This window comes from Penicillium cataractarum (assembly GCF_028827025.1).
Source record: "Penicillium cataractarum strain IBT 29864 chromosome Unknown utg000001l, whole genome shotgun sequence".
Taxonomy (NCBI): Eukaryota; Fungi; Ascomycota; class Eurotiomycetes; order Eurotiales; family Aspergillaceae; genus Penicillium; species Penicillium cataractarum.
In genome coordinates, this window is record NW_026622737.1 from 1,757 (window position 1) to 489,343 (window position 487,587).

Below are 487,587 nucleotides of genomic sequence, written 5' to 3' on the forward strand. Positions count from 1 at the left end.
TACCTTAACAAAGTGCCCTCACTTAAGGTACTATCACAAAGGACGCTTCCTGAACCGAGCGGGTCTTAAGCGCTATTTCGAGTCACGTACGCGATAATAACGGATCTACTAGATTTCGATGCTAATCGTATATTATAGATATTTAATACTACGAAATATATATCTACTATCGCTAGTTATTTTAACAAACACGATAATATATAAGATACTTATCAACATATGGATATTGTGGGGTCACATGACGAAGGACCCACTCATATAACCCCTCTCTCATCTAGATCTTCTCTATAAGATCTATCGAATTAATCCTCAACGATCTTACATTGAAATACATACTCGCATTAAATTACCTATCTAGGCAGGAGACTATCTAACACTCTAATACTCTATCCTTTCTTATATAATCTTTTACTATGTTTCTAAGATATAAATACTACTATGTTTCCTAGTTAAATTGAATTAAGTTTGATATCTTTATTAATCAAGGACAGAAATCCTCGGCACTTCTTCTGCCACTACGCCCTATCTTGATTAGTCAATCTTCACACTACGCGATTATAGTACTTTAGCTAGTACGCACAATCACCCTACGCGACCGTGGTGCTAAGTTAGTACGCACGATTAACCTTACGCGACCGTGGTGCTTTCGCTAGTACGCACTGTCAAGAACCACGACTTTATGGCCACCGCCTAAAGTCCGACAATTTGATATTATTAGAGCAGGAGAGGTCGTCTCTCTCTAAGAGGCTATAATAGCTAAATTAATTCACCACTAAGTTAGGAAAGCTAGATAGGAATATAATGTACGTTTAATTATATAGAAATATATAACTAATATTTACTAATACGAAATAGACGAGAGAAATAAAAAAATATATTTATTATTATCTATAGATTGATTTTTGAATTCTTTAGCCCTAATTTAGAAAACTTAGCTTTTTAAGACTAGGCTAAGTAGGAAATCCTTCGCAACCACGATCTTTTGAAGCGTATAGTTCCGTTGCCTCTATTAAATACTATAGTAGCAAAAAACATGCGGATTACTGCTCTTATTAGTATATATATAGAGGCAATATCACGACATATTTTTTAGTCTATCTATCTTCTAGATAGAAATTAACTTCACGAACTCATAAATACCACATAGTTATATAATTGGCACTAGGGAACTTATTTAAGATCGGCCCTTCTTCGATCCCTCACCCAAGAGCAAAAGAACAATAGCTTCACGCGAACCAAAAAGCTTATAACTAAGGTTTTAGAGCTCACGAAACTAATGCTATCAGTAAAAAGATAACTTCTCTTTAAGGACTCCCTTTCTAAGGTCTTCAAGAATATTACTAACCAATAGATATAATTCCAAGAGTTAGGAGCGGCAATCGAGCCTAAGTTCAAACTAAACGATGATATAGATAACTAGAAATTATTTCCGTTAGGGTGCAACCCAACGCGAGTTATGAATGATAATGTGGATCAATTCCTTAACCTTAACTCGAAGAAGGCTAGTGCAAAGTTAAATATCACGCAGACTAATTTTGTTTTATGGCCTGCTTTTTTCATTTCTGAGGCAGGAGAATAGGAACTTCTGAAAGCGGGCTTTGCTCTCGGCGAGGAACAGATAAGACCTGCCAAAAACGAAGAAAGCGCGATTACTTCTCGCCGAGTTCGCCAGGCTACACGAAAGTCTCATCGCAAGAGAGCCAATCACCCGACTATGGCACGCAATAGCTTATCGGGTATGATGAGATAGCCCACTCTTACCTAAATTACGAAGGGCTCAGGGCTTTGGAGACAGGAATAAAGGCCAAGGCTTAGTTCATATTAAGGTAACTCAGGCTTAAGGCGATCATACTTCTCTTCCTTTCCTTTCCTTTGTTATGCTTAATCAGGTAAATTGATATATGATCAGATTCCACTAGACCTTTCTGAGAGTAGAAGAAAGTTTTAGGTAGTAGCCCGGCTATTTAACTTGACCCTTACATTTTGTACCCCTAACCCCTCAATCAATACCACGATGCAGGTAGATTGCACCAAAGGAGTGTTCGCTCGATATGGGCTCTCTTCAATATCCCCCATATAAACAAGATACTATTCTGGATACGCAGTATCTATCTTATCCGAGAATCCACCAATCCTATCCGACGGAGCTGGGATAAGCATTCTCCACAGGAAAATATTTCCACTCACCACCAGCTCCCTAACCCATTCCATGTGACTGTCCAATATTACTCTTTTGACAAATTTGCTGGGGAACCCATTTCACTAAAAGCGTTCGAAACAACCGATGGAAACATCTCAAGATTTTGGGTATCCTACGCTCCCTGCTTCGGGTAGCTGAAGCGGCTATCCACACATCCAAGGTCGCGCGTCGGAAGGCCTATACAGCCGCGTCGACGCGTACGGTAACCAGCACCAGGGTCCTTTCAAAATACTGGCGCTTCTCAGCTTGTATTGATTGACGACTTCCTCATCCTTGCTGGTGGTGTGCCAATACAATTCGGATATGAGACAATCGGCACTGTCGGCATCGGTGGCGCTCCCAGTGGAGATCTTGACGAGGCAGATGCGATGGCTGCACTCCTGCAAGTGATAGATAAGCTAGAATGAATTACCTTTTGGCGTGATATCTGTATCAAAAGAATGGCATCAAGGCCATCGGCAATTTTGGCCTACCGCACCTTCTATTATAGAGGACTTTTTTGTTATTTGGAAATGCGATGACATTTGTTTGGTGTTAATCGTTACTTGAATTTCCCGCGAAAGTTTGATCTAATACACCCTCCAATTACCTGCCTCTCCAGGCGAGTTTCGTATACTAAAGTATCCGGAGCTTTCGAGATTCATGCGAAGCTCACGAAATTTGCTCGTTTTCGCCTTGCGTTCGAATAAGAGGTCAATCTCGAGATAACTCAAACCAAAGGTCTCCGGCAGCCTCCAGTAGCACCAAACGAGGCACAGAGCTGTAGTGCCAGCGAAGAAGAAACAGGACTTCCCCTTCCAGTCCCACGCTGCGGGGCTCAACATCCGTGGAGTCATCCAATTGATGAGAATACCGGCTAAATTATAGGCAGTCCGAGCCAGGACCACCGTTTTGGTACGAAGCCGAGTCGATGGGATTTCCGCGACCAGTACATAGCACACGGGTCCGACCGTCATGTCGTATACAAATGTCAGAATCAAAAGCAAAGAACCAAGAGTCCAGAGCTGGCCGTGGGATGTTGGAAGAGTGCCGACAATGCCACCAACTAATAAAATAGTTAGTAGGGCTGAGAGGCCGCAAAGATACAGCCGACGACGTCCGAAACGTGATAAGAGCGACCAGGAAATCATAGCACCAACTATGGCTATTCCGTAGGTGCCTAGTGAGAGATTGAAGGCGTTGTCCACACTGAACCCTGCTTGCTCGTAGAATGTTGACGCCCAGCCCATCAAGCTAGTCCCGCAAATCTGTTGTGCGATCCACACCATACAGGCGATCTCAGTTCGTCGGCGATCAACTCCTTTGAAGGTGTCAAAGTATGACATGCCGCCACCATCTTCTTTTAAGTACTTTTCAATCTCATTAGTTTGCACCATCAGAGCCACTGTCTGGTCAATATTGATCTTGTGCTTCCTGGTTAGCCTTCTCAAAGACTTTTCGGCATCCTTTTGTTTCCTGTGGCGGATCAGCCACCATGGGGATTCCGGGGCGAATGCAACTGCGACCAGGATAGGTAGACAAACAGCCCACTGAAGTGCAAAAGGGACCCGATATGACCACTGGGATGCGTTGTCGACGAACTTTCTCAGTATTCCCGTAGCCAAAAACTGGCCAAGAACCCAACACAGGTTGACATTACTGAGTAGGTATGCGCGAAGCGTGATAGGCATCACTTCCGCAGCGTATGTGATTGCCAATGTCTGAAAAACGCCCCATGGAACACCACACAAAATTTGGGCCGCTAGCAACATCTGTATATCCACTGCAAAAAATGGCAACAAAATACTCAACATCAGGAATGTCAACGCGGACACCATGGTCCAGCGGTAGCCGATTCGATCAGCAAAATAGCCATTTGCAAGTAGCCCGACTATCTCGCCGGCCTCTGCTGCGGTTGACAAGGCGAATTGCCACGTCGAAGAAATTTGATACCCGGAGTCAGATGTTGGCGTTCCGTATCTTTGTTTGAATGCAGGGAAAGCGAAGAAGTTGAAAATTAGAAGGGTATCGAATCCTTCCATTATCAAGGTGGAAGACAATATGAATGACCAGGCTATAGCCTTAGGGTACAAGCGACACCCACGAAGGAAGGTCAATTCCTGTTCAGCCCGGGTGGCTGCTCTAGCGGGGAAATCGAGAGGTCGCAATCCCGGCAATGCCGTCGCGAACTGTGCGGTGAGGACGGCGGCATCAGTCAGACCGAGAGTCCCACTGTTGGGGCTACCTTGCTCTGTGTGCAAGTAGAATGGAGAAGAGGTTGTGCCGTCGAGGACCTCGTTTCTCTGAGTAATATTTGAAATGTTTTCCAAATTATTCGAAGGATACACCTCAGAAAAGGAAGCGGGGCCAATGACACCTGATATGTCATTTTCTTGGGATGTCGGCAGCATATTTTCCTTGGTATGACAAGGAAAGCTGTCGTTCCAGCCTTTTTTCATCTAAATACGAGTAGCTCAATTGACAGACCTACTTGACGCCGTTAAATATCATCCGAGTGACGACGCATTAATGTATGAAGAGGTGGCAATAGGCTTTATGCTGAGGACACCTCAGGTGAACGTGACGCCACCTGGGAAGGTTCTCGCCTTGCTAAAAAGTTGAAAACCTTGGACTATATAAGCCACAGCTCTGCCGACTCGTGGTTGTTCCGGACGCGGCTTACGTCGCGAAAGCCACTGGATGCACAGCCTTGGCGTCCCACAAGATGGGGCGGGGCAACCATGTCAGTGGAGCGCCGAGTTCCGACATGGTCTAGAAGTCGAAGCCAAACTTTATTACGCTAGCGTACCAAGGCGGGCGCTTTTAATTATTCAACTACAAGGTCTCAAACACTCTGTCTGATCCAGTTCTGGCCAAATCGTGTAACCTTGTCCTTGCGATGTCCCCCACACTACTAGGTCGTCGCCTCGCCCAGGACGGAACTAGCCTCTATTATCGGCACTTGAACCAGAAATTGCTCACTTCAATATATGGCTTCTCGTAGTTCTACAAGTAGCAGAATTATTACACTCAACGCTCCCAGGGTGCGATTGCTACCTGTTGCTCCTATCGATTAATCTTCTCTGGTAGTTCTAGTCGTTCTCAAAAGCCAAATAATTCTCGATTTTCCTGTGTCGACCATCTTACCAAGACAGACCTCGGAAACCTGAAGCCGGGCGGTTGGATTCGCGAGCTGCTAGACTGTGGCTAATTTCGAGCTCTAAGGTTTGCAAAAACCACAACAGTTTCCATGAAAAGAAACACCCATAGAGGTGTTCAAAAAAAGAAGTACAATAGCATCGGTGACTTAGGAGAGCAATTTAACTGATATAGGATTCGTGGGGTCAGTTTGTACGGAGAGCACTCAATTGATGCCTTTATACGCGCCAATTTAAAGGCATTAGTCTTGCAAAGCCTCCAACGAATGAATACCCAGGATAGTATGCACTTTGTACGGGCTTTCAATATCAGTAAGTTCTCTTCCTTAACGCTGGCCTTGATTTAATGTGCGATGAAGAGACATGTTCCTGGCCTCCCGCCTACACTGCTATCGTTCTCCATAAATATACACTCTGTAAGAAAATACAATAACAAACCATGCGCGACGGAGGATCTTAGAGCTTACCACGGTGGTCTCATTTAAAAGTCCTCAGCCACCACCTAGGCTTTTTCTCAACAATTTCCAATATTTCCGATGCTGCCATGTTATAGATGAAAGATATTGAAAGTATATTAAATCTGAAATAAGCACCTTGCTTTGCTCCAAATAGAATGAATAGAACAGCTGTACAGCATAACAATGAACTATCTAGATGAGTCACCATTCATCCGCCCGGAGGCAAACTTGAACAGAATTATGCGATCCTATCTCTTGAGAAAAAGAATCAGGCCGAGTCTATGGCACCACAGTCCGATTTTGATGCTCAAGGGTGGAACCCACAAGCCTCAGTTCCCAACATCAGGCCGTTTTTAAGGTCGAATTTCAGTTTCTACCTATATAATTACTTGACAAATTGAGCTGAAGTCATTTCAGACCAAGTAAAGTACAGGTTTCATTACACTACCAGTCACTAATGTCCACCTTCAGAATTTGGGAAGCTGAGTGAGAACATTCTGCTTTGAAAGCGACTAGAAGAGCCCATCATAGAACAAGGCTTTTTATATCATGATGATCGCCAATTCAACCTCATAAAATCTACCAGATGTCAATTCCATGTATAAGAGGCTGTGGGCAATAGCCCACGGTAAGCCCGGACGGAGAACTGCATTGGGCAATGCCAAGTTTCATGTCTTTGCTCCATTTGAGTTGGTGCTAGAAACTTGCTGAAGCTCATATATTAGTTCAGTTCGATTGCTAACGGGACTATGCTCCCTTCCGTCGCCCAGTCGCGACCTTCCTTGCCTTCCACTACCTAGAATAATTGATGATATCCCTGAGAGTAACTTGTATGCAGATATACAGGATGGACAAAGTCCGCCCTGAGGACACAGTGTCCTTGATCACCCTAGGCGATCACTGATCATGTTTGTGCAAAATGCCCTTTTACACTGGCCCACCTTGCTCCTGGGAGCGCCTTATGTATGGGGGTCTGCTCCTGGGAAGCATATGTGTAATGCTTCTCATTGGTCGCACGTGACTCCTGCGGGTGTCGTCTTTCTTGCGGGTTTGGTTGGCTGACGTTGTCCCCCCGCGGGTTTCTGACGGTTTGCCTGGTAACACAAGCCTTCGCGTCTTCTACTCCCTACTTGTGGAGAAATGTGCATAAGCCGTGCGAACCCTTTACCCCACATTAGAAGAACCAATGTCTACAGTGCCTGCATGGAGTGTCGAAAGAAAAGAGTCAAGGTTCGGAAGCATTCACGTTCGTGTGGAAAAGAAACTAAAAAAGTGGCAGTGTTCCCGTGCAATTCCCTGTGCACGGTGCACAGTAACAGGATGCGCATGTATTGTTGACCCAGCACGGATCGCAGACGCCGTGGCCATTTCCTTGAGTTGTATAAATCTAATCAAGTACTTTGTATCATGATTAACCAACTCCGATGTGGAAATTCGGATGTGCTCAAATCGTTGATTCTGGCAATTCGCAGGTTTAGAACGGACCAGGATGCGATGACCTATAGAGTGCAAAGAAACGGATTCTCTGATGATTGAGCTAGGGTGTGATATTTGCTTTCGTTTTATTTGAACTCAATGTTGTTTCGAGAGTGCATGGCCCAGACCTGTTGGGTGATGTATCAGATCGCAGCTCAAAGATATCAACTAAACTGAAGATACTGTAATCCGCTCGGCCACCAACTCTGCTTAAAAGAGGAATAAAGGATCTTTTTTTCATCGTGTTCGTTTGACGCTACGGCATTACCAAAAAGGTGGATGCCAAGAGCTTTTGCGAAACCTGCAGTTGGAATATATTTTAATATCTGAGGCGTCAACGCTATTGTATACTTCGTTAGGAATTTCTACGCGTAGCATAGTTCTCCGTTACCTAACCCGTCTTCATTTCATAGTGCGAACAACCTCATCTAGAGGTTTTGGCATGCGAGTATCAGTACAGCCAGTATCTCAGTAGACGCTCGATTATTGTAAGATCAGGAAACGGTTGAAGCTAATGCTGTGGATGGCAATTTGAAAATTCGAAGGCTCTTACTTGAAGGAGTCTAGTAACGGTGGAGGAATTCTCAGCCTGTAGTCATAGGCCTGAGCGCTATTTACTAAAGCGACAGAGAGCTTCCAAATTTCATTCCACGTAGTAAGCTGAACATAGCATTTTAAGCAGAATTTAATAGCATATTGCAGCCAAGAGTGCTGCCGAGCTGATTTTGTTTCATGTTACCAGTGACCAACAACAAGACGAAATTGTAAGATAACTCAGCCATCGATCGGGACTCCACCATTTAATCCAGGCCTGATGAGGACGGATGGTGTCAGTTCTCTCCGATGGAAACCGGAACATCCCCTACAGTGCCGAATTCTTTCCATTTTCCAATATCGACTCGGTATTTCGGGTTGTGGTTACGGATCAGAATTGAATTCTGTTCTCCAGGCTGCGTAGTTGCACGCCAAGTGAGAGTGCAAATTCTCGTATCCCTCACATCGTCAACAAGGTCTATTGCACCAGAGGGCCCTAACATGGAACCCGGTTCGCTTATGGAGCAAATCTCCCGACAGCCACCGTTATGGCGAATGCTCATATCATTAATGTCGTCGGTGGTTAGGACATCATTTGGGTTACCGAGTCTGTAGAACTCCCCGCTAAGTCAACGTTAGGAATTGCATAAAATCATGACTCAAATCGGTTTGTGAAAGAGGCACCTTTCCATTTGAGCATTTTCAAGGCGGATATCATACTTCATATCATCTTGAATGATAATGTCGAGATGTTGGTGGGCATCCATGTCGAGGTTTGACTAAAATGGTAACACTTAGCAGGTGAACAAGGCAGTCAAGATTAATCAATACGTGTGGTGGGGTGGCTTTGCATACTGTTAACAGAGTATTAGTAGAGGAGTAATACTTTCTTATACCAAAATTATTTTTACGAGGAAAATGCTCTTCGAGTAAATATCATAATGACGTAGGCTATTTCTTCCTTCACCTAAGGTGGCGTTCATTGAATAATTAGAATTGTATCCGTAGTCCTGATCTAGGCGGTACTAAAAGTCAGTTGACATCTCAAAGTGCAGACTTCTATGCTGGTCATGAGATAAGGTCATGAAAGTTCGTAAGTATAATTCAATAGTTTTTAGTCAAGGCTGTCATCCAATATTTCTTACAAAACTAGTAATTTAGGCCAAATCCATCTTGTCGTAGCACCAGGATTGGTGGGTACTCGGAGAAAGGAGATACTATAGACCCGCTAGGATTAGTCATGTATTTAGACCATCCAAATTGCCAGCTAGGGGCTTGGGAGCAATTCAAACTCTATGACTTCTATTGGTACACCTATACGGATGACTCATCTCTGTTCCCAACACATATTAGTGTTTAGTGTATCACGTGGTCAGGATGTCAAGGAATATGGCTGGAACAGCTGGATTCGTGGGTGTTCGGCGAAAGGAGATACTGTTGTACTTCGTACATCCAGCAGGATTAGTCATATAATACGGCCCACTCAATTGACAATCAGGGCCATGGTAGTTGATATCCTGTTGGTGTACTAATTCGACCAATAGTCAGTCGCCATGCCGTAGGACATGTCCCGATAAAGGGCTGTTTGGGGATGGTTGGTGATTAGCACGCGTCGGACCTAAAATTACGTGTGATTTCAGGGAAGGGCCGAAGCGGCGCATTTTTGCTTATCCCTGAATGTGGGTGTATATAGCAGCCTAAATATATTCTCGCTATCCCCCCCCTAAGTACCCTAAATCTTGGTATTTTCCGATCGGGTCTTCAAGATCTTTTAATAAAGCGGTCTGATCTATCTTTCTGCTAAATTAGATTTTAAGATTTCTATCTAGAAGGGGCTAACCATAGGGGAAGTAGTTTATATGGGGGATTTTTTTGATGGGGGATGCTAAGGCCAGGTCCCGCGGGTAGGCTATACCCTTTACGGCGACCCTTCTAAGCACACCTTAGTAGCCTTAGTAATCTGGCACTCTAGGGTTTCTAGGGCCTATAGTAAGATAGCTATCAACATATGGATGTTGTGGGGTCACATGACGAAGGACCCACTCATATAACCCCTCTCTCATCTAGATCTTCTCTAAAAAGATCTATCAGATTGATCCTCAACGATCTTGCATTGAATTGCATACTCGCATTGAATTGCCTACCTAGGCAGGAGACTATCTAACACTCCAATACTCTTTGCTTTCTCATGTGATCTTTTACCATGTTTCTAAGATATAAATACTGCTATGTTTCCTAACTAAATTGAATCAAGTTTATCATCCTTTGTGATCTCTCTTCTAGATCGGTGGTACTCTTCCACAATCGTGGTACTTCTCCTTCATAGAAGTGCGCACGACCGATAGACTTATAACCGTGTATTCAGACACTACATTGAGTATTTACCAATCCTTATGCACACTATCGTCTTGTGTGTATAACCACGACTTTATGGTCACCGCCTAAAGTCCGACAATTCTATAAAGGCCCTACTTATACGAGTTAGTTATTAAAAGAATTAGTGCATTATCTAGAATTTTGGGGATACGCTACTATTTATTTACTAAATAAATTCTATAAAGGCCCTATATATAGTCCACGTTGAACACCAGCGGTGTTCACAAACTCTACTAACAAAGCAATCCCGGCGCTAAACTAGGATAGTATTAGTACCCGCTGGTATTCAGGGGCAACTCCGCTGGTATTCATACCTTTGAAATAGCAACTAAGGTACACAATATTGATTTTCTTAAACGCCTCTTTCTTTATTAATTCCGGCAAGATATTAAGCATCATTTCTGTAAGTCAAAGCCGGAAGTTATGAGAAAGGGTAGTAGTATCAATCTTGTCAGTATTAATCTCCTACATACCACCGACAGATTGCCGACTGTGTTAAGGTACCCTTATAGCTAATCCCTATAGTAACCATAAGTAATAGATAGCCTATAGTAATTCAAAAACCTTAGCATTAGGAAAGTAAAGTATTAAGCTAAATAGAAACTAGATTTCTACTAGAGATAATAACGAAAGGCTATATATCGAGACGTATTCTTGCTAGCTAATTCGATGATCCTACCGCTTCAACGATAAATAACATAAAAGAGATAAATTCCCGTGATCTAAGCGTAATTCAATATCAGACACTTTACCTAATTATAGCGTGCTCGGAAACAATCAAAATCATTACCTAAAGATTATTAAAAACATAAAAATGAATTAACAACGCTCGTTAAGAATTAGCTAGTAAGTCTGTGAGTAGGCTATGAAATGATTAGCGTATAGGAAGCTTATAGGTATACTTAACCTTCGTGTATAGCTATATGATATAGCTATATAGGATAGTATAGGTAGGTAGGTGAAATGGATAGTTGCCTAAATAGGCAAGTGAAGTGGTACACAGATTAAAAGAATAAATTAAGACTTAGGATTTAAAACTGTTTAATAGGAATTCACGGTCCTTTTTATAATTTAAAAAACGGGATAGTCTGGCAGATTTATCTGATTCTACTAGATTCTATATGACCTAGTTTAATCATATGATATCTAGTCTTGAGATCTTCTAGAAGTATATTAGGAGTTCTGTTTAGACCGGTCCTTATAGGGTAATCTCTATCTATATTAATACTCCCCTGTAATCTATATATAGTTAGATATATAGATTAGTAGGTAGTAGATAGATAGATTAGCTTTTCTTAGTAGGAGTATCAATCTCTACTAGATTAGCTAGTTTCATGAATTCTTTAAATAGGACTTTATTAACATTTTTTGTTAATAGATCAGCCAGTTGATGTTTTGTATTTATATAGGTTAATTTAACCTTAGCTTCTTGAATAGCTTCTCGTATATAGTGATATTGGATATCAATATGTGTCGGACTCTAGGCGGTGACCATAAAGTCGTGATTATACACACAAGACGATAGTGTGCATAAGGATTGGTAAATACTTAATGTGGTATCTGAATACACGGTTATGAGTCTATCGGTCGTGCGTACTAGCAGAAGTACCACGATTGTGGAAGAGTACCACCGATCTAGAAGAGAGATCAAAAGGAATGATAAACTTGATTCAATTTAACTAGGTAACATAGTAGTATTTATATCACAAGAAACATAGCAAAAGGTCACATAATAAATCAATAGAATCAGAGTATTGAGAGTCTCTTGCTTAGGTAGGCAATTATATACGAGATCGTTGAGGATTAATCTGTTAGATCTTTATAGAAGAAGATCTATATATAGAGAGGGGTTATATGAGTGGGGTCCTTCGTCATATGACCCCACAATATCTATATATTGACACACCCCCTTAGTTCTCGATGTGAGAGCAGAATGAGAGCAAGGTGAGAACTGAATAAGAGAAAAGAGAAATAGAATAACTAGATAGGAGGTAGTATCTCTATCCCTAGTTATCTGATAAATTCAGTGTGCTTCTGCCTAGGTAGGCACTTAGTGAGACCGTCTACGGGTATATCGGTGGTCTTTACCTATTAGATAGATAGGCGCTTTACCTGCACCTCTTGACGAATCTATAGGCGGTTAATATCCACGTAACGAAGTTTGGTCTGAAAGACTAATTTCTCGCGATTTAATAGGTTAACGGTTTACTTATTATCGTAATTTAATACCTCTAGTTAATTAGTGTCGAATTCGATGAATGAGAAGAGGCGTTTAACCTAGTATAGCTGCTTAGCTACGTGTGAGATAGCTAGCAATTCAGCTTCTGTGGTAGATGTGGTTATCGTCTTCTGCCTACGAGATTTCCACTCGATTGGACCACTAAATAATGAGAAGATGAAACCTTCTAATGACTTCCTATCAAGATGATCGGTAAAGCTTGCATTAGACGAAGTAGTGAAGATCAAGCAATCTGATTAGCTGCCACTAAAGTAGATAGCTAGGTCTTTCGTCCCGTATAGGTAGGAAATCAGGTAGTCAACAGCAGCTAGGTGCTTCTCATCGCAGCGTGTGAGAGATTTAGCTAGTAGCTGATTAGCAAAAGCGGTGTCTGGTCTGGTCTATATAGCAGGGAAAAGGGTCGAACCACACTTCTGCTGGTATAGTTTAACGGTTGATTAGTTAATTTGACTAGTGATCGGATTAAGACGTTGATTGCTGACTAGTGGTGTATTAGGCGGTTTCCTGCCTAGGAGGTTGAATTTAGTAGCGATCTTTTCAATGTAAGCTAATTAGTTTAGCCAGGTCTTTCGCTGTTGTCGGTTTCTGATGATTCGAATACCGATAAATTGTGTAATTTCGCCACAGTCCTTCATCTCAAAGCGTTGTGAGAGAAGTTGCTTTATTTGGTGAGCGTGTAAGCTCTCACTTCGGTGGTAGGTAGCTAGGAAGTCGTTAACAAACACCATAATAACCATGCGATTATCGGTGTAAAGTGCAGGATCTTCAGGATAAGATTTGAAGCCTAGAGAGAGAAGTATCTCTTTCACGTCGTCTTCCCATCGTTTACCAGCGATTCGAAGACCATATACTACCTTATATAGGCGAAGGACCTTAGTTTTTCGTCCTAAACCTGGTGGGTACTGGCAGTACACTTCTTCTTTGAGATCGCTATTTAGGAAAGCGTTAACAGTATCTATCTGAAAGGTCTCGAGGTCAAAATGCGTGATGATCGCTATGAGCGTGCGAAAGGTCCTAGTAGCAAGCGTGCTAGTGCGTGGATCCTGGTCGTCAGGTTTCTGTGTGTCTCCGTGTACGCATAGACGCGCTTTGAAGCGTGTGAGGTATCCTGATTCGTTAGATTTAGGATTATGCTTCTTGATCGAAGAATTCAGATAGAGATCTTTCGTTATCTGAATGGATAGTGAGGACGCGTAGGTTGAATTGGTGTTGTACGAAATCGATCTGGTCGCAGAGAGATTGGGTCGAATCGGTCTTGGTAGATAGATCTTCTGCTAGTTGGTATTTAGTGATAGGGTCCACAGAGTGAGATAGGTAGGTCGTTCTGCCTAAGGATGGTTCGAAGTGTATAAGATCCTAATGCAGAGATTCGAAAGGGCGATTGTACTGCATAGGTCGTCGAGAGATTTGACGATGCGAATTAGCCAGTTTGCATGTCTCGCAGTGGTTGATAGGCGAAGATATATCTTTGATGGTGATGCCTGATGAGTGCTCTGGTAGATGAAATAGGACGTCCTTGCTAACGTGTCCTAGTCGTCTATGCCATAGGTCGATTGTCCTATCTAGGTGCTTATTGGTGTGTGAAGATAGGGTAACCTTGCTGAATTGCTTAGTGATAGGTACAACTTGATCGTGTGAGACAGAAGTAAGAGATAAGTGAGAGGTAGATGAAACATGAGCGTGGTTAGCAGTAGGTCGGTCAGTGGTTGAATTGTCCTATCGAATTAGGTAGATGCCTGATTTCGCGTTAAGCTTACAGATAGGTCTTCCGTCCTTCTCTTCTAGTAGGCAATCCTTACCATTCAGATAGATGCCTACGCTAGTAGCTCTCTCTGCAGAGATTAGGTTAATGTTGAATCTAGGATAATAGGCAACTTGTTTCAAAGGGAAAGTGGTTCCATCAAGAGATTCTGATGGTTTAACGGACAGTTCACCATAACCAAGGATAGTGGTTTCGGTGTTTCCAACCATGACAGAGGATATAACGGGCCTATAGTTTGACAGTAGGTCCCTATTATTCGTGACATAAATTAATACTCCGGTATTATAGCACTAGGTGTCGTTCTTCTTAGTAGGAATTCTGATTGTGCTCATCGCAACACTATCTTCCTCTCGGAAGAGAGTCTCGACCTATTGTTTTAGTATATAGGTAGAGAAAGCGTCTCTAGCGGTTAAATTAGCTGAATTGGTTGGATTAGCTGAATTAGTCGAATTAGGCGAACTAGTTGAATTAGCCGGTTGGTAACGTCGAATTATACGTTAATAGGCTATCTTGAATCCTCTAGATTCATCGCATCGCTTTTTAAATCGCTCTTAGACCTCCGGGTTAGGTTGCTACCCCCTAGGTCTTGCCTTAGGATTCATATAGCGACACGTCTCAAAATCGTGGTTACTAGAGTTAGGTATACCCCTATAAGGGCACTTTCTTCTTCTGGTTGATTATGTAGGTCCTTCTTCGTCTGATTCGTCAGGTTGACGTCCTTAGTAGGTCGTGTGGGCGATAGGTCGTCTTCTACTACTGCTAGTAGTAGTAGACGGTCGGTATTAATCAACGAATTAATTAACTAGTTCGGTTAGGGTAGGTCTCTTTAGACCCTATAGGATCGTATTGTACCAGAAGGTATAGAAACCTTAGTCACTAGGTTGGACGGTCTCTAGGAAGTCGTATACTGGCGAGAGAGGGTCTTGGAAGTAGGTAATTCGTGCTTTCTCGCCTTCTGATTGGTTGATTATCCACTTCTGACCCTATATAGGTAGTTGAGACAGTTTGGTTAGTGGAGCTTATCGTTTTAGCTTATCCTAATCGCGTAGGATTTGACGATTCTTCGATTGGTCGGATAGGGTAAAGGTAGCACGTAGTTTCACTATAGCTTTGTGTGCTAATAGGCTATTAACGATTTGACGTCCTTCTAGTGTAAGCGAGGATCGGATACCTTACTTAAGAGATTCGATAGATCGAAGATATCGAAGGTAGTCTGATCTTAACGATTCGTATTCACTTAGCAGTATCTTGTAGATAGCTAATTAGTCAGACGTAAGGTCGATGAGCCTGAGTAGCTATTCAGGAAGATTAGATATGTATGTGTTAGTAGGGTTTCTGATCACATTAGATATCTATGGTTTAACTAGTTCCTAAGGCGGGGTAATCGGTACGGATTAGTCCGGATCGGCATATTTCCACACATTATTAGCTAGTACGTGGTCTTTGACCGCAGTGATCTATGGAACCTAGTGTGCGTAAGATTTTAGTGGGTAGTGAAGCTAGGTAGCTTATTACGTGGTTGAATCTATCGCTTCTGTGTGGGAAGTGAAGCGATAGTGAGAGTAAAGTAAGAGAAGATTGAATTGGATTAGTTAAATAGTTAGAGCAGAGGCGTCGGGCTTATAACTGTCGCACTCTAGGCGGTGACCATAAAGTCGTGATTATACATATAAGACGATAGTGTGTATAAGGATTGGTAAATACTTAATGTGGTATCTGAATACACGGTTATGAGTCTATCGGTCGTGCGTACTAGCAGAAGTACCACGATTGTGGAAGAGTAGCACCGATCTAGAAGAGAGATCAAAAGGGATGATAAACTTAATTCAATTTAACTAGGTAACATAGCAGTATTTATATCATAAGAAACATAGCAAAAGGTCACATGATAAATGAACAGAATCAGAGTGTTAAGAGTCTCTTGCTTAGGTAGGCAATCATATACGAGATCGTTGAGGATCAATCTGTTAGATCTTTATAGAAGAAGATCTATATATAGAGAGGGGTTATATGAGTGGGTCCTTCATCATGTGACCCCACAACATCCACATGTTAACAAGTATTAATCTATTAAGATAGATTAGTTTCCTTATAGATTTAGATACGTTAATTAGGTAGCGAAGGATTATAGGATTATTCCTCGTTAAATTAGACGTCTCGTACGCGAATTACACGTCGTTTAGTAGGTATCTAGATACGCTAGATATTATAGGCTTTATAGCCTACTAGATAGCTAACAGTGGTATATAGTACTAGCTTAGCTAGTCTAGGTAGCTTAGTAATACGTATATAAGCTTTATATCTAAAGATTCGAATATATAAGAGATCTAGCTTTGCTAGTAGCTAATATAGTGCGTTTTTACTAAGATAGGTAGTAAGCGCTTCGTGTAGAGATTACTAGTTTAGTGTGCGGTAAGGTAGGCGGTTTTAAATATAGACGGTAGTTCTAGCTACTTTATGCTAGAGATAGCTTAGTAGGTTTAAATCGATAATTATCTACCTAGCTATCTTTGAAATTAATACACTATAACGCTTAGCGTAGCCGTTTTAGTTAGGTTAGTAGGACGGTATAGTTTCTAGGTTGATACTACGTGATTATGCTTCTTAATCGAAGAATTTAGATAGAGATCTCTCGTTATCTAAATAGATAGTAAGCACGCGTAGGTTAAACTAGTTATTGATAAAATCGATCTATTCGTAGAGAGATTATATTAAATCTACCTTAGTAGATAGATCTTCCGCTAGTTAGTATTTAGTGATAGGATCGACAGAGTAAGATAGGTAGGTTATTTTACCTAAGGATAGTTCGAAGTATATAAGATCCTAATATAGAGATTCGAAAGGGCGATTATACTATATAGGTCGTCGAGAGACTTAACGATACGAATTAGCTAGTTTATATATCTCGTAGTAGTTAATAGGCGAAGATATATCTTTAATAGTAATACCTGATAAGTGCTCGGGTAGATAAGATAGAACGTCCTTACTAACGTGTCCTAGTTATCTATGCTATAGGTCGATTGTCCTATCTAGCTACTTCTTAGTGTATAAAGAAGATAGGGTAACCTTACTGAATTACTTAGTGATAGATATAACTTAATCGTGTAAGATAGAAGTAAGAGATAAGTAAGAGGTCGGTGAAACATAAGCGTAGTTAGTAGTAGGTCGGTTAGTGGTTAAATTATCCTATCGAATTAGGTAGATACCTAATTTCGCGTTAAGCTTATAGATAGGTCTTCCGTCCTTCTCTTCTAGTAGTTAATCCTTACTATTTAGATAGATACCTACGCTAGTAGCTCTTTCTGTAGAGATTAGGTTAATATAAAATCTAGGATAATAGGTAACTTATTTTAAAGGGAAAGTAGTTCTATTAAGAGATTCTAATAATTTAACGGATAGTTTACTATAACTAAGGATAGTAGTTTCGGTGTTTCTAACTATAATAGAGGATATAACGGGCCTATAGTTTAATAGTAGGTCCCTATTATTCGTGATATAAATTAATACTCCGGTATTATAGTACTAAGTATCGTTCTTCTTGGTAGGAATCCGGATAGTACTTATTATAACACTATCTTCCTCTCGAAAGAGAGTCTCGACCTATTATTTTAGTATATAGGTAGAGAAAGCGTCTCTAGTAGTTGAATTAGTTAAATTAGTCGAATTAGTCGAATTAGTCGAATTAGTCGAATTAGTCGAATTAGTCGAATTAGTCGAATTAGTCGAATTAGTCGAATTAGCCGGTTAGTAACGTCGAATTACACGTTAATAGGCTATCTTAAATCCTCTAGATTTATCGTATCGCTTTTTAAATCGCTCTTAGACCTCTAGGTTATATTACTACCCCCTAGGTCTTACCTTAGGATTTATATAGCGACACGTCTCAAAATCGTGGTTACTAGAGTTAGGTATATCCCTATAAGGGTATTTCCTTCTTCTAGTTAATTATATAGGTCCTTCTTCGTCTGATTCGTTAGGTTAACGTCCTTAGTAGGTTGTATAGGTGATAGGTCGTCTTCTACTACTACTGATTAGTATAGTAGGTAGTTAGTACTAGTCGACGAATTAATTAACTAGTTCGGTTAGGGTAGGTTTCTTTAGACCCTATAGGATCGTATTATACTAGAAGGTATAGAATCCTTAGTCGCTAGGTTAAATTATCTCTAGGAAATCGTATACTAGAGATAGATAGTCTTAGAAGTAGGTAATTACTGCTTTCTCGTCTTCCGATTAGCTAATTAGCTATTTCTAACCCTATATAGGTAGTTAAGATAATTTAGTTAGTGGAGCTTATCGTTTTAGCTTATCCTAATCGCGTAGGATTTAACGATTCTTCGATTAGTCGGATAGGGTAAAGGTAGTACGTAGTTTCACTATAGCTTCGTGTACTAATAGGCTATTAACGATTTAACGTCCTTCTAGTATAAGCGAGGATCGGATACCTTACTTAAGAGATTCGATAGATCGAAGATATCGAAGATAGTCTAATCTTGACGATTCGTATTCACTTAGTAGTATCTTATAGATAGCTAATTAGTCAGACGTAAGGTCGATAAGCCTAAGTGGCTATTTAGGAAGATTAGATATGTATATATTAGTAGGGTTTCTGATTATATTAGATATCTGTGGTTTAATTAGTTCCTAAGGCGGGGTAGACGGAGTAGCTTAGTCCGGATTAGCGTATTTCTATAGATCGTGTGCGATTATATAGTCTTTAACCGTAGTAATCTAGGGAACCTAGTGTGCGTGAGATTTTAATAGGTAGTTAAGCTAGATAGCTTATAGAGTAGTTGAATCTATCGCTTCTATGTGAGAAGTAAAGCGAGAGTGAAAGTAAAGTAAGAGAAGATTAAATTAAATTAGTTATATAGTTAGAGTAGAGGCGTCGGGCTTATAACTATAGGACTCTAGGCGATAACTATAAAGTCGTGGTTTATATATATAAGACGATAGGGTATATAAGGATTAGTAAATACTTAATATAGTATCTGAATACACGGTTATAAGTCTATCGGTCGTGCGCACTTCTATGAATGAGAAGTACCACGATTATAGAAGAGTACCACTAATCTAGAAGAGAGATCATAAAGGATGATAAAACTTAATTCAATTTAGTTAGGAAACATAGTAGTATTTATATCTTAGAAACATGGTAAAAGATCATATGAGAAAGTAAAGAGTATTAGAGTATTAGATAGTCTCTTGCCTAGGTAGGTAATTCGGTACGAGTATGTAATTCAATGTAAGATCGTTGAGGATCAATCTGATAGATCTTTATAGAGAAGATCTAGACATAGAGAGGGGTTATGTAAGTGGGTCCTTCGTTATGTGACCCCATAATATCTATATGTTGATAGATCTTAACTAATTAGATTGCCTACGCCACTAGCTTATACTAATAAGATAGGTCTTTACCTATAAATCTAACGAATTAGGTTATCTCACACGCTTTAAAGCACGCCTATATATACGCGGAGACACATAGATACCTAACGACTAGGACCTACGCACTAGTACGCTTACTGCTAGAACCTTTCGTACGCTTATAGCGATCATCACGCATTTTAACCTCGAGACCTTTTAGATAGATGCTATTAACGCTTTCCTAAATAGTGATCTTAAAGAAGAAGTATACTACCAGTACCTACTAGGTTTAGGACGAAAGACTAAGATCCTTCGCCTATATAAGGTAGTATATAGTCTTCGAATCGCTAGTAAACGATAGGAAGACGACGTAAAAGAGATACTTCTCTCACTAGGCTTCAAAAGCTATCCTAAAGACCCTACGCTTTACACTAATAATTATATAGTTATTATAGTGTTTATTGACGACTTTCTAGCTACCTACCACCGAAGTGAGAGATTATATACTTACTAGATAAAGTAACTTCTCTCATAGCGCTTTAAGATAAAGGACTATAGTAAACTTACCTAATTCATCGGTATTTAAATTATACGTAACCGATAGCGACGAAAGACCTAGCTAAACTAATCAGCCTACATTAAAAAGATCGCTACTAAATTTAACCTCCTAGGCAGGAAACCGCCTAATACACCACTAATTAGCAATTAACTTCTTAATCCTATCACTAGTCAAATTAACTAATTAACCGTTAAACTATACTAGCAGAAGTGTGGTTCGACCCTTTTCCCTGCTATATAGACCAGACTAGACACTACTTTTACTAATCAGTTACTAGCTAAATCTCTCACACGCTATAATAAGAAGTACCTAGCTACTATCGACCACCTAATTTCCTACCTATACGGTACGAAAGACCTAGCTATCTACTTTAGTAGTAGCTAATCAGATTACTAGATCTTCACTACTTCGTCCGATATAAGCTTTACCGATAATCTTAATAGGAAGTCATCAGAAGGTTTTATCTTCTTATTATTTAGTAGTCTAATCGAGTAGAAATCTCGTAAGCAGAAGACGATTACCACATTAACCACAGAAGCTAAATTACTAGCTATATCATATATAGCTAAATAGCTATACTAGGTTAAGCGTCTCTTCTCATTTATTAAATTCGACACTAACTAACCAGAAGTGTTAAACTACGATAACAAACAGACCGTCGACCTATTAAATCGCGAGAAATTAATCTTTTAGACTAAACTTCGCTACGTGGATATTAACCGCCTATAGATTCGTTAAGAGGTATAAGTAAAGCGCCTATCTATCTAATAGGTAAAAACCACCGATATACCCGTAGACGGTCTTACCAAGCGCCTACCTAGGCAGAAGTATAACGATTTCATCAGATAACTTGGCATAGAGACACTACCTCCTATCTAGTTATTCTGTCTCTCTTTTTCTCTTATTCCGCTCTCACATCGAGAACTAAGGGGGTGTGTTAATATATGGATATTGTGGGGTCATATGACGAAGGACCCACTTATATAACCCCTCTCTACATCTAGATCTTCTTCTCTATAAGATCTATCGAATTGATCCTTAACGATCTTGCATTAAATTACATACTGGTATTGAATTACCTATCTAGGCAGGAGACTATCTAACACTCTAATACTCTATCCTTTCTCATGTGATCTTTTACCATGTTTCTAAGATATAAATACTGCTATGTTTCCTAACTAAATTAAATCAAGTTTATCACCCCTTTTAATCTCTCTTCTAGATCGGTGGTACTCTTCCATAATCGTGGTACTTCTCCTTCTTAGAAGTGCGCACGACCGATAGACTCATAACCGTGTATTCAGACACTACATTAAGTATTTACTAATCCTTATACACACTATCTTCTTGTGTGTATAACCACGACTTTATGGTCACCGCCTAGAGTCCGACAGTAATCTACGTAGATAGCTATTCACTACCGCTATATATAGTCTTTAAAGGTAAAGTGGCTATTATAGGATAGTTTAACGAAAATCTACCGAAAGACTAGCGAATCGAGGTCTCTACTAACGGTTAGACTACCTATAAGATTAGCCTACGCTAGTTATAAAAGATCTTTATACTATATACGAATTCGCGCGTACGAGGTCGGTTTCGGCTATTAATTCTTGATAGTTATATGTTATGATATCCTGATATTGAGGTTATTCGCAGACTGATGCCCCAGGCCGCACGAGGCCCGGGCGTTCTGCCAAGAGGGTGCCGACCCGGCGGTCAGTCGACAGCTCCTCGGTGGCGTATCTAAAGGGCTACCCTGTCGGTAGGCCACGTTGGCTGGTTACACAACCTTTCAGCTCATGCACGCTCATACCGTGGTTACCCCTCTTCTAGTTCCCTGTTTTGTATGAGAGACTGTATATAAATTTGGGACCTTGAGGAGTAGGTTCAGACTCCTCAAGAAACAGTCTTGCCACGAATTTCACTAGGTGCTTCCAACCTTACCTGATCAACAGGTTTTCTACCCTGCAAGTAGTTATCTTTACATTATAGTAGCTATCTTATACCCTAATTCGACCGAATCTATATAGAAAACGATATTATACCTCTTTATATACCTACGTATTAATCGTATCTACTATAACCACTAGATATTAGGTATTTTATAGTGGTTAAGCGCGCGTACGGTCGCTTCGTTAGCGATCTTACGCGTAGAGGATATAACTATATCGATAAGCACGATTTCTTAGTGGATTACTAGTACGCGCGGCTAGAAGCGTTCTAATTAACTAATCCCACTATCAAAAAAAGCTTCGTAGCTAGCGGTCTAGTACTATTAGATACTGAGAGAGTGCTTAATAAGCTTAATATCTCTCTACGAACTCTAACACCACTAAATAGCCGGCTAAGTCGCAGATCTAGCGAATTTATACTATAAACGCCTAGAACCGCTACTTAGCTATTTAAGTAAGCTTCTATATTAAAAGATCTACTAAAACGGCGGTTAAATAGCCCTCCGAGCCTATTAAAAGAGATCCTAGACTAGATGATTAAGGGGTTCTAGCTCGCGCTTCACAGCGGTACACTACTGGCAGAGGATAACGCGAATTTACGCATAGCGAATAAGAAGATAGTCAAAAAGCGTAATCGGTCAACTAAGAAGATACCCTGTGAAGAGGGTTTAACCATTAAAGAGGCTATATAGCTAGCTACGTAGCTAAACCAGCCAGAGGAAGATGATAGGGTAGATTCGTATGCAGAGGTCGAATTACCTAGTCAGCCAACTCGGCCAGCAGCTAGGGCTCCGCCTAGGTGTAGTGGATGCAGGGAGATTAGCCACAGGATTAATGTATGTAAAAATTGCTATATCTAGTTGAATTGATAGGTGTTGGTTGAGATAATCGATTTTGAAGTATCCCCATGGGGGTAGGTGATCCGGTCGGCCGTGGATTACGTTAATAACATTCACTTACGTAACTCCGCTTTTGATACGGAATAGATAGTCGGCTAGCGATTATCTTCACTATTACCGAGTCTCTTAACGTCCTCTGGTATATCAGCCGTGGATTTAAAGCGTCCTCGCTAAGTATCCTCGATCAGGGAGTTTAGGCCGTTATTACTAGTCTAAATATAGGGCAAAATAAGGTCTTTATAGCTTTCGGCGGATACTTCTAGTTTAACTCTAGTTTCTAGCTCAAAGATTAGTCAACCTATCGCAAAACGATTAGTCGTATCAGATACTATTTTAGAGGGCCTATTAGAAAGAAGGGGTAGAGAGAGGTTTACGTATCCGAATAGATAACTAGCGCTAAAACCACTTAGTATCGTATAACTATTAAGATTAACTAGTATATTATCCTTACGTATATCTGAATAAGTGATGCTAAGGGTGTGTAGGTAAATAAGGGCTCGTATAATGTCCCGATACTAGAGGATTCGATCGAATTTAGATACCGGGATAAAATCCGAAAGCGGTCGATATTTACGAAGGTAGATACCTTTAGGTTAATATATATTAATAACTTCTATAATATTTAGATATGGGTGCTTCGCAAGCAAACGTAATATAGCCCTTTTATCTTTTAGAAGGCCAGAGTAGAAAACTATTTCTGAAGCATAGTCCTATAAGGCTCTTAGGGTAGCGTTCTTTAAAGGAGGCTTATATATTCTGCACGTCTTTAAAACGGTGTGATCATCAACATGATAAACTTAACCTGCTGCTCTAACGCCTATGACATCAAGGTCTAGCTAGTACTGGACAGTTAAAGATGTATCTACGTACCCTGATGGCCTGTTTAAGGGTGTTTAGGTTTCGTTTGCGGGGCCTTTTTCGACGTCTGGAAGTCGTTTTTTTTAAGGTTAAAAACGTGGCGAAGAAATTGGATCGAGGGAAGGGCGGCCCGGTATACGAAAGAAAATATCAACGACAAGCTAGAAGAAACAAACGAAAACATTTCGTAGTACAAATCGGCTGAAGCGTTGAGTTATCTGTTCTGGGAGGGGGAAAGGGGTCAACGAGTTTGAATGTTTTGTCATCCAGTCACGTGCAGAGACGCTCAACCCCCTAACTTGACTCAAAACGAAGCACAATTGGTCGCGAAGAGGAAGAGGAGTCACAGGAAGCTGATCTTAGTGCCGCGCAAAGCAACGAAGAGGAGTCGCAGGGATCTGTATTGGTAGTTACAGGGATCCGTTTTGGAAGTTGCAGGGATCCGTGGGTAATTACAAGGGTCTGTTTTAGTTGTCGCAGATTCATGTCACATAATCCACATTTCAGTGATTCACATGACTCCCCCAAACAGACCCAGGAACTCATCAGCAACGCATTCTCCATTCAATCGAAACTGGAACACAGCCTTCTCGCTCAAGAAGGCCCGAAGTCTATCAAACCCACAGTCTAATCTCTCATTCCAGGCGTCCTGCCTAGGGTAAGGGACCGCTTCCCACCTACCCACTGCCAGACACCTGCTCGGCACCTATCACGCGTCCCGACGCGCCTCGACGCGCCGACAAAATGGCAAGACGAGATAACCAGCCTATTAGCCCTCTACAGGCCGCACTACAGAAGACAACCACTACAGCCACTGCTAGAGCTCTCGAGGGCCAGAAAATCTTTAGCCCTATAGCAGCCTTCCTTAACAATCACCGGCGCCAGAATACTAACCTCACTCCTCGCTAGCTAGGAGCGCTCGCTACCCTTAGCAATGACCTCGCTAATATAGCCCAACAACACTTCAATGCCTACATCAGCGGCACACCCTTAACCAAGACCAATGCCCTCCTTACCCCTGCCCCTGCCCTTCTTCCTGTTCCCCCTCCCCCGTCACCTCCCCCTTCTCGTCCCCCTTCCGGTCTTGCCCAGTCCACATACGCGTCTGTAACCCGAAGCCCGCCGGCCAAGAATGCCGTAACAAAGCAAGCTGTCAGCAATACGAAGACTGATAGGCTTGCCACGAAGCTACCACCTCCCGACAACCGTCTTTTTGTACGCATCCCGGAGAACCATCTTGCCAAAAGCATGGATACATTTGCGATATTTACTAGCCTGCGATCCCATCTAGACACCAATGGAAAGCTTCTCAAAGGCGTTCAATCTACCAAAACTGGGTTCGCCCTTCTGCCTGCCTCCGCGGATGCCCTCTCGGCCCTAGACGCCCAAAGGGAAACCATAGCCTCCTTCTTCAAAGACTGCCAGATTGAACAGAGTTCCCGCTCGATCTCCTATCGAGTAACCAATCGAGTAACCAATGTGCCTAGGAAGGTTGGCCGACTCACTGGCAGTCAATACAGTGTTGGCTTTCACGCGCGGATTATAAGGAAAGATTGTTCTGATAGTGGGAGAGGGAAATTTTGATGCTATTATTTCATATCAGATGACAGTTACTTAAAACTGGTCCATCATGGCATCCAGGAGACCAGCGTCATTCTCTTCCCAGGGGTGTTCGACCTCGATGCTTCTGATCAGCTCTGCTTTTTCTGTACTCCTAAGTACAATTTCATAAGGAAAGTCTGCTAAATGACTAATGAGCCCAGGAAATACCTCAAGTTTGTATTCTTTCTCCATCCCCTGCTCATCAACTGCCTTCCTGATGTTGAAAGCTGATAGTAGCTGCGCGATGGTGAGGAAGATATTTGCGTCGGCTAAGTACCTTCCCGGGCATACCCTGCGCCCGTAGCCAAATGCCTCTGTCCTGGGATCCGGCTCGCTGCATGGATCCAGGTACCGCTTTGGGTTGAAAGTATCAGGGTCTGCGTATACCTTGGGATCGTGAAGAAACCACCATATAGACGGAAGTATGATAGCTCCTTTCGGGATGAGATAGCCGTTGTAGACAAAGCTCTCGGATGCCGCGTGTGGAACACACAACGGAAAAACAGGGGACCATCTGAGGGCTTCTTTGACTACACCCTCGATATACGGTAGGTTATCTCGGTCCTCAAACCCCGGAAGTCGATCAGTACCGACAACACGATCAATTTCCTCCTGTGCCGTTCGCTGAACCTCGGGGAACATAACCATCGCCAAAACAAAGCTTTTCAAAGTTGACACACTGGTATCTGCGCCACCGGCATACATTTGTGCAGCAGTCCACTTAATAGCAAGCTCATCTTCTGGGCTCAATCTCATCTTCTCCGTGTCACCATCGCAGTATTCGTGAACTAGCTTGGAGACGTATGACGGCCGATAGTTACCGGTCTTCATCTGCCGCCGAACAAACAAATAGGGACCATCCACTACTGCCTGAAGGGTCTTGTTCCACTGCCGTGCCGTCTGCTTGAATGCAGCTCCTGGGAATCTATCCGGGATATAGTTCAAACCAGGAAAGATATCGACCAGCCAGGCCAGGGGAACGGTGGCGGCAGAAAGATTGGACATCATGCGGTTGATCATTTCAACAAGAGGGTCGGAGTCAGTTGGTTGAATGGAATACCCATAAGTCATTTTTAGGATAATGGCAGATGCCTCGCTGTAACATGGCGCAGTGTAAGCATGAAGGTATAACTTTTGTCCACTCAGAAACATTACCTTTTCAAATGGCTGAGGATGGCCTCAGGACAATCTAGAACCCGTAGGAGAAACCGCCGCACTTCTACTTCTTGAATGTTATGGAACTGGCGCACAGCACTTTTGGTACCCAGTTGCTGGTGCACAAGCTTGCGACTTCGGCGGAAGCTCTCGTTAGGCTGTTGGAAACCTAGAAAACCGCCGTAGCCACACAATCTAATCGCGAACTCCATCACTGGACGGCCCGAGCATTGTGTCGAATTCTTCTCTAAGAGATCGCGGGCCACATTCTTGTCATGGATGATGACAACCGTTTGTCCCATCGTGGTGACAGAGCTAATTGAGCCATGAATATATTTGTGCTTAAGCCAATACCGAAACTCTGGGAGCCCCTTTGGGGGACGATCCATGATGTTGCCCACCAAAGGGAGGGGTTTCGGCCCGGGAGGAAAGCGCAGTCGAGTCTTCTTCCGACTCTTCGTTTGATACACGAGGAAGCATGCCAGAGCAGCCAAAATGATTTGTACCATAAGAAAGGTTATCATGACGGTAAATTGAACCCGACTCTGAAGTTTTGCCTGACGTGGAAGTGACAGGGAGAAACAGAGCTACGAGGCGGGGTAATTTTATACCATACACACTCCTAAGGGCATATATCACGATCATGCAGACCTAGTAGCAAGAATAAAACCCGCATATTCCTGTGCGCTACTCCTTGCGGATATGCTAAATTCTAATTCGAAGCTTGAACTAAGCCCCGGAGATCGCGACATGTTGGTTGGAGCCAAGTCACGGAATGATAGGTCCTAACTGATAGCTGGCCCATTTCTCATAGTATATACTCCCTTTGGGTATCCATGCATTTGATGACTCGATCCTCATTGATCTCGATCTTGATCCCGAGATCTCGGTCATTTGGTGTGGGGATTCAGTCCTCTGCATAGACCTGCATTGATTCCCTGTGGGTTTGCCTGTTGCAGGTCTGATTGTGCTTTCCAGAACCAGGCCTCTTGTGTCTTTGTGTTGTAAGATCCACATAGACCTTGCTCTTGTGGGTTTCCTTTCTTCTTCTTCTTCTTCTTCGTCGTCGTCGTCGTCTTCTTCTTCCTGCCCTCTCATAAATAGACAAATTGAATTGTTCTCTCCCTTAGCTTCATTGCGCTGGTGTCGTGAACTTCATCCGCATTCTTCTGCATTCCGTCAAAGATCCATGTGAAAGAATCACATTGAGTACTCTTGCCTGCTGTGTAACGATTTTAAAGTTATTCCAAGGTCTGATTTTAGCGGTGAAGATGCGGTCTTATCTTTGGCATGGCCTAATCGAAGTGTCAGTATCAAGCTTCGGTGTGCAGCTGGATTGGGAATTGTATTAGGATCTTTCGTTAATAATTAGTGAATACCCTCTGTCGGTATTACTATTGCTAGAAACTCCTGCCAAACCAGGATCGATTGACTACCTAAATCACCAGCTCTCCGATGGTGGAAGGAAACTTCCAAAAGTTGCGGTGTGTGAACAGGGCCAATGGGAAGGTGAAAAGAAGTAATGTGTGGGCACATACAATATGTAGCCAGGTATCTGAAAGCGGGTAACGGTCAAGGTGAAAAGACAGCTTATCATTTCAGGTTCCACTAACTCTAAACCTGGCTGCAATGCTGCATGGAACACATACAGCGCATAAGTACCCAGAATAGATAGCCTCGTATCTGCGAACTGTCAATAACGGAATTGTACCTGTCAGACAATTTACCAGCTGCATCCCTGATGATACGTCAGCATCATCGTTACACTCAATAGCAAGACGGTGAGATGTGCAAAGTGCAAGCAGATCGCTTGCAGATCGAGCTCAAAAATCCGCGGAGTTTTGCGAGTTTTGAGAATCCACTAATTGACTGGTGAGTGAGTGTGTAACCACCAAAAATCACGCAACCTGGGATATAAATAAGAGGATCATGGAATGAGAATGACAAATAGAAATCAATCCCAGAGTTATCAACAAATCAATATAACACGAGCTCAATCTTTATAATCTGAATACCCATTTACGCCTAGTCTTTATGATACCTTCTCTCTACAAGAACCTTCTTGAAGTACGCACTTGGAACAGTCATCCCATGATATATTTCAAGCGAACCCTGCCAAGAAACTAGTAGTGAACCAAGAGCTGAAACGCTCTCATTGAATTCAAGATGCCTTACATCGCCCGAACAAGTGAGCTCTCTGAGCTAGCTCTTCATGGGGGGCTTGTTGATCCCCGAGCCGGTAAACAGTCTACTTTTGGAGAACGAATGGTCTGTCGGGATGTAACCGACTTCATTGCCAATGCAACCAAAGCCTCACCTTCAGGACGGAGACTCAAAAAGACTGGTACTAGCCACACCAACTGGAACACGCCGTGCAACAAGCCAGCTAGCGAGTACCAGGCCAAGATCGACAGAATTCTCGCCCATTCGAGGCATATCAAGATGCCTTTGACAGGAAACGTTTCCGACTTGCCTGTGTCTGACCTCGTACCGGGGCTCGTCATCAGTGGTGGTCTCAGTCGTTCACCGGCTTTCGATGCCCTGCCTGTCGTTTCCCACTGGGCTGACCGGACCGACGACTCTTCGGCAGAGGACCCTGATGCCGCCGTCCGTATTACTTCGACGTGGGAGACCACACATGTCATTGGAGAAGGGTCCACCATGAGCTACCCTCTTGGAGCTCCCTGTTGGTTGCTCCGTACTCACGGCATAGGTCCGATGAAGACTGGGTCCAGCAAATTTGCTCAACAATACCGCCCTGAATCAGACACGCTGGTGACGACGGTCCACCTGGCCCGCCGTCGCGACACCTATCAAACTGGCGGAGTTATTGGCGCAGCCTCTGGCATCTCCTGGATGCGTAATGCACGTGTTGCAGACGCTGTTGATTGTGCAACTGGGCTGCTGCTAGATGCCGCTGCTCTCTTAGCAGCACGCGATGAGGTGATTAAAACTGGAGTGACAGAGCGTTTACCGTTCGCTGAAGTCCGTCGAGCTTACCTACCGGCGTGGTGCTCCGCTCGAAAGCCTCTCCCTCCCAAGCTAAGCGGCGTGGCACTCTCATCGGACCAGGCAGTTATGGATCTTCTCGAAGAAGAGGACTGTGAAGGGCCTCTGCTTAACACCAGCATCTTCTCCATGGCACTAGGCTACAACCGAGGTGTCTACGGTGGTTCGATCTCTGGCTTGTGGGCTATCATGGACTCTGCTTTCGTCCTGGATTACACCATTGGTATCAAAAGTGCTGCGATGGCAGACAGTCTCTCTTCTGCATTTGCAGAGGTAGCTGCTATTGCTGAAGAGGCCGTTTCCGCCGGCCCACACATTACCGACATACGAGTCGTAAAGGGCTGCGATTATGCATGCTTGCGCCAGAAGACGATTATCGAGGATACCCACCCTGTCCCCTCTCGCCCGTGTATCGTTGTATGGGATGATCTCGCTCGGCTTGCCCGTTATAAGCTAGCTGATGCCGTGTTCTGCCATGTCTATTATGATGCAGGTGGCGGCGAACAGATGGCTGCCATTGCCGGTCTTGGCTGCGTTGTGCACGACTGGATTGATCTCGGAGCTGATATAGCGTGTGCAGAAGTCAGCAACATCATCCCTACTTTGACGCGGGGATCTTTAGAAGAGGAACCCTTGCTCGAGGTTTACTCGCGGTTTCTTGGTTCTATGATATGGTATCGTGACAACGATCCCTACAACCCGGCAGCCCTTTGTATTCTCTTCACGCACTGGTGGCAGCTCGCCAACTGCCGACACCGACCTATCTCACTTCTCGGCAGAACAGACTTCAATACGGATGCCGGAATAGCCGCCATAGTTCCGGATAGGCGACCAGAGTTGGAACACTTCCGAGCAAGCGGTACTCAGGTTGAACGTGGGGCGCGTCCTCTTTCTAACGCCGAGGCACGACTCCAATCCGTCCGTGACTCGAATCCATTGCCTGAAACTCGGGCCGTAATCGAGCTTCTAGTAGACCCTGTTATCGCCTACGTGAAAGGGGCTGACAGCATACCTGCTGAGAGTGAATACGTGGGAGCCGTTCTAGCTGCCGAAGTGGCTTATCCCCAAGCGCAGAAGATCATGGAGTTGTGGGACCTTGCAATCATCATGTGGGAGTGTGGCGCAATATGGGCAACTGGAGTAGCAGGCCTTTGCTATACTCATACCGGAAACTCCAACTGTGACCGGGCTCGTGATGATTTGGCTGACACCACCTGGAGTTAAACTGTGCCAATCACGATCATCAAGCTTGAAAATCTGTCCGGGGCAATTTCTGACGTCTGCTGCACCTAGTATTTCGATATTCTTTTCATATATAATGCTAAGGTAGCGATCAATTGATATCCACCGCTGATTCGGTGGTCTGGTCAAGATCAGACATGTGGCATATCGAGGTGCCCCCCAATGCATCCCCCATAGCAACACCGAACAAAGTGAAATTAAAATCAAAAACTCCGGATAAGTCATGTTATAGAGTTTTGTAACTCACGAAAGGAGGTCTGTCTAAGAATATTGAGAACATTGAAAGCTGGATACTGCGGTGACTGAGGTCCACCTGGCTATATGATTAGTCAGAAGTGGGGGAAATGCAAATTCCCCACTAGCTTAGCCTTGAAAACTATTGGATGTTAGTCTAGGTGGTCACAGGGATCCGTTTTGGTGGTCGCAGGGATTCGTTTTGGGGGTCGCAGCAGGGATTCTTTTTGGTGGTCGTGGCAGGGATTCTTTCGTGGCAGTCGCAGGGATCCCTCCTAGTAGTCACGGCGATCAAGCAGTGTACATTCGCATTTCCTATTCCGTTTACGGACTTCCTTATGTAGCCCTTAAGCAAATATCTCTATGCTGAGAGACGAGAGAGAGTACCGGTTAGAAAGTAAACTAGCTCGTCGCAGTTGGAGAGTAGGTGTGTCCTGAATGACCCTGAAACACCACTTACAGTGACTACGCAAAGTTTCAGCACCCCCTAGAGACCCACTCTCAGACCGCCTAATCTATCCACCTACCGCCTACCTAAATCGCGTATACAGAAATACGCTAAGGACCGCGCAACGCGATTCTATTGTAAAGTATCCCTTCTACTACCATTCAACCTCTCTCAAATTCCTCTAGAATCTCTATCTATACGATTTCTTTGATATGGCTCCTTCTTCAGAGCTTACACCTGCGCTTAGAGAGCGTATATGCGAACTACACGCTATTGGCTGGGGCTATAAGCGTATTTATAAGCGATATCCATGGGTTTCTCTTGGTGGTATTCGATATACTAATAAGAAAGAGCCCGAGAGACGAATGGGTGTATCTAAACCTCGCTCTGGCCGCCCGAAGAAGCTTACAGAGGAGGATAAATCTCGAATTATCGAGGTAATTACTGAACAACCACGCGTTACCTACGATGATCTTCTTTCTGAGGTCTCTTATAGGGTTAAGAAGGATTCAATTCGACGGCTATTGAATACAGAAAATATACGAAAGTGGCGCTGCGGCTAGAGACCTTATCTTGATGAGGAACGAGCTGTAAAACGCCTACAGTAGGCCTATCGCTATTAACACTTTATACCTACTGATTAGGCCCGTGTTTATTGGTCTGATGAGTGTACTGTTGAGCGAGGAATTGGGCTACGCCGAGATTGGACCTTTATTCGCCCTAAAGACTAGTGGAAATAGCGTCAAGTCTATGGTTTACTACACCGTGGCTTTTAGGTTAAGCAGATGTTTTGGGCTGCTTTCTCGGCTACTCGACGTACTGGTTTAATACCTCTATTCGGCGATCCTGAATCTGAAAGAGGAGGTATGAATCGATTCGTGATTAAAGAGCTATATCGTCGGGTTCTTCCTACTTTACTACCTTTAGAGGGTGGTATTTTTATACACGATAACGCACCTACACACACTGCGTATGTAGTACGCGATACATTAGAATAACTAGAGATCGAGGTAATGATTTGGCCGCCTTATTCACCAGATCTTAATCCAATTGAGAACCTCTGGTCGCTTCTGAAGGCTGAGATCTACAAGATACGACCAGATTTCATCGATATGAAGAACAATGAGACAACTAAGCAGATATTAGTGGAAACTGCGCAATTTGCATGGCAAAATATCGATATGAAGCACTTAGAGCACCTTTCTGAGACTATGCCTAACCGGGTACAAGTAATTATTGAATCGGTGTTACAGCCAGGCGAGTTGAGGTTCAAATCGGTGCATTCAACGAAGCAACTAAATCTAGAGAGGAAAGGGAGAAGAGAAGTTCTATCTTGCTAGAAGAGATTGCCTTTATAGGGCCCTTCTCTGGTAACTCCCGTCCGTCCTGGGAAGTTCCATGTTCGCACAAACACGCATTGACCAGTTCGATCAATCTCCTTAATCCTCTAAGCCCAGTCCTTAGTCTCCGAATCGTAACAGAAGGTATAGTATATAAAAGGAAGCTTAAGATATTACCTTTTAAAAGGTTTCTTGGATATGATATCTTTCATGAGAGAGACGAAGGTATTATATTCATAAACTAGTAAGTTTACCTCTCCGATTTAATCTCTAGCGAAGGTTTCACTAATTACTCGCCTTCTCTAATTCCGATAGACCCGTCTTAGAAAACTACCGACGAAGATACTAACGATAGCACTAATAAGCTAGACTACGCAAGAAAGATAGGTAAAGTTAGTTAGCTATCTATTAAAATACGACCTAACATCGCTATAACTATCTCTAAATTATAACGACGAACCGGTTCCCCACGAAAAGAAGATATCTATATATATAAAGATCTTCTCCGTTACCTCTCTATAATAATTAACCTTAGTATCCTATTTAGAAGAGATCCTACTAAAGGTCTCGAAGGTTTCGTTAATTCTTTATACGCCGATACCGAACATAGAAAATCTACCGAAGGATATATTTAGTTCTTTACGGGCGTACTAATTATATAGTCATCTCGAAGACAAGATATCGTCACTACTTCTTTAACCATAGCGGAATACTATATATTAAGCACCACTATTAAGGATAGTCTTCTACTAGCAAAGTTAGCGGGTGAATTAACCCTAATACCCCCATTAACCGAGGATGATTCGAATACCCCTTTACCATTGTATTACGATTCGGATAACGCTATCAAAACTGTCACTAATAGCAAACTAAGTAATAAAGTGTTATAGATTAGCACAAGATACTATTTAGTGCGCGACCTAGTTAAACGAAACTAAATTTTATTGATTAACATTACTAGTAAAGACAATCCTATAGATATTTTGACGAAATCTAAGCCGCGAGAGGTTTTCTAGGCCGACCGAGAAAGATTATTAATAATAAAAAGACCTCCGACTCTGAATTAATTTCTACTAGAAGTACATTTCATGTTAAATTGAAATTGTGGTGCATTTCCTTCCAATAAGATTAATAATTTTCATGACCTTATTTAAATGCGTTCTACCATTAATATATATAGAAAGATGTGTTTTTCTACGCTCTTTACACTCATATTGTTGTTATTTATTTATTACTAAAGACTAATTTTTTATGGGTATATTTATGGATTTTACAATCTCGCTAAATTACGATTTTCAAGTTGACATATCTAACTAAATTGATGTTTTTGATAACCTTCCTATCTTATTTCCTACTATTATTACATTTTAAGAGATATAGTTCCTTGTACTGTTTTACTTTATATTGTTATTACCAAGATTGTAGTTATAATTAGCTTGTACGAGATTGCTTTTGACATTTTTTATTGGCTTGGTCCTGCGGGGGATGTGATGACTCGACCCTATTGACCTCGACTACTCGGTCGTTTGGTTATGCGTCCTCCCGTTTACACCTGCATAGATTGCTCTGCAGGTTTGATGGTTCTTTCCAGGACCAGCGCTTCTTTGTCTTGTAGACCTATTTAGGTCTTTCTCTTCTTCCTTTTCTTCTTCTTCTCTAGATCTATCTTCATCATCATGTCTAGATAGAGACAATCGATTCAGATCTCCTTTTCCTGCTTCCTTGCGCTGGTGTCGATGACACCATCAGCGTTCATCGACAAGAAGGGCCCGTTGGACTTTACTGTGATTTCCCTCCCTATACACATGTGAACTCAAATTCTGCTTAGTATCCCCCTAATAATTCGCCACAGACTTTCCCAAATGTAATCAACAATAAATTGACCTTAACTTTGGTTACTCGCCATAGCATTAACCCGGCTAACACCCAGCCCAACCCGGAAGTCCCTATCACGACGAAAGAGATCCTTAACGAGGCCGTTAGCGCCGCCCGTGCTACATTCAAAATATGGTCCTAGACTACCTTCGAAGAGCGCAAGTCGGCCTTATTAGCTTATGCTGATGCTATCGACGCGAATGCTAATAGATTTACCAAGACATTGACTATGGAGCAAGGGAAGCCCCTGTCCCAGGCCGCAACAGAAGTAGGCCTAGCCAGTACGTAGATCCGCGGCACCACAACCCTTGAAATTCCCCAGAAAATCCTGGAGGAGACTGAAGAACTAAGAGTAATCCAGCGACACACTCCCCTAGATATCGTGGGAGCTATCGTACCCTAGAATTACCCCATTCTCCTGGCTATCGCAAAGGTCGGAGCGGCTCTTTTCACTAGTAACGTTATCATAATTAAGCCGTCGCCCTTTACCCCGTACTCCAATCTTAAATTGGCGGAGCTCGCCATCCGTTTCTTTCCGCTAGGTATGGTATAGGCACTCAGCGGAGATAACTCGCTCGGTCCGATGATTATAGAGCACCCTTTTATTAATAAGGTTTCCTTCACGGGCTCTATACCCACGGGTAAGCGCGTGATGGCTAGCTATGCGAAGACTCTGAAGCGGGTCACTTTAGAGCTAGGTAGAAATGATCCGGCGATTGTCTGTGAGGACGTAGACATTAACACGATCATCCCTAAGGTGGGAATTCCTTCCTCTATCCCATAAAAGTAAGGAAAGGCTTATCTTCCGTCTCCTAACCTACTTCCTTAGATCGGTATTTTGTTATACCTCTCTAGCGCTCAGATTTGTATAATGATCAAACGTCTTTATGTCCACGAGAATATCTACGACGAATTTTTGGAGAAAATGATCGCGTTTGTCAAAACCTTCAAAGTCGGTGAAGGCACAGAAAATGATGTTTTTATTGGTCCGATTCAGAACAAGATGTAGTTCGATAAAGCCAGGAGCCTGTTTAAGATAATTAAGACCGAGAACTTAAACGTGGTGCTCGGTGGGTCTATAGAGGCCTTAGAGGGATACTTTATACATTCTATAATTATTAACAACCTACCCGAGTTATCTCGGGTCGTATAAGAGGAGGCGTTTACTCCTATACTTCCCGTACTGAAATAGTCTGACGAGGCAGATATCATCGAAAAGGCTAACGCACTCGAGACGGGACTAGGCTCTTCTATCTAGAGCAGGGACTTTAAGCGTGCTACTCGCATTGCGAATCAGATATAATCGGGAACTGTTTAGGTGAACTCGCATTTTGATGTCTCCCTAACTGCTCTATTCGGAGGTCATAAGCAGAGTGGTATCGGTGTGGAATTCGGCGTCAGTGGGCTTTTGGGCTATTATAACTCCCAGACGCTGTGGCTAAAAAAGAACTTCTAATTTAAGGAGATTTGAACTGTACACTTTTAGTAGTATACGCTATCAGTAGTACAGAGCTTTTATTTAAATAAAATGCCATAATTTACTAAACTTATTATCCCGTATGAATGCCTATGCTTAGGGCTTCCGTGCAAATAATCCTTGAAATCAAATTTGCAAGCGCCGCGAGGAATAATACTAGCATATAGTAGGCCTATCTACTGTTACATTATGCTATAGGTATGAAAGATCAGGAATCAAGAGAGCCAGAAATTGGTACCCCCGTATTGACTCTAGCTCTGCGTACTTCGCTTTTATAATAAGTAACGACTAAAGTGCCGAACCAAACTTTTAAAATATACCAAGAACAGAATTAGCCTTAGGTAATTATATAATCAGTCTTTATTACACCTTGCGCCCTATTTTGATACATCTTCCAAAGGTTTACAACCCGCACGGCGTGGCAAAATTTGGGCCATGATAAATTCACGACTAGTAGAACGTTTGTTTTTACTGTGACGAGTGAGAAATACGACTTTCCCTTGGTATATGTATATTACGCGCTCCGTAATGGGCTATTAGTCTACTTAATGCCTACTAGCTCTTTTTTTGCGAGGCCTTGTGTAATGGCTGTCATCAGGATGCCGGCGATATATTCCAAAAGTTGCTCATAGTAGAGCATATACCGATTTACGGTATCTAGCTGCCACTTACCACGCGAATCAGACCTAGGCTAGATTTAGTAGCGGCCTGCTCTGCTAATAGGAGATACGGATCTCGAAGTTTGTTAGCAGGGTTGTGTACGAATAACTGATTGGGCCGGTTGTCAATAAATGAATCCTGAATAGCATCTAGATTAATGGTAGGGTAAGAATTGAACAACAGTACACTGCAGTTATATTCTGCTTATCGAGTGAAGTACTCTAAAAGGGAACGAAAGGCATAAAGTGTGATGGCGATGTTTTCTAAAGATACTGTATTTCCATCGGGGCTTCAATGCACGAAGGCAGATGGAGTATCGGGAAGTGAGTGCCTTGCCTTTGCTAAATAGCCGGAGATTCTAAAATTCTCCGAGAGGCGTCAAAGACCCCGGGAGCATACAGCGACACCTAACTGTTTTGAGCTAGGTAAAGTGATCGTCCAGGGGCCAGAAAGACCAGCCAAGATACGGATATTCCCTGCATAGCAGCATGTATTCCAAGAGGATAAGTCGCTGGATATACATCAATGCGGATAGATAGGCCGTGAAAAGGCCAGCTAGCAAAAAATACCCCCCGTTGGGACTGATATCAAGTATGCCACTAAAATATACTAGGATACTGGATTATAGCCGCCCATTTGCGAAAGTCTGAGTGATGAAGTTCGACGCTGTAAACGAGACTGTACAGATGGCTAACGAGACCGAGTCCAGGCTCGCAGGTTACTTCTTTTCAAAGGACCTCCGCGCAATCTGGGATGTTGCGAGACGACTTGAAGTTAGGATGGTTGGCTTTAATACTGCTAATATCAGAGCGGCTGAAGCGCCATTTTGCGGTATCAAGGAGTCTAGAGTCGGCAAGGAACGAAGCAAATATGACTTGGCTGAGTTCCAAATCATCAAGAACCTCACACTTGGTGGAATGTAGGTAGCAGTTATATATAGATACTGCTGCATGTCCAGATAACCCTTTATGTGCCAGTATTTGTTTGAATCCCTAATTTTCCTGTTCATGCGGAGTGCGTGAGTGACTATATTGATCCTTAGCCGTGCCGACCGACCATCCGCCTCTGAGTCTTCGCTGGCAGGAGGACTTGACGTTCTAAAAATTTCTCCAATACTTAGTATTGATAGCCCATCGAAGAAGTTATCCGTCAAAAGGGGTGCATGTTGCAGCGTGATATTGCAGCAATTAAGACAAGGTCTGCCACGTGCCTGTTCACAACTACCTGCGCCAGGGTAGACAATGCGACGGTCTGGGAAATCTTCCTCTGCGACTTAAACTTCTGCTGTAGCTATACGGACTTCCTTGCACGGGGTGTCTGAGACATGGCTCACGCAGAAAGATTATCTATAGTAGCCCGAACGGACAATAAAGATGTGACTATTGGAATCATAGGACTTGCTCTATACGGAGTGTAGAAAATATGGTTTACAGTGCACAACGCCAGTCACCAGACTGAAGACACGATATGTAGCCATAAGCCTTGCTACTTTTATTTTAGATTCTAGTATTGCACATCTCACGATACAAAACTCCTTGGGTATCCGTGAATTACCCTCCTTCAGATCTTCCGCATATAATGTTGCATAGACCTCAGCATCACCCTCTCTTGGGCCCACTGCCAGCTACCCCGACCCTCCCCTGGGGGTCACTGAATCGGTCGAAGTTCATCCCTAACAACTAACTATCTAGTACACTGGAAGCTTATAAGCAGTCAGGTCGTAGGTGAAGCTATCCACGGAGTCCTGGTCGTAGACGCATTGGAAGGTTTTTCCGCTGTTCGTCCACAGGGGGCGGAAAGGCCATCTACACATCTCTGCGATATCACCCGATCCGGTGAGTGTCTCAGGGGCCTTGCCGCTCTCAACCCACTCGATCACTGTCTGGAGAGTAGTTTGGGGCCACACGGCCTTAGGCTGGTAGGCGTTTGCATCGCAGTGGCTACAACCGGGAGCCAGAAAGAGCCGATAGAAGTCATCCACGGCGGCAGCTCCCTCTCGGTAGGATTTTTTAGGGAACATGATGGATCGAACAGAGTCCCAGTAGCGGACAGAAGAAGCAGTGGGAATCGAGTAGTCCTGTTCACCGTGGACGTGGATAACCTTGCCGCCAGCGGCCTGGAACTCGGTAAGATCCGGGGAGGTGGTCTGGAGGATGTCGCCGTACTTTGCCTGGGAGAAGATCATCCACTCCTTGAGGGTGTCATAGGTAACGCCCTCGAGGCTGTCAATATTCTCAGCGTCCTTGATGTAGTCGATGAACTGAGCAATCCAGATACCACCAAGGCCGCTGATATCAAGCTCCCAGGTGCCAGTGGTGGAATCATATTCTGTTTGAAGGTCGGTGAAAGTCGAACCAGGCTGGTAACTAAAGTAGACACGATCACCGTTAGAGTCGTGAAGGCCATTCCAGTAAGTCTTGACAAGCTCGACGGCTTTAGCAGAAACCTTGCCGGTCTGCTTAGGGGTGGCAGAGCTGCCATAGGAAGCGGCGGCGGCGGCGCAAGAGTACGAGGCTCCCTCAATGGTACTCCAGTCAAGGTGAGCCAGGCACAGATCGGAACGCGCGACGACGCCATCAGTCTTTCCATCGAGAGGATCACAGCTAGCGATGGTAAGGTTCATAATCTTCTCGAGCTCACAAGGAGAAGGATAGTAATCGAGTTTTTTCTGGATGACATTGCCTGTCAGGTGGTTTGTTTGCTGCTGTGCCCAGCGGAAAGCAGGAGCCCCAACAACAACACCGTCAAACTGCTCAGGGAAACGCTGAACTTGACTCCACCCCTCGCGACCACCTTCGGAGCAACCTTGATAGTAGGAGTAGATCTTCTTGTTGGAAGCTACATTGTATATATTTCTGGTGAGCTGCTTGCCTAGAGTAGCAAGCTCATTGTGTGCCTGGTAGCCTATTATAGGTGTCAGTAGTGATTCGAGAGATTAAATTTGAACCGTCTCCAAGCTTACCCCACATGTAAGTTGCCTGCCAATTGATGGTTCCGTTAGCAAGGAGAGCAGCAGAGCTGAACTGTGTGTTGAAGCTTCCAAATCCTCCATCGGTTAGGCCACCAACACTAGTAGAGAGTTAGCTAAGAAGTCTGTTACATTAGGAACAAGAAATCGTTACCCATCGACGATAATAGCAGTGGGGATTGAAGAGCTTCCTGAGTTGATTGCCCAACCACCTCCACCGGTAGACACATATCTGTTTTTGAACTTTCCAGGGGCTGGCAACCAATACTCGACATGGACAAGATCTCCCTCCACGCCATCATGGGAGTAGGCAAAGGTCAGATTGCAATAATCGAAAGTCGACGTGGGGTAGAAAATGGAGCTAGCCGTGAAGTTGGTGACCAAGCTCGTCGACACTGAGGAAGCGTCCACTGTAATGCCATCAATTGTACCAATTGGTAGCGCCGCCTTGGCGTATGAATCTGTGCAGATTTCACTCAAAGACAAAGTTGCAGAGGCAACCACTGCGTTGGCTAATACGACCGCAGGAGCCAAAAGAGTAGAACGCATGTTGTTGCTAGACCAAGCGATAGCGGACCTCAGAAGAATCAATGGAGCTTGGAGCTGGGATAAGGAGTAAGGAGTGCGATTTTCTGCTTCTTTATAGCTCCTCGGCAAGCTACCCCTGGCTAGCCCCACCAAAACCTGGGGTTACTCTGGAGTTGTAAGGTTGGGGTTGGGGTTAAATGTTGTGCCGGTCCCACCACAATTGCTTGTCCGAAGGTGTGGGGAAGTCGGTCCAAAGGACTAATCTCCGATCTTTTCGGGGGTATATGCCTCATCCGACCATGATTCTTCTCTCTTCGCTATCTCGGTTATGCATTTTTTCATAATTTCCTTCTATACACCCTCATTAAGTGGGAATAAACCTTTACGGTTGGGTCATGTTTCCGAATTCCTGGGTGAAACTAACCTCAGTCACGCTGGGGCGGGTCGGGCACACTGGAACACATAGTAAATGCGATATTGTTATTCCACTATGATTTAACCACTACGTACTATCTAACCTTTCAATTTACATGGTACCATATTTCATTCTAGGTTCGAGTAATAAAATATTTAGCCTTTGAATCCTTTCTGGCACCATCTTAATGGTTTCCCATATCAATGCTGAAACCCAAGATAGTAGTATATATATCCGGGTTCTGACTTAAACCTACTTTCCTCTACTACTCTAGCAGACTGGCGATGGGAGAAAATCCGACGACAAGCGTCTCTAGGTTTACATCCTAAGAGTATTCATCATCACTTCACCTAGGAATGTACCACATCCATCGCCCAGCCGTAGGTTCCAAGGTTCCCAGGAGGAGTTATTTAGTAACGTGCAGAGGGTCAAGACTTAAGCTTAGGTTCTTATATCTCTTCCGAGTCCACAAGTCATTTAGTATTGATGATAGCCAAGCAGTTTCTAAAGAGCACGGCTTTTAGTGGAAGATCTCTATTCTTACTCTATTAAGCCTGGGCATTTCATGACAAAAGAACTCCTGATAGAGGGTAGATAGCCTGTTAATCATGCAAGGATAAGAAGCACGGGGTTAATCCATGATAAAAACGAGGTTGAAAGTTTCTAGTGGCTAGGGCGGTTAAAATTTGGTACTAGGTCCTGGAATCCACTTAATTCACGCGACTTACCATTTCTACTCTATATACTACACTACCTCTACACAACATTTAGCCGACGTCATCTCGCACGGGTTAGCATTCTGGCTCCGGTATCTGAAAAAAATCAAACGATGATACTCGGTTCAGACGCTCGATTTCAGGGATGTATACGTCCAGACAGCGTCGGTCGCGTGAGTGCTTCTATAAAAGAACTTAAGAAAGCAATAGATTAGTGGAGTTAACTTAAAGGGATCGACTAAAGTCTTTAAGTAGAATCGGCCTAAGTATGCGACAGATCGCGAATTGTTTAGCGCTTAACTCCGCCATCATTTGGAGCTGCCTTTCAGTAACTCCGTTAGGGAACATGGAGATAACGAAATGGACCAAAAATGAGCTTAATTAGTAGATAAAGACTCCTCATTCGCCGCACTAGTGGAGATCGTGCGAGAGATAATCCAGTATGACTGGTCGTCCGGACTTACATCAGTTAACTCCGTCTCAGACGTGCCAAGCTTACCATTATTAACCCCAGGTGGAATTATTAAGGGACAAGAATATCGAGGTTTCTAGCCCTCATTTTCAACATACAGGTTTCATTCATACATGTTTTTCATGACCCTTGAAGCTTCCTAAGGCATAAGTCTACCACAATTTTCACTGACCAGTACTACAATTTCCGGACAAATGGAATACGCACGGTAAGGTGCCCCGTGTTCACCTGTTACCACCGACTCACGTGTCCTAAGATATTATTCAATATCCAATTGCTGACCTGCGATGACAACATGACACAGGCTAGGGGATTCGGGCCTTAAGGTCTCAAAGGTGATACTGGGTACTATGGGATACGGTGCGCCAGAATGGCAGGGCTGGGTACTTAATGAAGAAGAATCTCTTCCACTTATTGAGCATGCCTATAAGAAAGGCATCAGAACCTGGGATACTGTAAGAAGAGAAATCCAGGAATAAACCCGCGAGTTCTAACCGATTTTTCCCAGGCCGATATGTACTCCCATGGTAAATCCGAAGAAATCGTGGGAAAGGCTCTGAAGAAATATAACATCCCCCGTTCCAGAGTGGTAATTTTGACTAAATGTTTCTTTGGCGTGGACGATCAGGGGAACTTCCCCCTCCACTCTCGACCGGGAGACAGAACGCCGGTGACTTCTTGAACCGCGTCGGTCTTTCTCGCAGACACATCTTAGAGGCCGTCGATGCCAGTGTTGAGCGACTGGGAACATATATTGATGTGCTTCAAATCCACCGGCTTGATCGTGAGACACCACGGGAGGAGATTATGAGGGCGCTGAATGACGTAGTTGAAAGCGGCAAGGTTCGATACATCGGCGCTAGTTCGGTATATTTCACCCTTAACAATCTTCATAGACAAGGACTAATACCTTTCTTTCTTCTAGATGGCCGCTTGGGAATTCCAAACACTACAAAATATTGCTAATCGCAATGGGTGGCACAAGTTTATCTCTATGCAGAACTACCACAATCTAATTGACCGTGAGGAGGAACGTGAAATGATCCCTTACTGCCTCGATAGCGGCGTATCTCTTATCCCTTGGTCTCCTGTCGCACGTGGAGCCCTCGCCAGACCTTGGGCCTCTCGCTCTACCTTGCGCGAAAACACTGATGTTGGGATGAGTATTATCGTTCGTGGCCGCGAGGCCGAGTCCGACAAAGCTATTATTGACCGCGTGGAAGAATTGGCTGCGAAGAAGGGAATCAGCATGGCACAAGTTGCAATCGCATGGTCATTGAGTCACCAAAGCGAGTACCCTATCGTCGGGTTGAACACCAAAGATCGCATTGATGAGGCTGTTGCGAGTGTCCAGATCAAGTTGACACCGGAAGAGATTCAGTACCTTGAAGAACCTTATGCGCCTAAGGCTATTCATCTAGGAGCACGATAAATTTGTGACGAACAAAGGCATGAGACCGCAATTCTTACTTACTTCTATGCCAAATAGCTTAATGGAAATTACCATATTTCATTCGAGGCTCCAAATCCAAGATAACTTCGAACACTAATTTACTGCAATTCTTACTTTGAGCATGGCACATGTACAGTTATTATGGGTTAGATCATCATTGGTAAGGAAAACTTCTCTATCTCGGAAAATAGGCAATAGAATATCTAGACGTGAGTATCTTAATACGGTTACTAATATCAGTGACCTTCGTAGTATTCTGTATAACTAACGGAAATGGAGAGCGATGGAAGCCCCATATAGCCGGGTGCCAGAAAAATATAACCATAAAAGAGGTACTTAACTGAGAGTATCCCGAAGTAGTCGTTATTCTTTAGATTTACTACCACATTAACATGGGAAATGTGAAGTGGCTCCACAATCGTCGGTTTATATCTATGCTTGATGGCTTTTCGCCCTCACGCTTACTTACATCCCACTTATATTTATTACTATTACGTATCTATTCCTGCTGCCTTGAACTAAAGAGTCTTAGAGTGGAGTTCGTACTTTGAAAACCTCGATTGTACGAGAGCAGAACGCTATTTAGGCTCTCTATTACCGCTATTACGGTCGCACTCGGTCAAATTGGGTGTTAATGGGTAGTGCTTAGCGTCAATTTAAATTTAGACTGGTCTGCTAGGCTATACATACACGCACTTGGTCTCGACATATCCCAAGCAATCGATTTCGCCAAGAGCTGGTTGTTTGTTTCACCCTTGCCCCTCTCTGTTCTTGACCCCGCTTCCGCTCGCTCTGACCAAACTCTGCCCTTCATTCCAATAGACCTACCTTACATATACTCTTCTTATACATCATACCATCTCTTAGTTCGGACCAAATATACTCAGTATTTCAACTATAGTAAGAATCCCGTACATGATCAACTCCTTATGGGATTCACTTGTTTCACATAAGATTAACCTATAACTAGACCTGATGGCCATCGATTTCCAGTCAGTCATCCCGATCCTCCGCATCTTTGATATCCCTAAGGCAGATGAATTCTACCTCAACTACCTCGGCTTCAAGGTTGACTGGGATCATCGATTCGATGAAAATGCACCGCTATATCGGCAGATTGCTAGGGGGAACCTAATCCTTCATCTAAGTGAGCATCACGGGGATGGCAGCCCGGGTGTTCAGGTCCGCATAATGATGACAGGAGTCGCGGAGTTTCATTGCGAGCTAACCGCCAAAAACTATCGATACATGAGGCCAGGTATTGAAGAGGGTCCGGCGGCGGGATCGCAAGAGATGAGCATTATCGATCCGTTTGGAAACCAGATCAGGTTCTGCCAGGTCGATGATCAGAAAGCTAAAACCTAGACACGAACACTAGGTGGAGCGGTGTCGGTGGGATTAGAAGGGATTTCTTATTATTTGATCCACATCCGCGTATCAATTAATCGTCTGTTCCATTGACCATATTGTGATACTTTTTCCTCCAAACATGTATAGGCCTAGCAAATCCTTCCTCGTCTCTCTCAAACTCAAGTATCCTCTCAAACCCCTCCGCTTTCAATTCATCAACAAACGGTGGTTTAATCTGGATGGCCTTATACGTCTCTCTCAATTCTTTATTTTTCTTCGAGGCCCTCGCATAATTGCTCATGGGCTGCGGCTCAACAACGAGATAACCATCGTCATTCAGTATACTTCGGATGTGCGCGAATAGCGTCAACATCCCGGCATCCCCGTTGTTCAGATGAATCCACTTGGTCACAGAGAGCAAGAGAACAACATCGAACTTACCTAGGGCGCTACCCTTATACGCGGATGTATCCACGAAGTCAAAGTGCTCGAATGTGCACGGTCCGTCCGGGTAAGCCGCCTTGGCCTGCTCGACCAGCCATGGGTCGATGTCGACGCCGACTGCAGCGGCCGCACCGCAGTGCGCTATCGCCTCATGGGTCAGTTTGCCTGCGTTGCAGCCGAGGTCTATGACTCGCGCATTGCGGAGGATCTCCGATGGAAGAATCGAAAGGCGTTCGTCTGGGACAGTGGTCGCCCTGAACTTGGCGTAATATTGGTGGTAGTTGCCATGGCGCGCCGCGAGGTGGGTGGCTTTGAAGCGCTCTGCTCTAGAGAGTTCTGTTGCAGGTGGATGGTCATGGCATGGTTCTTCCATGATTGGGACACAGGGGCATCAGAGAGGCACGTCGTGGGAAATTTATTGATTATGCCCCTATGAAGATTTGCAATAATGTGGCGCTAGGCTTAAGCACATTAGATTAGCCATATGTAGACACGTGATGCCAAAGTTTTCAGTGCAGGTTTGTAGAGTTTGCATATTATTAGTGCCTGAGGCAAACGCTTGCATGAGGCCGGAGAAAAGTCGCCGCCAGACGTCATCGCTAATCGCTACTACCGGGGCTGATTGATCCAAGACAAGAATGTACTACGGAATTAAGATTCAAGTTTTGTGATTGTTTGAATTTCAGTGTTGAGTAGTATATACCCTATAGAACTTATAACTGGTACTACCGTGCCACGTACGATGCCTGGATAGGTATCCACAATATGACGTCAGCGTTGCTTACCGTCTCTTTCCACGTCCTCACTGTTTGTGCAACTAACATCTATTACCGAGGCCGTTTAGAAAATGCCGTTCAGACAGGCGCTTCAAGGCATTTTCGATAAGGTGGACAAGGCTTGGGAGGATTTCAGCCATCCTGCCCCCCAGCCGGGACCATCGTACAACAGGCCTCCCCCACCACCTATTCCAGCCTCCACCAAACCACCAGCTTATCAGGAGCAGGGCTCGCAACCCCAGATTTACTGGCGGCCCAATCTACATCCTCAGGTACCGGTGTCCACCAACTTCTACCACGAGCAGGGCCAACATGGCTGGGGCAACGAGGAGTCGCAGAATTATGTCGACAGCCTGCAGAATTCTTTCCATTCACCCCATGGCGATGCGGTGATTGTGCGCGCCTTGATCAACCACGGGCACCCTGACCCTGCCCAGAAATTTACCAGCGCCAGACTATCGAGTCACCAAACCCTCAGCCGACCACGGGGCTGTCTGTCGGCCAGAATTATGGCACCGGTGGCACGAGGTATCTGGCCTGCGTTTTGGCTGCTGCCTAAAGACCCCTTCAAGTGGCCCGAGGACGGTGAAGTCGACATCATGGAAGCGTGGAATGGCGATGCTGTCAACCATACCTGTCTTCATTGGGGTCATTTTAACGGTCAGGACTGGGACAAGCACCGCGTTCTCGAAACCCCCATCCCCAATATTACCTCGCCGATGGGAGTTAGGTATGATTTCATCTGGGATGAGGACGAAACAACGGGCAGTGGGCGATTGGTGTGGCTGATTGATGGCAGGCCCGTCATGAGAGCCGAGAAGCCGCCTGGCACGAGGAAGATGAGTGAGTTTAGAATTCTCATCAATATCGCTGTTGGAGGAAATGTTTGCCAGGGAAATATGCCCAGCGATGGATGCTACGAGACAGTAGTTCGTGAATTAGCCATGTGGGATGCACCGCCCGGGGGGTGGAATGAGTTTGAGAGGGCTTGGAGCTATTCCAAAGATGGAAAGACCATGTAACAAAAGCAAGGAGATTCGTATTGCAAGGCGTTCTAGATCGAACGCAGAGATTTTATGACTACCCAGAATACCTTAGCTCAGAGAGTTAATTCATTGGGCACGGACGCACTATGTGGGATATTGTCATGCTACGATGAAACGGATAACTGTCGTAAAACCCAATATCTCTACGCATATATTATTCTTGTTACACACATTACCTACGGCTTCTCTTTAACGCCCAGATTATCCCATGACGTAAAGGAGGAGCCGTTGAATGATCTATTCTTTCAATTTCGGTTGTTAGATATATCGCACCTGTCTTGGGGAAATCAAAATGACTACGCAAAAGGTCTCCTGGAAAAGGACTACTTGGATTTCCAAAGTTGGTTACTTCAACGTGACCCTAAAGGCAAGAAGACCTAACACTCTTAAATTTCAAAATTTTTAATTCAAGTCCAACGTTCATTAACTATTAACTGGAACGAAATCAGATCCTTTCTTTATAGTAAACACCACACATCGCTATCAGTAGTGAGTGTTTCTCCGCAGCGCGAGTAGTGTTGGTCATCAATTTCAAGATTCAAGCCCTCATCCTTTGTGATCTAAAACGTTGCAGATACCCAGTCACCATTCTCCCTGTGGAAAATCTTCGATCCATCGATAGTATTGATATATTCAACACAGCCTCCAATAAAGCTCTTCTCCGTAGCAGCGATCTCGTCCATCACCAGCGTCATATTACGCCATATATCTAGGAATGTGAGAGGTAAACTGTCCGCTCGAGAATGGGATACCCTGCGAAGTACCACAGCTAATAAAAACACTAGCTAAAACACCACTGCTTAAGCAGAGCAGGGAGTCAAAGGTGCAAATAGTCGAAAGTCAGTCACCGACATCTTGGCAGTGGCGGTTATTAAAATGGTGGACCTATATACAACATAAATAATATATTCTCTGAAGGGTTCTCATGGAAGGCCCCAACCTAATAATTTCCACGAAAGCAAAAGTTGATATGAAGTCAAGTGTTCTAATGTCTTGTGCTTCGGGTCCCCGGAGAAGGATCTCCTAATTATAAGTGAACATACGAAGCTTTATATAATGATCTTAGTCAGGTGTTCAGATTGTTAGAATCTGATCATACTCTTTGACTACCTCTTCAAGCATATGAAGTCATGGTATACACTTTGATGATCTTCATTGCAGAGCCATCAGCTGGTGAAGAAAAGATATGCGGCCATAGTACGTTTTAAAGGGGTGAATGTAGCGGACGATTCCAGGATATTTCCGGACCAGTTGTCGTCCCAGTTTGAAATCATTATAACAGGTAGCTTGGAATGCGAACTGGGATAAGAGAACAGATAGATTTGGTGTTGGCCTATGCCCCTATTAGCTATCAGTTATAGGTCAAAACTCTCCATAACCTGTATAATCTGGTCGACGTATTGGATATCCTTACGACCCACCGCTGTGAAGGAAGGTTGCGACTTTTTCCTTTAAGATTAAGAGTTCCTAATAAACGGTGTTGTTATTTTTACTAAAAAAAATATATTATATATTTGTCAGTATAGGAACCCTTCGCTATGGTTTACTCTATAGAATGGAGTCCGCTAACCCCATGACATTCCGAAGCCCTCCTTAGCTATTTCCCCACTACAGTATATTGAATGTGGGGAACGTAACGGTATTTTTATATCTGTTTACATTGAAAACAAAACATGTAATGATTTATATATATGTTGAATAATAGCTTCTCAATAGGTTTAATTTCTTCTAATAATACATCGATAAGATGCCAACGAAGAATATACATATACAGTAAAACTCCGTAGGGACATCCGAACATGAAATAATGTTAGTATTTAGTACAATAAGTTCGAAGTACCTAGCTTACTATAATTCATTATCAGTACTATAATATAGAAGATAGGTATTAGATATCTTATATATTATACTCTATTATCGATATCCTGCAGCAGTAGGTAACGAGTGGTAGGCAAAAGTAGTACGGGGTTCGAAGACGATTTGTAGTCGCACACAAGAGCGCCATCTCCCCGAACACGGAGGATAGAGGTCTTCATGTAGAGAGGTCATTTCAGAAAATTGAAGTACTATCAGAAGTAGGCAGATCGACGATGATAATGCTATCTTCTTTCTCATAAACATCGGCTGCATCCATAGGGGGGTTTACGGGCATAGAACCACTGTTCTAGGTAAAACGTCGCAATTATGTGATATTAGGAAGAATATTCTGGTATAACGTTAAACCTTCGCCTTCGGCACCGTATCGCAGGGGAATCCGGCTATAAAGTGGCATATTCACATTGTCAATGGTGCCCAATTCTCCAGGCGCTAGAAATGGTATGGAACAAGACCTGTACCCTGGACTGCATTACTGTTACGCCCCTCGCCTATTACGAAAAACACCTATCTACAATCATTGATTGAACAGGCACTGACGTATCAGTGATGTCAAGGTCGTGTATCCTTGCGACCCCGGGAGCGAGTGCATAACGAGGAAGCTGGGTATGATACAGCGTGTTACTTTACGACAACAGGAATTGCATAGATACATGAAACACAAGTGAGAGTGGGTGACTCGGTATAATCCCTATTCGGCCGACAGATACAGCTTGATGTCTCGACAACTTGCCGTCCAAGGCGATCGAGAAATAACAGGTATCCGGTGTCCCGTCTCCCTTGAGCCAATCGCAGAAGATAAAACCCCTCGGTGAACGGTATTGACTGTGGTCTGTAGAGTAAAAAAGGCAGCTGTCTCTTACATCGAGAACGCCCGCTTTCCAGAGAATGTGTTTCAGTGAACCTGCGCTATAAAAGTCACTTTCTGAGGCTGCGCGGCGAAGTCATTGAGTTCTCTAGCCCCTAGGGTATCCGGTTTTAGAGCATATGGTGATAAATGTTAAAATCCTGTGCGGACTTGTTGAGGACCTCAGGGCGTTCACGGGATTTATCGGAGCGAGGTGTGATAATGCCCGGAAGGTGGTAGGTGTACCGCAATCCGGGACTGCGTGAAATCCAATTCCGAAGCAGGCGGAGTTTGGCGTCTCCACTTCATCGTAATCTCAAGGAAAGGGGAATCAGCATCAGTAGGTAGAGCTGGTTAAAGGTAGGTTCAATTCCAGTATCTAATGGAATTAGTTAGTACCCTTGGAAGATAATAACCAGCTGGATCTACCTTTGCCTTACGAACCTAACAGTACCAAAATGGCTCCTTCAAGAACAAAAGTGTTATCCCCTTCAGCCCTGGCGCATGTGTTCTTCGCACCACAATATTGAAGTCCATGGTGTCCTATTACATAGTCTTCCTTGGCGCCCATGCTGCTTATGAGAACGAGAACTCGGCATTTATTACCTACGACGAAGAGCACCATCGAATCCCTATTGCTGCCGTACCGGGGACTGGCGAGAACATCCGTACGTCGTCTGGACTGGAGCATATTGCGTTCACCTTTCCCACCCTCGGTGATCTGTTGGAATCATACAAAGAGCGGAAGGAATACGGCATCTACCTAATCTGGGGCGTTGATTACGGCCCAACCGTCAGTATCCACTACATGGATCCGGACGGCAACATCCTCGAGAGCCAAGTCGACTGCTTTGCGACATCGGAGGAGGCAAATGAATGGATGGAAGGAGAGGAATTTATGGAGAAAGAACCCTCTTGGCGTTGAGTTTGATCCGGAAGACCTTATTAAACGCCTGGAAAGTGGAGAAGATGAGAAGAAAATCATGAAGAGACCCAGAATTGGACCCCGAGATTTGGACTCGATCCCAGAGCCTCCAGCTCCTGTCACTACAGGTCCTTGGATGGATGCTGAGTGAATGCTAAGATTTATGATAGCACACTTGGTCGGGTCAAGTCTCTTGAAGATTACATGTATGCATTCCACATGACGTTATAAATGAATTAAAGTGAACAGAATATGTCATTGAAGCTGTTCTTGAGACAGGATCAAGTATCTGGGCGATAAGATCTAAAAAGTCGAGATGTCCAATTCTGTTTTACAAAGCTCCTGAACGATCATACATCTCTACTGGAGTATATCTAATAAATTCCAGATTGAATAGATTATTTTCTGAAGCTAAATGCTCTATCTAAAATCAGGGAAGTTGTAATATTTGGAATCCAACCGGAAAGGTTTCCGGCCACGTTGTGTGCAGGTGCGGCTTCTGTCAGCAACAAGACGTTTAGATTTTACATCCTTGGAGGGTAGGAGAAATCGAAAAGACAGCAAATGAGATTGACCCAACAACAATTAGTCATAATGCAGCTTCCAAGAAGATATAGCAGAGCTATCAGTCATCCGCATTACTCTCTTACAAAGTATGATGCTAAGAGTCATGATTAAAACTGACTAGCCAAAGATCTGCGAAGATACAGGTATTTGGGGCGGACGGTAAACGCCAGTTGCTCAAACCCCATAATTAGTCAGCTTATCGACAGCTTTCATAGCCGCCTTTGCCCTGATGCCTTCTTCTTTAGGCCAGGGCGACGCTATTACTGTAGTACCGATTTGACTATCCCCTTCCTTGTCTTTTCTCTTCTCTTCTATCTTCTGTAGGATATGTGAATTCTGCCGGACTTTTCTGCCTTGGAAAATTGGTTTTGAGCAATTGGCGCTTATCGTCCACCTCAGGTATTAAAGGTAATTCACAGACTCTCTGCCATCTTTCCTTCACCTACAGCTTAACATTACGTGGGAACGTGAATGGAGTATACGGTGGGCATCTTGCTTGAAAACTACTAGAATATCGTAAATACGGGGAGTCATGATGATGTAAAAGCCAACACAAGACTATACACGCGCTGAGGCTCCTAACTTCTCATTTGGGGCGGAGCCCTGGATATTAGCGCAATAGGCATGCGCTTCAACTGTGGAGTAGGATTCTATCGACGATATGTCTCCCATGGACAATAATTTAAGGAGATCTGCCACTAACTTAGAACTGACTATGTTTTTGGTGTAGCTAAATGAACTATAAGAGTACACACTACTCTTGAAAGGTTGCGTCCACCTAGCTATACTTCCACTATTTCCCCATATACTCAATACATGAACCCTAATCCCACCCTGCCTCGGTATAAATACTTCCATGTTATATTTACCAAAAGCAAGCATGGTACTAGAGTATGGATTACCGACGAGATTAGGGGATGAAGTACATTCTGCCATGACTCTCACCCTTCAACTCATATTGAAAATAATTACCCATAAGTACCTCGTAAGGAACTCATGTCCACCACACATTCCTATACGAGTACCATCCAGTTTCGATCTACTCATCATCGCGGATATCAATGACCGTCTGCTTCCATTTGCGAGCCGGGACATGACGGTTGAACAGAATGTCGATCTCACGGAAGGACCTGTGCTTCATCTCTGGAATCCAAAGCCAAGACATGGCGGTGCAGACCAAGGCGGTACCAGCCCAGACAAAGCCGGTCTTGCCGCCCAGGTTCCACTTATCAGAGTTGAGGCAGTAGCTGGAAAGGAAGATGCAAGGGATATTGACGAAGTAGTAGGCACCTCGTCCAATACCAGTTGTCAGCGGCCTGAGACGAACGGAAGATGTCTCGCCGATGATGACCCATGACGCAGGGGCGGGTCCCAAGCAGAACAGGACGGATACAATCAAGCCAAGTGATGCTACCGCATTGTTGACCGCATTTCCAGTGCCACATGAACCCGCAATACCGAGCGCGATCAAGAATATGGTGGCGATCAATTGACCATAGACATAAATGGTGCGTCGGCCGAGGTATGTGGTGAGGATCCAAGAGAGCATGACCATTATCCATTGGAGGGCAGAAGTGATGAGACCAAGTGCAAATGCGGTGTTTTCCGACATGCCAGCCTCTGATCTGGTGTTAGTCTACTATGAGGGTTGCAGGAAATGGATGGACTCACGTTTGAAAAAGTAAACCGCCTGGTTAGCGATCAGGTTACCCGTCAAATTCTGAGACGCGTACACACCGCACACAATCAAAGTGCGGTAGCGATCGGTACCCTTGAACAGTTCAGCGAGGGTGGGCTTCTTCTCAGTCTTCTCGAGTTCGATCGTGCGACGCATCATTGCGACTGCGTCAGCGGGATTATCATTTGCGCTCGCGCGCCCAAGGCGTTTGACAGCCTTCTCGGCCTCGGCCAGACGGCCCTTTCGCACCAGCCACCAGGGCGATTCAGGCGCAAAGAAGAGTAGAATAGCGAGGGGAGTAGGGAACATCCACTGGAGTGCAATGGGAACTCTGTGATGCCTGTTAGTACAGGGCTCCTCGATGGCATCTACGGGAGCGGACGAACCTGTAGGCTGACGAGTCATTCTTAGATTGGTAGTGGTAAGTAATACCGCCCACAATGATGGACCCAATCGCCCAGAACATCTGCAACATCTGCGTCGCCGGAGCTCTCAATCTCATTGGCACAATTTCGGCACAGTAGGCGGGTGCATTGGCGATAAAAATGCCCCACGGGATGCCTTCCAGGATCTGGGCCGCGAAAAACATGCCCTGGCTGTTGCCGAAATAGAAGATGAAGATGAAGGCGTTCAAGCACATGAGACCCCCAATAGTTGCCCATCGATATCCAATCCAACTGGTAATGGGACCTGCGAGGAAAACACCGATGAAGGCACCGAGAGGCCCGCTGCACTGGAATGCTGACTGCCAGGAAGCGACGATAATCCACTCTCCTGATTTCTCGCTGTATACACCAAAGTCGTGGGCGAATCGTGCCGTGGCGATAAACTGTCCCATCAAGAAAACACAGTATGACTCCATGATCTATCGCCACGTTAGAAAAATGATCTGCCTATCCTGTGGGCAAGAGCTTACAATGGTGCATGACATGACGAATGCCCACCAACTGGCAGCGGGATAGGCCTTGACAGCCTCGAGCACAGTCATTCTATGTTCGACCTCCTCAGCATCGATAGCGCCCGTTCGGTCGTAGTCGACTTTCTCGCCGGCATCATCGTGAACAGCTCCACCCAGGGAGGTGGGCTGCGCCTCGATCTCCGACGCAGAGGTCTGCTTCTCTGTGAGGTCGCTACTCATTTTGACGATTTCCGAGAGAAGCGGGTGGATGAAAGAGAAGCAGGCACAGATGGGGGGTTTCAGATCTTTATACCTACGACAAAACGCTCCTGATGGTGATCCCGATCGTAGCCCAATTGAGTGAAGCTTCCTCCAGACCTTGACGTCCCGGTCATTTTTCCGGGCACTACGGTAGCAGCGTCACTTGATTACGGGTGGCCCTTGTCGAACGAAGTAATCTGATAGGTTACTGGCCCAGACGAAATGAACTGGTCCCTTTGCGGGGTTGGACGGTATGGTGGTGTGGGTCTAGATGTGGCGTTCTATTCGCCGGAGAATTCCCTAATTTGGATCGCAAGGGAGAAGAGTTAGTGCGAGTCATGCCTGTGCTCCCTGTTACAGTGGTTTAACTCTGGTGAGCCTATCATAATGAGCGAGTCCATTTAACCGAGCAGCTGGGAGAGGATAAGCGCTAACAATTAGTTAGCGTTGTCCTTGGCTCAGAATATCGAGCACCACGGGCAAAAAATGTTCTGCAAACGTGACCTATTATTCAGAATGTCTTCGAACGCTGGCCTCCGAACATGATATTTGATCGTCCTATCTCTGTAGAATAATACTGGGCAGTTGGATGTGCATAATCCCAGGATGAATATTATTGATCTTCAAAGAACCCGACCAATCCCAGAATCGGACACGGCTCGGTGTCGTCCCGTTCTGTGCGAGCTTACTATGGGCTCGGTCAGCTTTACCCCGGACGGTTATTACCCCGCGCCATGACCCCAGACGGATCCTGAATCTCCTCCAATGGAGAAAAGGAGATATACCGAAATGGGATAGTGCAAAATCTGAAATTGCATAACAAGGAAATATCTTTTCGGTTTTTATAAAGAGATTCGTAGTCGGAAAGTATCGCAAGGATTTAAGTGCAAGATGGTATTGAAGGAAAGATCATTATTACGGCTGACTCCGACCGAGCATCATAAAGCATAACTATTGAGTATGAAATTTATTCAAATTAAGGGTGTGACACTATGAGAAAATGACTGAGAACATGACCTTGAGCGGGTTAGCGGCCGTGCATGCTTGTGATCAATTTTACCTAGAGCGCTATACTTGGTTACGAATTTTCAACACTACGCTAGGCGCAACATCAACCACCTTCACAAGGAAGCCGTATGTCGGTATACAGAAGATTACTACCTGCTCAGTCAGTGGTGAGTTTGATTCTTTTGGGCAGTAGAGTCTTGCCGTAAAGGCTGAATTTGATCGGCGACCTTATGACAGTAATCTGGCTGTTAACATAGATCTTAAGATTGTCAAAAGTGAGTATTCGAATAATTCAGATACCAGTAATGAAGAAACCAATAGCGAAGATGCACGTCAGAACACTCTGGGCCGCATCAGTCTAGCCCGCGTAGAAGCGTAACGAGGGGTCTTTTTGACGATCCCTTTCGGTTTAAGCCCCAGCGAAAGCTTCCAGAAGACGGGCAATGAGAGCAAGATAACGTTCAGGTGGAACACAACACTCGCTACTTGCGGCTGCAAGTATGTCTGCCAATGAAGAAAGGCCCACTCATGAGAGATAAACATACCTGCAATGGCGTAGTAAAAAGCCCACACCATCAATACGGTGCCCCGCAATTGACGTGTTCCAGATCTTCGACACGGGCATACATGTAAAGACGACAATGCACGTAGATAAGGTCTGGTTGAAAGTTACAAGGACAGGGTTCATGATAATGACGGCTACGTACTATTTGGTGAAACCTTCAGTCCCCAAGTATAATGCGAAAATAACAGCTGAAAGCTTAGAGCCGATCCTCCGTCGTGCGTTCTGCAGTGGCGAACCATTTGACGAGCCGAAATAAACTTGATCATTTCTATACTACCGCCGGTCTTCGAGGTAATGAGATCATGAAAGAATCTGACCCGATTGACTTGAAGGGCATTTCTCACGACCGATATCAGACTCCTGTCCTCAACGTCGTAAAGTTCACAAAGGATCGATCGAAGGTGAAATAAAAACGCTTCGCTATCTTAAACAGATTTCATTGAAGTTTTCACTGTATCTTTCATTGACATCGAGTAGTTACATCGAGTACTTCTCAGGCTCTTTCACCAATTAACTTCCTTGGTTTCTCACTTGAGAACCGGCCCACTAGGCCACCGGACCGTCAGGGCTGATCTTCTGGCGGCCAGTTGCCAGTGGCTGAAGGGAGTAGATGCCACAACCTTCTTTCGACTCTGGCCTCCCGTTTGCTTTATTCTGTGATCAGAATACAGACTGGGCTGTGAAGATCAGGTTTTCAACTTGTCATGAAGCAGTCGCGTCCTTATTGACTTGATACCCTTCAATCATCCTCATATCTGGTGAACAATTCTTTCGGCTGAAATTAAATTCCCATCTTAACAGTACAAGTGACGAACGACGGCTCTGCTCAAATCTTGGATCGTGCGTTCCCTGCGGAGCCGGGCTCCATGCTCCTGATCACAACAGCCAGTCATTTTTGCCGCCGCGCTGTACTATTTGCGGGGCTCGGGCGTTCAGCCTCAAGGTGTCTCAGAAATTCATCCTAACGTCACATACATAATGATTGCTAAGAAGTGCACTAGCCCTTGTATAGCCTGTTGGGCAGTAAGCGAGGGTTACTACTCTTGCTAAACATGTCTATTTGAAGGGACAGGTCCGTCCACTGCATTTCAGCCTCTGTTTCCAACGCTGCCTACCTTTCCCAACTTCGTCGCGTGCCAAAAATTGAATACCATCAACATGCGTGCCTCCTTTTTCCTCGCTGCAGCGCTTGCTGCTCTTGGTGTTCAAGCAGACGATTCCAGCAGCACCATCGTCGGCTACTTCTCTCCTCCCTGGGATGCAGGCCTTCTCCAGTACGGCGGTTGGACAAGCACCGCCGCCAGTCTCGTTGCTATCAACACCAAGGCTGCGACATACCATGTCGGCTGTCTGAAAGACGCCCCCAAGACGGATTGCGACTATCCCGAATCTTGGACGATCATCCAAGGCCCAGAGACAGTGAGCTTCACCGGGAAATATATCGCCACGACCTCGGACAAGACAACCAGTTACGATATTACTGTCACTCAGTCTTACGAGTGCTCTCTGAAATCCTCAACCGAGTCGGCCAGCTGCACTATGAGTGCAGGCATGAGCGGATCACTGGACGGAGGGAAGTATGAGTCTTCCACCTCCAGCAAGGCGACTTACACGACAGCGCCAATTTCCAATTCGTACTACCAGTTGACAGTAACTGGAGGCCTGAGCAAGCTTACGACTGCTCAGACAACCACGACAACTGGCGGTGCCGTCGCTGGACCCGCAGGTGCTATGATTACGGCTGCTCCTGTGGTTGCTGCTGCCATGGCTGCTCTGCTGTGAGGATTCCAGATGTTCATTGCGCATATTGGCGGGGATAGGGGCTTTCTCACATTCACCCTTGTCTTTGGGGGAGGGGCTTGAGCAGAGTTGGGGCCAAAACCTGCACCCGATATCTCACGCTAAACCGACGACGGTTAGTCCCGCTCGAGTCTCTCTCTGCGACTCGGAAAATTCGGCACAGAGGCTTTTCGACCCCAGATTTTGTTCTCGCTCGCGTTGTTGTTGATGCAGTATTAATTATTGATTCCCGATTCAGCACAGTTGAGACTACAATCAAGCAAGTTGTTTTGAATTTGTTAGTGTAGGCTGCATAAACCAGCAAAAACGACCGAGGTGCCTCTTAAAGTCGTGACTCACGCCTCTCAAATGATTGAACCCTTCGTAGCTCGGTTCGCTACCACTAGTGCTTAATATAGCTTCTCCGCTAGGGTACAGACTTTGCGCCTAATCAGCTGGTCTGACAGGAAAGCACAGTCTGCCCACTCATGCGTGGGCTGTTAAAGTCAGTTCCGGGGCCAAAGAGCAAGTCAAAGCTTAGCATATTCACTCAATTCTTTGTATCTCTTGCCCTGGTAAGATGCGCCGCAGTGTAACTATGATCGTAGCTTCAAATGGGATTATAGGCAATCGACTGAAATCCGTCGTATCGTTCCGTCCGTGTAGAAGCCTTGAGTTTGCTCCTGTTTACCATTTGGTCGTGTTGTACCTGACAAAAGATATCTAGTCTAGGGGAAAAAATAAGGATTATCAAATAATAATATAGTGTGATGATGCAAATCGAAATGACCCTGGTGCCCAGTCGGTATGTCCGAGTCTTCGAGGCAAGGGATTCTTGGTCATGTGATCTAGCATCCAGCAATGATTCTGCCGGTAAGTCGGCTACCGCCTAACAGATCAACGGATCATCATCATCAGCTTAAACGTCCAATGTTTACTCTACCAAGGAATGATACGGTACACGGACATATGCTGGCCGTTGGAATTTTGTGATCGGCCAGCTGCTTGAAAAGCTTGCAAGAGACAAGATCTCATCTGTGTGGCGGTATCAGAATAGTCCAAGCTCTAGTGTTCCAAGCAGTCTCCAGCCACCTGATAAAGCCTCATGTATATATATATATATATATTGGACCTGACTTCCAATGATGGATCGAGTCGACACCTACCCAGGTACGAGTAGGAGTCGGTTCGTAACCGGGCATCGCCACCATATAACCTTACGTTGTTCATATACTTTCCTCTCACATTGTGACATGTCTTATTGTCTTTGTAGCACACTCCCATCTATTCGACGATTCGCGATTTACAATTCGCGGACGTGCTTGTCTAGGTAATCATAGGTGTCTGACATAGTTAGTCAAACAAGAATGTTTGTGTAGAGAGATGAGATCAATCTATTCGCAGCTAGCCGGATCCAGCTACCGATAGTTCCATTACTACCTATCTGGGCAGGTTACAGAAGATATGCCTAAAACGTAGAAGACTAAGCAAGGGACTCGATTTTACATGAACTCGAGCAAATTTCCGGGGCTTCTCGAGGTAAGGAGAGCCGCGGGTGGCTTGCTCGGCTAGGCATTTAGAGAGACTGACGATACTATGAGATATTCGGTGAGAAGATGAAGGAAAGCTCCAGGCTAGGCGCAACAAAAACACCATCGGTGTTTCAATCTTGGTCAAATTAAACAGAGTTTAGGTATTAAGGGGAGCATTGTTGGAATAGTCAGGATAAACGGCCATTTGACCAATCCGGCGTTAGAGTGGACGTTGGGAGCAGAACATGGCTGGGTTGACTCCTCGGAACGTTCTGCTATACGCTGGTCGTAGCAATAATCTGTCAAGGGTACGAGCACTCATAACTTACTAGATCCAAGTTAAATTGCTCAGTAGTTCGAGCCGAATGAATCATCCACCATGTCATCCGATCCTGATAACTATCAACAGTTCGCAGTTATTCGCTTCCCCATATTAGGTGAGCTGGGGTGGTATGCTTATAATTGGTGGCGTTCTTGTCGACGGAGAATTACCACTTTGGGTCGTTGCCAGGCGTTCCAGAAGCGTTCCATTGGCCTACACGAGCCATGGCCGCGCGCCCATGGGCGTTTTTGGCTTGGTGTAACCTAGCCCCCTCATTTTGGCCTACTGGCATGATTCAGGACCTCCCAGCCTATCATAATTGAGCGAGACAATTCAGCCGAGAAACGCTATCTAGTTAGCGCTGTGCTTGGCTCCGGTTTCCCAGCACCACCCGCAAGTTTTTTCAGCCCCTGTGACCTATTGAGAAGAGAGTTTGCCTCCAGTGGCTTCGGGAGATGGAAGGGCTCGGTTCGATGGAAGGGCTCGGTTCGGTGACTGGCATTTTATAGGGGGCCGTTTATATGCCGGTTATTGTAATGCTCTCTATACCCACACAGTGCCAGGGTTGACAGAGCGTAGAAGCAAGATCAAGTATTGCATTTTTAGTTTATCCAGCTGGTCCAATCGAGAAGAGGGAATGGAACGAGGCTGACGGTCAGACAATCGGACAGTTAGACGGTTAGACAGCCAGACTCGGACACGGGCTCGGCATGATCTTATCCGCAAAAATCATAATAATCTACTTAAGGGGGTTCGGTTAGTTTTCTCCCGGGGACGGGCTCTACCCCGCGCGGAGTCTATCGTCTGACTGTCTGACCCCAGACCCGGACGCGTCCTTGATACCTCCTCCAATGGAGTAACGAGGTCCGTAATAAATACGGCGTAGTAATTTATGAAAGGGGCTCGTTACGCTTCGATATCCTTGAACTTTATTCTAGAAATGAAACAGCGGAGAAGAAAGGTAGTCACCCCAGAAAAACTTGGTTTTCGGTCAATTTTATTCTACTCCATATGCTAGACGAAGAATGTGTATACATTCTCGGCCCCCATAGAGTCTGATCTTTGTATTAGACGAGGCATTTATCATCGCTCTAAGAGAGCATCGGTCGGGAAAATTCTCCTTAGGCAAGTCCGTTCTGGACTATCTGAAGTTAGAAGCAGTGCGCCCATCTTCGCTTGCAACAATGTTGCAATTGATCGCAGCTCGCTGTGCTGGTGTTTACCTGTCGCAATGCACCTTGTAGATATTTATAGAAGCAGACTCGAACTGTCCATCATTTGGCAGTCGGGTGGTCTAGTGATTGGAGGAACTATACTGTAAGTAGGTCTATCATCGAATCGATATGTCCACTGCCCGGGGCTTAATTTACAATTCATCCATATCATTTTGCGAAAGGCCTTGAAAACATCAATCGTAAATGTGTGTGGGAGCACTAGAAGAACATGAAAGCCGAGGCCAGGATCGAGGCGACCAGCGCCAGAAGACTACTCGCACCAACTGCTTCTTTCGATGACAACCCACCACCAGCCCCAGAATGCTTTCCCAGTCCTAATGGTAGCCCCTGGTAACTGAATGTCAGGTTCTGAGGGATCGTCTTGTTATAGCACTCTCCGTTCGAGATGTCCAGATTGGTCAGGTCATCCGGGTTGAGGAAAAACATGTACTGAGACTGAGACAGATTCTTGAACCCAGAGGTATCGTAGGGGAACTTGTCGCCAGAATCGGTGGCAGACGTGTTCCGAAGGAAAATGCACTGCACTTGTCCCGGGAATTCCTTCGCCATTTCGGGGTAGTCACGCATCACATCGCTGTTACTAGTGTCTGCGATCAGGATGAACTTGCGCTCGGGGAATGTTTCGAAAATCTTTTGCAGCAGGAACTTGCGGATCGAGAGCGTGGCAGAAACATCGCTGAAGTTGAGGGGTCGGGTATCAAAAGAGCCGCCCGGGTAAGTGGTGTAGATAAATTGCATGTAGTTTCTGGTGATTTGCTCGGGGGTGGTAGTCTAAGGGAGATGAGACGTTAGTGGAGTTTTTTAAGGACGTTGAAAATGAGACTTGAACTAACCAAGTAATGGAAATGCAGGTTCGGAAGGCTAGTCGACCAGTTCCGGTAGATGTCTGGCATATTATCCCACGGCGTGAAAGGCTTGGCGAAAGAGTTGAGCAGACCTTCCTTCGGTTCATAAATCTTGGTGATGCGTAGGATATCGTCAATATCAGACACGACTGTCAATCCGGTTGGGGGCACCAGGTATGCGGTGGCATTTCCAATAGACGCGCCCTCGACGTAGGTGTTGAGTCTCTGGATCGCCGATGTTTGATTGCCCGCCTTGAGTCCGTTGCTGGCAATTGGGACAAAGGCATCGAAATCGCCCTCGGCCGTAGTATTGTAGGGTAGAGTCACATTTTGCCAGCCTCCAGTCGTGTTGGATGATCCACCTCCCCCAGGCTGTCCACTAGATCCCTGGGACGCAGCCGGCTCGAGGTGTATGGTATTGACCGCGACGTGGGGCTGCTGAACGACGAAGATTTCGGCCGTCAGGTTGCGTGCCTGGTCCTGCTCGGATTCAGGGAGGTCAGTGATTTTGGTATCGATGAGGAAGACATTGGCGAGCTTGTTCAGATCGGAGACCGAAGTATTGGGCTGTTTGTACACGTTGCCGTGGAAGCGAACTTTCCACCCGGAGCTGGTCCAGTTCGCATAGGGGTCAATGTTCAGCACATTGGTCGGGACTGCTGCCAAATCCGAGCTTTTCAATCCAAGGGAGCTGACCACCGCGTCTCCGGTCGGGAAACCCTGGAAGAAGTTGGGCACTCCCGAGGCGACCCACGAGGGAAGATCAGAGCCGAGGCCCGAGAGGACATTGCTGATATCGGATTCGACATCGCTGAGGATGTCTCGATGCACGACGGGGGAAGGGTTCTTCTGGATTGGGGACGGAGTAATAACGGGGTTTGGAGGATTGTCGTTGAATTGGTTAAAGGCCGTGGGCGCGGGGGAAGCGGAGACGAGCCAAGGGGCACATGACATAAGCAAGCTAAAGGGCTTCATTCTTCTCGGATTATTATTATTTTTGTTCCCCTTTCAATTCTTCGTCATCATGGTTATAGAGAAAGTCTGGGCAGGTACCAGCTTAAATAAGATGAATTCATCAACTTGGGCTGACAGGAGATGTCAACATGGAAAACATGAAAACATGAAAAAAACAGGGTCTACCAGGGTCTAACAGGGTCCAAAGGGGGTCCACCGACGTCACTGATGTTACAAAATATTCATAGAAGTCATAGAAAAGGGGTCCAGCTGTGGTTCAATGCAGCCTGGAGGCTTTTTAACTTCATTTGTTTACCTCTAGACTATGGAACCTAAAGCACTTGTGGTGTAAATTGTGGTAATTACTTTGCTCCTTGGGTCATCTCACCCGACCACGAGCTATACATCTAACTGGCTACTCGTGAAACAACCCCCTACCCCGTTCAGAAAAAATCCTAATGGAAAACTATGTGATCACAGCTCATATCAGTGCCAAGACGTCAGACCATAGCTTATCACGATGAGTGGAGTAGCTTATGACGATATCTGACAACTCATCCAGCCACAGACCAAATTGAGCAAAATGGGTGAACAAATATTTGCATATGCATCAAGATGGATAGGTAGGTAGTCACGAAGAATTAATAAATAAAAATCCTTTTATCAAATTGAAGAACCTCGGTCAATGTCTAATAGTTATATGCACATGGTATTGATGACGCATTGTAAGGGCATAAGTTATGCCATTTAGCTTCCATTTAAAGACCTCAAGAGCGTCTAATGTATTTTGCAAACATGATGGTTGCAAAGTAGGAATAAGAGCCTATCTTATGCTTGTATCAAAGTAAGTATTGTGCAAGATGGCCTGTTCTATACTGAAATCAGGTACCTGTGATATTCGGCACGAGCTTTTACATTATAAAAAAGATTCTCTTGGACTCAGTGACCGAAAAAAGCAAACCCCACAGGTATGTGAAAGCTATTTCTATTTGACTCCTTAATCGAACGGGAAAGCCGCAGTGCCAGTACTGTAGCCCTTGCAATGTGACTCGGCGCTGTTATCGTTCGACTTGCCCTTGGAAGAAATACCGACGTTGGTCTTTCCACCATCCTCTGTGGGTAACTGAATCTTCTTTTTACACTGCTCGCTAAACCAGATACCGGTCGCCACGAAAGACCACGAATCCGGGTTCTGCATACACAGCTCTGGCTTGCACAGACCATCTTCGGTCTTGGGATCCTGGGGTGTCTTTCCACACAGTGGCTTGTTGCTCGTCAGCGCACGCATCGCGGGACCGTTTCCACACCGTCTGTCAAAGGTGCCCATTGCAAGCAGACGGGCAGCGTCAAGACCATAAGCAATATCCTCGCCTCTGTTATCAAGTTAGTTAACCAATCCTTTGATTCAGGTAAGAGGCAGGCGAAACACATACGGATCCGGGCCGCCCATGGCGTAGGAGGTGTGAATAGACTCATGAACCAGTACACCAGCACGGGAGCGCTGGGCGTCTCGAAGGTCCAGCGAGCCGTTTTCGCATTGTTCAAGGCGGTTCTTTGTTGTGTCGACGTAGCGCTGTTGGGTGCGGTCGATGTTCTTGTCGAAGAAGTGGTCGCAGACATTGAGAGTGCCGTGAGTCTTATCCGCTTGCTTCATGAATGCAACAAACTTCGAACAGGACTTGGCAGAACCGGCGCAGGTCACAGTGAGTGTGTAATCCTTCGCTTGAACGGTTCCATCAAGCATCTCCGTGATGCGCGTCAATGTGTCATGGACAGTATCCTTGTATTTGGGCGCCTTCTGAGCTGCCTCGGCGAAGAAGATATCCTCATAGCCGTCCTTGCTCCAATCTGCCTTTGCAGCGTTGACCATTGCAATGGCATTTCGGAACTCAGTTTCAATTTCTCCTTTCTGTTCTGCAGTGCATGTCTCGCCAGCCTTAGTGGAGTAGTTGATCTTGACATTCTTATTGTCAGAGTCGTCATCAGTGTTGCTTGTGTCTGACGTCTTGGCGCAAGAGGTGTCAGCAGCTCGGTTTTCGATTCGGTTTATTGAGAAAGCACGAGAACCAATAGAGAGCAGGAACAGAGTCAAAAGCAGATGAAGAAAGCGCAGATTGGCCATGATGATCAAAGTGTAGATCCCATGTACTCGGAGAGTAGGAAAGTTAGAGTGGTTTGTTGTAGAGATAGATATTGTCCTGAAGACGCATTCTTATATGTGTTCTAAAGGCGAGGCCCCCTTTAGATCTGCGTCGTTTCAAATGTCGCATGGGGGCTGTAGGCACTGTTGCTTAGCATCTGGCAACTTTTGGGAGGAGGGGGCTGTTGATGGACCCTGGGGCCAAACAGCCCGCTTGGGGGGCGGTTACAAGCTCAAAAGCAAATCCTGCTAGGGACGAACAATTTCTACGTGAGCTAAATTAAGATATCTCCATCATTCGAATCTAAGTTTGGGCCCCATTCTCACTCGGGGTTTACCGACGATGGACTAATGGATCTCTCTTTCTTTTGAACGAGATCTCTGTGCCTGCCAACATGAAACTAGGGTCCCAATTACGAGCTACAAAATGCGAAGAGAAATATGGAACAAAATGAATCTGCATTCTATCTACATTCGTGCACGTGGAGTCTATGGTGTATGAAATATCTAACTGATGATCGTAAACTCCAGTGGATTGGATGCGGGTACCACAATGGGCGACCGATTAATCCAGTCATCGGCGTCACGACCACTCGGTAGCATTAGCACTGTCTGCGCATGATCGGCCTTGCTTCCCCAGTTCCACATCTTGATAATATCTCCATCCAGCTGGTAACGAACTTTGTCCCCAAGAGCCAGGTCTGAAGGGAGCCGTTCGTCAATTTCTAGTTCCTGACTCCATGACTCACCAGGAGCAAGGCTTATCCATCTACAGTCCTTGCCGACGTTCACAGCAGTCTCCCCATCGTATATTAAGTCCGTCATGGCACAACCGACTCTTCGATCCACGCAATACTCCCATTCTTTGTTCTCGCGTGACCGAAAGGCCCATTCGGATGGGATCATAAGATGGAAGGCATCAAATGTGATCGGCTCTGAGGCTGGCTCTGGGTCGGCGGCTGGGTCCATTGAGACAATCCCTTGATAGGTGACTGTTTGTATCAGCTGAAAGTGCTCATCTGCGATTCCCTTTCTTTCGGCACCAGTCAGAGCAACTGTAAATAACGGTGTTCCTGGACTATACAGTGATTCAGTTAGCCACTTCTTTGGTAAGCAATCAAATCTTCATAACGTACGCCGGCGCCTTGGACCATTTTGGCAGTGGTGTCTCGTACACGGGGGCCGGTGGCTCTTCAACCACCATGAACGACACATGAGGCGTCCCCGAAAGAACGGCTCGAGGTAGACCGCCACGAGATCTGCTCTCATTTTCCGCAATACCACCCCATGCCCACCAGTAAATCTCTCCACCGGGCCATAACAGCTCGTACTTCTCACCCGATACCATAGCATCGAGCCAACTGTCTGGAATACCCCCGAAAAACCATGTGCTCTCACCGGGGTTTAGCTCAAACAGACGATGAGGATTTCGTGCGACTTTGTTCTCCGTCGGGTCATGCGCTCGCCATGGCTCTGAAGGGAGCTTGACTCTCTCCAGTTGGCCCTCTGTATCGTAGCGAAGGAGGACTAAACCATCGGAGCCCCAAGCATCCACGGTGTCTGACCAGTAGAAGGAGCAGGGCTGGTCATTACCATCATTCCCTCGATGGATGCGGAAGACAAGTCCACTGTTTGAATTTCGTTTGGCGATCTTGGAGTCACTGAGTCCCTGCAGCTCTAAGGAAAGCGTGAGGCTTGGAGTATTAGGACTGTAGTGCATCAGTTGTATCCCTTCCGTTGCTCAGATTGGCAGAGTCCTTACGTTGCATCGGCAGATGAGTACTTCAAGAAGGAGTCGATCTGAATATCAGCCATGGAGGGGGATTTTCGACGTCGTTGTTTCAGTAAATAATCGAATGGATCAAATGAAAGTGCTGAGGAAAGACCAGGTATCCCAAGTTGCGTCGAACAGCTCTACGTTGGAAGGAAGTCTGATGACTAACGGTGATCTGCGCTGGAGGGGCATTGCAGCTGCGATAATAACCAGAAAGAAGCTAAACCGAATCAATTTGGCCCCAAACAATCGGTGAAACACGGGCGGGGTCGATACCAAGCCTCCCAAGAGAAGTAGCCAGCAGCTTGGCCAGAAGGCTTAGCCCCCGCAGGTAATGCTTGGGAAGCCTTGTCCTGAACTAAGCTTACCTTTGCATTGGGGTCTTTTTTCTTGAGCGAACCCTGTGGGGTCCAGCATAATTTTAAAATGACGGATATGAATCTATTTTCACAGAACTATATTTGGATATGACTAGAATGGACCATTAGACTTTCTCTGTGCCAGGGTGGTGCATCATTGTTATTCGTATAGTATGAATTCTATTTTATTTTATTTGGAGAATAATAGATTCAAATTGTCTGCTGCGGTAAATACTCATTTCTCTCCTCCCAGTCGAACGTGCCAAATCCCCTGTGGTAATATGTCCAGGGAGCTAAACTGAGCTCTACCTCTTTATCCCTGGCCAGGAGAGCCACAGTCTCATCTCGGACAACCAGGTTGAGCATTTCCATTTCTGCAATGAGCCAGTAGGTCAACTCTAGTCTCCGCAGTTCTGGCCACCCTTCCTTCAAGAGTGGTAATAATTTCCGGGTGAACTCGCGGTGATAAGGCAGACTACCTCGACATGTGTTCTTCCTCCACATAGCTTTCAAGCCAGATCGTATCGCCGTAGACACATCATCATATTGGATTCTCAGATGGCACGGGCGAACTGCTTGGATGAAGGTTGCCCACTCTTCATGTAGCTCTGGTCCAGGATAATACCACCCGGGGGGTAGGAGCCCATATGTCTGTAGCATTTCCATACTCACTTGACAAAGAGTCAAGCTTTCTAAACTGCTGCATCGACTTGCCAGTTGTTTATTCAATACACGTCGCATTGGTCCAGGGGGGACTTGCTTGGGGAGAGATTCTGCCGCCCAGTCTTCCTCGATCGGTTCTGCGTCGCTCTCATCCCACGCAGCAAGACCCCATTGGTAAAAACTCCGTATAGGAGGTTTCTGATAGTTCTGTCCCGATCGAGTGTGACCAAGCTCATGTAAGTTGCATATTGTGAGAGACTTTAGAGACATCTTTTCGGGGCCGTGTAGAATGGCAGATGCGAGACCGTAGTGCATTTGCCCACTCAGACGGATATGACAAGCGGCAGGGAATAGAGGAGGGATGGGTTTAGGAGGGTAGCAATGGAAATCGCCCCCGTCAATATCCACAGAGAGTACGCGATCCATTTTCGAAAATAGCTGTATGACACTATCCAGCTCCTGTTCCGGAGCAGGGTCTAAAGCATGGGTCCGTTGCAGGCACATAGTCCAGGTAAATGACCGGACCCACAAGGCATACTCAGGTTTGTAGTGTAGAACCGAACGTGTAAAAGCGTGCTGACGATCAAGGAGATTAGGCGGACATGGTGATAATGGCCCTTCGTCCTGTTCGGTGGCGCTGGAAGGAATCTCGTGTACGCTGAGGTCGATGCAACGGTACAGATAGGGGCCGAACACAGTACTGAATAATTTGGATGCGCGTATCACAAGGCTCAGATCGTGCGACGATAGCTTGTCGGCTATCAGGTTCCAACACTCGATGGGGAGCATAGAAGGATCCATGATGAGGCGGAGTGGTAGAGGGGCCGAGCTAAGAAAGAGGCGAAAAGTTATCAGTCGGGGTCTTAGATCTCTTAACTAATCATAGCTTCAGCCAGACGGAAGGTTCCTGGCCCCATGGCCCCAATCCGCAGTTCCGATCAGTTCGCTAAATTGAGCGCAGCATGTCGCCCCCACGCGGAAGACCTGCATTCACTCCATTGCTTGGTTCTAGACAAGCATTGTTCAAAAATGTAAATAGTTGAACAGCCCTTGTTCCATGGTTTTCTTTTCAATCCTCCAACCTTCGTGCAATAATATCCCCAATTCCTTCCTCAAATTCAATTATCCTCCGATCTCTCTATACTCTGACCAAAATGATATTCCGCCTCTTCTCCCTCCTCCTTATGGCCACCATGGCCGTCGCCGTCGTGTATCCCGGCGCCAAGAAGCCTTGTACAAACCCAATACCTCAAAGCAAGTGGAGCCAGGCAATCCAGCAAAGCATGAAAACATACCCGAAAGGAAACAACCCCAAAATCAACTTTAAGCCGCCCGCTTGGCAAGCAGATACGCTCAAGGGCATTACCTTCTACGCTACGGGAGGGTGCCACGGCTCCGGTGCCGACGCTGCCATATATGTTCCACGAAAGGACTTCACTGGAGATGGGTCCAAGCTGTGTTCCGGCTCCAAGGGTCAGGACAAAGGCGGCAAGGATGACCTGGAGGGCAATGGCGCCAGTTTCACGCTCGACGGCATGATTGCCTCAAACTGTCAGCTTCACTTCTTCAGCGGCCTTGGCTGCAACGACAAAGAATGGCTGGGCTTCATGTCTGCGGCCGATCAGAAGAGCGGATGCTCCACGGCTACCAACTCTCAGGGGAAAGCGATCACAGGCATGCGCTCTTTCAACTATGTTTGCGACAGCACGAGTAAAGATGATAGGAGCTAGATGGTGTTCTATGTGAGGGCTAGTAACTTGGCTTTTTGTACCAAATAGATTCAGTCCTTCGTTGTCAAATATCTCTCCCAAATGCAATGTTCTTATTGTCGTCATCAATTCTTTTTTCCAATGCTGTAGCTATACTCCAGCATTGGTACAAATTCGATCTGTATAGCCATTATATTTTAAAACACTTATTCTGCACACCTATTCCAATTCCTATGTACAGGTAACAGGGCGAACTGCTGGGGGGCCATAGCCGTGGGGATGGGGTGCCGTGGGGGGCCGAATCCACATTAGGCGCCCTTTTATCCCTTTAATTAAACCATTATTCTACATGGTTTTTCCACTCTCTTCTAAATATTGGGGCAAATTTATAGGAAATCCCAAGGAAGGCTTCCTATTTGCAAGGAATCACCTCGATAATACGACTGTACACAGGAGTGTTTTGCAATGGAGATCTAGTTTCATTTCGTTGTCAATGGGTCTTTTAATTCTAGGCGTAGATCGATTTTAGGGCCCTCAATGTATGAAAACGGAGAGGTAGCACGGTGAGGAGAATAATGTCCTTCTCAAATAGGCGTCTCTCCCTCACGACATGATTCTAGCTGCTTATTCGAACTTTCTGCACTAAGTAACCAGATTTTAAATTACAAGTAAATTCCCTCTGCACTTGTAATCGTTACTTGGACATGAAATACTGTGGTCTTGAGATTCGGAACAAAAAATACATTCGGTAACAAATACTATGGGTCTATGTATCGCATACTGGTGAATTAGACTCAAGCAGCCCAATACCACTCTACACAGGCAAGACAATAGGCTTTTGCTGAGGTCCCCAAAGCGGCCAGATCTCAGCTCGTGGAGTCACACGGCGGCGGAAATAGCCGTATTGGGCATACCAAGTGAACGACTCGGCGTTTTTAATTAGGTCCTTGCAATTGGCGCTGTTTGAAAGGCACTTTTTAGACATTTGGGAATTGATATAAAAGCCGGTGTTATCGTCAGGCGTAGGCTTTCCGTTGACGAGAGGGTTGGTGTTACCAATCCAATTCGCGTGGGTCAGCTCGTGGAATATAGTGCTTGCTAGAGAGATGTCAATATTACTATTATTGGTGGAATAAAGGGTATATCACCAAACGTACCATCAGTACCAAATCCATACCGCTCCAGGTTGCGTACAGTCTCCCAGTCAGACTCGCTAACATCCGCTGGGCCACCATTGTTTGAGTGTTTTTCGCTTGCTGCAGCCTTCTTCCACACATCAAACCGGGGTTGCTTCCAGAAGGGAGGGCAGAAGTTGATGAAGGATCCGGCGTCATTGGGCAAATCAACCTCAAATGCGATATCATTATCGCACTTGTACTGAGCGACTCCAGCATCATTGCAAGAAATGTACAGCTCTGTCTTTGGGCGACCGTTCTGGGATGGCATGGAGTTGATAAGGGTGTTCATGTTCTTCAGAACCTTTTCAACCCCTGCCCGGAAGTCTTTATCCCAACGTAGAGCAAAGAATTGTGTATATCTGGGACCTAAGGTTAGATGCCGCTCTCAACGCGCTCATGGCACAGGACTAAATGGAAGACATACCCAGGGTCGTCTATATCCACATCTAGTTGATCGACATAGTCGGGGTTTGCGCCGCTTTTCTCAATGGCTTCGAGTTTGGGTTTGGTTATTTCCCAGCGATCCCATGAGTCAGCCGCCATTTCCATGGCCCCCTCCCAGGCACGCTTTACTGCGTCCATACGGGTTTCCCCGTGATTGTCTGGATTTGGCAAGTCGCAGGTGACGTCCCAACCCGCAATTTCAACATTCATCACATAGGAAGAGGTTGAATCCGGGCTAGAGCCCCGTGGGCAGGCTGCCGCGTGGGCAAGTCCCAAGCAGAGAGAAATATGAAGTAGAAAAGCGGATAGATGCTTCATCATGGGAGAAATTGAAGTCAACAAGTGGAAGAAAGAATGTTTGGGGTGAGATCATACTCCTGGAGAGGAATTCACGGGACTTTTATTACTGGAGTGGAAGACAGTGTAATGGAAGACTTCTATTCCAAGCACTGTTCACCACCTTCACGAGTAAAACCAAGAGAGCTATCATCGGAGTAGTATTGTGGGCTGTTAGCCTTCTTCTGTGCTAGTTTTGGGGGCTGTTTGATATTCCGCAGGGTCAAGCTTCGATAGCTTGGGGCGGTCCCTGAGGGTCCCTGAGGCTTAGATGGGGCCATGATGCTTGGTTTTTGCTTGATTTAGGGGCGGAAGGATCTGGAGTTCAATATTACCAAGTTTCATGAACAACTGGAATCGTACATAGCGCTGACGCTAACTCCCATTTTAGCGAGACTTTGGTTTGGACCCTGATCCTCCTTATCCCCCCTGAATAGTTCCACAACTCAACCCCCATCTACCTCAACTGCCCCTGGCATATTTATGGCCCATTCCTATATTTGGATCTTCCTTCCGTCGGGGGCCATGGGCAAATGCAACAGGAGCGGATTCGCAGATCAGCAAACTTCGCTTGCCGATTCTATCATAATATAGGGCGAGATAAATAGCTCGATCCCACGACCATTTCAATTTTCATATCATAACATAAATCATTATTCTACTCGTGTCGCCGTCTGGAAACAAGAACCATGCGACTTTCTCATCTCAGTGCCGGCATCATTTTGGCAGCCACAGCAAGCGCCAGTGCCATCCCTCAAGCCCCCAACATCGCGAAGGCTTTGCTAAGTACGACTTCCATTTATTATCTTTATTTCCGTTGCATTGAATCTAATTGCACTTTCAGATGCCAAGAAGCAGTCATGCAAGGATCCCATGTACGCCAACCCTGCGGACTCTGACCCAAAGACGCAATGGACAACGTCAGGAGCCGACCAGCTGTGGGAAGCACTTGTCTACGAGTTCCAGCAAAATACCCACAAAAAGTACTCATCTCTATCACACTATGTGGCTGAGGCTTTAGGTGATACTGCTGCAAACTTTGACTGTGCTATTGGCGCTCTCGACTCCAATGACGGGAAAAACGACTGTCTCACTTACGAGGGAAAATGTGTATGTTCTCCATCCAATGCTTTGTGTATAGAATATGAGGGCCCATTGAGATATTGACAACTTATAGAACCAAGCTGTTGGCCCAGCCGGATATCTGATCCTCAATTCTCTTTCATCGGTTGCCAACGTAAGGATCTCCTTCTTGCTACTCTTCTACAATGTCCATCGCTGACCAGTCACAGTTCTATTCCCCATTCGCCGAGCAACTGAGCATTGCCGAGGGCAAAGATTTGACCTCTGTAGATGACATTGCTGAAATGTTCGTCAAGTATAACAAGCCAAAGATGTCGGCCGCCGAGATTATCGGCTTTGTTGCAGACTTTCTATCACTGGGTGCTGGTCAACTTATCAGCAAGGGTGTTGAATCAGCTGTTGGTCCTCTGACCAAGGCGACAGGTAAAGCTGGCTCGGCTCCGGACTATGTCTCCTCCCAGGTCGCCCAATACTACAAGAATCAGCTCAACAACTACAAACAAATGGGAAACCAGATGGCCTTCGAGGTCACGAACATTGCAGGCGAGTACATCAGCGCTGGCAAGAATCTTGTGTATGTTAACCAAAGGTGGCTCTGGAAGGATCATGAAGTTGACTTTTTGAACACAGGGAGGGAGCCACGAGTCTTATCACTGAAGCCGGCTCATTTATGAAACTTATGGACTCTATTTCGGACCAATGGGCGAAGAATATTAATGGTTATAGCACCAAGCTTTTCAATGGAGCCTTGTCCTCTGATGGTGCCACGGCTGATGGCATTTCCGATTTTGCTACGTTATCGAACATGTTGAAGGATGGCAGATTCAGCCGGGCCGTGAGGCCACAAAACATCATTGCCAATGCTCAAAAGGCCATGTATGCTCAGTTAATTCCGATTGCTCTTCACCAGAATGACGACTCGCGCCCAACACTCATGTAAGCACGTCGCAAGGACCACTGTCTTTTCGGTTGCTAACATCTCCAGTGTCCGTCCTTATGCTTGTGATGACAGCAGTCGAGCCAAGAAAGATGAGCTCTTCGGGGAGTTGTTCCACGTAAGTATCGACGTCTTGTTTGCCTCCCCGGTTTTTCTAATGGTTTCAATAGCCCTACGGCTCAGACAAGTGGAAGCAAAGTGCAGTGACAGTTAAGAAATACCCCAAGCTATGCTTTTTTTTTGTGGACGCCAACAAGAGTGGCGCAGGTGGTCGAGTATACCGCTTCGAGCAGCCCAAACAACAGCTGAGTGTCATCGACGGCATGACCAACAATGAAATGACTGGCGATCAGTCCGTCGTCGGCGGTCTTACCTTAGACGTCCTTGCTCAGAGGTAAGTTGCATCTATTGTCATAAAAGGAGATCTAGTCCCTGACTCTCTATTCAGCATCCACGAGGGCTTCCTGAAGAATGGAAACAAGAAGGATGCCTTCAAGATTGAGAACAATCTGAAGTCAAACGACCCAACTAGCCTTTTTGATAACGAACTTACTGCTCCTGGGCTTTATAATGCGTACTTCAATGAGTGCGGAAACTATGATCCTGACTCAGATCTTGATAAGAATACCGACATGGATGATCTTTCCGAAAATATCGACAAGGCACGGGATTGGAGCTTTGCCGACGCGAGCAAAGGCTACCCTTGTATTCCTGGCGTCAAGAGCCCTTACGACGGTGATAAATAAGCTCAAGGCTACAAAAACTTTGTGTTCACCTCATGTACTTCTTATATGCCATGCCTCTAAAGTGACCTTTGTCTCGATTCCAATGAGTATCTCTTTTCCTACGCAGGGTTGAATGTAGATTCTTGGGGCCAGTTGTATCTGTGGTCATTACTTGCTGTGGATCTTACATAAATCCGATGGACACTAGCCAGAGACAGAAAGAATGACAATTCTGTCTCTTTCCAAACGGGGCTTGAGTGATACAGATTTAAATACGACATTGTTTCACGGAACATAAAAAGATAATTCAATCGGGCTTCATCTCATTACTCCAATCTCATGTGTGTTCCACTAACACCTTCCAGCCGAAAAGAATCACCCATGTACTTCTTGCATCCTAGAACGTACATCCACTCATCGTCCCTACTTTACTAAGGAATAGGTCGTATATCCTATTCTATTTATCACGCAAAACCTTTCGACGCTGCCTCAGCATATACTTATACATCATCACCGAGCCTTTGATGCTTTTGTTAGATTCCTATTTCCTCCAATCACTGGGTTAATAGTGGGTGGCTTTCTTAACTTACCAGGAACATATAGCCCTAGGAAGAAATAGAACACGGCTAAGACTGCCAAGTTACCAGTGACCTTAGTAGCATTATACATTAACCACCATTCACTGCCAATACCAACTGGGTAGAGTATCACAAAGAGGGAGTATCTATACATATTGTAAAGGAGGTTAGCAGCTCCACGTCAGATAAGGGAGTATCCGACATGAAATGGCCGGTAGACCATTGGCACAGAATAAACCGGAGCTTACCTGAGCCATCTCAAAATTCCGGTGTTATTCAATCCGGCTAACATTGTTGCAAAGTATGAATACCGAATGACATCTGCAGTTGACCACGCGAGTAGCATAGCTGCATAAGCCCACGAGGGGGAAGTCGCTTCAGGGAACGCATAGTTCACAGCCCAGACCTGAGTTGAACGGGCGAAGACTTGAGTGAAGGTGGTAAAGACAGGTGAACGTGTGATTCCTGGGGCTTGGCGTTAATAAGGTGGATTTCAAAGTGGAAGGCATAAGACTTTACCACATGCTGCATGAATTATCTCCGCAACAGCCAAGGTTTGGGTAAAACGTGTCCAGGGTTCAAGAGATATGTATACAACTAAGGCGTCGGGCGATGATAGCAAGGTAGAAATCAAAGTAACAAAGATGCGGAGCCATAGTGAAGCACAAACGGTGTTATAGAACAGTAGATAGATACGGTTGATCGATAAGCCAGCGCGGGGCTCTGGCGGATGGCTGGTCGACATGTTTGGTTTCATATCTAAGGTTCACGATAAACTTAAAATGTCTCAGGGTGAGATGCGAATTTGATTTGGCGAAATTTTTAGCGTTCACAAGCATTCCAGTCACGGGACCCGGCATTAGCCTCGGTATCTTAAATGCGTTTAACTGCATTTGGCAAATTTGGAACTAACTACGATTGGTCCCCGTCAACGACTCCTGATTCAATCACCTTTTCTACCCATTGTCTGTAGAATTTATCAAGACCCTGTGTCTTGTGTAAAATTACTGTCCAATTCAGTTGGAATGGACTGATCCCGCGAATTCTTGTGTTCAGAAAAAGATACCTGGCATTTCTGTTATTTTCGCATCAGAAATGCATGACATCAGTCCATCTCGGGCATTTATCGATATATATTCCATTGCTTACGTACTCAAAAAGCAAAACCTTTCTAACAACCACAAATAGGAGCTCGACCAAAGTATGTTAGCATTTTATTGATTAGACGTCCGCACTGATCACCTACGACAACCAACCATCTCCCGCTCTAGGACTGTTTTAACCGTAGGTTGTACCCAGCGAATCAAACCAACAAGCAAAAGTGCAAGTCAGCTCCAAGTCTTTGGTACAGCCAACGATGGTGCGATCTGAAAATTAACAGCGAGGTGTAATATGATCTCTACATCGGACGAAGAGCTATTGTCACTATGAAACTTCTTTATCTTAGGCAAGAAAGAGAACGCCCTGGCCGCCGCGACCGAAAGACAACCGACTTTCTAGACGACGCGTCGGCCCGGAGGTAAGAGGCGGTAACATCTCTAGCTAACCCCGCAAACAAACCATGACACAAGGTACCCAATGGCTTCTCGAGAGCAAGAAATCGTGTTGCGACCGGATGATTTTTCGGCCGAGGTGATTGAGATGATTTGATCGTGTTGGATAAATATGAACAACTCAAGATTAAATTTGTGAGAAGTGTGCTCAGCGACTTGAAGCTTGGATGCTCAGCGCTCTTGGAAATTGTCTACAAATCTGTACCTTCAATATGAGAAGATTCCAGGGAGAAAATATCCATTCGAAGTTTGCTATCATCGCGATAAAGTGTAGATTGAATCCCATGCAATGATATATACCCAGTGGATCTTGAAGATGTAAAAAACTCGATCGCGATAGCCTAAGCCCTTCTTCGGGGGCTGTTGAACATTGGCCGTTTTGGCCCCCGGAGACATCTCCTCGACTAAATCCGAGCATAACTTGACTTTAAGTCCGCCGGCAAGGGAGAGCCTCCCTTTATTTCTAAAGATATATAGAACGCAGTATTCCCCGGGCGATGGCATGATATTTATTCTGAATAATCCGGTCATTGAAAGTTCTATAAGATCCAAGTGTTGGAGGTTCTCCGGACTACGCGCTTCTACCAAGTGTTAAGCTTGAACAGCGACAATCTGTCGAGAACTGAATACCGTAGGACCACTTTTCTATCAATGATAGCGACTGATGCTAAGTTATCTCCAGTGATACTTGCCAGGATGGCCCTAAATTTCGTCAAGTACCTCGCTCGGCAGAAAGGGAGCTCTTTAGAAGCCACAATCGCGCCAAAGCCCTCGGTTCTTCACCCAAGAGAAGTTCTGATTCGCGTCAAAGCTGTCGCTATCAACCCAGCCGATTATAAAATGATTGATCAAGGCCACCGAGTCACCGATTGGCCCCTAGTCCCCGGCCTAGATGGAGCGGGCGTTATTGAACAAGCGGGCGACGAGGTGGGGGATTTCATGATTGGAGATCGCGTCCTCGCTTTGTTCACCCCCGGTGATCGCTCTGGGTCATTCCAAGAGTACGCCGTGGTGGAGGAAAAAGATGTGGCTAGATATCCAGCCAATTGGTCGCCAGAAGAAGCATCTACTTTGGGGTTCGTGGCCACAATCCCATACATTGACTCTTTGTTCTTTCCTCCATGCCCTCTGACATTTCATTTACTGACTTTTGCCCTCAAGTGTCTGTTACCTCACGGGCATTATGGCCCTCGGCATCGGGTTAAAAACGCCACTCCCATTCCTCGAAGGTGGACCAATTTTAGGGCTGCAGCCTTCTTCGGTTTTGATTCTTGGTGGAAGCTCTGCGGTCGGCGCTGCCACAATTCAGCTTCTTCGCCTCGCAGTTCCCGAATGCAGAATCCTTGCGACCAGCTCGCCTCGACATCACGACCACATCAAGAATTACCTGGGGGCAGATGATGTGATCGACAGAAACTCATCTTCATTGCCTTTCGATGCAAAGCAGGCCACTCCGGGCTCTCAAGGTGTCGACGCAATCATTGACGTCGTTGGCGCTGGCCGCGAGCAAAGAGACATCTTTGAAGCACTCAACCCGAACGGTGCCAAGATATATGCACAGGTTTGGACAGGAGACGAGCAGATTGATGAGCCTGACAGCGTGAACTCAATCATGTTCCGAGGCCGCGACCTCCCCCAGCTGCCAGGGAATCAAAACATAGTTCATTCTCTGGCGCAATTATTGGAGGGTGATAAATACAGGCTTCCTTTGCCAGTTCACCATGTGGGTCATGGGTTAAGTGCTTTGGAAAAGGCCCTAGAATTGATGCGCTACGGCGTTAGTGGAGAGAAATTAGTCGTGTCCATCTAGCTTTGGGTCGCATATTCATCGCAATGATAGCATAGATACGATCAACTCTCAATTTTTTTAACAATCGCTGGAAATGTCAGCTATCAACAGTTTATCATGTTGTTGATCTTGAGCTCGTTGAGAAATAGGCTGGTGACCACTTGGCATCTCACGTAAGACACGTTTTCGATCTGCAGCTGAGCATGGACTCGTCAAACTCGTCGCCTCCAAGAAGTTTGTTTGTGGTGATTGAACGCTAAACCCCAAAGAGTAGGGTCGGCGCTTAGCCCCCAAATTTCCCCCCTAAAGATTGTTTAATCATTCCGTGAACCCTGGTGCAGTACCAAATTCTCGCGCGGAGAATAACAGTCAAAGGCCATATGAGTTTATTCAGATCCTCATTTTTAACCCTCAACCTCTTCGCTCTTCTTGATTATGTCCAGGCGAAGACGGATTTTCCAACTCCTCTGAGTGAGGCCCACCCAGAGCTGAAGGCAGACGATGGTGTCACTTTTGACCCGCTAGGCGTAGCTGCAATTCTTTACAATGAACGTGCCGACAGAAGCGCAGCGAGGCTATATACCCAGTATGATCGAAACCTCTTCATATGGCCACATATGACTATGATCGGGGGGACTCTGCCTCCAATGCAAATGCTTGTTGAGCGCTTGACAGCGCCTTTCAAGTGGATCCACCCCGCCATCAAGATGTGTGCTAAGGACACAACAATGCTCTCGATTCGATCAAACATCTCTGGCAACGTGTTCCGACAGCTACCTTATAATCTGAGCAATACGTGGCTCAGTGACATTGTTTCCTTTGAGCCATCAGAACATCCCGGTAACGACTTTGCGATCGTGTACGTGGACAGAGTTCAAGCCGAGGGCAGTGAAAGTGATAACCACGCGCAGAAAATTCGGATTCGTTCAGAGATTGGAAACCTTAGGTGGAAAGCTGGAAGATGGACGTTGAACTTGCTCTGCATCATCAATGGAGCGATGGTTTTGACAGGAATGGTGTTTGGCATTCTGCTGGCAGACATATGGGCCTTCACCCTCTTCCTCCTTTACAGTTGCCACTGGGGGGCCTCCGTGGCCATTTCCCTCACGAAAATGGTCACTGTTCATACGCCTTCTAAAATCGATCCAGAGGATAGCGATCGGTTCGCCGTTTATGAGCGCGAAGAAGGCGGAACCGTCATTTTCAAAGGTCCACAGAACACCCTGGAGACTTGGGCACGATCAACCTGGGAGTACAAGCCTGACTGGACCAAAGATAGCCTACACTGGCTGTGGGTTATCACCGGTTCACTTTGTGGCGTCGCATCCGTTGCATGTATGGTCAACATGCATGGCAACATGCAGCTCGGGTTCCTGGCCGTGTTGGTCTACGCCTCCGTGGCAGAGATTGGCTCGACGCGAATTGCACGGATCCTCCAAACCAAAGCCCAGGGCCCGATTTCCAAAGATGCTGTCCGTGGCAACTCGACTCGTTCACTGGCTATTATTCGAGCAACCCTCGCAGTCACCCCTCGTTGCCGGTTAACGGGTCTCGATTGGATCTCAATGGGGCTACTTCCGGATATGCTAGTGTTCCGGGAAATGCAATTGCTTTTAGCAGACATCAGCCAAATTCTTGGAGATTATAAAGAGATACCCAAGCCATTTCCAAAAGACAGCCGCAAGTTGGCCATCACAACCAAGTGCGAAATGTTTGTTCACAACATCAAGGCCAAGGATTCTGGTCGGGAAAACTTGGCCCTGAGAATAGGAAAAGAGATTTATAAGACTCTGAATTTTAGTGACGAAGATATTTCGGACCTCGACAAATGCCTCAAAAAATGAGAATGGTGACGACTTTTCAATTCTCGGGCTGTCTATTTTTTTTTTCAATGAGAGGACACTTGCATGAATGTCAACTATGAAAATTCTTCCATATTCTTGTTTGAAAGCCTGTGGCAGTCGGGAGAAGATGCTACAGACCAATGGAGGCGTGTCGGGAGATGTCACAGTCTATAAGACAGTTATATCCAATTGAAATTACGATATTTGGATTACTCGGTCAAGTAGTCTCGCAGAAATCAAGCTACAATCATGTAGTTCCTAATCATGCCTTAAGATTCAGGATGACATGTTACTGCCTGAACTTAAAGGCACCCAACGTAGCTGTAAGGCTCCAAGGCTCCCAGGCCGACAATCTCACCCGGGAATGTTTACACAGCCCACTTCGACTGCCACTGCCACCACCAGTCCCAAGTCCGCTTTAATTTTCAATCTTCACACTCAGCTGACACCTGCACCGAGTCCATAACAACCTGCGCTCGAGATATTTTAGGCATGGCATTTTCCCCCTGCGAAAATCCATGAAATCCCCTCTTCAGGAGGAAGAGGGCCCAACCCCTGCGAAGCTCTGCGCCTTGTACGATGTCGGTGGTGGGGTACGGCTGGCCGATTCGTTTGCCATTTACTCGGTCGTCGCGCTTCCCCCCGAGTGGACAACTATCGAGATCGACCCGATAATATGCTCTCAACTCGAGAAGGCTGCTTCGCTAGTTGCATCCAACATCCCTATAATTTCCAACCTACTCGATTCTCCGTTGCCTGACCTCGTTTCGTTGCCATGTCCTCCTCGAGGACTCGCTCAAGGGAGCAGTTGTACAAACCCTGTTGACCACCTTCCCTGGTTTTTGATACACGCATCAAGATATCCGAAGCACTGTGTGTTTGGTCGCAGCGATTTCTTGACATCGTTGCTCGTTGTTCTCCAGCGACCGTGGTGCATCCTCGAGCTGTGCTGCTGTGATACCCCGACGATAGCCGCACTTCACGAACTCGCGACTCTAGCCTTGAATCTTGATGCTTCGACCTATAGACCTGCTCTCAGACTCTTAGCCCACGAGTTATCACGCAGAATGGACGGCCTCCCGAAGCTCTCTGTGGCCAATCATTTTATAGGAGTGGCGCATAACTCTCCTCAAAACCTTGATTCCTTCAACATGTATAAGGAGCTTTCTAGAAGTTCTCTTCGATCACATAATTCCTTCTGGATAGGACTCATATCTACATGTGCAGTCTACCTTGGTCTGGCATTCTCTGATATGACGAAGATGCTGGGCGATCTGGTCAGCGACCCTCGAGCTACGAGCGCGGGAAATCCCTGCGCTCTCAATGCGAAACTCAGGGCTTTATCATCACATAGTGCCTCCATTCTCCCACCAGGCCAAGCGGGACCCCAAGTACATAATCTTGCAACGCGCAGAAGGCACAGCATTGATGTCATCTCGCATCCGGCAGAAGACTCGCAAATCTATGACACACCGGCCCTCACCAGCCACGCTGATCCTCATACTGAACGCGGCCATGTACTAGATATTCTGAAGCTTTACGATGGAATCCTCAAAGGCTTCAGAGAGGATATCTGATGGTTTCAGCCCTATCATGGCTAATCAAGACCTTGGCATGAACAGGCTTTAACGTTCTTGGGAATGCTTCCAGTAGCAACAATGTCAGGGGTGCCTGAGCTGGCTGTTGATCCATGATGACGTGAGTTTTTAACTGCAAGATTTATCGTTTTAGTATAGAGTGTGCATGAATGAATGAGCATATACGAGTCTGTCGTTCGTTCCATCTTTCTCAAGTCCCGAACAAACCGTACCCCGCATGCGAACCGGGGAGGAAGTCCGATGTACATTTCCCCGCATTTCTTGCCCCGCAATTCTGATACTGTTCCATTATTGATTTTCCTGGATAACCGAGTTCACGCAGTAGTAACAAGTTCGAATGGCTCATTTTAAGTTATCAATGGAATGAAAATCAAAGTTTCAGATTATAGACACCTTTTCGAGCAATGGAGAGGGCCGTTGGAGTTTGGTTGACAACCAGAATGTCTGTAGTCGATTTTGGTTTCCAATTATAGAGCCGAGGTCCGAGACGATATTTACGAAGGTCTTGGAAAGAGCTGGGACACTTGGAAGAAGGCTTCTTGAATCTATTACCCCGCTAAATAGGCTCGACCTATATCAGATACCAACCACCCATCGTGTACATCCGTCACGGAGCACTCGCCACCCAGTGTAGAAGCCATCCCATACACAAAATGATTTTCACGTCTCAGCAACCGAGCATCTCCAGTAAGTAGTGACAGACAGCTATCGCGGGCCTAGAGCCATGATGCTCACAAAATCTCTCTGCTTCAGTTCCAGAGGATCTGACGACTTGGGAATGGCTATTTGAATCATCAACTTCACCCTTAAGCCAGTATAAGACCTCCGATCTTGGGGGCTTCACAAATGCCGCTACAAAGGAACGGATTGGGTACGATCTGGCTAAGGAGTATGCGATAAAGATATCAACTGCCCTAGTTCATAAGTTTGGACTTTCGAAAGGCGATGTGGTGGCACTATTTAGTCCAAACACCGTTTGGTATCCTATCGCCATGTTTGCCACCAATCGTGTGGGTAAGAAGCCCCTTTTACCTATCTTGATTTGACAAATTAACTCCAACGAGATGATAACATCTTTCCGTAGGTGGTATAATCTCGGGTGCTTCGCCTGCCTACAATATTGAGGAAATGACCTTTGCGTTACGCACAGCACAAGCAAAAGTTCTCATGACCGCAGCGTCGTCTCTTCCAGTTGCCATTCCGGCTGCAAAGAATGCAGGGATCTCACAGGACCGAATTATACTTCTCGAAGGAAGGAAAGAAGGCTTCACTTCGATCCAAGATCTTGTCGTCTTTGGAGCAGGCTTCGGGCCTAATGGTCAGGTCCAGCCTTTCAAGATCCCTGCCGGGCAGACCAACAAGGATATCTGCGGCTTTCTAAGCTTTAGCAGCGGAACTACTGGACTTCCCAAAGCTGTAGGTTGTCTTTCTTAGTTCAATTGTCGGAGACGCTCATTTGACATCCCAATAGGTCATGATAGCGCATCATAACGTGATCGCGCAAAGCATGCAGGTGGAGCAGATAACCGCGAAAGAAAATAAAAAGGTCTTGGCAGTGCTGCCGTTATTTCACAGTAGGTCAATCCCATTCCTATGAAAAACCTGCTTCTAACAACAACATTGTGGTAATACAGTCACCGGCCTGGTCCACCAAATGCATCTTCCCGTCTTTCGAAACGCAGAGGTCTATATGCTTCCAGCGTTTACTATGAAAGCCATGCTCGACACAGTCGTTCAGTATCAGATTACAGAACTTTTGCTTGTGCCACCTATCTTGATCCGGCTTCTACGGGATCCAATTGTGAAAGATTACGACCTGTCCCACGTCCGCAAGTTTTCTTCCGGTGCAGCCCCACTCTCCTCGGAGGTAAATCAAGAGCTTAAGCGCCAGTTTCCAAATACGGGGTTCAAGCAAGGGTATGGGATGACCGAGTCATGCAGCTGCATCACGGCCCATCCGTTGGAGAAGTCTACCTACGAATATGCGCACTGCGGGGGTACTATTGTCGCGAATACCGAAGTCAAAATTATCAACCCCGACACAGGCGTCGCACTGGGATATGACGACCCTGGCGAAATCTTGGCAAGAGGGCCGCAAGTTGTCATGGGATACTTGAATAACGAAAAAGCTACAGCGGAGACCTTTGATGCTGAAGGGTGGCTTCATACTGGTGATGTCGGTTTCATTGATAAAGAAGGCTTCATAACAATTACCGACCGCATCAAGGAAATGATAAAGGTGAAAGGTATTGCAGTGGCCCCGGCCGAGCTTGAGGACCTGTTACTTGGGCATCCAATTGTGGAAGATGTGGCCGTCGGTCCTATTCCTGATGACTACACTGGCCAACGCCCGAAGGGGTATGTCGTACTGAAGCCTAGCGTCCGTCATGGTAAAGATCGGTCGGGTATATTGCGGTCACTCAATGAGCTTATTGACTATGTCCGTGACAAAAAGGTCCGCCATAAGTGGGTTACCGAGATTGAAATGCTCGAGGAAATTCCAAAGAGCGCAAGCGGGAAGATCCTCCGTCGTATGTTACGGAAACTGGAACAGGAGGATAGCCGAAAAGAGCGATACATCGTTACTCGGGGTGAGACAAGATCCAAGCTGTGAATCATGTGTGTGAGGTTTTTAGAGAACAGAGTAGGGTTTATCATGGGTTGATAATTTGGTAAAGAATTTGAATGCCAGGTTATGCAAGAAGGTTTTATACACAAGTCGATCATGCGACAATCTATCTCGAGACTCCAGCCGAAGCCAACGCCGATCATGCAAAGTTCATGCATCATAATCATGATGACTCAAACAAAAAAGGGGAAGTAATGCCACTTCAGTAAAAGCAAAGCGACCTAGACAAAAAGATACAAGAAAATTCGGAAGAGACCTGCCTCAACGCTTATGCGTTCTCGGCATGGTACATGTCCCGCTCCTTTCGTCCAGCTGGGTTCTCATCCGCATTCCACTCCAGGTGCTGCTGCGGGATCTCATACTTGCTGCTCTTCCAGGGAGCGACCTTGTTGACATACATGTAGTCGAGCTCCTCAAGAGTACGACCCTTGCCCTCAATGACGAAGAAGTAGATAACAAAGACAGCGACCAACAGGCAGCCTGCGAAGACGTAACCGTAGGCAAAGTCGATAGCACTGGTAATGAAAGTGGTGAAGAATGAGATGAGGAAGTTCCAGGCCCAGTTGGAAGCAGTGGCCAGGGCCATACCCTTGGCACGGTACTTGGAGGGGAACAGTTCGGCGACAATAGCCCAGATCATAGGGCCCCAGGTCATGGCGTAGGCAGCAATGAACAGACAGGTAACGACGATCATACCCTTGCCGACATTGGGGGTGTTCTCCGGGTTGTCAATGTCCAACATGAAGTGACCCAGAGAGGCGAAGATCATGAACATCACGAACATCCACACGGCACCAAAGATGAGAGACTTGCGACGTCCATAGTTCTCAACAATGTAAAGACCTCCAAAGGTAGTACCGAAGTTGACGGCACCCAGGATGACCTGGGTGATGAAGCTGTCCGAGATACCGGCACCCTGGAAGATAGTAGTACCCTAGAAAGACAAAAGAATGTTAGAAATTTGATTCGTCACAGCGATGTTTTCGAACTAGGGATAGGGATAACTCACGTAGTAGAAGAAGTAGTTGGCTCCTGTGAGCTGCTGCAGACTCTGGAGGGCCATGCCGAGCAGGATACGGTAGAGCATACGAGGGGCAGTGAGGAATTCATGCCACACCTGCTCCTGAGACTCGGCCTCGAATTGCTCACGGATTTCCTCCATCTCCTGGATAATCCGGACATGGTTCTCAGGAATACCGTACAGCTTAGCCAAGGTCTGACGGGCACTATCGACCTTGCCATGGCGGAACTCATAACGAGGGCTCTCGGGGAAGAAAGCCATTCCACCACCGAGGATCACAGCGAAGAGGAAAGTCAGACCCAAAGTGATACGCCACTGGGCAGTTCCATCGAGGGTGTGGGTACCCAGGTTGATGCAGTAGGCGAGGAAGATACCCAGAGTCACGAAAAGCTGGTAGCAGGAGATCATGGCACCACGAATATGACGCGGGGAGCTCTCACCCTGGTACATGGGGACCAAGAGGGAGCAACCACCGACACCAAGACCAGTCACCCAACGACCCACAACCATCTGCCACCAGTGTCCATCAGGGGAAGTGATCTGAACGATCAAACCAACGATCAGGATAGCACACCACACCGAGATCGACCACTTCCGGCCGATAAAGTCGGCTAGGGGAGCTCCAACCAAAGCACCAATCAAGGTACCGATGGAGAGCATAGCGACAATCAGACCCGAGCGAGTATCACTAAAAGCATACTCGCCATTGCTGTTCAGCTCGCCATAGCGTTGCAAGTAGTTGCTCATCTCCTGGAAGCCGGAGATCTGACCGGTATCGTAACCGAATAGTAGACCACCCATTGAGACAAAGAGAGCCATCACCAGGGACCGGAGGGTGACGCGTGGAATAGGAGTATCGACTCCGGCCGGACGCATGGGCTTCTGAATAGGACTATTTTGGAAGGATGTGTCTGTGCTGGAGTTCTGAGCTGGGGTAATAGACTCCCCATGATGGGCAGAAGATTCAAGACCCATGATTGATATTGGTGTTTTGGGGGATTGTTATACCCTCCGTTGTCACTCCGAAGGTAGATATGTTATATCGAGAGAATATCAGGCAATAAAGACTTTGATATATGGAGGTGTCCCTGATCTTCACACAAGAACAGAGTATCAAGAGAGGATGCCTGTGGGGAAGATGAAAAGAGGAGATGTCAGACTGGAGGAAAACCGGGCCCTTTTTGTAATCCTGCAGGGACAGGGACATACTCGTAAGGAAAGAAAAAAAAGAAGGAAACACGCCCCTCATCTCCCCAGCAAAACTTCACCCACAATTGTTCATTCGTCGAGGGGCCCCCAGTGGAGAGACCGTGTGGAGAGCCACGACGTGGACAACGACTCTTAGAGCCGAGTGCCGTGCAGAGCAGATGACGATGACCAACATGCGACCACAACCGGCCGAAGTTGGTTATTTGCAGGGACACAAGATATCCACCTGGTCAGGAGACTACCAGTCAGGGTTAGTTCCAGCAGGGTTCCGGATATGGTGAACCATTCAGAGGCCGTCGATGCCAACGGACGGCCGGGTTGGCCGGGACCACGATGGAGACAAAATATCGGCTCGGCTGGATGAAAATTCACCATTCAAGGCCCGGCAAGTGGCGAAAAAGGCAAAACTCGGGGCACCAGACAGCAGTCAAAGCCGTGCCGAAGTATGACGTTCGTGGCTCGGCATCGGCTTTGGCTGTGATCGGCTCCCGAGACGGCATTCATAGTGTGACTATTAGCATTGCCAAGTCGGCCCGAATTCGTAATCTGCTTCGTATTTGATTCTCATGTCTGGTAGTTGGTTGTTGAATATTTTTTTCAAGATACTCTGGTAAGATAGGAGTAAGCGAATCAACTCCCCAGCATTCGCCTTGCATTCCGGGGCATCCGCCCCCAGGCTGCTCCGGATTATTTCGCCCTGGAGACGATGCCAAACCCGATGAGTGTCTCGGTGAAGCATCGCTGGAGACACTGCCCCCCGGGGACTCTCCGTTGCCCGCATATCTCCAGTCTCCAGTTTTTTCGAGTTTACACGTGTCGTTTGAAAAGGGTCTTCTAGAAGTGGGAACTGTCGACCTGGATCAATGGGTAATATTGAACAGGAATTTGCTACGATGGCTTTTATTATGCAATACTTGATAGTATCTCAAGGTTGCCTCTATACACACTCTCCCACAATCTCAAGCCCATCATTCGAGCTTGGAAACGCCTTGAAAAGCCTGATCTTCCCTGGCCGCCCATCAGTGGCGGCGCCACACCCGCGGCAGGTGCCTGAATACGTCACTGCAGAGTTTGCACAACCACCTTTCTATGTGCAAATATGAAGATACACGGTTCACATAGGAATCATCTCGTCAATTCATTCACACTCGGATTTTTTCTATCCCATGCCCGGCTAAGTCTTTTATAAAACCCCTACTACTTTAGCGATTCCAAGTAAAAAAAGGGGAATATCTCCGAATCTTTTCCAATTCATTAGGTTTCGAATCCCTCAGGCTGAGTCAGCAGGAGTAGTTTTTAAGCGCTCGTTTTGAGGAAAAATAATACAAAGTTAAGACAGGGGAAAATCATTGGCTTTGTTCTTTGCCTGTGGGTCATTCAACTAATATGTTAATTCTTCATACGTAAGCTCTCCGGTCCCTCCGGTTCGTCGGATCTTCTCGCGGCTCCGCCAGTTCCTCGACATACTTTTTAGTAGGCGAGCGAGCTCTTTACAAACATCGGATGAAACATGCCGAGTTCCTTACGAGTGCAGTCAATCACCCAACCGCGGTAGGGAGGTCAGCCGGCTAATTGTCGGTCGGATTAAAATCTAACAGTGTAACAGGTCAAATGATCAAGGCTTGGTAGGTGTATAGCATGACATAGTCATGCGCTATTGGTTCAGTATTGCCTCCGCAAGAGAGAGCTTCCAACCGAGCCTCAGTGACCGAAAATGAAAGAACAATGTTGGGCCAATCCAAGTTTTTTTGAAGTAGGTCAATTTGATGGTCGATGCTTATTTAGTTTTGTTTCTTCACATGGAATAGTGCCGTGTTTTTTCGAGACTTACCTGCGTCAATAGTAGCATAAAATAGGCGAATAGCAACCCCTAGTATAGCCACATATAACACGTTAGGTTAACACCATCCTAATTCCAGCCCTTTTTCTCGTTCCGCCTCCTTAATACGCCATTTCGGAAGCCATGAGGCCCGATTCTTCACACAGCACGGACTGAATGCATCGGCCCTTGTCCGGTTGAGGCAAGCGCAGCCACTTCCCCCGCTCGCGACTGACGCTAAACCCTAGGAGCCCAAGTTGGGGAATCAAATTGCGGAGAGAACGTACATCTATGGAGTGGAGCTACGCGGAGTAGATACCACAGGCTCGACCATACTGAGATATCATGCTCGGTCGCTTCGTGTAATTTTTCCGAAGTGCAGCTCGTGTCTCCGCTTCTCCGGTGATCCTGCAGAATTTCCCCAGATTCGGTTCGTCATCTCGTTCTTTTGGGCGTGCTATCCCCAGTCTTCACCCATGTATTCATGAATCCATGATTAAACTCAATATACTATCAATCAGCCTAACCCTTAAACGTACAGTCTCCTCCGTCTTATTTCCCTCCGTAATTTATCTGCCACCATTCCCCTTCCATTTCTCCACTTCTAGTCCTCAAACAACACGGCCCGCCGTTTGAACTAGCTCCAGCGTCTAATCCGTCTTCAGAACACTTTCCCTGACCCTGTTCCATAACGGAACCTTCTCCGCATTCTCCCCTGAATAATCCCAATGCATTCTGTTGCAAGCCTGCACCAAATAATTATTTAAGCATCGTAGTCGCGTCGTAGCCTTAGATTCTCCACGATTGACACTTCCAACCCCCATCAATTCGTGCAAACATCGCATCCAATGTACTACTCCGCAGCGGCCTTGCTGCTTGCTGGGTTGGCCTCGGCCCAGGTGGCTGAATATGGCCAGTGTGGAGGTCAAGGCTGGACTGGCTCGACTACATGCGTATCCCCGTATACTTGCCAGTATCAGAATGATTGGTATAGTCAATGCTTACCAGGTACGTCATCCTCTTAGAACACATGAGAATTACTCCCTACTAACTCCTCTCAGCGACGGGCTCCAGTAGTACCACCTCGACCACGAGCAAGTCAACCACCACGTCAACCACGACCAAGACCACCACGTCAACCACGACCAAGACCAGCTCGTCAACCACGACCAAGTCGACCACCTCGACTACGTCCGCTCCGGTGTCCACTTCCACCGTGTTCCCCACGACCAATGGTCTCAACTTCACCATTGATGGAGAAACCAGCTACTATGCCGGCACCAACTCCTACTGGATCGGCTTCCTGACCAACGACGCCGACGTCGACCTGGTGATGCAGCACCTCTACGACTCTGGTCTCCGGATTCTCCGCGTCTGGGGCTTCAACGACGTCAACACGATCCCGTCATCCGGTACCGTCTGGTTCCAGCATCTCACAGACGGAACCGCCACGATCAACACCGGTGCCGACGGTCTGGAGCGTCTCGACTACGTAGTTACCTCGGCGGAGAACCACGGCATCAAGCTGATTATCAACTTTGTGAACAATTGGTCAGACTACGGTGGTATTGCGGCCTACGTTTCGGCCTTTGGCGGCAGTGCGACCACTTGGTACACCAACACTGCTGCGCAGGCCGCTTACCAGACTTACATCAAGGCTGTGGTGTCTCGGTATAGTTCCTCTCCTGCTATCTTCTCGTGGGAGTTGGCCAACGAGCCCCGCTGCAATGGCTGCGATACGTCGGTTCTGTACAACTGGATCAAGACGACCAGTGCGTATATCAAGTCTCTTGATTCGGAGCACATGGTGTGCATTGGTGATGGTAAGACAACCCCTCTATCAGTTTTATCGTGGAAGACAATCTCAGAACTCTACTAACCCATGTCTCTTTTTCTAGAGGGCTTCGGTCTGGACACCGACACGGACGGCAGCTACCCATTTACCTATGGCGAAGGTCTCAACTTCACCGAGAACCTCAGCATCGACACCATCGACTTTGGTACTCTCCACCTCTACCCGAACAGCTGTAAGTAGCTCATCCCCAACTATGCCTATCAAGTACCAAACCTCGCTCACACGTTCAACAGGGGGCGAAGTAGATACCTGGGGTCCTACCTGGATCAAGGCCCACGGTGATGCCTGTGTCGCTGCTGGCAAGCCCTGTATCCTGGAAGAGTATGGATACCCCTCAGATCACTGCACCGTTGAGGCTCCATGGCAGACGTCGGCGCTGGATACCAAGGGTATTGCTGGAGACATGTTCTGGCAGTGGGGTGATACTTTGAGCACTGGGCAGACCTCGGATGATGGTAACACTATCTTCTACGGGTCGAGTGACTTTACTTGCTTGGTTACGGATCATGTTGCTGCCTTTTAGGGAAGCTATCATGAATGCTGCAAGTGTTGAAGTGATGGGTCTGATGCTGGGCAATCATTCCCGAGTAGGAGGATAAGAAATATATACTTGCTTTGACCTACCTGTCTGTTGAATGCAATGCAGGTCTTGAGACTCTAGGAGTCAGCCATATATTCAGAAAATGTTATTCTTAAACTCTACTTTTCAGGGATATTTCATTTCTCCAAAAAAAAAAAAAAAAAAAAAAACGAAGGATGGCCGTACTTCCAAATTGACCATCTTCTTGTATGCGAATCACCCTCACGTGATAAACGGACTGAGCGCCAGCGCGTGAACAAGTCAACTCCCTTCTTCCTCCACGGGCGCGTCGTCTCCTCAACGGAGGCAACAATGCCCCGTCGACTGCGATCAAATCGCAATCTGGAGGATCCTCCCAATATCGAAGCAAAAGTTAACTATGACCACCAGGAAAGCGACCAACCACTTCGATTCCTCCCTCCGCGCTCTCCAACACCCACACCCACGCCCTCCCTTATCCTCCACACCCCATCTCGCCTACCAGGCATAACAAGCGCTGACATCCAAATCCTCCGCACAAAACAGCGTCGCTTACAGCGCTCAGCTACTCTGACACTACAAGCTACCCGCGAGTTAGGGCCCCGGGCAGTCCGAGGACTAGCATCGACACTGATCTTCGCACAGCATGAAGCCGGTACAGCAGTCTGCATTGACCCGCGCGGGTGGATGCTAACCTGTGCGCATTGCTTCGGCGAGACGATGCAAGAATGGCGCGCTCACCGTCGCAAGTGGCTTCTATGTTATACCGGACTCGCCGTGCAAGTGGAGTGTTTAGTGTGGGATGCGCGTCGCGATCTCGCCCTGGCGAAGGTGATCTGCATCGAAGTGCCAGAGGAGCTACGCAGTAGTCGCGGGCCAGTGTCCGCAACACCCGTCTTCGCATACATTCCCCTGTCCACGTCGCAGTCAACCACTGCACCGATTATCTGTATCGGACAACCTGGAGCTGATGACCTCGAATCCGCCGCGCCCCGCAAAACCGCATACGATTTGATCGAGATCTCCCAGGGGCGATTATGTGGGATGATACCCGACGTGGATCCACAGGATAACTCTGAGATTGGGAGTCTGAAACACGATGCGTGGACGTACTGGGGACACTCGGGGGCACCGCTGTTGCGGAGGGTAGACGGGAGTTTGCTAGGACTGCATTCCTCGTGGGATGACAGTACCGCGATGCGTCATGGTGTGCCACTAGTCGCCATCAAGGCGTTTCTCAATGAGCACCTTCCCCAAGCCGAAGATGACCTCCGCGCGTCTGCCGAATCGCCTTGTAATCTGGAGAATAAAGAACCCGAATTCATAGTGATAGATAGCTCTGATTGATTTCTTTCTTTTTGGTATTTCAAGATCAGTCGCTACTTCGAAACCAATATACATGAAGTCTTGTCCAGCAAAACAGTAGCTAGGATGCTATATACCACCAGGGAATTTCCCGATCAAAAAGCAAAAGCCAGGTCAAATCGTCTATCGTTTACGGTGTGTTGGAGGTGCGTGGGAAAGGGGTTGTAGATGGCTATCCGGGAATCACGTCGTGACAATGTCGCAAGGAAATGTAAAAGATCCGGGGAACCGCAGGGACGACAAGACCGCAAGGGAAAATGGATAGCCGCAGGGGATAGTCGAAGGCGAAAAAAACCGAAAGCCGCATGGGAAGGTGAATTGGCCGCTGTGGGTATTGGCAAAAACGGGGGAAAAAGAGCCAGGCAGACGGCAGACAACAACCGGGCAGGTTAGGTTAGTCGGTGGTTAGCGGACGAAAGGTGGCATTTTGGCGAAGGGCGACTGGATCGAAAAGAAAAGGGAGAGGGTATCGTCGTGGGCAGAAATCATGGGCTTTTGGACTTTCCAGGCAGTTCGGTTTTGGCAGAACCCTTGGTGGACTCGGGGTAGCCTGGAGAGAGGGATTCGTCGTCGTGATCCACGGCGTCGGTGGGAGGGCCGCGGTAGTTCTTGTAGCCCCAGACACCGTACCAGATGGCTGCGATGAGCACGAAACCGAAAAATACGACCGAAGCGTAATTCATACTTTCCTTGGTGACCACCTTGAGAGTGGGCATGCAGAACAGGGGAATGGCAAGGAGACTCCATCCTAGTGGGGAAGAGGGTGATTAGCGAAAGGGGAGGGGAGGGGAAGGTCGTGCATCAAATAATAAAACACTCACCAAGGGCGAAGACGTTGGCTACGAGTCCAACGATGCCAAAGTTGAAGTTGCCGTTCTTGATATCCTCGCGACGACGGAAGATCAAGGAGACAGCCACGGGGCAAGCGTAACTCATCGTCAAGAAGATGACACCCACACCAGAGAAGGCGTTGTAGGCCGCAGTAGAACCGAAGTAGATAGCACCCAGAGCAATCTCAATGACCATACCAAGGGCCATGGCATTCAAGGGAATGTTGAGCTTCTTGTCGACGGTGCGCCACCAGCCAGAACCAGGGATACCACCATCACGAGCAAAGGCCCAGGTGCAGCGAGAGGTGGCCGTAACACAGCCTACACCGCAGATAATACCAAGAACGAGCAGGGGGATGGTCAGACAGAAGGCACCGGCCGAGTTGCCAATGGCGTGCTTGAAGATGACGGGAGTGGGCTGAGAAGCGTTGATGAGCAGGCTCAACTCGGGCATGACGAAGCAGACGGGGATGAGGAAGAGAAGACCGGCGAAAAAGTTGATGACGATGGTACCGACCATGGCCTTGGGGACCATGACGGCGGGTTCGCGGACTTCCTCGCAGAGACTATCCCAGGGGTTAGTATTGAATTCATTTCTAATCTCAGGAAAGAATACTGACGAGATGATCATGCCAGTGGCCGAGGTAGCATAAGCAGCCTGCAACAAGCCGATGAAGAAAGACCAGCCGGCTGGCCAGCCAGCTTGAGGCTCAAAGTGACCAAAGACCCAGGAGGCATTGTTGCGACCTTCTTTCGCGATAGCCAACAGACAAACGACAATGCAAATCAAACCGGCGATGGTCCAGAAGATGGCAAAAGTCTGCGCGTAGAAAAAAGTTAGTGGCTTGCCTCGAAATGGAAAGGGATCACGTGTCAAGCGGGAACTATCGAATAGACAACTCTTTTTCTTCTCGTTGATTCACAACTCACCTCCAACCAGGGCAGCCACTTGTTACCAAAGGCCGAAATCGCATGAGTCAACAGGGTGATGGCCAGGAAAATCAAAAAGGTCTGATAAGCCTGGAAATCATCGGTGATGCCCACGCCGGGGGACTTTTCAAAGACATCGAGACAACCGACGAAGAGCAGCGTCGTACCAAAGTTCACGGCGAGAGTGATGGTGATATTTCCAGCGACATACGACCAGCCACAGATCCACGACGCGACGCGACGGCACCAGAGAGGCGAGAGGACGAACGTTTGGTAGTATCTGGACGGGATAATAGTTAGCATAGTTTCAATTGACTCCAGAGGCGACGGATCCATACACTCCACCGGCAGTTGGATAGACCGAAGTAATCTCGGCGAGAGAAATAGCGACACAGAGAATCAGGAAAGAGACGACCACCCAGCCCCAGATAATATTGGCCGGGCCACCAGCAACGAGCGGATAGTACAAGGTAGTCGAGAGACCGTAAGGCACGGAAGACAGAATAAAGCACATGAAAGTGACCTGCCAGATGGATCGATTGCGCGCCAATTCGGGCTTATATCCCATATCCTCGAGGGTTCGATCGGCACTGGTGGTGTCGGCGCCGGTCTCAGCGCGTGAGGCCGAGACCTTGGAGAAGCGGCGCGTAGTATCTTCCATTGTGACGAGAGAAAGGGTTTATAGTTGGGTGGAATGGGAGAGCATGCGCGGCAGTTTGGTTCCCGGAAGGTATAAGAGGGAATAGAAGTATAGAAGTATGATGAGGATGCTCGTGATAGGCGATTGCTTGAACCTATACAGAGCAAAGATCCTTTTCTTCTCGAGTATACCCAGTATACTCTTCTATCGTAAAGTCAAAGTAGGAGGATCAGAATTGAAGAGATCAAAAGAGTATGGAAACCTTCGGACGGAAAAAAGTGGGAAGATAGCCTCTTCTTAGCATAAAAAAAAGAAAAAAGAAAAAAAAAAAGAACGAGACAAAAAGGGCGAAAAAAAGGCGCGAGTGGGGAAAGACTTGGCGGCTGAAGGGGCGTGGGAGACGGGGAAAGATGAGACTCCGGACTAACCGTCCATAACGGGGCTAACACTGCCCTATTCCAGTTCATCTTGAACGGTGAAAACGTGGGAGAAGACTCCTCGTTTCCATCGTTTGGACGTGGCTTGGCGGGTTCTCGTCTCTTTTCGACTTTGTTCTGGGAGGCGGAGGCAATTGGAAGAGCCAATCAGGGCGAATAGTCGGATGAACCATGATGGAAGGGAGGAACACTGTCGGATGAAATATTCTTTGGAATAGTTGGTATTATTGGCTAATAGCCAGCGCAGTTTCAATGGTTCATTTCCGAGCAGAGATCGTGGCGGATACCATTTGCGCAACACGGAGGTTATTGATTGCGCAGCAGTCCAGTGCTACACTATCGCACTGCACTCTGTAGTACATACTCTATCTAGTTAGTGAATCACTCTTCGAGCGGACATGATAGTCGTCGTTCCTCCGTCCATTGGCCATACGGCAGATATCTCATGCATTGGGTTTAGTCCTGCCCATCCTTGCCCACGTTGAGTCCCTCGTTTTAGCGTGTTTAATTGTGATTCGCATCCCTAAACTCGGCCCAGTACCACCCTACACTCCTACAGTCCCCGGAAAGAATCCTGCGCCGCGCATACAATACTCACGATATCCTACATTATTATTTCTAACTGGCTGTGTTAACTGTTAACTCCAACGCTCAAGGTTATTCACGGCCTGCAAAAAAAAATGGTGGCGCAGAGATGATGATGTCAGGGGCGGAGGGAGGCGGACGCCTCCCATTTGGCGTACCGCGGGATGGCCACTTAACGGAGTCCATTCAGACACTAAGGGACTCCTCTTCCGAGTCTCCGACTGGATCGTCTTTCGAGATGGGGGAAATGGGACTCCGCTTACACTAACTGCTTACATCTTGGCCTGCGCGGTGGTGGATGCTGCCTAAGTATTGAAACCGGGAATGGACAGTTGACTAGGTATTGGCCGAGGCAGAAGAATAGTGTAGGAGACTCCCGAAGAATAGTTAGTTGAACTATCATGCGGATTATTAACTGTTGAATGGACATCTTCGTGGGACTTGGGAGTCTTTTCTAGGATCAATGAATTTGCGCTTTGGCCGATCCATCCACAGTCTACTCAACGGACTCGAAATGAACCCGTCCATCCCGCAATTTACTCTGAAACAGACCATCCCTCGGCTTCAATTTAAGTTTGAGATACAATTCCTCGCTTATGGCCGCACTCTACAATAAACTCCTCTCTCCTCCTCTTCTCCCCTCGACAGTGTCATCATCGTGCTTCGTGTCAAACGGGGCACAACAGTGGGGCCGCGTGGCTTGTTTCGCCGATGAAACTACGAAAGGAATAGGATAGGCGTGGGAAGAAAGGGGGCCGGAGTCCACAATCAAACCAAGTTCATCCACGGCAAGAATGAGTGACGCTGATCAGTGACGACGAGGGTAAGAAATAAACATGAGAACCTAGAAAATTCAAAGAACGCCCGCCGAAGCACTCTAATTCCCCCCTGCGAGGAACGACCGGGGTGCCGACCAGGATGGCCATCACGCAATAACAAAAAAAAAGTGCAGAGCCTCTACTTTGTTTCAAAGTCAATGGCCACCTTGAGCGCTTGGTGGTGTGCCGCTGCTTGGAACGTCTTGTACGCGGTGGCTCCCTCTGCGCTGGGAAAGTCTAAACACCCACCACGATGCATTAGCATGTCAGACTTGGACTGGAATGGGGAATGAGGCATATATGGAAATATACGAGAACACACGCGACAACTGCCCCCAACTAACAAAACAAGGAAGGAATCGCGAAACTAGAGAGAAGCCATAACGTACGATGGGTCACTAGCGAACCAATCTCCAGCATCCCCGACTCCACCAGTCGCAACAGTTGGGGTGTCGTCGTCGCATTGACCAGCGACATGTGGATACCTGGTTTATTCCAACGCGATCAGTAATTGGTCTTGTCCAACCAACTTTGAAAGCTCTCACGGGTGAACACGGGACTCGAGAGGGCGTACTGATATTTCGATCCCACAACTTCTCCAGATGCAAATCCACTGCTGTCCCGTGGACGCCCACATTCGCGATGCGCCCTCCCACGGCGACCAGCTCTTGACACAAGGCAAATGTGGCCGGAATCCCCACGGCTTCGATCACCGCGTCGAATCCCAATCCCTCGGTCAGTGCCAGGAGCTGTTCTCGCGTATCTGCGGCGGAAGAGTTCACAGTGGCATGCGCGCCCAGTTGTCGCGCCGTGGCCAGTCGTGCCTCGTCCAGATCCACCATCACCACCAGCGACGGTGAATACAGTCGTGCCGTGAGCAGCGCAGCCATGCCCACGGGACCTGCCCCGACAATCACCACCGAACTACCCGGCTGCACGTTCGCACTGAGGACACCACACTCCAGACCTGTTGGGAGGGCATCGGAGATACCCAGGGCAGCACGCGGATCGATCGAAGCCGTGAGTCGATGCAACGAGAGTGTCGCATGGGGTATCCGGACAAACTCAGCCTGGGTACCATCGATGGTATTCCCCAGCGTCCAGCCACCGGTGAGACAATGCGATGGCAAACCACGCTGACAGAAGCGACAAGCACCGCACGAGGTCATACAAGAGATTACCACGCGGTCGCCGACGTGTAATTCCTGGACGGCGGAGCCCACGGCATCGATTACCCCGACGCCTTCATGGCCCAGGACCAGTCCGGGTTGTGCGCTGGGGACATCGCCTTTGAGGATGTGCAGATCTGTACCACAAATGGAGGCATGTAAGAGACGGACGATCGCGTCTGTGGGAGTTTGGATGGTTGGTTTGGGGCGGTCGAGGACTTGGATTGTGCCTGGGCCGGTGTAGACGAGGGCTTTCATGGTGGTATAATGGGAGTGCTGATGATACTAATCAGTGCAGGTTAGTATGTATCGCCGTGTAGAAAGAATGCAAGAGAATATATAGAGAGTAAACTGTGGAAGTGTAAGCAAAGAGAATCATGCAACGTCGATGATTCATGAGTGCCCGAATATGTACCGCTGGCCCGAGATCAGGAGATCGGAGATAACAGCGACTTACATGAGCTATGCACACCCCTCATCGGGTTATGGGCCGATCATCGAAACCTGACTTGCCACATTCCAGCAAAGTCTAGACTGCAGATGATTGACTCTAGATCTTGCGGTCCGAAGCGTGCGGGGAAGACGTTGCGGATGTCGATGTGGGGGGAATTCTCCAGTCGACTTGGCGTGAACCGCATGGGGTAAGTGTGGGGGATAAATAAGTATATAAAGGTAATATCTTTGTAGAATTCTTGAATAGATAGAGTCATGTTGCTGTATGTCATGATGAGCTTGGATATGATTATGGAGGAACTCCCACTCCGCCGTGATATAGTCATTATGCAAGTACAAGGCTCTACTATGGAATCACATACCGAATCTGTACAAGGTGACGATAGAAAGCTCTGGTGAATCAGGAAAAGTACAGCCTAATCTACTAGAACTACTTGAGACACATATACCTTGGAACTCAAACTTACCTACTATCCCCAATCATCCCTCCGACGACTAATCAGGAAGTTCCTAGACCTCTTCTAGACCTCAGAATTGCCAGATTCACCACCTTCCAACGTCACCTTCAGACATAAATACCATCTTCTCTGCCACCACCAACACCCAACAACTTCCCTTCCTTTCCATCTCCCAACTCTCATTTTCCAGACCACACTCCTTCACTACACATCACTCTATCAGTCCACCTCACCTCACAAGACACATCTCATCCACTCCCATCATGACCCTGAGAAAGATGGTTCTCTCTCTGCTTTCCCACACCCATCTCCTCAAAGACAAGCATCAACCCTTCCAGCACAACTTCAGGGACTCGGTAGAAGACCTGAGAGCCTGGTCCCGGGAGATCGAGAAGCACGACGGACTCCACGCTCAATACACGTGGATCCGGGATCACAAAGACGAGCTGCAAGAGGGCAAGAAGCTCGTCCAGCGCGAGATGCATATTAGTGCCCAACTGCTACACCTCCAGACCATGGCTGACCAGGAGAGCTCCCCCAACCCCTCCCACCAAGAGCAAATCCTCCAGTACGAGGCCGAGCTCAAACAGACCAACAGGGAGTGTTTGAAGCATCAGGCACTACTTGCAGACTTGGAGAGCTACAAGCCTCCCGGTCGACTGGCGGGTGAGCACCTGATTCTCTACGGCCAACACGCAAATCCCGAAGCGTGGAAGGCCGAGCAAGAGAAGTGTCGACTTCGTGGGGGTTGCTGTGTGCGAGATTGTGGCTGTTGCGAGCGCAATCTGCGGACGGTTCGAGATCGTGCTGGAGGGTTGCGGTACCTCCATTGTTCTCGGGGTTGTGCCTGTTGTGAGCGGCATCAAGGAGAGAGTTGTGTTTCTTCAGCACTGGCCACAATTCAGGTCATTTGATTCTTCACCGGCCACTGAGTTCTGATGGGGACGTTCCTTTGGTTTGAGGGGGTTTTCATTTTCAGCAAGCGGGAAGGAGTTTGATTGGGAATGGTTTCAAAAGGAAGGGGTTTTGTTCTTGGACAGGCGTTAGTTGGGATTCCAGGTTGATTTTATCCGGGGGGTATGGGAGTATGGTTGTGCACATTATCTGATATTCTTTTGTGTTCTGTGTTCAAAGTGTTGTCTTGTTTGGATTTGCTGTCAAGTACATTGTCTCTGATTCTAGCCGAGGTAATCTCGTGGATTCGACTGGCTCAATAGAAGAACGTCGGCTACTATACAATTCCCCACTTCTAATTTAATTCCCTTCTTCCTCTTCGCGTGATTCCCTAAATCCATGGCAATCATCCCTCATCCAGTCTAGTTCCAGCCACCCCGATAAGTTTTTTGTCCGATAGCAAGCATTGCTGGATTAGGTTTGGTGTCAATATCAACTAAGTACTCTAATTGGTCTACCCACTACTCTCTATTCTCCATCGAGTTTAGTTCCAAACTTACACTTACCCTTTTCCCTTTCCCCTCGACTCGGTTGCTAATCCCTGTCCCTTTGTTACGCCCTGATAAGCCCAACCCAGGCATCCCTCCAGGAGGCGCCAAAGAGGCGAAAACGCCCCGACTCTAAATGTCTAGGCATCGTACGGTGCGACACCGGGCCGGTGCATGCGACGGCTGCATGCGGTGTTCGTGCCGTTGAGTTTAGTTGTCCCTGTCTGGCCGAGCTGCCCTGGACTTGGCCTAGTAAACTAGGTTTAGTACTAGGTTAGCTGACCCTGGCCCTGGCCCGTCTTGCCATTATTCCGGTCTACCGGCGAGCTGCCGGTGTGGCTGGCCGTATCTTGGGCTGTCCAGGGCGCTGGTCGGTACAAACTGTCTGGTCGCATGCGATAGAGATTAACTCTGTTCACCAACCAGAGAAGATGAGGAAATCAGGATGGAGATATGGATGGATGGGATTATCGTGGGTGTGATCCTGTGATCGGAACAGTGGTTTGAGTGTAACTCTTTACTAGGAGTATTCTAGTATAGGAGTGTTGTATATTGGATTGTATGCCAGAGACACGAGATATCTGTCCAGGCCAAACCCAATCCAGGATACTCTGAATATCCTAGGGCTGAATACAGACCAATCTGAGTCATTTCTCTTCCTAAAGAATCTCGTCCTTATCAGCCCCTGGTGACTACCCCAGACTCGTTCCGTGGATTTAGCGGGGTCTTGGCTTTTGACTCCACTCGGTTTCCTCTTCTTTTCCTTCTTTTCCTCTTCTTCTCTTATCTCACGGACCCTCATGGGGTCTCTCGTGGCGCCCAGTCACATTCTCCCATTTCATCCAAGCGAACATCCCGTCCTTTCATCAGCCGCCAGGCGCAAGATTTACGGTGAAAAGGGCAAATGGAAAAAAAAAGAAAAAGAAAATAAACGGCCTCGGGATGGAGGGGACCCTTGTCCTGACACTCTTACTCCCCTCGGTACCCCGGAATGGAGTTTACTTAAGAATGCCCGTATTCCCCGCCGATCTTTTGTGAGACATCGAGAGTGTTTGTCCATCCTTTCAATCTTTCTTTTCCACTTGTCACTTCACACCTTTGTCACGGTGTATACAGTGAACTCGTGTGAACATGGCGACTATTGAACAAGTCGCCCCACAGGCTGGGTATCCCGATGATCACCCCGCCATGACCGAGAAAGGTCGCGCCGTTCGGACTTTGGTCGAGGCCGAGTTGCTGGACGATCGCTATGAGACAACTCAACGTGGTTTGAAGAATCGTCATGTCCAACTGATGGCCCTGGGTGGTACCATCGGAACAGGTTAGTCAACACCAAAAGACTTGTACTTTATAATAAAATCAATACTAATCATGGCTTGCTAGGTCTCTTCGTTGGATCCGGTCAGTCTCTCGCTACCGGTGGTCCTGCTTCCCTCCTCATGGGCTACATCTTCATCTCCGCCATGGTCTACGGTCTGGTGACTGCCATCGCCGAGATTGGTGCTTACCTCCCCGTTCACGGTGGTACCATGAGTTACCACGGTTTCCGATATGTCTCGCGCAGCATGGGTTTCGCCATGGGTTATCTCTACTGGTACTCCCTTGGTATCCTCGTACCCTACGAGATCACGGCAGCCGGGTTGGTCATTGGATATTGGGATACCAATGGAACCGTCAATATTGCCGTGTGGATCACCATTATGATGCTCGTGATTATTGCCCTGAATTTCCTCCCTGTGCGCTTCTACGGTGAATCCGAGTTTTGGTTCTCGGGTATCAAGATTATCACCTTGGTCGGCCTGCTTATGGTCTCTTTCATTCTGTTCTGGGGCGGTGGTCCGAACCGTCAGCGACTGGGTTTCCACTATTGGAAGGATCCCGGTTCGTTTAATGAGTACCTGGTGACGGGCGATTCTGGTCGTTTTGTTGGATTGCTCAAGTGCACCGTCTCCAGTGCCATTGCCTTCATCTTCGCCCCCGAACTGATCATCATCAGTGGTGGAGAGATGGAGTCCCCCCGACGCAACGTTCCTCGCGCAGCCCGCCGCTACATCTACCGTCTGGTCTTCTTCTACATCCTGGGTGTCTTGGCCATCGGTGTGATCTGCCCATCCAATGCCTCGCAGCTCACTGCTGGTAACGGCACGGTCAAGTCCTCCCCCTTCGTGGTGGGCATCAAGAATGCCGGCATTCCCGTGCTCGACCACATCGTCAACGCCGCAGTCTTGACATCTGCCTGGTCCGCCGGAAACTCCTTCCTCTACATGTCCTCTCGCTCCCTATACTCCCTCGCCATGTCCGGCAACGCGCCCAGCATCTTCAAGGCCTGTAACCGCTGGGGTGTCCCCTACTACGCCGTCAGCGTCTCCGCCTGCTTCTCAGCACTGGCCTACCTCTCCGTCGGCAACTCCAGTTCCGTCGTCTTCAACTGGTTCGTCAACTTCACCAATACCTCCGGCTTCATATCCTGGATCTGCTGTTGTATCGTCTTCTTCCGCTTCCGCAAAGCCACCGCCGCCCAGGGAATCGAGCAACCCTACAAGTCCCGCCTACAACCCTACGGCGCCATCTTCGGTATGGCCGGTGCCACGCTGATGATGTTGATCAACGGGTTTACCGTCTTCTTCCCATCGGAGTGGTCAGTTAGCAACTTTTTCACTGCGTACATTGGTATCCCCGCGTTCTTGATCTTGTACTTTGGTCACCGGTTCCTGTACTGGAGTGATCCCTGGGCGTGGCGTCCGGAGGAGGTGGATATGCATACTGGATTGCAGGAGATTATTGATGCCGAGTTGCCGGAGAGGCCGCGGGGTGCTTGGTGGAAGTTTTGGTAATTTTGACAGAGAGTGAACTGTGAATTTTGGAGAATACTTGGTTGAGTGGGAGAGTTCTGGTGTTGATGTCTTCTGTATAGTTTGATACCACTTCGCCTTTAATTGAATGGAGAATTTATTACTTAGCACCCTCTTCTACAGTCAACCTTGAAGCTGATCGATAAGCACAACGGATGACCTTAATAAATGACAGAATCAAATCAGCCGCATGTGACTTCTTCCTCCAACTGCCGTGAAGATCCACAATCCGATCCGCCTTGTCCACTTCGTCATGTCCACTTCGTCTACGTTATCGAATCTCCGCACTCACCCGCACTCGCCCGCACTCGATAAGATCGGCAACTCATGACGACCGAAACAAGACGTGAAAGAATCATATAAGATCGCCTTTCTTCCCCTTCGGCATACGCCGTGAACCGTTTCTCATTGAATCTCCGTATATCGGCATCTTTGCAAGCTTCTCTCGGACTCGGAAATTTATAACTGCGACCGGGCCGCACTGAGTTCACCGATCTCCCACCAGCCAAACTTTAACCAAATTAGCAACTCGAACCCGAAGTCCGAGACATCATGGCCGTCTTGCCTCCGACCGTCCACCCGATTCAGCCTCCAAGCGGATCTCAGATCGATTTCGGAGCGCAGATCGAGGGAATCGACTTGGAGAACATTTCCGGTATGCATACCCATCCCCAATCCGACCTCAATATCCCTACTAACACCACCCCAGACGAACAATTCACAACGATCCGCAACGCACTATACAACCACCACGTGGTAGTTTTCAAAAACCAACAAAAAATCTCCCCAAAAGCCCAATATGAACTCACAAAGCGCTTCGACCCTGCAGCCGACAATTACGGCCACGGCAAGACCATCGACGCAAAACGCAGCATCCTCCACCCAGACCTGAAAACCGTTCCTCACCAACCACAAGTGCAAATCATCGGCAACGGATTCGTCGAGTCTTACGAGGGTCTGGAGAACTTCCAACTGCGACACCCGCACCACCGCACTTTCCATAAAGATCGTATCCCGGACGACAAGGACTATGATTATACGCGGTTTTATCGCTGGCATATCGATGCTGCCTTGTACGATTTGAATCCGCCGCAGGTGACTACCTTGCTGGCTGTGCGTGTACCGAAGGGTCGGCGGCAGACTCTCCTTTACGATGACGGGTCTGGCGAGACGATGGATGTACCACTGGGTACGACGGCGTTTGTGAGCGGCGAGAGGATGTATGAATTACTCTCGCCGGCTGAGCAGGAGTTTGTGCGGACGAGTAAGATTGAATACGCGGCTCATCCGTGCGTACCCCCGATCAAAACAAAAAGCAAAAAAACAAACTCATCTAGAAGAAACTATACTAACTACTTGCGCAGGTATATCTGGATGAGTCCCGCACACTCCCGCTCCACAGGACTCGGCCTACACTCCGAAGGCCTCGAACTCCCAGCAACCTCCCTCCCCCCCCATCGAAGCAAACAAAATCAAAACCTTCCCCATGCTCTGGAAAAACCCCGTCACTGGCAAACTATCCCTGCAAATCCACCCGTCAGCCATCCGAAAGATCCATCTCGCCGACGGCTCGGTGATAGATGATCTGGAACGAGTGCGGGAAATCGTGTACAAGCTACAGCGCCCCGGTATCAGCCCGCAGTATGTTTATGCGCATGATTGGGAAGAAGGAGATTTGGTGTTGTTTAATAATCGGGGTGTTTTGCATTCTGTTGTTGGGGCGTTTAAGCCGGAGGAGGTGCGGTTGTTTAGGCAGTGTAATCTGGCGGCTTCGGAGCCGCCGGTTGGTCCTTAGATTATGATTTGTATTAGATTTTAGAAGGGTGATTTGATTTGAGTATATCTCATTCTGTGGATATTTGGGCGTTAATGTGTTGCATTGGTGAGGAAGGATTGCAATGATATTATTACAATTTGATTAAATTGGTATACATTTAAAATGAGTATGTGCCAAACTCAACGAGAAATAGAAAATATGATACAGCCAATGATCAGATCATCGCACAATGTAAAACCCATTCACGGCCACCTGTCGTTCCCTCCATTCATCCGCCACAGACCGAACTCCAAGTCGATGCAACGGGACCTGCTCCACCCATTTCTGCCCCTTGGCTCGTATACTTTCAACACCCTGCCGTGTCTTGTCCACCCAGCCAGTATTCTGCTGATCCGACACATCCACGGTTGGTCCGTCTGCAGCCCAGGCGGGGTGGGAGAGGGTACTCTGCACGACTGATATATCATATGCATCGGCGAGTACAGCTGCCTCGGCGGCTGCTGCTTGGGCATCTGCAAGTTCTTGGCTGGTGGTACCGGTAGGAGGTGGGATGTCTACCCGGAGGAATCCCATGACGCGAATCTCCACTTTGGTTATTTGGAAAGGTACTTCATCCAGGAGACGTAGCTGGACGACGTGCTTGGCGACTTGGGACATGTTGACCCGTTCAGCTTGGAGGGGGTCGAGAGTGCGAATTGATAGGATTGATGGACACCAGGGACTCATCACCTTCTCCTTTCCAGTGCTAATGTCAAATCGAGCCCAGCCGAAGAAGTACCCTCGTAACTGCTCCGGAACCCAATCTGGGAATTTGGCGAGGGTTAACTTTGGGGTATCGCTAGGACTGCTCGGGGAAATTGAATGACCGAGTTGGCCCCGAGCTTGGAAGATCATCGGGAAAGGAGGTTGAGGGCCAATTTCAGCTGGTGATACCTCATGGGCCATCACCGCTGGACACCCATCTCCCTGCACCTTGCGAGGTTGTGCAGATGACCCACTGTAGATCCCCGCAACTCGATCTTGAATACCACTCGCGGAATACGCCTTTTGAGCCGCCGCTTGCGTCAACCACGACGGACGGTACGGATTCAACTTTGATGTCACCGATGTCACCGATGTCACCGCTGTCGTAGCGGGTGTCATTACAGTCTGCGCTGCCGTTTGAGCATATAAACTAACAACCATAGCTCCAACCTCTAAGGGCAGAGTGCTCAGGCTCGCACCGCGAATGGAATGCGGGTTTGTCGATGTTGAAATGACGCGAAACACGGGACTATTCCCAAGTACCTTCTTTTTTTGACCTTGACACAACACAAGCTGGAAGTAGCCATCACCAGCTTCGGCGGGAATGCGTACCACGACTGTCTCTCGTAGTCGATGAGCATCACGCTGTCTCGAAGGTGCCTTTTTGAAAAACTTTTTGATATCCCGCTGCCAGGCGCGTTCATCGTCTGGGTTCACTTGATCTGCACGGACGGGCATACCCGGGGTAACGTCGAGCCAGCTGTCATTGAGTCGAAACAAAGCTTTAGCACGCATACCGGTCTTGCCGGACCACCCTTTATTCTGCAGCCATACAGTGCGGTCCTGTGGCAGGGGAGTATCGGAGAAGATCGACACAGCTACCGAAGTGGCATTACCCCGATAAAAGACGAGGCCATGAGAGTGACGCAGAATAGTGAAATGCTTGTTAGATTCTGTGGGATGATTGATCAAGCCACCCAGGAAATGACGGGCTTCGCCATATGCCTTTTGCACAGGCGTGGGAGATGGACTTCGAGAAGGTGATGGCGATGGCGACGGCGGTGCTGATGAACTAAATGCGCCCGCCGTCCGTGGTCTCAAACATGTATCGGGTTGAGGTACTGGCAGTGTCGCTCCATATAAATCGTTGTAAGATGGAGGCCGTGATAATGGTGGCGGCGCTAAACATGGGGAGGTAGTGGCATGCGACAATCCTCCAGGGGCTTGGGCAAGGGCAGTTCCCCTGAGATTTGGATTGGAAACTGGTTTTCGCCTGATCTGGAATCCATCAGGCGGTGGTACCGGCCTCAAGTATGTAGAAGCCATTCTCTACATGGTATCCATCGCCAGTGTGATTGAGTAAGAGAATGAAACAAGTATAAAGCCCAATGGCGTAGTAAACTACAACTCGAGATCGTCATTGCGGATGTTCGGAAGCCGCGATTGGGCGGAAGTGCTGAGTCACGTTGATGCCTCAGGCATGATGTCCTCACTGAACTGACCAGTTCACTAAAGTATGTGAAATTGATTCTCGAACGTTGATAGTTGCAAATAAATGATGAACCCCTGCACTGCGCCGTGTGTATGCATGCCAGGCTAAAATAACTACAACAAAAGACCTCCCTCCTGTCTATGCATCCATGATACCACCAGTTCCCGTACTTGTCTAAACGAGGGTTCGCGCGGCGTTGAGACTATGTCATAGGCTTTTGCGCCGTGTTAAAACAGCTAGACAGGAAGTTAGTACTGTGAATTATCTATAATAGGAGACTCACTTACAGCTTTGTATAGGCGTGGATTTTATTCGATTGAAGCTCCGCTCGCAAGTGCGCTAACAAAACCTGCACCTCGACGGGTTTCCAGCCTCCGAATCTTGTGAAGAGCGCAAGGGAATAACTTTCCATGGCACCTTCGATCATTTGAGCTCGGAAATAGCGGCCGACTTCTTTCAATTTAGGGTCTTTGGGCCACGTGCCGAATGGGCAAACATGTTCGACCGTGTCGACGGTTTCAAAAGAAGCTTCTCGGAGGAGGCGGGGAAGCTGCGGGGCGATATCCCAAACTCGTCCCTGTATCTCGGTGATTCGATTGAACTCGCGCTGCAAGGGTTAGTTAAATATGGGCTTTCCATAGTGTTCGGAGTTGTTCTGGCACCGACCTCCCATTTGTACAAGTAGCTGTCTTCCGGACATGAGCCATCATCACAATATAGCTTTGCGCGAGATTCCGCGACTTCAATTCGTCCACCGGGCTTGAGGTACCTTGAAGCGATTCAAATATCAATCAGCATGTCACAATACGTGCATATGTTTGGACAGGCTGCTGTATCGCACGCACTGGTAGCATCGTTTCAAAAATGATGACCAATCCTCTATACTTCCAGCGAAACATCGCACATGGATAAAATCAAAAGACTCGGGTTGAAAACTCCATTCTCGTGTCACGTCGTCGATAATAAAAGAAAGGTTAGGCGGGATCCTGTGCTATGTTAGGACACAACACGTTCTATAACATCCTTGATGATGACGGTTACTGACCAACCCGGTTGTATTGGAGAGAGGTCCACTCCGGTCACCTCTGCCGATGGGAACTCGTCCGCGACTGATGCTGATTAGCTTCGAGACTATCTTTGACTGCAAGTTGGAGGAGACACACTGTCGACAGCCCAGATTCCCGTGCCCGTTCCAATGTCGAGTATGCGCTGTGGGTGCTCCAACTTGGTCTGACACAGATTGCCATCTAGACAGAGACGAAAGACATGGTGCATTACGTCCAATCTTTCTGAAAGACTTGGTCAGACATCGCAGTGATTGCAAAATGATCTCCATCATACCTTGCTCTCGTTCATCGTTTGGAAGAACCTGTGACGTGTGTGAGTGGCCGTGCATTCCACTTCAAGCTGAGTCTTTGCAAGGCATTGGCAGCTTGAAATAACATACATAAGTCCCAGATCCATAGGCGTGGTAGGTGCGGCCATTCTCGTAGACATAAGTATAGATGGACTCGCTCAACGAGGTCAGATCACTGCGAATGCTGTCGATGTCGCTTGGTGACTGTATCGAGAGCAAGAAATTAGAACAAGCCATCGACTGTCAAGATCGGGTGATCTCAAGATTAGACCATACACTGGCATCGGCATCCACCTCGATTTCCGTTGAACCCGTTGGTCGATCGAGGTCGGTCATAGTCCTAAATCAACTCCAGCCCTCGCACCGGGAACCCTGGGGGCCTGTGGATCGTGGTGATCGTCTGAAATCTCTTGCGCAAGTGAAAAAGAGTCAAGAAGAAAAGAAAAGAAAAGAAAAAGAAAAAAGGGACAGTGCCACGAGAAAAAAAAAGCCCCCGAGAAGAGGGCGTCTGCGCGCAACAAGCGCAACTGGCGAAGGACCCAAGCGGTCGGGACTGGAACATCACCAAACTTCAAACTCTCATTCTTTCAACTTCAAATCCCCCCCCAGTCTCCACTAGCACGAACCACTCTGTCGGGTCTTCTCCCGAACCCAGAATGACGAGGGTATTCCATGCAGCTCGCAGAAGATCACCGTCTCCAACTCCCCCTCTTGGGAACAACACGAGATGTTTACACCTCTCAATTTCCTTATTTCTTCTCTTCCTGATCTCCAGGGGTTAACAAAGAGTCTCCCAGGGCGCATGAATGATCGAGTTAATCGACCTGCAAACGGGCAAGAAAGTCGTTGAGAAAGTGCTCATAGGCTAACCCCCTTGCTCCTCCAGTTGTTTCTCCTCCTCCCATCGTGGTCAGATCTCGACATGTCATTGTTTCACAGGTGCCAACGAGACCTTCCAACCCCCGAGAAAATCGGCCAAGAAGCGGTCTGTTTTCCGTGAGGTAGAGAGACTGGGGACAATGCGCCCAACACCGAAAGTCTTTCTCTCTCTCTCTCTCTCTCTCTCTCTCTGTGCTTGCGTCCGCCACCGACCCAGAGTGTCGGTGCTTGGTGGGGGCTTCAGGATGACCCACGATGCACCACGAAAAGCAGCTGCCGCTCATGCAGAACAAGGTAACACTGGCACTCGGCCGGACAATACCCGGAATGTCTGTGAACGGCCCCTCGTCTGCATGATGTGTCAATTCGCAGCGTTTGCTGGGAAATACCTGCTTCCCTTGCTGTCCAACCCCTTCCCAATGGCAACCCCCCCCCCCCCCCCCCCGGGCCAGATAGATACCTTTGGGCTGAAATCAGGCATGAGGGTCAAGAGGATAAGCTCTCTGGTCATTCCCTCTACCTGACTCCGATGGATTTGTTCTCGTATCTGGAATATTCCCAACCACCGGGCTTGCCGACTCTCTCCTCCTCCTCCTCCTCTCATGCGCCCGCTCTTCGGGGGGTCTTCCATGCTAGATCAGCGTTAGACCCAACCCCTCCCGCCCGCCGCCTCGGTAACCAATATCGACCGAGGAGATGCTGTCGCAGTGGAGCATCCTCAAAATGGATTGCATTTGGGCGCACAGGGAGGGCCACGGGAGGCCTATCTGGTACAGTCGCTAGAATTCTTCGAATGATTCTAGCAAGGTCCAATTTTGAGGGTCCGGGTTCATGCGCTGCTCCAGTTTCCCGGGACTGGACAACCCCTCAAAGCAGGAATTCACACGATGGCCATGATCAACCAGGGTATTCTCTCCGTACCCAGGTCTACGGTTCCAATCTGCATCGTGTCAAGTTCTCCCGCGTCAATGGAACTCGGTTGGGGTTCTACATGCAAGCCTTCAGGAAAAGCAACTATACCAAGGCGGAGAGCCCGACCCGACAGACTGGATGGTTGAAGACAGACGTCAAGGGATTTCTGGCTTGCCACAACAATTATTTTCTATGCCCGCAGAAAGTCCCCGGCAACTTGTGCTATCAAAAGCCCTTGACTTCAACCGATTTTACCCCTTGTTCACCTGCCTGCTGAGCCAGAAGATCCTTGCACTGCTCGATCTCGTTGTATGAAAAACAGATTCCCATGAATTTGACCATGTCGGCGGCTATGATAGCTTAATCGTTAACGATCTGTATCAATCGCGCGATGGGCGGCTAGACTTACGCGTGATTCTCCCACCAGCTGTATCGTTCTCATCCCGCCCATTCAAGCGAGTGAATTTGAGAACCATTTCCACCCGCGGCCGTCGGGACGATTGATACATCTGCAAGCGTGCTTGCATATCCTCCGGTCGGGTACCAAGTGGAAGTAAAGTCGCGATCCCGACAGCGTCCTCAATGGCCATCGCTCCTCCCTGACCCATGTCTTTGAAAAAGATCAGTCATCGGCAAAAGTCCAACGTCAAACAGGGGGCTGTGCTTTTCTTACATGGCTGAAAAGGGTGTGCAGCATCGCCTAAAAGAGCCGCATGGCCTGAGATCCAGGTGGGCAGAGCCTCCATGTCAAAGAGTTCCCACACTTTTAAATTTGCATCTGCATGTTCCACCATCTTTTGCACGCCAGGATGGAACTTTGAGAAACCCTGGATAATGGTCTGCCTCTCACCAACTGTCTGCCAGACTAAGAATCGTGACAGTCAGCTCTCTACGAAGCTCACATCTATGGTGTCCTTCCGGTACACTCACTATCATTCTCATCATCGGTATTCACCTCACTAGAAGGCAAAAAGGCACATAGGTTGAAAACCTTGTTATCAGAGCAAGGGTACGCAACCAGGCGGCGATCTTCAGATGCCCACTCGATGAAAATGCCAGGGTCTTTCACAAATTCTAGCGCAGATTCCTCTTCCTTTAACCTATCGGTGGGTAGAATCCATCGGAAGCAGGACTTGCCCACCGGATGTGGACGAGGTGCATCAGGCGCGACTGTACCACGGACTTGAGACTGCAAAAGTTGTCAGTACATCGCCCGAGGCTATTCTCTCGATATCGGTACATACGTGTAGTCCATCGGCTCCGAGCAAAAGATCAGCTTCGAACGTGCGGCCATCATCCAGGGTCACCGACGGCCGGGAACCGCTAATGTTGATGGCGACGATTCTGCATCGAGTATGAAGAGTTGCAGTCTCGAGGGCGCGGTTCTTCAAATGGTTGTGAAGATCAACTCGGTGAACCAAATACCATTCCTGCAGCATGCTACAGCTTAGCATGATAGGAAACATTTTTCGAACGGTGAGTCCTTGTGTCACTTACTGCTTGCCAGGTACCACGAATCCCGGCGAAATCTTTCTTGTATTTCAGCTCACCCTCAGCACTGTAACGATGAATCTGGAGCATTCAGTTAGCGACGATGGAGCGATTGATGAAATGGGCCTGTATCACCTCATTGAGGAGGGTTCCTCCAAATTCCGTAGGATCAACGCCCATCCATTGCAACAGCGCCGTGCAATTCGGGGGTAAATGAATTGCAGCACCGGCCTCCTTGAGAAACCCGGACTTTTCTAGAATCTAGATCTTATTAGCTGGAAGTTTCCCATTCCTTGTTTCCATCAAACACTCACCACAACACGATGGCCCTGCTTGCCAAAGGCAATTGCCGCCGAGAGACCAGCAATCCCAGCTCCAACAATGAGCACATCCAGCGGTCGATCTGTTCCAGTCATCTCTCCAATTTTTCGATCTTCAATTATTCTTGATTTAGAATTAACAAGTTTCGCAGATCTAGGAGAATACATATACTATTCCAGATACTTCTCATGCTTGACACGATTGAAAACGGAAATCTCCGAATGTTATCTCCGACTTGGTGGATACTCTTAGTGAGCCAATTCGGCTTCTCATTTGCTATAGCTTCGGAGCGTGTCAATGATCTACATAGAAGCCGAATTTCTCGGCTCGCCTTGGGAATTATCATTATCCGCACATCTGTATCGGTGTTAGATTATGGTCCATGCTCTTCGGCGTTACTTCCGTCGGAGACTCGGAAGGGGGTCAGGGGGTCTCAAGGTGGAAACGATGTGGTTTGGCTATGTAGGTGCTCCTACTTTTATGGTGTTTGGAGTTTGGCTTTTGCGTCATGTAGAATGAGCATGGAATATCCCTTGAATCTGAGAATAATTCGCATTCAAAGATTAAGATAGAATTTTTTAAAATGCGCCTGTTACTCGCCATATTCTGCCGGCAGTGGTATGTATTCATTCACAGGACTTTCAGGACTGTTGAGACAAACCCTTCACCTTGTCAAATCACAGCCCATAAATATCGTCCCTTTCAAAGGGGTATCGTAGTATGGCTCAATCTCGACAAAACCATGTCGTCGATACAGTCGTTGTGCAGCCAGCATATCCGGTAGCGTATCTAGTCGAATACCCCGGTATCCCAGGGCCTTTGCTTCGGCGAGAATAGCCTCGACGAGTCTATCACCAAGCCTCAGCCCGCGAGTTTCTGGCTGCACATATAGGCGTTTCATTTCACACCAGTGCTCGTTATTGCGTCGCAACCCGACGCAGCCGACAACAGGTTCAGTTTGAGGAGTTATCAAGGGATCAGCTGAAGTCTGCTGCGATGATCCTGTGGACGTGTTGGAAATTTGTGCTCGTGCAATCAACAGCGCACCTCCTTGCGCGGTGACATATTTTCCGGGTAACGAGTTCAGCTCGTCTTCAAAAGATTGGAAGGTAAGGTCGATCCCTAGGGATGCCGCGTACCCAGAAAATAGTGAATGGATGGCAGCGACGTCGGCTGGGAATCGTGCTGGCTCAATGTGAACTGCCATAAAGACGAAGGCCAGAAGGTGACGGTTTAAGTGGTAGGAGATGTATCTGGAAATCAGTGAAGTTGGAATAGTGAATCTATGTAATTATCAAGAAAGATCAGTTAGCCTATCCGAGCGATGACTCACTGGCCCAAAGGTTGTTATCTGATTGCCTTCTATACGATCATTGATTGGTAAATTCAAGAGGTCTCACGTCCTAATACACAGGAAATTGCCAAGACTATTGTTGACAACATCATTATTTAAGAGATCATTGACAGTAAGTTAGCTGTCGCCCATTCTTTGGCTGTTGTGATGCTCATTCCACGCTGGCGATTCCACGTCTTATCCATATCCCACGCGACACCACGCCCCTGGCCAAAGACTGCTTGATATTTAAGTAATCCATTATCCGGGTCTTTGGCAAGAGCAGCCAGTGCATCCTCGACAGTGATAACGTTCCGCTTCACCGGCTTTTGAACCAGGGACTCTACAATGCGAGCCACATCTTCATAGCTGACAGTATCGCCTCCCACGAAGATCGGCCGATCGGCAAAGAGCGCGTCGCTCTCTTCACCCAACACGATTTCAGCCGTTATTCTCCCAATATCCTCCGGCGTGGTGACCGTGACTTGATTCTCCAAACTACCCAGTGCACAAACTATAGCATTCTCCAAGTCAACCACGCCAAACGATGGCTCGAATAAGAAGCTGGTAAACATGCCCGTGGAAATGATAGCCCAGCGGGTCTGCCTCTGCGACCGGAGGAGATCACGAACATCCAACTGCTCATCGAACAGATCTTGCGGCGATCCACGCCCAATAGCATCATAGTCCACGCCAAACTGCCAGGGGACAAAGCGCGACACGTTTGCAGCTAATACAGCCCGAGCGACTTTCAATTGAATGCCCTGGCCAGACACGAACCCGGTACAGCCGATAACCGTGCCATAATGCGCAAATACCGAAGCCAGGGATTCTCCAGAGTCTTCGACAATGTCACCCGGTACCAGGTCAAAACCTAGGCCACGTAAGGTTTCGATTTCTGTCTGTTTGGCGGGGTAAGACGAGTTGATGCTGGCGGGGCGCAGTAAGACGGCTACCGTTCCAGGAGTATGGCGGGGATGCGCAGCTAAACAGCGAAGCACTTGCAATCCCAGTTCACCTGCTCCAATGACAAGGATTCCTGGTAAGGAGGCCATGATATATTTGATGAGCTAGCTGTCAGATTATGAACAACCGATGGGTGGTTTTAAATTGATTCAGGACACTTAAAACGTGACATTTATCCCGTGCCAGGCTAGCCCCCAAGTTGCTGCTTGGTAATACATCAGGTCATTTCGAAAGCCAAGAAGGAGATAGGAATAAAGGAGATGGAGAAAATGGAATTCAATTCGTACGGTAAGCCTTACTAGTATACTAGGTGGCACTTCCAGTTCTTCATGCTGCAGGTATAGTTTCTTTCTAGGCAGAACGTTTCCTCTGGAATACTAGTAGTATTAGTCCCCCAGAATCGTCAAGAGTAAGGCCCTGGGGGCCTAATTGGAAGTGGTGGCGATCCAATCCCCAAGTAAGCTTTCAGCCAGTTATGGTTGTTAATTTGTTCAAGGTGCAGTCGCCAAGAGATTCATGTCAGCATTTCGCTTCGTATGGAAGCATCCCCCAGTTCTAGAGCTGCGACGTATCTTTTTAAGAGAACAATTCTCCCCGCATTGAATCTCACTATCTTTCTCACTATTCAAACAATATGGATCAACTAACTGAATTCCTCGCCAAAAGTCCTCATATCCGCTATGCAACTCCTGAATCACCCGACTTTGAGGAGCTACGATTAGGCTTCCTCATTAACGAAAGCAACATCCCCGCAATCGTCATCCGCCCGCGCTCAGCTGAAGAAGTAGCAGCGCTGATACCTGTATTGACCAAGAACAACTTACAGTTCGCCGTCAGAGTTGGCGGGCATGATATGTTTGGCCGATCTCAAGTTACAGGCAAGGTGACGATTGATCTGCGAGAAATCTCCCACGTCAATGTCGATGTCGAGTCCCAAACTGCACGATTGGGTGGCGGCGTCATCTGTATGGATATGCTGGAAGAGCTGCAGAAACACAATGTGACCACGCCGTTTGCTGTTACTCCATCCGTTGGTCAGGTTGGCTGGGCAAGCTTTGGTGGTTATGGCCTTCTCAGTACTACATACGGGCTTGGTGTAGATCAGATCGTGGCTGCCAAGGTCGTTGATGCAGAGGGGAAGATTCGCGACGCCGATGAAACCATGCTGACGGGTATTCGGGGAGGTGGGGGTTCATTGGGAGTGATTGTGGAAATGACCGTCAAGATCTACCCTCAGGACCAGGTATGGGATAGATTTCTTAGATTTGATCTCGATGTGTCTAACTGATGTCTTTGCAGGTATTGGCCGGTGTCATCTTTCTCAATTCGGAAGACTTGGCTGCTGTGGTCAAACAATTCAATGCCGCTTATAGCCAAGCAAAGCAGGAAGGTCTTCCTTCATCGCTTCATCTATACCAGGCTATTCTAAACGGGCCAGTCGGCAAAACTTTATCAATTTTCTTCATGTGGTCATCGTCAGACCTGGAAGAAGGCCAGCGGTGGCTGTCAAAAGTTTCATCATGGTCACCAGTTGCAGTGAGCACTGTTCAGCCAACCACACACAAAGATTTTGCTGCCTTTGCAAACTCGATCATCCCAACGCATACATATGGAACAATCTTCACGATCAACTTCTACGATCTGACCCCTGAAGTCTTGGATGTTATTGGAACACATGGACCAAGACAGCCCAATAATCCGGAACTGCTGTTTGGAGTCCATGAGCTTCGCCACGATGCCCCGAGAGAGCCGAATCTTGGAACGGTCTTTGATAATCGCTGCGCACACTATTTGATCGAGATCATCCCATTGGGTTCAACCCCGGAGATTCTCGCTGAGGGTATTGCGTGGGGTAAAGAGTTCATCAGCGCTCTGCGTAAAACCGATGATAAGAATATCATACCGTCGACGTATATCTCTTTGACCTCGCCCGAGGAGGTTGACATGAACAAGATTTATGGAAGCCGCTACGAGGTTCTGAAAGGGATCAAGGAACAATACGATCCCCAGAATGTTTTCAACAATACATTGGCGCGATTCTAAAGGAAATCTGTAAAGTGTGTAAAGGATTGGGGAATTTCCATATTGAAATATCAAGATAACGAGAATTAACATAGCTTTAACCACAATATTTCCACCAACCCCCAAGAAATTAAACTCAAGTTAAGCCACCAGATCAACGCCCGTAAAACGCAAGGAGCATATCCCATAGAACTATATACAAGCAATCGGCCGCTTACTGATGAGTAACCGTGAATTGGGTGTCGCTTTGGACTTGAACATCGGCAAGCAGCTTGCCATTTTGCTGGATTTCCAGAATCGCGGCATTGTTCACACCATACTCTCCACCAGCCGCCTTAGCCTGTGCACCGGTAAAGGTGACTTTGCCAAAGTTGGCAAAGGGAACCATAGACGAACCAGAGTTGAAATCCTCGACGATCCACTCGGCATTCTGTCCGCCAAGAGTGGCAGTTGAGGCAGGTGCAGAGAGAGACTTGGTCACGCTCTTTCCGGTCGACTTGTTCTCGATAATCGCGACGCCCTCGCTGGGGGAGGAAGACTGAACCGTAGCTACGATCACGTCGCCAGCCTTGAGGCTGAGGTCAAAATTTTCAGCCGCATTGGGGTACCACTCGTACCAGGCGTCATATGATTTTTGTCCATTGGAGATGTAGGCGTCAATGCCAGTCTGCAGAATGGCGTTGGTGTAGGTGTCACCGTCAATGCCAACCCAAGCAGAAGCAGCTTGGGTTTCGCCCGAGTTATCGGTGGCCTTAGGGTCAGGCACGGTGAATGTTGCCGAGACTTCTGTGTAGACACCACTGGCGGGTGGTTGCTCACGAACGATGCCAGCCCAGTTCTTGCTATACTGGACATTGGCGCCATTGCTCCCTTCCTTGAGAAGGACGGTGTTCTCCTCGCCAGAATTGTCAAACTTGTGAGCGGGAATGGACTGGCGAGTCAAGACACCACGAGCTTCAAGGCGTTCAGCCAGGCCAGGACGAGGCGCTGCCAGAGCGCCAGTTGCCAGGACGGCAGTTGTCATAGCTGTAGTGAACTTCATATTGAAAGAGGCTGTTTGAAGCACGATATAGACTCCCGAAGAAGAGGAGAACGAGGGACAGAAATGTGGCGTGAGATGCGTAGCCTTATTAGGACTCGAGATTTACCTATAGACTTATATACCTTCATTTTGCCAAATGATTGCCGATTGTCGCATGCAGATGTCAGCCGCATGGGGAAGTTGAACTCGTGTCGTCCGGGTCTCCATCATGGGGACTTGGATAGCGGGTCATGGATATTATACCCGCACGGGATGTTCGAGTCTGGGCAGCAGGTTCATTTGAGCTTCCAAGCAGAAATACAGGTAGAAGAACAAAAGGTCTGCTGTTTTAGTCTTGAGATCGTGTTGATCTTGTCCTATTCCGCGACCATTCCCAGTTGAGATGGTCCCATGGCGGGTCGGAGAAAGGGATTTCGCCATCTTGAGCAAACCAGACCACTCACATAGAAAGACTAAAGATACAGAAAGTGCTTACGCATTGTGTTTCTAGGCGCATTCCTCAGGAAACAGTAACATCTGACAGCGGGACTGCGACGGATGTGTGGAAGATCGACGTCAAATCCCGATCTTCGATGGCCACGAGATCCAGCGATTAGGGGGGGTGAAAACTACTGTCAAAAGTTCCATGGTATACAGGTCGTATCCTATTATATTCAAGGCCATCAATTTGTTTGTTTGGTTGGTTGCTGGGTTGTTTACTGTTGGCCACGAAGCCAACAAGCATAAACATTATCTACAGCCGAGTCAAGGGAAATGAGCAGGAACTACCAGAGGTCCATGTCGAACGAAGAGATCACCATTGGATAGAAAGCATGTAGAAACATGCCGCCGGACGAGAAAAAGAAAATCAAATCATGAGGAAGAAGTTGGTTACCAGTCGCTGAGGAATATGGCTAGCGCGCATTCCAACCAAAACAGGTCGTGCTGTACATTCCTCAACGACTCGATACCCGCGATGGTTGGCCCGCTGTGTGCTTCAGCTTACCGAAACCGTACAGAATTGTCGATCCCTTCTTTTCTTTTAAATTCGCCACCATCTCGATTTTCCGAGGCCAGCTCTGTGTATGTATGCGGATTCTTCTAAGTGCTTGAAGACGCCATCGTGGCTCGGCAAGTCAATCTTGCATTAGCGCTCGACAGGGAAGTGCGTCTCGATTGCTTTTCTAAGATGGTCTAGATCCGGATCTGCATTTGCTGATATGAATTTAGCTCGCATCGCATAAATATGGGAGACTAGCTAATTCATGCATCATGATAATTGCCCTGGGGCGCTTATATATTGAGTTCCGTCGCAAAAGATATCTATCCATACCTTCTTTAGTACGATATAACAATCCAAGACAATGGTGCTATAGCATCAACATGGTCAACGCAATTCAATCCAAATTCCAAAGGGTAGGTGCTGCCCGCAAGCTGCCTTGATCATCGCAATCCATGTCTCACTTGTTCCACCTACGATATCGCCATCGTAGGATGCCTTGCTCATCAGGATGTCCTAATTCAAAACTCTGCTCGATTGTAGACATAACTCCGTAGGAGTTAGAGACGGAATCAATTCCTCGACTTTTGGAGATGTATCAGGAAATCTCCATGTTCAAATGCTATGCAAAAACAGTACAACAATAGTATCAATAGTGCAACAGGGTATTCTATACGTCAAAAGCAATCACGGATTTTACATAGGCAGTCGTCGCATCTCATCCAGTGACCAGTACTTGCGCATGTTATCAGCTTTAAGCGTTTGAACCTCTTCATCCAAATGCTTCCACAGCACTCCTCCAAAGCCCTCCATCAGACGCTTAACCTCTTCACGGCGCATATCCTCCTCGCCAGAACGGCATTTCTCGAGATAAGACTCCAATTTCTCAAGACCAGCATGAATCTGCTTATGCTGCTTCAAAAGGTCAAGTTCTTTGCGAAACTCGGGCATTTTCTTCGCAAGAACAGGGAAGATGTGCTGCTCTTCGATTGAGTGGTGGAAATCGAGCTGGGAGCAAAACTGAAGACCCGTCATGATCATTTGACGCGCGGAAAGACCGCCCGGCCGCTTCGCAGTAGAATCGCAGGCGTCCCAGAGCTGATTCCATGCCATTCGAAAGTGATTGTGCTGTCTTACTGTCAATATTCAACCCCTTGCCTAGTGGGGCGGGATCAAATGCTTACGAAGCCCTCCATTTGGTCTGCCATGCGGTTATATGTTCGCAAATCGCCAGCAGACAACGGGGGCAAAGCCCCGTCTGCGCTCTCGGAGCCAGCTGCTTTGGTATTCTTGCCCATCGGAAAGGAAGGTCGAGTTGAGATAGAGAACAGACGTGAAGAAAAGGAAGCCCGAGAGAATGGTGGGGCAATAATTCTTTGCAGGGAGCGCATAGAACGGCAGTTGCGGGTAATCAACTACCGAGTAAGACGGGCAAGAAGCCAACGAAAAAGTGACGAACCGCGTGAAAGCAAAGAAGGTGCAGATAGATGTTTAGATCTGAACGAAAAATTTGGGGCAATGGGAGAGCAGAGATTTCTAATCCGGCACAATTAGCGCCCGCGAAGGCCGATGTGGCGATGACCCCGGACCCAGCTGCTGTGGGCCTATACAAAGTCAGACCGTGATGAACCTTAGCGGCAAGTCTTTCATGGAATCCATTGGTTGGGTCGAATCAGGCTCGATGTATAGATATTGCATTTGTACCAACTAGGTACTAAATAGATCCATATCGGACAATCAGGCACACTGCTTGGTGCGAGATACCTAGAGATCGGCTGAGCCACAAAATATATAATAGAGGACATCCTTCCAGATGGATCCATGCATATCTCTAGGTAGCCTGGGGACCAACGCTAGGTAGTCCATCCTATCCGCGTCATTCAGAAGCAACATTCGTTAAGATACTTAAATTAGAGAAGCCGAGGTTCAATTTGAAGCGATGTAGCAATTTGGAGTCGGACAAATGACCCCTAACCTAAGGTTACGAGGTAGATAGGGTGCCACTAGGGATAGAATTAAGAGACTCATAGAGACAAGAATGCATGCGATGAGAAAAATGAATCATATTCAAGTAGAGATAAGAATGTCCCAGATCTTCAATGGATGTATGCCACCGCGACAATTAAGTCATCGGACACAAATCTAGTACTCACTGGTTAAAGAGAAAGGATCCCGATCAATATAAGCACTTCTTCGGCACAACCACAGCCATGAAAAGGGCCAGATTGCAATTTGACATCCGTGCTAGATGATCTACAAGAAAAAGCACGGGAATATTCGCAATCATATCATATTCAAGCTAAAGTTAGTTTCTACGGTAGAATGTCCCAGATCTTCAATGGATGTATGCCACCGTGACAATTAAGTCATCGACACAAATCTAGTACTCACTGGTTAAAGAGAAACAACGTCCCGGTCAATATAAGCACTTCTTCGGCACAACCGCAGCCATGAGAGGGCTGGATCGCAATTTGACATCCGTGCTATAAGCAGAAAAAAAAAGAAAAGCAAGGGGAGAAGGTAAAAAAATAGAATGGCATTCAACTATGTTAGTCGTACAAAGTCAGAATGTTCCAGATCTTCAATGGACGTATGCCATCGTGACAGTTAAGTCATCGGACACAAATCTAGTACTTCACTGGTCAAAGAGAAAGAATCCCGATCAATATTAGCACTTCTTCGGCACAACCACAGCCATGGAAAGGCTGGATCGCAATTTGACATCCGTGCTGACTGGAGATAATGTTTGCTGAGGAGGTCCAAGGAGGTCAGTGGGAGTTAGCTGAAGGTAGAAGAAAAGTGGTAGATTATTATCAATACACATCGTGGCACCGGTGGCACAAGAGGATCGAGGGATATAATGTAACAGGAGGCCACCGGCGAAGGGGGAATCGAAGATTAGGCAATAAAAGGTCGTAACGCCGTCGAAAAAAGGGAAGTAAGAATATACATCGAATCAGAGCTCCTCGTGGGTAATCGCTGGGGGTCGGAAGTTGCCCGACCGGATCTCTTGCCAGGCCAGGTCAAAGCGAGCACCCAGCAACCAAGCAGCAACCATCTATAATCGAATTAGTCGGGGGCTTGGCAGTCGTAACCCGCAATTTCGTTGACTTACCATAACACCAGCCACGAGGAAGATGATCACACCCATGATAGCCATCAAGAAGTAGAGATCAGACTTGCTGTCTGCCTCCGCCTTGCGCTTCTCGAGCTGCTCTCGGCTTACTTCACCCTTGACACGACGCTGGGCATCCTCGGCCTTTTGAGTAGGGAAGATAGTCTCAATGAACTTCTCAATCTAGAATGGGGGTTAGCAGGATGAACAGAGCAGAAGCCAAAAAGAGAGATGAAGAAAAACATACCTTGCCACAGACAATGCTAATCTTCAGGAAGTTGGGGTCCTTGGGGGTGTTCTTCTTGTGGATGGCGCGGGTCAGGCGGCGGAAGGTCTCGCACAAAACGTTCAAGTTTTGAGTAGACTGGACCATGAGCTCGCAAGCATCACCCTTGGTGATCTTGATGTTCCGCTCGAACATGGCGTAGTTGCGGAAGCACAGCTCAAGGGTAGCAATGGCCATGGACTGGGGGATGGCGCAGAAGTTGAACACACTCTGCTCGCGGAGGCCAGCCAGGTAGAAGAGGCACTCCTCGGCATGCTCCAAAGCATTGAGAATCATCTCAGAGTTGCAGTTCAGAGCAGCCTCCTTGTACTCCGGCTTGAAGAGATCCTCAAAGTTGTCAACGTGCTTGGACCAGATCTCCTTGGGCCAGAATCGTCGCTCATCGTCAAAGTCCTCGCGGATGTCTCGGATGATGTTGGTCTTCTGTAGGAAGAGACCCATAGACTTCTGAAGCTCAGGGCGCTTCAGCAGAGCGGGGTTACCAAACTCGGCCTCAACAAACAGGCGAGTCAGGCCCTCGCCAACCAGACCGGCCACGTAGTAGCAGTAAAGATCGTACTCTTCAACGGTCTTCACGCTAGCATCCTCGGTGGCAGCCTTGACGCAGTAATCTGCCATACCGTTGCCCATTTTATCGGTGATATCCTTGACAATGGCCTGGTAGGCGGGCTTCATGTTCTTAAACTCGACAATGATACTCTGGAACTGAACCAGCAGCTCCCGATCCTTCTCCTCCGGACGGTTCCCAGTGAAGTTCCAGCCATCCTGGGTGAGGAAGTCCTTGAAATTCCTAAGGAGGGGCTCCTTGGTCTCGAGGGGAATGGAGGTATCATCCTCAATGGTATCCAGACCACGGAGGACAAGGTAGAAGACTGTGACAGGGAGGAGAAGCTCTGGGTGGAGCTCCTTGATGACGGCGCTGAAGCTGCGGCTGGTCTGGTCCAAGAACTTGTAGCAAATCCTCTGTGTCTCCGTATCGTCCTTCTCGTTACGCTCATGGGGCGGGTTGTGCCAGACTTTCCTATGAGAGAGGTCTGATTAGCAATGAGCCGAGACGGGGAGCTCCAACTGGGGGGAACACCAACCATTGAATGATCGACCTCAATTGGATCGGGTGGAAAGCGAAATAGATGGCATTGCCAATGAAACCCATTGTGGGTGAAGAAGGACACTAACAGGTCCTGTAAAAAAGGGGAGGGAAGAAAATGAAACCCAAGTGCGAGTCTCTGGTGAGAAAAAGAGGGGAGAGAAGAAAAGTCGTGGAGAGAAAAGAAGCGAAGGTGGGAAAAGGGGCGGAGTCGAAGCTCGCGGAGAAAAGAGATTGCGGTCATGTGACTGCCGGCCCCGTGCCCTCACGAGGCGTCATGCGTGAACTTTGGCGGGGCGCCGGCAGATCAGCTTGGACTGGTGGAAAAAAAAAAGTTACAGATTCTCTGATCTCCCTTGTCAACAACTCAATACTGTGGCTCTTGTGGACATACTGGTCCCAGCAGCTTCTACTCTTTGATCTGATACTTGCGCAGCGCGTTTAGCCCTGCTGCATCCCACGATGGTCGCTGACACCAGCTACTATGATGCCTTGGGCGTCCCGCCGACGGCTACCGAGCTGGAGATCAAGAAGGCCTACCGCAAGCTTGCTATCGTCACTCACCCTGGTATGATACGACAGAGACCTTTTACACTATTGGTCTTCTCACTAACATTGATCAGACAAGAACCCCGGCGATGAGACCGCTCATGAGCGATTCCAGGCGGTATGCGCAGGCTCCCGCACCGAATCATTTCCACGAAGACACTAACACGCGCGCTGACCCTAGATCGGTGAAGCCTACCAAGTTCTGAGCAACGAAGATCTGCGCAAGCGATATGACAAGTTTGGCAAGGAAGATGCAGTGCCCGGTGGCGGTTTCGGTTCGTCCAACATACGGTGATGACCCTGGGTGTAGACACTGTCATGGCTGACTGTTTTATTCTCATACAGAGGATCCTTCGGAGTTCTTCAGCATGATATTCGGTGGCGAAGCTTTTGTCGATCTCATCGGAGAGATCTCCCTCATGAAAGACCTGACCGCGACAATGGATATTACGATGCAAGAGATGGAGGAGGAAGAACTGGCCGAGTCTGCCGAACAGAAGCTCAACATTCACGATGAGGAGGTCAAGGCCGCTGGTGGTGAGCCTTCTGCCGCCTCCTCCTCCAAGGCTGCAGAGGCTGCCGCTGAGGCTTCGGGCCACGAGGCACACGCTCCGCCACCCGCCTACGGCGAGGCAACTGCTCAGAGCTCTGGAACGAGCACCCCCCGACGCTACTTGGGACAGCAGGCTCTGATGGACAAGTCGGAGGAGGAGGCTCGCATGGAGGCAGCTGGCCTGTCACAGGAGGAGAAGGAGCTTCGCAAGAAGGAGAAGAAGAAGGGTTTGTCCAAGGAGCAGCAGGAGCGTCTTGCTGCATTCGAGGAGGAGCGGAGAAAGGCTCGCGAGGAGCGTGTCAACACCTTGGCCAACAAGCTGATTGACCGTCTCAGCGTGTGGACCGAGACTGACAAGGGCAAGGACGTGACGCACGCCTTTGAGGAGAAGATCCGCCTTGAGGTTGAGAACTTGAAGATGGAGTCGTTTGGTCTGGAGATCCTGCATGCTGTTGGTGCTACGTATGTGCAAAAGGGCACCTCGTTCCTCAAGTCGCAAAAGTTCCTGGGTATCTCTGGTTTCTTCTCCCGGCTCAAGGATAAGGGTACGCTGGCCAAGGAGACCTGGACTACCATTTCCACTGCCATTGATGCGCAGATGACCATGGAGGAGATGGCCAAGCTGGAGGAGCGTGGTGGTGAGGACTGGACGGATGAGAAGAAGGCCGAGTACGAGAAGAAGGTCACCGGTAAGATTCTTGCAGCGGCCTGGCGCGGCAGCAAGTTCGAGATCCAGAGCGTTTTGCGCGAGGTCTGCGACCAGATCCTGGGCGACAAGCGGATTCGCCTGGAGAAGCGCGTGGAGCGTGCTCACGCTCTGGTGCTCGCTGGTAACATCTATGCTAAGGTATGGCTACTCATGAAAACGCCCCTTACCTCCTGCAATACATACTAACCACCTCCATTCCAGGCCGAGCGTGACCCCGAGGAAGAGGGTGACTACATGGCCTTTGAGCAGCTGATGGCGGAAGCGATGCAAAAGAAGGGCAAGGATGAGAAGAAAAAGAAGAAGTCCAAGCACGGCCACGAATCCCCGGAGACATCGCCCGTGGACAAGGCTACTGCTGCTTAGATTCCTAATTACTTCATGTCTTAGTCTTGCTTTTCCTAGCCCACCTGTTCTTTCATGTCTGAACATACACAGTGCTTGTTTTTCCTGATTGCACGTCGTTTGAACTCTCCTTTCCTTTCCGCGACGTCCTGGCCTTGATGCTGGATTCGATATTCTCATGCAGTTCGAGTCATAGATTGCCCTTTTACTATATTCCTGAGCTTACGAGAGCCCCTACAATCGATTGCAGAGATAGCCCTTCATTCTGATTTCTGAGATTCATAAAAGGTAGAGCTCGATAGGATGACTATACCTTGGAATTAATAACAGAACGACATTATCAACAGCATATTAATAATTAGGATATCCAAAGTCAAAACCCAAAGGGGGGATCTCTCCACCCAACCACAAGTAAACCATTACTACACCACGCAAGCCCGAAGTCCCGAGACAGCAAACATGCATGTGAATCATTTTTATCGTCGTCGATCGTCGGTCGTATTGTTGAAAATGATCTCATGGTTGTTTATCATACTTCTCGTGGTAGACAGCGCTATCAGCGCTCAACTCGGCGCTGGCAATACCCGAGGGCGAAGACGAACTATACGTTTGGCTAGTGGGTGGCTGGTTATGCAAAGCCTCAGCATCACGACTCGACAGCTCCGAAGCAGCAACGGGGGCTGGGGCCGTACCCATCGGCAGATCGTTGGTAGGGGGAGGGACCGTCGAGACTTGGGGTTGCTCTGGGTCAACTGCCCCCTTCTTCATGGACTGGTAGCCTGCCCAGTCTGAGAATAGGACGCCGCAGACGGCGAGGATGGCTAGGATGAAAAGGGCGAGGAAGATGAGCCTGGGAGTTGTGGATGGTGGTTAGTATGAGGGACGAGATAGTGGATATGAAGGTTGGGAGATCCTACCAGAGGAGAACAGAAAAGGCAATGACGGCATTCAGGTAGTCATTGTAGCTGGTAGCACCGCCGAGTTGGGCCTCGATATCTGCAAAGCTGGCCAGCCAGAAGACGGAGGTAATAAAGTAAACGACGATGAAGGAGACGCCGAGGACAGTGTTTAGCTTGCGAGTCACGGCACCCTTGCGACTATAGAACCAAGGTAGGACAAGGGCGGCAGCAGATACCAGGACTGTCCAGCAGGCAGTGAAGATGATGAAGATCAGAATACCCGGAGCGCTATAATGGACAGTCGTGTAGACATAACCCTCATAGGCATTCCATGTGTACGTCTCACGATCGCCAGTCCAGATGGAAGCGACATAGGCAGTCAGACCCAGCTCGACGATAGCAAAGGCCAGACATGTGCCCAACAGGACATAGAGAACTATATGGAGGGCCAGCATGACTGCAAGCAACCTGAAATTCGAGGGAATCAACACTGGGAAACAAAATAAGGGGAAAAGAGAAAACGTGAGAGAAGAAAATAAATCAAAACAGGAGCTTGACAGTGCATGTTACCAGTCAGGATCCCTTGCGCTCTTTATTCTCCTCCTCCACGTGCGGCTCCAGCGAGCTATCGAGTCACCAACGGAAGAGGATAGCCGCAGGAGGTCATTCTAGCGAATCGCAAGGTTGAATTCGGCCCGGAGTTCATCTTGAAGGTTCTCCAAATGCTCCAAAATCCTGCAAGTTCCCCAAACGACCTGATCCTTTGATCCATCGGCAGAACGAGACAAGCCTGCCATCAATCAGCCCTAAATGAAGCCCAAGCTAGCTTGCAAACCAGTCCGGTTCGGCGCGCGGCGCCACTTCAAACTCTCGTCTCCAAGGGGCTTGGCCATCGTAGGCCATAGCTGGGGGGCTGATACGGGCCTCGAAGGGACCACGTTGAGATGGCGTTCGCCCTACAACCGAATCGGTCGATGGTAAGCGAGCGCATTGTTTCGGGCCGGCTCCTTTCGGTCCCTGAAGAACATTATTGGATCGTGGAATTAGGGGTTTGACAGAGTTGGAGAGAGAGCTGAAGCTTTTAGCTGGCTGGTCCCTGAAGAACCGGAGCCGCTTTGGAGAATCCGGAAATTTTGTTGTGATCGTGGATGAATGGATCTGGTTGTGTTTGTGATGATGGAATAACCAGGAGGAGTGCAGACTTGCGCACGCAGGCACAACTTCATGGCCAGGAAGTCTGCAAGGTGGATTATGTCCTGCAGGACTATTTCTGAGTCTTTGACCCTAAAGAGATTCTGGGCATCATCGGGCGGGTGTGATGTGATGCATCTGGTGGAAAGCAGCAAGTCGGTTGGAAAACGGGCAGACCAACGGTCGGGGTCCATCACACCTCCTCGCATCTCAGTGGCGCTATTGACGCGCCGAGTGTTTATAATCCAAATCCAGACTGCACACCCTGATGGATGCTTGATTCTATTGAACATGAGTATAGTCAATCACATTGCTGAGGTATAACTACTGATGGAGTACTCCAGGTTGATGTCCACGGAAAACCATATTGTTTATCCGGTCAACAACCCCGAGTCTAGACAATAATAGCCTCACTCGAATGATCTCATATCCCTTGTTCCACTCAGGTGGAGAACTTGGAGACGATTCAAGATCGGCACAGCCATCTCTTGTTTGGGAGGGCGCAGCCTCAAAATCCCTAATGGAGTTCAATCAATCAGCAGTTACACTTCCAAAGAGTTTATTGCTGATCTACCTAGGCTCTACTACTGGCAATGCTTACTCTCTATCTACGGTCGGAAACGAAAAAAAAGTTGTGGATAGTTTCTCCGTTATCGCATCTTTTGAGCTCCTTGGAGTACTCACTCATTCACCAACGTTTAGCCGTGTCTTCCGGCGGAGTGCGGACGAGTATACTGATCTGGCTCGACATCTCTATCTAAACAGATCCCCAGCCTGATGATAATCAGTCAAGGAATTAAACTGGATATCTCCTGGCGTCCGATCGGAGTCCGGATATTGATCTTCTCCCGATAACCCGTGGCTTTCTGTGATCTTCTTTGGGCCATCTACTGCACCCGACCGTAGGCTCTTAGGCCAATTCCCATGTACACAACCTGTCGATATCCCATGAATTTCGGGATGATATCAGCTATGATGGTCTTATAGAGCCTTCAATACTAACCCGAGAACAATAATGATAACTCTAGGGCATCTCTCGGGCATCTCCCCGTGTGAGCCACGGATCCAGCCTCCGCCGTGGCACAAACAAGCCTCTTCCCCACAGTCAACCGATGTCACCCAAGACTTCTTGGCTTTGATAACAACCAGAATTCACTGTTACCGTCAATTTACACATTGGCCATCGATGCCCTGATCTTCCCCTCAGTGGGTCGATCCTCCCATCCTAAATCCTCGGTCGCGTGCTCAGTTTCCTCTTATCGCATGCTACGGCCAGGGTGGACCTTGTCGGTGCACCTTGATGCATGGTGATAATGCGGAGAAAGGGGAGACCAGAGGCTCCAGCCGTCCCGCTTAGGAATTATCCCAGTCGATCATCTCCTCGTTGTATTCTTTACAGTATATATGAGGCCCAACCAGTCGCCCTTCATTCCGCCTCTCACAGAGGCTCAACACGTTCAATTGCCCTGGCTCAAGATTGACCGACTCAATCAATCATCATGACCGTCTACCAATCTACTACACTTGCCCTGCTGGCTCTGGCCGGTAGTCATGGAGCCGCTATGGCAGTTTCGAACCCGTCTTCGACCTCGACCTCGGCAGCTGCACCGACGGGGACCTCCTATGCATCTGGATTCGATATGACGACTAGCTGGGGGAACTTGAGTCCATACTCCGATGCACCAGGCTTTGATGCTCCCAAGGGATACCCCATGGGCTGTGAATTGTCGCAGGTACATGTCCTCCATCGCCACGCACAGAGGTATCCCAGCTCCTGGCCTACCGATGGCGGTGGTATGGAAACTTTCGCTCAGAAGGTAGCCAATTACTCCAAAAAGGCAGTTGGCAAAGTCGGCTCGGGGCCACTGGCATTCTTGAATGATTGGGAATACATGTTGGGCGAGAATCTATTGTTGGCTACTGGTGCGGCAACGGAAGCAACAGCGGGTGCCCTCTTTTGGAGCATGTATGGTCGTCTGTTGTATCATGCTGGGCCAGGGAAGGCGATATATGACTCGTCAATGAATGTGTACCCCAATGGCACTGCCCGCCCAAAGCCCACCTTCCGCACAACATCCTATCCTCGTATCCTTGAGAGCGCTCGCTGGTGGTTGAGTGAGTATTGGCCTCACTCTGTGTCTGTCCAAGATACATTATCTAACCTATGTCTCTAGGTGGATTCTTCGGAAACACCGGTGCCAACAGCTCATATGCAGAATACGATTTGACTATTATCCCGGAAGAGGAAAACTTTAACAACACTCTATCGTCGACCTCGGCATGCACCAATGGATCTGACGTTGGGTGAGTGTCACATATCAGTCATCTTATATGATAGGAATTTGCTAACCTCCATTTACAGAGACTACGCTCTCGCAGATTACCTCCCATCACTAACGACCACCGCTCACGGTCGCTTCTCCAAGTATCTACCTCATGATTTCAACCTAACTTCCATGGATGTCTACGCCATGTTCAGCATGTGCCCCTACGAGTATGCAACACTAGGCCGCTCATCCTTCTGCTCCCTCTTCACCGAACAAGAATGGAAGGACTTTGAATACGCCATTGACTTGAGTTTTTACGCCGACTTCGGCTACGGCGCGCCCAGTGGTCGCGCTCAAGGGATCGGTTATGTCCAAGAGCTAGCCGCCCGTCTACAATCACGCTTAATCACGAGTAGCGATAGCAGCATCAATTATACCTACGACGACAACACCCGGGATTTCCCTCTCGGCCAACCATTCTATATGGACATGTCGCACGATAACGTCATCATCGCCGTATTAGCTGCGTTGGGCCTGGACTACTTCAAGGCAGGTCCCCATGGGTTACCGACGACTGTCCCGCATTCTCCTCCACACCACTTCAACGCGAAAGAAGTCTGTCCATTCGGCGCACGCTTGTTTACCGAAGTCTGGACTTGTCCGAAGGATGTCTCATTTGACTACCTTCAAGAGCAAATGTACAAGAACCCGGATCTGTCATCCAAGTCCGGTACAACCGATTATATCCGATTCGTGCTGAATAATGCCCCCGTCTCGGCTAAGGGGTTGTGCAACGATGCTGTGAATGGGTTCTGTCGGATGGAGGAGTTTTTGAAAAAGGTGCCCGGACTGGACAAGGAGGCGATGTATCAGGAGGCCTGCTTTGGCGATTATAACATTACAACACAGGTTGCCAATGGTCAGCCGATCCAGTAATTGGATGATGCAAGGGATTTGAATATATGCCACATGTGGTTGTACCTTTTCCGGTTCCGAGAGTTACTCATTGAAAACATACTCGATCAGTAGAAAATGGCTATGTGAACTCGGGTATTGTGTAAGTTTATCCGTCGGCTATGAAGTTAAGAATAGGCAATATATTTGATCAATGATGTAGTACAGTGGGATTAACTATAATGGCTTGCCCATAATTCAATGTAGCGTGATGACCCTGAGCAGATTGCTCCCAAATGCGAACAAGTGAATTTCAAGAATCCGTCCGACGTAAAACCGACCGGTTGAGATGCCGAGGAGATACTGAGCTGATTCCTGATAGGTGAAGGTTGAGATCCAAATCTCCCAGCAGACTCTTCAAAACATGTCGCACTCCCGCCTCACCTTGCAGAGCCAGTCCATAAACATATGGGCGACCAATCAAGACCATCTTGGCACCAAGTGCCAACGCCTTGACGATATCAGCGCCGCAGCGCACACCGGAATCAAAAATGATTTCCAGCTTATCTCCCACGGCATCAGCAATCTCGGGCAGAACGTCCAACGACGCAATACCTCCGTCTTGTTGCCGTCCGCCATGATTGGAGACGACAATGCCCTGGACACCATATTCCACAGCCTTCTCCGCATCCGCAACCGTCTGTATCCCCTTCAACACAATCGGACCATCCCAATGGTCCTGGAGGAATTTGATATCTTCCCAACCGTGACTTATACCAGGGAAAATAGTGTGTGCCCATTCTGCAGCCGCAGTCCCTATGTCTTCCTCGATAGCTTTTCCATGCTTTTCCTGGAACTTGCGGCGGTACACAGGGTCGGAAAATCCCATTTCAACGCCAATATTGTCCGGCCGAAGGAAAGGGCTATATCCATTATCCAAGTCACTGGGTCGCCAACCAAGGATATACGTATCCAAAGTGACCACCAAAACCTTGTATCCAGCTGACTTGGCCCGCGACAACAGGCTTACTGTGATATCATTGTTCTCATTCAGAGGCCAGTAGAGCTGAAACCAACGACAGCCATTCCCATTCGCTTCAGCCACATCCTCAATACTGGAAGCGGACGCCGTGCTCAGTATGTAGGTAACATGTTCCTGTTGAGCAGCCTTGGCCGTAGCAGTCTCCCCATCCAGGTGGAAGATGCGTTGCACTCCCACCGGGGCAAGAGCGATTGGATAATCGTACGTCTCGCCAAAGAGCGAAGTTTTAAGGTCGGGAAGGCCGCTTTCGACTAAGCGTGACGGGACAATGCCCCATTTCTTGAATGCTTTCTTGTTGTTGTCGTCGGTGTCCCGGATCCCAGCAGATCCCCAGACGTACCCGTAGGCTTCGGCGGATAGCTTATCTTTCGCCAGTTTCTCCCATTCGAGACAGTTGAACGTTAAAGATGGCTTCTGCCCTTTGAGGCCGGCCTGGTACACTTCATTTTCATATGTGTATGGGGTAGGGCTGGCGACGGAGTTGGAATCTGATTTGCTGTGGTATTGAGATGACATGATGATTGCTGAAGTAAAGTGCTAGCGGTGAAGAATTGGTCGAAGGTAACCTGGCTAAGGTGGCAAAATAAAGCTAGGATAGATATGATGAAATTAATGAATCGGAAGGAGAGATAGAGCTGCTTTTATAAGGTCCAGGTTCCGATGCTCTACCACATAGGATCTTAAACGACGCGATGGCGGGCTTCATTAAACCGAAGCTGCCGAACTAAGCTCCCAGGTATGTCCCCCTCAGTAAGCTGCTCGATAACATTGAACGAAGCAAAACAGGGTAAGTGGGTAGGTTGATATTCTCTGACCGATACATACTCGGCCGATATCACTTACTTCGTCACGAATTAACCCGGGCGCCAAGTGGAATCCAAGCTAAAGCTCAAGGTCACAGTGATCCGCTTCGGGGAGCCACAGTCGTACTCCGACTTCTACAACACTTGGCTCACTGACATATTTGAGTCTCGGTGCAGTTCAAATTTAGAGAAATGGTCTAAGCCGTTAGGATTCGGTGTCCCGGTTTTCCGAGGGGCTCTCTGAACGTTTTCAAATCTTCCTTGGTAGCACAAAGAAGACAGATAGTCCATATTATGAGAAGGTCAAATATCTGTTATGGATTCAGAAGACCATCCAGCTCTACGTCATCGTTATATGAACCAGAGTTGCCCACTTAACCATTCAAGGTTGGCGTTATACTATAACCAAACGTGTCGTAAACCCCCGGACCTTGGTGCTGGAGCTGTCAGTGGATGGATATGAAGCGTAATGACAAGGCCTCCACATATTTTCCAGCTATGGATGATCGTATTGACCTCGAAATACGGGCCCAAAAGCTTGGCCCACAGCTTGCACGGAATCTAGAGTTTAAACCCGCGGCCCGCCGAGCAAACATGCCCGGCCCGGGGCCAACCATTTGGCCCGTGGAATTCTAAGTCCATAGTAGAAGCTACGTGATATGACACATAAATAAATAAACAGTAAAGATTGAACAATGTCATTTTTTCCGACCGGGCTAGTAATTTGAGGGCTTCGGCATGAAGTCTGTGGGAACGGATAGTCCCCGCTTTTCATTCTATGCTTCTCAACATTCACGTATTCTCTGAACGCCGATTGCGCCCGCTTCCTGGTGCAAATGCTCCTAGAGTGGAACTGTCTACAGCCCATTTTGAAAAGTGAGTAAAATGGCGCGACCATTCGCGTCTGCTTTGATTCATGCAATTCGGCATTTTGTCTCTGATGTGGGTAAAACTTCTATGAAAGTGCTGTTAGCCTTACCAGCAGAGGTGACCTGGAGAGTCAAGGGAAGCTTACTGCAGAGATAATTCACATTTAGATGTCACATTGAGGGTGGAACAGCTGGGACAACGCATGAAAAACACTATTTTGGCCCAACATCATCGTGTTTCCCATCACTGTTCTTTTCATCTTGTTGATGAGTGGCATCTGCCTTGACTTCACCAAGGTCCTTTTCAATTTTCGAATCACCCCCCACAGTTGTCCCTTTGGACCTCCTTTCTGAACTCTTCTTTGGTTGCCGCCCGCGTTCAGGTCCTCGTGAGGTTCGAATATATTCTTCCACGTCCCACGCTGCATCATCCTCCGCGGTGTGGTATCGATGTCTCTCATGCCCGATAGCACGACTACGCAATCCCGATGGTGGCGAGGAAGGACGAGAGGCATGGAGGGAAGCACCACGCCGAGGGGATGCAGGCCCAGAAGAAGCTGACTCGGAGGGGGAAGCTGGAGAGAAATAACGAACACCCCGACGAGTAGTACGCCAACCAGCAGCATGGTTGTGAGTGCCAGGTGGATTCGCAAAATACGGATGTATCGAGCGAGCCCTTGGGTGAGTATAGTAGGAGTTTTGAACATATGGATTGCCTCCATGTGTAGGGTACTCGTATGGATAATAGGAAGATGAATAGGTATCTCCGTTGCAGTCCACGCAACCCGTGCAACGGAAGTGCGTTGCACCCAGGCGAGAAGACACATGATATGGCAGATGCCGCTCAATTTGGGGTAGCCTAACCCTCGAGACTTCAGCCTCTGTATCCCGGCTCATACCTCTCAGCAGTTGCTCCATGGCCAGATGTTTTAGCCAAACCAAGATGGGGATGTCGAATAAGATCAGTTGCGAGCGCAACCTTTCTTCTGGCCTGAAGTCAAAGTGGGAGGGATACACTTCATTAAACTCGGTAATTCGAGAGTAGAGGCTCATTCGCGTATCACTGTCGTCTCTGGGGTTGGGATCATGATCAATAACGGACCGCGACTCGGCGATTAAACACTGGAGATATCCTCCAGCATCCTTCATGACATCCCGGCTGAGGTGTGACATGTTTCGTATAACCTCGAGCTTCCCACTCATCGTAGAGCAGTTATTCAGAAGCACCTGAAGGAGGATTATCTGCAGTTTGTAGTCTTCTTGTTGCCTCGCCACTGCAATTAGGATCCTTAAACTGGTCTCCAGAGAGGAAGTAGTCGTGGTTGCTGCTGGTGCTGACCCTTCACCGAAACTTGCAGGCCTCACACCACCACTAAAGAAGGATGATTGAATGCCACTAATGTCATCCTGGGACCAAGTAAGCGAGTAGAATATTTCACTGCTTGATGCGTTGAGTCTCTTGCTCTCCTCCATGCCTTTGGCTTCCTCCAAATATAGCCAATGCAGGTATGGCCTACTAGTAAGTAGCTTCGGATATGTAGAGGCGATTAACACGGCAGTAGAACGGACTTTCTCGAAAAAGTAGCGCTGAGTTGCTTTCACCGATTCGTCGACATTGGGAGAGTTCAAAAACTCCGCGATTAGAGTCGCATTTGCAAGTTCTGTCAAAATCTGCCGGTCTTCATCGAAAAGTATCTCATCCCGTAAGAATAATCCTTTGGCCTCTGCCACATCCTTCAGGTGAAAGAACTTCTCAAAAAGCTTGTCAGGCAGAAAGTGACATGTAGAGTCTCCTATCAGTGGCAAGACAACACGCAGCAGGCGGTGCGATTCCCACATATATCCTTCCTGTACCAACAAGGAATACCAGTCACCTAGGCGTGGGAATGGCCTTTCAAGGCCAGTAGTATCATAAGGATTCATTCGTATTCCTCCAGATATTGCAGGGGGCGTCTCCCCTGGGCTTAATTTAGTTGGGCTATCAAAGTAACCAGCCTTGCGGAATTTGAATTTGCCAGACGAGAAGTCCCATCGCAGCAGAGACCAATATGCGCTACTCCCTAGGAAACTCGAATGTATAGCTGCATAACTGATTATGCGCAAGCATGTCTCGACTAGATGAATCTGAGAAGGTGATGAGTTAAGACCTGAAGCAGACGCGGGAAACATACATGCTGCCCTATTGACGTTTTGAAAAAAGATGGATCCTCATCGGACTCGCGCTCGAGAGCCTCGAGAGTCTGTTTTGTCATTTGTAATGCTGGTATCAAAGCACCCTTGGTATAAATCTCCGCAAAGGACTTGAGAAGTCCTAAAAGTCGTAACTCAAGCTCGGAAAATGTCGAGGCCATGTCACGCAAGCGGGCAGTTAAGAATGCATGCGCATCTCCGAAACTGCCTTGCTCTAGGAGCAGATCAGCGTATTCTGCTGTGACCGGGAAAAAGTCCACATGGCGGGCTAGTCGCTCGTGAAACAAGGAGATGGCTTCATTAAAGTGCCCCAACTGATTCAGTCGGGATAGCTGCTCGATGTCGGCATTGATATCTAGTCCGGTTTCCAAGTCGAGATGCACGGTAAAATCATTGTAACCAGTGCCTAAAACATCTACCTCGTCAAAGTAAGGAATCTTCTCTGTCTGAACGGCGATGTCTTTGCTGGCATGGATCGATATATTCGGGCCAGTTCTTGAGGGCCTTCTCGTCTGGTGAACCCTCGGCTTTGATGGGAAAACGTTGCGCGAACGATCCACATCAGGTACATGAGCCCAGTCGTCTTGCGATTCGTCCTCCCAGGAAGACTTATCACTGTCATCTGTTGCATCCACTGTGTGGGCAGGGTCAATCGAAACCGTGAAACCCATCGCTGTTGTGGAGGAAAGTTGTGTTGCTCAGTTGAGGGGCGAGATTGAGGGGGAATACCCTATTGTAGGTATCCACCAACCAGGCTGTGTTGGGCTGTGCAGTACAGCAGTAATCATGGCGATTCGTCACTGGACTAATATGCCCAATTGCATGAGCGGGCGCTAACGGAGGCATTTAGTAGTTTACTAGTAAGCAACCTGATTGGAACACAGGAAAATTGAGCGAAGGACTTGGCTAGCTGCTAACTGCGACCGGGATATTAAAAGAGCCCCCCGTAAGACACCAGTAGTACGAAATGCTCAACATTCCCCCACCCCGCTCGTTCAACCTCACCTACGGAGAACTTACATGACGATGGTTTACGAAAGTTCCTTGTCGCCCGCGACGCGATTCAAGGGTAAATATGTGGACTTTTGCGAGACACAGTCCAGTGCCAGTCTTTGTGAACTCAAAATGCAGAAGATGCGCGTCGACTGTTGTTTCTTGCTGTCCAAAACACGCTGGGGGCACCTTCATGAGAAAGATGCCGGGGTCATGTACTTGGATCTCACTTTTCACCAGCCTGCGAAATGCAAGCTTTCGCACGCAACCGTTACCTTGGATTTCCACGAGGTTGAGAGTTCCGAAACTTCAAATTCTGGGCTTTCTCATGAACCTTCCGACCTTGAAGTGACCGAGTTTTTCGGCCCCCAAATATTGACAGCAGAGAAAAGGGAACGTTTAGTGTCTACGACCTTGGAGGCCAATCCCACTGTTGGCATCGGGGGTGCTACGTTTCAAGGAATGAGGTTTGCGCGATCATCTGTCGTCAGTTATGCATCACGCTGGCAGTTTGAAGGCTCGCGATTTGCACCAGATCCACCTCCTATTGGTAGCAATTCTCGAAACAGCCGATATCGCCGAGTTGTCTGGCATTTACAAGAAAATGAACTTGAGAAGCAAGCTGTACAACAAAATACCGTTCATTCGGCTGTCGCATTCACTCATCAATCGAAGCCATTCTATCTTGATGTCAAGATTGAGGCCAAGTTACATCGGTGGCATGACAGACTAAAGCAAAAGCTTGTCTGCCCGCCACGAAATCGAAAATCGTTTGCGAGGGCCACAATCCAACCATCTATGAAAAAGGCAATTGATGCCGATTTTGCCAAGTTGGCGATGGATCTTAACAAGTCTATGACTGATGCTAATCTACATCCTGTAAATGGTGCGCTCTTCAAGTTCTAACTGAAGCATTCGTGAACTAATCCGGAGATTTGACAGATAATGATCATGGAAAGGCCTCCATAGGTGATACCGAGATATTCGACCAACTCGACCCTATGCCTTGTCTTTCCGACGACTTCCTAGCCCTCGTGGGGCGACATAATGGCCAATCTCCACCGAATTTCTTGTCGGCCGGACAATCCAACTCAACCATTTCAATTCCTAGAGGGCATTCGGAATCTGTCCGGTCAGTGTCGAGTAATTCCAGCGCGACGGCCACACAATCCCACTCAAGCATTTCAATTGCTCCAGGGCACTTGGAATCTGTGCGTTCAGAGTCAAGTAATTCCAGTTCGACTCTAGTAGGAGAAGATGACACGAAGGATGTCGAGAGCGAGGCTTCCCCGTCTATGGGTGTACAGATAGAGCCTATCGAGTCTCCTCGGGAGCAACCCGCGGAACCAGCAATGACTAGAGAGGATAATATCGACGGCATAGAGGAATCGCTTTCAATTCTGTGGCAGGCTTTGAAATTCCTAGCACTCTGGACCGCAGCCTTGATTGCAGTATTGATCGCTGGACTTCAATCCATACAAACGGTCCTCGCCCAGGAAAAGGAAATTGGGAAGAACACATTCCAGTCCAGCGAGAGAGCAAGAAATTCAGAAGATCATGAGTTATGAGCTAGGGTTCCCAGCTATTCCTTTCACAATCTTGAGAAGTTTGCCGAGCATGTTGTTGTTACAATTATTGCTATATAAGCCGGAATATAAGTTGAAATACGCAAGTGTATGATTGATCCGCTTAGAACGAGTTCATTTACTCGTTGAATAAGTCAATGAACGGCTAAATGGTAGTCCGATGGAACACAGGTCTCATCAGAAATTAAGACGCCAGTAGTCAAACCCCCAAGTACTGACACACACAATATAAAGATAACTAGAATGATCGGAGACATGTGGCTGGATTTGTGTCCCACACAATTTTAGGGCAGACTACCGCTAAACCAAAAATACTTCATGAGAAACATTCTTAGTCTATACGGTTGTTTGTCTTTGACAATTTGATACACTCTCTCATTACAGTGAAGTTCGATTCCGGGCCGAGCTCCATCCATGGTCCATCCATTCCAGGATGGCCTCCATCATCTGATTAGTCATAAAATCAAACAAGGTTGGCAAACCCGGCAAACATGTCAAACTTGGCAAACTCGTTGTTTACGCCTTTTGCTTATGAGGGGTAGCTCACCGCTTCCGGAGGCCCTGATTTCTGCCGCTTTACCCCAGCGCTGGAGCGAACATCCACTAAATGACTAGTTGACTGAGCTAACTATGTAACTATCTAGGAACTTTGAGTTGGTCACCGAAGGGTAACTTTTGTATTCATGCCGTTATTTCTGGGATACGGATCCCCCACAGCCGGACTCAAACTCCATGTATTAAGGTGGTTGTTCAATATATCTCCAGGGAGCGAGCTCAAACCTAAGGTCATTATATATATATATCCATCGACCTAATCGCAGCACCTAGGTACCTAATTCGGAGTACCTACCTCAGATAACCGCCCACAACCTTAGAAGCAATTCTAGACCCCTAACACTAATATATATGGTACATGTGTGATGGTGTCATCGACACCTACGCAAGGAAGCAAGGAAGAAGGATCTGAGTCAAATTGGTAGGTCTATCTAGACATGAAGACGAAGATGATCTAGAGAAGAAGGAAAAGAACAAGGGAAAGACCTAAATAGGTCTACAAGACAAAGAACAAAGGGCTAGTCCTGGAATCAACCACTACACCTACAGAGTAATCTATGTAGGTGTAAATAGGAGGACGTAGCACCAAACGACCGAGTAGTCGAGGTCAATGGGGTCGAGTCATCAATGTGTTTGATTGAGCTCAGGGTGTGATAAACTTAGACCTACACGATCCCTAGGCAGCTGAGATTTTCTCCGTTTGACAGCCAGATGTCAGCGGCTCAGCTCAAGGTGAACGTGGTCCGGCCGCAGTCAATAATCAATTCGAGGAGAAACCCTCTATCTGATTGCGGAGTCGCCATTCCACGACGAGGTCCTGGAGGCTTGAACTATTATGGCCAGTTTCGTGGCCATTTGCGCCTTGGCCACGTCCCCACACCGACAGCGTGGCACAGGATGAAGAAAATGGCTTGAACTATGCATCGCCAGGCAATATTAGGTGTTTACTTTTTTTTGCTGTTTTATTTTTTCTCTCGTTTCATCCCCCCGCTCCTCAGAGAATCACAAGGCATTTCTAATGGTAAGTAGTGTTGCTGTTGCAGCTATATCACTCTGCACTACAAATGCCTTTCGAAGATCACCATGTAACTGCTGCATGCATTGGGAATTTACCTCGAAAGGAGTAGGCATATTTCCCTCATTCCAGGCACAAGATCTGCCAATAAATGTTGCAACAAACTGCAAGCTTTACCCACAACGATGTGGTGATCTGCGGTTTTATGTTACACAACTCTCTGGGTGGCTGGAGGAGCTTTAGCCTCGTTAAACCAATCCCCAATCTAGTAAACATGCAAGGGACCCGATTGCACAGAAAAAATATTTTTCTGAACAAGGAGCTAGGACCTTGTTCCTATATGCAATTAGTCAATAGATCCAATAACTAACTAGCATCGATCGGCTCTTCGCATTCATACTTGCGATCTATAAAGAGCTTCGAATTACCCACTGCTACTACTACTGGCAAGCAAGAGACTTGAGGAGCTATACTCGTCAAACAAAATGTCTATCAAGACAGTCTTCTTCTCATTGCTGGCGTTGTCGGGAGCCGTTTCGGTGCCACAGACGGACTACGATGTCATTGTCGTTGGTGGAGGCCCCGCGGGTCTCAGCGCTCTGAGTGGTGTTTCTCGTGTCCGACGCAATGCTCTGTTATTTGACAACCAGCAGTATCGAAATGCGCCCACACGAGAGATGCACGATGTCATTGGAAATGATGGTGGGTACTTACCGATGTATTAAGTGATCGTTTTGAGTTTGCCTAACGTGATCTAGGCACTCCGCCTGCAACTTTCCGAGGTCTAGCTCGGGAACAGATCTCAAAATACGACACTGCTCATTTCAAGAATGAGACGGTAGAGTCTATCGTCCCTCTTGACGGTGATTTCTCCGTTTTCAACGTCACTGACGCGACCGGAGCGAGCTATACCGCACGCAAGATCGTACTCGGTACCGGTTTGCGGGACTTGCTTCCCTCGACGCCCGGCCTCCAGGAAGCATTTGGCAAGGGAATTTTCTGGTGTCCTTGGTGCGATGGCTATGGTGAGTTGCACACGAAATGCGGTACATACTGGATCCTGAATCTGACCTAACCTTATTCAGAGCACCGTGACCAGCCCTTCGGCATTGTCGCCGATGTCGCGAGCGTGCTTGGTGCCGTTTTAGAGGTTCACACCCTGAACAGCGATATCATTGCATTCACCAACGGTACACGGACACCGGACGGCGAGGCTCGTGCCGCGGCAAAGTATCCCGACTGGGATAAGCAGCTGGAGGCTTGGAACGTCACCATCGACAACCGTATTATCCAGTCATTCGAGCGTCTTCAAGACGGCGGCACCCACCGTGACCATGATGAAGACAAGCAGTACGACAAGTTCCGCGTGCACTTCACCGAGGGCGAGCCAGTGGAGCGCAATGCTTTCCTTGTTGACTACCCCACCGACCAGACCTCGACTCTCCCAGCTCAGATGGGCCTTGAACTGGAAAACAGCAAGATCAAGGTCACAAGTGCTATGCGAACCAATGAAACTGGTGTCTTTGCCATTGGAGATGCTAATAGCGATGGGTCGACCAACGTCCCTCATGCTATGTTCAGCGGCAAACGTGCTGCCGTTTACATTCACGGTGAGTCTTGCCCTGCTCATGAGTCGTAGCTGACATGCTAATGGGAGCTTTACTACAGTTGAAATGTCTCGCGAAGAGTCCAAGTCGAAGATCTCCAAGCGCGAGGGAATGATCTCCCGTCGCGAACTCGAAGAGGAGGCCAACAACGCTATTGGTGACAACCTCCAGCGAGAATGGAAGCGCGCCCAGGGTCTGGAGTGAGGCGACAACCCCGGCTATAGCTGAGCGCTGCGTGTAGTACTTTTGCAGCTCTGTGAACGTTACAGTTCTTGCAAGGGATATGACTGATGCTTTACAAGATTTCAGGAACGTGGAATGAAATTGGCTTGTGCTTCCTGCTAGAACTGGTCATAGGAATTAATATCACCCTCTCATAAAATGCCTGAATTTTTCCATTTACCATTATACATTCTTGATTTCCTGACATGCTCATGAGCTATATGCTGGCGCCTCCAAGGCGCTTATTAACTCAGAGGAAAGGACAGCCATACTTCCGTCATACTCTCTAGGAGTAATGTGGCAAGGACAGTAGCCTTTCGATGGTTAGGCAATTCATTCGATCAGTCCCTAGGGTTGTATATTACAGTCTTGAGATGTGAGCATCTTCTCCCACAGAAAGAGTCGAAACTAAGCTCCCAAGTCTTATCCAAATCATCAGCTTAGACGCCAACGTATAAAAGCACACGTATAGACTACCCAGCCTTGGAATAAGCCGCTTGGCCGGAGTATCTCTTGTCTACGAATACATGATGAACATGGCACTGACATTCCTCCAGAGCTACGGTAAGTTGAATTCCGTTTCAATTCATACGTGCCGAACTAATGTGAAGTTGTTGAGAGATGTGGTGGAACCTAAATCACTCGTGAAGTCTAGCCTGTGCTTGACACTCAGGATAATGGATCAAAAAAAGTCCCCACAAAAGACGCTGATTACTTCCTTACAGGACAATTTCTTCCTGTCTTCTTCTCACAGCGATTCTTGCGAGTGGATCTGCGGACATTCTCATCCCGGATTTCAAAATTTGCGGTGAACATCCGTCAGCCAACCGGAAATCATATTTCATGATGACTTGAGACAGAATGACTTTCAGCTCAGCGGCAGCGAAAAATCGCCCGGGACAAGCGTGCTTTCCAAAGCCAAAACCCATATGCTGGGGCGAGGGCGAAACAAATTGAGCTATGCTTTCCTTGTCCATAGACCCTTCGCGCAGCTTCAGGAATCGGTAGGGATCAAATGTTTCGGGATCTGGGTAAATGCTGGGATCCCACATCTTACTGCACGAGACAAGTATAATGTCGCCTTTCGGAATAACCGTTCCATCGGATAGTTTGACATCGCATTCTGCTTTACGAGCCATCTTTGCTATTTTGATAGTTAGTATAGCGATCGCCGGGGAGTGAACAAGCACCAACCAATAGCCATGGGCTTGACCCTTTGGGATTCTTTGATGACGCTGTCCATCAACTTGAGCTTGTACATGGTACTCTTGTTCCAGCCACCATCTCCGAGCACACTGATGATCTCCTTTCGAAGCTCGTCAACAAGTTCTTCGCGACCACAAAGATCGAGGATCGTTTGGGTGAGTAAATCGGTAGTTGTGTGAATAGCCGCTGTAGAGAGAGCTAGCTGCATAGCGGCCTGATCAAAAGACTGATTTGGGCAGTTTTCTTCAAGCCACTGAATTGCGTCGTGGTATGTCTCCTCGGGTTTCCCTTCCGCAATAGCTATCTTTCGAGCTCTCCGTCGCTCCTGAACCACTGGCAGGATAATTTGCTTGGCCTCTGCGAGCTCCTCTTGGATAGTGTGACATTTCGGTAGAAAGCGTGCGACAATGGGTCGCAAAAACTCCGGCCAAAGTCTCAGCTGTGCAGCGGCAATCAAGGAGTCTATTGTGTAATTGACCGTGATTCGGAGCCAGTCGGGATTGCGGCAAATCTTCTCACCTAGAAATACACGGGACGATAGCTGGGCTATAAGGCCAAGAGCTCTGGGCCTGAGGTGAATGTCATGCCAGTCTTAAGGCCAAAAAAATCAGCAAGCCGCAGAATTCAACGGTCGGACCGACAATGCTCACCCGGGTTATCTGTCCATTGGTCCTTCAGCACCATATTCGCTTCGCTAGACATAGGCTCTGTGATATTGACTGCGTGAATTAGTCAATTGAAAAACAGTACCAGAAAGCGAAGTACCATACCTAAATTTTGAGTGAGCTTGGTGCGAACGGTATCTTGAATCACATCCGATGTGACAGTGACTTTGACGGCGTCAAAACCTGGAATATTGACATGGTGCTCAGTCACTAAAGCCCCGCTCAGCGTCAACGACCGATGACTGCGAATGTCCTCTGCATAATCAGCCGAAAGGATGGTCCTTATGCCGTTCTCAGTGACCACTCTGAAGGCTCCAGCCTACCAAACAGATCAGAACTTGAAATTAGAAACTTGAAACCACAGGGATTACCTTTGCAAGACCACTCATTATCAGATTGTGCGCATCTTTCAGATAGCGCTGGCGAGCCTTTGCTATTCCAAATTCAAAAGGACGCTTGCTGTTCACCAAAGGCAGCTGGGACCTCTTGCCGGAACTCAGAAAGAAAAATAGCCCGGACAGAATGACCACAGCGAGGAAGCCTTTGGTCTCAAAATTGGCCCAAAGTGGGGGTTGATCGAGTGCCATTTTGGAGTATTCGAGTGATGATGTGAAGTCGTTCTTCAGTGAGAAACTAGAATTATAAGGACCGAGGTGAAGCGAAGGCCAATGAAACGCACGCAGCCACCGAGAAGTCTTGTCAGGGTATCGGGGGAAAACATTGACTGGCAATGCTTCGCGATTCAAATCAAGCTCTCAATGGTGACTCGGAGTTGCCCCGTTTATTCAGTTCCTATCATGCATGACCAAATATGAAAGATATGAAACTATTGATTGTGTTGGTAGAATTGCATAGTCGTACCAAAAGACGCAATACATGTAATAAGATTCCACCGCCAATCAAGTCAGAGGCCCCATAGGAACTCGGCAGGCTAGGGTTCAAAAAAGGAAAAAAAAGGACAAGAAAAAACGAAAAAGATGTGTTTTTTTTTCGACACTCTATATACAGTAATTAGTGGATAAGCGGGCCGCAAGTTACACCGCATTTTCCGAGGTCAGATAGCGATTGTACGCCTCGTATGTTGATGCAACGCGTTTTATCAGTTTTATCACTAGTAGTGTCGATCTGACTGAAGGTACTCATGAAAGTGGGTAGAATGGCGATATTTAAGAAATGTCATATACGTGTGGCTGGCTGATACTGTTACCCTCTTAGGGCATGATGGGCCTCTCAGATTCAAGGATATAGGATCCCAGCAGTGTTACTGTAGGTTGCGTCGATCAATCTGGATCTTCATTCCAAAATTATGATATCAACCGTTAAGGATTGTTCTTATTCACGAAGTTCAGCATTTCCTAACTTTCCGCTCAGCCAATATGATTTTAGAGCAAGCAGAACCATGTCCCCAAAGTATCCCAAAATGGGTTTGGTGCAAGGGGTAAATTCCCCTCCATACAGCAAGCGTGCTAAATCGCACCCAAAGAGCGAAATTAGAATGGAAACCACCCCGGAATAAATTGTGCAGTTGAGGGCTGGTATGCGTAGAAACAGAAGGCCTTGCTTAGATTTCACCGCAAGGGGTGTGAGCCCAGATGAGGCGCAGCCCACAGAGACCTTCAAAGTTTGCTCAGTTGGTCAAAGAATATCAAGAACTTCGTGGAGCTTCTGCTTGGAATGGCTGTTCTACTTTACGTACAAAGTCAATGGGGAATGAACGGGCAGACACACCGTTGCCTTTGAAATAACATACCTGCTTTCTTACTCTGTAGAATGGGCTTATAGTTAGGGACCAGTTGACTTGGCCATAATCCCCGCAAGATTAACTTGATATACTGATTTGATACGCTATTTGTGTATTTTGTATGCGCTATGAAGCTGCGAGAAGGGTTGGCATTTTGCTGCAGCTAGTTTAACAAGGTTTGAAGTTTTACAACACATAAGGAGCCCACGTGTCTAAAACATCTCTTATCTCAAAAACAAATATCATCGACTAGACCAACAGTCCGATAATGTTGAATAGGAGTTTATGCGTCGCAGCAAGTCCAGCACACCTGTTATGCCATTAGAATACAAAACATCCCACAAATGTATCTTAGATAGTGGCATGCTACGTACCTGACCAGATTCCTCAGAACCAATCTGAGTCGATACCCAACCAGCTTGGCAGGTCACCGGGCTGTCTCTGCATAAACGCAAGCAGAGAGGTTCCTCTCCGCTGTCCTGGGGGAGGGCATGAACGCTTGAAACAGCCAAGGCCATAGTAGCGAGGACGAGAGAAAAGAAATGCATTTTAGCTGAAGAGAAACTGAAAACTTTGTGACGTTTGGAAAACTAAGAGAGATTGTTGACAGGGAACATTGAGTGCCTCGCTAGACGGTATTTATACCGAGCGTATGTAAATATTCTAATATGTTCGCAACGCCAGTCATGAGAGTTCGGACGTCATAGTCTACACTATAGCTTGGGAAAGTTTGAGTATGGGTTTCGAATAGCGGGGGCTAATTGGCGTGCTGTCTTATGTTCATGCAAGGCGAGCAGCGTTAATGTAGGTTACACAGAGCTACAGATTGGATAATTAGGGAGCCAATCTAAGCTCCGTGTGTCGACATTAATACGGTGCCTGACATTGCGAAAGGGGTCGGGCAAGCCGTGACAAGTTCCATATGCACTCGAGGTAGAAATAAGGACGCGCTCGTGGTCAATATCACAGAAGCATGCATCTGCTCCTTGCGGAACGGATCGGAGGGCTCCGCAGAGCAGTACAGTACAGTATGTTTACGGTACAATAGTACGACAATACTGTATGTACACCATTGAAGATTGACATTGCATGAAAAAGCGGGTCCACGCTAACCATTCGCTGGTGGAGGCGCAAGTGGGGCCAAGCAAGGGTCCTGCAGAGTATGCATCGCGCACGCTCGAGGTATGTCTGTTGTGTAACTTTCTACCTAGACGCATGTTGAAGCTAGTCGTTACATGCCAGATCTTAGTTCAAAAGAAAAGCCGCAGTGGGTCAAGATCGACACCCGAGATATACTTCACTGCACTTCAGCTTAGCCACTGTTCTGTATAATTATGCACATTTCGTTCGAGATGTTTCCTCACTCGATATCCCAAACAGCATAACAGATTACAGCGCTCACCGCCACTTCCGAAAAGTACCCAGCATTATGGGGGTCAATAAATTGGCCCCGGCCGATAGAGACTCTGCACTGTACTGGACACGCTATAGAATCCTGCAGGTACTAGCGTCTCCCTCCCTGTAGCCACTGAGCCCCAAGAGGAATTACTGTTCATAGAATGGGTGATTGTGAAATTTCCACTTCTTCACAGTCAGTTAGGACCGGCGAAAAATTTGCTTGCCTAGGCAGATCCGGTTCTTTTATCGAAGAAAATCCGGAGCATACACACCTCCCAGGAGCAAGAGCAGATTCGAAGGTAACGGCCAAGAATGACTCAAGTTAAAGAACGGGCAATTCACCATGGACCAAAAGTCCTTGTTACTGGAGCAAACGGCTATATTGCTTCACACATTATCAATGTTCTGCTAGAGCTTGGCTATACTGTCAGAGGGACTGTGCGCGCTGAGATGACATGGCTAGACGACTATTTTTTGAAACAATGGGGACCAAATCGTTTCGAGTCCGTGTTGGTGCCCGACTTCCAGCAGCCTCACGCATTCGATGAATGTGTACAAGGCGTCTCAGGAATTATCCATGTGGTATGTCTCCCTCTTCTAATTCGGCAATGTAGTATTGAGTTATGAAAATAGGCTCAAGCTTTACCCTCCAGTCCCCTAGTGGAGGACGTGGATGAGGCAGTCGCATATACAGTTAATGGAAGCGTAAACCTCCTGCAGGCAGCGTCTTTACAGACCTCAGTGAAGCGAGTCGTATTCACCTCGTCTATCGTGGCTGCAGGCTACCCCAAAGGTCCTGGGTTCAAGCTAGATAAGGGTAAGAAGCACCTAGTCAGAGCTATTGCTGGACGAGTGAGATTTGAATAATTGGAGATAAGAGCCTAACGTTTCAGTACAGATTCCTGGGATGATTGTGTGAGCGGAGGGGCAAGTCTCCTCGCTCAGCGGTCTGCTTATCGAGAGTGCAAGGCCCAAGGAGAGTTCCAGGCATGGAAATGGGTTGAGAAGAACCGGCCGGGGTTTGAATTCAACACTGTTCTTCCATGGTTCACTGTAAGTATCAGGAACCAAATTAAAATCGTCTTCATTGATACTCATCAAACCGGGTTGATAGCTCGGCAAGGTGCTTCACCCTGAAATTGGTGGCTCGACAATGGGATATGTCACCAGGCTGCTCCAGGGCAATACCCAGCCTTTCAAGTTCCTTCCCCTTCGTGAGTGGAATCATTTTTGATAAATGGAAACTTTGCTGATGAATATTTTCAGCATGGTTCGTGGATGTAGTGGACACTGCCCGTCTCCACGCAATTGCATTATTCTGTCCGAATGTGAAATCGGAACGACTCTTTGCTGCAGCCACCCCTTTTGTTTGGAAAGAGATCATCGACATTCTGAGACAGATTCAACCTAACAACACCACTATCCCAAACCCACCCTCCGAGGAGGATCCGACAGTCGGAGAAGTTAAACCAGCCATTAGGGCTGCCAAACTCCTCTATGAGTATTTTGGGCAAAGTAGCTGGACGTCCATAGAAAAGAGCCTCGAAGGCGGCATTGAGGAGAATCCTTGAGACCAGATTTCCATTTCAGAGATCGATTTCTTGATGATGGCTAGCGTGTTGAAATCTTAGCAAAATGTGATGCGCAGTAAGTGACTGAAGAAGGTTATGGTCTTGGGGATACAACAGGAAATGGTTTGGAATATCATCCGTGTTCTTAGTCCTTAAATGTGTAGCTTTGTATTTCTGAGTAATCATGACGGTCACTATTTCCTGGGGAAATCAACTAGCACGTCTGAAGAAAATTATAAGTTTTTTTTCAGTAGAGACATTATTCATTAAAGCCGAGAATTAATATAGAAAGAAATGAACTATAATTGAACATGACTGCGGAGAAACTCATACCCATCCAGCACTGCCTGGCATGCCTCTCTGTCTTCTTCATATCTTGGATAGATGTCAAACAGGTGCAACCCATTTTCCACAACACGAAGTTCAGCCTCGATGCCCTGACTTTGCATTTCATCGCGCGTCCTTTGTGCTTGTTCTAATGGAATCAGGTCATCAAGTGAGCCGTGAATGAGAAACGTGGGTGATTTATAGTAGCCACGACGAATCTGAGCAAGTGGGCTGATGCTGTGAACTTCTTCAATGGTCGGGTCAGGAAGTGCTTCCTCGGCACCGCTGGGTTTGCAAGACTCCAAGTGATGTTTTCCACGCAGAAGAACAGGAACTGTCTGCCCTGTCCAATTCATATGCAGAGCGATCCGACTTCGTGCATCGCTGGGAGACATCCATCCCCCCTGGGCATTTTTGGTGGCAGGAGGGTTGTACGCGGTGATCGGTATTTCAGACATGCCATCACACGTATCGTAGACCGTACCCACAGAAGAAGAATCCTCTCCATACGGATAGTTAGGCTTGGACCAGAACGGATCTTCATAATCACTTGGACAGTAGAAGGCAAGAACAGCCTCCGGGGGTGGGATGGCAGCTTGTGGTGCTGTCCACGCAAGAGTCATGGCTAAATGCCCTCCTGTGGACCATCCGACAGCAACAACTTGATCTCCATCTGGATGGACATCCGAACGGTCAAGTGCCAGACTTGGAAGCGTATAGCGTGCCCAGCGTAAACCCTCTCGTACGTCGTGCATTGGTCCTTCGAGAAGAGTGACCTCCGGGCAGAGTCGGTAGTCGATGCTAACAGGCAAGAATCCAGCTTCCAGTAGCAGCTTAATTTGCTTGGGGCGAACATCTCGACGGGAAAGCATGACATGTCCTCCCCCATGAATCATGAGCGCTGTTGGTCACGTAAGAAGAAGGTTCGTCGCACAGAAGGATGGCGAGTGGTAGCTTTCCTACATACCAATCGGACGAGTACTTCCGGGGGGCTGGATACTCTTGGGGTAAAAGATGTCGGCGCAAAGCTGTACTCCACTCTCCTCGCCAAAAACAACTGTCTCCCTCTCCGGTAGAAGGGCAGTACTCTCTACACCCTTGTTCAGAGACAGCGCAGGAGTCGGTGAGGCAGTAATAAGGCGCAATGTGTTGGATTCCTGTGAGGAGTTGTATGACCAGTCCACCCATTGGAACCCCGACTGAGATAGAGTGTCTTTCCAGAAATTCTCTGTGGCAAGTGCATGTTTTCTGCCGTCATTAAAAAGCCACCAGCCCTCGAGAAGACCAAAGACAAGATCGAACCAGAAGATATTACGGGTGAGCTCAATGAGACAAAGCACTCCATCTGGTCTCAATAACTTCCTGATGTTGGTGCATGATTCAACCAGATTGCGAGTGGCGTGGACACAGTTGCTGGAGATTATGATATCATACTGTCCAAGCATTTCTGCTCCGGGTGTCTGCTCCACGTTGAGGGTCTGGTACTTCATGAAGTTGAAATGCTTGAACTTCTTGCGAGCGAGTGCCAGAAGGGATGAAGATAGGTCAGTGAATGTGTATTCGAAGCGGAGCCCAGGAACAGCGGTCAGTTGGTCCAAGAGTGCCTTTGTTGTCCCCCCAGTTCCCGCGCCAATTTCGAGAATTTTGACTTGGTGGAGGGTATCAACGCGGCCGAGAAGGCCTGTGAGATACTGGGCCAGGTGGCGGGTCGCAGCGTTAAACATCGGTGCATTCGTGTATACATCCTCCATGAGCTGGCGGGCTTCAGCATTTTGGAAAAGAAGGGAAATGGGGTCTGCTGCCCCAGTCAAACATTCGGCCAACCGTGACCCAGTGCTTTTGAGAAGGCAATGCTCCGACCTGTGCTGAGGGTAAAGTCGCACGATATCTTCATGCAATTGTGACGAAACGACTTGAGAAACAGGTGTATCTGTTCGCAAAAAGCCAGCCTCTGTGTCTCGAATCAACTTTGATGATTCTAGTATGGCGTATAGTTGCCTCAAAACTTGCTGATGCTGCGGCAGAACTGCAAGATGAGGCAGGCTCTGACCAGACTGAAGGTCGTTCAAAGCGACACCGAGAGATTGGAAAGCCTCAACCACATAGGCAGTGACAAGCTCCATCTGCTTGGGATAAACAGAGCCATAGAATCCATCCCATTTAGTCGCCTTGCTGTGGGCCATGGTTGTTTGAATCTCGCTGAAAACAAGAGGCGCAGTGCTAATCAGACCGTGCGAACTCTCCATGGAAACGGGGGTTGGAATGGTGGAGTCATCATAGCCAGAAGAGGAGCGATCAGAGGCTTCACTTTGCGAGGTTGGGTGGTAAGCACCTGCAGAATCTGAGGTAGATCCCGCAGGGAAGACCGTGTCTACCAGCGACTGGACATTGGGAATTTCTGCCAATTCAGATGAGGTCATTGAGACGTTGAATCTCTTGGTAATTTCTGCAAGCACCTCGGTCCTCATCAACGAGTCAACACCGATCTCTTCTAGATTAGAAGATGGTGGGAGATCTTCGGCAGGCATCCCCAAGAGGTCACAAAGCATTGTTTGAATGTCCACAAAGTAATCGTGTCTGGAGAGCACTTCCAAGGGGGCAGAAGGAGCAGGTTCGTTTGCGCTCTGAAGAATCTCATGGTCAGTTTCCTTGCAGAGCGTACTTGACTTTAGATCTCTTCTTTGATCAACTGGTTGGCTATTCAGTCCTTTCAGAGCTCTGGTCAGAGAAGCAATTGAAAGACTCTTGAACCCAACCGCCAGTATAGCCACTGCAAGTTTGCCTGTTGTGCGATCAATCACAAAGACATCGGAAGTGATCTTGTTCTTGGAGGAGCGTTCAACGTTGGAATATATAGTCCAAGGATTTGATGATGCTACATCACGACTGACAAATGGCTCGGCGATAAGGAATTCGCCAATTTCAGTGCAAACAAAAACCTCCCCTTCTCGAACATCCGACAGGCAATTGACATGAAGACCTGCAACTTGAATGAAGTTGTCCATGAGGATAGGATCGCACCTGCTGTGGGATGTAGGTGATGAGGCTAGGTTAACAACACCTGCAGCCTCGTTCTCAGTCGCGTAGACGCTCTCAACACCTCGGTAGAACTCCGCATAGTTGACAACCCTGCGGAAAGCCTGATAGACAGCAAGGCCCTTCAGACCACTGGACATATGGGAATTCTCGATGGACTGCACCCGATCTGTATCAATTAAGCGATTCATGGAATTGAGACGCGCAAACAGAGGATCAGGGCGATCGAAAGGATGCAGGCTAATTTTTCCAGCAGCATGCGTTAGGACTGTCCCTTTGTCATTGCGAGTGAACAGCGAAAATGAGTATGGTACACGATCAGACGATTTCTGGGATAGCTTCAACAGGACATTACCCGAAGGGCTCAATACCAAAGGTGCTGAAATCTCAAGGTCCTGTACATGCGGCATCTGAGGCGATGACGTGCTTCCGGGCGAAGCGAGATGCACAGCTCGCACTACCATCTCGATGTAAAGAGATGCAGGACAGAGATTCTGGTCCACAACTGCATGGCCGCTCGTACACATCTGGTACAGAGCATCCTTTGTGTTGATGGCACATAAACTCTCTGTAGCAGTCTTGCTCACGAGCTGTATGAAGGGGGGCGGGCTATCCTGAGTGGGGCCGGCAACCGATTTCTCACCCTGCACCGGAGAGAAGGCATAAGGGTTGAAATCAATCCAGTGGCGATTTTGGGAAAACTGGTACGGCGGCAGATTGACCCACTTGAAACTCTTGCCTTGAACAGTGTGGAATGGCCAGAATTGTACGGGTACCCCATTGTTCCACAGGTTGCAAGTAGCCTGGGAAAGGTTTCTCTGAGCCAGCGGACCCTCTAAGTCAATGGACTGATAGACATGGGCATGGGCAGTAGATGCACTAGCTTCGACAACACGTCGGATCATGGGAATAATGGGTGACGTGGATCCCGCCTCCAGCCAGACCGCGGGGCCTTGAACCTTTAATACTGCTCGCTCAACCGCTGCCTGGAAGTGTACCTGGTGTCGGCTGTGAGCCACAATGGCATCCGGGGTCACAGGTGACCAATCCCCACTGGCTGAGCATGGCTCCAGGGGTATTAAAGACGGGTGGAACCGGATATCATGAGCCACCTTTGTCAAACCTGGCACGATACTGTCTACCAGTCGGGAATGGAAGGCGTGTGTGTTCTTGAGACGCCTGGTGCGAATGGGATAGGTGGCACGTTGTGCCACCAGTTCCTCGAAAGCACGGATAGACTCCTCATCGGACGCAAGAATAATGTTGCGAGGGCCATTCACACAGGCAATATCGACAGTGATGTCCTGTCCATTGGATAGCAACGTTTGAACTTCGGCATTCGTTGCCTCGACTGAAAGCATTACGCCACGCGCAGGTCCCCATTCATCGCGGATGAGTCTCGCACGCTCGGAGACGAGAAGGATTGCGTCGTGTAGCTCGAGACCTCCACTAACACAGAGACCAGTCAATTGGCCAAAGCTGTGTCCGATAATCCTGTCTACCTTCAGACCAGAATCGAGCCATGACTTTGCAGAACTGTACTGAATGGCGAAAAGAATGCAATGCAAAGTAACAATGTCGTCAATTGGAGAGGGGTCGAAAATCCGTGGGAATAGACCGGGGAGGTCGAGAGCTTGGCAGGCCCTTTCGCATTCCATCTAGATGGGAAAGAACGATGAGTCGGTCTGACGCGAGGTATTGAAATGGGAACAGGAAGTTCACTTACCAAATGGTATTGAAGTAGCTCACATCGGTTGAAGAGCTCCTCGGAAATATGGGCCGCGTCTCCATTCTGACCTCCAAAACACAAGATGACAGGTAAACGCGAAGAATTTTGTCTCTTTGTGACCCTGGACTCCTGGGATAAGGATCCAAGCTTCGCAAGAAGTGCCGTAACATCGCTGGATGGGACCGTAAATGCGTTGGTGTACTCGAGATCCCTACTTTGCTTGATGGCCAAGTTATACGCCAAGTCAACGCAGTCATGCTTTTGTCCATGCCGCAAATACGAGATTAACGTCTCGCAATACGATCGTAGTGAATCCGCAGAGTTTGCAGCCAGAATCACTGGGACTTCTGAGGGATGCAGAGAGGTTTGGTGTGGTGAGCTGAAAGATTCTGCACGCTGCTCAATCACAATGGCGGCGTTGCTGCCTGCCGCGCCATAGTTGGTCACCATGGCCACGGCTTTCGATGAAACTGCAGATGGCCATTCAGTGAGCTGTCTGGGAATATCGATGAGTTCATTCCCAAATGGTGGAATACTCGGATTGAGCTGGGAGAAATTCGCCTGCTTTGGGATTTGACCATTCTGCATCATCATAATTGTCTTCAGAAGACCCGCTACTCCAGAAGCGGTCTCAGTGTGTCCGATGTTGTCTTTGATGGAACCGATGTAGAGCTTTTGCGTCCGAGCCGGTAAGCTGAAAGTCCTTCTCAAACTATCGAATTCGATTGGGTCGCCGACTTGCGTTCCTACGGTTGCTTCGGGTTAGTGGACTGGTTGCTGAGAGAGGTGGTGTAAACAAACCGGTTCCATGCGCCTCAACGTATGTAACATTTTCTGGACAGACGCCTGCGGCTGCCATCGCCTTTTGATACAACGAAATCTGAGACTCTGAGTGTGGCACGGTGATGGGAGAACAATTTGCCCCCTGATTTACCGCTGACCCACTGATGACGGCGAGAATGGGATCTCCATTGCGGAGTGCGTCGGCCAACGGACGCAAAACAACAAGACCTGCCCCCTCACCTCTGCAGTATCCATCGGCATCCCGATCAAATGCCTTTGAGCTCCCGGTGGGGGAGAGGAATGAAGCTGCCGCTAGATTCTGCGTGACTCTGGGGCTAGTCATGACGTTCACTCCTCCTGCCACAGCGATCGAACAGTCCTTTGTTTCTAGAGCCTGTGCGAAATTGATCAGTTTCCCTCTTATTCGTGCTTGAACAGCCACATTTAACACTTGTATTTGGTGCAATAGAAGAATAGCTTACTTTGCAGGCCATATGAATGGAAACCGCAGCAGAGGAGCACGCAGTGTCCACGACGATTGAGGGTCCGCTCCACCCAAAGAAGTGACTTATACGACCCGTATTAAATGCCTGAAGGGTTCCAGTTGCTGAAAAAGCGTTGGCGTTGACCGAGCCTACATTCTCCGTGTAGTCGTCGGATCCGACGCCCACATAGCAGCCAATGTCAGTTGGCAGGTCGGCCTTTTTCAAGCCACAGTATCCCGCAGATTCCATGGCTTCGTAGGCAACTTGAAGTAGAAGTCGCTGCTGGGGATCCATGGCCTCCGCCTCACGAGCTGAAATACCAAAGAAACGGTGGTCGAAGACATCGGGATTGGCCAAGTAATTCCCGAAAAATGGTCCTTTGGGCTCTCGGAGAAGTTCCTCCATTTTGAAGCGACTGTTTGGGAGTGGACCAACGGCACATCTTCCTAGTTGTAGCATCTCCCATAAACACGCCGGAGAATCTGCTTGTGCGAATCGACACCCCATGCCAGTGATGGCTATGGGAACTGCCGTAAGGGCATTTTTCTGCTCATGTTTGCTGTTCTCAGATGTCCGGTGACCCGAATTGGGCTTATTTGAGTTGCCGCAGTATTTTCCAGGGTTCGGACTTGATGAACGGGCCGGCTCGACAAGACGGGGTTTGAACAGACGTGGCACAAACTGATCTGTCCCAATAGCGATTACTTCAGGCTGTTCACCCATTTCTTGTGCCTTTTCCAATGCCGAAGATACTGTAAGAGACCACAGAGATGGCTTTACAAGAATGGATTCCAAAGCAATCTCGTGTATACTCGCGAGGTCCTGGATAACATTGCCGTCCACGTTGGATCTGAGGGGTAGATAGCAGCGGATCATGGTATCAGGCAATCGAAACCGAGCATCGACCTCGCATAGTCTCTTGAGGTATGTGACAGAAGTGGTGTGGGCAGTATGGTGGAATCTTCCTCCCAAGTGAATCGTCTTTGCTGACAAGTCCTGGCTTTTCAATTGTTCCATCACGTCAGGGAGCTCAGCATCTGCTACAGAGATTGTAGCGGAGTTCGTATCCGTATAACATGAGATATAGCCCTAAGGTGTGTCTGTCAGCTTTCTGGACAACGCTGATCCACAAGAACATTGAAGAATGTCGTCCCTACCGTGTCTGATCCGAGCAAGATTTGCTTCAGCTTCTCATTCTCCGCTTCGCCTTTCCATCTCACCGCGACAGATTGGGTGTGGCCGTGTTCCAGAGCATCTAGGTCAACTGCCGCTCCGATACACACAGCCAAGCGTACCATAACCGATGCAATCGCTGGGAAGTCATCGGTACCGTGTGAGAAGGAAACCGCAGCCGCAGCTAAGAACCCGACGCAAAAGCCCTGACTGTCAATGATCCGATGATTATCTAGACCCTTTCGGTCTGTCCAATACTCTATCATTTGTCTGAGGACTGTAACAGGCGTCAAGATTACATTTAATGCGACATTGGGGCTGGTCACACGTTCACCCTGTCCAAGTCGACCAAGGACTTCCAGTTGCTCAGCCCCTGGCACTTGCGATAAAGCAGGCCAGGTGTCTGTGAGGACCAACCATAATGATGGAAGCTCCTCCAGAACTGCCTCTAGAAACTTGAGGGAAGGCGTGTTCTGAAGAGTTGTGTGAATAAAAGATAAGCTTTCGGCGATCGCAGAGCTTTGAGGTCCAAACAGTACGCAAACGGGCCGAGCCGCGCGGGTTGTCGAGGATGCCATTGAGGCGTGACCGAGAGAGAAAACACGATGAATAGAGCAATAACGTTGGAAAGATCAATTGGAAGAGTGATCAGGAGAGGAGAGATACCGCTCTTGGTCAATGTCAGTGAATCTGAAATACTTATGTACCAAAATATATCGTGTTTATCGACACGATGATGATAACAAAGAAGTAAATCCCAAAGAGGCATAGAGTAGACCCATTCACTAGTAGTCTTGATGCAGGTTCTGGACGGTCTACGGAGTAAAGACTAGCGTAATATTGCATCAACACCTTACTCTTGTACACACCGATCATCCACTCGAATCAACACTCGATCACCATGTAGTATCTAGCATTTCATATGCAGGATCCCTGCAATGGCGATTCACTGGGGGCGTGGGATCCACTCTGGCGTGAAGTGTTGCCCTCCATTCTCCTATGTATGTCGTGGCTGGCTGACGCACAGTGGGTCCCTGGACGAAAAGCAGCTTCAAACTGCACATGCATTGGAGATCAAGTTTCGCCTCGTCCGTCGTCCCTGGAGGCAGCTGTACAGCAATCGAGCTGAACTTGTGAATTATTGTCCCGAATCGGCTAGCCGTCGATCCTTGCCCAACTTCCATACCTTTTTTTTTCTTCTTCTTCAGAGGTAGTATTGATATTATTCTATTATTATTTCCATAAATACATGTCTCTACTCGACGATATTTTGGTTTCTTTTTTCGTATTTCTTTCTGTTCCAACATTTTTGTTTGGTATTGTACTGTGACCTGTGTCAAATTCTCGTCGCATGTTTGTACCCACACGGGTGTGGGTGGTCGTGTCGCCTTGCTTGCATTCATGTCATCATCCCTTACAGTGGCCAGAGAACAGAAAGGGTAAGTGATGAAGGTACTTGATTGAAACCCATTGCTACAGTTGAAGCAGACTCGGCAGCTGATCACGACTACTGTAACTGGGTCTAGGGGTAGACATTACCACGTCTCACGGAAGAGCATATCTAGGTTCATACCAATATGGCATTCCGCTTCCCCGGAAAAACAAATAGATAACTGTAGTTCTGAATAGTCTGTCCACGTAAGGTCCGATCTGCATTGGCCAATTCTCGGCGCTTCATCGACGATGATCTTTTTCGACGTGCAAGGTCTGTCGCGACAAAAGACTAGTTAAGTTTAGACTTGACATCCATTCGGTCTGGTCGGATTTGCGGGCGATTAAATCGCCCAACTCTGCCATCACCCATTCCCTCACACTGTACAATAGAGATCTCACGAGCTGCATTGCGAATCTCAGTCAGTCGCATAGTCTGTGGCGCGCCATGAGTCTTTCTAAGTGCGACCGGGCCGTCGGCGTCGAGTCGGACGGTTCCTTGCGAAACCAAAGACAGTCCGATGCCGAAGCCAAAAGCCCAACCGAGGGTCTCTGCACCCCTACGCCCCAAGACGAGCAGAGGCCGGTCTTAGCTGCTTCCAAAGAGGACCGATTTACAGCCACGGAGGAGATTGAGCTACCAGGATGGGCGAGCAGAAAGATTTGTACTCCTGATCATACTACGCTGGAGTCTCGCCGGCGTGGGGTTTTGTTCGAAGATCTATCTGTTCACGGGTTGGGTTCCGCGGTCCGAGTTCAACCAACAGTTCTCTCAACCCTTTGCTACCCATTCATTCAGTTATTCAATGTTTTGAGAGGAAAGGGTGATGATTCGGTGCAGCAAACCATCCTTTATGGGTTCAATGGCGTGCTATTCCCAGGAGAGATGCTTTTGGTACTAGGTCGGCCAGGGAGCGGGTGTTCCACGTTTCTAAAAGCGCTTTGCGGGCGCTATGATGGCCTGAGCCTAGATGAGCTCAGCAAGATTCAGTACAAGGGAATATCACTCAAGAAAGTTGTGGCCGAGTTTAGGGGTGAAGTGGTCTACAACGCAGAGGCGGACAATCACTTCCCCCATTTGACTGTTGGTGAAACTCTTTCCTTTGCGGCGCATGCGCGTACTCCTCGGAATCAAGTGGGTGCAGCCAGTCGAAGAGATTATGCCCAGTCAGCTGTTAATGTCACCATGAATCTCTTTGGTCTTTCACACCTATACGATTCAAAGGTGGGGGATGACTATGTTCGGGGCGTTAGTGGAGGGGAGAGGAAAAGAGTTAGGTGCGTTACGAACCGTCACAACGTAATTTCTGCAAGATGCAGATAGCTAACATTGTTAATCAATAGCATTGCAGAGATGGTGCTTTCTCGGGCCTGCTTTGGTGCATGGGACAATAGCACGCGAGGCCTCGATGCTGTTACGGCGTTGGAGTTTGTCCGCGCGCTTCGTCAGGCAGCCGATCTTACAGGATCCTGCCATGCCGTCGCCGCCTATCAGGCTTCTGAGCCTATTTACAATACCTTTGACCACGTCATTGTTCTTTACGAAGGGCGTGAAGTTTTCTTTGGCCCTTCTCAGCGTGCCGTGGAATATTTTGAAGAGATGGGATGGGAACGACCTGCTCGACAGACAAGTGCTGATTTCCTTGCTGCTGTGACTGATCCTGGGGAGCGGCAGTCTCATGTTGGAATGGAAGATAGAGTTCCTCGTCACGCTGCAGAGTTTGAGGCTTATTGGAAGCAAAGTCCAGATCATGCAGCACTCCAGGCCTTGGTTCAACGATACGCTCGGGAACACCCTCTTGATAGCACAGAAGAAGCTAGATTTGCTGGCCTGAAGCACGAGGAACAAGCTGAGCATGCGCGGCCATCGTCGCCCTACCTTCTCTCTCTAGGCTTGCAGATACGTTTGTGCTTAACCAGAGCCTTCCAGCGAACGCGCAACGACATCGCATCCATAATTGCGACAGCCATCGTCCAAATTGTGGTAGCCGTCATTATTGGGTCCCTCTTTTACGCTATTCCCGATAACTCGGAGGGAATGGGTCAGAGAGCCACCGTGCTATTCTTGGCCGTTCTAACTAATGCGCTAATTGCCATGCTTGAAATCAACGTCCTGTTCAGCCAGAGACCAATTGTTGAGAAGCAAACGGCTTTTGCATTTGTACATCCCTTCACTGAAGCACTCGCTGGAATTATTCTAGATCTTCCGATCAAGCTATTTCGCTGTTTGCTGGCCGGTGTCATACTCTACTTCATGTCTGGCCTCCGCAGAGAGGCGTCGCATTTCTTCATTTACATCCTGTTCCAGCTAACCGCGGTCGTGACAATGTCGGGAATGTTTCGCACTTTGGCCAGCATGACCCGCGCCGTCGGTGAAGCCATGGCTCTGGCAGGTATTATGATCATGTGCATTGCAGTTTACACAGGCTTCACCTTGCCTCAGTTTGACATGCATCCGTGGTTCGCCTGGATCCGATGGGTCAATCCCATATTTTACGCATATGAAGGTATCGTGGCAAACGAGTTTCACGACCGCTTGTTTGAATGCAACGACTTTATACCAAACTATCTACCGTCGGTGCGATTTAATTCTTTCACATGCTCCTCCATTGGTTCGATTGCAGGAGAGCTTCTCGTTTCAGGGGACAGGTACATTTGGGAAGGCTACGAATACTCATACAAACATATCTGGCGAAACTTTGCGATCATGATAGCTTTTACGGTGTTCTTCCACGTTGTCCATCTTGTGCTCACAGAATATGCCCCAAAAAGCCAGTCTGCTGCTGAAGTATTGGTATTTCGTCAAGGAAACGTCCCCAAAGTCTCGCATCGCGATCTGGAGCTTGGGGAGCAGCAATTTTCCGGAAAGGAAGGCAGAAATCTCCACTCAAAGATAGACCCCTTCCCAAAACAGAAGGATATTCTCAGCTGGAGGGGGCTAAACTACGAAATTCCTGTTAAGGGTGGACATAAGAGACTGCTTGAGGATGTGAATGGCTGGGTGAAGCCAGGTACACTCACTGCTTTGATGGTAAGCCATTCCTCGTGTCCCCAGCTCCTGGTTAGTACTAATATAAAACTATATAGGGTGTATCCGGGGCAGGTAAAACGACTCTGCTGGACGTCCTCGCTCAACGTGCATCTGTGGGAGTTATTACTGGAGAAGTCCTCGTCAATGGCAATGCACTTGACCCTAGCTTTTGCCGGAAAACCGCCTATGTTCCCCAGCAGGACCTCCATCTAGAAACCGCAACAGTTCGCGAAGCTCTTCAATTTAGTGCGGCACTGAGACGACCACGCTCTGTGCCAACTGAAGAGAAGAATGCATTTGTTGAGGATGTTATCCAGATGCTCGGCATGGAAGAATTCGCCGAGGCCGTCATTGGCCACCCAGGTGCCGGTCTAAACGGAGAGCAGAGAAAGCTTTTGAGTATTGGTGTTGAACTTGCTGCGAAGCCCCAATTACTAATTTTTCTTGATGAGCCCACCAGTGGCTTGGACGCTCACAGCTCATGGGCAATCTGTGCCTTTATGAAAAAACTGGCGGATCACGGACAGGCTGTTCTTGCCACAATCCACCAGCCCAGTGCAAACTTGTTTGAGCAATTTGACCGCTTACTGCTTCTTGGAAAAGGTGGCCGGACGCTGTATTTTGGAGACGTAGGGCATCGAGCCCGGACTCTTCTCGACTATGTCGAAAAGAATGGAGGGCGTCGCTGCGGGTTGGCTGAAAACGTAAGTGAATTGATATCTACTCGTTCTTACAATAGCTACTAATAACTCATGGTTCTCAGCCAGCCGAGTATATTATTGAGGTGATTGGGGCTGACGCCCATGGCCAAACTCAAACCATAGATTGGGTGAATGTGTGGAATCAGAGCCCAGAACACCAGCAAGTTGTCAAAGAATTAGATTATTTGGCTTCATTGGCCTCTGGTACATCAACCACTGCCAACCTTGCCCACGAAAGGGACGAATTTGCAATGCCCATTTGGAACCAGTGCCGTCGTGTCATCAAGCGTGACTTCCAGCAGTATTACCGCCAACCCGATTACATCATGTCCAAATTCGCCCTGGGAATTGTTTGTGGCCTTTTCATAGGTTTCTCTTTCTGGAAGTCAGATAATTCTCGCCAGGGGTTTCAAAACACTTTGTTCAGCCTCTTTCTCCTATGCACTATTTTCTCTACAATGGTAAACCAGTGAGTCTCAACCCTTATGCCCTTTGATTACTTTCAAAATGGCTAAAACTAGTAATAGGATAATGCCAAAATTTGTCACCCAGAGATCACTATATGAGTTACGCGAGAGGCCGTCCAAGGCTTACTCTTGGAAAGTATTCCTTCTCTCTCAATTCCTGGTCGAGTTGCCATGGCAAATTCTGCTTGGTATTTGCACATGGGCATCTTTCTATTTTTCTGTTTACGGCGGCAACCAATCACCCCAGCGCCAAGGGCTTGTTCTCTTATTTGTCGTTGAATTCTTCATATTTGCATCCAGTTTCGCTCAGTTCGTCGTTGCCTCTTTACCCAGCGCTGCTCTCGGAAGCATGTTGGCCGTCTTCATGTTTTTGCTGTCCCTCTTATTCAATGGCATCATGCAGCCACCCAGTGCCCTCCCTCACTTTTGGAGATTCATGAACCACGTATCTCCACTGACGTACTATGTGAGCGGGATCAGTGCGACCGCATTGCATGACCGCCCTATCCAATGTTCAGATCGCGAGTTGAGCCTATTTGACCCACCTGTAGGGCAAACTTGCGGTCACTATTTGGCACAATTCCTAGTCACAGCCGACGGTCAACTTTACAATCCAGATTCTTCTCAAGATTGTCAGTACTGCGCCTACCGATCGGCAGATCAGTATCTTGCTATCAGAGACATTGCTTGGGATGATCGGTGGAGAAACTTTGGGATCTTTTGGGTCTATATTGTATTCAACGTCATTGGTGCGATTGTACTATACTATGTGTTCCGAGTCTTGCCGCATTCGAGAAAGACTCGGGTGCACATTGGTCGTAGTTGATCCCCAAAGTCTACCCTTTGGCTTTGAGCTTCATCGTTGATGTTGCCTTTCGGCCTTGTCCATCTTTTGAACCATGCTATCTTTCCGCTTTTACCTATCATAATCAATTGCCTATTCCTTTGTCTTGCATGAGCTCACAAAGCAACATTGTTTGATATTCACTATACTATGTTAGATACACTCGAGTGGAAGATCATCGTGTGCGATAGTAGGGCACCAGTACTCGTGAAGTATATCAGCCACCCATGAGGTCACTCTCCACCGTTTTGCCTTTTACACTACTAATGCCGGTCGTGCATATATTCACTACCGTTATATATCACTGGGGTATTTCTGCTACTGACTGTGCTAAACAAAGGTAACTGGGACTTAGAAGTACCATGGATGATTCTGCAATATTCTAAAAGTCACAGATTGAAGCGAAGAGGTTCGACGGAAAGATTTTAAACGACGGAGTGTACCAGGATATGACATCGCCTCCGGGTGGTGGAAGCCATGGTGAATATCAAGATCTCGATGACCAGCATGAGTAGTTTCATCAAATTTCGCAATGGAACTTTTCATGCAGTCATCGCTATTTGCTGTGATTGCGACACAGCCATGGAGAAGACGATAAGCACCCAGATCGAGCCGAGCTTCCAGGCTAGGCAGGAGGGGCAAAGCCTGCAGATGCCGAGGATGCTCACGTCGACTGGTAATATACCTTTGAATGATATTGAGCAACAATAGTTCCATGAATAAGCTAAATCGAGAGCTAAAACGCGGGTCATGAGCGGTGTAGTCTTGAAAGGTTGGACGGAAGGTATCAGGCCACCGATCATCTTCGGTTTGGACGAGTAGTACAAGACCAAGTTGGAGAGAGCAATGAACCAAATAATACCAGATTAATCTTCAATTAGGCTTGAAAGCAATGCAGTGGGTGTATCTATAATTCAGAAGCTTTGTAGTGTTATTCTTGTTGGCTACTATGGGGATGAAAGCAAGAGTCCTGATTATGCCAAGGATGGTAGTTTCATTAGACTGCAGTACCTACAAGAAAAGCGTTCCCAACTTTACGGCATACCTATATACCCTCATTCCGTTATGGATCCTTAGCTAAATATATTGTGATGAACAAAATCACTAACATATTTCCTCGGTTGGTGTTAGGAAAATTTCTCGAAAGTCCAACGCATGTCCAAGTCGACTTTCGAGAGGCTAAGCCTACCCTTGTACGGCTTTAGCTACTTTATTCTCGAGAAGTTGACCGCTAGGTCAAGAGTAAGGTTTTCGAGGCTCATCTATAGTCAGCATTAATGGACTAAGCTTGCGCCACGATCTAGGTGCCCTCTTGGAACTTCATACTTTGCATGACGCCAGCCTAGTCCCCGATGCCAACCCTATTATTACTATTCATGGGAAGTCGTGAGAGAGGTGAGGCGATGAAGCCGAGAGAATTTCCACAGAGATGAAGCAAATAAAGAAGACCGATGACTTCAACTAGTGGTATGTGTTTCCTTCTCAAACCGAATGACAGGACAAGTTTTAGCGCGGGAATCCTCGAAATTACCAGCTGTTACGTGGATAGCTCTCATAGCCCAGTCACCTCATACTCTACAAATCTACGACTAAAAATATCACTGTAGCCAGTTTTTTGTCCACCTCCAGACGCTGGTCGCTGCTTGTAAAGGTTAGACAATATCGTAAGGTTGTCTTGAATTTACATCATTTTAGAGTTTGGAGAGGTAAAGAAGAACAAGAAAACATCTTGACTTTACTCACGAAGAAAGACCATGGGCAATCCTTCACCGGAATATCTTCAATATGTAAAGGATGCTGATTGGCAGATTGAGTTTTTTATCTCGTTCCTTGATTCCAGATTTATGCCGCTAGTCTCACTAGTGGCAAAGGTGAAAAAAAATATTTTTTAAGTTCAGTACTGGGCAGCGGGTACGGCTGAGCTACCCTCGCATCGTGCATAATGCAGGGCTTTATCTATGCTGTGCGAGGTTAGGTGGGTCACTGGTAAAGTAATCAATAATCGGCCTAGTCTATGTTTTATTTTGTTTTTGTTTTTCTATGTGATGTACGAGGTGGCTGGAAACAATATTTCCAGATAGAGGCTAGTCTGGCCGTGGACTACGCAAGACCAAGAAAAGGGCGGGCAAACCGACCACACCGTTTATTTTGCAAGTTCGCTCTTTCCGGTCGTGATAGAGCTCACCCTGAAGGCTCTCGCTACTCGAATTGTGCAATGATGTCGCTGCTGCAAGATCACGTGAGTCCCTAGATCGAGTCATGGACGGCGGACCGCTAAGTCAAGTTTAGGTTTTGATAATCACAGGCAGCACGTCTGGAATTGGCCTCGCCACGGCAAGAGCAGCTCTGAGCGAAGGGGCCAAGATTCTAGGCGTCGATGTCTCCTCCGGACCAGAGTCGCTGCCGGAGGGCCCGAATTTCAAGTTTCTGCAGAGAGATCTCACAGATGCGGACACACACAAGGACATAGTTGACACATGCATTCGGGAATTCGGTGGACGAATTGATGGGCTGTTGAACATTGCGGGAATCATGGACCGCAACGGCAGTGTCGACAGCCTAACGGATGAAATGTGGGATAAGTGCATTGCCGTCAATCTTACCGCGCCGGTGAAGCTGATGCGCGCCGTTATTCCAACAATGCGAGCACAAAAGAGCGGTAGCATCGCGAATGTTGGTAGCAAAGCCGCGACGAGTGGTGCTGCATCGGGTGTCGCGTACACGGCAAGTAAGTTATCCGTCATATTCAAGCATGTACATGAGATTTACCAGAGATTTGTTCAGGTAAGCATGGATTGATAGGGGCGACAAAGAATGTTGCATGGAGATACAAGCAGGAAGGGATTCGGTGCAACGCAGTTTGCCCGGGTGGTATGAAACACCCTTGGTTTACAAATACGCTTGATAGAGACTTGTCGTTGACTTGTATTCCTCCAGGTGTTCCAACTGGTATCGTCCAGGCGTCCAATCCGGAACTTTGGGATAAGGCCGCACTTGAGACGATGTCTCCCATACATCAGGCACATGCCTCTGACAGGCCAAAAGGACTCGGTGTTGAACCAGACGATATTGTTCAATGTCTTCTGTTCCTGATGTCTACTCACAGTAGAATGATCAACGGGGCTGTAATTCCAGTCGATAACGCCTGGTCCGTGATTTAAGATGGCAGATATCTATTCATGGAAATACTCTAGGTAGCAATGATATTGTGTGTGGACACTAGTTACGTCATGTAATGTTGATTGAGCGAGCCCCCCGAAAAACTATATTGCCTCCACATCGTAAATAAAGAAAGCAAGAGTATATATGATCGCCAGATACATTTCAGTGGCCGAGACAGTTTTCAATGACGAAACCGAGTACCCAGAAAACGGTAGCAAGGAAGAAAGCAGATTTTGAATAAGCCTCCACCTTTGAAGACTTTCCAACTCGGGAAGCCTGCAGCAGAATTGAGAAGCCCACAAAATGTCCAGCAACTGATACAATGAAGAATGGCAAACCAAGCCCAGTCAAAGCCCCCGCGGTCGCAAGAAAAACAGTGGAGGCAATGAGGAGAGAATATGCTACGAGATGAATACTATCTCGGAACCGCACAGCCATGCTTCTGACACCAGCTTTCGTGTCATCCTCAGTATCTTGTCTCGAGTAAATCACATCGATCATGATAATCACCGTCGCGATAAACATATACATGCACAGAGTGGGCTTGAGCCGAGCAAGGGGCTTCAATTCAAAACTGTGCATAGCCATAGGAATCGCCCAGCCGATATTGGCGAGAGTAAGTTGGGGGTAATCAGTATATCGCTTGCCGAAGGGATAAATCAAGGCAGAGACGGTGATTATCGAGGCGTCAAAAATACATGCTCGTGGTAGAAAGAACACCATATACCATCCACAGGCGAAGATAACAAGTGCCAACAAAGCAGCGTCAGCTTTTGAAACAGCTCCACGAGGAATTGGTCGAGATCTTGTTCGTGAAACCTGGCGGTCCAGGTCTGCATCGACGAGGTCGTTCCAAACGCACCCGCCACAGCGCAGGCAGAAGGACCAAGCTGCAAGAAGCATGGTGCGCTGTGCAATGGCATTCAGCGGGATTTGAGTTGACGAAATCGATGAAGCAAACGCAACACCGACAATATAGGGGGATGTATTCAGATAGAACCCTAGGGGTCGGTGCACTCGCATTAACTCGCCATATGCCGCGAGTGTCTGGCGAGAAGATGACTGTGATTTGCCATTTTGATATGAATTCTGTGAATTCTTTGTGCGATTCATGTTGAGAAGAGATAAGGGAAGCAAGAGCAAATGAGTTCAGCTGAGAAAGTCGAAGAAGGATGGTGTTTCCAGACGGAATGACAGAGCCACTGGGCTCTGATGCGTACTATTATCAATACTGTTTGTTGTTCACCGATAGTTTTTTCACGCCAAGATTTTACATCCAGCATTCCAGCGCCTTCCATGATACGAAACAATGCATACAGGTGTACTGCACCTTCTCAATAGCCTAGAGCATCTATGCCTTACGTTGATAAATTCGCTGCATCCCTTGCCCAGAATCCTGTGCCCACTGATCTGCCCTCATCCTTGCCCTTTTGGAGTTACTTACGCAGAAAACATTAATAGGACAACGCAGGTACGCGGCAGAGCTATTATGTTCCTGCAATACTACCCCATTCATGTGGTGCACGAAGAATATATTTCGAGGACAAAAATACGAAGACTCCGGTGTAGACTATGATTTACCTAGAAAAAAGCAGAAAATGACGTGTAAAGGGGAAAAAAAGAAAGACAGCAATACAGAGAGCCCAGATCATAGCCCACAGTCGCTGAGTGGGCTTGCGCACATGAGACCCTCGTGATAAAAGTTTGCTCCGTTCTGGGATCGGCAAAAAGTCTACCGTACCACCTCCAGTCAGTGCATTGGATGCCTGGGACTCAGCGAGCCTATCAAGACGTGGAAAAATATACCGGCCAATCCAAGCTTTGAGCCAGTTGTCGCGAGTGTGGAATCGAGCACCAAACTTTGCCCGAGAACATGTGTTTTTCACACGACCAAATCGTAGCCTCTGATACTCCTGTAGCATTTTCTCAATGGCATGATTTGAGGGATTCTGCCCCTCGCAATTTTTGATGACATGATTGAGTAGCGAAGACAACACAGCAACATCCTCAATAGCCGTGTTTGCCCCTTGGCCAATGTTGGGTGCCATCTGCAGCAATATTATCAGTAAGAATAACCTCGAATCTTTGACATGGGTCCATAGAAGCTCACCTTATGTGTACTGTCCCCCAGTAGCACTATCCGGTTAAAGTGCCAAGTCTCGAACATACCCTCCTCCAGTGCCGTCATTGACGCTACCTGTCTGGCTTTCCAAAGGTCACCAACAGTGATGTCTCCTAGAAGTTTGACGTCGCTCAATTTGGCACAGAGGGAAGCCGCATCCTTTGGAGAGAAACGAGGAGCATTCGGATACGCATAGACACGATCAAGCTTCTGGATGATGAACCAGAATACGCGGTCTCCTTTTCCATGGAAGGTGATAACGCAGAACTTGTCACCGTAGCGGTTGATATGCTCGCCACTTCGAAGACCAGGTATCGGCAGCGATATCCCAAACACGCATGCGTATTCTATAGTAAGACCTAATATGGACGTTGCGGCCATAATGTGAGCTTCATTGATCACGTATGATCCTTTGCAAGAAAATCTGAAATTAGGCACTTACGGGTTTTCTCCTTGGGAGTAATAAGTCCGGGACTCATAGTGTCTGCCAGCCTCCACATCTCGGAGCGTATACGGCTGTGAACACCATCAGCGCCCACAATGAGGCTTCCATGATATTTCTGTCCACCGTCTGTCACCACGGTAGCCTCTTCACTAGATAGTTGCACCTCTAGTACTTTCTTATTGGTGATAATCTTCGATTTGTCGGGATAGTGCTCATAGAGTATTTCGAGGACCTTCTTCCGGTCTAGAGAAACGATGGGGTAGTTTAATCTAACATTGTTAGCTATGCGAGTACCATTGTAGAATTTAAGTTCCGTGTGAAACTTACCTCTCCTGAATTCCTCTTGGAAGTAGGCTGCTAAATGAGAAACCATCAGGATAGGATATATGCATCCGGTTTACCGGGGCAGTGAGGGCCTCTAGGCTCTCATAGAGACCAAGCTGTTGAAGAACATGTGCTCCATTAGGCCAAACTCCAATGAAAGCGCCTTCTTGTGGTGCAATCTCAGTCCGCTTTTCCAGAACGATGTGGTCTATGCCGGCTCGAGACAAACAGTGAGCCAATGTCAAGCCTGCGATAGACCCTCCAACAATAATGACTTTGGGTTTCGGATTCCCCATGGCTGACATTAATCCCTACTTCCAGGGTGAAGAGGATCCTGGCTATAGCAAACCCGAACTTTGGATGATGCGGAGAGGTGAGAATGACGCAGGAAGATGGCCCGGTAGATCGGCCATTTCAGTACGGACCGGCTGTGTTTCTAGGACCTCTACTGCAGGGTGCTTTTTTTTCGGTTTCTTTACAGTACTGACCTTGAAATCGTTTGTGGGTATTTTAATGTCTCCTTGCAGCGACACGCATTAAATTCAGCTGTTGAGATCTACCATTATTAGTGGCTGGTTTTTCAGCCGAGACCTTTCACCAGCTGAACACTAGCAAAAGTCTCGTACATATTTGTCGGCGATTACACTAGAACTGCATATTTTCTGGGCACTAGTTTCAATTAATTATTGAACCACTGCGATACCAGGTCACCATGATCGCTAGCTCGGGTAGCTACTGGAATACCACCCATCTAACAAATGAGGCTTAGTTAACTAACCTAACTACATGGCCACCAGACATTTTCCTCAACTCCGTATCAAGCAAGTGTAAACAGATTATGTTGCCATGTGGAGCTCAATTCGACCAACGAGAATTGGATCCTCACCTTGTGATATTGAGCCTCATCAAATGTTTGGTCACTTCGACTTCCTGGCTTTCTGTGTATCCCTGACTGATTCCTGGCGCCGGATGAAGTAATAACAGAAAGGGTATGTGAAATCGAGAATCAAGGTCAAGCCAATATAAAACTTGCACATCGGACTTTCGAACCAGGGTCCTTCGTCCCTCCCAAGGAAAAAGTAAATACTCAATTTAATAAACCCTCCAAAAGTCGCGATGGCTCTTAGGAGCCTATTTGTGCGTGGATTAGCAACGGAAATATTTGGAATACAAAGGAATCCCCTTACCATGTTAGAAGAGAGGCACCGCGAGTACTGTTCCGGGACAGAATCTGGCATATTGGCCCCAGACTGGCGAGGGTCTGGCACAGGACCCCGCCGTAGAAGAATCCCAACTCAGGCCCAACCTCCGCTGCGAATGCCAACTGGCCAAAAGCGAACCCGAGAATCACAGCACCGTAGACCAACCAGATGTAACGTTGCACCAATGGCATGTTGGTCCATTCGTTGGGCGCATACCTGATGATGAAAATGATGACAATGCAATGGACAAGAAACCACACGCGAACTCCCCCTTGCCAGTGCGCACTCGCGGAGGGGTAGACAAAGGCGTAAACATATTCCCACGCAATGTCGCAACAAATTGGAAAAATCCCAGTACTTGGAAGTTTGTGACGCCATGATTTATATAGCATGCTAAAATAGTTCAGCGTCCAGCAGATTCCTGCTAGGATGCGGAGAAATTCCGCAACGGATGCAAACACATCCCGATGCTGTAGAATAATCGAAGCAATGAATCCGTTCTCCATGGTTGATCGGAGAGAGATAGAAGAAGAGCGTAGTATTGACGATGATCTAAAGGGAGGACTCGGTCCTGAGAGAAGAGAATCGATGGCATTTTGATCGCAATTCCAAACGATCTACGGATTGATCAGCTGTCTGAGCGTAGCACCTGCATGGCCCGTGGAAATTACACAACACAGATCTGTAAGTAAGGAGTGATGCGTATGCTGCAGCTTCATTTATCAATTTTACTACAAATGCGTGGTGGGGCGGATCGGTACGAACCGTGCGGTGTGCATTAGCGGCATTGATAGTGCACAATGCATTGTAGCAGTGGAGAACAGGGCTTGTATGGATAGACATTGCAGGGATTGCCATTCCGACCAGCACTCGAGAATCGTCACCGCCGTTTTGAATTTTTTTTTTTTACTTTTTTTACTTTTTTTGCTTTTTCTTTTACATCGCTTTTCATGAGACGGGTTTCGGCCGGAAGATCTGATTGACAAATGACTCGTATTCGCAAGGTTTACGGAGTACGTTAGTGGGTCGGATTTTACGCTGTATAAACTATCCGAGTCTGCTCAGGCCTTGGGCCGCCTAGATCGTATCTATCATGTCCAGTTGGGCTTGAACGCGCTTCCATGCGTTCGTGCGCAGTACACCTGTCAACCACCAGTTTCCAGCCGAGTCCTTTCCTTTCACCGATAGCACATTCCGGAACGAGTTGGCTGAGTGCTGAACCCCGTTGACGTATGTAGGCTTACCAGGGGCCCGCAATCGATCAATATCTGCGCTCGGTGATTTCCGCACCACAGCAGAGGAGAAATCCATATCATAGAGGCGGGCTTTATTCCAATTGGAGCATGACAGGAGCAACATTCGAGGGTCACCGACCAACGCTAGATACCCCGTTGTCTCCATTGTCTCCATCTGCAATGCAGTCATTGCCTCAACCTGCTCCGTCGTCCGCTGTTGTACCAACGACTCTCTGATTCGTAGAGCAATCTGGCCAAGTGACTCTTCAGAGATCTGCCTTCCGGAGAGAAAGGTAGGCGACATACACAAGGCATTGCCCATATACATATCCTCTGATGTTTCAAATGCATCATGGGTTGATGTCCGCAAATTCAACGCATTGTTGACCAGAATTACTTGATCAGGCCGAAGGGCCAATGCGCTATGAACTGTACTTACCCACCATGCCAGCAGGACATCACTTTCGCTGACGAAAGGTGCCGACTCTTTATCAGTGGGTGATATGGCCGAGATTTGGTCCATCGCTCTGGAGCGAAGGTGCTTCAACGATGCAGCGGGTAAACAAATTGTGCGCCGTTCCTCTTGTCGGTACCATAGTCTTTCCAGAATATTCATCCCAATGAACCAGAAAAAGTCCTTTCGAGCAAATACACGGTCATAATAATGGTACTTGTTTGCTGGTGTTCGTTGTCCGAGGAGAGACAGCGGATCTGATCGGAAGTCTTCCAGCTTTGGGACAGCGGTTGGGTCGCCTCTGAGCATTGCTGTCCACGCATCAAGAAATATCTTCAAACCCATCACGTCGGCCAGTGTATGGATCCACGTCACAGTAATAATTGTAGAATCGTTGAAGCTGACCGTGTGGATGGAAAACTGAGGTCTATCGGAGTGAATCCAGTCGTCTAAGCTTGTCGGGCTATCCACGCCGCAGACGAGAGGGGTAAATTCATCGGGGGAGCCATAAACCATAGGCTTGTCGCTTGCTTGAGGGAGCTTCTTGCCAAGTGGGTGGTCACCAATGTTCATCGAATGTTCGACGTTGGTGAAGTGATAAGCTGGTCTCGATGAGTCGAAGGACTGTGGAATATGGTATTCGAGCTTTCCATTCTGAGGGGGGGATATGAAATCAGTACGAATACGGTTCAACCCGACAAAGGCAAAAAGGAGATCACATACGTGCTCGCGCAGCCGAGCCCCAACCTGTTTCCAATTATCCAACTTGAACAGCTCATCCAAAGCGGCTCGAATCTTGGATATATCCAAGCAATCATCGAACTTCAGGGAGATGTCTATAACAGTGCCTCGCATACACAGGGCTGTATCCCAAAAGCGAAGTGGGATGATATCATCCGTGGGAACCGTCTTCGGTCCGCGTCCGCGTGACTGCGGGTTATAGAATAGTCGCATCATATTGGAGTGAGAGATTTTTGCTGCGGAAGTTTAGCACAGAGGAGGCAATCTCAGCTATGGAGAAGCTTTGAACTATGTACCTAGCTTCGTTTTAACTAATCCCTACCGCTTGCTACTTGCCATGAATTCAATAAAATACGGGTATCACATACAGTATCTCCCAAGCTGAAAATGTTTCTGTATCACATTGATCACCAATGGACCCACGCCAGACAAGGATTCCCGCCCTTACCTTGGCTTACCACATTCAGGATGCGTTATCGGGCGACTATTAGCGCCTATTGAAATTTAATCCTGCAACTTTGTGGTTTGTTTTATCTGGATACATAGATTACCCTGCAGTCTACTGCACAACTTCAACACGAGGTAAGTATTGCATAAACAGCCGGTCAAATTGAAATATGTCTTTGATATGCACACCTTGTTGGTTGGAAATAGCTCTACTCCCATAACTCCGTCAGCGGATCATATAAATGTCATAGGATCCACCCTTCCATCTCCCGTTCCCATCTACCTGGACATTATTGTTTCTCCCTTTTTCTTTCACTCATCATGCATCCAGATTCCCAGCTAGAGACTGCCATCCAGAAGGGGTTTGACCCGAAGAGCCTCTACAGTGCAGAGCTGACGAATGTCAATGAGCCTGTCCGAACCATTCTTGAACAGTATAGCAAAATCCCCGCTGCTCAAATTTTGCAACATGTCAAGGACCTTGTCAGTAATTGTTCTCCCGTGGAGGTTCGAGCGACAGCAGGAATTGACAATTAACAGAAAGACCGCGCGTTCGCAGTTGTGAGTGATGTCTCCAGCTCACTAATATTAGAATACAGTGAAAATAGGACCTTTAACATGGTACATTTTCACCACTTAGTTCCCTTATGCCTGTATCGGACAGGCGTCATTCCTTGAGCTGAGTATCGCCTCGTCTCCATGCTATCCCGAGATGCTGGAGCGTGTCAATAATGGCGAGAAGCTCCTCGACTTGGGCTGTGCTTTTGGACAAGAGCTCCGCCAGCTGGTGAGTTATGATGGCCACTCTCTAATAGCCTCTCCATATATGGGCTATCCGAGCTAATTGTAACATCTCGCAAACTCCTAGATTTACGATGGTGCCCCATCTGAGAACCTATATGGCTCGGATCTGCGTCGCGAATTCCTCGACCTCGGCTATGACCTCTTCCTCGACCGTTCGATCAGCAAATCTCACTTCATCAGCGCTGATGTTCTCGATGACAACTCAGATCTTGTCACAGAACTGAAGGACCAACTCGGAATTGTATATATATCGCTGTTCCTTCATGTCTTCGACTTTGATAAGCAGGTAACAGTGGCAAAGCGAGTTCTAGACCTATTGGAAGCCAAACCTGGGTCTCTTATCGTCTGCCGAGTTGTCATGTGCCGAGACCAAGAGACACTAAACGCTACAAGCGCCCGTCTCCCATACTATTACCACGACCTGGCTAGCTGGGAAAGGCTTTGGGAGAGAGTGCAAAAGGAAACGAGCATCAAGTTGAATGTTCAAAGCTGGGAACAAGAGGACGCTCTGGCTAAAAAGCACCCCCTTCCTGGCATTTATGTGCTCGGTTCTTCAATTCGTCGGGAGTAAATGATGTAACCCGAGGCATTTCTTGCAAGACCACTGGGGAATTACTGGCAGGTAGTCTTTCTCGTGCTCATGCTGTGTTTTCCTCTCGAACATGATTTTCCAGGCAGTACTTTTGGCATTTTGATGTGAAATAAAAATTTACCCTGGCAGAAGGCCGACGTGTCACGCTCTTTGTTTAGGGTTAGCTGGATGCAGCCGGTATGGCATTACTTTTATCTTTCCATATTTTAGACTTAAAATGAACATAAAGTGTGGCATCATGGGGCCACTTCTAATCAGCCTCTTGCGGCAGAGACTATACAAGGAACGTAGTCGCCACTGCTTAATTCTGTTTTATCTTCGAAGAGATAGATGGGGTATGCGTTCTGCTACAGTCTTGTAGGTTCTGGACAGTTAAATCAAACAAAAATGAACTGACAACGAGCGTGATCTTCATTCCATCTCTCCTGACATCCAATGCACCATCAGATAGACGCAGACTTTCCTTATGATATGGCCATTTATTCGAACATAACTTTCAGCTTGCTTGCTAGGGACTTCCTCGCTGAATTAGACCCTTCATCGACATGATCCAAGTAGAACCGTCGACACTTCTCAAGTTCGATCTTGCTCGCATCTACCCAAAGTGGACCACGATACCAAATCTGAGCGCCAGTCCAGATCACAAAAACAGCAATAACGCTGACATAATTAGCAAAGAAATCCCGCACACTAGTCGTGTCATGGAAAGGCCGAATGCTCAGGTAAAGCTCCAGTCCAATAAGTACAACGCACCAACTCAATACTCAGTAGGTCGCCCAAGGATACGCCATCGTTTTCCAAGGAAGGTGAGCCTCGTCCCGACCATAAATCTTCCAGCTATACCGGAACCGAAGGTGATTAAGAGAGATCATTGCCCATGCGAAGAGCGTGAGAAGAGAAACAAGGTTAAATAACCATTGAAAAACCTCGGCTCCGGTATTTGATACGTTGATGTAGGCGAGTGAGCCTCCAATGCCAATAGTCGCAATATATCCAGCCCATGGTCGGCCCATACTATCCGCTTTGCCAAATATCTAGAAGTCATTTCAATGAGATATCAGTCCATCGAGAATCGGGATAAGCACTGCGTTAACATACCTTATGGTTCATATTGATATGTGCCAACCCCATAAGCATACGAGAGCCGCCATAGCCAGATATACTTCCAACAGAAATGACCGAAATGAAGATAACAGCATTCGTCATATGAGCAATCACCGGAATACTGGCAATTTTGAATGCAATCACAAAATGGGAAGCATTACTGCCAGAGGCCCCGAACAAATTATGATCATCTGGGTCGACTGTTAGTGTAATCATTAAACTTCCCAAAATGTAGAAGACTTCACAGCTCTCGGGACCGATCGTCGAGGATTAGCCACCTCGCTAGCTACAAGTGCGGCATTTTCTGAACCAGCCATGGCGAAGACACATGTTGAAACAACAGTTATAAATCCCTTGAAGCCGTTGTGGAACGGTTGGGCATTCCAGTATCGGAATCCAATAGATCCACCAACGGGAGCTCCACCAGCGGTAACAACTGGTTTATGCTACGCACTTAGGAGCCACATTATATGTCATGATTCAATGAGTAATTCAATACAGGGTTTCAATACTAGTGTACTATGATCTTGCTATGCAAAAAATTACATGACTTGCCTAAAGTAGCTGTCACATCAATCATTTTGTAGCTCGCAGGTGTTCGGGCTGCCGGTCTTTGATCCACGCACCTGATTGGCGGCCCGGTCTCTGAAATTAGCTCCTCTCCCAAAATCAAACTTGGCGTTTCAGACCCACACTTCCCGTGTGCACGGCTTAGCAATCGACTGGTATTTGTTTCATGTTGTCCTCTTTCTAACGGTAGCGGACAGTTAGTATGCATGATCGTGTAGCCCGTTGAATGATTATCATCACATGAACTACCCCCACAACTATCTTTCCGATTCGTTTGGGCAAGTGAAAATGAACCGACACCGGGTGACTCTACAGCATTGCTAAAGCTAACAATGGACGCGATGCAGCGCGAAACTTTGTTGTTATTGTAGATGCAGCGGCTTCCTTTACGCGACTTGAACTACTACCCGAGTGTCATTACTATCATCTCTTGTCACTCTATAATTTGATGACCTTACTTGTAATGGATATGTTTGTAGTCTAAGTGGCCGGCTTCGACCACAAGGCCACATCCCTTATATCGTTACGCAATGTTCTTGTTTACTGACTAGCCAAGTACCAAACTAAGTACTATCAAGAGGCAATCTTATTGAATATGAATGCTAGAGAGTGTGAGCCACGGTGTATAATACCTCATCATGAACACCCCTGTTAAAATTGTGAACTCTTTGACATCGCTCTGGAAAATCTATTTTCTGGGTCAAAAATCGAAGATCACAGGGGAAAGATCTATATATTTAAGCTAAAGATGAGACATCTACACAGCTTTAGCAGCACTTTCCACTTGCAGCCTTTTCATTGGACGAGCATCCATTGAGGACTTGTGGCGCCTGTGAAGTATCCAGGCGGCAGAAGCAGGATGAATTGACTGGAACATCTGCCACAGCCAGGGCCAACTTTAGAGGCTGCTCGATGACAGCCGCTTCTTCGGGCCGACCGAGCCGAACGAGACACTCATGGTATCCTTGTAGTGACCAGACGTTGTTAGGGTGTCGACGCGGGCGAATGATAGAATGGTCAAGACCGAGGTCAGCTCGATATGTCTGAGCCGCTTCTTCCAGATGGCCCTGTTCCATAAGTAGGGCGGCATACGCGTGGCGGACAGGTTGCATCCATGACCAAGGCTCGCTGTATGGTAACTTGTCTTCAAGCTCGATCGCCTCTCGGAGAGACGAGAATGCCTTGTCGTAGTTGGCGCAGCGGTATTCGATTTCACCTTTCAGCATAGCCGAGGCCACCTTGAGGACGTCAATCATCTTGCCGTTGTAGGCGCGACGAGTCTCGGGGACTCGAGCCCACGCTGCATTAAACAACCCCTGTTCCTCTCGGGCTGTACCCACGTCTCCTGTAGCGGCAAAAGCAATGCCACGAGCATAGTGTGTGACGGCGGTGGTACCAGCGAATAGAGCTAGATCATGGGGAAGCTCCATGCATTTGAGCTCTTCCCACAAGCCGAAGCGCACCATCACGTGTAAACGAATAGACATGAATTGTTCCAACCAATCAGCCATAGGCGGGGATTGGATACGAAGAACTTCATCGGGGACTGTTAATTCCATGCGAGTGACGGCTTCCAGGGCAGTCTTCTTTTTACCAGCAAACATGGCAGCGTAGACCAAGGAGTGATAGTCGTGTAGCCGGTAGAAAGTATAGAAATTCTTGGCACCTGACTTCCGAAAATATTTATCATCTGCAAGGGTTGACTTGTAGTTTGACGAAATTGAGCGGCGCCAGTCGCCAATCAAAATGTCCAAGTGTGTTGGCATGTGGTGAATATGACCAGCGTCAGGAACGAGATCACGTAGATGATCGGCAGCGTTGATACCCAGCTCCGGTGTAGGTGACATTTCTATGAAATGGATGTATAAGTGAAGTAAACCAGGGTTGAGATGAGCTCCATCAGACTCCTGCGCAAGCGCCCGTTCCAACACGGCTTTCACCTCCAAGGTTGGGGCTTTCGGGTTGGGTTTGCCAGTGAAGAGATCCCACAAGGCCCATGGGGTCATATTCATCAACGCATCGGCGTAGAGAGTGGAAACGTCTATATCTTCCTTGAAAGCCTCGTACACTGGCCTCATCGCCTCGGCATAGCCCTTATTGAGGGCCGGGTAGTCCTTAGCAGGCTCATTGGTCGGGAAACGGAATTGAATGGCGCCAATCAGAGCCTGTTCCAGTGGAGTTGCATTCACGGCATGCTTCTTCGCAGATCGAGCTGCGTCGTGGCCTCGCCGCACGGATGTGTGCAGGTCGCCCAGATCAAACTTCTCCCACGGCTTGTTGTAATTCGGGCCAACCGAGTAGGCGAGACCCCAATACGCCATCGCACATGCAGGGTCATGCGCGATGGCTTGTTCGAAGCAATAGGAGCCTTCGACATGATTGAATGAGTACACCCATATCAGACCCCGATTGAACCAGGTCTGGGCATCGGCGCTGGTAGTGGTGATGGTGTGGCCGAACGAGCCAAGGTCATAGTATTCGTCGCTGACCGGGATGGGGGAGATGATTCCTTGAGTCATGGTTGCAATGAGCCTGAAAATTGAGGTTGCAGGTGAATCCAAGAGTCAAGGCTCATCGAGCCAAGCTTATATAGCTCGAGTCTGATCGGACACGCCATTTGAGTTCCCAAAGTGGGCAAGTCGGCGAAGTGGAAAGAAGTGGAGACGGCACTCGGAAAAACGGTCGGCCCACGGATGTCTTCGCGATCAAACGCCGAAGAAGCCGAACATCGTTTCTCCTTTGCCAGATCTTACGATGCCACCTGCTACGAGTAAGCCTGTAAAGCTGGCATGCCTGGCTTGGTATGTGCCTGACCATTTGGTGAGTGACGAGATGCAAGGGGCTCTTGACTGACAGAACCCATAGCCGTGCCGCGAAAATCCGCTGTGATGGGCAGATGCCTTGTGCCAGTGTAAGCATTGCCATCAAAGATAGACCAAGAGGACCATTTCTGGCATAGTAACCACCCGAAGTGCTCCGTCCACCATGAAGAATGCAGATATCAACCAAGTCGACGAGGTGGTGCTCGACGAGGCCCTGTAGCCGCCGCGGAGCTGGCTAAGAAAAGAGCTCGCCGGATGGCTGAAAAGTCTTTGAGCAATACCCAGAATCTAGATCCTGATATGCGTTGTGGAAGCTACGGCCATGGTATCAGCACCAGTGAGCCTGTTCTCCTACCACATGCTTTACTTTCCCCAACGGAATCGACCCCACAGCGATCTAGTACGTCTCTTGAGCATCGCAGCACAGAACTTTCTTCTCCTTTGGGCGTGATTGGAGATGTGGAGGATGTGTTGAGCACATTAGAGGATCCCAAGTGGAGTATCAGAGCCTATCGATGTGATCAAGATCTGTATGTCCTGCCTTCTCGGAGAAACATGTTAGATTGAAGGGCTAATCCATCCCTTCGTGGTCCCTTCGAATCCCAGTATCAACGCATACTACATATTCATTCACCCTTATCTCCCCTTTCTACCCCCTCCAGCGACAGCTCAGTATGAGGATAAATGCGTTACCATCGGCACGGGTTCGTTCCTCGCAAATCCATCAGCGATGCCCTACTGGCCAACCTCACCACTGGGTCTTGTTCTTGCGGGGATACTAGCTCTCCTGCCTCCTCCTGGAGAGCTCCATCCACCACAGCACGAGTCAATCGTGATTCGACGTTCTTATGCAGACCTATTTGCACGGTCAGCGTTGGAGACCCTGGAGGATTCTCTCGAATCATTCCCCCAGGAGGATCTGGCCAAGGGTCCAAGAAGCACATTGCATCCTGCCATTCCCAAAAAGCTAGAACCAGTCCTCGCACTAGGCCTTCTTAGTTTGTTTGAATGCTGCCAACACGGGAATATTTCAAAAATGCGAATCCGTGCAAACCAGGCTCTTACAATCGCGATGGACTTATTGTTGTACGAAGAAAATTCTCAGACGGGGTGTTTGGATGCGCAGCGCCGGTGCTGGTGGTCGACGGTATGCACCATGCCCGGTTTTAGTAACCATGTTCTCCTGTCGAGCTGGTCTCACTAACAAAAGTAGATGTTTCTCATTTACCAGTCATCCATAATGAATTCCTCGGTCGGTCTCCAATAATAATTGCCAGTGATAACAGCAAAGTCCCTAACAATATCACTAGCCCCCGATCATTACCATCAACGATCCTCGAATTACAACTATATTTCCGGAGTTCCGGGGATGCCGTGAGGTGAGGAAGATATTCGCTTCATGAACGCCCACCGAGTGCTCGTAAGCTAATCTTCGTCTTCGCGATCCCGTAGCCGTGGCCACTTCTAGTTCATGCGCAGGAAGCCCTTCTGCGCAGCTGTGAGATTGGACGTCACCTCACCAGGGAGGGACGTGGTGCAACTCTATCCCACTCCATCAGGGATAATGTCAAGAGCCTGGATTCCTTCATCCTCGAGCTTGCGGCCGAAGTAGACCGGTTCCGCTGCGTGACTAATTATCAAGGTGCCGAAGCCGATGCCTCACGCAATCTTTGGGCCATATCAAATGCCATTGTGCACACAGCCAGGCTCACTCTTCACCGAGTTCGTGCCTTTTCAGATCGCCCTATTTTTATTCACGATTACTATGACTATCTTGCAATAGCTTCCAAGCAGTCCTCTGGGGATGCACAAAATTTCCATCTCTCCCCTGGACGGATCGCTGAAATCAACACTCTATTCCCTTTCACCGACCAGGAGTCTGTCAAAATATGCTTTCATTCCTGCCTCGTTGTTTCGCGAGTCTTTCGCCGTCTTCCATCCCCAAACCCAATGTATTCCGACACCATTGAAGCGGAGGATACTGTGCCTTGGGCGTCAAGACGATCTCTAGGATCCCCGCGCTCTATACCATACATGGCTTGCGCTGAGCTGCAGAGTTTCTGCATAATGGCGATGATTTTGTGGAAAGTGCGAACAGCGGTCTGCTCGGGCAACCTGGCCAGCTACGTGTATCTGCTTGACCGCCCAAGTTGTTCGACTCAGGTGCAAGACGCGGAGCGGCTGATTGAGGAGCTGCAATCTGGGATGGAGGCTTTGGCGCGATCTATTCAGGCGGACACGGTGTTTGGGGGGCTGTCCGGGATGGCTAAAGAGGTAGAAAGGACTTATAAGAGCACTATGATGGATTGAACAGTGTCCTTGAGCTTATGGTACATATGCCAGTGCAAAAAGTATGTTGAAAACCTATATTTCTCGACTTCCAACCTATTTCGCTGGTAGGTAGGTCAACAGTTACTCCATGTCAAGGGAATTATAGACCTTGCATGTATTGCGTTTCAATCTCTTATCGATAATCTATTCGTATCCATGTTGTCACCATAAAGCTCTCTTATTGCACGTCCGGGGTTTGAATTGCGGTGACCCGGGATTTGATAAAAAGTATCCTAGCATAACCCCACTTCGGCCATTGACCTCGGCCCATTTTAGAAAGTTCCGATCCTGGGAATATGCGTGCATGAAGACGAGGCTAATTCCAGACATACGCCAATGCTCTCCGACTAAGAGAGTGACAATGGCACTAGCCATAATAAATGGCAAAAAAATACAGGGGCAAAAACATACAACAGCCAGGATTCGCATGTGGTCACCCACCATACTACTAACTGGCCGGCGTGTGGCTTAAGTACGGCTGAGCGGACGGGAAGCCCTGTTCTCCACACCCTATGGTCGTATGTGCTAGAATGTGGCAAATAATGGCTTATGATTAAAAAAATCCAGTTATCAGCAAGTGACAGGCCGTCTTATGGATCACAGTATCTTGTCACTCTTTTCGGTATTCGAAAACCGGTATTTGAAACCGGCTGACATATCGGGATCCGCCTTTTGTTGTTTCCGGGATCCCCATTGGGTGATCAAAGAGGCTGTTAATAAACATCAAGCGCGCTCCGAGCAGCCGTCCAAACCATCACTCTTTCTCTCTTTGATTTGAAGTTTAAGTTTTCATTCATCCATTTGTACGAAATAATAGATATAAATGTTGAAAGGAAACAATGTCGCTTGTGGCAGATTCAGTCAAGCCAACCCCGGCAGCCAGCGGCTACTACAACCTGGGCGCCTATAGCCGTAAGGTCAGCACCAAGAGTGAAGCTGCACAGGCCTGGTTTGACCGTGGTCTGGTCTGGTGCTATTCATTTAACCACGAGGAGGCCTATAAATGCTTCGAGCAAGCGGTGGTCCAGGATCGAAGCTGTACTATGGCATACTGGGGCCTTGCCTATGCGGCAGGGCCCAACGACAAATAAGCCTTGGAGTTTTTTTGATGCCGCCGACCTGAAGCGGAGCATTAAGATATGTCATGCCGCTATTTTGCTACATCCTTCGGGTCATTGGAACTGAGTCTGTGGCCCCAGTGGAACGTGCTCTCATCGAGGCCATGCATGCTCGTTTCCCTGTTGACCACCCTGCCGAGGATTATGATCGGATCAATCACGCATACGACCAAGCTATGGCCAACGTGTATGCCCAGTTTCCGGGTGATCTAGACGTGGTCGTTCTCTATGTTGATGCCAAAATGCATATTTCTCAACGCAAGATGTTCCATGCCCTGACATGGTTTCCTATCGAGACGTCACCCGTTTTCGATATCCAGCGCCTCTTCGCCAAGGGCCTTCAACATCCCTACGTAGAGAAACATCCTGGTCTGTTGCATTTCTGCGTTCACGTCTGGGAAATGTCTGCTACGCCGGTAGTGGCATTACCTTCCGCAGATTACCTCGGCGGTCTCGTTCCAGACGCAGGTCACTTGCACCACATGCCTAGCCATATCGATGTTCTGGTAGGCGACTACCGTCGATCTGTGGCCTCTATTACTGCCGCTGTTCAGGCAGACGAAAGGTATCTTGCCCGTAACGGCGCAAAGAACATGCATAGCTTCTACCGGATGCACAATTATCATTCCCTCATCTACGCAGCTATGCTTGCTGGACAGTCCAACGTCGCCCTCGAGAATCTTGACTCCATGGAATCTTCCTTGACTGAGGATGTACTCCGTATTGAATCCCCTCCCCTAGCCGATTGTCTCGAATTTTTCGAATCGGTCCGAGTCCATATTTATATCCAATTTGGCCAATGGAAGGAAACTCAAAGCACTCCAGATTCCACACGACAAGGATCTGTACTGTGTCACCACCGCAATGACCTATTACGGCAAGAATATTGCCCACGCAGCAACAGGCAATGTCACTGAGGCTGACAAGTATCGCAAAATCTGCCTTTTGGCATGCATAAATCTGGTAGATGTGATGAGCCCGTTGCGGGCTAACGGTAGATCTACATACGAAGACCCTTTGCTTTTTATATTGATCCTCAACGATCGCATTGAACGTCCTCCTTCAGATGAAAACGCAAAGAGAATCCCAATATTCGTACTTTCCTTCTTGTTAATTGAATTTCCCCATCATTCTTTTGCTATTTAGAAATAACAATTTAGAATTATCTTCTGATAAGAGACTGAATACCGTACGTACCTAGTCAAATTGCTTACCTCTAATATTGGCGGTCGCATGCGAATGCCTTCCTTCTCACCTCATAATCTTCACTGGTCACCATCACGTTGGGACACATTGATTTGTTTACATAACATCGCTCTGTCTGCCATTTTTATGTAGACCATGCCATAAATCCCCGACAACCTGTACGCACAGGACTCTAAATCAGGTCAATGGATATTGATTGATTGATTGATCCTATACGATTATGGAATGATCCAAGTACCGAGTTTTGCCACGATCAGCCAGGATTAATGGGAGGAGATGACAGCAGAACGTAATCAGCATATTGCATTCATGAACATGCGGACGGATCCCTCCAAAGATGGCTGGTGTTGGGAACCTATTTACTGGGATGCCGATACAAGAAATATCGTGGCGGTTCAGGAAGATGGGAAGGACCTGGCTGTACCGGAAATTGAAATGACGTGCCGTTTCGCAAGTTGAAAGCTACAGCCCAAGAACGGCATGTGTGTTAGAATTTTCCATATAAAACTTTATATCCAACATCTTGCTTCCCTGGTAGATGCGTTATTAATACGGCCATCTAGAAAGACATTGAGAGATAGGCATACAGCATGTGTATATCGAGATCTTGAGGTCAAAAGGGTCACTCCGACAGCTTGTTATATTATCTAAGGCTGGCATTGACCAGCAGCGCAAAGGAACAAGTGTTAAGCCATATTTGACGAATACGCCCCACTACTCTATGCCAGAGTGTCCGCGACCCATCCGTGCTCCCAATTGTAGAGGTTGTATGGAGTCACACCAGTCAAGACAGGGTACCTCTTCTCGTCGTCGGACGTGGTACAGTTACCCGAACCCCCAATGCAAGAGGCGACAAACTCAGCTGTATACTGTCCTTCAAGGTAGGCGCCCTGTAAGTACCCAAAGAACTCCTGGCTCGTAGCTTCGCCGGCGAAGAACAGATTGCCAACGTTGGTACGCAAGTTCTGATGCGACTGCAGGCTTGTTGCCGGTGGCCAGTTAGAGTATGAGCCGTATGCCCTGTTCGGTCAGTATTGGCAACTCCTTTCATTTCTTTCAGTACGGGGTCTTACCAAGGAGTCTGGGACCAGCGCTTATACCACAGATGGGTGGGATCAGGGACCTGTGGACCGTACATTGTGCGCAGAACTTCCATGACCTCTGCCTGGGTCTGCTCGTTGGTTTGCGCCTCGACCCGGTAGGACTGGTCGTTGACGACGGTGGCAATAAGAAGTCCCGATCCCTCGAGGGCACCAGGGATATCAAGCGGCTGGAACTCGGGGTAGTAGCCCCTTGTCTCAGGATCAGCATAGATGAGGTACTGCTTGTTGTCCCAGAAAGGTGTATCGAACTGCATGAAGATCTTGGTGTAAGTCCCCAGCTCGAAGCTGCTGATGGCGGCTTGCTTCCAGGCTGGGAGTGGGGGCACAAACTCGACGGCCTTCTTTTGGAGGACGCCGAGAGAGAATGTCATGATGGCATAGTCAGCGTGGACGCAGGTGCCTTGGTTTGTGTGCACTGTGACTGAGTCATCATCGTACTCGATGCGCGTCACTTCGGTGCTAAGACGCAGCCGAGGATCACTATCAGGAAGGAATGTCTTGGCCTCCTCGCGAATAATTGTAGCGAAGCCACGCTGGTCGTAAACGAACAGGTTGTCCGGGGAGTAGTAGTTGAAGGTGGCGTTTTCGGCGACAGAGGTGAAGATCTCGGAGCTCTCTTCGGGGTGGTAGATGAACTCGCCATCAAACAACCACCACTCCGCAGTCTGCCGGTACGAGTCGTTCTTGAGCGGATCCCATCCCTCCAGCCGGAATCCAGCTCGGAAAGTGCGGTCTTGCAGGTCGTTGTAGAGCAAAGAGCCCGCGTCGACAACAACCTTTTCCAGGGCCTCGCCGAATTCGTCAATCGCATATTTGAAGTCAGTCGAACCATGTTGGTCAAACATGGCCAGGCTGTCCTGGTCGGTGACCCTATACTTCTTAGTATTGTCGTCATAAAGCTCGGGCTGCTACTCACAATGTGGTGATGTTATATTTCTTGGCCTAGGATGGTTAGCATCAAAGTAGTCGTGAACAATGTGTAAGTTTTTACACTTACAAGAACAGAAATGGGATTTTCTGGGCCATCGCCAGTCACGGTCCCTTGCACCTTCCGGCGGAAATTAGTCTGTAGGTTCTCAATTGGCCGCTGGATGAGTTACCCAGTTTGCTCCTGCTTCAACCTTATATGGAACCCCATCGGGCCCTTGGCCGAACTTGACATCATGCATACGACCGCCAATTCGATCCTGATATTCGATGAGAACGAAGTCATCGACTCCATTGTTCGACAGTTCTTGGGCCGCCCGAATACCAGCCACACCTGCGCCCCTGAAGAGAGTCAGTATTAAGATCCAAAACGTGACCGAAGATGCTTACAAGACAGCAACCTTGGTTTGTTCACACTCCTGAGCCTGTACAGCCAGGGCACCCAATAAAGAGGCCAACAGAACCTTGGTTGTGCTCATTTTGATCTCGACCTAAGCCTCTGTGGTTATCAGATAGAGGAGGATAGAAATGCCCCTGGGGCTTCAAGTAACTAGTAGTTATATAGCTTTTTCTCTAACTCATCGATGCGTATGGGTTACACTACATTTCATTCAGCTAGCAGCCCGCAGATCTCTTCCCTCGCACAACCAACCACGGCTGAGGATCGGCGCCAAATGATCCCAACGACTAACGAAATTATTAAACCGTGTGAAACGATGTTCAAGCCATATCACAATTTGGGGGCTGGCATATTTTCCTACTCGGGAATGGTAATACGGTTAACATTTCAATAGTTCGGATCACCTTATGTGGGTTTCATGCAGGTGCATTCGACAAGCTCGGTAGCAGCCATGAATGATCAGCGGTGCAGAGCCAAGGCGACAAGGACATCAGTAGCTGTAATTTATGCAGGGAAACTAAATAGAGAACGAAGATAATCAGATGGTGTTCGCCGTGATTCCAGGTTTAGTCAACATCGCTCCCCGCGCGACCGAAGAAGCTGTTGTCGTGATGTTAAAATTCTGTCGAATAGGTATGTGAGCTACACCCCTATTCGAAGTGCGCCACATCTATTAATCATGCTCCTGTTCCAAAAGGAAAGGCGGAGAATCGATATTCCAACTTAATAAGCAATACCAAGCATCTCCCTCGAGATCGCAAGGACTGGAGTAAGGAATCAAGACAGGATTCCTTACGTGGTGTAATTTTAAATAAAAACATGTGTGATTTACCCCTTAAACTATTCGGACGAGTGAAACCTGTTTATAGCGAATTATTGATTTCACCTACTCAATTCGTCTCATCCAATTATCCGTGCCTTCCAGCACTCCGTCCTACCTTCGGTGCTCCCACACCGCTAGCGATTTATCAACACATTGGCCCTGAATCAAAGTAAAAACATACCCACTCCCTTGCGCTGCCCTCGCTGCCTCGACAGGCCGCCTTGTGCTTAGGTACGTCTATAGCATTTGAGTGCTGTTATCACTCCTCGTGTCATAATGTTGTGTTTTATTTGATAAAATGTCAACTTGAAATCATCGACATCATGACTCCTTTCCACTTACGCGCCTTAAACCCATTTCGTTCCGGTAAAGTTTACGACTTTTACATCTCTACCCACATATATATAACCTATTCCTTATTCTGAGTCCCTCCATTCACCAGGCATATTGATTTTACCTTCATACTCTACCCTATAGAGCCTTTCTCGCTTTGTAACTTGTACTATGAGAACAGTCGCTATACTTTTTCTTCGTATCCTTTCCTTACGTATTATGTATGGTCACATCTCTCTCCCTAACTTGGGAATATTAATAGAATCTTGAATTCTTTTACTCCCAAAACCTTGTATTAAATTGATGTCCAAAGCGCCAATGATGCTCTCGGCGTATCTATTTCCTCTATCCACGCCATCTTGCATTGAACCTCCTTTATATTGTGCGCCAACGCTCACTCTTCATTGACACAGTCTTTATTCAATTGCTCGTCTTTATGCGATCTCAGGTTATCTCGCCGGCTATTCTTCACTTGAGGGACTTCATAGATGGGGCGGTGCCCGATCCGTGTCGACCGGGGGCGGGTCGTCATGTTGTGCATAGATAGGGTGGATGCAATGAACCCCTGGGAGAACGATGCTCAGCTCTTCACTATCACATACTGCGATGCCTTATCCACAACCATCGCGTTAATTATTCCATACTTCGATCACACCTTGTAGGAAAGAGCACTTGTTGACTGAGGCGAAGTATCAAATTGGGCGAGAGTAATTCAAACAACTAGACTCCATGCTTGTTTGGATCTACAATCAGGAAGGATGCGCATATTCCTGTGGCATTGCTTAGGCGAAGCTTCCTGGAATAGACTTGAAAAACTAAATAAACGAAACGAACTAAAGAAGCCCGGTGATGAGCCAGGACCCTAGGTGAAGAAGGCCATTCTTCCATGTAACCTCGACAAAGTTCCAGCAAATCTCTGCACGCCAGGTGTAGGCCAGATCGATCCACGGGACGGAATAATCAAGGCTTTACTTCGGAGTGTATTGTACGGCCAGATGGTCGTTCTCTTCCTCATCAAAAACATCCACATCAGTGCTAGCGAACTTGCGGGCAGGCACCCGCTTAGCGAAGAGAGTGTCCAGTTCATCAAAGGTTCTTCCTTTTGTTTCTGGGAGGCGGAAATAAGCCCACACAAAAACGATGAAGGCGCATCCACCCCAAATAAAACTATTGAAGAAGTCAGCTAGGATCAAGCCGGCTGACGGAATAGACATACCCTGTATAGCCCTTGAGATTCCACGCGGTGGGGTTCATGAAGTAGTTTTCCAGAGTACCACAAATAACGCCGAGGATGTTGGAAACATTGCGAGCAAGACAAACAGTCTTTTGCCTAAGACGAGTTGAGCCGATCTCGGCAGGTAGCGCCCAGCCTACAAAGAGAATTCCGATTAGCTCACGTCTCCCGCGAAGCCTAGAAAAGACCTACCAAGTTGACCAGCAGAGAGTTGGAAAGTGAATGTCCAAACCAAAGTCAAAATAGCCTGAGTCCACGCTACAGCTGGTTTATCGGTCCACACATTGAGGATACCAATAAGGCAAAGCTCAATTGTCATCGCAGCCATGCCCACAATGTAGACGGTCCGGCGTCCGAAATACCTATCCATCGTGTTAATAAGGATTGTATAGCGCTTGCCATATGTAACAACTCACGGCATCAACAAGAACCAATTGGCAAAGCAAGCAAACAAGGCTAGACCATTGGCTCCCACACCCAAGGAGTACGCAGCCTCGGTATCTAGGCCGACCTGTTGGAAGAAGTATGTACTGGCATAAGCAAAGCAAAGACCACAGACAAGCTGGCCACCAAAGACGACCATTGCAATCTCAGTACGGCGGCGTTCGACTCCTCTGAAACAATCCCTGTAGCTGGTACCAACAGAGAGTTTCTTTTCGAGGTTGTCGGTGAACACAATCTGAGCCAAACTCCTCTTGCTGTCCATGGAAGCGCTCTGCAGTCGTCGAAGAGCTCTTTCGGCATCCCCGAGTTTCCCCTTTCGAACCAAGTGATACGGGGACTCGGGAGCAAACCAAATGAGAGGGATCAGGAATGAGGGCCAGAACCACTGAATGGCAAAAGGGATCCGATAACCCCATTGATCCTGTCGAGAAACGAGTCCTCGGAGCACACCACCTGAAATGAATTGCCCAATGATGAAACACATGTTTGTCCAAGACGTGAAGTATACACGGAGTTGGAGTGGAAGAACTTCCGAGGCGTATGCGGGTGCAGTGGTCGCAAACTTGAAGACGAGTTAGCATTGAGCCTTAGCGTGGTAGAGGGTGAGCTTACAATGCCCCATTCAAAACCAAGTAATATCTCACCAACCAAGAGAACTTCCTTGTTCGGAGCGAAGAAGACGATGAACAAGAAGCAACTCATAACACAGAGCGTGGAGAACACAACTTTCTTCGGCCCAAAGGCAGCAACAAGCCAACCATTGATCAACGTGCCGAAAATAGAACCCACGCCTGGTTGTGGTTAATTTAGCATACTGAGTTAAGAGGGGAAGGGCGGAGCCTTACCTGATCCTTGGCCCAAACCTGACTGCCACGAGGCAGGGATGGAGTATCCTGTGGGGGTTTGCGGGGTGACGGGGACGGGATCGCCATATCTTCTTTGAAAAGAAGCTTTTAGATTGTCAGATAAGAGGCTTCCATCACTTCAGAACAGGCACCTTACGATACGCATAAAAGTTTCCCAGGAGATTGGTATCAAACCCCTCCATAATGACACACATCGAGATGACCAAGCTCCAGAAGATGGCTTTCTTGTAGTGTCGAATTGCCTGCATCACCGGCATAGTTTTCTCCTCCTGGTCATAGTCACGGGCGACAGCATTCAGGGCAGTTCGCGTCCACATTTCGTCGCTGCCAATCTTGTGGAGTGTGCCACCCTCTTCACAGACTGACTCGACATTGATGGCTTCGGGTTTCTCCATGATTGTGGAAAGAGAATGAAGCAAGCAACTTCAATATTGAAATGTGATTGATAGGATAAAGGGTCAGAGCAGGAATAGGAATCGCCGATGGGGTGGAGCACCTTGATATTCTTGTCGGTTGAGGGGTGGGTGCTTGCCATTTATATATATTTTTTTTCCAATGCATCTAGAGGCAAAGCCCTGGGCGAAGTTATATTGGTTGACTGCAGCTGGGAACTTCGGGACCGGCGAGAGGAGCACAGTCTCCCTAGAACGTCGGGTTAGACATACTAAGGGAGGTAGCAGATTGCCTGGTCCAGAAGATTGCGCAAAGTAGGTCGATGGAAGGTTTAGCAGACGTGCCCGATTCAATTCCGGTCTGACTTTCATTCCAACCCCGCTTTCTGTAAATGGCGCCGAATTCAAGTGCTGAAACTCTTTTTGCCCCCAATCCAAAACTCTGCCCCGATCCCCACGGGGTTGTGGGCCAACCTTGAAGGCGAGGAACCGACATCGAGGTGGCTGAACGTACGTATGCTTGGCTTTTGTGATGGGGAAAACCTAAGCCTAGTCTCCTCTTCAGCTGTTCAAATGGTTGAACGCCACCGGATGTGCTCTGGCAGCTGGATATTGAATTCGCCGAGAATTCTCCAGGCGAAACAAGGTTGAAGACTGCTTAAGGTTGTCCAAATGGTTGCTTGTATGCAATATCCCCACGGGGCTCTCGCGCGGCAAACCTTGAGGCATATTCCGTTGACATGGCTACGAAAATTTGTCTCTAAACTAGCTTTCTTTGGTTTAACGCCTTGTGGGAAAGGGTGGATTGAGTTTTGAAGGCGGTAGAGACGCTAGCTCATACGAATCGGGGAAGAACAGAGGCAAAATATGCGAGGCGCGCGAGGTGCGCTAGGTGATTGTCTGGGAGAGGAAGAAATCCAGAGAAATTCAAAGATTTTTAGATCAACAGGGATGAAGGATCTCGAGGAGCTGGCGGGCACAGTCCTTTTGGAAGCAAACAGGACAAATGAGACTGGACATACAAGACAGTCGCATGACCAGACATTTTATCACAACTATCTACACGAAGTCTCCCTATCATCATTCCTCCTATACGAACGTACTGATAGGTCGAGCTTGAAAATAGTCTAATTCGTGATCTTCGTATTTTTGGCGCTTAACGGAGGTTCTTCGGTTTTACTGCCCGTCGCAAGGATAAGTCAAGTTTATGGAGGCGAGTTTCCCAAAAGTTTCTCCAGACAAAACCACCCGCGGAAAGGCAATCAGGCGGCTTTCGCCTCGTCCTATTGGCTGTCAATACGGCATGCGGACACAAGCGGCTTTCATTCTGTATCATTGGCTGAGAAGACTCAATACCGGGACAGGCGGCTTTCACCTTCTCCTATTGGATAAACGTATTGAATGCCCGGGAGGGGTCCACTTGGAAATCTGCATGATTCGTGACTCGTGAGAAACAGGGGGCGCGACAAAGACAACAACGGAAACTTCGCCTAAACTTTCAGAAAGCCTCAGGAACCCGTGGAAAGAAACAATGATCGAAACTACCCTAGTGCGCCAATTGGAATTCGCAATCAATCTGTCACTGGCGATCGTCATGATGACTTCGATGGACGTGGCGCCGACTACAGATCTAAACACACTTTTCGAGGCGGAGGTTTCGCCGTTTCGGCTTTGAAGCGGTTTTATTGGATAAGCGGAAAACTCCCAAATGGCTGGACCTTTTGGCCAGCAAGCCCGATACCTGATACAGTACTTACTACTTAAAACTTTTGTGGGGTAGCTTCCACCTGGCAAATAAGTACATTGAATCCTACCAGTGAACGTCGTCCACGCGACCAGCTGTCGGTGTGAATGATCCAACACCTTGTGCATGTATAGGTTCAAGGCGTCGGACAACATTTAAATCTCAGGTGTTGCCCATGCTTAGGCTACGGTGTTCCAGTTCAGAAAAGCCTTTATCATCCTTCTGGCACATAGAACGCTGAAAGTCATCCTAATAGGTGAGGTGCTCTACAAGAAATGTTTGATATTTACTGACAATCTTGGACTCTAGATAGAATGTTATTCAGGACTCAAGTGTCTCCAGACCCAACTGGTAAGGTTCCCAGTCCTGTTCACATTACCCATCTTCCACTTTGCCTGAGATTCTTCTAACGGGCAGTTGCCACCGCAGTGGTCGTTGAGGATAACACCTCCTTTGCCTTACACGGCAACAACGTGTCATACTTGTTCCATTCGGATGAGAACACTGGCGACCTTATATCCGACCACTTTGGCGGAAGCGTCACTGGGCCTATACCCAGAGATCCAACTCCAATTGTCAATGGCTGGACAGGGATGTCGGGTCGCGTGCGCCGCGAGTTCCCCGACCAAGGAAGAGGGGACTTTCGCAACCCTGCGATTCGGATCCGCCAGTCTGGAGCTCACACCGTGTCAGCACTAGAGTACAAGTCCTATACGGTAGTGAAAGGTAAACCCGCATTGCCAGGGTTGCCAGCAACTTTTGGCGACGACCATGATGTTACGACCATTGTGATCCATCTCTACGATAAATACAGCCATATAGCTGCGGATTTGATGTATTCAATCTTCCCTCGGTATGACGCTATTGTGCGCAGCGTTACTGTCACAAACAAGGGCAAGGGCGATATCATACTCGAGGATTTGGCGAGTCTGAGCGTTGACCTCCCCTTTGAAGATCTTGATATGATCTACCTCCGCGGTGAATGGGCAAGAGAAACGCATAGGCAAAGGCGAAAGATTGACTATGGGCTACAAGGGTAGGTGATCTACCGCAGCCTGAGTACCCTTTATTAACATCAAACAGATTTAGAAGCAATACGGGCTTTTCATCCCACTCCCACAATCCTTTCCTCGCGCTCGCTCATCCCTCCACTACCGAGTCCCAGGGTGAGGCATGGGGTTTCTCCCTTGTCTACACTGGTTCCTTTGCGGTCAACGTTGAGAAGTGTTCCCAGGGCATGACGCGTGTCCTAATGGGCTTCAATCCCGATCTGCTTTCTTGGTCGCTGGGTCCTAACGAGGCCCTAACGTCTCCAGAGTGTGTTTCAGTATACTCCAAGGACGGGCTCGGGGGTGTTTCACGCTCCCTGCACGGTCTCTACCGCAACCACCTTGTCAAGAGCAAGTTCGCGACGGAGAATCGACCTGTGCTTCTCAACAGTTGGGAAGCTCTTTATTTCAACATCAACAGCAGCAATGTCTACCGTATCGCACAGGAATCGGCTGCTTTAGGTGTAAAGCTGTTCGTCCTAGACGACGGGTGGTTCGGAAAGGACTACCCGCGTATCTCGGATACAGCAGGTCTTGGTGATTGGGTTGCGAATCCTGCACGATTCCCTGACGGCCTGGCCCCTCTCGTGAAAGATATCACATCTTTGAAATCGGCAGTTTTGACGTCTGCCAAATCGTGTCCTAATCTACGGTTCGGCATCTGGATCGAACCGGAAATGGTCAACGCCAACTCAACCCTCTACCAAGAGCACCCTGAATGGGCCCTCTCCGCAGATCAATATCCGCGCACTGAACAGCGGAACCAGCTCATCCTCAACCTCGCGCTACCCGAAGTTCAGGATTTCATCATCAAATCCGTCTCGGAGATCCTCAGCAGTGCAGACATTACATACGTGAAGTGGGATCATAACAGATGTATGCACGAGACACCATCTCCCACCACTCACCATGCATACATGCTAGGCGTGTATCGAGTCTTCGAGGCCTTGACAACGCGCTTCCCTGATGTCCTTTGGGAAGGATGTGCCTCCGGTGGCGGGCGATTCGATCCTGGTGTCATGCAATACTTTCCGCAGATCTGGACTTCAGATAACACCGATGCGGTAGATCGCATCTTCATCCAATTTGGCACCTCACTTGCATATCCAGCAAGCTCCATGTGCGGCCACATCTCTGCTGTCCCAAATCATCAAACAGGGCGTACTGTCCCAATGGCCTTCCGCGCCCACGTTGCAATGATGTGCGGTTCCTTTGGCTTGGAACTTGACCCGACTGAGTTACAACCAGAAGAAAGAGCCATGATACCTGATATGATTGCGCTGTCAGAAAAGATCAGTCCTATTGTGCTCACGGGAGATATGTGGCGACTCAGTCTACCAGAGGAGTCGAATTGGCCAGCGGTGCTGTACATCTCGAAGAACGGCTCGCAGGCAGTCTTGTTCCTCTACCAACTTGGCTCGAAGGTGAACCACGCCCTGTCACGGGTCAAGTTGCAGGGCCTAAATCCTCGAGATAAGTACCTTGTTGATGGGGAGGGGCCGTACTCGGGCTCGATGTTGATGAGTATGGGACTGCAATATTGTTTTGACACGGATTATGCAAGCAAGGTCGTGTTTCTGGAGAAGGAGGCATCTCAGTAAATGACGAAATTTCGTTTGTGAAGTCGGCAGTGATGCCGCATTATTGTCCCCTACAATTGTGGCAGATTGCTCATAATTTGCGTTTGGGCCTTCTACATAGAACTGAAATTCAATCTCGGGGTTTGTTCAACTTCACATACGGCTCTGTGAATCGGATATGTTAGTTGTATTCTACCATAAGTCGAGAGCCAATGCGGTCTATGCCTTACCCCCGCTTCACCTCATAAAGAAGAGTACCAAAACAAATATTTGGACATTATATACAGGAAACCCACTTAAGCGGTCTCCGTTTCATCCATGGCTGGTCTATAGAAGCATTATGTTCTTTTTGTTAGACAAAAAAAGAAGAATAAAAGAACATTTAAGGCAGAGTGTATCCTCCGTCAATAACAATGTTCGAACCAGTCATGTAACAGCAAGCGTCACTGGCAAGGAAAACATAGGCCTGTCATTGAATGAGTATATGGTCATCAAGGCAGAGAATTGTTCTGAGCAGCTTACAGACTTGAGTTCAGCGGGATCGCAGATGCGGCCTCCGGGAATCATCGACATCCACTTCGCCATGAGCTCGGCGGGCTGCTGGGTGAGCACTGTTCAAGACAGAGTCAGCATGTTACATATTAAAGAGGCATCAAAGAAGAACAAACGTACTTTTAGTCAACATGAAGCCAGGTGAGATGCAGTTCACTCGAGCAAAATCGGTCCACTCGACTGCCAAGCTTTTGGCCAGATGGACGGCGGCAGCCTTTGACGCGTTATACGCGGCCTGGGTCTGAGGAATGTTGACCAAAATGGCACTGACCGAAGCAGTGATAATCAGGTTTCCTTTGCCCTGCTTCTTGAAAATTTTGCCAGCTGCTTGAGCTGTCCACATCACACCATCATAATTGACCCGGTTGTCTCGGGCCCAGCTCTCCTCGTCATACTCCAGGTTGGGACGGTTGGTGCAGGTACCGGCATTGGCAATGACAACGTCCAGCTTGCCAAAATCTTCGGCAACCTTGTTGATCGTAGCGGCAATCTCACTCCTGACCGCCACATCAGACTGATATGCCTGAATACGACGGCCCGTCTCCTTTGCAATCTGAGCAGCCAACTCGGGCGCATCCAGGGTGCTTGTGTAGATGAGGGCGACGTCTGCGCCGGCCTCGGCCATACCGCGGACCACTTCAAGACCGATACCCCGGGCACCACCGGTCACTGCAACAACTTTTCCAGCTAAGGAAAACTGTTCCAGTACAGGCGCGTGTACATTAGGGGGCTGGTAGAGAGGCATTGTGTAGATTTCGCTGGTCGAAAGACACTTAATCAAGAAAAGAGGATGTTTGTAGCTCTGGAGTTCAGTTGACGGTGGTGCTGGATATATACCGGTGGGTGGGTGGGAGGTTTTTGAATTGAATACCATTCCACCAGCTCATATGACTCCCGTGGACGTCGACAACAGACTTGAGCAAAAGCAGAGGGACATATTCTTTTACCCGACAGGGTAATAGAGACGACTCTTGATGGATGAACACTGCTGGGTCAACTTGTAGGGGAGACTGGCCATGGAGGAGTTGTGGCCAATGAGGAAGCCGTCGGCAGAATTCCCCGTTTAGGCAAAAGTCACGAGGCCCACTCCTCGAAACTCCGCGGTTGCACTTTCCCCACAGTTTGGACCCCAACAACTGCCATCCTTGTCGGTCAAACAGTCTTTCCCCGCATTGGATGACTTCGGGGAACGATCTGTGTCCCTCTTTGCAGACAATTATTTGCATCCCGCACCATATTCGGAAATAATGACACCCATGCCCGACACCCGAAGCGGTGCATCGACCCGGTCGAAGAGAAGAGGACACAAGGTCGATCGGTCGCGGAAAGGCTGGTGAGTGGTTGCATGCGAGACTCCTGACGTACGCTCACTAACGCACCCCTCTAGCCCGGAATGCCGCGAGCGCAAGATCAAATGTGATGAGACTCGGCCCGAGTGCGCACAGTGCTTGAAAAGTGGGCGTGTTTGCAGGATCATCGACGGCCTGTTTCGGCATCACTCCTTCTCTTTCCCGCCCGTTTCATCATCCGAAGCCGAAGGGTCCTCAAAAGGACATCCTCTCGGGCCGTCGGGCCCTCCAGATCCCTCGGGATCGCCGACCCAGCCAAGTAAGTCAAGTCATGTCTGGTTGCTTTTACCTAGCCACGAGTTGGAATCTCTACTGACGGCACAAGACGAGCTTGCCGGTGACGTCAATGCAGCTATTGATAGCCCTGAATCTCCCAACACCTCGATGGCCTCGTCGCCTCAGTTGAGACAGTCAATCCCCGTGGCTGGCCTCTTAGCTCAATCTTCGCCCTCTAATATCTTCCATGGAGCTGCCGTGACACCATCTGCGGGGTCGTTGCCCTCGGTAGATGTGCACGTTAGTCCAATCGTGGCTCAAAATCATCCAACGGTGACGAGTCACGCACCATCTCACACATCTATCCCGGCAAGTCTATCAGAGGAGAATGATCGCGACTGCGCCGAGGTCGGCTTCTTCCTTCGCCACTTTGCAGAAGGCATAGGGCAATGGATCGATATCTTCTCCAGCCAACGATCGTATTTCAGTCAATATGTCGTCCAGCTTGCGAGTCAAAGTCCACTGGTTCGATACTCTGCTTGTGCAATCGCTGCCAAGCAATTAGGCCAGATGAAAGACTATACCTGGATGACCAGCATCACCCCTCGATCGAGCATCGTGGCTTCTGCTCTACTTGAACCCGGCCTTGACTTTCTATGGTACGGTGCAAAGTATTATGAAAAGGCAATTTTGCTCATGGCCAGGCAAATATCTTCACATCCCAGCCCCATGACTCATCTCTCTCCTGGCGAGATTTATCAATCTACGGGCAGCGACCACTACCAACTTCTTGACCATGGCACGTCTCCTGCCTTTCGGATTATCTCGGCTTCTATTCTCTGCGCATATGAAGATCTAAGCGCCACCATGAGAGCATGGAGTGGCCACTTGGATGGCATCAACAAACTGCTTCGACCTCAAATCGATCTCCAATTCAGCCCGGATAACTTACACGCGACGTCCCTATCGACAAAAGGAGTGGAGACTTCATTCTGGTTCTTTGCTTGGAATGATATGTTGAATAGCTGTGAGTCCTGTGTTCAATTTTCTAGTTACTTAAGCTTGAATAGGCAGAATTGCTGACAGTGCGATACATACAGTGGTTCTCCATCAACCATGTCGACTAGATCCAGAGGAAGTCTCACTCTGGCAAAAGATGGGGCTTCCTCTTGACGGCACTGGCCATTTGACTCTCACATACATCGAGGAGCCATACCAAGAGACAGTCTTTTTTAAAGCTCTCATTAGACTATTATGCAAACTAGTCACCCATGATTGCGGCGCCTCCTCCCAATGGGCCTATCTAGAAATGGAGCTCACGCAATGGTACCGCGCATTACCGAGCGAATTTTTGTCCCCAATCACTCAAACTCTGCACCCATCACAACAAGGTATCCAGGAACCCCCAATTGCCGAAACATGGTTTGGGTCGGAAACCTGCGCGGTGTCGATGGCCTTCTACCATATGGCAAGAATTCTGTTGCTGGTGAACCAGCCCCAGGAAATATTCCTTTCCATACAACCGAGCAAGCCGCACGACTTGCTCAGCATTTACAATGCATTACAGCGGGAGCTCCACCAGCATGCGATGGATATTATTGCCATAGTTCATGGGATGCCCAACGCTGTAGTGAGAAAACATATGATCCAGCCATTGTATTTCGCTGGACGATGTTTATCGAGCTCTGATGATAGGCGACTTGTGGTTCGACTGCTGAAGCAGATTGAGGAGAATCTTGGTTTGTTCACAGAATATCGCATTAAAGACCTGTGCGAGGAATGGGGTGTATCGTTTGATTCCTGGAAGAACTGTTGAATGTAGCCACCCAGCCTCAAATTACGATGTAAGATATACCCTAGCATGAAAAAGGAGCATTCATTTCGAACTTAGATCTGTTGATTTCTATTGATTTTCATAATTCATCTCTCTAACTAAAACACCATATAAACCTTTTAATAATCAACACCAGAAATCATAACCTTGAACACGTCATGACGTCCCGCCTTGACAAGCTCGAACGCCTCCTCGGACTGCTCAAACTTATAGCGGTTGGTGATCAATCGCTTAACATCGATCAGACCCTTGGAAATCAGGTCAATGGCAGCAGGATAGCAGCCAGTCAGATAGCGAATGGATCCCTTAATAATCAAGCCACGAGTGCAGACAGCAGTAATGGGGAAAGTGATATTCTCCTTACCCATACCGGCCTGCACAAAAGTAGCTCCACGGCGGGCTGCAAAGATACCCAGTTGAACGCAGGGCTCTGCGCCAGAGCACTCGAGAACAACATCAGCACCTTCACCGAGACCGAGCTGCTCCTTCATCATGGTGGCAACCTTCTCAGCGTGCTCCATGGGGTCGGCACCGGGCTCAGTACGGGGAGGAGTGAAGACATGGTCGGTTCCGTATGACTTGGCAACGTCGAGTCTTGACTGCACAACATCGACACCGATAACAGTCTTCGCACCGGCGGCCTTGGCAACAGCCTGGCACAGGACACCGATGGGGCCACAGCCGAGAACAAGCACAGTCTGGTGGGCGCGCAGATCAGCGGTCTTTACAATGGCGCAAGCGACAGAGACAGGCTCAACCATGGCAGCCTCCTCGAGCGTCATGGAGTCGGGCACCTTGTAGCAGAAGTCGGCAGCGTTGACGTAGTACTTGGCCAAAGTGCCGTCCCAAGGCGGGGTGGCAGCGAAGATCATGTCACCACAGAGGTGGTACGAGCCCCCGCGACAGTAATCGCATCGTCTGCAGGGAACACCGGGCTCCATGGCGACGCGGTCACCGGGCTTAAGGTTGGTCACCTTGTCACCGGTCTCGACGACGACGCCGGAGGATTCATGGCCCAGGACCATAGGGCCGGTGACTACGAAGTCACCAATACGGCCACGCTGCCAGTAGTGGACCTGGAGGAAGGATTAGAGGACACTTCGTACTCTTGATGATTTTGCGAATATGACTTACATCGCTACCGCAGATACCAGTCTGCGCAACGTGGACAATGACATCGTAAGGGTCCTTGAGGACGGGCTTGGGACGGTCCTCAATGACAACGTCCTTGACAGCACGCAAAACGAATGAGGGGTTCTGTACCAAGTTAGAACATGAAGATTCACATCCTTTCGCAGAGAGAAGAATCGTACCTCCATGATGTAATTGTGAGAAAGTGAATGTGACTTGATGTTTCTTGTTCATGATAGCACGTCCTGCCCTCCATTTATACCCATCCATCCTCAGGTCAGTGGATATACATCCCACTTCTGCGTTTGCCTCTTTACTCTTAATCTGCCCTTCTAGGAGTAACAAGAGATTCCCGGAATAATGCGCCCAAAATGGCAAAGCGGGCCCGAGAATCATCCTCATTGAGAAATTTTGGCGGCTTCAACTTTGCGGTCGGCAGTCTTTTTTGTTTCGGGTAAAGCGTGTTGGCACTCGTTTTACGGGGAAGATTCGAGATTCATTACCCCGCCAAATCACGATCTACTTAAGTCGCTTCGGTGTGAATTATCTCTGTTCAACCAAAATCACACTTTACTTCCTTTGTCTTTGTTGTTGAGTTCTACAAGAAAACCACCGTGGCCACCTCGCCCCTTCCCCAGAACTCCAATTGCACTCCCAATTCAACATGCCGATCCCCATCCCATCAGCCGACCGATTGGTCGATCTGTTCAGCCTAAAGAATAAGGTTGCCGTCATTAACGGTGCCTCTGGAGCCCAAGGAATCGGCTTCGAGGCAGCCTGTGGCTGCGCCGAAATGGGCGCTTAAGTGATCATCACCTACTTCAACCGAGAGGAACAAGCCAAGGAGAACGCCGCTAGTCTTAGTGAAGAGTTCAACGTCAAAGCAGCCGCCTACCACTGTGATGTCACGTAAAAGGAGATGTCGCGGGGATGTTGCCTTGAAACCTTTAACTTTCGGGGAGTTGGCAATGCGGGGAAGCCGGGGTGGTGTGCAGCCAGGCCGGCTGAATTCCGTGAGAATTCAGGGAGCGGGTCGCTTAATCTGCCATTTCAGGTATGATTACCGGCTGTCTGACTCCAGCCCACAGCCACGGATGTATCAGTTTGACTCGGCATGGCCCCTGAGCTGGATATCCACCCTTCCGAAGTATGGACGGCCCCGGATCAGAATCAAGGGATATGACATTAACCTCTCAATTTCCCCAGATCGTATCTCCAGATTTTATGAAATATTCTTTTTTTTTAAATTCTAAATATTAGTTGGAGGCAATTCCAAGATGTTTGCTTTGCAGCCATGCAGCTCAAAATGTTCGGTAAAGGCCGAACCCTTCGATGGGCTATCACCTTTATCTGTGAGATTGCATTCATATTTTTCGGCAAGTCACAAAAACCACCATTAACTGGCAACAATCCGCACTGACCTCAATTTTAGGATATGGTCAAGATGTCATGTGTGGTTTGGTTACGAACGTGGATCTACTACGAGTTTTGAAGAATCCGAGCGACAGTGCCTTGGGTATCATGCTGAGCATTTATAACCTTGGATGCTTCACTGGCTGCTTCATTAACTGGGTGATTGGTGACGGAATTGGCAGACGCAAGGCCATATATTTCGCTATGGGCTGGATTATTGTTTGTGATGTCTTACCACCCGAGATGACCTGATATACTGATGCATTTGGATAGATTGGTGCAACGCTCCAGGCATCCGCTTTCAGTCTTGCGCGTATAATGGTAGGAAGATTTGTTACCGGCATCGGTACGGATATCAAGACTTCTACGGTGCCTGTGTATCAGAGTGAGCTGTGCGAAGCATCCAAGCGTGAACGGCTTGTTGCTCCGAGGTCCTCTTTGTCGGACTTGGTCTAGTGTTCTGTGAATTAATCACCCAAACTGACGTTTCTCTCGCTAACCCGCTACTCCCAGCTGCCTTCCTGGATTATGGTATGGTTCATGTTGATGGACCGCTGGGATGGAGATTGCCAATCGCTTTTCAGCTTGTGTTCGCATTCGTGAGTCCAAAGAGCTTGATAAGTTTATCCGTCGAGATAGTGTGACTGATCGGGCTCGTTATTAGGTTGTTTGCTTCATGACTCTAGGAGTACCCGAATCCCCCCGTTATCTCTACCGGAAAGATAGAGGCGAAGAGGCAATCCAAGTGCTCTGCGACGTCTACGACAAAGATCCAAACCGTGAAACCATCATGAGAGAGCAGGCCGATATTACTGAAGCACTACAGACGGAACGCAGTGCAGAAAGATTCCAATGGCGCAATATCCTCAAAAAGGATGAAAAGTCCAAACGGGAAAACGTGTGCTCCTGGCTTATTGAATGCAATTCATGAACCAGATGGGTGGTATTAACCTGGTAGTGTTCGTGGCCTGCCGGTCCATTCTTAATTACTTCTTCTGACTGCTTTAGGTACTACATGCCCACTGTGCTCCGGAGAGACGCTGGTCTCTCACACTAGATGGCGGTTCTTCTTGGCGCAGTGTAAGTCAAGATTCATTTTCTATAAGCAGCGTTGTATTTCAAAACAACTAATAGTTAAATAAAAGAATAGCTTCAATCTCATGTTCCTCATCGGCTCCATCTTTCCTACCACTATGGCTGATCGGATTGGACGTCGCAAGCCAATGATGCTCGGCTCGCTTGGGTGTGGCCTCGCCATGATGTGCGTCAGTATCTTGTTGAGTTTCAAAGACACTTCAGTCTCTCACCAGATGTCGATTGGGGCCGTTGCCTGCTTCTTTCTGGTAAGTGAAGCATTTTTCAGCTTGGTTTATGGAAACTAATTGGAAACTAGTTCATGCTCTTCTATGGCGCGGCCGTTGTGTGCGTGCCGTGGGCCTACGGTCCAGAAATTCTCCCTCTTCACGCACGAAGCAAATGAAGTACTGTCGCAGTTTCCTCCAATTGGATTTGGGTAAGCCAAGTGGTGGATTGTAAAAATTTCGAGTGATGCTAATCCGTCCCAGAACTTCTTCATCGTCATGCTCACGCCGATTCTCATTAGCAATATCCAGTGGAAGGCCTATCTCATCTTCATGTGCCTTACTTTGCTTTCGTCCCACTGGTCTACTTCAGCTACCCTGAAACGGCGAACCTAACTCTTGAAGAGGTTGACTTGCTTTACGCCGAGCACGGAACACCTGCCCGGAAGGTTGCTGAAAGATTCCAGAAGCAGATCAAGGAGCATGGACGGGGTATTATGTATGACATTCGCACGCCGGCAATCAAGACTGATGCAAGTCATGTTGAAGAAGTAAAATAGGCTGTGGTAGCTGATTGGCGCCATCCCATCCCATTGGATCATCAATGGATTGGGCGTTTAAAGAGGAAATTAGCCCTCGGCCGGCAGAAAAGTTGTCCAGTACCATTCATATTGGAGCATTTATTGATGTGGTCCTTTCCTTGGGAAGTAGCAATCTATTATATGCTATGACATCTATTATAGCCGGAGTGACTTCGAGTTGATTCTTGGATGCCACCGTGGTGAGCTGACAGAAAAATAGTTGACTTGCTACGTGTCAATCATTCAAGTGGTATGACATGTTCCGCATTGGCAATTCCAATCGATGGTTACATTAGCCGATGCTTTCTCAAATTGACTGGTTTCAAAGGGCTAGTTATTTCGCGTCATGTGAAGCCATTTACTACAGGGTTCAGCTGGATGAATCGACGTGGCTCAATGAATGATGATTCTCACCTCATCTCACTCAGAATCCCATAACCTCTACTAGGCACACTCATGTCTCGTCATGGCTCGTATACCACCTGGTTGTGCAACGCTTAGATAGTAGTTACTAATAACGAATCCGCAATTCAGTACTCTGGCTGCTAACCTTCAGTAGTCGTATTTCTAACATTGGCACAAGAGCATTCAGGTGTAGGTCAATGTGAAGGGCCTACTCGAAATAGCAAGCTAATACCCCATTTTGGATTGTATGACAGCTGAAGTGATGCCAATGGCTAGGAGGGACATGATTTGTCGGTCTGCTGTACCACAAATGGATACGAACTTGGCACTCACAAATCTAGGCCATGGAATAGTACGCTAATGCACGCCACGATATATCGGGAGATGTACCCGATATTCTAGAAATATCTCAGCATTACAATAAATGAAGTATTGCAAGTGCCTATGCCCAAACATAGTGTAAGCTGGGAAGCGACTTTCACATGGACGATAATAGTGATTTATTGCAGGGATTGTCCCATCAGAATATACCATTAAGCGTCATAAACCATGAGCAAGAAACTTGTTACAACTCATGTACACTAGAAGCGAGTGAAAAGTTCCGGCGGAAAACAAGGTTCACGCTAACAATGTACGCTAGCAAGTACTTATAAGCTACAACTTATGCTTACCTTAGTTCCAGGTTTCTGAGTCCTTACTTGCTAAGTCTTGGCAATCTCATGATTCCATAGTATCAGCCGAGCCGAGAGCGAGGCGTCTTACTTTATGTCAACGTGTCCAGTCAACTTTTATTTCTATATCAGCTCTAGAGATCCATCCATTAATATTCCGAGAAGTAAGTAGTGGCATACTGCAGCGCTCGGCTGCAATTGCCATTACTATTAACTTACTGTGGCTTTGAGGCAGCCCGTCATCCTAGAAAAAGTGGCTGATGTAGCCATGCTGCCTGCTGATCTTGGCTCAACCCGAGCTGAAAGAAAACAAAAAACACTTGCAAGGTATAGCAAGAATATAGCATGGACGATAAGATGCACCTTAAGATATAAAAGGAGTGATCAAGTCTTGCTTTTCAGTCACTCATCATCAAGTCTTTCTAGGATTTCTTGAACGCAACCAACTATTCAAATCTAGTCTTCACTGGTGAAAGAAATATTACAATGTCTGAAATGGGACTTGAAGCATCTTCTACTCGTTTCCAGAATGGAGACACCTACTCGCTGCACGTGCCGGGAGGTGGTGCTCTCAGTGTTGTCCCGGGCAGATATCTTCCAGAGGAGGTTCATATTCGACCCTGGGAGCAAGCCCGGAACCAACTCTGGCGAGCAGAAGCAAACAATGATGGTTTCGGGTTCCGCAACGCGAGTACCGGAAAGCTTCTCGGGGTGAACAAGAATGGAGACATCGCATGTGTTGCAAGTGACTTGGATGACTGGGAAAGATTCAAGTTTGAGAGCGGTGACTCGGGCACCATATTCTATGTCATCTTCAAGGGATACCAACAGTACCTTCATCAGCCGGCCCAGTGGGACTCTCTTCAAGTGACCGAGCATCGATCTAGCGCAATTCAGCTACAAGTTGAGCAGGAATAGGGTTAGTTATCAATCGCTTCATTAATATGGATGGCGCTAATTTGGAATTCTTAGCAGCGCTATTTTAGTCAGACTAAGTTCAGATACACGGTAATAGTTTATTCCCTTCTGGACATGGGATAAATCTAGCTTTGGAGGTTTTCAATAAATACAAGTGATGCTAGCTTGCTGATTCATAATGCATATTTTGCATGTCGTACGTTTCCAACGATCTTCAATTATTGTCCGAGTGATGGAAGAGGCGTATTTGCGCCAAGTGGTTTACACATGAATAGGCAGTTGGTATTTCAATGTAACACAATTCCTTGCCCTCAGCATAATGCATTTCAAGTTTTCGGGATTAAATACTTTGTATATGGGGGAAACAGCAGAGCAATACTGATTGCCTGCATGGCTCTCAAATTCCTTGTTGGTAACATCCTAACTTTATTAGAATCTCTAAAACCCCTATGCCAAAATAATAAACCCAGGGAAGAAGCGTAACTCTGATGATATATTTCTTGCCTAAATATTAAACTTGAGAGTTAAAAATATTAGTTATAGGTGACGCATATGATGCTCGAGACTGCTGAATTGATCATATCTTCTTGCTTGAAACCCGTGGATTCATAATGAGAAAGGACAGCGGGCTTATATACCTGACGGGATAAGAAGAAACTGCGATTAAGTAAAAATAAAGGAAATTAATAAATATCGGGGATTAATAGAAAAACCCCCCCTCTGCATCAGGCAAACCCCCCCCCCCCGGGCTTAAGATGCCTGAATTTTCGGGCTTTCAGGCACTAAGGCAATCATTTTAGATTCCATAATATTTTTCCATAGTTCCCCTTTCACCGCCCTCACCGCTTTCTACCACCCCCTCACCATCTTCTTCACCGCCCTCACCGCCCTCATCGCCTACCTCCAAGATCCACCACTATCACTAAGTCAACACTACCACTACCACCACCAATCTTTCACTTTCTTTAACCCCCCTTACACCACCATGTTTCTTTCCCTCTCATAAATACTAAGGGTAATCCTAAGGGTAACTATAGTAACCGTACAAACCATGGTGGGCGTAGGGGTGATAGTAGATGATAAGCAGAAAGGATAGCAGAATTTAGGCGGAGAGGGAGTACTGGCAGAACTTGTGGCAGAAAAGAAGTTGATAGCCTTGATGCCTTGAGAACCCGAAAATTCAGGCATTTTCAAGCCGGGGGGGGGGTTTTTCTATTAATCCCCTAAATATTATATCAGTGTCAAGAGGTAAAAAGTAATCCTTTCGCCTTACTTTTTGATGTAAGGTTCGTACACGTCGACGAAGGTAAATAGGGTCACGTGACTGCATGACTGGTTGTAACTGCACCTGATACCAGCGTGATGGAAAGCCATAGGGGTGAAATGCGATCTGTGGAAGGTTCGTCTCGGATTTGCGGGCATTATACATGCTATAATATTTGCAAACAAGGTTGTGATTGCTGATATACAAGCCGGCAGAGTGGAAAGCTGCCGCTCCATAGTCTGGCCCCATGGAATGTTAATCTCCTAGGATCTCTCAATGATTTATGATTATTAACAGAACGCAATTTTTCGGTAATGGCTTTCACAAGTAGGTCACAGAATTCTCTCTGGTCTCATCGACAAGGCTCCACGCATCGGCTCTATCAGGCTTTCTTCATTCCGCTTTGTTGTCCTTACTCTCGCAGGCATGCATTCACGTTAAACATGGTTTCCAAGAATGTCTCATCTTGCGCTGGCTCTGCTACACTTCCCTTTCAATATGTACCCGTTGAGGAAGTCGAGAGAATCGAAAAGTACCAGCTCGGTGGATATCACCCTATAATGATAGGTGATAGTCTTCAGTCCCGGTATCAAGTAGCCCATAAATTAGGCTATGGAACATATTCAACCACATGGCTCTGCCAAGACTCTCAGTCTGCTGAATTTGTGGCAATCAAGGTTGGGACTGCCGAGTCAAGCGCTCGAGAGGTGCATGTCCTCGATTATCTTAGCAAATGTACCCCACTCGACCATCCGGGAAGGGCAATGATACCTTCCGTTCAAGACAACTTTGTCCTACACGGCCCCAACGGTAACCATCCTTGCTATGTGACAGCCATAGCAAGGTGTAGTATCTCCAGTGCAAAGGACGGATTGTAATGACGCATATTTCAAGCCCAAACAGCTCGCTTACTTATTTCACAACTTGTACTGGCTATCGATTATATCCACAGCCAAGGAGTTGTTCACGGAGGTCAATCCTTCATGTTTTACGATAGATAGCAATCCGTTAATATGCTGTCGACACATCAGATCTTCACATTGGCAATGTCTTTCTACGTCTCCCGGCCGATTTCAACCAACTGTCCATCGAGCAGCTATACGAACAATTTGGTTCACCTGCATTTGAACCAGTTGTTCGTCTTGATGGCCAATTACTCCCGTCTGGCATTCCATCTAAAGTCGTCCCTCCGATCTGGCTTGGAAAAGCTTCGGAGCTATTCACGACTTCGGAATCTAGAGCCTTACTTGGTGATTTGGGGGAGGCCGTCCAGCCCTCGGCAGAGTATCGATATAGCTCGCACGCCCCTCTATCCTTCCTGCCGCCTGAAGCCCGTTTTGAGCCAGAATTGGGCCTTTCCTTCCCTGCTGACATCTGGACTCTTGCGTGTTGTATATGGATAAAACTGGGCCAGCGTCCATTATTTGAGGATACACTTGCCACGCCGGATGACATCACAGCGGAACAGGTTGACACTCTAGGGGAATTACCTCGACAGTGGCAGCAGAAATGGGAGGCGAGGCATGAGTATTACGATGAAAGCGGACTACCAAATCAGGGTCGACAAGTGAGCTCCTGGGGTGAGCGCTTGGAAAATCATATTCAACTGCAACGACTGAAGGCTCTGGTACCCGTATTTGATTCAGAGGAGAAAGCGGCTGCTATGAATATGTTGCGATTGATGTTGTGTTTTGAGCCAAAGAAGCGGTGGACCGCACATGACATCCTGAAATGCGAGTGGATGGAAAAATGGGCATTGCCAGACTATGAGGAATCTCGCCTCAATGATCGAGGAGGCTACGCAGATAGCTTGTAATGCGCTTCATTGGTTTTAATGGGTCCGCCGTGGCTAGTATCCAATATTCCAAGTCTGTTCCACACAGAGGTATATGACCCAACGATGTACCGGCGTGTAAGTCTGTCTTTAATCCCCGGTGTGATCAGGTAATAAAATCCTTGAAGTGGTAAATGCTCAGCTCTTCAGCAAAATTAAGAGCAAGTCAATACCCAATTTTAGATTTTATGCCAACTGAAGTGATGCAGGTAGTGGCTAGAATCCACATAATTTGATCGTCTATCTGCTGCGCCACAAATGAATAGCGATGTATAATTCGATACACAAATGACTATTTACAGTGGCTTATCCAGGTATGGATGATAAGTAAATGCTATTCACTCATCATTATAAGGGCTTTTCGTCTTGATTGTCCCTTCGCTTAGTGCTTTTGCTTCTTCGCGTCGAAGGCCTAGTAACCTCCCCAGATCCGGTCCAAGCACCCCATCTACTCTTCCGTTCCATTTTTCTCACTAAGAATATCCCGGGCCTCAACGGATCGTCTCGAGTAATTCTTGTATTATCGGTATAGCCAAGACTCCTCCTGTATAGGGTCGGTAAATCTTGTGTCTCAGGACTGCGAATCTCGATCAATTGAGGGCGAGGGGGAGTCGGCGGCGGTGAAGGATATTTTTTCGGTTTCGTTGGTGGTGGTTGACCCTGATCCGACTGAGTATCTGGGGAGGGTTTGTCGCTAGAGTGGGCGGAATGTTTGGATGATAGAGGATCAGTTGTCAGAGGAATTTCAGTCGGGCCGCCCGGCGACTTAGGTTGGGATTTCTCTTCATCGGGAGAAGGGTTTGCCTCTGCGCTCTCTTGCTCGTTGATATCTTTAGGTGATTTCGTGTTCGAAGGTATCTCTGTCTCCGAAAGCGGCACTGCTTTCGAGGGTGTCCCTTTTTTGGAAGGTGTCTCTTTTTTTGAAGCTTGCTCCCTCTTCAAAGATGGCTCTATCTTCGAGGGTGGCTCTGTCTTTGAAGGTGCATTATTGTTGTTGGGTGCAGCGGCGCCCGTGGGGAGCTGTGACTTCTTCTTAGTTGTGGCCTCTTTAACATTCTTGGCAGACGGCTGATTTCCCGCATCAACTATGTTCACAGTCTTGACATCTGGCTTCGTCGGCACTGATCTTAGAGTAGTCTCTGTCACGGGTTGATTGGGCTTTGTAAAAAGTTTGTTCGACGCCAGATTCTCATTCGAAATGGAGGTGTTCTGAGCCTCCAAGACTTCCAGATCTGGAGGAGGATAGCTCCCTGTGGATGATCGCTCACTGTGATAGGATTTAGGAGAAGTTCGTTTTGTTCTAGTTTCTCCATAGGATGACCGAGAGGACGATGATCCGCAACAACAGCAACAATAGAAAAGAATCAGAATGAGAAAAAGGCCCAGAATAGAGCCAGCAATGGCGCCCTTTTCCGATCCTGTGAGTCCTCCCTGCGAGCTAGGTGAAGTCGACGATGTGCTAGTCGGAGTTGACGCAATATCGACTACAACGATCGTTGTAGTAGGGTAAGCCAATGTCTGAGTGACATAGTTTGCTGTAGTCCGAGCTTGATCACTGCTAAAAGGAAAAATTGTCACAAATGTTGAAGTCGACTCGGTTATCGTCAAGGTGAGTTCTTGCACCACAGGTGCCATTCATTCCCCACTGGCCTCGACATGCCGTCAAGGCACTTCTGACCAGGCTGCATACTATATATTCTCAAATCCAATGCAATTAGGACACAAACGAGAGGGGCTGAAAAAAAAGCGAGAGGGGTCAGTCTTCATCGGTTCAATTGCCCTTGGTTCTTACGCGCCATTGCATTGACCAGCACGTTCGTGACATGCAAGTACGGCAGGGGTCCGTATATTGGACCATAGAACTTGTTTTAACATCCAGATGTGGGGACACTGACGCTTGTAGTTCTGCAAGACTAATGCACGCTGCATCCTGGGAACAACCAATTGGCAATTCGATTGGCCCAAGCCACCGTAGCGCTCGGGGGATGGCTGCGGAATGCCCGAAATCGCCGGCCCCATTGATAGTGATATTTGGCCTCATGACAGAAAAGCCCCCTCCCAACCCCGCATGACTTAGGCAGCTTACGCACTTTGTCATTGTGAAAATGCCTTCGTCGTAGCCAGAGGCTTCTGTCTACCCCCAAGACGGAGTCCTGGGAAATTATTTTATCCACCACAGACCAAAACCTCAGCGATCATCAGCACGCCTGGAAGATGGCAGGAACAAAAAAGTCATACCTTTTGATGCCCAATTTTGACTGTCCTTCCAATGGTCCGGTCGCATTGGGACAGATAATCACCTCGCCGTTTGACCCTGAGAGCGCAATCAACACGGTATCAAGATTGCCACCAGCTGAGATATTCCATTCCTCTAAAACCGCCTTCCAGACCTTGATCGAGAAAGAGTCAAGCAGGAACTACGGAGTGTGGTCGCGATTCTTAGGACTGTCCATTCTTGGAGGCGAAGCTGGCTTCCTATCCTCTCGATCCAACAGCTCCTACATGTACATCTCGCGACTAAATACAGATTACTTCAATCCTACGATTGAGTATATCGAAAAAAGCCTTCGTCACCCGCAGACGCTGAAAGCTCTGTCGCAACAGAACTTTGAGAAAAATATCTACATGATCACGGGCATCAAAATCGCAATTGGGGCAAATATGCAGTCTTTATCGACCAAGAAGCAAGGGATGAATCTGGATATAGGGGTTGATTTGACGACTTTAGGAGTACCGCTACAAGCCGGGCCAAAATTAGAGCCCTCTTCCGCACAGCGTGAAGGTACTGCATTCTCGAACTCAACTGATTTCGTGTTTGCATATCGCCTGAGGGAAATATACTACAGTCAAAAACGTGGACTTATCAAGACAGCGAACTATACCAAAGGCGCCGCGTATGGACTGGAGAATGATCTATCTACACTCAAAGATGGCGAACATGGGGCGGAATTTGAAGACGATGTTGAAATTGACGGGATTGCTGACACGGATTTAGGTAATAATGACCTGCGAGAGTTTGGGCGTCCTTTGACAGCAGTAGACGAAGAAGATGGGGTTGAGTGCGAGTGTTACAGTCTACCTGCTGTGAGCTCGAAGTAACCGAGTCTCTCTGTATTTACGATGCTCTATACTTTATTCAAGCTATTGTTCGTCATTGTCTATCCATCAGCGTTAGACTTGTTGTGAAGGTATTTTCCAGACAGACGTCTACATGGCGTTTCAGGAGTGATGAGCAGCGTCATCAGGGTAAACAAACAATATCGAGAATTGATCTTGCTCGGTCTTGGGCTGTACGATATCTGCAGCATCTACCAAGGCAGTTTGGAGAATTGAGGAACCACAAAGAGTAGTATGAGTATCAGTTTAATAGGGGCTGAGCCTCGGACGGGTAATAACTAACTAGTTAGTTAAGAAGTCCACTGTGAGTAAGCGAACGTGCTAACTGACTGGACAGTGGAGGTCTGCGACCCAATGACTAGGCCGCTTAGGTAGATTTAGCACCCCGCACTTCACGCGTCGTCACTGGCAATATTCCCCTTCATTTACCACTTCGACGAATATGTCTTCATGAGCCGAATCTAGACCAGGTTTTGAACAAAGCACCACGACGACTTGATGATCAGATCGACCTTGATGAAGACCTCTCGCGCCCAGACTGATGGAAGAGCAAGATGATTATGTGCACCTCGCCCGGGTTGCTGAAGAATTTTGGGCTCGGAAGAACTACAAGAGCGCACTTGCCTGCTACACGATTGCACGTTTGGCCTTCGTGAAAATCTATCCCGAAAGACCAGCAGATACCGATCTCTTGGGCCTCAAAGATGGAGCGGCGCGATGTTTCGAGCATCTAAGCGATCTCAGCGATCCCACCGATTTCAGCAAGTTCAGCAATCTCAAGGAATGCATTAAGCTGGATTTTGAAGTTCTGAGCGAGAAAGAGAAGTTCCTTGATTCTACCGACGAGGAGCTTCTTATTTTACGAGAGACACTTGCCGATAATAATACGAAGCTAGGCAATCACGAGGCGGCATTATCATTACTGCGTACTAACTTGAAGATACTCGAATGTCGGGAATATGGCTTAGAACACGAATGGACCTTGCAGACCAGCTATAGGGTTGGAGTCGAATTGTCGTCATTGGGTGAACACCAACAGGCATTAATTTTGCTGGAGAACACTTTGTTTGTGATGACTACAAATGATTTTCCGCAAGAACAGCAAGAGATGGTGAGGGAGGCTATTTACGGGGCTCAAGAGTCCACCACGAAAGCCGTGGCGAACGAAGCGAGGAAGGATGCGATCCCTTCCAATCAATACTCAAGCACGACTGATTTGAAGCCACGCACACCTTCAGAGCACCAGAAAGTGATTTTGGACGCGCTCCAGCCTACCTCAGCGACCTCTGATGAGACCGCTATGACTCCTTTACTGTCGGAGAAGAAGGAGAGCTCTCAAAGGCTAGTGAATGACGAGCCACAATCTATACTTCCAGGTTGGGGGCCCTTTCGTTGCAACATTCTAGGGACGCTTTTTAATATTCTTTGAACAGTTGACCTTGCGAGCTTAGTGGGGAAGCTACAAACGCTAGCAGAAGAAGGGGCAACTAATCCCTCACGGACCCCAGGTGAGTAGTCCACATATATTGGATAATGATTTGCTAATCCACGGTTCAGTTGACCAGCTACTAAAGCCTGCACAAGAAATCTTCGGGCATGGGAGGGGTTTAAAAATTACCAGCTTCGCTGCAGATAAGATCAAACCTTCAACAGATGGGACACGATCCCGTGCCAGTTCATGTAGTCCATCAATTCACTCTTTCATCCAACTAGAGAAAGGGGCCATTTGTCACAACGAGTATGGCAATGAGCAGTATGTTTCCTTATCTGAACAGTGTACGATCCGATGGAAGCTGACTCTTGAAATAGGGATGCATCGTCCGAGAAGTGGTTAAGAGAGGTTGAAAGCGTTGTTCATTCTTGGATGCCGCTCTCGAAAGTCAATGACAAGATTCGGATCGCTATATTGGATACTGGAGTTGATCTCGGTCACCCCTACTTCGACGAGAAAATACGAACTGGCAGCACTCAATCTCGACGTGAATCTATCAACGAATGCAAAAGCTTCCTACCGGGGAAAAAAGGAGACGAGGATGCACATGGACATGGCACTCATGCTGCATCGCTTCTTCTACGCCTCGCGCCAAATGCGAAGGTATACGTAGCCCGGGTGGTTGACGATGACGGCGAGATCAGTAATCCTGATGCAGTAGCAGAGGTACGTCCGCTTCTCTCCATTTGCCAAATTCGAAAGACTTATTCAAGAGGCCATCAACTATGCTAGTGATCCGGAACATTGGGGTGTTCACATTATCAGTATGTCTTTGGGTTGGAAGAATATACCCGAGTCCGTGGAACGCGCTATCAAAACGGCCACAATGACTCGAGAGGTCTTCATTTTCGCAGCTGCTTCCAACAATGGCCCAACCGATGACTATTCGGTGACGTATCCAGCAAGAGCGATGATGGTATTTCCCGTTTTCGCTGCCTCCTCTCAGGGAGAGCTTCAGAGATTCAACCCAAGCCATGAACACAAGAAAGGGCTTAGTACCCTTGGCGTGAACGTCACTGGGCCTTGGACTCGACATGGCACTGAAGAGAAATCTCCGACCCGTTGTCGATCGGGAACTTCTATTGCCACGCCTATCATGGCAGCATCGGCAGCATTGGCACTTCAGTACATTTATCAGAAACCGCCGCTAAAAATTGAGGGCTTGTACCGACTCGAGGGAATAGATGGCATGGTTGAGTTGTTGTCGTTGATGAGGCCCATTCATTTGAAAGAAACACCGTATTTTGTCCAGCCGGGAGTGTGGCTACGTAACAAGGACTATGCACGAAAGAAAGTGATGGAAACGATCCAGCACATTTGGTACGGGCACATTCAATGACATTCTGCATTATGTATAGAATTTTTTTGTTAGGCCTTGCTTTGGCTTCAAATATTCTCGGCCAAATCCACCGCTAGCTTAATATCCTACTGTCAAGTACGGTAGTCACCATTAATAGTCACATACTATACTCGTGGCTGAAATCGTGGAACCAGTAGATAGCATCCTCACCGCTATATCCAGAAGCACCCTTCTCGCCACCACTAAAGGTCGACCTCGATGTCCAAGTCACCCCGTCTATATCACCCTCACCCTGCTGACTCGGGCGACACCCACCCGAGAATCGATTGAGCAGAAGCCACACGCCGGCCAGTTGGTACGATGGTGGGTGACCACATACGAATCCGGGCTGTTGTATGCTTTTGTTTTGGTACTTTTTTTCATTTTCTTTTATAAGAGATAAGGATTTGAATAAAGAAAGCCAAGTCGACTCTACGGATAAATCAAATAAATAATAGCCCGGGGCGAGTCGCATTCGACAATTCTATCTACTTCTACAGAATAGCTATAGTACTACTACTACATTATCTCCACATGATGTACTCGGCATACGATCATAAAAGGAGCTGTTTTGCCAGCTAAGCAAAGCCACACGGCAGTCAGTGAGATGTGATAATAATCACATGCAGACCCTGACAATCGTGGGCTCCTGCTTAGTTCTTGGCCTCCTGGCGTTGCATGTAGCGGCGCCACTAGTCAATAAAGTCAGTATTTGAAGTAATAATGCCCGGTAATTTTCGCGAGAACTTACCGCAGGATTGAAAAAATAGACAGGGATACCCAAGAGGAAGACTCCTCCAGCAACGGCAGTCAGAATTCCCATAGCGACAGGGTAGCTGTATCTGGCAACCATTGGGCTCAAGCCATAACTGATACCGAACGCGATGATGTTCTTTGTACCGACAACTGCCACGAGGGCAGGGCCGGGATTCTTCTCCCACGCCTCGGCAGCGAAAGAAGTTGACAGAATAAGCACCGAGACGAATGCCACCTGCAAGACAGTCCATCCCATGTACGGGCCACCCCAGGTGGCATTGCCATTAGCGGTGAAACCGTACAGAAGAAGCGAAGCAACCGTCAGAATGCCAGGGAAGACCAGGAGAATCAAGCGATGCTCGGGTGTGTGGACACCACCAGCGCGCTTGGCCAGGCGCAGAATGAACCAATCGCCAAACACACCAGCGTAGAGCATGCCTCCGAAGCCACCGAACACACCTCCCAAGTTGATCAAGCCAACATTCTTGGCAGCCCAGCCATAGTTCTCCTGCAGCACGGTGTCATAAGTCAAGGACATGCCGACAGTGCAACCCAGAACCACAGCGGACAACAAGGTCGAGTACAGAATTCCGGGGGAGCTGAAGGCTTCGAACATGTGGAACCAGGCCATCAGGATGGTCTTCACTGGACGCTTCGATTGCTTCGTCCACGGGGCAAGCATCTCCTTGTATGACTTCTTGGGCCGTGCCTCGTCGGGAATTTCCTGCTCCTCGGCCTCCAGCGCGAGCATATACTCCTGAGCCTGCTGACCTTCCAGGATTTGGGTAACACCAAACTGGTCGGTGACAACAACTCGCCCGTTGACGAGCTGGGCGCGACGCTCGTAGCGAGTCTCGAAACCGCTGAAGATCACAATGATAAGCCCGACACCAACGGCGATAACATAGACCCAGTAGAACCAGCGCCAGCCCAGAGCTGCGGCTTCGTAGGAAGACGCAATGTTCAGGCAACTGGTGACCACATTCTGAGTTGCCCAGTAGACACCAAACACAAGACCACGCTGGTGGACAAAGGTCACTTCGGAAAGCATCAAAGGAAGAAGCTAGACAAGACTGTTAGTTTGTATGCATGTTGCAGATGATATGTGAGATCCACTAACCGACTCGGTAGCACCCGTTGCCAAACCTTGGAGGCATCGCAGACCAAGATGTTGCTCAAATGTCTGTGACACAGCACATCCAATAGTCGCAACAAAAAGAACCATGATTGATCCAATGGCAGTAGGTCGACGACCGTACACCAAGCCCAAGGGAAGAATAAGATAGTTTCCTGGCCGTATTAGCCATACCATGTCACCGTTTCAGGAAATAATACTTATATATACTCACCAACACCAACAAATAACGAGGGGAACGTTCCCAGCCAAACAACTTGCGTCGAGCTGTAACCCTGAGGCATATACAGACCAAAGAAGATGCTCAAAATGGATCCCAGACCTCCAACGATGGAGAGAGACATGATAGAGAACCAGCAGCAGCTGAAAATCACACCAGTCTTCTCCCACACGGTGAAATTGAGAGGATCATTGGGATCGGCACTAGGAACGGGCAACCGCTGAATCTCCCCAGCCGCATCGACGAGGAGCTCGCCAGTCTTGACAGTCTGCGGCTCCACATCCTCCACGAATTCGATCTTGACTTTCTGGTCGAGAGTAGTAGCCATGATGATATTCCACTGAGGGCCAGAGACGGGGGGTGAATGTCTGGACGCGCAGCGGCTCCGAAGAAAAAAAAGAAGAAGAAACGACGAGATAATGGCGAAGCTGTGCCTTTTTCTGTGCCAGGCTGCCAGCTAATGTCATCGGCCCCTCCACACTGATACCGCCATCACGCGCGGGGGAAAGTCTAGTTCGGTCGGTGCATGGACATAGGTTGGGGAACGTGCTGGAGATTGTGACTGGGGAGAAATTGGCAAGCGATCCCTGGGGTGGATTCTCCCCCGTTCATGCCGAGTTGTCAAAAGTCAAAGTTGGGGCAAACTCCCATTCCCCGTGGGGGTGGATCGCCCACATGCCGACAAATTGTTGGTCGCTGATTGGCCTGTCGGTCGGCAGTTGTTAATTAACAAGTTGATCCGTTCTGTCTGGACGGAAACTCAAGTATTCATAGATATACGGTGTAATGCACAATTTGGTCGATCTATATGGTACACGGTTTATTCATTCGGCATCTAATATCGTATAGTATCATCATCGTAGGTTGCCCAGATCCTCAATAAGAGAACACAGGTTTTGAATCATCGGTGGAAGTATATCATCCGGCAAGGGAAGTGGGCAATTCCCTTCAAACACCTGTCGCGCCACCGCCATGACTGCTCGAGGCTTGCTCAATTCACAGAAAACCTTGACGTCTCCTTCGGTGCCCCCACGGGACTGCGGCATCATCAATCCGGGCCGGCCAACGCCGTGGCCCAAGAAGGACTTGGTCACTTGGTCCTCGGGTCCATCCAGGGCAACTTGTGGCGTCAAATCGGCTTCACTCATGGGGGTGGTCACCTCGAGTCGCTTAGTCTCGCCACATTGAATCAATCCGTAAACCCACAGAACTAGCGCGGCATGATAGATAGCCAAGGAGTCGAAGCCGCGGAACTGATAGGCGGCCACATTCCGGGCCGCTCGAAGCATTTGGCCGGCGTGCCAGATGGCGGACCGTGCTTCTTTCGTCCGGCTCCAGTCCCGAAGTCCAGGATAAGCGCGGCGCGCATCTATCTCGCCCATCTTTCCGACGAAGCGCTGGATTGCATCAATGTCAATGTGGAGGTACATCATCACGAACTCGCTCAACAATGTCGTGACCGGTGGTACGCTTGGGGAGTCTTCCTGCACGGCTCGAATAGTTGTATATCTAGAGATGCAGGTGTTAGATTATTTTATTAGTAGATGTAAGAGGGCACAACACATACAAATCTTCTTGTCGACTTTGTAACCACAACCGAGTTGTCGCACGCGGTCCAGATCGAGAAGTCTGAGATAGAAGCATTTGTTGACGGAACTCCCACACTTGTAGAGCGAGACCTTGCAGAAGAGCAGATCTCGCAATTTCCAGATCTAATTCGGGGGGTAGTTGACTCATCAATGACGGGTCTGACAATAGATCACGTAAATTCAGTTCGGAGCAACCCGTCAACCGGTACTTGGCTGTCCAAGTATCCCGCCAGGCCTCGGCGGTAGGAGCAAGCCATAGATCTCTGGCCGATGGGAATGGGAGCGTTAGCTCTGTGTAGGAAATTATGGCGGGTCGATTCATGGCCGTGGCCGCTTCCACATCGTGACCGAACAAATGATACACAAGTCTAATTCGGTCAGTTCTTGAAGCAAGACCAAGGGAAATTTTTTTATATACCTCTTGAGTGATTCCTGTCGTACCCAAGCATACCATGCTCGTTGTAATGATTCATCGTCGTTGCCGAATGTATATGGGGTAATGAGCGTGTATGTTGACCTGTCAAAAGCCGCACCACGACGCACCGCCTGGTATGGTCAGCATGAAATTCGGTAGAATTTCAGGTGTCAAACCCACCGTACAAAGTGGTTGCAAATAGCTTTCAGCAATTTGCATCTTCCGAGTATAGCCACAGAAAATTCCAATATCGAGCCATATCATTGAAGCTTGCAAGTATTGAAGATCGCGGAGTACACTGTTGTCTTCCTCAACCTAGATAGACAGGCGGTTAGCCAATCGTACAGCGGCCTTGAATGGTTAATTTGGAACGACTTACTAGTTGTGCGAGGCCCACTCGAGTAATTTCCTGCAAAATGATACCAGTCTTGTTAATAGAGGGCATTCCACAGCACACACATCCCGCCGCAACCAAAGCCGTGAGCAGTTCTGGACGCAACTGTTGGTATACTGGATCATGGAAAGTGTAGGGGTGGATCCAGGCGTCCGTCTCAGTTCGCTTCCCAATGCCGATCTTAATCAGTGTGTCAAGATAGTCTGCAGATGGGAACGTCGTCACCGAGAGTCGAGAGCCTCCGGTGCGTAAGACCAGCTTCAAGATATCATCACGGGCTTGATATGAGAGCTTCCCGGGAATTTTTATTGCGTCCAAGCGATTTTTATGTGAGGATGGAATACTGTCACTGTCGCGTAAGGGAATGCGTCTCTCTTCGCTGAAGCCGTGTTGATTTTTCTCAGGCACCCAAAGCCTAGAAGAGTTAGAATAAATTTGGTCTAGATAGCAAATTCTCCCACTGAACTCACCACAAAGAACGTCCAAATGCTGCGGCACGCCGACTCGCGGATTCCTGGTCGTCTAGCGGGGATTGTTGAGGGTCCTCGAATCCAGTGAAAGCCATTGGAACATCGAGTACCTTATCCAAGTCCGGGATAAAATCTGTGCCAAAGATGTCGGTATCTGAAAAGGTGAAATCGGTGTCCTGCATGAAATCAAACACTCGTGGCTGTTGTGTATCGTGGACTACATCATCGTCGGCCTCGAGACCTGGGAGCATCACTTGTTCGAAGAATGCGGGAAATCCGTTGAGGGGTGAATACGCCTGCACATTTCTGTGGGGGATAAATGCCTCTAAAGCCATCTCGCCCGCTGAAGCGACGTTCGGATCGTAGATTTCAAGCGCATTCCCCGAGAATGACTCTGATGGTGGCGGCACGCTGAATTCTGATGGCCCAGATTCGGGGGTCGCTGTCAGAGTGGACATGTCTGGCGGCGGGCCTCCTACTTGCGGAGAGTATGGTGGGAGGGAAATTGGATAGGAAAGACGCTCGCTTGAGCGACGCCCGCCTTTGGATCTGGGGACGCATTGTATTTGCTTTGAATTACATCGCTACAAGCTTGTCAGAGCGGGGGGGGTTACTCTTTGAAATTCAGCTGAAGGGCGTACTTTGCAGGGTCTTTCGTTATCGCAGCTTAATTTTGCGGTCGCGCAAGCTTCACAAGCTTCGATTGCGCGCTCCTTGGTCCTTCTCGTTGAAGTTTTGCCGTCTGCTTCATCTTTTTCGTGGACTGCCTGGTGTCGCTGCAAGACATCTCTGGTTATTGTTAGCTGACAGCCCTACGACGTAGATAGCTGGTCAGAGTGACATACCGGCGATTGAAACCGCGTTGACACGTCGGACATTGGTAGACGCGCTCGTTGCGATCTGATCAATTCTGCACTCTCAGCCTTCTAGGAGATCCCGTATATATTCTGATCGGACTGACTGACGTGAATCTAGATGACGCGCCAAATGGTCTGGACGTTCATACGCCTTATCGCAATGGGGACAGTGGTGATTGACGGCCCTACGCGGGGAACGTCGAGTGTTCTCCGGACTTTCGGGCATGATGGGACGGGGAAGTGGGGAAGACAAAAGTGGACGAGGCATTGATTTATGTGCGGAGGGCCGAAGGCGGCCGATCGGGAAGACGAAGAAATTTGCGGGCCACGACTTGCCGATGGCTGAACTGGTCAAAGTGTCGCGCAGAGCTAAAATTAAAGACTGACCAGTGACAACTAACAGCCTCGGGCCATTCAGCGTCTTGCTATTAAGCAGACTTTTGAACGAGGCGTCGGCAAATTCGGGGCAAATGTGGGTCAACCTGTTTTTCTCCAGTTTGCGGGGGCCAGCCTGGTATAGGAGGTCTACATACTGGGAGACTTTATTCTCTTAGGAAACGCCTATTACCGCTTACTCTTGCTTTCTGTACTAGTCAGTGCTGTCCAATCAATTCATCTCCATTACCGGAGTTTACCCGAAAGTACATTTACAATTAACTCTGGAGAGGGGATCATAGAGAGGATAGAAAACAGCTATTAAATGAAGGAAAACTACACATCCTTGGAATAAGTACAACCTATCCTCTGATTTTACATTTCATTTCTTTCATGATATACGACAAAAGATCATATCAAGTACACAGCTTCAAACCTTGCTAGTAGAAGTAGCTAATCAAGCTCAAGCTGATGCAGGGATCTCCTCGTTGCTCCACGCCTTGGCCCCCCGATACATACAATTGAACTTCATAAACTCATCCGGTCTCCTATTAAAGGGTCAGTAATCAAGTCTCTACCTCCACGATACAAGGTCTTTTCTTACAAAGTAACCGTTTTCTTTGCAGCAGCTGGCTTCGCCGCCTCTCTACTATATGCTTGGATGAGGCTGACTCGGGCGTAGCGAGCTTGGAAAATATTCTATATTCCCAAAAGATTAGCAGACTTTCCAGAACTATATCAAGGCAATAGAGTGAAGGACTTACCTCTAGAATCTCCGAGAGAGCATCCGCCGAAGGCGTCTCGCTAATACTCTCGAAAAAGGCTCCCAAAGCCTCTGCATCTTCGATTGCTTGACTAGCTCCCTGGCCTTGTGTGGGAAGCATGGCGTGAGCTGCATCGCCAATGAGAATGACTCGGCCACGATGCCAGCCCTCCAGTGAGTCCTTTAACATTGTCAGTAAATCACGTCGTTATTGGTCCAAAAAAATGCAACACTTACCAAGTCACGCAATTGCCACAATCCGAGATCGGCAGAGTGCCTGCTAGCTATTAGCGACCGAAATGAGAACGACGGAAAGAGGCATTTCGTACTTGAATACACTCGTTACCCACGTTGGGAACTCTGAGAAGGTCTCAAGCATCTTTTCCAGGCTTCCTTCGGAAACCCAGGATTGCTTTGCACCAGGATCCTCATTCATTTGCTCTGTCGCACTGATTAGTGACAGGACTCCTGTACTGACTGGGTTTCTGACTTACCGTCTGGCACCAACGCAGTAATACCATAAACCTCACCTTGCCTGCCAGGACCCATAACTAGACGACAGTTATGGGCGACCATCATAGAGGTGAAGGGCTCACGAGGGTTGATTTTAGAGCAGAATTCAGGTTCCTCCTTCTCCAAAGTCTCCGAGGGAATCTGACGAGTTGTTAGTATAACCACAACTGAGCTCTGGCTGTTTCAAGACATACCATAAGACGATAGGCTAGATTTTTGCGGTAAGTAAATGAGTTTTAACCGTTTCGAAAAATTGGATACATCGGGAACTCACCAGAATGCCCCGTGGGCAATGGAGATGGCTCATCCTGTAGGACATGTTTCCGAATTACGCTGTGACTGTATACCGCGGTGATTAGCGTATAAGGGATCTTAAACAATAAAAAGTTTTGCCATATTAACTCACATTCCATCGGCAGCAACGATCAAATCTGCCGTGATTACCTCTCCTCCTTCAAGAGTGACCGTGCCATCCAGCGGACTGCAGTCCACCACGCGCGAAGCGACTCGGACTGTCACCGGATCGCCAGCGCGATCGGGAGAAACTGCAGCTTGCTTGAACTGATCATGGAGATCCCTCCGATGGAAACACAGACGGTCGGCACCGAATTCTGTCTTGGTTAATAGAGGCACGGTGTTGACCAAAACTCCGTCGGTGTTGTAAACACGGAAACCTTCATCAACGATTGCTCTGGCCTCAGCCAGTTCCTTCTTAAGTCCCCAAGTAGACTCGACAATTCTAGAGGCATTTGGTTGCAGTGAGATCAAAGCACCGATTTCCTTGTTCAGTCTGGACTGCTCAAGAACGGTGATTTGTCGGTTTGGTCCACGCAGAGCAATTGCTGCGGTAAAGCCAGCAATTCCGCCACCCACGATGACAATGCGAAAAGGAGGCATATTGATCTACCCAAGTTTGATGATATCTCTGTTTGTTGACAAATCCAGCCAATGTCTCTCTATTTGACGCTATCCCCGCCTTTTGAGAAGCACTGACTTCGACAAAACTCCCGTGGGCCACTCGTCCACTTCCTCCGAGGTTGTCGCTCCCCCACCTCCACTTCCCCCACCTTCCGAAGACTGGGGCCAGGAGATCCTCAACGAGAGATCGCGGCCAATGAAGATAATCATGACTGGTCTTATGATTAGCTAGTTTGAAACAAGTGTGGGCATTCGCCTCGGAGCTTGCCTAACTTGTTTTCATCCGAGAGAGCCGCGACGACTATTATAAACGTCTGGAGAAATCTCCATAAGAAACACGATAATCAAGAGGCATTCGAGACGAAAACACATCACACATAATTATTATATCAAAAATGTCGGCTACTACTACCGTCACCGAGACCGTTCAGGCCAACCCCAACTTGCACGGCTTTGGCCGCATGCGCCTGGATGGTACCGACCACCAGTTTGGCGATTTCCGCGACGAGCTGGCGCGCAACGGCTTCGCAGTCGTCAAGGGCGCTATCCCTCGCGAGAAGGCTCTGAAGTACGCTGATGAGATGTACACCTGGCTCGAGAACTTGTAAGTTGGAAATATTTCAGTCTTTGAGGATACAATGACTAAACTCCCTTCAGCAAGCTTGGATTCGATCGCAACGACCTTTCCACCGTGCACAAGGATAAGCTGCCCGTGATCAACGAGAAGGGCATGTGCTTGCACTACGGCCTTCCCCACGAGAACTTTGTCTGGGGTGTTCGCAGTGAGCCCGGCGTTGTCGGCGCCTTTGAGAAGATCTACGATGACGAGGATCTGATCGTCTCCTTCGACGCTATCAACTTCCAGTTCCCCAAGTACGTCCACCTATATAACGATCAATCACTCGTCCATACTAATTCAAGAAACCAAAACAGCCGTACCGATATCGCCCCCAACAAGCCCTGGCCGCACCAGGACCAGAACCCCGAGAAGCACGGCTTCCGCTGCATGCAGGGTCTCGTCAACCTGCTCCCCAACGGCCCCGAGGACGGCGGCCTCATCGTCTGCAAGGGCGGACACCTCGTCTCCGAAGAATTCCACCGCGACATGGCCGACGAAGAGCGCATTCCCGCCTGGACCCCGGAGTGGTACGGCTTCACTGACCGTGGCATGAAGTGGCTGGAAGACCGCGGCTGCAAGTGGGAGAAGGTCTGCGCCGAGCCTGGCGATCTCCTGCTCTGGGACTCTCGCACTCCCCACTACAACCTCAGCCCGAAGAACAGCCAGCCCCGCTTCGCCATCTACACATGCTTCATGCCCGTCGCTGATGCGACGCAAGACGACCTGATCCGGAAGAAGGATGCGTTCGACCGCCGTGTGGGTACCACTCACTGGCCCAACGCGATGCACACTGGCTCCAATGTTGCCCAGCGGGATGGCAAGGAGGACCCTCACAACCGTGACAGGCCGCTTAACGACCCTGAGTTCAGCGAGCGGGCTTTCAAGTTGACTGGTATTCCTTATATCAAGGCCCAGGCTTGAAGTTTTTTGGCAGAGTGTTGTTGAAACATAAGAACTGGACGGGAATGTACGCTCTAGTTGAGCGGACGTCAGGATCAGAATGTATAAATGAATTATTTGCTTATTTTTAAATGTTATTTGAATTAAAGGGCAATTCTTGGGTAGCAAGGCCAAACTTGATCTACGTAACAGTGTAGAATCTTGAATAGTAGATATACGTAGCCACGTAGCCACTCAACTTTGAAGTATGCTATCTTAATTCTCTGACATCGGCATCTTGTCTGTGCTATGCAGCTTCTCAGTATACGGCGTGAGGATCTTCCTAGGGCATTTGGACTTGCGGAAGAGTCCCTAAATAAAGATCAATGCTCTTTCCTTTGTCCCGGGGCTTAGATGTTAACGAATACCTTGCAACTCAAAGTTCAGAGCAAGTGCTTCCTTGCGTGACTCTATTGTAGGGAAAATCCCAGGTAATCTCGGATGGTTTTTGTGATAAGACCGGTGATTGATTTCGCAAACAGGCTCTTCCTCCGGTTTCTTGGATTTATGCGCTTCGCAGAAAGGCCTAGCACAAAGGATGCATGTATCTGTCGCCTTGGATTGTGGTTGACTCGGCAGGTTCTGATGGATTCTCCCGAGTTTTCTTCTGGCCATTTGTTCGCAGACGAAACAAACGTCGACCGTCGCAACGATATCGGCTTCAGAGGCCATTTTTTAAAACGGTAATAATAGAGTCCCAAAGTCTTCTGGTATTCACCGATTACTAAAGAATAGATAACAGATGAAACTTAAGCAGATTGGAAAGAACTATATTCGTGGTCCAGAAGATGAGGGGTATATGTAAACGCTTCGGCTTGGTGGGCTGCGTAGACATGACTCGGTCTACCGAATCATTTTATTTCCTCAAGTCCGAGTGAAAACGCAGCTTTGTGTGCATGACTAGGGTACAGAAACTATTGGGAGCATTACCATGATTGCTTGACGCACTGGTGAGTTGGCTTACAAGGGTTGACCCGCGCCATAAATATATCTTCCGTAAATAGGCTAGAACATAGTCACGGGCTGATACTGTCAGGTTCTATGGCGCATTTCTTCCATCAAGCTAGACCCTACCTAGAAGATAGTTTATTTATGCAATTTTGATCACGGGTGCCTCCAATTCTCCATTCCAGCTCAACAAAATGGCTTTCGAGTCTCGAGCGCATAAATGGTTCTTCACATGTGAAGCGGGTCCCACATGTTCCAACGGACCAACCACAATCGTCATAAATGTTGCCAGCGTCAGCGACGATCACCGGCTTGACGATGAACCGAAGACTCACGTCGATCACCCCGCGTGGTCTGGTCTTTCTCCCGAGCTTCGACTCCCTCAAGTAGGTCGTACGACATCGGTGGGCGAGATTCCGACCGAAATGCCGACTATGTAGACTTTATGCGATACCTTATACCGTCCTATATCTGGGGTAAGCCTATCGCTATTCACGCATAATTAGACTCTTGAAGAAACATAACTCTATAAAGCATGGCGAAACCTCGGCTATGATCTAGTTCGATGCTCACGCCACTGTTTTTGGACTGAGAGATTCCGCTGTGATGACAGAGGTGGTGTAAACTGCACCAGGTTTGCTTATTCAACTGGCTTTATAGCCAATCACTTAATCTTAGATTATCATAAAATGATGGTAGAGAGTAGGTGGTGGTACACGGTAGGGCTGCCCCGCGCCCCATTGCTGATATTCCTCGGTCCGCTCTGCCGTTATAGATGGGTGTCTGTCTCATGCAAGCACTTCACGGAGAACACTTCGGATCGCAAAAGGTCATCATCAACTAGTTACTTGGATGGCCATGGAAGCAAATCGTTTCAACCGTTTTAATGCATACCGTGTATATAAATCTGCTGGGCACCATCCCACTAAAAATCAAATATCAAAGTACCATAACAGCTGAGGATTGGAGATTCATACTCATTTAACATTCCAGTCTATATCATGGCTTGGGACACCATGACTGCCATTCTCGATGGCAATATTATGCACACAGCACCACAAGCCTCACCAGAAAAATTGATGGTTTATTCTCTGATTGGGCTCGGCGGCTATCTAGCCCTGGCTTCGACTCTGAGATTCCAAAGACGTCGTGTTCTTCACCAAAAATATGCCTACAACACTCGCGAATCAATGGGCAAGATGACCGACCAAGACGCTTTCACAATCCAAAAGACAATCTTGCAAATGGAGTTCCCCTTTATCGTTCTCAAGTCCCTCCAGTTTGCTCTCTTCCGGGTATGTACTAGCCAAAGGCCCAAATACTTCCCAGCTACTAACTTGTCCAAACTTAGACATACGGCATTCCCACTATTTCAACTCTGTTACTGAAGACATCACAATTCTCCGATCCCGCAACATCATTCAAGCGATACGCAGATACAGGCGCCCTGATCGGCGAATTCATGGCCTTCGACCCAAACTCAGAACGAGCCCAAACAGCAATAGCCCGAACTAAATTCCTCCACCAAGGCTATCGAGCCAGCGGAAAGATCCTCGAAGACGACATGCTCTACACACTCAGCCTCTTCGCACTCGAGCCAATTCGATTCGTGAAAATGTACGAATGGCGCGAGATGACCGAGATGGAGCGCTGTGCTGTCGGGACATACTGGAAGAGTCTCGGCGATGCGCTGGGTATCAGTTACGAGACGCTTCCATCTGGTAAGACCGGATTCCGGGATGGAATCCACTGGTTGGAAGAGGTTAGAGATTGGAGTCTGGGGTATGAAGTGAAGCATATGAAGCCCCATCCCCGGAACAAGGAGATTGCGGATCGAACTATCGACGTACTGGTATACAATCTGCCAAGGTTCATGAAACCGTTGGGTCTTTACTTTGTGTCTTTCTTGATGGATGAGAGGCTCCGAAGCGCAATGATGTAAGTCACATCCAACCGACCGAGAGAGTATCTACTAACAAGAAATGTCCTGCCAGGATCGACCCCCCGCCTGCATTTTTCAGCGCCATTTTCTCTGCGGCTTTCCAACTGCGCAAGCTTTACTTACGCTACTTGGCTCTTCCCCGCCCGAACTTCATGCGACTGGACGTATTCACGGAGAATCCCAACAAGTACGGACGAAATTATGTCCTGATCTACGAAGGTGCGCCTTTCTATGTGCAGCCCACTATCTGGAATCGATGGGGACCGGTGGCTTGGTTTAAATGGGCACTGGGGCAGCCGCTCCCTGGTGATGATGGCGACAAGTACTATCCCCAAGGATACTACACTCCTGATCTTGGACCGAAGTATTTCGAGGGCAAGGGCCGGAAGGAACTCGAGGTTATCAAGGAAGGCATCAAGCAGCAGCGTATGGGCCAGTGTCCGTTTCCATGATTGAATAGTTGTGTTCACAAGGTAAAGATGACGATGGAATGCTAGTATGATTCAATGACTTAGTGACATTTTGAGTTTCTAAATTTCTCCCTACTCAAGTAGTATAAACAGAGCAACAGAAGAAGTCCCTGAAAGATAGTTCGTCAAAAACCACGAAAGTCAACCAGATGCCATTGGGTTGATATTGATAGCATCGCAGGGTGTGTAGTAAAGCATCATAAGTGTTTGGAATACATGAACAGACAAGGCTGGCAGATCTGGGTATATATCAGAGATTGTAAAAGAGCAGTGTAGCTCTGCGCGTCGAGATTGTTGTGAAAAACAGATATCTAGCACCCCATTCCATGAAACGATAGTTGTGAGCGCCTAAGAAAGAGAACCACCAAAGGAGGAGATATCTGATACAGACGGAGAGATAGGGTAACAAGTGAAAATTCGAACAAATACACGAGAACAAGGCTGTTGTATCAGGCTGAAAAAACCGGGTCAGGTAAAAAAGAGAGATAGCAAGGGGTATTTTGCAAAGAGATACAAAAGAATGGAACATATTAGAACACTAGTCAGTCCCACCGGGGGACGAGGGTAAGGGGAGTGCTGCTGGGTCGAAGAATGAGTCGTCAAATGTTGAGGTATTGGGGTGGAAAATGGACGCATATTCGGAGGAAGGACTGAGTAAACCTCGCCCGCTCTCGCCAACATCACCTAGCTCTTCGGGAGACAAGACTCGCCCACCCAGCTCGACATCCTGGACACGGACATTATATTCAAGAGCTTTTCGGCCTTCTTTGATCAGCTCTTCTGTCCAGTCGAGGCACCGTTTCAAGCTCTGGTTCAGTTTCTGGCTGTCAACCAAGAGCTCCTGGTGCCGGGCGAGATCAAGCATGAACTTCTTCTCGTCATGAGCGCGGTGCTTAGCATCGTGCTCTGCGAGGGAATCAGGGCTTAGGACACCTTCGTCGTCAACTGAGTCCTCATCACTGGAATCGTATAATTCATCTTGGGATCGATTTGACGAAAACTCGCTATTCTCTTCATCTAGTTCACTAGTCGTAGATAGTGCGGCACCGGAGAACGAACGTGTCGAAGGGGCCATAGAGAGACGCCCGGAGCGGCTGAGTCGGCGATATCTCCGTAATTCTGCGTTTTGTTTTCGCATCTCTCGTTCCAATGTCCGATTGATGGCCAAAAGCGAAGAATTGCTAATTTCCAAATCCATAATTTTCCGTTCTGTCCGCGCATTCAGTGCCATATCGCTAGGACCGTCAGACTTTCCGGGGCTCAGGGGCATGGTGATTTGGGGCCCGGTCGAAACGGAAGAGCCATTGCTGAAGACTCGTGGACGTAGTGTTGGGATTTGATCGGACATGACCGGTGTGATTCCATCGGCACCCAACGTATTAGAAATAATGACTGGGCTCGCTCGAAGACCTTCGGGAGGAGTGAGAATCTGACTGTTCGAGTCCACGCTCGATGATTTTCTATGTTGTCGGAGTGAAGGAGGTTGCGGTCTTTCGGAGACGACGCTCGGGGACGAGCTATAACGTTGCATTATGCTCTCCACCAGTGCCATATCAGGGTTTGTACCATGTAGAGAAGTTGTATCGTCGGAAGGAGTAGAGGTGGCATCGGAAATTCGAGGGGATTTGAGACGAGGAGAAGGAGAAGCAGCGGGTCTGGATGGTGCAGCAGGGCGAGGGAGACCGCCAGAGCGGCGCTTGACACTGGAGATTGTCGAGTGAAAGTCTTCTGTTGAAGCTTGCCGTTCTTGGTCCCCGTTGGCGTAGACGAAGCTCGAAGCCGGGGACATCTTGGCCTGCTTCTGGCGAGGCGGTGCTTCTACCTCCGAGGAGGTGGTTGAGCGGGCATCGGAGGCGTGGAAGAACATTGGGGAGTTGGATGCGAGATCGGTAAAGGAATTAGGGCGTGACACTTGCTGGCCTTCTGCCGTCAATGTCTTTGCTCTCAGACTCCTTGGCTGCTCGAGCTTCACCCCGCGAGCTGGACTCCGCTCCGTCCTCCGCACGCCATTGACACCCAGGCCGACCGTGGCTTGAGAGTAGGGAGCCGGTGGAGAGTGGGCAGAGGTGGTATTCGTCGGGGAGGGGAAAGCAGCATCGCGGCGGGTGGTGCGTGAACCCGATCGAGGGGTGACGTTTGCGCTCAGAAAGGACGGAGGGACCGAGGAGATATCGTCCTTGGTGGGGGTGGAATAGGGGTGGTCGGGATGTGCGAGACGACGAGCTACAGGATGACCGGGGCTCGGACTGGCTAGTTTCGGGGTCAGAGGAGACTTGCTGGTGCGGTGAAAGGCTGCCGAGAGGGTGGGCGTGAATGGTTTGGCGAGATGGCCATTGTTTTGTTTATCGGAGGTCATAGTTGCGGAGCGGGAATCCAAGCTGGCATCGCGATACAGCGCAGGCTGCAGGGCATGATGGCACAGGTGGCCACACTCAACAGCTGACTCTCAATCTATTCAGATAGAGAAGAACGCATGCGTGGCCTGATGAACGGGGTAAAGAAAGTGAAGGTGGGAGGATGGCGAGGGGACTCGAAAACATTCAGGCTCGATTAGGTTTAGGGCGATGTTCACCGCAAGAGGCATTCCCGGGGTTATGTTTTTGCGAAGTATATTGATTCCAAGGGGGGGGGGTTTAGCAGCTATTGAAGGGATGCAGCTGGATTATTGGGAGTCTACTATGATTGATCATGTGTTTGTGATTATGACCCTAATTGTTCTATGAGAATATGACGCGAGGCTGATGCAGGACCCTGGCATGGAGCGAAGCCATGGGACAAGGGGGGTTGTTCCCGATGCTCCACTCGATAAGAATCCAATTGGTTGGCCGATCACAGCTGAAAAGCACGGGACGTGCGGGAGAGACTTGGTCAATGTATTTCTATTGTTCCTTCGATCATTTATATACAGGATTGACCGAAGGGATGGAGGGATGCGTTTAGAGCTAGTGGCGTGCGATGGGGTTCATGAGAGTCCGCCTAGCTGGCACTGCAAGCTCTCTCTCCCTCTAGAGACCAAGTGGAGTTTCAATTAAAGAAAAGTCGTTTCTGCCGTGGGTCAAAGTCTGCAGATGACTGCTGAGCTGGTGTTTTGCGCTTCTTGTTGGAAGGTATCGAGGAGACTTCGTGGAAAGTATCTTGGGCGACTTCACGAATGGTTTGCTTGGAAAGACAAAAATCCACATGATCGTTGAAGACTCGATCATCGGCGACTTGCGGTCGTCCACAGATGGGACACTCCCACTGCTCAGCTTGGAGGTCAACCGATTCCACTGGAAAATTCTCGTTGGTCTCGGTACTGCCAGTACCTGGAGGGTCTGGAGTCATAGAAAGGCCAGCTGCCTCTTGACTTAATTGCTCCAAGTCATTCATCTCATCTTGCTTTTCTTGGCGAGCAGCGTTCTCGAAGGCCTCTTCAGCTCCAATATCGTGCTCTGCATTAGCGTCGGACAATTGTGCACTTGGGTCGGGAGTCTGAACTGGGATAGACTTTGTCTGCACCGGCACCCCAAAGAAGTTGATCCCGACTTTCTTAGTGCTGACCAAGTTTGATACTCGCAACCCCAAGAGTCGCAGCTTCATGCCCGGGATTTCCTTCTCCAATTTGGCCAGCATGGGCAAGGCGAAGGCATAAAGGTCATTTGCTCGGTACACAGCCCGTGGCGGCGCCGTTTGTCGAGTGAGAACTTCAAATGTGTGAAGTTTCACTTTCAAGCAAAGTGTGCGACCTTTGAATTGCGTTCGAGCTAGATCTTGAGCTAGCTCGTCTGCTGCCCAGCGCAGCTTCTTTCGGAGCTCTTCCTTGTCGTCGATGGCATGAAATGTAGTCTCCGTACTTACACTCTTTCGTTCGTGGGTCTCAACGGGCTCAATCTTCGTCCGTCCGAGACCGAGGTAGCACTGAGCTAGAAATTGGAATGCTTTTTCGCCAAATAGTTTGGTCAATAAAGCACGCTGTGGATAGATGTCTCCACACGTTTTGATGCCAATCGAATCCAGCTCTCGTTCGAATACTCGACCGACTCCATTAACCTTGCGAACTGGTAGCTCTCGCATAAACTCCATGATCGCAGCCCGTTCATTGGGCACTCGGAATTGTCCGTTCGGCTTGTTTTTGTTGGAGCATATCTTTGCTATTTTGGCGTTGGCGGCAATTCCAGCAGACACTGAAACCTTTGTATTCTCCAGAATCTCCGCGCGCATACGTTGTACGGCTTCCTCCGGGTCGAGTTCATTTTCTGAACAAAACGCGGTAATATTTAGATAGGCCTCGTCAATGCTGGCACTCTCAAACAAAGGGTCGTACTGTGCCATAATTTCGCGAATCTCCTTCGCCTTGGCCGTGTATTTTTCGTAGTTTTGTGGGAGGAGGACCAGCTCCGGACAAAGCTTCTTCGCCACGAAGGAGGCCATGCCACTGCGTACTCCAAATTTTCTCGCCTCGTAGTTGCAGGTAGTGAGCACACCTTTTCCAACAGCCATGGGAACCGTCTTTAGCTCTGGACGGTCGAGTTCCTCGACGGCCGCGAAGAAAGCATCGCAATCCACATGGATGATATATTGGGATAGATCACGAGTCAATTCAAGCTCGGCAAGATACTCATCTGCTTTGCGGAGGTCATGACTCAAGTCCAGCTTTTCCAACCGAGCTTTTTCTTTGAGGATACGCTGAATCTTGACTGTAAGATTGCGGTCGCGTTCTTGTTCATGATCAAAGAATTTCGATCCTTTGGAGGCATTGTAGATAATTTCTGATACCTGAAACCCTACATAAGCTTTGATATTCTACCACCTTTGGCCGTCGTTTCGCAAAACGCACCTTTTGCTGATCAACTGCGTCCTGGCCCGCTTTGGTTAAAGAGGGTCCCAGCAACTGATACTTTAGCGTTTCAAAGTCTTCTTCGCCCTTCGGCGGCTCTGACTTCTCATCTGCGGCCCCATCCTGAGAGACCATTATCCCAGATGTGCCATCAGATAGCACAGTGAGAAAATCGAATTAATCAAGTCAGTTGAGTTTGACCAGAGTGATTCGACGCAGGCAGCACCCGCCAAAAGAGAGTGACGCCTAGTCACGTGCCCACGCGTTACCGCTTCACGTGTGCGGGCGGCCTCCGCTTGTCCCTCAGCAACGATTCTCCATGTGGATCTTGGACTCGGCTGGGGATTTTCTGAGCGGTGAGTTATCGTGGAGTTTGGCAGAGGTGGAAGCTGAGGGATACAGACGTTGCTGACCTTGACTCGCAGGGAAGCGGTTATGGCTGCGTCCCGGGAAGCAGTATCTCTTTGGGCGCATCCTGGTGGATGACGGTATGTACAACGTTATCTCTGAAAGCTGAAGAGAGGTGATCATCAACTAATCACGCGATACCTTCTAGTTCGTCATGCCATTCCGAATAAGTCGATCTCTCGAAAACATATGCTTATCGAAGTGTCCAGTGTTGAACCCCGCGATGGAGTATGGCTGCTACAATGACAATGCCCGGGCGAGATGCTGACTGGGATAATAGACCCGGACACACTCGAGGACGAAGATCTCAATAACAGATCTCGATTCCAGTCGAGGTACTGTGGTGAATGGCGAAAAGATCAAAGGCAAGCATGCACTTGCAGGAGATGAACACAGCATCTTGCTTGGGCACTATCCACATGCCTTGCGGTACGTAACTTGGCTTTCCCTGCGCTGCGCTTGTGGCTGACAATCTTTTCCAGAATCAAATGGCAGCCAGTCGTCCTCAGCTTCTCGTTTTCATCCAAGGAGATGAGGGTGGAAGATCCTTTGGCCAAAGTCCGTGCTCGTCTCGAGAGCCTCGACATTAAAACCATCATCCCTTACCTAGTCGGCCAAACAACACACGTCGTGCAGAGCAAACGAAATACGGCCAAGGGACTCCAGGCCCTGATCAACGGCAAATACATTGTCCAGAACTCCTATATTGACGCGCTCGTCTATGCGACTACTCCCAGTGACCTGGAGAATGACGCATCCGCGTCTCCGCTGGAAATTGATTTCGACTCTGCCTGGCCAGACCCAACGGAACACCTCCCACCCGCGGGTAACGAGCCGATCAGTCGTCCTGCGGCGGCGTTTGCACCCAATCCGTCGCGTCTGAATGTCTTTGAAGGGTATACGTTTGTGTTCGGAGACCCTTCTCAATTCGAGAATTTGCAAGCGGCGATCAACAATGGGCAGGGCAAGGCTTTGATCTACCAAATTAAAGATGGTGAAACTACAGCGGAAGAAATAGTACAATTCATGAGGTCGGCTGCTGGTCACAAAGGCGTTGGTGCGGAGAGAGAGGAAGCGGGCGGCGTCGTGCTTGTCCGGTTCCGTTCCAAAGGAGAATTCGAGCCCTGGTCTATCGACCTGGGTAATGAAGTTGCCTTGATGACAGACCAGCGAGTCATCGAGCAACGTGAGTTCTTGGATGCCATTTTGGGCAATGACGCCTCCCCGCTTTGTCGCCCACTTCCTCGCGAGGAAGGAGAGACCCAGACTTCTACTCCAGCAGTGCCTGAGCCGTCAAGAAAGCCCTCTACTGATCAGCCCGTCTCAGTATCTCCGCCTTCTGAAGAAGCTGCCCCAGCCACAACCCAAAGACCTGCTCCACGGGCACGCAAGTACGTGAGCAAGATGAAGGCTTTCGACGACGGCTTTGATATGGAATCCGTCCCTGTTTATACTCCCGATGATGATGGGCAAGATATACCCGCTACTCAAGCCATGGACCTGGAGCCCATACAGCCCGATGAACCCAGTCAGGCCGTCAGCACGGTAGAAGATCAGGAGGAGAATGATGCTGTTGCAGATTTACTGCCTGGTGCACGAGCTATGAAGCGCCGCCGCGCAGAAATGGGCGAGGATCGGCAAGGAAGCATCGACGCGCGCGTGAAATCGGAAGCCACTCCAAAGCCGAAACGCGCAAAACTGGATGTCAGAGAAGCTGCACGAAAACACCGCCAAGAGGAAGAGGAGGAGCAACAGCGACAGGCTGAGGAAGATCGTCACCTGTCTCAGGATGTGGATGTTGAAAAATTGCGGAATCTTGCCATCGTGGAAGAGATGGACATCCCTGTGCGAGAGCCCGTTGTACGAGAGCACGAGAACTCCGATCGATGGGACGATCGATGGAATGGCCGCAAGAATTTCAAGCGATTCCGACGAAAGGGCGAACCACTACATGCTCGCCAACGCATTCAGAGCGTGATCGTTCCGCTGGAAGAGGTCACTCGCAAGGACTTTGGCATCGGAGAACACTACTGGGTTAGCACCAACAAGACTCCCGAGGTGAGCCAGAGCACCGACCACGAAGACCGAGAACTCCGGCAACCCTCAACGCGCGAGGATCGTGCCGCATCTCGATCTGAAGTGTCGATTCAGCCCTCGGCGACTCCAGATCCGGCCCCTGAATCACAATCTGCACCATCTCGTAGTCGCAGTCAGAAGCGGCCACGAGAGACTCGGGGCTCAGACAGTGATGAAGAGCCTCGATTCAGATTCAGACGCAAACGGTAGCATGTAGGATTGGAAGCTTTCTTAAACTGCCCAACACCACCAAGTGGCTTTTGTATTATGTTGCATCGATACCCTCGTCAATATCATTATCCACCAGTGTTAAACGCCCTTGTGGAATTCCTCTGTCGAATATAGTCGTAATCTAAACTTCTTGAATCTAGAGACCAGGGAATCATCCAGCCAGATATGACTCTTTCTTGGACCATCGTTCGTCGTGACCAAAGTGTCGTTCCTGGCCCATTCTTTGCTGGCGTTCTATGGACCGTGAACTCCATTTATAGCGGGCCTATCGAGATGAATATCGAGGAGTTAAGGGAAGAAGATATCTCCTTTTATTGTACCATGGCCAATTTTAGCTGTAGTGTCTTGACTTGGTCACTCTTATGCTACACCTTGCTCGTAAATCTCTAGTGAGACCCCAAGTCGCTCTATACGGTCCTCGTTACCTCTAGGCATGTTAGCATGAACCTCTTGGTATTATATCTTTAATCTCTCTGGCTGATGACTTATCATCAGCCCCATGGAGCCCCATGGGTCCCTCCGTATCCTAATAGTCCTCAGCAGTAAGTCGGATTGCGGATGCTCGTCCCCCTCCCGTTCGTAGACAGATCCCTATATATACCCGGTAAACCATTATTTATACCATTCTGTGTTTCAGCGCACACTCCAGAGGATTTATCTCAGTATTTGATGGGTTTCAGTCTTTTTAGGAAGGGCCCTGAGATGGCAAACAATCGATATGCCTTCCTCATATTTTTCTTCTCTCTTCCTCTTCGCCTCTCGACACGACAACACCCCAGACACGTCTGGCAAATCCACTTTCCCTCCTAGTCCTTTCTCCAATCCTCTACAAATATCACATTCGAGTTGACTCACGATGAAGAAATCCCGCTCCCCTCCGTTCCTTGCCAAGTGTGATGCGTACGATATGTACAAGCGAGCCGTCCCCGTGGGCGAGCTGAGACTGCCCCCATATGACACCGTGAGTACATCTCGAAATGCCCAAAACAACCGACCTGACTACTCAAACTGATTACTGAGTGATCTTATTTACGAGACAACAGGACGCAGAAACCGGCAATGTGATCGTCGTCCGCGGGGAGGTCTACTGCCGCATGCCGAACTGCCCCCGAGCCAAGGTGAGTCCTATCATGATCTGTCCATCAAAATCTCTTGGTGAAAACCCATAATAAGCGCATTTCCATTTCTCTAGATTGCATTCTGCAGCACCACAAATCTGCGAAACCATCTTCGTGGCCAGCATGATGTCGTCTTGCAGCATGTCTTTGATGGCCGCGCAACACGACTTGATCGGGAGAACTCTATCTCGTGGTACAACTCCCTTTTTGAGGATGCCGAGGAGAACGCAAATGGCGAGATTAAGCATGAGGAGGATAACGAGCTCAAGTTTCAGGTAGATGGTCACAACGAGGTCAAGGTCTAGAGCATCTACGACCGTCATATCATGGCGTATTGTGTGGTCTCTCTATGTAGTTCACGCATCTTGTTCTCTTCTCAAATATCCGTTCACAAGGACATACTTCCTGTCTTCCCAATTGTCATTTGATTCTTGTGTGCCATAGCTTGAAGACAATTTAGCTTGAGCTCATACAGAATTGCAAGGCCACCATCCACTTAAGCGTGTACCACTGGTGCCAATTTTACATTTAGGGCGGGCTTTTCCCACACGACATATGCCTTTTGGTTTATCCAGTTCATGGAATCCGGGGAGATTTCCATATCGAAATTCCAGATCATACGAGCCAGAATCAGTCGCATTTCCGCATATGCCAGGCTATTGAAGATTAGTGAAAGATAACCACGTAACGGATACTGGGATCAAAATGCGTGTAGTCAACCTACTTTCGACCTAAGCAGTTGCGAGGTCCCACACTGAATGGTTGCACTGCATTCCTCTTATCGGACTCGAACTCGGGTTCTCCCATAAATCTTTCGGGGATGAATTCCCTAGACTTATGGAAGTTGGCGTCGGACCGACTAGCGGCTAGAATAGGTACTCCAATGGATGTCTGCAGTATTGTACGTTAGAAATCCTCTCCGGAACAAAGGGACTGGGAAGGGTTTATTCACTCCTCCAGGGACCCATCGACCGCAAACAAAATCGCCTTTGCCCTCAACCATGCGGGGGAAACCAAAGGGAACAGGTGGATACATCCGCAAACCCTCATTCAACACAGCTAGTGTGTACGGAAGTTGGTTAACCGCCGACCAAGTAATCTCCTCTTCCGTCACAAATGCTCCTTGAATCTCTGCTTTCAGCTTATCCATAACACCAGGTACCGTAAGGATATAGTATGTCACACCAGACAGTAATGTAGCGGTGGTCTCCGAGCCGGCAATGATCAGCACGTAGGAATTAGAAACCAGCTCGCCCTCAGTCATGCCCTTCTCGACAGGCTGCTTGAGAACATTGCTCAAGAAATCGGGTCGGCCGTTGTCACCAGAATTAATACGGGCTCGAACCTTTTCGTGAGTCATTTTATTCTGTGCCTTCTTTTCCACTTGCACTTTCTTCGGAACGATCCATTTCATCAGGTATTGGCCGAAGGGCACACGGCGCATGATATTAGCCCATGCTGCAGTTCGGAAGTGGCTAAAGATGACGGATACCCAGAAGTGATACTTGGAGTTCTCGAGACAGCCGAAGGATTCACCAAAGGCAAGATCGCCAATGATATCGAATGTCGTGTAGTTGTACCAGTTTGTCATATCAACTACCGTACTTCCAGGCTTGGAGAGTTCGTGCAAGCGCTGGATCAACATGTCGATGTAGCCCTTAACTATAACTTCCTGCTTCTGAAGACTAGACTCGGAGAAGCCGTGCGAGAGGGATCGACGGTATCTCGCATGTGTCTGATCATCTGTTCTCAAAATACTAGGGATATGGTTTGGTCCTACCGACACATGGCGCTGGTCTTTGGGCTTTTGGGCTTTACCTGGGCGAATGGCGTAGATGTCTTTCCATGCATCCGGATTGATAAAGGTCACTTCGCCTGGAGCGATGCGAACAACCTCGCCATATTTCTCATGCAATTTTTCCGTATACATTGGTAATTCTCCACCCAAGATGGCGCGATATAGCGGAAATGGTGTTGCTGCATTGAGCCTCGGGCCGGGATATGAGGCAAGCGGGTGGAAGTAGAGATTATAGATCATATAGACAGCGAATGCGCATAGGGGCTGTTCGGCGCTCAGCATACACTAGGAAAGGAGTGGCATCGGGTGCAACTGACAGCTAAGATAAAGCCCCCAGCTAGAATAATAGCTGAGCTGCCATTTCCAACGGCTGATGGGGGCATCGACTGGAGGGATGCTAAAGTTGAGAACAGAGGCATTATTGATGGAAATAGGGGAAATTTCAACCGTGGTCCAAGTAGTAAGGTAGGAGCTTCTTAATCAAGTTAGTCGATTTGCATGAATGTGTGTAATTCATGTCATTCTAATCTGGATTGCGGCTTGGGAGCAACAGCCTTGATAAAGTTTAGGATTACCTCGGAAATATCCACTCGGTAATTTATTTGGATGACGATCGTCGTGAGTTTTAAGTTGGATCTACCCCACCATAAGCAGCCTAATTCACCGAGAGCATAAGTTCTAAATTCCGAATGGTCGCCAAGTAAGTATAGTGTCAATCTGGGTCTATGAACGTCGCGTAGTATGATGGCTACGGAATTTCGGTGCGAGATTGGCCAACTGGGTTGTTTCCGTTGGTGGCAATTCTCGCCCGCGGCTAGCAAGATCCATCGTCTACCACGAGAGAAAGGAAACCTCATGATTTAGAAAATTCAAAGGAGATTGGTCTCTGCGCCATCTTGAGAAAAGACTGAATAACAAGAATCATCACAAAAATAATCATGCTATGCCTGGTTTTGATATTACGTTCAGTACTGCTCAAGGGCAGAAACCTATCTAGCCGTAGCACACCGAGAAACAGAATCATTCAAATACAGTTGTCTGCCCAGCATATTAGACGCAGACACTGTTCAATCGCATTGTGACCTGCCGTCATATTAGTTTAAATAAGAGACACACATGGTGCTTTCCGCTGGCACTTACCTTCTCGATATACCTCACACCAACCTCGATGCCATCCTCATCTTGGAATTCGGTCTCGTCACCAAAGTCCTCATTATCCAGATCCAGGCAAGTCAAGCAGGTGACCACAACTTCAGAGTACCGCGTACCCATCCGTTGCTGTAGCTCGCCTCGTGCCAATGACAAGAGCTGGTCTTTGAAGTAGTACGAGTCTCCAACTTCCTCCAAGAATGAAGCTCGGGAGGCCGCGGGATGGGCTCCATTTCTGGGAAGCGGCATATTCGGATCCTCGTAGGTCACAAGAGGTTCCCACAAACCAATCTCCAGCAGGCACACACCCAGACTGTAGATGTCGTGGTGCATGATATAATCTTCCGAGACAGATGACCCAATTCGGTCCGGATGTTGATAAAGACATCGCTCCCAGGCAAGCTCGCCTTTGCGCAGGGTTTTGCCCGTTGCCATTCTGAAACTATCGAATCCGATGAGAAAGGCGGACTCGGACGAGGACTTGGTATTGGTCAACAACAATATAGTCTCCGGTCTTATGTTCTTGTGGACGAATCCGAATGAATGCACACAACTGACAGCTCTGGCGAGTTCAGTCGCCAATCTAAACCGATCTGTGAGAGATTCCGTTGGCTTCAATTCCATAAGACGACTGCGAAGAGTTCGAGGCTGGACGAATCCATCAGGGACTCGGAATAAGAGTGTGAATGTGTCGCCATAGGCACGATTCAGAGGTTGATCTCGGTGCTTCATATAACCTTTGCAACTCAGCAATCCAAATTCAAGAGGATTCGACCTGATGAGTCGCCGTGCGAGATCCCGACAATTCTTGTCTAGATCATTTGCATTGAGTCCAGGAAGAGGCTGAACTTTCTCCATGATGAGCATCTGGCCCTTATCTTCACGCGTGCCTAGCTGGGCCGAAGAAAGAGGGATATCCAGTGCACCAAGGGTCTGGAGGAATGCTTCTGGAAGAAGAACTTTCTCTCTGGGCACCTCTCCGTTTGACGTGATTTTTACCGCTGACCTGAGCGATTCAGCCGAGGAGACAGCAGCTCGACAATATTCGACTGGGGATTGTTTCCATTCAGATAGCTGATTTTCGACCAGAGGTCCTACCCGACTCATCGCCAGGTACCAAGATGGATCAAATATTGTCTGCCATCGCTCGAGGTCATCGACCGATTTGTCGATACTTTGTCGAGACATCATATACTTGACGCGACTAAATTTCCCCTCTATCCCGTTGCGCTCCCTCTTCATAGTGTATTCGATGTTGATCGCAGCAGCTTTCAGCCTGCTATTAAGCATGTCGATAGTCTCGTAGATAACCTTCTGGTGGTCCTCGTGCAACTCGTGGGCGATTGTTTTGACGGTTGCAAGTTGCAAGTTTGCGCGCATCCAGTAATTCTTTACTCGAAGAATCTGCCCGGCGATATCCTCCCTTGCATGCTTGAATGCGGAGCAGAGGTCCCATAACTGCTTCCCTGTCCTGTGTTCGCCTTGTAGTCAGTTTCAGGGTGTGATGTATAACAGTCTAGTCGATATTGAGGTGCAGCTTACTTCAAACAAAGATCCACTAGCGAGATGATAGAGATCGGGTCAACCATTTTTCAACGAATATTGAACCAGAATTACCCCTCAAAGTGGGGGAACTCGGTCTTTTCAAGGCAATCGAGCTAAGACTTCCAGGCAAAGTGGGCCGATGCGCTAAGTGCGGCTGAGCGCGGGGGCCAAAACAAGTAATTCCAGTATGCCTTGCTAGAAGTGGCAGTGCAGCGATCTAGTTATTGCCTATCACACAGGGTCTGTAAAAGTGAGGCGCATTGCTTCAGTGATACTTTCCATTGAGTATCATCGTTTGGATTCCTATCAATGGCCGAGGCTTGGTGTGCGACAATATAGACTAGCTGAGGGAATCTTCTTCCTGGAATTCTGCCTGATGGGATTTAAAAAAAATTGAACAAGTCCAAGTATAACATCGGTTCCTGCCTTGCCGCCTACAATGTAAGGACCACACTACTAAAGTGTTATCGGTCACTCTGCATTGCCCATTGTCGCAGCCATAAGCCCAGAAAGCCTGTCGTAGATAAGTATGTATCGAGAACTAATAATCTACTTTGTACACTCTAAATGACGATTTCATATGGAGGTAGAGTACGCCGCACATGGCAGTTGACTTTCAAGTAGTTGCTTACCCATAGCAGGATGCGCTATGGATGCGCCAAAAGGGTTCTTTTCCACTAGTCGCACCCTACTCTATACCGCCGGTAACAAGTTGGATTCTTTGCCAGTGAGAAGAGAGGCCAGGTCTCTTCAGGTCCTGACAAAAGTACCTTTTTCTCGCCTTTCCCGTTAACGGTATTACTGTCAATGGTGGACTTGTCACACTGGTGAAGTAAATTCCACCATGGCTGGTCTATCGAGTGGAACGATAATAGCTGACAACAATAACGACAAGACGTTGCAAATTGTTCAGATGCAGTATACAATAAGAGGGACGGAGTTTATAGCATTGATGCGCATCGGTCAGTTCGTTCTGACTAGATGACACCTTAGCCTTCTATAACGTTCCAGATACGATTGTTCAAAAATGACAACGGAACAGGGGGTTTCCAATGAACTAGGGTTGTTTAGTGTATCCCGCCTGTGCTTTCCATTGTAGCCGCTTAGAGAGCTCATCTCAATAGAACTGACGAATTTACCGCCGTTAGTCAAAATCAATATGCATGCCCCCGAGCAAAGCCCTACAATTTTGATATAATGGAGCTATGTACAAGACCGCAGAAGCTCTTTCATTTCCCCGGCTGAAGGTCAATCTCCCCGTTTTTGTCATTGCCCCCATCCCGGACGATGATGCCGAGAATCCACACATTAACACCAAAAAAGAAAAGCGAGGACAAAAAGAGGCCGGGAACAAAGGCAGACAGACCAAGGAATTCCAGATTGTACCCTTGAGAAAGCCAGAGTGCCTGCATAACGCAATTAGCAAGGACTGCGGAGTAAAGAATATAGCAAAACATACCTGGCCCAGGATCCAGAAAACAGCGGCCGTAATGCCCAAAGTGGGCTTCCGCATCAGCGAAGATGACGGCAGGTAGAATGGAAGGAGAATCAAATACCAGATAAAATACTGTTGTCCAAATTAACTCCGATCAAATAACAAAATATCGCGGGACTTACCTGGCTAGTGCAGACTTTGTTAAACGTAACAAAAGCAAAGGTCTGCGCAAGCATAGCCGTTGCCAGACTCCTCTTCGCCAAAACCAACGGAATAGCAGCGACTGCAAGCAAAAGTTGAGGAAGGAAGGCAAGCGTCTCAAAGCGATAGCTAGCTTCACCTGCAGACGCAAGATAGAGCAGAGTGCTGTAAGGCGAGAAATTGTGCCGGTGATCAATGCGTGTGAGATGGTGGAAGAACGTGTGATGCAAGAATGGTATGCCGTACTGAAGATACATGACAGCGTTCAAGACAATAAAAGTGACGAGTGCAGAGAGGGTGAGAATCACACGCGAAGGGGTGATGAACCCGAGCACCCGAGAAAGCAGGCTAGAGCTTTTAGCCGGGGCAGCACCATCACGCTGGGCATCCCACCACCAAAGAATCGAAACTCCATAGATGAAGGGATAAATCTTAAAGTGAACCGCCAGTCCGAGAATTGCACCCGCTAGAACAGCCCTCCGAGTCAAAGTGGCCCAGAGTAACGCCGCAACAAGGACCCCCAGCAGACCCTCCGAACTACCGCGGGTACTGATATTCGCGACCATCGGATTCCACAACCAGACGGCAGCAACATAACGCAACGCCCGCTCAGTAGGGAAATGGTAGCACCGGCGCAAAAGCTGAACGACGAGCCATCCCGCCACGACATCAGCCAATGCAAATAGGATTTTACCAAATGCAAAAGTCACGGAAGCCAGAGGTCCGCTTCCCTCCCACGCAGTCGGAAGAAGCATCCACGCCAGAAGCGGCGTGTATCGATAAGTGTCGCGCGCATAAGGCGGTTGGCCCTTAGCAACATAGCGCGAAGCATCCGTGAACACCATATAGTCGATATCGGTGTATTTCACCGCAGAGTTGGCATCTTGCCAGCCACCGTAGACCAGCAGAATCAGGCGTAGCGCGGTAGCAGCCAGCAACACACGCGGGGCGGAATCAAAAAGCGCCATCTTGACGACAGAACCGCTAGATTCCAGGGATCAAAAATAATTCAGGGTCGCGGAGGGGAGTCCGGAAGCTCCCTATTGGGTGTTGGTCCCTTGGGCGATCAAAGGACCTCCTTTTTCACCAACGACGCTCCTCGACGCTGGAAAATGGGGATCACCCGCTAAGCCAATTTATGAAATGAAGTTTGTTGGACCTAATTGGCTCAATTTGCCATTCTGGTCGTCGCTTTTCCTGAGATGTTTACAGATTTCGATCCGAGCCAGACGCCACGAAAGATCGGCTGAGTCAGCACCCCCAGCTCAATTACCGTATTGGGGATAGATCGTCTCTTTGAGACCCGCAAGTCAAGACGAAGGGCAGTGGCATTTCGAGTTTCTAAATGCTCGACTATATTTCAGCTGTAATAATGAAAAGAGCAAGAGAACTGAAATGCATTTTAAGGGTTCAAATGCACTGAATCGAAAAGGGCCGTCAGCAAACCAAACCCGTCAATTCCCAAGGGGAAGTTACAGCCCCTATGGATACCATACATTTCGAAAGACCAAGCTTTCCAGCAAGTCCTGTGCAGTAGATGATGCCATTTCAAACGTCCTCGTATTCAAAGGGATATATATACACTCAATAAGTTCAAACTAAACATCAGAAAAATCCAATTCCCGCATATCCTCATATCCGCTAAAAATAACCATACACAAACAAATCAGCAATACAAAATGCTTCGTCAGAAAAATCCCAAAGAAAGCATTGAATCACATCAAGCATCCTTCATTCAATAATAGACCGGCGGATTGACAAAATAAGAATCAGGAATGGGCTCAAAGTACGGATGCGACCCGAACTTGGGCCCCTTCTCATGATCAGGCGTCAGCAACGCCATGGCCTCGCTCCGGGTATCAACATCCGAAAGACCCGGCCACATGCTCTGGTCACTCCAGCTGAGATACTCCCAGAGGTACTGACCGGAGTCATCAACGAACGGCGTCGCCAACGGATCCGCAAGTCCATTCTCGCCAAGCGTCATGCCCATGCGGGCTGGTTCGGGCGGCGAGAACATCATGCCCGTGTCCCGACCAGCGGGGTAAATGTTAGACTGGACGGATCCAGCACTACTAGAAGTGGCGATGTCTTGTCCGCGCTTGCTAGCTTCGTAGATACGCGCGATGGCGTCCAGGGAGCGCTTCGCGGTATGCCCGTATGTTTGCATACGCGCGAGCGTGGCCAGCGCCATTTCGACCTGTGCTTGGCAAGATTCGATGGAGGCGCGGGGGTCGTCGGCGGTGGGGTCGTTGAGGAATAGGCCCACTAGCGGGACGAGAGATGCTTGGAAGGTCCACCAGACGGCGTTCCAGCCACAGAGCTGGTTGAGCTGTGCCGTGGCGGCGATGTTTTGGATTGATTGTTCAGCGACCTCGCGACACTTTTCGATCGCAGTTCGTTCCTCCGCTCTCAATGCAATGTATGGAACGCGTCGCATCGCGTAGCTCAGCAGCGTGGGACGGAAGAGGAGCATGCGCTGGTTGTAGTATCGCCATCTCATGACGGTTCGTACGGTTCTGATGGACTCCGAACAAGACTCGTGGTCCTTGAGGACGGTTGGGAGGTTTTCCCACCAGTCAAGCAGCTGTGCATCAGCATGAGCCATCTCCTGGTGTTTAACGAGGGGGCCGCTGCGAGCGACTCTTGGACTTGGGTTGCGATCTTAGCGAATCGGATATTTTCCACCAATGGGAGGATCTCGAGGACGTTGTCCTGTGACACATTTGTTAGAGTAAGCATTGAATCATGGGGTCGGTCAAAAAGTACCTTGTCACGACAATTGGGTGGCCGCACTGTGATATTAGGTCCAAAACGGCCCATGCTCGGCCGGCCCAGGGTCATGCCTCCCCAAGTATCCATACAGAAGAGGGACCACCAGACCCGGCGCTTGAGATCCATCGAGGCCAGCTTACTCGGGCTCGGTACTTGCCGGCTCTCAGCAAACTCTTTGTGTAGGCCCAGCCCGGCTGCCATCCGGAGCGCAGCGCCCATGAGGGAATATGCCAGATTAGGCTGACTGATGTAGTGGCAATACCAGCCACCCATCAAGCCTAGTGCTTGGATGGTCTCCAGGTGAGCACTTCCAAGCGAGCTTAGACTGAGATGGCTCTTGCAACGCAAGAAATATGTCTGATGCGTCTGGTCGTCTGGCTTCGAGGCAGCGACACTACCCAGCGCGAGGACGATGTTGAGCAGCGCGAGCCAGTGGTCATCCTTCCGATGACCCATCATGTAGGTCTCGCGGAACATTTGCTCATCGATCAAGGGAGCGAACGCCTGGAAGTGCAGGAAATATGCATCCAACATCTGCATTTCGGTCGGCGGGATAGAATGCTGTGACTGCAAGGATCCCTCGCCGTGATTCCACTCGGATGGCATATCGTACTCGAGACCAGCCTGGTCGCGCGGATGCGTGGGTGGAGTTCGGGAGAAGTATGTGGCACACCCTGGATCCAGCCAGACGATGACCTTCAGTACGGCTTGAATAGATGAAACGCCGAGGTAAGATGATGGCTGTCGGGCGGAAAGAGACAACGCATTGACATCGTCTGAGACACCCTCGACCAAGTCGGTTGAACTGGGACGACTATCATCGAGTTCCTCGGGCATACTTTGGAGGGACTCGAGATTGTCATCTTCATTTGACTGAGGGGACACATGAGCTTCTACCGAAGCTGAAGTGGCAGGCGAGACAGGGTTCGGGGCTTGTTGTGCCCCCGGAGCCTGTGCGAGTGAAGCTGCAGATGAAGAACCAGCCACCAGTTCAAGCAGCTTCTCGCGTGGCAAATTGACCAGAGACTCTGGCGCTAAGTTGGGGAATAACTTTCCAAGGATACTTCGGTATTCATCAAGGGTGGTAGACAGTTTTTCAACATGTCTATATTTTCGTGTTAGTTATTGATCCCGGGATAGAGAACGACTAGCAATGGACATACCGTCTAGATGGACGAGGATCTGAATAATGACATTGATCGGCTTTCTTATACCACCGACAAGCCTCGCATGGTTTTTCACCATCGCATTTAATCTTGCGATGTCGACAAGAAGTACAAGCACGGAGGGTTGTGACTCTGCGGCTTACCGAGTCCCGGCGCTCGGGATTGGGGGGACGAGTGGTGCGGGCAGGAGTGGCCACCGTCGGGTTCTCAAACCCTTCAAAGGTGTGAAACATGATGACTGCACGGAATCACGCAGATGTTGTCGTCGAGAGTCACATAATTTGGGGGGAATTTCCTCGTGATTTCAATAATCAGGCAGAATCGATAGACGGAGATAGTCGTATGATTCCGGGAATTATTTGAAGCCAGATAAGCAGGCAGAGCTGATCAGGACAGAGAGGAGATGAATGTCCGTTGCAGTAGATCCCGATCACAGTTGATATTGAAGATCAACAACTCTTTGCGCGAAAGCAAAGATGTTCAATCGATGGGGAAATAGTAGAAAGAAGAATGAATTCGAGTCCAAAGGGGAAAAAAAAGGTCAGAAAAGAGGGCCCACGGCCGACTAAGAGTGCATGCGACGGGCAACTAAGACCGAAGCGAGATAGTCCACCAGAATAGCCTGATCCGCTTAAATCTCCCCGCATTTTCAGGGAACAAGACCTTCGTTCGTCTTTTTCATCTCATTTCCTGGACGCTGAGTCGTTGACTCGCTGGCAATTGGTCTTCTAGCCACTCCGGGGTCCCCGGATACGGCCTCGCTTATTGGGTATGCGCCAGGGACAGACTCGGTGAGTGGTGATGTGCGGGATTAACATCGCTAGCGTGGATCTACTGCGGAGGCAGAATGTATGGAAATAACCAGGTAGAAAGAGGGCCATATCCCTGTCCTCCCCCTCTAAGGTCGGACAGAATTTCCATCATCCTCGTCATCATCATTTTTGAGTACCGACATATAGGAGACCAGGATTTCCACCAAAAAAAGTGCCTGGGGGGGGGGCGGAGTCCCGAAGGTGCATTTGGGGTGGCAGTTTCTACAGTCTGACCCGGACGGTGCCACGCGCCAGGCTGACCAGGATGCGAGAGCGAGATTAAAGAGGCAAATGATTACGGAGGCTGCATGATTTCCATACGCCACATGTCTGTTCTCCATGCGCCAGAGGTCTTTTTTGGCATGATTCTTTTGGGGGGGGTTCCCAATGAGGGGCAAATAATCTCCGCAGCAGGAGGTCCCATATGAATGTGGATGGAGAAAGGAACCCTGCAGTAGTTGACCTGATGATCGTCTGGGGAAAGAGCGTCGCAAGTCTTGCCGATCCAGGGCCACCTCCTCTCTTGGATGTCGAGGAGTCAATAAACATCTTCGTAGCGTCGGGCATGATTTCCCTTGGTCCGGAGTTTAGCAAAGGCGATGCCATTCCCATGTGTAACCCTATGCATGAATCAGAAGAGGTACCAAGAAACCCATGCTGCAATTTCCCTCAATTAATAAAAAATTTTTTCAGTATCTCACCACTCATCGGGGGAGCCTCTCTTTGACCCATGGGTCTGGCGCCCAGGCAAATGAGGCGGAATCGGCACTGAAAAGAGACGGGGACCTCCTCAACGTTTGTTCCAGGTGCGTTTTGATCAGGCGGGGACCAGGGAGTGTGGTCAATAGCAACTGTCCAATTGCCACCGAGAGCGCACCACACCGAATGCCGAGACCCTATTCTTCCGGGCGCGATATCCCCTTCGAGTCAAGTGCCCGAGGAGATGAGGGGATGATTCAGCGGCATTCCCATCATCTCAAACCTCCCAATGCCGGCCTGCTGCACGGCATATCTGGATATTTCATCCGCGGCAAAAGTGACGTTGACGTGGGAAGGGGGGGGAGAGACCATCTGAATACCCCGCAGGACATGGATTGCAATTCTTTTTTCCTCCATGAACCCCTGGAGGGAAGCACGGAGGGGGGAATGCATGAAATTGCCAAGGCTGGCTAGCATGTGTCCTTTGGAGCCGAAGGGGGGCCGTTTGACTCTCCCGAATCCTGGGGGAGGAGCAGTCTGGTCATTGGTTCGGCTAGAGGGGGGTTCATTACACGCAAGTGGACTAGCGTGTAGTTGGCTCCCATGCTAGTGGGTTTCAGCAGGTGAGAGAGTGAGAGAGAGAGCCAGAATGGTTTGACTTTTGTTGATTTGTCGAAGCGAATTCCATCAATTCAAATCATAATCGAAGTCTGAGGGAATCATTGACAGATAAAGTTCAAGGGTCAAGGGAATGCGGGCCGGCAAGACTGGAGACCCAGTGGAGTGTGTGGATGGAAGGGTGGTACTGGTACTGTTGAGTTTGGGTGAGCCCAGCAGCTCGACGGAGATGACTCCGTGACCAAGAGAGATGACTGACGGGGTTCCAATCATCCCCTTTGAGCGAAAAGTCAGCCCAGATGCTCCGTCTCTGCTTCTAGAGGGGAAGACTGGACCGGAAATTGGTAATTCCACCTCCACATGCCCCCCACGGAAAAGACCAAAGAGGAGATTTGGGAATTGGAAGGGAAAAGCCGGCCACCTGATCAGGGAATCTCGACACCCGAACTCCAAGGCAGGAAAGTCATGTGCCCGGCACCTCCGTTCCCAAAAGGAAGGCTCGTGGGGGGTTTCTTATCGATAAGCCCATCGCAGTTGCTTCTAAATAGCTCCTTCTCCCCCAGTCGTTAAATAGTTCAATATTCAATTATTCAATTCTCTAAAAATCATCTCGTCATGATGGAATTCAGTCGTCAGTCACTCTCCACTGGTTGGAGTTTCCGCGATCGCGATGCCGACGAGTGGATGCCCGCCTCTACGGTGCCTTCGGTGGTCCAGCAGGATCTCATTGCCAATAACAAGTAGGAGCTTCCAATCGTTGCATTCATATCTCTGCAGAACTCAATTTGACCATTGAAACGTGTTTCATATAGGTTGGAAGATCCATTCATCGGTTTCAACGAGCTGAAAGCTCGTTGGGTCAATGACAAGTCTTGGGTATACCGCAATACTTTCCAACGTCCACACGTGCCCGAGGGCGCCGCAGTGGACTTGGTCTTCGATGGTCTGGACACCTTTGCTACAGTCAAGCTCGACGGCGAAGTCATCCTACAGAGTGATAACATGTTCTTGGGTCACCGCGTCAATGTGACCAAGGCATTGGCGGCAGAAGGTGATCACACGATTGAGATCGAATTCGACTGTGCGCTGCTCAAGGCACGCGAGCTACGAGCTCAAGACCCAAACCACAAATGGGTCGGATTCAACGGAGATCAATCACGTCTGGCGGCTCGCAAGGCACAATACCACTGGGGTTGGGATTGGGGTCCGGTGCTGATGACTGCGGGTATTTGGCGTCCAGTGACACTTGAAGTGTATACAGCTCGGGTAGTCGACCTTTGGCCTCAAACGCAGCTGGCTGCGGACCATCAATCGGCCGAGGTGACTGCTACCGCCAAGTTTGACACGGTTTCCGGGGGTGAATATACAGCTCGCTTCAGTCTCAGCTTAAACGGAAATGAGATCGCTACCCAGGATGTTCCCGTATCCGCCGAAAACCAAGCAGATGTCACCTTCCGTGTCAACCGTCCAGAGCTTTGGTGGCCTCATGGATATGGAAGTCAGACATTGTACGATATCTCCGTGTCACTGCACCGCGGCGACGCACCGGTTGTGCAGAAATCCAAGAAATTCGGTATTAGAACGGCCGAGGTCATTCAACAGCCGGACAAGCACGGCAAATCTTTCTACTTCCGAGTCAATGGGATGGATGTCTTCTGTGGTGGCTCGTGCTGGATTCCAGCGGACAGTCTCTTGACCAACGTCACTGCAGAGCGCTACCGCAAGTGGATTGAGTTGATGGTTGAGGGTCGACAGCTCATGATTCGGTACGTAGCATGCCACCCATCGGGGAAATCATATCGGCTAACGTTTCTAGCGTCTGGGGTGGCGGTATTTACGAGGACGATGCATTCTACGAGGCATGTGACGAGCTCGGTGTGTTGGTCTGGCAGGACTTCATGTTCGGCTGTGGAAACTACCCGACATGGCCCACGATACTCGAGTCGATCCGTCAAGAGACAGTCTACAACGTCCAGCGTCTGCGACACCATCCATCAATCGTCATCTGGGTCGGCAACAACGAGGACTACCAGGTGCAAGAGTCAGAAGGCTTGACCTATAACTATGAGGATAAGGATCCAGAGAGCTGGCTGAAGACAGATTTCCCCGCTCGTTACATCTACGAGAAGCTGCTTCCAGAAGTTGTCGCTGAGCATTCGCCAAGCACCTTCTACCACCCCGGAAGCCCTTGGGGTGATGGCAAGAAGTCATTTGATTCTACAGTTGGTGATATGCACCAGTGGAATGGTGAGTCTCGCAAATCAGGTTGAGTGATCGATTTCATGCTAACGAACTACAGTATGGCACGGCACTCAGGAGAAGTATCAAATCTTTGATACGCTCGGCGGTCGTTTCAACAGCGAGTTTGGTATGGAGGCTTTCCCACACATGTCCACCATCGAACACTTTGTCGAAGATCCAAAGGACCTGTTCCCACAGTCTCATGTGATCGACTTCCACAACAAGGCCGACGGGCACGAGAGGCGACTGGCTACGTACCTAGTGGAGAACCTGCGGACAGCCACTGACCTCGAGGTATGAACTCTCCCCATACAGTAAACAGATTCTCAAAACTAACATGCGCAGACTTACATCTACTTGACTCAAGTAGTTCAAGCCGAGACCATGATGTTCGGCTACAGAGGCTGGCGCCGCCAATGGGGCGATGAGAGACACTGTGGTGGAGCCCTTCTGTGGCAGCTAAACGACTGCTGGCCCACCATCTCCTGGGCCATCGTCGATTACTTCCTAAACCCCAAGCCCGCCTACTACGCAGTCAAGCGAGTCCTCAACCCCATCGCCGTGGGAGTGCGCCGAGAGCACCATGATTGGAGTGTCGCTCACGCACAGCCGCCACGCACCAGCAAGTACGAGCTGTGGATCTCCAGCAACAAGCCAGACACCGTTCGCGGCAGTGTTGAACTGCGATTCCTATCCGTCAACACAGGCCGCGACATCCGTACGCCGATCGTGCGCGAGGATATCACCATCGCCGCCAACGGCACCACCAACATCATCACCGACGGTCTGATCGATCACATCGCCGAGCCAGAGCCACACGTCCTAGCCGCCCGTCTCTGGGTCGACCACAAGGTCGTTGCACGAGACGTCGACTGGCCCCAGCCATTCAAGTATCTCGATCTATCCGACCGGGGTCTCGACGTGCAATTGAAGCGCGGATCTTCCGGACAAGCCACCCTCGTGCTGAACACTCGTAAGCCCGTCAAGTGTCTCGTCGTCGAGGAGCAAGAGGGCGTCAGACTGAGCGATAACGCTATCGACATCGTACCGGGTGATGAACAAACCGTGGATGTCACTGGACTAGGTGACCGACCACTGAAGTATCGGTTCCTAGGACAGGAATCGTGCGCATTGCTCCAGTAAGAGCAAGCTTATATTTAGTTGCTATTCATGATCGCATGATGTCATCCATACTAAAATGCGATGTTTCTTTGGGTATGTCTATAGACTAGTGACAGATTTGTATATGAGAATGACAATCGATCGAGAAAAATGCTGCACATTTCGAAGGTTGTTAGCTAACTGGGTAAATTACAATATGTCATTACAATATGAACCTTTTTCTTTCGTGCGTGAATAGTATCCTAGTGTTCTATTCTGTTGAACGCTTTAAAACTTTCTGTAGGCCTTTAGTTTTCTTTCTTACTCTCGGGCTTTTTTTAGCTCTAGATTTTTCTATAAATTTTATTGTAGGATTCTTAAGTCGACAGTTAAGTCGATAAGTGTAGTCGAGAAGGGAGTCGATAAGTGTAGTCCCGAATGTCCTGGGGCTGGGCGGTCCCTGCACCTGGGCACACCGCTGCGACTTCGCTATCCCTGCCAGTTTCTGCATCTATGATTCGACCAGTACCAAATTCGAGAGAAAGATTTCCCCAATCTTTAGTCATTCCTCCTCCCCTTCTATGAGCCGCAGGGAAGATTGCCTCGTGAGGTGCAGAAATGTTGCTGGTCGGACTGGTTTGCCACCGGGCTGTGGCCTAGTTTGGCCCCTCAACGCCTCTTTTCGCTAGAAAAGAAGACGTGTCATGGACCTGAGTTAGTACACCGCATAATAGTTGGAGTGTTAAGTTATTTCCCATTGGAGAGGCACCAAATTTCACGATCGCTCCATGTGCGGGTTGTCAGACGGGTACTTGGTACTTACTTCTGATCGGACGGACACGAAATTCTAGGATCGCCCATGCGTCTCAGCCGACCTGAGGTGGGGGCTCCGCAGAATACTTCGTACATCATTTTACTACTACAAGTATACTGTACTCAGTTTTGATCGGAGAAATTCCAAGTACCCCGGCCGCTGCTCTGTTTCCCAAGTTCTCGGGTCTAGGTAGTCTTCTGGGAATTGTTAAGGTTAGCACCCGACTTGGTTCATAGAAGGCTTCTATACTTGTTTACATACATATATAAACATGGTGGATCTCAAGCTGGCGAAGGATGTCAAGTACCAAATCCAAGCTTTTATTTTCCACCTGCCCTTGATCCTTCTTTTTCGCAGAAACATGACGTGAACCATATCCATGGATTGGTCGACTTTCAGGCCCTCTTTTGATGATCCGGGCGTGCCTACCAGGCAGGACTGGAGGGCTTATCAGCAAAACAATCTTCGAAATACATTCCTTGCTACAGAGCCCCCCCATGGTTACCATGAGTTCTCACCAGCTGCTTGGAAGGCGGCTGGATAGCGATATTATAATTGGTCTGGACTTGGACTCTGCGAGTTTGGACTTCGCCTATGCAGACCAGATCAGTGACGATATACCGGAACATGCGTCGCTCAGCCTCTTTGACCCTATTTGCGGGCGTCCAATTGCCCATGATGCTAGATCTGGAACAGCCTCGACCAGTATATCACCGACGCCAACTGCAGAGCAGGTGAAACTGGCAATGAGAAATATGCAAGGACAGCAAAAGACATCTTGCAAATGCTCCGAAAAAGAGAATGGGTACGTATATATCTCCCTATGTTAAGCCATGTGCACTCACCAGCTAGTTTATTGACATGTCTTCGGTTTCTATGACTTGCAGGACAGATTCCCTGGGATGTACCTGGCCAGGATGCAAAAGGCCTGGCCCGTTTTCACGCAAATCTGTGCTAAAACGACATATAGCGACTCAGCATGAGAAGCCACGGTCCTTCAAATGCCCAAACATGCAGTGCGACAGATTGTTCAACCGAAATGATAACATGCAGGCGCATGTGCTATCTGTTCATGGGAAGCGGGCTTAAGGACTCTGCTTGGCGTCGAGGTGCTGTGCAAGAGGGATCTACCGAGACTGGAGTTCGAGGGGGACCAATTGGAATCTTGATGTGTCATTTTGGCTTATGCTAGTAAGACTTGAGTAATTTATTTTTGCATTTGATATGATTGCTATGTCTGAGGACTCTCCCATAATAGATGGATAATCTGCAATCCACACGATTTTAAATACCAATGAATTAAGTTAAAAGTGTTTACTTGGTGATTGTACTCTATGATGCTAGCGATCAGTTTTTCTTGGTAAATCATTTAAGAGAGGATCGAATTAGCCACTGTCAACCACAAGGAACACAGGGCAGGGATGCGGTAGGGGTCTATGTCCCGTCTACATGTCAAGAGAGCGGGTGTATCACTATAAGCTTCCGTGCAGAGTTATCGATGGATAATATACTTACCATAAGGAAAAATATACCCAAGCCTTAAAGAATTTGTTCTAAGATTACAGTTCATCAAATCCACATCTTTCTGTAGGAGCCAGGACTTTAAGACGGGATTAGAAGACGACTCGATAGTCGACTACAATTACTGCATTTCTCTGCCTCGTATCCAGCCTGAGATTTCTTCAAGTTGGAAACCCTCGATTATCTCGCCATCAAGCCATCATGGAGGAAGTGGGTTGGCTAGTCTACAAGCTCGAGATCGCACGGCTATACCTGGAGAAGGATGAAACTTTAGTAAACGTGATGAAGATCATGGGTTCAAAAAAAAGTACATGAACCCTCATTCTCTGTCTTTCTCTATTATATCCTACTTCGCGAGGACAGTTACTATAGCAGATCTCTAGTTAATTATATCTGCTAGTCTATTAATTAGCCGACTTTAAGAATATTATCCGGGACTATAAAGTAGTTAGCTTCTATAAGATAGAGCAGACAGAGGATACGGTTACAGTTAGTACGTGTTAGTCTTTACCTAGAATGTATTACGAGATATACTAACGATTATAATAAGACTCGGACAGCGGACGGTGGAAACGTACCAGGGATTTTATAATAACAGTTAGCGCAGAATCGGCTCTTCTCTAACTCCCGGGCTATATAGAGGACAAGGTACCGTTATATACGGATCACTCGATGATCGTCAAATTTAACGCGCGCAACGCAGAGGGGTATTAAACAGCGCTCGATAAACTACGGCAATTCTTAAGAAATACGCCCTAGGTAGTGGCTGCTCGATTCAGTGAGTGACTTGGTTAGAGTTTCTAAACCACGCTTAAAGGGAATGTTCCCAGCAGAAACGCGTCCAAAGCCCTAACCGCGCTCCACGGTGCCTTTTAAGAAGGACCCGATGTTTGTGGGTCGTGAAGCTGTGATTAGTGCGATCAAGGAAAGATATGGGGAAATCGGCCAGCGTCATGAAAGGGTGGTATTGGTAGGGCTAGGTAGCGTTGGGTGAGTCGTGCCTAAAACAATGCCTCTTGAACGATAGCTGAAATCAATTGCCATTCAGAAAAACCCAGATAGTCATCGAGTATTCCTACACGCGAGCAATGTGCCGCGTTTGGAACAAGGGTACCAGCAAATTGCCGAAGTCGCGAAGGTTCCGGGACGGACGATCCGAAGATTAACATCTCCAGCTCGCGTTTCAGTGGTTATGTGATGCTCGGAATGGGCGCTGGCAGGTGGTGTTAGATAATGCGGATGCTGATGGTATCTTTTTCAAAGGCAGTGTATCTAATGAACGAAGGCCGTGAGCCTCCTGCCTCAAGCTGCGCATGGATTACTCCTGCTCAAGGCACGAAATGGTCTTGCGGCGCAGCATCTAGTTGGGGGGTATAGCTCATGGGAACTATGTGGGGCTGAAGCGTGGGGATGCTTCTTTTGTGGTTATTCAGAAAGGCGTGGACTTTTTGATGGAGCATGTAGTCTGTTGATAACTCCTGAAATTGTCATTGTTCAATAGATGATGATATCAAGAATCAAACCTTATTTTCTCGAGTAAGCAGCAGTAAAAGCTACATTATTGCTGGGAACAGTGATATAATGCAATTATGTATATGCCATGACGCTCGAACAATAGACATGATATTCAACCCTACTCTGCTCTCACGTCTCCTCTTCAGGAAGTGCTCGGGCTTGTCCATGATCATGTAGTCGACGTGCACGTAAGCACAATCAGTGTTACATTATGCATGACAGCGACTGGATCTCTAAGTCCAGAGAAAGTCTTGTCACTGGGTCTCTGTGATGTCATTCAAGCAAAATCTTCAAAATAAATCCTCCGTATTGGTCCAACTTGAATTACATATCCTCTCGCTCGACAACCTGACTCGTCTCTCCCTGTTGCTTAATTCCAGAGATACCGTAGATTGTGATGAAGGCCATGCCCAAGAAAGCTGACACACAAGAGAAGACCATTGCAATAATTCCTTTGGCTGTGAATCCGGCAGGTAGCCATGGAAGTTGCTTATTCTGACCGGTCAAGTCGAGCAAGTCTTCAATATTGGCAGCAGCATTGCCCTCGTATGAGATATCTGCTGCCTTGCAAACGCTGATCTCACTGTCCGTCAACGACATCTGCTTTTGAATCTCCTTTGGAGCCTCAATAAATGACATAGCCAGTCCCTGCGACAAATGCCAATCGATGTGGCAGTGGAAGAACCAAACACCGGGGTTGTCAGCCACAAATCGAATGACAAAATTGCCTTGAGGCGGCGCAACAAATGTATCTCGGCGAGCGGGGTATGCTGGGAAGCTGCTTGAAGGGTTCTCGGTCGCATTGTAGGCAACTGGGTCCCCGTCGGCGAAGTCGTAAAAGGAGGCGCCATATGAGGGAGTGCGGCTAACGACTTGGAAATTGTGACCATGTAAGTGGAATGGATGAGAACCGGTATCCTGGTTATTAAGAATAACCTCAATGACTGCATTGTGCTCAAGAACGAATGGGTGGGTGTATTCGCCGTAAACCTCGGCGTTAGTCGCATAGTCACCAGAGGTAAGGACGGAGTATAATGTCGGGACTTTAGGCTTCGTGTATGAGATATTGTTGAAAAACGCATAGCCTGCGCCATTGGCTAGATTTGCCATGATGACATCAACCTCAATAGTCATATCAGGGTCTGGGAGAAGCGCCATTCGATCGTGAGGAACAAGTTTGAAATCGTCATACGGAACAAGATCTGAGGCAATTGCGACCTTCATCACAGCTTCAGGATGGGCCGCACTGCTATTGTACTCAAGCCAATTGGTCTGATTAAGTTGAAGAGTGGGTGAAATGGTATCCAACAGAACTGAATCAGCGACTGTGACGATAGGATAATTCTTGTCCGTGGAGTTCTTCATTGTAACCAGAATGGAGTAACGTTGTGCTACGGCAATATAAAGCGTATCAGCCTCTTGCTCGTCAACGTAAACCCCGTCGATTTCAACGATGCGGAAAGTATGGTCCTCGATATAGAAATACTGCGCCACAAAGGCACCGATATTGATTAATCGGAGCAAGTATGTCTTTCCGGCTTCAACTGGTATATTGGTGTTCGACACGGTATCGTTGAAAAGAAAAGAGTTCGGAACAGGCTCGGCACCAGTTGGGTTCTCCACACGAATAAATGGAATATCTTCGACTAATTCGTGATACCAATCACTCATAGTGACAGTGAACTCATCATCGTACATGCTTTCAAAATATGCGTCTTTATCATGCACAATTAAAGCTTGACGATAGCCATCTGGGTAGCAAGCATCGGTATGACAATGATACCAGTAGGTGCCGTTTTGAGGAATAGTGAAATTGTAGGTCATTGAGGTACCAGGAGGGACAGGACATTGAGTAACCATTGAGGGACCATCCATGTTGTTTGTCCCATTTTGGAACATGCCGTGCCAATGGATAGATGTGTCTTTGTCTCCAAGGCCATTGTACATGTTGACAATCAGCCGATCGCCTTTGTCAACCTCGATCACTGGTAATGGCCACTGGCCGTTCACTCCGACGACTTTGCGTTCATGGAGGCCGTCAGGGTTAGCGTTGACCCAAGTGACGTTGAAATCGAGGGTGACAGTTTTGGCCTGGCTACAGCGAGCTAATAGCAGCACTGTAGCAAGGCGAAAGAAACCGCGCTGGAGAAAATTCATACTGTGATTCGGCTTGTTACTAAGCAGAGAAAGGGGATAATCGAGGATGAGAAATGAGAAGATCATGGCCAGAAGGGTGCGTATAAGCGACCTCTATGGAAGGCGGCCAATCTTTGCGCATTAACTTCTAAAATCATGGGCTCACCAAACTAGTCTGTTTTACTCGTACAATAGGTGTAATTTGGCATTTTTCCTTACCAGAGATCGAAGATAGACTAAACACGAACCAAACCTATTCCCCACTATTTAAACCCACCTACTCAGTTACCTACTAACGCTTAGCACCAGTTGGTCCCTTGGTTTTTAGGGCCTCGGGAGGCTACCAAGAAGGATCGGAAGAACGGCAAAATTGGATAATGAATATTCCGTACTGATCGCCTGAAAGGATAACTCAAGGCCGAAGTCGCTACAGTCTCTATCGCTGAACCTAATTCGATTTGCCTCGGGGGCAGATCTTGGAAACATTTTCGAAGGCTGTCGCAGATACGATGTGCTCTCATCGCAAAATAAGGATCTTTCTGAACAGGGTAGATTTTTTCCATTCATTTTCGAGGTACACATAATCAGTGGTTGGGACGTTTTCAAAATCCTTATTGGTAGGTGGGCCAATTCGGTTGATATGGATCTTGGACCACCACGTGTGTCGAATGCGTATTTTGATTGGTATCACCAGGAGCAAGGGCAAGAAACCTACAATATGCCCGAAAACGAGGGCCAACCCGAGCTCGGAACAGGGATTCAAGCTTTATAATACATATCCCCTTAATCCTCCACCCGGCCCACCGCCATAGAACCTTGTACTACCTATACTATGACTGCTGTAATACGCGGTGGGGCCGCTGGATCAGATAACCATCGAAGCGTACATTAGCCAGTCGGAGCAAGAGGCCGCGAATTCCCTGGCCCGGAAAACCCTCGGATATCAATGCTGAATCAAGACAATCCTCCGACCATCCCTTCCGTTACATTTAGCCACGGCTGATTATTGGTAGTTAACAGTAGCAGCAGATCGATCACGAGACATAAAAGCCACTTTGCCATGCAAAGCTTGTCATGTATCCACTGATTGATAATTTACTGATTGATAAATCACGCATACCAACGCCCGGGTAGCGGTTGCAACCTCTGGATCTGGTAAATAATGTAATTTCCGTACTTCTACACTCCACATCCACCACGACTTTCCGGTATAGGACACTCGCCTGCAAGAGACATGTCTCCCACCAGATTTCCCATGTAAATAAGCCTTATAGTCATTTGGTCCTCCTGAGAAAGAGTCAATCCACTAGATTCTACGTAACAGAAACTTGAGACGCACGGATCTCGACCGTCGCCGCAGCCGCCAGGATCCGTGAATTTACAGGACAATCATTTTCGGGAATTTGAGGAGACCCAGAGGGCGGCTTGTATTTTACAGGGAGTGGAATTTCCTACAGACTTTTACCCGTTATCAGCACTGTGATCATAACAGTATTCATGTGTCCCTAGCATAGCCTTTATAGGTCATTTGGATACCATGTCCATGTATTGGCGTCTCACAGGCCACGTACTCGGGCCTTTTTTTGCTAGAAGAAAGTAGAAGAATCAATTCCAGAAAGGTGGTTGGATGATGACTTGGTTCAGCCCCAGTGCGCGGGCAGCCAGATCCCCACCCACCGTAAATTGGTCACCACCACCGCGGCAAATCACAGTATCACCCTTTTCGCACAAGGCAAGACCCGGTTCGATCAGACAATGAAAATGCAGGTGTCTGGTTTTTTCTCATAACCGGCGTATTTTTGAAATGATTACAAGAGCCCGAATGCCCTGATATAGATTTTTCTTGAAATCTTTTGACTTTGATTTCCTCCCTGACTTACCTCTGGTGCTCTCGCCTAGGTTATCCAAAGCACGTGAATCATCATGGGGAACAACCAGGTTTTTGCGGTTACTGGTAAAAACTCCTCTTTGAATATTATTTGCAAGCTCTAATAGTGTCGTGCATCTAGTCTTTTTTATCTGTTTTCGAGAATGCCTGGAAACAACAGTGGTTGTGTCCGTACTCCTGGCATTCCTGAAGCAGTCACTATACGACGATGACCGAGCGACATACAAACGATTAGTTAAACAGGTACATGGCCACCGAGCCCCAAGCACGTTCCAAGACTAATAACAACAGGTCTGGCTGGGGAGCGGTTTAGGTCTGTTCATCTGTCTTGCTGTCGGCGCAGGCATGATTGGCGCGTTCTACGGCCTCGGAACGGACACCTTTTCTAGCACCGAGGACATCTGGGAAGGCGTTTTAGGCATTGTCGCATCTATAATCATTACGATAATGGGGGCTGCTCTCCTACGCGTGTCCAAGCTTCAAGACAAGTGGCGTGTCAAACTCGCACAGGCTCTCGCACATGAGAAAAATCCCAATGAGACCAAGAAGGGCCGTGTCAAGAGATGGTTGGAGAAATATGTCATGTTTATCTTGCCATTCGTTACTGTCCTTCGTGAAGGTCTTGAAGCTGTCGTCTATATAGGTGGTGTCGGGTTAGGACTTCCCGCGACTTCTTTCCCATTAGCCGTTTTCTGTGGGCTCTTGGCCGGTATTGCTGTCGGTTATATTATCTATCGGTATGTCAAATCCACCTTGGAACTAGGCTATGACTAATGGAACTGTAGTGGTGGACGGGAAACGTCGATGCAAATCTTTTTGATTATCTCTACATGCTTCCTCTACCTCGTGGCTGGCGGCCTGTTTTCACGTGGTGTCTGGTATTTCGAAAACAATGCGTGGAACAATATCATCGGTGGTGATGCATCGGAAACTGGCTCCGGGCCAGGATCATACGACATTCGCAAGAGTGTTTGGCATGTGAACTGCTGCAATCCGGAGCTTGGAGGTGGCGGTGGTTGGGGTATCTTCAACGCGCTTCTCGGTTGGACTAATTCGGCTGACTATGGCTCGGTGATCTCTTATAATCTGTACTGGATCTGTGTCATGATTGGTTATGCGCTGATGTTTTACCGTGAGAAGCGAGGGTTCATTCCTGTCGTCGATCCAGCTATCAATAGCGTTGCCAGAACGAAAGCCAAAGCTAGAGCATTTATCCTGCGCCGTCCCTACACGGACCCTGTGGAACCAGTCCAGCCAACAGTTCCTGAAAAGAGTGCGCACACTGACCTCATGGCTGTTCAACAGTAACATGGCTATTTTGACCAGATTGCATGACATGACAGTCTATACAGAGGTAAGTTAATGGTGCACGGTACCCGTAGAGAAACCAGAACTAATATCGCGCCTCAGGAATTTGCATGGTGATATCAATTATCTCAATGGGAAGGTTGGCTATATTCTTGGCAGGCCTCTGAGAGATCATACAAGCGACACGTGGGATTCAGGCTTTTTTCTGCGGGTCCTATAAGGAGAGTTGTTAGTCCCAGGCAGATGGCAAATTCCACTATGTGGATCAGTGTGAAGACAAGGCAGCAGGGTTCTCGATTGCTAGTTTCACAGGTAGATGAGCTTCGAAATTCGTTGAAAGACTTAATCTGAGCGAGGTGGGAGAAGAAAGGGAGGGTAAGTCACTTAGAACTATTGCTCCTAGAGGCTTTGTCGTCGTTGGACATGATTACCAACTTCCAACGCCTTTGGGGTTTTGAAGTATTAGCATGAATCAACGACTTGCTCAAGAACGGCTTGATATTTTTAACCAATTTATTTTGAGGCGCAAGGACTTCCACTTTCTGCTGGAAATCGCCGGTCCCATTCATTCAGCAGCCTATCAACAAGCAAAACTTACGCAATTCGAATCCGAAGATGATGATTTATAAAATAGGTAGTCGAAGTTCTTGAGGTTCCGGGGTTGAACTTACATCTGCCTCTAGTCCCACTCTACTTACACCGCTGGCCTTTTTCAGCATTGGCTGGCGTTCGACATTTCCGTCGTATCCGTGTTGGCTAGCTGCACTTGGATGTACCCGATTCCATCTAACTAACGCAAGTTTCAAAATCTTTAGGGTTTCGATAATCTCTAAAAAAATGATGCCGCCACCACGGCCACAACGAGCTTGAGATGACTGGTCAGCATCTTTGTTATAATGAGGATGGGACACCACAGTATCTGTAATTTGCCAATCCGTACCTCTGTGCAGTGAAGGGGGATGTCCCGTTCTTGTCTCTCTTCGCTCGTCGTAGCCAGTTCGATATTCGTTTAAGGACCCTTTTCTGTGCAAATCGCAGTTACCCCGACATTGACGCTGCGCCACTTGGACAGAGCTTGACTTGACATCTTTCCATGTAGGCTGAGCATAATTCCTTGCCAGCAGAGTCATTGATGCCTATTAGGTGTCAAGTTTGTGATTCCCAATTTTCTAAATTCGTGTCTGACTTATTACTCATCGACAACAATCTCTGCGTGGCTGACTTCTTCAGACCCTCCGACAGCTGGCCAATGGTTCGCTTGTAGAACAACGGGAGGCTTTGGGGCGGTCTCTGGAATACGTGGAAAATCATAACGCCACGTGGGAGGTGGACTCGCTCTCGCTAATCTTGATATGGATACTCAAGGTTCAGTGTTCGTAGGTTTACCTAAGCCACTCCACTTCCTATCTCCGATTTGGTTCTTCATGCGTGACAGAGAGGGTAGGGGGCCTAAGAGGGTAGAAAAGAGCATTAATTTGCAAATTCTGAATAAGGACCGTAATCTTGGTACAAAATCGGGGATTAAACCAACCTGGCCACCTGCCCAATCAGTTATAGCGATATGGTGGCTCGGAGATATTTCTCGAATGAGGGAACAAGCTTCGGTGGCAGTATTAGATGGTATGCCGAAAGATCCATTGGATCCTTGTCTCGGAGGGCTTAATGGGAATTTCAACAAGAGGAACTGACTGCTAATTACTCGATTGATTGGTTGATGAGATTGACGGTATCCAATACAACGAGTCATGGTTGAGTATTACTAATGTTAAAACAGGGAGGAAGACAGTGGGGCTCTAACAACGGGAAGAATTAATGCTTGGTATAGTTCGCCCCACTTTTATGCAGTTTAGGAAGATCAAAGCCATACGCATCAAGCCCTGAGGGATATGTTGATGCGCTATAAATGCTGGAAGATGACAAACCTACGGACTATAACCTCCTAGAGATGTTAATGGCAGTAGTTATGGCACTTTAATGAAGATCATAAGCTATAATTTGAGTAGTAATAATGAATACGCACATGCCGTACAACGGACTAGATGCGTATTGACGGAATCTTCAGGGTGAATTCATAGACACGCTCAGACCGTGTTAAAAATCTCGATATAGTGTTGAACTTTTGACTTGGGGGTGCCGGTTTGATTTTTTTTTCTTTATGTCCATCTCTCATATGAATCAAGAAGGAACAATCGCACATGAGTAGAGAAACAAAGTCGCCTAAATTTTTTTCTTTGTGTCAGCCCCAAAGGAGGGAAACGTGGCAATCTCGCAACCTGGGCACGTTCCAAAAGTGCTCTCGTAATTCGCTAGCCACTTAATGGCTAAACTTCGCTTCCGTCTTCTCGCCTGCAATACAGTCATAATAAAATAAGCCTTTTAAGCGCCAGCCCCACACAGTTCAGAATCTCTGTTTGCAGACGCAACCCATTCCGACCAGCTGGTGCCTCATGCGTAGATTCACGATCAGAAATTGAATTCCATTGAGGCACGTGGACCTATTCATGTACGGCTACGTATTTCAGCAAGAACTTGTGCAGACATCCACCATGGCGGAAGGTCACGGGATTGTGAATCTTGTACATACTTAAAGGAGGCATTTCCGGATAAGAATCCCTTGATTTAATCAATCCTGGGAACCTGGCTATCCATTCAATTGCAATTGTCTAAGTGCCTTGGTTCTATCCCGTCAAAATGAAGCTCTCGGGAAGCCTTCTCCTCGCTGGAGTATCTTTGGCCGCAGCTATACCGTTCGAGCATTTGTCTGATGGCCTCGCCCACTTGGCTAAACCCGTGAAAGGAAGATGGTTTGAACGTGAGTAAACTTCTCAATTACCTTCTATGAGCTATAAGCAAGGATGCTAACATCAGGGGAAAAGGCTTCGTAGTTGTCGTTCTAGAGAACACAAACAAGGGTGTGACTATGGGTGACCCATACTTCCTCAATCTTACCCATTGGGGCATGCTTCTCGGCAATTACCACGGTACTACACTCCATCGCAGCGATCTTAGTTTGGCGGTGCTAATTTATTTCTTGGGTGCTGTTAGGCACAACCCATCCTTCACAGGTGAGCCAGCATTCGCTGATAGCCCGTGTGGAAACAAGGCTGACAGCGCGTTATAGCCTAATTACATCACAATGGTCACTCATACCGATGCTGCTGGTGTGTATGATGATAGTGATCACAACACTACCGAGTCGAGCTTGATTGACTTGTTTGAGCCCGCGGGTATGCTCGCTTTTGAAAGCCCCAATTGAAAGTTTACTGACGAGGCTAGGGATTACTTGGAAGGCATACATGGAAGGCTACAAGCCTCTTGAGAATGGCGAGTGCAATCCTTACACTGAAGATTTGGAAACTCTCTATGTTCGGTAAGCCCTATCTCAGCAAATACGTTTAGGCATTTCTGATAGCTCGATAGCAAGCATAATCCCTTCATGTCCTTCGACAACATCCGCAATAACACTTCGCGCTGCCAAAATATTGTCAATGCCGAGGCTGAATTCGCTAAAGATGTTGCCAAGGGCTCCAGTGCTCCGATGTACATGTACTATGTGCCGAACCTGAAGAACGATGCCCACGACACCAACATCTCGTTTGCTGCAAAGGACTTGCAGTACGTGATTGACACTATGTTACTCAACACAGAGTTCATGAAGAAGACTGCAATTCTTATTACCTTCGACGAGGACAGTAAGTAATCAACCCATTTTCACAAATGGATCTGATGCGTCCATGGAAATGCTCACGATTTCTAGACGTGTATACCAATGACAACTACGGCGACCCTAACTCCATCTATTCTTTGCTCCTGGGTAACGACACTGTTAAATGCTATGACTGCGTGGACCAGAATTACTATAACCGTGAGTGCTTAGTATTACGAAGCCCTTGTATCCAGCTCCGACTTCTAACTCTGTGATTTCGATTAAAGATTTCTCCCAGGTTGTGACTCTGGAAAGAAACTGGAATTTGAGTACTCTCGCTGGCGAAGGTTGGGACCAGTGGTGGCGTCCCTTCGGTATGCTACGGACTCACTCAGATGATATTTGCGCCTTTGCTCCCTGTAGCGAGTACTATGATGGCAAAAGTTCAGCACGTTCCAGTGGTAACTGGAACGACCAGGGCTTATACAGGTGAAATACCGGTAAGAAGACGGGCTAGTCATTCTCACATAATGGTGAAGGACAAGCTATATGATGACTCGACCCTATTGACCTCGACTACTCGGTCGTTTGGTGCTACGTCCTCCCGTTTGTACCTGCATAGATCGCTCTGTAGGTTTGATGGTTGATTCTAGGACCAGCCCGTTGTTCTTTGTCATATAGAACTATTTAGGTCTTTCTGGTATTCTTTTCCTTCTTTTCTAGATCATCTTCATCTTCATGTGTCCAGATAGACAATTGACTCAGATTCCCCTTCTCTGCTTCCTTGCGTAGGTGTCGATGACACCATCATTAATTATACCGAACCACTGCTTAGTTATCCTAGCCGATTTCTTACTATCTTATATCTAGTCTCTCTTCACCCGATCTTCTTCCCTATATATACATTTCTTGTGTAAAGGAACTTTATGTACTACTTATTAGTCCGATAGTTATCAGCCCGAGTCTCTAACTATTTAATCTCCTCTTGAGTGCAGGGTGCAGACTTGTTGGCAGGGGAATGCTTCCTTCAGGCTGTCCAAATCATACCAACCGTGACATAAAGGCCGGCCAGCGGAATCTCAGCTTTCTAGATGATGTGCATCCTCATTCGGTCCTTGAGAAAGCAGCATCATTTTTCGGGGATCAAACTATCTTAGAGGATTTACTGAGATACTCATGGACACGCAAAGCCAAATGGCGTGCCCTCACAGTTAGCCTCAGGGATGGGAGATCGGATCTTGCGAAAATTCTACTTTGGTCGAATGCTGACATCAATCAGCGGATCCGCAAATATCGAGACCTTTTAAGATGGTGGGATGATGCACCTCTACTTATTGCGGTGAATAGGCAAGACCTGTCCCTGATTCGGACCCTCATCGCTGTTGGCTGCGATGTCAATTTCATTATCAACCCCAGTAAAGGCGCAACCACAATTCTGGGGAAGGCTATCAGGGAGGGAGATGTGGATATTGTGAAATCTCTCCTGGTGGCTGGCGCGATGGTCAACCAACCCTGTGGCTCAACAAATGCACTGAATATATATATTGAGAAAGAACGCCTTGATCTTGCGGTGCTTCTCCTGGATGCCGGTGCGGAGATCAATAACCCACCGCACCCCTACCATGGGAGAACGGCCCTACAGGTAGCAGTCGAGAAAGGCAATCTCCAGCTTATCGAATTCCACCTCCTGTCAGGGGCAGATGTTAATCAGGAGCCTGCACATAAGGCCGGGGCAACAGCGTTGCAGTTAGCCTCAATTCAAGGCTACATTGGGATTGCTCGCAAACTCATTGATCTCGGGGCTAACGTAAACGCCCTGGGAGCTTGCATTCACAGTAGGACTGCTTTGGGGGGAGCCGCAGAGCATGGGCCTATAGATACCGTTCGACTCCTCCTTGAAACAGGGGCTTCGGTTGAGGGCCCTGCATGCAAACAGTGTTGGCGGCTTATGCGACAGCAAAGTTTCTGAAGTCCATGATCGGCTGGAGCAACTTTGATTCCGAGTCTGCCACTGATGACATTCTGGGAGATGATGGTGACAATGGAGAGGCTGTGACAGATATAACGGGTTATGTCAATTAAAATGCGCTGGCTGGTCTAGATCATCCAAGCTCAGTGATGGACTAGGTATTGGTCGCCACCGAGCCAGTATTTGAAGTGTGAATGCAGTGTGCTTGTGCAACAGCATTTTCGCATCTAGCAAGGAACGTCAAATTCGAATAAAGGTTATATTGAGAAAAAGCATCTCAGAGAGAATAATTAATAGGGAGCATTTACTATGCCAACGATCGATTCTCAATACCTACTGGTCCAGAAGTTACATCGCCCTTCTTGTCTGGGATGGCACTTTTTGGCCTCCGTACTTTTGAAAAGATATGTAATTGCATACTTTGTGCTTCCAAATGATCGATATATTCATGAATGCAACGTAAATCAATGTTTCCAACTAGTCTATTGGTTAGAGCTTTCATTGCAAAAGAAAGCCACAGCATAATACTGTCAGCGACGAGGAGGAGTGGCTCTCCCGAGGGTCGGCAGCTCGTTCGGCAGTGGGGAACGCCCCTCCAAGCATCAACGATGACCAATTCACAACTTACTTCATTCTCAGCCATACATCCACTGAATATTAGCATTCTGTGTATTCTTCCATTCCAATCTTCTGTTTTGCGTCTTTGGTTCCTTGAGTACCTCAAAAGTGATCATCAATGTCCATCCCACAGCTCCAACAAGCCGCCGTGGTTGAGAACCCCGGAGAGAACTTTACAGTTGTCTTACGCGACAATGTACCGGTCGGAAATCCAGGTACAGACGAGGTTCTCATCAAGTTAAACTGCACAGGCATCTGGTAAGACACGCTGTCGACTCTTCTTATGTGCTCGATTGCTAATACGAGTTCCATCTATCAAGCCACTCAGAAGTCCGCGCTGTACTTGGCTGGGGTGTCTACAACTCCATCATTGGCCATGAAGGCGTAGGAACTATCGTCAAAGCAGGTCCTAATGTCTCGCCATCCTTAATGGGACAGCGCGTGGGATTCAAGTGGCTGTACAACGCCTGTACGGAATGTTCCGTTTGTCGACGAGGCTTCTTCCAGAATTGTCCGAAGCAACTAAACACCAGTCGACATGTTCCTGGTACATTGCAACAGTATGCTATCGCCGATGCTCGGTTCCTCACTAAGATTCCGGACGGGGTCCGTGATGAAGTTGCTGCTCCGCTGTTGTGTGCCGGTCTCACGATGGCCGGTGCATTGGCCCACCTGGACAACGAGCTACAGCCTGGTGACTGGGTCGTTATCTCCGGCTCTGGTGGTGGTCTGGGTCATATCGGCGTTCAACTTGCCGCCCGTGTCAAAAAGCTTCGAGTCATTGCAGTGGACAGTGGTGATGAAAAGAGAGGCCTCAGTCTCTCCTCTGGTGCAGAGTTCTTTATCGATTTCAAGACCGAAGATGTCGCAAAGCGAGTTCTCGAGCTCACGGAAGAAGGTGCTCATGCGACGATAGTTGTGCCCGGCGAGAAGGAGGCCTTCCAAATGGCACCAACTTTGGTCAGGAATATGGGCCACATTATCTGTGTTGGTCTTCCACGAAATGATATCGAGCTCCCCATTTCGGCCACTCTCTGTGCTGCTAGAGGTAAGCTTTCTTGGTTCATCTCATTGGGTTGAAACTCCAGTGGCTAATTCAAAATAGGGCTTACCATCAAGGGTTCCTCGGTAGGATCTGAGGAGCAAATGACGGAGCTATTACAGCTCGCTCTCGATGGGGTAATCACTCCTGCGATTGAGGTGTTTGACTTTTCTGAAGCACCAAACCTCATTCGGCAAATTACCAAAGATGCAATTTTAGGGAGAGCAGTTGTTACAATTCCGTAGTCAGATCTATTAGAAGAAAAAATAGAGAAGGAAATATGAATAACGTTTCTCCTTTCCCATGCGAAACGTAGCCTAAGCCCTCGACCTAATGGAGCCATGACCGCCAACTATGAATTCGATATGCCACGTTCCATTGGCCATAGAAGAATATCCCTGATTGTAGTGGCTTCCTGTTTCAGCTTTTCTCAGGCGGAGACGGTTTTTCAATCCTCAGATGGCATGCTAGTAACTCCGTTCTAGCGTTGTCGATCTGTCGAGAGCTGGTTGCCTCAGGCGTAATGTCGATTCAACCTTATCTCTTATCGCTTATCGCTTATCAGGTGGTGCTGTAATTCCTCTTTCCATTTCAACTCCACTTCTCCAACTTCCTACCTTCAACCTCCTCAATGGGTACAAAACGCTCCTGGGAAGGACAAGCTGTTGTCAAAATGGACTCGACAGAGTCAACGAGTCCGACGATCACAATCTTCGAGAACTTCCGTGACGAGCTCGATGAGCACCATGACCGTCGTGAGCGCATCATCAAAGCTAGTCGCGACATCACCGCGCTCAGCAAGAAAATGTAAGGTTTCCCCAGAAGTGAGGTCAAGACAACAGAAAACTAATCTGCTCATTTTATAATAAAGAATCTTCGCCCTGCAGCGCGTACGCACCACAAACCAACCCATCCCACCGAATATCACAAAAGAGAACGACACTCGCCTCGAACAGATCCACAAGCACTTTGCCTCAATCGTCTCCGATCTCGTCGGCATCAAATCCTGGCGCTACCAGCGCCAAGTCAGCGGCGGCGTCCAAGAGTTTATCGAGGCGATCTCATTTGACCACTACCTCCGCACGGAGACATTGATCACCCACGCAGAAGTCGCAGCCCGGTTACCCGGGATCCTGGTAACAGAAGAAGACTACTTGATGGGCATTTTCGATCTTACGGGTGAAATGATGCGATTTGCCGTGACAGCCTTGAGCTCAGGGAAGGTGACACCTACGGACGCAGCTAAAGCTGGTGTCCTCGTTGATCTTCGCGCTATTCGAGCTCGATGCGAGGCGCTGAGTGTTTCGGGACGACACCGGGCATCCATGTATAAAGATCTTTCAAAGAAGAAGGAGGTTATGCAGAACAGTGTCGAGAAGGTGGAGCGCGCGGCGTACGGCATTCTGGTGCGAGGGAGTGAGCGGCCGAGTGGATGGACCCCGGATTTGTCGGTGCCGGTGGAAGTTGACACCCATTGAGGTTCTCTGTGACTCAAATCTAAAACTGAAAATTCGTACGAAATTTCATGATCTGTGATGTTTCATCATATTCCTCGCGGAATGAGCTCTGCTCGCTATTGCTGTGTTATGAGACTGCATCAGCAAGATAGTCGATGCTACTTATGGCCCGAATATGCTTATTCCACTCGGCGCAGTTCTTTCACAGCAAGATATTGATTAATAACAACAGTATGAAACTACTCACAACTTCCTGCATCTTCATCGTCCTCCAAGCTTCGATGAATCTAGCAAGAAATACAATTCGCAATCAAAGCCGATATTCGGGTCCCGTCCAGATGGATAAGAAATCCAAAGTGATTTTGAAGCAAGTCGCAATGAGTCAGCACCTATAGTAAATTAACTCAGGTTCAAATGGCATCCTGCCTGAAGTCAGCACTGTTTTTTAGATTACACCAAGTCATGTCCAATCAAGACTTCTCCCCATCGAGACTACACAATACGGTACGTACCTAAGCCAATTACAATACGTAAATCGGCCCTTCGAACGATCCGGCGAATCTTCGTTTGAGCTCAATCTCGTCCGTTGTATTATTATCAGAAGACTTGACAGAAGTCGTAAATCCACAAAGATCACAATCGAAATCGCCAGATCTCCACTCATAGCCCAGCGAGTTGTTAAACTTAATATGACGACAAGTGGAAGACTCCGTTGAGATCTCCCACCCGGGTGCTTTACCCTCGAAGCCGTCCATATTATTCCATTCGGTCTTGGGACTTTTCGGGAGGATCAACGACAAGAACATGGAAGGATCTGGTGCTGCCTATACCGCTACTTTCCCGTACTGAAGACTTATACTGTGCAGCTTGCTTGATGGAACTACACCCTCAAGAGGGAATTCAACATTGATCATTACCATTTTAAGCACCCGAGAGTACGCGAGTGCCGGTTGCCGCGCACTTATGTGCTCTGTCCACCACATCGCTGGCTTAGCCAGAGAGAGATTCTCGAGCTCAGGGAGTATTTGCGTACGAGACCCGACTCGAACAACTCGCGGTCTCCTCCCTTGGTATACCTGTAGAAGTCGTAGACAAAAAACAGAAATGAGAAGTACCAGGATCATACTGCCTAGTCTAGCCCATCCAAGCATTAAACAACCATGCCCAGCCACACGACTCCTTTCCTAATAACACTGATTACAAAATATAACTCTACAAGAAAACCCGGGGAACGATAACCAAATAACGTTAATTATGTGGGGGCTCTCGACAGAAGCGTCACGGTGACATCACCACCCGCAAGCCTCAGCGTAGAGAACTGTGGACACAACAAGCCCACAAAGCACGGAAAAGATAACCACGAAAGAAAGAAAAAGAATAAAGAACGCCATAATTGTCATATCATCCATAGCCTCGACCGTGTCATGTCCGCAGGAAGTCTCAAGATCCAAAGAAAGCCTCGTTTCCACAAAGCAACCCATGAAACGCACTCTGAAACTTAACCCCGCAGAACAAACAGCACAATCACGCCGAGCGCGGATCCTCATCCTCCGTCAAAATCCCCTGAGTAATAAGCGCCTCGGGCTCGGGACGATTCTGAATCTTGTGCTCCAGATTATCGGCCAACATATGGCGCTCGAGTTCACGGGCGTGAGCCTGCAGGGCCGGAGCGGCGGTGGAAGCGGGGAGGATATTACCTTGTCTGGTTAGTATAACGGCCGAGGATAACGTCCGGGGGTAATAGCGCGTCAAAGGCATGAAAACAGCATGTGTAACGCATGTGTAAACTGTAGAATCAGAGAGACAACAGAAGGAACGGGGAGATATACGCTCCACCAACTCATCTCGCTCGGGTCTCTTCTCGAGGTTCTTCTTCAGACTGTCCGTCGCGCGCTGGCGGTCCAGTTCCTGCTGGGCGGACTGGAGAGATCTGTTGCTGGTGTTAGTAGAATGGAGACGTCTGTCTAGGATGACGAGGTCCTGTACGGTGCCACATTGGTGTTCAGCAGGATATGGCGGTTCTTGAGGTCCTGCATGTCCGGGCGCGTCTGGAGATGTTTCTCCAGCGAGTTGCGGCGCTCGTGCGGGAAGGCGCTGAGGGGAGTTTCGTCGATGGCGCTGGTCATGGTGGAAAAGGTACGAGTGTGGATTGATGTTAGTGATGGATGTTAGGAATGGGGAGGAAGGAGAGGAGGATTTGTTCGATTTTTGTAAGAAAAAAGAGGAGAGAAGAAAGAGGAGTTGAGGTGAGTTTGTCAAGTGATGAAATGCAAGTCCCACGGGCCCGTCACGCGGGGAAGTCCCGTCTCATTGGACAAAAGTACGGAGGTATACAGTTCTACATTATTACCTCAGATATTATAGATAAAAATAAAATGAATAGTCAAGCTTGTATTCGACCCTCTCGTAGTACATCCGAGTAAATGCAAATCCACTCTCATACATGACCGAGACCCAAAGCAACGTCTCGGATGTCAAAGTGGAAAGCTATCTGGGGCAGTCCATATTCTCTCAAGGAAATTCCAGGGTACAAAAAAGCACGAGGGGTGTTTCTTTTTCCAGGGGGGCATTCAATCCATGCAGCACTGAAGCCGCGAATCGATGTTCTCCAGGAGTTCATCCACCGCATCGCGTTTGTCCGGGGTATCCAATCAATGCCCACACGGTTTGGAAGCCATTTGCCGAGGGGAAAGATGGGAGATGGAGAGATTGGGAAGAGAGTTAAACACGTCCTGCGGGGACTCCTCAGTCTTGGAGTCTCCCTCGCGCGATCATATCCGTCCTGCAAAGGAAAGAAAGACAAGCCCGTTCCGATTCTGGAGTGCACTTGGTTCACGAAAAAAAGAGATGCTCGGTCTGCAGCGAAGCTCGATCATGTCGAGATCTGCCGCAGACCTGGCCTTGCCTTCAAGGAACCCATAGCTTACCCCGTCCACGGCCACTGCCTCGTCCAGGGCCACGAGTGGACCCTCCGCGACGTCCACCCGAACGGCGAGATGCCCCGGCCATGCCACGAGCAGCACCCTGCTGGGTGCTCAGGTCCACGGTAGCTGGCGCTTTGTTCGCACCACCCAGAGAGCGGCTGAACGAGTCCGGATCAATGGGCTGGGTAGGAACCTCGATAGGAGTAGTCTCAACGGCAACCGGTGCGGCTTTCGGGGCAGCCTTACGAGAGGACCCACCCCGGCCACCGCGCGAAGAAGATCCCTTGCCGCCACGACCACCACGAGGGACGAAAACCAGCTCATCCTCGTCAGAGTCCTCCTCGTACGATAGGAGGGTCTTGGGCTGTTCCGTAGGTTGAGTCTGGGTCTTCTCGACGTATTTGCAGCGGTTCTTGTACTCGCGTTCCTCGTATTGAATTGCAGTGCGTAGCTGGAGAATGTTCTTGACTCCAATACCAAACTTCTGCGCCCACACTTGGGTCGCGCGATCGTTCGTCACCAGGATACAGGTCTTGGCGGAGTTCTCGGCGTCCGGACCGCTATGAAGACGCCACAGCAGCGCGCTCAGCAAAGGGCGCAACACGGGCGGAGCGATTGGGATGGTAGAGCCAGATTCGGTGCGCTGGTGTCCGGACTTGGGCTTTTCGGCTTTATTGGCAGTACCATTCTCGTGTTGAGCACACTCGGGGCTGGTGCGCGAGCTGCGAGACGAAGTGCGCGACCCTGGTCCACTGGGAGAACCGGCCGAGGTGATAGATGCGGCCTCGGCGTCTTTCTTAAAGTTCAACTTGCTCAGCAGCATCTGCGACAGGTCGTCCTGACCGGAGGTTCCATTATTCCTTTGAGATTCTTCGGGCGCGGACTCGGTAGATTCCGCCTCGTCAATCGCCTCGGGTTCCTCCTCGAATTCGGGCAAGAAGAATTTCTCTGCATCCTCCCAGCGCTCATACTGTTCCATGGGACCTTGCAGGGTGACACGGTCGGCGGTGATATGGTCTTTGCCAGAGGTAACTCGGTCGAGGAAGCGAACAGCCTCGCGGGCATTGATGGCGGTTTGCGATCCTGCCCGCTTAAGAGCATGGAGCCGTTCGAGGGCTGGAAAGAGGAAGGGAGAAAAAGAAAGTTAGATCAGCCAGTAACCAGCGACGAGGAACGTCGGAAGGGGACTGCTCCTCAAAAAGTATCGAGATACCTACTGTAAAGAGGGACAATGAGATCGATGGCGCCGTTGGTGGTCCATTTCTTGATCTCGCTGATGTTGGTGGTCAAGGCCGTCTCGTCCACGGCGCAATGAAAGACCTTGCGTCCGGTCGACATGGCGGGCACTAAAAACGAGCGTCTTTTGTTGGAGGGGGTATGAATGTAGGATCAGGGAAGGGCAAAGGGCAAATGTGCCCTAGACCGGGGAACTGGATGTATTGACAGCCGCGACTAGACAGGTCGGGGGTGGTCAGCAAAGAGGGCCGATGAAGGAGGTTTGGGGCGATGGAGGGACATGAGAATGTGGGGGCAGGGCGGGTGGTCGGTATGACGCGGATGGTGGGAGGTGGAAGTTACACTCACAATGAGAAGCCTGGGGATAAGAGATCATCTGCAGCATCTTTAACCTTGGGGGGAATTTACCAGGAGAGCAGCGCTGGTTGTTCACGCTGGAGACGAGAAACTTCTAAGGTTCCTGTTGCGACGATGACCTCGATGGGGCTGACTAAGCCAATTGAAGGCGGGTTCCTGATAAAGGAAACCTACTAACTGGGCAACTAGAATTAAGTAGATCAAGAGTATTAAAGATCAAGTGACGTGAAATTGATAGAAGATATCAGAGAAGGATGGGAAGAAGATGTAAGAGGGATGCATTTAGAGATGACGTAGAAGCTTAAAATAAGCACCTCAACGACAACGAGTGGAGTATCGTCTAAAACAGGAAACAAGAAGAGCTAAACGCGATACCAAGTCAAGAAAGGCAAAGGTCCAGTCCCATCGTCCTTAGGTTCATGAGCTCTCATAATTTCTACGACTTAACCTTCTTGATCAGGCCATCGGATTCCTTGACTCGTTGAGCCCATTCACTAGAACCATGTTAGCAGTCTTATCAGTAAACACAATGCTTTCCATAGTGTATAACTCACGTCCAGCTGCCGTCATATACCCGACGGAGATTAGGGTTGCCATAGTCTGCCTCTCCCAAAGCTGTCTCAATGACCGTCGCCGTTACGCCAGTGCCACATGAACTGATAATTGATCGAGAAGGATCAACCTTGTGATCCTCAAAGACCTTCTTCAACTGCTCGGCGGGAAGATAAGTCTTGGTCTCGGGGTCCAGCAATTCCTGGAACGGCAAGCTCTTTGAGCCTGGGACATGACCGGAGGAAAGACCGGGGCGCGGCTCGGAGTCAGTACCAGCCCAGCGACCATACGAGCGAGCATCCAAGATCTCGATCTCCTCCGCACCCTCCTTGCCATAGTCCAATGCCAGCTCCTTCATCTCACGGAAGGCAATGACCAACTTGGAATCGTAAGTCGGCACGGGATACTTGCTCTTCTCGACGGGAGCGGGCTCGCCGCTCTCAGTGGGAAGACCCTCGCGGGTCCAGAGGCGGTAGTTGTTGAGAATGTGGACATTGGGGTGACCAAACACACGCAAGGTCCAGCCCACACGGGGGGCACTGAAGATACCCAGCTCAGCCGTATCGTAGACCACCACCTCGTCATCGCGGCGGATACCAAGTTCACTCATCGCCTCAGCGAATGTCTCGCAGGTAGGGAGCATGTGTGGATAAGGCGAATCATGGTCCTTGACCGCATCAAGGTCGAAGAAGCGGGACTGCGGGATACGAGACTGGCGGAACGAGTCAATGCCCTTGCGACCTTCGGGGTCATTGGGCATGAACCATGCTGCACAGAGGGGAATCACTCGTGGAGCAGTCGAAATCTTAGTCGGTGGGTTCTTCTTGAGAGCTTCATTGAGCTGGGTCGGAGTAACCAAGTAGGAGGAGAAGGAGATATGGCGAGCCTGTTGCCCAGGACGGGTAGTAAAGGTCATATTTGTGCGAAAAAGACGAGTGGGAGAAGCACCGAAGCGAGCGGCCATAGTAGCCATGGTCTAAAGGGTGGGAATGGTCTCCTTATGTCAAGGTCAAGTTGGATTTACATCGGAGCGGAAGGTGTGGAGGAGGTGCGGAGAAGCGTCTCATGTGATAATCACGATAACAACTCGAAACTTTGATAAGCCGATAAGCGGACCCCAACCCGTTGCTTTCCCTTTTCCACTGCCATTCCTCTGTTACGATTCCACAGGCTTCATTTCAAACGCCTTGATCTTGCCTTACAATGAAGGTCACTCTAAAGGAATGGAATGCCGTTGCCACTTGGCACTGGGACATGCCCGAGGACGAGGTGTGCGGTATCTGCCGCGTCCAGTTCGACGGCACATGTCCGACCTGCAAATTCCCCGGCGATGACTGCGCCCTTTGTGAGTTGCTACAATGCGCCCATTACCCCTCAAGCGGGTTTCCTTGGATCCATACTAATCTCCACTCTCTGCGAAATTAGTAATTGGCAAATGCGGCCACTCGTTTCATATGGTGAGACTATCGACGCGTCGTGATGTGCGTGGGGGGGTAACCGACTGACATTGTGGTAAACAGCATTGCCTCATGACTTGGATTCAACAAGACTCTTCAAAGGGACTGTGCCCGATGTGTCGTCAAAGTGAGTGTCTATCGTCCTGCCAGAGATATTTCCTGGTGTATTCAATGCACTAACAACCGCCAGAATTCGAGTGGGTCCAAGAAGAAAAATAGTGGTCTCGGTGACGGTGTACTTTGCATTTCCCCTCGCGGCAGGCGTTCGGCGGGTTGATTAAAGATACCCTTTCTTTTCCTTTCCATTTTCTGGACCAGTGTTTTCTTCCGTCTTCTCCTCTATTCATAGATGATCTTACAGCTTAACATCATTCAAGTTGGTTTGGTGGCTAGCTACACTATACATCTGACCAAACGTGTTGACCGGAGCTACTCCGGAGCTTCACCACCTATTACCCAATTCATAAACTAAATATTTCCACTATCAAGTTCACTCGCCATAGGATATACATATTGTATGATTGATCTATGTGGATTCGGACTCAACGCCGAAGTCAGGCCCGGGGGTCAACCCGTTTGAACGACTAAAGAAATGGCGAATATATATCCACCATTTGCTCATCTCCGTTCTAAATTATGCCACCACAAATTGCCAGGACCTTATACATCCCAATCTGATAATATCCATGGCATATTTCACCATATATATCCAATTTTCAATCGACTTGAGAATCATTATTCGTATAATCTCATCAACATCAAAGAAGTAGATCAAGTAAACCCGATGGCATCACGTGCTGCTATCGATAAGAAGCTCTGGGGAAGCGACATCATCCCAGTCACCTCCTCCACTCCGGCCATGTAGCGACGGACATGTCTGTGAATAATACTCATCCTCTCCCGGTCTCCCCTTCCTCACAGTCCTCTTTCACCGACCCTCCACCCCGTCCAACCACCTCCTCCCGACCGAGCGACCAGTCCGTCGGCACATCCGATGACCACCCTATAGATGAGGCTCCACCCCAACACGCCTTGCCGATCACCTCTCCAACCCACGATGGCGCGACAGACGAGCCAGGCCATGACGACGGCGCAGAGCACAACCCAAGGGTCCTCCCCCAGCCCTTCCAGCCATTCTTCACTCTAATCGAAGATGCCCATACATCAGACCACCACCACCCAACGGTGCACTACATATTCTCTGATGACGACACGGACATCGTAACGGAAGCCGCTCTACGCAGCTTGGAGGCTCAACAAGAGGCTGTCCCGGGATCCAAAAAGGTGGACGGGCGTACGACAAACCCATCGCACAACCCCGCAGAACAACACGACAATGACAAGTCCGCACTCCTCCCGCCGCCGATACCGGGGGTCCGCGATAACTACATCGTGCTAGACGTCGAACCGGTGCCCGTTACCCCAGCGGGGACTACACCACCCGACCCATGCACAGCCGCGCCCCTCACAGCCGGCGCAGGTGGTACAAAGTCCATGTCCACGTCACCGGCGAACCCGTCCACGCTCGCATCCCAACATCCATCCCCAGGGCCGACCGTACCACAGCCCCAGTACCGTGTAACGTCGGCGAAGAGTTTCTCGCCGACGTGGCAGGTACTAAGCAGTGAGATGGTAGCGGCGCCTACATTCGAGAACCAGAATACCAGTGACGCGCCGGGACACGGATTGATGTTGAAGATTTACGGGACGGCGGGGATTCCGGGGGACGTGGGGAAGGAGAAGGGGGAGAGGGGGACGCCTCGGTTAGAGGATATGATGGATCAGTTTGCGAAGAGGATGCGCGAGTTGCAGATGGTTATTGATGCGGCGGATGTGGCGCCTCCCGAGGAAGGGGAGGGGGAAGGCGAGGGGGGACGTGATGAAGAAAGTCAAGGACTGCTGGGGCAGAAGACAGCCACAGATGAACATACAGTGGGTGACGAGGCTGCGAAGCAAGGGAGGGGTACAGAATGAACGATGCACTTGAGAAAGGCGATGTGGCTTTGGTCCCACTTGGTTGATATTTGGTTTCACTTGGGGAGATTGAATTTTGGCGCACATTTTGACAAATACATTGGCGTTATCGAGTTTATCTACTGACAGGCCATGTTTGCCTGCTGGGTATACCATCTTTTCTCTTTTTTATCCTTGGCTACATGAATTGAAGAATCTTTGGGACAGAAGTCAAGATGAAAGGATTCAATTAAGAGCAGGTGTGGCCCTGGCACACGAAGAATGCCATGATAGAAGTAATATCGAAACACAAAAACACCGGATGAAGGACGCTATCCTCTAGTTTATGGACACTCCAATCTATCCAAACAAAAGAAGCAAAAAAAGTGAATGACACTCCCACACGGTTTTCTCAGCCAGAAACTCCGGTCCCGAAAGGGAAAAGACCAGCGACATTGGGTATCAAGATGTTAAACTCGACAGTGAAACAAGAAAAAAACAAAGAGAACATGAAGAGAGGTGAAAGAAAGACATAAGTGATGCAAGGTGAGCACAAACTTATTCCGCGTTGCGACTCCTATATCTGCGTCCGCCGCCAATAGCAGATGGGGGCACATTCTCTCGGCCCTCCATCATGCCGGCCATCTTCTTGGACAGCATCTTCTGAGGCAGCTTGGTCTCAACGGGGGGATGGCTGGAGGCAGAGCGGCGACGCTTCAAAGGTGGCTGCTCCGGTTCTTCCATATCGGGGGTTTCCTCCAGGTCCATGGGAGGCGCGGGTGCAGTAATTTCAGGGTTGCCGACGGGCACATTGTCGTCATCAGTATCGTGCGCGTGTTGTTTGGCGACGTTTAAATCGACTTCCCTAAGGCCAGTGTTGGAAGAATTGATTCCGGAGGACGAAGGATGAGTCCCTACCTCTTCCGCGGCGTCGCTATAAACGAAACCTTTGGATGGCGAAGAGACCGGGGAGCTGGGAATGGGAGCTGGTTGAGCCTCTTCGCTGAAGGGAAGAGCTGTGAATTGCTTGGAAGTCCGGTGCCGAGAACGAATTCCCTCGTGTGACTCAGTGCGAGGTAGATCCGTGCTGTACTCATACTTTCGCTTCTTGGGAGTTGCCCCGGTTGGAAGATACTCCTTCATGGGGTGGCTCTGGACGTTGTCGCGCAGCTCAGAGAGTGGCTGGCGGATCTCCTCAAGAAGAGGAGCAGCCGCCTGCTCGAGATGTTCGGTATGCATGTCGACATCCTCCTGAAGCTCGCTTACACGTCCATGGAGGCCATCAAGCTGTTCCTGAATGGCTGTGCGCGAGTCCCGACCATTAGTGGCCATGGCATCCAGACTACCAAGCTGTGCCTCGTGGAAGCGGCCATTATGAGACCGAGCCTTGGCGACAAAGTCATCTAGAGCTTCCATTTGCTTGCTCATGTCGCTCATCTGAGCATCCACAATCCGCACAGTCTCCTGGTGTACCGACTCGGTGGCCCGCTGAATTGACGCATTGCGTTGATCAAAGTTCTACTATAGTTAGTTCCGCTTCCTCAAATATAACGATGCAGTGTAGAACTTACCTCCCAGTCGTTCTGCATCTTAGTTCGAATCTCATCCCGGGATGCCGTCACGTCCTTGGCGAATTGCTCTTCCTTAAAGATCCATTCGTCGATGTGCCGGTCATATTGCGCGGTGGCTTGCTCCAGGGAATCACCGGACGCCGAAATATCAGTGCGAACAGATTCGTACTTGCTCTTGAGGCGAGCAGACTGTCGTTGATTAGACTCCTCGAGTAGGTGCCGAATCTGCGACATCAAGGTTTCCCGCTCCGCCTGGGCATTGGCCTGCTCTTCTTCCATAATCTGAGCAAGGTTGGAAGAGGCCTTGCGGTTGGCCTCTACCGACTGGCGGTTTGCTTCTTGAAGCTCGAGTCGCAGCTTGTTGATCTCCACCTTTTGCTGGTCCAGATGCGATGCCATGTTCTCGAACATGGACTTGAAGTCTTTGCCCAGGGTGCTGTATGATGAGTGAAGCTGGGAGTGAAATTCTGAGAACTCGCCAATGACTTCTTTTGAGATTCGTGCAGCTGCCGCTGAAAGGCCGTTCAAGCCTTCACCAACCTTAGTCTTGACATCCTCACGGAGAACCTTGATCTCTTCGAGAACCTCGTTCATTTCGTCGTGCGCACTCGAAGTTTGCTTCTTCGCATCGGCTTCGACCTTGTCGAAAGATGATGCAAACTGCTGAACTTGAGACCGAGTAGATTGGACAGCATTGAGCTCGTCACCGATAAATTGGTGAATCCTGTTGGACATGGTCTCCAGAAGCTCCGCATGTTGAGCCTGGAAGTTTTCCATGCGCGCATCAATCTGTTGAGTGACATCAGACACCTCACCAGTGGATGCCTCCCAGGTCTGACGGTTTTCAAGCTCCAGGTCATCCTTTCGCTCAATTTTGGCGTGCAGCCCATTGATATCCTCGACAGTATGATCCAAGCTCGACAGCAGACCTGCGCCAATATCACGAAGAATGTTTTCTGTAGCTTGGTGAGCTTTTCTCAGAACGGTCTCTTCATCCAGCTTCTCCGAAGTATTCTTGAGGCTGGATTCCGTTTGCTCAAGGATACCTCGCGTGCTCTTGAGCTTGGCCTGGGTGTTCTCGTTGTCCTGCTTCAACGTGTTGAAATTGGCCGTCAGAGAAAATAGCTCCTGGACCTTGTGTCGCAGACTCGATTCCATAGACTCGATCTTGGCTCGTTGTTCCTCGTTGACAATTCGCCGGGATTCGCTTTCCGTGGTAATCTCCTCGTACGCATCCGGGGTCATGTAAACACCATTACGGTGGCGCGTGGCAATGAGCTCACTCTTGAGCTTCTCAATTTCCATTCCAATCTCACGCAGCAGCTTGTTTTTCGACACCATGGAATTGATCTGTGGTTTGTTGCGGATGTTCTTGGCTCGGAAAGCATAGTCGAGTGTCGAGATTGTCTCCTCTAGGTTGGTCTTTGCGGGAGATACTGTCGCGATAATGCATGTCTTCGTGCGGCCACCCAGAGAATCTTGCAGGAGCCTGGTCAGCTTCGACTCCCGGTACGGGATGTGCGAGCTCTTGTCCACCAGAGCATTAATAACTCGACCAAGAGTCAGCAAACTCTTGTTGATCAAGCCAGCCTCGGTTGCTCGTTTATTCTCGGCACCACTTCGTCCAATGTTCTCGCTACCAGCCAAGTCCACCAAGTTGAGTTTACCAGAGCTGACATAGTCCTCGCCAGACTCGGTGGTGCGCTTGGTGAGAACCGTTACCGTGAAGACTGTATGACTACGCGAACTTAGGTCGTTGCATTTTGTCGCGGCCACCTGGCGCTTGTGGCTGCCCATCTGTAGCAGCTTGATACCAGTTGATGCCGAGTCGATATATGTTTCCTCCATTCCTTGAACTAGTGTGCCAAGGTGGCCCTTCTTCTCATTCTCATAGATCTTGAGTTTCGTGTTGTCATCGGCGGCAAGGAGATCACGAAGCTCCTCGTTGTACAGCTCGATGAAAGAGCATTTGACAGTGCTTTCCGTGTCTTCGAGTTTGTGGAAGAGCGAATAAAGTGTGCGCGGGATAATGCCTGCATCGTCTGATAGTATCCCCAGAGTATCGGTCATGTCTCCAGACATGGTGTATGTTTTTCCGGTTCCTGTTTGACCATATGCGAAAATCGTGCAGTTGTATCCGGCGAGCATCTTTGGTCCGAGTCAGCTTGAACAATTTCAAGGACGGAATCTGCTCAACTCACCTCATTCACGATTGGAAGCACCACCTCCTCGTACACAATGGTCTGATCCGCTGCTGGTGAAAAGACTTTGTCGAAAGCATATGTCTTATTCGAAAGCGCATTGGGTCCCATCGATAAATCCAAGTTCTTTCCACTCACGCCTTCCGTGGAGAGAACAACGCCACTGTTTTCCTTGATTTCACGCTCATTACGCCCCCGGCAGCGCACCACCACGTGGATGCTTGTATCCTCGTTGATCTCTCGTTCGAATTCCCTATCCTTTCTCTTGTTGATTGTGCTAGCTTGATCGACACTCGGCTTTTGTACACGTGCAATTGAGGAGGCGGCTGGTTTCGCAAAAACTGCTGGCGATGCCTGTCGATCGGGGGCTGTGGAGCCGGCTCGTCGAGTCGGTTGGCGCAAACCCGTCCGCCTGGCGGCAGCGGGGATGGCAGAGGTAGCCCGTCCTGGGGCGGGCATATTGAGAGGGGCTTGCAATAATGTGGGCAGCAATAAATCTCCTTCAAGGTCGAAGAGGGAGTGGAAGAAGATTAGTGCATCAAAATCGGGTTGCCGATGGGTCGCAAGTGTAAGTGCAGAAACGAGGATGCGGGCGGATGGATCCCTTTGGGCAAAACATAAACAAACCCCACGTGACCGTCCCGTCTTGGACGCCGCCCCATCCAGTACAAGCACTCACCTTGACAAGCAAAACCGCTTTCTTTAATTTTGAATTACGCAGATAAACAACTTTTTTATTTATAGGTTGAGACTATAAAGGTATTCGGATTTTTGCCTCAATATTGGTACTTTCTATTTGACATTGATTATACACTCCGTCTGAAGAGTGCTGGTCAGTTGCGATAAGCTGATAAAGCGATGATCACACGTGACCTCCCCTCAGTCATGCTCCCCTCTCACATGACTGGCGTCATCGCATATCCCCCGCGGGCTTCTTATCGGTGACTCCCTTACTTTGTCTCCTCCTTTCATCTGGCCCCTCGATGATTTGGAGAACAAGCGCACTGCAGCCACGATGACCGCCCGATCGGCACCGGTTCAGATTTTCCCAGGCAAGGGCCTAGGCTTCATCAGCATGTTTCCCTCCCCCAAGTCCTTGACCTATAAGGCTGTGGACAAGGTAGCTAATCGTTGCGCAGCACTCGGTGCCTCTCTACACAACGTCCTGACTCGCGTCAAGTCTCACCCCCAAACATACCCCGAGATCGACCTAGCATATTCCTCGACGGACCCTCTTCGCAACCCTGTCATCTTGAAGTTGCCTGCCAACGGCTTGCGATTACGGTTCGACGGACCCGACCAGAGATTACGTTTGATCGAGGTGTTAGACTTCTCGCGGAGCAGTTTGGTATATAAGAATCAGGATGTGCTGAAGGGGGCTAAGTCGACCGAAGCGTCCTCCACCACCTCTCAAGGTCCCGGCTTTCGGCATGTCTACAACCGCCTCTTCGGGCCCTCCTATCCAGGCGAATACATCGAGCCAGCCGAGAATCAGTCACAATACGGCACATATGTACTATCATACCCAGGTGTATCGTTCTCATTCCCTCTTCAACATTCCGCATGGTCCGACTCGTGTGACTTTGTAGCACTACTTTCATCCTCCGCTGCACTGCCAGCAACATCCATGGCCATTTTCCAAGGGTCTTCATGGCCCGAGGTTCGCGCCAAGTTGTTCACTCAGCAGCCCCAGTATCCGCGCTCCTCTGCCGTGGTCAGCAAGACTCGCGACGCATTTGCTGACGAAGTCGAAGAGTTCCATATTCTGGGTGCCGGGAGGTTAGAAGTAGAGCGACGGAATAATCCACCAGCACAGATCATCCTGGGGGAGACCACCCCTCAGGATATGATTGCCGAGTTCGGTCCTCCCGATGCCATCTACCGTAAACATGACCGGCGGATATCGATCCACCGCGCAACGGGCAGTGGTGGCACGGGGGATCCTCTGCATATGAGTCCATCGCCTGGGACAGGAATCGAGATTCCAGATACTGACCACTCCTCCAATAACAGCGTAACTGATGACTCGGATGAGGAAATATCTCCAAATAGCATCAGTGATCCAACCTCACTGCCTGCCGAATGTTTCTTCAACTACTTTCATCATGGATTCGATGCATTCATTTCTTATCCAACAACCCCAGGGCCTGCATTCCCTCAATCAGGGATTCCAGAGCCCTCTTCTCAGCCTTCTCTACCACAACTGACCGTAACGAAGATCATTTTGCATGGAAATGTACCAGGATCATACCCGTTCAACCGTCATCGTCGCAGTCGGTGGACCATACACCTTGACCAGTCCGATGACGGTTTAACCTCCGAGTCCTCCTACGATGACATTTCTAAGCGATTGCACGATGTTTGGAAGGGCTCGAATGCCAGCCCGGAAGAGCAGCGAGTCATGCAACGGCCAATGGTTCTGAACCGCGGCTGGGGTGACAGTCCTGAGAGCAGTGTCGAGTTCCTCGGTGGGTGGGAAGAGACCACAGCCCGAGGACAGCGAAACGGCCCCGACGGACATGATGGCGGACTAGGCAATACTGAACTCTTTGGGTTTCCAGGGTTGTTGTTCGAGGTATTGAAGAACGGCGCGGTGAGCTGCCTCACGGTTTATTAGCCGAGTCCTTCGGTATGCAATCACTTTTGGCGTTGGGATAGGATATGACATTTTTTTTTACATTGAAGACGCAATTGAGGATGCGACCATGAGCTATGAATTTTAGGGTTTCTCTTTAGGAAGTTTGTAAACATCTAAGATCGCATGTAACATCCCGTTTCTAGAATACCAATCTTTCATGCCAGTTGTATTGCAGTTCCTTGTAACATTCGTCATTACCCGTAAATCCCCCAATCCCCATCTCGACCGAACCTCCGCGCGATTCTTCGCATCTCCCGTAACGACTTCAAACTTCCAAAGGGGAGATGCAGGGAGGATGCACAAACAGGCGCGGTTACTCCCGAAGTCCTGGACGTCGACTCTAAAACTCCCCAAGTCGACGTTCCCCCCGCGAGTGTCGCCGGCCGACCAGACAAAATACCTAAAGCGATCCACCGATGAGCTCTACGCCTGGCAGCGCCGCGAACGACCGGCCAATAAACCCTTCGTCCTCCACGATGGACCGCCCTACGCGAACGGCGAATTGCATATTGGACATGCGCTCAATAAAATTCTAAAAGATATCATCAACCGGGTACAATTGGGTCGGGGTAAACAAGTTCGGTATGTGCCGGGCTGGGACTGCCATGGCTTGCCAATTGAGCTCAAGGCCCTCCAGGGTCTACGTGATATGGGAGTCATGGATGGATCAGTTAGTCCGGCTGTGATCCGCAAGTCTGCGCGCCAGCTGGCTCGACAGACTGTCAAGGAGCAGATGAAAGGCTTCCGCGGATTTGGAGTCATGGCCGACTGGGAGAACCATTGGAAGACGATGGACAGACAGTTCGAGATGCGTCAACTAGGGATCTTCCGAGAGATGGTTGACCATGGCCTCATCTATCGCAAGTTCAAGCCTGTCTACTGGTCGCCTTCTACCGGCACTGCACTGGCAGAGGCTGAGTTGGAGTACAAGGATGACCACGTTTCCACCGCGGCTCTAGTCAAGTTCCCACTCGTGAATATCCCATCACACCTATCTGCGGACCCCTTACTCAAGTCGGATGGTGTGAGTGCTGTGATCTGGACTACTACACCCTGGACCCTGCCTGCCAATGCCGCTATTGCCGTGAACAAAGAACTGGAGTACGTGATTGTACAGTCCGAGACCCATGGCAACCTGCTGGTCGCCCAATCTCGGTTCGAATATCTTGAGAGCATGCTCAAGGAGGAGCTCTCCGTCATTGTACCCTCGATCCTAGGCTCCGAGCTGGCTGAAAAGACGACCTACCGGCCTATCCTCAAGGGCGCCGACGCTGATCCTCAGCCAATCATCGCCGCAGACTTTGTCACCGCGGATTCTGGCTCTGGACTGGTTCACTGCGCACCTGGCCACGGTATGGATGACTATGAAGCCTGTCTCGCTCGCGGTATTCCGGTCTTTGCCCCCGTCAACGACGAAGGTCGGTTCACGGAGAAAGCCATGCCGCATGACCCCTCTCGTCTCGCTGGCAAGCCAGTGTTGGGAGAAGGTAATGACCTTGTACTGGCATATGTTAACTCCCACGGTTATCTCCTCGCGCATCACAAATATGAGCACAAGTACCCTTACGACTGGCGGTCCAAGCAGCCGATTATTATTCGTGCCACCGAGCAATGGTTCGCCGATGTGGCTGATATCCGCAGCAGCGCGCTCAAGGCCCTGGAGGATGTTCGATTTGTTCCGGAAGCTGGCAAGCATCGATTGAATACCTTTGTCAAGAACCGCAGCGAATGGTGTATCTCGCGACAGCGTGCCTGGGGTGTGCCTATCCCTGCCATCTATCATCGGACCACCGGTGAAGCTGTCTTGACCAAGGAAAGCGTGTCCCATATCATGAAAACTATTGAAGAGCGTGGTATCGATGCTTGGTGGACTGACGATGCTGACGACGCCGCTTGGGTGCTCCCCTCTCTGCGGGATGACTCGGCCGGTTACCGACGAGGCACTGATACGATGGATGTGTGGTTCGACAGCGGTACCAGCTGGGCGGAGATTGATGTCCCTCTTGAAGGCCGCAGTCATATTGCTGACGTCTACCTGGAAGGATCCGACCAACACCGTGGCTGGTTCCAGTCCGGTCTTCTCACATACATTTCTCATCAGGTCGCCTCGGGTCAGAGCGATGCCACTCGCGCTCCTTTCCGCAATCTCATCACACATGGATTCACTCTTGATGAAAATGGACGTAAGATGAGCAAGTCTATCGGTAATACTATTGCACCTCAGACCATCATGGATGGAACTCTGCTGCCCCCTCTCAAGCCACGAAAGGGTAAGGGAAAGAAGCAGCCAGAGAACCAAGCGCCAACGTATGATGCCCTGGGACCCGATGCCATTCGCCTGTGGGCTGCTAGTAGCGACTACACCCACGACGTGGTCATTGGAAAGCAAGTGCTTCAGACTGTTCACACCAGTCTACACAAGTTCCGTGTTACTTTCAAGCTGCTGCTTGGCGCACTGGGCGACTTCCGTTCCGAATGCATTGTCCCGTACGAGCAGTTGCAGCAGGTGGACCGCATCGCGCTGAAGCACCTCTCCGACATGGTTCTTTCCACGCAAAAGGCTTGCGACAATTTCGAGTTCTACAAGGCCGTTGCCACGATGAACCGCTGGGCTAATCTCGAGTTCTCTGCCTTTTACATGGAGGCGATCAAGGACAGACTGTATACTCTGGGCGAGAACAGCACCAGCCGCCGTGCTGCCCAAACCACCTTGTACTACATCTACCACCACCTCCAGGAAGTGCTGGGCCCCATCACTCCTCTCCTTGTGGAGGAAACCTGGGATCATACCCCTGAGGTGATCCGGTCGCAGAGTGAGCACCCGTTGCGACGTATCGCAACCACCCCGGCGACCGAATGGCAGGATCCTGCCCTAAATACCAGTTATCATGAGGTTGTCGCCGTTCACTCAGTCATCAAGAACCTACAGGAGCAGGCCCGCGGGAAGAAGCAACTCGGCTCATCGCTGCAATCGTTCGTGCACCTGGTTCTTCCCCAGACTAGCAGCACGGTCTTCCACCAGTACCTTTCCGAGCTTCCAGACCTATTTGTGGTGTCGTCCGTCACTCTAGCCGACCCCAGCGATGCTCTTCCAGCCGAGATTGCCCAAGCTGAATGGCAGTACGAGGACGACTGCGAACTCCCTGATGGACAAAAGGGGCGAGTGTACGTCTACGCGCCACAAGCCTCCAAGTGCGCCCGTTGCTGGCGGTATGCCATTCCGGAGCCGGTGGCGAACGATGAGATCTGCGATCGATGTGATTTGGTAGTCAGCGAGCTGGAGGCTGCTGCTGATGCGGCTCCATCGCCTGTTGTCTAGGCTTTGAGAGGCTGAAGTTCTGGGGCGTAGGTTGGCTGAATGATGAATTGTGATGATCATCTGTGACGCGAGATTGTCGAGTCTGCTTCTTCTCTTGTATTATACTCCTCTCTAGCTCTTTGCATAATTTCTTTACATACAAAATGTATTATCATTGAATCAGCGATTTAAACCTAGCCACTTGTAGATCATCCACATCCGATCTACAGAACGATCTATAGCCTGTCAGTCATTTCCTGCTGTGTACCATTCCTTGATTCTGCACAACCCAAACCAACCAACAATAAAACATGATTATGACAACTCAACTCCCAGCCACAACTCCTATTAATAATCCCCCGTAACATGAAAATTCAAAGCAACATGTAACCCAATCCGTACGACATTTCCTGCTTCCAGTGGCGATGACGACAGCGTTTCCCCGTCATCTGGAAGCTGGAATCCTGATTTCCGCCTCCTCCGCCTTTATCTTTAAGACAGCTTCGTCTGCTACTTTTCTTTCCTAATTTTCAATCTATTATTATTTCATTCATCTTCAACGGGGTTTAATCATTCAAGATGATGGTTCCTAACGAGTTTGATACCTTTCCCAAGGTTACGGCCACGCTACCAATCACTACGCCGACTTCGGTGGCTCCAATCCCCACGGTGATCCCCGGCGTCCCGCTCTTCCAGGATCTCCATGATACGGGGAAACGTACTCTTTGGTATGAACCCACTCTAATTTATAGATTAACCTGGTATTCTCCACGATCATCTAACTAATCACTCTTCCTAGGGTTGTCACCGTCCTAATGGGCATATCCTCCCTAGTCTTCTACAGTCTCGCCGCCCGCGCCCCACTGGTAAGAAAGCGCCCAGACCCTCTTCCCCAGATTCAAATCTTATCTCAAGCTTAAGCTTAATCTTAAGCCCCAACCCTGACACCCGTTAAAAAATAAATAAAATAAACCACTAACAACCCACAGTCCAAACGAGTCTTCCACACCCTAACATCCCTAACAACAACCCTCTCCTTCATAACCTATCTCGCCCTCTCCACCGGCCAAGGAATAACCTACAAACACGCCCACGTCGTCTTCCACCACAAACACGTCCCCAACAGCACCGACGACTACTACCGCCAAATCCTCTGGCTGCGCTACCTAAACTGGGCCCTCTGCACTCCCCTCCTGCTAACAACGTTCGCCCTAATCTCCGGCCTACCAGGCGGCCATCTGGTCGCGGCGATAGCGGCCAATTTCGTCATGCTAGCCGCGGGCCTGTTGGGTAGCTTTGCGGGGCATACGGGACAGAGATGGGTTTGGTTGACGATTAGCTGTGTGGCTTATTTGGTCATGTTGCATCATGGGGGGTTCCATGCGCAGCGGGCGGTTAGGAATAAGGATGTGCAGACGAGGAGGTTTTTTGGAGCTTTTTCCGGGTTGGGGTTTTGTGCTTTTGGGTTGTTTCCGATGTATGTGTTCCCCCTTTCTTTTTTTTTTCCTGGTGATGTTATGGAGACATTGCTAATCGTATCTACTAGTGCCCTCGCTGCGGGTTCGCTCGCATTGAAGATCACTGTTGATGTCGAGACTGTTCTTTTTGCGATTCAGGATATCTTTACGCAGGGTCTTTTGGGTTATTGGCTTTTGCTGGCACATGACAGTGCCCAGGGAATGTAAGTGACTTATAACTTACAGTTTATGGTTGGTACCATTACTCACGCTGATCCAGTACTCTCTATGTGGACGGTTTCTGGTCCTCGGGCGTTGGAAACGAAGGCGCTATTCGTATTACCGAGGAAGATGGCGCGTAAATTGAATCTCAGGCTGTCAGTACATTGATCTACTGGCAGTCTCGATGCCTTGGGGCTGTATGAGTTGGCTATTTACCAATGGTGGGCTTTGAAAGTCCCATCTACCTTCTTGGATTGAGCTTCCATTCCTTCATCTTGGATTCGTGCTTTCGCCTCTACTCTGAGGCATTGGGAAATTGGACATTTTGTATTAATTGTAGCAGCATGATTCTTTAATTCTCCATTCACTCATTAAAAATACATGCATTAAAAACTGCTGTCGTACTTATCTTAGTAAGTGTCGGGATACAATATCGTAAATCATCGGGTCGTAAGATCATAACCACCTATTAGCAATATGCAAGGGTAGATCAAGCTAGAAGCAATTCGCCGACTACACCATCTTTCCACTCTTCTTTCAGCTGATAAGATGCAAAAGGGCCCGGGTTTCATCGTCAGAGGCGGGGAATGAGCTCTGGTCCACATCCAACCCGCCCTGAATGTCCACCATTTTCAACTCCATCTGCGGATCGCCAGAGACCATCCCGACGGCAACGGGCTCCAACTCAATCTTCCTCGGGTACCGCACGATAACATTCTTCATAGACTGTGGCAGCCAGAATCCGGCGTCGAGACACTGGCCCTTGAATTTGATGCTTTGCAGTCGTTCTGGATCGAACCAATGCACGAAGGGGTCTGCGTCCACAACAAAGCCTGACAGAGTCAAGTGCTTGACACTGATGCGCTGAGATGTCCGGCCCCTAGTCATAGCCAGGATCTTGGCCTTTTCGATACCGTGCTTGTCCAAGTATTCACCACAGCCAATGTCGGGGTTTAACGCCCCGTCGCCGAGGCTTCCACTTGAAGAAGCTACATTAGCGAGGTATCTTCTTTATTTGCGGTAATATAACAACTTACTGGTACACCGGCTCGGCAGAGTGTTTCTTGTCCATCTCCCATCCATCCGTCTTTGATGGCTTTCCACTGTACTCGGTGTATGGTGCTGTCAATCTCCGGCTCTAGCGCCATTTCCAGGGACAAGTCTTCGAGGCCAAGATTCAACCAAGCAGCCTGCCAGATGAATGCTTGATAAGACTGCAACATGCCGGTGATTTTCAGCGAGCGTAACAAACGAAACTGGCACAGTGGCTCCAGCTCAATGATATTCAGGCGGCCGATCTCGTTTATTTCCTCGGTGGAGGGCCAGAACAGGTCCAAGCCTAGGCTCTTCTTCGCCCGGGGGAGATCAGACCAGGTTAAACCACCACAAAAGCCAATGAACGGCTTCTCTGCAGTTGCAAAGTCGTCGACGGGTGGTGTAGGATGGCGAGAAATCGGAGGAGCGGGTGAAGGGGACACTTCACGCGTCTTAACGACGATACCTGGAGGCAGGTCCGGTTGTTTAAATGGCGATAACCGTCCAAGTCGGAGCGCAGAAGGCGTCACGGGAGCCGAGCCACGAGATGTAAACGGGTTCATAGATGATGGCATCAACTTGCGAGGGGAGGGAGATCGTGTACGGCGCTCGTTGGCCTTTAATCGAGACGTCCCCATCGACAGGGACGAGTGACGCCGGAGGCCAGTTTTGCCTGCATCAGACATACTTAGACGACGCTGTCTCTTTGTGGGAGTCTCCTCGGGGACTAGATTGAATGGGAAGCGTTTGGGTAAATCGAGATCCAGTGCTGAAAGAGAGTTAATGGTATTCTTCAGAATTGACGGGACGGGTCACGAATGATAATCCAAGCATGAGTCGTGAACGCATACTAGTGGTTTACCTTACCAATGTCCAGCTCTTGGCTGATTTTGCCCTCGTACTGCTTTGCATCCTGCCAGAAATCCCATCCCATGAGGGTGTGTCTCCAGTGTTCGGGATGCTCCTCCATTGTGGAGGAACGGTGTAGGGTGTGGATTAAACCACCAGTATGGAAGTGAAGTGAGAACTGAGAACTGAGGTTTGGAGATATGGAGAGGAGGGAGAGAAGGAGATGGGAAAAAAGAAGGTACGCTGCAGCACCTGCCTTTCCTCTTTTGGTCGCGGCCTTGGGCATTGACTTTGCACCACGAAACTGGAAGTCTTAGATTCGAATATGACACTATGAACACAATCAAGGTGATATCATGGATAGATTCATGTTGATGACAGCCATGGAGGTAGAGAACAACATCTCCATGCAGACTAAGATGAAACGAAGGAGGTGTAGGAAGATCGTAGGGAAGCACCCAGTCCTCTTTATATGGCTCTGTCTTTGTCTAGAGGAAATCCTAGTTCAACCATTCTTTGATTAAATCCCTTGGTTCTTTCGTTGATCAAGAGGGGTAGCCTCGAGCCATGCATCCCGCCATGTACAGTATACTACTGTAGTATGTATATGAAGGGTATAGATGGAGGCTCATACTCAAGAGGCTGCAAGTATACTCCACCTGCCACCGGCATAAAGCTATGTACTATGTGGGGACACACTAGGTAGATCTCCGTTAAGCCTCAATCGGCTAATTCAAGATCAGAATCGCTGATGGGTACTACAATCTATAAGGCATCCCAAATCACCACGAGAAACCATCAGTTGGACTGGTAGAAAGGCTGAATTTGCTATTTTTGTTAACCCTTTTTCCCGTGATAAATACATCCATCTGGAGCCCGGGGGAATCAACCCGCAAGCCACCCTTTTTTGTGTTTTTTATCCTGCCAGCCCGGGAGAGAGAGAAAGAAGATGGGGAGTTTTGATTGTGGTGGAGGAAAAAGAAGATTTTTGAAACTTTAAATCATGCTAGCATTATTCCCAATAACCTAGTACTTCTTGCCCTGGCGCAGGACGTCACCGAACTCCTCAAGAGGGGAGCGGATGAGCTTGGTCTCCTTCCAGAGGTTGGGGGTGAGGAAGCCGTAGGTGTTGACGACAGCGACGAAGGTGGCCTTGAGGGTGTTCTCGAGGGTCTTGGTGGAGCCGGAAGAGGAGGTGTAGGCGTCCTGGACACCGGCGAGCTGGAGCAGACGCTTGACGGCGGGGGAGGCAACGAGACCGGTACCGCGGGGAGCGGGAATGAGCTGGAAAAACAAAGTCAGTTCCAATTCCTGATCATTTTGCGCATTTCACGCAGATTTCCCGAATTCATTGAAATTCGAAAAGGGGTCCCAGGATTATACATACACGGACAGCGACGGAACCACACTTGCCGGACTGCTTGACGGGCAGAGAGTGAGGCTCACCGAGGTTGGTACCCCAGTAACCGCGGCGGACGGGAAGGACGGCCAGCTTGGCAATGGTGATAGCGGCACGGATGGCAGTGGCGACTTCCTTGGAGGTCTTGATACCGAGACCGATGTGACCCTCGCCGTCACCGATGAGGACGATGGCCTTGAAGCGGGTACGCTGACCGGCACGGGTCTGCTTCTGGACGGGCTTGATCTGTAGGTGGTTGAAGAGAAAGATGTTAGTTACTGGAGTCTCGAATCAATTTTTACGTGTTTCCGTCAATGGTTCAATTGCGCGAAATTTTTGAACGAGGTGTAGCAATTGCACTCGTGCTTGTCGCATGGGCGCAAATCCTTTCCCGTTCAAAATGCGATTGTCCTCCCAATTCCTCCAATGTGTGTTTCGTGATGCCGGTGTCTGTCGTACCTTCATAACCTCATCCTTCAGCTTGGGGAGGAAGAAGTCCACAATCTGGTACTCCTTGATGGGCAGAGAGTGGAGGTAGATCTGCTCCATGCTGGTGATCTTGCCGGCCTTGACGAGACGACCGAGCTTGGTGACGGGCTGCCACTCCTTCTCCTCCTGCTTTCCACCACGGCGGCCACGGCCACGACGACCACGGCCACGGTCACCACCACGGTCGCCGCGCGAACCGAAACCACCACGTCCACGGGGAGCAGCGTCAGCCATGTTGTATGTATGAGCGACAGGTGAGGTTGTCGAAAGGGGGGTCGATGGGGTCGTCGGAGGTTCGATCTGGACGGACTTGTTTGGCCGAAATTTCGGGTGGGCTAAGCGAGGGCGGGCTGGGTTAACTTGAGGTGTGGTGGCAGCCCTAGAAGTAGCCCTAAGCCCTAATGACCGAATTGGGGGAGGAACTTCAAGAATGACGGAGATGGCACGTGCACTTTAGGCTTTCCAGGGGCAGAGTCAGCTGATCGATTCCAGGGCCCCGTCTCGGGTCCAGACAACATGTACATATAAGACTAGTTATTCTACGGTGTACAAAAGGGGATAAATACAGGGGTATATACCTAGATTACTGTTATACTGTAATTATAGTAGAAAATAGTTTCATAAATTATCTCTCTAATCATCAGAGTCAATATTATATTCATCGATATTTGTACTATATACCGAGTATGTACTCTGTACATAGATTCAAGTCTTGCATATATAGAATATAATAGAATATAGAAATAGAAATATAGATATCTCCAAGACGTATCGACTCCTTCTACGCTAGGGCCAGGCATTCGGAGATATCACAAACCGATCAATAAAAAAGAATCACATGAGCCCAAAAAAAGAAATCCAAATCCTGTTTGGGCCTTGCCGCCCCAGGCGGGTGAATTTCCAAGCCGAGCGAACCCCGTCCCAAAAAACTCGTCTCCGCAATTTAAAGATGGAGATCTTTCCCCCCTCCGACAAGTTTGAACCTGCCCGCAACCCTCTGACGTCTTTTCTTCTTTCCCACCGAATTGACTCGCTTTCTCGTCCTTCTTCCATTTATTCCTCCCATCTCTCTACACACAGTCAAACACCATGTTGCGCTGGTAAGCTCCTTATCTCTCTCCTCCTTGCCTTGACCTTGGCCGCGGGAAACAATAGCTCACCGATTTGATTTACAGGTACCAGAGCAAGTTGGCCAAGAACCCTATCCTCACAGCCAGCATCACGAGCGCCGTATGATCCTCCATTCCCTACACTTCCTCCAGCTCCGTCCTTTTCCAATTCGAATCAATGCGCTCCGATCTAACTCCCATACGCAGGTGTTGTTTGGTAGCGGCGATGTCCTAGCTCAGCAGGCCGTTGACCGGAGAGGTCTGGAGAAGCACGACTTTGCTCGCACCGGGCGCATGGCTCTCTACGGTGGAGGTACGACTGGAATTCCTGAAGATCGCCCTAAATACTAGTCGCTAATCATTCCTCTTTCTCTAGCTGTCTTCGGTCCCGTCGCCACTACTTGGTTCGGTATCCTCCAACGCCACGTCGTCCTCAAGGGCACCGCGACCACCACCGTCGCTCGCGTCGCGGCCGATCAGATGTTCTTCGCGCCCATTCAACTGACCTGCTTCCTATCCTCGATGGCCATAATGGAGGGTAGTGACCCGATTGAGAAGTGGAAGACTGCCTTTGCGCCCGCGTACAAGGCCAATCTGATGGTCTGGCCGTTTGTCCAGGGTGCCAACTTTGCCTTTGTGCCCCTGGAGCTCCGTGTGTTGGTGGTTAACATTGTCAGCTTGGGTAGGTGTTTACTCGAGAACCTACGATTTGACGATTGAAGTGCTAACCTCTCTGCAGGGTGGAACTGCTTCCTTAGCTTGATGAACAGCGGCGAGGAATAAACGGGTCAACTGGAGGGATTTGAACAAAGAAAAACGATCTTGCGTGTCCTCGATCTTCTACTGCATTTGTCTATTATTTTCATTTTGGCGATACCATCGGCATTTACTATAGAGGGATTCCACGGTCGCTATTTTGGGGGTGTTTTTTTTTATCAGGGCTATATACACTGCTTTTGGGTTATGTACTACAAGGGGCATTCTGCTTTTATGGGCTTTGGGACTTGGAATTTTTCTAGCGAGTCATGAGAGAAATTAAACTGGATAATTTGAATAGACTCGAAAAAAGAGAAAGAGTATCTAAATGCAAGACAAGTACTAGTCGTTCAAGAGTATTCACCCCATTCACTACTGCTCCTACTGTTAGGGCTCCCGCGGCCCGACCCAAAGAGGCAAAGCAGTTTTTGCGTTGCCGCATCTCGAACTTCAAAACTTCCACCGCGGGACCTTTTCGTTTGTCGCCGCCCACTCCACGCTCCACCACCCTCTCTGCCTGGAGCAGATTCTATATCACCTTCCGACTTAAGCTCTCGCTTTCTGATCGGTGCTCTCTCTCTCTTCCCGTCCTTGTCGCATCTCGGTCAACTCTCGCCGATTTCTTGCGCCTTCCGGACCCGAAAATCTTCCCCTCCGCAGTCAAGCCTCGAGCCTCCCGCCTCCCTTTAAATCTTTCCCTCTCTCACGCTCTCCTCTCCAACCAACATCACCCACCATGGCGGACGTCGCAGAGAATGGTCACGCCGTGACCGATGAGAATGCCGCCCCCGCAGTCGCTGCCTCGTCCGATGAGGCGATCACCGTTTTCCACAACCCCGAGAACTTCAACGTCAAGCACCCGCTCATGCACGAGTGGACCCTCTGGTTCACCAAGCCTCCCTCCGGAAAGGTAAGATTCGCTGAGTCTAAGGGCCAACAGAATCAAGTACTGATTGTATCTCATCTAGGGCGATAACTGGAATGATCTGCTGAAGGAGGTCGTCACATTCAGCTCCGTCGAGGAATTCTGGGGCATCTACGTATGTGCTATTACCCCCCCCCCCCCCCCCCCCGATCGGACACTTCGCCATGAACGTCCAAGACTGCTCTACATATACTAATCGGGTTTCATCGTTTAGAACAACATCACGCCAACCTCCGAGCTGGGCCTCAAGGCCGACTACCACCTCTTCAAGAAGGGCGTACGACCGGAGTGGGAGGACCCCCAGAACAAGCACGGTGGCAAGTGGTCATACCAATTCAAGGACAAGCGGTCCGTCCCCATTGACGACCTGTGGCTGCACGCCCAACTTTCCGCCATCGGCGAGACCCTCGAGGGCGACGGCGACAACGAGGTCATGGGTGTGGTCGTGAACGTGCGCAAGGGCTTCTACCGTATCGGTCTGTGGACCCGCACCGTTGGCAAGAGTATCCCTGGTGACAAGGCTACTCGCACGCCCGCCCAGGGTAAGGAGGTACTGGAGTCGATCGGTCATCGGTTCAAGGACGTACTCCGTCTTAAGGAGGCGGATGTCGTCGAGTTCTCCGGTCACACCGATAGCGCACACAGCGGCAGCACCCGTGCCAAGGCCAAGTACACCGTTTAAAAGCGTTGACCTTTTGGAACTTCTTTTCATTTTCTTTTTTTTCGGAGGTCCGCTTTCCCTTATTGCCAATACCCAGGGATGGAAAAGGGGGAAAGCGGAGGGGGTGGAGATGGAACTGCAGATGAAGATAGAGACTTTATGATGAAGGGAGAGAGACTTACAGATGGGGGGATATTCAGGAGAAACCGTGGGCGTTTTTTGCCGGGGATGCAAGCAAAAGTTGATGATTCCCAGTCTCTCTTAGCCCTGCTGCATTTTTTCTGCAGTAACGACCTGATTCCTTGCGACGTGTATCTTACTCTACCAAACGCATTTATGAGACATATGTCGTGACTGTTATTTTCATTCTTGTAGAGTATAGCTTCTAACGTACCGAGGGGGGCTTAGTAGTATATCTAAATCAGCGCCGAAAAGCGCAATATAGCGCGGCCCGGGTATGACGGATCGGGCGAGATTTTTAGTCAACCCCAACCCATTAGGTATAACTACGGTAGCTAGACGCACTTTATACCTATGCAAGAGCGGAGCATAGCTTGAAATACTAAAGAATACACCCATGAGCTCGTTCAAGGGTATAACAATTTATGGCTGGAAACGTGGAGCTATCTATGATATATTTCTGGCATGTCGGAGGCCACGAGTTGACGATATATATCTGACCGGGATAAGAGACAAGATGTTTGAAATCGGGATAATTTATTGTCGGGCAATTGTCAGATTGGTATTTTCTTTCAGGACCCTCTTTTTGAATTTTGAGTCGGAGAATATTTGCTGTAGAGACTCGATGCTTGTGTGTAAGGGATAAGAGGGCGAGGAAGCTAGCTATGCGCAGAGAACACAAGCGTATCATTACCTATTCAAAGACAAGACTCTGAATTTGATTATCCGACAACTCAAATTCTATAGTCGGGAATTTCGCAAATCTCATTCTGAAGAGGACGCTCCTCACAATTGAATCTCCGAGTCTATACCATATGCCTACTAGAAAACAGTACCGTCTCATCGGACAACACACCTCCAACCCCAGCAGCTTCAATGAGCCAATCACTCAAGTATACTCTGACAATAAGCCTATTCAAAGAGTTACACAAACGGATACTCAGCTGCACGCAGTGCACCGTCAGCATATCTCCTACCTAGGATAAGGCCCGAGGTTTGTACTCCCATTCCTCCCCGTTTAGCACTGTGATTCATCGATTTGCAGCGGAGGTAGTCAGCAAAGTCACCGTGGTGTATTAGTAGTTTTGGTGGAGTCTGATCCTAGGTTATACTTAAGAGATGTGTCCTGGCAATAGCCGGGGTATATTGGTCTTTACAGTCGACCATTTTACAAACTTGATAGCGCGCTAGGGAGTTGCCACATTTTAGAGAAGGTCTCCAGCTTTGATGGTACCTTTTATACCCATTTCATTGCAAATAGGTGTATTCAATACGATGGAATGGTTCCCAGAGCTCAACAGCGTGCGCCTCACTCTCGCCATCCTCCTCACCCTCCTCCTCATCCTATACTGGTACACCCGGATCCCAAACACCATGCCCAAAAACATCCCCACGGTACCAATCTACATCTCCCTCCTCGGTCTCTGGAGCGACATGGGCCAAGACAAAACCTACGACCGATGGCTTCGGCAACCTCTTGAAAAATACGGCGCCGTGAAGATCTGGTTCGCTGGACGCTGGAACGTGCTCGCCACGCGGCCGCAGTTCCTGGTGGACATGTTCCGACACGAAGACGTGTACGCCAAGGCGGGGAGTCAGAAGAAGATCCCCTGGAGTGTTATTGCGGCGTTGGTGGGGGATAATATTATTAATAGCCATGGGGAGACATGGAGGTTGTTTACGGCTATTATGAAACCTGGGTTGCAGAGGAGGATTACAGAGTCGGGGCCTTTGCTGGAGAAGTCGAGGAAGTTTGTGGATGTTCTGTTAGAAGAACAGTGGAGGATTGGAGGTGAGAAAGGGTTCCTTGTGAATCCGATTATTCAACGGTGGGCGTTGAGTTGTATGGGGATTTGTTTTATGGGTGTCGATCTTGAGGTATACACACCCACTGTCATTGTCATGGGTGGTTACCCTGCTAATAACCTTACCCAGGCTTTAGAAAGACCAGGCCAACGCCTCGAAGAACTCCAATCAATCATCAAAAAGACCCTCTTCAAACCGCTCTTCTTCAACTTCCCCGATCTCGATCGATACCCATTCATCTTCCGCCAACGAAAGATAGCATTCGCCATCATGCAAGAATTCGGTGACCTCCTCTGCAAAACAGTCCGCCAACGCCCACACCAGGAAACTAAATCCCCCGACGGCGACCAAGTAGTCGACTACCTCGACCGAGCCCTCAAAGAAGGACGCATCACGGAAGAGCAATACCGCGCAAACATCAAAGTAACCTTCCTCACCGCACACGAAAACGCCCAACAACTCCTCAACTCTACATTCTGGGTCCTAGGCACGAACACATCCGTACAAGAAAAACTACGAGCCGAGATCCTCGCAACGCATGACACAAACCCCTCAACAGACCTAGTCAACTCCCTCCCATACTTATTCGCCGTCATCCTCGAACTACTCCGTTTATACCCCCCGTCTCACAACTAATCAACCGCGTAACGACCTCTACCTCCGTGCTCGGCGGGGAAATCTCCATTCCAATCATACATGGGTAGGATGGAATGCCTTTGGCGTACACACAGATCCGAATATATGGGGAGACAATGCGAGAGAATTCCTCCCTGAACGATGGGGCAGTGATGTAAAGAGTATCCAGAGTGCGATGCGTAGGAAAACGACGCAGTGTCATTTTATTGCGTTTAATGCGCATTCGCGGAAGTGTCTGGGTCAGGGGTTTGCCGTGTTGCAGATGAAGATTTTGTTGTTTGAGATGGTGAGGAGGATTGAGTGGATTGTTGATCCGGGGTATGAGTTGAAATTGACTTCGGTGAGTGCATTGGTTCTTTGAGAGGTTTGTGTGGAGGGTCGGTTTGACTGATTTGGGCTTCTCATAGGGTGGGATTATGGCTCCGTTGGGACTTCGTGCTATTGTGAGGGAGAGGGGGGAAGTGTGTTTGAGTGAGGGTTGAATTGATCGTGGTAGGTACTTAATCGAGGGCATGTTGGAAGGGAGCGTAGACCTGGGGATATAGGGTATTCTTGAACTAGAAGCAAGAATGGTAAAGTAGTTAAAGATGCATATAACCAAATGATCCCCTTATCCGAAGTTGAATCCCGTCCACACCATAGTCGACACCAACGCCTGTATGGCCCATGGCATTCTCAGTCTGCATGGGGGATTCCTGCTATGTCGCAGGGAATTGGATAGAGTGACCGTGACCACTTATCACTGGCCTTGACGGTCCAGAGGATTGTTCCAGAGTCAATGCTCCCAGAGTCGAGACGGGTTAGTATAAATTAATCATCAACGACTATAACAATACAGACGATAGAGGTCTCTGAAGAAGAATAGGAAGTAAGTTCCTACTGGCCCCCAGAGAAGAGGCTGAATGTGGACTCTCCTTTGCCGCCTAGCCACTACAGTCCTACTGCCGAGACAGCATCGGTACTCGCCGCAGGCCGGAGGAGTCAGTCTTTTTGGAGAAAGCCCGATGACGGAGGCTGGCCTCCGATTTCCTTCCAATGACTTGTTCTTATTTTTGAGTCGTGATGGGTCATTCCAGTCATCATAATGTGAAGGCCGATGTCGTTGACCCTGGCAGGAGGCTAATTAGGTTAGCCATTCACAAACCTTATATTCGCTATGCAAAGACATAACCAATTCTCTAAAAGAGACAGGCCAGCATTCGAATCTCTTGTTCGTATAAATCTAATAGATACTAGAGTATAAATCTCCATATAATAACGATAAAAACCTTTATTAACTCAGTGAAGGAAGTCTTAACACTCCAATTTTTGCTCGAGTATCTACTTGAGACGGAATGTAGGCATAGTTATAGGAAACGGGTTACTCATAATGCAATCCTGCCCTTTCTTCTGAGCAAAAAGATTGGCATCGCCTAGTACTCAAGTAATGGAATGTCCTAAGAAGATTAAGTAAAAAAGATTGAGCGACGCAGGGATCGAACCTGCAATCTCTTGAGCCGAAATCAAGCGCCTTACCATTAGGCCAGCCGCCCATATTATTAGTCATCTTTCCTAGTTTTAGTCAATATATTCAAATTACTCTAAGTTCTAACTTTCCACTATTAAGAAGATCAATAGAAAAGACCTGAAGATCTAAATCATAAAGAACATAAAAGTCAGAGATACCTTAATCTATGAACTACTATTAATATATGACTCTTTACCCTTAAATTCCTCTCACTTTCCGCTCATTCGTTATTGAGCCATCCTTCCTTACTCCTAGCCTTAACGCCAAGTATCCGAACCACTTTGAAGGTAATTAGATTAGGTTGATTATTTTAAGAAAAATAGGAGAGGCGGTATATGGCCAATTTCTGTCTATTGTATCTACAGGGCGGCTGGCCTAATGGTAAGGCGCTTGATTTCGGCTCAAGAGATTGCAGGTTCGATCCCTGCGTCGCTCAATCTTTTTATTTGTCTTATAATTTTCGCCTCGCTTTTTGTGCCCACGGCCTCTTTGTCAGCCATACTGTCTGTCCCCTATCCTATTATCTATCCTATTACCGACCACTTTTCTTTCTCTTTAAATGGGAGGTCACCGTAGTCATTTAATGAATGATACTTGGAAAATCCCCGCAAGCCAGCATAGCACTTAGGTCGGTGGATAACTCTTCATTTTTTATTTCGAGGAAGACTTAACATCTGCAAGACTGACACTAGAGAGTCAACCTGATTCCCCTGCCCCAAGACCAGGTCCAATGGCCCTTTCAGCAGGGTTCTCTGAATTAGTCTCTACGATTTTGCTTGACCATTCTTACCGTATCTTGGAATAAGTCGTCGGGGTAGTAGTTGCTATTGATCGAAGGACAATCCCTCGAGGCAATCAACGAAAGTATTTATACCGAGCACTGCCAGTTGACTGTAAGTAATTAGCTAGACCCAATGATCCTTGCCCCCTCTCTTGGCATTTTCGGCAATGATTAATTAGTAGGCTAGCAGGATCCGTGATGAGCGCCTTGCGTGTGAATAGAAACTCTTGTGGGCTCTGGCAGAGCAGTCGTTGGAAAAAGACCTCATCCCCGGACAGGAACGCTGTAAGGATTTCGAGATGAGAAAAAACGAAGAATCTTCCACTTAGTACGAGAAAGGACCCGCCATTCGACCACTCACGAACCTTTAGGATACGTCTGGAGTTCAACAGCTCATGATATCTCTCTCGAGCAGATTTGGTTGGACTGGAAAACAATGGCAAAGTAACCCAGGTATCGCCGATGATTATCATCTGAGTACCAAACACTATAATGTAGAGACGGGTTCAGTTGGCGGTGCTTTTTATCACAATGCTTCTGGATGCGGTCTCGTAGATTGAATGGTTGGCCAACGTATAGCCAGAACCTTCCGTTTTGGGTTTATAAGACATGACGATAGACTCAGTACCTTCTGAGTGGCTATCCTTTCGAGGCTGGTGGAATGTTCTTCTGGCAATGTGACATTTGGTGCAGCACGTTAGTCGCATCTCGCTTGTCTCTGTACTCTACTGTGGTACCGAGCCGAAAGCTTCTCTTGTCAACGTTTCTCGATCTCCTCGTTGCATTCACCACCACTAGGGTCCTCATGAGAGTGATCACTGATCGATGGGCAATCTTCTCCATGGTCAAGGTCTTCGGAATAGTAACCCTGCATCCACGAATCATATCCCCCGAGTCTCCCGTCAAGGAATAATCTCGGGTCCTTGACTGGCCCAGTAATCGCGGAGTCCACCGAGTAACGACCGGAGAAGATCCGTTACTCCCCGGTCCACCGCACGAATCCTGAGTGGACGACGATGTCGCAATATCAATTCCTCGACGGACGAGACAACCACAAAGAGCTGGTTCAGCGACTTCGGCCGATGGTTTCTCTCTGGTGCTGCCCATGCTGGCCACGCAAGATCTCGAGTTCCCAGAGGGATCGGATCTGGGATTCTTATCCGAAGAAGGACTGATCGCCGATGTATGAATGGGGCATTTTTGGAGTCACGATGACTCAGTCGAGGGGCCACGCAATGATCTGTGTTTAGTGTTGCACGGGATATAGTAGTACATAGCAAGTAGTACAAATGTCGTGTACGAACAAATTCTTCGGCACATAATCGATGCTCAGCGAGGCATAACCCGACGTCGAATCATCTCGCCAAGAAGTCGATATGCAACTTTAATCGAATGCTTAAACTTCCTCGTGAGTTTTTGCGAACAACCTCACCGGAGTCCTCCGTTGGAACCCCGGAGCCACGAGTATATACCAATGGTGAATTTGTGAACGTCCAAACTCTCCTAATCAAGTGGCGTGCTCAAGCCGCGTCTTCTCTGGAGCAGGCCAATCTGCCAATTTGCCAATTCTCTTGGACCTGGGCGCCAGGAGAGTTTCGTCCCCCTCATTTGGCGTGATATCAACCGTGCGGTGCAGCCAAGGGCTTGGAACTACGCCCTTCGTAGGCGACTAGTCGCCAACCGGACAGCACACGGCCGGTCAAGATTGCCCCAGACGGTCAGGACGAGCGAAGGAAGAAAATCACGGCGTTTCTCGTTGGTGGAACCGCAGCGAAGTCGGAGCGATAAGCATGGCCTGGGGGGCTTTTTCTTGGAGTCGGTCGGTCTTGGGGGCTCTCGTGGATTTTATTTATGCAGGTGTGTTCCCCCCGTCAATCGCGGAGCTTTTTTTTTGACTCTTTTGAAACTCTCGTCTCTCTTGGCTGGACCTGAGAGAGAACTTGAAATTTTTTTGCACTTTCATTACTTATTTACATACTCAAGTCCACTCTCTCTCCTCTCCCCTCTCGATGACCAATTCTCTCGACAACCAGAAACCACCTTATCATTGAACGGTGTCTTGGCAGCGCCAGACTCCACCAGCCCGTCGTCGCCAAAATCTCCCCGACCGCGCTGTTACGAGAGAGAAATTACCCCGGAAATCATGCCCTGCGATCCGACCACGTACCAGCTGTGTATACACTGCGTACGATGAATGGGGGATGTCCTCTTCCCTAACGGCAACCTCGACACCCAGTCAAACTCCCTTCAGCATACTTGAGAAATCATTGGTTGGCTATTGGCGGCTCGCGCAGGACTCGAGATCGTCCCTGGTCTGATGCTGGTTCCAGTTCCTGGAAACGGATCTGGGTTTCCCTGCATTGAAGCATACTCACTACGCTCTGCGTCGGATGGACTCCTCTCCATTGCTCTTCCACCCCCCCACACGATAATACCCAGCGGACTCCGGGGTAGTATCGTGCCAGGCTTACAGGTTTCTGAGACATCAAAATCAAAAAAGACATGAGTTTGATTCGTTGGTGAACCAAACCTGATAAGCTCCCTGGGGGGACGCGGGGAAGCCGGCCCCAACGTTGCAGTACAGATACGCACTATGGAAACTACTGTACGAATCTTGTACCTGGACTTTACGGGTGGCGGGGGAGAGAGAGAGAAACCAACTGAACCGGGCAACTCCCTGGCGCAATCAGCCGCTCGTGTAACGACTCGACGCCCCCTCGCCTTCGCCCCTGGGGCTATCCTTGCGTGATCAGACGACGAGACAATAGCCGCACGACATTCGCCCGGCTCTGATCCGAATGCGGTTGCTCCCCGACCCTTGAGAAGGCCCAAGCGGATGGATAGGACTGGAGGTGGAATATTGTCTGGAGTATGGAGGACTCGAGTCAAATACCGAGAGTATAGGAATCACTACGCAGTACTCCGTACTGATACCCATTATTGACGACCTCGGTCGCGGCCCGGAAGCGCGTCGGCTGTTCACGACTGATCTTTCATTCGTCCAGTCTCGTCAAAGCCGAGAATGACCCCCGCTGTAGGGAGGTACAAGCGATCCTCTCTCTCTAATCCGTCCAGCCCACTGGATGTCCGCACAGTACGGAGTAAACGCCCGGTCCATTATTCCCATGATTCAAGCCCATCCCCCCAGTTCAGATGCCGAATCGCCCCTCTGATGACTCGACGAGCCGTGCCCGCGTCAACAATTAGCGGAGTCCGGAGAGTGGACTCCGGCTAGAAGCGTGTCTGATCGAATGATTTCTCTGGGACAAAGAGATCCATTTTTTTTTCTCCTCGATTTGCCTCGTGGCAAACCCGGAGAGCGCTTTCGAATTCACGGTATGTGGTGGTGCCGGAAACAGAGCTCAAAGGGAGGGTTTCTGTTCGAAATTTCCACCGGCCTTCTCCGACTGGGTTATCTTGGGATATGATTCGTTGGCGAGTAGGATGTGGACACCGGACTAGACCCTTTGTGGTCCCTTCAAGTCCAGGTACGGCTTAACGGCAACTTTTTTTTTTCTGTTTTCCTTCGAGAACCTCCACTTCCGCGCCATCGGCCGGACTGCCAAGACTTTCCGCGCCGAGAATGAAACATGCTGAATCCTGCAGCGTTGCTTGTTCTTGAATCCAAGACAATAGTCGTGCAGAATATCAGCAATATCAGCGCATGTCAGCATACTCCAGTACTACAGTACTATCAGCCAGCAATACACTATCTGAGTATCAGTTCATTGCCCTGGGGTTACATTTCGTGGGGCTCGCCCATCGCCCAAAGTCGACTGATCGTGCCGATCGCATCCACGGTTACTCTCTCGCCGGGTTCAATTGGTTTTTTTCTCTTTCTCGCCTTCCGAAAGTGGGAACCCACCAAACCTCCACTCAATCCCCGGGACTTGTACTGTACAGTACCAAGAAAATAATGAGCTTGAATTCGACTCTTAGTCGTTTATTTTACACGATTTTATTTTTCCTTCCATTCGGTTCATGCGCCGATAAGAAACTGTCCGGAATTTTCTCCACCGGGTTTGTTGGGTAATCAGCATCGGCTATATATGTATACCGGTCACGGTCACCTTTTCCTCTTTCTCTCTTCTCTTCGTCCCTGTGCAACTTTTGGAGAAGGCTATTCCCTGGACCTAGTATCGCCATGTCGACTGCGGATCACGAGGTTGAGGTCGCTCGGTATGTCTTGATAATACCACCTTCCCTACACTCTACACGCATCGCAGGAGAATGACACGTCTAACTGCTTTCCCACACCAGCCCTCCCACTTACAATGACACCGTCCCCGTTGAGCAGCAGGTCGTCCTGAACGAAAAGGCCAACATGGATATGGACAAGGAGAACCTCTCCATGACCCCCGATGGCGGCGAGCCCACCGAGGACGAGAAGCGCTCTCTGCGTCACATCGCCGAGAACCTGCCCGTCTCCGCTTGGTTGGTCGCCATTGTCGAACTGTGCGAGCGTTTCACCTACTACGGCATGTCTGGTTTGTTCCAGAACTATGTCCTGCGTCCTTTGGATGGTAGCCAAGGCCGTGGTGCCCTCGGTATGGGTCACCAGGGTGCTACCGGTTTGACCACTTTCTTCCAGTTCTGGTGCTATGGTAAGTTAACACAAGAATGGGGTATATCAAAAAGGATCTCGACGCTAACTCCTCTGTTTTTCTAGTTACTCCCATCCTTGGTGCCATCGTCGCTGATCAGTACCTCGGCAAGTACAAGACTATCGTCCTGTTCTGCGGTGTCTATCTCGTCGGTCTCCTCATTCTGGTCTGCACCTCGATCCCCACTGCTCTCGAGCACGGTGCCGGTATGGGTGGCTTCATCGTTGCTATCTTGGTCATCGGTCTCGGTACCGGTGGTATCAAGAGTAACGTCGCTCCTCTGATTGCCGATCAGTACAAGCGGAAGAAGATGGCTCTCCTGACTACCAAGAAGGGTGAGCGCGTCATCATCGATCCCGCGTTGACTATCCAGCGTATCTACATGATCTTCTACGGCTGCATTAACTTGGGTTCCCTGTCTCTGCTGGCTACTCCCTACATGGAGCAGTACATTGGTTTCTGGTCCGGTTACCTGCTCTGTCTCTGCATGTTCGCCGCCGGTACCCTTGTCCTCCTCCTGGGCCGCAAGTACTACGTTGTTCGCCCCCCTCAGGGTTCCATTATCACCGACGCCTTCAAGGCTCTCTGGATGATGGTCAAGAACCGCAACATGGACGCTCCCAAGCCCAGCTGGCAGCTCGAGCACCGCGGTGTCGAGGCCACCCTCCCCTGGGACGACCACTTCATCGACGAGCTCAAGCGTGCCCTCGTTGCCTGCCGTGTCTTCGCCTTCTACCCCATCTACTGGGTCGTCTACGGCCAGTTCTCCGGTAACTTTGTCACCCAGGCCGGCCAGATGCAGGGCCACGGTATCCCCAACGATCTGATGCAGAACTTCGACCCGATCTCCATCATCGTGTTCATCCCCCTGCTCGAGACGGTCGTCTACCCTCTCATGCGCCGCCTGAGGATCCCCTTCCTCCCCATTACCCGTATCTCCCTGGGTTTCGTCGTCGCCTCCCTGGCCATGATGTACGCCGCCATCGTGCAGCACCTGATCTACTCCGCCGGTCCCTGCTACGGCCACCCGCTCTGCGCTGCCTCCGAGATCGACGGCACTGCCTACGGTAACAACGTGCACATCGCCATCCAGACCCCGGCCTACGTGTTCATCGGTGTCTCGGAGATTTTCGCCTCCGTCTCCGGTCTCGAGTACGCCTACACCAAGGCTCCCCCTTCCATGAAGTCCTTCGTCCAGTCCATGTACCTCCTCACCAACGCCTTCGGTTCCGCCCTCGCCGAGGCCCTGACCCCTGCCGCCTTCGACCCGGCCATTATGTGGATGTTCGTCGGTCTGGCCTGTGCTTCCTTCCTGTGCGGTATCATCTTCTACTTCATCTTCCGTCACTTGAACGCCCAGGAGGATGACATGAACGCCCTGGACGCCGATGACCCGATGCCCGAGGCCCCCCGCGAGGAGGCTCGTCGTGCTTCCCAGGCTCCGCAGTAAATAGATCTGTGATCTGTTTGCTTTCCCCGGATATATCCTTGTTATTTCCGGTTTTTGTACTTTTTTCTCTCTTGTGATGATATCCGAACTTGCATTGCGTTGCGTTGTAAGCATGTCTGCTTTTTTGGCTAGGGCGGAGGGAGCGGGTTGTTGTCTTCCTGTCGTCTTGGGCTGCTGGGCAGCTATGTGGGACGAGCTATGACGTTGCGGTGATAATCTTAGTATATACATTATAAATAGTTTTCAATGCCTGTGAATAGAAATATCTCCTCAATATTTGACTGGCCATGCTTGTATTGTACAGTGGATAGTTAAGTACTCTAGATTGGTCTACTCCATGCCGACTTGATGTGGGGTTGGACCCTTGACTTTAAACCATGTGTTACTGTATCCAGCATTATGGAGAAGTAGCAGCCTACCGTACCATTTGGAGTACTCCGCTATGAAATTGGGTTTATCTGATATTACCCCAGAATGGTGTGCAAGATCCAGGACTGGATATAGGTGGATGGCTACGATTGGCGGGGTCTAAATGCCACATGGGACAATGCCACGAGCAGTGGAGGTGTCATATTGAAATAATGCCCAAATCATCATGGATACTATCGATTAAGATTTATCGATTAAGATTTACGATTAACCTCAAGGTCAGGTCATAGGTAGTCATGTGCATAATCTACCTAAGTGCCAGTGATGGCCGTGGATCGGGCGGAGTACCGAATATGCGACAGGTCAACTCGAAGTACACATAAGCTATTAAAAGTTCCAAGTACTCTATAGTCTATAGCTTAACTGCAATAGTGTGGCCCCATAGCACACCGTTTTTTGTTACTTCGGCGACCTAGAACATTCTCGCCTTTTATTTCCACCGGATGCTGCAATCATGACGTACAGACTGTGGGTTGTCAGTGGCCACAGGGAGGACCCGGATAGAGTACGTCTATTTGGAGTCTACACTGTCTATTCTATCAGAATATAAAGTGTTATTTGTATAACTAGATGGTCAATTATAAAACAAACTGACAGCTGTCAGTAGAGTACCACCCGTGGAAACGGTTTCCCTCCGGCAGTAAGAAGGGACCCTGATCCACCTGAGCTCTCCAGTCCCTTAGTTAGGTGGTGTACAAGTACCTACCGTAGATACATACTACTGTAGGTAATTAGCATCGCCGATCGCCAGAAATTCAGAAATAGCAACAACCCGCATGAGCCACACCTTCTGAATGGCCAATTGCTCCGCTCCACCACGATCGCAAGGAGGCTGCGCAGGAACGAACTTTTTTGAAGCAACGAGATCCTGGTAAAAAACTACGAGCGATCTTCGATAACGAGTACGGGGTACTTTTTATGGGAATAGAGGGTTTGTGACTTTGTGTCAAAGCCAAATCAGAGGGAGACCCCTGACTATCACTTTAATTAGCAAGTACTTTGGGAGTTTCATTAGTTTAATTCTGGTGGATGGAATGGTGAAACAAAACGCCTTTTTAGCCGCTCGAGTACCCCTGCGACAGTCCGTACTCCGTACAGACACTTGAATAGCTTCGTGTGTTAACTATTTCTAATCATGTAGAGATAGAAATATTAGGTTATTAGAGTGATTAGTTATTCATAGTTCATATTAATGGATAAGGCTACCGTATTTCCATACGAAACTCAGCCACTCGGTCAGAAGTGACATTCTCTTCAAAAGTGACAGCGACACCGCCAGCGCTTCTGCCGCGCCACTTCCTCCCGTCTTACTCTCTCCTCTTAACCCTCACTCCCTTCCCTCCTTCATCTCCCCTCTTTCCCCCCTCCTCCTTGCTCTTGATTTTTCTTTGTTTAAATTCCAATTAGCCATCATGAGTGTGAGTTCATACTTTCCCCCCCAAATCCCCCGATCGCGAATTCTTCTGTATATCCCCCCTATTCTGACAACGGCCAGTACCAGAACTTGGAGGACAACAGCCAAGGGGGCTACGGCCAATACAACCCTTACGGTGCTCAGCAGAACCCCTACGGGGCCCAGTCCCAGCAGCAACAATCCCAGCAGAGCTACGGCTATGGCGGCGGCTACGGCCAGGCCGGTGCCATGGAGCAGGGCAATGGCGGTTATGGTGAGAATTGACCCATTCAATTTGGTCCCCTTCGGGCGCTCTCGGAACGCGACGCGCTGACTTGTTCCGTCTCTTTGAAAACAACAGAAATGGGCAACATGCAACAAGTCCCCGATAAGAATGCGCTTTTGACCCGCATCAACGAGCTGAAGCAGGGAATCGAGGATGTCAAGAGGAAGCGTACTACCCAGCTCCGCGCTGCCCAGACTGCTCTCCTGGAGTCGAACACCAGCAAGGAAGACCAGGTGACGCGCCAGAATGTCGACTACATCGAAGACGAGATCAACACTGCTCTCCGCTACCTGCGCGATCAATTGAAGCGCATCGCCGACACCCCTGGCTGCGGCTCTTCCGGCCCCGCTGAGCACTACACAATCGCCAAGAAGAGCTTGCAGGATGAGATTACGGCTTACCAGGGCGATCAGTCCAACTTCCACAAGCGTCTGGAGGAGCAAGTGCGTCGTCGGTACCAGATGGCCAACCCCGAGGCTACCCCGGATCAGTTGGAGGCTGGTGTTCAGGCTGTGATGCAGGGACAGGAGCAGGCATTTATGGTGAGTTTGAATTCGCGTGCGAAATTCCAACTAATATCAAGATTCTAATTCTTTTGCTATAGACCCCCGGAACTCGTTCTCGTCAGGCCAACGATGCCCGCCAGGCTACTCTCGCCCGTTCCGCTGCTATCCGGAAGATCGAGAAGGATATGGCCGATCTGGCTCAGCTGTTCACTGATGTCCAGGAACTTGTGATCCAGCAGGAGCCTGCCGTCACTCAGATCCAGCAGGGCGCCGAGGAGACCCACCGCAATGTCCAGCAGGCCAACACCAAGCTGGACAGTGCTATTACCAGCGCCCGCAATGCCCGCCGCTGGAAGTGGTATGCGCTGATCATCGTCAGTAAGTGGCTATTCCGCCCCGTATTTGCGTGTTTTCTTCTCTTGAAACTTGCGACTAACTGGACACTTTTCTAGTCATCATCATTGCTATCGTCGTCGGTGTCGCAGTCGGTGTTACCGAGGCCAACAAGAGCACCAAATAAGCGCCTGCTTTGCTTTTATCCCCTCCATGTCTCCTCCCCCCTCTCCCAACCATGTACGATCTCATCACTATGCCTTCTTCTCGAACGAAAACGTTGCGATTCGAATCCCACACGCGCGGCGCCCGTTCCCTCGATTCCCCATACATGTCACCACCCACCCTGTCCCCCTTCGTTTTCTATACCACTTTCTCGCATGTCATTTCTTGTCTTTGTCTCTCTCTCTCTCTCTATTGTGTAAAAGCAAATGCTCGATCGGCCTTATTTTCCTTGTGTTCTTTCCAGTTGCTGCAGGTCTCGTGTACAGCCGCTGCGTGGTGATTCCCCATGCGACTGTTCCATGATGATGATTGTGCTTTTTGATCCTGCTCCCCGGGTCACTCGAGCGTGCCTGTCATCGACAAGCTGCGTTAGTATCCAGGGATGTACATACTAGATTGTTTTGCTGTTTTTCTTTGTCTTGGTGCCCTCTTTGTTCTGCTTGGCACTTCAGTCTATGTAATACCGTCTAATAATTTATCCCTTCTGTCTTGATGTTTGGAGTGTAAATGTAGAAGGGTAGGCCAAGTGTATGTATGTGCTGCTTTAATTTCTCCCTGGGGTATCTGTATTTGTATCTCTGCGCCTCAATCCTAACGCAGGCTTGTATATCACACACCTCGTATATCTCCGAGTCCTGTACCTGTATCCGCATCGCTCCTCTGTATCCACCTCAAGCCTTCCTCTCCTTCTCCCTCTGCTCCTCCGCCGGCGTCTTAGTCTTCAACTGCAAAGCATGAATCCCGCCTTCCTTGGCCATTTCCTCCTTCAACAAAGCGTATACCATCCGATGGCGGGCGGGTTGCATTTTTGACTCAAAGGCGTCGGAGACAATCGTCACACTAGAACACGGTTAGAATTGAATGAATGCTCTATAGCTCTGGTATGCTCGTTCATAGACAGTAGGGGTTCCGGGGATTGCGTACTGGAAGTGTGTTTCCTTCGAGGTGGATCCTTCCATTGCGGCGTGGTGTGCGTGTAGGTGTGAGTCGTTGCGGATGGTGAGGGCGGATGGGGTGAAGGCGTGGGTGAGCTATACATGTTTAGATTGATATTGTTAGTATATGGATTGGAGAACGTAGCAGCCATGTAACGCTGGGACTGGTAGTGGAAGCTCTGGGGGGTGTGTACCTTGTCGCGCATGACGTCCTCCATAGGCGTTGTCGAAGCCATCCTGGTCGAGACGGAGAAAAGGCGGCGCGATAGCAGGCCTGGGAGTGTGCGGGGGAGCATTGGAGGACTGCGCGTGCAGTAGATGTAGAGGGTGACGGTGAGGGGAGGATTCAGTGAAGCGTTGGAGGTTCGGCGGAAGAAAGTCATTCGGAGCTGCGAGGCTTCCCGCGGAAGTTTATCCGCATGACATCAACTGCCTTTTTTACCTTTTAACTTCGATTGTATTCTACAGCGTTGTGCGGACTTGCTAGCGAAGTATGATCTGATATTATCTGACAGACTAAGGAAGGATAGTCATTTGTTATTGAAGACTACCATGTCCAGACTCAATTTGGTCTCGAGGCTTGCACGCCCGTGTCTGCGCGTGAGCTCTGCGCGCCTGATTCCCTCGGGACAAACAGTGCATGCGAGGTTCTTTTCAACGGCGAAGAGACTGCTCACCTCGCTGCCGGATACACACATCTTCCGAGCTATTAGAGACCATGATCCGTCCAGTTTGGCGGTGCTGCATAGCTTGTCGGGTCGGTCATTCACATACGGAAACCTGACTGCCGATGTCCTCCGCGCAAAGGAGGACCTCGAGCAGAAGGTGGGCAAGATGAAGGGGAATTTGTCTGGAGAGCGGGTTGCATTTATGGCAGAGAACAGCTATGATTACGTTGGTGCGTAGCTCTATTTCTCTATTCCGTTTTCTTGTTTCCTGTCCTTGCAAGAATCGAGGCTAACTACTGATAGTCTTGCTCCTGGCCATCTTTGGATGTGATGCCATTGCACTGCCCCTATCCCCGTCGTTTCCTACGGGCGAATTGCAGTATATCCTTGACAACTCGGAGGCCAAGGTCCTCCTAGCTACGGAGAAGTATGCCGACAAGGCCCAAGGAGTTCTTCAGGCGGGCTTGCAGCACGATCCGTTGTTTGATATCAGACGGAAACTTGTCGTGGGGGCTTCTGGAAGTGAGGCCGTTCCGTTGGAAAAGCCAAAAGGCTCTAGTGAGCTACCTGCAGGTGGTATGATGCTATATACATCTGGTACGACGAATCGTCCGGTAAGTAGCAGTCTTCATACACACCTCTGTTTTTATCAACTATAGAGCTTCTATACTAATTCACAACAGAAAGGAGTATTCATCCCCGAATCAGCACTCACCGCACAGGCAACGTCCCTCCTAAAAGCATGGGAATACTCTCCACAAGACCGACTACTCCATCTCCTCCCTCTACACCACATCCACGGCGTCGTCAACGCCATCATAACACCCCTGTTCGCCGGCTCCTCCATCGAATTCATGTACCCCTTCAACACAGATCGAGTCTGGAACCGCCTCGCAGCACCATTCCACCCACACACCGAACCCAACAGCCCAGAAAAGTCCAAAATCACCTTCCTCACAGCTGTACCAACAGTCTACAACCGCCTCCGATCAAGTTTCCCCAAACTCCCACAGGAAATCCAACAAGCTGCGCAAAAGGGTATATCCCCGGAAAACCTCCGTCTCAACATCTCCGGCTCTGCAGCTCTACCAACCCCTACAAAAGCAGCCTGGCAAACCCTCAGCAAAGGCAACGTCCTCCTCGAACGGTTCGGGATGACCGAAGTCGGCATGGCGCTAAGCTGCGGTCTCGATTTCGCAGATCGCGTCGACGGAAGTGTCGGCTGGCCTTTACCTCAGGTAGAAGCCCGGCTCGTGGACACGGAGACGAATCAAGTTATTCCTCTAGGCGAGGAAACCGACGCCAATGGCCGCGAACGCGTAGGTGAGATCCAACTGCGCGGTCCAACTATCTTCCGCGAGTACTTCGGTAACGAGAAAGCCACGCGGGAGAGTTTCGTGGACGGCGGTGACGGGGGCGCTCACTGGTTCTGCACCGGCGATGTCGCGACGAGACGGGTTGTACAGGGCGCCGGCAAGGGAACCAGTGGTGACTGGGCCCGCGGACCGATGTATTTCATCCAGGGCCGCAAGAGCGTCGATATCATCAAGACGGGCGGGGAGAAAGTGAGCGCGTTAGAAGTTGAGCGGGAGTTACTTTCTCTGTACGTTTGCCAAACCCCTTCCCCTCTTACTACCAGTGATACCATGCTACGAATGTAACGTACTAACGCATACCAGCCCCCAAATCTCCGAAGCAGCCGTCGTAGGCCTCCCCTCCGAACAATGGGGTAGCAAAGTCGCCGCCGTCGTAGTCCTACACCCGGACGCGCATACTACCGGACGAAACGGCAAGGCCTGGGGACCTATGGATATGCGTCGTGCGTTAAATGATCGATTGGCTGGGTATAAGATTCCGCAGGAAATGAAGGTTTTGGATGCGATTCCGCGGAATGCAATGGGGAAGGGTGAGTTATAAGATATACCTATCCCTTATTCCCTCCATCTATTTACTAGTGGAGGGGATGTTGGAAGAGTGATTCTCGTTGTGTGTTCATGCTAACTCTGAATTGCAGTGAATAAAAAGGCGTTGGTGAAACAAGTTTTTGATGTTTAGGTGGTGCATTGGTAGAGAGAAGGGATGGTTGTATTTGGATAGAAGCTGGTTGGGGTTGGATACTCTCTTCTCTTCCTGGGATTTGTGTATAGTAGGTAGATCTCTGTGTATGTATAACATTTCCAATCTTCAAGTCCGAATCACTGTATACATCGTAGGTTGAGATACATCTAAGACGCACATCGAGTCTGTGTGTAGAAAACCAAGAGAACGCTCGCATACATCGAGGAGATTCAATTCTCTATTGTCATGATATACAAGTATAGTACACTATAATACAAAACCACCGGCTTATCCGGCGGTGATTACCCTCACGCTCAAGCCCACTCCCCCGTCCTCTTAAACGACTTGATCAACCTCTTAGCCTCCATCTTCACCTCCAAACTGGCCATATCCACAGCCGTAATCTGGGCATCAACGACCCCAAAAATATCCATCTTCTCTTTACCCGGGCACCCCTCTGGAATAGTGATGACACAATTAACACCCAAATTGGTGATGATACCCGAATACACAGTGCCCTCGTAATCAGAGCCCGTTCGCATAGAGCGTAGGATGACGGGGAAGGATTCTGGGAGTGCACATTCGGCAAAGTAGAATGCGCGGAAGAGGAGCATGCAGGCCCAATGTTGGGTGGAGTATGCGGAAATGGCGCGGAGTCGGGCGAGGAGGGGTTGGGAGTAGTCGATGTGGTTGTCGAGGTCGAGGTGGGAGTATGGGAGGGGAGATGTGACCGGTTCAGATGGTTGGGACTCGGTTTCGATGGTTTCATCTGGGATGTCGAGGGTAGCGTCAAATTGACGGCCGTGTTCATGCTCGAATCGCAGTGCTGCTTCGATCTGGTAGTGCGCGATGACGTCGCTGAATCGACGGAGCGGGCTTGTACTCTTGACGTACGCATCTAGACCGAGCATGTGGTGGTGGAGGGGAGTAGAGGCCGAGACTGCCTTGGGCAGGGCAAGATGGTAAAATGCCTGGCCGCCAAATTCATTCATGTTTTCCCGTGTGACATGCCCATATTCAGGGTCATACCATGTCCCATCGTAAACAACGGGGATGTTACGGGCCGCACAGAACTGACCAGCGATGTGGCCGGCCAAATTCATCAGGAGCGAGACGAGATATCGTTTCGACTCGTCCCGGACTTCATGCGGGTTAAAGTCTTGCATTTGAAGCTGGATGATCGGGTCACCGATAAAGTACCGGCCTTCGGTGACTTGGACCTCATATGGCTTCGCGAGCGCCGTGCCCATTTGGACGGAGAGGGAGGTATCAGGCCGAGGGAACTGGATATCCATTGCACCGTTTTTCTGACGCTGACTGCGGAAGCCCAGCATCAACTTGCGCAGGATGGTGAAGTTCTCTTTGTCCTCAGCGGTGAGGTTCTCTCGCAGGACCTTGCCTTCGGGTAAAGTTTGCTCAATGGGCTGGCCGCCGATAGTAAGAGATTCGGATGAAGGCGTTGACCTGGGATCCAAGAACTTTTGTAATGTGCTGTGGGTCAAGCTGACTACATTTCGAATAGTGCCATTCGCGACCTCGGTGTCAAGAATTTCTCCTTGAAGATTCATCTTGGCGCTGAAGGTCAATGTCGGTCGGCCATTCGTCAGACTAAAGTAATCCTGCGTGAAACTTGAGGGAAAGATGGGGTATGTACGCTCTGGGGCGTAAGTCGTGGCGAGTCGAGATTTGGCGTATTCGATGATAGGATTATCGTGTTTCAAGAAAGCTGTCGGGTTGGCGACGTGGATGCGAACCCAGAATGTATCCTCGGAACCAGGAATTCGCTCCAACGAGACGCCATCGTCAATCTCCTGTGCTGTGACTGCGTCTATACAATAGACCGGCAAGTCTCCCCAATCTTTGCGTAGGTCTTTCATTGAATCGGTCAAGGACTCTGAGATGGCCGCGCAGGATTCTTCAATTTCTTCCCATTTCATATCCTCCATCAAGGACATGCCATGACCGGGTAGCAAAATGTTTTGGTCGAGAAGACTGAGATTCTCCCACGGAGCCACAACGCCAAGCTCCTGTAGGAACATACGGGTAGATGACTCGCTGAGCCCAAGCGTGTTGTACATGCCCGTGGCACGCATGACGTGAGAGGCAGTCGATCGCAATGTACCAGACGGCATGGCCACTGACGGAATTGCGTACAATTGCATATACTCGATAATTATCTGATCAGCCTTGGTGAACTTTTCAGTCAGGACTTCGCGATACACCATCGCCTTGCCGTCTTGTCCAGGGTGGAACTTTTGAGACGAAGGGCCCACGCTCGACATTACCGTCGGAGAGCGAACCTTTCGACTAAGACGGATCAAGCGCTGTGCCTTTTGAATGAATTGTTGCATGGGATGATCCTTGAAACCGGGTGTCTCTTTGGCCATAGCTGCCCGAACCAAAAAGTCCTGGTGTTCATGAACCCATGTCGTGACCTGTTTGACTACATTGGTGATTCTCTTAGGCTGCACCAAATAGATTGGGTGGAAGGATGAATTAAAGTCCTTCTCGATGGCGAATGGCCGGCGTCGCACTGCTTGATGTACCGCGAACAGGTTCACGCTGTTTAGTTGCGGCTCATCGATACCAAGAAGCTTCATGGCAAGCTCTTCAAGAGTCAAGCGAAGAAATTCCGTTTCATCCGCTACCAACTCGTGAATACTGTCCAACAATTGCGCATGCTCTCGGTAGAAATCGAATACTTGCTGTTCAAACGCGGCCATCATTTCGATGAGCGGCCGCCCTAGAGGCCTCGGGAGTCCACCTTCCGGCACGGATTGAATCTCGGACTGAGCTTGCGGAGGACGATCTGGAAAATAAGGCTTGATCGGATCAATAAGAACCGTGGAAGCAAAGCCCTTCACGACGTAATCGAGTTCACGATTGGAGCAGATCCGCCAATTCCCTCGACTCGTGTAGATTTGTTTCTGCTTGTGGACGGACTGCACGTAGATCGCGAGGTTGAACACACCATCTGACGTGAGGCGTCCTACTAAATCACCTGGCTCTAGGTGGTCCCCTTCAAATTCTTCTGAGGTATCAAAGTCATCTTTATTGGAGAGTTGTGAGCTAGCCCAGAGCGAGTCCGTTGCTTCACGGCCGTTGAGCATAGTTCCAACCAAGTGACCGGGGTCATTGGGTGACGATGCACTGCCCAGTTCACGAACGGGATCCAGGATGTTGGGATTGGTTTCGTTCCATTTTCGTAGGTATTCTCGAATATCGCGATACGTCTCGAGCTCGGCTTCCAAGCGGGCTTCTTCTTCGGCGACGGGGGCGATCACTGGGTCCTGCCCGGTCGAGAGATCCTAAGAAGATACGGGCGTGAGTTCAAAAGACCGGAAAAGGTATAGAATATATTTACTGGCTTCTCACCTCATGGTTGACCTCTTCACCCGCCACTGTCCTCAGCGCTCGTGAAGTCGATACCAGTCGCCGCCCGCCCAACAGCGGCGTGCGAGACACTGGCCGCGGAACAAAACCGGCTGCTCGCCTTTGCTGCACAAAGCATTGTGAGCACAGCTGCCTTGCACTGGCCAACCTCCGTAACAGCTCTATCCTCGGTAGCACCATGGCCGTGTGATGTCGATTGCGAAAAAAACGATCCTGATGCTTGCCCGAAGCTGCTCCATTATGCGGGCAGAAAAGCCCCACCGCCATAAGGCGGTGTATCGGAGCTTATCGCGTCTCCAGTGGATTGTGTTTACTTACACTCGTCTGTCGAAATGATTGTACTTTTTATTGTAAAATAGATTACTCTTCCATCGGACCGCTCGAATTTGATGTCTGTATTTTCCATTTCCAGTATGATAACCGTAGTCCTGATTCAGGACGATGGATCTGTTCTGGATGTATCAGATCCTCTCTCGCGGTTTTGGGGCCAAGAAATCAATAGTTCATGGGCCCGAGCAGGGATTATTCCATGGCACGCAATCATCCATGTTTTTGTTAGACGACTCCTCTTCGAAGCGGGTCGACGGCATCTGCCGCAATTAATTTAGGAGTTCGTCCGGTTTAAACCATTCCCGGATTATGGTTATGGTTTTGGATTTGACAAGGATGTTAATAGACTTGCTCATCTCGACAAATCGAAGTTGGTATATAGTAGACAAGCTCCTTTAAATCTTACACCTCTTAGGTCTACGATGTTTGCTTTTGGTAGTACATACAACTCTTAAATGCACTATCTGACGTGACACAAAAGTGTGGAGTATGCCATGTTCAAGTGTCGCGCAGGAAAGCCTCGCAAGTCGCAGATCTACAGGCGCCTCGTTCCTTGAATTCTCCGACTGTAAACCCCCACTCCCTGAGAATTCGTTCTCCAAAAAGATCTACGTATTCGGCACATCTATATGCTACACTTCCATACTGTATAATCATCAGCATGGTAATATCGTGTCCAGCGTATTCGCTCTCGTTCATACCCCACATTTCCATTCAGACTGCCGTCTTCCTCGGCAGCTTCGGAAGCTATGGGCTCATGTGATACCCGCAATGCTGCATCGTCACTAAGATCTACTAATGTCTCGGACTCTTTCATCCTTTTTCAGTATTCGGCTTGATGCGACCATGACAAAAACACCCGGCGTGCACAAGATCGAATGCCCAAAAACTTGACAGCCGGGCGACTATCATTGCTAAAAAGGTCTAAGCGAGCTTGGCCCTTTGACCCTTTTAGTCTAAGTTTTGACGGCAAAGTTGGCCGGCCTGCCCGATTCAGGAACCGTTCAGGGGGTCCATTGATGATCCCCCGCACATCCCACTTGTAAAGCCACTCTGCTGACAGAGATTTGAGAAGTTACCTTCGTTCTTGGGCTTGCGGCTGGAAAGGTATTGAGAAAAGGCGCTTTATTAACCGGGGCATGAGACAGGTGTTTGGCCACATCATAGTTCACGCCCCATTGACTCTCTCTTCTGTTATGGCTAGCTGGGCATAGTATACCAGAGGTGTGATAGAACAAGGGTCTACCACTCTGGCGACATTTTGAGCCTTGGTGGCTGAACTATTGTGAGCGCCCTATCTCGGTCAAATGATAAACCTCCTTTTGAGATGATCCGTGGGTCCAGCTAGTAGTCGACCAATAAAAAAAGAAGCCAAGCTAATGCAGTCAGACTCGCAACCTATCACGGAACTTCCAGGACTAGTCAATGATATCTCCTGCACCTCGGGCACTGAAATGCCACTCTCCGAATAAGCAATGCATCGCGTACAGCCACGTTAGACCGACACATCTCTTCACTTTTGCGATCGCCGAGAGATTGGCTTTCTCGGTTAGACACCTGAGTGAAAGGATCTACAACCTCAAAGGCCGTTATACATCGTCTGATCAACAATTCCGAGGTTTCCTTGTAAGAATAGATGGTTCCCGTACCATGTGCACTCTTCTTTACCCGCACTTCGGCTTCACGGACGGATAACCCGAGATGGGGAGTTTCAAGTCAGCTTGCGAGCTGTCTGCGAATACTCAGTGCGTGATGCTCCCTACTCAATTCGGCAATTGCGTGACATGGCGTCGGGGATGTTGACATCGCTTGGAAGAGAGCCTAATAGAAATCCTAGCCTCTGTGGGGTATACTGTATCTAGTTCTTGAGCTTGCGGGCTGACGCCGACACGCCGTCCCATGTAGACTCCACTCTCAAGGAGAAGTGGCTAATGGTGGATACCCCCAGAGTTTCTGTAAGCCAGGGATAATTCAATTGCTATATAAATAAAATCCAATGGGCAGCCCCCTAACTATAAGAAAAGCCCGAACCTCGACGTCTGCGCATTTCAATCGAACAAATCTTCGACTATCGCATACATCCCCCCGCATACTTACTCTCAAGTACGTCTATATACACAAAGAGCCCACAAAACTTCTGAAAGAATGCCTTCCAGCTTCGGCTGGCGCGCTCTAGCGCTGTCTCTGGCCGCACTCACTCCCCTCGTGCGTGCCGATATTTGCTCCACCCTCGCGGCTGCCGGAATCGACATTGAATACCCATTATCGCTGGACTACTCGACCGATCTGACGAATTATTGGTCCGCCGCCTGCGGTGACCTCAAGCCAACATGCATCGCCGCGCCATCCAGTGCGGCTGAGATGGCGCAAGTGATCAAAGAACTACACGATGTTGATACATTGTTCGCTGTGAAGTCTGGTGGTCATATGCCAAACAATGGCTTCGCTAGTATTCAAGATGGTCTGCTAGTCTCGACCAAGAACTTGGATCAAGTGTTTTATAACTCGGATGATGAGACGGCTGTCATTGGACCCGGTCTATCTTGGGAAGAGGCGCAGAAGGGACTGGAGGGAACTGGTCGGGCTGTGGTGGGAGGTCGACTTGGAGGTGTGGGTATTGGAGGATATATGCTTGGATGTATGATTGTCTTCGGAGGGACAAATTTTTGGAACATACTAACGGATTCTTGCAGGTGGAATGAGTTTCCTCAGCACTCAATATGGCTGGGCAGCCAACAACGTCGTCAACTTTGAGGTTGTACTGGCCAATGGTACGGTGGTTAATGCCAATGCGAAGGAGAACACCGGTAAGAAACACGCTCGTTCGAATTGACACGGTCACCTACTGATAAGCTGCAGACCTTTTTGCTTCCCTCAAGGGAGGTGGCAACAACTTTGGTGTCGTCACCGCATACACCATGCAGACGCACCCAATTGGCAAAGTCTGGGGTGGCAACTATATCTTCACTGCGGATAAGACGCCCCAAGTGCTGACGGCCCTGCGCAACTTCGCCGACAACTACCCTGACGATAAGGCCGCAATCATTCTGACCTCGGAGCACGGTTTGGTGATTGACTTCTGGATCATGTTCCTCTTCTACGATGGCCCCGAGCCTCCTGCGGGCGTGTTCGACGAGTTCACAGCGATTGGCCACACGTCTACCACCAAGACATGGGATACCTACTATGATCTGCTCAAGAATAACGATTTCTTCATTTTGCAGTAAGTGAAGTTGATTAAGCATGTAGTTGGTCGATACTAACAACCCCATCAGCGGACAACGTTACACCATTGCCACGGAGACAACACCTGTGCCCAACAGTACCGTCGGCACTGCTCCTCTCCAGGAGTACTATGACCACTGGTTCAACGTGACCGACACCGTTCTGGGAGTGACTGGTGCTCTCGGATCTATCGCTTTCCAGCCTGTCCCCAAAACATTCTCCGAGAAAGCCAAGGCCCGTGGTGGAGTAAGAGACCCAATACCTTTCATAATATCCACAAACTAATGATAATAGGATCTTCTCAATGTCCCAACCGACACCAACTATATTTTCATCGAACTTGACTTCTCCTATTCACTTGCTTTGGACGACGACAAAATTGATCAGGCCAACCAGAACCTCTACCACGGCATGGGTAACCTGGTGCAGAAGAACATTGATAAGGGTTTGCTTCCTGATGTGTACCGGCCACTTTTCATGAATGATCTCTACTTCCGCCAGGACTACTGGGGTCGCATTGATCCTGCGTCGAAGAAGTCGGCGCTCGAGACGAGACTTCGCTATGATCCGGATGGCTTCTTCCAGAAGCGGACTAGCGGTGGCTGGAGACTGAATTAGTCCTCGGATGTCGCCTTGATATTGATTGTGCATGTTGTACATGTTTTAATCTTGTTATGCATAATATTGAAAATAATCATGTTTTTTTATTGATATTCCGTCGAACGAGGTTATATTAGGCGCGACATGGTACGCCGAAATGACGAGCAGGTGAAAGTTTTGGCTTTCGATCTATTCCCTGAACAACTTATTACTCCTTTCGAGATAGATGTAAAATATACAAGCCGCTCCAGATTGGGTAATGGCGCTCATTATGTGATCATTTTCTTAAATCTTCGCCTTGTGTTTCTCCAAGATCTCCCCTTCTCCTTAGCTCTCTCAACATAGAAGCCTACAGATCGACTTTAGAATTTTGTCACAACTCTTTCGTCTCTTGACAAATAATAAATACCCGGAATACAGAGTCAAGGGTTACTTCAGTCATGAAGTCTGATTAGTGAGTTCCTCAACGATCTATGCATTTACGAACCCTTGGTCGTATTAAGTCTAATCAACCTAACTCCGATTCCAACAGTGGCATCAGCTCAGGCCCAAGTGACTCCGAGGGTTGGAAGGAGGTAAGAAGACGAAAGCAACACCGCTCAGATGGCGTGTCCTCAACTTCTGGAAAGAGCGACTGGTCAGGCATGGAAAGCTCCGAAGGTTATTCAAATGCCAACCACGCACGATCTCAAGAGAACATGACGGATGATGCGTTGACCCAGTCGAAGGAGCAATCCGAACCAGCCTCTGAATATGAATCGAGCGATGGATCTCTTTATTCGACCGAAGATGATACCTTGGATCAACTGTACAAAGAAAAGAACCCCAGACTTAGGGATCAATCGAGTGCGAGTGAATGTGGAATGGATGATATCCCAAGCAAGGAGAATTCATGCAAGAACTTTACGAAGCGCCTGCGAGGTTGGTTCGACAATTTTCGGAACCCGTTCAAGAACAAGCTCGCTTCGTTCTGGGAGGGGACAAGGAAAGTCTGCTCCAGAATCAAACATACTGCTGAGGGAATAATCCTGTGTCTGCAGCTTCTTGTCATGGTGATAATAATTGGGTTGCTCTAACATTGCCAAAAGTTCATCGCTATTGATTGCTTGAGTGCTTTCGGTGCCACAAGGGACAGGTTAATGAAGGAGGTTGCTTAGGAAAGAATATGATACATCGCGTTTAAGCCGCGATCGTGAGATATCTTTAAACTCGCTCCACAAACTTAGACTCTTCAAAACATCCCAGGCGCCCAGTAAAAAAAAATGAAAGAACCAAGCGACTAGGATGAAACATGATCGACCGTGCATTTACCATCCCAGAATGTACCTGACTCACTCTTGTAGCCGCCTGCGTCAGATCTGCCGCCATAAGAAGCAGCGAGTGGCTGAGAAGCGCCCGGGATTCTTAGGGTTCTTCTCCAAGCGCCGAGGCGGGTCTCCACCCCCAACCAATTTCATCAAGTCATACCCGGGTATATTTGGGTTTTAGTTGTCGGAGCTTTTCGTTACAAGGGCTGCAAATCAATGCAGGTCCCTTTTTTAGCCTCGAAGCTATGTCCATTGTGCAGCTGGGATTCGTTGCGCGTGGCGCCTGTCTTTAGCTATTTCCCCAACAATGAGGTCAGAGGAGGCTGTAATCTCGCATCGAGGGCCTAGATCTTAGCTATGCTTCTAATTTTGTTTGGTCTAGATTGCTGTTCTTTATTTGTTTGTTTGAATTGGAAGGATAAGCTCTTTGTGGGTGGGCTTTATATAAGGTCTGGACTGAAGTCCCTTTGTTTCCTGAATCAACTCTGCAACACTTTCCTTCAAAGCGCTTCCTTTCCTTTCTCTCGAAATTTTTTATACTCATCTATTCTCACTCCTTCGATTCTGCATTTTTCCTTTGCGATTCGTATTAATTACTTCGCTCCTTGAACGTCCAAGTCCCTATCTATCCCAAGTCAACGCATTGGATCAACATTCTCTACGATCAATCTCTATACACTTTTCGAAAACTTTGCCATTCGTAATATTCAACATGCCACCCCGCTACGGAGCCCTCAGTGCTACTTTCCAGCTCGCACGCCTTTTCCAAACATGCTCGCTCATTGCTATCATTGGCATGACAGCCAAGTTCATCTCCTCAATTGTCAGCAACGACGACACAGCACCAAACATTATCATTGGAATCATCAGCGTGGTAAGTGTGACGTCCACGAACTTACAACCAACTTCAATTCTGACCAGAAGCAAAGACTTGTATAGCCGCGATATACTGCATCATCACCGGCATCCTCTTCTTCGATGACATTCTCCCGTTCCTCCCCTGCGCGATCGTGGACCTCCTCCTTCTCATCGCACTCATAGTCGTCGCTGTGATTATGGGCAAACCACTCTCCTATCTAAACTGCTCGTCACTCTCCTCGCTGAATTTCAAGGATGCGACTACATATGCCTTTACGTCGCGCCTGTCTAGCGTCGAGGCAAGCATCAGCGGCAAGATTGATTTCGAGTCGTGGATTGGAGCGTCGAAGACTATTTGCTTGGAGACTAAGGCAATCTGGGGACTTAGTATTGCGTTGTGGTAAGTGATTATACATTTGAATGTTTCTGCAGCAGATTACTGATTTGATGCTAGCATCCTGTTTTTCTTTTCTGTTATTTGCAATGTTTGCCTCTGGCGTCAGAAGAAGGCCAAAGCCGACGCAGAGAAGTAATTTATTTGGAAAAATGCCACGGGTGACCACCTAGAAGTGGATCCACCGAGGAATCTAGGGGATTCTATTTCAAGAGGAGATGGAAACGGGCTTAATTGAAGGCATTGGTCGGTTGGATTGGGCCAAATTGTGATATGTTCTTGTCTTTTACTACACAGTGCACTAATGAGGTTGTATTTTGGCGTTTGGAGTTATCTGTTTGCCATGGAAAATAACGAAGAAAAGTTAGCCGAATGAAACCACTCGTTTTACCAATTTTGGTGATATCATTGCTTGACTCGAGGTCCGAACGAGGAATACTACAAGCTCTCCGCATTTTCGTAGACCGTTCGGTGTATATCGGGTCATAGAGATTCCCTGAGTTCGTATTGCGTAGAATATATACACCTTTTTCTAGTTGACAGATTCAGCGACCTTGGTGACGATTGCCACAACCTCCTCGGGGATGGTCAAGAACGGGGCATGGCTTGACTTGACTCTAACAATGTCAAACCCACCAAGCCCAGCCATCTGTTCCTGGAATGGAGGTGGCACTGCTGTGTCATTTTCACACAAGATATAGGTCTTCGGACATTGATATTCACTCTCCACGCACTGCGGCCATGTCTCAAAGCTCTTCATAGTTTGTTTCTTGTGAAGATGAGCCCATGCGTCATCGGCATCCTCGGGGGTGAGATCGGAAAAGAAGATCGGTTTAGCCGAGTCTTGGAGGTGCACAATACCATCCTTTATCAAGATCAGTCAGACCAACTCGGATCAACTCATTGTTTTCGGTCGTGACTTACCTTCCAGACATGGTAAGGCTGTGGAGGAGGATTCTGCTCGTTACCGAAGATACTCTTGCCGCGAGTAGGAAACACGAATCCAGCGATACTAATGACTGCAGCGATTCCTCCCTCGAGACCCTTTTCAGTGCGTTCAGCAACTGTCAGACCGTCGACGAGCGCGGTCACGGGCAGGGAGCCATAACTGTGAGACACGACAACAGCCTTTTTGCCTTGGTCGAGCAGTGGAAGTAAATGCTCTCTAATCACAGCTGCGTCGTCGAAGAAGCTCAACGCGGGGTCCACCTCTTCTCCACACACGGCCAAGTCAAAGGAGAGCACTTCATATCCCTGGGCGCGTAGCGGGTCGGCAACCTTGCGGTAATGGATAGGTCGGTGATAAGCACCTGGAACAATGACTATAACTGGGGTTTGAGGTTCCATGGTTGTTATGATACTTGAAAGCTGGTAGCGAAGGGGAGAAATTCGTTTGGAGATTCTGGAATAATTCTGGGAGTCTGACAGATGTAATGAGGACAAGGCTGAGTAAAATGCCTGCAGGGTGTAAGCCTCCAGGGTGTAAGCCTTGCGCGGTCCTCGGGTATATCTGGGCACGTACGAAGAATACTTCGGTCTTATGGTCATATACAGAATAGTGCTGATGCCAATCCAATTTGCACCGGCTTTGACATGGTCCTCCTATCCCGAGCTGACGGGCGGGATAATCGCAACCTCGTCCCCGGCCTGTATCACCTTCTGGGCGTCTTCCACGACATCGACATATTCACTTTCAAGGCTGATACCGCAGCTGCTCAGTATCTTCTCGCGAATGCCCGGGTATCGTTCCTCGAGCAGCGGGTATAGCTCGGACAAAGGTAGGGGTGCGGGGAGACGCTCGGTGTTTTTGGAAGTGTATTGGGATGCGGTCGCAAAATAGTGGATGGTGAATGTTTCTGTCGATGACGACCCCGTTCTACTCTCTGATTTTGAGGCCATGATCTCGTGTAGTTGGCAACTCCCAGGGTATAGGAGAGTTGTGTGTGAGTTGATTGTTGACGAGAGAAGAGGACTGCGGGGGAGGGGATCACCTGACGGGCGATTTAGTGGGACTTGCCCGCTCCTGCCTGAGGCTCACAAACAGATACTTAAGGTCTATCGGAAACTAAATAATAACAACGGAGAATAATCTTTCGAAGATATGGCTAGGTTGAAGAACTTGCTAAAGGTGTACTAAATTATAGAGTTTTTTTGTACTCCGTTCCATAAGAGCTTAAGAAGGAAACGAGCTGGAGAGGTAAATAAAGTAAAAGAAAGTATTCGGTAGAAGCAAAAGCGGGCCTTCGGGATGAGAATTACCGGCTCCACTAGTTACCCCGAGATAGTCACGGACAGGAACCTTTCCAAATCTAACTCGCTGCCCGACGTGTTGGAGTATCTCAGGCGGGCCAGGGAAGTTGGTCCAATTACACCAAGATGGGAGGTCCTAATTCTCCTAACAGGAAGAGTAAGAAGTTAAACCTGTCTTTACTGAGTACCACTAACTTGCATCTATCAGCCCAACGGTCAAGAGTGTTCAAGGCATGTGAAACCTGCCGCCAGCGTAAGGTGAGATGCAACGGTGTACAGCCATGCCAGTCCTGTATCAAGCACTCTACGCCTTGTGTCTTCCGCAAGAGTGCCAGGAGGCAACTGCCAAGTCCAGACCAGGAAATCCACACTGCACACAGTGCTGTCCAGGATCACACACCTCCTGATAGTGATGACTGTGTTGTCCAGTCCACGCTATCGGTCTTGCCATGGGGAGTCCGACAACAAAAAGATCTGAAGCACGTCTTGGACGTTCTCAAAATAGACGATAGCTTCTCTGGGCGGGGTAAAGTCACCAAGGTCTTCAGCTTCACATCTACGATCACCATACTCAATCTAATCCTGGACTTGATTGCCCAATTGGACGACGCTCACCTCCATATTCTGGATGAAAACCCTAGACACACGCCCCATGCAGATGTTCTGGAATATTTACACCAGGTGCTGGTCCGGCACGAGGTCCATCGCCTGCCACCCTTCAATCCTTGCCCGCCCGGTCCTCTGGACACAGTACCGCTACAACTGCAAAGTATTTTTCTTGAGCGATATATCGCGACAAACTGGAAAATACTTCCATTTCAATCGCCCAGCAGTCTACGTACACGGCTTTCCAGTCTCTCTTGCCAGCCAACATCACATATGCAAGATAAAGACAAGGCTCTGCGCGCTATCATGTTCCCTCTTCTTGCCATCGGGTCCATTACTACCGGCCATGCAGAACTAGGAGACATGCTTAGTGGTGAGGCGCAGGGAAATACAATTACGCCATACTATATGGGTGACCTTCTTGCCTTGCAGAGTGATTTGCTGATGATAAGTGAACCTTTCGACTTCTTGAGTTCCGTACTTTAACTGACTTGGGATATCCACATCCAATATTACAGTGACTCTGGCTCCTTTGAATTGGCATATACACGGCTTGGGACGGCATTGGCGAAAATCTTCGCAGCCGGTTTAGATAAACCGACACGTTCAGCCCAGGAACAGGCTATTATATCTGCCTTTTGCTGCAATGAAAGGTTATTACCTCTATTTCAGTTATGATCGCAATTCGCTGACTGTTATTTCAACCAGCCTTTTGTGTATTGCCCTAGGCCGTGAAGCTGTCTTCTCTAGCAGCATGAAACATCTGCCGCAAAGCGACAAGACAATTATTGGATTTATGCACCCATTCTTTCGCATTCTTGCTGAAATTCAAAGGCTTCATCAGCCTGGGATATCAGACTTTATGGAGCTATGGAGTGCCTCCTGCTCACTTCATGAACGTCTAGAAGCCTTCTGGTCAACGAAAGACTCATTCCAAGATTCCTCAGAGAACGGTGAGCTGGATATGGGAACAGTGTGTTAGTGAAATTTTTCACCTTGGTTGGTCTGCTTAGATGTTTCTGACTTGTTCTACAGTGTTCCAATACTCGGTGCTTATCCTATACCGGCCATTCTTAATTCTTCGAACCATGGAGAAATTGCATGATGTAAAATATGGCTTAGATCTCAACAACACCTTCGAAGACAGTGAAAGAGCAGAAATCATGTCAAAAGCATGCCAGCACTCTATTGAAGCCGCAGAAAAACTCATTTCGTTCTTTTGTCGGCTATATGAGACAGACTCGATCCAGAAGGTTCAGTATTCCAAATCCCCTTATGTGCTAGGCACAGTCTGTTAATTCCATATAGACTCTCCCCCTGAACGCATTCTTCCTTGAGAATTCTTGTTATGCTCTACTCATCGATAGCCTGTGGGGCGACCGGATGTCGTTGCATCTTTCACATATCCAAGACGGCTTACACTGTATGGAGCAGACGCAAGATCAACCGGTGACTTCCTCGCGACTTTCTATCATCAAAAATACCCTACAAAAAGCTGGATATTTTCAAAATGCCGATGACATACTTTCAAGTCATGCGCTATCGGAGTCTGGAATGCTTTGGTTGAATGAGCTACTGGAGACCCACTACGGTTTCGAGTAATCCAGGGCCTGGAACAGTTAATAATGACTTATCTGTCATCTTCCATTTATTGGGTTTGGCGTGATTAGAACGCATTTGTATCAACCTTGCCGCTCAGTGGGACGAGCACTTCACTTCTTCTCTTTCTCCATCCCTAAATCTTCCTTGTTAACTTTCGCAAAGCTATAATGTTTATCAAAGTTTTCAATTTCATCCGAGATAAGACCTCTAGGAAGATTTTGATTGATATTTTGAGCCAGTGCCGTAGACAAAATACGTCATTCAACTGAGCCGTCTGCTGTGTTCTCTCCACTAGACTATCGCCCTGGTGCACTGGCCTGAGCTAGAAAACCGTGTTTACCTGCGACTAACAGGGTATAGGCACGCCGGGATACTGAGAAAATTGTCCTGGGACCTCTCATAGACCTAGTAAATCCATTTTTGTGTGTAGATTCTGGACGCGGGGAAAAGGGTTGACCCCGGATTACCCCGGACGGACCCACCGAAATCCGAGATCCGATCCACAATATTCCGAGTCCAGCAAGTCTGGGGTCCCCGAATACGCCGACTTAGAATTATTTTCCAACATCACGGATAAGATCTAGACTTTGATTCTTACATTTTTTACTATCATAATCCGTTGACAAGTAGCCATCTCAACAAAAACACAATATCAGATAATTTTTCAAGCCGTGGTAATGACATGGCTCATAGCAGGGTAGTAAAATAAGTCAATCCTTTGCTACTCGTACAGAATTATTGGTGCTGAGAGATCCAAGTTCTTGATAGCTTCATCTGTTATGTAACTAGGATGCTTTGCTTGGCTAAAATGGCGCTCGTATAATATATCGGAAATCGCCTCGAACGGCTTTCGTTATTTGCTGGGAAATATTCTCAAGAGAGCTCTACTGCAGTAGGAAATCCACTACCGCTACTTCCTACAATTTGTAGGCCCCTTTGCCCATTGCAGCATCTAAGCAGACCAGGCCGATTTCATATCGGGACCGCTCAAGTAGAGCATGACCTGCTGGCCCTGCAGCTTGCCGTTGTAGTACTGAAGAACTTGAAGTGTTTCTCCAGTTGCCGCGGTAGGAGCCAAGAGCGACATATCACTAGAAGCCTTTTTCTTCGCCAGCCATTCATCCTGTTGTTCTTGTGCCTCTGTCATATCGTTTGGAATAAATGCAGAAATCTTTCCGTAGGGGTAAACCTTGCCAGGGATTATAGCTCCGGTTACGACGATACCATTCTGCTCGTCGATAACGAGGTTGAGTCGTGCATTTGTATCGGCAGGACGAGAATCGGGCCAGCTACATCCAAGAGGAGTAGTTGAACCGTCTCCATCCGGGCCAGGGTCGATAACGCTCCAGCCCTCTTCGGTGAACTGGCAGTCGTCAGCGACAGTGACCGATAGAGTGCTGTTCGGGTTGAAAGTCGCTGCGCTAAGACTTTCTAAGACTTCTCGAGTCGCATTCTGTCGATCGGACGGGGGCGACATCCAGCGCTCATAGTTCTCGGGTAGCTCCGCGGCCGAGAAAGAGAAACCGTGGTCACCACGGGAGCGGTTCACATATAGCTCTAGCTCCGTGATTTCCTTGTTGACGACTTTGATCCGGGCCCATAGGACGGATTGCTTGGTATCGCTGCCCTCGCTGATATCGAGAGCAAAGTACGCAGAGCCGGATGTAGTATCAATTGCGAGCAAACTGGGCGAACCTGCGCTTGTAACGGTCCTCCATAGAGTCATCATACCCAGGGCTGCAGGGTGAGAGTTCTCAGTTGCATAATAGGTCTGTGCAAGCGGCAGGATTTCCGGATTATGCAGCAGCATAGACGCCAGGATTTGGTCAACGATGGTAGTCATGCATTCACGCGAGCAGTTATTGTCAGAGGTGCTAGAGACACTCTTTTCAACTAGCCCGGCGAGAGGCACTGCAGTTGCTCCTGCCGCAAAGGCAAAAACTGCAGCTGCTGTCACAAATGGAAACTTCATTGTGGTCGTAGTTTGTGCTGATTGATATGCCTGAGATCAGACGGGCAACAAAGGTAAGCAGGAGGAAAGCCCTGGCGAGAGGTTGAATGTGAAAAGTCTTGAAACGTAGAGTGAACGTGCCTTATATACCCATCCAGCTTCCTCTCGCAGATCTCGGGTGTGATTGTATCTTGCTCACTGTGAGTTGTCCACATTCCGATATTCAATATCTTGGTAAGACGATGGAGAGTGTTGCGAGGATTGTGTAATACCCTAGATTGTGGACCATATTTGCAGTCCCGAAGGATTTGGCTCTCCAAACACTTTGCGATATACAGCGCTCCTGGCTCGCCAAATTGATTGCACCTCTAGATTTTGAAGATTAGAGTGTTCTTACTTTTCTGTTTAAGTTAGAGCCTAGTTGGGGTGATTCGTGAGCTATTTACTACTCTGAATATGAGCTTTCTATCATCCGCCTGAATAAACGCTGCTGTTGAGGCCGGTGTCATTTCTAGAGCAAAGAAAAAAAAAGGAAAACAAGCTATTAGAAAGACGAGTCAACGGAGCCGTATGTGTTTGTCGCTAATTTGCTCTACACTGTCGAGCGTAATCATTGAGCCAAGTCTTTCACCCAGTCCTACAACATATAACGGATGTATATGTCCGGGAATGATCTGCAGAGGGTATATGCCCGGGGAATAGAGATCTAGAGCTCCTAGACTTTACCTAATAGAAGGTTAGCTTATTCCTCTTGCTAGTTATCGTTGGTGGTTGGGCCCTTAGAGGCTCGGACTTTGGTGGGTCTCCCGGACTTCAATGGATCTGGAGAAGGGGTCCGGGGGTTACTGGTGCATTTCCCCCTCACCCTGGGATTCAATCTGCACCATAGCTTTTGCTTTAGTCAATTACGCCTATAAATGTTTTTCTACAACTTAGTGTCGTCGGGAAATGGGCCATGTCGGCACAACTTCAAGTTCTCTAATCCTCCAGGGCCCCGCACGATAATATGGGTTCGGATAAGCTAAATCTTTGTCTAGTGAAAAAGGAGGTGATCATCTTTCCATGAGATGCAATTTAATCCTCCAGCTCTTTTGCCATTGCCAAGCTACGCTACGGCCGTCATGGCTTGATAATTCATATGGCGACGGAAGCGAGGCTCACGTCCACTGCACCTTTTTCTCGCGCAGTTGTGTGCATTGTTTCATCGAAATTATCAAAGTTCCAGGACTAGAGCCGACACATATGCAGCATTTTGGTGCTCTTGTGCGTGTTGTCATAGTAATGAAAGCCTCTATTAATATGAGGGCAGAAACCTTTATTAGGGTGGTTTGTTTGAGGATCTGTTTGGACTAGCCTTATAACGATACTAGGCTGTTGCGTCGGAAGATCACGAAGTAGTGATAAAATAGGTTGGATCCCCGTGGAGTGCATCAATAAGCCTAATTTCCCATAGTTAGTTATTTCTTTTTAATTTAATAAGCGAGACAGGAGAAAACGCTCAGCTTTCTTCTAAGCACTTGTTTGCCGTGCGGAGTAATTGCCTCCTGAGTGATAACGCATCCCGTTTCTGCTGAAAGTGCGGGGAAACAAGTCTAGATTTCGGTACCACATCGGAATTCTGGGGAACTACGTGGGGCCTTCATGAACTAAATGCGATAGCTTGTTTAATATTGCCCCGAGGTATCTCTTCCCGTGGTTCGGAAAACCCTCAATATGGCTCTTCCTAGTATGCTATGCCGGGAGCTAGAGCGTATCATGTCTCCTGTTAAGATGAGATAACTTTTGAATAGGGTTAAACAAGAGGAATTAACCTCTCGGGGTAGTGATAGACCGATGCTTAAATGATTAATTGTTTAGCTTCACAAAATATTTCCCGACACTATGACAGTGCAAGCAAAGGCTAATTTGGAGAGGACTATAATTGCAGCTTCTCCGTCCCTCAGATTATGAGGTCAAGCAATCGTGCAAAGGTCTTTCGCGTTCTCAACTCCAATTTCTATTACTCCGTTCTGCAGCAATGAGTGCAGCCAAATGGCTCGTTCTGGTAAATCTGCTCCAGATTCCAGCAGCGGCCCATGCGACGCCATTCGGCCAGCATGAACTTATGAGCCGGGGTGTTGGCCTTGGTCAACTTCCCATCCCATCTACTTACGATGCACCTCGCTTCCGCTGGTGGTGGCCGGGCGGCTGGATTGAGCCTGATGTTGTGGAGAGCGAAATACAATCTATCGCTTCTGCAGGATTTGGTGGTGGTGAAATTGGTGATGTTGAGGATAGCATCAAGGTCTCGATGGATCCAAAAGTCTATGGATGGGCAAGAGATCGATGGAATGCTGGTGTCCTTGCTGCCTATAAGTCAGCCCAGAAGTAAGTACTTGCACTCAGGTGTGATAAGAGGGTTTCACAAGCTAACCGGGGATAGACTGGGCGTTTACGTGGACATGACTCTTGGTCCCCACTGGCCAACCGGAGTCCCGGGGTTCACCCCTGATTCTCTCGAGACCTCCAAGGAGCTAGTTCATGGGCAAGCCTTGATTGCTGCGGGGAAGTCTTATTCAGGATCCCTTCCTCTGCCCGTGGCCAACCCATCTGGTCAAGAGACTGGCAATCCCTCGGTCAACGCAACCGCAAAATTGGTTGCTATTCTGGCTGCTAGAACCAATGCAACATCGGCGAATGACACCGTAGTTTCATTTGAGCCGTCGACAGTCGTGGATTTGACAAAGTACTATCATAACAGCCAGTTATCCTGGACTGCGCCCAAGGATGGAAAGTACATGGTCGTTGCCGTATACGGCAGAGGGACTGGGCAGATACAGAACATGTACGACGGAAATCCGGATGGACCAAAAGTGACATATCCGTTTCCAGCTTACATTGTCGACCATTTCTCCAGCGCTGGCGTGGATGCGTCTGTGAATTATTGGAACAAACATATCTTGAGCGATGAATTACGCCAAATCATGAAGAGTCAGGGAGGCTCCATTTTTGAAGATTCACTCGAACTCAAGTACAAGCAGTACTGGACACTCAACTTCATGGCAGAATTCAAGAAGCGACGAGGTTACGATCTGACATCATACCTGCTTTATATACTCAAAGATACCACCACATTCACTGGTAACGATGAAGTTGCCAGCAGAATTGAGTACGACTTCTACTCCACTGTCACGGATCTCTACATCGACTACCGGGTCCAGGGATTGAAGAAGTTCGCTAATGGACTCGGCCTGAAATTCCGCCTGCAGCCCTACACAGCCACGATTGACTCTGCGCGGGCAGCTTCAGCTGTTGATATCCCCGAGGGCGAGTCCCTGGGCTTTGAGGGGGACAACGATGCCTTTCGTGTTTTGGCTACTGGTCGAGATGTTGCTGGTCACACCAAAATCCTTTCCAACGAGCTGGGTGCTTACATGGGCAAGGCATATGGTGTCACCTGGAACTTTCTTCTCGGGACGGCGAATCTTGATTATTCTCTCGGTGTCAGCCACGCAGTTATCCATGGTTTCCCATATCGTGACTCTCCCTCCAGTGTGTGGCCAGGCTTTGCGCCTTTCACCCCTCTCGGCTTGTCGAGTAATGGGTTCGCAGATGCGTGGGGTCCTCGTCAGCCTCAATGGCTCTTCGCGCCGAACGCGAGTATCTATATGGCCCACGCTCACAACATCCTGCAAACGGGCTCTCCAGCGGTGGATCTGGCCGTTTTGAATACCGATTGGGGCGTTACGGCAACATGGAAGGATACTGGATTGAATGATGCTGGCTATTCTTATCAGGTGAGACTATTTAAGACCCAGGGCGTTATGCGTGAAGTTTTCGCTGACCAATTATAGTTCCCAACCCCAGAACTACTGGCAGAGCACTCTGCCACTGTCAAGAATAAGCGTCTTCTCCCTGATGGCCCTCAGTACAAAGCCCTGTTGATTAACAACATCACTACCCTGAACCTTGATAGCGCGAGGCAGATTCTCTCATACGCCAAGTCAGGTCTTCCTGTCGTGATTGTTGGGGACGCTCCCTATCAACCACAGTCTTTCTGTAATGACTGTACGACAGTGAAGGCTCAAATTGAGGAGACATTCAAGTCAATCATGGCTTTGAAAACGACAAAACAAGTCTCATCCCAATCCGATGCCCCAGTGGCTCTCAAGGCCCTTGGTATCGGTCCCTCCGTTCAGTACTCTGTATCATCCAACGTTTCTACCATCACGACCAAACGTCGCATCAGCGACTCTGAGACCATCTACTTCGTCTACAGCTCTTCTGCCATTACCGAGACTATCTCCCTGGAAGGGGAGGGTTATCCACTTATGTTGAACTTTTGGACCGGGGAGATTACCCCTATCGCTGCGTTCGACGTAGCTGGTGGGTACACCAAAGTCAACCTGACCTTGGGCGAGAATGCTGCGCAGGCAGTTTACCTCGGCAAAAGAAACACATATGGCGTCTCTAATCTCATCAAACATGTTACCGCTACTGATGCCGAGGTCTTTGTTGATTCGGGAAATATTTTCCTGAGATCTAGCAAAAATGGAACTCATACTGCGAAATTGTCAAATGGAAAAACGGTCAGCGTCAAATTCGATGATGTGCCGGCTCCAATCTCTCCGACTTCTTGGACGCTATCAGTCGAGGATTGGTCCCCTCTGAGCACCAACGAGACTGGATTGAACTCCTCCTTGACTTCGAAGACCATTTTGCCGAGTATCAAGTTGAATTCCCTTAAGTCTTGGACCAACATCACTGGATTGGAGAGTGCGAGTGGCATTGGGACTTACAGTACGACCGTCGATCTATCCCTAGACCAGTCATCTCAGAGCTCTGGAGAGAATCTCGCGGTTTTCGTCAACTTCGGCGATGTGGAAGGTAGTTGGGGCTTGAAAATCAACAATATACAAGTCGATGGGGTGGACTTCCTATCTTCGACACCGCTGGAAGTTACTTCATATGTGAAGAATGGTCTCAATGGTATGTTTATCTTGGACTGAAGGGTGATTTACCTACTAACAAGCCGCAGATATTGAGATTACAGTTGCCACTACACTGTGGAACAAGCTACGGAAGACGTGGCCTGCTATCTATGGATCCCTAGAGGCACAGGAAGTTGGTCTGTTGGGCCCCGTCACATTGACGTACTACGCTCAGAAGCAAATCTAAGCGTCGAGTATTGTGGAGATGCTTGGTGTGCCATTAATGTAATTGGGGATGTAGTTAGTATTTGTTGCTGCCGTAGGGGACTGCTGATGGGGCCTTGGTATCATGCTAGATTAGGTGGTTGGTAGAACTCCTCTTTGAGAGTTGCTAATACCACACCCCAAATTCCCAATTTGACACTCCTATCATTGTTTCTAGCTAGTATGGTAATTTTATCACTATGCTCTGATACCTCCGGTACTTGCGTGGGTTGAATTCGCCCTTCTCTCTTCGTTAAATCTAGTAAATGCAGCAGTAGGAGAGGAGTCGGCCAAAATGGGGGTCGGACGGGACCGTTAAGCAATGGTGAAGTGTCATCAGTTATTGTCAACCTTAAACTTCATTTATGAGTTACCAGTCCTACACCAGAACGCTGGGTAACGGTAAAATTAGCACTGAAAATGGCCACTCTTCACGCTTTTTAGGCGTTATTTTTACCGGAATCTTAATTCCGGACTTCTGGTCAGCATGGTAACCGACGAGATCTACGACCATATCACACAATCTCGCCGAGGTTGCGCTATTATCAAGGATGGCATTAAGGACACCTTCCTAATAGTACCTATTGTCGAAGATAGCCAGCATCTCCTTGTCTTCCAGTGGAACAATTCCACTTACGTCTTGTGTTGTCTCTCCTTCCGCCTCGCAACAGCCCAGTTTCTCTTCACCTCTTTGCGGAGGCTATTCGTTGGACTTATTCAATGCCTCCTGCTCATATTCTACACCAAGAATTAGCTAGATGACTTCTTCGCAGTCGCTCAGTTTCCTTCACTGAGGTCTATAGGCTTCCTAGACGTATGAATACTTAATAAGTAAAGTAGTAGGCTATATCGCTAAAAGGTACATTCGGTTTATAGTAGAAGCCTATATAGGATACTTCGAGCGGACTAACGCTATTAAGCACTTATCCTTAAAATAACCGAGTTCGCGCTTCGATAGTAGAAAATAGGGTCAAGATAAAGTGTTTTTCTCGAGGGACACAGGGTAGGGTAGGTGTTTTGAGTAGAGCAGCGGGGTTTAAGGGCTTCGAGGTGGGGGAAGGGTAGCGGCGAGTAGACTAATGGGTTTTGCTATTTCTTCTAGAGTCCCCTATTTTGATCCCCTCATCGTCGATTAGGTATAGTGCCGCCCGTTGCCTGAACGATAGTCGTCCGGTCTGTCCTGTACGTAAAGTACCGACCGCTATCGCCTTCCATGTTAGGAAACACAGAGACGCCCTTTCAACCCCTGATCAAATGACATGCTAATCCTGATATGGCTAACTCCGTATTTAGATATTTGTTCCAGGTTTGTACGGTAACAAAGCAGAACGTCCGAAACATGAGACTCTAATAATAGACACATACGAAAAGGGGCTAATTAAAGGTGTAATTTCGGTTAAAGTGAATCTGAATGAGGGCAAAAGGATGGGTAAAATGAAATACTATTTGTTGGATACTAGGCTAGTTATAGAAGCGTATTTTTTTGGTGCAACACTTTGAAGTAAGATAGACAAGCTGACGTGCGATATCTCTCACGTACATAGCGTCCTGGAAAGACTGAATTTTGAGAAATAGCATTTCTATATAAATACTCACCCTCAGAAGCCTATACTTAGATGCAAAATCTAGTTTCATAAGGATTACTTTAGTACTAGAAGTAATGTATTTGGCATGTTCGTATAAAATATGGAAATGTGTCGAGTACGCTAACTGACTGCATTAGGTTTTCGATGGCATTACACGAAGAACGAGCATCAAATGCATATCTTGGCCCTCATTTTGGAAGAGGCCTGAGATGATCAATTTTCAAATACCATGTTATGTACGGTAATATATAACCTAGTATCAAGGTTGTACACATTACGAAGCTTGCTGGTTAGATCGTGGCGATTTGTGAGTATTACCCATCAAGGGAAGAATTTTGATTTGCAGCCATTGAATTTTATAATCGTATTAGGGCGATGGTCTCACAAGGAATCCCTTCACAAAAGCCCTGAGCACGTCACTACTTAGCCTGGTAGTGGCTTCCTCCCATAGACGGCGACTCTACTCCTAGTTAGCAAAAGTGTTCAGGTTATCGAAAAGAGTAGGGAAGGCATACGTTTGAACATATGCATGTAATCTCTTATTCCGCAGTTCCTGCTTAACCACAGCGTTATGAATCTTCGCCGCATCTTCGCCCCAGCCAAGCACCTGCGTGTATAGTCGTAGGGAATATGAATCAATCGCTTGCTGTAACTGCACTGCCTGGTACTTGCCTAGGGCCTTGAGATAAGGATCCTTTGGCCAGGGCGAGAATGGCAGCACGTAGACTGATAACTTGACATCCTCAAAGCCGGCTGCAACCATCCAGTCTTTCAGCTTATGATAGATATTTAGCTCCCGACCGATCTTATCGCTTGCATAATTGACAGCCTGCTGCCATTCCATGATCGCGCAATCTTGCTTGAGGGAGCCATCGTCGCTTCTGGCCCATACAGCACTCTCGTGCGACTCAAAGTAGCCACCAGGTTTGACGTGATCATAGATCCGGCGGATAAACTCAGGCCAGTTGGCTACGCATCTAGTTAGTGTGTCAGAGCGTCACTTCTGCTAGGATAAAAGACTAGCCATGGAAACATACCCCGCTAGACATCTTGCATGGATGAAATCAAAATAGTTTTTTTCATACTGCCATTCGCTTTCAAAATCCTCCACGATGAATTCGATATTCGGTGCCACCCAACTAGGCTGGATGGGACTGATGTCGTTTCCTATAATGTGAGCGCTAGGGAATTTCCTGTCATTAAATGTTAGTATTTCTGGTGAAGGAAGATATGAGGTTAAATAATATCATTTACTCAGCAATGTCCATGGCCCAAATTCCTGTTCCGGTTCCGAGGTCAAGAATGTTCTGTGGTGACGATTTGATAGGGGCATTATAGAGCTCGCCTCGTAGTAGCATCAGCCATCTACATCGCCCGGGTTAGCTACACTTGTTTTTTTAGATTGTAATGTCTCACGGACATATGGTGTGTCTGAATGAAGAGTCAGTGATTGCACATCAAAGGTCATTAGGGAGAGTGCCTTACCAGATCCATTCGATCCTGCTCTTCTTCGTCATTTGGCATCCTAGCTTGGTCAGTTTTCACAGTTCAGAGTCCCTAGGGAGAAATAGGAACGTACATATAACTTCCCTAATCGTAAGGAACCGGTTAGTTAGTCCTTGAAGCTTCATACTACGGGCATCGGCTAGGCTAACACAAGAATACTTACTGATCGGTTACTGCAGTACCGGCGACCATTTTCATACTCGAACTGGAGTACGCTTGACGAAAGAGATGTAAGATCGGACAGGTCATCGTCGAATTCACCGTTGCTATCCTTCCAGGTACCAAAACTTTAGGTCCACTTTCGCAACTGGCCAAACCCTCGCGTCTACTTACGGAGCTAAAATCATCAACTGTAATTACACCGGGCGTGTTAACAAAAACCTCTTCATTGGCCGGCGGTGTGAGCTCGGATAGTTCCGACTGTGCCGCGGGCGGTTCGTGGGGAGGGGACGACATTCTGTGTTGATGAGACGGAGCAGAATAATGGTGGCATTTATTGCAAGACAATGCTGTCGTCTATCCCTTCTTAAATAATGCTCGCTTGTTGACAAATCCCGCACGGGTAGCGGGGTCTAGGTTTGTATCCAAACTGTCGGGTTCGCAGAACACGGAAAATCGTCTAATCTATCTTGGAATGGGTAATCTAGTCTACGTGTCGCATCTGGATCCTTGGCGTGGCTGCCAATAAACAACCATCATAAGAAGCCGGAAAACAATTCCGCTCCTGATGTACTTCTGTATCATGCTGCAGCCAAGCTATCGCGCCTTTGCAGACCAATTTAGGTTGGAAAAGACTATTGAGTGTTTCTAATAGCTGTGGGATCTGACTGAAAGTCTAATAGGCTATTCTGAACACCAGCTACATAAGCAGTCTTCGATTTTGGCACCGATTCCGCGAGTGGGGTGGCAGAATAGGATAATCTACCCCCGCATCTTCACCCTTTTTTTAAGCCGCTCCGACCGGTCTGATATATGGCTGAAGTACCTTATCATTGAATCCAATGAGAGCATGGCGGATTAAATCCCGGGGAGTGAAATGGGGGCATATTGCCATGGGTTGATAACCATCCGGGGTTGATAGGGATCGTCGTTATTAGTAATCTTGAAGAATCGTCTGAGGGTTAGTCTAGAGCTGCAAGTGGTTAGCTAGGAACGCCTGATGCCCAATAGGACCTGAAGCCGCCACATAGTGATAAGCGATGGTGGAGAACACGAAACAAATCTCACTTATCTAGCTTTGCTTATTAGGCCTAGCATGTCATGCGATCAGGGTTTGAGAGAACGTCTCCGTTTCCGGACATGGAAGGCAAAAACGGTTGGGGAAAGAGGTTGGATCAACTATAATTGCCTCAGGCAGAGAAAACGTCGAACCAGCAAGAATTGGCCTAAAAGTTACTAGGCATAACTCGCTGTGGAGCTAAATTCAGTGGCTCGGTCCCCGCTCCTAATGAGGAAGACCCTATTGGTCCTGGTCTTTATTGCCTACTAAAGTGGGTCTTACGCGAGACACGACGACCGCAGTGATATCTTATTCGCTGTAGCAAGACCCCTCCGCACATCAACCTCCAAACCGAGGGCCTCCAGTAGATTTAGGAAAACGTATTCTAGCCCGTGTGGCTCACTATCCATAGTCATACTAGATATCTATCGAGAGCTATAAGGCCAGTTATGTAATAGACCTATTGTCGTGGAACAGTGGAGAGTTTCATTACAGTGACCTCGGATTGGTCCATCTCCTTCCCAGATTTTGTATGTGTTTGTATGTAATATGCGGGTAACCTTTCGACATCGGTATGGTCACTCGAATACCCGGTTACACCGCCCAGCTCAACCTGCCCCTTTTCCATTCGTTCGAGTCCTTTCCTTTCTTCAATCAATCAACCTTGTCTGTATGATTCCGATAGTTCTCATTCGTCCATATGCATACTAGCCTATACCAATTCAACCGGTTTTGATACCTATTGATCTGCATCTAGGTAGGCCTTGAGTCTGGAGATATGTATCCGTGGTTGAGAAGCTATAGTGGGAGGGCTTAGGTTTCGGGCCCTGTGACCCAGAACACTGGTCTTAGGACCACGGCCTGACGGCTATAGACGTAGGCCTACTTTAGACTTACGTCTATAGCTCTATCTCTAGCAGGGCCTTCAATCTGTTAACTAGCGGCCACTATAGCTATGTAGCTATACGGGCTCTAGGTATTTTGACGACTGTCCGTACGGGATACTAGTCTTTCGATATAAATCTTATATTCCTCACTATATATAGCCGTAGCCTACAGCCCATTTGGCTCACGATCCTAGACACATTAGCTAGCTAGGCCGGGTATTAACTAGCGACTAAACCTGTTCTTTTCGCTTTACGTGGAAATATACGCTTTAGCATCATAAATAGACAAAGTAGGGGTGCAGGTTTGTGGGTTTAGAGGCAGCGCGCGCTATCTATCATATAGAGCATTGCCTCTCCCTAACCTCCTAAACTAAGGGGGCGAGCTTCGATGCAGCATTAAGGATAGATAGCACGAACACAGCTTTTGTGACATTTAGCGACGACCGGCTATAAGTGAGGAGACAGTGCATTCGATCACACCCGAGACGACGGTCAATGGAAGAGAATGGTAGGTGGTGAACAAAAAGACTGGTCCAGCGAAAATCAATCGCTATGGCGGCAATTGAGGAGGGAAATGAGGGCGGTGAATAATGAATGACCGTTTTAACTCTGGCTTCAACCCAAAGGTCAACATAAAGGCAAGTTTGGCCGTGAAACCGCAGTTTATTCCAATAATCTAGGTGTTATAAACAGAGCTTATAAATCTGGGGAAAGTTAAAGCACACCATGGGTTGGTAGATTTAGTTGGTCCCGTATGTGAACCGGTCAATTCGCTCGGACAATGTCTGAAAATCCCTTCTTCTCTCAGCCAAAGCACGCACGACCAACTCGAAAATGGCAGAATTCCCACTTTCGTATGCGGCCTGAACGTGGCTCAAATCTATTGCTGAATTGCTATGATTCAATAGCAACGAAGTTGATTCACGGCGGCGGGATTCGATGGCGTAGTGTAAAAGCTCCGTTGTATTCAGACGGCAGCCAGCATTCAAGATCATGTGGAGACCTGAGGGCCATCCAATGAACAGCTTCGCAAGATAAGTATTCTCTTCATGGGCGTCCCTGGCTGTTGACATTGAAATTATTTCATGGAGATGTCTTTCTGATCTCAGCATGATGGATCTCTTGTTACGATATAACAAGAATACAGTGCGATACTATATGTATTGGTCCCTGGGTCATATCCGCTGATCGCCGATATAGTGGTCTTTTTGGCCTACGTAGGAAGTCAGGTGACCAGGCTGATCTCTTTACATCTCTCTAAATCGGACGAGTAAATTTCTAGATTTTTTGGAATTCATTAATGTTTGCTCTATTCCTTTTGAATTACTTTTGGGAGCGAGAAATGGAATTCCACCCGAATTCCACCCGAGAATGTGGACATACCTTCATGTATATTTCGCCTCGCGACGGCGTAGATGCAATTGCTAGAGCAATCGACCTCAACGAAGTTTCCACGGTTACATCCCCACCCTTTGCGGACACCGAAGCTTTTGTTAACGTCTCGTGTTAATTCTGCACCGTAAGCCACGAGGTCGGAGAACATAAACACCATCTGGTCTTGAAAGCTTTTCGACCGAGCGTTAAAGCCACTACTCCCTTCAATAAGGAGAATGTCCAATATAGATCCACTATAAGTTTGCTCATTTAACAGGACACCAAATTCAACAAGATTCTTGATGAGACCACGGTAATCTTCCGTCCTCGACTCAGGGACATGTCGAATCCATCTTAATACTTCCTAATGCGGTTGTCAGAACTATGTCCTTGTTTCATCCTATTCCAAGCTTCCCTACTCACATTGAGAACGGTGCCTCCTAGGTAATACCCAAGATCCCTAGGTGAAGCTTTTCCTTCCTCGTACACTGATCGTAGTTGGCTCACCAAGGTTCTGATGAATTCTTGTGACGTGCATTTCCTCAGTTTCCGAGGCGCTTCCCGTACAAGCTCAAAGGCAGGCGATTCAAACTCATCGACGATTGGACTGAAGATTATGGACGGGCAAATTGTGCATCCTCCCGCCCCCCTGACGCTTTTTAGAGAAAAATTAACCGAAGCGGTAAGGAATCTGTTGCATAAAACCAATTTCCTTCCAAAAATAAATGTCTCTTCCTGAAAATAAAGTGGGCATCCGAAAGTATGGAAAGAGCACCAAAGCGATGCGAAAGGTCCTTTTTTTTTCCATAGAAGAGGCGCGTAATGACGAACAAGAACATTTTTTTCGCTCTCGTTGACTAATCGGTATCACCTCAGTATGAAAACGCGCCGAACTGCCGTTGAGGGTCTCATGGTTATCATATAACGACTCCAGTGCAGTGGACTCGAGCATTGGTCCGTTTTGTCGGATCAGGTAGGAATACTAGATTGCTCCATTCAGCACAGACATATATATCACGCGATCATGGAAGCCATACCATATCTGTTAGGTGTTGGTCAATGCCAGAAATTCTACAACTGTTATCCTGCTGGGCATGGTCGATGCTCTTGACGTGACTATGAATTCTTGTCGACTCATTTAAAGTCTGCTCTGCAGTGATAGACAATAGTTCTGTCCTCTCTGAATTATGCGAGACGACGGTTCTGGACACTTCTTAGAAGCTAAACTCTGTAAAGTGGTTATAAGAAGGTAAAACGTACAATTGTAAAACATGCATCGATGTGTCTAAGTTTGATTGCAGATTCTCCACGTGCTCAAGAATCGATCTGATCGTGCCACGCCGAAAAGGGTACAATGCTCTCTTGAGATAGTCCCGCTTCTGCTCGCCTGGCGTCGCGTTGCACCTGTCCATGATCCCCTTTAATTGTTCCAGACCACTTTTGCAGTCCACAATATTCTGCTTAGCTGTCCTTGTTGCTGCTGTTTCTGTTCGCAGGTCATCATGGCTTTGTAGTACGTCTTCGAGTACTGCAAGGACATCTTTTAGATCCTCAAGCTTCTTGAGCACATTTTTTGTGTCTTCGGAATTAGGCTCTTCTACGTAGTTAAATAATATTTGCGAGACTGGTACAGAGGATAGTCGATCTGATGACTGATACAACGGAGCGTCGTGTACCATCCTAATATCTACCCGTTTAAATATAAAACTATTATGACAGGTATTTATTTATTTAAGAGCTTGCATCGCGGTCTTTTCCAGAGATTGCAGAACGGAGGAGGGTCAGGATAGCCGACTTAGTGTCGGGATTTTGCAGCCACTCGGCCGCCTCTGAGGGGGTTTGGCCATGGAAATTTGTGCCTTGTGATCGTGCTGTGGGATCTGCTCCCGCATCTAGTAGTACTTTGATAGCGCTCGTCTGGGCATTACGGATAGCGCAATGCAGGATAGTGCCCCATCTAGGGTGGGATGCATTCGGATCGAGGCCCTTTCCAAGAAGGAAGGAAGTCTTGAACTGTGATCCAGCCACGCGCCGACCCACGGCATAAAAGAGGTGTTCCGATTTCAACCAGGCCCCATATTCGAGACACAGATCAAGTAGAGCGGTGTCATCTTCTCGAAGGCAATAAATAGCAGCAAGGAAGGTAGGTGCCCCCCGGGAGTCGACGCGGTTAGAATCAGCGCCCCGTGAGAGGAATTCACGAGCGCATTCGGGATCTTCCATAAAGCTATTCAGGGTCAGACCTCGATTCAGATATACAGTAAAATAGCTAATACGTACGCAAGAATAGGGTCGCCACTAGAATCGGTTGCGTTAGGATCAAGGCCATGATCGAAGAACAGGCGAACAATGGTCGGGTGTTGTCGGCTACTGTCCCCACGGAGAGCGGCCACTGATTTAGTAGACACGCTAGCGCCAGCGTCGAAGAGCACCGGCACGAGGTCAGTATGCACCATTGCAGTGGCCTCAGCGAGCCCCTCGTCGAGCTCTTCGGAAGTTAGTCGCCCGCTGGCGATGGCTTCCTGGGTCTTTGATAGGTCACCCTCGTAACAAGCATCAAGAAAGGCATCGACAAAGGGGTCTTTGAGTGTCATGGTGCCGGCGATATGGATTCTTTGAATGTGAAGATTGTAAAGAGACTGGATTGAGCTTGGGGTAGCGCTGGTGAGGTTCCGCAAATTATCAAAACGTGTGGTAGTCGCCAAACGAGATCTGTATATGGAGAAGCGATGTGGGGGTGCCGGAGGTAGTAGGACCGAAGGGCACAGATATGGAATTGGAGAACGGCTGGTCTGTTAGTATAAGTGGACCCTTGGAATTTGGTCGAGAATAACGCTCCGCCCGAGCCAATTGATGCTTATGATCGCCCCACCCTTCGGAAACTCTACTCCATGCATTCCTATACATTATTTTAGTATAGAGTCTTTGGACGGAACTACCCGTGGCTTTGACTAGCTTGAACTAAATATATGGGGCCAGGTAGTTTGAAGGTGAGAAGCCCAGTTCTACTGCTCCGATCAGACTAATTTCCTTGGTCATCCACGGATTGATTTATCGAACAGCTCGGATAGACTGGGTACGGAGTATGCACCCGCAACGCCAACATTTTCACATGTGTCTCAGCCCCACTGTCATTTAGAAAGTATTCTCACGCCGTCTCCGGCCCCAATCCATTCTTGATCTGATGTTTCCATACGCTTCTTTGGATCTAGCAAGTTGCCGGAACTAACGAGCCAACGAAGATTCGCCTATGATCCGCGTTCCCATCAACACAACAGGGGAACGGATAAAAAGGAATATTTCTAGATCCGGGATAACCACCTACGCGATTTCAGGGAATTTATAGTCAACGGAGGTACTCAAGGTTGTTTTGGTATATCCCAGGACTCTCGAAGTCACTCACTTTTCCTTTGGGAAAGTGACTTTCAGATGCAATGGCACTTTCTTGTCCTCCTATACTCTATTCTCACTCAACCACACGTTGTAAACTGTGAAGATGATTATTTTGTTATAGGCGATCTAAGCCAATATACCACAAGCGGAGTGCGTATCAGGTACCCAGTTGCCAGCTGAATCTCATATGTGCAAACTTGGCCCAGCATGGTATCTAATGCCTCTCCAGGTCCCAACACCCGTCCTTTAGGGTCTGCGATTGAAGTAACTGCAGTGGGTGACCCAGATGAAAACGGTGTCTTAATTTTTCTGTCTCCAGACATGCAGGCTAGTTTGAAGTCTACCATGGATAGTAGCTGCACAAATGCGGTTGACACGAGCTGCTATCAAGCAGTTATGAACGTTCTTGAGGGCGCCAATCGCGTCCTTCAATCCCGCGACCTTAAGAAACACGAGCTAGAAAGACGAGAGGTGCCTGTTCTAGGAGCTATCGCTATCTTAGTAGCTGGCTTAGTATGGCCGATCATTTACCATGGAGACCATGTGGTCCCGGTGCCGATAAATATTCCCCCGGCGCAAATTGAGGAGTCTTTTGATCTGGAAACTGCCACTGCTATCATTGTCGTCACCGATGATAATGCATCCCCGATGACCGTAACTCAGCCCCCAGAGCAGGCCGTGGCCACCGGGTAAGCAGGCAAATACTCCTCTTTCTCTGCCATAGTGACCAGACTGACAGGCCTCACCTTAAGATCCCCGCTCATCATCACGACCATGGCAAGTTCTGGCAATGGTGCAAGTGTGGGGGATGTGGCTATTAAGCTGGACTCAGCAGAGGCAGCGCACTTGCAGGCGCTGCTATCCGGTTCGAACAACGGCAACTGCGATGTGGGCAACGATTTCTTCACTCCCACGCTTCGGGCTCGCCAACTCGACCAGTCAAATATTATCTGTGCTGGCATGAACGTCATCGCCGACGGCATCACTCGCGATGGGGTCCAACCCTGGCTTTTTGTCATTCCCGTAGTTAGCGTTAAAATTAGTAAAATACTTATATTAATAACTATCTTATCCGTCGCTACCTAATAACCGTCCACGAGATACTAGTCTATGCTAAGGAAATACTACGGGGAAAGAAAACTACGTTAGGATCGGTGGGGATTGCTAAAATATTAGAAATTTATTAAGCGATCCACCCGTACAGCCAGTTAGTAATAGACGGGTTAACACCTCCAAATCCTGGTTGTCGACCTTTTTTTTCTGGAAAATCGCTATTCATTACTACTTGATACAAGGACATCCCGCCTGTTGCATTCAATAAATCTTCTCAACCGATAAGGGGAAAAGGTAAAGGCACATATATTCAGGAGAGCATGGTAGCTATAAGATACTAACAACACTTAGTCAGTAAAAGTGTGGGCATTGATGTTGATCGTGGACACGGCCCAAGTCTTGCCACCATCTGTGGTCGTCAAGCCACTAGAGCTAGCTTCAGTGAGAACGAGAGTGTTCCCAAAAGATGCATCAGCGGTGTCCAAAATGATCTTTGTTGACAAGTACCCTATATTACACAATTGTTGGATCAGTGATACCTCGGTCGAGTTGACATGGGAGAACTTACGATGAGCTGGTACCGAGCTCTTGCAAGCGTCATCTTGGCACTCAACGGCAGTGCCCCAACCTTGGGCAACGCCATCATCTAATGAACGTTATGTTAGTCAGCTAATCGATTACACGAAGGTACGCGACAGTTGTGAGCATACCAGTCGAGAGAGTGGAGACAATTGACCCATTGATCGCAACTGATTGGTCGTAGTTTCCAGTGCTATCATTGTACTTATCTGCGATCGTATTTAGTATGAGGAAGGAATGGCGGGGATAAGATTCTAGGGAGAGTAATCTTACAGTGCATCGTCAATTCATCGCCTGGGTTCGCCGGGACCTGCTCGCCGCCAAGTTGTGTGCCTATTTGTGTCAACATTTCATCCTACATACGAGGTGATCATTGTACATACCCTTCAAAGTACTCGCCCAAGTGCACCATTGTCCGACCTCTGCGCCGCAGTTTCTAGAAGTGAATTAGAAGCAATAATTTAGTCCCTCTCATACGAGAAACTCACGCGTTGGGGTCTGCAAATGAAACAGCCAGTGCCTGAATTAAATCGCCTCCACTTGTGCCCATACCCGCCCATAGAGCAAGACGATCCGCGCTGGGAGAAGGAATATCTGGCAGCACCAAAGTTGTGACGGATTCCCGAATCCAGGAGGAAGAGGACACAGGTCCGAGAGAGAAAGCAGGCCCAAAGCCGACAGTCTCTTGAGCGTTAACAACCTCAAGAATTGCGAGAATGGACGAAATAGTGAGATTTCGAAGGCTAGGCATGACGAAGATTCTGTGAGAACGACGGGAACGTTGGATGGAAGGGTGTAAGTAACTGATGGAAAACGCTCGACGCTTTGGGGGCGCTTGGAGCTTATATTCTCACAAATCGAACCAGCTCAGAGTCTTTCATTTAGCCAAGGAGAAATTGTTCCGGGGTGTTTCTTATTAAATGACTAGGGGTCCAAGGACCTGCGACTCTATGATTCATGTAAAAGTGCCTTAAAAAGCAGAATGTTACGGCTAATACCCTGAGCTTATTCAATTTGCGTATAACTTGAAGATGACCCTATTGTAATTTTATCTTTTCGAAGCAGCCTTTTTTCATTTCTAAATAGTTGGCGGAAGACTAAAGTATAGTTTTCGGCAACCTCTACAGGCCATATTTTCAATAAAAGGGATCCCGAGAACAAATTTGGCAACCCTTGGACTCCCACACTCCTTTAACTCAACCTCTTCACCAACTACCAGGGTCTCAATGAAGGTAAATGCACGTTCAATTGCCTAAATTGTATCACCCTAAGACACATCCGACGCTACGTGTTTCGAATAAGTGGGGTGTCTCGGACTTGAGAGCGGGGCGGTTAGCACTAAGTACAAGTGTAAAACTGAAGACTACAATCAGACTGCTTACAGTACTTGGACAAACTCTTCATAAGGCAGGAACGCTTCGAGCTCCGGACGGTTAGTCCGATTAAAAAATGTTAATAGCCTCACCTGTGGCTATCTACATCACACTCTTCAAAGCACCGAATCCTGTTTGGCCGATAGGCTAGCTATCAATAGCTGCCTTGCAAAAAGTCCTCCAAAAATGCCCACTGTATATTATCCTTTGACTCTCGGTCCCACGCATTGATGGTTTTGGGGAAGAAATCTATCTTTTCAATTAAAGACGCGTCGTGGCCAATAATTACTAGAACATCTTCATTTGCGTCGAATTCGCAAAGCTTCTGGATTGAAAGCTGAGCAGAATCTTTATCCACTGTACAATGCGCTGGCATCTTGTAGTATGGCTTCTCGCAACTCTTCTCGGGGTGGATATCGAGGAAGAAAGACGCTGGACAGGCGCACAAAGCAGCTTGGCCCTCAGGGTCTAAAGGTGAATGTATTGTGGGGCGAAAAGTACCCGGATAATGGCAAATATCCCCGCCAATGAGCACAAATTTATCTCTCTGGCCTTCTGTAGATGAGTTTGTTGCCTGAGACACCCGTGCAAGAGCAGCTAGATGCCCGATTGTATGCCCTGGTGCATCAAGTAGAAAGAAGCTTCCATCCCCAAAGTAATCAAAAGCTGGAAATCCACCAATCAAGAGGCTCTTTGGCCCATGATCGAAAGATATCTCCCGAATTTGATGATTTTTCCACTCTTCGTCAATCAAAGATGATTCGGGATCCACAGGCCACCCGGGCAAATAAGCGTTTTTGAAGCCAGGGCCGACAACGACTTCAGTACTTGGAGGAAACTGACTCAAATCACCCAAATGGTCGAAATGGTGGTGGCTGAAGACTACAGCCTCAATATCGTCTTGGGATAGATGGCCTTCCTTCAGGATTTCCGGAATATCTTTTGTTACTTGCAAGTCCCAGCCAGACTCGGCAAGAAAGTTTCGGACAGCTGGAGGGTGACTTAAGGCATCTTTTCTGAGGCCGAGATCAAACAGAATTTTCCGCTGTGATCCAGAGTGATCAATAAGAAACGAGAAGGATGGAAGGTCGAGATATTGATGTTGCGGTATGTCTGGTGTGAGAAGATGACTGCATGGAAGTCGCATACGTGTGCTTTGATTTAGAGTCAGTGCATGCTCGATCTAATTGAAGCTGTCCGTTCTCAGGCTTCTGCAGTGGAACTGGACAAATTGTGTGTACGCGGGGACCTGAACTACCTGTGAATGACCGAAACCTTCACGGTGGCTGAGCCTCTTGGGATATTGAGAGGACTCTCCATTGGATTAAGATATCTTCAAAATGCCAGCGTTCACTGCACTGGGTGCGACTGCATCAACATCAAGCTCAAGAAATGGGGAGCCCTGATTTAATCACTGTGACTCATTTAGCCTATACGAGGAAATTCAAGTTCAGGCCTTGCTGCCTCAGGCTCTCATACTGTGCGCTCTTGCCAACTATACGGGGATTCCACGACTCGGTTGGCTATAGTCGACTCTTCGATGGAAAGACCGCGATCGATACTCCTCTGAGCAAGAATCTCATCTGGGCAGTCGGGCAGCCGAAGAAAATATATATCGACTTGGAATTCTTGGAGATACTCCCGTTGAGAGAATTCAAGAATGGAATGGTCGAGGTGATCAAGGTGCCTACTACTTCTAGTGAGGAGGAATTATGCGCTCTGGAAGAGCACACTGAGAAAATCATGAATTCGGCTTATCGGGTGCCCCAACCAGGTGAATCTTGACTCAAGAGTATTGAGGATGATCTCATGCCGCATATTTTCGCTGCAGCGCGATAGAAAGCCTCTATCGTGTCAGCCGATGAGCGTGAGGGTGACCTGCGGAATTTGTTGAATTGGGGTCATTCTATCGGTCATGCAATTTAGGCCATACTTACACCGGAGGTTCTTGTTCGATAGTTACCTGATCATGATTATTTAGACGCTCCAACCTCTCGTTAGATCTTAGCTTTATCAACAATCAACACATCCTCAATCTCTCCAATCCTACTGTACCAACGGTTCTGCATGGCGAATGTGTCGCTGTAGGTATGGTTGAAGAGGCTGAACTAACCTGCCACCTGGAAATCCCGGATCATGTCGCCGTCCCCAGAATCACGAAGTGTATCGCAGCATATGGACTACCGGTCTCCTTGGAGGATCCGATAATCACCAATCTGGTAAACGGGAGGCAGTACCCAGTTGAGCAAATTCTCTTCTTCGTTTCATTGGACAAGAATAATGACGGGCCATCGAAGAAGGTTGTGCTACTTTCTGCAGTTGGAAGCACCTACGAGCAGCAGGCGAGTGTGTTCTCCAATGAGAAGATCCTTGACGTTTTTCAAGGCGGAAATTGGATCTGATAATGACGAAGACTTTGTTTGAAGCTACAGAATTCAGGACTGTAAATCACGATTACTTAGAAGAGACACAGATTAGATGTTCGTAATGGTTTTGAGATTCAACTCATGCTATATACATTGTTTTCGTACTGATTAGTATCCATCCACTGCACTCAGGAGACGGGAATAGCTAGCTTTATCCTGCCTTGATTGGAAGTATACACTTCCAGGTTCGCCCAATGCAATACCTTCACCATTTCCTGGTTCATTATTATCATCATGATCATTGTCATCCTCAGATTCCTCATCTGTATCCAAGACAAAGTCTCCAGGACTCAGACGGCTGTAGTTCTTATAACGGTGCCACAGGATGACACCACCTGCAAGCATCACCACGGACAGAACCCCCGATCCAGTAGCGATCAAGATAAAGCCAGTTCTTGATAGCGCCTCGGGTTGATTTAAATCAGGGATCCCGGAGTTAGACTCTCCGTACAAATCCGAGGCAACGGGTAACTCAGCAGTATCTAAGTCCACAACTTCACTCGACCGAAGCACGTTTCCATCGCGATCGATAGCTTCGGCCCATAGATACCGCCAAACCGTCTCCCCAATCATCAACTTCGTCTCAAAGCCAGTCCGTCGTGATTTGGCAAGGATTTCGCCTTTGTTCACCCGCAAATCTCCAGCCGCTCCTCGAATCGCCCAACTGGCAACCTCAGTAGCGCCATTCCAGCTGACGTAGATAACCAACTCCCCCTTCCAATTCTTCCTTGCTGCAATTTCAGGATCCCACCAAGGCGTGGCTGACCAGTCCATCTTGTAGGCGCGATAATTGTCAAGTGCATCAGGGACGTCGAGGCTATGCCACGGCGAGAATTGTACGTCCATGACGGTTTCACCAGTAGCATTGTGCTCTGTAAAAGTCGGGCACCGGCCCCAGCCAACAAACACATTACCAAGGTCATTGAAAGTAGGTGCGAGAACCTGGACGCTACCCTGACTTTGGGCTTGCAGCTTGGACGGGTGTTGGAACTCCTGTAGAAGCCGGACAGTTGGGGGCGAGACTGTGTCGTCGATAGCGATATGCAGGCCACGGGAGCAGTCAGTGTCGCACTCGCCATGTGAGGTCTCCTTGACGTGGTTATCGAACAAGGTCATCTGGGTCTCATTGGTTCCGGGGACAAAGCGAGCATGGTGTTGCCAACGCATTGACAGTGCGGGTTGGGCGGACTCAGCTCCTTTCAGTGGAGGGAGCTCGACAAAGTCATTCTTGTTGCCACCTAACGACCAGATAATTTCGCCCGTTTTTCCGTCAATCAGGATGATAGAGTGGATGTGGCGCATCGAGACAAGGTAGTTTCCAGCCTGAGTCTAAATATCCGCAGCACGTCAGAATTTATTTCACGGCTAATAAAAAGGGACTCGGTAGCTGGGTATCGTCTTACCTTTTCGATGCTATTCAAGTGATAGGCATCCCAGCCCAAACCTCTTCCTTCGTATGAGTCCAAAGGGTTGACGTGGTCGAGAGCGCGCCAGTCAAAAAGTACCTCGTTTGTCTCGAGGTCAATTTCCTGGATAATGCCATCCAGAATTTCGAATTCAAACGGTAAATTCCATCCCTTATAGTTTGCACCTCGAACGCGTATCTTGTTGACTCCCGTGACTAACGCTGTTCCATTTCCCGTGAATGCAAACTCATGGAGGTCGCTATGCACCCTGATATTCTGTGCCGATATTTTGTAGACCAGCCGATAGGTGTCGTCATACGCAAGACCATAGCCGTCTCCGATCCCATCGCCTTTATCTCCTTCCCAAAACGTCAAGTACTTCTTGCCGAAATTCTCCTGTACTCGCGTACCAAAGACATTTTGAAAAGATCGATTCATAAATACAGCACTCAGGTCGTTGGCGTCCAGGATGAGCGGTGATGAGAGGGGCGACGATTCATTACCGTCATGTCGGAGAAATATATGGGAGCCTTCTTTAGATATAGCATCCTGGTCCCATATGTTGACTTGCAGAACGGGCGAATATTCCCTACTTGAGTGGAATTCGAGATGGGGACGGTGGCCGAAGTCGCCATTGTTGTACTTGTGGTAGTTGACCGACACAAAGTCCCCGCGAACCTCCCAAACGAACGCGGCAAGACATACGCAGGCAAGAGAGAGAATCATTTCGGTATGCCTGTGAGAGCTACCGCGACGCGACAAAGAGCTATACTTTTGGGTGCATTATCAACGACAAAATCAAGCCGTGTTAACCGAAAGACGTAGAAAGTATCTATGACTTCCACGTTCGGCGGGAGGGGCGCTTTTGGGGGAGACTAAAAATGCTTGATGGACTATTTTGCGATCATCAGGGCTTGCGTATGCACCACGCCAAGGGCCATCTTAGTCCTCATGGCCACGACTTCCACCGGGGATTGGAGCGGGAAGTGGGGGGGGAAGAGATCGGGTGATGGCATCGGGCGCCAGGTTCATTGCACTTGGAGGAGAAAAGACCAATAGTGACCAGGACGATGCCTGTCACTACATTATGTTGAAACACTCGGTGGTCAAAACACTCATATAGAGGGTTGAATAATATTGAGAACGTGTCCAGGAACTGTAGGGCACGCTCAGAGTCTGCATTTGACTCGTAATCATTGCCAAATTGGGTCAGCTGTGGGGCGGAGGGTGGAGCTCATTCGTTATCTTGCTTCGTATATCTCGGCTACCGGGATAATAGCGTGGCTCGGAGAGTTCTGCGGAGAACAACTAGTTCCTGGCTTGTCGAGCAAAATTAATGGTCCGGGTTGTGGAATAATTTCTATAGAGGGTGGCGATGACGGAAGGAGTGACGAACAATGGAGATATTTGCATCACCACCACATGCGCAATTCCCGCTCCGCTGGATCTTGGCAAGGTCGAGCGTATTCGTTAGTGTCTGGAATAATTATCCACGCGCTAATGGATAGTCCACTCTTTCAGGGGGTCCTTGAACATATTCCATCCATAGTCTGGGGAATTTAATATCCCGTTAGCTTGTTGAATGGAACACCCGGCAGTACTTAAGATAGCCGAGACGATACAAGCTCGTTAACAAGTCCGGCCTAATTTATGAGGGGTAGAAAACTAACTAATACGTTATACTATTTGCGTTTATCAAAAACCATGATTCAATTGCAGGGTTTGGATGCCAATTTAGTACGACTTTGGTAGGCCGAGCACTCTCTCCCCAATATAATTGCATATCATCTCCCGACTGACTGGGGCAATTCGAGGAATCAACACTTCACGCAAATACCTTTCCACATGGTATTCTTTCGCATACCCCATTCCTCCATGCACCATAACCGCTCGCTCACAAGCCTGGAACGCTGCTTCGGCACCCAAATACTTCGCGGCGTTGGCATATTCCCCGGACGAATACCCCTCATCGTATAGCCGCGCGGCATGGTATATCATCAACCTAGCCGCTTCAAGCTTCATCCAGCTGTCAGCCAATGGGTGTTGGATAGCCTGATTTTGTCCAATCGCACGTCCAAATACGTGTCTCTCGCCCGCATAGGTGGCAGCTCGTCGAATGGCAGCATATCCAAGGCCAAGAGCTTCGGCCGCGATCAGAATGCGCTCGGCATTCATCCCATGTAAGATCATTTTGAATCCCTCGTTTTCTTGGCCGACCATATCAGTCGCTGGAACGCGCCAATTATCGAAGAAAAGCGAGTTTGTATCGACAGCCGCGCGGCCCATTTTGGGGATCTCGGTAATTTCCACCACGGATGGATCAAGATCGGTATAGAATAGTGACAGACCCTGTGATGGTTTACTGACTTGATCAAGAGGGGTTGTGCGAACAAGGATCAAAATCTTGTGCGCATTCTGTGCCGTGGAAATCCATATCTTCTGGCCCGACAAGACATAATCATTTCCATCTCTTCGAGCCGTAGACTGTAGTTTCAAGGTATCGAGTCCGGTATTAGGCTCGGTGACGCCGAAACATGCCCTCTCCCGACCTTGAACTAAAGGTTCAAGCCAGCGACGTTTCTGTTCTTCTGTCCCAAATTTGACCACCGGTTCCAGGCCAAAGATATTCATGTGTACAGAAGAAGCAGCGGTCATTCCTCCTCCAGACTCCGACAAAGTCTGCATCATAATTGCAGCTTCAGAGATACCTAAGCCCGACCCCCCAAACTCGGGAGGGATACAGATTCCAAGCCAACCATCATCGGCAAGCTTTCTATGGAGTTCGACGGGAAATTCTTTCTTTTCTTCTTGCCTCAGCCAATACTCATCGGGGTAATTAGCGCAGATTTTGGCGACGGCTTCGCGGACAGTCCTTTGAGAATCTGTAAGGTCGGGATCGTGTGCTTGCAGGTATTCTTTTGCGCGGGCATGAAGGAGTCGCGTTAACCTTTGAGGTTTCCCAAAGAAGCCATGTTGCAACTGAGGTCGTCTACTCCACGATTGAGTCTAGTTGAGTGGGTCAGCTACTCCCCGCATGGTAGCTAGGAGGATAGACAATGTGAACGCACGATCAGTCTGCGCGCCGGATTTGACATTTTCTTTGCTTTCACAAATCTCCAGGGCTCCAGATTTAGTTTTCTTGCGGGACCTCAAATATAGGGAGGATCCTTGGCGGCTATTCGAGTTGATCAATATACTCTCAAATCGTCGGGGAAAAAGGCCGAAAACCCCGCCTGTCGATCGCATGTCGCGCCCGAGGTCCGGACCACGTTGTACATACAGAACAAGTGTGCCCCACTAATTGTGAGCTCAGTGGTGATTCAAATGTTCTTAGAAAGACCATTTGCGGGGAATTGATGTCTGCCAGCCTCGGCGTTTCACTTTGGTTGTCACTTTGTTATAATTTTGGATCTCCTCACAACTGTTTGACCATCCGGGGGATTTCACCACATTAGACGGACTTTTCCATTCGCCATATCTCTGGGCCCTCGGCTTCCATATAACTACACTCGATTCATATAGTCTCTCCAAATTTGGATGCTTAGCGATCGACTACACTGTTGTTTGACCTGCGGTTCTATTTGGGATCGCCAAAATGCAGTTTTTCATTCGCACGTTTACACCACGATCCTCTACGTCGCTGTTCCCTCGATCTACATATTTCTTCCATATACGCCGAATTCACGCCCAGCCTTCTCATAGCCAGGCGGGACCCTTAGCAGGCGTCAAAATTCTCGATTTGTCGCGCGTTCTAGCAGTTAGTTTGCACATATCTTGCCAGAAACCGGCTCTAACGTATCACAGGGCCCATTCTGCACTCAAATCCTAGCCGACTATGGAGCAGATGTGATCAAAGTTGAGCATCCCAAGGGTGGTGTGAGTTTATCCCATCCCCCCTTCCGAGAACAATCCGGCCTCTAGAAGACCATAATTAATTTTTCCACTAGGATGACACTCGTCTCTGGCGCGAGGCAGGAGAGGAGGTTATCTGGAAGCCAAATGCCAAAGATACATCTCTTTACTTTAATACAATAAATCGGAATAAACGCTCGATTTCCCTCAACCTGAAGCATGAGCAAGGGAGAGCTGTGGTTCTTCAGCTAGCAAAGAACGCTGATGTCGTGTGAGTGTTGAGGACTCTGGCACTTTGAAAAATAACACATTTCTCTAACCTTCCTCTCCGATTTTTTAGTGTTGAGAACTTTGTACCAGGCAAGCTCGAAAGTCTAGGTCTCGGATATGAAGTCTTGAAGAAGGCCAATCCCTCTCTCATCTTAGCAAGTATTTCCGGTACGTACTGCTCAATACCCTGCCCTTGTCACAATTTACAGAAAGACTGAGTCATCGCAGGCTACGGTGCCGATGGCCCTTATTCTCAACGTGCAGGATACGATGTCATAGGCGCTGCCGAAGGCGGACTGCTTCACGTCACAGGCGAAGGAGACGGTCCACCCACCAAGCCAGGGGTCGGTATCATAGACATGTGCACAGGTCTTTATCTCCATGGTGCAATTGCATCCGCACTGCTTGCTCGGGAGAAAACCGGTCTCGGTCAGAAGATTGATACATCACTGTTTGAGACTACAATCTCCATTTTGGCAAACGTGGGCATGGCCTGGTTAAATCTCGCCCAGGAAGCACAGCGATGGGGCACGGGGCATCCGACAATTGTACCCTATGAGGCATTCACGACGAAAGATGCGTATATTGTTGTTGGTGCAGTTAATGATAGACAGTTTCATGTCTTGTGCGACCGGCTGGGGAACGCCGATTTGGCCCAAGATCCTCGGTTCGTGAACAATAAATTGAGAATTGAACATCGAAAGGACTTAAAGCGCATCCTAGATGAAGAATTCGCTTCCAACACGACCGCGTACTGGGAAGATAAGTTTGAGGGCAGTGGATTACCTTACGGTCCGATCAATAATATGGAGAAAGTGTTTTCGCACCCCCAAGCTATTGCCAGGAATATGATTGAGACCGTCGAGCAAGATTCAGCCGTATCGGGGAAGATACAAGTTCTTGGTAAGTTCCAAACGACTTCTTCAGTTCTCACGCGAATCAATTACTAATTCAGTCTTTCAAACAGGTATGCCAGTCAAATTCAGCGAGTCTAAGACTTCAATCAGACGTGCTCCACCGGCTCTAGGAGAGCACACGGATAATGTACTACAGGAGCTTGGCGTGTCCACTACTACTATCTCTAATCTTCGAAAGAATGGGGTTATATAGGATTTCCAGTCCAAATTTGAAGAGTATTGTCATTTATTATTAGCCGATGTCAGACAGCATCCACTGGCATCAATCCGTGACAATATAGAATGATCAAAACCAATCCTGTGAGAACCCTCTCAAGACTTCATGTGTCTCCACAAAGTTGCTCCTATGTATTGAATTCTGCATTTCCTGGAAAACCTGTTGGAAATCCACGATCGGATCAAACTCATTGAGAGAGTTGAATGGATATTCGTCGAGACCTCCGTTTGTGTCTGGGAAGTAAAGACTGTCTGTTACTTGATGGGCATTGACAGTCGCACCATGTTTGTTTTCAGTCGTCGTAGCCTCTGGCAATCGCGGGGACAGATTCCGCTCCACTATTCCCTCTTGTGGAGAATTCAAATTTTCGTGACTCTGCAGGAAACTCACAGCAGCTAGTCCCTTCAACGCACTCATGCTGAGTATGTTAAAAATATCACATGAAGAGCGCGCATCATTCCATCTCTCACAGAAAGCAGTCAATAAATTCGAGCAATCACGAGAATCAGAAATAGCATCCCAGTATGACGGCACGAACGCCGCAATACCTCGTCGTTTCCTCTGTGCACAGCAACCCACACAGTACACATTTGCCAGACCAGCCATGAAGATCATGTATAGGCAGGACCATGAGTAATTCAAGTGACGAGCGCGCAAAAGCTCGAGGTAATTAGCCAGCACCTGACGAGATGAATTCCACAGAATGAGTAGAGCGTCGTCAATGTCTTCATCTTCGTCCAGTCCTTGCATGGCCGGGAATGTGGCCGATGGGCGGAATAGCATCAAACAGCCGCTGTGGTATAAAGCATGATACCAGTTGACATGAAAGAATGCAGAGGGAAGGTTGGATGTGGCATCTCCTGTCGGTAAGGCAAGGAGCTCTAGGTCATCTTTCCAAGATTGGAGTTGATTGTAAAGATCCCTTCGAATCAGCTGTCTCTCACGCAGGGATAATGATTGTGTGGATCGGCTCGTGTACATGGACTGGTGGATTTTGGCTTGGATCATGCGTAATCTAATATGATGTAGAAAAGGAGAGGTCTTCCGTTTGGATTCTAGCGATGCGTCCAGTTTATCGAGCGACGCATCATCTAGCTCTGACGGTAAAGGTACGTGGATATCATCGTCGTAAAGTGCAAGTGGTCTGCCAAGAGAGACGGTCACAATTCTGCTACTATTAGCAATGATATTTGACTGATATCGCAGAAACCCACCTTTCCAAATTATAATAGCACCAAAAACAGCGTCTTTGCATTTCCAACAGCAAAGAAGCAGGTATTTGGCCTGTGAGATGAACTTCGCACCTCTTCGGAAGAGTCGCGACGTCATTATGCAGCCCAAGCTCCACGCATATTCGAGTTGCCTTGCCTAGTATCTCCCACATATCTCTAGACGTATCACGAAGACTGGCATGAATTCCATATTTGCAATAGAGGAGAAGTGCCTGCAAAAATCGAATATCTCGAAGTTTGGAAATGTCGTCTAGCCGCGACAAAGCTCTGGCAAAATGAGACTCGGTATCACCAAAAGGTGATGCCTTTTTGGAGGAGACAGATCCCAAAGCCAACACCATATCAAAAGCCAATGCTTTCGTGGGGCTTTGATGGTATACATCGGGACTGTTGTAAATTTCCTTCATCATACTCATGAAACCGGGTCGATAAAGTAGTGGAAATGTCACATGCCAGTGCTCGAAGTAAGAATCAACCAAAGGCATAGCCAACTCCCTATCGACAAGCCGTGCGGCAGTGACAACAGGTAATGATCGCTTTTCGGATGTAGCACGGCTATTTACGAGTCGATCGAATAGCCCGCCCGTAGCAGAGGTCTCGACAATGCGTTCAACAACATCCACAAAACCTACCCCATTGCTAGATCCAAGATATCGAGTTTCTTCACATGGTGTGCGCTGTATCTTATCCATGGATATCGCTGTAGAATGCAAGACTTGATGGCCTGATTGATTCCGCTTCACTGATTCGGGGAGACCTTCACCAGGATGAACAGAATTAACATCGTCTTGCAGAACATCGCCAGGACCAACATCGGAAGGCGACTGCTGATTTGCTTGTTGTTTTTCTCGCTCCAATTCTTGAAGGCGCAATTCAACTGAATTGAGATACTCCTGCTGACGCTGACGATCTCGGCGTTTATCGGGGTATCGGCATGAGGCGCCAGTTTTGACACACGAAGTACAGTTTGGAGTTCGTCGGTCACATCTTGTCTTACGAGAGTAGCAGCGCTGACATGCAGGCATTGTGCTCACTGCATATATAGCGGGATCGCCGGTGTTAAATAAGGTTGATGTGGTGGTAGCTGATGGGTAAGAAGAGGGTGTTAGCCTCGGCCAAATCCAAGTGGAAATGCGGAGAAGCTACGTGAGAGGTTAGTGGAGGCAACCTCGATCTGTGCCCCCGATTAAGCTCGTAACGCAGCTCGGGGCCACAGGCATCAAGAATTAAATATTTCGCAATCTGCCTTTGAGCCCAGGAAATTTGGTGTCTATCATGAAGTTAGAAGAGCCTAAAGGCGTGAGTTGATCTTCTTCAGTATCCATCAATCAGTCACGTGATTGGGTGTATTTAGATCCTCCGCCGAGGCAGAGTCGGTCAACTATTGTCTTTTAAACAGAACATTTACATACAAATCAATTCTAGATTTGCATCCACATATATATATGCCCTTCTCAAGCTCCTACAAGTGGGTAGCAACCCAGGACATAAAGAAAATACCGTTCCAACTCCCGAGTAAGCAGTGCCTAGCACTAATCTATAAAAAGCGCAAGATCACTACCAATCAAAGACCGCCCTGACGCAGTTCAACATGAAAATTAGTGTCCCAGGCTCGTATCGTTTAATCTCCGCGGACTTAGTGACGTGTCTAACAGCTACGAGAATGTTGGGGTCTCCAAGAAACCCCCATGTTTCCCAAACTCTCAAGAAACTCCCCCAGGACTGACGTAGGAACTTCGGCTAAACAATTCAGGACGGGGTGACACGATATGCTAGGTTCTATTGGCCGAACTAGTTTCCCGAGACCCCCTATCTCCTCGTTTTCCCCCTCGAAACTACTGTACTCCGGAGTGAATTTTGCAAATCCCGCGTGGAAAGTTCGGGGACAGTCACGGGACTGCCGGGAAGTTCCCGGCAGGTGACCGAACGAAACCCCCACGGGAACCCGCAAAATTCCATCCAGAACCCATCGTCCGACCCGTTGGGCTCGGCAGAGAATGGGTTGAACAGCTCCCCATTTCACTAGGTTTGGCCATTATTTTCGAAAGATGAGCTGAGATTCTAATCGTCTTCTCCAGGACAATGCTAGCTATGGCTCATTCCCTGAAATCCCGAGGGCAGTGCAAATCCCACTGCTCTCAACCTTCGCAAGAGCAACCCGACTCCCCAAGCACAGTGCCGGGCCGATTGGCGAATCAGAACTCCCACTGCGGCCTGGCCGGGGAGCCCGACTCCGCCGGAAACCCCTGCAACCGAAAGAAAAACCTGCCGTGGCGCCTCCCGACCACCAAACAGGCCATAGGCCAAGAGCCAATTTTCCATTCCCCACCAACAAAAACCCCCCGCAACTGACGAGAATTTTAGCGTGGGGGTTCCCTGGGGTTTTGCACGCAACCGGAGGCGAGTGGGGTTGGGGAATGGGCAAAGAGAAAAAGGGAAACCCCCCCCTTCGATCGATTTCTTTTCTTTCTTCTCGGTGTGAGAATCCGGCCTGGTTGCTTAGAGAAACTCCCCAAGCATAGTATATACCACAATGGCGGACGATATCTCACGAAACAACAACGACCGCATCCAGGTTGAGATTGAGAAGGAGCGCATCGAAAATCTCGAACATGTGGCCGAGCAGCCGAATGTCGTGCCTCATATCGACCCGGCTCGTCGAGCCGTCGTCGAGAAGAGCCTCAAGCGTAAGCTAGATGCTCGATGCAGTCTGTTCGTGTTGATCTATATCATGAACTACCTCGATCGAAACAACATCTCGGCGGCCCGTCTGAAGGGTCTGCAGGAGGATCTCAACCTCACGGATACTCAGTACTCAACCTGTCTGAGCATCCTCTATGTGGGGTATATCCTCATGCAGGTCCCGTCGAATATGTTCATCAACCGTATTCAGCGGCCCTCCCTTTACATCGCCATTGCGATGACTCTCTGGGGTCTGATCTCCACATGCTCGGGTCTGGCAGGCAACTTTGGCCACATGGTGGCTATTCGTTTCCTGCTGGGTTTCGTCGAGGCTGCCTTCTTGCCCGGTGCCCTTCTTATTCTCTCCAAGTGGTACACCCGCCGAGAGTTGACTACCCGGAACGCCATCCTGTTCTGTGGTAACCTGATCTCCAACGCCTTCTCGTCGCTCGTCGCCGCGGGTGTCCTGTCCAACATGGACGGTGTCCTGGGCCATGCCGCGTGGCGCTGGCTCTTCTGGATCGAGGGTGCTATCACCATGACCATTGCCATCTCTGCTGCCTTCATCTTGCCCGATCTACCCACCAACTCCCGCGGTTTCACCGAGGAGGAGCTTCTGGTTGCGCAGCTTCGCATTATGGAGGACGTTGGCGAGGCCGATACCGACTCTGAGGAGCAGAGTCCCTTCAGTGGTCTCATCATGGCTCTGAAGGATTTCAAGATCTACCTGATGATGCTGGCCTTCACCGCGTACGTCGTTGGACTGTCTTTCAACGCCTTCTTCGTAAGTATTCAGCTGGCCCAGCTACAAGCGACTGTTGCAGATACTAACTACTTCTACCAACAGCCCACTCTTACTGGTACCCTTGGCTTTGCCTACGTTCCCACTCTCCTCATGAGTGCTCCCCCATGGGTCTTCTCCTGCATTTTCTCCGTGATCAATGCCTGGCACGCCGACAGAACCCAAGAAAAGGTCAGTCCACCACTGATATTCCCACCAAATCCACTTCACCAACTAACCCGTCCCAGATCTGGCACATCTACGGCCCCATTTTCATGGGTCTCGTCGGCTTCATCATCAGCATGTCCACCCTAAACGTAGCAGCCCGCTACATCGCCCTCTTCCTCCAAGCCGGCTCCTACGCCGGCTTCATCGTCTTCTACTCCTGGATCAGCTCCTCCTTCCCCCGACCCCCCGCCAAGCGCGCCGTCGCACTAGCCCTGATCAACGCATTCAGTCAACTCGGCAACGTCGCCGGCTCGTACGTGTGGGATCTCAAAGAAAACGGATACCGCAAGAGCTACGGCATCGTCACTGCCATGTACGGTATTACCATCATCGGCTTCTGGATCTTCCGCATGATCCTGGTTAATCTGAACAAGAAGCTTGAGCAGAAGGAGGCGGAGTGGGATGCTGAGCATACCGAGCAGCAGACTGGGGATGCGGTGTTTATGGAGAGTGCGGATGAGTCGTTGCGCATGCGTAAGGGCTTCAGATATCTGGTTTAAAGTGCTGGATTGCTTGGATCAGATAGTTATGACTGTCATCATGCCTAGGGGTATGGGGCGGATTTGTATGAACAGTTGGCATTTGGCCTTGTTGCGTGGGTGGATAATCCCATTGCAAATTTGGATATAGTATATGCGAATCAACGCGACATGAAATGAACATTCTTCTTTTTAAAGCTATTAATTTTGCCCCATATTGAAGGGCCAGAGTAGATTGCAGCACATCTGGCTCCGAATACGCACTCAAGGAGTCCGTCGGACTGACCATGACATTACTATGGATATCCATCAGCCGTGGAAGTACACAAAACAAGCCCATTCACGATACCCCTCCAACTCACAGACTAGGAGCAATATTCCTAATAAACTCATTTCGAATCCTCTGCGGATCCCAAGATCCATCCACAGGAACCAAGACACGAGTGACACTTTTGCCAATTAGCGCTCGTATCTGCCTAATCCTTGACTGACTGTTTACCTGTACCTGCAAATTCTGGTGCCGAGAGTCAACCGATGTTAGGCGTTGACGGTCCAGTCGGAAGATCTCAGTCATGAGGAGGGTTCTGTGGCCGCCGTTTTCGGGCAGGGATGAGAGTTTCTCGTCTGTGAGATTTTTGATAAAGGATGTCAGCAGTCGTTTGGCTTTACTCGGCATTTTTGTTTAGATGAGCAGGTTAGTTAGTCAGTGGACAGGTGAGTTTTGGATTGGAATGAGTAGTACTTTATTTATATTCTATGATCATAGTAAAAGGAAGCGGAGAACCATGATTGTTTCAACGAATTGATGATTTCCAAGACAGTGACTGTCATGGGTTCTTTGAGAATAAAGTCCTGCTATGCACAACAATCCACCATTGTCATCCAGACTGGAACAATCATTGTTGACAAGATTATAGGTTAATCCCATGCTTCGTTCTTCAACCCTTTGGCTATGCAAGGTTATATTCTGGTTAGCGTTATAATGCCCTGGTCTTGTCTTGGGAGTCTTAACAAAGGGATTGTGCCTGGAAACAATAGGAGATCGCCCAGGCAGGCCACCACTGTGCTTAATCAGTCCAAACTGCATTGGAACTAATTTGCCAAGCCTCCTGATGTTTAGTCTTCTGATGTTTAATCTAGATCCAGACTTGTGTCTGATTAAAAGAGTCCTTTCTTCGTCGCATCCTCGCGACTAGCAGCATTACCAAGTCAAGAATTAGTAAATCCACGAACAATTATCTGGCCATGTGGCTCTTATTCTGACAACCTCATTGTTCAAATAATTTTAGGCCTGAATTAATACTTCCTCGATCACAGCACGGAGCGTTCCTCATAGTGTGTCAACACCCATGAACCCGAGAACTTCAGAAATATATAGTTCCGGTTGCACTACCCTTCCACACCTACCCAGTATCCCCAAGTAACCAATTCCTCCTTTATTAACTTGCAGGCCCTAAATTAGGTAAATATCTAGGTACCTATGCCTATTTATCTCTGATGGAAATTTCCCCGACGATCTGATCATGTACACATCGCCACCGTTAAACCATGTCCACATCTTGAAAAGGGTAATAGATCATAAATCAGAGCCACTTGCATCCTAATTGGGCAATCTGGCCGAGCGGTCTAAGGCGTCAGACTCAAGAGAGATTTCCTCTTCTGCTAAGATTACTTGGCAGAGTATTCTGATCCTCGTACGAGGGCAAGGGTTCGAATCCCTTGGTTGTCAAATCTTTTTGATTTTTTGTTGTTGGTCACAATCGTGCTTTTTGATGCAAGGTAGTAAAAAAGAAAAGAATAGCGAAAGAATGGCTATGAAGTGAGCAGTCATTTTTCTAACCCGAGATTCTGTTTGAAATTATGGAAATACCAGGACGCAAGGGATGCGCATTCCTGAGGCCGTCGGGAAGGTGCGAACTGGGAACAAACAGGACAAACAAGGCAACAGGAGATGGTCACATGACCATATACGTACATCTATATACTCTTGCTACTCATCAACTCGCATGTCTATTTTCAAAACAAATAGAGAAACTAACATCTGAATCAATAGGCGAAGACTGATTTTGAACCTAGCGTGGAAAGCCTTTACGATCTATACGCTACAATGGACTACTATACTACCAGCTATAAAACTTTCGAAAAAGAGCATACCTTCTACCATGCCTCATACTATATTAAGCTTAAACCAAGATAACCAAACCATACCAATTACACCATCCCCAAACCCCATCCCTTCCCTCCATCCTACAACCCAGCCAACCCCCTAAAAGCCTTAACCAAATCTCCCCTCAAATCCTCCCAATTCTCCAACCCAACACTAACCCTCAACAACCTCCGATCAACAGTAGCATCCGACATAGTCCTCCACTCAATAAGCGTCTCAACCCCACCCAAACTAGTCGCATGCTGGAAATAATGCAACCGACTCGGCAACTCCCTCGCCCACGCCTCATCCTTCATCGTAATCGAAAACACAGGCCCAAATCCATTCGGCATCTGCTTGGCTAACCAGTCCCCCTCCGTCTCCTGCACGGAAGCATGGAAGACCTCTTCCAGGACAGTCTGCACGGCAGCCTCGTCCGAGCCAGGCGCCGGGTTTGGCGCGTGTAGCGCGGAGTGGAGCCACGAGACCAGACGAGAAGTATTCTCGCTTTGACGCTGGACGCGGACTTCCAGTGTGCGCAGACTGCGCACGCCGAGCCAGGATTCCATATTACCCATCACCGAGCCGAGGAAGATACGATCTTGGAAAAGCTGGGTAGCCCAATCATCGCGCTGGGTCGCGAGAACACCGCACAGCACATCGCTATGACCGCCGAAATACTTCGAGCCAGAATGCATGACCAAGTCCGCGCCGAACAGGAACGGATCCTGCAAACCGGGCGGGGCGAATGTACTATCGACGATGAGGAATGCGCCACGGGAGTGTGCTTTCTCCGCGTAGGCGGCGATGTCGAAGGCCGTTCCTTTAGGGTTGACGGGTGTTTCGAGGAGGATTACGTCTCCCTTTTCGAGAAGGGTGGGGTCGCAGTTCAGGTCTAGTTTTGCCAGGCCTGTTAGGCGGGTGAAGAGGGCGATTACGCCGTGGCAGCCGTGGTAGCCTTCGCCGACGGAGATGCGGCGTGGGTTTAGGAGGGTGAGGGCTGCGTGGAGGGCGGAGAGGCCGGAGGAGTAGGAGATTGCTTTGCCGTTTAGGAGGGAGGTGAGGATTGTTTCGAAGCGGGTTGGGTTGGGACAGGAGACTCGGGAGTAGATGTGGTTTGTGGGATCGATGTCGGACTACAGAGAGCGAAGAGAAGAGGGAGGCATGATTAGACGGTTGACAATGCCATTGACAATGTAGAATAGCTAGGGTATGTAGGGAGGTAGGAAGCTAGGGGAGCTAGGGCATGGAAGGGTAGAAAAGGTGAACATTGAACAATGCGTACACTGTTGAGATCCGCCGCAGGAATAAGAGCAGAGGGATCGTCGGAGTAGCGGAAAGTGGTGGACAGGTGCATCGGAGGAGCCACATCGGACACGACATTGAGCACGTCGTCCGCGTGCAGAGAGCGGGTAGAAGTGCCAATGTTATGCGACATGGTTATGCTATGTAAACAGAAGAGGGGGAATTGTATGCACAGGAAGATAAGAAGGAAGAGAAAAGAAAAGAAAAGGAAAGGAAAAAGGTACCCGGCAAAGTTATAATACAAACAGAAAGTGACTCAAAAGAGGCCGAGAGGAAGGGAAAAAGAGGGGCAAGGCACGCAATCAGGTCACGTGGTGTGGGGGGAATATGCTGCCGGAGTGAAGTCCGACATTTGTATGGGACCATTGACTGTTGGGTATCATGCATGATCGAAATAAAAAAGAAGATCGAAGGGAAAAGAGAGTCGTTGACTATCGACGAAGTGATCCCATTCGTGATGGCTCACGGACAGATCCGGGCAAGGCGACCTTGAAGTTGGTGCGGTCTAAGGTATGGTTAGCACAGAACACAAGATACAAGATCTATCAAGCAAGAATAATCACGAAATACTTACCAAGTTCCTTGTCGAACGTAATGGTAATATCGTCATGTTCGATCGGATACTCGGGCATATCCAAGCACACAAAGTCAGACCCCGGATCCTCATCTTTGTTTGGTAGCGCAAACTTAGCATCCACAATGCGAATACCAAACTTGCCAGATCGGCCAAAGGATTCGATGTGGTCGGTGCTCTTGAGAACAAAGTTCATGCAGGTGCCATGCTGGAAATCGCCGAAGAAGGCGATGAGTTGGGTAGTCTTTTCTTGGCGCACAATCTGAATGCGTGCTAAACTGGCTTCCCATTTCTTGTAGATGGGAACGACCATGCGTCGGCGGGAGATGGTGAAGGAGGAGGCGATTCTGATCTTGTTAGCTCGGTGTCAAATTGAGCAGCGGAGTATTTGCACTCACCCATCGTAGATAACCTTGAATCCAGTCACGGCTTCTTCAAATCCATGGAGATCTAAAAGACATCATCAGCAAACTGAACATCAACCCATACGAAGCACGACATACCCTGCATAGAAGCAAACTCAAACCGACGAACCATCGGCTTAGCCGTTGCCTTTTCCAAAAACTCCGAAACCTGGTCCGGCATCTCGGGTCGAATCAGGTTATCCGCCAGCGAGACCGTCAGATCCTGCTGTGCCGGACGGTACAAACTCATGCCGGTGGTTCGATTCACATCCAGCCCGAGCTTGAGTTCACCAGGTCCTGCAAGAAGAATATGTAAGCATGAATCCAGATCCCATACCAAAGGGCCATCCAAGCACGGGAATGTCGTCTTACCTAAGTTGATACGGTCTGTAACCGACCCCCACTCCGTAGCGATAAACGCCCTCAAATTTTCTGACAAAATGGTTGGACCATAGCCATGGTCAACAAAGGCATGTTCTTGGTCGATCACCGTCGCAGTGCCGGCAGGGAATTGGAGATGAGTAGTAGGAGCGCGGCCACCAGCGGCGTCTCCCGGCTCCTCGATTGCATACGAGCGGAATTGGAATTCTCGTGTCTTCGTCTCGCTCTCGCGTGGCACCATACTCAACAGGACGGAATGAATCTTGGTACGCTCCTCCACCTCGTGGAAAGTCATCAACATGGACCGCGTGCGGCCATCTTCCGTGACCTTCAAAAGAAGGGCAGGGCTACCGTCTTCACCACGCAACAGACCAAACACCACCGGTGTGCCATATCCCAGGATGTGCTTGACATTACTGAGAGTCTTCACCTTGGGACTAGTCAGCACGGTAAGACGGAACCCGCGATGGGCGTTTCGCGAGCCAGTACCCTCCGTCACGGTGACTTGTCGTTCAAATAGACGAATCCGACAACGCTCCATCGGGTCCGCAGGGAATGCCTTTGGTGTCCCGGTGTCCATGTACTGGAAAACCTTGAGGGTATTCTCAAAGACGACTGTTTCACCCGCCTCGGGAGACAGACTCGCCTCTGACTTTTGCGTGTATCTGACAATGTTCCAGAGCGTCTTGAAATCATCTTCCTTAAACATGACATCGAGCTCAAACCCACGGGGCAGCTTAACGCGCATTGAGTTACTCCGCACTTGCCATTCCACATCATCCCAGGTAGGACCCTGCTTGCGGTCGCATTGAATCATGACGTTGACGAGTTGGCTTTGGCTGGTAATCGCAGCGAACACGTACCAGTCAGATCTCTCACGGATAATCGTCAACGCGCACGGCATGGCGTATTGTTGGCCTTCGTCATCCCTCGAACTCACACACGCTTGCACAAACATGCTGCCGTAGCTGAAGAAGCGATTGTTATCTCCCAGAGGCATCATGTTCGCCATACTCGGCGTCTTGCCCGGCGCATCGGCCAACATGGATCGCGACGCACTACCAGACAAAACGGCGGACACATCTGGCGCAAAGAAGGGGTATCGAAGCCAGATGCTGGTATCCAGCTGGCTGGGCGAGTGTTCATCATCAGCCAGGATAGCAGTGAGAATGCTGTTACGCTTAATGGACATGGAGAGGGAACGAAGGTGGTTGAGGATGGTCTGGTGGAGGCTAAGTAGATCAACCAACTCCTTATCACCCGTGGTACTAGCCACCGCCAGGAGAGCGTCAATACCCATGGAGCCGTACCGAGAGAGCTCGTAATGCCCAGGAACTATCTTCTCATTGATCCACAGGGCTTTGCCCAAGTCGACAACCGCCTGTTTGGCGTAGCTCACGGGCGCCGTATTACGAGAGCGCGCATAAGATTCCAGTCGAGTCTTGCCGCGCAGGAACCACCAAACTGCGGCCCGGATCCATTCGGTAAGAGACGTCTCCACGAGCGGCTTGACTTTCTCAGCAGCCATGTTAAAGAAACTGTCGTATCTGGCGATGTACTCCTTGAATTCGCTGAATGCAGTGTCGCCGACCTGATTGGCAACTGATCGCAGAGAAAATTTAGGAGGCTGAGGGCTTCGAGACGGTTCCCGACTGGATCCGGTAGACGGAGAAGCGAGCTGATTCATGGATGGAGGCTGGGGGCTGCGTGGAAGTTCTCGTGTCGATGGAGATGCCACCTGGTTTACAGAAGGCGCTGGTTGGGGCTCATGCATGGAGACCCTGGGAACCCCAGACGAGGGTCTTCCGGGGCTTCCAGGTGTGAGATTGGGAGGTAGACGCGGGTCGATGGGGCTGAGGTTTGGTTGAGCGCGATGAGCAACCGGGCTGGGAGCGTTACGAATCGATTGCACGATTGACTTGACAGAAGGAGCGGTAGCCGAATAAGGCGGAGTCTCGTAGAGTGAATCGTACACAGACTCATTGGGGCTTCTTGGGCTGTGCGATGGAGGTACTTCGGGACTCGAGATATCGGTCTCGTCATCCGCCGGGGATGAGATATCGTCGTCGAATCGGTGCTTTTGCAGCGCACGACCTTCCTCCGCCTGCATCTGATCCCGAACACGCTCTGCGACCGAATGGGAGTCGGGCGACGATCCTCGGAAGGAGAGACGGGACCCGGGTTTCTCAAGGTGCAAGGTGCTGAGGAAGTCCGCATCCCGTTGCTCGTGCATGAGGGGCGGCTTCCATGTCGAATTAGGACTCATCCCACCCCGCTGTTCCTGCGGGGTCCCAGCCCGGCGTGATCGCGGCTCACCATCGCCCAGCGAGGTGTTGACGGTCAATGCTGGCAAGTGCGAGCGCGACGGGTTTGGCGAGCGTGAGGGGGCTCTTTTAAGCTGTTGCTCCGCCGCCTGTCTGTCGCGCGACCGTTTGCGCGAGAACGAAATCTCGATCGTAGGGGTATCTGTCTCGTCGCCGCCTTCGCCAATGACTTCCGGAGCCTTGTCGCAGAATCCCACGCGGAGACCCTTGCCCTTGCGGGGTTTATGGAGGTTCGTCGGGGGCTGGGGTAGTTCCCGTGCTTGGGGAGGCTCCCGCGGTTGGGGAGGTTCCCGGGGCTCGGGTGGTGGTGGTGCAGGGTTGGTGAAGTTGAAGGCGCCATAGCTGTCGTTCAGGGGTGATGGGATAGAGGGAGCAGGAATCTGGGCGACATCGTGCGAGGGAATCTGGCGTGTTGAGACGGTAGGCGGGACATCTCTCGGGTCTGCCTTGGTAGCAGCAAAGTTGTCTGGGATGGGACGATTGGAAGCAAGGAAATCTTGAATCTGCTGGTCGGGTGTCGAACGGTCTTTCTTGTCTTTGGAGAATAGCTTGCCTCTCCAGTGAGGCTTCTTTTCCTTGACAGGCTTGGGCTGCTCGGCAGCCAGGAACGAGAACGGATCATCAGCAGGCATGTCGATAGAGGGTGAAGGTTAGGGCGCGAAAGCAGAGAGACTAGATGTCAACATTGCACGCCCAGGCGCGATCAATTCAACGAGTGGTTGACAAGGAAACCAGTCCTCATCGAAATGTTGCGGGCGACTGCGAGTCCGGTGATAGTTTCCCCCTCTCCTTGGAGATCAAGTCCCGTTCGGTACAATCAGCACGCGACCAGGCGTGAAACGGGAATCCACCAGGTTGAGGACTGATGGAAAGGTGTTCTTGATTTCGGAGCCAGCTCAACCTGCGCCGAGGAAGGTGTTGGAGAGTTGGTGAGGAGGAAGTGTTGCGCGGCGCAAAATAGCGGGGAAGGGGGGGGAAGGAGGAGGAGAGAAGGAGGGCCGGCGGGTGGAAAGTGGGATACTTTCTGGATAGACAGGGGAGTATACAAAACACACCACCACACAAACCACCTTGAATAAAGCGCCTATTGGATCCTCGAGGTAAAGAAAAAGAAAGAAAAGAAGAGAAGAAAGAGATCAGCGCAGGAAGGAGGGGCGAAAGGGTAGCGCCCGTGCCCCGACGAACCAACTAAACTAGGAACAGCTGGACGAAACAATGTGTTAGTTTGGGGAGATACACAGGTATAGTTGTGGTGGTGGAGACTGAATCATCCAAGAAAGAGAGGGCCGGCTATCTTAGTGTATAATAGGGGGGGGGAAGTAGTGGTAGGGTAAGGGGTATGAACTTACTTTGGGAGGTTTAAACTTGGGGGAGAGACACCTGACGAGCGAACCTAGGGGGAAAGAAGATTGACAAGAGAGCTGGGCCAGCAGCCGTGAGATGCGAGAGAGCTAAGACCCCGTGGACTGAATAATGGATCAAGAAGAATCCGAGAAGAAGAATGATCTACTCCGTAGGAAGAAGAATAGGTGATGAGGATGGTATACTTGGACAAGTTGGAAGGGGAGGAAGCTTGGATACTCCGCAAGTACCAAGTCAACCCGCAGTGGAGCTACGAAGTACGCAGGTCACTTACGGGTACTCGTTAGGGGAACTGATTGACAGTTACAGAAAGTTAACTGGATGACCTATTATTCATATCCATGCTGTGCTATTAGTATGGCATCGACAGTCTGTACTCCGTGTATAACTGTATATACTGTAGGAGTATACCTCCGTATATAGTAGACTAGCCGAGTCTCTATACAAGAACATGTGAACATTTCCCTTCCTTTCCAACTTTCCTTCAAATTAATCTCCCCCTTCTCGAATTTCCAAATTCCCAATTTCCCTACCAAATTTCCCTCGGCCCTCCCAAAAACCTCGCCCCACTGGCCGCCGCAAAGAAAAGCGCGTACACCGCGGCTCCTCCAATCACCGTCTGCCCTTTCGACGGGTCTCATCGTGAAACTCAACTAACCCGATTGTAGCGGCGCCAACTGTTCCAACAGGGGGCCTCGGCGGGTCCCGCTGACGAGTGTCGCGCTCCCTGAGGATCCCTTGGATCATGTCTTTGTTACCACGACAATCCACATTGGCCACATTGACCATCGATGATGCTGTGCTGCTGGCTCCATAGATCGAAGGGTAGGCGGAAACCCCGTGAGTTTACACGTGTACTTTCTTTTAATAGTACTGTCCAGAAGTGTAGGCGACGAGATGTTAACTACACTGTATTTCAATTATCCCAGCATACTCTACCGAGTATTATACTGATAGGTGTCGGCATTTGTATGAATTCCCATGTGCCAGCCTCTGAGGATCGCTTTGATCGCGGTATACACTACAACCAGAGAATTCCTAATGGTGACTAATGCAATCCGCACAACTCAATAATTCATGCCCACTAGCATAGATCCTAAATCTCCTACTTTTATCCTACCCTACCATCCCTAACTAAATCCCGAATCCCTTATCCCCAAATCTTGAATCCCCAATTATCGGCCCGTCCCAAATCCGTCACTCTAACCCAGGTTACCCAGTCACCCAGCGCTAACCAGCCACACTCCGGCTTGGCCCTCCCTAGTCCTTAGGGGCAGTTGATCAAATGTCCCTTAAAAGCCACACACACCTCCTCCCGGCTTCCCCCTTCGGTCCTCCCGGTGGCGCCCATGCCTTATCCCCATGCAGGGGGATAACCAGGAGCCAACACGTCTGGGAAAACTGTCAGCGACAGACCTCCCCAGAGTGTTTACTATGATTGGGTCCATCTTGACTCGTCGTAACATATTTCAATATTATTTCACCCACTTAATTGCTCAGGATGGCTCGGCTGGCATGTAAATCAGTGGGTTCCACTCTGGTGGCTTTGATTCGTTGCTGTCAGATAGAGCCTTGTCTCTTTGCCGATTGACGGGGGATACTAACTAATGTACATACTACCACTGGTACATACTTACATTCAGAGTAGTAGTACATGGCGACGGTGTACAGTGCATACCTCTCCATCGTGTATTTGGAAGTGCTTTGTGGCCGCATATCCCGCGACACCGCTCCATTGTCGAATGCCGACCGAACCGTAGCCGAGCCCGAATGCTTCAATACCTTGTACAGTACTATTTACGGCATTACCCTTCGAAACTATGACTCTCTTCACTCCAAATAACTATCTTATCCCCACGCCCGCGCGCGTACGGAAACTACAAACTAGACTTAAATAGTGGACCATCTAAATATATCCTCATCCTCGCCTACCAAACTAAGCTCTATACATGAAAGTTCGAACATCGGGTTTCACCACACCACCCACACAAAAAGAGGCGTCCCTACTCTCAGAGTGTCAGCCAGCCCTCCTCATTAGCAACCCGGCAGCTGGCCGCTGCAGCGAATGATCGTCAGCTTAGGCCACCCCGCAACCCAAGCTCAGGTTAAGGTCTTAACTTGTCAGTATCCATTCCGGATGGGTAAGTAACCCCACCAAACATATCGGCATAGGGCTGGTTCAACCGTTCGATAACGGAGTCCGGGTTGGAGTAGACTTAAACTGTCACTTCGCGAAGCTAAAAAGGGCTAGCGAGGCTAATTACTGGTGAGGATACCGTTCTGAAACCTCCGCCGGGTTGTTTGGAGAGGAATCTATAAATAAATCCGTCCGCCGAAGGTTAATGTTTCAGGTCGTCCGTAGTTGAGTGTGGACAAATTTAAGACAGGGTCTTATGAGGATAGTGTTGACGGAATTAATTTGTTCGATGTGTTTCTAGCGGGTGCTTTGCTATTTCTGTGAATGATCTTCATACCAGGAGGTTGGGAGTATTCCGCTAACCAGAGTCCCAGCATTGTAACCCCGGGATTGAGTTGATCGCAGTTGCATAGACTTTGATTCACTATATCTTAATCCTACATTTCCTTCGGAGTCTTCACGCCCAATGAGCTAGCAATCTTATCAATTACAGTAGACTCTAATCGGCCCGAGGCAACTAGTCTCCCCGCTTGACAAGGATCGTGCTCCGAGCTGACGATTGTATACACATTGTCGATATCAAGACGCAACATTTATCTTGTATGGTTCTTCGTACATTTTCCCCTCCAATTTTTCTCTAGCCCTAGCTAGATCTATGCTACTGCCCTGGCTATCGTTACCAAAACAATATCTTCCGCGCACTGTAGCCGTCAGTCCTCTATTCTCGCAGTCAACCTCCAACCTAACCCTTCTTTGAGCTTATCCAGGTAAACAATCCCCCCAGATCCCTTGCGTAGTAATTGTTCTGGATAAAATGACAGCTTTACTAGAATATACTAAGTTGATGGGCGATATAGGTACCCAAAACTCTGCAGGGAATATATAAATATATATTGAGTGACGCCAATCAGGAAACCTACCCTAGCAGCTCAACAACTCAATTGATTGAAATAACCAATAAGTGACCGTTGATAATCATTGCGTATGACCCAATTACTCCCACCACAGAAATTAAATAGCGACCTAGATACTCTCCCCATCAATTCAATCTATCGGTATGCTAAGCGACACGAAGACCCCCGGAATGCTAGACGCTGACATGCTTTGCAGCCAGGTATCATACAGTAGAGTTATTCATGTCCGATCCATACGGAGAACGGACACTGAGGTTTATTCGAAGGACATAGGGGAACCGGCATCTTGGGCACTGCCGTGAGATGCAGCTGTCCTGCTTCATGGGGTGTCAATCTGGGATACCGGAGAAGTCTAGGTTCAGACGGGCAATTGTGTATTCGTGGCATAGAGAGGGAAAGCGGGTTAAATAAAGTTTAAAAAGAAACGGCTAGTGATTAGGTTAGTAGCTTGTATATCTTTGTGTAATGGATGATAAGACAGGGTTATGCCTCAGACGAGGGAGTAAGTGATGACAGACGTTGACACAAGATCAGTTTCTTTAGATAGATGCTCTTCTATGCCGTTTAGTCCAACAGCGAAGAGTAATTATATACTATGATTCCCGGTGAAATGTATGCCCGGGCTCTGTGAGTGTCAATCTGCGCTGGGGAGGGACGGCGGCCCCAATACCCTCGACACGTCAACGAGTCCAATGACTGGTATCTTGAATTAGGCCCGATCGTAATTAATAAGGAAGCTAAATACACCGATTCCATGAATCAGAACCAAGGGGGCCCCGTTGTAACACCATGCAGGCGAGGCAGTGGTAGAGACGAGCTGAGGGAGGAGCGATGGGGAGGAAGTTGATCAGGTACTCGATGGGATGCGGAGGCTGAGTCACGATTTGGACGAGAGAGAACGCCAGCAAAACTTGTTAGCTAGACATAGACTAAGCTTGGAGGCCTCATATTGCTTTTTGCGAAGGAACGGGAGGGGTTTGAAAGGATAGTATGTGGTTCGTGAAGAGTGGAGAGGAAGACACCTGAACTGGATGCGGCTGTAGGTTGGGGTCAACGTCAGCAAGGCCTCGTATCTGTAAACAGCTCTTTAAAGCGAGAGCGGGGAAATTCCGTGCTATAGTCTTTGCTATATATTTAGTGTTCTTGTATTCGAATCTTCAATGTTCGGGGGTTCCTCTCGAAAGGTGGGTTGCTTGTTGGATTGTGGATGAGTAGAAATTGATAGAAGATGTTGAGAAGCTGTTGATATTGACGATGTACGGGAGGATGTACTCCGGATATTATTAGGCACATACAATCTGACCAGCTGCATAAAATTTACGAGACGAGCAATGTCTCATATGGTAGGACTAGGGCCGTCCATCAGCTTCTCATGCAGGACTGTGGGCTCCGATCTCAATCGCTAGTTTGACAAGATCCAGGTACGGTGGGTAATGTAGGGCTACCAACCCGACACAAATCAACGTTGGAACTTTCGAGAGATATGGCCGTGCTATGTTCCGTACCCTATAAGGTATTTTCTTCAATAAAATCAGGTTTCCCACTAACCAACTCATCCCCTTGCCAGGCCATAGGCAGACCATAGTCAGGCTAGTAATAGCTCCGCTCGCTGCAGGGTCCATATAGCAAAACGAGCTATCATGACCAAATTATCAAGATATCCGGATCATCACGCCTATCACGACCCAGCATAGAGCTACCATTGGCCTGTCGCATATCGAGCTAGCGTAACCAGCCACAGGCAAGATACACTACACGACCACGCTCCCCACAGAAGCCCTGAGACAGAGCCAGTGACCAGGCGAGGAAAACGCCGTATCGACGTTGTGGCGGGTTCAGTTTTTCTTTTCCCTACTTCTGTTGAGCTCAGGCAGGTCTCACTGCAGCCGATCGTGGGCGCCGAAGCCGGATCGGCGCGCAGGAAGGTATTCTTGGTTTTCTTCATGAGTTGGTTTCCCCGTCTTGGGATATTTTGAATAGGCATTGATTCCGGAGAGAGCTTGTCAGTGTGGGAACGGATCAGCTATTGAGTGAGACAATCTGCTGGAGCGAGCATGGTAGCTGATGGGATGGGCCAATTGGACTGAAACAGGTGCAGCGGAGACCCCGAATAGACTAGTTTTCTGTTTCCCATCAGACCTTGTGCTACCGTATTCATGGAGAGGTATGGAAAGATATGAAGAAGAAAAGAATGGATAGTGGGGAGTTGTGGACGTGAGGGGGGGGTTGTGAGGTGTATAGTTCTCGTTCTGAATAAGTGGGCTGCCTTGGGCTTGCTATTTCTGGCAGACGCAGATTGTACCACAATTAAATAACAATGTTATACTGTAATTATTATGGAAGAGAATGACAATCTTCATACAATCTTGTATATCCAGAATCAAATTGATATCATATTGGAACTATTGCCCATCTCCCTACAGTTGGTTCTATATTTACTTTTCCTTGTAAACCAAATCTCCACCGGGCCAGACCCAACAAGGCGCAGCAACAAAACAAGGCCCCGACTTTTTTTCTCTTCTCCCCCTACACCACATTCCAACAGCTTCTTCTTTTCTTCCTCAGAGTGAATATTCTCCCGCCTGACCTTCTTGCAGGCCCGCTCGTTGCTGGAGCCACTCACAATCTACGAGTACGCAGTAGTCACCTAGTGGCTGCCGACCTTACGTACGCTGGGTACTTCGCGTTCGCAATCATCCGAACTCCCCTCCTCTAGGCCCCATCCAACCATCTCCCCGGTTCCTACACCCGGTCTTCTCCTCCCAGGAACCTGCTTACACCCAGTCCTGCTTTGTACGGAAACCATTCAAGCCTTTCTACCGCTTTCATCCACTCGCAAACCCACACCTCGACCGCCCATAGCCTCCTCGTGTACACAACCACCTCCCTCCTCCTCCTCCCCCGACCGTCGCTCCCTCATTTCTTACCAGGCTGTGATAGCTGTCCCACCCCCCCACGCAACCGTCTCCATCCTGAAGGACGCGCACAGGTGGATCGCGAAGAACCCCTGGCACTCTCCCCAGTGTCAACACAACGTGGATTCGATCATCCGTACCGGGGGTTGACCTCCCCCAGGAGGTCATCCCGGATGCCCGAGACAGACAAAATGTGTCACGACTCGACGCGCATCGAGCTAGAGGCGGAGGAAGCAGGCCTGTCCCGTCCGCATGCGACCAAGTGCGCGCGACGCGGCGGCCTGTCCATGTCCCAGGGCCGTAGATGGCGAGATACTTCTAAGCGCCGGCGGGTACGAATCTCCCGTCCATGGAGCTCCTCCAGCGCCTGGTGGATGGCCCTGGTGTGCTTGGTACTGTCATGGCCCTCGCCGGCCGCAGCTGCATTGTTGACTTTTGATAACTGCTTGAGCGAAACGATTCTGGACTCCAACCCGCCTCAGTTGCAATACATCCCGCTCAACGTGTCCGTGCATTTCAATTTCACCGACCCCTTACACCCGTTGAACATCACGGTCTACGGCAATGTGTCAGGCACGGCCGACGGCTCAACGGCTCCTTCGTGGACGGATTCGTCCTGGAGTAATTCAAGCTCGACCGTGGGGAAGATTGTCGATCTGAGCACCTCGAATAACAGGTACAGCACGCTGCTTCCCACCTTTGACGTACTGAGCTTCACGGCTTGGAATAATGCGTCGCGGTTCTGCGAATCGGTTACGCAGGGCGAGTGTCCGCTGGGTCCAGTCTTCACCTACAATCTGTAAGTTTGTATTCACTTATTTGAGGGATTCAATCAAGTTGCAGTCCTATCTGTCCAGAACTAACGTTTATCGCCCTCGATTAGGAGTGATTTGAGCACCCTGCGGGCTTTCTCCGTTGAACATGACATGCTCTCCACGTACCGTTTCTCTACGATCAACCCAACGTTCATTATTCGATCCGGCGACGCGTCGGCGGCAGAGCTGGGTTGTATCACGGTTTCGATCACGCCCGACTTTGGCACCTCCCTTAAGAATGCCCTCGCCTATGTGCCCCTGGTGATCTTGCTGTTGGTGGGCATTGCCACCGTGGCAGCGGCGATGTATAGCCCATGGGGGACAACGGATATCTTCCGATGGACAAGCAATTACGGCCGCGATGAGGATGTGCTCCGACTGGTGACGCCTGGCTTTGCGGATTGTCTGCAGTACCTGCAATACGTCGTCCTGACCGGTTCTCTGTCGCTAGACTACCCCGGATTCTTCCAGCCTGCTGTCAGCTACGGGTCCTGGTCGGTCCTGATGTTTAATCAGAGCTTCGTCCATCCCGATGGCGGCAACACTCCCGTTGTGGACGGAGTATATGCAATCGATGGGACGTATGGCCTAGACCGAATGAACCAACTTGTCGGTATGGCATCTACCAAAGATATCTGGCCCGGCATGATGGTCTGGGCGGTGGTCATTTTGGTGGCCATGACTGTCATCTGCCAGATCGGGTTCGGACTGCGTTGGCTCCATCGCGAACTCGCACACAGTACAGAGCAGGACCTGCGTGCTAAGAACATGCCATTCACCGTTGGCAACATCATCCGTATCGTCTTCAACTACCTTCTCCTTCCTATAATCTCCCTCTCCTTCTTCCAACTCGTCATTGCCAGAGGCTCTCCTGCGTATAGCGTTGCGCTCGCAGCCGTGGTCATCATCATCGTCATCTGCTTCTCCATTTGGCTGGTTCGCGTTATCGTGTCCACCAGACCGAAATCTCACCTCTTCGACGATCTCCCTACCGTACTATTGTATGGACCACTTTATAACACCTACTGCGACGATGCCGCTGCCTTTGCCATGATCCCCATCTTTCTCAACTTTGCTCGCGGCGTTGGAATTGGAGCGCTGCAGCCATCCGGCATTGCCCAGGTTGTCCTGCTTGCCATTTGCGAGGTCGTTTCCGTGCTGACCCTGATCGCCTTCCGACCTTTCCCTTCCCCGACTCATATGAACTTTTACCATGGTATCTTCTCTTGTGTCCGATTCCTGACTATCATTATGAGCGTGGTCTTCGTTCCCTCTCTCACTGTGTCTTCCGCTGCGCGGGGTTGGATTGGCTACGTTATTCTCGTTCTTCACGCATTGGTTCTCATTTTTGGTTTCTTCCTTAATGCATTGCAAACGTTGATCGAAGTTTTGGCACGACTCGCTGGTGCTGGTGGCGCCACCCGTGGTGGTTTGGTCAAGGTCTTTGGTATGCGGCAACTGTCACGGCGTGTGCCGCGCCAGGATCTCGCTCGGCAGAGTTTGGGCTCTGAGGCAGCGATGCTGGCGCATGCTGATGACAGGATGTCCTCTCAGTTTGGAGACTCACGGCCACGCAGCTTGTCCGGGAGCTCCGCTCTCCTACTAAACCGTGCGACAGCTAGCGAGGGACGTGCCAGCGCCGTCCTTGATTACGCTAGTTCTCAGGGCGGTGGCTCGCACAGCCGTGCCCCGAGTGGTAATTTGTATGCGCATTCTCCTACTGCGTATACCGGGGCCGGTGGGTATTCTAGTGGATCACCGAATAGTAGCACGTTCATTGCAGCGCATCCACGTGATCCGTACTATCGACCGCCTCGCCCAGGAAGGAGAACGCCCCAGGGCTCCTTTGATCGGAGCAAGAGGAGCTCGAGATCATTCTTGAAAAGTCGTGGGCGCGATGAAGAGGAAATTGGCGAGGGACCCCCTATGTCTGGTCGTGGCACGCCCGTGCCTGCATACCTGCCCGCACCTAAGGATGATATGGAGATGGAGGACACTGAGCAAAGAAAGGACTATGCAGTTCGTGAAGTCGATTTCTACTACCGTGTGCGTGGACCTCCACTCTCGCATACCGGTACTCGAAAATTGAAGACTGGACCGGCCGATCCCACGGGACCCGTTTCATCTGCTACTGGCTGGTTCCGTAACTTGTTCCAGGGCAAGACCAAGGACAAGGGTAAAGGGTTTGAGGTTGTTCGAAGTGCTCGGGCACCACCTCCAGGCCTTTTCCCGGTCAGCGATTATAATGAGCCCTACCACGATGATCCGCAGGCGGAAGATGCTGCGGCCGGTGGCCACTCTCGGAATGTCTCTGCGAGTGAAGCTCCCTATCGTGACTCTGAGGGTGAGCAGGGTGGTGACCATAGTAGTGAGCATGGTGAGCAAGAACCCAAGGAGTCTGGTGAAGCCTCGGGGCCTCCGGTTCTACCAAAGCTGGATACAATTGGCGGCATCGAGATGCCAAGTCGTGTCGGGTCTCGTCGTACACAGGCAGCATCTGAACACGGCGCAGAGGAGGTCTTTTCGGGCCTACCCGCTGTAACCGAGGCATCCTCTCCGCAATCAAAAATTACGCAGTCTCAGTCAGATCACCACCTCCAACCCCAGTCATCTCCCGCCACCGCACGCCTCCCATTCAGCGGCAGCAGCTCAACATCCCGTGAGCGAGGACTGTCCGTCGCATCAACTTCCGGCTCCCTGACTTCTAGCCACAAGACCGGCCGCGAGGGTAGTCGATCAGAGCGACCCTCGAGCATGGGCTATGTCGCGCAGCACCGCACTCGCGATAACATCCACGAAGCTAGTCCCGACGAGCCCTCCTTCGCGGGGAGCGCAGCAGAACTCGTTGTCGAACACATTTCCAACGAGCACTAAAACCTCCCACCCAACCCCATCCTCTTTTCCTCCCAAAAATAATATTTTTAGTGTGTATACATGCAAAACACCATCTACTTTATGAACTTGATTCCGCCCTTGCTCCCCTCAAACCTCGGCCGTTTTCCACATAGCTACACCTCATCACCCCGACAATTGTATTCCACCAGGCGGATTGACCTACCTTCATTAATGCCCCAGACACGAATTTCCTTCTCTTTCCATTCTGAGTCTGTTGTTTGCTTAATTCAATTTTGCCTCTCTTCTCCTTGCTTGCTTCCTTCCTTCCTTTCTTGACACTGTCGAAGACTGAACCGAACCAAAGTCTTGATTTAACATTTCGATTTTTGCTCCCCAAAATTGCTGTTAGGAGTTTCGTTCGACGGTCTTTCTGGTTCAATCTTTGCATTTGCTTCTTCTACTGCGTACAGATTTCCCATCTAGCCTTTTGATTTATCTTGCTCTTGCACCTATCAGTCCTGTTTCTGATTCTGGATTGGCCTTGGCTGTAATGTGTTTCTCTTGCCATACTTGTTTTGGGAGGTCGGCTTTTCGAGTGCAGATTAATGGACACCAGATGTGTATAGCTGTGGTGGCGGCTGTTAGGATTGCTCTACAATGGTGCTCTATCTGCGTAGTCTTTAGTAGTCCAAATGTAATTAGGAGGCATCCTTACTCAAATGACAGATTCCATGCTCAAGCAGGGCCAGAATACTGCAAGTTATGCTCGCAAATTCCCGATTTGCTCCCCACTCTCATTTTTCCAATGTCGGTATAGTTCTGGCTGTTCGACAAGTACAATTGCGAAGTATAAATACATGACTGATCAGGGATTTCGGTCAATTAGCATAAAAGAACCTTTCAAGTATGTCAGCCATAAATTAACAGATCCAAATGAATGCGCAACTCCCCATAAAAACTCTCCCTAATTGGACTCGGATTCATCAACGAATGACGAATACAACTCGGACTGCCGGGCGGTGGCAACCTTCGGCATAGTTCTGCCGGGCATTCACCGCCTTTGAAGCCCGCCCGGCGCCCCACTGATAAGGACGATCACTCCCGCACCCTTAAACATCATCTCTCGTCATCAACACAGACCCCTTTTCCGTGTCGTAGATCACGCGATATTCTTGACCGACTGTAAGGTCTTTGTGGCTTTCCTGGTTGAGAGTATCATTTTTTTTGTCGAACTTGGTTATTGTGGGAGAACTTGTGCGGGCGAAGAACACGTCACGAGACCCCGGCCTTTTTTCTTGGCTCATTGCGAAGCTCCTGGCTATCGTGGGCTTGGGAGGGACTTTCGTGTCTGTTCGCCTGTTCAAGGACTGTGAGTGCTTGCAGACTGCTGTACAGCTGGAAACTTCTGGATAGACAGGAGGTTCATTGGAAAAAAGAGTGTGACTGTGTCCGGTAAGAGCTTCGAATGTTGCGCATGGGTTGTTATCTTTAGATAACGATCGCAAAATAGCCTGGTCGTTCGTCATTGCATCAGAACGCTGACAGGGGTCATTTCCGTCTAGCCACAAACTAAGGAACAGTTTCTTCGGCCATCTTCGAGAGTTCGGAATTTTGAACCTTCCAACATCATCGATAACCCCTTCGTTCGCCACTGATAGAGTCGCCTTTCGTCACCGCTGCCTCGGTACATCACATTGAACAAGATTGTGCGGCATATCCCATGAAGAAAAGCATGCACTCTGGCTAAGGCTGGTCCTGTTGCCCATGCTAGAGCAATACTTGCATTGCATCCGGTGATACATTCACAGAAACACCAACAACCTCCATAATGTCTGGCTCCAGTACCCCGTCTTCAGATACTTCCATGACAGGCCAGGTGCCATCAGCGGAAGAAATCATCCCCAGTGCAGGCATTGCTGATGTGTCGAGTGTCGACCAAGAAAATATGAATCCGCCAACTGGCAGGTCGGCAGGCGGACAAGATGTGCAAAGGCCGACCTCTTCAGAAGATGGTCCTGTGCTTGATTCCGGAGAAGCAAGCTCGAATAATTATATCCCTGCACAAGATCGGAAGCGCCGATTGACTAGCAATTCTGATGCTTCTAGACTTCAGCGAACTCGTTCCGGTGGATCGATTCGGCCTGAGGCTAGTATAATGCCTGCATTACCCCATCGATCTGTCTCCATGGTTGTACCGGCTTCAAGGAGTACCAGTTCCAGAGCACCGGGCTCATCCTATGCAACGGCGATAGATATCACATCGTCACCGTCTGATGATGGCCGGTATGCATCGATTGATCGTGCAGATGCTGGACATGGACCATACACGGGAAGCTCGTCTTTTCGGAGATCGTCGAATCATGCTCATGCGGCAGAGGGTGAGGCTCATCCATCGAGAATCAGCTCCAGAGCACAGCCACATCCAAGATCAGGTGGGTCAAGTCATATATCGTTGTCTAGTGGCTCCTCGTCAGTGTCACGAACGTCGGAAGGGCATAGCGACAGACCTGGCTATCAGACATGGCACCCTGCATCGGAAGCAGGTGTGGAAGCGGATATTTTGACCAATTCGAAGGATAATGGCCGTCGAACTCTTCCATGGGACCCACCACCTCGGCGGTCTTCGCAAGGCTCAAGCGGCAGCGCACGGGGAAGCTTCATAGAAGAGAACCCGTACCCAGGTTCTCTTCAGCATGCAGGTGGCCGGTACTTGAGCAGAGGACCTGACGTATCTCGGTCAACAACTGTCTCAACCGAGGGTGATCGATACCGGACACATACCAGGTCCCATACCTTGAACTCATCTGGTTTCACAGAGAATGGCGAGAGAATTATTGAAAGCTTCGGCTGGAGACCAGAGCGCAGGATTGTTGATAGAAACTCTTCAGAGAGACGGGTGTTTTCTGCGAGCTCCAGCGAAGCTTCTCGATCCAGGGCTGATAATGTCGATGGACGATACGGGAGGTATCCAGAGTATCAAGATATCGATATGCCGAGATGGCAGCCTGATGCAGAAGTCAGTAGTTGCCCAATCTGTGGCACTATTTTCAGTTTTTGGTATAGAAAGCACCACTGTCGGAAGTGTGGCAGAGTTGTATGTGCGAGCTGCTCGCCTCACTCGATAGTCATTCCTAGACAGTTCATCGTCCGTCCGCCCGACACGCCCACTTCGCAACCCGAATCATCCCCTACCTCTCAAACTCCCGTCGTTGACTTGACCGGCGACGATCCTGATCATTTCAACACCTCTATCAACCCTGCTCTCGGGGGTGGTGAAAAAGTCCGCCTCTGCAACCCATGCGTCCCCGACCCGAATCCCAATCCCCTGGGATACGGTTCTCCACGAGCTCACGGTCACCGATCCACCCACTCCCTCTCCACCTCCTCCATGGGACAGAACAGTTCCGGAGTTGCGGTTAGTCTTCATCCCACTCCTGTATCAGGTACTACGTGATGAATCTGTCAGACTAATTTGGCATCTTGATGAATATAGCGAGAGAACGCCCCCTCTCGCCAGGAGCGACGAACCATCGGGGCCAACGACCGGCCCGCGGTTCTTCAAGGACTCGGCCGTCCGGCTCGCAGATCTGTCTCTGGTGCCATGGCCAGCTTCAGTCCCAGTACAGGGGACCGAAGCCGTATGGTCGGCAACACCTCTGCCGCAGACCTGTCTGCCGCGGCCGCCGCACCGCCGCCACGCCCCCAAGTCTCGGAGGAAGACCTCTGCCCCGTCTGCGGACGGCAATTCCCAGCGCTCAGCAATGAGCATACCCAGGACGCCCGCGAAGCGCACGTCCGCGAGTGCATCGCCGGCTACGGCGCCTCGCCTGTCCACGCTGAACCCGACCACGTGAACGTCCGCCAACCCCCACCATCGCCACGCCCGTCGCCCGCAGCTGCACGTATGCTGCCATTTACGGCGACTGAGAAGGACTGCCTCGCAGAGGACGGCGCCGTGGCCGAATGCCAGATCTGCTTTGAAGAGTATGAGGTTGGGCAGAGCCTGGCCCGCCTTAACTGCTTCTGCAAGTTCCACAAGACTTGCATTCTGGACTGGTTTGAGCGGAAGATGACGTGCCCTACGCACCAGGGCTAATGGGTTCTGGGAAGTTGTCGGTCTCCGAAATGGAGAGTGTGTGTGGAGTGCAGGTAGCTGTCCTGCCGGAATCCTTCCTTTTCCCCTTCCCTTCCCCTTCCTTTTCCTTTTCCTTTTCCTTTTGTTTTCAATAGCGATACATGGGGGTAATCTGATTTTTTGTTTGTGTGATTAGCTTGTTCTCTGTAGATACCCCCAGAAATGAGACCCATGATCTTTGTGCTTTGACCTTGTTAAGTAGCTAGAGAACGCTGGCATGTACTCGCTGCTAGTGAAAATAGTATTCGTCGAATGTTGTGGTATAGCAATATGTCGTGGGATAGTAAAGGTAGGATTGATGCCTGTTCAAATAGCCTAGGTTCTTTATAGATTAGTTCCTTCCGTCATAAATACTATATACTGTGATTAAACTTCCGATGAATTCATTCCCTTTCGTCCGCTTCGTATAGACCTTGGTCACGTGAACACAGGTTGAGGGGGCCGTCATTCGACGCTAATCGACTTCACAAATTTGAGGACCCGACATATTCTCTCAAGGCCTCTTGAAATCCGGGGAAGGAAGGCTATATCGCTAAATCCTCCTGGCGCTTGTCTCGCTACGGCTACAGTCCCTTTTAGCCCACGACATTGTTGTGTGACTCGTGGGAGTTACGCGCCTATCTCGGCGGTCGGTGTTTGCATTCACCGTTCTCCGTCCTCCGTCCGGTTGTTCCTAGTGAGGCGTTGAGAAATCAAGCTGTGGAAAACGCGACAAACGTCTTCAAGCAGAGGATAAACGGTGCCAGTCGAAAGAAGCTTGACACACGGTATCGCCGCAGCCTTCTGGAAGCATCCATCTCCCAGAGTGGCCCGATCAATTCTTTATCTAGATCCTGCAGGCGAACATATCCGTGGGACGCCGCATCAGACGCGGTCATCCAAGATCGGTCTTTATACCTGCCGGACCCCCGACAGGAATCCAATATGGGGTCCGACTACCCGGAACCCCCTCCCATCTCCCCAGCGAGTCGCACAGCGGCTACGGTGTATCCCCAGGCGATCGGGAGCATTTCAGTCTGGGGCCACACCCGGCGGGGAGATCCAGCAATTCCGAAGAGCCGCACCTAGACATCAAACGGCCCCGCGCTTGCGAGCCATGTCGCCAACTCAAGGTCCGGTGTGACCCGGACCCAGCACATCCAGATAGCTCGTGCAAGCGATGCGCCAAAGCCGGGCGCGCGTGCGTTGTCACCGCGCCTACGCGGAAACGTCAGAAGAAGACGGATAGCCGCGTCACGGAGCTGGAGCGCAAGATCGATGCATTGACTGCGACGCTGCAGGCGTCGCATCGTGGCGCGTTTGGATTGGAACCGCCTCCCAAGCAGGAGTCTTCTTCTTCGCATTCGCCTGAAATCCCGGGGCGCCGGTGGCTGCGGGATGATCCGAATTTGGCGGGGAGTAAGCGCCATCATGATGGGCTGTTGGTATCGCAGTATCCTCGCCAGGATAGTCCGTCTGCGGAGAAGTTACCTCCACAACAGTCATCTTCTCGACAATGGCGGGTTCCTTCTGCCGATGAGACGGCGCCGTCCAAGGCGGGGAATGAATTCGTTGATATGATTGATAGAGGGGTGGTGGATGTCGAGACTGCCCAGGCGGCATTCGACCGCTATATTACAAAGATGGCACCAGAGATGCCCATGGTTGTCTTCCCGCCGGGAACGACAATGGGTTTCGTTCGTCGTGAAAGACCGGCCTTGTTTCTCGCTATCCTCGCAGTCGCTATCGGTCCGTTCAAGAAGGATATGCAACTCAAGCTTCTTGACGATGTGTATCGAATGTGTGCAGAACGCGTGGTCGTCAAAGGCGAGAAATCCATTGAACTAGTTCAAGCGTTCATAGTCCTCGCGATCTGGTACATGCCCCCAGATAATCTCGAAGAACTAAAGTTCTACCAACTCGTCCATTTCGCTGTGGTCGTTTCTATGGATCTTGGGCTCAACCGGCGGAAAGGGGGTGAGGACAGGCCGTTTAGTCGATTGCGAGAAGTGCTTCTCAAAAAGCCCCAGGGATCAACTTTTGACATTAATGGGCCCGAAGCAAAGCGTACTTGGGTTGGCTGTTATTTCATGGCAGTTCAGTAAGTCTTGCGTTTCTCATCTTAGGTGACAACACACTAAACCTTTCCAGAGTGTCTACGGCTTTGCGAAGAACGCACCTTGTCAGGTGGCAGCCATACATGGACGAGTGCCTGCACACATTGGAGAACCACCCTGATGCTCTACCCTCCGACAAGCATATTATCTGGTGGGCAAAGCTTGGGCAGATAATCGAAGAGTCTAGCACACAACTTACCACTGATGATCCTCTGTCTATAATCACTTTTGCAGACAGCAAAATCCGATATGCGGTCAAGGGATTCTCAAACCAGTTGGCCCAGTGGCGGAGGGAAGTTCCAGAGGATGCTTATAGCTGTGAGTTGGTTTCTCGTCTGTGATGTAGATCATTACTAACACGCTTGTCAGTGACCTTGGCCCATACTTATCATGTTATCAATCTCTTTGTTCATGAAAGTGCGATGAGCGTTGATTGCCGAGAAAGCTGTCTCCCTAACTCGCCTAATAACGACCTTCCAACCTCGGTGCTTGCCCCACTCATCGATGCAATCAGTACCTGCATTCATTCGATCCACCAATCTTTAGACATTATCTGCAGCATCGAGCCAGACCGTCTTATTTGCTTGCCGACAGTGGCTCTCGCTCGAACATCTTACCCGGTAGTCAGCTTGATCAAAATTTACTCGCTACTCGTGGCATCAAACACACACATTGGTCAAGTGATTGATATGAATAGCCTCAAGATTGAATACTACTTGGAAAAGGTCATCACTCACTATCGTACCGCCGCTGCCCGTGATGGAGGCAGGGCAGCATCAAAATTCGGGAATATCATCATGATGCTGCGCAATTGGTTCCTCAAGAAGAGAGAGAATGGACCAGCCCTAAGAGAGATATTTGGCACAGAGGTGCAATCAGATACACAGGGTGACAAACAAGCAGTAAGACCACCCCTCCATAACCCCGAAAGACCTCTCTACTCACACCCCTATCAAGATCCAGCAAGGAACGACACCCCTCCACCTCCTAAGCGAAGTCGCAATGGGCGACCCAGCCAGTCGCGCCCCCTCATCAGCATCCCAATCCCGCTCCGACCAAGAAAAAATCTACACACCATCAACATACAGACAAAACCCAGGCCCTCCAACCTACGGCCCAATAAACCCACCAACACCCCTTACCCGCATGCCCTCAAAATCAGACCAAACACCCTCAACAACACCCTGGGCCTCCACACCCTCCTTCTCACCATCTATCCCCGGAAATTCGGGCCCGGGGTATTACCCATCATTCACGACCCCAGACCCAACGCAAGGGTACAACGGTATTCAATCGTCCGCTGGGCCTAGTCAGCCTGGATACCCGGATATGTCGAGTATGGGCCTTTCGGGTTCTCAGCCCATGGGTATGGTGCAGGATCTGGGTATGGATGTTACGTTTGATTCGGATAATTTGTTTGCGTTGGGGACTATGATGGATGAGGGGTTGTTTACGTTTCCGTTGGCTTTTGATGGGGATTTTCAGATGTAGGGACATGTTATAAGATGTGTGATGAGTTGTTTGGGGCTTTGGGTGGTTATATACGTATGTTGATGTTTGTTTTTATACCCTGTTTTAGATGAAGTTGCTCAAAAACACTGATTCTTGCTGTTAAACTTTGTTGATTTATCGTACTTTGCCTCGATCCAGGGTGACTCAAGCTTCATGGTGTAGATCTAGTGCTGTCGATGGAATTGGATCAATCAAGATGCTGCCTCGTTCCAGAATATCGCATCTAGGCGATCCTTATGTAGTTGTACACCTCGCTATAACTCACGGCAGAAATCAGTCGGAAAAGGGTCTATCTCCAATGCAGCCAGCCCAATGGGATTCTATCCAGACATTCTAGACTTCGATAATAATAGATAGAGCATTTCATTTTCGCTCCGTGGTATCATATAAGCAATATCAAAAGGGTATAAATCTATATTCATCGTGAATTTCCCTGCCACGCATGAAGAATCCGTTGCTCAACATACGCCCACGGCCACCCATTATCTCTCTCCGTCCGACGCAACAGATCGAACAACAAGTTTTGCGCGAGGGGGTCATCTATCCACGCGCTGCAGGCGCAGAGTGCGTGGCAAGCCATGATCCGTAAGGATGGCTCGTCGTCTGCGGAGAAGGCTATGCCGAATAGGTAGTTTAGGTTTTCTGATATTTGTTCCTACGAGAATGTCAGAAATGGGATTGTTAGTTGGAGATCCCGGGGGACAATTTCTTACCTTGAGTTTGGTCCGCTGCTCGATGGAGTAATCGTATACTTCATATTCGCGGATGAGCATCAATGCCTTGGCAAGACAAACATGTTGCACGGCGGTAGCTGCCAAGCACAAAAAGAAAGATTAGCACAACCCCCCCCAAACATCCAGATAACCAGGCCCAGTTCTTACAATGCCACAAAGTCGTATACCAAACGACAGGAAAAGGCTTCCCAGCCCGAGCATCCGGCGGCGAAACATGCAACGGCGTAAACGTATCAGGCCTCCCAACCTCCCAATCCCGAATACGCTGCTTCAGCGCATTCTCCCCCGCGATCCCCAAATGGCCCCCGTAATTCCGACCCGAGACATTATAGCAGAAATCGATGGTCTCGGCAAGGATCCAGATCGCCCGGTTGACCCAGTCGCTGTCGCTAAGGACCGGCTTGGCGACCCACCACCGGCGCAGGCGGTCGTCGAAGGGTGCAAATGTGAGCCGGAGACATTTCTGGTACGTAAGAGCGAACTGGATGTCTTGGATTACGAAGACCCAGAAGGATGCTGAGGCGAGGCCGCCGGATATGGCACAGTCTACGTGGGAACTGATATAGACTGAGCCGGCGAGGAGATGGCGCTGCGGGTCGTTGGAGGGTGTGTGGGCTTGATGGACGAGTTAGCGTTTTTGTTTGCTGGAGGTATAGATTATGAAGCGGGGATGGTGTATGGAGGGTCATCACCGTACAGGAGATTTGTTCGAAGAAGCGAAGAATCACGGTCGAGCTTAGAAGAATATCGATTCCGATTTCAAACTCTGGCTTATCAAGAACCGGAAGCATAATCGAGACACATCGTTCATGATAGCTATCCGCGACATCTGGCGAGATCGTATTTGCCGTTCTGGACAGATGACAAGCCGACACAGCTAGACAGGCGTACAAAAGGAGTGGAGAATCGCTGGCTCGCCCGGCAACATCCGCACAAAAGTGTCGCTCGGGATCACCGGCATCAAGCTAAGCTGTTAGCATGGCGCACGGTTCGCGGAGAGAAATTCTACTTACCCACGGTGCGAGATGTCGTTGGAAATGTCGGAGCAGATAGGCTTCATTGACATTTGCCAGGCGGGGAGTTGAAACGGGCGTACTGGATGATCGGGGTGAATGTGCAGAGGTAGAACGAGAACCGCCTCGCGAGTCTGCAATGTAGAAAGGGATCGAGTTACTCGGCCCAGGTAGAGAAGGGTCCATGATGGATGATGGGGTTGATCGGGCTTCAGATGGTGATCTTGAGGCTGAATGGCCCGTCACTGGTACAACGTGATACTCTGCTGCTGTCTGATCGGTCTCATCTTTGAAGGAATCTATGAAGGGAAGTTAAACATTTGTCTTTCAAAGCTGGAGGAAAAGGATTGCAGACTGCTCGGAACCTACATTCGGACGAAGATTCTACCCAGATTTGGTCATTTGGAAAGGTCAAGTCACTCTCCCCATACCTCGGGGGCCCCTTTCCTCGTAGAGACGGATTTTGGCCATGACGAAAAGAAAGCTCCTCCGACTTTCCAGGCGCGGGCACACATTCGCGGCCAGATCGTTGGCAGCGCATGCATTTTGCTCCAGTTTTGTCACCTAAAGATAGTTAGTTTGGACATGCGTGGATAGTGAGATAGACCCTGTATATCGTGGCATACATTTCAAATGGCGCAGCCGACAGGTGAGGCTAAATTGGAATCATCGTCAGCATTATCCAAATGACTAGCGTTTACTCAACACTAGACAGCAGTGAGAAAACTGACCATCCCCTCATTACGCAGCACGGGGAGCGAGAACGAGGACAAACTGGGAAAGTTTCCAGAAAGAAAACATGCTCGGTATCCCAGACCCGAGGACACTAGGTAAATATAATCCAAGAACCTTTTTTTTCCCTGCACGCAACCTAAACCTATCAAAATTATCTTTCCATGGGGAGAATGATTGATGGAGACTTCTAGAGGCTAAATTCAACAATCGGCGCGGAGAGAGAGTGGGGGTTTGGTCTATTTTCCCTCTTTTCCCATTCTAGGCGTGATCCCCTCTCCTAGAAAAAAAATTTAAGAAAAAAAAAAGAAAGCTAGCTGGTTGGTTTATGGGTAGATCATAATGACATTGCGATAATTTTGGAGTACTCCGTACAGAACCAGTCATGGTGCTGGCGTGTTGGAGATTAGCTCGGAGCAGAAAAAGAGGAGCAGAGGCGGCGGACAAAGTGGGTTTCGAATGGATCTCGACTTGACAAGGTCGAGATGGAATTGGCTCGTCTTTAGTTTGCTTCATGGCCCGAGTTCCCTTAGCAGACGTGGCCCAGCTGTTTTTTTTTGCTCCATCACGCCAGGTGCAACGTTCCCCACCGAGCCGCTGTTTTGACAGTCTCCTGCTGGTTTTGGTTGGACGGCACACGTACCCCACGAGTGTTGAACAAAGTTTTTTTTTGTTCTGTTGTGTTGCCCCGATGAAAACCGATCTTTGCCCGAATGAGAAAGGATTTAAGGTGTAATGGTCTGGCCGAAACACCGCGGTTGGCTTCGGGAACCCGGGCGCTGAAGTGGTAAGAACAAGCGAGTTTGTATGGTCCTGTAGATCTTTATACAGGCGTTATGGGGAAAGTGGTGCGCTGATACAGTAATAGGGAGGAGAGGATATCCTGGTAGGGAGTCTCTCTCCGTAGGGAGTCCTGTACTTGTTGAAGACCCTCGCATTCGTATTTCTTTTTTTTTAGCCTGCCGGAAATTATGTGGACACTATTCCTTCCCGGTATCATTTGCGCGTCAGTTCAGAACTCTTCGGTAAATGAACAAGCTAGGGGCTAGTAATCCAATCACAAGGAAGAACGCCACGGCAAAGGCTCCGAAGGTGTCGTGCCGGACATATGACAGCTATAAATCCGAGTGGCACACGAGTAAGTTGTAGTCCCTGTAGTACCGCTGTCACAAGCTGTTGTTAAGTTAGTACCGAACCAAAAACCGAGAAATTGTTGGTCCAACTTGTTAACCAACCGGCCAGAATGGCAGACATTCATCATCAAGCTTTCGGACGGTGGAAACACTAGCGCCGCAGCTTCCATCCACTTTTCCTGTTTTGCATCTTCACCGAGGTGCTTTGTTGAGTTTGTCAGGACCGACCGACAGAGACCGCAGAATGGTCAGTTCTTTCCCTCGGATGTTGGTCCCCTGGAGAGGGGTCCAGTGGCGGTGTCGAAGCTCGCAATCAAACGAATAGTATGTACTCCGTAATCCGTAATACTACTTCCTAGTGTTCGGAGAGATGGAGTAATGAGTATACAAACTCAAAAACGCCCCTAGGGGAAACTTGGCCACGCACGACTCAAGCAGTGTACTATTGGATCGGCGACGCCGGGATTGTCTTCTTTGTGCCTGACAAATCCCGCAAAAGATTGTGGGGGCAAATTCCAGAACTTCCAGAAATCCAGCCAAGAAATCCGTAGTATTCTTTCGGCACCGTCTGCGATTTGCCTTTCGGGTTTCAATTTCGTTGGACCCGTGGCACTGGATTGCGTAACTACTCCGGACCCATCGAACCCTGTCGATCTGGGAGGGGGCTTTTGTTGGAGAGGTCCCCGAACACGAGAGGGGATGAAGCCGACGATCTGATTCGAGAATGGCTGGTTCCCCGTTGGGGGACAAGAATGTCGTTAATGTTAACCTCTCCGAGGCGGCTGTAGACCAACCAGAAAGGTAATTAGGTATCCGCCTGGTGCGCCAGACTGATTAGTATTACCCAAGACAGGGTGCGTTCGTCCGTGGATGCAGAGATGATGTGGGGATGAGGTAGATGCCGAGAATTCGAGCTGCCTCTTTCAGCGATATGTGCCGAAGTCCAACTCGAAGGGGTATATGTACGATTTCAGGGGATCGATTGGTAGAAGAGTTGGGGGGGGGGGGGGGGGGGGGTTGGAACAGGAAAGTTTGAGATCCATCTTTCAATCTGCATATTTTGAAGCTTGTAAATACAACTGTTCAAAGATGAACATCAATCAACAAAGACTCACTTGATATCCTATTGATATCTCCAAGTAATCAACCTCAAACTACTAATGCAGGCAAGATCAGGTGACCTTATCGCCAACAAACAGGAATTCTTTTGACTAACCACCATCACATCATCGCGTCATTGCACGCCCTCTTATCTCTACTAGCTTCAAAATCCAGATACAATGTTCTCATCTGAGATATTCCCCCTCTTCTTTCTGATCATGATCGTATAAACCTTAACCCTCCCTGCCATGTCCCTCCCACGCATCTCCTTCCTGGAAGGATGGGAGCGCACTCCAGCCGCAGCCTTCCTGCGGGGAAATGAACCCCAGTCAGACACCGAGTCCGATACTTATCAGGACCTCCCCGACGATGCTTCGATAGCATCTTCCTTCCCCTCCACGTATAGCAGACTCAATTTCAATCCCTATGCGGGGCCCGGCTGGAGCGAGAGCGCAGTGGACGATCGCGACGATCGACCCTCGCTGCTGGGATCGCTGGGTCTTTCCCCCACGACGACACGGGAGACGACTCGTGCGGAACCCGAGCGGGGACTGCATCTAGAGTCCCCGACGCCTCCTGTGGCAGTGCTTAAGGAGCCCTTCTGGTTGTCTGATACCCGGGGTGCTTTTGAAGTGAGCCCTGCACGACGAATCGGTATGCCGAGGACAGGTGTCGTGGAGGATGTTGTAATGTGTACTCGCTAACGGGGTATTAGTCCAGGTGTGTTTGGCTGTTATCTACTGCTTTCTCGCTGCGGGCGTGGTATTCGGCTTTGCGGCGTTGAAACCGGTTCTCATCAAGGAGCATGTATATCGTAATCTTTGCTCTCGGGAGGAGCTTGATAACGAGGTTGCGGTATGCAATGGGCAGGAAATCAAGTATGAAGAAACAGCGCGACCGTTGAGTCTTTCTGAATACATGCTAATGTCACTTCCAGGCTAAACTTGATGTTCACTATTGCCGCCGTGGTCACCAACGTCTCGGCTCTACCTGTAGGAACCATCCTGGATGCATACGGTCCCCGAGTCAGTGGCATCATCGGCAGTTTCTGTCTAGCCATTGGTGCCACCATCTTTGCCCTGGCCGAGCAACTACCCTTTGACGGGTACATCCCGGGATACCTACTCTTATCCCTGGGGGGACCATTCGTCTTCATCTCCTCCTTCCAGCTATCAAACACATTCCCCAAACGATCAGGACTAATCCTCTCAATGTTAACCGGCGCATTCGACGCATCAAGCGCCCTCTTCCTAATCTTCCGCCTCCTAAACGAAGCCACGGACGGCCTCGTCTCGACCCGGACATTCTTCCTAGCATATCTAATAGTCCCCGTCTTCATCCTCGCAGTCCAACTAACAATCATGCCCTCAACCTCCTACAAAACAGCCGGCGAACTAGTCCAACAAGCCTCCGCCCAAGTGGTAGATGAAATGCACGACCGCATAGACGATCGCATCCACGACCGAGACGAAGGCGAACGCCAACGAACCATCCGCCGCGAACACCGCCAAAGCATCGTCCACCAAATCCAAGACCTGCTCGACGACGGCACAGCCTCGATAGTCTCCGGAATCAACAATTCAGTCTTCAACTCGCCCCTCCGCCCAGCAAGTCCTCTACAAGAACTAAACAACCGCAGTCACTCCCCACTCCCCCAAAAACAAACCCAACCCCTCCCCAAACCCCAACAAACAAACACAAGCGGCGTCTGGGGCGTTCTCCACGGCCACAGCGCCCTCAGCCAACTCCGCACCCCCTGGTTCATCCTAATAACCGCCTTCACAATCCTAATGATGCTCCGCATAAACTACTTCGTTGCCACCCTGCGCTCCCAATACACCTCCCTCCTACACTCCGGGGCTAAAGCGGCCCAAATAAACACCCTCTTCGACATCGCCCTGCCCATCGGCGGCCTCCTCTCAATCCCCTTCATCGGCACATTCCTCGACAAACTGCGCACAGCGACCGTGCTCGCCATCCTCGTCTGCGTCGCAACCCTAATCGGGATTCTAGGCTGTATACCAGATAGCATGGGCGCGGCGTATGCGAATATCGCGCTGTTCGTGCTATACAGACCGTTCTATTATACGGCTGTGTCGGACTATGCGGCCAAGGTTTTTGGGTTCCAGACTTTTGGCAAGGTGTATGGGTTGGTTATTTGTTTGGCCGGGGTGGGCAATTTTGCGCAGGCGGGGCTTGATGCGGTGACGTTGGGGCGGTTTGGGGGGATCCGATTCCTGTTAATGCTGTTTTGACGGGGTTGGTTGGTGTTGTTGGTAGTGTGTTGGTTGGGTTTGTGAGTTGGAAGACTGTTTGTTTGAGGGAGGGGGTGGATAAGAGTGGTGCTGGTGGGGAGGATACGGCTGAGGCGAGTCGGAGTCAGAACCACGTTGGTGTTACTACGAGAGATTGGGAACGAGAGCCCCTGTTGAGTGGTGAGGGTGGTATACAGGGGCAGAGGGGGTACGGTTCGTGAGTGGGAGGTTGGGGAGTGAAGGGTTGTGTTATACAGCATTACGATGATTGTTATACAGTATGACTTGGATTGAGACAGGATATGAATTGCGTTCTCGTCGGAGTGTATATAGCGGAAATGATGATGATATATTCATGAATGCATTATCTCTAGTGTGAACCGAGTAGGCTGGCTAGAGCTTGAACTTCCACCAGGGAAGGCCGTGAACCGGCACGGGTAATCGATACCAAAGAAAATCGAGAGAGATGGTACGTATGTACTGGGTTCGAGATTTGGGAGATGACAGTTGCATCGTGGCGAGAAATAGCGTGATGAAGAAGATGTATGAGGTTGCAATCCAAAGGAGATATGAACCACAGGAGGTGATGGGTGATGGCGACGAATGCAGTGTCCATGCATTTCGAATTGCATGTCACAGGGGTTGATGAAATCAAGCCAAAGGCATGATGGTAGTCCCATAGTCCAAAGCCAGGGCAATGGGAGGTCGATCGGTCTCAGGTGAAAAACCTAGTCCTCGGACATGCAATCTCACTCAATGACATGCAAGCTCTGAGCTTCCGCAAAGAACGTTTCACCCGCCTCATCACAGGCAATATCATACCAAAGCATCACATTCATGGCACGTTTCACATCCGTCCAGGAAGTGAGCCCAGTACGACGCGTAACTTCAATCAGCGCAGACCCGAAGAACGCCCGTTCAGCAGGACTATCAAAGGCTGCAATACCGCCCAACGTCAAGACCCAGATAAGCAGAATACAATATTTCGTAGACGTGTAGATGTCTGCAGCACCCGGGCGACGCAGAACAGCCTGGAGTTGTTTGGCCAGATTGGGCAAGGGGGTATTATTTACAGGGATGGGGAAGACGACGCCGACGGCGAAGATGAGCATTGCTAGACGACAGGATTCGTAGGCGGCTTCGTCGATAGGTTGGGAGAAGGGGGTTTGGATTTCTGCCGCGGGTGGCACAGAGAGGAGGGTGTACTGTGTTAGGTTGCGTTGGTCCGAGAGTAATGAGACGTCGTGGCTGCCTTTCATGCAGGTTTTCATGATTTCGACGTATGTAGCGGCGGCGGTCATGGCTTCGATTATTTGGTAGGTGAGACCGAGTTGTTCTAGCCAACGGAAACTGTGGTCGATATGATAAGTTCCGAAGCCGAGGAGCTCTTGCACGGATAGATCACTGCGACTATCGACGATGGCGCAGAATTCCATGCCCGGGGCGATGGCGAAACAACTTGCGGTCATAATATCCGAGCTGACGGAGTCAAGAGTTAGTAACGAGACCCCGAATGAAATACAAGTATCGCGCTTTGCACCACTTACAAGCAAATCGTCGGACGCAAGCCGTGGAGCTTAATATTCTTGAGGCCACCACGCATCTTCAAAAGCTCAACTAACCCATGGATGTGGATCATATTGGGAGGTAAATGACCATACACGTCGAGCCATTGCAACCGTTGGAACGGCGGAGTAAACGGTGTCGTCCGATGTTGATCGGGGCTCTCCTCGAGGGCTTGATGATGGGCCATGCAAATGACACTGAGCAGAACGGCGTCACTGACAGCACGGGTAGGATCCTGCACAGCCTGACTGATCAACTTGATCGATTCCATCTCGCACAGTTGCAAAATGCGCTGTTGTTTGGGGCCAAAGTTCGAATCGGGGACCCAGCCCTTTAACCATTGAACTCGCTGATGGCACAATGATCCAAACATGAATGCCGTGAAGAGAGCCGGGTCCGATAGGGCAAGCGGGAACCATAACTCGCTGGCCTTTTTCTCATTGCTTGTTGATTTGGGAGTAAGGCCCGGCCATAACACCGTTATACCTGATAAATGGTCAGTCAAGGATTCATTCCCCAGCATTTTTCAACCCTCTTCATCGTTGATTTGGATGATACGTACAATATGATTCGCAAAGATTCACTACCTCCGGCGGAAAATTGGATGGAGACTGTAAAAACGGATCCAGGAATCCCGAGATTTGCGGCTCAATGCGAGTCACCTCGTTCCACGGTACGATCGTCACCGGATCCGCAAAGTTGGTCACCTCGTTCGTACCATCGGTATTAGTACTATCGTTACTATCACTCTTCTGGGACGCAAAAGAAGCTCGTGACCAGTCACGCTGTGGCGACTGCTGCGGGGGCGAAGTACCCAGACCGACGACGGCCAGCGTCCGCTGCGCATTGAGAGGAGGAGGACACGACACGAGAGCAAAAGACGAGGATCCAGCATGTTCGGCGCCGATGGAAGTTCGAGAGGAACGAGATGCGGAAATGGAAGACTGTTCACTAGCCGCGGAACGGTCTTTGGTCTGATCGGAAATCCATCGTCCAACGTGAGCGCGGACTAGTTTCTGGGCCTTGAGTCGTTCCGTCTCGGATGCCGGTCTGGCATTGACAAAGTGGATCCCGTCTCGTTTGCGGGTTGTATTGTTTTGTTTCTTTCGGGAGGCCATTGTTGTCTCCCTTCTGATCATCCCCGATCACCGGCACAGGACGTTATGAGAATTGGAGCGCAAGATAAGGCGGGTCGGCATCCTGCGATAAAGGCTAGGAGTGTGATGAACTGATGAGCGCGAGGATTTAGGGGGGCTGCGGGAAGCGGTCGCGAGGAAGTCGGAAGTTGACCGTAGCTTTTTTTTTTTCCTTTTTTTTGACACTTTGACAGTGACAGGTCAGGTCAGGCTAGAACGGGTAGGAATGATTGGCGATCGGAGGGCGGATAAGGGAGGTGGGAGGAGTAAGGAGGTACAGGGGAATGGGGAATGGGATCAGATCAAAGAGGGTTTCACCTCAGAGACGGGGTGGGTGGACCATGATGGAAGTGTCAGTTGAAGAGGGACGGAAAGTTCGGGGGGAGGAGGGGAGGGGGGGATGATTGTGGTTTTAAGAGTTGATCGAGTTAGGTAAAAAGACCAGGCTGCAGAAGAGAAGTGGGGAATGGGACAGATTGATGTGATTTGAGTGAAATCAACTGGAGTTGACGGGAATTTCTGGAGACCCCGTGACCCGGAGATCTTGAACAAAAACAAAAATCATCGACCCGACTATCGACCCGCTGCCAATCTCCAAAACTTGTCCACCTATCGAATTTCCCAAACACCTGGACAGGCCAGCGAAATGACTTGCAGCCTCTTTTCTCTCGTCCCTGGTTCGCTTCCTCCCCAGTGGGACTCCATCCCAGCATCACACATTTTAGCGCCGCACGGGAGCCACTTCGCACTGGCCCTGTACACAGTTTCTTTCCCAAGGTTTGCCTTATGATCAGTGCCAGCTCTCCTCCGTGATCATGGGAGACATTCTCCGCGGCCGGCCGAGTGGCAAGCTTCGTCCCGAGAGAGACCTTCTGGGAGACTTTGGGCTTGCAGGTGCGAGATGCTTGGGACCTGGAAATACGAAGTTCGCTAACGCGGATCTCTTACCATCCTCGCTACGATTGGGTCAAGGCGATCGCTAATCGCTACAAAGTACGGAGTACCTCCTCCTGTACTCCGTAGCTTTCTGTTCTTTTGGCCCCCCTTCACCGACCCGCCCCGACGGAACTGCATTTCCAGCTGATGAACAGGAGTTCAAGATGATCTCCGACCTGGTCTAGCCAGATGATTTGTGAGTGTAGAGGCGGTCTAAGTACTAACAACTACACTAACCCTCCAAGATCATCGCTGCCAATCTCCCAGTCGAAGCGTCAAGAGCCCAGACTTCTTGCCCAAACACGAGCCACCCCAGTTTCTTTCCCCGCGACCCAATCTTTCAGGTCCAGCCCTGTTCCATGTTCCAAGTTCTTTTTTTTTACCTTGAAACACGGGGTTACCACCGTGCACTTAGCTTGGGTCCTCGGTTACCAGGGTTCACCAGTCCCATCACTCCTATAGAAGTGATACATCACAACTATTTCAACACGAACGAAAAAAAACCTTAAAACATCAATCTACCATCCAGACCCGAAAAGACCCAAAAGGGTCCAGCTAGCCATTACAGTACTTTCCTCAACCACAAGACGATTAGCAATAGCACAAGGTTAATAAATGACACCGCCGATCTCCCAAAAACTAAAAGAGTCAAAGACAAAAGAACCCAGTCCCGACCTTCTTCCCGCTTAAACGAGCTGCACAGACTAACAACCTCCATACTGCAGTTCCTAGTCCCCCGGTCAACCAGTCAACCTATCAACCTCCAATAGCGGGAATCAATCCAATCCCCATCCTCCGACCCAGCACCCGGAACAGACCATCGCCCGTCGATCTCATGCACTGCATCGCCAAAAGTGGCCAAGTCATTTATTTATTCGAGTGGCTTGTGGCTTGATCCTGGGATTTTGATAGATCATAGTCTAGTCTACAGTAGTACTCCGTACTCGCCGTACAGTACTCCGTGCATGTCTACCGTACGCTACTAGTACTACTGTACTCCCATGTTTCTGGCGGGTTCTGGTTCTAGCAGGTTCTCGGCGAAAAGGATTCTGCTTGCATATTTAATTTTCCATCATAAGCAAAGATGTTTATGACTGAGTCATATCTCATATCACTCACTAACTAGTTAGTTAACTTAACTACATTCTACAAAGGAAATAATAATAATTTTGCCTATGCCCTACGGCAATCTTGATCAAATCCCGACTGGACTTGGCTGGGTGTCTGTGATACTGGTTACTGGGTTGACACCCTGGCAAGTTGCACCTTGTTGATCGGGTTGCACGGCAGGATCCGCGTGATGGGGGCTTTTTCTATAACTCGGAAGTCGGTATAGGGGGTGATAGTAGAGTGTAGATTGAATATGGATTGGTTATGATGTAGTTGATGGAATATAGTCGTGAATATGGATTTGCGATCGTTGCGATTGGGTTTCCCAGTTGTACTACTTACTACCTTGCTATTCATGGACTGACAGCATACCCAATTTAACAGCTCTAAACAAAAATGCGAGATAATGGATGTCACAATTTAACACTAACAGCTACCTCGATAACCTATCTAATCAATCTCCAAAAGAGTATACTTCCCACCTAACCCACTCTTCGGATCCCGGTACTCCTCCAACGCCTTCTCCACAACAGCCATATACCCCAAAACCTGCTCCTCCTGCCACCTCCTGCCCACAACCTGCACAGCAGTCGGGAGTCCCGCCATCTTCACCGAATCATAATGCTTCCACGCACCCCGCGCAATAGCATGGTCACACCCCAACCGCTTCAGAACGGTCTTATACGGGGCAACGCTCGCATCCCGAACGGCATCAACGTGCCCGACCGGCAAAACACCCGCAGAATAATCCAGCAGATTCCATAGGAAGGTATACCCGCACGACGAGACGGCGTCGTGCATGGCCTTGTGCGGGAGCGCGGGGGTCGCGTTCGCGGGGCAGAGGATGAAATCGAATTGTTGGGGCGCGGCGTCCCACCATTTATGCCATGTTGCGCGGTAGGATTCGCGCTGGGCGACGAGGGGCCAGAGGGCGGCGGAGGATTTAGGGCCGAAGTCTTTGATTAGTGTGGCCAAGACGGTGTCGCGCTTGATGTAGCGCACGTAGAGGTAGTACAGGTAGCGGAGGGGACGGGGCAGGTGGGCGACTCGGGAGAGTTGGTTGGCGCCTGGGTCGGAGGGCTCGAAGCTGCGAAGGGGGGCGTTGAAGTGGTGGCAGCCGTCGGAATTGAGGAGTTGGGAGGCGAGGTTTAGACCTGTGAACGGGTCTGCGTTGGATGGGGGTGTGATTTCGGTGATTGTGTGGCCGGCGGCGGTTAGGGCTGCGACGGTCGTGGAGAGTGCGTGTTCGATGGCCGGCGTGGGAGGGACGACGCCTGGTATTGTTAGTCTGGGGATTGTAGATCTGGGAGGGAGGTGAGGGCATACCATCAGTGCTCATTAGGCCGATGCGGAGAGACTTGCTCTTTGCTTCGTCTTCCAAATCCTTGCGCCATGAGATGGGGTGGACGGTGTAATCATACTTCCAAGGCTGCATGCCAATGATGGACTTGGTAAAGTATGTAAGATCATTGAGGGTGCGTGCCATAGGGCTGAAGACACTGGGGATACCCTCCTGACCGGGCATACTAGTGCTCACGCCCACCTTGGGCCAACGACCAGTGCTACAGCGGAGAGAGTAGATGCCACTCCACGCAGCGGGCACTCGCACGGAGCCAGCAACGTCAGAGCCGATACCGATACGGCCACCTTGGGCAAGAAGGGCTGCTTCGCCTCCGGTTGAACCACCGGGGCTGTACTCGGGGACGTGAGGGTTACGGCAGTGGCCCCAAAGTCCATTGGCAGACTCAAATGAGAGAAGAGTGATGGGGAGAGCAGTCTTTGCATATGGCACGGCTCCTATAAACATGGTTAGAATGTAGAACTCTGTTGGATAAGCACAGGCGAAACATACCTGCATCCTTCAACAACCTAGTCATCGGGCCATCTTCCTGGAATGGCTGATTGGCCAGTGCCGTGTAGCCCAGGGTAGTATCGAAGCCCTTGACTTGAACGGAATCCTTCAGAGAGACAGGTATACCCGCCAAAGGACCCTTCAAGTTAATATCTGACTCGAGCCATGACTCCGCCTCTGGCAGCAGTAGCTCGGTGATGCAGTTGGTACGTTCCTGAGCCTTGACTGCAACCTTGCCATAGGCTTGCAAGACAGTCAAGGGGGAGGTGGTTGACTCCTGGACATCACGGACCAACTCTTCAATAGGCTGGTCGATGATCTTCTTATCGGCGTCGGTGAAGTTGAGATGGTAGGGGTACGGCAACGAGGCAAAGCGAGCAGCACGCTCAGCTTGCTTTTGGTTGCTGGGAAGGTGTTAGCAGATGGTCTATAGGAGAGATAGACCAAAGTGTGGAATGGGAGCTTACCGTACTCGCCGGTATGTAAAGTAGTCGAACGGAGGGAGCATTGCGGCGTAGCTGTGGAAGAATCGGAGAGAAGAGCGGCCACCAGTGCCTTTTATCGCAAGGGAAGCTCCTGCGGGGAAGAAAGTGTGGAGAATGCGATAAGCCGAGAGGCACGTCGGTTTGAGTCGGCGGGGGAAAGTCCGCTGGGGATGGCAGTCACGTTTTACGCTGTTCGAGTACTAAAGAAGCCTGGTCCTTGCATTATTGAGCCAACCAGCTTACTAGCTTTTCCAGTCCAGACTAATAATTACTCCTGCAATCCAGTCCGATTATACTAGGATCATTCGATTCGTAGTCTAGGTCTGACCCTGTCCTGATAAGACAACCAACTATTCCAAATGCAGCAGGTCGATCCGCCAGTAGATAACCGATGGAAACCCAAGATAGAAAAGCCGTAATATTCCAAATGGTATCTTTATATTCGTTAAGCTATATAATAGAAACTATCTACTAAACCAATCACGCCCAAAAGCCGCCCTGGAGGCGCGGCGGGTATATCTCCAGTTGTTTTAGTTTTTGGCCGCAAACAAACCCCTCATAACCCCGGTGGAAGCCGAGGTTATCCCCAAAGATACAAAATACAGAACATCACAACCAGAAAGATGATTGGTCACATCAAATGTCTCCAACACTACCTCCTCACCGGTACAGTCGGTTAAGGTTCGACCTTTTGCAACCAGTTATGCTTGGCCAACCACCAGACGACAACGCCGCCGGTTACCAGGAGGACAACGGCGAAGAAAATGACGAATCCCCAGATTAGCGAGCGCTTGCGCTTGCGGCGTTCACGTTCAAGCCATGAGTCTGGTTCTCTAAACGTGACGATATATCAGCGACTATTTCCCCGGATTTGAATATGGTTTGCATACTTGACAGGTGTAGCGGATCCGAGATCGCTCTTTGCCTCCTCTTCTCGGTGGACCGCTGTGGAGAAGCGCTTCCAGAAATATGGGTCCCGTACCAGAGCCATCGTAGGGCGTGTGTGATGTTGTAGGGCGCAAGGTGTGGTTGATTTAAATTTAACCTGATGTCTAAACTGCACCAGGTGTACAATCAACTGGAAAGATCAAGATCGAGAGGCGTATCTGCAGATGTAGTTGAGATCGAGTATTGAAGTACTGGCGACAAATGGGTAGAGGGTGTGCCCCTTGAAAGGTCGACGACAAGGCTCACAACCACAACAAGAACAAGATTATGTTTTCAAATAGATCGATGAATGATGATAGCGACCGACAATTTCTTCGTGCTGAGTTTTGAGGCGACAGTTGCAAATAGTGAGAGGTTTGTATGAGGTGGTGCTGTGTAGTAGCGAGCGAACAAGTGGGATGAAAGAGACAAGATTAGATAGGGGGAGAACCAGGACACTTAACACCCCAGAGAAGAGGGGCAATCAGTCAAGATATCTCGTGTGGAATTTCCAGCCTGCATCAGTCAGGCTAGAAAAGATCATAACTCGCCGTACCTGGTTCCCGTCTCGCCAGGCTGGACTATGCGACAACGCCTCGCCAGGCACCGTCAACAGAGCGGATTAACCGATGGAAAAACTGCCATGGTAACGGCTCACCCAATTACGATAGGCGATATAGGCGTGGAGATTCCATCGTTGGGCATGGCATGTCGTCTGGGAATGTAGGGATGGAAGGTCATTGGTGATGCGGGCCATAGCCGCTGGAGTACAGCCAATCTTGGGGATGAATGGGATATCTGGAATGTTGATCGGCTCGATCTGTTTTGTGGTGTGGAATATTATTCCAAATATTGCTTGATGAAGAATTGTGAGGGATGATGGTGCGAGATAAATACGTACGCGGTTCGCATATCATCTATTGGCTGGTGGGTTAGGATAGATAGTCGAGCTCACGTCTGCTACTGGTACTTATGATTCTATCAAGGGACCTCGTTGCATACGCACGTTGGCTTTGACAAGGTGCCGACGCAGCTAGTTAGTATATACATCGGTGGTGAATATGCAGACTAGCTAAGTAGTACTCATGGCTTCCATACAGACAGCACGGCGATCTCTAGACTAGGGTTGGAGTGAGAATTTTGTTATCCATCTGCTGTTTTCAAAGTCGAATCTAGAAGATATACCTGCTTTCTTGGAAGGCGGGTACTACAGGGTATATATACCACAGCCGACAAGGGGAATAGCTAGCAGCGGAAAAATTCATTCCGAACCACCAATTCTGATACGAAATAGAGGATCTTAGATATAGATGATTAGCTGCAGGACTTTTCATGCCATTCCTCGTGGAATTCAGAACGTGATGAAACTCAGCCCTGAAGCTCATCCCAAAGCTCTTAACTCTCACGAACAAGATCCTTGGCCCTGGAATTGATCAATGGTACAATCAGGTGGAAACTTGGGGCTCCATATTAGATAAATCAAATAAGAATTTTCATCTCAACTTTGATATGGATTGATGAATTTAGCTGAATCTGACGAGAGTCTCAAGATAGCCCCGCTTAGGGGGGGCTTCGGCGAAAAACTGATTTCCCGACCGACGGATCTCTACCTAGTTTTTAAAGACAAGGTCGTCATATATAAATTGAAATCGCTTTTCTTGGGATAGAATTAAAATCTTGGTCTAGTTTGGCTTCATTTTCGTCCGATCAAAACAGAGCGTTATGCTCGATTTCCAATGTCATGGGTTGAGTCGGCTACTTGGTTGTTTTGCTTGAGAAATGGCCGCCATGCATTTTCTCAAAACCTGGCAGGATAGCCTAGGAAGGATGACTAGGCTAAACTACCAATGGTAAGACTTCGTAGATGAATACTTAGTATCCCAATCCTGTATTTCCAAATTAGTATACGATTGAAGTAGACACTTTCTTGTTGTAACTCCAAGTAACCGAAAGCGGGCATCGCCACTCGGCACAATCCAACTTTGCCGACGCAACCACCAAAGTCGCCGTCTCGTCTAACCCACGCACAATTTCACCGACAATACTCTCTAATCCGTGAATGTCGTGCATTTGACCACTAATATTGGCCAAACAAGACCAGTCTCGATCAAGATGCCGACTGACGGAGTCCTCAAACGGCAAAAGAAGAAGTCAATTGCGTAAGTGCCCGCGAGTTCCACCCACCTGTGCTAGTGGCCCCTTGCTGATGACTGCACCCCAGATGCCGGCGCTGCCATACCCATAAGATTAAATGCTCTGGCGGACAGCCTTGCAATAAGTGTCGGCAAGCCGGTTGTCCTGCCGAATGTGTCTACGTGAACCGTGATCGTCAGATCAAGGTGCATGAAAGGTATGTGGGTCCGTCTGTGTATGGATGGCAGCTGCTAAAGTCTTCTAGCTACCTGGATCAACTTGCTGCTGAGAATGAACGTCTTCGTGAACAATTGTCTCGTTCGCCGGGGTTTGGGAGCCCAGATGAGAATAGCCGTTCTGAAGGTTGGTCTTGTCGAGTCATCGTAGCCAATCTACCATACTGATATGATTGTCAGACGCCCGCAATCATGAACCAGATACACATGTCCAGAACCCCATGTTAGGTGAACGAGCATGGTTCCAGCCATACGACCCCTCAACACCGCCAGTACACATCGGCGAAGCAGCCTGCACGGCCTTTGCCACGCGCCTTCGTCAAGTGCTCTCCAAAAGCAAGAATACATCTCACATGCCGCGCACGCAGTACACGCCCGAGTCGACATTAATGAAGCTTCGCCATCCAGCAATTCAATGGCCGAGTCTTGCTCAGGCTCGTCTTCTCATTCAAATCGTGTTCAACCAAGTCAGTCGGGTATACCATCTAGTTCTGCGCAAGTCGACCATTGATGAACTCGAGGAAGCTTATCGGAAAGCTGACTTTGATAATCCCGTATTGACGTGCAAGTTCTTTGCATTGTTTGCGCTGGGAGAGGTATACTCGACTCGGTCGAATATATCGCTTGAATGTGGTGTTCCTGGGGCGGCGTATTACGTTCATGCGATGATGCTTATTCCTATTTTGCCGGAAAGGCCAAGTTTGACTCATATTGAATCACTTTTGCTGTTGGTAGGTGTCAACAAGAGAGCATGAAAGCTTGAGCATAGCTAACCATCTGGTCTAGTCCCTCTATTCATATTTCCTTAACCGCCGCCATTCTGCCTTCCTTCTCGTCGGCAGTGCTATGCGTCTCGGTCTCACTCTTGGACTGAACCACGATATCCCCGAATGCCAATGCCCCGACCCCGTAGACCGGCAACATCGAATCCGTCTGTGGTGGGCGATCTATGTCTTTGACCGGATGTACGGGTCCAAGGTGGGCTGGCCCATCCAGATCGCTGATGACGATATTCACGTCGAGATGCCTTCCACCGTTCCGGGCGATGTCCATGACGAGCAATTCTCCGATACACAATTCTTGGTTGCTTCCATTAATCTGGCGCGTATCACGGGACAAGTGATTGAAAAAGTGTACAGTCGCAAGAAACAGTCCGACTCGTTTCTGCAGCGAGAGCAGAAACTGCTTATCTCACTTAAGCAATGGTCACAGGAGTTGCCCCCGCATGTTCGATTGAACCGTGATGGGGCTGGTCCCAAGAATGTGGTGTCGCTGCATTTGCAATTCAACCAGGTAAGCCAGGTCTGGGAGAAGTGCTTGTTTTAGAATCAAACTGACCCAACCAGTGCATCATCTTGGCCACCCGACCTATTCTGTTATACACACTCATCCAATCTCGCGATGCCGGCCATGCAGACCAAAATACCACGCAGACGCATGTCCAGACGCTCAAAACGCTGAGTGACGCATGCATCCACGCTGCAAGGCACAACCACGCTCTGATCGTGGCCGAGTGGACCAACGGCTCTCTTCCGATTATGGGCTATTTCTACGCTCACTATCTCTTCTCCGCGGCACTGATCATGGTCCTATCCAGTCAGATCCAATCAGAGAATCACAGCGACTACACATTATTCGAGACTGCCGTTGAAATTCTCCGTGCCATGCGCGACCACGGTAACCTCGCCGCGACCGAGTTCTACGATAACCTCCAATGCGTCCAACAATGTCTCGACAAGAATCAGCCCTGCAACCCGAATCTAAGCGCGAAAGGGGGCTCAACCGCGCGAAACTCCTTGACGGGCGAGTCAAGTCGCGTTCCGAATCAGCACCCAACTGATGCGTTGCCCGTGCTTCCCGTCCAGGCTGCCCGACGAGCCAGTGAGGTGGGTCTTTCCGGAGGATCGGCGTTGGCTGACACGAGTGGTGATCTGGGTGGATTTGGGAATGAGATGGTGTTTTTGGATGAGAGCATGGAACAGTTTTTGGCCCAGCCAGATGTTGATTTTGGGCCGTTGGATCCGTCGGGTATGCCGATCAGCGTGGCGGATGCGGTGTACTCGTGGCCGAATTTCTCGCTGTGGACGGCATGACCTGCAGATAGTCAAGTCAGTACTGGAATAAACATCTGCATGGGGAGTAATAGTAAAGGCTCGTATGATGACAGTCCCACCTGTTTCTGGCGAGTGACTGGGCTCCGATGGGCCGATGGCTGATGGCGGAGTGATTTGCTGATGTTTTCTCGGGGATGACCGCACAAATAAGAAAGTGACTTGACTCACCCCTCGTCATCTTTCTATTCCTGCCACGGATCACTCAGAAGGTAAATTCAAAGCTCCTCCAAACTTTCATATCCAAACTCTGTCATCAACTACTTCGTCATTCCTTGGATCCTCCCCGCAGTGGGTCCATGTGTGTTGTGCCTGACCGCCCCTCGCTGCCTGGGGATGAGCCTCGAGCCTTGTGTCTCTACTCTCCTGCAGACCATCCCGATGCTCCTCCTCACACCTCATCCTCGCCTGGCTCTGACTCCGATCGTGCCAGTCCCCGCCCTGCCATGGCCTCTGCGACCAGCCACTGGGGGACCCTGATCAACCCGGATAAAAGCCCGGCTCCGCTGTTGGAGCAACTATGTCTCGGCATCGCGCAGTTGATGGTGAGACAAACACCTCGAGACGGAACTCGTCGAGGGGGGAAAGCGACCGGAATTTACAGATGCTAACTATCAGAAACAGCCCTCCTTCGACTCCAACCCAACGACCGATCTCACTCCAGACCGTCTCGCCGCGTTCTATCGCAAAGTCGGCGGTAACTACGATCCGCTCTTCCTCGAGACCAAATCTCAAGCCCTCTCGTTCATCTACCAGTCCCTCGGATGTTTCCACAGTCTTCAGCCTTCGAAAAGCCCCTACGAACCACCCGCAGTTCCCTCGCTTTGCCCAAATGGCTTCGTCCGCTGGCAGACCATTCAGTTGCTCATGGATCCGGATGAGCACTGGCGCTTTCTCAACAACGCGGTGGGAATGTGGGATATCGTAGATGCAAAGGGCGAGATCTTTCCCAAGAGCATCCCCCGCGATGCGTTTCCTTCGGAACCAGACCCGGAAATGCTACAGTGGCACGAAGGCGTCGCCAAGCGACTGGAATATGATTATGTGAAGAGGAACGTTCATCGAGCGTCGCCTCCGAATTTCAGCGCTTATCACTATCATTTGAGTGGGAAGGATCCGTTGCCTGATGAGGAGGATTACTCTTCACATCCTCCACATCGATCGGGGTCGCGAAGGCACAAGACTCATTATGATTCAGATCGGCCGAGTCGACGGAAAAGTCACCGGCGGCGTCTGAGCTCGGATGACCATCATGCGTCTAGCAGTCGCAGACCGGAATCCGGATTCTTTGTCAGGCCGGATGGCGGTCGTTCGGGGGTGTCATCTCCACGAGTACAGTCTCCAGGAGCTCCGCCTTATACGGATCGCCCTCCACGCTCTCAAGGTCGAGACCATCCAGCCTGGTATACTCACCCTCTGAGCCCGGGAATGGACGAAGCACCATCTCATTCGCATTCTCACTCTCATTCAAACTCACATTCACACTCGCATGCCCATGATGCCGAAGCATCGGACTGTTCCCCCTCGCAAGGATAGCAATGATGCCCTGCCCAAACACCGTTCCCGACACAACAACCTATCTCCACCGCCAGATTCCCGCGGTCGCCGTCATTCACATGATGCCTACACGCGCAAACCCTACCGAGATCTCTCTCCCATAGCACCCCGACGCTCCCACGGTAGTGGCAGCCACGAGCTACGTTCTTCGCGGTCCAGCAAATCGCGTCACGAAGGCCGATCACGCTCCAGACCTGCTCCACCACCAGACGTTCAGTTCCGGGACCCCGTCTTCGACGGACCCGTGCCGGCACCTGCACCAGAACCCCCGCAGTATACGACGATGCCTCCACCACGAGCCGTACCTCGTCACCGGTTTAACCTCGAGCCGGAAGATACCCGACGAGGCAGCTACAGCGGCGGGAGCACGGGTGGTAGTCGGCCTGGTAGTGGTGGAAGTAGCTCAGAACGGCCACGCTCGTTTAGCAGTGCTGGATTCCATCCTCGAAATTCTCGCTGGACGAGTCCCGTTCGCAGTTCTGCAGCTAAGCGATATGTGCCGACGACCTTGGCGGAAGATGCTACATATAATCCCTCATCGCCGCGTCGAGCGCCGATCTACGACTGATGATTTATGATATTGATGATATGTTTTTTTCTGGTATTACTTGATGAAGTTTGTGGCTTTGGCTCTATTTGCATATCCATCTCATCTCTTAGCTTATTTCAATCTTTTGTCAACGACGAATAGTTGACAGTTACGACTTACGACATATATAGGTGCTTACTGGGCGGTGATTCTAATTGATCTTTGCAGCGTGTTTTGCTTTAGTGCTCTGATTTTCTATCTCTTGTTTTCAGAATCATTCAGCTCCCCTCTACCCCATTCATTGTGGCATTCTCACATGAATATCGATATCTTATGATCTCGACATACACGAAGCTAGCAACTACAATGAACTCGCATCTCCTCAAGCATAACCAAACATCCATTCTCACTCTTCTTAACCTTCATAAAAAGTCCCATCCAAAAACTTCAAAACCTCCACCGGAAGCTCCCGATACGCCCCCAATTCCCCCCTAACAATCAAATCCTCCAAACTCCTCTTCTGCACAACCCCATCTCCATCCCAAACATCACCCCCCCAATGCCTCCACACACTCGCCCGCCCCCCATCTCCGCCGACAATACCACCCCAACGCCGGCCTCCCACTACTCACACACTCCTCAATCTGCCGATCAACCTCGGCCAAACTCTGACGGAAGATTTGCGGAGTAGTGCCGTGCTTTTTCTCTAGCGCGGTGGCTATTTCCGCGCCTGTGGTGCGGATTTCGGAAAGGGCTATGGTGCGGTTTTGCAGGGTGGGGATTGGGGTTTTTGCAAAGAGGTTTGAGTAGGCTTTTGAGACGTATGAACGGGTACTGAAGGGGTGTATTAGAGGTTAGTCTTGAACTTGAGGGAATGGAAGGGGTAGAAATGGGTGTGACGACTTACCAGACGTTTAGAATCTGGTTCTTTGCGTCTCCGGCGAATACAATGCGGTTTTTCTCCACGTCCACACCTAGCAATCTAACAATAACGTAAATAGTCAGTCCCCGTCATATACCCAGACTAGAGATTTGCAAAGATAAAAGATATCCCCAACATACCCAGTATTCAAACCGGACTCCGCAAAAACGCACGGCAAAATCACCGTCGTCGCAATACCAGCCTCCCTCGCCGCACGCTCAACATCATCTTTATCCTTGTTAACCGAAATCTTCAGACCCTGCTCGTCACAGCGAAACGCCAGGTCCGACGGGACGAATAGCCTAACGTCTGTATGCGGGATTGCTTTGATAAAAGCGTGTTGGAGGGGGATAGCTTCCCTGCCAACCAGAGATCTATATAGGGGTGTTAGTTGTTTAACCAGGATAGAGAGATATAGTTCTGAAATGGAATAGAGGGGGAGGGAGGTGGGGTGTACATCAAAATATCAACATCCTTCAGGGCTGCCCGCAGAGCATCCTGGTCTTGAATGTCTACTTCGATTTCGGAAAAGGACCCGGTTAATCCGTTGGAGTTGGAACTGGGTTTGTAGAGGAGTTTTGCTGGGGCGCCGGAGGTCAGGAGGGCTTGGGCAATGGCGGAACTGGACCAGCCGCGGTGGCCGTAGATTGCGAGGCGGTTGTAGGGCATTTTGTATGGATAGCGGTTGAATATATGTGTTGGGAGATATGAGTATGGTTAATGGATGTAACTTAGAAGATGTTTCTGTAGTATGATAATCGATAGCTTGGAATGTATAGATCTAATGTTAACTGAGCCGGTGGATATACCACTGTCTTTATAGCTAAAATACAACAATGCATATTCAAACTCGATGATGTTTACAATGATGCTCATGTTTGCAATGACCTCGTTCTCCGAGATACCTATTACTATCTCCGGGTCTAAATGGCGGATTCTCCAATAGTAAGGCGCAATACAACGCCCTCGTTGTGGAACGACGTGTTTGGTGTGTTTGAACAGTTTGGAGTGATTGGGGGCCGGTGTGATAGTGCTCGTGAGCCAATAAGATACGCAGGATTATAGGGGCGAGGCTTATCTCCGGACAAGGCTGTGGTTTTTCGTGTTTGGATGCGATTTTTGATGTTTGTCTTGATTGCTTGGTTGTTTGTTGCTGTTTTATCGCCTTGGTCACTCGGTTCCCCAGAGTATGAGATGGAATCCTTGAAATATGCGTAGGATCTTGTTACTTGCACAACGACCATGTCAGCTCGCACGATAAAATACTTATTCATTCCTATTTAGAACTGTGAGCGTCTGGATCTTGCGACCGGAGAGAAAGTCTGGCTAGATACGCTCTAACTTTAGACCCTTTTAATGGTATTTTGAATCTCCATAGATAGGTTTGGACCGTTCGCTCGGATCACCATTTCCATTATAATTATCCACTTTGGTTTGATTTAATTGCAGTCGGAGGGTAGACGCTATCGAGGAAAATACAAGAGTGGAGCCTTCTCTATCCTAATTAGGCCTAACTTTTTGAGCAAGTTCAGATTGTTGTCGTGCCATCAACAGCAACATCTTGAACATAATGTATCTGCCATCAGAAACTTATATCAACAGTGCAGCATAGAGCTCTCCGACGCGACCCCTCCCATAATGAAAGTTCCAAGCCAAATCCCACCAAGTACGGACATGAAATAACCCACATTCATCGTCATCACCCCCAGCATCCTATACCCCTATTAGTCTTTATATCCAAAACAACCACGTCAACCACCAATATAACTGCAAACACTTACAATAAATAAGCAATACCTGCAACAACCAATTCATACGTCGCCCGTCCCGCGGCAGGATTCACACGCCATCTCGACCATCTCCGACCAAGCTCTTGCATACTCAACTCCCAACCCGAAACACGCTTCGTCTTCGCCTCATCCGGAAGATTCTCATCTAGCATGCTGTGCCGCACACTATCGGTCCACACGCGCCCTTCCAAAATGGGCCGGAGGGCGAGGAGCACGCGGAGCAGAACGGCGAGGACGATGAGGAAAATGCAAGTACCGGCGTATTGGCCTTGCGAGGAAGGTGTCCAGTTCGTGGAGTAGAGAGGGGTTTTGAAAGAGGTGAAGAATACCATGGCCATGTCGGACATGTACATCATAGAGGAGGAGGAGGACATGTCCATCGAGCTGGATGTCGAGGTTGTCATGGACATGGACATGGTGGAGGTGGCCGTGGCCGTAGATGTGGTCATATCAGACATATCCATCATGGTGGTTTTTAACTGGGGATCCGCTGCTGAGGTGAAAGGAGGCGAACTCTGTGGACAATAGATGGAATCCGAACGTATAGGCTGGATCTTCCGAGTATCAAAAAGCAATAAGCAGAGTTGCTATATAAAGTCCCGAGACGCCCCTCACAGCAACCAAGAGAAGTTTTAAATAGTCGAACAAATGACCAAAATCGGAAATCTCGATGCAAGGATTGATTTAATCCAAGCTGTCTCTCAAGTCATAGCCCCAAGAAAAGACAAGACCCACGCCCAGCATCATCCGGATGGGGTTGCCCTATGTATTCAGTCAAAATAGCGGGATGCCATGCAACTCGCACCACGCGAGACCCTCAGTACGGAACAAAATCTTTCTCCGAGTGTATAGACAAATCCATCTCCATCGAAACAACCAGTCAAGCCCCAGCCTTAACAGATCCGACCGCGTGTCTCAACCAGATCAATCCCGGAATGTGCACCATCCAAACGGGCGCGATTGGCCAGCGGAAATCGGCGCGGAGCCATGCTGCGGGAAGATCCACTTGGTGCGATAGAAACGCCCGCAAATGTGCTCATATTAAGACCGAAGAAGGAAAGCTGTGAAGCGAATATGCAATGAGATTTTGACTTGGTATAGTATTTGTGTCGAGTATCGCGGTCAAAGATGTGGGATGGTTTGATTGATATGATCGTGGTTGGCCCACCATTCGGATGGTAAATACGCATCGAATGGAGCGATGGAGTGCATGGCAGAGACAATTTTCCGAAAGGAGAATCGTTTGCGTGGGATATGAGAATATTTGCTGGCTTTTGAGAAGATTAGAATATCTCCGTTAGTTACTTCTACTGACCGTGCGCACAATCTCATGATCCACCATCCTGTTAGTCTTTAGTTCGAGCTCTTATGAGCACATTCCAAGCCTGCAGCGAGCGGAGATTGATGTCCTGAACCGAGTACGAGTCGCGTGGAGGATTGGCCTGGAAAGTGGAGTCGCGCGCTCAAGTGGAAAAAAGAAAGTCGGGCTTTTCCAGGCTTTGAGACCTCGATGGTATGTGTATGCCCTAAGAGACGCTGTGCATGGACGTATTAATAATGCCGACCTTCTCCAAATAGCATCGTAGTCTATCATCTATTTCTGCTTCCATACTCATCTATACGTCCTCAAACAAAACCACCCGCCCTATACATTTATTTTCGTCACAAGTCAACCTTGAACAAAATACTACTACCAGGACAGAGCGTGCAAATCATCCGCCCTGAGCGCCCCCGCAGCCATGGACATGGCCATGAGCATGCTTCCCTGGCTGGACCAGCCAGTCCTCCTACACTCCAGCCGCGACCCCGGCAATTGTACAATGACCGCTGAGCAATGTGCTTTCAAATCCTCTTACTGGCTCTTCTGGTACCAAGCAGACCATCGCTACGCGTTACCAACCGTAGCCTTCTTCCTCGTTGCAATCGGGCTATTCATAATTGGAAATGTTGCGTCAGGGATATTGCCCCAGCGTATCAAGCAGCATTCATTGCTATCGCGTATTTTTGCTGGCTTCCGATTCTTGTCATATAAGGGGTGGAGGGTACGTGGGTGGAATACCCAGTCCATTGGGATGTTCTTGTTGGGTGCGGCTGGGCTGGTTTTCTTCCTGGGTATGTCCAAGCATCGAGATGCTTGATCTAAGTGATTACATTTGAGATTTGGGATTGACAAGTACTAATCATGTGCACCTCTTAGCGATGACTCTGGGACCACGACCGTATTACTGGCCCAACACAAAGGAAATTTCCTACGGCAATTCCCCGCCTATTGCCACTCGAACGGGCTTCATGGCTCTAGCTTGCATGCCTTTTCTAATGTACGAAAGCAAAGTCTCCTGCATATATACTCAAAGCTTGTTGTTGTAAGGCCTAACCAAATTGCAGTGTCCTTGGCACCAAAGCCAATCCCATTACCGCACTCACCGGCATCTCTCACGAGAAACTCAACGTCTGGCATAATTGGGTGGCCTGGGCCATGTTTGTGCTGGCCCTCATCCATACATTCCCCTTTATCGTCTTCCATATCTGGAAAGGCGATATCGTTGAGCAATGGAGTAGTGGCGGTGTCTGGGTAACCGGTGTAGTCGCTATCATCGCCCAAGCATGGTTGACCTTTATGTCCATTCCATGGATTCGGTATGCTCATATTCAGGCTCTTGGTCCTCGCATCTAGCACTAACTCAATGTTCTCGGTTAGCAATCGGTACTACGAATTCTTCAAGGCAACGCATCTCTTCATGGCCATGGTATTCGTAATCTTCTTCTTCTTTCACTGCGACTTCCGCATGTCCTCTTGGGATTATTTCATCGCCACAGCAGTCCTATATATCCTGTGCTGGCTTTACTCACAGTGCAAGACGTACTTCGAGCACGGTCTCCGTCACAAGGCACGAGTCGTGCCCGAGTCCGAGCACATATTGCGCATCACAATTGATACTCGTATGGAATGGGGACCGGGCCAGCACGTTTTCCTGCGCTTCATCACTTGCGGCATGCACTCTCTCACTGCCCATCCATTCACCATCTGCTCGGTGCCCCAAAGAGACTGTCAAAACCAACTCGTATTCTATGTCAAGGCACGTGGCGGGCTGACAGGTCGTCTAATGGCTTTAGCCCGGAAGAACCCCGACGTGCAGATTCCTGTTCTGATCGACGGCCCGTATGGTGGTATTCCCGCTGGTCGGGTAGGTGAATTCGACAGAAATATTTTTATCGGCGGTGGTGCCGGTGCTGGAACAACACTCGCTTTAATCGAGGACTTTGTTCGGTTCACGCCTACCCAGATGGGCCGAGAAATGAAAGTGATTGTCGCAACGCGCGACCCAGGTATGCGGACTTGGTACCTACAAGCATTGGAGGATCTCGCGACACGACAGGCACAGGGAAAACCCGCCACCGGTCTATCCATCCATATTCACGAGACTTTTACAGAGAATTCCGTGCAGCAGGTTGCAGAAAATATCAAAGCGGATACCAAGACAGAGAGTATTCAGTCCAAGGAGTCCAGTCCTTCAACGGCGGAATTATTCAACATTCAATTCTTTACTGGCCGGCCTGACCTTCCGGCCGCGATCCAACAGATGACAGGCCAGGAAGGTGTCTCGGTTGGTGTGGTTGTTTGTGGGCCTTCGTCGATGATCTACGACGTTCGTGAAGCGGCGTCCATTGCCCAGAGGGAAATTTTGTCCGGGAAGCCTGGCTGTGCGAGGGAAGTATGGCTACACAGTGAGAAGTTTTCGTGAGTTTTCTCTTTATCGCAGTTATAAAAGATTGGCGAAGTTGGTTACTGATACGATATTCACAGATACTAAGCGTTCTATCGGCCTGGGAGGAAGAAAGTAAACCTGTCTATAATCGCATTACATCCTTTAGTCCCAGATACCCATTCATATTTTCAAATTATACCGCATCGTTCTCCATTCAACCCCGTCACCCACAATTTTGTACAGGAAAGCACTCAGTTTCTTCTCAACTTCCCAAGTGATTTAAATCCGAGGTTAATATTCGTACCTGATGAGTCCACTCCAAGCTTCCTCATTCGGTATGGTCCACAGGATTCGCTAGTCGTCCCCGTGGTACCCAAGCATCAGCAGGCGTGAAAATCCAGGAGACGATCGCAAAGATAGTCACAATGGCCAAAATAATCGGGGCATCTGCAGATATCGCATTAGTACTGTCAATCCATATTCTGATTGTCATCAAAAGCCAAGACCTACAGTTCAAAGTAGAAGCCTCCACTGGAAACTCATAAGGCGAAAACAACACCGCCACAACCCAGCCATTCCACAGCACCGAAACAACCTGGAAAGGCTTACTCAGTCGACCTAGTGACCACTTTGCGTCGAGAGGCTCGTTGGGCGTCAGTATGAGTCTTCCAAGACTAATAAGTCCGTACGCAGCAGCTGAGGGAACTCCTGCTGCTGAAACCAGAGAGGTAAACGCAACTGCCGATGGAAGGATGGTGCAGGTGATAATAGCAGCAACCCCCCAGACAACGAGAACGGCATTCTTGGGCTGGCCCTCAGCAGAGACTCGCGATACCCAGCTAGATGCTGGTAGGACACCATCACGGGCAACGGCAAAGACGAGTCGAGATGCGGCGGTGATTGCAATGGCAGTGTTCTACCCTATTATTAGGTAACTGCTTAAATTTGCAACGCAAGAGGAATAACTTACTAGCCAGAGTGCCACCACTGAAAGAACATTCATGACAAGATGCCCCCCGCGACCGAGGACAGCAGCATAAAGCGGGACAAATGGCTGTGGCGCATCGTAGGAGAAAAGAACATCAATCGGGGGCTGGCCGACATATCGTGTCAGCATACGAAAAGTGAAAAAGCCCAATTAAAAGACTCACCGAGGTAAACAGAAACAGAATAACAGCACTGAATCCTAAAACTCCACTGATGACGGTACTCCAGAAGATTCCCTTGGCCGCATTGACAGAAGCGTTCTTAGTTTCTTCTGCGACGTGGCCAGACGCATCGAATCCAATTAGAATACCCGCTGTAGCAAGATAAGAAAGACACCAGTTCCAGCCTGCCGGAGCACCGGTACCGTTGTACGTTGTCATAAAGGCTTCGTGTGCAGTCCTGAGGCCATACGTGTTATGCGCGCCAACTGGGAGCCAGATGACGTTTAAGAGGAAGTCGAGAAAAACAGCTCCAGTGGAGAACCAGAACACGTATTTGAAAATACGGGCTACGGGTGTGTTAGTATTTGTCAGGTTGAGAGAACCAGAGTAGAAACTCACGAGAGGCGAGATTCATCAATGCAGCCAGAGCAAGAAGTACCTCGGTGCAGATCCACTGGACTGCGCGAAACTTGATGCTCGAGGAGTCAGTTGGGAAGTCGACATTGAAAACAGCGAGTTCCTAGTTGTATGTCAGACGTGTCTATATTCAAATGTTAATTAATATTTGACTCGAACATACCGATAGCATGTAGTTCACGGCCGATTGGGTGTTGCCTACATTCAAGGACAGTTAGAGGGTTGTCAAGTTAAGGGATTCTCAAAGCACATACTGGCACAAAAGGTAGTCCAGGCCGTCGTACTCCACCAAGCAACAACAAAGCCGAAGAAGCGCCCGAACCTTTTCCCACCAGCTTCTGCGGCCCAGAGATAAATCGAGCCAGAGGTGGGAGATGCGGAACATGCTTCTGCAATAACGGCTGCGGTGATGAAAGTAAAGACACACGTCACGATGTAGCTCGTCCTGTGGATTTATCAGAACCATTCACTGCAATGTAATCGTTCTTTTATTTCAGCCTTGAAACTCCCATCTAACTTACCAGTAGGCGAGTGGTCCTCCCGCCGCGATTCCCGTCGAGAAGGTTACTCGCACACCACCAACAAAGTAGAGAGCGGCTAGGGATCATCGTTAGCTATCGAGGATAATGCAACTCCAAGAAATATGTAAAATACCAAATGAGGTGGAAAAGTTCTCGAATAAAGAATAGCTACGATGGAGTACCTAGCCGAATAGTAATGTGAGTATCGAATGCACAATTTCCTCAAGTTTAATGACACAGATCTCAGCATACTTGTTTGTATCCTAGACGCTCCTGTAAATAACAGTTATTAGAGTAAGATTCTTCACGTTTTTCTTTTCCATCTATGGAGCTTTCCTACCAGAATAGACTCATCATTCGCATTATCCTCCAAAGAGGGAGCGACCTTGGGCTCTTTGGCATCCGCCATTAGAATATTTGACTTCGTTGATAAGGAAAGTGCTTTCCGAATGGAAAAAGATTGACGTGAGACTCCGACTATTAAGTTATTTGAGTGTATCCGGACAAAGGGGCCAACCCTTACCGTCCTGCGGACACTACGAGGCCAGAGCTAAACTACGTTCGACCCTGACAAATTAGGCGCCACTATGGCGCGAGCTGTTATACTATGCCTACTTGAGACCCTTTTCCGCGCGAAAGTTTGGTTTGCTATCAGCAGTTGGCGATCGTGGTGAAAAGATTATGCCACTCTTGAACGGGGTTGCGTTATTACGCCGAGAGATTGTCTGATAGCCCGAGTCGGAACCCTTAGTCATATTGGATTTGGCAGGTTCATCCGACATCGTGTCTCGTTTAATTTGAAAATGTAAAAAAATTATCACAAAAGACACAATATCAAATACTCTCGATCTCTCCGTGCTGATGTGTTCTATGAGGACCAGGTTTTGAAGCAAAATGTCAATGCTTTTGATCTGGGGCACCGTCCTGGGTGCCAGTGCTCTTGTGATCAAGGTGAGAGGAAGGCTACTCCTAATCTTTGGGTAAATGGGAACAACAAGTTAATAATTACGTTAGATTATCTACACATACTTTTTTTCACCTCTATCGCATATTCCCAATGCTGGTCTGTTGGCTCCAATCTCACGATTTATGTGGGAGTTCCCTCTAGAATACCGGGGACAGCTCACCCTGGAGCTGCCAAAAATACACAAGAGGCTTGGTGAGCCGTAACAAAGTTAAAGTTTTGCGTTGTAATACTCTGATGCATGATTAGGCCCGTTGGTGCGTATCGGTCCAAATGAAGTGTCGTTCTACTCCCTGGATATCTACAAAAGAGTCCATGCGCCAAACAGTGCTTTTATCAAGGACCCCCGAGTGTACGGCCAATTTGTACAAGACGGACATCCCGCCCTATTTTCCATAACGTGAGCATGATAAAACAATTGACCGTGGAAAATGCACATATTGACTCTGCTATCACAGTGACTCCAAAGAGCATGCACAACGGCGCAGACATATGGGTGTGCTTTTTAATCGCAGTCGGGTGCCGGCTCTGATTCCGATGATGCTAGATCAGATCTTCAGATTTAACGATCTTCTTGCCAAATTATACCAGAAAGGACCAATTGATCTTGTACCTACCTGTCGGGCTCTCGAGGCTGATGTTGTGTGTGAGTTCTACGTGACCACTCGAGGCACCCGAATTAACTACTAAAGGAAATATTATAGCGAGATTCGCATTCGGAAGCCCTATTGGGGCAATTGATTCGTTGAATGTCGGAAAAGAGTTGAGTATCGTTAAGGAAAATGACTTGAAATCATCAAAGATGCCACTGGTAAGCACGCCGCCTCATGTCACATGGAGCGGGACAGTTAACCCTCTCTCATTTCTGAAAACTTCAGTACACAAAGTTTCCATTCGCAACCCGGATTTATGACTCCATTTCAAGTTCCATCTTTGATCTCATCGGGTGGGATATTTCCTCGGTCACAAGTTCCAGATTGTTTGACACGGTAAGGCATTTTACATCGGTGGAACTTGCTATATTCAAGAACTAACAGAATACGCAGTGGGCAAATGATCAGTTGGATACATGTTTAGACTCTGAGAAAGCTCCAGATATCTCCTTTTTGAAAGTAATGGCGGGGCCTAGACTATCACCCCAGTCTGCATTGTCTGAGGCTAAGGAGATGTTGGGCCCTGGGACAGACACCACTTCAGCCACCCTTGCTCATATTTTATGGGCCCTTTCCCTGAATAAAAACTTACAAAATCAACTTTTTCAGGAACTGGAAGCGGCCCAGTGGCCTACAGACATGTCATTACTGGAGTCACTTCCCCTCCTAGTTGCATGTGTCAAAGAGGGAATCAGATGGACTGGGGCGGCAGCCGCCATGCTACCCAGAATCGTCCCTAAAGGAGGCACTTTACTTGATGGGAAATATATCGAAGGAGGAGTGAGTCCTTATATCCAATATTCGGAACAAATGAACTGATTGGCTTCCAAAGACAATGATCGCGAGCTCTCCAATCTGGTACTTGCACGACGAGGTCGCCTTTCCAGACCCACATAAATACCGACCGGGTCGCTGGCTGTTAAATGATACAAACGAGGCAACCAAATTAAGAAACGAATATTACATCCCTTTTTCAAAGGGACCTGGCACGTGTGTTGGAGTCCAGTCAGTAGTTCTATGCCCTTCCATTGTCGACATAGCGCTTAGTCTTCGTCAGACTAGCGTGGCTAATAAGGTGCAAAATTTAGTTTCGCATACTTGGAACTCTTTCTTTCTGTTTCCCAAATCCTGAAGGAGTATCTCATCGAGGCATGCAGCGATAAGATTGTCCTCGGCAACGTTGAAGCCGTTTTACCTTTGCGACGAGAGTGGGTTGCCGCTGTGCCCACAGGACCGCTGCATGTTTCTCTTCGACCTCGTTCGGGGCTGCATAACAAAAATGCAACTTATAATAACCATTTCCCCTTTCAAGGGACCTGATTTATATCCATTTAAGGTGTTCCTGGGTGTTTGCTAGGACTTTGAAGAATGCCACATCATATCATTATCCCAACTAGGCTTGCCCTGGCAACTCGCAGCAGGACTACATATTTTCCTAGGCAATTCAGTGAGAATTAAATATAGGAGCCGCTTTCAAGCTCATGTTCAAAATTGTTGTATGGTCCCTCAATTGTGCGTTCCAGCCTAACTCTATGAGACTCGTTCTTTGTTGTGATCGTGACAGAAGGAGTTAGTGGATTTGTCTTCTCCATGCCACTTTTCTCGTTTCCTTCAATCAGTTGCCATCATGTCTTATAATTCTCTTACGCATCTCCTAAATATTATACAGCACAGTACTAAGTTCACTGGAAGGGGAATTAATTTTGACTATTCAGATCCATGAACAGTATCAACTAATAATTTCCTAAATTACTCTACCTAAAGTATTGGTTTTCTCTTGAATAGATGAAGTCCATTTTGTTAAAGTGTTCTAACAAAGGAATGCTTTTCTGAATAATTAGGCAGGACGCTGGCCAATGAAGGCAGGCGGTCTCTCTACCGGACCACGTGGTAGTATGGTTTAAATTCACATGACAAGTTTTCTTGTGAATGGGGGAAAATATGGAACCAATCATAAACACACGGTCTTACGCGGTTATTCAGCAGGAAGACATCCTTCAAGGATACGACCAGGCGCCACACGCTTAAACGGCAGCTTCATTCGTTAAGTACGTTGCTTATGTGACTCTCGGACTACCTCTGAACGTTTTAGCCTATAACATTCATGTCTATAGAGCTCGACGGCAAACTAGATGCTTTTCAAAGAAATACGATTTGCTACCTTCGGCCGGAGTAAGCTCGAACAAAGACTCCAAGCATGTTACAAAAACTTGAATTTTCCCTTAGTGTTCTAGTCATCCATATATCTCTGCTTTTTGCATTTCCATTCTATCCCTACCACAGAAAATGGCTGGAAGCATATCTGACGAAAGACACAGCAGGGTTTCAGAGCCTGTCTTTTCGGTAAGTGTCATATTTAGCTATATCTTTCGAAGCCTTTGAATGATGCTCATAGATTTGATTGTACGGTGTTCTCTGGGCTCTGACTGGAGTGTCATTTCTCTTCGTTCTTTTTCGTCTATACGTCCAATTTGCTTCATTCCGCCGTTTTTTCATAGATGATCTTCTGGTCGTACTTGCCTGGACTATTATACTCACGGCAGCTATCATTTGGCAAATTGAAGGACGGGTTCTTTACGAGCTTTATTCCATCAGCGCTGACCTGGAAGTATTCACACCGGCGTTCCTCCAAAGATACAATACCTTCATGCGCTTTCTTGCGCCCTTGGAGATATTCTTCTACTCTGGTCTTTGGTGTATCAAATTTTCATTCTTGGCATTCTTCTACCGGCTGAGCTGCAAGATCAAGCCTCTCCGCATTTGGTGGTACATGGTAATGGTCATCACCGCAGGGGTCTACATTGCATCAGTGGCAGATATCGAATATAAATGCAGTTTTGGGGGTATTGGATACATAATCGGTAAGATGCCTTTCGGTAAATTAGCTTTCCCAAAACACTAACGTGATCTATCGGCAGAACAATGCTCTCAGCTAGACCATATACACTACGAGAATCGTAGTTTTTGGGCGAACTGTGCGGGCGATGTTGTGACTGACATGATGAGTAAGTTCCAAGTTATGAACAAAACCAGCTTAGTTCAATTGGTCTCACCAGATCCTTGGCGGATCAAGTTCTCTCTATACCCGTTCTCGTGCTATGGAACACCCGTATCTCCCGCCGCAAGAAAGTTATTCTGCTCAGCATATTTTCTGCTACTATTTTGATTATGGTGATTGCCATCGTTCGGGTAGCCGTCGACAACACTCTCAACAGCGAGATAAACATCGCGTGGCTATGTTTCTGGAGCTTTGTGGAGGTAGATGCAGGCAAGTTGTGAGAATATCCCTTGAAATGGATTGCCTCGTCTCTCATACTTCCTCACAGCCATTATCATCTCATGCGTTGCCTCCATGCGACAGCTATTTATTACTGCTCAGAATCGAAGCTCGAAAGGTAAAGGAAGCTACCAAAATATGTCTGGTCCAACATCAAAGAGTCCCAAGAATGTATCATGTCAAACTCAGTCACGATGTGTGGGAGACGTTGGGCCACATATGAATGATGATGTGCCGCTGTCACCATTGAACATTGTTTATGTCCACCGTGGTTTTGAAGTGACGAGTGCTGTGATGAGCAATTCTGGCAATGATTAAGGCATTGAGCTCCATAGCAAAACTTTCGGTTAGCGGGCGAAGGGGATTCCCAAATTAACTGTGACTTTTGATGGATATTCGAGGAAGACATTCTGTTCAGTTTCCTTCTAGTACGTTATCAGTTTATCATGCTTAGGTAGCCTATCTTAGAGCTAGTTAAACTAAGGTAGGTATTATGTAACGACCACTCAGGGGGCTTATCCAGCGAGCCTTGTGACACGGTCATTCATTAGGTTGGTGACCACCTTAAAGCTGTTGGCAGGCCTGACAGCACTCCCGCATAGAAGCATATACCAAGGGGAGCTATATCGGCAAAATGAATTCACCATCATCGTAATGGGTGAATGAAAGGGCAGAGCATTTTACGCGAGGTAGATAGCATTGCGGCTCATAGTATGTACAATCAATTCCGCCTCCGTCTGACAACGTAAAACAACTGGGATAGCATGAAGCACCAACAACAAAATCACAATCACCATGAGGGGCTCAGAATGAACTTTTAGGAAACGCGAAGTCTGAAAAACAGATCATCAAAGACGATCGATCTTACCCAACATCCACTGGACATGACGATAAGACAGTCGACCTTGATCCTGGGACTGTCGATGGCCTGCCTGGAATGTCTCCGCAAACATCAAGCCCCGCTCATAATGTTGGATGCCCATAAGTCCTTGAGGGCCATCTAGATCACCGTATCCATCTTGGGCATTAAAGATTGCAGACCACTGCAAGTCGGGCATTTCAATATTGACGGGGGTCGCCGGGCGAGTCTGAAAGCCTAACTCCCCATTCCAAGTCATATTCTGAATTGCCAGAAGCGTTCCATTGGTTATAATCAGATAGTCCCAGTCTCCATTTGAAATGAGAACCCTGTTTGTTGCTTCAATAATGCGGGGAAGAACACTCTCGGTAGGATTCAGAGACGTATCGAATTGTTGCTCAGGCCCTGGATTATCACCGACAAAGACATTTTCGGAGCTGCACAAGCTCCAGTCAACACTTTCAGGTACATGAAGAGCCTTTTTGACATCGGTTCGATTGAAATATGTCGTAGGAGCCGGTTCATACGCAAGATCGGTAGGAAATCCTAAGACATCCCACAGCAGAGGACATGTTTGACTGACCCTATAGGGATTCCAACATGGGTTTGGATTAAAGGCTTCGTAGTAGATCATGTTGTAAATATCGCAATCGGAATAATTCATGTGTCTGACTGGCTGCACCTCAGAAGCTGGGAAAGTAAAGTACTTCTCGAAGTACTCTTGATAGCCACACTCTTTGTATGTAGACTCTAATTCCCCCATAAAGGAAGTATTAAAGTTGAATAGCTCTGAGTGTTGTTGAACAAAGGGATAAGCAGGGAGTTCCGCTTGTATCCAATCCCACTGACCGATGCATGCATCATACATTAAAGCCCCTGCATAAGTTGTTAGTAAGAGTCTTTCTAATTACCGGGAAATAAGGCCTGAATAATAAGGCCGTCCACTCTAACGTGGTCGGTAAGCGAGTGGGCCATGTAAGCGAGCGGGCCACCTAACCGCTTTTTCGCGTCCTACCACGTTCATCTATCTTCTATCCACCACCATGCCTCCAATTCGCGCCGGGTTAAGCCAGGATGCTATGCAACAAGAGGGCCGCATCTTATTAGCTGTACAAGCTATAAACAACAAGGAAATCGGCTCTATTCGGAAGGCTGCAGACCAGTTTCAAGTTCCCCGGAATACGCTCACGCGTCGACTACGCGGTACTACAAACCGTGCTGAATCTCGCGCAAATTCTCATAAATTAACAGAGATCGAAGAGGAACTACTTCAGCAGCGGATACTATCGCTAGATCGACGTGGAGCAGCCCCTACACAAGCTCATGTACGAGAAATGGCTAATTTGCTACTCGCGAAGCGTGGTTCTATCTCTATCCAAACCGTCGGCGAAAAATGGGCATATAACTTTATCCAACGCCATCCGGACCTTAAATCTCGCTTTTCACGACGATACGACTACCAGCGAGCACTACAAGAGGATCCAAAGATTATTCAAGAGTGGTTTAACCTCGTACAAACCACGATTCAGCAATACGGTATCCTCGCGGACGATATCTATAACTTTGACGAGACTGGGTTCGCGATGGGCCTTTGTGCGCATCAAAAAGTGATTACTCGAGCGGAATACTACGGTCGGAGATCGGTTTTACAGCCAGGGAACCGCGAGTGGGTAACCGCAATCGAGTCAATTAACGCTTCGGGGTGGGCACTTCCACCGACGCTTATTTTTAAGGGCAAGCAATATAATCAAGCCTGGTTCAAAGATCTTCCGTACGACTAGCGCTTCGAAGTTAGTACGAACGGGTGGACGTCTGACGAAATAGGCCTTCGCTGGCTTCAAAAGCAATTTATTCCGTCGACAAATAGTCGTACGCGCGGAAGATATCGACTTTTAGTCCTCGACGGACACGGAAGCCATCTAACAGCAGAATTCGACCAAATCTACGCGGATCACGATATTATACCGATCTGTATACCAGCACATTCCTCGCATCTTTTACAACCGCTTAATATCGGATGTTTCGCGGTTTTAAAGCGCGCATACGGTAGTTTAGTCGGCCAGAAAATGCGGCTCGGGATTAGCCATATCGACAAGCTTGATTTCCTCACAGCTTATCCACAAGCTCGTACCGACGCATTTAAATCAGAGACGATTCAAAATAGCTTCCGAGCAGCAGGATTAGTACCTTTTAATCCCGAACCAGTGCTATCAAAGCTCAATATTCAACTTCGGACGCCTACGCCGCCCTCAAGCCGCGGTAGTCAAGCAAGCGCTTTTTGCCCCCATACGCCCGCGAACGTGGACGAGCTTTATAAGCAAGCAGCTTCAATTAAAGCTTTCCTAAAACGACGCTCGAAAAGTCCCCCATCGCCGTCGCAGGCCGCGCTAAACCAGCTTATTAAAGGCTGTCAAATCGCGATACAAAACGGTATCTTTCTCGAGCAAGAAAATAAGCAGCTACGCGAGGAAAATACTACACAGAAGAAAAAGCGTGCTCGTACAACTAGATGGATAGCTCACGATGACGGTCTGAGTGTACGAGAAGCAATGGAGCTCGAGGAAGCTCATAATGCCTTTTTTCAGGCCATACCAGGTCCACGAGTGCCACCAGCGCAGGGTATACCGGCACCGAAGCCGAGGGCCTTACCTAAATGCGGCAATTGCAGTGAAATAGGGCATAAGAAGAATTCTTGTCCAAATAGAGAATAATGAATATAAAGGAGTTGTGGTTGATATATATCGATAAATGTGTAGAAATTCTGGTTGGGTGGCCCGCTCGCTTACATGGCCCACTCGCTTACCGACCACGTTAACTACTTACCGCTGAGATCAAAATGTTCGGTGTCATTTTTATCAAGCATGGCAGCAGATATATAGGGAACGTAGCGGCCGGCATAGCTCTCACCAGACATGAAAATTCGAAAGTTTCTTATGTTGTATAATTTTTGAAACTGTGTAAGAAAGTGGATGAAATCAACAGCAATATCCTGTTCATCTTTTGCAGTTGGAGTGCCGACTGAGAATCCCGTTCCAACTGGCTGGTCGATCCTGACCACATTGGAAATTCTCGTTAGCTCACAAAATTTTAATATGAAAACTGACGAACTTACCACAACATATTGGTCAAGTTCACCCATGAATATTGATTGATGACGGGCTTGTAAGTACCCGGTTGCCACGTGAAGCGTCCGTTCTCCTGCAAAAACCCCTGCATTGAGCTGCAGCCAGGCCCACCGCTGAGCCAGATTGTAAGGTCATCACTTGGCTCTCCGACCTTTGGCTGGAAGAGGTAAAATAAAGAAGCATTGTCGCGGACCGGTATGAATCCCGAGTACATCTCGCCTAAGTCAAAATGGACATCCGGCAGGCTCTCCACCAAGTGCGCTGTGGGTTGGTAAAGTTATTCAGTTGAGACTAGCTGATCTATGGGGAAAAATATTTTCAAGACATAGAACGTACGTTGAGTAAATTCATTTAGAAATCGGTATTCAGATCTGCTGATGTTGTGTAAAACTCGAGAAGAATCCGATTGGGATGATTGTACGACTTCAAACAGTAGCAGAGCCGCTACAAATGCTGTAGGGAGAGATCGGCCGAACATGCTCAACCTTGCTATACGCGCCTTGGAGACCAAATGCCAAAAGGAACAACCACAACGTTCTCAAATTTTAGAGGAGCGCTTCTTATACTCCAAAATTCTCGATTCCGATTTCTCGGTTCGACGGGGTTCTCCCTTCCGTAGTACACTCTGACTCCACTAATTTTGATTTTTTTTGGTAAGTAAAATATCTAATCTGATGATCAGCAATATAACTAGCCCTATGTGGGGCGATGGTGTGCTTTCTAGTCAGTACGCTCGAGGACGTGTCCTCAGCCGCAGTCCTCTCAGCTCCTACGTTCCGATGATTAACTTAAGCAAAATTCTCATCACAAGGCCGAAAATTGAGTATTATCTGTCATTTTTTAAAAAGACTTACGGTATTCTAGAATTCAATGGATAAGATAGAGTAAGATCTAAGGGAGAGAACTTTGGTATTGAGGATCGCAAGTGTTTTTTTGGTATGTATGCTTCATTTTTTCAATTTCAGATTGTTGGGGCGACTTAGCGTGGGTGAATGCTTACGCGTCCTTTCGGCAATTGTGATGATTCTTCGAACAGGGACCATTTTTTATGGGAATGTGTATTTGGTTAGTTTACGGCCAAGACGCAATAGTTCGCTAGAGCGATATGTAATTAGGTATTATTAAGTTTACCAGTATTTTGGTAAATTAATCTCTGCAAGTCTGCATAAATTAAACGGAGGTTTCCGAGCGGGCTAACCCGCTATGCCGAGATCCACTGCCGATTTACCTGACCTGTGAAAAAGGTAACTACTAACTCAGCTTAAAAATATGTAACTTAAGGGATTACTAACGAACGACCCTTAGGTAACTAACTAGTTAGTTAGTCCCATTCTCTGCCTAAGAACGCCTGGATTTTCAGGGTTTTCTGGCACCAAGGCAGTAATCTAGATCATGATAACAGAATAGCATTTTTCCACGCTCTCTCTCTCGCCACCCTTCACCAAAATCCCTTTACCACTAAGTCCTCTTCTCTTTTAACGTCTTAACCACCACCAATGGTCCTGCTAGGCATTAAAACCTACTCTTACGCAAAGATGACGAGGATGGTACTAGGTAAGCTCCTGGTAACACGTAGATAAACCCCTACCCTCTTATTTCTAAGGGATCTACTAATACTATCATTTAATATTCTCCCTTCCCCTTGGCAATTTCGATACAGATGGCGACACGGATATAGTCGAACATGATACTAAGATAGTCGAGTATAATACGATGAATTTCATGGCCACTAGGCGAAGTTTTGTTTGTGAGGAATTTCTTCTCTGTATATACTCTTCTGGTTATTACAGTAAGATAGAATATTACTGTAGTGATACAGTATAGATTAACGACGCTGCTAATCCAGTAGGGCTCCTAAGTTGTGAATCTAGCTCCCCTTAGCAGCTAATAGAAGCGAGTAGGAAAAGACCAGACGTGACTAATTTAAGCTTATCTTATAAAAATTAAGCTATTCCTATAAAATTCGTAGTATATCTATTGTATTTGGGGAACTGCTAACAGATTTGGTGCTTTACTAGATTTGGCAGTTAGCCGTTCTTTACTTTAGTCTTACTGATTTATTTAGTTTTTCCGTTTCTGCTTTTCTGTTTTATTTCTCTGCACTTTTTTGTTAGTTTGATTTATTAATTTGGATAGTTGTGGTCAAAGGCCTCATGTAGATAGGGGGATAAGGGAGAACAGACACACACGTTCTTTTCGGTTTATATACAATTTGCACTCACGTTTTGCTAGTATATTGATATACTCAATTCATTCTATCTCTTATACCTACCGGTCGCTTCCTCCTATCTGATTGGTTCAGTGTCCATTACCGTGCTCGCAGCGCTCGCCCTCGGGTGGGTCTTGTATGGCTTCTTGCCGGCCTTCTTTCCAGTCCTTCTTGATTGCCTAGCTCGTTCGTGCCTCAACCTGTCTTGCACTTTTATGTCTTTGATAAATGAGTGCCCCTTAATAATGCCTTAGCTTTAGGCGGCTAGATTAATAGAGCTCTAATTATTTCCGTTAGATTCGTCTTACTGTACCCTAAAGCAGTGAACCCGCCCGGTTTTTACACTTTTAAGCCCCTAATTATCGTGGGCCAGTGCCCGATATTAGCCACGTGTGCCACGAGACCTTGCATATTGAAATGTAAACAAGACTGATCACATAAAACGGGCCTAGGTTATGACTAGTAGGTTCTTGAGAGACCCAGAACTCTAAGACCTTAGTCGTATGACGGTCCTCTTAAGAAGGTTCTAATTTTGAGAATCCGGTCTCTTCCAGGGCTTCTACCAAGACGACCGGCTTATGTCAGTAGAGTTCTTGGGATGTGAAACTTCTTAAGAGAAGGCTCTCGGAAGAATCCAAGTAGCACCCAAGACTGTTTCTCCCACAATATTCGCCTTACCGCCAGCACTATTGATTCTTCGTTCCCGAAGCCAAGATAGGCTTAACCATCCTATATATGAATTAGTCTAATATTCATCTCAATTCACCTCTGCACAAGCACAGGCGGTATATAGGAAATAGCCCACCTCTCTAGCTGGGTTATTCAATCCCATAGAAAGTGAGTTATGTGCCATAATATTTGAGCAGCAAATTAGCGACATGATTCAGGGGCAGAATCATCACATTAATGTAAAACTTGCTTCTAACTACATTTAGCACCTTACACGAGCCCCAGGAATTTTCTGGGTGCCCGGAACGTAGTTGTAATTGTTGGGGAGGAAATTTAGAAATCTGTAGGCCTAATTGTGTCTATTGCAGCGCGTTAAGCCATTCTGCTCTAGAATTTTATTGCCGTGGCCTCGAACTCTTCTAGCGCTAGCGGAATAGTTACCCAATAAAATGGCTCTATTCAGCTAATAATGCCTGCTTTTGAAGTCTATCAAGGCATTCGTCAGGCCCCTAACGGGCTGAACGAGATGTGCGACCGTGAGCGCGTCGTAAAAGCCGCTAGAATTCGACGCCAAATTCCCGAGCTACCGCTGCCATTTTGGGCTTCCCACAATGATTGTAGGTTTTCAAAGCAGATGCGATCCTCGCTTTCGTCTGATCATTTGGGCATCTTGGTGACGGGTAATAGTGGGAAGAAATTGGAGCATAGAAGGAAACATCGCGCAGTACTTTTAACCATAACTGCAGCACGCCTTTATCAAAATCGGGGCAGGCTGCTGCTTAGTGTGAGTGATCTGGGGCTGTCATCAGAGGGACGACCGACTATCCATTATAGAGCATCAATAACATGTATAATAAGGAACTCCTCTAATACTGGAAGGCCGATGCAGGTTTCTCTTTGACATGAAGTTTAAAAGGAACCGCATTCCCCAACTTGGAGATAGTGTCATCTACCTCAACAGGCCAATCGAACTCGACTATATACATAGGGAATGTGATCGCTGCCATCGGCTTCAAAAGATGTACCACCACATCCGGGTGCGGGCGTTCCCTAGCACCATCACTGAATGCGACCCGAAGGCTCTGTAACGACTTCATCTCAGAGATGATTTTCCAGGCTGACTCCCAGAAGAAAAGTATGTCGAAAGGATAGTCGCTGTCGTCACACCTTAGGCTTCCTTCATACCACCACTGCGCTAGGAGGAAGTACATATGTAAAGAGCGAATGCTGTGTAATCGCCGGGGGAGAATAGTGCGTTGGAGATCAACGATTGTACGGGTTTGGCGGACGCTAAGGATATTTTGGGAATAAAGGATATCAATTGATTCCGAGTATCTAGTTGGAATTAGTTATTTGTCACTTCACTATGATAAAAGAGATGGGGGCGGTCGAGGCTTGCCTCCGAGGAACGTACACCTGTTGGCATGAACGTAATAATCCCATTCTTATCGGGTAAGAGGAATCGTCCTCCAGTTCATATCTTCCCACACTTGGATTCTGGGCCGTGGTGCCATCTTTCTTGAAACAATGACCCCAACAGGGGTGTGCTAAACCTGGCAGATCCGGATTCCTATTAAAGCAGCGCCGACTAAGTAGTCGTCTGTCGGCACTAGCGATATGTAGTTCTGGGTTATCTGGAGGAGCAAGGACCTCCCGATAGATGAGATACCTGATCTCCGGTGGAAGTTTGACCAAAAATGCGGATTGTCGCTGATCGCTGGTTCTGGCTCCCTTCTGGTTAAGGGGGGATGGTATCGTCAGTGCCCGTTCGCGGGTAACTGGTAAAGGGTCAGGACGGTCGCTGACACGCTTACGTCCCCGAATAGGCCTCTTGTCCTCTCCGCGCCGAGAGAAGAGACTGCTTGACCATTTCATAGTGATATCGTCGCAGTCAGTGGGTAGTTGATGGAGGGGGTAGAAAGTCAATAAATAATAATTACTAAGTTATTAATAGCACAAGAATCAGCCTCACAGTGGGTAGCCCTTAGTTTCCCGCCCCCCTCCCTACCGCCTACCTCGAACATCAAAGGGATCTCACCAGTGACACAGAGGATATATTGGGGGCAAATTTGCCGCGTAATTTCGCGCGTTATTTATACTATATCTATACTGTCACCCGTTAAGATACCTCTCGACGTAATATAAACACCTAGTATAAAATATTAAGCACCAGGACTCGTAAGACCTCATACTAAGCCTTGAATGTTGAAATAGAAAGTCATAACATAATCGCAGATACTAGTTAGTTATGGTGACCCGCTCGCTTATGAATTACGTTAAACCACTGTACATGTACATGAATGTGGGTCTCAGCATGAAAGCACTTCGCTATTGATTTGAAGCAATAAATCCTATTCTAGAGAGAAATCTACTGGAATTGTGTAAGATTACAGAGAGATTTGTGCTTCCATACTCCCTTCATACAAGGTTACCTATTGCAAAGAGAGAATTAAGAAACATACAAAGGTGGCTTCCCATGTTTGCTATCCAGCACAAAGTAGACAATCATCCTATCCTGATAGAATCAATTTACTTTCCCGTTCTCTGACACACTCTTCCCTTCCTTAATATACCTGATCGCTACCAGTCCGTTAGCATCGTCTATAAATTACATAAATGGGCCAACATACCTGACCCACAAAGCGCAATGGAATCTGCATTGACCTGTGGTTCCCGGCGCAGGTCATTGGTTCCCTCCTGAGCCAACTTCCGACACCTATTCCATCCGTATCGAATGTTTAGAAAACTAGGCCCATCAACATCGAATGACTCTCCCCCAATGCGAGTGTGCGTAAACTCGTGCAGAATCACTTTATCTAACAGCGAGATCACGTCGATGGGTGTCAGCAATGCGTGTAGCTTCGTCAACCCTTTGCTGACGGCCTGGTAAAATAATCCTTTAGTTTCTGCATCCTGCAGGCTTTTGGTTTCGACTCTCTTCATCCAATTGATGAACCATGGGCAGAGCTGAACCTGCGATGGCTTGTTGGTGTTATCAGATACCCAAGTATAGGCTACGGTAGGTTCGATGCCTTTGCAGGTCCCAAAGGCATCGTTCTTCGAGAAAGCCTCATCAATATCTGTAAATATGTTAGTTTGGGAAAGTGTGGTGGGGTATTGTTGGACTCGAAGGCCTACCAGAGTCGTACCAGTCACCATCGTCTCTTTTTTGGAAGCGGTCAAGGTTACAGTACACCACAATCTGGTCCTCTGTCAGCCAATGCACCTGGCAGCAACACTCGGAAATGGTACTTCATAGCTAGGCCAGGAGTCTTACATTTGAACCATCCTCAGCCGCATTGTCATTACGCGCCCTCGCCGTGATCAGATTCCCCAGATTCCTGCTCAGTATTCCGAGTCGTTGTCCATTCGGCTCTTGGCCATCAGGCATAAACATCCACTTGATCACATTGCGGATTTTGTCGCCATTCTGGCCTAAGTCTTGATTGTTAATCGCTTTATTTATTGCATCCAACTCATCGCTTGCCATAGTGAAGGCACTACCCACAGCCTGCGTGACCATGTTTTCTATATCTAGCAGAATAGGTCTGTTAGGTCAACGTCAAGGTTAACTAATGGGAAGGGAGTTTCTGGCTTACCCTCCGTTTGGCATGACTTATCAAGCTTCCACGATGGGTTAGCGCTAGCAAGGCTTGCTAGGCTAAAGCCAAAAACAAGGCCATTGAGAAGTTTCATCTTTTGAGTATCAGACAAGCAAGACAAATAAGAAACTGTAGTACTGGTAGAGGTGACTTGGTGAAGAGATGTAGCAGATGGATAATGGAGGGTCAGTTCATTGCACGACGCGAAAGGTAGATCTTATATCTAGACTGATTCATATCAGCATCTTTATAATCCAAGACCAAGCCATAATACCCATCAATTGAGCCGAACCTCTGAAGCGCGAAATTTACTTGAGAAGGGGTGGTGCATTAGCAGACTGATGCAATATCCAACATAGGTCCAAAATTTCCCTCGTTAGTTCTCTATACCTAGAGTCTTTCTGATCTATATCATCATCAGACCCTGTGTGGTACAGATTGGCCCGTAAGACCAGGCGGTCCTCTGTCGAATTTTACCTAGCGCTAATGCGAATAAGCAGGGGCCGATGGGAGCAGCAATTAGCGAAGAAAATTTGTTTGGACGTCGGTCAGAGTCCGATGTAAATTCGAAGCCCCCAATCTGAGAATGGAATCTCTAAGCCCCAATCATGGCTGCATCTTAACGGTTGTTGACAGCGATTGTCGCGTGGGGTCGGTGGGTGTGGGGGCAAAGGTGATGAGCGAGGGCGGGGGCCAGAGCTATGAGCCACAAGGGACCAAAAAAATACTAAATTAATGTCTAAGATCATAGTTTATATTGTGTGAACGTAGGTTTATTGACGTTCTGATTCTATTTCTCTGATATTCACCGTCTCCCCTTTGTTAGGCTAGGAATGCTCTGGGGGAATTTGCCCTCGAGTATCCAGCCACCTGAGGTCTGCCAGCCCACCAGATCCCCGTAGTGCATGCAATAATCATGATTGAACATATTCCTGTAAATTCCACTTATAAGATTAAACCAGCTAAAACAAAAGGCCGACAGCGGGGAGATACTACTACTATGGGACAACATGAGAACCCAACACAAAATATGTAGATCTAAGAGCATGGACCTTTCCGGACAAAAAACCTCAGGCCCTTCACATCCGGGAGAACACAAAAAGTCCCCAGTTCGATTTAGTTTTAGTTGGTGAAGTACGCTATGCGTTCGGCCATGGGAGAGCTCTTTAATTGTGGTTATTTCTATAGGAGCGAACCCTTCGTTTCTGTACCTCTTCTTTGGTCAGAATATTCACTGCGTCCTTAGAGAGGAGATAACCAGACGGGTTGTAATACCCACGGTGAATCCTTTTTCCATGGTCAGCTACGACTCAGGGTCAGTTCAGGCCACCAAAAATCGGGACTGGATATAAGCGTGGAGAGAGGGAGGGAAAGTTTAGCCAAGGGGCCGCGTCAGTGCTTGGGGCTTTAGGGCGTTCAGATGAAGGGGCCTGAAAGGGCTAAAGAGTAACGCAGGAACGGTAACTATGGATCAAGAAGAAGCAAAAATGCAAAAACATACAACAGCCAGGATTCGCATGTGGTCACCCACCATACTACTAACTGGCCGGCGTGTGGCTTAAGTACGGCTGAGCGGACGGGAAGCCCTGTTCTCCACACCCTATGGTCGTATGTGCCAAACACGTCGGATTCAGGGAACATAACTCCTTGGTAAACTCCCACAATTCAACTTTGCTCCACGGAGGTTAGGTTAAATCTTACTCTAGCCCAAGGAGACCTAGAGACCTGCCGAATGTTACTAGTCGAAAAGTAGTTTATAACCAACCTAAGCCCCAACTTAAGCTACTGACTTCAGACAATCTACTTTGTACACAAGAGTTGAGATGGGTCTGTTTTCTAAGACATTAGAATTTATGTCCTTGGTAAATCTTCAGGAGAAAACGGATTTCAACTTTCTTCCGAGCCGCCTCGAATATTAACAAATGGAATTTAAGAAAAAAAATACCAAGAAAAACTGGTAAATCTTTGCGATCGGCTAAGATGCATGACCAAGATGAAGTTATGCTCTCTGCCGGCTAGCAAGTCGGCTCGAAACTCCAATTCAGTCCGTCTAAGAAGAAACCTCGGTATCAGACGAAGAGTCAAAGTCAATGCTGGAGACTGTAATCATGTCAGTGTGCCAGGTGATACCGCCATCAGTGGACTTGAAGGTAGAGTCGGTAACACTATCGAGACTCATGACATTGGCAAAGTTCGTGTCAGCCTCGCTCAGAGTAACTGTAAGGTTGGTGATAGCTGGATCGAGATTAGCTATACTGACAGACTGCTGGCAGAAAAACCACTGCATGTGAAGAAAATGACGTACAGTAACCAGCGAGTGTACCGCAGCTTCCAGAGCCTGTATAGCACTCGTTGCTGGAGTAGAGGTATTGGAGGGAGGCATCGAGAGCTAAAATCTCGAGTCAGTGACGAGGCTATCCGGTGAAAAACATCAGTACTCACTGTCACTTTGCTTTGAGATAACCTTGTCTTCCATAGTGACGGTCTGGACGACCTTCCCATCCACAACAGCAACTAAGATTTTTTATTGACCAGTGTCTCCACGTTTGATAGTTAATAAGCGGCACTCACTCTCAAATTCAACAGTGGCGTTCTGAGGGACAGTCACATAATCCTGTCCAATTTGGCCATCTAGATGGTGGAAAAATTTCAGTGTCAGGTTTTCATCTCCAAACCACGCAGCAGGTAACGCTCCTTACCTGGAGTGTAAGTGCTTGCGGCGACGCACCATTCGTCCGCAGAGGCAGAGCAGCCCCTTGAGTGGAAATTTCCGTCAGCAAAAGATACCGCTACAATTTTGAAACGCTTTAAAACTCCACGTACTGGGACTCTTGATCAGGAGACCAGTTGAATAGCGGCTGATACAGGTTGGCATTGTCGTCTCCCGCGGTTGACGATGCCCCAACCCAGACAGAGACCCAGACTTCGTCATTCTTGTTGGACACAGTTGTACCCGTAGGGACTGAAGGAGGCAGAATAGAATATGTAGCCTTTGTGATACGCGCATTTCCCGAAGGAGGTCCGAGATAGAACAAACTGTTTCCGAAAACCCACGAATCGGAGGGTTGCGAAGCAGCCGCGCCAATAGCGGCAACCGCAGGAACAAGGGTATAAGCAGGGCGCATCTTAAGTTGGATAGCTTTGAGCCTGTTGTAAGGAAACTGAAGAACCAGGTGGAAGTAGAGAAATAAGAGGTCTTTTTCTGTCTCGGGCGCGAGATGGAGTATAAATAAAAGAAGGGATAAAACAACGATGTTCAAACTCCCGCCAATATATGGGAAGATAAGGGGTATGAAGGAAATCCAATATAGTTCAGCCTTATTAGCTTAAATCAAGCGTGGGTCCAAGAGGTTTCATGCTTATGGTGCTTGGTTTCCTAATACTGTTTTGGGATGAGACTGAAACACCGAGGTTTCGAATCTGTCTTGAAGACTGGCGGGAATAAGCTCCTCCGTGAGAGCCACTAATGTTGGCGGAAATTCAATCTGCTTGGTGTATTTTCTCTCATACGTTGAAACCTCGTCCCCTCTTTCTAAAATATTATCGTATGTTAGAAATAGTCCAAAACTCACTCACTCAGGGAGATATCATCTTGCCCCTTGACAACCGCAATTCATTCTTCACCGGACCCACTCATTCAAGACAAGCATCCTTCCACTTATCATCTTCGGGTTAGCTCCTCCGGATTTGATCCGTATGTGTCTAGTGCGACCGGAGAAGTCTTTCAATTTGCGGCGACATAATTCAAGGAAACGAATATGTACTCCTTCAGATTTCAATCCACGCGGCTTCCTAACTACGGCGCTGCAAATTGCCGCTTTGTGTAGGGATATAAATTGGACAGAGTATATCGTTCGATTGCTAGAAGTAAACTCAGACATTCATATGATGAGACAAGTCGGAGAAATGTTTAAACCCCCCTTGGGGTTTCATCGGCAGCATTGATGATCGCCCAGTTTGAATGGTTGGAAAGGTAATTGACCAAACAGCATATAACAGCGACTACTGCGTTGAAGGCGATCTTGCACCCGTGGATTTGTCGTGAACGGTTTAGCGTCCTATTCAGACGACACCACGCACACATACACACATAGAGAGAGGGAGAGGGAGAGACTTGTGCAGTCTTGACATAGGTGAAGAGAAGGTGAGCATTTTCACGGGAGCCCCGGGATCTTTACCGCAAATGCAATAAAATTCAGGCGCACGCTCCTGTTGTTGGCTGAGTGGCGGGATTGTCATCATAGGAAGAAGTCCAAGCCTTCTCGAATTCGACAAAATGCAGGTCATCAGGCAGATCCAAATCTTTGAACTCCTCCAGAGGGAACGGTGTGGTCACTCCTGTCTTTTGAAAGCCGCGTCGCATGTACCACGATATCAGATTCTCTCGGTTCGAAAGAGCATTAAGTCCCAGGACTTTCGAACCCCACTCCCGTCGGCAGTAGTCTTCGGCGTAGGTAAGGATCTGTTTTCCAATACCACTCCGATGACATTGAGGGTCTACAGCGAACATAAAAAGCCGAGCGCCGTTAGGGCTACTCTTAGAAGCCCCGATGGTTCCTAGCAGTGTGTCATTCGCATCGCCAGCCATCAGGAACAGGCTTTCGGGGTTGTCGATAATGCTCTTAATGTTCTTTGCTTCGATGGAAAACTGCGCCGCGAGCTGTGAATTCCCGACCCATCCCTCTCTGCTGTCCTCAGCACGAAAGGCTGATTCTATCAGCTGCTTCAGGACCGAGATGTCATCCTGAGTCGCAGCGCGGAAACGAAGATTTGTGTTCGCCATTTTTCCTTTGCGTGAAGCTTGCAATGTGTAGGGTACTGGTTTTTTGTGGCTCTAATGTTGAATTCTCGCCGTCCTTTTTGGCGTTATATTTTGTTCGGCACGCCCTATCATTGACATGCCCTAGTCCTATTTGGGCTGAAGCCTTAGCCATCATCGATCATAGATTATATGTTAGGTTTTGTCTTATTGAAACACTCTAGACTCGTCTGTAGAGTAAATGCTAACATATTAGTATGCCTTGTCTTGGATCCAAATTCAGGGACCTATCTAGTCGCGACTCGGGCAGTGTCGAATCCACATCATCCTGGACGACTTCGATAGAGTCCCCGCCCGATCTCAATCATCAAATCAGTTCTATAAAAATAGCCTGCTCATTTGAACTGTGTGATTGTTGGGGAAAGGGCAAACTCCTCTAGTAATCAGTCTCCGCAGCCAGCAGTAAGTGAGAAATCTGTACGGTATATATGGAACGCAGAGGAGGTCTCCGGGTATCCCGTCGTGTCTGGGTGAACCGATGATTGAAAATTACGAACAAAGATATCTCTTGGAAAATTTGAACAGATCCTATGAGCGCCATTGTGATTCCAAGGATTCACAGGACGTGTGGCTTTTCAAAGCTTCGTGTTCCCATGTGAGGCCACGTCCCCGTTGTGCTATCCAGATTCACAAGAGATTTTCGGTCAAGACGGATCCCAGACGACGAGACGAGAGAGCAAGCAGCAACCTGCCATGCGAATACTTTATTGAAGCAGACAAAAAATATTAGTAAAAAGGGGGAAAAGAAAAAAGAAAAAAAAGTTGCCAAACCCGACCGGAATTCGATGGATACAAAAAAGAAACTCTCCCTCGGGGAATCGAACCCCGGTCTCCCGCGCTTATCGGTGTTAATGACAAGCGGAAATCATGACCACTAGACCAAGGAAGATGAGACGATCGAGTTACCGCTCGACCACTTGGTGCTGGTTGATATACTGCCAGGCAACTTTTGAATCTATGAGGGAATACTTCTGACCTCGAAACTCCTGCCCTTCTTATACATCAGGGGGTCGGAAATTCTGCTTTTTATTTCATTTTTCCCGACATTCCAAGTGATAACAGGTTTCCAAAGGTATAAATCTGGGAGGGGGATACCAAAAAATTCCAAAACGTACGCTATGTCCTATACGTTAGATCAGCTGAGACTAAATCAACATAACTCTGTGAACCATATATATATTGCACTAGATAGTATACAACAACGCATAATTTATGGTATTACTTTGGAGAGAAAATGAGCGTTTCAAGGTAACCTTAATTTTCAAATACCGACTGGCCCGACCCTGTAAGGATAGATATACATAAATGGACACAGATTGATTATGCATTCACCCAGAGGAAGATCATATCTCGCACCAATTTGCGAAGAAGTCACCTGCGATTGTAAAATTTATAAAAAACAACGTAATTGGACCCAATTCAGGTCCTGGAACCTAAGATGAGATTATTATCCCACAGGAGCAGCTCAAAGCTAGCTATCAGGGGTCATTGTGTGACAATTTCTTCCTAGAGATGTTATCCGTGCGATCAGGATAGGTAAATAGCGATTACCCACCCTCGAAGTCGCTTCTAAATCAAGTAGTTAATGCTGGAGTGAGCTTGGCTATAGATGACAACCCGGCAGATACTTCCGGAATAAAACCCTTTATATCGCATCCTTTGCAGCCAGGAATCACATTGCTCAATCTAACTGAAAGTCTCCTGCAAAAATCCATATGATGATTCTTTTGAGATGATGAACACCGTATCCATCAGGGGAGCCACGTATAGCCGTATAGTGCATAAAATATCGGTTCTAACTAGTAGCACATGTCACAATATATACGCCTTTAATAATAAGTAATTACACGACCTCGCTCACCCCTAGTACGGCTATATACATTAGCGGAGTGATTCCCCACCTATCCGTGGTTTCGAGATTATACCTAGTATCCAGAATAAGTTTGAATATTTGCGGGTTACAGACGGCCATATATAATGGTGTCTAGCCTAGGAAATTTCGATGGCTATCTAAGTTGGTCAGTTTTGGAAGTAGGCATTAAACAGTTGCCGTTGCTCCACACAAAACAGTATCTTGAAGTGGTATAGATCCTCGAAATCCTGAGAGCCACTAAATTATTAGTAGAGGTGGTAGAAGATACGCAAAGCCATAATAATGACCTGGGTTATTCTTAAGTAGGGTCGTAAGGTATTCGTGATAGAATAGGTCAGGCGTGCATTCTTCCGATATCCAACCAGGCGAGCATAGCGAAGGCCATTTCTAGAACAGCGGCGAATTCATACCGCTAGGATCAAATCCTAGTTACAGAATAGTATCAAGCAAATCAAGATGGCGGCCTTCCCCGATCCATGAGACGCATTCTGTGAGAAATCTATGATATAAGCTCGGTCAGAATAGCCATCGGCCAGTATTTGGTGGGAAAAAAACTCGCTATCTTCATTTTCGATTTCTATGCCTAACTCGTTGACGAGAAAGGCAAGCAATTCGAATTGGTCCGTCTGATTAGACCAAGGACCATGATAAAGAAGCACCTTAGGTATTTTAGCCAAGCTTCGAATTCTTCACTACAAAGAAATACTCACCTAGATATAACTTTCGCCGTCTCGATTAACATATTGCTAGAGGGGAGACGACAATTTGTTGATGTTTCGAAGTTGGTTTTGAGCGTCTGCAAGTGATGTAAGGTAATTTCTACACATCCACAAAGTCTCAAACCCGGGAGGGGTATAGTTCACCACTCTTTTCAGGCTGAGAGCTGGCCGTAAAGAATATATTCCAGAGCGAAGAATAAATTCAAAGTCCATTAAAAGTGCCCATGGAAGACGGATTCTATTAAAAGTAAGTCGAAGTTTGCATCGAATTCTTTCATGTCAAATTTATCGTTGTCACATTTCCCAAGAATTATGGAAAGCGGGGTGTATTCTAATCCTCAGTAACGCCCTCGGCTAATTTCCGTTATGTGGCACGAAGTTAAGAGTTATGGCGAAAGAGTTGATGTACAAAGCAGGGGCATTAATAGGGCCATAACATTAAATCCCACCTATGGAACTAGAGACAATTGGTACAGCACGATTCCTATCAGCCTCGGCACATGGAGACTCTATAGCATCCCCTTAATATACGTACTCCATCAGCCGGGGTGCTAGATGCTAGCACAAGACCACCGACCCACGAAACGATGGACTAGGGGATTACCTGACTAGGCAGGAACCTAGAAAGAGTCAATTTAATAAGCTTGTGAGGTCAAGCCACTTAAGGACCGATTTATGACTACATGACTTACACGGCCGTTTGTTGCGAAATAGCTATATAAACAACCATGGGAGGAAGTTGTGCGACATAGGGTGTGGGCCCATGCAGTAGGAGATCTTAGGCCTTATCCTGTGAAGAGGTCGTAGAAAGATGGCCCGGCCCCTCCAGGCTATAGCTCACTTGGGAATTTGTCTGCTAATGTTGATTGTTACTTGTTCATTGTTAGCCAGGAATCCGACACTCATTTGTTAGTTCAGCCGGACCAAACAGTCTATATTGCGCCGATCAAGACAATCCAACCAATATCTTCGAGGAGTTGTATGACTAAGAGTGCAACAGATCCGCTAGTTACACACCCTAGTAATGACTTATTCAGAGAATTGATGCTTCTGAGCTCGTAATACACCATGAACATATCGAGTACGCTCCAGCCTTCTGCAATCAAACGACTGGAGCTTTTATTATAACCTAGCGTTTTCAATATATGTAGACCGGTGCGCTTATTCTGAAGAAGCTGCAGACTTGCGTGGATTCTTCCTTAACCCTGATTTTCCTTATTAACCGTCTTCCATTTCTGTGGCTAGAAAGAAGAAATGTAAGTGGGATAGGAAATATGCACTAACATCCCCAATGCCGTTTATAAAGGACTTCAGATTCTTGCTTTGGTCTTCTGCTACTTCCCCTTCTTCAATCCTGAAACGATTTACGCCGTACAGGACAGCCTTAGCCTCAATGTTATTTGTTGATTAGGGTAAAATAAGGCAAGGGGATTAATTAAAAAATCCCCCCTATGCATCAGGCAACCCCCGCCCCCCTGCCTGAAGATGCCTGGATTTTCAGAGGTTCAGGCATCAAGACAAACATTTTCGATCACATGATAGAGGAAGAACATTATTCCGCAGTACCCCTCTCACCGCCCTCATCGCCTTCATCCCACCTCCAAGATCCACTACCACTAATCTTTCTCTTTCTTTAACCCCCCTTACACTACTAAGATTTCTTTCCCTCTCACACATACTAAGAGTGATACCAAGGGTAACCATGGTAACCGTCGTGGGCGTAGGGGTAATAGTGGGTGATAGGCAGAAAGGGTGGCAGAATTTAGGCAGAGAGGGAGTACTGGCAGAACTTTTGGCAGAAAAAAAGTTGATGGCCTTGGTACCTTAACGGCCTGAAGATTCAGGCATCTAAAGGTGGGGGGGGGGGGGGGGGGGGGTTACCTGATGCAGAAGGGGGGGGGGGGTTTCTATTAATCCCCTAAAGCAATTCATGCACGAGGCTTGTTCGCAAGAAAAGGGTTTTCAGGATCCTGGGAAACATAAAGGGTCAGGCACGGCAATCACTCCTTTGAAGATGTCGTAGCTAATCTCAATAGGCAAGGCAGATATGCCAACAGAAATCGAGTGATTGCAGAGCTGGTGACTTTCCGGTATCGAGCCGGACATGGTGCATGAACAGGATGGGGTTCCTGGATTCAAGGGAGAAGAGGGGGGAAGTTATGACAGACCACGCGATACATCTATCACGTGGGGTTTCTTCCGCCTGATAGAACCTTGAATATCCCGATCGATTGAACTAGATCGTGGATAAAGGATTTTATTTACTACGTTTCTCGCACAAACTGTACTAGCAATTAATATACTTGCTAGTTAAGCAAGCTAAATCCACAATGTCGTTATTGCGAGATCAATGTCTTAGGGATACCTCCAGTTCTCCTTACCGTCCATCAGTTTCCAAGTCGGCACGCAGCTTATTGATTAAAAACGTTAGCATCCAGACAACCTCCGTGTTTCTGTCCTCCACGTAATGTTGGCGATCGAGGAAGCTCCTTATCATCTGTTCATGATGATGATGTGACGCTGGTGACGACGTCATGAGCCAGGCGGGGTCGAGAGGGCCAACATCCTGCTCGCCCGAATGCAGCAGCGAGACAATCCGAGACCTGGTAACCCCAAGGTCTTCAGTGCACCGACTATCGCGAAGCATGGAAGCTAGCCATGCCATCTCCTCAACTATCAGAAGGCGGAGAAGGCTCTGCGGTACCCCGTCGCCTTGGGTAGATTGGGAGGCGGAGAGCGTTAGTCTACCAGCACTCTCCATATCGTGGTCTGGTAGCGATGGAATCGAGTGGGAGTTCTGTACAGGTAGCTGACGGGAATCATGATTTTGTTCCCTATGGGAAAATCGAAGGCAGGGCTTGTACACCACAGAGGCGACGACGACGATATTTTTCCACAGCGCGGTGGAACAGAAGACCAGGACGTGGTGCAGGAATTCGCCCATGGCCATTACAAGGTTCGTGAGGATTGGCAAAACGAGCAACGACCAAAAGACAAAAAAGACCTTACCAAGACTTCTGGTGGGATATAAGTCGCCGTATCCGATAGTGGTGAGCGAGGTATAGGTAAAATAGAGGGCGAGAAAGTAGGACCAGCCCTGCTGCTGCTCGGAGGCACGGAACACCACTGCACTGAGAAACCAAAGCACCAACCAGGCGAGCAGGAAGAAGATCAGCTCTTTCCGGTATAAACTGTTACGGAACTGGGACTTGATGTGATGCATCTCGCGCACCTGCGAGGCCCGGGGCAAAGGAGACTCACGGTCCTCGGAGGTTGCGCTCTTCCCCCAGTGATCGCACATCTGGGCCATCTGCAGGTGCAGCTTCATTTCACGCATGTCGCGGGTGAATGACAGCACGGAACTAACCATCAGGCCCAGCGTAATAATCCCGGCAGTGGCATAGGGAAATAGTAGGCTGCGGCCTAGGTGGGTGTGGGGAACAAGATTGCCGATGCCGATGGTGAGGATGGTGAAGTCGGCGAAATACAACGCATCCAGCAACGACCAGCCCTCCACTGCACGGTAGATGGCAGCTCCAACGAGAAGCACAGTCGCCAAACAAAGAGATCGCAGGATAATATTCATCCGCTGTACACGACGGCAATCCCGGCGACTGAGCTGGATCCGGGGCGCACCCACCACATACACCGCCAGCAGGAGAGCCACTAGCGCATATAGCCCCGCAGCAAAGACGCCATAATAGAAGGCCTGAGTATATTCTGGCCGGGATTGGAGCGGTAGGTGGCGGTGTCGCTGCACGACAACACCGACGATGCTAAACAGGAGTGCAGCAGCTATTAGCCAGCCCAGGACGCTAATCCAGAAGACAGCGACTCGTCCATCATAACGCCGCATCAGTACCAGGTAGGCGATATATCCGGAGACCGCAACGGTGAGCGATACGGCTTGTAAGACGGCCATCCTGTGGTATATGTATCAAGCTGCCCCTATGTATGTCCAGGTCCAGACAAACTCACCACGTTGAGAGGGTAACGTGCTGGTCATCGATATTGATCCACCCGCTTGAAAGCGCACAGATGTTGAACATCATTGCCGTAACATACAGCCTGCCCTGTTCTGAATCAGGCTCCAGAAGCATTAGCGCCCGTTGCTCTATAGAACTTACCGCAGTGACGGGGAGCCCAGTGACAAACAGCCATCGCCGTCGAGGATCCTTACGCTGGCTCTTAGGGTCACTGTGCTCACCACTTCCTACTTTCGGTTTCCAGGGGGACATACTGGGCGGATAATGTTAGTAGAAAAGAAAAAGGGTGGTAGCTTGATGGAGTCATCATGAGGGAAGGTTCCATGGGACGGACAGTTAAGAGCGGATGATCTTACTGTATCTGCGTGGGGCGATTATGTTATCCGTTCTTGTCCATGCTGTACCGGAAATTGGAGTAGCAGTTATGCAGTCTTCATGACCTCCTATTAAAGGAGCATAGATAGTTTGTAATCTTGAGTTTATACAATAACTTGAACCACTTTACTCTAAGTACCTTGCTTGGTACAACCCCACTCCATGTCATTCGATTATCGGTATATATCAAAACGGGTTGAATTGGTATAGGCTAGTATGCATATGGACGAATGAGAACTATCGGAATCATACAGACAAGGTTGATTGATTGAAGAAAGGAAAGGACTCGAACGAATGGAAAAGGGGCAGGTTGAGCTGTCCCATGGCGGTGTAACCGGGTATTCGAGTGACCATACCGATGTCGAAAGGTTACCCGTATATTACATACAAACACATACAAAATCTGGGAAGGAAATGGACCAATCCGAGGTCACTGTAATGAAACTCTCCACTTTTCCACGATAGTATATAATATGCCCACTGATTACCACTCTCTTCATATCTTCTTAAATCATCAAATTTACCAGCATGTAGTCGGTTCCCCCTGGTAAATAGACCCATTACGCATACAATGCCATGGATACTTTATTTGTTTAGTCTAGCAGGAACAAATCCATTCTAGCAGGAACAAATCCATGCCTAGTGCACAAGACGTGTTTGTTGAACGCACAGACCATCCAAGGGCAATTGACAGTTGGTAACTCCACCTGGCATGTCGCATTCTTGAGGAAGCCTGGGCAGGCAATCTACATACATGCTCATTGAGTTAAGTATTCAGGTTTTTCCCATAAAGTCTGGCGCATAAAAGTAAACATCCATATTCACCTGTGCCTCTAACGCTTTAGCACGGTAACTCCTAAAAATATATCGCTACAAAGGTTTAGAGTCAATGCAGTATCTCGAATAATCCGAACGTGTCTTGAGAATATGTTTCAATTGAATCTATTGCATATTTTTAACAGATATTGGAACCTCTTTCTTTGTGATGAAAGGACCAATTGCTCATTTCTGAATCAGACATGGCAACTGGGTTCGTGGAATTCTCTGTACTGGATCATAATGTTCAACAATACTTTTTTAAGTCCCGTCCATGCGATACATATCTGCGAGAGCCGCTGATTCTGGATCTTCATTCACTTTCACGTACGCCAAACTGGTATTGCCGTTAAACATTGATGCCAGGATAGTGAGATTTGCGAAAGGGATGAATTGTGATAAACTTGTAATGATAGTACCACCAACCACTGCTCCAGGTATGTACCCTCACATTATACCCTCATAGCCCGGGCCATTTATCCGCCAATCATAAAAAATACAACACTTCAAGAGGAAGCGAATTCGGTAGGCCTACAGAAAGATTTAACATATATGAGTCTATTCTTAGGCTCGGCACACTCTTCGGTCGTTTATATATATATATATATAGCTGGTGCACGTATTCCTCTAAAAGTCTGAACAACATTGCCATCTCACGTCAGGGTTAATAGTAAACTAGTAATAGATTAAAAGGAGACTACGTAGAGTCTAATACTATTACATATTCGTATCCATAACGAAGGCGAAGGTAGACAGGGATAGCGACACAAATATAATTTTTAGAATTCCTTAGCTAAATATAATCAATTCTGTTCTTGAACATATATAGAGTAGTATACTACTACTTTTATTGAAAATGATCACTTGTAAAGTTCTGTATTATAGTCCAAAGTAAGTCGAATAGGTACAATACAAGTAGTCCCTCTTCGGTATAATCCTACGTAGTATCCCGGTGACGATATAGGTAGATACATCGCACTCTACCCTTAACTAGCAGAGTACCCCGCCTCCTTCAAGCTGCCAGACAGGACCAGAAACAGCACGCTCATCGATCTCACCACTAGGCGTTGTGGCTTTAGGCACTAGGCCACCGATCTGGGTAGGGCCATCTGCGATAGGCTCGTAGCCTTGGTTGGGAGGGGTAGGTGGCTCGTCGTAAACAACCGTGACATTGGGGGGGAGGTTGAAGTTCGAGTACAAGGTGCAAGTACGACGTGTTCCCTCATCGTTGTACTTCCACACATAGCTGTCACAGGAGGCTGGAGCATTGATGCATTCCTCGATACAGGCACATTCATCATTGACATTCGGGGTGACTGTAGTGAGGACGCCGGTAACATCGTAGCCTCTAGTGTAGCGAATGCAGCCCTTATCCTGTGTCTTCAGATGTGGGCAGATTTTCTTAAGGGCGTTGTCGTCATGTTCCGGGTCACCATTAGTCCGAAATGCGGTGGTGATATCACAAGCTGCGAGAACACAGGCGATGAATGGGATAGAGAAAAGCATGTTGCAAGTTCTGAGAACAGAGGTAAGATGGAAAGTAAACTGTTGTAGCCTTGATAACTTCTGAATGAATTTTAATGTTTCTCAAAGTGGTTACGCTACTAGGGAGCAATTGTCCTTAAATAAACTGGCTAAGAAAAGCATAGAAGGGGAGGCAGCAAGTGTTGAATGCCGCCCAGGGAATGGGAATGGGACACTGTAACCTTTACAAATTCCATCCCCTTTATTATTAAACTGAAGAGTTCTGTAGCGAGGGTATGGAATGGAGATTAATTTATTACCCAAGGCATCGATCGCTAGAAACTCCTGAAAAAGCTAATGGAATGTGTCTTTGAGTATATTTATTAATATCGCAACCACAGACACAGCTAGAGAGGTCGAAATGCGGAGCTGAGCTCAAGATGAAATTGTAATAACTTACGTTGACAGTTAAGAAGAAACCTTAGTCGACCCGTCATAATGAATATGAAAACCGGTTGTAAAATACCATACTTGAACATCTTCGGACTAGTCGGGGAACTATATTTTTTCAACCGGAAATTGGAATGAATATCTTCTCCCTGATACATATTTCGGGGTTAGGAACGAGTCACCTGAAAAGGCCAGTCAAAACCAGTCAACAGAACAACCGGCCAAGTCCTTCAGGGTGATATGTTCTTCCAAATCCTCGGAAAGCCATCCGGAGCGTATATCCGGATTTTAAATATACATAGAAAGCTTCGTAAACGCTCTTATCAACATCGAGAGCCCTTGAGTGGGGGGATATCCTGGGCTAGATCTCTGGATGTGGAAGTATCAAAATTAGGATATGCGGTACCTTACCTACCCATAACTATACTATCGTATTAAATTTTACCGAGGCTAATATTAAGGTCTCGATATATAAACCAAAGTCCGTTTGATATCTACTTCGTAGTGAGTAATTTAGAGTCGAATACTCTCGCTAGGACAAATAGGGGATATTTGTTACGGACCTCAAAGAGGCGCGGGGGCCGCAGTTATTTGAGGGCACCCGAGAGCTAATCATTCCACGGACGCTAAGGATTAGCGTTGTCACGTGTGTCTCGGTATACTTGGGTATACCCCGGAGGGCTCCAAGGCAGACATTCAGGATGGGAGCCAGAAACGGCCTACGGCTAACCGTCACAACTATTACTCACTTACACCACGGGACGGTTAGCGCGACGCAGGAAACGGCTACCCTTTTACCAGCACCAAGATTACGCCACAAATGCGGGAGACCGGTAAACCCACACGTAGGCCTCTGCATGGTGCGGTCTTGGTCCTTAGGTCGAGGACCGCGGACCGGACCGCACGGTCTTGCGGTCTCGAATTCGGGGGTTGAGACCGCACCATAGTGAACCGCGGTCCCTTGCGGTCTTCACCACGGTGAACCGCAATTGCATAATTCTACCAAGACCTTCTCTTTTCGGCTACATAAATTGATGATTCATCCCATTTAATTACTGTTATTAAACACTGTTTTGGTCCCTTCATAAACATTTACTGTATTTCAGCATCAGCCACTATGAAAACAGATGAAATATACTCGTATATAGAAAATCTACTATTTAAAATACCTAGACCTGCCAGTACTAGTATATTTCTAAGTTCTAATAGAGAGGTTTAGTAATAATTATTGCTGGCTAGGTGTATGAGGTAAGAAATATATATTTCGATATCAGTACCTGACCCTATCTTCATCTGAGACTTCTTCGTTGAGTGTACATAACCCCCTACATACAGCTAAAATAGGTATTAAGGGTATTATCAGAGAGCTTAGATTCTCTAGTTAACTATTTATCTTGAAATTCTATATTCTACTACTAATATATCATAATAATCTCTTTTCAAAATTGGTTTCTCTGATATGAAGTGTAGACTTAGAAAGAAAAGGAGGATTATACTATTATATGGGCCTTCTAGCGGTCCTTTTCGGTCCTGTGCGGTCCTCCTCATGGTTCTCTGCGGTCCTCTGCGGTCAATCATAGTATTTCCTACTAGCTGTCTATGCGGTCTTCTGCGGTCTTTGCAGCCCTCTATGCGGTCTATCGCGGTTTTTCCTGCGGTTCTATGCGGTCTTCTGCGGTCTTCGTAGCCCTTATCCTATCGGATTGTAGTAAAGTGGAGCCTACTGCCTAATCACTATTACAATTCAATTTGATCTATCTAAATCATGCCTATAGCTTTCTCCTAGAGAAAATCCTTTATTCAGCTTTTTCTAGTAGACGGAAATATTTTAGCAGGTATCTCCTTAAGTCCTTTACCTCCCCCGTCCTATCCTATACTCATTTCGTCAAAATGTTACAGAGTCAGGCCTCCTCTCAGTTCTCTGATCAGTATCCCTCATCGGCTTTTGAGGATAATCCACGAGATACTTTCTCCTTCTTCACATCTGATGGGCTGTTTAACCTCGACGGGCGCGAAACGCCAACTTCTACTCCTAACGTGAACTTACTCCGACCGGCGATTCCTCCTGTTATCCCAGAAACACTCGAACGCGTTGGTCCTCCTAAAAGGAAAAACTATATCCTCTGGACAGAAATGGCGAATGAGGATTTCATCGTCTGGTGGTTAAAGACGGAGTATGGAAGTAAGATGAAACGGAATATCTTTGAGGGTAGACGCAATGCAGAATGTTGGGACCACTTCTACCAGGTCGCTACTATCCAGGATGGGTCTCCTAAGGTAATATGCAAGAATTGCGACCATATCCTTGCCCATCCTGCCGATAAGCGCCGGGGAACATCTACTATGAATAGGCATTATTCGCAAGTAGGTACCTGTCGGAGAGGACCGACTCAGTCGCAAGATATTAGGAAGGCTATCAAGAACGGGGTATGGATAATCAGTCTACCTTTTTCTAATTATTACTAATCTTATAAAATACCCCTTCTAGGCATATCTGTCGTCTCGTAAAGCATCATTTACGCCGCAAGCTTGGATGGAAAGGTTAATTACCTTTATTGCTGCCTCGCGGCTACCCTTCCAGCTTATTGAGCATCCTGAATTTCGCGCCCTTCTTGAGATGGCCCGGCTTGCTCCCTGCTTCCCCGAAATCCCAACTGCAACCACAGTCCGCCGTCATCTTCAAGAGATCGTGGAAGAACGCCAGTATACTCTTCTACAGAAGCTTCCTAATAGTGCTAAGCTCTCTATTGCATTAGATTGCTGGACCTCACCATTTCGCCAAGCTTTTATGGCAATAACGGGCTATTTCATTGACCAAGAGTGGAATTACCGAGAGCTCTTGCTTGGCTTTGAACCTCTACAGGGCTCACATACGGGGGCCTATCTAAGCACTGTCCTGCTTGACCTTCTTGAGAAGCATCGGATTACTGAGAGGGTGTTAACTATTACTACTGATAACGCATCTAATAACGGAACATTACTCGGTAGCCTTCAAGAGGTCGTCGAATCCCTACAGCTACCTAGTAGTATACCGGTTATTCGTATACCATGTATTGCACATGTTATACAGCTCAGTTTGAAGGAGCTCCTTGGTCAGATGGACGCGAACCCAGGAAACGAGAGGGAAGAGATTGAATGGACCGAGAAAGGGCATATAGCTCGGCAAGAGAATAGAAAGATCGTGGATACTCTGAACAAGGTCTAGCTCTCTCTAATCTCTTACTATTATCTCTCTTTCTTTACTAACTCGCACTATATTCTAGGTTCGGAAGGTAGCAGTCTACATCAACAAAAGTCCCCAGCGCCGCGAGAGCTTCATAAGGCTTCAGACGAAAGAGCCTAAGCTTATGCCTATACAAGATGTTCGGACACGATGGAATTCGACGTTCCTCATGCTCAGGCGTGCCCGGCGATTGCAGTCTGCCTTTGATGACTTCTGTGTCCAATTCAACCTCGCTGATGTAAAGATAGACAGAGATAAATGGCGACAAGTTGACTATCTTCTGTCAATCACTTATCCCTTCTTCAAATTCACTTCGTCTCTTTCGGCAACTACAGACGTGACTATCCATAACGTCTTTGGTATCTATAACGCCCTATTCACACATATTGATAAGGCGAAAGTGCAGCTAGCGCGAAAGAAGGTTGGTTGGAAGAGAGTGATGAAGTCCGCGCTTGACCGTGCGCGCGATAAGCTTACAGAGTATTATGGAAAGACTGATGATATTCCTGGTGATCTCTATGCAATTGCGACTATCCTAGGACCACGGAACAAGCTAGAGTTCTTCACAACATCTGAATGGGAACCTCACTGGGGGCCTCGCTATAAGCAGTCGCTAGAGGCTTACATTCAGCCTTACCGGCAGCGCTACGAAGAGGCACAGTCTACATCAACTCTCCAGCCCACAATTCAAGACGTCTCTGACATTGATATCCTTCTGAGACCTACTGTATCTCTTCAGTCAAACGTGACGGCTCCAGATGAGCTTACACGGTATCTTAGAAGTAGTAAGTTAATCTATATACCTCTTCTTATATACTCCTTCTCTTATACCACCCTCACTAGGTACTGTCGAAGCAACCCCTCTCGTTTTCTGGAAAGAACACCAAAATGAATATCCTATTCTGGCAAGCCTTGCTCGAGACATCCTTACAACACCAGCCAGTGGTTCTGGCGTTGAGCGGTTATTTAACTCTGCGCGTGATATCTGCCATTATCGCCGGGGCTCACTGAAACCGCAGACAATCAAGGAATTGATGTTGTTTATGTGTACAACAAAATTTGACGTGGAGTCAGAGCAGCTTGCCCTAGTTGATGAGTATCTTTCTACGCAAGAGAAGCAAGCAAAGAAAGAGCAGAAGGACGCCCAGAAGAAAGAGGAACAATTTGATCCAATTAGTGATAACGAGGAAGACCTATCCACTACTGAAGATTCTGCCGAAACTATCCAACTTCCTAGTGCGCGAGCGCTTGGAAAGAGAAGGGCTACCCCGGATCAGCTATTTGAACTTGACGATGATGACGATGAGGTTCCCCTGCCTGATAATAGCCACTTAGAAGAAGGGAGGACTACTCAGAGGCGTTCATCTGGGCGTGTTCCAAAGCGCTTGAGACAGGATGAGGATTTTGTATATCTTTAATAGAAACAAGAACCACATAAGCTATTCATAAGGAAATCAGTCAATCCTCGCTTTTTCGGTAGAAATCAACAGACACCAAACAAAGAATTATTCTTTACTCCTACCTCAGAATTATATAAAATTAAATATCATTTGAAAGCAGAATACTCAAAAATACAGGCGACTTCTACATAAATTATGCATACCTTGGGTCTAAGATGTTTTGCTTGTTTGCAGGACCGCAGGACCGCACCAAACCGCAGTGGTGCGGTCCCTAAAAATGTAGGACCGCCCAGCGGTCTCAAGGTCTGGGACCAAAGACCGCGCGGTGCGGTCTAATGCGGTCTTGGGTGCGGTCTTTCCGGTCCCGTGCAGAGGCCTACCCACACGTGACGCTAAGGATATACTCCTAAGGAGTAGGAAGGACTAGATATATAGGGACACTCATTTCGTTTTATGTATTTAGTCCTTCGCGATTAATTGCACATTGTTACTTAGTTACTACCTTTAGTACTTGTCGGACTTTAGGCGGTGACCATAAAGTCGTGGTAATGCACACAAGAAGATAGTGTATGCACAAGTAGGATAGGACTCAATGTGGTGTCTGTATACACGGTTATGAGTATAAAGGTCGTGCGCACTTCTTCGAAGTTGAAGAAGTACCACGACTGTGGAAGAGTACCACCGATCAAGAAGAGAGATCAAAAGGGATGGTAAACTTGATTCAATATAACTAGAAAACAGGGCAGTATTTATATCTCAGGAAACATGGTAAAAGATCACATGAAATATCAGGAATATCAGAAGTAACCATGGAGTATTATATAGTCTCCTGCCTAGGTAGGCAATTCAATGCGAGATCATTGAAGATCAATCTGATAGATCTTATAGAGAGGATCTAGAAGCGATGAGGGGTAGTAGGTCTTCTATCCCATGACCCCACAACATCCATATGTTGACAGTACTTTAATTCATAATTCACCTTTAAGACAACCCAACCTATAAGTAGGGGATTCACTTAGTGGTAACACTTAGTGATTGACTTACTTGGCGCGCACTTCTGGCACGTTCTGCAAAATACTCAATAGGATCTAATCCGTAGTAAGGCTTTGCGAAGTAACGGTACGATTGAGAGATACCCTTAGAATCCGCAGTAGCACTAGGTACGTATAACCCTTTGAAGCTCTACTCACAGTGACTAGTCGGCTCCGCGTAACAATATTAAGCGAGGCTCACCTCTTTACAAATAAATAATATATAAGCTTATCGAAGTAGTACACAAGAAATGAGACTTCTATTACTTCTTAAGCGAAATAAATAATTTCTCTATCTAGAAATACATCCAAGAGATTAATAATCTTAGCGTAGGACGTCTTTAGAAGAGATTCTAGCTTATCTATCTCCTTTCGCTTATGCTTCTTAATAGCCACGAGATAACCGGGGGAGTCGAAATAAGTTACTAGAAAAAGAATATTATTCTTTCTACTGTGTTTAATGTTAAGCACCTAGTTAAAGAATACCCAGGAAAAATTAAATGCGAATGCTCGGGAACTAAGTGCTCGGAAGAAGTTAACTTATTACGCCATATCAACAATATACCCATTTTCAATGTTTAGATATCTAGGTGAAGAGGATTACAACCAGAACTATTTCGGACTTAGCCTTTTATATCACATATGTTAAAAAGTAACAAATAGGCATTTACTCGAATATGTTTGCGCCTTTACGCCTAATATAGCCTCGGTGTTTCGCCGCGCTGTGGCCTACGGCGTAAATCCTCGTGTACGTATATATAGAATCTTCCACTTCCTGAAAACGAACTTAGAGCCTCGTTCAGGCCATCCGTGGCCTAATCGCCGTTCCTACTGTTAGGCTACCCTTATGGGGCGCGGCCGTGAAACCTTTGTGACGCCTCGGTGAAGTCTAGTACGGCATTAACCGTCCTGGCTCGCGAGACTGTGTCTGGTTTACCTCTCTTACTTTGTTTTAAGCCTCCTAGAAGACTTAGTACGCTGTTAAATACGTCGCTAACTTTTCTCCGTAACTCTATCCGAAGTTCCCTTAACCTCGGGTAGTCCACTAACACGTAGGTGACTATTTCTTACGCTCGTATATCTATAGGTTATCGTCACTATAGCTAACTGTCAACATGTGGATGTTGTGGGGTCACATGACGAAGGATCCACTCATATAACCCCCCCCTACATCTAGATCTTCTCTATAAGATCTATCAGATTGATCCTCAACGATCTTGCATTGAATTGCATACTCGCATTGAATTGCCTACCTAGGCAGGAGACTATTTAACACTCCACTTTCTTATCATTTCATGTGATCTTTTACTATGTTTCTTATGATATAAATACCGCTATGTTTCCTACCTAGATTGAATAAAGTTTATCATCCCTTTTGATCTCTCTTCTAGATCGGTGGTACTCTTCCACAATAGTGGTGCCTCTCCTTCTTCATAAGAAGTGCGCACGACCGATAGACTTATAACCGTGTATTCAGACACTACATTGAGTATTTACCTTTATGCACACTATCGTCTTGTGCGTATAACCACGACTTTATGGTCACCGCCTAAAGTCCGACACTAACCTTCTTACGGTAGCTAGATAGCTAATTATAGCAAGTTCGGAGCTATATTAGGAGGTATACGTGGTTCCCCGGTAGGTTCTTATATAATCTCCTTATACAACTAGCTAGTAGTACGTTACTAATATTTCGTAAGGGACTACCCTTAGTAGATGATTTAGCGCTCTCTCTCTTATGAGAAGAGGACGGAAAGGATAGGTTTTGCCTAGGCTAGTAGCGTCGCTTCTAGGGTTATTAGAATAGCCTAGTACCTATTAGAGGCGGAGGGAGATTCTAGCTGTTAGAACTTTAGTAGTAGCCTGGAGGATCGCGTAGACGATCCGTTATCCTGATTTGTTTCGCGCGCTCTAAACTACCTATAGCTATAACCTACTATCGTATAGGATTAATACTATTCGTTATTAGTCTACGGTTCTTGAGTATTAATAGGCTATCCTGAATACTATACTAATTACGTAAAATATATCTATAAATGAGCTCCGCTATATAGATAGTCTAGCAGTCTATCAGTCCTACCTAGACCTATTGGGATTCGGCGATCTCTAGGTTATAGTCGAGCGCCATAACGGCGGCACCGAGGTAGCCATCACGTCCCGAGGCGTCTGAGTAGACGACAATATCGGACGTGGACCGTATAGTCTCGGCTAGATCTATTACCGTTTCTCCGTCTGGCCCGATCTTAATCTCCGTGAAGGCCTCGGCTCGCTACGGTAGTAGCGGCGCTAGGCCGCTTAACCAATCTACGGTTATGGTCTTTAAAGCTTCCGCGAGTAGGAAGCGAGCCTAAGATCCGATATTGTTCCTACCTGTTCTAAGCTCGTGATAATGTACTCTATATAGGGTATTCTCGAGGTAGGGTATAGAGACGTGCGATGGTATTCTAGGCTCGGTGGCAGAGACGGAGGTAGGTTAGGAAGGATATGTGCCTCTTCTTCTAGGGTTATGGTTGCTACCGTTCTGAACGCTGATAGGATCTGGATCAGCGATTTCCTCTGGACCGAGTTCAGGTGTCGTACGTGAGTCTTGTCTCGTAATAGGTCATACCAGACCGTCGATGCGTAGTCTACCACTGGCGTGACGTAAGCCCGGTAGAGTTTATGCATCTGTTCTAGGCATAGATGTCGTAGCCTACCCAAGGCGATGCTAACTTTGGTTACGCGCTTCATTGCTTATTAGACGTGTTCTTTCCATCTCAGCTCCTGATCGAAGATCCCGCTGAGCAGCTTAGCCGTGGGTGACGGTTCCACTGTCTTCCCATTCATAACCAAAGCGAACAACGACGCCCCTCTACCCTTCAGTGCGTTCAAATACAATGTTGGGTTTGGCCCCCTTGCGGTGGTCGCAAAGACTGGAAACCTGATCCTGTATAGCAGTGAGTAAACTCACCCACCCTAGATTTTGATTCCGAACTAGCTAACTGAAATATGTGCGACAGACCACGAAGCCGGTGGCCATTTCCCTAGTCTTGATAATCCTCCTGCTTTGCTGGAGGATTTACGCGAGATTGTGACTTATTGGTCTGGATAGGCTGGATACCGTCGCATGATTATTCGTGGAATTAAGAACAAAGTGATAACCCAGGAAGTTACTTGCTGGTGGGGGTAACTACTCGTCTCATGAGTGGCTTGCATATATATGGGAAAATATACGTGCCCGGAACTTCGTGTTATCAACATATATAACGTCAGGACTAGTCCATGGACTAGAGCTTCGAAGATAAACATGAACTAGAGTGAAGGTAGCCGATGGCTTTATTGATTGCCTAATCGCTGAGGTGGCAATCACAAATAAACCCAATCTTAATCAGTGTAATGTTCTATACGCTTGCCAACGGGAGAGTTTAACACAACAAATAAATACGATTTGAACCAAAAAACCAAACACATACAACAGCCAGGATTCGTAAGTGGTCACCCACAATACTAATAGCTGGCCGGCATGTGGCTTAAGACTTTAAGTGAGTACAGAGAGATGAACCTAAAGCTACTCTGAAATTGGACCTATAGCATCTCTAGTGAAATATATAGAGCTACGCTTTGCGGTGAGTCCCATCTACAATGACCCTGGACAATTCGTACGCGCACTGATCCGTACCTTTTCGTTCAATCTTGGAGTGACTGCTCAAGTAAAAGTAGGTCCCATTGGTCTTGCACTTAGGTTTTGACCAAAGCTCAGATTATCGAGCAACACGTTATACTCCGGCATCATTTTGTCGAATATTGGTTGTGAGAGGCTTTCGTAAAAGTCAAGACCTGAACAACCGACATCAGCTGTCAGATTATTTGAATTGTAGATATCAGCAGGTGTGATGAGCGGCCATTGCGCGGCTCCATCTTGAATTAGGAAGTAGTCTGACTCCTCTATCGAGGTGGAAGAATAGATAGCAGGCGGCATGGATTCCCGCTTAGATGATTGTTGGGTGTCTGTAGGTAAAAAAGGCGAAGTGGCTTGCAGACACCAGGAACTGAGAGGCGACTGGTCACCCTGCACCGTGGAGTCCTCTGTACCCTCGGTGGTCAAAATTTGGCATTGGATGTCATCACCACACCTCTCCAGCGGCGTGAGTCCGGGGCTTTGCTCAATACAGCTATCGTCGATGTCGTTTAAAACACCAAGACGGGCAAGCAGAGCATGGGTCAGCGGATGCCCATTGGCCTGAAGCTCCAAGGGATCACCGAGCCAGCCTCTGCCCTCCGCCGTGCGGTGGTATAATTCTAGCAGACCACGCACCAGCCTACGTTGCTGTTGCTCGAGCATTTCAACGTATCTGCGAACGATAACGTATTAACTTGCAAGTTCTCACTTGATTTTGCTGGGTGTTCTGAAAGAAATACTCACCCCTGCGGATATAATTTAGTTTTTGTTTTCGTTCGCTCCCCGAAGATGCAGGGGTTTTGATCTGCTTGGCAGCGCAGACATGGGATCGCTCCATCGCACTTCTTAGGTCAGCTCCAATCCATATAGCGACAGGAATATTTTGCCTGATCTTTCATGATATACCTTGGTCTTTTTGAGACGGCAACGATCGCAGGCTTTACAAACACGCTTACGAACCCTCTCGCATTTCAGGTGGGTGGATGGATGTCTTTCTTCGATGCGCATAGTAGGAGCAGTGCGGATATCTGGGAGATAGAAGATACGGGACCGAGGTGTAGGATCAAAATCGGGAATCGGTATCATGCGTATTGTGATCATGCTCGATAAGAGTTTCCAATGGCACGGAATAAGGGTGATACATGGCAAAGTCGCCTCTGTGAGATATGCATGGGCCTAATGCACGATTCAGCCCGTATAATGGAAACTCACGGCCCGGAAACACAGGCCGAAGGCGGGTACCGACCGCCCTGAAGGCCAGCCACATTGAAGACTACGCCCCGCCCCCCCATCCAATAAGACGATCTCGATAATTATGATAGAAGCAGAGAAAAGCACTTGTGAGCTTGAGCTCCGCATGTCTACCCAGTATCGAGGTTAATGAATTCGAATATTTCAACCGAGCTTGCACGGCATGAGACTGGTGTACTTTTACCGTACTACTGCCCGTACCCTAAAAACACGCTTCTACTCGGAAAGCGTCACGAACATTCGTGCCCCAGTGTTTCTAATTTGAAGCGTTGTCTCCCATCTAGTTCTAATCGGAGGCTTTCTCACACCGGGTAAACCGGGTTTTAGATTTATAATGCAACAAGAGCCACTATCATTATATATGGTTTGGTGTGCGCTTTCTGAATACATTAATTCAAGTCCAGGCCCGGCAATTGACGGTGTTCTTAACTGCGAAGTGGATGACACGACAATTCGAGCGAGGGATTTAAAATCCCCACAGGTAGATCCGGAAATAGGACCAACGAAAAAGAGCCATTCAGTCGGAAACAGATGCCCCATACTACCTCACTTCTCGGATATCATATGCCGATCTTATGAATGGTTAGACTGCACATTTATGCCAAAATGCCTACGTGGAATCCTTGTAGCATGATTTCTATCCACACGCCTCTCTCCCACTTGATTCCTTCTATGGACTCTTGAAGTTTATTCGTAGCCCACGTTGTAACATTACCCACTAGTCTGGGAGAGATATATAAGGGTGATCAGCCCTGTCTGGCGGTATAAGGATTTCGCCTAACATTGTTCTGTTCAATCCTACAAAATTGGACAGTTACTCACTCGTTTCACAATTTTCTTTTTCAATTATTCGTCATTCAACTTCGTTCATACTACTTTCCTTTCTATTCCTGATTTTCTTCGCCCAAAGCCTTCCTGTCCCTTACAGTATTCCTACTTTCAACCTAATATCGGAGAACCCAAGGTGTGTAGCTCGCACGTAAAGGCTGTCTACCCCAAGCTGTGGATATGAGTGAGGAAAACACCTCCGCTGTGACAGAGAAACAAACCTCTGTCCGTGAGGAGCAGAGCCATGACACCCTCAAAGGCGATAACCATGAAGAAATGTTCCCTACAAAAACTCCAGTCGCCTCAGAGTTGGAAGGCAAGATCCTGTCCATGCAGGAACGCGATGCGGCTGCTGGCTACGGCAAGCGGGAGCTTGGAGTCACCTGGCAGAACTTGACCGTGGAGGTTCTTTCAGCAGAGGCAGCGGTCAATGAAAACTTCCTTTCCCAATTCAACCTTGTCCAGAAGGCCCGTGACTTCAAGAAGCAGCCTCCGATTCGACAGATCCTCCAGAATAATCACGGCTGTGTGAAGCCAGGAGAAATGCTGCTTGTGCTTGGTCGTCCGGGCTCCGGTTGCACCACCCTGCTGAACCTCCTCTCAAACCGGAGAGAAGGCTATCGAAATGTGACCGGCGAGGTGCACTTCGGTGCCATACCATCTGCAGATGCCACTCCATACAAAAGTCAGATTGTGATGAACAGTGAGGAGGAGATCTTCTTTCCCACTCTGACTGTTGGCCAGACTATGGACTTTGCTACCCGCCTGAAGGTTCCATTCCATCGCCCCGATAATGCTTCGCCCGCCGACTGGGCAGGTGAATTCAAACAGTTTCTCATGGAAACAATGAAGATCGCGCATACGGAGGACACTAAGGTTGGAAACGAATATGTGCGTGGCGTTTCAGGTGGTGAGCGGAAGCGTGTTTCAATCATCGAATGTATGGCAACGAGGGGATCTGTATTCTGTTGGGATAACAGTACCCGTGGCTTAGATGCGTCCACTGCGCTCGAGTGGGCTAAAGCTATACGTGCCATGACTGATATTATGGGTCTCACCACTATCGTTACGCTATACCAGGCGGGTAACGGTATCTACGAGCAATTTGATAAGGTCTTGGTGTTGGACGAAGGAAGACAGATTTTCTATGGTCCAGCATCCGCCGCAAAACAGTTCATGGAAAGTGTTGGCTTCGGATACACCAACGGGGCCAATGTGGCTGATTATTTGACTGGTGTCACCGTCCCTACCGAGCGGAAGATTCTTCCAGGATTCGAGGGTTCATTTCCCGAAACCCATGACAGTCTACTTGCCCTTTACCAGAAATCTCCAATCTGCCAGAACATGATGACCGAGTACGACTATCCAACAACACCTCTTGCTAAAGAAAGGACGGCTATGTTTAAAGAGTCTGTGGCATTTGAGAAGGATTCTTCGCTGCCAAAGAATAGTCCCTTGACCACTGGTTTCCTACACCAGCTAAAGGTCTGTATCATTCGACAGTATCAAGTCATCTGGGGTGATAAAGCCACATTCTTCATTCGGCAATTTGTGTCCCTCGCCATGGCTTTGATCGTGGGCTCTTGCTTCTATGATTCGCCAGACACGACGGCCGGCCTATTCACAAAGGGTGGTGCAATATTCTTTTCCCAGGTCTACCAGGTGACTCTGGCGATGGCTGAGGTCACCGGATCTTTCAGAGGGCGACCAATCCTTATCAAACACAAGAGCTTTGGCTACCATCATCCAGCGACATACGCGATAGCAATCCTAGCTGCAGAGCTTCCAGTGGTCATCTTCCAGTGTACCATTCTGAGTGTTGTGCTATATTGGATGGTCAATCTTAAAGCGACCGCGGGTGCATTCTTCACGTTTTGGATTATTCTCATCGTCATCACCTTTGTAAGTTGGAATCTACTCCGTTTCTTATTAGAGGGCCAGTTTTTGAAAGAAGATTATGGCGCCTACAATGAGTGAGATTCTGTGGGCTGACTGAATGCGTTAGTGCATTAATGCAATGTTTAGGTCAATTGGTGCTGCCTCGCCCAACCTCGAGGTCGCTTCAAACCTATCTGGTGTGATCATGAAATTCCTCGTCTTGTATGCTGGCTACATGATTCCCAAGACCCACATGAAGAACTGGTTTATCGAGCTGTACTATGCAAACCCAATGGCCTATTCCTTCCAGGCAGCTCTGACCAACGAGTTCCATGATACGACAATCGATTGTGTTGGGAGCAGCTTGATTCCTCGAGGAGATGGATATAGTGATTCTCGGTACCAATCCTGTGCGGGTGTCCAAGGTGCAGAACGAGGCGCTACCTATGTGACCGGTGACAACTATCTCGCTGCTTTCCATTGGAAGCACTCCCAACTCTGGCGCAACTTTGGAGTCATCTGTGGATGGTGGGCGTTCTTTGTCGCTATTACAATCATCTCAACCTGCAGGTGGCGGGGTGGCGGGGCAGGCAGTAGCTCGCTCCTAATTCCTCGAGAGAAGATGAAGCAATTCCAACAGCGCGAAGATGAAGAAACCCAGTCATCCACCGGGCCAGAGTCACAAAAAACTCGCAATATTGCAGTGGACGATCAGAATGGTGGCAGTCTCATGCGCAATACTTCAGTTTTCACATGGAAAGATCTCGTTTATACTGTGAAGACCCCTACAGGAGACCGTGTACTTCTGGATAAAGTCTACGGGTGGGTCAAGCCAGGCATGCTGGGTGCATTGATGGGGTCATCTGGTGCAGGAAAAACGACTCTACTCGATGTGTTGGCACAGCGAAAAACTGACGGCACAATTCGGGGAACTGTGTTGGTCGACGGCCGCGAACTCCCTGTATCCTTCCAGAGAATGGCAGGATACTGCGAACAGCTTGACGTCCACGAACCCTTTGCGACCGTGAGAGAAGCACTCGAATTTTCGGCACTTCTTCGCCAGCCTGAGCATGTCCCAAAGGAAGATAAACTGGCTTATGTTGAGACCATTATCGATCTATTGGAGCTCCACGATCTGGCAGATACACTAATTGGAACGGTTGGCGAGGGACTCAGTGTTGAGCAACGAAAGCGCGTGACAATCGGCGTTGAGCTAGTCTCAAAGCCTAGTATTCTTATCTTCCTCGACGAGCCAACCTCTGGTCTTGACGGCCAATCTGCCTTTAACACGGTCAGATTCTTGCGCCGCTTAGCCGATGCTGGCCAGGCAATTTTGGTGACTATCCACCAGCCGTCCGCTCAATTATTTGCTCAGTTTGACACCCTTCTTCTGCTTGCCCGTGGAGGTAAGATGGTCTACTTTGGCGACATTGGCGAGAATGCCTGTACCGTCAAGGAATACTTTGCGAATTATGGAGCACCATGCCCGATAAGCAGTAATCCCGCTGAACATATGATCGATGTGGTTACTGGTGCGATTCATGCTGTGAAAGATAGGGATTGGCACCAAGTTTGGCTGGATTCTCCTGAAAATGCTGCCGCTGTAGCAGAGCTTGACCATATTGTCTCAGACGCTCTCGCGAAGGAACCGGGGACACTGGACGACGGCAAGGAGTTTGCTACCTCCCTCTGGACTCAAACAAAACTCGTCACGCAAAGAATGAATGTCGCCTTGATGAGAAACACGAAATATATCAACAATAAGCTAGAGCTACATATCATTTCTGCCTTGCTCAACGGATTCTCATTCTGGCATCTTGGACCTACTGTCCAGGGTCTTCAATTGAAGATGTTTACGATTTTCAACTTCACATTTGTTGCACCCGGAGTCATCAATCAATTGCAACCTCTTTTCATTCAACGTCGTGATATTTATGACGCCCGTGAAAAGAAGTCGAAAATGTATTCCTGGAAGGCATTTGTAACGGGTCTTATCGTTTCCGAATTCCCTTACCTTTGCCTTTGCGCCGTCCTCTATTTAGTGTGCTGGTACTACCAGACCCGTTTACCACATGCATCTAATGAGGTCGGAGCGATCTTCTTCATCATGTTGATCTACGAATTTATATATACCGGCATCGGGCAGTTTGTAGCGGCCTATGCTCCAAATGCGACGTTTGCAGCTCTGGTCAACCCCCTGATCGTTAACAGTTTGGTTCTGTTCTGTGGCGCCTTTGTTCCCCAACCGGAGCTTAATGTGTTCTGGAAATACTGGTACTACTACCTCAACCCGTTCAACTATGTTCTTGGAGGTATGCTCACGTTCGGTATTTGGAATGCTAAGGTGACTTGTTCCTCGGACGAGTTTGCTTACTTCGATCCGCCCAACGGAACATGCAAAGATTACCTGTTCGACTTTATGGCCGGCGCGGGCTCTGCCATCAACCTGATAAATCCAGAGGCAACTTCTCAGTGCCAAGTCTGTCAATATAGCCGTGGAAGCGACTACCTCAAGACCCTCAACATCAACCACTACTATTATGGCTGGCGCGATGCTGGAATTTGCGTGATCTTTGCCCTCAGCGGGTATGCTTTGGTGTTCATCATGATGAAGCTTCGAACCAAGGCTTCTAAGAAGGCAGAGTAAAATGCCTGGTGGCCCATCACATTCATTTCCATGGTTCCCCCCTCCATGCCTCGTCGCCCTCTGTCTTCAGCCAGGCGACATCTGGAATAGCAAGTTGAAGACTGGCTTTTTGTTTCCTCGATCATTGCTCATATTTGCTCGTTCGTGTTTTCTCCTATTTTCTGGACATGTTGCCAGACTCTTTGCATTTAAGTTCACACGCGTAGCATATAGATTCATCACCGCATATAGATCTCAATCCTTTAGATACTGATATAAATCAAAATTTCCTCATCTTTTGTTCTTTGTTTCTCTTTTATTTTCCTGGTCGACAGCTTGATAGCACGGTCCAAGTCGTTGATTATACTTTCAAATTTCTTGGAGAAATCAGCCAACATAAATTACATACGGAGGCTTAACACTTTTCCAACTGAACAACTGTTCGTGGATGACCTGGAAATCTGGCCACTCTATCTCTGGGAAGCATTACGAACGTTATCAGAAGTTTTAAAAGTCTACCAGGGTCTTTAAGCACTATAGACTCAATCATACACGGATTCATTTAGAGTAAATTACAAACTAGCGGGAGCAAAATAGCAGGTGACAAAAACATTTCAAACTTAAATCCAGCTGATAGAATATCCTGATGTAAAGAACACCTCTCTAAGTAGCAGTTAGGAAAGGCAGAGGGATATTATTAGGAAGTTTGTTGGCCAGTCGGAGACACTCGATTGTTTCAGCTGGAATGCTCTCGCATTCTTCAATATCATCGATTTCTACGGCGCCCGCCAGCTCGAGGGCAAATTCCCCTAGGGGATTTTTGGCCTCAGAGATACGGGACCCAGGGGAATCCATACTTGTGGAGCATATGACCATACGATAACTATTCCGCGGGGACATACTACCACGGGGGCAACCCGACCGTAGGGTCGTACGTCCTTGTGGGATTCTACCCTTATAGTAGAAATCCCTTGAGGGAATTTGCCCTTAAGTATCAAGCTAGCCTAAGGTGAATTGGATCTAAGAAATTTTCTTCCTACGGTTTAATTATCCTCGAGAGTGTTTACCCTTAAGATCCCCTAGTTTAGGATCGCATAGATTTATCTATCTCACTTAAAGATTTCCTTTTCGTTCGTCCTATATCTAAAAAGACTTTCCTAGCAAAAATCAAACTAGCTTATTATACTACTTCCTAAAGCCTATAGGTACTATAACCCGTGATACCTCCCTTATTAACGAGAAAAAACTAATACCCCTAGTAGATAAGTAAAGTTATTTTATCCTTAAATGCCTAGCGCTAACTTAGCGAGGAAGCCAACTTAATACAAGGTTTCCAATGGCGCCCCACGGGGGACACCAATAAGTGCGGAGCGCAGCGGATTTCTATTAAATTCGCATACGATCTATACAGTTCGCATACAATCAATTACTACATATAGAGGTTATCTATTAAACAAGGGGGGAGAACCCCCCTGAACCCCCCCCTAGATAGTAAGATTTTATACAATTCGCATCGAATCTAGTCAATTCGTATACAATCTATTAGTAGAGTGATTTTAACGCAAATCAGAGGGAGAACCCCCCCCTGAACCCCCCCCCCCCAAGGTAGTGGAATGTGTGTGGGGAAGTAAATTTCACCGCCTAATTCTGCCATATAATTCTGCCCAAGTTCGCCGAGTGAATCCCACCGCCTAATTCTGCCACAAACTGACCAATCAGAACCCTCCATTTTATGCAACACATCGCGAAAACCAGCACCACCCTCCTTGCTTAACAGGTAAACTGCGTCGCTGCACTCCGCAATAATTATACTCTGCCTATAAATATACTATAAATAGCTACGGTTTCTTACTAGGAAATTCCTTAATAGCCTAGTAAGGAATAATACTGTCGTCAAAAGTTAAAAAGTCGTTTATTTTCCTTACCAATATTTTAAATCTAGGTACTAGCGTAGGAATATTGCTCTCTGTTCTTCCCCTACCCTAAACTTTACTACTACCTTTAGACTATATAGTTATATAGTAAATGTCAACATGTGGATATTGTGGGGTCACATGACGAAGGACCCACTCATATAACCCCTCTCTCATCTAGATCTTCTTCTATAAAGATCTAACAGATTGATCCTCAACGATCTCGCATATGATTGCCTACCTAAGCAAGAGACTCTCAACACTCTGATTCTGTTGATTTATCATGTGATCTTTTGCTATGTTTCTTGTGATATAAATACTGCTATGTTACCTAGTTAAATTGAATCAAGTTTATCATCCTTTGTGATCTCTCTTCTAGATCAGTGGTACTCTTCCACAATCGTGGTACTTCTCCTTCATAGAAGTGCGCACGACCGATAGACTCATAACCGTGTATTCAGACACTACGTTGAGTATTTACCCTTATGCACACTATCGTCTTGTGTGTATAACCACGACTTTATGGTCACCGCCTAGAGTCCGACAGTAAAATACTTACTATAGTGGGGGAACTACTGACGATTTTTGGAACGTTTCCTGTTTGGTCTGTTTGATTTGTTTAATTTATTTGATTTATTGATGCCGAGGAGCCACGTCATCGCTTCCGGGGCCTACAGAGCGATCGGGTGAAGAATAGAGGGTCTTCAGGGCGTTCAGGTGAAGGGGCTGAAGGGTAAAGCGACAAGGGCAAATGTCCTCACAAAGTAAAAAAATAAAAATAAAAACATACAACAGCCAGGATTCGCATGTGGTCACCCACCATACTACTAACTGGCCGGCGTGTGGCTTAAGTACGGCTGAGCGGACGGGAAGCCCTGTTCTCCACACCCTATGGTCGTATGTGCTGGAACTGAGGCAAAATTAAATAAAGTATTTATCAATTGAATGTATTCGACTCTGATAAATGCATTGAGCGCTAAATTAGCATCATCCAACTAGTGGTAAGAAGGGTAAGTACGTAATAAACAGGGCGAGATCTAGTTGAGAATACGTAAGCGCATTAAGACATGTCGCGCGATTGCGTCCTGACTATTTTAGCTGTACCATACAAATATGGGATCATTATTTTACCCTTAACTTGAATCGCCCAATCCGTTACCTATGGTATATATGTAGGGGATACCCCCCCTCTGGATATAATGAACCCCCCTGCCTGTAAATGCCTAAACCTTGAGGCGCGAAGGCATCAAGGCAAATACTTTGTCTTGTTTGCTCACAGAATAATATCTTTCCAGGCTCCTCCTTCTCACCGCCCTTACCATCTTCCTCACCGCCCTCACCGCCCACCCCCAAGATCCACCGCTACCACTGTAAGTCCTCCGCAACCACTACCAATCCTTCTTTTTCTAGTGGTAACCGTGGTGGGCGTAGGCGTGGTGGGCGTGGTACCTCTTCGCTAGATAATCCAGAAGATATAGAGGATTTAGAGGTTCTATTAGAGGATTCTGTAGAGGATAAAGAATCTACCATCACTAGGGCAACTAGGAGATCTACTAGATCTACTAGGCCTACGTAGTAAGGTAACTAGGACTAGTTGTATTACTAAGGAAGGTAATTAGATTTATATAAATTCAACATAGATTTCTCTATCAAAATGGTAGATTTCATGGTAGATTTACTATATAAACTAGAAGGTAGACCGTAGAGACTAAGGTGGTAGGGTGATAGCGGGTCATGGGCAGAAAGGGTGGTAGAATTTAGGCGGAGAGAGAGTGGTGGCAGAACCTTAAACAGAAAAAAAGTTGGTGGCCTTAGTGCCTTCGCGCCTTAAAGTTCAGGCATTCTAAGGCGGGGGAGGGGGGGTTCATTATATCCAGAGGGGGGGGTCATTTTATCAATCCCCTATGTGTATATGCGCTCAAGTATACACTCGGCTAACGGTGTGTTGTGATTCCAATTTTACTTGGTGGGTAATACTCCCTTAGACGCTATACAAAATGTCTTATTTCTATCGCTATCTATTCATCCGTATGGCTTGTTCGTCAATTTGTGGATCATTTTAAACAATACGCTTCCAAGGCGGCAAAGGCCAGCAGTGATGTAAATCAGCCCATATACAGTAGTCACAGGAACCACCGAGGTTCCGCCATTTAGGACCAAGTACCAGATGCCACAAAGTCAATGAATTCGATGAATTTATTATTTAACTTGTCATCAGCTACCAGCCACTCATCACAAAGGTAGGCTGCAGAAGAATTAAGACCTCAGTTCTTAACACCCCCTGGAAAAATTCCTTAAAGCTGGATTTTTTATTACGGGATTTCGAGCACGAAACCAGACTTTAGCTTCGTCAATTCCCAGGAGGGTCACTAGAAGCATTTTTCCGAACATATCGAGATCGCTAGGCTGAGCATCTTGTAGAGCAGAGGAAATCTCAAGATTATGAACGACGAAGTGTTTTCTTTCCGAATAAACATCAGCGAAGTCAAACACGTTTTGAGCCTGCCATAGATGGGCCGAGAGTAGAATGCGTGTTCTCCAAAGAGAGTGTATGTTACGGTGCACTTAGCCTTCCCACGAAGGAGCTTGAAAATTTTAATGAAGTAAAACGCGCAAAGTACTGTTTTTCTTGCTGATTCTTGTAGCACCCAAGATTCCTAGAAATTTCCAATAGAGTCTATCGATAGAGAGGGAATATCAGTATCTCCCTTTTGGTCTGGGATGACTAGTCGCTGCAACAGTAGATAGGCTGACGATTCAAGTGTCGCCAAGGTTTGATCTTCTGTTGCCTGGGAGCAGATGTCGCCATCGAAGAGTCGCATTATTTGAAAAAGAATTAATGAATGATTAAGAGTGAGGATTTCTAGGTCCGAATTGGGTTCCGGTAACAGAAGCACGTCTCGCATTCGATCGTCAATCAACGACATAATGAGTGCGGCGTAGATTTCATTTTTGGACATATACAACGAGCAGCATGTATAGGCGTCTGTACTTTTGCTAGCGTAGTACCGGGTTTGTCATGCAATGGTTTCAATCACCTTTTATTGATTTAGGCATATGATCCTTATAAAGGTATCGGTGGCACCAAGGGGTTTGATTTTCAAGTACCATGATCTTGGGCGTATTCTTCAGGACATCGATGGCAAACTGGAAACGAGATGCGATTATCTGTGGGAGGGACTTTGGTGGTCTTTCCCGAGGTATGAGCAGTTCATTTGACATAGAGCGTGTTGCTATCGTCGAGGCAGCGAGCCACTGATGTTCAGGCATCGAATGGGAATATTGCCATGGCGCATGATCCACGCTAGGGAGGTGTGATTGCATATCTGATGCCAAGCTCAGTGCCGGATGGATTCCCGTGTTGCCACAAAGTCCTGGAGTTGCGCTGGCTTGCAGCCATAACGCGTTGATAGGGGTTCCTTTCAAAAAGTCTGGGTAAGGTGAAGGTCGCTCCCCAGGATACTCGCAGGACAGGTTGTTCTGAACACATCTAGTGCAGAACGGAAAAATTAGATCGCATCGTCTCTTTGCAGCTCTGCATGCTTCGCATGACTTTCGTCGGGACGATATAACTCGGTCGGACATTCCTTCTGCACAAGAAAGGGCATACAGAGAGTTGGGGTCATAACTTCTGGTTAGAGTTTGGATGCCTTGGGGATTCCGATTTGAGACTGGCGCGCGGAGTTCGGCACGCTAGTACCTTAGAGCAGTCTCAGCCTATGCCGCTGTCCAATCAACTTTGACTTTGACCGGCCTCATGGATGCTCAAATTATATGTATTGTTGGCCTGGAAAGCTCCCTCGGCAGACTGCACTGTAGATTGACATCGAAAAGCAGTTAAGGGAGTCAAAATCCCACCAAGTATGATCAATCCTCTGTCTACCTTCGTCATATAAGTCTTAAAATTTCGTTTCTAGAATGTCTTCTCCAAGAGTCTTCGTTTGTGGTGCCACTGGCACCCAGGGAGGTGCTCTCGTCAAATATCTAGTTAAGCACGGGATAGGAGTCCATGCCATCACTAGGAATATCGACTCGGTGATCAGCAAAACGCTTCAATTATCCGGAGTCCACCTCACAGAAGGTGACTTTAACGACGAACAAACTCTTGGGGAAACCATGTCTAGCTGCACCGCGCTTTTCCTCAACGTGTGCCCCACCCACAACAATCCAACCGAGGAGCTCGAACAAGCCAAGCGAATGATTTCTATTGCCAAAAGGAGTGGTATTGAACATATTATTTATACCAGTATTCTGAGTGCCACGAACACCCAGAAAATGCCGTACTGGAATCCTGATAGTGTTATGGGCAAGATGATTTCAATCAAAGAATCTATCGAGAATGAAGTTCGACGAGCAGATTTCCAAGGGTGGAAAATTGTACGTCCAGGCAATTTCATGTCCAATTATCTTGATCCCGTGGTCAGGATGTATCCAGGGCTGGTCGAAACTGGAGAATTCAGGACGGCTCTTTCACGCGACACCGTAATCCATATGGTGGACCCTGAAGACATCGGGAAGATGGCCGCGGCCGCTATCATGAATCCTACCAAGTTTCATGGCAAGAATATTGAAGTCGCGTCAGAGGTCAAGCGACTTGAGGAAGTAATGTATGACCTGTCAACTGCCACCGGGAGAGATTTGAAAGCAAACTTCTTGTCCGAGAAAGAAATTAGGGAGCAGATCACAGAAAACCCATTTCTCAACGCGCAGCTACTTCTGTGTGACATGCCACAACTTATCAAGCCTGAGAAAGTAGAGTGTTGGGGTATTAATTTGGGAACATTTGCGAGATTCCTTCAACGCGAAAAGTTATGGGTCGCAAGAACCTATCTGGAACTAGGAGTTTGACCCTTTCCCCTTGATATAATAGCAACTACGCAGACCAGTTACGGCCTTTTAGCAACAATACTGATTGTTTCTACAAATAAAATAATGCACATCTGTAATAGCGAATAAAATTTCCCTGTTAGCTACTAGCTTAACCTCCGTGTCGTACGCATAAGGCTCTAGGCACCTTTATAAATCATACGTGAAAGGCCCCACAAATCTTGTCGAAGTTAAAAAGGCATTGCACCAAATCCTGTCGGAAACCATATTCATCTGCAAACCAAACTCACGGTCGCTGCAAAACCGCAGAGGTCGATTTCACTTCGCTTGTGAATAAGGATGAGTAAACTCGACACTCCTACAAGCCGAAGCGTTCAATCTTGCTGTTTCATCTTCTCATCGAGCCAAGTCTGAGTAATACTAGAAAATGTGTGAAACTGTACGGAATCTCCCCAACCACAAAGCCATCCAATGAAGCGGTCAACCATACCGGCTACATGTGCTATGCCACTAGTGTCAGGATGCATCAAAAGGGGGAAAACAAAACTGCCATCTTCCAAGTCGGGATTTTCCCACAGCCAGAGAAAAATGTCTTTCCAACGCTGTTCAACAACACGAGTATCCACATGTCCATGACTGTTGTGGAGGTGTGGGAAGTATTGGAGGGCTATTATGTCCTCATTGTCCCAGCCAGTGGGAAACTCAATAAGTGGGCGTCCGGCCAACGTACTGTCCATATCCGGTGGTTATGTCGGTCGCAGCCAGCTACTCGCAGGTTTCGAGAAATCAATTAGTTCGACAGGCGGAGCACATTGGACAACGTATGGTTGAGAGCCATGATGACTGGGTGAGGAGGCATAGAGAAATCCAAACTCTTTGAGAAGCTCGATGGTGGTCTCCCGAACATGACCAGCAGCATGATCGTATATGCGTATGCGCTGTACCATCCAGATTATCAACCACAGAGATGGCATGTGTTTGTTTGTTATCTGGTCATTTCTTGGATATGTTGTTTCACTGTGATGTTCATGCAGCGGGCGCTGCCCCTTATTAGCCGATTGGGATCGTTCTTCATCGTGGCAGGCCTCCTTGTCAACATCATTGTTTTCGCCATAGTTCCAGGCAAAAAGGAGCCTGGCTACGCATCGAGTTATTTTGTCTGGAAGGGATGGCAGAATATGACCGGCGATTCGAGCGACGGTTTCACCTTCCTAGCCGGGATGCTTAATGGAGCCTTCGCTCTTGGAGCGATTGACTGTGTTATACACATAGCAGAAGAGATCCCTCAGTGCGTACTGATCTCATGGAAAATCTTTTCAAAATCTAACAGTTTCACCTTTTTATCGGAGCATCTAAATATATCCCCAAAGTTTTGGCTTCTCAAGTGACGATCGGCTTTGCTACTGGTTTCTGCTATTTGGCTGCTTTACTCTACTCAACGACTTACCAAAGATCATGAGGACAGACTCTATTTGTCCGATCGGGGATATTGATCTTCAGGCAACTGGATCTAAAGCTGGAGCCGTGGGTCTTTTGGTCAGCACTATTTCCCCAATCTTTTGTGCAACAATTGGCTGCTATATCACATCCGGTCGGACAATTTATACCCTCGGTCGCGACGGAGCCACTCCGTTCGCTCGGTAAATCGGAGCTGTCAGCTCGAAATGGCATAGCCCATTGAGCGCAACTCTGGCTTGCGGCATCTCTGTGGCCTGTACTGGTGCCATATACGTGGGGTCATTGACAGCATTTAATGCCTTCATTGGATCATTCGTTCTGCTGACTACGCTTTCATATCTCCTCGCGATTCTGCCACATCTTATGACAGGCCGCAAGAGCATCCGGCCTGGGCAGTTCTGGATGGGCAAGCACGGATACTTGCTCAATACTGTCGCTTGTGCCTATATTGTGGTCTCATTCGTGATTTACTCATTTCCCTACAGTTTACCCACGAATTCCGAGTCCATAAATTACACAATTGTGATCAGCTGTGGTATGACCGTTTTGGTCGGCGCTTGGTGGGTCATCCATGGCAGGAAGAACTTTCAAGGGCCAGAGCTTGAACACTTAGAATAGGTGAAATCGTGAGACGAGGATTTCATGGCATGGTCTGTCTGGTTATAGCGTGAGTCGTTGGTGTGGGAGATAGCGTAGCCCGACATTAATTGATCTTTGAATAAAACCCACAATATTGTGCAAAACAAGGATCAACAAATAGAAAACAAAGCCAACCGAGTAGTGCAAAAAAAAAAAAACAAATCCATTGCTTGAATAATGGCTGTAGGGGGTCGTTAGTCGTTCTCGCTGGCTCCTGCCAACTCCAAGTTCCCCCTCGGTTGGGTGAAAGTTTGACTTATCAACCCCGCCTAGCGACTGATAATCAGGTCGTCTAGGTACTTTCATTTCATTTGTCATTTTTCATGAAAGCTTGAGATCCGCATCCACCCGCTATCGTTGTTTCCGCTCCATAGAGATAACATTTGCCGAGATATGTAGTCATGACTCACTTACTCCGCACGGTCTCCATCGACCCCGCACTGGACAGCTTGGAAGCATTTACAGACTCCTCTTTTGTTGATGAACTCGGTATAAACGAACATTTCAATACAACGTCATAGCGATATCAAGATTATGAAGCAGATCTAAGCCCATGAAAAAAACCGGACCCGGAGCAGATAGCAGTCTATGGACTAGTTGAATTGCCGTCAAACCCCCTGAAATCGTCAATTATAGCGGGAAATTGTCTCCATGAGCTTAATACCGAGAACCACCACCAAGCGTGCCCCACGCGCGCAACAGTCGAGGTTGAAATCGGTGACATTCACAGGGTAAGGTCAGCGGTTGAACCGAAGTGGAACTGGTGCGCTAACGTATTTTAGGTGCTGGACCTGCAGGTCTCGTAAGGTTAAGTGCGATGAACGACAAGAAAATGGGTGTGTTGCTTGCGAAAAAGCTGGCGTGAACTGTGAAGGCTATCAAGTCAAGTTATGTTGGGTGACTGGAAAGTATCAGAGTCCCCATGGCTTCCAACGGCGAAAGATCAAACTTGGTTAGTCTGATACCCCATCTGGCCATCATCGATCTGGAATTGAATTACTGATGCAATCATCAGATCCCTCTAGTATCTCGCCGTCTATTCCCGATGAAGAAATAAACCAAATGCTATCCCACTTGGACACAGTCTCCGCCTGCCGAGATACTATAACAGTGGGCCCGTTCTCGATATTCCACGGGCAGCCTACTTGTGTTAACGCCGATCACTTGGGGGAATATTTCCCAGTGGTGGAAGCTGCAATAAACCTATCGAGTGGGGGCGAAGAAATATTTGACAGTGTCCTAGGTGATGTTTCGAGCAGAGAGGAAGATAATATATTCGTCGACAACGCAGCGGATCCTCAGGAGCATTCTACATCGGCTATCGTCCCAATACTTGATGATTCTCGTACAAACAGCACTGCGACAATATTGGACCCAGAATCAGGCTCTTTCGAGGACTCCATATCTCTGATGAATGTCAGTTTGAACCAAGCATGTGAAGTCATACCGAACATGGTGCATATGCGCCAAGCGAGATCCCCTTCGCCTCGGATGGATATGGCGAGTCCCTTATTCCCAGATACGAACACATCCATGCTCATGTATCATTACACGAAGCATGTTGCTGAGCTTCTACAGCCAGTTCTACATCCAAGAAATCCATGGAGAACCACCTATTTTCAGTTCGCTCTGCAAGGCTGCCCTGATTTCGCCTACAATGAGTCTCCGAGCCCGGAATTCAAAGTCTCAACCGCAATCTTCCACAGTGTACTATCATCAGCTGCATTCCACCTTCGAAATGCTACCAGGGGCTCCGCAAAATATCACAAGCTTGGTCTTCGGCACCGGACCAAATCACTTCAGGCCTTGAATTCCGCCATCCTCGATCCTTGGGATTCCAAACTGTATACAGCATACCTCACTGCTATGCTCTCTTTGGTTACTATAGATGTGGGTAATTGAACATAACATTGCCCGAGCTTACACTGGATCTAATATTTCAAGTTAGACTATGACAGGCGAAGACTCAGACTTCCCAATCCACTTGAATGGCTGCCGACAGTTGGCAAGCTCGGCACAAAAAGGAACCGACGACCCGAGTAACCAAGTCCGCAGCATTTGCCATGTTCTTACTCTTCTTGCGCGAACGACTTCATCTAAACTTCTGGCTCCGCCCCGAAACAGGCAGATAAATTCAATGAGTCGCCTTACTTCCACGATGAAGACACGAGCATTGAATATATCTACGGAATAACCCCAACCCTTGGTAACCTGCTACAAAGAACTTGCTATTTGGCCGAATGCCTTTCTGCATATCGGAGAAGTGATATACCCATCGAACTGTTCGAAGCATGCGAGGCTTTGAAAATCGACATCCTTACATGGGAGATTAGTTCAGAGCAATTTCAACTCATGGGGTCTGATTATACAATGAGTGAGATAGCTCGGTGCCAAGCCCGCGCATTTCACAGCGCTGTCTTGATTTATTTTCATCGAATTGCTCTGAATGAAGACCTCAAGGGCTTAGATGACGAGGTTCGCTTCATTCTAAATAACCTCACCGATGCCGAAGACCTCAAAGATCAGTATATGGGAGGCGACAAGCGAACTGCACCTATGTCTTGGCCTGCGTTTATTGCATCTTGCGAATCATTTGACCGTCAACCCTGGGTAGAATGGTGGACACGCATCCAAGAGTACAAGATTGGGAATTTCAGAAGACAATGGATGGTTGTTCAAGAGCTTTGGGATATCATGGACAAGGACGTGAGTGTCAAGAACTGGAAAGATGCCCTAGAGAAGTCAGGGATTCTCGTTCTGCCAATTTGATGCTGTCCGTGACATGGGAAGGGCAGTGTTCTTCGGCTCAAGAGAGGGAATTGACGAACAGAATTGATTGTGCGCTAGGTGTTGTATGTGCAACTTACTTTTCAAAATAATATGCAACCGTCCTCTCAATGAAAACACCGGCTTTCAAATTATATAATCGCCTATTCTCGCATATTTGAAACATCTGAAATCCTTGTCTGCCTCGTAGCCCTGTCCCTCTCATGTTCAAACTTCCGGATGGTCTCGCTTCATTGCTGGATCTTGAGCGGAGATCGCAAGTCACCGGTGACGTGTGAACTCAACTTGACATTCATGCTCCTAAATAATATCAGCGTGATGATCAAATACCTTCTTTAACAGGCCATGACTTACCCGCATTCCGTCACAACTTTCCTCGTAGAACACCTCATAACGAGCGGTTATACCTGGAGAAGCGAGATCGAATCCACCCTTGGTCGTCGTTGAATATTTTCTGTATATCGCAGCCACGAGGGTCGTCATCTCAGCCATTGCGAGGCTAGAACGCATTAGATGAATTTCTTTGATCAGACAATTTCGAGGAATTGAACTTACTGCATTCCGATACACATCCTTCCTCCACTGGAAAATGCCCAGAACCATTGCTTCATCTTTATGGAGTCAACCGAAGACTCTAGCCAGCGGTCTGGATTGAATTTTAGTGGATCAGCGAAGACTTCGGGATTTCGGTGAAGCGTGTATGGAGCAATCGAAACGGTGGTTTCTGGTGGGATACAGTAGCCATCAATCGTGGTGGCTGTGGGAAGTGCGCGTGGCTCAGACCCCGGCAAGGGGGGATATAGTCGGAGTGTTTCTTTGATCACTGCATCCACATAGAATAGTTTGTCGCAAACATCCGTTCGTGGGATTCCATCCGTATTCAGGTCTTCTTCAGGTATATTCTTGACCTCCTCAATCAACCTCCTTTGGTATATAATATTCTGTGGCCGCGAGAGGGACCAGATCAAGAACATCAAGGTGTCGCTGGTGGTGTCTATTCCTGCGAGAAGATGATCTGCGCATTCTGACGCGATATCGAGATCATCTAGGCCACCATCCTTACGAGAGGAATGCTGATTCCATAATCTTGAGACCAAAGACTTCTCATTGACCTTTTCATTGTCAGGCGCCGAGGCAAAATTCTGGCAAGCTTTCATAGCATGGTTTCTAATCCCAGAATAGGTCGTAGGCTTCTGCATGGGGTAAAACTGACTCGTAACGCAGCCCAAAATGCCACTTTGGGCATAGAGCCACTTTGTGAACTTCGGAAAGTGGACCGAGTACCACGAAAGTCTGCGGCGAGATACATCAATGATATCCCCGATAAGGTCACGATCTGTCTCGGAGCCCTCTAGACAAGAAGTTCTTCCGAATTTTCCATAAAGAAACTCGGTGATATTGTCGATCGAAAAATAGTGCAATGTAGAGAATATTTCGCTCGTTGGGCCGTCCTTTTCCAGGAGAGCCAGGTACAGTTTGGCCTTTCGTTCCACCATCGCGGCATTGTCTCCTTTCAGCATGATGGACTTTGCGTAAGCGTGGGCAAATAGTTTCTTTCTTTCACCATGTTCTTTCACAGTGGAAAACGAGAACATGTTCTTTCGTCCATACGCCTCGAACATTTTGTAAAAGCTAGTTCTTTGAAAGCCACTCCCTGCACCATAGATCGCTCGAAGCGCCGAAATGCTATTGAACGAGACTTCATTGGGACCGATTCGAACAACAGGGCCGTATTTTGCATGGAGTGAGTGGATTTTGCGAGTCCGAGTACCTTTGTAGTCCTCGTACGCCAGTTTTGCTCCAGTCCAGGCGAATGAATGGGGACCTGGAACTTTCGCTAGGGCGCTGAAGACGAACAGAGAACAAAAGTGATGAATGAAAGCTGCAACAATGAAAGCAGCGACCGCGCCGATTGCGAGAGACATGGTTTCACTAGTCCTCCACTTGTTTTAGGGAAGATGGGGTTGGCTCGATAAGGATAGGAGAAATAATTTGGAGAGCAGTCACTACTGGACATTAATTCAAGAGGCATTGTGGTTTATCACTGTTTAATGTAGCGGGTGAGGGGTTCAACGAAGGTCCACCGGGTGGACTTTGAAAAAGGAAGGCACAATGTATATTTTTGTGAAGGCAAGCGCCAGCGAATTCTTTGTTAACACCAGTGGGGAGCGCCGCCCCCGCCCCCATCGCGCAGCGAATGAATCTGCTCCTCGACGAAAGCCGACATTCGGCCCCCACTAACTACGACGGTAGTCAGCCACGAATCCTTTGATTAACGGTTCGAGGATTGGCCCTTGAGATAGGAAGATTGGGCATTAGACAGTGCACTTCACATCCCCGGTACTTTTTGTGAATCACATTCCTCTTCACTTGGGTGGCTACGAGGTGTTTCCTCAGAAAATGAAGGATTGATGAAATTTGTCTCAAGTATCCGAAACACATGCTAAAGAGACTGAACCATGAGGCGAGAACACACAATGAAATCGGAAGATTGAATCCACTTCGCATATCTCTACTCTTGTGGGGGTGCTACTGATCATGGTTGAACACTTCCTTTGTCTTAAGAGTTTACGAGTATTACTTTCACGAGTGGGCGCATAGGAAGGCTGATTTAACTCTTGAAACATCTTTATTTGTCATTTGCGTGCTCATCCTAGATCAGATGTCTTTTTGATAGTCATATAAAGCCATCGAGATGGCCTTGAGACGTCAAAATACCATCTGAACACCTTGTTGACGCGTCCATACTTCAACTTTTGCTTATCTTCAACCTCCCTCTGGTTTTCTTTGGCGTATATGTTTTTTTTTTTCGAGATGTCTGAGCAGAAAAGACCTCACATCGAACAAAAGCGCGCCACTGGACGGGCGAAAAGATTAAGGACTGTACCTGCGGATCCTGAGAGGCTTTTTCCAGAGCCTTACAAAAGATACCCCCCTTCCGTTCCCCCTATCACGGACCCCAAGAACGTGCCTGCGGGCTGGAATGCAGAGGATGACGATATAGATGAAAGGTAACAATTAACTTACAAGAATTGAGGCCTTCTTTTTTAATGCAGTTTACAGAGATGTTGAAAAATGGATCCAGCGTTGTCACGACAGAATTCAGGACGGCATTATGCCGCAGTGGTGGGAGAAAAAGCTGGAGGTGTACCAGGAAATCAAGAAAACAATTGATTCGGTAAAGGATTCCGAAAAGTCAGGCCTGAGTTTGGAAGCCGTTATGCGTGTGAAGAATCTCGAGCTCATCGAGGAATACCTCGAAGCCGAAGGGGACCCATTTTCACAACTCGTCAATATCACTGCGCTCATAAAAGGCTATCGAGATGGCACACTGACCTGGGAGGACGGAAGGGTCTCTTACTGGTCGAACGGAAAGTGCATGCATGGTCCCGTTGCCTTTGACATGACCTTTGACGATGCTAAAAAGTACAACCAGCTCTGTAAGGGGAAGTCATTTTGGGTCGAAGGAGTAAGTTTTTGTTCTCTTGGATTATACTATGAAGAATTCCCGACAGCTTGCTGATTCAACATTCAAGTTAAATGGGCCTGGGGCAGTCCCCATGCTTGCGTACAATACCCCTGCATGGAAAAGCAAAGGCCGTCCCAAAAGGATGCTTCTTCATCATCACGAAGTAAGATTCACCCGCGCAAGTGCTACAACTTTTATTGATACTAACTTGAACGAGTAGATTGATTTCTACTTTCGAGTTCCTGGGGTAGGAAGTCAAATTTCCAATGTTGATTACGGCCACCAAGCTACGCATCGCAAGTTTATGGATGACACAGGGTCATCTATGCCAATTGTATTCCAGGACGACGTGGAGCGGATCATATCCTATGCAGGTGGATCCAAGCCTCCTTTCTTGTGTTATGTCCACTCAACGAATGCGGATCGGGGCACGTCAGTTAATCCAACGTGTTTGATTGAGTACAACATCAGGTCGACACTTCCGAACCACGACTGGATGCGACCTCCTAATCACTGGGTCTCGGTACAGTCAATCATGAAGCCTCATTATTTCAACCCTGTAGTTGACTACAGACTGAGCGGCATGTGGATGCGGCGTATTCTGTATACTGCAACGGCCCCTGATAATCTAGGCCTGATCTATCTCGCCGAGAGTTTTGCCGCACTGAGAGACTCCCTGCCCCAAGCAGATGTGCGAAATGCAGTTCCGCAACCAGCTTACGGGCCATCAGACCCGGAAACCGTCAACACAGCGCCAACAATCTACGTTAGGAGGTTGATGAACGTTCCACCATAAGCTGCGCCAGCTGGTCGCTCACATGTTGTGGGTAATATCACACCTCGATCATCTCGGCCACTGCTGGGTGAGGATTCTGAAGTTCGAGGCAGAGAGAAATATAGCTGCTTCGGTGTAGCCAGGGTTACTGTGCTTTTGAATGCCAAGTTTGATCTGCTTTGTTTCTTTTGTTCCCATCGTTGATGTTTTGTTGATATTTTTGGATCCCTGTTAGCCTGGGCCCATTTCTTTTTAGTAATTTCCTTGAATACTCTGCTTGTATTGATTCTAGATTTTTGCTTTGTTTTTGATTAGGTTCCACGATCGAATTTTACCAATTCAGAAGACCGTTACTACACTTTGGCTTCATTGCAAGTCAGGTATTCTCTACTTAACATGGCTGAGTTTTCTGTCATTTTTACGTATTGGAAAGCGTTCATAGAGAGTGCAATGCGGTTAGTTTTGCCCTGGAAATTGATGTTACTATTCCTCTCGCGAGTTTTACTTCTGAAGTGTTGTCGGCCAGGTTTCTCTCTTGGGAGACCTTGGCTTATCTATCAAAAGTGATCATTATGGGAGGTATGACTGATCAGCCGACATAGGTCCGGGTTTCTTAAACAAAAGGGGCAAGACATAGGTCACATCGAAAGCGTGCAGAATTACACTGATCGGAAGGGCAGAAGGCAAGAAAAGAACACTGCACGGGCTGGTTGTGTGGCGATGTAGTAAAGCAACCGCCAGCGAGCGGCAGGATGCGGGGTAGTTTTAGAGGTCAAACCCAAGGGAGACCTGCCCATTCGTCTGCCACAGCCTTGGAGCCATGTATATATAGATAATCATCTGAAAGGATTCTTCATGTAGCTACAGTTCTGATAATTAGACGCTCACACAGGGTCATTGTTTTCAACAACCACTCCCAATATCTCGATAATTCAGGGTACACAATGTCACCGAATTACCATGACCTGTCGCAGTCGCGTGCATTGACCCGAGTCTCCTTGAGGTGGTTACCTGAACCGCCCTTTGAAAACACTGAAACCCTTGTTCTGATGGTGGGAGAATGGTATGTTGACCTGAGAGTCGACAAACAATCCGGTGCCCTGGATTGGGCAATCGCTGGCCAATGTCTCCTGAAGGACACCGACCCACGTATTTATTACTTCATCTCGCCCCTATTATCTTTTTTTTACGGCGAATTAATTCCAATTGATAGGTCGCATTGTCTTCACACATACAATTGACTCCAACGGTAACTTTAATGTGAGCAACCCTTGTCCCTTCATACCGCTTCTCAACGGATATGACTTGGAGACGGGCGCAATGCCCCGCCCTGATGTACCGGGGAAGCCAGTTACCGAGTACGAAGAAGTGTGGAGATATCTTTCGAAGAAGGAAATTGGCATGGGCGAGATGGAAAAGCCAATTGCATGGATCCTGGAATCCGAAGAGGATGTCGCTAGCCATTACTTACAGGGAGGAACCACAACTTTTCTTGCTCGCATAGAGGGGAGGCACCTGGCTTTACAGCAGATGCGGACTGATGATAGAGGCAAGCCAGGCGACTCGGATTGGGAAGAGAATATTACTGGTGGCGAAGTGAGTGCCAGGTCAGAAGAATATGTGGATGGCCATTGGAGAGTGAAGCATGCTCTGGGACCGGGGCATGCTAATCTTCCATCAATCGCCAGTATCAATCGCCAGTGATTTCGACTGTCATGTTCAGTATTCCTGGGCATTTACAGGGCAGAAGGTTACTGTGAAAGACCGTCGATATGTTGTTCGAGCTTTCGACGTTGCCGATGTACTATCGAAGCCCACACAATTGGCCAAGATTTGAATGACAAGAGTAAATTTAGAATAGAGGGTAATGGAAATAAAATACAAATCAATTGAGTGACAAATCGGTCAACGTCATGTAAGCAAGAAGTTGCTCGTATCTACATGGACAACGTGAAACGCTAGAATAAAAGACCGAGTTCAGAGAGGTATCACAGTATTAAGTTTACTGAATTGAGGCCCTTCAGCCCATCAAGAATATAAGTAAAAGGAGACCATGGACTTGAATGTCCAGCACGAAGAACAACGTATCAACATTGGCGAATGATGAATGCACAAACCAGCCGCCACCAGTATATGCTCTATTCGTCCACTAGGCAGGCTTAATTGGCTGTTTAGATCTGCATGGCAACGGCGCAGATGGCACCGAAGACAACGGCGACACCCGACAGGGTAGCGCGGCCGGCGGCGTTGAAGACAGGAGTAGCACTGGGGGTGCTAGCGCTTCCAGCAGAACCAGAACCAGAGCCAGATCCGGTGGCTCCAGTGGGAGCAGAAGAGGGAATGAGGCGGATAGAAGAGATCTTGCCGCCGGGAGCACTGGAGGGGCAGATGGTGGTGGTGCTGTGGACGGTTACGGTAGCACCGGCAGGGCGCGAGGCAGAGGGGCGACCACCGGAGGGGAATTGACCAGGGGCACCCGGGGCACCGGAAGGTCCGGAGCCGGGGACAGGGACGCCAGAGGTCTCGGAGCTAGTGTCAGGAGCAGTGACGGTGAGAGAGCCAGTTGGGACGCTGCCAGGGATGGTGGACGAGTCGACGATGGTGAGGGTCTTGGTAGAGCAGTCCTGGCAATCGGCCTCACCGAGGACAGCAAGGCACACGTTGACAGGGATATTAATCAGACCGGTGGTGGAGTCGGAGTTCTGGTGGCAGTGAGCCTCACCAAGGACAGCCAGGCAGATGTTGATGGGGACGTTGATCAGGGAGCCACCGTTGCTGGTGGAGGTAGAGGCCTGGTCACACTTGGCCTTTCCGAGAACAGCAATGCAGGCGTTGACGGGGACGTTGACCAGGCCGCTGCCGGTGGTGGTCTTCTGGCTGCACTCAGCCTCTCCCAGGATAGCGGCGCAGAGTCCAACGGGCACGTTGATCAGAGAGCCACCGTTGCCACTATCGTTACCGGAAGAAGAAAACTGGTCGCACTTAGCCTTTCCAAGGACGGCAACGCAGGCGTTAACAGGGACATTGACCAGGCCGCCGGCGGTAGTGCTCTTCTGCTTGCACTCAGCCTCTCCGAGGATGGCGGCGCAGATGTTGACGGGGACGTTGATCAGAGAGCCACCGTTGCCACTATCGTTGCCGGAAGAAGTCACCTGGTCGCACTTAGCCTTTCCAAGGACGGCAACGCAGGCGTTAACGGGGACGTTGACCAGGCCGTCGGCGGTAGTGCTCTTCTGCTTGCACTCAGCCTCTCCGAGGATGGCGGCGCAGATGTTGACGGGGACGTTGATCAGAGAGCCACCGTTGCCACTATCGTTGCCGGAAGAAGTCACCTGGTCGCACTTAGCCTTTCCAAGGACGGCAACGCAGGCGTTAACGGGGACGTTGACCAGGCCGTCGGCGGTAGTGCTCTTCTGCTTGCACTCAGCCTCTCCAAGGATGGCGGCGCAGATGTTGACGGGGACATTGATAAGGGAACCACCGTTGCTGGTGGACGAAGAGGCCTGGTCACACTTGACCTTTCCAAGAGCAGCAACGCAGGCGTTAACAGGGACGTTAATCAGACCACCGCCGGTGGTGGTCTTCTGGTTGCACTCAGCCTCCCCAAGAATGGCGGCGCAGAGTCCAACAGGCACGTTGATCAGAGAGCCATCACTACCACCATTGCCACCATCGTTGCCGGAGGAAGAGGCCTGGTCACACTCGGCCTCACCGAGGACAGCAAGGCACAGGTTGACGGGGATGTTAATCAGACCGCCACCGGTAGTGCTCTTCTGCTTACACTCAGCCTCGCCGAGGACAGCCAGGCAGACGTTGATAGGGACGTTGATAAGGGCGCCACCATCACTGCTGGAGGAAGAAGCCTGGTCACACTTAACCTTTCCAAGAGCAGCAATGCAGGCATTGACAGGGACGTTGACCAGACCACCGCTGGTAGTGGTCTTCTGGTTGCACTCCGCCTCACCAAGGATGGCAGCGCAGAGTCCAACAGGCACGTTGATCAGGCTCTCGGTGGCGTAGACGCCCTGTATATGATCATATTAGCGCCATGCAGGTCAAGCACGAAACACCGTATAGCAATTCTGACACTCACAGAGGCCGAAGCCGCAAGGGCGACGAGGGAGGTGATAAAGGACTGCTTCATTGTGTCAAAAGGAACATAAATATACGTGGATTGTCAAAGAGTGTGTCGTGATGAACGAATGGACGCTGCGAACAGCAAAAAAGAGTGACTGAGAAGACTAATAAGAGAATGAAGCTGCTTGGGGAATCGAATGCAGAATCAGGGGAGAGTAATCCTAATGTACTTCTCGAGTAGGGCCCAGAGCCTTACGGACAATACGTCGCCGAGTTAGCAACCATTATTGCTTCTTGGCTTGCACCTCTACAATCCCCGAGAAGCAGGAGAGAGGTCCAATCCAGTGTCGATCTGCATTTCCAAACGGTCGGCAAGCAAGGAAAAGGGTGATCTCGGAAGACCAGACCGGTCTAATCAACGCCATGCATGAATTTTGATTGGCAGCTTCTTGTCTCTCAGAAAGGGTATTCGGCAAGTTCAACTTTGATCTCAGGTGGGCAAGAGAGGGTCCTGGAAGCTAGTAGCCCTGATACCCCATAGTCGAACTCAAAGTGTACCGTAAGCCCCGCTGCCGGTCCACTAGCTGCAAATATACTTGGCCTGATTGCTCGTGCTTCCGCACTAGCGCACCACACCCGGCCCCATCTCTGATTTTTGCGCTCGTGACATTGTCGATCAGGGGTGAAATGCCCGAAGGGCCTTGAGGTTGCCTCGTTTTGGGGGTACACACATCTCCGGTTATAGACCTCTTGTTCAGAACTGATGCCCTACCTTTCCAGCCTCAAGTTACCAAGGGTTGAGCTCGCTGAAGTATTCGGGCGCCACCTAATCTCCTTACAGTTACCGCTATACAACCTTGCCATTGCCAGTAAGAGAGGTCATATCCTTGGCCATGGCTAGCCGAACAAAGAGAGCCTCCTCCGCGGCTGGATGCGCTTTCAAAGAAGAATCATGCAAAGCAACTCGTCATTGGTCTTCTTGCCCCTTTCTTCCACGATCGAGGGGCATGGAATTCCTGGGCTCGCGCTATGTCCTATCAACAGAAACTCGGCGCAATTATTGTACAAACATACATAAATAATTGAAAGCGACCCATATTCAGGGCCAGAAGGTGGCTTGCAAGCCACCAAAATAGACCCTGCGAACTCATGTGGGCCGAGGCGGCTTGGTCTCTTATGCCGAAGAAGTATGCACGTACAATACATGGTATCCCAGGCCACCACGACCCTTTCACTATTCGATCTCGCCGCGGTCCGCACACTCAGAGTTTGAATTTTACCTACCTCAATTTTCGGCGGTCTTTACTCCATGGGCTCATGACACATGGCTTTGGCTCTCGATGTTTCCCCGCGTGCTTGTGACAGCCTCGCCATCTTTCCCACCGCATATCAGCTCGGTTGGTAACCGAGCAGGGCTGATCTCGATGTTTTTGGAGCGATGCAGTACAAGGGTATGCATGCAATTGAGATGCAGACAGAGGTGTCGGTTTCCAGCAGCAGGTGGATGCGACACCTCGGCGCTATGTGATTTCCTCGTATTGTTAACTCCACTAGAAACCGAGACCCTAAGGCTGGAGGAACAAATAGTCCTGGAGCCATTATTTCAATGGTATCGAATCAGTTGCAGATTCACTCTTATCAAGAAATGTGTGAATGGTCAGCGTCGGCGGCGTGTGGAAAGTCACCTCGGAATTGTCGAGTTTTGGTCCATCAACACCGCGTTCTTTTTTTAGAGAACTGATAATTTGGCATCGTAAAGTTTAACGTACCTTTCCTTCATAGGCTCGTAAAATCTCGTACCTAGAATGGTGGGGCTTTGGTCAAGGTAACATTGAAAGGCCCATATGGACATGTCATGTCGGTGAGCAATGACTTTGGACCTGTCAAGTCTACACGACTCATTAGCCCCTTGACGCGCCGCCCGGTCGCGACAACAAATAATGGGAGTCACAGTTTCTGCGAGACTTTTAAAAATGCCCAACACTAGCGCAAGATATCTTGCGTCGAATATTGGCATGTAGAACGCAAGCCGGGAACCGATTTGGCGCGCGAAAGAGCTGACTTCCCATTATAAAAGTGATGCTAACTCCCTGCATCGGCCTGGCCGGCCACCCACCCTCCGACCTCGGCTCCACCAGCAAAAAGTCCGTGAATGGACTCAATCACTAGGTATGCCATGTGGTATGAAAATCGTCCGAATTAATATTATGTCGTCGAGATCAAGGACAGATAGAATATGGAAGCAACTTTCGAAATGAAAATGGCATCAAGGACATACAACAGGCGATGTTCACCTCGTCCCGTCGTGGGCTCGATGGTCTATAGCCCCAGGCGCGTTAGGCGGGTGAACTTCTACGTAAATATTCTTCACTTAGACATACCCAAGAATATATGCCTTTAGACAATTTGACGTAGAGAAAACTTTCAAGATGCAAATTGGGACACTAGTTTTTTGTTTTCCTTGCCCTATTGCTCGCTCCTCTCTCTCGTTCCTTCGCCACTTTCACACCTGTTTGGCCCTTTTTCTCACCTACACGCGCAAACTTGTAAAGGACAATGAGAGGAAGAACGCATGCCTAGGATATTTGTGCGTGCTTTCTATTGAACTCACAGACCTGGAGATGATGTGTTCTTTCCCCCTGGATTTGCTCGAAGTCTAAGGCCTTTGCTCAGAGCATCCCGATCTTTCATGGCATAACCGACGGTTCCGACTATATATATATTGGGTACGGACGGGACTGGAGCATATCCGCGACTCCATGGATCTACTCCCGTCATGCTATATGATCACCAATATAATCATCATATTTATATTATATCAAATCACAAATCATGATCTATAAGTCTACATATGTGGGCAAGATTGGTTTTACAGACATAATTCTAGGCCAAGTCAAAAAAGAGACGGTAATTTCATTCGAAGAACTCTCCTAAAAAGGGAAATCTTTTCCACATAAGATAGCTTTAGAGTAAATATCTTAACCTTAGCACTAAGTCAAGGTGAAAGAAAGATCAAAATCTCAATTAATGTTCTGCAATACCATCGCGTCCGACATTAGGATTTTCTTCTCCATTCATCGAGCAAGACCAATAGACGACAGCGCGCGATAAAGAGAAGTTGAATGGAAGCCCAAGTTCGAATTCGCCCATTCTGTCGGCAGTCACTAAAACTTCCGCCGAGGAGTGGCTACTCCCTTATCATATTAAACATCATTATTGTCATAACCGATTTTTCGTATCGAACACCTGATGATTTCTTTCAGACCGGGCACTGGCCGCTCTGCCGAAACCAGTCATACTTTTACGAGCCAATAACCCAATCGGTATCATCTTTTCGGCCCTGGTTGGATTGCTGCGTTTCAAGGGGCTTATTTTCCTGACGGTGTCCCCAGACCCAATAGCGGTGTTTGGGATGGGCGTCACTGGCTACATGACTTGAGTATTTTCCCGACCTAGACATCTCAAAAGTGATTGTGGAATCGTACCAGCCGCTCCACCAGCAGACGCCTCGGGAACGCGAGATTCAGGCTGATTAGTCCCAGCCTGCTGTTTGATCATATCTGGTTCAGGGTGATTTGCTGCGTCGGGGGACTTGGGTGCATCCGTCGAGTCGGCGGAGCCTTGACGCTGGCGATGCTGGAGCGCGTCAGATGCTCTGCGGAAAAAGTCCGACATTGTGAAATGTTTTGGGTAAATTTAGATCAACGGTGAAAACTGACCCGAACAATGACATTTTCTCGAAGAGGGGCTCCCCCGATGTTTTATCCTACCACAACCGTATGACATCATGTCTCCTCATTGGTCACATGTTCTCGTGACCATTCCTCTTGTCTCTCTCGGGAACGCGTTAATATAGCTTAAATCCCAGTTCAACCAATGAAAGATCCATGACCAGAAGAACAACAGAATGAACGCATCATATGCGGGGAAAATCGTGGATACCCCGTAGTGTTGGGGATCGCCTTCAGTGGCTCGTCGCCACTTTGAACCAAGAAACGAGTCAAAGCTTGCTACCACACGTCTTTCAGCTAGACGGTCGACGAAACCGCGGGTATTGATGCTGATTGGTTCGTTATTTCTCTGGCGAGCGCTCTTGTTGACGGGTAATTTCAAGACATTCGCTTGTTGTTTAATATAAAGAAAATTAAGGACACTCATCAAGGGGTGTTGAGGTATATTTCATCCTTGCAATAATGCAACGCTTAGCCGGCAACTTAGGTGCGGTAGTAATTATACTAATTCCTTGTACTCTGTTGGTGGACTATCTTTAAAATATCACATTCCCAGTAGTCATGTGCGAGCGACACATAGTATGGGCATGAAACCACTAGACCAAAAATGCTCCGTGGACTATATTCTTAGCCTATTCGGTTCCATTGTTCTAACATCATGTCTTGAGCACTGGTTTGATAAATGATATACTGAAATGAAGTTTGTTAGATATGAATCATTGTGGTAGACGACCTTGTCGCCAGTACGATGTAGTATCATAGCCCATTATCTCATTCGGGCAGAGAGCAATCACAATTACTCGCTCCACTATGACCTCTGCTGATATGAACGGTTTGTATATGGGTCCGGAGTTTGTCGTCTCGATTAAATTTCTTGCCACAACAGGAATGAGGACACTTGAATAAGCCCGGAGAGATGTGGATGCTTTTGATATGTCGCAGTAGACATCCAGTACGTTTAAACCCCTTAGTGTTTGTGCAGCCTATCCAGCCACATTTATAAGGACGACAAGGCTCATAGCTA

General features: G+C 48.4%; 175 protein-coding genes across 175 annotated transcripts; 85 read left to right on the top strand and 90 right to left on the bottom strand.

The window, feature by feature from the left end:
- Window positions 1-8,101: 8,101 nt before the first annotated feature.
- Window positions 8,102-8,572, bottom strand: N7496_000001 (uncharacterized protein; the record flags this gene model as incomplete). Its single annotated transcript, XM_056692932.1, has 2 exons — window positions 8,102-8,429; window positions 8,490-8,572. The coding sequence occupies 2 exons, from the start codon at window positions 8,570-8,572 to the stop codon at window positions 8,102-8,104; spliced, it is 411 nt and encodes a 136-aa protein (XP_056559661.1).
- Window positions 8,573-24,329: 15,757 nt separating this feature from the next.
- Window positions 24,330-25,398, top strand: N7496_000002 (uncharacterized protein; the record flags this gene model as incomplete). The annotated part of the gene is made up of 2 exons (XM_056692933.1): window positions 24,330-24,472; window positions 24,747-25,398. 2 exons carry the CDS (start codon window positions 24,330-24,332, stop codon window positions 25,396-25,398), a joined length of 795 nt encoding a protein of 264 aa, XP_056559662.1.
- Window positions 25,399-25,428: 30 nt separating this feature from the next.
- Window positions 25,429-27,095, bottom strand: fmaG (cytochrome P450 monooxygenase fmaG; the record flags this gene model as incomplete). Its single annotated transcript, XM_056692934.1, has 2 exons — window positions 25,429-26,512; window positions 26,572-27,095. The coding sequence occupies 2 exons, from the start codon at window positions 27,093-27,095 to the stop codon at window positions 25,429-25,431; spliced, it is 1,608 nt and encodes a 535-aa protein (XP_056559663.1).
- A 1,642-nt stretch (window positions 27,096-28,737) lies between these two features.
- Window positions 28,738-30,804, top strand: N7496_000004 (uncharacterized protein; the record flags this gene model as incomplete). Its single annotated transcript, XM_056692935.1, has 1 exon — window positions 28,738-30,804. The coding sequence occupies one exon, from the start codon at window positions 28,738-28,740 to the stop codon at window positions 30,802-30,804; it is 2,067 nt and encodes a 688-aa protein (XP_056559664.1).
- Window positions 30,805-37,542: 6,738 nt separating this feature from the next.
- Window positions 37,543-37,779, top strand: N7496_000005 (uncharacterized protein; the record flags this gene model as incomplete). Its single annotated transcript, XM_056692936.1, has 1 exon — window positions 37,543-37,779. The coding sequence occupies one exon, from the start codon at window positions 37,543-37,545 to the stop codon at window positions 37,777-37,779; it is 237 nt and encodes a 78-aa protein (XP_056559665.1).
- Window positions 37,780-38,543: 764 nt separating this feature from the next.
- On the bottom strand, window positions 38,544-40,373 carry N7496_000006 (uncharacterized protein; the record flags this gene model as incomplete). Its single annotated transcript, XM_056692937.1, has 3 exons — window positions 38,544-39,760; window positions 39,819-39,925; window positions 39,979-40,373. 3 exons carry the CDS (start codon window positions 40,371-40,373, stop codon window positions 38,544-38,546), a joined length of 1,719 nt encoding a protein of 572 aa, XP_056559666.1.
- Window positions 40,374-42,149: 1,776 nt separating this feature from the next.
- Window positions 42,150-43,387, top strand: N7496_000007 (aldo/keto reductase; the record flags this gene model as incomplete). The annotated part of the gene is made up of 5 exons (XM_056692938.1): window positions 42,150-42,163; window positions 42,260-42,410; window positions 42,464-42,533; window positions 42,584-42,822; window positions 42,881-43,387. The coding sequence occupies 5 exons, from the start codon at window positions 42,150-42,152 to the stop codon at window positions 43,385-43,387; spliced, it is 981 nt and encodes a 326-aa protein (XP_056559667.1).
- A 996-nt stretch (window positions 43,388-44,383) lies between these two features.
- N7496_000008 (uncharacterized protein) lies at window positions 44,384-44,773 on the top strand (the record flags this gene model as incomplete). The annotated part of the gene is made up of 1 exon (XM_056692939.1): window positions 44,384-44,773. The coding sequence occupies one exon, from the start codon at window positions 44,384-44,386 to the stop codon at window positions 44,771-44,773; it is 390 nt and encodes a 129-aa protein (XP_056559668.1).
- A 76-nt stretch (window positions 44,774-44,849) lies between these two features.
- On the bottom strand, window positions 44,850-45,575 carry N7496_000009 (class I SAM-dependent methyltransferase; the record flags this gene model as incomplete). Its single annotated transcript, XM_056692940.1, has 1 exon — window positions 44,850-45,575. One exon carries the CDS (start codon window positions 45,573-45,575, stop codon window positions 44,850-44,852), a length of 726 nt encoding a protein of 241 aa, XP_056559669.1.
- A 474-nt stretch (window positions 45,576-46,049) lies between these two features.
- Window positions 46,050-47,000, top strand: N7496_000010 (glycoside hydrolase family 16 protein; the record flags this gene model as incomplete). The annotated part of the gene is made up of 1 exon (XM_056692941.1): window positions 46,050-47,000. One exon carries the CDS (start codon window positions 46,050-46,052, stop codon window positions 46,998-47,000), a length of 951 nt encoding a protein of 316 aa, XP_056559670.1.
- Window positions 47,001-50,281: 3,281 nt separating this feature from the next.
- On the top strand, window positions 50,282-50,671 carry N7496_000011 (Glyoxalase/Bleomycin resistance protein/Dihydroxybiphenyl dioxygenase; the record flags this gene model as incomplete). The annotated part of the gene is made up of 1 exon (XM_056692942.1): window positions 50,282-50,671. The coding sequence occupies one exon, from the start codon at window positions 50,282-50,284 to the stop codon at window positions 50,669-50,671; it is 390 nt and encodes a 129-aa protein (XP_056559671.1).
- Window positions 50,672-52,277: 1,606 nt separating this feature from the next.
- N7496_000012 (putative MFS maltose transporter) lies at window positions 52,278-54,054 on the bottom strand (the record flags this gene model as incomplete). Its single annotated transcript, XM_056692943.1, has 4 exons — window positions 52,278-52,858; window positions 52,910-53,247; window positions 53,303-53,781; window positions 53,833-54,054. 4 exons carry the CDS (start codon window positions 54,052-54,054, stop codon window positions 52,278-52,280), a joined length of 1,620 nt encoding a protein of 539 aa, XP_056559672.1.
- Window positions 54,055-56,806: 2,752 nt separating this feature from the next.
- On the top strand, window positions 56,807-57,430 carry N7496_000013 (uncharacterized protein; the record flags this gene model as incomplete). Its single annotated transcript, XM_056692944.1, has 1 exon — window positions 56,807-57,430. The coding sequence occupies one exon, from the start codon at window positions 56,807-56,809 to the stop codon at window positions 57,428-57,430; it is 624 nt and encodes a 207-aa protein (XP_056559673.1).
- A 3,284-nt stretch (window positions 57,431-60,714) lies between these two features.
- On the bottom strand, window positions 60,715-62,336 carry N7496_000014 (phosphatidate phosphatase App1 family protein; the record flags this gene model as incomplete). Its single annotated transcript, XM_056692945.1, has 2 exons — window positions 60,715-61,287; window positions 61,350-62,336. 2 exons carry the CDS (start codon window positions 62,334-62,336, stop codon window positions 60,715-60,717), a joined length of 1,560 nt encoding a protein of 519 aa, XP_056559674.1.
- Window positions 62,337-63,312: 976 nt separating this feature from the next.
- Window positions 63,313-64,437, bottom strand: N7496_000015 (Lipase; the record flags this gene model as incomplete). The annotated part of the gene is made up of 2 exons (XM_056692946.1): window positions 63,313-63,688; window positions 63,749-64,437. 2 exons carry the CDS (start codon window positions 64,435-64,437, stop codon window positions 63,313-63,315), a joined length of 1,065 nt encoding a protein of 354 aa, XP_056559675.1.
- A 525-nt stretch (window positions 64,438-64,962) lies between these two features.
- N7496_000016 (uncharacterized protein) lies at window positions 64,963-66,270 on the bottom strand (the record flags this gene model as incomplete). Its single annotated transcript, XM_056692947.1, has 3 exons — window positions 64,963-65,533; window positions 65,592-66,164; window positions 66,218-66,270. The coding sequence occupies 3 exons, from the start codon at window positions 66,268-66,270 to the stop codon at window positions 64,963-64,965; spliced, it is 1,197 nt and encodes a 398-aa protein (XP_056559676.1).
- Window positions 66,271-66,798: 528 nt separating this feature from the next.
- Window positions 66,799-68,052, bottom strand: N7496_000017 (uncharacterized protein; the record flags this gene model as incomplete). The annotated part of the gene is made up of 1 exon (XM_056692948.1): window positions 66,799-68,052. The coding sequence occupies one exon, from the start codon at window positions 68,050-68,052 to the stop codon at window positions 66,799-66,801; it is 1,254 nt and encodes a 417-aa protein (XP_056559677.1).
- A 353-nt stretch (window positions 68,053-68,405) lies between these two features.
- Window positions 68,406-68,981, top strand: N7496_000018 (uncharacterized protein; the record flags this gene model as incomplete). Its single annotated transcript, XM_056692949.1, has 1 exon — window positions 68,406-68,981. The coding sequence occupies one exon, from the start codon at window positions 68,406-68,408 to the stop codon at window positions 68,979-68,981; it is 576 nt and encodes a 191-aa protein (XP_056559678.1).
- Window positions 68,982-69,774: 793 nt separating this feature from the next.
- On the bottom strand, window positions 69,775-70,427 carry N7496_000019 (uncharacterized protein; the record flags this gene model as incomplete). The annotated part of the gene is made up of 2 exons (XM_056692950.1): window positions 69,775-70,058; window positions 70,118-70,427. The coding sequence occupies 2 exons, from the start codon at window positions 70,425-70,427 to the stop codon at window positions 69,775-69,777; spliced, it is 594 nt and encodes a 197-aa protein (XP_056559679.1).
- An 83-nt stretch (window positions 70,428-70,510) lies between these two features.
- On the bottom strand, window positions 70,511-70,900 carry N7496_000020 (uncharacterized protein; the record flags this gene model as incomplete). The annotated part of the gene is made up of 1 exon (XM_056692951.1): window positions 70,511-70,900. One exon carries the CDS (start codon window positions 70,898-70,900, stop codon window positions 70,511-70,513), a length of 390 nt encoding a protein of 129 aa, XP_056559680.1.
- Window positions 70,901-71,019: 119 nt separating this feature from the next.
- On the bottom strand, window positions 71,020-71,199 carry N7496_000021 (uncharacterized protein; the record flags this gene model as incomplete). The annotated part of the gene is made up of 1 exon (XM_056692952.1): window positions 71,020-71,199. One exon carries the CDS (start codon window positions 71,197-71,199, stop codon window positions 71,020-71,022), a length of 180 nt encoding a protein of 59 aa, XP_056559681.1.
- A 408-nt stretch (window positions 71,200-71,607) lies between these two features.
- N7496_000022 (uncharacterized protein) lies at window positions 71,608-73,684 on the top strand (the record flags this gene model as incomplete). The annotated part of the gene is made up of 8 exons (XM_056692953.1): window positions 71,608-71,704; window positions 71,763-72,028; window positions 72,096-72,155; window positions 72,211-72,575; window positions 72,632-72,937; window positions 72,987-73,056; window positions 73,109-73,332; window positions 73,387-73,684. The coding sequence occupies 8 exons, from the start codon at window positions 71,608-71,610 to the stop codon at window positions 73,682-73,684; spliced, it is 1,686 nt and encodes a 561-aa protein (XP_056559682.1).
- Window positions 73,685-74,120: 436 nt separating this feature from the next.
- Window positions 74,121-74,986, bottom strand: N7496_000023 (protein tyrosine phosphatase-like domain-containing protein; the record flags this gene model as incomplete). Its single annotated transcript, XM_056692954.1, has 4 exons — window positions 74,121-74,182; window positions 74,254-74,387; window positions 74,490-74,712; window positions 74,761-74,986. 4 exons carry the CDS (start codon window positions 74,984-74,986, stop codon window positions 74,121-74,123), a joined length of 645 nt encoding a protein of 214 aa, XP_056559683.1.
- A 1,504-nt stretch (window positions 74,987-76,490) lies between these two features.
- N7496_000024 (zinc-binding alcohol dehydrogenase family protein) lies at window positions 76,491-77,604 on the top strand (the record flags this gene model as incomplete). The annotated part of the gene is made up of 2 exons (XM_056692955.1): window positions 76,491-76,870; window positions 76,956-77,604. 2 exons carry the CDS (start codon window positions 76,491-76,493, stop codon window positions 77,602-77,604), a joined length of 1,029 nt encoding a protein of 342 aa, XP_056559684.1.
- A 359-nt stretch (window positions 77,605-77,963) lies between these two features.
- Window positions 77,964-79,427, top strand: N7496_000025 (uncharacterized protein; the record flags this gene model as incomplete). Its single annotated transcript, XM_056692956.1, has 1 exon — window positions 77,964-79,427. The coding sequence occupies one exon, from the start codon at window positions 77,964-77,966 to the stop codon at window positions 79,425-79,427; it is 1,464 nt and encodes a 487-aa protein (XP_056559685.1).
- A 518-nt stretch (window positions 79,428-79,945) lies between these two features.
- N7496_000026 (uncharacterized protein) lies at window positions 79,946-81,004 on the top strand (the record flags this gene model as incomplete). Its single annotated transcript, XM_056692957.1, has 1 exon — window positions 79,946-81,004. The coding sequence occupies one exon, from the start codon at window positions 79,946-79,948 to the stop codon at window positions 81,002-81,004; it is 1,059 nt and encodes a 352-aa protein (XP_056559686.1).
- Window positions 81,005-81,678: 674 nt separating this feature from the next.
- Window positions 81,679-83,639, top strand: N7496_000027 (acyl--CoA ligase; the record flags this gene model as incomplete). Its single annotated transcript, XM_056692958.1, has 5 exons — window positions 81,679-81,712; window positions 81,779-82,039; window positions 82,110-82,441; window positions 82,497-82,599; window positions 82,660-83,639. 5 exons carry the CDS (start codon window positions 81,679-81,681, stop codon window positions 83,637-83,639), a joined length of 1,710 nt encoding a protein of 569 aa, XP_056559687.1.
- Window positions 83,640-83,922: 283 nt separating this feature from the next.
- On the bottom strand, window positions 83,923-85,650 carry N7496_000028 (sugar porter family MFS transporter; the record flags this gene model as incomplete). Its single annotated transcript, XM_056692959.1, has 2 exons — window positions 83,923-84,588; window positions 84,664-85,650. The coding sequence occupies 2 exons, from the start codon at window positions 85,648-85,650 to the stop codon at window positions 83,923-83,925; spliced, it is 1,653 nt and encodes a 550-aa protein (XP_056559688.1).
- Window positions 85,651-88,551: 2,901 nt separating this feature from the next.
- On the top strand, window positions 88,552-90,081 carry N7496_000029 (mannan endo-1-4-beta-mannosidase F; the record flags this gene model as incomplete). The annotated part of the gene is made up of 4 exons (XM_056692960.1): window positions 88,552-88,711; window positions 88,765-89,526; window positions 89,602-89,730; window positions 89,792-90,081. 4 exons carry the CDS (start codon window positions 88,552-88,554, stop codon window positions 90,079-90,081), a joined length of 1,341 nt encoding a protein of 446 aa, XP_056559689.1.
- Window positions 90,082-90,450: 369 nt separating this feature from the next.
- Window positions 90,451-91,464, top strand: N7496_000030 (S1 family peptidase; the record flags this gene model as incomplete). Its single annotated transcript, XM_056692961.1, has 1 exon — window positions 90,451-91,464. One exon carries the CDS (start codon window positions 90,451-90,453, stop codon window positions 91,462-91,464), a length of 1,014 nt encoding a protein of 337 aa, XP_056559690.1.
- A 503-nt stretch (window positions 91,465-91,967) lies between these two features.
- Window positions 91,968-93,903, bottom strand: N7496_000031 (uncharacterized protein; the record flags this gene model as incomplete). The annotated part of the gene is made up of 5 exons (XM_056692962.1): window positions 91,968-92,230; window positions 92,304-92,878; window positions 92,933-93,132; window positions 93,243-93,522; window positions 93,581-93,903. 5 exons carry the CDS (start codon window positions 93,901-93,903, stop codon window positions 91,968-91,970), a joined length of 1,641 nt encoding a protein of 546 aa, XP_056559691.1.
- Window positions 93,904-95,861: 1,958 nt separating this feature from the next.
- N7496_000032 (zinc-dependent alcohol dehydrogenase family protein) lies at window positions 95,862-97,149 on the bottom strand (the record flags this gene model as incomplete). The annotated part of the gene is made up of 3 exons (XM_056692963.1): window positions 95,862-95,959; window positions 96,112-96,207; window positions 96,297-97,149. 3 exons carry the CDS (start codon window positions 97,147-97,149, stop codon window positions 95,862-95,864), a joined length of 1,047 nt encoding a protein of 348 aa, XP_056559692.1.
- Window positions 97,150-98,065: 916 nt separating this feature from the next.
- N7496_000033 (uncharacterized protein) lies at window positions 98,066-98,741 on the top strand (the record flags this gene model as incomplete). Its single annotated transcript, XM_056692964.1, has 2 exons — window positions 98,066-98,557; window positions 98,604-98,741. 2 exons carry the CDS (start codon window positions 98,066-98,068, stop codon window positions 98,739-98,741), a joined length of 630 nt encoding a protein of 209 aa, XP_056559693.1.
- Window positions 98,742-100,375: 1,634 nt separating this feature from the next.
- On the top strand, window positions 100,376-102,078 carry N7496_000034 (proline permease PrnB; the record flags this gene model as incomplete). Its single annotated transcript, XM_056692965.1, has 2 exons — window positions 100,376-100,565; window positions 100,628-102,078. The coding sequence occupies 2 exons, from the start codon at window positions 100,376-100,378 to the stop codon at window positions 102,076-102,078; spliced, it is 1,641 nt and encodes a 546-aa protein (XP_056559694.1).
- A 570-nt stretch (window positions 102,079-102,648) lies between these two features.
- Window positions 102,649-103,891, top strand: N7496_000035 (TauD/TfdA dioxygenase family protein; the record flags this gene model as incomplete). The annotated part of the gene is made up of 3 exons (XM_056692966.1): window positions 102,649-102,751; window positions 102,806-103,360; window positions 103,476-103,891. 3 exons carry the CDS (start codon window positions 102,649-102,651, stop codon window positions 103,889-103,891), a joined length of 1,074 nt encoding a protein of 357 aa, XP_056559695.1.
- Window positions 103,892-104,092: 201 nt separating this feature from the next.
- N7496_000036 (LipA and NB-ARC domain protein) lies at window positions 104,093-105,943 on the bottom strand (the record flags this gene model as incomplete). Its single annotated transcript, XM_056692967.1, has 1 exon — window positions 104,093-105,943. The coding sequence occupies one exon, from the start codon at window positions 105,941-105,943 to the stop codon at window positions 104,093-104,095; it is 1,851 nt and encodes a 616-aa protein (XP_056559696.1).
- A 368-nt stretch (window positions 105,944-106,311) lies between these two features.
- Window positions 106,312-107,802, bottom strand: N7496_000037 (class I SAM-dependent methyltransferase; the record flags this gene model as incomplete). The annotated part of the gene is made up of 9 exons (XM_056692968.1): window positions 106,312-106,345; window positions 106,397-106,716; window positions 106,776-106,878; window positions 106,955-107,095; window positions 107,155-107,218; window positions 107,273-107,398; window positions 107,451-107,478; window positions 107,557-107,670; window positions 107,743-107,802. 9 exons carry the CDS (start codon window positions 107,800-107,802, stop codon window positions 106,312-106,314), a joined length of 990 nt encoding a protein of 329 aa, XP_056559697.1.
- A 1,680-nt stretch (window positions 107,803-109,482) lies between these two features.
- Window positions 109,483-111,164, bottom strand: N7496_000038 (uncharacterized protein; the record flags this gene model as incomplete). The annotated part of the gene is made up of 8 exons (XM_056692969.1): window positions 109,483-109,607; window positions 109,667-109,867; window positions 109,931-110,122; window positions 110,188-110,446; window positions 110,502-110,687; window positions 110,755-110,829; window positions 110,884-111,009; window positions 111,063-111,164. The coding sequence occupies 8 exons, from the start codon at window positions 111,162-111,164 to the stop codon at window positions 109,483-109,485; spliced, it is 1,266 nt and encodes a 421-aa protein (XP_056559698.1).
- Window positions 111,165-111,733: 569 nt separating this feature from the next.
- On the bottom strand, window positions 111,734-112,276 carry N7496_000039 (uncharacterized protein; the record flags this gene model as incomplete). Its single annotated transcript, XM_056692970.1, has 1 exon — window positions 111,734-112,276. The coding sequence occupies one exon, from the start codon at window positions 112,274-112,276 to the stop codon at window positions 111,734-111,736; it is 543 nt and encodes a 180-aa protein (XP_056559699.1).
- A 242-nt stretch (window positions 112,277-112,518) lies between these two features.
- On the bottom strand, window positions 112,519-113,457 carry N7496_000040 (aromatic alcohol reductase; the record flags this gene model as incomplete). Its single annotated transcript, XM_056692971.1, has 1 exon — window positions 112,519-113,457. One exon carries the CDS (start codon window positions 113,455-113,457, stop codon window positions 112,519-112,521), a length of 939 nt encoding a protein of 312 aa, XP_056559700.1.
- Window positions 113,458-114,002: 545 nt separating this feature from the next.
- N7496_000041 (FAD-dependent oxidoreductase) lies at window positions 114,003-115,411 on the top strand (the record flags this gene model as incomplete). Its single annotated transcript, XM_056692972.1, has 2 exons — window positions 114,003-114,611; window positions 114,668-115,411. 2 exons carry the CDS (start codon window positions 114,003-114,005, stop codon window positions 115,409-115,411), a joined length of 1,353 nt encoding a protein of 450 aa, XP_056559701.1.
- A 193-nt stretch (window positions 115,412-115,604) lies between these two features.
- On the bottom strand, window positions 115,605-116,432 carry N7496_000042 (A4/G1 family peptidase; the record flags this gene model as incomplete). The annotated part of the gene is made up of 1 exon (XM_056692973.1): window positions 115,605-116,432. The coding sequence occupies one exon, from the start codon at window positions 116,430-116,432 to the stop codon at window positions 115,605-115,607; it is 828 nt and encodes a 275-aa protein (XP_056559702.1).
- Window positions 116,433-118,107: 1,675 nt separating this feature from the next.
- N7496_000043 (hemerythrin domain-containing protein) lies at window positions 118,108-118,709 on the bottom strand (the record flags this gene model as incomplete). Its single annotated transcript, XM_056692974.1, has 2 exons — window positions 118,108-118,539; window positions 118,596-118,709. The coding sequence occupies 2 exons, from the start codon at window positions 118,707-118,709 to the stop codon at window positions 118,108-118,110; spliced, it is 546 nt and encodes a 181-aa protein (XP_056559703.1).
- Window positions 118,710-120,367: 1,658 nt separating this feature from the next.
- On the bottom strand, window positions 120,368-121,965 carry erg9 (bifunctional farnesyl-diphosphate farnesyltransferase/squalene synthase; the record flags this gene model as incomplete). Its single annotated transcript, XM_056692975.1, has 4 exons — window positions 120,368-120,469; window positions 120,527-120,709; window positions 120,774-121,833; window positions 121,898-121,965. The coding sequence occupies 4 exons, from the start codon at window positions 121,963-121,965 to the stop codon at window positions 120,368-120,370; spliced, it is 1,413 nt and encodes a 470-aa protein (XP_056559704.1).
- A 396-nt stretch (window positions 121,966-122,361) lies between these two features.
- N7496_000045 (DnaJ domain protein) lies at window positions 122,362-124,073 on the top strand (the record flags this gene model as incomplete). The annotated part of the gene is made up of 5 exons (XM_056692976.1): window positions 122,362-122,467; window positions 122,523-122,566; window positions 122,630-122,723; window positions 122,794-123,848; window positions 123,912-124,073. 5 exons carry the CDS (start codon window positions 122,362-122,364, stop codon window positions 124,071-124,073), a joined length of 1,461 nt encoding a protein of 486 aa, XP_056559705.1.
- A 495-nt stretch (window positions 124,074-124,568) lies between these two features.
- Window positions 124,569-125,406, bottom strand: N7496_000046 (MARVEL domain-containing protein; the record flags this gene model as incomplete). Its single annotated transcript, XM_056692977.1, has 2 exons — window positions 124,569-124,902; window positions 124,970-125,406. 2 exons carry the CDS (start codon window positions 125,404-125,406, stop codon window positions 124,569-124,571), a joined length of 771 nt encoding a protein of 256 aa, XP_056559706.1.
- A 2,235-nt stretch (window positions 125,407-127,641) lies between these two features.
- Window positions 127,642-129,345, top strand: N7496_000047 (histidine phosphatase family protein; the record flags this gene model as incomplete). The annotated part of the gene is made up of 3 exons (XM_056692978.1): window positions 127,642-128,257; window positions 128,317-128,446; window positions 128,505-129,345. 3 exons carry the CDS (start codon window positions 127,642-127,644, stop codon window positions 129,343-129,345), a joined length of 1,587 nt encoding a protein of 528 aa, XP_056559707.1.
- Window positions 129,346-129,616: 271 nt separating this feature from the next.
- Window positions 129,617-130,861, bottom strand: N7496_000048 (lactate 2-monooxygenase; the record flags this gene model as incomplete). Its single annotated transcript, XM_056692979.1, has 1 exon — window positions 129,617-130,861. The coding sequence occupies one exon, from the start codon at window positions 130,859-130,861 to the stop codon at window positions 129,617-129,619; it is 1,245 nt and encodes a 414-aa protein (XP_056559708.1).
- A 1,369-nt stretch (window positions 130,862-132,230) lies between these two features.
- On the bottom strand, window positions 132,231-134,878 carry N7496_000049 (uncharacterized protein; the record flags this gene model as incomplete). The annotated part of the gene is made up of 2 exons (XM_056692980.1): window positions 132,231-134,141; window positions 134,189-134,878. The coding sequence occupies 2 exons, from the start codon at window positions 134,876-134,878 to the stop codon at window positions 132,231-132,233; spliced, it is 2,601 nt and encodes an 866-aa protein (XP_056559709.1).
- A 454-nt stretch (window positions 134,879-135,332) lies between these two features.
- N7496_000050 (uncharacterized protein) lies at window positions 135,333-136,106 on the top strand (the record flags this gene model as incomplete). Its single annotated transcript, XM_056692981.1, has 1 exon — window positions 135,333-136,106. The coding sequence occupies one exon, from the start codon at window positions 135,333-135,335 to the stop codon at window positions 136,104-136,106; it is 774 nt and encodes a 257-aa protein (XP_056559710.1).
- A 2,735-nt stretch (window positions 136,107-138,841) lies between these two features.
- Window positions 138,842-140,167, top strand: N7496_000051 (NAD(P)/FAD-dependent oxidoreductase; the record flags this gene model as incomplete). The annotated part of the gene is made up of 4 exons (XM_056692982.1): window positions 138,842-139,058; window positions 139,115-139,381; window positions 139,442-139,966; window positions 140,025-140,167. The coding sequence occupies 4 exons, from the start codon at window positions 138,842-138,844 to the stop codon at window positions 140,165-140,167; spliced, it is 1,152 nt and encodes a 383-aa protein (XP_056559711.1).
- A 737-nt stretch (window positions 140,168-140,904) lies between these two features.
- N7496_000052 (cytochrome P450) lies at window positions 140,905-142,643 on the bottom strand (the record flags this gene model as incomplete). Its single annotated transcript, XM_056692983.1, has 5 exons — window positions 140,905-141,329; window positions 141,380-141,982; window positions 142,042-142,110; window positions 142,162-142,375; window positions 142,428-142,643. The coding sequence occupies 5 exons, from the start codon at window positions 142,641-142,643 to the stop codon at window positions 140,905-140,907; spliced, it is 1,527 nt and encodes a 508-aa protein (XP_056559712.1).
- A 2,864-nt stretch (window positions 142,644-145,507) lies between these two features.
- On the top strand, window positions 145,508-146,766 carry N7496_000053 (3-beta hydroxysteroid dehydrogenase/isomerase; the record flags this gene model as incomplete). The annotated part of the gene is made up of 5 exons (XM_056692984.1): window positions 145,508-145,777; window positions 145,829-146,012; window positions 146,094-146,248; window positions 146,310-146,409; window positions 146,462-146,766. 5 exons carry the CDS (start codon window positions 145,508-145,510, stop codon window positions 146,764-146,766), a joined length of 1,014 nt encoding a protein of 337 aa, XP_056559713.1.
- A 299-nt stretch (window positions 146,767-147,065) lies between these two features.
- Window positions 147,066-154,877, bottom strand: N7496_000054 (Acyl transferase/acyl hydrolase/lysophospholipase; the record flags this gene model as incomplete). The annotated part of the gene is made up of 6 exons (XM_056692985.1): window positions 147,066-147,994; window positions 148,061-151,787; window positions 151,856-152,604; window positions 152,660-153,035; window positions 153,124-154,215; window positions 154,284-154,877. 6 exons carry the CDS (start codon window positions 154,875-154,877, stop codon window positions 147,066-147,068), a joined length of 7,467 nt encoding a protein of 2,488 aa, XP_056559714.1.
- Window positions 154,878-156,178: 1,301 nt separating this feature from the next.
- On the top strand, window positions 156,179-160,755 carry N7496_000055 (CDR ABC transporter; the record flags this gene model as incomplete). The annotated part of the gene is made up of 5 exons (XM_056692986.1): window positions 156,179-157,008; window positions 157,075-158,761; window positions 158,818-159,465; window positions 159,525-159,931; window positions 159,990-160,755. 5 exons carry the CDS (start codon window positions 156,179-156,181, stop codon window positions 160,753-160,755), a joined length of 4,338 nt encoding a protein of 1,445 aa, XP_056559715.1.
- A 2,236-nt stretch (window positions 160,756-162,991) lies between these two features.
- N7496_000056 (SDR family NAD(P)-dependent oxidoreductase) lies at window positions 162,992-163,934 on the top strand (the record flags this gene model as incomplete). The annotated part of the gene is made up of 3 exons (XM_056692987.1): window positions 162,992-163,012; window positions 163,063-163,501; window positions 163,558-163,934. 3 exons carry the CDS (start codon window positions 162,992-162,994, stop codon window positions 163,932-163,934), a joined length of 837 nt encoding a protein of 278 aa, XP_056559716.1.
- Window positions 163,935-164,097: 163 nt separating this feature from the next.
- On the bottom strand, window positions 164,098-165,048 carry N7496_000057 (4-hydroxybenzoate octaprenyltransferase; the record flags this gene model as incomplete). The annotated part of the gene is made up of 1 exon (XM_056692988.1): window positions 164,098-165,048. One exon carries the CDS (start codon window positions 165,046-165,048, stop codon window positions 164,098-164,100), a length of 951 nt encoding a protein of 316 aa, XP_056559717.1.
- A 470-nt stretch (window positions 165,049-165,518) lies between these two features.
- N7496_000058 (FAD-dependent oxidoreductase) lies at window positions 165,519-167,135 on the bottom strand (the record flags this gene model as incomplete). Its single annotated transcript, XM_056692989.1, has 4 exons — window positions 166,830-167,135; window positions 166,500-166,771; window positions 166,046-166,446; window positions 165,519-165,983 (listed from the first exon to the last, which is right to left on the bottom strand). Coding segments are annotated over exons 1-4 (1,440 nt in total), but the record flags the coding sequence as incomplete, so codon positions are not given.
- A 608-nt stretch (window positions 167,136-167,743) lies between these two features.
- On the bottom strand, window positions 167,744-168,534 carry N7496_000059 (uncharacterized protein; the record flags this gene model as incomplete). Its single annotated transcript, XM_056692990.1, has 2 exons — window positions 167,744-167,957; window positions 168,014-168,534. 2 exons carry the CDS (start codon window positions 168,532-168,534, stop codon window positions 167,744-167,746), a joined length of 735 nt encoding a protein of 244 aa, XP_056559719.1.
- A 571-nt stretch (window positions 168,535-169,105) lies between these two features.
- N7496_000060 (Transferase) lies at window positions 169,106-170,674 on the bottom strand (the record flags this gene model as incomplete). Its single annotated transcript, XM_056692991.1, has 1 exon — window positions 169,106-170,674. One exon carries the CDS (start codon window positions 170,672-170,674, stop codon window positions 169,106-169,108), a length of 1,569 nt encoding a protein of 522 aa, XP_056559720.1.
- Window positions 170,675-171,226: 552 nt separating this feature from the next.
- Window positions 171,227-172,280, top strand: N7496_000061 (uncharacterized protein; the record flags this gene model as incomplete). The annotated part of the gene is made up of 4 exons (XM_056692992.1): window positions 171,227-171,388; window positions 171,446-171,466; window positions 171,546-171,692; window positions 171,774-172,280. The coding sequence occupies 4 exons, from the start codon at window positions 171,227-171,229 to the stop codon at window positions 172,278-172,280; spliced, it is 837 nt and encodes a 278-aa protein (XP_056559721.1).
- A 785-nt stretch (window positions 172,281-173,065) lies between these two features.
- On the bottom strand, window positions 173,066-173,411 carry N7496_000062 (uncharacterized protein; the record flags this gene model as incomplete). The annotated part of the gene is made up of 2 exons (XM_056692993.1): window positions 173,066-173,335; window positions 173,400-173,411. 2 exons carry the CDS (start codon window positions 173,409-173,411, stop codon window positions 173,066-173,068), a joined length of 282 nt encoding a protein of 93 aa, XP_056559722.1.
- Window positions 173,412-174,742: 1,331 nt separating this feature from the next.
- On the bottom strand, window positions 174,743-176,494 carry N7496_000063 (uncharacterized protein; the record flags this gene model as incomplete). Its single annotated transcript, XM_056692994.1, has 1 exon — window positions 174,743-176,494. One exon carries the CDS (start codon window positions 176,492-176,494, stop codon window positions 174,743-174,745), a length of 1,752 nt encoding a protein of 583 aa, XP_056559723.1.
- A 235-nt stretch (window positions 176,495-176,729) lies between these two features.
- N7496_000064 (Zn(II)2Cys6 transcription factor) lies at window positions 176,730-179,107 on the top strand (the record flags this gene model as incomplete). The annotated part of the gene is made up of 7 exons (XM_056692995.1): window positions 176,730-176,776; window positions 176,841-176,886; window positions 176,948-177,327; window positions 177,404-177,944; window positions 178,011-178,049; window positions 178,108-178,176; window positions 178,250-179,107. 7 exons carry the CDS (start codon window positions 176,730-176,732, stop codon window positions 179,105-179,107), a joined length of 1,980 nt encoding a protein of 659 aa, XP_056559724.1.
- Window positions 179,108-179,967: 860 nt separating this feature from the next.
- Window positions 179,968-180,219, top strand: N7496_000065 (tetratricopeptide repeat domain protein; the record flags this gene model as incomplete). The annotated part of the gene is made up of 1 exon (XM_056692996.1): window positions 179,968-180,219. The coding sequence occupies one exon, from the start codon at window positions 179,968-179,970 to the stop codon at window positions 180,217-180,219; it is 252 nt and encodes an 83-aa protein (XP_056559725.1).
- Window positions 180,220-180,272: 53 nt separating this feature from the next.
- On the top strand, window positions 180,273-181,163 carry N7496_000066 (TPR domain protein; the record flags this gene model as incomplete). The annotated part of the gene is made up of 1 exon (XM_056692997.1): window positions 180,273-181,163. The coding sequence occupies one exon, from the start codon at window positions 180,273-180,275 to the stop codon at window positions 181,161-181,163; it is 891 nt and encodes a 296-aa protein (XP_056559726.1).
- Window positions 181,164-182,171: 1,008 nt separating this feature from the next.
- Window positions 182,172-183,961, bottom strand: N7496_000067 (uncharacterized protein; the record flags this gene model as incomplete). Its single annotated transcript, XM_056692998.1, has 6 exons — window positions 182,172-182,472; window positions 182,526-183,425; window positions 183,472-183,497; window positions 183,553-183,603; window positions 183,656-183,824; window positions 183,873-183,961. The coding sequence occupies 6 exons, from the start codon at window positions 183,959-183,961 to the stop codon at window positions 182,172-182,174; spliced, it is 1,536 nt and encodes a 511-aa protein (XP_056559727.1).
- A 2,045-nt stretch (window positions 183,962-186,006) lies between these two features.
- N7496_000068 (uncharacterized protein) lies at window positions 186,007-187,977 on the bottom strand (the record flags this gene model as incomplete). The annotated part of the gene is made up of 7 exons (XM_056692999.1): window positions 186,007-186,205; window positions 186,255-186,408; window positions 186,465-186,634; window positions 186,689-187,278; window positions 187,329-187,507; window positions 187,562-187,666; window positions 187,719-187,977. The coding sequence occupies 7 exons, from the start codon at window positions 187,975-187,977 to the stop codon at window positions 186,007-186,009; spliced, it is 1,656 nt and encodes a 551-aa protein (XP_056559728.1).
- A 2,160-nt stretch (window positions 187,978-190,137) lies between these two features.
- N7496_000069 (alpha-galactosidase) lies at window positions 190,138-192,368 on the top strand (the record flags this gene model as incomplete). The annotated part of the gene is made up of 2 exons (XM_056693000.1): window positions 190,138-190,754; window positions 190,802-192,368. Coding segments are annotated over 2 exons (2,184 nt in total), but the record flags the coding sequence as incomplete, so codon positions are not given.
- Window positions 192,369-192,729: 361 nt separating this feature from the next.
- On the bottom strand, window positions 192,730-193,644 carry N7496_000070 (uncharacterized protein; the record flags this gene model as incomplete). The annotated part of the gene is made up of 3 exons (XM_056693001.1): window positions 192,730-192,813; window positions 192,870-192,958; window positions 193,020-193,644. 3 exons carry the CDS (start codon window positions 193,642-193,644, stop codon window positions 192,730-192,732), a joined length of 798 nt encoding a protein of 265 aa, XP_056559730.1.
- A 511-nt stretch (window positions 193,645-194,155) lies between these two features.
- N7496_000071 (Zn(II)2Cys6 transcription factor) lies at window positions 194,156-196,280 on the top strand (the record flags this gene model as incomplete). The annotated part of the gene is made up of 3 exons (XM_056693002.1): window positions 194,156-194,232; window positions 194,287-195,491; window positions 195,565-196,280. 3 exons carry the CDS (start codon window positions 194,156-194,158, stop codon window positions 196,278-196,280), a joined length of 1,998 nt encoding a protein of 665 aa, XP_056559731.1.
- A 137-nt stretch (window positions 196,281-196,417) lies between these two features.
- N7496_000072 (NAD(P)-dependent alcohol dehydrogenase) lies at window positions 196,418-197,617 on the bottom strand (the record flags this gene model as incomplete). The annotated part of the gene is made up of 3 exons (XM_056693003.1): window positions 196,418-197,374; window positions 197,433-197,555; window positions 197,612-197,617. The coding sequence occupies 3 exons, from the start codon at window positions 197,615-197,617 to the stop codon at window positions 196,418-196,420; spliced, it is 1,086 nt and encodes a 361-aa protein (XP_056559732.1).
- A 476-nt stretch (window positions 197,618-198,093) lies between these two features.
- On the top strand, window positions 198,094-198,342 carry N7496_000073 (L-xylulose reductase; the record flags this gene model as incomplete). Its single annotated transcript, XM_056693004.1, has 2 exons — window positions 198,094-198,208; window positions 198,236-198,342. The coding sequence occupies 2 exons, from the start codon at window positions 198,094-198,096 to the stop codon at window positions 198,340-198,342; spliced, it is 222 nt and encodes a 73-aa protein (XP_056559733.1).
- Window positions 198,343-198,723: 381 nt separating this feature from the next.
- N7496_000074 (general substrate transporter) lies at window positions 198,724-200,703 on the top strand (the record flags this gene model as incomplete). The annotated part of the gene is made up of 9 exons (XM_056693005.1): window positions 198,724-198,805; window positions 198,862-199,061; window positions 199,116-199,251; window positions 199,356-199,441; window positions 199,507-199,740; window positions 199,851-199,922; window positions 199,988-200,185; window positions 200,236-200,262; window positions 200,446-200,703. 9 exons carry the CDS (start codon window positions 198,724-198,726, stop codon window positions 200,701-200,703), a joined length of 1,293 nt encoding a protein of 430 aa, XP_056559734.1.
- Window positions 200,704-202,286: 1,583 nt separating this feature from the next.
- On the top strand, window positions 202,287-202,718 carry N7496_000075 (uncharacterized protein; the record flags this gene model as incomplete). Its single annotated transcript, XM_056693006.1, has 1 exon — window positions 202,287-202,718. The coding sequence occupies one exon, from the start codon at window positions 202,287-202,289 to the stop codon at window positions 202,716-202,718; it is 432 nt and encodes a 143-aa protein (XP_056559735.1).
- A 1,707-nt stretch (window positions 202,719-204,425) lies between these two features.
- Window positions 204,426-205,798, top strand: N7496_000076 (kinase-like domain-containing protein; the record flags this gene model as incomplete). Its single annotated transcript, XM_056693007.1, has 3 exons — window positions 204,426-204,831; window positions 204,886-204,954; window positions 205,014-205,798. 3 exons carry the CDS (start codon window positions 204,426-204,428, stop codon window positions 205,796-205,798), a joined length of 1,260 nt encoding a protein of 419 aa, XP_056559736.1.
- A 400-nt stretch (window positions 205,799-206,198) lies between these two features.
- On the bottom strand, window positions 206,199-207,835 carry N7496_000077 (uncharacterized protein; the record flags this gene model as incomplete). The annotated part of the gene is made up of 3 exons (XM_056693008.1): window positions 206,199-206,228; window positions 206,291-207,083; window positions 207,609-207,835. 3 exons carry the CDS (start codon window positions 207,833-207,835, stop codon window positions 206,199-206,201), a joined length of 1,050 nt encoding a protein of 349 aa, XP_056559737.1.
- A 195-nt stretch (window positions 207,836-208,030) lies between these two features.
- On the top strand, window positions 208,031-208,915 carry N7496_000078 (uncharacterized protein; the record flags this gene model as incomplete). The annotated part of the gene is made up of 1 exon (XM_056693009.1): window positions 208,031-208,915. The coding sequence occupies one exon, from the start codon at window positions 208,031-208,033 to the stop codon at window positions 208,913-208,915; it is 885 nt and encodes a 294-aa protein (XP_056559738.1).
- A 559-nt stretch (window positions 208,916-209,474) lies between these two features.
- N7496_000079 (tetratricopeptide repeat protein) lies at window positions 209,475-210,339 on the top strand (the record flags this gene model as incomplete). Its single annotated transcript, XM_056693010.1, has 2 exons — window positions 209,475-210,278; window positions 210,310-210,339. The coding sequence occupies 2 exons, from the start codon at window positions 209,475-209,477 to the stop codon at window positions 210,337-210,339; spliced, it is 834 nt and encodes a 277-aa protein (XP_056559739.1).
- Window positions 210,340-210,797: 458 nt separating this feature from the next.
- Window positions 210,798-211,764, top strand: N7496_000080 (S8/S53 family peptidase; the record flags this gene model as incomplete). Its single annotated transcript, XM_056693011.1, has 2 exons — window positions 210,798-211,091; window positions 211,141-211,764. The coding sequence occupies 2 exons, from the start codon at window positions 210,798-210,800 to the stop codon at window positions 211,762-211,764; spliced, it is 918 nt and encodes a 305-aa protein (XP_056559740.1).
- Window positions 211,765-212,417: 653 nt separating this feature from the next.
- N7496_000081 (uncharacterized protein) lies at window positions 212,418-214,203 on the bottom strand (the record flags this gene model as incomplete). The annotated part of the gene is made up of 4 exons (XM_056693012.1): window positions 212,418-212,456; window positions 212,516-213,583; window positions 213,641-213,810; window positions 213,870-214,203. The coding sequence occupies 4 exons, from the start codon at window positions 214,201-214,203 to the stop codon at window positions 212,418-212,420; spliced, it is 1,611 nt and encodes a 536-aa protein (XP_056559741.1).
- A 526-nt stretch (window positions 214,204-214,729) lies between these two features.
- Window positions 214,730-217,621, bottom strand: N7496_000082 (Zn(II)2Cys6 transcription factor; the record flags this gene model as incomplete). The annotated part of the gene is made up of 8 exons (XM_056693013.1): window positions 214,730-215,384; window positions 215,443-215,832; window positions 215,883-216,010; window positions 216,060-216,194; window positions 216,259-216,688; window positions 216,744-217,327; window positions 217,385-217,519; window positions 217,589-217,621. 8 exons carry the CDS (start codon window positions 217,619-217,621, stop codon window positions 214,730-214,732), a joined length of 2,490 nt encoding a protein of 829 aa, XP_056559742.1.
- An 817-nt stretch (window positions 217,622-218,438) lies between these two features.
- N7496_000083 (FAD-dependent oxidoreductase) lies at window positions 218,439-218,928 on the bottom strand (the record flags this gene model as incomplete). Its single annotated transcript, XM_056693014.1, has 3 exons — window positions 218,439-218,523; window positions 218,580-218,674; window positions 218,740-218,928. 3 exons carry the CDS (start codon window positions 218,926-218,928, stop codon window positions 218,439-218,441), a joined length of 369 nt encoding a protein of 122 aa, XP_056559743.1.
- A 725-nt stretch (window positions 218,929-219,653) lies between these two features.
- Window positions 219,654-220,148, bottom strand: N7496_000084 (FAD-dependent oxidoreductase; the record flags this gene model as incomplete). The annotated part of the gene is made up of 1 exon (XM_056693015.1): window positions 219,654-220,148. The coding sequence occupies one exon, from the start codon at window positions 220,146-220,148 to the stop codon at window positions 219,654-219,656; it is 495 nt and encodes a 164-aa protein (XP_056559744.1).
- Window positions 220,149-220,564: 416 nt separating this feature from the next.
- On the top strand, window positions 220,565-221,709 carry N7496_000085 (uncharacterized protein; the record flags this gene model as incomplete). The annotated part of the gene is made up of 3 exons (XM_056693016.1): window positions 220,565-220,773; window positions 220,827-221,042; window positions 221,103-221,709. 3 exons carry the CDS (start codon window positions 220,565-220,567, stop codon window positions 221,707-221,709), a joined length of 1,032 nt encoding a protein of 343 aa, XP_056559745.1.
- A 1,160-nt stretch (window positions 221,710-222,869) lies between these two features.
- N7496_000086 (uncharacterized protein) lies at window positions 222,870-223,115 on the top strand (the record flags this gene model as incomplete). Its single annotated transcript, XM_056693017.1, has 1 exon — window positions 222,870-223,115. The coding sequence occupies one exon, from the start codon at window positions 222,870-222,872 to the stop codon at window positions 223,113-223,115; it is 246 nt and encodes an 81-aa protein (XP_056559746.1).
- Window positions 223,116-223,691: 576 nt separating this feature from the next.
- N7496_000087 (uncharacterized protein) lies at window positions 223,692-225,069 on the top strand (the record flags this gene model as incomplete). The annotated part of the gene is made up of 3 exons (XM_056693018.1): window positions 223,692-223,970; window positions 224,027-224,613; window positions 224,670-225,069. 3 exons carry the CDS (start codon window positions 223,692-223,694, stop codon window positions 225,067-225,069), a joined length of 1,266 nt encoding a protein of 421 aa, XP_056559747.1.
- A 556-nt stretch (window positions 225,070-225,625) lies between these two features.
- Window positions 225,626-227,443, bottom strand: N7496_000088 (uncharacterized protein; the record flags this gene model as incomplete). Its single annotated transcript, XM_056693019.1, has 1 exon — window positions 225,626-227,443. The coding sequence occupies one exon, from the start codon at window positions 227,441-227,443 to the stop codon at window positions 225,626-225,628; it is 1,818 nt and encodes a 605-aa protein (XP_056559748.1).
- A 668-nt stretch (window positions 227,444-228,111) lies between these two features.
- Window positions 228,112-230,038, bottom strand: N7496_000089 (Y-family DNA polymerase; the record flags this gene model as incomplete). The annotated part of the gene is made up of 2 exons (XM_056693020.1): window positions 228,112-229,842; window positions 229,904-230,038. The coding sequence occupies 2 exons, from the start codon at window positions 230,036-230,038 to the stop codon at window positions 228,112-228,114; spliced, it is 1,866 nt and encodes a 621-aa protein (XP_056559749.1).
- A 184-nt stretch (window positions 230,039-230,222) lies between these two features.
- N7496_000090 (DNA damage response protein RcaA) lies at window positions 230,223-232,597 on the top strand (the record flags this gene model as incomplete). Its single annotated transcript, XM_056693021.1, has 5 exons — window positions 230,223-230,259; window positions 230,329-230,391; window positions 230,460-230,539; window positions 230,592-230,740; window positions 230,794-232,597. 5 exons carry the CDS (start codon window positions 230,223-230,225, stop codon window positions 232,595-232,597), a joined length of 2,133 nt encoding a protein of 710 aa, XP_056559750.1.
- Window positions 232,598-233,474: 877 nt separating this feature from the next.
- On the top strand, window positions 233,475-234,041 carry N7496_000091 (uncharacterized protein; the record flags this gene model as incomplete). Its single annotated transcript, XM_056693022.1, has 3 exons — window positions 233,475-233,579; window positions 233,662-233,736; window positions 233,811-234,041. 3 exons carry the CDS (start codon window positions 233,475-233,477, stop codon window positions 234,039-234,041), a joined length of 411 nt encoding a protein of 136 aa, XP_056559751.1.
- A 191-nt stretch (window positions 234,042-234,232) lies between these two features.
- On the bottom strand, window positions 234,233-235,953 carry N7496_000092 (cytochrome P450; the record flags this gene model as incomplete). Its single annotated transcript, XM_056693023.1, has 4 exons — window positions 234,233-234,392; window positions 234,461-234,627; window positions 234,689-235,819; window positions 235,852-235,953. The coding sequence occupies 4 exons, from the start codon at window positions 235,951-235,953 to the stop codon at window positions 234,233-234,235; spliced, it is 1,560 nt and encodes a 519-aa protein (XP_056559752.1).
- A 631-nt stretch (window positions 235,954-236,584) lies between these two features.
- N7496_000093 (uncharacterized protein) lies at window positions 236,585-238,272 on the bottom strand (the record flags this gene model as incomplete). Its single annotated transcript, XM_056693024.1, has 3 exons — window positions 236,585-236,617; window positions 236,675-238,154; window positions 238,226-238,272. 3 exons carry the CDS (start codon window positions 238,270-238,272, stop codon window positions 236,585-236,587), a joined length of 1,560 nt encoding a protein of 519 aa, XP_056559753.1.
- A 1,185-nt stretch (window positions 238,273-239,457) lies between these two features.
- N7496_000094 (glycosylphosphatidylinositol-alpha 1,4 mannosyltransferase I) lies at window positions 239,458-240,832 on the bottom strand (the record flags this gene model as incomplete). Its single annotated transcript, XM_056693025.1, has 3 exons — window positions 239,458-239,634; window positions 239,688-239,795; window positions 239,846-240,832. The coding sequence occupies 3 exons, from the start codon at window positions 240,830-240,832 to the stop codon at window positions 239,458-239,460; spliced, it is 1,272 nt and encodes a 423-aa protein (XP_056559754.1).
- Window positions 240,833-241,599: 767 nt separating this feature from the next.
- Window positions 241,600-244,038, bottom strand: N7496_000095 (uncharacterized protein; the record flags this gene model as incomplete). Its single annotated transcript, XM_056693026.1, is given in 4 exon segments — window positions 241,600-242,497; window positions 242,509-242,579; window positions 242,634-243,744; window positions 243,803-244,038. The coding sequence occupies 4 exon segments, from the start codon at window positions 244,036-244,038 to the stop codon at window positions 241,600-241,602; spliced, it is 2,316 nt and encodes a 771-aa protein (XP_056559755.1).
- Window positions 244,039-246,552: 2,514 nt separating this feature from the next.
- Window positions 246,553-249,318, top strand: N7496_000096 (beta-mannosidase; the record flags this gene model as incomplete). The annotated part of the gene is made up of 5 exons (XM_056693027.1): window positions 246,553-246,674; window positions 246,747-247,700; window positions 247,751-248,181; window positions 248,234-248,469; window positions 248,521-249,318. 5 exons carry the CDS (start codon window positions 246,553-246,555, stop codon window positions 249,316-249,318), a joined length of 2,541 nt encoding a protein of 846 aa, XP_056559756.1.
- A 1,254-nt stretch (window positions 249,319-250,572) lies between these two features.
- On the bottom strand, window positions 250,573-250,767 carry N7496_000097 (uncharacterized protein; the record flags this gene model as incomplete). Its single annotated transcript, XM_056693028.1, has 1 exon — window positions 250,573-250,767. One exon carries the CDS (start codon window positions 250,765-250,767, stop codon window positions 250,573-250,575), a length of 195 nt encoding a protein of 64 aa, XP_056559757.1.
- Window positions 250,768-253,450: 2,683 nt separating this feature from the next.
- On the bottom strand, window positions 253,451-255,283 carry N7496_000098 (Multicopper oxidase type 2; the record flags this gene model as incomplete). Its single annotated transcript, XM_056693029.1, has 1 exon — window positions 253,451-255,283. The coding sequence occupies one exon, from the start codon at window positions 255,281-255,283 to the stop codon at window positions 253,451-253,453; it is 1,833 nt and encodes a 610-aa protein (XP_056559758.1).
- A 1,902-nt stretch (window positions 255,284-257,185) lies between these two features.
- On the top strand, window positions 257,186-258,458 carry N7496_000099 (FTR1 family protein; the record flags this gene model as incomplete). Its single annotated transcript, XM_056693030.1, has 4 exons — window positions 257,186-257,216; window positions 257,272-257,393; window positions 257,442-257,887; window positions 257,936-258,458. 4 exons carry the CDS (start codon window positions 257,186-257,188, stop codon window positions 258,456-258,458), a joined length of 1,122 nt encoding a protein of 373 aa, XP_056559759.1.
- Window positions 258,459-261,149: 2,691 nt separating this feature from the next.
- N7496_000100 (uncharacterized protein) lies at window positions 261,150-262,503 on the top strand (the record flags this gene model as incomplete). The annotated part of the gene is made up of 8 exons (XM_056693031.1): window positions 261,150-261,270; window positions 261,335-261,439; window positions 261,504-261,523; window positions 261,580-261,685; window positions 261,735-261,828; window positions 261,879-262,150; window positions 262,216-262,323; window positions 262,403-262,503. The coding sequence occupies 8 exons, from the start codon at window positions 261,150-261,152 to the stop codon at window positions 262,501-262,503; spliced, it is 927 nt and encodes a 308-aa protein (XP_056559760.1).
- A 2,306-nt stretch (window positions 262,504-264,809) lies between these two features.
- On the top strand, window positions 264,810-265,978 carry N7496_000101 (zinc-dependent alcohol dehydrogenase; the record flags this gene model as incomplete). Its single annotated transcript, XM_056693032.1, has 3 exons — window positions 264,810-264,949; window positions 265,012-265,739; window positions 265,797-265,978. The coding sequence occupies 3 exons, from the start codon at window positions 264,810-264,812 to the stop codon at window positions 265,976-265,978; spliced, it is 1,050 nt and encodes a 349-aa protein (XP_056559761.1).
- A 386-nt stretch (window positions 265,979-266,364) lies between these two features.
- Window positions 266,365-267,211, top strand: N7496_000102 (translin family protein; the record flags this gene model as incomplete). The annotated part of the gene is made up of 2 exons (XM_056693033.1): window positions 266,365-266,540; window positions 266,605-267,211. 2 exons carry the CDS (start codon window positions 266,365-266,367, stop codon window positions 267,209-267,211), a joined length of 783 nt encoding a protein of 260 aa, XP_056559762.1.
- A 1,503-nt stretch (window positions 267,212-268,714) lies between these two features.
- On the bottom strand, window positions 268,715-269,316 carry N7496_000103 (RPEL repeat-containing protein; the record flags this gene model as incomplete). The annotated part of the gene is made up of 2 exons (XM_056693034.1): window positions 268,715-269,120; window positions 269,177-269,316. 2 exons carry the CDS (start codon window positions 269,314-269,316, stop codon window positions 268,715-268,717), a joined length of 546 nt encoding a protein of 181 aa, XP_056559763.1.
- Window positions 269,317-270,097: 781 nt separating this feature from the next.
- N7496_000104 (uncharacterized protein) lies at window positions 270,098-271,452 on the bottom strand (the record flags this gene model as incomplete). The annotated part of the gene is made up of 2 exons (XM_056693035.1): window positions 270,098-271,230; window positions 271,332-271,452. 2 exons carry the CDS (start codon window positions 271,450-271,452, stop codon window positions 270,098-270,100), a joined length of 1,254 nt encoding a protein of 417 aa, XP_056559764.1.
- A 691-nt stretch (window positions 271,453-272,143) lies between these two features.
- On the bottom strand, window positions 272,144-273,232 carry N7496_000105 (sulfurtransferase; the record flags this gene model as incomplete). Its single annotated transcript, XM_056693036.1, has 2 exons — window positions 272,144-272,201; window positions 272,262-273,232. 2 exons carry the CDS (start codon window positions 273,230-273,232, stop codon window positions 272,144-272,146), a joined length of 1,029 nt encoding a protein of 342 aa, XP_056559765.1.
- A 230-nt stretch (window positions 273,233-273,462) lies between these two features.
- Window positions 273,463-273,935, top strand: N7496_000106 (anaphase promoting complex subunit 11; the record flags this gene model as incomplete). The annotated part of the gene is made up of 4 exons (XM_056693037.1): window positions 273,463-273,604; window positions 273,685-273,716; window positions 273,780-273,843; window positions 273,907-273,935. 4 exons carry the CDS (start codon window positions 273,463-273,465, stop codon window positions 273,933-273,935), a joined length of 267 nt encoding a protein of 88 aa, XP_056559766.1.
- A 654-nt stretch (window positions 273,936-274,589) lies between these two features.
- Window positions 274,590-275,690, top strand: N7496_000107 (uncharacterized protein; the record flags this gene model as incomplete). Its single annotated transcript, XM_056693038.1, has 1 exon — window positions 274,590-275,690. One exon carries the CDS (start codon window positions 274,590-274,592, stop codon window positions 275,688-275,690), a length of 1,101 nt encoding a protein of 366 aa, XP_056559767.1.
- Window positions 275,691-276,227: 537 nt separating this feature from the next.
- Window positions 276,228-279,900, bottom strand: N7496_000108 (putative kinesin family protein (BimC); the record flags this gene model as incomplete). The annotated part of the gene is made up of 3 exons (XM_056693039.1): window positions 276,228-277,187; window positions 277,241-279,388; window positions 279,442-279,900. 3 exons carry the CDS (start codon window positions 279,898-279,900, stop codon window positions 276,228-276,230), a joined length of 3,567 nt encoding a protein of 1,188 aa, XP_056559768.1.
- Window positions 279,901-280,456: 556 nt separating this feature from the next.
- N7496_000109 (UPF0183 domain protein) lies at window positions 280,457-282,058 on the top strand (the record flags this gene model as incomplete). The annotated part of the gene is made up of 1 exon (XM_056693040.1): window positions 280,457-282,058. One exon carries the CDS (start codon window positions 280,457-280,459, stop codon window positions 282,056-282,058), a length of 1,602 nt encoding a protein of 533 aa, XP_056559769.1.
- A 316-nt stretch (window positions 282,059-282,374) lies between these two features.
- On the top strand, window positions 282,375-285,398 carry N7496_000110 (isoleucine--tRNA ligase ISM1; the record flags this gene model as incomplete). The annotated part of the gene is made up of 1 exon (XM_056693041.1): window positions 282,375-285,398. The coding sequence occupies one exon, from the start codon at window positions 282,375-282,377 to the stop codon at window positions 285,396-285,398; it is 3,024 nt and encodes a 1,007-aa protein (XP_056559770.1).
- Window positions 285,399-285,956: 558 nt separating this feature from the next.
- Window positions 285,957-287,196, top strand: N7496_000111 (opsin family protein; the record flags this gene model as incomplete). The annotated part of the gene is made up of 5 exons (XM_056693042.1): window positions 285,957-286,105; window positions 286,177-286,243; window positions 286,367-286,854; window positions 286,924-287,058; window positions 287,115-287,196. The coding sequence occupies 5 exons, from the start codon at window positions 285,957-285,959 to the stop codon at window positions 287,194-287,196; spliced, it is 921 nt and encodes a 306-aa protein (XP_056559771.1).
- A 397-nt stretch (window positions 287,197-287,593) lies between these two features.
- N7496_000112 (uncharacterized protein) lies at window positions 287,594-289,061 on the bottom strand (the record flags this gene model as incomplete). The annotated part of the gene is made up of 3 exons (XM_056693043.1): window positions 287,594-288,045; window positions 288,102-288,860; window positions 288,959-289,061. 3 exons carry the CDS (start codon window positions 289,059-289,061, stop codon window positions 287,594-287,596), a joined length of 1,314 nt encoding a protein of 437 aa, XP_056559772.1.
- Window positions 289,062-289,966: 905 nt separating this feature from the next.
- Window positions 289,967-291,062, bottom strand: N7496_000113 (40S ribosomal protein uS5; the record flags this gene model as incomplete). Its single annotated transcript, XM_056693044.1, has 3 exons — window positions 289,967-290,224; window positions 290,328-290,585; window positions 290,799-291,062. 3 exons carry the CDS (start codon window positions 291,060-291,062, stop codon window positions 289,967-289,969), a joined length of 780 nt encoding a protein of 259 aa, XP_056559773.1.
- Window positions 291,063-291,917: 855 nt separating this feature from the next.
- N7496_000114 (Mpv17/PMP22 family protein) lies at window positions 291,918-292,720 on the top strand (the record flags this gene model as incomplete). The annotated part of the gene is made up of 5 exons (XM_056693045.1): window positions 291,918-291,928; window positions 292,004-292,058; window positions 292,145-292,250; window positions 292,314-292,619; window positions 292,677-292,720. The coding sequence occupies 5 exons, from the start codon at window positions 291,918-291,920 to the stop codon at window positions 292,718-292,720; spliced, it is 522 nt and encodes a 173-aa protein (XP_056559774.1).
- A 709-nt stretch (window positions 292,721-293,429) lies between these two features.
- Window positions 293,430-294,300, top strand: N7496_000115 (eukaryotic translation initiation factor 4E; the record flags this gene model as incomplete). Its single annotated transcript, XM_056693046.1, has 3 exons — window positions 293,430-293,603; window positions 293,662-293,733; window positions 293,833-294,300. The coding sequence occupies 3 exons, from the start codon at window positions 293,430-293,432 to the stop codon at window positions 294,298-294,300; spliced, it is 714 nt and encodes a 237-aa protein (XP_056559775.1).
- A 1,434-nt stretch (window positions 294,301-295,734) lies between these two features.
- Window positions 295,735-297,383, top strand: xanG (cytochrome P450 monooxygenase xanG; the record flags this gene model as incomplete). Its single annotated transcript, XM_056693047.1, has 3 exons — window positions 295,735-296,766; window positions 296,831-297,241; window positions 297,309-297,383. 3 exons carry the CDS (start codon window positions 295,735-295,737, stop codon window positions 297,381-297,383), a joined length of 1,518 nt encoding a protein of 505 aa, XP_056559776.1.
- Window positions 297,384-303,333: 5,950 nt separating this feature from the next.
- Window positions 303,334-305,243, top strand: N7496_000117 (peptide MFS transporter; the record flags this gene model as incomplete). The annotated part of the gene is made up of 3 exons (XM_056693048.1): window positions 303,334-303,368; window positions 303,450-303,793; window positions 303,859-305,243. 3 exons carry the CDS (start codon window positions 303,334-303,336, stop codon window positions 305,241-305,243), a joined length of 1,764 nt encoding a protein of 587 aa, XP_056559777.1.
- A 1,841-nt stretch (window positions 305,244-307,084) lies between these two features.
- On the top strand, window positions 307,085-308,377 carry N7496_000118 (syntaxin; the record flags this gene model as incomplete). Its single annotated transcript, XM_056693049.1, has 5 exons — window positions 307,085-307,090; window positions 307,168-307,339; window positions 307,427-307,893; window positions 307,956-308,235; window positions 308,310-308,377. 5 exons carry the CDS (start codon window positions 307,085-307,087, stop codon window positions 308,375-308,377), a joined length of 993 nt encoding a protein of 330 aa, XP_056559778.1.
- Window positions 308,378-309,086: 709 nt separating this feature from the next.
- On the bottom strand, window positions 309,087-309,733 carry N7496_000119 (BolA family protein; the record flags this gene model as incomplete). Its single annotated transcript, XM_056693050.1, has 3 exons — window positions 309,087-309,255; window positions 309,340-309,446; window positions 309,545-309,733. The coding sequence occupies 3 exons, from the start codon at window positions 309,731-309,733 to the stop codon at window positions 309,087-309,089; spliced, it is 465 nt and encodes a 154-aa protein (XP_056559779.1).
- Window positions 309,734-309,902: 169 nt separating this feature from the next.
- On the top strand, window positions 309,903-312,073 carry N7496_000120 (acyl-CoA synthetase; the record flags this gene model as incomplete). Its single annotated transcript, XM_056693051.1, has 5 exons — window positions 309,903-310,248; window positions 310,322-310,632; window positions 310,702-311,621; window positions 311,698-311,924; window positions 312,033-312,073. The coding sequence occupies 5 exons, from the start codon at window positions 309,903-309,905 to the stop codon at window positions 312,071-312,073; spliced, it is 1,845 nt and encodes a 614-aa protein (XP_056559780.1).
- Window positions 312,074-312,390: 317 nt separating this feature from the next.
- Window positions 312,391-315,649, bottom strand: N7496_000121 (exoribonuclease II; the record flags this gene model as incomplete). Its single annotated transcript, XM_056693052.1, has 2 exons — window positions 312,391-315,384; window positions 315,452-315,649. The coding sequence occupies 2 exons, from the start codon at window positions 315,647-315,649 to the stop codon at window positions 312,391-312,393; spliced, it is 3,192 nt and encodes a 1,063-aa protein (XP_056559781.1).
- Window positions 315,650-317,944: 2,295 nt separating this feature from the next.
- On the top strand, window positions 317,945-319,642 carry N7496_000122 (FAD-binding oxidoreductase; the record flags this gene model as incomplete). Its single annotated transcript, XM_056693053.1, has 5 exons — window positions 317,945-318,437; window positions 318,493-318,606; window positions 318,659-319,022; window positions 319,075-319,270; window positions 319,319-319,642. 5 exons carry the CDS (start codon window positions 317,945-317,947, stop codon window positions 319,640-319,642), a joined length of 1,491 nt encoding a protein of 496 aa, XP_056559782.1.
- A 422-nt stretch (window positions 319,643-320,064) lies between these two features.
- Window positions 320,065-320,700, top strand: N7496_000123 (uncharacterized protein; the record flags this gene model as incomplete). The annotated part of the gene is made up of 2 exons (XM_056693054.1): window positions 320,065-320,078; window positions 320,157-320,700. The coding sequence occupies 2 exons, from the start codon at window positions 320,065-320,067 to the stop codon at window positions 320,698-320,700; spliced, it is 558 nt and encodes a 185-aa protein (XP_056559783.1).
- A 943-nt stretch (window positions 320,701-321,643) lies between these two features.
- N7496_000124 (uncharacterized protein) lies at window positions 321,644-322,322 on the top strand (the record flags this gene model as incomplete). The annotated part of the gene is made up of 3 exons (XM_056693055.1): window positions 321,644-321,805; window positions 321,861-322,189; window positions 322,244-322,322. 3 exons carry the CDS (start codon window positions 321,644-321,646, stop codon window positions 322,320-322,322), a joined length of 570 nt encoding a protein of 189 aa, XP_056559784.1.
- Window positions 322,323-322,715: 393 nt separating this feature from the next.
- On the bottom strand, window positions 322,716-323,530 carry N7496_000125 (alpha/beta hydrolase; the record flags this gene model as incomplete). Its single annotated transcript, XM_056693056.1, has 2 exons — window positions 322,716-323,048; window positions 323,108-323,530. The coding sequence occupies 2 exons, from the start codon at window positions 323,528-323,530 to the stop codon at window positions 322,716-322,718; spliced, it is 756 nt and encodes a 251-aa protein (XP_056559785.1).
- Window positions 323,531-323,785: 255 nt separating this feature from the next.
- Window positions 323,786-324,082, bottom strand: N7496_000126 (MoaD/ThiS family protein; the record flags this gene model as incomplete). The annotated part of the gene is made up of 1 exon (XM_056693057.1): window positions 323,786-324,082. One exon carries the CDS (start codon window positions 324,080-324,082, stop codon window positions 323,786-323,788), a length of 297 nt encoding a protein of 98 aa, XP_056559786.1.
- Window positions 324,083-324,559: 477 nt separating this feature from the next.
- On the top strand, window positions 324,560-325,525 carry N7496_000127 (Zn(II)2Cys6 transcription factor domain-containing protein; the record flags this gene model as incomplete). Its single annotated transcript, XM_056693058.1, has 1 exon — window positions 324,560-325,525. The coding sequence occupies one exon, from the start codon at window positions 324,560-324,562 to the stop codon at window positions 325,523-325,525; it is 966 nt and encodes a 321-aa protein (XP_056559787.1).
- A 2,068-nt stretch (window positions 325,526-327,593) lies between these two features.
- On the bottom strand, window positions 327,594-328,613 carry N7496_000128 (uncharacterized protein; the record flags this gene model as incomplete). Its single annotated transcript, XM_056693059.1, has 1 exon — window positions 327,594-328,613. The coding sequence occupies one exon, from the start codon at window positions 328,611-328,613 to the stop codon at window positions 327,594-327,596; it is 1,020 nt and encodes a 339-aa protein (XP_056559788.1).
- Window positions 328,614-330,609: 1,996 nt separating this feature from the next.
- On the top strand, window positions 330,610-333,749 carry N7496_000129 (uncharacterized protein; the record flags this gene model as incomplete). Its single annotated transcript, XM_056693060.1, has 4 exons — window positions 330,610-330,959; window positions 331,015-332,368; window positions 332,426-333,560; window positions 333,610-333,749. The coding sequence occupies 4 exons, from the start codon at window positions 330,610-330,612 to the stop codon at window positions 333,747-333,749; spliced, it is 2,979 nt and encodes a 992-aa protein (XP_056559789.1).
- A 2,069-nt stretch (window positions 333,750-335,818) lies between these two features.
- N7496_000130 (class I SAM-dependent methyltransferase) lies at window positions 335,819-337,314 on the bottom strand (the record flags this gene model as incomplete). The annotated part of the gene is made up of 8 exons (XM_056693061.1): window positions 335,819-336,329; window positions 336,390-336,545; window positions 336,607-336,717; window positions 336,773-336,783; window positions 336,838-336,877; window positions 336,932-336,942; window positions 337,022-337,129; window positions 337,192-337,314. 8 exons carry the CDS (start codon window positions 337,312-337,314, stop codon window positions 335,819-335,821), a joined length of 1,071 nt encoding a protein of 356 aa, XP_056559790.1.
- A 4,755-nt stretch (window positions 337,315-342,069) lies between these two features.
- On the bottom strand, window positions 342,070-342,932 carry N7496_000131 (ankyrin repeat domain-containing protein; the record flags this gene model as incomplete). Its single annotated transcript, XM_056693062.1, has 2 exons — window positions 342,070-342,565; window positions 342,619-342,932. 2 exons carry the CDS (start codon window positions 342,930-342,932, stop codon window positions 342,070-342,072), a joined length of 810 nt encoding a protein of 269 aa, XP_056559791.1.
- Window positions 342,933-343,938: 1,006 nt separating this feature from the next.
- N7496_000132 (uncharacterized protein) lies at window positions 343,939-344,817 on the top strand (the record flags this gene model as incomplete). The annotated part of the gene is made up of 2 exons (XM_056693063.1): window positions 343,939-344,420; window positions 344,484-344,817. 2 exons carry the CDS (start codon window positions 343,939-343,941, stop codon window positions 344,815-344,817), a joined length of 816 nt encoding a protein of 271 aa, XP_056559792.1.
- Window positions 344,818-345,131: 314 nt separating this feature from the next.
- Window positions 345,132-346,114, bottom strand: N7496_000133 (uncharacterized protein; the record flags this gene model as incomplete). The annotated part of the gene is made up of 6 exons (XM_056693064.1): window positions 345,132-345,292; window positions 345,353-345,430; window positions 345,495-345,572; window positions 345,637-345,696; window positions 345,747-345,799; window positions 345,852-346,114. The coding sequence occupies 6 exons, from the start codon at window positions 346,112-346,114 to the stop codon at window positions 345,132-345,134; spliced, it is 693 nt and encodes a 230-aa protein (XP_056559793.1).
- Window positions 346,115-346,890: 776 nt separating this feature from the next.
- On the bottom strand, window positions 346,891-347,883 carry N7496_000134 (MBL fold metallo-hydrolase; the record flags this gene model as incomplete). Its single annotated transcript, XM_056693065.1, has 1 exon — window positions 346,891-347,883. The coding sequence occupies one exon, from the start codon at window positions 347,881-347,883 to the stop codon at window positions 346,891-346,893; it is 993 nt and encodes a 330-aa protein (XP_056559794.1).
- Window positions 347,884-348,076: 193 nt separating this feature from the next.
- Window positions 348,077-349,138, top strand: N7496_000135 (uncharacterized protein; the record flags this gene model as incomplete). The annotated part of the gene is made up of 3 exons (XM_056693066.1): window positions 348,077-348,098; window positions 348,166-348,510; window positions 348,738-349,138. 3 exons carry the CDS (start codon window positions 348,077-348,079, stop codon window positions 349,136-349,138), a joined length of 768 nt encoding a protein of 255 aa, XP_056559795.1.
- A 132-nt stretch (window positions 349,139-349,270) lies between these two features.
- Window positions 349,271-351,294, bottom strand: N7496_000136 (arylsulfotransferase; the record flags this gene model as incomplete). The annotated part of the gene is made up of 2 exons (XM_056693067.1): window positions 349,271-350,491; window positions 350,566-351,294. 2 exons carry the CDS (start codon window positions 351,292-351,294, stop codon window positions 349,271-349,273), a joined length of 1,950 nt encoding a protein of 649 aa, XP_056559796.1.
- A 1,008-nt stretch (window positions 351,295-352,302) lies between these two features.
- On the bottom strand, window positions 352,303-353,663 carry N7496_000137 (acyl-CoA dehydrogenase family protein; the record flags this gene model as incomplete). Its single annotated transcript, XM_056693068.1, has 2 exons — window positions 352,303-353,574; window positions 353,637-353,663. The coding sequence occupies 2 exons, from the start codon at window positions 353,661-353,663 to the stop codon at window positions 352,303-352,305; spliced, it is 1,299 nt and encodes a 432-aa protein (XP_056559797.1).
- Window positions 353,664-354,163: 500 nt separating this feature from the next.
- On the top strand, window positions 354,164-355,800 carry N7496_000138 (CaiB/BaiF CoA transferase family protein; the record flags this gene model as incomplete). Its single annotated transcript, XM_056693069.1, has 6 exons — window positions 354,164-354,325; window positions 354,373-354,444; window positions 354,516-354,691; window positions 354,761-354,858; window positions 354,919-355,593; window positions 355,658-355,800. 6 exons carry the CDS (start codon window positions 354,164-354,166, stop codon window positions 355,798-355,800), a joined length of 1,326 nt encoding a protein of 441 aa, XP_056559798.1.
- A 93-nt stretch (window positions 355,801-355,893) lies between these two features.
- On the bottom strand, window positions 355,894-358,081 carry N7496_000139 (Zn(II)2Cys6 transcription factor; the record flags this gene model as incomplete). Its single annotated transcript, XM_056693070.1, has 2 exons — window positions 355,894-356,998; window positions 357,129-358,081. The coding sequence occupies 2 exons, from the start codon at window positions 358,079-358,081 to the stop codon at window positions 355,894-355,896; spliced, it is 2,058 nt and encodes a 685-aa protein (XP_056559799.1).
- Window positions 358,082-359,589: 1,508 nt separating this feature from the next.
- Window positions 359,590-361,247, top strand: N7496_000140 (uncharacterized protein; the record flags this gene model as incomplete). Its single annotated transcript, XM_056693071.1, has 3 exons — window positions 359,590-360,522; window positions 360,586-360,711; window positions 360,768-361,247. 3 exons carry the CDS (start codon window positions 359,590-359,592, stop codon window positions 361,245-361,247), a joined length of 1,539 nt encoding a protein of 512 aa, XP_056559800.1.
- Window positions 361,248-363,473: 2,226 nt separating this feature from the next.
- Window positions 363,474-364,810, bottom strand: N7496_000141 (cystathionine gamma-synthase; the record flags this gene model as incomplete). The annotated part of the gene is made up of 2 exons (XM_056693072.1): window positions 363,474-364,508; window positions 364,658-364,810. The coding sequence occupies 2 exons, from the start codon at window positions 364,808-364,810 to the stop codon at window positions 363,474-363,476; spliced, it is 1,188 nt and encodes a 395-aa protein (XP_056559801.1).
- Window positions 364,811-365,108: 298 nt separating this feature from the next.
- N7496_000142 (uncharacterized protein) lies at window positions 365,109-368,992 on the bottom strand (the record flags this gene model as incomplete). The annotated part of the gene is made up of 5 exons (XM_056693073.1): window positions 365,109-365,182; window positions 365,252-365,598; window positions 365,650-365,701; window positions 365,755-365,952; window positions 366,028-368,992. 5 exons carry the CDS (start codon window positions 368,990-368,992, stop codon window positions 365,109-365,111), a joined length of 3,636 nt encoding a protein of 1,211 aa, XP_056559802.1.
- Window positions 368,993-375,879: 6,887 nt separating this feature from the next.
- N7496_000143 (uncharacterized protein) lies at window positions 375,880-379,377 on the top strand (the record flags this gene model as incomplete). The annotated part of the gene is made up of 2 exons (XM_056693074.1): window positions 375,880-376,487; window positions 376,572-379,377. The coding sequence occupies 2 exons, from the start codon at window positions 375,880-375,882 to the stop codon at window positions 379,375-379,377; spliced, it is 3,414 nt and encodes a 1,137-aa protein (XP_056559803.1).
- A 1,789-nt stretch (window positions 379,378-381,166) lies between these two features.
- N7496_000144 (phosphatidylinositol-3-phosphate-binding ubiquitin-protein ligase) lies at window positions 381,167-383,434 on the top strand (the record flags this gene model as incomplete). Its single annotated transcript, XM_056693075.1, has 2 exons — window positions 381,167-382,753; window positions 382,832-383,434. The coding sequence occupies 2 exons, from the start codon at window positions 381,167-381,169 to the stop codon at window positions 383,432-383,434; spliced, it is 2,190 nt and encodes a 729-aa protein (XP_056559804.1).
- Window positions 383,435-384,397: 963 nt separating this feature from the next.
- On the top strand, window positions 384,398-387,060 carry N7496_000145 (putative C6 transcription factor (War1); the record flags this gene model as incomplete). The annotated part of the gene is made up of 5 exons (XM_056693076.1): window positions 384,398-384,459; window positions 384,519-385,553; window positions 385,604-385,887; window positions 385,939-386,471; window positions 386,527-387,060. 5 exons carry the CDS (start codon window positions 384,398-384,400, stop codon window positions 387,058-387,060), a joined length of 2,448 nt encoding a protein of 815 aa, XP_056559805.1.
- A 439-nt stretch (window positions 387,061-387,499) lies between these two features.
- Window positions 387,500-389,570, bottom strand: N7496_000146 (Zn(II)2Cys6 transcription factor domain-containing protein; the record flags this gene model as incomplete). Its single annotated transcript, XM_056693077.1, has 8 exons — window positions 387,500-387,736; window positions 387,795-387,892; window positions 387,963-388,430; window positions 388,513-388,780; window positions 388,829-389,127; window positions 389,198-389,392; window positions 389,455-389,483; window positions 389,560-389,570. 8 exons carry the CDS (start codon window positions 389,568-389,570, stop codon window positions 387,500-387,502), a joined length of 1,605 nt encoding a protein of 534 aa, XP_056559806.1.
- A 2,472-nt stretch (window positions 389,571-392,042) lies between these two features.
- Window positions 392,043-394,049, top strand: N7496_000147 (putative MFS transporter Fmp42; the record flags this gene model as incomplete). Its single annotated transcript, XM_056693078.1, has 3 exons — window positions 392,043-392,448; window positions 392,510-392,672; window positions 392,732-394,049. The coding sequence occupies 3 exons, from the start codon at window positions 392,043-392,045 to the stop codon at window positions 394,047-394,049; spliced, it is 1,887 nt and encodes a 628-aa protein (XP_056559807.1).
- Window positions 394,050-394,798: 749 nt separating this feature from the next.
- Window positions 394,799-396,733, bottom strand: N7496_000148 (uncharacterized protein; the record flags this gene model as incomplete). Its single annotated transcript, XM_056693079.1, has 3 exons — window positions 394,799-395,528; window positions 395,597-396,101; window positions 396,178-396,733. The coding sequence occupies 3 exons, from the start codon at window positions 396,731-396,733 to the stop codon at window positions 394,799-394,801; spliced, it is 1,791 nt and encodes a 596-aa protein (XP_056559808.1).
- A 2,514-nt stretch (window positions 396,734-399,247) lies between these two features.
- N7496_000149 (putative acetamidase) lies at window positions 399,248-401,157 on the bottom strand (the record flags this gene model as incomplete). Its single annotated transcript, XM_056693080.1, has 4 exons — window positions 399,248-400,071; window positions 400,124-400,594; window positions 400,650-401,053; window positions 401,117-401,157. The coding sequence occupies 4 exons, from the start codon at window positions 401,155-401,157 to the stop codon at window positions 399,248-399,250; spliced, it is 1,740 nt and encodes a 579-aa protein (XP_056559809.1).
- Window positions 401,158-401,810: 653 nt separating this feature from the next.
- Window positions 401,811-402,125, bottom strand: N7496_000150 (uncharacterized protein; the record flags this gene model as incomplete). Its single annotated transcript, XM_056693081.1, has 2 exons — window positions 401,811-401,967; window positions 402,025-402,125. The coding sequence occupies 2 exons, from the start codon at window positions 402,123-402,125 to the stop codon at window positions 401,811-401,813; spliced, it is 258 nt and encodes an 85-aa protein (XP_056559810.1).
- Window positions 402,126-404,173: 2,048 nt separating this feature from the next.
- On the top strand, window positions 404,174-406,523 carry N7496_000151 (Zn(II)2Cys6 transcription factor; the record flags this gene model as incomplete). Its single annotated transcript, XM_056693082.1, has 6 exons — window positions 404,174-404,220; window positions 404,283-404,411; window positions 404,460-404,557; window positions 404,611-405,161; window positions 405,217-405,723; window positions 405,777-406,523. 6 exons carry the CDS (start codon window positions 404,174-404,176, stop codon window positions 406,521-406,523), a joined length of 2,079 nt encoding a protein of 692 aa, XP_056559811.1.
- Window positions 406,524-406,840: 317 nt separating this feature from the next.
- Window positions 406,841-408,666, top strand: N7496_000152 (uncharacterized protein; the record flags this gene model as incomplete). Its single annotated transcript, XM_056693083.1, is given in 4 exon segments — window positions 406,841-407,086; window positions 407,166-407,873; window positions 407,887-407,944; window positions 407,963-408,666. 4 exon segments carry the CDS (start codon window positions 406,841-406,843, stop codon window positions 408,664-408,666), a joined length of 1,716 nt encoding a protein of 571 aa, XP_056559812.1.
- A 509-nt stretch (window positions 408,667-409,175) lies between these two features.
- On the bottom strand, window positions 409,176-410,218 carry N7496_000153 (uncharacterized protein; the record flags this gene model as incomplete). Its single annotated transcript, XM_056693084.1, has 4 exons — window positions 409,176-409,461; window positions 409,535-409,609; window positions 409,690-409,923; window positions 410,007-410,218. The coding sequence occupies 4 exons, from the start codon at window positions 410,216-410,218 to the stop codon at window positions 409,176-409,178; spliced, it is 807 nt and encodes a 268-aa protein (XP_056559813.1).
- Window positions 410,219-411,144: 926 nt separating this feature from the next.
- Window positions 411,145-411,677, bottom strand: N7496_000154 (copper transporter family protein; the record flags this gene model as incomplete). Its single annotated transcript, XM_056693085.1, has 2 exons — window positions 411,145-411,262; window positions 411,331-411,677. The coding sequence occupies 2 exons, from the start codon at window positions 411,675-411,677 to the stop codon at window positions 411,145-411,147; spliced, it is 465 nt and encodes a 154-aa protein (XP_056559814.1).
- A 1,401-nt stretch (window positions 411,678-413,078) lies between these two features.
- On the top strand, window positions 413,079-415,082 carry N7496_000155 (uncharacterized protein; the record flags this gene model as incomplete). The annotated part of the gene is made up of 4 exons (XM_056693086.1): window positions 413,079-413,451; window positions 413,537-413,657; window positions 413,725-413,976; window positions 414,038-415,082. 4 exons carry the CDS (start codon window positions 413,079-413,081, stop codon window positions 415,080-415,082), a joined length of 1,791 nt encoding a protein of 596 aa, XP_056559815.1.
- A 292-nt stretch (window positions 415,083-415,374) lies between these two features.
- N7496_000156 (uncharacterized protein) lies at window positions 415,375-417,541 on the bottom strand (the record flags this gene model as incomplete). Its single annotated transcript, XM_056693087.1, has 11 exons — window positions 415,375-415,493; window positions 415,557-415,962; window positions 416,017-416,139; window positions 416,198-416,541; window positions 416,594-416,714; window positions 416,775-416,809; window positions 416,866-417,056; window positions 417,133-417,208; window positions 417,266-417,314; window positions 417,385-417,405; window positions 417,473-417,541. 11 exons carry the CDS (start codon window positions 417,539-417,541, stop codon window positions 415,375-415,377), a joined length of 1,554 nt encoding a protein of 517 aa, XP_056559816.1.
- Window positions 417,542-418,026: 485 nt separating this feature from the next.
- N7496_000157 (benzoate 4-monooxygenase cytochrome p450) lies at window positions 418,027-420,069 on the top strand (the record flags this gene model as incomplete). The annotated part of the gene is made up of 9 exons (XM_056693088.1): window positions 418,027-418,083; window positions 418,147-418,291; window positions 418,346-418,496; window positions 418,555-418,742; window positions 418,801-418,907; window positions 418,975-419,085; window positions 419,143-419,529; window positions 419,582-419,739; window positions 419,838-420,069. 9 exons carry the CDS (start codon window positions 418,027-418,029, stop codon window positions 420,067-420,069), a joined length of 1,536 nt encoding a protein of 511 aa, XP_056559817.1.
- A 1,180-nt stretch (window positions 420,070-421,249) lies between these two features.
- N7496_000158 (uncharacterized protein) lies at window positions 421,250-422,344 on the top strand (the record flags this gene model as incomplete). The annotated part of the gene is made up of 4 exons (XM_056693089.1): window positions 421,250-421,610; window positions 421,668-421,754; window positions 421,823-422,007; window positions 422,111-422,344. Coding segments are annotated over 4 exons (867 nt in total), but the record flags the coding sequence as incomplete, so codon positions are not given.
- A 530-nt stretch (window positions 422,345-422,874) lies between these two features.
- On the bottom strand, window positions 422,875-423,753 carry N7496_000159 (Peptidase S10 serine carboxypeptidase; the record flags this gene model as incomplete). The annotated part of the gene is made up of 1 exon (XM_056693090.1): window positions 422,875-423,753. The coding sequence occupies one exon, from the start codon at window positions 423,751-423,753 to the stop codon at window positions 422,875-422,877; it is 879 nt and encodes a 292-aa protein (XP_056559819.1).
- Window positions 423,754-431,412: 7,659 nt separating this feature from the next.
- N7496_000160 (uncharacterized protein) lies at window positions 431,413-432,411 on the bottom strand (the record flags this gene model as incomplete). The annotated part of the gene is made up of 4 exons (XM_056693091.1): window positions 431,413-431,489; window positions 431,519-431,968; window positions 432,027-432,114; window positions 432,166-432,411. The coding sequence occupies 4 exons, from the start codon at window positions 432,409-432,411 to the stop codon at window positions 431,413-431,415; spliced, it is 861 nt and encodes a 286-aa protein (XP_056559820.1).
- A 2,129-nt stretch (window positions 432,412-434,540) lies between these two features.
- Window positions 434,541-435,615, bottom strand: N7496_000161 (uncharacterized protein; the record flags this gene model as incomplete). Its single annotated transcript, XM_056693092.1, has 6 exons — window positions 434,541-434,725; window positions 434,796-434,879; window positions 434,933-435,004; window positions 435,062-435,121; window positions 435,190-435,245; window positions 435,314-435,615. The coding sequence occupies 6 exons, from the start codon at window positions 435,613-435,615 to the stop codon at window positions 434,541-434,543; spliced, it is 759 nt and encodes a 252-aa protein (XP_056559821.1).
- Window positions 435,616-436,685: 1,070 nt separating this feature from the next.
- On the bottom strand, window positions 436,686-437,273 carry N7496_000162 (GNAT family N-acetyltransferase; the record flags this gene model as incomplete). Its single annotated transcript, XM_056693093.1, has 1 exon — window positions 436,686-437,273. One exon carries the CDS (start codon window positions 437,271-437,273, stop codon window positions 436,686-436,688), a length of 588 nt encoding a protein of 195 aa, XP_056559822.1.
- A 5,005-nt stretch (window positions 437,274-442,278) lies between these two features.
- On the bottom strand, window positions 442,279-444,139 carry N7496_000163 (potassium channel family protein; the record flags this gene model as incomplete). Its single annotated transcript, XM_056693094.1, has 3 exons — window positions 442,279-443,824; window positions 443,880-443,974; window positions 444,029-444,139. The coding sequence occupies 3 exons, from the start codon at window positions 444,137-444,139 to the stop codon at window positions 442,279-442,281; spliced, it is 1,752 nt and encodes a 583-aa protein (XP_056559823.1).
- A 1,929-nt stretch (window positions 444,140-446,068) lies between these two features.
- On the bottom strand, window positions 446,069-446,584 carry N7496_000164 (uncharacterized protein; the record flags this gene model as incomplete). The annotated part of the gene is made up of 1 exon (XM_056693095.1): window positions 446,069-446,584. The coding sequence occupies one exon, from the start codon at window positions 446,582-446,584 to the stop codon at window positions 446,069-446,071; it is 516 nt and encodes a 171-aa protein (XP_056559824.1).
- A 2,298-nt stretch (window positions 446,585-448,882) lies between these two features.
- On the top strand, window positions 448,883-451,633 carry N7496_000165 (uncharacterized protein; the record flags this gene model as incomplete). The annotated part of the gene is made up of 4 exons (XM_056693096.1): window positions 448,883-449,419; window positions 449,481-450,191; window positions 450,256-451,000; window positions 451,059-451,633. 4 exons carry the CDS (start codon window positions 448,883-448,885, stop codon window positions 451,631-451,633), a joined length of 2,568 nt encoding a protein of 855 aa, XP_056559825.1.
- Window positions 451,634-456,331: 4,698 nt separating this feature from the next.
- Window positions 456,332-456,967, bottom strand: N7496_000166 (uncharacterized protein; the record flags this gene model as incomplete). Its single annotated transcript, XM_056693097.1, has 1 exon — window positions 456,332-456,967. One exon carries the CDS (start codon window positions 456,965-456,967, stop codon window positions 456,332-456,334), a length of 636 nt encoding a protein of 211 aa, XP_056559826.1.
- A 1,596-nt stretch (window positions 456,968-458,563) lies between these two features.
- Window positions 458,564-462,908, top strand: N7496_000167 (uncharacterized protein; the record flags this gene model as incomplete). Its single annotated transcript, XM_056693098.1, has 2 exons — window positions 458,564-460,285; window positions 460,389-462,908. The coding sequence occupies 2 exons, from the start codon at window positions 458,564-458,566 to the stop codon at window positions 462,906-462,908; spliced, it is 4,242 nt and encodes a 1,413-aa protein (XP_056559827.1).
- Window positions 462,909-467,169: 4,261 nt separating this feature from the next.
- Window positions 467,170-468,124, bottom strand: N7496_000168 (uncharacterized protein; the record flags this gene model as incomplete). Its single annotated transcript, XM_056693099.1, has 3 exons — window positions 467,170-467,457; window positions 467,527-467,786; window positions 467,839-468,124. The coding sequence occupies 3 exons, from the start codon at window positions 468,122-468,124 to the stop codon at window positions 467,170-467,172; spliced, it is 834 nt and encodes a 277-aa protein (XP_056559828.1).
- Window positions 468,125-468,718: 594 nt separating this feature from the next.
- On the top strand, window positions 468,719-469,648 carry N7496_000169 (NmrA/HSCARG family protein; the record flags this gene model as incomplete). Its single annotated transcript, XM_056693100.1, has 1 exon — window positions 468,719-469,648. The coding sequence occupies one exon, from the start codon at window positions 468,719-468,721 to the stop codon at window positions 469,646-469,648; it is 930 nt and encodes a 309-aa protein (XP_056559829.1).
- A 2,727-nt stretch (window positions 469,649-472,375) lies between these two features.
- On the top strand, window positions 472,376-474,493 carry N7496_000170 (Zn(II)2Cys6 transcription factor; the record flags this gene model as incomplete). The annotated part of the gene is made up of 5 exons (XM_056693101.1): window positions 472,376-472,455; window positions 472,507-472,676; window positions 472,740-473,614; window positions 473,673-473,789; window positions 473,849-474,493. The coding sequence occupies 5 exons, from the start codon at window positions 472,376-472,378 to the stop codon at window positions 474,491-474,493; spliced, it is 1,887 nt and encodes a 628-aa protein (XP_056559830.1).
- A 279-nt stretch (window positions 474,494-474,772) lies between these two features.
- Window positions 474,773-476,436, bottom strand: N7496_000171 (cytochrome P450; the record flags this gene model as incomplete). Its single annotated transcript, XM_056693102.1, has 3 exons — window positions 474,773-474,811; window positions 474,866-475,010; window positions 475,067-476,436. 3 exons carry the CDS (start codon window positions 476,434-476,436, stop codon window positions 474,773-474,775), a joined length of 1,554 nt encoding a protein of 517 aa, XP_056559831.1.
- Window positions 476,437-477,325: 889 nt separating this feature from the next.
- Window positions 477,326-478,776, top strand: N7496_000172 (uncharacterized protein; the record flags this gene model as incomplete). Its single annotated transcript, XM_056693103.1, has 4 exons — window positions 477,326-477,522; window positions 477,575-477,980; window positions 478,015-478,143; window positions 478,201-478,776. The coding sequence occupies 4 exons, from the start codon at window positions 477,326-477,328 to the stop codon at window positions 478,774-478,776; spliced, it is 1,308 nt and encodes a 435-aa protein (XP_056559832.1).
- A 923-nt stretch (window positions 478,777-479,699) lies between these two features.
- Window positions 479,700-480,592, top strand: N7496_000173 (uncharacterized protein; the record flags this gene model as incomplete). Its single annotated transcript, XM_056693104.1, has 3 exons — window positions 479,700-479,904; window positions 479,969-480,355; window positions 480,444-480,592. 3 exons carry the CDS (start codon window positions 479,700-479,702, stop codon window positions 480,590-480,592), a joined length of 741 nt encoding a protein of 246 aa, XP_056559833.1.
- A 334-nt stretch (window positions 480,593-480,926) lies between these two features.
- On the bottom strand, window positions 480,927-482,899 carry N7496_000174 (uncharacterized protein; the record flags this gene model as incomplete). The annotated part of the gene is made up of 2 exons (XM_056693105.1): window positions 480,927-482,780; window positions 482,849-482,899. The coding sequence occupies 2 exons, from the start codon at window positions 482,897-482,899 to the stop codon at window positions 480,927-480,929; spliced, it is 1,905 nt and encodes a 634-aa protein (XP_056559834.1).
- Window positions 482,900-486,133: 3,234 nt separating this feature from the next.
- Window positions 486,134-486,507, bottom strand: N7496_000175 (uncharacterized protein; the record flags this gene model as incomplete). Its single annotated transcript, XM_056693106.1, has 2 exons — window positions 486,134-486,258; window positions 486,318-486,507. The coding sequence occupies 2 exons, from the start codon at window positions 486,505-486,507 to the stop codon at window positions 486,134-486,136; spliced, it is 315 nt and encodes a 104-aa protein (XP_056559835.1).
- Window positions 486,508-487,587: the final 1,080 nt, after the last annotated feature.